The 576716-nt window shown below is 37.7% G+C and overlaps 9 protein-coding genes and 1 long non-coding RNA gene across 14 annotated transcripts; 5 read left to right on the forward strand and 5 right to left on the reverse strand.

Annotated features, from left to right (window-relative positions):
* Positions 1 to 10758: 10758 nt before the first annotated feature.
* LOC128859138 (salivary glue protein Sgs-5-like) lies at positions 10759 to 11706 on the reverse strand. Its single transcript, XM_054095891.1, has 3 exons — positions 11279 to 11706; positions 11032 to 11214; positions 10759 to 10973 (listed from the first exon to the last, which is right to left on the reverse strand). Exons 1-3 carry the CDS (start codon positions 11523 to 11525, stop codon positions 10939 to 10941), a joined length of 465 nt encoding a protein of 154 aa, XP_053951866.1. The 5' UTR covers positions 11526 to 11706; the 3' UTR covers positions 10759 to 10938.
* Positions 11707 to 37223: 25517 nt separating this feature from the next.
* LOC128855187 (uncharacterized) lies at positions 37224 to 38245 on the reverse strand. The gene is made up of 3 exons (XR_008453697.1): positions 38101 to 38245; positions 37798 to 38037; positions 37224 to 37708 (listed from the first exon to the last, which is right to left on the reverse strand). It is a non-coding gene; the product is annotated as an uncharacterized LOC128855187 (long non-coding RNA).
* Positions 38246 to 38630: 385 nt separating this feature from the next.
* LOC128855189 (peroxiredoxin-2) lies at positions 38631 to 39916 on the forward strand. The gene is made up of 4 exons (XM_054089899.1): positions 38631 to 38819; positions 38902 to 38965; positions 39056 to 39197; positions 39269 to 39916. The coding sequence occupies exons 1-4, from the start codon at positions 38787 to 38789 to the stop codon at positions 39729 to 39731; spliced, it is 702 nt and encodes a 233-aa protein (XP_053945874.1). The 5' UTR covers positions 38631 to 38786; the 3' UTR covers positions 39732 to 39916.
* LOC128855188 (splicing factor 1) lies at positions 39852 to 45611 on the reverse strand. The gene is made up of 6 exons (XM_054089898.1): positions 45255 to 45611; positions 43892 to 44496; positions 43684 to 43815; positions 42711 to 42786; positions 41370 to 41522; positions 39852 to 41308 (listed from the first exon to the last, which is right to left on the reverse strand). The coding sequence occupies exons 1-6, from the start codon at positions 45440 to 45442 to the stop codon at positions 40126 to 40128; spliced, it is 2337 nt and encodes a 778-aa protein (XP_053945873.1). The 5' UTR covers positions 45443 to 45611; the 3' UTR covers positions 39852 to 40125.
* Positions 45612 to 56097: 10486 nt separating this feature from the next.
* On the forward strand, positions 56098 to 59412 carry LOC128855190 (nucleolar protein 14 homolog). Its single transcript, XM_054089900.1, has 4 exons — positions 56098 to 56735; positions 56793 to 57284; positions 57344 to 58898; positions 58973 to 59412. Exons 1-4 carry the CDS (start codon positions 56225 to 56227, stop codon positions 59076 to 59078), a joined length of 2664 nt encoding a protein of 887 aa, XP_053945875.1. The 5' UTR covers positions 56098 to 56224; the 3' UTR covers positions 59079 to 59412.
* A 602-nt stretch (positions 59413 to 60014) lies between these two features.
* Positions 60015 to 61810, reverse strand: LOC128855191 (pyrroline-5-carboxylate reductase 1, mitochondrial). The gene is made up of 5 exons (XM_054089901.1): positions 61379 to 61810; positions 61243 to 61313; positions 60972 to 61148; positions 60484 to 60901; positions 60015 to 60424 (listed from the first exon to the last, which is right to left on the reverse strand). Exons 1-5 carry the CDS (start codon positions 61455 to 61457, stop codon positions 60354 to 60356), a joined length of 816 nt encoding a protein of 271 aa, XP_053945876.1. The 5' UTR covers positions 61458 to 61810; the 3' UTR covers positions 60015 to 60353.
* Positions 61811 to 65009: 3199 nt separating this feature from the next.
* Positions 65010 to 67002, forward strand: LOC128859144 (ubiquitin-conjugating enzyme E2 J2-like). Its single transcript, XM_054095904.1, has 4 exons — positions 65010 to 65323; positions 65888 to 66201; positions 66258 to 66328; positions 66395 to 67002. Exons 2-4 carry the CDS (start codon positions 65910 to 65912, stop codon positions 66800 to 66802), a joined length of 771 nt encoding a protein of 256 aa, XP_053951879.1. The 5' UTR covers positions 65010 to 65323; positions 65888 to 65909; the 3' UTR covers positions 66803 to 67002.
* Positions 67003 to 69739: 2737 nt separating this feature from the next.
* LOC128859156 (ubiquitin-conjugating enzyme E2 J2-like) lies at positions 69740 to 71915 on the forward strand. Of its 3 annotated transcripts, none has more exons than XM_054095922.1 (4): positions 69740 to 70017; positions 70357 to 70682; positions 70736 to 70806; positions 71224 to 71915. In XM_054095922.1, the coding sequence occupies exons 2-4, from the start codon at positions 70388 to 70390 to the stop codon at positions 71623 to 71625; spliced, it is 768 nt and encodes a 255-aa protein (XP_053951897.1). In that variant the 5' UTR covers positions 69740 to 70017; positions 70357 to 70387; the 3' UTR covers positions 71626 to 71915. The 3 variants fall into 3 exon arrangements, with proteins under 3 accessions (XP_053951897.1, XP_053951906.1, XP_053951889.1); XM_054095931.1 differs by having other exon boundaries at positions 69740 to 69936; XM_054095914.1 differs by having other exon boundaries at positions 69741 to 69986.
* A 133210-nt stretch (positions 71916 to 205125) lies between these two features.
* LOC128855192 (cell adhesion molecule Dscam2) lies at positions 205126 to 479370 on the forward strand. Of its 3 annotated transcripts, XM_054089902.1 has the most exons (34): positions 205126 to 206686; positions 254505 to 254678; positions 267706 to 267955; positions 285983 to 286125; positions 303598 to 303759; positions 319911 to 320060; positions 320280 to 320400; positions 337165 to 337282; positions 337699 to 337922; positions 361144 to 361271; positions 361432 to 361532; positions 361751 to 361955; positions 395948 to 396079; positions 396605 to 396754; positions 404844 to 404989; positions 405421 to 405556; positions 412330 to 412449; positions 413145 to 413297; positions 413395 to 413917; positions 414045 to 414255; positions 418857 to 419112; positions 426101 to 426244; positions 434317 to 434625; positions 442326 to 442481; positions 443139 to 443318; positions 447270 to 447644; positions 455070 to 455195; positions 466913 to 467228; positions 471554 to 471717; positions 471933 to 472196; positions 472301 to 472597; positions 472661 to 472913; positions 473305 to 473544; positions 476737 to 479370. In XM_054089902.1, exons 2-34 carry the CDS (start codon positions 254642 to 254644, stop codon positions 476786 to 476788), a joined length of 6342 nt encoding a protein of 2113 aa, XP_053945877.1. In that variant the 5' UTR covers positions 205126 to 206686; positions 254505 to 254641; the 3' UTR covers positions 476789 to 479370. The 3 variants fall into 3 exon arrangements, with proteins under 3 accessions (XP_053945877.1, XP_053945878.1, XP_053945879.1); XM_054089903.1 differs by lacking the exon at positions 303598 to 303759; XM_054089904.1 differs by lacking the exon at positions 476737 to 479370 and having other exon boundaries at positions 472661 to 472922; positions 473305 to 473391.
* On the reverse strand, positions 400865 to 402466 carry LOC128855193 (jerky protein homolog-like). The gene is made up of 3 exons (XM_054089905.1): positions 401973 to 402466; positions 401416 to 401904; positions 400865 to 401347 (listed from the first exon to the last, which is right to left on the reverse strand). The coding sequence occupies exons 1-3, from the start codon at positions 402228 to 402230 to the stop codon at positions 401042 to 401044; spliced, it is 1053 nt and encodes a 350-aa protein (XP_053945880.1). The 5' UTR covers positions 402231 to 402466; the 3' UTR covers positions 400865 to 401041.
* Positions 479371 to 576716: the final 97346 nt, after the last annotated feature.

A 576716-nucleotide genomic window follows, 5' to 3' on the forward strand; every position in this document is an offset into this window, starting at 1 on the left:
CGTCGCTTCATCGGATGTTGTCATTGTCCACGCTTCTGCACCATACATTGTTATGTTCTTACCCAAATAAAATGTCTCACAAAAATTCCTCTGAATTCGATCACTGGATAGCTAAATAAAAGTCACAACTAATGGTAACACAACTTGTTTTCACGTTCACACGATTAACTTACGACTGAATACCCTTTGCTTAAAAGAAGATGGTTTTTAGAATAATGCTAGGATGTTTGGTTATACGAGGGGTGCCTTTTATATGTCGGGATTAGAGAACAAAAACAAATTTTAATCATCGAAAATCACTTTATTGTTTTTCAAAATATTCTCCATGAAGATCTATACACTTTTGCATGCGTTTGAACCAATTGTCGAAGCACTTTTGCCACTCTGAATGAGGTACCTCCAAAACATGCATTCTGAATGCCGCAACCGCTTCTTCAGGTGTCGAAAAACGTTGACCTCTCAGTTTGTTTTTTACGTACGGGAATAAAAAGAAGTCATTCGGTGCCAAGTCAGGACTATACGGCGGATGACCCATTAATTCGATGTTTTGGGTGCTCAAAAATGCAGTTGTTTGAGCCGATGTGTGAGAGCTCGCATTGTCCTGGTGAAGAGTGATCCGTCTTTGGCGATTGGTTTTCCTAATTTCTTGGAAGACAACTGGCAAACAAATGGTTGTGTACCACTCGGAATTTACTGTTCTGCGTTGTTCTAGTGGTGCGGTTGCGACATGTCCAGTTTTTCCGAAACAGGCGACCATTTGCTTGGAAGTGCTTCGTGCGCGAACAACTTTTGTTGAATTTGGCTCATCTTGAAACACCCATACAGTCGACTGCTGTTTACTTTCGGGCTCATATGCGTAAATCCATGATTCATCATCTATCACGGTGTCATAGACGTGTTTCGAAGCCCCGCGATCGTATTTTTTGAGCATTTCCTTCGACCAATCGACACGAGCCTTTTTTTGAGCGATTGACAAATTGTGTGGGATCCAACGCGAACAAATTTTTTTGACAGTCAAATGTTTATGCAATATTGAATGTATGCTGGTCCCACTAATGCCTAGGATTGTCTCAATCTCACGATAGGTCACATGACGATCTTGCAATATCAGTTCGCGCACAGCATCAATGGCTTTCGGAACAACAACTGATTTTGGACGACCTTTACGAAATTCGTCTTGGAGTGAACTACGACCACGATTGAATTCACCATACCATCGATAAACACTTGTCCTTGATGGAGCTTCATCGACAAAAAATTAATTATTTTCATCCATGCAATGTTGCTGAGTTAATCCACGTCGAAAGTTGTAAAAAATAATCGCACGAAAATGTTCACGATTTAATTCCATTTTTGGACCGAGATGAATCTTTTAAGTGTGAGTAGTCAACTTAAAAGACTTGGGCATGGAAAAATCGTTTTGTAATCGATACAGATATGACCTTTCTCGGACTAGTTTGATTTCAGCGAAGAAATTCTATTTGCAACTAGTATTTTGTCTCACTAGGTTGGTACTGCTCTGCAGGGTAAGTGACGAGTATGCATGTGTTTGTGCATAAGCTATCACGCATATAATGTACAGGTATCCCTTGTATAACGCGGTCTTATACAACGCGGTTTCGATATAACGCGATTTGGAAAAATTAGGTTTCAGTACAACGCGAAATTTAGGCTTATATAACGCGAAGGGGAAAATACATAATTATAAAATTTGGTAGCACTAATTTGCGTACCACATATATATAATATGTAATGTATTTTTAATGTAAACCGGGAATTACCCTATTTTGCCTTCACAACATGTGTGAGTATACCAGAAAAGGAGCTTAAAAAAACCACCCACCAAAAACTGATAACAGATTTTGCTATTATAAAACCAGTAGAAGAACCACAAGGTCCCACAACTAGTTTCTTATCCAATAGCGAAAACTATGTTGAAGAAATATCTTCTGATGAAGCTATTGCTCCACCAAAACGCCCACGTGCAAAGATCTTTGAAGACAGTGAAACAGATTAATTACGATAAGAAGTTTGAAGAATAACAATAAAGTTTTTAATAAACCTTTAATTTGTTTTAGTTTGTTTTTAAATTTTTTAATGTGCACATAATTATTTAAATTTTGTTTTTTGAATTTTGAAATATGTATGTACATATGTATTATTATTCATATCTTGTGTTTTTAATTGTATAAGAAAGTCTGAACTTTAGTATTGAGTTGAAATATATGTGCATCTGTTATTTTGTATGTATTTGATTTAAAAAAAACCTATTGGAACATAACCCCCAAATTTATATGAAAACTATGTTTTAGATAACGCGGAATTACATAACGCGCAATTCTTCTGGAACGTAACTATCGCGTTATACGAGGGATACCTGTATTCATTGATCAATTTAAATGCAGAAATTTGCATAGCAAAAAGGTCCGATTTTCCCAATAAAATTACTGGACTATCTGTATGGAGAAAATTTTCCACACAATATAAATTTCCCTAGAGTAATGCAACCAAAACAACTGCATCGACTTGTGGCATTGCATATGCAGTGTTATATGCGTGCCTGTAAATCGCTTGCAACATTTACTGTTGCCGCTTGGTATACCAACATCTACTTGTATTTTAACAGCAAATTGCAATTTTAGCAGCAACAATTTATTTAATTGCAAAATGCTATTAATGCCATAGCGTAATAATTTTGTATTGCAGCATCAACTTGCGTGTGTGTATGCGCGCGCGCGTGTGTGTGTGTGTGTGGGTGCTCCTACATTTGCATTAAGTATGTGTGTTTGCTCATTTATTTTATGCTACTGTATTCAATTGTGGTTAACACTTTCAACGTGCGAAACTGTGTAATTTTAGTAAAAAAAATATATATCATTATTCATAATATAAAAATAAATCACATCAATATGGAGCAGACAGCCACTGCCACAATTACATACAAGTATATTTATCATAAATTAAAAAATCACTCTTGTATTGGCATTTTCCCAACAACAGCAATAATATTTTAAATACTCAAATTACAAGTGCGGTTAAAAGTCGGTAAAATGTTCCCCTTAAAACGCAACTGCTTTCGCCGACGCACAGACCTACGTGCATACATATATACAGTAAGTACATACGCATTTAAATCGTACTTGGACTTTGTATGTATTGGTATTATTGCATTGGCAATATCCAACGGCTCGTAAAAATTGCTACAAAAACCGAAACTGCACTTAACGTATACGGACTTACATAAATGTGTATGTACAGGGTGGGCCATATAGCGTTTGCTTTTTGAACCACCTATTTTTTTGAAAATGGTAACACAAATGACATATCAATGGTGTTCATAATTTACTTAAAGGTTTGACATTTAAGAAATGGGACGCTATGCGCTTGAACAAATTTGGGAAATATTGAAAACCTATTTCCAAAGTGGTGAGTCTTCTACTCAAACTGCGAAAAATTAAAAAAAAAAAAAAATTTCCAAAAAACAGATTTGCCAACAAGACAGTTTGTGGATCAATTTGTTAATCGTGTGGCTACGTCAATAAGCAAAATTGTCGGATTTAGGGCTCAGAAAATCCACACGTTACTGTAGAGAAGCAAATGCATCCACAACGAGTCACTGTTTGGTGCGGTTTTTGGTCTGGCGGCATCATCGGGCCATTTTTTTTTCGAAAATGAGCGAGGAGCCGCGGTTGCAGTAAATGGCGAGCGTTACCGTGACATGCTCAACGAGTTGTTTCCAAAAATTGAAGAGGATGACATGGACGACATTTGGTTTCAACAGGACGGTGCAACTTGTCACACTGCCAAAGTTACACTCGAACTTTTGGCTACCGTTTTTGATTGAATGATGAATTCCGATATCAATTGGCCGCCTCGGAGCTGTGATTTAAGCCCGTTGGACTATTTTTTGTGGGGAGCCGTTAAGGACAAATGCTATGCGAACCATCCAGAGACGATTGATGCTTTAAAACACGAAATCGAAGGTGCCATTCATGAAATTGGAGCCCGAACAATCGAAAATGTGCTTAAAAATTGGGTTGATCGAATGGCCTACTGTAAAGCCAGTCGTGGCAGTCATTTGAACGGTATTATTTTTCATTCATAAATGACAATGTTCAATCTTCAAAATAAAAAAACAAGTTTGAAAAAAATATTGATTAGTTTTTTTTTATAGCCGACTCAAAAAGCAAATTTTACATGGCTCACCCTATATGTCTGCAAAAAATGCGGCTTGTGCCGATTGTGTCCGGGATCAGACTCGCAAAGAAACATGCGACTGCTGCTACTTTTAATCGCTTTTATGGAAAGAACCTTTTATTAGAGCTCGTCCTATGAGGAGACTGATTACACGCTTTTGTATCCGAAGGAGTATGAAGTGAAACTAGTCGCTTCTCGAAATTCGAGATTCACTATATAAGTGAACCCAAAATATGTTGAAATTTCTTGGCATATTTTGGCACAAATGAACTCAGTTAATATTCATATTTCTTTCACAATATTTAGTTTATACGCGCGGTCATGAAAACTATGTTGTCAGCGAATATCGTTTACAAGTATGTTGACAACCATTCACTGCCCAAATTCTCAGACAAAATTAACACGAAATTTGAAAATGCATTTCCGTTCGAAAAACTGCAGCATCTGACTTGCAATGCGAAAGCATTAACTGCAACGCTTTCGTAAAATTCCATGGAAATCTTAATAGACAATTTATGGTGTGGGTAGTTGATAAGTTTAATGTATTTTATAAGATTAAGTCACGCTATTTTTGAACTTTAAAGAATAAAGGCAAACGTCGTTTCGATAACGGAAGAAAAGCATTTTTATTTGTTCGATTCACCCATCTGCTGGCAAAGCCGTAGACGGTGGGTTATAGCATTGAAGGACCACACTTGAGGTGCAGACGTCAAATCTTGGCACAGGCGACAAAAATTTGTATTATTTATTATTTTCTCGGTTTTAAATTCGTAGTATATATATTTTTTTTGTAATTATAAAAGATGATCAATTTAGAGTTATCGGATTTTAAATTGAAATACAACAACGAAAATTCAAATTGATTGGGCAATATTTTTTACTTTTGTGTAGAATCAATAATGACATTTATTTTTTAAAGATAATCCCTTTCAAATGTTCACCGTAACTGCGCCGTAGGTTGGCCATCCGTAAACACCAATTTTGAATGACTCGCTGGAGGACTTCGGTCGATATCTCGTGAATAACTTTAGAAATATTGGCTTCCAATGTCTCAATCGAAACTAGTTTATCCACAAAGCATTTAGACCTTACATACCCCCGCAAAAAAAAGTCCAAAAGTGTGATATGACACGATCTTGGTGGCCAATCCACTAGTCCGAGATGAGAAATGCTCACCGAAACGACGACGCAGTAAATCAATTGTTTGACGGGCTGTATAGCAAGTAGCGCCATCTTGTTGCAACCAAATGTTGTGGGGATCATGCGCTTCAATTTTCGGTATCAAAAAGTCGTTTATCATGTGGCGATAGCGTTCGCCATTCAATGTTACATTGGCGCCACCCTCGTCTTTGAAGAAATATGGGCCGATTGCCGATGATTCTTCCAGCCCCTGGGCTGCACCAAACGTTTGTTTTCAATGGATTTAATGGCTGTTCTTGAATGGCTTCCGACTGCTCTTCAGCCCAAATTCGGCAATTTTGCTTATTGGTGTAGCCATTAAACCAAAAGTGGGCCTCATCGCTGAACACCATAAGTTGGACTGAGCCCGCGATGAACACTTTTCACAGAGCGTCGGTTTTCGTAATACAATTTTACTATCATATTTGCAAACGTTGTTGAGGTATAAATCTTTTCATAATGAAATGCCAATGAACACTGAAAAAAATTATGTATTTAATTTGACAGTAATCACTCGTGATCCGTCAAAAACCCCCTTTTGGAAAAAGTACCTCCAATCTGAGCACCCTTATTGATCATTGAAATAATACAAGTAGCTTTATTTTTTAATTCAAAAATTCACATGACTGAAGGCGGACTTGAACTAGAGCCTTCATAATCCCAAGCTGTAGTCTGCGCATTACGCCATTATAGCCATACGTGAGTCCATTGATAATTTACGTTTTCATCTCAGCCTTGTTTGTTTCAAATCTCGAAGAAGTGTTTCGAAATTGTCGAATAAATACCCAATTACATTCCATGGAGACTAGTCCCGGAATACTCTTTTAGAGATTAGTCGCACAATTTTTTGCCGGGATAGGAGTTCATAATTAAGCAAGTAAGGAAGCGCTAAATACGGTCCGTTCCGAACTTAATATCTATCTGGAAATGAGAAAAATATATCGCACTCCCCTTGCACAGACCACCAAATGAATTAATTTTGAGACCTAGTAAATGAGCGATGAATGAGCACACGAAACATGGACTTTTCAAACTGTTAAGCGACGAACTTCCTTAGTTTGCCGATAAATGGCGTTGAAAAAAGAATATAACTGGTGAAGATATCATAATTACTGGTGAAGATATATTATTACTTTTATCGTCAGGCGTACGGACGGGAAATCAATCATAACATACAAAAAGTGGGCATGGTTTTTGTCCAATTTCGCTTATATTTAAGCCGGATCCATCTGAGAGGGAGGCGTATCACAGCCCATTTTCCAAAATGTTTCTTTCATCATATTTCGTTTCTTATAAATATTTATGTATATTTTTTACCGTATTTCAAAAATTTGGTGTGATTCATAGCATATCTTCCTTTTTCCTTTTTTCAAAATTACCATTACATAGGAGGTGGGCGTGACCGATTCCGCCCATCTTCAATACCAACCTATCTTGGACAAAGAGTACAAAGTTTCATTAAAATATATTAATTTTTGTTTATCGAACAGACAAGTCTAAATTGACCCCTCTCCTCATTCTGAGTATCTTTGCATATATAGGGTTTTTTAATAGGTGCGCTTCAACTTTTTTCCGATAGGGAGGGCGAACGACGCAATATTTTTTATTTTTCGCTTGTCATTTGTAAACTTCATTAGTATACATTTCATCATGGAACGCTACACACTTGAGCAACGATTGCAACTCGTGCAAATTTTTTATGAAAATAATCGTTCTGTTGCTGCTACTTTAAGAGCATTACGGCCATTTTACGGTCCATTTAACAAGCCGTCCCGTTTTGGGGTTATGTGAAGTCATTGGTCTACAGTAACAAGCCGGCGACGATTTGTGAGCTCAGAGCCAATATTGAACGCGAAATTGCTGGAATTTCGGCCGATTTAGCAAAAGAGTGGTCGAAAATTGGGTTCAACCATTGGACTTCGTAAAACGTGCACGCGGTGGTCATGCAAAAGAAATCGAATTTCATACTTAAATGTATATGTTCAAACTCGAGAATAAAAAAAAAATTAGTTAAAAAAGTCAAACCGTTTGTGTTTTATTCAAAAAAGTTCAAAAGTTGAAGCGCTCTTACTGAAAAACCCTATATAAGTTTGCCGTTCAGGCATTTTTGATGTTAAAGAAAATATCGATAATGCCAAAATGTCGATAAACTCAAAGATATAATCGAAGTTGACCGGCTATTAGTAGTCGTAGCATCGCTCAGGAGTTAAAGATCGACAATAAAACAGTTTTAAACCATTTGCGCAAAAACTTTACGCAAAAATATTGGATTTCTTTTTCCCAAATGTCTATAACTATCTCAATTCCTTTATGTGCTGTTGCATGCAACTGTTATGTGGAACACTTTTTAATACCCTTCTACACAACTGCGTTGGGTATAAAAAGAGTTGGCGGTTTGTGGCCGTTAATAACAATTGCTCTTACTTAAAATTTAATGGCAATCAGTGGCTGGCGTTAGCTGCATTTGCGGCCTCAGTGTCTGTCCACATACACACTTATAGATACATACATACAGAAGTACACAAATAATTATGCTTGCAGATTAATACCAAACGTATGTGGCTGTATGTGGTTATGTCCGTAAGTAAATTTGCATAGTATTTAATGTTTATTTATTGATTGGAGAATAATTCACACTTCTCTGCCCACTTCTCTGTTAGTTGTAATTTACTAGCAAAATGCTTTTATGGTCTATAGATGGAGTTCGGCTTGAAATTTTACAAATGTAACTTTTCAGCTCCTTAGTTCGCTTGCGGTGGTCGTCATCAGAGTAGGCAATGCTCATCCGAGGTTTTGTTAGCTTTTCCATTGGGGGAGGATTTTTACATGGCGGGTCCCAAACTCAGCGCGAAACCAGATATACGTAGTTGTTTCACCTTCTCACATTAGCTCGCTCTCGAAATTATGCTTGGGCGAAGCGCGGAAGTGGCGAGCTGTTTGGACGTTATGGAGAAGGATCGTCCTGACCACTCCCAAATGAATGGTGATCATAATATATATATTTAATTGGCACTTACATTCTTTTTGGATATTTGGCCGTGTTGTTCTTCCTATGTTCGACGTGCGTCTTGATGTTGCCCACAAATGGAGGAACCTACAGTTTTAAGCCGAATCCGAACGGCAGATCTCTTTTTTTTATAAGGAGTTTTTTCAGTAGCAGACATATTATATAAAAATAGAAAGGCTGAAGACCACCAACTGATTGGACCTTATCAGTTGACTTTATACCTGGAAAATCTACAATCGACCAGATATTCACAATGTGTCAAGTCTTGGAAAAAATGAAAGAAGAATCGACACGCACCATCTTCTTGTTGCCTATATGCCACGATGTCTGAATTTGGTATCGTCGCAAAACGAATACGACTAAGCAAGATGACGTTGCTCAATACCAGCAGTGCCGTCAGAATTTGGAAGGTCCTCCGAGCCAAACCAAACTTGATACCAAACGAGGTTTCAGACAGGGTGACTCGCTGTCGTGTGACTTCTTCAACCTGATGCTGGAAAAGATCGTGCAAGACGCAGACGCTTAATCGCTCAGGCTCTGACTTTTCCCAACAGGGAGGGAAAAAAGCAAAAGGGTGATGAACTAGTATATTACAAAACGGCGCACTCGCGTATCGGCACCCACGTCACTGTTAACAGTTATGATTTCGAGGTTGTAAAAGTCGTCGTTTATCTAGGAACAAGCATTAACACAGATAACCATCCCAGTCTTGTAATCCAACAGAGAATCTCTCTTGCCAACAAGTGCTACCTTGGACTAAGTAGGCGATTGAGTAATAAAGTTCGCTCTCGACGAACAAAACTAAACTTTAACCTTAGTCTTATGGAGTCGCTCATCATACCCCTCCGATTGTATGGCACAGAAGCGTGGACAATGATACCTTCCGATGAGGCGTTCCTTGGAGTGTTTAAAGGAAAGATTTTGCTTAAGATTTTTTAACCTTTGCGAATATCGCGGGCGATGGAACAGTGAGCTGTATGAGCTTTACGGCGTCCGAAAGGTTTGCTCTGCGTTTGAAAGATCAGATGGAGCAGGACTTGGCTTCTCTTGGTGTTTCCAACTGGCGCCGGTTAGCACGAGAAAGAAATGACTGGCGCGCTTTGTTACGCCCGGCCAAAATCGTTAAAGCGGTTATCACCCCAAACAAGAAGAAGAAGCACTTTTCAGTTACAAATATGAAAAAACAAAGGCCTATAGGAAATCTGATTCTCACGTTTTCAGCTAAATTATATTTTGAATTTTAGTATTTTTTTATTTATATATTTTTTAATTTTATCCCCATAATTGATTAATCGTAGTATAGACGAACGGGTTTGTTCGAGACACTACCATTTGGGAGTGTTCGTTTTTCGAAACCCGGCATGAAACACCAATATGATAGAAAAGGTTCTTTTCTAATAATGGTCGCCCCTCAACGGGCAATGGTAAACTACCGAATGCATCTACTTATAAAAAAACATCTGTCGTTCGGAGGGGGCGCAAAACTGTAAGCTTCTCCATTTGGGGAAAAGTATCAAGACGCAGACCACAAATAGAATGAGGAACTTTGCCAAACACCCAACAAAGCGCCAATTATATACATTAAATATGGAGCACTGCAGTCTTAGAATCCTTTTATCTCCTTCTAGAATTTAGATAATGTCCTTTAATCCCACTTCCGATTGGACTTCCTAGTATAGACTCTTATTCCTTGGAATCCATCGTGCCGTTCATCTTTAGATGATCATCTAGTATTGTTTCCATTTATGAGTATCATTTTAGAGCAATACTCAAGAATGTTCCCTGCAGTTCATTCTCTAATCTGTAAAATTTGCAGATTTCTTAGTTTTTGCAGTTGCGTCTTGATGTTTACCACAAATGGAGGGATCTACAGTTTCAAGCCGACTCTGAACGGCAGATATTTTTTATGAGGAGCTTTTTCATGGCAGAAATACACTCGAAGGTTTGCCATTGCCTGCCGAGGGGCGAGCGCTATTAGAAAAATCTTGTTTTTCATTTTGGTGTTTCACAGAGATTCGAACCAACGTTCTCTCTGAATTCCGAATGGTAGGCACGTTCCAACCCATTCGGCTACGGTAGCCGCCTATCTCCTTCACTTATCTACCTACCTAAAGAAGTTATTCACAAACAAAATTGATTTATTTTGCACCACCATGTATATTCTAAATTTGAATTGATAGCGAATAAAAATACTATTTTTCGAAACCAGAATCATACCAAATATTTTGGCGTTGGTACCACCTGTGAAGTAATATCTTTAGTATAACAGGTTCAGAATATTTCTCGCTCTATCAGTGAAAGTTCCGTGAAATTCAGTTCATCCTTTCCAAAAATAAAATGGAAAAGGACAAACGAAGAGATACACTTTTTAAAAATAGTCGTATTATACATATTTTATTACTCTCTGTACATCACCCACATCAAACGCCCAACACTTTACAATCACATTTCATCAGACGATTAATTTTAATCAAGATTACACAAAAATTTCCTACAAAAACTCATTACAAATTAAAAAGTATAATTTTAAATCCAGATGTGTCTATCAAAGTATTTTAGAAGCAAGGACCCTCGATAACTTGCAGATAAGCTGTATAAAAAATCCAAAACTTATACAAACATTCGCAAGAAGTTAATGCCATCCATACCTTTGGAATTCCAGCAAGACCACTTGTCCAACTCGCATTGATTTCTAAAGGTTATCATACCATCATTGCGATCGCCATGCACTGTCACATAAGGAAAAGCAGCGCAAACCGGTTTACTCGGTGCATTTTCGCACCCATCCATGCACTTCGCTTGGCATATTTGCTGAAATGTTGTAGTCAATCCTAGAGGAAATAAATGAAATGAATGAAAGTAAGAAAAATAGAAAAAAACGACAATTTCACGCACTTGGCTTGCATTCATTTTGACGTTGACAATTGACGGTGGCGAAAAGGCAGTCCGTTTTGAAAAGTTTGCAAACATCATCGACAATTACCCACACGGGGGGCCCACTGTAGTAGGGATCACAATTGAATTGAAAATTGCATCGCTCCGGACAAACACGCTCTTTCACGTTAGCCAAGTGCGAATCGGCAACTATAGCGAAATAGTTCAGTGAGAGCAAAAGTACTGCCGTTTTGCGATAGGTGCACATTTTTATTCTATTTTACTTTTCTTTTTTTTTTTGAACAACTACAAGTATTCTGATGAACTACCAACTAACAGTTGATCACAAACACTGAACTATCTCTTATCACTAAAATGAAAAATAAGTTAGAAAATAAAAGCCGCTTTCAATTCGCTACTTCACTGCTCGCTCAGTGAAAAATTTGTATTGAAAAGCAACAGCAAATTAAGTAAACAGAAGCTATCCTAACGGTGCATTTACACGTTCAGGTACTCTTAGTGTTACCGTTGTGTGACTAAAGCTAGAACTTCATATCTTGCGTTACTGACGTTAGGGCATTCAGCGCTTGATTCAGCTATACGATTTGTCAGCTGAATGAAGTCTTGAAAGACACAACTGCAGAAAACTGTTGAAAGCCAAAACTAAAGTTTGATGTGCAGATCTAACTTTAAGCCGCAATCTGGCCATATTTGATAGCCAATGCTTTTACAACCAACTTTTGCGAAATCGGAGCAATTGGGCCCTTTTTTATAAATTTTGCACTTTTGCTACTTTTGATATTTACGTTTTTCCCGTACTTCCTTAACGAATTTCCGGGTTTAAAGTGTCTCAAAAAAAAAACAATGCATTGTTGTTTTTTAGAGGGAATCGCTAATGTCTTAAAAACTAATAATTATTAAATTGTGTTATAGAGAGCCTGAAGGAAATCTGCTTGTAGTTGACAAGTAAAGTAAAGTTTAGACAAAGGAATTTGGGACTGTTATAAATAAATGGTCTTTCAAAAGTGATGCTTAGATATCAGTAGTAAATAATTCCTAGACGGTGCCTTTGTTTTAAATCATCTTTGACTTTTTTCAAGTAGACAGATGTACAATTTTCCACGAGAGAACAACGCGTTAAAATTATTGAAACTTATTATCAAAATGGTCGATCTTCAAGAAAAACATATCGCGAAATTCGTGAGAAAATAATCATCCGAATGAGTCGACAATTCAAAGCTTGATGAAGAACTTTGAAAAACTGGTTCTGTTCAGCATAGAAAATAGAATGGCAGACCAAAAACTTTCAACATCGATATCTCGATGTTCTCAAGAATTAGGCATTCATGAATCGACTATTTGGCGGAATTTACCTGTAGACGGTGGTGAACATTTAAGTGATGTCATTTTTCACATATAGATAATTGTTAAGAGCCGTGTTTTGAATAAAAATAGTGAAATTTTTACTTGTTTTATTTTAAACGAACATCTAGTTGCGTCTTATGTAAGTTTCTGCTGTGTAATGCAAATATTTTTTACGCAGGTACAGTTTTAGATATAGACAGCAAAATTAGAGGCGTGTTCACAACTGTGAATTAATTTTTTAAGACTTTGCCTCATGGCTTTAACTTTATGTGACTAAGTGAATCCCCTTATTGTTTCTTAATTAATAGTATTTAAGCTAACCTACAACGGATCGGCAGCGAGAATACGCGATATATGTATTTTAACAATCGTTGGCTAAGAGCGAGCATGAGATCTTTTAGTCGATTGTATCCACTTCGGTGTTACTTTAACTAATGTTTGGCTATTTGTGATTGACCATTCGTGTACGAGAGAAATATGGAGAACCATCGAGTTGTTGAACAATCGACTAAAACATCTCGGAATTCGTAATCACTAAGCCTACGTCGGCACTATACCTGTAGGGGCAGTCGTCAGTTATCTTGAGCAGTTATTTGCATAAAAAGCAACTTAAAATTTCAAACTACTTTCCATTTAATGAATGTGAATATGTGAATTTTTCAATATTTTTTTACAATAACTTGGATTTAAAAAAAACAATTGGGTTCTCGTAATTATTATTGTTTTATTATTAAATTCACTTTGATTTCATTGTGGGTCCCATTATCGCGAAAATTAAAACAACAAATACAGTTCGAGCTTTTAATTAGTCGCGAAAATCGAGCTTCTACTGTAAACAAAGAACTAACTGAACTAAAACAAATGTTTATACATATGTATGAAGAAAAACGTATGCTTTCAAAGAAATAAGGGCACCCTTGAGAGGGGCTGAATTATAAAGGGTTATCAGTTTAGAGGTGTCGGAATTTAATTCAAATAAATCAAAGAAAATTGAAATGGATTGAGCAATCTTTAGTCTTTTATTTTTTAATGAAAATCCCCTTCAAATGTTGGCGACAACTGCTCCATAATTTAGGGCTTTGGTCGGTATCTCGTGAATAACTTTAGTAATGTTGGACTCCAGTGCCGGAAAGCTAGTGTATCCACAAAGCATTTATACTTCACATACCCCTGCATATAAAAGTACAAAGGTGTGATATCACACGATCTTGGTGGCCCATCCACTGGTCCGAGACGAGAAATAAATTGCTAATCGAAACGATGGCGCAGTAAATCCATTGTTTCACTGACTGTATGCCAAGTAGCGGCGTCTTATTGGAATCAAATGTTGTGAAGATCACGGGCTTAAATTTCTGGCATAAAAAAGTCGTGTATCATGGCGTTATAGAGTTCGCCAATGAATGTTACATAGGCGCCAGGCTCGACTTTGAAGAACTATGGACCGATGATTCCTCCAGCCCATAGACCGCACCAAACAGTTGTTTCCAAGGGATGTAATGGTTGTTCTTCCAAATATGACAATTTTGCTTATTGACGTAACCATTAAGCCAAAAACGGGTATCATCGCTGAACAAAATTCGGGTCCCAAAATGCGGATCTTCGGTGGGACGGTTAAGTTGACCTCAGCGCGCGATGAACACTTTTTACAGAGCGTCGATTTTCGTATTACAAAAGTACGATTTATAAAATTTGTTGATGTTAAGTTAGTAAAGTTAGTCTGTGACTGAAAGCTTCAGGTCAAGCAACTGCTGTGTGTTTTTTTAAAACCCTTTTGCCATAATCAAATATAAAATTCGCGCGCCTCCACGAAGACATTCCCTGGCACATAGCTCCGCCTAAAAAATGGAAGTCGTTTTTCCCATTGCGCTTGCCTTCTTGAAGTGTGGTCCGACAACTCCAGCCTTGGCACCGCCGTCTTCCATTTTGGTCCCACCAGTAAACTACACCTGTACACACTGTTTTAAAGATATTTCTTTGTTTATCTATGCTCAGCGATCACTTATGACCACCTTGAAAGCCTTAGTCAGTGTGGGACTTTAACGCCACTAAAAGCACCTCAAGTCCGACGGTTCATCCTACAGGGATACCGTTTTGGTAATTACGTCTGGAAGCCGTCATGAGCAATAAGCTCAATCGTCAGTTATATTCGTCTACTGTTCGTCTTGCTGCTTTTTATCAATGCGACAGTTGTGGTTGCTGCCGCGTTCGTCTCGAGTCGATCCTTCGCCTCCAATCAACGTTGCGAAGTTCCACGATAATTTGAGTTACAAAAACTTGCACTGCCCTCCATTTTTCATTCAATTCAAACATTTGTGGAACTAGGTTAATGGGCGTCAGAAACACACCAGTTGTTCTTGCTAGGTTCTCGTATTCCTTAACGAACCTGCTACAATAGAAGGCCACATGCTCGACCCTCTCCTCTTCGTCCAAGCATTTTGCACAATAAGGGCTGCCAGCTAAGTCTAGGCGATGCAGATATTTTTGGAAACATCCGTGTCCACTTAATAGCTGCGCTAGGGAGAAATCAACCTCTCCGTGTTTCCGACAGATCCACTCGTTAATCCGAGGGATCATCCTATGCATCCACCGGCCTTTTGATGACTGGTCCCACTTTGATTGCCAGTCAGCTATCGAGGTAGAACGTTCTGCTTGTTTGAATTCGTCTGTCGGCTTCTTACCTTGCAAGCAGTACAACTCATCTGTAAGTTTATAAGCACATGCGGTCCTCAACGCACTTGTTCTACTGACCTGCAGTAGTTCTATTCCAAAAGCCGTTGTGGGACAAGCTCGCATTGCTATTCTGTATACCTTGATAAGTGCTATCTGAATCTTAATTTGGTCTACTTTTGGCCGTCATACCAATTATGTACATATTATGTAATTATGTAGTCATTGGCGGCCGCCGTAACCGAATAATTTGGTGCGTGACTACCATTCGGAATTCAGAGAGAACGTAGGTTTTAATATCGGTGAAAGACCAAAATGAAGAAAACGTTTTTTCTAATAGCGATCGCCTTTCGGCTGGCAATGGCAACCGTCCGAGTGTATTTCTGCAATGAAAAAGCTCCTCATTAAAAATATCTGCCGTTCGGAGTCGGCTTGAAACTGTAGGTCCCTCCATTTGTGGAACAACATCAAGACGCACGCCACTAATAGAAGTAGGAGCTCGGCCAAACACCCAAAAAGGGTGTACGAGTCAATTATGTATATAGTATGTAAGTATGAGAGTAGTAATCTGTCAAAAACCCGCTATTGTAAAAAATTCCTCCAATCTGATCACCCTGTGCTAACGAATAGCAAAGGGAGAATAGAGAGAGAGGTCATTAAAATTAAAGACATGCTGTCTGATTTGCTTGCAAACTGCTTACAAACAGTCTGCATAAATTCCTCTGTTACACACAAATATTTAGGCATTTAAAACTATTTAGAACAGTTATCAAGGTAATACCAGCATCTACACTCCTACTTTCATTATGCGTTACGAGTGTTTGACAAGAGAGTACTAGAGATTTTTAAGTGTAATAACAAATAAAGCTCATGCGCTCAGATATAAATAGTATATGTATGTATATACGCAAACTCTCATAGAAAAAATACCAAGTCCATGCGATTTACCAGCATTCAAAAGCAGCTCAACCATAAATACCCATAACAGCAGACAAGTAGGCACTCAAAAGTGGAACGCTTTCCAATTGTTGTGTTGTGTTGTGTTGTCGCAAAGTGCGTGCATACCTACATACATACATTTGTCATCAAGCGCGTGATCGCATGTGATCCTCCTCCGCTGCTGTTTACGCTTGGCGAATGCCCTAGAAACGCCTTGTTACGTATTAGACCTAAATCTGCTTATGCGGATAAAAGGATTTGCCAGCACAAACCTAACATTACCTTCTCCACCTTGAGTGGAACAATTGTCAAAATGTCTTTCTCTCATTCTTTCTTTCTTTGAGATCGTGCAGATATATTTCAATTGTACAAATTGGGTTGCAGTTGTATCGACTTATGTCATTTGTTTGTTGTGTGTTTTAACATTTGCCGCTCTTTTATAGAAATTTGCACATTGGTTGCATTTTGCTAAAGAAATGTAGAGTGTTAAGAATGTCACCGATCGGGTGAGAGATCAGCCGCTTGAAGATCTGTGCTAATGGTGATAATGTGATGGATATCTATATTCTCATGCATGGTTCTTAAGTAGTTTTTTAGGCTCATATGTTTCTTTCTTCTGTGGAGTTTTCATTTGAAATTTGAGATTTTGATTTGTACTACGAGTTAATTAATGAAGTGTTGAAAAATGAAATGTACAGCAGCTGAGGATATGAAAATAATGAGTGCATATTGCATTTGACGCCTTCTTTATATGTATTTCTCATGTAAAGTATGTTACTTGATACACGTGCGAAATGTTCAATGGCATTGCGCAGTAATAAAAACTGTTTCAAAATTGGAATTAAGTAGTTGGGTCTTTCCAATCGCAGATGAGTCCGACTTGAATTTTTTTCGCGAGACACATTCACCGAAAGTTTGCGGGTTACAGATAACTATTTAGAAAATATTATCGACACTTAACTCTAATCTAACAACTAAATTTGACGATTAGTTAGCAAAAGAAGTTTCAGGTAGGCAGGTTGCTAGCCCGCCTAGACCAGCTTGGTTATAGGTGGTGGCTACACCTCTGCGTTCTTGTTTCGGTCCACGGGTGGTGCTTTATTTCCCACCTACCTCGTATTTCTACAGGGCATTACCCGATTCGCCACCTGGGCATGCATGCGGTGGAAGATAAGCAATCGCTGCCTGCGCCGTACAATATCTAACTCGGACTTGCTAAAAAAAGCTAACCAGCTTGACGTGGTAACAGTGAATAGGACATACGCTTAAAAAAAGTGAGGACAATGTTGCTAGGCAGCCCTTGCGTTAGAATGCCTTCCAATAAGCTGGCCGAGGAGTGGGTAGGCCACGTACAACCTGGAGACATTCAACAAAAACTGAAATAAACTCTCTTGAACTTACGTGGAACGACCTGAGATGTACAGTTCAACACCGTGTCTCTTGGCGAAGAGGCGTAGATGACGTAGTTGACTCTGATAGGAGTTAAAGAAAAAAAAATATCTAACAACTAAAATCAGCAGAATGTTGAAGTGCATAGAATAATTTTTGTATCAACTACTGACATAAAATTGTATAAGTATTTTAGAGAACAATAGTGAAAATTTCAGATATATATGTACATACTATGTTCAAGGTGGCACAAAATTAATCATCCATTTCTGCTTTTAAATAACTTGTTTACTAAATAAGGACAAAATGATTTTGAATAATGATCCATTGAGTGATGATTTCCATTACAAATCTTCAGATAGGTGATACATTTTGCGCCACCTTGTCTGTATGTATGTGTTTATATTTAAGTGGCTGCAAAAGTATCAGTTTGTGCGGTACTGTTTCTTATTTCACTACGTTTTTTAATTAACTTTAACTTTTTTCACACACCGCTATACTTGTACATGTATGTATGTATGTATACCATATTAATATAAAGACCCAAAAGTATGTATGTACGTATGTAAGGACGCTAATAAATGGCTTAAAACTGTTTTATGGTCGATCTTTAGCTCCTGGGCGATGCTACGACTGCTAACATGCCGGTCAACTTCGATTATTTCTGCGATTTTATCGACATTTTCTTTAACATCAAAAATGCCTGAACGGAATTGAGGAGCCCAAAAGTATTTTTTAAGGTGGCGAGCATAAATTTTAAAGTCTTTGACCGAGAACAGAATGGACTTCTATTTAACCGAATAAATTAATATTAAGCCAACACTTGTCGATGATAGGTGTTAATTTTGATAAATATTTTCTAAAGGATCTCGATCAGTACCACCGGAATAGGGTAAGGCGAATCTATCAAAGTGGTATTACAAAAAAGGTAAAAAAAGGTATACAAAAAACCATGTGACGAGTAGTAAAGGGTTTTCCAATAAGAGGTGTTATTTGGTTAAAGATCAATGTTGTTGCTTGTGTGGCACGTTGCGCCGTCTTGTTGAAAATAAACGTTGTCCAGATCAATACCATCCAATTCCGACCATAAAAAATCGTTAATCATCTCTCGATAGCGCAATCCATTCACCGTAACTTTTGCTCCAGCTTCATTTTCGAAAAAGTGAGGTCCAATGACTCCGCCGGACCATAAACCGCACCAAACAGCCACACGTTGAGGATAAAGAGGCTTTTCAACAATAACTCTTGGATTTACTGAGCCCCAGATCCGAAAATTTTGCTTGTTGACGAAGCCTCCGAGGTGGAAATGGGCCTCATCACTCAAAATGATTTTTCGATGGAATTCCGAATCATTTTCATGCATTTCAATGACCCAATCAGCAAAGACACGACCTTGTTGATGATCGGCCGGCTTGAGTTCTTGTGTTAACTGGACTTTATAAGCCTTAAGACCCAAATCGCAAGATACGGTGTAATGACGTTTGTGGAATGCCTAATTCCAAAGAACGACGAGGAATGGACAAACCTGAGTTTTCTTCAACTCTTTCGGCTACAACAGCAATATTTTCGGCTGTTCTTGAGCCACGTGTACGGGTTCAATATTAAAATATGGCAGCTTCAAAAGTGGCATCTACCGAATTAACGGTATATTCAAAATAACACCTGTTATTGGAAAACCCTTTACAAGGTGCTTGGATTGGGGCACCACTCTAATCTACTCCATCGGGACATAGCTACAGTCATCGTGATTAATAATTTTTTTGATTTTTGTGTTTCAGATAAATAGGAGACCCAAAATGGACATCACCGTCCAGATCTATCTTTTCGGGAGGGTCAACTTCAGCGCCATTTTTTAAATTATTAAAATTAAACAAAAAAATATTTTTTGTATGAAAAAAAGTTAAATAAAAAGCCTAAAAAATTTAAATATCATTTTTTATTGTAAAAAAATTCCTGAAAGCACCCTAAATACCCTACAGGGACCTCCTAAGCGCCTTTTCAGATAAATATTTTTCTGAGAATCTCGATGAATATCACTGGACTGCGGAGGTATTGCAATCGTATCCATCCATCTCTACCTTAAATGCTAATTCTGATAAATATTTCCCAGATAACTTTGCCTGTTTCATTCATCTGCAGTTCCAATAGTCGACGGAGATTAATTTACATTATCCAAGTTTTACCATTTTATAAGAATAAAGTTCACGAAGAGTTCCTCCCCGAAATCATTAAGAATGACTACCGAATTTCTTAGTCTGTGGTTTCAACTTTAAGAGTGAAAACTCCTCTTCGGCGCCAAAGATCACAACGATTAGAGGAGAAGTTCAGTCCCGGTTAAATGGCTGTTAAGCGGTCAAGCGATTTAACCCCGTTGGTAAGCGGTTGAGTTAGTATTTAGTTAAGTATCATAAGTAAGTTGGTTTCCAATAACAAGTCAAGAAAATTAGATTAAATTAGGAACAGGATATCAATCTCTAAATTGCTAAAGTGCCGGCCGATACGTGTGAAGAATGAAGTAGGTAAAGAGGGTTTTCAATAAGGGCGGGTAGATGTTGAAATGGAATAAAATGGCGTTTGCTGTGTGGCACGTAGCGCCGCCCTGCTGGAACCACATGTCGTCTAGGTCCATATGGTTCAATATGGGCCATAAGAATATGGAAGGGCCACCACGTCTACTGAAAAATGGGCGCAATGCGCGCAACGTTTGCGTTAATGAGCACTCATTTTGATAATAAAGTTTTATCATTTGAACGTGCTGTTCAATCGTGTAACTTGCCATGATGATTTGGCATAAACAACTGAATAATAAACAAAAGACTTGACAGATGTCACCAAAACAAAATGGCTGCCAAAATCAACCCGCGCCAATTGAAAACCCCTTTATGTATTGTATTTATTGTAAAATATTTTTCACACATTCAGCTAAAAACATCATTGAATTATACTTTAAGACACTTAACTTTTTGCACGGCACTTCGGAAACACCTTTTCAAAAAGTGTAATTAATTAAAGTAATCCTTTACTCTCCCTCCCCCCTCATCTGTTGTGCATTTTCGCTTTCAATGCAATCAACAAATCAAGCACATCAAAAACCACAAAATGAAATTTCAGTCGAGTGCGCAACAAACAAATGAAATTAAAAATCCTTACAAAGCTCTAAGAAATAGCATGGGAAAAAGTGTGATAGTGCAAGACGACAATGTGTAGAAAAGTGAAGAGTTGCTATCTCTCGCAGTTGCTGTGGATTCTTAGCGCTTAACCGCTAAGCGCAAGCAACTATTATATCGACTATAATATATAGATAGTAAATGCTAAGTAAATCTGTACGAATATTGCTATGGCGTTTCTGTGCATACACACACTTACGTGTGTGAGTGTTTGTGCAATATGGCGCACGCAATGGCGCGTTGTGCACAATGCGTCCTCCTTTCGCAGCTGCTTTGAAATAGCATTGCCATTGCGCGCGCGAAATCACTTTGCAACTTTGTTGCGTTTCTTACCCACACTACAGTGAATTTCATTTAAGTGTGTCTCTGTGTGTGTGTTTGACTTACTTGCTGGCCTGTTGCATAGGTTTGTGCACTGGCTCTCAATATCCACTCGCACCTATTGCGTGCTTTTTCTTTTGGCGCCACTGCCGCCGCCAGCGCTTTGTTCCCCTCCTTTCATGCACGATATTTTTTCGAAAGTGCGAGTATTTGGCGAAAACCATTAAAGAAATTACTTTTCTGACACTGGGGTTGTATTGATAAGATTTTTTTAGGAAGTAGGGGCAAGCATAACTATGTACATACTTCAGTTAAGTAAGAAGAAGAGAGGTGAAAAAACATCAAAGCTATTGATAAGTAGAAACTTTTCAAAATAGAGTAGAAAGCGATTTGAATTCAAATAAAATTGAAATTGCTTTCAATTTTCATAAGCGTTGGAAGAGAATGTTAGCGGCAACATGAAGTTAAAGTGTGAATGTGTGCACTTTTCAATGGAATACTTTGCGGGAATAGGTTTGCGATGACTTCTGAAGTGCTAGCGCTTTTCGAAAAAAACTATCTCCAGCATTTTAATGTTACGCGCTCGTGGGATCGTACCTAAATGAGTAATGTTCCTATTTTTAATTTATATTTCTACTAATTTATATTATCTTATAATCTTTAGTATACGATTTTCAAGCTAGAGATTTTCAAGCGATAGATTATAAATATTAGGTTGTTTTTCTTTGAAAATATGCTTGATTGAAACGAAGAGTAAGGAGAAAAATTCTACCTAAATATTACCAATTATTCAATAGCAATACCAGCGGAGGTAAAATTTGGTTGAGGTGGCTGCAAACAACTCCACCACCTCATAGAATTTCGCAGTTGATCAATTTATGATGTCTCATGAATGCAAAACTTCTATTTAAACCAGCCCGTGAAAGCGGAAAAACAAACACGAGCACCTGATATATTTTCAAACCTGCAAATAAGTTCGTTTCATTTAAAAACCCTTTACCTCTCCCTACATAGTAGAGACCAATCAGAAAATAGGATAAAAATCGTTGAAATACAAAAGAATAAACTTTTAAAATCCTTGAAGAACGTGCTGTAAGTAGACAACTGCAAAAAAGCCTTTGAGAAACAGGGGCAAATTATGCTAAGGGAGGGCAAATATAGGACTGTGGCGAAAAAATTGCAATTTACTGAGGCAACTGATTCGAAATAAACTTTTAAATATTTTGGGGCTAAAAGAATCTTTTTTTTTTGCCTCTACTGGTACTGATCTAATTCTAATTTGGTCGAGTCGTTTCTTTCTAATACAAACCGGCACCAGTTAGGCACTCCAAGTGAAATCAAGTTCTTTTCCACCTGATCTTTCCAACGAAAAGGAGGCCTTTCTCTTCCTCTGCTACCACCAGCAGATACCGCATAGAATCCATTCAGAGCCGAAACGTTTTAACCCATTCGGGCGGCCTGACTTAATCAGCGGAGCTGCAAGATTTTTATTAGCTGCAGAATCTTTCTCTCAAACACTTCAAGTGACGCCTCATCGGATATTGTCATCATCCAAGCACCTGCACCACACGTTAGGGCGGGCATGATGAGCGACTCTGTAAGACTAAGGTTAAAGTTTAGTTTTGTTCGTCGAGAGAGGATTTTATTACTCAATCGCCTACTTAGTCCAAAGTAGCACTTGTTGGCAAGAGAGATTCTCTGTTGGATTTCAAGGCTGGGATTGTTATCTGTGTTAATGCTCGTTCCTAGTTAAACGACGACTTTTACAACCTCGAAATCGTAAGTGTCAACAGCGACGTGGGTGCCGATACGCGAGTGCGTCGACTGTTTGTTTATTGTACTTACTTATACTTTCTTTTGTCTTCGTATACCACCAGACCCATCTGCTTTGCTTATTTGTCCAGTTTGGGAACAAAGCTTTTTACTACTTTAAAATCATAACTGTCAACAATGGCTTGGGTTTTTTTTTGTTTTGCTCGTAACGCAGCTTTGCTGCAGTGCAAACAATGGACCAGTTTTCTTTAGACTCAAGCATAATATCTATCAAGCGGCCGCCGTAGCCGAATGGGTTGGTGCGCGACTACCATTCGGAATTCACAAGGAGAACGTCGGTTCGAATCTCGAAGAAACACCAAAAATTAAGAAAAAACATGTTTCTAATAGCGGTCGCCCCTCGACAGGCAATGGCAAGCCTCCGAGTGTATTTCTGCTATAAGAAAGCTCATCATGAAAATATCAAGGCGCACACCACAAATAGGATGAGGAGCTCGGCCATACACCCAAAAAGGGTGTACGCGCCAATTATATATATATAATATCAACCAGATTGCGAACCTTAAGTGGCTTCCCAACCTTATTTCTCAAGACAAAAAATCTTTCGGTTTCAGTCTGCGGGCAGACAAAAAAAAACAATGTTCTGCCTCTTTAATAACGTCATTTGCACACAAGGTGCAGTATAAGTTGTCTTTATGTCCGAATTTATGTATATAAAATGTGAAGCCTTGGGAAATCCACTTCGCCATGCCGTCTGTCTAGCCAATTGCGCAGGAAGGAATTAAGCGATAGGTCCAACGTCCGTTCAACTCTGTCATTTCTGCCAACAAATCTCCTTCACGCGTCACCTCATTTTGATGATTCAGTCATCTCCTTCGCCAAAATGTCTATTGCGCAAAGCCTAGATATTACAAGTGCTGCTTCCTCTGATGTAGTTCGGAACACATTACACACGCTTATACCGCAAAGCTGGTACATGGAACTCTTTTCACGCGCATAGGAAGTTTTATCCAGGGCATCAGACCAGATAGGGCACCGTACAAGGTGGCATAGGTGCCGATCCGCGAGTGCGCCAGCCCCGTTCTCTTTGCGTCTTTATCCAGCGTACAAAAGGCAAAACTAATAGCGCGGTTGTTAAGGTCGTGATGTCAATATCATCGATAGTATCGGCATACACCAGTGGTTGTACGCTCTTATAATAAATTGTATCTAAACGACTAAGCTCTGCGGCACAATCTTTTTCAGCATCAAACTAAAGAAGTCACATGACAGCGAGTCATGTCTTTCTGAAATGAGAATTTGGTATCAAATGGTTCCGAGAGGTCTTACCCAACTCTGACAGCACTGCTGGTTTTGTTCAACGTCATCTTGCACAGAAGTATTCGTTTTGTGGAGATACCAAATTCAGACACCGCGGCATATAGGCAACTCCTTTTCATGCTGTCGATGCGACCTTAACCCTTTGACATCACCGCTCGGAAATGGGTTATATACTCAAAATACCTTGCATCGACAAAACTTTTACTGTTTGTTCTTATGAAGAAGAGAGAGTTTTTGTTCCCGGATTATTCCGACAAATGCTGCTAAAGGGTTAAAATCGACGAAAAGATGGTGTATGTCGTTTATGGGTCTTCTTCAAGACTTTGCGTATTAGAAATATCGGTCAACTGTGGATTTTCCAGGACCAATCAAATGGTTCACGGTGGGCTTCAGCCTTCATACCAGACGCTCGATAGAACCCTGTACGCGATATTTAGAAGACCAGCATTGTAAGGGAATGGTTACCATTTCTAAGTCTATTAAAAACTACTCATCAAATCCCAGATGCGTACGAGCCCCTTCGAACATTTTTCAAGAGAATCCGTGTTAAAATTAAATAAGTAAATGTAACTATCGCAGCAAGAAATCGTTAAACGTGAAATTAAGAGATTATGAGAACAAATTACAAAAAAAATGTTAGTGATGCTAGAGGTAGAAAAGAATACTCCAGATGTATTTATGTATGTATAATTGTCCGCACACTTCTGATCGCATTCTTGCTGCACACCTCGAACGGCATAGCATCTCATTTGAGGTCATTAGAACTATTTGAAACTATTCAGCTGCATTGAATGTCAGATATTTTGCCAACAAAATAACTTAAATAGACTTAAATATGCAAAAATCGCTGCATATGCAAGGAAAAGTGTATATGTATGCATACAAAATATACTGCGTGGGTCTGACCGATGTTAGCTCATTTCAGCAGCCAATAGAAAATCACATCGGGCTTTGTTGCTTCAGCGTGGTTTCGCTACTTTTGTCTAAATTATAAAAGATCTGCCATCAACATCAGCAAGAACAATAACATGGTGCATCTTTTGTAATATTTACATTTAGCCACCCACACACACGCATGCATACACGCACACATTTCTACTTGTACGGTTGTATGTGAGAATCGTCGATGAGCCGATTAGCCGCATTAATAGACACAGATTAGCTGCAGAGCGCATGCATATGTATGCATATCCCACGCGCGTTATACCTATCAACTTACCCTCACATGTGTGTGCATATGTATGTATGGATGCATTATATTAATGTATGCATACAAAGTCCTTTTGCGCTCCTCTTACTCCTACAGATAATCATGAGGTGTTTCGACTGCCTTTCTTGACCGTTTTTTCTTATATATGGCTTGTTATTTGCTCTGGTCTCATTACGTTTTGTGTGAAGTGTGCGTTAGCGGTAAATATTTTGCTAAAAATTTGACCAAGGTATGGAACACACACATGCACACGACTTCTTTTACAATTCATTGCAACTCAAAGTCGGTCAAATTATCTGTTTTCTGCATTCTTTGAGGCTTTGCTTTTATTTTAGAAAATTGGTTTCGCTATGTTGGTTTGTTGTTGTTCATACGCGTTGTGATATACTTTACCACAAAAACTCATAAGAGCATTTATTGTGCTTGCCAGTTATTCTTTTGCTGTTTTGTTCTCCCATCATTGTTGTTGCTGTGCATAGTTAGGAAACAATGCTCTTGAATACGCTTCAGTAGCACTTTTTGTTCCCTTGTGATGCACCCTCTGCGCCACATACTCACCTATGAATAAGTAGTAGTGTGTTTTTTTTTTCACTTTTGTCTTTGTTTTTGTTTTCACCTGGATACAACCGATTAGGCACCTTTCACTTTCGAGAAAAAAGTGCTTTAGAAATCGGTATGTGCTTTGATATTGATAATATCTATTTTCCCTTACCTCTGGCTTGATAAATTAATTTGATTGCTCATTTCAGTGCTTATCCATATTCTCCATTAGCATCGAGCTTGCGATGTATGTAGATATGTATGTATGTATGTACAAACATTTGCGCCATGGCCAGGAATTGAAGTAGTACTATCAAATTACATATTTATAGAAATAATTACATACTACTATATATATATGTATATACATATGTTGATATGCGTATTCACATACATATGAGTGAGTTTTTCCATACAAATAGACATACTATGAATAAGTATGTATCCATGTAAGTTTTGCCTTTCAAATTGCCCGTAGTATTGCTCATAAATGTAAAATCGCAATTAAATTATGACATAGGAATTTTTTTAATGCTTCTAAATTCTTTTTTTTATCTAAATAAAAATTATCTTTAATCTATATAAAAAGTCTTTGAACCAAAGATATATTAGGCATGCAGTAAAATGAACTTTCACTTTCTTTCGTGGAGTTTCATTGAAAAAAAAAAATACTAGGTGGTTCAATAAGTTTTGCTCTTCGTAACACAAATTGTTATGGTTTGAAATACACTTTATTATTCAATACAGCTTCCCTGACCATCAATACAATTGTTCCATCGAGATTCCAATATATGAATGCCTTCCCTGAAGTGCGAACCTTGAATGACTGCGAAATAGGCTTCCACAGCTGTTATGACCTCATAATTTGATAAAAAACGCTTTACGGGCATGCATTTTTTTAGCTCTGGAAACAGATGGAAGTCACTAGGGTTTGGCCCCTGGTTTTGGTGAATACGGTGGATACCCCAACAATTCGAAATTTTTAATTAGTGGATTTTAGTCTTTGTCAAAATGCTCTTATGACACGGTGCATTGTTTTGATGAAAACTAATTTGTTTCTTTCCTTAAGCTGGTCTAAAAGGTTATAATAATATTCAGAATTTATTGCTTTACCAGTTTGCAAGTAATCTACAGAAAAAATCCCTTTCCCATCTGAACACGAACTCGTTTGGAAGCAGAAAGCTCACACCACTCTTTAACCTCTGGTTTTGATTTAGGATCATGGTGATAGGCCCAAGTCCCATCCATGGTGATAAATCGATGCACATAACCCTTTATCCTTTCGAAAACGCTCAAAATGTTGCTGGGAAAGTCGCACTCGAATGTGTTTCTGTTCCATTGTTAGCGAATGTGGCACCCCTTGTGCACACAACTTTCTGAAACTCAATACTTCAGTCAATGAGTTGCCTAGGGCTTCTATTAAATCTCTTTCAGTCACTCGACGATTTTCCAATACAAAATTCTGTATTTTTTCTACGATTTCTATTGTTGTTGCTGTTGTTGGATGCCCTTGAGGTAGATCGCCTTCAAGGCTTGTACGACCACATTTAAATTTAGCAACCCATCTTTCTACTGTACTAATTGATAGCGGGAAGTTCTTATACACTTTCAGTATTCGTTCACTAATTTCGTTTGCTTTTAAACCTTCCAAAAATAAGGATTCAATCATCGCACGATACTTGATTTTTTCCATTGTAGAAAATAGTGTAACATGTCAATACTAAATGGCTGGTAAACAAATAATGAATTGACATAATAAAATGAAACTTCACTTACCTTCATATGAGGAGTGTACCAACATAACAAAAAAAATTAGGCTAGTAGCAATGCCCTCTCTTATCGAACCGCAAAACTTATTGAACAACCTAATTCTCATGGCTTGTTTTTTATTTCTAACGAGGAGGAAGCCTAACCCCTGCAATGTGGCTTAACTTTAACCCGCACTAAATCTCCTACCGCCACAGTACCGACCTCCCCGGTACTATGGCAACTATTTCGAAAAGGAGGTTTGAACACAACGCTCAACGCCGATATTACTAACTTGAGATATCTTCTTCTTCTTTATTATAGGATTAAATCCTGTGCATCAACAATTTTATACAAGAAATACAATTTGTTTGGTTATAAATAAAAAATAAGTGAATAAATATCAATTATCCATAGAGCTGGATGTTCAACACTCATTCCAGCATTTGGGAGGGCGGACGTGATTTTCCACTCCCTTCTTCGTCTTTGGCTCCACCTGACAATGTCTTGCGTGTTACAAATCCCTCTAATCTCTTTGTTTCGTATACCATCGCTGCGAATATGCCCTGTGATTGATCGCAATGTTGCCATCTCAACCTTGGTCATTGTTCGCTGTGTTGCTGTTGTATCTGCTCGGGTTTCAACGGGATAGGTGAGTACTCGTCGAACGTATGTTTTATATTGTAAATTCGGACTTTGGCTTTTAAACTTAGATGCTTATTTCGCCATATCACAACGCATCCAGAAATTCGTGCTGTTTTATTCATGTGGTTGTTTACTTCGGCCGTTAGTTCTTTCAATGATGTAATTATGGTACCCAGGTGCCCAGTACCCAGTACCATAAACTTCTTGATACTCGTTCCGTAGGAGTATACTGCTAGCTTACACCTGAGTGGTTGTTGAATCTGTACACCCCCCGTCCATCTCCATACCCTGTACAAGTTTGTTTCTACATCTGGTATCGTCAGTTTACCAGCATATTCACCTCTACATAGTTTACTTTTATGATTTTCTTGGCGTTCGCGTATACACCTTGTTTGATCTCTGTACCGGAGTTGCGGCATCTCTTCGGCAGCCATATGCTGTACCTACCTTTTTCCATGCGTCGTTGCTTTACAGCATCAGTGGCACTAGATTCTCGAATATGATGCTACAACTAAAACCATTTTCCACTTTTTCTTTAGCCTTCTGAAACGAGGGCATTTAAAAACCATCTGTTCCGCCTCTTCAGCGACTGGGGATTCATGTCCTAAGCGGTGAAGGGACGCTTTAAAAGTGCCTTAAACACTCAGAATATGAGTAAGGTAGTCATATATTCGTACTTTCCTGAACTTTCTCTGAAGTCATGCTTAAACTCTGGAGCTGAGCTGATGGGACCACTGCCGATTCACATATTCAAAGTAATTTATCAGATATGGATATAAGTAGGTGCATATATCAGGTCAGTCCGAATCACCTTCAGCAGAGAGTGAATGTGTGTTGGTGCTGGTAATGGGTCCTTTACAATAATCCTGTTCGCAAACGTCAATGGTTAGATAAAGATGAAAAACCAGAACCGATCCCTAGAGATGGCCTTCACCCCAAAAGATTATCCTGTCTATTTGGTGGGATATGGCCGGTATTGTTTATTATGAACTTTTGGAACCAAACCAGACGATAACTGCTGATTATTATTCCCATCAGCTATCAAACCTGAATGAGACACTTCAGAAAAATTTACCGTCTTTAGTGAATAGACGCAAAGTTTTGTTTCACCACAACAACGCAAAACCTCGTACCGCAAGGCAAACTTTAGGCAAGCTGAACGAGCTCGGATGGGAGCTAATGCCGCATCCACCATACTCTCCGGATATTGCACCTTGTGATTATCACCTTTCCGTGGACTACAATCCCATATGAGTAACAAGAACTACTCCTCAAAAGAAGTTATAAAAAGGGATATCGAAGCGTATTTTGGCTCCAAGGACAAAAAATTTTTTGAGCAGGGAATTAAAAATTTGCCTAAACGTTGGGAAGGCATTGTAAATAATGAAGGAAAATATATTATTGATTAATAAATACTTTAAACATCTTTTTTATTAATTCCAACTTTAAAAAACGCACGAACTTATGGATATTTCATGTTAAAAAATACTCATTTGTCAAATATCAGTGGCATTAATATTTTTTCAAATTTTTTTTCAACCCGTACAAAAATTAATAGTTTCAAACGATAAAAAATGCTGAGTATTAAATTGAGAACTACTATTTTTTCAATGGGTTGAGAACTATTCAAGAGTTTATTGGGTATGCATGAAATCTTAGAAGGCCCCTAAACTTATTTACCTGAAGAGGCACAGCGGATATGTGTTTGGAGTTATATCTTATGTTTCTTTTTGGAAAAGATAGAAGCTAAATATAAGTAAAATTAAGTAGGTAGGTAGGTAGGGTGGTTGTCGTAAGACACACTTAGACCTTCGGCAGGTTCATTGTGATACCACTGGAGCTTATCCTTACTCTACGTGTTCCTTTTCAAACCATCCGGTTGCTTTAATAAACGAGCAGAGCTTCGTTAGTTTTAGATGGGCTATGTCCGCTACATCGGTTAGAAATGCTGTATCGAGAGTGCGCAGCCTTCTCATAGCTAGGCTTTCACACTCACATAAAAGGTGTCTGACTGTTCCCTCTTCTTCTGTATTAAGACAGCTTCTACAGAAATCGAAGTAAGGGAGTCCTAACCTTCTAGCGTGGCTGCCTATTAAACAATGACCAGTTAAAACACCTATCATTTTTCTTATAGATTCTCTGTTGAATCTTAGCAAGATCTTCGATCGACCGCTGTTCCAGTTCGGCCATGTCTGTCTGCTTAGTTCGCATGTTGTGAGGTTTTGCCAGATTGTATTTATCTTTTTGATGGTTTCCCTGTCTATAAGTAATTTACAAGTGGCTATGGGCATGGGTATCGGCGCCTTATCCGGTTCGAGATCGAGCTTTGTACCGGTTCTTGCAAGTTCATCCGCCTTGCAGTTTCCTGCGATGTTCCTGTGGCCTGGTACCCAGATAATTTGCACCTTGTAGCGCTTAGATACGTCATCTAGTAGTTTAAAACATTCTAGAACTGTTTTTGACGAGTGTGTTTTTGATTCCAGCGCTTTTATTGCTGCTTGACTGTCCGAGTAAATGAAGACTTCATTTGCGGATAATACTCTCGTTTTTTTTTAAGTCCCTCTTTTATGGCAGTGACTTCCGCCTGAAATACACTGCAATGATCAGGTAAGCGAAATGATTGGCATACTCCGAGTTTGTCGGAGTAGACCCCTCCACTGTGTAGATGTTTAAGTCATTTATCTTGACAATGAGCCCGTTATCCCATTCCTCTTTGGATGGAAATACTGTGACAAAGGATTTATCGAAATTGATGTCCTTGGTCCTACAGAAATCCGTTGTGCTGGGAATGCAGGGGAATTGTTCTAAAATTGAGGAGTGCCCTCTTTGGTACGTTCTGAGTAGGCCGATTTCTCTTAGTCTGAGAGTTCCTTTGGCAGCTGTTTGCTTACCGTACTGCTCTATTGGTAAAATGTTAAGCATAATATTTAGTGCATCTGTGGGTGTGGTTCTGAGGGCCCCGCAGATGCACAGACTGGCCATTCTTTGTACGTGTGCCATGGTTCTTTTGATGTACAATTTATCTAAAGCTGGCCACCATACTAATATGCCGTATGTTAGGATTGGTCTGACAATTACCGTGTAAAGCCAGTATACGATAGATGGGGAGAGACCCCAACTTAGTCCTATTAGCTGTTTACAAGAGTATAGTGCTATTGTCGCTCTTTTTACTCTATCTTCGACATTTGCCTTCCAAGTTAGCTTTCGGTCTAGTATTAGACCTAAGTAGCGGGCCTCATCACTAAATGACAGTGCCGTTCCACCTAGGGTCGGAGGAGCTATATTTGGAATTTTATGCTTCCTGGTAAATAGGATGAGTTCAGTTTTATTGGGGTTGACTCTTAGCCCATTTGCTTTTGACCAGTTTTAAACCATGTTTAGTAAATCTTGCATGACTTCTCTAAGTATATTGGGGAATTTCCCCCTTACTACCATTGCAACATCGTCCGCATATGCTACGACGTGTTGTCCTCTCTCCTCTAGGCTCTTTAGCAATGAGTTTACTGCCAGCACCCATAGGAGAGGGGACAGCACACCGCCTTGAGGTGTTCCTCTGCTAACTTTTTTCTTGATCTCTGAGGCCCCTAGGGTTGCGATCACAAATCAGCTCAAGAGCATGTTTTTGATGAACTCAACCAGAGCGCCAGAGATCCCGAAATCCGTCAGTGCCTTTATTATGGTATCCGGTAGGATGTTGTTGAATGCGCCCTCGATATCTAGAAAGGCTACCAGTGTGAATTCTTTATTATACATTGACTTCTCGATTTCTGTAACAAGTGAGTTAAGTGCTGTTTCTGTTGATTTCCCTTTACAGTACGCATGGTGTGAGATGCTGAGCTTATTAGGGCTGATGTTAGCCTTAATATGCTCTTCTAAAATTCTTTCTAATGTTTTTAGCAGAAAGGAGGATAGGCTAATTGGCCTGAAATCCTTAGATGTTGTGTGTGAACTTTTTCCCGCTTTAGGGATAAAGACCACTTTTACCTCTTTCCATACTGATGGCACTTTTCAGTTTCAGAGCAGCCTTAAATATGGCCGTCAGCCACTCCATGATGTAGTTGAGTGTATATTGTATTTGGGCCGGGAATAATCCATCTGGGCCCGGTGATTTAAATGGTTTGAACGTGTTCACTGCCCAGGTTATCCTAGTTTCAGTGATTATTTCTTCAATGTCAGAGTTTGGACTTTCTGTACCATTGTTTATTAACACGTTAGATGATTCGTTGCTGGGAAAGTGTGTGTCCACTAGCAACTTCAGAGTTTCGTCACTCGAAGTAGTCCAACTCCTGTCCGGTTTTTGGAGGTATCCGGTGGTATAGTGTTTTTTTGAAAGGATTTTACGCAGTCTGGAGGCCTCTGTGGTTCCTTCGATTTCTCCACAGAACGTTCTCCAACCAGACCTTTTCGCTTTCCTAACTTCTTTTTTGTAAATTTTAGCTTACTGTAGTAGCAGTCCCAGTCTTTACTCTCTCGTGTCGCTTTCGCTCTATTAAACTGTCTTCTGCTGTCGTTTCTTAGTGTAGACAGGTCTTCTGACCACCAGGGCGGCTTTTTCTTTCCCTTATACTTAATTAAGGGGCAAGCCTTGTTTAGCGCAGTTCTACAGACCTCCGTAAGGATTTGTACGTGTTCGTTCAATGATTCTCTGTCTTCAATAGTAATATTTTGGGAATTTGGAAGTCTTTCCTTAAGTTCCCGTTTATATATATGCCAGTTGGTCTTTTTCAAGTTCCTGCTGGCGGGCGGGGCCCGTGAGTTGTTTCCCCCAAATTTTATTTCTATATAGCGATGATCGGAGTAAGAGTGTTCATTCAGAACCCTCCACTGCGTCATCTTTCCGTAGAGGGTTTGACAAACTAGCGTAATATCAAAAACTTCTTGTCTATTGCGCGTAATAAATGTAGGTTCGTTGCCTTTGTTACACACTAAAAGCTTGCTACATATAATATAATTAAAGAGGGACTCACCTCGTTCGTTTGTATCCGAGCTCCCCCATACGGTATGGTGGGCATTGGCATCTCCTCCTAGGGCTAGTTTGCGGTTGTGTGCTTTGCAGTCTTCCACAAGGCTTCTTATTAGCGGCGACGGCAGTGGACCTGTGTCGTCTCCGGCAAAATAGAACGAGGTTAGCCAGATGTTGCTTCCGCTCACTTCCCAGCTAACCGTCGTAGTATCTGCGTTACTGAAATTTTGAATCATAAATATATTAAGATGTGCTTTTGCCATTATGCATGCTCTTTTAGTACCTTCACAATTGGTCTTGTATACTTTATACCCTGATGTCCTCAGACCGCAGATTTCGCTATTCCGTACCCAGGGTTCCTGGATGAGGACTACGTCCGGCTGGACTTCTGCCAGACGCTCCAGGAGGACAAGGCAGGCTTCTTTACAATGATGAAGGTTTATCTGTAGAAGATGCATCAGCTGTTAGCGTTATGTCTGGGTCTTCTTTGCTTTCGCATAAGAGTTCCCTTTCGGAATACTTACGCTGTTGTGTGTAATACTTACTATCCCGTTCGAAGTACAGCCTCCCTAATCCCATTTCTGAGCCTGAAGAAGCTTATTCTTCTTCGGTGGGCCGGTCGTCTTCGCTCATTGGCTCGGTTTCGCTCATGGGTTCTAGTTCGCCCATGTGCTTTTCACCTTCCTTAGTGGCGAGGAAGTCAATTGCATCTGTGTCGGTTTTGTAAATGTGAAGCTTCACCTTTACGAAACCGTATCTCAGTTGCCCATCGCATTTCGCTAATGGTTCGATTGAGTTCTCTGTGAAGAGCAGGAGAGCCTGCATGGTGGCGTGCTTCTGCTCTTTCGATTCTTCCGCGCTATTTTTGTTGGTAAGAGTTTTGACATACCTCCATTCCTGCGTTGGGATGTCCGGATTGCAGACCCGAATGAGCTTCATAATCTCTTCCGGGTCTTCGACGGTTGAAGGTAACCAAACCCTTGCTCGCGGCCTGGACGGAATGTCCTTCCTGTCCACGACCACTAGCTTGGCATTTGGGTACACTTCGCCGACTTTGGAGATGGCCTCTTTATACAGTTGAACCGATCTCTCGTCGTCGCATGCTATAATTTTTATCTGGCCTTGGTGCCAGCCTAAGTCTTCGCACGCAGGCGGGGGGCCGGGGTTCTCCAGAATAACCTTCAGTGCCACTTTCGTTAGCTCGGCCTCGACCCATTTCCACTGGGCCTTGGGGATCATACCTTCCGGGTGGTTCCCGTCCAGGACTCCTATCATAAGGCGGTCTTTTGCAACCTCCGCAAATGATCTTCTGGGCGTCACGCCCATTGATTTGTGCCTTTTTGCGTTTGGCTTATTATCCTCCAAAGACCGCTGCCGTTTTGGAGCCGATTGTGTTGGTTTGAAGTCGGGGTTGAAATCAGGAATGATCGCTTTCGCTCTATCAATCGCCTCTTTCAACTCCTGTGACATTTCACCTTCCTTTGGGTGAGTTTCGTGCACCCTTCTTAGGAGCCTAGCTGCGTTTCTGCGATCCTGGTAGTTCGCTTTCGCTGGGTCTACCACCCTCACAAGCGGCCATCCTTCGGTACCGGAGTTAGCAGTAGCATTGCTTCCGGTCGGGACCGTTTTTGCGGGCTGAATCGCAGTTGACTGCCGGGCTAGTGCCCCCCTACTTGTACTTGGACCTGTGTCCAGTTCTGAGAGTGTGTCAGCTGGCCTCGCTTTCGCTGAGGCTGTCGCTATATGTTTAGATCGACTTATTAAGCCGATGGATGGCGTTTTCCTTGAGCTCGGTGCGACCGTTGCTCTTGTTGCGGAACTGTTTGTTCCTGTCGGTCTATTAGAAGGAGGACCGATCTCCTTTTTTTTATTTATTTTTTGATAGAGTCTTTGCATTTTGGACCCACGAGTGTCGGAGAAAGGATGTCCGCCCGTGCATAGCTCCGAACTACACGGGTAAGGCTAGTTATTACGGAGGGCGCCAGTTATCCGTAAGCTCCGTTCGAGACTTGGTTATTTATTAGAAGGGCTCCAAGCCTAACAGATTCTCGGCACGGGTCGCATCACACCTTAATCCAGCCCTTCACCCCCGACCACGTTAAAGGTACTATGAGTAGTGCTGTACTATTGAGGAGTATCGAACCCTACCCATAGTACCCTTAACTTAGCTAAGTACCTCCTGAAAATAGGAAAACTGTGGTACTTATTACCAGCTGGCACCCTCGGGGAGGGTTCAGTGGAGGATTTTCGCCAGCCTTTAATATTTTACTTTTTTCAAAAAGAGACAGACTTTATAAACTTTACAAACGTCACATTTGTACTAGAATTTTGTAAGAACTTCTTTTCCTAATTTGTAAAATGTTGCAAAAACGATTTTTCATTCAATTAACATCACTTTACGGATTCAGAAATGCTGCACCTTAGCGTCAAAAGAATTAAGAAATGGGCATGTTTACGCAAAAACAAATCCTAGCACTCATTCTCACCCATTTTCATTGAAGTTTGACACCACATTTCCGTTTGCTTTCGCGCTGAATGCGTCGGAGCACTTACTTTGGGCAATTAGACAATTCCCTTGCTTGCAATTATGCATACCCCCATAAACTCAGCCCCACGAATATATAGCCAAACACAAATGTACAAACTCTTACGGAAATACATTCATACGGTTGGCATGTGTATATGTGTATGTACGTGTATCCATTTATAAGTAGAAAAGAGGTTGCATATGCATGTGTTTGTTTATCTGCTATCACGGCCGCCATTTTTGTCGACATGTTAGCGCTTTACGCCTTGCGACGACGAGGCTTTTCATCTGTAATTTGGGTAAATTACGCCAAAGTGTCAGTTGGTGAAAGTGTGAGTGTTCGTAGTAGGACAAAAGCAAAGTAAAGTAGTTTTATAATTACGCCATTGCCATTCCCCTCGCTAAAACGAAAGTGCGTACGAATCATTAAACTACGTACATGGAAAATGCAAGCATTATACTATATATAGGTATGTGTGTATGTATGTGTACATAAATATATAGATATATATTTGTGCGTAAAGACATGGTGCAAGAATTATTGAAGTATTTGAATTTTGATTGTAGGAGAAATAGCCGTTAGCGTTATTACCATATAAGTAAAATAAAGAACTACCAATGTGTCAAAAATCCTATACATATAATTTTAAAGAATTTAAGTATTAAAAAAACTTACATATACGTTTTTGCTTTTCACATTTAGATTGTTTTGAATAAAAAATTTCACCTGCCCTAGAAAAACTCTCAGGACACCTAACCAGCTTTTCAGGTTGCAAAAATGCTGCACAACATGTTGCAAACCGCATTTTTACATGTAAAGGCTTGTACTAAGTTCACAGCCGAGAAATTTCGCCAGCAAAATGTATTTACTTGCCGTGAAACATTGATTTGCAAAAGAGGAGAAACACCAAAAAGAAAATTGTACAAATGCAAACAAACAAATTTCTGAGTATCGCTCCAGAAGCAATTGGAAAGTTTTGGTAATAACTGTGATAAATGAAATAAATTTTTTGAGAGAAAGGGGAGAACAAACAACAAAATGCTTTTATAGCAACAAATGCCAAAGGCAATTCCTATGTGAAAATACCTTCTTGTGCCGCATTATTATTTCTCAGTTTCTCAGTTAAATGCTTTATGTGTACTTGTGGTTATAATCAAATAGTATTATAATTAAATTAATAATAGAATAGCACACAAAGAAACCAAAAGTAAATATTTTAGATAATTAGATAATTATTTGAATATTATTCCGAAAATTGTGAACGAAATGAATGAAATGAAGCTTTCTAGCTGTACGTTATTGATTCTTTATTCAATAAATATATTTACATATAGATTTATTACTGATTTTTTATATATGTACTTATTTTATTTTTGTAGTTGCTGTATGTATGTATTCATCCCAAATCAGCTTAGGCACACGCAGATTTCTTGCTTATTACCGTCAGATAACAATGTTGCAGAACATTTGAGCTAGTAACGCGTTGCCAACCATTTACCAGACTTTTGTTATCAACAAAGTTTTGGACTTATTAAAACTACAGTTTATTGGAATCATAATTGCTTAAGTTTTTATAGAAAAACAACTAGCGAATACGTGAAACACCAATCAGATAGACATTGTTTCTAATAGCAGTAGCCCGTCGGCAGGCAATGGCAAACCTCCTGTGCCATGGGAAAGCTCCTCATAAAAAACCATTTGTCATTCGGAGTCGTCTTAAAACTATAGGTATCTCTATTTATGGATCAACATGAAAAAGACGCACACCACAAATAGGAGGAACAACTCAGCCAAACGCCCAATTAAGGATGTTAGCGCCATATATCTAAGAACTACTTTATGCGCTTAAAAACAAGTTCAGTCTCAACACGTCTTGAGCTAAAAAATAAAAAAAGAAATATTGGTTAAAAATTTAAATTTTTAATTTAAATTAAAAAACAATTATTTATATGATAGTTCATTCATACCGTCTTTAATTCATTTAACTTCCATCCAAAAGCAAATGCAATACCATAGAAAGATCGTTTTCTATTGATATTCGAAATTGTGTTATTAATGGCACATTAATACTACGTTAGCGGAACGACCCGGACTCCAATAGCATTTCCCTAAAATTTGGAGGAATTGTTTATACCGTTACAGCAACAAAACATCTCTGATTTGCTTGGTATTTAAATTTAAACGGCATATATGCTGAGTCAATAGCTCTATATAAAATGAGTATAAAGATATTAATGGATATTATTGTATATAATTCTTTGTATTGTTACCAATCCTTTTTTGGTCATTCACTTTCGCAGCTTAAAAAGTTAGAAATATAAAAGCAAATAACCAAAATGCGTGAAGAGAAAAATGAGTAGCCAATTTTGTTTAAAAATAATCAAAACGGCAACACTGAAACCAACCCGTTTTCCTAACGAGCTCTTCACATCAACTAGGCGGTGTTCTGCATAGTACGTAGCAACACTTGCTTAAATCTGACGCCAATGTCACGAGATACATGTTCACTACATTTCCTCATTTCACTAGAATGTAGCCAAAACATCAAATATAAGTAATTGAGTGACTGAAGAAAAAACTTTGAATGTATGCACGTGCAGAGGTATGCGTGCACGATTTATTCTATATTCTAGGCTTTTAACCATTTTTTTTTTAGTCTATTTCTTTCCTTTTTGTTTGTTTATGTTCTGTACTGAAGTCCTGGTACTTTCTTTCTTTTTATACTTTTGCTATCATTATTGGTTTTTTCAACTTTATAGGGAAAAACTACTTAACATAGCAACATTGCTCGTGGGGGCTGTTCGGCTGTCAGCTGTCGTTGCATGTTTTGTTCCAACATAAGAAACACCGGCACATTCTAGTTACGATTGCTCCAAATAAAGGCTGGAACTACCGTGTTCTATATTTATCAGTTGTAGAGAGTAATCAAGTAAAAACGACTTAGGATATCAATAAAATGTCGTTCATTGCAAGGGCGCTATTGAGAAACGTAAGCCGACCTCTGTTACTGAACATATGTTTTAGCGAAATTACGTAATTTTAATCTATTTAATGTTTTTGTGGCGTTTTAGGTGCCTACCTTGTGTCAGCGAGCTGGTCGTCAACAGAACTCCGTTAGTCGGCTTTTGCACCAAAGTAAGTTTTACCGAAGAAGCCATCAAGGACTATAGCTCTTATAGATAAATTGTAATGAACACACAACTAATAACATGTTTTTCTCCCTAGCCGCACCACTGTTAGCCGTCAAAGTACAACAACCCGCACCAGACTTTAAAGGACTGGCTGTTGTTGGCAATGACTTTCAAGAGTTAAAGCTGGCCGACTTCAGAGGAAAATACCTGGTGTTATTCTTTTATCCCTTAGATTTGTATGTTCACTTTAGCGCGATATTTAGTCATACCTGCACACATATTGATGAATTATTTTTTTTTTTTTTAGCACTTTCGTCTGCCCAACTGAAATCATTGCATTTAGTGAACGCATTGAAGAATTTAAACAATTGAATGCTGAAGTGGTTGGTGTGTCCGTAGATTCACATTTTAGTCACTTGATGTGGTGCAATTCAGAACGCAAGAATGGCGGTCTTGGAGGTCTCAATTATCCGCTACTCTCCGATTTAACTAAGAAAATTTCCAACGATTACGACGTACTGCTCGAGAACGAAGGCATTTCTCTACGTGGCACCTTCATTATCGATCCAAATGGCATTGTGCGTCAATACTCAATAAACGATTTGCCGGTCGGTCGCTCAGTTGACGAAGTGCTGCGCCTCATCAAGGCATTCCAGTTTGTAGATGAGCACGGAGAGGTGTGTCCAGCGAATTGGCATCCAGAGAGTAATCCAGACACAATCAAGCCTGATGTAGCTGATTCAAAAGAATACTTCAAAAAGCATGCATAAATGGGAATCCAGTGTTTGTTTATAGTAAAAATCACTTCACTTTTAGCATTAACATTTGCAATTTAAAAGTGATGTGTTGCCTCAGAATAAACAACAAGAAAGTAAAGAAATATCAAGGAATCTGGCCTTCTATGTAGTATATAGCTTTATTTGGTGAATGAATAAAATTCAGAAACTGCAACAAAGGCAATAATTATTATATAATAGGGATGGAAAGTAATTGGAAAGATGAAAAAGCTGATTGATAAAGGTTCTAACTTATACTAATTTTTCAATGCATTCATTTAAATGCGTTGCTGGCTAATTAGGAAAGGTGTCCATGTGGAATTCAGCTCAGGCAATTGACATAAATTGGCTTATACTAATTTTGCGTTCAGTTATTCAAAATGCACCTTCAGTTGGCCGGCGGCGGTGGTGGTGGCGGCTGGTTTAGAGCAGGCATGCCTGGCGGCGGTGGCGCACATGGTGGTGGTGGCGGCACACATGGCGGTGCTGGCATAAAACTGGTACCACCCCAACCACCAAATCCTGGTGGCATCATACCGGGGGGGGCGGCCCCTGGTGGTGACCATGGCGGCAATGGTGCTTGCGTACCCGGCGGCGGAGGAAGCAGTGGCGGCATCGGTCCAGTACCAGGCGGTGGTGGCGGTAATGATGCGCCCGGAATAGGTGGCGGCGGTAAAGCTTCGCCACAAGGTGGTGGTGGTGGTGCGGCACTGATCCATGGCGGTGGAATCAATGGAGGCATTGGAGCAGCTGCGTTTCCCCAAGCTGGTGGTATTGGGGGTGGGGGTGGACCTACATGCATGGCAGGTGCGGGTGCTGGTGCGGCCTGGCTGATTGGAGGTGGTGGCGCTTGTATGGCCAATGTTTGGGCTGGCTTTTTATCAAATAGACTATAACCACGGTTTAGATGCACCTGCGCTAATGGGTCAACGGTTGCTTTCTGTGCGCTTGGTGGTGGTCCTTCACCTAGCTCTGCCATTAAACTCATGTACTCCTCATCTATTTTTGCCTGCGAATCCTCAGTGGTGGCTTCACTTGCGGCTCCAGGGCGTTTGCTGCGGCAATCCTTTGAGATATGTCCTGCCCCACCACACGAAGTACACACAATACTGTTTGTGACATTGGGTTTGTCAGGACACAGCCAGGACTTATGTTCGCTTGAGCCGCAATTTGTACAACGTGGGCAATCCGTTTCGCGCAATGTGCCATTCAACTGTGCTAACTCTCTCAATTGCATGCGCCTCAAATCATTATGACCCTCTGGCACTTCAATACCTTGCCGAATAACATCCTTGATCTTATCAACAGCTTTTTTGACTGCCTCTGGATTAGGTGCAGTGATGAATGCATGTAAGGGCTCATCTTCACCTGGCAGAGGCTGGCCATCTTTCCGACCTACTTTACCTTCCTTTACAGAACCTTTGCCGCGAATAATAATCTTAGCACCTGTTTCCTTCTCCATCGCTTTCAGGGTATTACCACGTGGACCAATCAACAAACCAACGAAATTTATATCTGGATGCAGTTCCTGTGGTATCAGTACTTTGTCACTAACACGAGTGACCGGCGGCCTGCGGGAACACAATTGTTGAGCAAAATATACACAAAGAAAAAATTTAATTCATATTTTACTTATAATCAGCCGGCGGCTTGAATTCCGGGTTAACGCTCTGCATTTTCTGGATCAATTGATGACGACGTTCTTCCAAACGCTTGCGAAAACGGAACTCCCGCGTATTCAACCGTTTGCCATCAGAACTATAAATAGGTTCCGGTGATGGAGACCTGTGAACGACAATAAAGAAATTCATATTTTTGAAATACTTTCCAGTTGTTAACGCAACATGACTTGAAGCGCGATAAATGGCACTCATTCGCATTGAAAGTCATGTTTTTAAGAAAGATTACGTGCTATATCAAAATATATTTATAACTTAAGCTAATAATCCTACACATATTCTGAAAATTAATTTTGTATTAATTAGCTATTGGAGTAAAAATCATCTGGTTAGGTAGATTTCACTTTTGCTAGGGGTAAAAGAGAAAAATTTTAATTAATAGCGTTTATTAATTATACATTAATGTTTGGCCGATGTGCACCACGGTATTTTTCCCCATTTCTAATTCAGCGTTCGAGTTTAAAATTCGTTCAAGTGCCACGTTGCAATATAAACTTTGGGCTTTACTGCCTTATCTTCATTTAGCCATGAAAAAGAAAACGTTTCTTTGATTAATACAGATCTACTGAAGTAAACTCAAATAGAAATTAGCGTATTTAGTTTTTAATGTCTTACACTACGACACCCAAATCCAAATAAAAATAATGGTTATACCTATTAATGAGAAAAAATTATGTTTGTAATTTAGACTGGTAAAAGTTGACTTGCATCTGATGCTGAGATTTAAGTAGAATTAACCAGCAATCGTATAAAAGCATAAAGAGAATTGCGTAACTAGAATATCTAGGACATAAAATATCAAGGAATATTACTGAAGGTATTTCAGCATTGCTTTTTGAGAGATTTGTTTACTATTTTTGTTCGAGTGATGCTTTAAGGAGAAAGCGGATTCAACGAATTGATAAATTCAGAAAAACATTATTTCTAGAGTTCGTATGCAATGTTGTAAGTAGTATCGCGTTTAATACTCCATTAAAACGACGAGAAACATAAGAAATCGCATTTGCGAGAAACCGTTTTCATCTCATCTTTAATTATCCTCAATTATCACAGATAGACAGACTTCAAGTTTATCCTTAGCAAATCATTTATATAACTGTAGAATTTAATGTTAAAAAATAAATAGTGATACTTTGTACTTGAAAAGCATCACTTAAACCTGTTTCGATTTGTCATCACTCATATGAAGCTGTTGCCCGGGAAGTTGAAGGTGTAAGGAAGTTGTTGGCTCCCACCTGGGCTGGAGATTTATAAGAAAGCAACTGTCAGTGATTGTGTACAAAGTAATTCAAACCTTTCTTCGGGATTCTGCGGTATTCCTAGGTCTCCAGTGCGCAGCTTGCGGCTGATTTCCTCAATTTCTAATTGAACTGCAAATAGAGCGGATTAGAAAAAAGAAAGAGTCGAGGTATGCCTCTATATTAGTAAACGTTACATTTTTTTCAATATTTCATTAACTGTATATAAAAACAAAATAAGAATAGAATTTATTATTAGAGATTTTTGTATTAAACTGTGTATATGCGGATTTTACTGTCGATGTTGCATGATTTTTGCTATTATTTGGCGATAAGTCAGCTAGCGCGAATATTGTCTATTTTCTCTCAGAACGCAGGCGCAGTTTGTTCCTTTATTAATACTTACATTGTTGGTAAAAACTAATAAAATTTAATAATTATTCATGACTATTTCATTAATGTCATAAGAACAGAAATTATAAATGATTCAAGTTACTTTAAAGACACTACATCAAAATCCCATGTGTGGAAGGTAAAGATAGCAATTATTCGCTTCTCGTTATGGTAAGTCTGATCTGATCCGTGCATCCTGTGCATACGGAAGGGAGTTGGCTGTTAAACCTTAAAATTTTTCAAGAATCTGATTAGCATTAAATTAACTGCTTAAAAAAATAGTTACTTAAATTAAAATATAAATTCCAACTAAACCCACACACGTCGACCATATTCGTAAATGAATTACTTTTGTAGTTTCCCTTAAAGAAAACGATATGTTAATAAAGGATTGTGTTAAAGAACATAGATTTTGAAATTAGGTTTTCAGCTGCTGTTGGTTGCAATCTCGACGCATTTCTGTCAAGGCACGATCGGGGTTCGTTTATATGAAGATCGATGAAATTTTGCTGTTTTTCGTTATGATTATTTTTTAGTGTAAGTTCATATTTAAAACATGTACTATTTTTAAGGCGTGCAATATTTCTTACATCCAAGATATGTACATAATATTTGAAAATGCTCGATATACTTTACCTAAATATGCCTCTTGTTGAGCAGAGTCTAGTGTAGGGGGCAAGATCGTTGGCATTCCAGGTATAAACGTCTTGTCATTCTCGGTGCCACCCCAACGAGATCTTTTACGCCGTTTGCGATCAGTTCCATCTTCTACAAAAAAAAAGATGAAAAGTAGAAGTTAGATAAAGATGTTGAGGCAAAATGTAAAATATTCGAGGTATCTTACGTGAATTTTCAGAAGGTTCATTACTGCAAGAATCATTGCTATTTGAACATTGGAAAAGAGCGGCAAAGTTTTTGGTAGTTGTGCTATTCATTAGTTCTTGAATAGTCTGGGTTAAATCAAATCCTCTTTCTCGGGATTCTTCTTTAATTGTGTCCATACGATCTCGTTCGTTGCGAAAATCGGCATCGACAGCATTGCCTTGGCTATGATCACGATCTCTGCTGCTCCGTTCGTGTCGCCGACTTTCATAACTTCGGCTTCGAGAACGTCTTCCGCGATCACGGTCGCGGTCTCGATCACGTCTATCGGGCCGACTGTGTGAGCGTCGTTTGCGGCGATTATCATAATCATCACTACGCGACCGACTACGTCTAGAATGATTACGGGAATTGCTTCGCCGGGAACGGGAGCTACGATCCCGATCACGGTCGCGGCTTTCCTTTCTGCGTTCACGGTCACGAACCCTTTCCCTATCGCGATCCCTATCTCGATTGCGATCACGATCACGATCCCGTTCTCTCTTATAACGATCTCTTTCTCGGCTATCATGACGACGATCCCGATCCTTGCTATCTCGATCATGGTGACGTTCGTGAGATCGATCCCTAAAAAATACACGTGTGTACATTAGTTAATACGCAAGCATCCTAATACAATAAAGGAATAAGACTAAAAAAGTGAAGAAGGTTCGTTTCAAAAAATTCTGTTTAAAAATCGTCCAACCTCTATTATGGCTAAGGAGGATGTATATATCGGTTGTCAAGTACATGTAATTATAGCAAGATGTAAATCTAGAAATATAATTTTCTTCATAGTGCAGAGCTAATACTCTAGCATACTCTGATATACTGTTCACTAGACAGGGCTAGTTTACTGGGGCGTCATTCCGGTAACGTAGAACCGACTGCCATGAGAATGTCTAGCACACTCTCGCCAGAAATGATTGCCCTGTTCTGAATTCCAATGAATGGCAACCCCGTCCAAAGCAACCCATGTACCCCCATGGGGGGGTACAATCATTAAACTCTGAGAAACTGAGAATGCAACCTGGGATTATTACCAGACAATGCAGATTATGCAAGCGTTTGCATACTCAAAATATGGTCTAACAACATTGTCCATTACGCGATCAGCCTCTAGACACACCATCGCTCTTTTCTCGAATGCGGTGCCATATCGAGAAGAACTTGACATTGGCCGAAAAACAGGCCATCCTAATACCATCTTAGGTCAACTGAAAGAACTCAGTCTGGATAAAGTATTGCAGAAGCTCGAAGGCATAAAAGAACTTCATATGTAAAAGACCTTTATTTCTATCTGTGCATTAATCGTTCTTATATATAATATAACACAAATTTCTTACCTTTTCTTTCTATCCCTATCTCGTTCTTTATCTTTTTCCCGGCCTTCACGGCCATGTTGGTCCTTAGAACGCGAACGAGACCGATCTGAATTGTCATGTCTGCCACGATAATCCCGTTCGCCATGCCCATTATCACACTGCGGGGGTTGCATTTCTCCAGCACTCGAACGTGGAGGAGTTTCACTCATTTTCCATTCAACACAATTATAACTATGCTTCTAGATTAAATTTCTTCCTCTCTGAAATATATTGCTAAATTATGTTCTTAAAGTTTGCTGAAATAATTCTCAAAGCCAAAAATTTAACACATGAAGCAAGAAAATTTTTTGCACGACTCCGAAATGAAAAAGTCTTCGAATTCGTAGTCAGAGTTGATTTCATTCAATAATATTGATGTTGCCAGATGTACATAGCCACGAAGTACTACTACAGAAGGTGGGGCCGTCTGAAAACGCTACTTTATATTTTGCTTTGTTCGCATTGTTTTAGCTATTCTTCCTCTTCACAAACAAATAGTTTCTATTCATTTTATTTACATATTCGCAGCACTGACGTCAAGCGAATTTGGAAGACACAATTTCTTATTCTTTCAGTCCTGATTACTACAAAAGGAGAATTGAATCCCAAATCAGTTTAAGGATAGGATATAAGGATGCGCCTTTTGTACTTGGCGTATGTCTGCGGCTTCAGGCAAATCCGCAAAATAAAGCAGTATTCGCGTATAATAGAAAAAAAAGCGCGCCGTTGGAGTTGGAAGTTGTGCCATCGGTGTGGACATAACAAAAACATTCACAGTATTTAAAATGAATTTTGATTGCAAAAAGTGCAATAAATCTGTTAGAGTTGGTGGTACAGTTGCTTGTAGTGGATCTTGCGGGAGTTTGTATCATCCAAAATGTATTGGTGCGGACTATCTACTCAAATCTATTGAGACTAACGAGCTTGTGTGTGTGTTATGTGGAGAATGTAAAAATGCACTCAAGTCGTTAAATGAAAATATAAAGACAGTTAGAGAAAGTGTGAAAGAAATGGATATGGAATTAAAAGTCCAAAGTCCAACAAGTAATGAAATTAAAGAAGTGTTAGAACAGATAGGCACAAAAAAAGAACAAAATAGATGTGTGCATAATTTGATAAAAGAGCGTATGCCAACTTATGCAGAAAAATTAAATGAAATTAAAAAGACAGAACCGAAAATAATCTTAAAACCAAAAAAAGGGCAGGATGCTTTAATAACTAAGAATGAAATGATAGAAAAGATCAACCCGGAAGGGATACAAGTTTCGAAAATGAAAATGCAGAGAAACGGTTGTGTTGTGGTAGCTTGTGAAGATAATGCATCGGTGTCGAAATTAAAAACCAATATAGAAAGAGAAATGAGTGCAAAATATGAAGTTCAACTTCCCAAAGAGAGAAATTTTAGACTCAAAATTTTTGGTCTACCAAAAAAACTCAGTGGCGAAAGCTTAATGCAAAAAATAAAAGATAAGAATAGCTTTTTAGAAAATGAGGAAATTTCTTTGAAGGTGATGTACGAAACTAAAGATAAAAATAAGATAGTGAAATACAATGCAATTTTTGAAGTGCAAGTAAACGCATATAAAAAAATATTGGAATTGGGAGCATTAAGAGTTGTTTGGGGAAAATATAGAGTACTAGAATCATTCTTTGTAAGAAGATGCTACAATTGCTTGGGCTTCAACCATAAGTCTACGGAATGTAAGCGTACTCAAGCATGCTCGCATTGTGGTGAGGAGCATAAATCCAGCGGGTGTTCGAAATTGAATGATATACCGAAATGCATCAACTGTTCCTCGGCCAACCAAAAATACGGCTTAAATTTAAGTGAAAATCATAACGCTTTTGACCATAGTTGTGAACTCTTTAAAAGAAAGATCAATATTGAAAAAGAGAAATTATATTAGCAACCAGCCCCCTTCATCCGGTGCAAATACTTGAATATACAAGGACTACTAAATAATTTTGTGGAAATCGAAGAAATAGTAACTAACAATGATGTTCATATGCTCCTACTATCGGAGACACATATAACAAAGAGTATTGAAAGCTCTGAATACTATTTAAAAGACTATAATATTGTGCAATGTCAATCTAATTCAAGACATACTGGAGGTGCAATAATTTATATTAAAAGTGCAATGCAATTTGAAGAAATAGATGCTTTTTATGTAGATTATGTTATGTGGTTGGTTGCTGTAAAAGTGTGGTTTAATAATGCTTCAGTGGTGTTTGTAGTAGTATATAGGTCACCAAGTTGCTCTGTTTGTCTATTTATTAATAAACTTGAAAATTGGATTGACACCATGATTGACTCAACGGACAATGTTATATTTGCTGGTGATATGAATATTGACTATTTAAAGGAATCATCAAATAGAACCAAAATTAACAACTTATTAAACGATAGGTTCTTTAAACAAGTAGTGTGTGAGCCAACAAGAATCACAGATACTACCCAGACGTTAATAGATTATGTGATTACAAATTGTGATTTTGTCAAAGTGAAAATAGATAAAGATAATAAGATATATGATCACGAAACTATTAGTATTCTAGTCAACAATTACAAAGAAAGGCAAAATGAAACAAAGATTATTAAATACTGTCATTATAAAAAAGATATTTTTGAACGTTTATGGAATATAAATGATTATACTGATTACGGCACTAGTATTGATACTTATACAGAATTTTTTGAAAGAAAAATAAAGGAAATATTTGATGCTATGACTAAAGGAAAGCAGTAAGAAATTTTTCAAACTATGCTCCATGGTATAACCTGGAATTGAAAAATTTGAAATTAAAAAAAGTTAATTCTTTTAACAAAGCTGTGATAACAAATAATTTTGAAGACTGGAATAACTATAAATCAATTAGAAATAAGTATAAGCACCAAATTAATAGTACGAAAAATAAATATGTGCAATATAAAATAGCCTCGAATGGTGGTGATCAAAAGGGACTGTGGCGTGCAATAAAAAGTCTAGTTTTAGGGGACAATCGCAATGACATACATAGTCTGGTTATAAATGATGTATTAGAAAAAGATCAGAGTGTTATAGTGAACTATTTAAATAAGTTTTTCGTCGATAGTGTAATGGAGTTAAATAGATCTATTGTAAATGTACTATTGTAAATGTACCATAAATAAGTCGATGACCGAAGGTTCATTCCCGAAAACTTTAAAAAAATCAATAGTGATTCCAGTTCCAAAAGTGTCAAATCCAAAAACAGCTGTAGAATATAGACCAATAAATATGTTGCCAACTTTAGAAAAAGTAATTGAAAAGTTGGTTAGTAAGCAGCTCACAAAATTCGTACAAGACAATAATATTATAATTCGGCAGCAATCTGGTTTTAGAAAGGGTAATTCTTGTGAGACGGCCTTAATTTGGATAATTCACGAATGGAAAAAGAGGATTGATGTTGGAGACAAAGTACTTGCAATATTCCTTGATTTTAAAAGAGCTTTTGAGACAATTGATCGCGGTATCCTTATTCAGAAATTGGAAGACTATGGAGTCAGAGGCGTTGAAAAGAAATGGTTTGAATCCTATCTTTGTGGAAGATCGCAGCAAACAAAAATTATGGAATTTACTTCTCAAGAGGAACATGTAGATATTGGAATGCCTCAAGGTTCAACGTTAGGAGTGGATCTCTTTTTGCTATATATCAATGAAATAAATACGGTGTTAAAGTGGTGTAATATTCCTTTGTTTGCTGATGACACCTTGCTATACATGGTTGGTTGGTTAGAGTGGTGATTCATCCAGAATCCAACTAGCGCTTCCGCACCATTTTGTTGCCACATCCTCGTTACCAAATTGTTTAACAGTTATTTACAGCAGGACTATATCCAGTCTGTGCGGTTTAGGAACCTTATTAGGTTGTTGACGTCTAAGCCAGACAGCTGCTCGAGACTCTCGAACAGCGGTTTGCCCAGGGTTGACATTCTGTCCTTCCATAGGGCAGGGCATTCACAGAGAAAATGGAAGATTGTTTCTTTTTTCTCCGGTTGTTTACAACTATGACAGTATGTGTTGTGAGGAATGCCCATTTTGGCGGCTTGTTCTCCGATAGACCAGAAGCCAGTTATGACTGCCGTAAGTCTACAGGTGTCCCGTCGACGATTGCTTGAGGTTGTGGGTGGGCCATAACGTTCTGCTGATTTTGCATTTCGTCTGGTCTCTCCATCTACAATCTGCAATTCGAAGGTATTTTAGGGAAATTGCATTCTTGACCGCACCTAGTGGAGTGAGTACTGGTACTGCAAGAGCGCTATTCATGGCAGATCCCCCTCTTGCCAGTTCATCAGCTTTTTCGTTACCTTCTATGTTCCGGTGTCCCGGGACCCAAATTAAGGTTACGCTATGGTTTTCAGTCAAGTTGGTGAGGCTATTCCTACTTTGCTCCACCACTTTAGAGGTTGTTATAGTCGCATCCAGCGCCTGGATTGCAGCTTGGCTATCCGAAAGAATAGCGATATTGCCCTTAAAAGAGAAATCTGCGATTAGTAACCTACAGGCTTCCCCAATTGCTAGTACTTCCGCTTGGAAGACGCTACTGGTATTAGGGAGACGCACAGATTTTTCAATTCCAAGTCTCTGAGAATATATACCAGCTCCGACACCACAATCCATTTTACTGCCATCTGTATAGACTGTGGTATCGAAGTTGTTTAGAGAGAATCCCTTATTCCATTCTTTTTTAGATGGAAATAGTGTGGCAAAATTCCTATTGAACGTTACCATCGGGACGATGTAGTCAGTCCTCACCGAGGTTAACTGAGTTTGTCGCAATAATAGACTAGCGTGACCATAAGTTTTTTCTTTCCAGCGACCCGCTTCATTTAACCTAAATGCACTCATGGTTGCCGTCTTCTTTATATGTAGGTCTATTGGAATAACGTGTGTCAGTGCATTGAGAGCCTCTCTAGGACATGATCTGATTGCACCGACCGTTATTGCACAGGCTGATCTTTGTATTCTGCCGAGTAATTTGGTATTGTACTCTCTCTCTAGAGCTTTCCACCAAACTACCGAGCCATACGTTAAAATTGGTCGTATAACCGCCTTATACAGCCATAATGTATGCTTAGGTTGAAGACCCCATCTTCTTCCAAGCATACGTTTACAGGCATATAAAGCAATTTCTGCCTTCTTTCCCGTTCTTCGACTTTTAATATCCAGCTAAGTTTGGAGTCCAGAATTACTCCTAAGTACTTTGCACTGGTTGATAGTGACAGAGTTTGTCCGTTGATATTTGGTAGGGTGAAAGTTGGTACCTTGTATCTGGTGGTAAAAAGCATAAATTCTGTTTTACGCGGGTTTAAACTTAGCCCACATCCTGTGGCCCAAGAGTTAAGCTCGCCTAACGCCCTTTGGATGATCCCACTGATCGTATTTGGACACAGTCCTGACACCATTAGCACCACATCATCAGCGTACGCCACCACTTTTACCCCACCTCCGTCAAGTTTTATTAAGATTTTGCTGATCACACATAGCCAAAGAAGTGGAGATAATACTCCCCCTTGTGGAGTGCCCCCGTGGACCTTCTTGGTTATGTTGATATTACCCATATTAGCTTTGATGATCCCGGTTTCTAGCATGGAGATGACCCAGTTACTAACGCAACTGTCCACCTCCAGGTCTATCAACGCCCGTTGGATGGCATCTGTGCTAACATTGTTAAAGGCGCCTTCGATATCCAAAAATGCCGCCATGGTATAATGTTTGCTCTCTAGAGAGCCCTCTATAGTTCGGATTACCTCGTGAAGCGCTGTCTCCGTAGATTTGCCTTTAAGGTATGCGTGTTGTGCAGTTGATATACTAGAGCTCTCCAAAGAGCTTCTGAGGTGCATATCCAAAAGTCTTTCAAAGGTTTTTAACAGGAAAGACGAAAGACTGATTGGCCTGAAGTCCTTCGCTGATTCATGTCCTCTTCTACCTACTTTTGGTATGAAGACGACCTTGACTAGTTTCCAGCTATCTGGAATATGGCCTAAGTTTAAACACGCTTTAAAAATTTCCACTAGCCATGGTAGGATACAGTCCAAGGTTTCCTGTAACATCTTTGGAATGATCCCATCTGGCCCCGGAGATTTAAAGGGTGAGAAAGATTTGATTGCCCATGCAACTTTTTCTTTGGTAATAATTTCATTTGCAAGATGCTGTGGATTATATTGGCTCCGCCTAATGTTTCCCCTCTCACTTTCGTAAGCGCTGCATCCCGAAAAATGCGTGTTTAGCAGAAGCTCTAGCGATTCCTCTGCTGTAGCAGTCCAAGTTCCATCAGGTTTCTTGACCCAAAAAGCCATTGAGTGGTCTTTGGAAAGAACACGGCTGAGCCTAGCAGAATCCCTGGTGGATTCGATTGACGAGCTCCAGCTCTCTTTTTTGGCGGCCCTGATTGCCTTTTTGTACTGTCTCCGACTTTCTCTGTACAATTCCCATTTTCCCGTCGAGTAGCTGAGGTTAAACGTTGATCTAGATTTTTCCCTTAGTTTTAAGAGCTCACTGCTCCACCAAGGAGGGTGAGTTTTTTTGCTAAATTTTATGGGGCAGGACGTTTTGTAGGCCCTACTAAATGCCTTTTCCAGTGTTATGATCCTACTCTCAAGGTTTTCCGTGAGAGTGATTTGAGGGATAGGAATCTCTCCTAACCTATTGTTTACTGCATTTTTGAACCTCTTCCAGTTGGTTCTTAAAGGATTTCGATACGGTAGGGGCGGATCTACCTTAAGATCCAAATCGTAGAGGATCCAACTATGATCAGAAAAGGACCTTTTATTGGATACCCTCCAATTATCTACCCTTACTAAGCTATTTTCAGACAGTAGAGTAACATCAATCACTTCCTCCCATCCTCTGAAGTACTCCGTACTAGGAAAGGTGAAAGTGGGAGTGTTACCCCTGTTACATACCGATAAGTTAGTATTAATAATAAAATTATATAAAGACTTGCCTCGGTCGTTTGTCTCAGAGCTTCCCCACAACGCATGCCTCGCGTTGGCGTCGCATCCGAGTAGCAGGGTTTTGTTTCTGGTTCCTTCAAGCACAAGCCCACAAGCCTCCTCGGGCGGTGCTGGCCGATCATGTGCCATATAGATGGATGCAAGTGTGATGCTGACACCGTCAGCAGCTTCCACCTCAACGGCCGTCACATCCGGTGAACTGTATGATGGGATTAAAAATATGTTTAAGTGTTTTTTGGCTACAATACATGATCTAGGAATATTTTCAGCTGGGCCTTCCGTATGCCAAACCGAAGTTTATTTTCCACTTTTTGCAGTGGTTCAAGGCTCTCTTCTGTAATTTGAAGGAGGAACGACACGCTGTGCTTTTGCGGAGCCTCCACTTTGATGATCGACCAATCGGCCATCGGCACTGCGCGGTTGTGAGCGAATCAACTGATTGGCTTCAAACTCCATGTTTGGTATCCAGATGCGAGCCCTCGGCCTTCGTGGTATCTCACTTAGTTTGGGACAACCGCACCCTGATCTGAGATCTTGTGCTTCTTTGATGCCCTTTTGTTTTCGTCTTGCGAACGGTTACGTTTTTTGGCCTCTGTCTTTCGGGCGGTTTGGAATGCCAGATATTCGTCCACCACCTTTTGACACCTTGCCTTGTCAGCCTCATCTTTGGGATGAGCTTTACCTTCGGTCTCGTTCTTACGAATCCTGCCAAGGATAGCGAGAGACCTCTGGTAGAGCTTGTACCTTGATGGGCCTTTATTGGCGCGCTTTTGCCCCATGGCTTTAGCGGATGTTGTCGGTTCATTTTTTGTTGTTGGCGTGCTGTGGCCCACAGCTTTACCCTCAACTGCTTCCTGGCTAGAGGCCAGGAGCTCATCCTCCGTGGAAGATCCGATTCCCAGTTTGTCATGGGTGACCGATTGCTTGTCCTGTCGCTTAGTTTGTGTGTCCGTTTGTCTGTCTTGTGCTGTCAGTGCGTCCGTTTGTCTTTCCGTCACTTTGTCCGTCTGTTTCTCGCCGCTATCCGATTTTTGTTTTTTTGTTGGTTTCATTATTCTGGTTCGTACGGTCACCTGCCCCGCCTAAGGGGCTGCGCATGTCGCCATGCGCGGTGACCAAGGAGGAATTAGGGGAAATAACCGGTCGACCATGGCAGCGCCACATACCATGGCAAGGCCACCGTTACAACCTGAGACAGCCTTGTTTAGTCCCCCGGCTGCCAAACCCACCCAATAGGCACGGGTCGCATCACACCTTGGGTTGAGGGAGTTTTTTTTAACGAAGTTTACGTCTTCGGCCTGTGTGGTTCGCGGGAGACCTACTCTCCTACCTTCCATATCTGGGAGGTGTTCCCCTATCCACCACCTGGGGACGCGCCCTCTAGGGATAACAGGCTCCCCCAAGGGTGCTATACATAGCTGATAAAAATCTAAGTGATATCCATAACAAGGTACATGAGGACTTGAAAAATCTAGAAATATGGCTGTGCATGAATAAATTAAAGCTAAATACCGATAAAACTAAAATCATGATTCTCAACTCGAATGAAAATTTGCGATTACAAATTGGTTGTGAAAGCTTAGGTGAAGTTAGCACAATAAAATACTTAGGAGTCATAATCGATAAACAATTAAATTTCTATGAACATGCTGGTTATATATGCAATAAAATTAGTAAAAAGGTGGGATTTTTGAGCAGAATTAGAAAAAGACTGAGTTTTGATAATGCAGTAATGATTTTTAACACAATCATATTGCCACATTTTGATTACTGTGCAACTATTCTTTATATTTGCAATAATGATATTAAAAAAAGACTTCAAGTTTTGCAAAATAAAGCAATGCGTGTAATAATCAAGTGCAATATATACACATCAACGTCTTCTATGTTACAAATGTTAATGTGGTTGAATGTAAAGCAACGTTTGGCGTTAAGAGTCCTAGTTTTTGTGTTCAATGTAAAGCACAGTATGTTTCCTGAGTACCTCCAAGATGAGCTCGTCTATTTCAGAGATATTCAACCTTATAATTTGAGAAGAGCAAATGACTTCAGATTAGGAAGATTTAATAAGAGAAGCATTCAGAATTCAATAATGTATAATGGCTTAAAATTATTCAACACTTTACCTGATGTAATAAAAAATGAAAATAATTTGCTTCACTTTAGAAAACTTGTAGTGGATTTTATAAAATTAAATATAAATTAAATGAATTTGGAATTTTATATCATGTAAAATAATAATGTAAAATGAATTATAAATGTAAAAAGTTATATATAACTAATAAAGAAATAATATTAATAATAATAATAGTAATTCAAAAAGGAGATGAATTACTTGTTTGTGAAGAAGAAGAGTAAGCAAAACCACTTGAAAATACCAAACAGAAAAATCCTTTTCTTCCACCACGTCACCGGCATATATATACATATATAATTGACGCTTACATTCTTTTGTGGTTTTTGGCCAACCTTCCGGAGGGACCACTTTTAGAAAGACTTTATTCTTCATTTTGGTGTTTCATGGCATTCCAACCTTCGTCTTCCGAATGGTAGACACGCACCAACCCATTCGACTACGGCGGCGCTATATTAATTTGTGCACAGTTTAACACGCATTTGTTTAGTTTAAATCTTTCAAATACCATTATTGCCAAGCTATTCGTGAATTTTCACAAACATGTAATATCTCCTAATTTTGTTTGTTTCGTTCATTTGTTTTGTATCGGAAAAGAACCTGACGCCAGACTTGTCAAAATGACAAGAAATAAAGTAACTGTAAAATAAAGTAAAGTAAAGACGTCACCTTCAGTATTTAATTAGACTTGCATGCGCATAGGGTATTCAGTCGGACGTTAAACCAGCAGCAAGTGAGGCATTTTATTTGTATAAAACGAAACAAATTCGTAAAAGTATTATCTTGCGCTTTTGATGCAAAAATATTAACTATGCATGCAATTTAATAGAAAACTATTTCCGTAATAAATACGTACAGAAAAAAAATCTAAGAAAGGTCGACATAATAATGACTTTTTCCAGAAATTTCAGAAAATGTACTGATTAAATTTTATAACAGCTGCAGTTTTTATTTAAAAATTCATTCCATTAAATATTTTTTTAAGTACAAATATTTAGAATAATAATAAATCTAAACAGATAAAATTTATAAATTAGAGTACGGATGTATATATAATATTTCTAAAGTCACAGCTTAATTCCCAGCCATATTTAGAATCACATGGAACAGAAGATGTTTCATTATTTTCCTTAGCAGACGGATCCTGTATTTATTTAAAGTAGTTCCAGTATTAAATCAGAGAAGCTAAAAACTAACCTTTGCACTGTGGCAGAAATTACATTGCCTTTTTGTATCGACACCAATATTACATGAAAGCCCTAGTACTTAAGGATATAAAATGAATTAAATTGGTCAAAAGGTCTGGTTTATTTAAAAAAATAGGACTTATAATTAAACAGAAATAAGAGTTTAACTCCTTTTAAAAACCGGAAACCTAATAATTGACGGCTCATGCCATTATTGTTAAATTATTGTAAATATTCTTTTTCTTAATATTACAATAAATAAATTTCAAATTGTGCATATTTTTTTTATTGCAACAAATACTGCTACTGCTAGTACTACTGATTTGTCATAAAGGAATATTGGTATTGGTATCGGAAAATCAGGTAAAGACAGTTCGAATAATTACAAGGCAAAATTTATGCAGATACCGAAATGAAACACCCATATGGGTATTAATACTATCACCACATAGGTATCGACTACCGATATATCCAATATCGAAACAAAAGTATCGATACCAAGATTATATCAGTAGTATTGCATCATCTCTAATTGCACCATGGATTATTCCACGTGCCGTACTGAATTGTTTAAATTATAGTTTGCTTTCTTCTGAAATTGTTCATTCAATTCGTTTTTTTGATATAGTGCTAAAAGCTAAATAAAACAATCATGACTAAAGTAAAGAAGAACAAAAAGGCATTGTCGGACCAAGTGTATGCGAAGAAAAGTAATGCAGCAGTCAAAACAAATCCATTTGCAACTGCCAAACCGGCAACGTCAAAAAAATTAAATCCCTTCGAAGTTCACATAAACAAAGAAAAGTTCCAAATTCTTGGACGAACTTGTAAGCACGATAAAGGATTGCCAGGTGTATCTCGAGCCAAGGCTAATAAAAAACGCCAGGAGACACTTGCAGTAGAGTATCAAGACAAGCACAAAACAAATAAATTTCGTGATCGTAGAATAGGAAAATACCAAAACAGTGATCAACTGAGTGAAGACGTGATCAATGCACGTTTTGTAGCCGCAAGAGTAGAGCAACTTAATCAAAGTAAAGCATCAAGATTTAACTTGAACGACGACGAGGTTTTAACACATCGCGGCCAACGGTTAGAAGACATTGAACAGTTTCGAGATGAACGTTCTGACGATGAAGATTTGGATGATGAAAAATTGAATGGTTTGTAGTAGATAGATTTTGTAGAAGTCAAAGTCAATAATGTTGCGATTTAATTAGCGGAGTTCACTGAAGCTGCACAATTTGGTGGAGACCCTGCACTGGCAAAGGACCGACAGACTGCGATAGATGAAATGATTGCGGAACAAAAAAAGCGAAAAATAGAGATAGCAAAAGAAAAAGATGAAGTGCATAATTTAACAGAGAAACTGGATTCCAACTATAAGCAACTGCTTGGTCTGGTTGATAAATTATCAAAGAAGGAAATGCTAGCAAAACCAACACCGGACGATTACGACAAAGCTTTAAAAGAAATGATTTTTGAGCCTAGAGGTGTGGTTTCCGATAAACTATTGTCTGAAGAAGATTTGGCTAAGAAAGAAAAAGAAAGATTGGAAGAATTGGAAAGGGAACGTCTGAAGCGAATGCGGGGAGATGAAGTGGATACTACCCCAGTGCAATCGAATCACCGTTCAGCTGATGCACTAGATGATGGCTATTTCGGTTATGCAGTGGAAGAAGAAGATGAAACCCTGGCATATACTTTAGATGGTTTGTAAAAAAAGAAATGTTTATATTTTATTTAAAACACTCGTCATTTTTCTTTAAAGGCGAATTAGGAACGAAATTAGTTGAAAACGGTTCTAAAGAACTGGAGCAGGAACCTGTCGATGTCGATGATAATGAAGAAAATGAAAGCGGAGCTGAAGAAGATGAAAGCGGAGCTGAAGAAGACGAGAGTGGAACAGAAGAAGTGGAAAGGGAAGAAGGTTGTTCGGAAAATGGTCATGATTCGAACGCCGAAGAAGATGATGTGGATAATTTAAGCGATTTGAAAGATAGTGAATCTGAGTCGGATAATGACGAAGCTGAAAACAAAATAACAGCACAAAGTAATATACAAAAAAAGACGGCTGGCCCGAAAAATACAAAACTACCGAAATCGGATTTGGAGGAGTATCCAGATTTGCCCTATACAATGGATATTCCAAATAACTACGATGAATTCAATAAACTACTGAATAAACGCAACCACAAGGAGATGGGCGTAATTGTTGAGCGACTAATAAAATGTAATCACCCAAAGCTTGATGGCATAAACAACAAAGAAAAAATGGAGAAACTGTTTGCATATTTATTGCAATTTTTAAATGAAATATTCACTGACGCCACACAAGACGATATCAAAACACAATTTCAAATATTAAATGTACTTAATCCTCACATGTACGATCTAGTCCATATGAATCCCGAAAAAATGTTGAATACGATGTTAGAAGTTATCAAGGAAAAGTACACTATTTATCGTAAAAACATTAAATTGTTCCCTCCACTCGAAACTCTCATTTTTTTCAAACTTGTATCAAACTACTGCAGTACTTCAGACTTCAGGCACGCTATTGTCACACCTTGTTTCATATTCATACAACACATTTTGTCAAAGGCGCGCGTAAGAACGAGACAGGATATCGCCGGTGGCCTATTTTTGGTGACAATCTATTTCGAATTTTCTCGATTGTCAAAGCGATTTTTGCCAGCAGCACTTAACTATTTACTTGGCATTGTGTATCTGAGTATACCGAAGCGACCTGTGGAAGTATTAAAAATATTGCCACCTTTTCCGAACACTGCCCCCATGAATAAGTTATTGGCAATCGCAGAAATCAATGATAAAGAAACGGTAAAAGAAGAGTTGTTGCAATCGGAAGACTTGGTTTTAACGACATTTTCTGTAGATTTTAAGATACGAGCATTAAATATGGCGCTCAAGATGATAAAAGACATTATTTCAAATCTAGAAGAAAACATTGGTTCAAACTATTTTGCATTACCGTTTTTGGAATTGTTCGAACGTCTTTCAGTAGATGTTTACCCGGAATTTGTGCGGGACAATTTTACGGCAGCCAAAATTGTTTTAGAACGTGTCTCCAAGAAAAAATTAACTAAAATTGTACCACCTGAAAAAAAGCCAAAAGCGCTGCGCCTGCTTGAGCCGCGAATTGAAGTGATTTATGATGACAAACGCCGGCCACGTTTAACAAAGGAAAAGGAGGAGAGAGTCAAATTAGTTCATAAATTACGACGCGAAACTAAAGGAGCTATTCGGGAGATACGCAAGGACACTGAATTCTTGCAAAAGATGCGTATACAACAACAAATCCGGAGGTATGTTAATTGGATTTCATTGGAAATATTTATGTCTATATATATTTTTTATTAACAATATTTTCTCTTTACAGTGACATGGAACGGAAGGAGAAAGTCAAACGCATTTACCAAGAAGCCTCAGTGCAGCAAGGTGAACTCAATGAGTTAGATCGGCTTAAGAAGCGAAAAAAGTTTTAGGGATGCAAAACGCAATTGTACAGCTATATTTTTAGGATTTTTATACTTGTGCAAACTAGTGCCCTAGGGCATTGAAACTTTGCACATATAACAGTTGTTTATAACAGCATAACGAAATCGAGATAAATATAGACATATCTACACTGGAATGTTCCCAATTATGAGATGATTTGGCTGTTTATTTGTTCATGCGAGCTATAATTCAAGAAAATATCTAAAAATTACAGCCACTAAGCACTTAACGCTAATTTTAATTTTTAGTTAGATATGTAGAAAAGCTAATTTTCCAAAGTACGGAAACGATTATAAAAAAAAAAAAAAACGGCATGACCCCGCCCACTTTTAACCTGCTGCCAGTAAAAAAATTTTGTCACAACGTCAATGAACTGAGTATGTGGCTTCCGCAGAATAAATGTATGTATAAAAAACAACTATAGTAGAATTTAAAGGTTTTTGTTGTTGTTTATTACGTTTATAATATTTGTGTTGAATAGCATTAAAAAAATCATATTGCGTTAAATGTTGTTAAAAAGAATTTTGCCACATCACGGCACCTAATAGCCAAACAGAGCGCATTTAAAGACGCCTCAGGAGTCTCATGTACCCATGTGCATTGACGGGCTAGTTAAGCAAATCCCTCCAAAACCGCTTCCAAATTATGCACTAGGCTTTGTACATATTGAACCTTTGCCTTAGTACGCCCGATATTGAAAATTATTCATATTAGTCGGCATCTACGTTAACCCCCTATGCAACAAAAATTTTGAAAGTGGAACGAATAAAACAGGTCACCCAAAAAGGGTGTAAGCGCCAATTATGTATGTATGTATGTATGTAATCGACTGTGTTACTAAATTATTTCCAAAAATATAATACACGGGTGAAGGAAAATGGGCGTGAAAATTACGCAAAAAGGAAAAGCGTTGATTTTACAATTTTTAGTAGTTTGAGGTAATTTGTAAAATTTTATTATTTCATGTGTGTGACATATCTGAAAAAGTATTTAATGGCTATTTGTCATGTTAATTGTTTATTATTAGTTATTTAATTTTTTCTCCTTTACCGGCCGTATATGCTACAATCTAGCAAACAATTTTTCAACAATTTGCCTTAAACAAAAACTAAAACTGTTATTGTTATTTTTTGTTGGCATTTACACTCGCCATAAATGTTTGTTGAATGCGGCTGGAGTCAGAGTCCCTATCGGTATATAAATCCGGCTCGTTTCGGTAACGTAGAACCGATTGTCGTGGGGACAAAGGTAAAATATTAATATTAGTTGCCTGAGAATTCCCGACATCTTAACGTGGCTGCTTCCACCGCCCCGGCAACGGCTGCACGAAAGCCTATTTTTGAAATAATAAGTAACTATCAATTATTCGCAAACATAAATTAAGTGAAATACCTGCTGCTTCTAAAACCTTTAGCGCCGCAGCAGTTGATCCCGCTGGGCTTGTGACATTATCCTTCAATATGCCCGGATGTTCTTTAGTATCACGTACCAATTGCCCAGAACCTAGAACAGTTTGTGCGGCAAGGCGATAAGCCAAATCGCGCGGCAAACCCATTCGAACTCCACCGTCCGCTAACGCTTCAATCATGACAAATATATAAGCTGGTCCACTGCCGCTCAAAGCTGTGATGGGATCAAACATGTACTCGGGAACTTCTTCACACGTACCAATCGCTTCCAATAGTGACTTTGTTAATTGACCATCCTTTTGGCTTGCTTTAGTACCGCGCGCGTACACTGAGCATGCAGATTTTACAAGAGCTGGAGTATTGGGCATGGCGCGTATTATTCGTGCGCTGGAGGAAAGTTTCTGCATTTATTGAAGAGAGCATTTCAAATGTAAAATCTATGTATATAAAATCTATACTATTAGTGCATACCTCTTCTAACATCTTTATGGTTATACCCATGGCTATTGAGATAAACAATTTGTCATTACTCAACGGCTTTATTTCAGGTAAGACAACGGGCACCACCTGTGGCTTAACTGATATGAATACAATATCTGATTTTTCCACTACTGGTTCGTTTTTTACAACAGTTTCAACACCAATTTGCTATCATGTAAAAATTGTACTTAGTGAATAATATATGTAAGTATTTAAGTACAAACATAGGTACAAGTATAACTAAAAACATGTATGTCGTTACCTCGAACTGCTTAAGGCTTTGTGTGTCGTCTGGATGTACGCTGGCTATCACATTCTCAGATTTTGCAAGACCTCGAAGGAGTAAACAATAATATGTGAATATATTTTCTTAAAAGGCTTCTATAACTTTGACTTGCCAGCCGAGAGGAAACCTTTCACCATAGCTAGTGCCATTTTTCCACCACCTATTACTCCGATTCTGCCAACTTGATTCATATTTGTTGTGAATTATTTAACACCAATACAGCAAGTTTTTTTTTTTTTTTTGAATGCTCACTTTCGATCTGTACAGCTCTATAGCCAGACATTAATTAAACACTTATCAGCACGAAAACTCTGGATGAGTGAGAAACGTCTGATAAGGAACTGCATGATAAGCCGAGTACTTTGGCCATTAGCCAAACAAACTGTTGCTCTTGATATCCGTTTTGCGTCTCTATTTAAGTAAATGATCGGGGGCAAATAAAAATACGTCAACTTAAATTGTAGTGATTGTATTCTATGTATTGTACGAGTACTGTAAGTAAATTGTACTCAAACAGAAGATTTGGTTGATAAGCATCAAATAAGAATAATTGGCAAGTGTTTTGAATTGAAGCGTCGCGAAGTGAGAAGCGGTGACGTATCACATAAACTGTATGAATTTGTTTATATATTTATATTTTTGCACGAAACATATAATGGAAAGCAATCCGAAAAATCTGGACCTATGTACATGCATAGATATGTATGTATGTATTGAGAAAATCTCTATCAGTCTTCATGAAAAGTTTAAAAGTTCGTTGATTGGGATTTGATGTTAAATTAAACAAAAACAAAAATCAGATCTGTTGATCTTATTTAATAATAAAATAAATAATAATAAAAAGGAAGACGAAATTCGGTTCGGATCGAACTTTATATGCCAGCGCACATTTTAGTAAAATTTCAGTTTCTGGCCAACCGTTAACTTTGGAATCAAATAAACTCATAGCTAATGAGAGTTATAGTAGCGGCATATGAGAGAGGGACGGAAATTCAATCTTACTATATAAAAATGGGCATGGTCTTTATCCGATCTCAATAGTTTTTGTTAAAACTATCCGATCTTGGCATTTATGTACGCAAAACTCCAACAAAGTAAGGAGTATTAAGAGAGTAAAGTAATGAGAGTTGATAGTCTGCTGGACAAATTTTTAGCTGCAGGAATTCGCCCCAGCAGAAGAAACAGCTACAATCTAAACAAATCAGAAAATTAAATGTAGCTTTCGATTGGGAAGAAGTAAGCAAATCTACTCTGAACTCTACGGAATGTGCCTGGAAAACGCAGTGTGTCCGGGCTTTTTTTAAATTTATCTGCTTCTAGTTCTAAATGTAAAACAAAAACAAACTATCAGTTCTTACTAGTTTTCTGTTCGTTTACTATTTTGAGTATTTTTTTCTATTAGAAAGATCAGATAGCTACTCGCAAGATAATATTTACTGGAACTCCAACGGAACAAACCTTATAATTATGAGGGGTCTAAATGAGGTGGGGACCAAACATGTACCAAGTTTTGATGAGTTTGGTCCGCGTGGCACCGCCCTTTTGTCAAAATTGTAGATGTATCATATATCTTTGGGGTTATAATTTGTTCTGAATTTCAGTAATTTTACTTCGTTTATAATATACATATCAAGTTTTTTGCTTCTTTGAAAATTACCGTTACATGGCAGGTAGGAGTGCTTATTGACTGATTTCACCCATATTTAATACCGACCTACCTCGGGATAATTTTTAGTATTTGTATTAATTTATAAGTGAAATGTGTTAATTTCATCATTCTGACATCTTAGTTTTTGCTAACCTCTGCTATAAACAAACCGTTGCACACTTGTTGCGCCAGCAAATCAGCTGATTCCTTCAATTCGCTGAAAGCCGAATAGCGGTTTGATGTTGGCGGCACCGTTAATAAATAAATAAATATATAAAATAAAGGGATGTTGTTGCTATTATTCTATACCCGACAGAACCAGTTTTATGAATTTATTCAGCAACCTCTGAACTGTCTACTCATTCGGACGATTTTTCCACCAATCACGATTTTATTCTTAAAGATCGATCATTTTCATAATAAATTTCAATAATTTTAACGCGTTGATCTATCGTGTGTAGCTGTATAGTTGAAAAATATCAATAATGACATAAAAAGAGGTACCGTTCAGGAATTATTCACTACTGACATCTAGGCGTCATTTTTGAAAGACCCTTTAATTCTATCAGCGCCTTTTAGCTTTTTCTTATTGTAGGTAAATAGAAAGGATACGATAATACAATCTTTGTTGCGAAATCTTAGTTTAAACTTGCTCTTTAGCACTGAAGCTAGGGCCTGGAGCCAGTGTGCTCATTAAGTTATATTTATTTCCTATAAATAATATAATATATATAATAATATATATAATATTTATTTCCTATAAATAATAATAATAATAATAATAAACTTGCTTTTTTCTCTATACCCGATATTCACAGTAAATAATAGTAATAAAAAGTTAAGAACATAGATGAGATGGGAAGCTGCCAAAAGATATTACGAAAGGTGATTCTAGAGTTACTTAACGAATTATTTAGAGAGGGAATTACGTGTCGTGGAAACATAATATTATATTAGTGTACTCCATTACCGTCATGTACTAGATATCTGTACTACTTGAAAGTATCGATGATACAAAATTATCGGAGAGAAGTATTTAATACTTAAAGAGCCTATACACCAAGGATGATAGGTAACAAGATTTGGGCATTAGAGCAAAAATATGTTACAATATAGCGAGCTTCACAGCACCACTTTGGCATCGCTCTTTGCATCTGTAGGTATTCAGACGGAAACGAAGTAACATGAGCAGTTGCAAGTTGATATTTTCTTAAATGACCAACACAATCTTTTCCGAACTTGATTGTAAGCAAACCATTGTATATCCCTTATTACATAAACAAATCTGCTGATTACTTTAAATTTGTTGAGAGCCGATTAACATTGATGTTGACCACACTTTTGCATATTGTGCATCGCGGACTACACCAGTATGGATTAGTTTATGATTATGGATTTGCCGGTTTAGTTTAGGCCTAATAGCATTGCATAAAAAATTTTTGTAAATCCTCATTTAACATCAAATTTACTTCTGAAATAAAAGCTTTACGACTTTACTTTTTATTTGTCGGCAACCAATTAAAAAAGGCTATGCAGCCAAAATAAAAACGAAAAACAAAATGATCTGTACAATGAGCAAAACGAACAGATTGGATAATAAGTTGATTAACGCAATGACAAAATTTGTGTCAATTAAATGTATCAAATAGAAATATGTCATATAGTTGCTGCGTTTGATAACAAAATTAGCTATGAAAGCGTAAGCAAAAATTTCTCATAAGGAGAAGGAAAAGCAAAAAAAATAAAAAAAATAAGCGAACGGAAAATTCACCATCATTTGCAAAAACATATCAACTGAGTTTGTTTACAAACTTTTACTTTAAACTTTTCAAACCAGCGCACGGGTGCTCTGATTCCACAAAACATTAATTTGTTTGCTTTTATTTTTGCGATGGATAGTTTTTGTTGACAAAATTTCTGAAGCATAAAATTAACCATTCTCCAGTATCAACCGTTTTGCTCTCTTAATTTTTGATTGATGGATAATATTTGGATGTTAATGAACGCGTACTAGCAACAATTAGAAATTACTATTACAAATTTTTGTGTTATCGACCACGACTATTAATTTCACTTTGCTCAATACATTTTGTTACAATGTTATCGATAATTCTTGAGTGTAACCTCTGACTAGAAATAAAAGAATACTATATTTGTTGATTTTAAAGGTTGCGGAAAATATTTAACTAAAGAGTAACTAAAACCTGCACTGCCAGTCATAAGTAAATAATTGGATCAATACGGTTAAAAACGATTTATTAAATTGGCATCTACTGGAAGCAAGAGACAATTTCCCATTTTTGGGGGACACATCATCGTTTTTTGTGTTGATTGCCTGAGTTCCTACAAGCGGGATCGGGGTGGAGGAGACGCCGGAAGTGAAAAGTAGCTGATAATTGTTTTGAAAAGGTAGAACAGAAATTCCAAATGTATATAATTTCATTTCTATCATCAACAAAGATATAAAAATTGTTAGTAAACGTTTAAGCAACGCCAAGGTCAAGTTTGCTTTAGTCAAGCTTTAGGTCAAGAGCAAGTTCAAAATTAGTTAAACAATTAAGGAACATCAGTTACAGAAGTATTGAATGTGAAATTCATGTCACAATTACACAACAAATGTTTCGGTGTGGAGAAATGTCGTTGTAACTATTTACATATGAATTATTGGCTGTGGCTGTTTGTTGACAAATACAAGACTACACAGCTGATAGATGCAGAGCATGGGAAAAGTAAATATGCATTACTGACTGACAATACATCATGTATAGTCTGGTATACAATAGTAGAGAGCTTTGGATTTTTGTTGCACTTGGGTGGCTAAACTATTCAAATGCTAAGTTAACTTTTCACCGCACAAATATACCAAAATACAAATACATAATGTGGAATGCAATTACATAGTTTAATTTTGAAAAACAGAATATTATAAAACTAAGCTTATTTTTCAATGGTTAAACACATTTATTCTGTTAGGGAGGCTTTTGCTTTGACGAAAATGACTTCTACGAAACCCCGAAAACAGCCAACAGCCATATCCCGAATGAAGCAAGATTATATGCGACTGAAGCGTGACCCTTTGCCATATATCACAGCAGAGCCTTTACCTAACAACATCCTTGAGTGGCATTATGTGGTAAAAGGACCTGCTAATACACCCTACTATGGAGGCTACTATCATGGAACTTTGCTTTTTCCGAGAGAATTTCCTTTTAAACCGCCATCAATTTACATGTTGACACCAAATGGTAGATTTAAGACCAATACACGTCTCTGCCTTAGCATTTCAGGTTAGTAATTTTGTAGATTTATTTTTTCCCATTATTAATTTAACTTTCATCTATAGATTTCCATCCTGATACGTGGAATCCAACATGGTGCGTCGGAACTATTTTGACTGGATTACTTAGCTTTATGGTAGGTTCAACTAGATTTATTGATATACCCATTTGTTTCTACATCAATTTTTGCATAATTGAATAGCTTGAAACGACTCCCACCCTTGGTTCAATAGAGACAACGACCTATGAGAAGCAGAGTTATGCCAGAAAGTCTTTGGAATTTAATTTGAAAGATCCACTGTTCAATGAATTATTTCCTGAAGTGTGTGAAGAAATTAATAAGCTTTTGCAGGACGAAAAAGAAAAACAGGCTCTTTTAAATGCGCAGTCATCTCGTAGTGGCGATAAAAATGGTATACCTGCAATAAATAATGGATCTTGTGCTAATGAAACTGAAGGAGACCTGCAAGCGAAGTCAAACGTAAGCACCAAAAAAACTAGGTCACTCGTAAATTGGCCTGCGTTATATTCAAATTTAGTGATTGCAATAAGTTTTGCAATTTTCGCGCTAATAGTGAATTATGTGATCAAAAATCTGAATCAGGAATAAAATTGTAGAAAGTCTTTATCGTTGCAGCCGCTAAGCACTAACCACTAAAATGCGATGTGTCTCTCATTGATATGTGTATATGTAATGTTAGTGTACATAGAATACCGTAAAAATGTAACTTAAAATGCAGTATAAGAAATTAATAGATTTCATTTGTACAGTAAAGAAAATACAAATATTTAAATACTTTCACAATTATACTCTCGTTTCTGCAGTTGATTTATTTGTTCGCCAAAAATTTTGTTTTCATGTTAAAGCTGCTGCTCCATCTATTTGGGCTGGGATATTAGGCTTCCGGGGGGATTGGCTTTTAAAATGAGTCAATTTATATATTATTTAGAGGTAGCAACCATTTGCAAAGTCGAAGAATTACGACAATTTCTTTCTTTTCTTATTCGTGTTTGTGCAGTTTTGTATGCTATACATATTTTCGGTTTAAGTCTATTTCAAACTCTGATCAGATTAGTCTTATACAAGTATTTCCCCAATAACCAATGAGAAATGAGAAATTGTAAGAGAAAAGAGTAAATTAAAACCGAATACTTGTAATGAAATATAACTTTAACGCTTTTCTCACGTCATCAATTAAGGAAATAATTTTATGTCAACTGAATTAAATTAAATGATTTATTTTTCGGAAGATTTGTAGGGGGGGAATTGCTGAATATATGTATATACACATAAGGTCATTAAAATAGGTACCTCTACGTTCATACGGAAAATGAAAGTTTTTGAAAATGATAATAAAAAATTTTCAATTGTATGCAGTTTTTATTTCATAGAATAATAAAATAAATACAAGTGATAATTCAAGAACCTTTTAAAACTTAAACTCGTGACAATAGGAAATATTCATGTGGTTGCTAAAAAGTGTACGAAATTGAAATAGATACGATACAAAATAAACTTAGTGATTTTATTAAAAATGCCATTTAAATTATCGAAATTTATTCAATAACCACTGAGTCCACCGTGATTCTTAGTGACTTTTTTCGTATTTTGGTATTGCTGGCATGATATTGATAATCCTATGGCAGGTTTCAGTAGAAGTGGAATACCATAGCTAGTTGACTTTTTCCCATACTTCCTTATTATTTTCGAACTTTTCCTTCCCGATTCCCTTCTTTAAATCTTTCCAATCGTTTTCAAATGTGGGTGATTGGGTTGGCCAATCCATTAAAAAAACATTATTTTGTAAATCATGCGGTATCCCGCTTACATCGGCTAAATTCTTCGCGAAGACGATTTAAACACACAACGGCAGTAGACCTTATGGAAAGCGAGTAGCGATCATTTTCTAAAATGCTTTCTTAAAACAAGTGGACTATAGTTGGAAAATTGAGAGTATTTTCAGGATTTTTTTTTTACAATAACACAAAATGAAAAACGATATTTAAATTTTTTATGCTTTTTATTTAAATTCTTTTACATACGGGGCGGGGTTTTGAATTTGACACTCTAAAAATCCGTTGTTTTTAGGCTTTTAACTAAAAGAGAGGTTGTCTGTAAAGTCGGTTTACTGACGATAGGTTAACGTGACAACGTCAAAAGAAAATACTGATGGAATGGTTGCATTTTTCAAAAGAAAATTTAAATTTTATTTGTTTGATAGATATTTTGTATGGATATAGAGAAGGAGGTAAATGGAATCGCAATGGAATTGATCAAGTTACATTTACACAAACGTGAAAAATTACGAAACTTTTATCAAATTCTTGAAAGATATGTTCAATTTCGATTGTGCATCATGACTTTTTCAAGACACATTACACTCGACACACCCTTTCATTTCCTACTTTTCCTATCATCGTCCTATTCTCAACAGAGAAATGGTTCATTACCATGCACATAGGAAGAAGGCATATGCAAATACAAATATGTGAATTTATATACATATGCGCATATACATACATATGTACATATAAATGCTAACTCAAGTAGGAGAGAGCCAGATGTCGAACGCGGGGGCCGATTGTGCCTCTTTATCGTTCGTTCCATGCTCTCGCTTGCTGTTCAAGCAAGGTAACGACGCATGAGCACGATAACGCCGCATTTTTTGGTGCGTGCAGCCGGCTACATCGAATTATAAGACGTTATCACGTCAAAAATACGAAATAGTTGAAATAATAATATGATTCTAGTACGGGCGATAGCCATTGATGTTGTGAACAGCATATTAAAATTTCAGACGATTCGGTTGAACAGTTTTTTTTTAAACACCTTGCCGAAAAAAATCGTTTCGAGATAAATGAGTTTAAAGTTTGAGATACGGGAGCGCGCGGGCCGCTCTCTACCTAGATAATGGGCTGTAGAAGCTATAATATTGGGAGTTTTCGCCATAGATAATGTTTCCGCATGAAAATTCCACGGTATATTCTTAAGAGACTATACTTTCGAAATATTGAAAAAACAATAAAACGATTTTTTTAATTTCTAAACCACAGGGTCCGCTTAACAGTATACTTTTAGATATACTACATAGTTGCAATTGCACAACGCTTCTAAAAATAAATTAAACTCATAATAAGAAAAAATTAAAAAATGTGTGAAAACATTAAGGCGCACACCGCAAATTGGAGGAGTTCGGTCAACAAGTATTAATCTTTCGAACAATATAAATATATAATAATATAATAAGTAATAAATTGTAAATTTACACCCGTCTAGTAACAATAACAGTATTTAATTAAGCCTTTACATTTATGAAATATTGAATTTTAAATATTTACAGTTACATATATGACATCTTGCTTTGCATCGACTTTTGTTGAAGTTAAATTCATTAAACAATTTCTAACATATTTTCGACTCTTCTTTTATTAGGAAAATTAACGAACTTCTTCTATTGGGAATCATCCCAGTAATTCACTCAAGGCAATTTATAACAACCCTGCATACATTTGTGTATTAAAGCACCTGACGCTTTATCGATAAGTGACGTTCGTGGAATCGGTTTTGATGACATATCCACAACGAAGAAAAAACAATTGCATTTTCAATCTGACAACATGAAAATTGCTTTTGTAAATATATAGTGCTAACAGAAAATAACTCCAACAATAAATAATAAGCCAAGTTACTGTAGTCGCTCATAATAACAACCTAATTTTATCCTCTGCGAATTATCGATTAGGGTAAGATTTTTGTTGTTCAGAAAACGAGTCGCAGAGCGAATCACAAAAAGGTAAATTAATAACAGTTTACTTCAGTGAATGGTAAGTAGCATTAAGGGGAATATGTAAAATATAGTCAGCAGAAATTAGCTGCGCAATAGTCGCAAGGTCGAGCCTAGCAATGTTGTGGCCAAGTGCAGGGACCCTGCTCCGATTTCTTGTCTATGCCAAAGTGGTGTCAGCTAAAGCAAATGAGTCTAAGCTAATGTTTTAAAGAAAGTGAAAGCTATAATCTTATCAGCAAAATTTGCGGTGAAAGCGTATAATACCTATATAATGCAAAACTAATGCAATTTAGAACTTGACAGCGCTTGCTAATATTAAAATAGTTTAGAAGCTTTGACATTTTTTTTACAATTACTTAAAAAAAATCTCTTTCAGGCCAGGTCGACATACTTGAGGTTGCGCAGAAATGACATCCACAACGAAACCTCGAAAACAACCAACTGCTATTTCGCGGATGAAACAAGACTATATGCGGCTGAAACGTGATCCCTTGCCATACATAACCGCCGAACCATTGCCGAGCAACATACTTGAGTGGCATTATGTTGTAAAAGGACCAGCAAATTCACCATACCAGGGCGGATACTATCATGGTACTTTGCTGTTTCCGCGCGAGTTCCCTTTCAAACCGCCCTCCATTTATATGTTGACACCTAACGGACGCTTTAAGACCAATACGAGACTTTGTCTGAGCATATCTGGTATATTATTAATTATTAAATTGAAATATTTCCTATATAATCTTCTATTACAGATTTTCATCCTGATACTTGGAATCCCACGTGGTGTGTTGGCACTATACTCACAGGCTTATTAAGCTTTATGGTATGCAACTATTTATACTAGTGCTCTAGATATTTGGGTAACGAGCAGTGCGAGCAGCTCCATACTCACTTGAACTCATTGCTCAGCTGCTGAAATGTTTGTTCGAAAATTTCGAGCTTCTGAACAATTTGATAAAATGTGAATTTTATTTGTAAGCATTTCTTTAGCATTCCAACCAAGTTGGCGCTGTGTTTCAATAATTTAAAAAAAGTACCTGCAAAAAAGTCAAACAAATCAAAACAAGCATCCTTCGAATTACTCGAAAAATTCGATATATTTGAGCTCACGCTTGAAATCTTCCGAGCAGTGAACATCGAACGCGAACTCGTTACTCATACCCGTACAAGAACTCTAATTCATACCTCAAAATGACTATCAGGCATTAATAGGATATCTGTATTTTAAATCCAATTGCAGTTAGAGACAACACCGACACTTGGTTCAATCGAATCGACACAATATGAGAAGCAGCAATATGCAAAAAAATCGCTTGCATTCAATTTAAAAAATCAACAGTTTCGTGAATTATTCCCTGAAATTTGTGAGGAAATCAACAAACTCTTAGAAGACGAACAGATTTCACTGACAACGGCGAATGGTGATTGCAGAACAAATAGTAATAGTGAAACAATCAATGGTGAATTAAGTGGGCGAGATGGCAATGCAGATAACGCACAAAATAAGGGAAGTGGCTCAAACAGTACACCGAACTCTTTATTCAATTGGCAGTCGATTTATTCAAATTTAATAATTTTAATAAGCTTTGCAATATTTGCGCTAATGGTAAATTATGTGATCAAGAATATAAACCAAGAATAAAAATCTATGTAGAAAAACTTACCATTACCCAATTCCACACCTATAATGCCCCTTGATATATAGGCGAGTTATTAAAATTGTATTTCATTCCTCTACAATACATAAAAATATATATGTATGTGTATTAAATATAATATTGTATTATAAATAATACAACGCTAGAATATAAATTAAGCAATAAACTTTTATTTGTAAATATTAGCATCTTGAGAAGTTGTTTGCACTGAAATGTAAAAAAATTACGCTAACTGCTAATCAAAGAAATAAAACTGCATTGACTATATATTTAGCCAATGAATAAAATATACACAATTTTTATAGGCTAGGATGCACACACTTACTTTATTTAATTAGGAGTACCAGAAAAACTAAACTACATATTTGTAAAAGGATTCCAAAGAATCCACGAAGCGATTTTTTTGAAAATGGCAAACCAATTTCGACATATTTTTAAATTCTATTGAACTCAAGGCTCAGTAAGAAATTTCTACTAGGGTGCCACCGGGGGCATCACCCCTGCAGACATTTGCTAGAGTTTGTGCCTCCTCCCAGCCATGTCAGGCGGCATCCTTTCAACTACACTGACGAGATCCAGGACAAAACCCAACTACAACTTCTGGACCGGACAGTACATGAAAAATAAAAATAAGGTGTTTGGCCGGGCTCCTCCTTCTATTTTAGGCGTGCGCCTTGATGTTGTTCCACAAATGGAGGGCCCTACAGTTTTAAGCCGACTCCGAACGGCTAGTTCTTTATGAGGAGCTTTTTCGTGGCAGAAATACACTTGGAGTTTGCCATTGGTGACCGAAAGGCGACCGCTATTAGAAAAAACTGTTTATATTATTTTGATGTTTCATGCACGGAGATTCGAACCTACGTTCTCTCTGAATTCGAAATGGTAGTCACGCACCAACCCATTCGGCTACGGCAGCAGGCATTAAAATTCGTTAAACGACATTTATTAGGAGATCCTTGGTAAATTCCCGATTCTTGAATGTCGTTATCAGAGTCCAACTACCACCTATCTCAGATGAAGAGTTTCATCTGTTTCGCGGACCCGCCTAACTTTGGCTCAATTACGTTCTGGATATTGTAGTTTGTTAAACTCCTACTTATCCAGAATAGACGCCTACACACTCAATATAGGGTATATTCAATAACGCATTATAATGCGCAACGTACTTTTGCAGCGTTGGCAATGCGTTCAGAAATGCAAATATGGCAGTACTGCAAATGCATCGCGTTCGAAAACGCCATTTTTGTATCAAACGTCGCGCATTATTTGCAGGAAAAATTTTAATACTGCCAATCTATCAATTGCAACACTTGTCACATTGGCAGTGTTTCCAGCGCTGCAATTACTGCGCATTTATAATGCGTTTCTGAATATACCCATATGTCAATCATGTGAAGGCAAACCGCACGTCACTAACCACCTATTCACACGCCCCATCAAATCTACTCACCTCTGGACTCAACCTGCACGTTTTTTGGGTCTGCTGTTGTTCCTTCGGAGTGCGTCTGATTCGATCCTCTTGATTCAAATGATTTCCGGGTCACCATTAGATAAATTCAATGAGTTCACTTAAAGGCAAATCTACGGAGACAGCGCTTCACGAGGTAATCCGAACAATAGAAGGTTCTCTAGAGAACAAACATTATACCATGGCGGTATTCTTGTATATAAAAGGCGCCTTTAACAATGTTAGTACAGATGTCATCCAACGGGCGTTGATAGACTTAGAGGTGGACAATTGCATCAGTAATTGGGTCATCTCTATGCGAGAAACCAGAATTATCAAAGCTAATATGGGTTATATCAGCATAACCAAGAAGGTCCACAGGGGCCCTCCGCAGGGGGGAGTATTATCTCCAATTCTCTGGTTATGCGTTATTAGCAAAATCTTAACCGAACTTAATAGAGGTGGGATAAAAGCGGTGGCGTACGCTGATGATGTGGTGATAATGGCGTCAGGACTGTGTCCTAATACGGTCAGTGCGATCATCCAAAGGGCGCTGAGCGAACTTAACTCTTAACGGACAAACTCTTTCCCTTTCATCCAGTGCAAAGTACTTAGGGGTAATTCTGGACTCCAAACTTAGCTGGAAATAAAAAGTCGAAGAACGAGAAGGAAGGCAGAAATTGCTTTATATGCCTGTAAACGTATGCTTGGAAGAAGATGGGTTCTTCAACCTAAGCCAACATTATGGTTGTATAAGACGGTTATACGACCTATTTTATCGTATGGATCGGTAGTTTGGTGGAAAGCTCTAGGGAGAGGTTATAATACCAAGTTACTCGCAGAATACAAAAATCAGCCTGTGCAATAACGGTCGGTGCAATCAGATTATGTCCTAGAGAGGCTCTCAACGCACTGACATACGTTATTTCAAGAAAAGAAAAAACTTATGGTTATGCAAGCCTATTGTTGCGACAAACTTAGTTAACCTCGGAGAGGCCTGACTACATCGTCTTGTCGGTAACATTCAATAAGGAAGACTGGAATAAGGGATTCTCTCTAAGCCACTTCGATACCACAGTCTATACAGATGGCAGTATAATGGATTGTGGTGTTGGAGCTGGTATATATTCTCATAGACTTGGAATTGAAAAATCTGTGCGTTTCCCTAATACCAGCAGTGTCTTCCAGGCGTAAATACTGGCAATTGGGGAAGCCTGTAGGCTACTTATCGCAGATTTCTCTTTTAAGGGCAACATCGCTATTCTTTCGGATAGCCACTCCAGGCCCTGGGTTCGGCGTCAACAATCTAATAAGGTTCTTAAACCGCACAGACTGGATATAGTGTTGTTGTAGATAACCGTTAAATAAGGGCGTAACGAGGATGTGGCAACAATGTGGTGCGGAAGCGCTAGTTGGATTCTGGAAGAATCACCACTTTAACCAATAAACTATGTATGTACATTGGTGACTTGATTTAGTTAATGCTGAAAGGCATTTTGAACCTTTTTGCCACTTTTCAACTTTTTCGTCCACTAGTCTGTCTGTCAGACCTCTCAAATTGTTTGTTGGTGCTATTATGAGAAAATTCCACGTCCCTTCCGACAGTAGTCAGCCAGTTAAAAACACTACAATAATAGAGAAAGCATTTTATCAAACCAGCAACAGTAAGAAACAATTTGTTGGTACGCCTAAAACACACAAATCTCAAGGAAAATCTCCAAGAGGGTGTAATTGCGATATTCGGACATTAAAAATGAAACGTCAAAAGAAGTTTTTTATTATTGGCCGCTCTCGACTGGCAAAAGCATATAGGACTTCAGAGGGCAGTTTTACTATGGAAAATTTGCATATAAAAACCAACTGGCATTCGGAGACTGTATAAAGCTGAGGGCTCCTCCTTTCGTAAAACATATTTTAATATGGAATATATGGCCCCAAAACCAAGTCTTCTGTGCCAATGGGTAGTTTTCCAAGCCGGACAGTCAAGCGGCACTCAAGGCTTTGTCATCCTGTGAGATTAAGTCCTCACTGGTCTTTGAGTTTATCGAGAAAATAAATCTGTTACGTACGCAAAATCGCATGCGGCTAATTAGGATTCCAGGACAGGGAATGAATGGCAAGAGAGGCTGCTGCTTCGTCTTAAACAGGGCTCAAGTCCTTCTTTGTCACGGAACAAACACTTTTCTTGTCCATTGACTCTTGCCGTTTTTGTGACTCCATTGTACCATTTCTTTGAGTGCAGTGTTATAGCGCGGAGAAGGTTGAGACATTTCGTTTCTTGCAATGCCCTTATGTCCTAAGGCTTCCCTGGTCCAAAGCACGTTTTTAGATGAAATTTCATATGAGTTTATTGCCTTTATTGCCGCTTGACTGTCAACGTATACATTTATGTTGAAGTTGCTCGATATCCTTGCTAGTGCTATTTCTGCAGCTTTTCCTACCGCAAAGACTTCTGCTTGAAAAATACTGCAATGGTCGGGGAGCTTAATTGGCCGCCTGATGTCCAGTTCTGTGCAATAAATCCTTGCACTGACCATCATTTCCGAGCCGTCAGTAAATAAATTAAGCGTATTGGGGATAGGTTTCATACCTCTTTTCCATCCCTCTTCTTCTATTGTTGTTCGGCATCTGTTCACCCAATTGTATTTCGCAGTTATATTGTCCGTAGTGGTCCGATAACTTATACCTATTGAGCTATGTCCGAATATTTTACAGGTAAATTCATCCGTTGCGTTAAGTCTTGCGGCAAATCCAGCTGCTGGACCTTCTGTCGCAATGTCAATCGGTGGTAGGTTGAGTATTATTTCAAATGCTGCCGTAGGAGTGGTTTTAATTGCCCCTGTAGTGCAGAGAGCACCAAGGCGTTGAATACTTTCCATAGGTGTTTTGTTTACCGTTTTTTTCAATGCAGACTAGAACACTATAGAGTAATATTGGCTACAGCTGAGTAGCCCCAATACATTATTCAAGGAGATATACCCCATGTAACCCCCAGCATTCTTTTACATGCATAGAGTGCGTTACTGGTCTTTTTCTTCCTCTCCAAAATATTGTGCTTCCATGATAGAGTGCTATCCAAAATTACTCCAAGGTAGTTTGCGTGGTCTTTAAGAGTCAGTTCTATGCCCTTTACCTTCGTGTGCTGCCAATTTGGGATTTTGCACCTTCTGGTAAAAAGTATCTGGCTCATAGGCATCCTATGTATGTATATCGTTTTTAGCCATGGTACCAACAGATTGCCTATCCTTTGAAGCACGGCCGGAAAAATTTCGTTTAAACCCAGTGATTTAAATGGGTCAAAAGTGCTTACTGCCCACTAAATTTTTTACATTGCAATAATGTCTTGCGGGATGTTTACTACGTTGTTTCTTACAGGCTTCTGACCTAAGTAGTCTATGCATCCTGGAAAATACTTTAAAAACAACCCAATTACAGTTTGCCACAATACTATATGAACTTTTGTCAGAGTAGAACTGATTTAAGGGAGAGTTGAAGTGGCACATCAGCATCTTTGCAAATTTATATAACAAATTTCATAACAATATGCGTGAGGGAACGCCACTTTTAAACTTTAACGGTCAAAAGCAACTACTTAGTGGTCCATAGTGTACTAAATTCTGTAGTTGCAAGAATTTCTAGTAGAAATGCATTCAGCTCATAAAGTTGTTATGCATATATACATATACCTATATATATATAAATGTAGAAGTATATGGTCATATCCGAATGCATGTAAACATAATACAGTAGACTCGGAGTAGAGGGAACTCCTGATTGAGAAAACTACTAACACTATCACAAAAATTCTTTCATAGAGCAAAAACTCATCACAGATTACATCAAAAATGCTAACCCTACAAGTATGAAACCGCCTGCATCACCATCCAGATCAGACGTGTACATTTCCTCAAGTGACGGATGTGATTTTACGCCGAATTCTAAACGAATGCGCAACATGCGGGTATTGTCTGATTCTATTTCTGTCGATGTAAATTTATTTTTCGACTGTGACGTTTCTTAAATAAAGATATAATTTTCAAAAATACAATTTTTTGTTTATGCGATTTTATTTAATTATTTCAGATTCATGCGGTCTATGGAACGTATCTATAGTTATAATATGGGACTAATACCCTTTTTTTATGCGATTTTATTACATTATTTCAGATTTATGCGGTTCTTAGCACTTTTGAAACGTATCTATAGTTTTACTATAGAACTGGTAGCTTTTTTTATGCTGTTTCTTGCGGAACGTATATACCGCATAAAAACTGAATCTACTGTACTCTGTAGAGCGAATTTCTGAGTTACATTACAGTTATTACAGAATGCATGTATGCTTAGCATATATAAGCATAAGTATGATTCATATGTATGTATGTTAAGTACATTGTATACATTCTCCAGTGCAAAGTGATTCAATACGCGATAAAGCCGTTGTTCGAAGTTAGTGATAACAAGATACAACGACTATGAAAGTTACAATGTTTTTACCACTTAAAACATAATGGAAAATCATACAAAAGCTCGAAAAAAGCTTTACATTGAAATCATTAGTAGATCAGTATGGTGTGACCAAATTGGTCATATCACGCATTACAAATGGTAAAATAAAGCTTCTAAAGACGTATCGTCAACGTCCACTCTAAAACGAAAATTTTTGAAGAAGGGTGCCTGCTGATTTGGAAACTGAGTTGCATGTACAAATGGCTTCACGCAAAGAAGCTGGCACATTCCAATATCTGTTAATTTTATGAAAAAAAAAATGGAAGTGGCCTTAATGTAAGTTCTGGTTGGGGACCCTGTGATCTAGAAATTTCAAAAATCCATTTTTGTTTTTTCGATATTTCGAAAGTATATACCGTGAAATTATCATGCGGAAATTCCCAATTTATAGCTTCTACAGCCCATTAGCTAGGTAGAGAGCGGCCCGCGCGCTCCTGTACCTCAAACTTTAAACTCACTTATCTCGAACCGACTTTTTTCGGTCTGGTGGTGGCATTAAAAAAAAAAAAAAATAATTGTAATATGTGGTTCACAACATCAATGGCTATCGCCCGTACTAGAATAATATTACTATTTTAATTATTTCGTATTTTTTTATTAAAAAACTGAAAAAAATCCCAATTTTTAAAGTGTCAAATTCAAAACCGTGCCATTTTGTCATTTTTTTTTATTTTTTTACTCTAGTAGCGGGACATAGCTACCCTACAAGACAGTGCTGAGCACTTTCGACAAAAATTCCAACACATTTACAAGTATTTTATTAGTCTCTAATACATGCGCATTATCAGAATGGCATATAATAGGACTATGAATAAGTTCGTTTCGGTTTTACAACAGATGGCGTAACTTGATTATTATTCCATCGATCCACATTTCCAAACATTCATTGGAGAGCTACTGTCGTAAGGCACAAACGTCAGTATAAGTTTTTTATTTGAAGCGTAAACAACAATATTTTTACCACACTTGAAAATGTCGAATTTCGTGCCAAATAATGTGTTTTTGCGGGGAATTCTTCTTCATTATTTTAATATGAAGAAAAAAGCAGCCGAAAGTCATCGTATCTTGGTGGAAGTTTATGGTGAGCATGCTCTATCTGAGCGAACGTGCCAGAAGTGGTTTGCACGCTTTAAAAGTGGTGATTTTGGCTTGGAAGACGAAGAACGCGAGGGTGCGCCGCCAAAGTTCATGGATACCGAATTGGAGGAATTGCTCGATCAAGATCCGGCTCAAACGCAAGAAGAGGTTGCAAAAACTTTGGGAGTTGATCAATCAACCATTTCCAAACGTTTAAAAGCCATGGGAATGATCCGAAAGGTAGGCCATTGGGTGCCGTATGAATTGAAGCCAAGAGACGTTGAACGCCGTTTTATGGCATGCGAACAACTGCTTCAACGGCACAAAAGAAAGGGTTTTTTGCATCGAATTGTGACTGGCGATGAAAAGTGGGTCCATTACGACAATCCAAAACGTCGGGCAACGTATGGATACCCTGGCCATGCTTCAACATCGACGTCGGCGCAGAATATTCATGGCCTGAAGGTTATGCTGTGTATCTGGTGGGACCAGCTGGGTGTTGTGTATTATGAGCTACTGAAACCGAATGAAACGATTACGGGGGATGTCTACCGACGACAATTGATGCGTTTGAGCCGAGCACTGCGAGAAAAACGGCCGCAATACGCCGATAGACACGACAAAGTTATTTTGCAACATGACAATGCTCGGCCACATGTTGCACAAGTGGTCAAAACATACTTAGAAACGCTCAAATGGGATGTCCTACCCCACCCGCTGTATAGTCCAGACCTTGCGCCATCCGATTACTATCTCTTCCGATCGATGCAACATGGCCTGGCTGACCAGCACTTCCGTAATTACGATGAAGTCAAAAAATGGATCGATTCGTGGATTGCGGCAAAACCGACCGAATTTTTCACAAAGGGAATCCGTGAATTGCCAGAAAGATGGGAAAAAGTAGTAGTAAGCGATGGACAATATTTTGAATATTAAATTTGTAACCATTTTACGTCAATAAAGTTTCAAATTTCGAAAAAAAACCGCACGAACTTATTCATAGTCCTATGAAAATTCGTGAGTTTGGATCTCCGTAAAATATAAATTTTATAATTTCTCTAAATAAAACATTTTAACGAAACTCCTCATTCTGATTACTTTTTAACGAAAATGATGAGTTATTGTCATCAGTGTTGAATAATTTTAACGAAATAAAGTGGTGCTCTAAAAAAAGTACTAGTGTGAAATTTAGCCGTACTTATTGTTTAGTCGCCATACCCGAATGAGTAGATGCTTGGCTAAGACTTGAAAATTCGTGAGTTTGGATCTCCGTGGATGAAACACCAAATTGGTATGTACAAGTTTTTTAATGAAAATAAAAAAAAAATATTGAAAGTCGCGAGTTCCAATCGCAATGAAAACAGAAATATAAATTTTATAATTTCTAAATAAAACAATTTAACGAAACTTAGACGAGAGATAGAATATCACACCGACAAGGGGAAACTATCAGAACTTTCCCATGGCTAGAACAAAAATGTGTAGTTGGATGAGGATAGTGATGATGATAATATGAATGCTTATATGATAGTCAGCTGTCTTGTAGGGTACAGTCATACTGATTAATAATTTTTTTGGTCTTTGTGTTTCAAATAAATAGAAGAGCCAAAATGGACAACACCGTTTAAGTCCAATTTTTCGGGAGGGCCAACTTTGGCACGATTTTTTAAATTATTAAAATTAAAATTTTTTTTTTATTTTTGTATGTAAAAGAAGTTAAATACAAAGCCTAAAAAATGAAATATAGTTTTTAACGTTTTTTTTTAATTCCTAATATTACTCTAAATTTTCGAGCTCTAGACCACGGAGAACGCTTAATATACGACTTCAAATAAATTTTCTAAATTTTTTCTAGCATATATTTAGTTACATTCTATTTTAATCATCGTTTTTATTTCAAATTAAACTTTGACCCAATTCGCAAATTTTTTTTCCTTATTCTGTATGCTTCTCCTTACGTTTGATTCCATTGAAAGGATCAAGAAAATACATGAATTAAAAACCATTTAACACTCTGTTGTCACTATTGAAGCTGTGAGGCAATCAAAACGCATACCGCAATGCAAATCATGTCAGGCGTATGGACACACGCAAAACTACTGTGGCAAACAACCAAGGTGTGTCAAATGCGTAGGGAAGCATAAAACGATTGAATTCACAACAAGCGAGCTACAAAGGATGCGTTGTTGCTAAAGAACTACAAAATATACGTGACCAACGATCTGGTTCAAAAGTAAATAGGTAATATAAATAGTACTCAAGGCTAAAATATAAATAAAAAGATTATAGAAAGCTGCCCAAATAACCTTACCAGCAAATCAATTTTGCAAAACAATTCTACATCACTTAAAATACCCACATTCTCACAGGTACTAAAAGAAAATAATCACTCGAGACACGCTAACATCCTACACGAGTATATGACTGCACTAGAAAGAGATTGCAGAAACTCGAAAAAACACTACACCTAGCTGAATAAAAATGACTAAATTTAAAAAAATAATGCTATGGTATGCAAACGGCTTGTTGAAACATCAAAGCGAGCTGGAAATGACTTTAGAAACTCGACATCTGTCTAATGTCTGATATGCATTTCAGCAAGCAGTTATACATCAAATTCAAAAACTACAATATATATTATTCAATTCACCCAAGCAACGCCGCACGAGGAGGCGCTCCTATTATTATAAGAAGCAATATAAAGCATTACGAAGAAGGCAGCATATCTATACCTGAATTTCAAGCAATAACCATAACAGTGGAAGTTGATAAGAATTTATCAGTCACTGCAGTCTACAGTCCCCCAAAACATCAGATCAAATGCGACTAATACATAGCTCTATTAATAGTCACGACAACCGATTTTTAATGGGCGGTGACTTCAATGCGAAGCACACACACTGGGGCTCGAGATTAACCACTACAAAAGGTAAAGAATTATGCAAAGCTCTTCAACAGACTGTATCACATTTTCTACTGAAACTTCAACATACTGGCCAACGGATTCACAAAAAATACCGACCTAATCGATTTTTTCATTGCCAAAAAAATATCTGCTAATTATATCAGCATAGAAAGCGGGTTGGATATGAACTCGGATCATTCTCCCATTTTATTAACATTATACGAAAATGCCCTTATCAAGAAATTGCCATTTACGCTAACAAATAAATATACAGATTGGGAATATTTTAGGAACGTCTTAACCGCGGATAATCACGATGCAGAAATTACCAACACTTCCGATTTAGATGATGAAATATCAAGATTATCTAACCTCATCCAACAGGCAGCCTGGAGTAGCACTTCGGAAAAAAAGTTTGTCCCATCAGGTCATAAAGATACCAAAGCTATTAAAGATATGGTTACAGAAAAACGCAAAGTACGTAGACGATGGCAGCAAACAAAATCTCCATCCGACAAAAAACGACTAAATAAAATTACGAACGAAATTTCGAAGAAGATAAAAAATTTTAAAAACAGATCTCTGAGTACTTATCTAAAAGGATTATCAAACGAACGCAGCACTGATTACTCGCTCTGGAAATGCACAAACAACTTTTCACAGCCTGTAACACAGTACTCAACAATCAAAAAAGAAGAGAGTTCTTAAGCCAAAAGCAGCAAAGAAAAAGCTAGTGTTTTTGCTGAGTACCTCGAAGGCATCTTTAAGCCATATGACACATCGAGGGCAGCCGGAATGCCTACTTATGAAACTGATGGCGAAATTCCCCTTGTTACGGATTCCGAATTGCTTGAAGAAATAAATAAGCTAAAATCAGAAACGGGCGCCCGGGTATGACCTTATTACTGCTGAAATTTTAAAACAACTTCCTCAATGCACAATATTTAAGTTTACTGAAATAATGAACGCCATTCTTTATATTCTTTTTTTAAATTGTTTTGCAAATGAAAACAAATTGCTCCACAGCAACTTTTGCTGACGACACAGCCATCTCATCGGTAGGAGAAACTCAGATTGACTCAATCAAAAACCTTCAAATTTATTTAATTAAAATCTCCGAGTGGACCTTAAATGGCGCATAAAATTAAACGAAACAAAATCGGTTCATTTAGAATTCACACAGAAGAAAATCAAATATCTGCCACTCCAGAGAACGGCGTGCAAATCCCGTATCACAACACCGCCAAATACTTAGGTATGACACTAGATACCAAGCTTAGATGGAATGCTCACGTTAAAAAGAAAAAAGAAGAGTTAGATATCAGATTTAGAAATGTGTACTGGCTTATGGGCAACCAATCAGCCTTATCCCTATACAATAAAATTCCTTTATATAAGCAGGTGCTTAAACCAATTTGGACCTATGGGATCCAGCTATGGGGCTGCTCAAGCTCAATCAATATAAAATCCATACAAAGATTCCACAATAAGGTACTATGATGAGTTGTTAATGCACCTCGGTACGTCCCCAACACCGATATCGAACGCGACCTTGGCTCGAATCAGTTGCCACTTCGATCAACATAAACGCTAAGTCTCATATGGAAAGACTACGCCACCATGTATGTAAATAGCGAAGCCTCAGCCTTAATTGACTCCGGTAAATAAAGGGTGATTTTTAAGAGCTATAGGAAAGTTTTTCAAAAAAACACACGTAAAATTCCGAAAAATGCATGAAATTTTTATTTAAATCGATAGTAGACTCCATATAATTTAATGTTTGAAGATTATTTCATGCAAATGTTGACCGCGACTGCGCCCTAAATGGTCCATCCGCTTAGTCCAATTTTGGCATACTCTTTCCAATTTTTCGGCCGGTCTCTCACATAAAAATGCTTTAATGGTGTCTTCCAATGCGTTAATTGAAGCAGGCCTGTCTGAATAGACATGAGATTTAAGATAGCCCCACAAAAAATAATCTAAAGACGTTATATCGCACGATCTGGGTGGCCAATTGACAGCTCCCGGACATGAAATAAAATGTTCACCAAACTCGCCTCTCAACAAGTTCATTGTTACGCGTGCTGTGTGGCATGTGGCACCGTCTTGCTGAAACCACATGCCACACAAGTCAGGCTCTTGCATTTTGGGCAAAAAAAAGTTGGATATCATTTCACGGTAGCCCTCACCATTAACAGTTACGTTACGATTCGCAGCATCTTTGAAGAAGTACGGTCCAATGATACCTCCAGCCCATAAACCGCACCAAACTGTGACCTTTTCTGGATAAATTGGTAGCTTTTGCAATTCTTCTGGCTGATCTTCACTCCATTACACTTATTCACTTATTTACGTACTTATTGATATAAAAATGAGCTTCGTCGCTGAACACAATGTTCCGCCTTGAACTTTCTTAACAGAACACGCATTTTATAATAAAATTCAATGATTTGGAAGCGTTGTTCGTTTTTAAGGCGATTCATGGTTAGTTATTGTACAATGTAAATAATAATAAAAAAAGTTCTGCATGTTTACTTTTATATATATACATATATATATATTTGGATTTTATGGTGTTTTATTGTCAAGAATATTAATTTACGTTTTATTGACACGCGCTCGATCCAATAAGAAAAAGAACATTGAAAAAGAAGTAAGTCAAAATGGCGGTTCCACCCAGTAGCACGGCGTTGCCATAACAAAATTAATAATTTGTTTGGCCGAGCTCCTCCTCCTATTTGTGGTGTGCGTTTCGATGTTGTTCCACAAATGGAGGGACCTACAGTTTCAAGCCGACTCCGCGCGGCAAATATTTTTTATGAGGAGCTTTTTCATGGCGGAAATACACTCGGAGGTTTGCCATGGGCCGAGGGGCGACCGCTATTAGAAAAAACCTTTTCTTAATTTTTGATCTTTCACCGAGATTCCGAATTCCGAATGGTAGCCACGCACCAACCCATTCGGCCACGGCGGTCGCCAAGTACTTTACTTTACTTACAAGTAAACATTTGCAACTTCCCCTCAAAATGAAATGCCATTTTGCTCTCTCACTTTCCCCTACTTTGCAAGTTTTTGGGTACATCAACACCAAAACGTGATAATTTGCAACAGTTGTTACAAACTAATTGCTTCATGAACAGTGAACAATGAATTACTTTGTATATCATTGAAGTATCTTATTTTCTATCCGATGTGTAACTTCCAGTTAAGTTTATTACCTATAATCATACCTAAGTATTTTGTCTTTGTATCGTGGTGAATTGGTTTATTCTTTATGAATGTTGGATTGTGCTCTTTTTTCTCTTGTTAGTGTATGTGACGTGGACGGTTTTATTTTCGTTTATTTTAATTCAACATTTCTTGAACCGTTAAATGATGTTTTTTAGTAATTCCCGAAGTTATAAGCAGTCATCCCGTGTCGTCTGCAAATGTTGCTATTAAAGAGTTCTTCGTTTTCGGTGTAGGGATATCAACTGTATAAAGAAGGTAAAGAAGCGCCCCACTACCTTACGGTACATCCACCTGCTTCCATTGCTAGTATATCAGAATACTTATCTTCGAATTTTACACAAAATCGTTTTCCTGTTGTACAGCTTTTCATTAATTTGCTGGATGGTGAAATGTTTGTACCTGAATCCGAATTGGTAGTAAGGTATTATTTTATGGTTTTGTATAACGGGCTTGATTCTGTCAAAAAGCAACTTTTCAAAGATTTAAGATAGAACTGGTAGTATACTTTTAGGTCTGTATGAAGCTATTTGCGTAAGATCCTTGCATGGTTTTGCTATTGCGTAATTTGAGCAATTTTCCATACTTTTGAGAAATATTATTAAAAACATTAAAAATCAGTATTAAAAAAATCAGTAATATTTTTCTGCTGTTTTTTCTTTTCTACTAACTGGAAAACAGTGTTCTCCTTCAATCACTGATGTCCATTTACGATACTCTGTTCAACATCTTCATTTCTAGCCCATTCAATTGGTTTATTAAAAATTTCGATCGCATCTGGCACTTATTCTTTATCCAGGAACTTCAGTGATAGGGCGTGATACGAGCGTTCCATCAAAGAATTGATTCCCTCATTCCGCTTTTCTTTTAGGACATATAATGGAATATTATCTTCGGGATCTTCTTGATCTCCAACAACAATCAAAGTCTCTGTGCTTACTCTATTCCAGGCAGCATGCAACATAACATAGTAATGGCCACACGCAATCCTACTCTTTGTGCCGCTATCGAAGCTAAAAGATTGTTTCTGTAATACATTTTTGTAATTTTGATTGCATTTTGGTGCATTGGCTGTATGTGGAGAGTGACACTTGGTGACATAAACACAGCCATGATGTTTCCATCTTCTGTCTGCAGTCTTTTTAATTGCACCTTATTATTTTTTTCGAACTGAAAGTATGGACAGAAATAGATGACTATTGAGCTACTAATGAAACTGAGAAAGTTGCCGATGACGCTGATCAGGTAGTTGAAGATTTTGATGATGAGCATGACGAAATAAACAACGAAAAATGTATGATGAAGGCAGCTGAAGCCATTAAAATTTTTGGTAATGCAATCGATAGGACCGATAACAATACCAATTCATGAATTAGGAAAATTGCAATCCAAAAATCTCTGGAAGCTAAGAAAAAACAAAGTACTTTGTTGAACTTCATACTGCATGTATTAATAAACCCTTTTTTTTATTCTCAATCCCCTTTTGTACATAGTTAATTCAATCTGGATTGAAGGTACGGTCTGGGTTGAGGGAATATCCCTTGTACGAATTAGCCCGAGTCTACTGTATATGAAACTCTGCTTACCCCAATTATAATGAAACTTAATACTTTAACACCGCACGCTGACTTCTACAAGCAACAGTTTAAACTGAAAGCGATAACAAATACAACACACACACACACACAATAAGAAGAGGAAATAAAGATAAAAAAATGAAGTATGGCAGAGATGAGGGAGGTGTAGGAAGTGGTATGCAAAAATAATGTTAAAAACTTTAGAATTTGTCGCAAGTTTATGATGACTGAGCTTGTTTGCATGTTTTGTGCTAGTGGGGATGGACAAGATGCCTTTCGCTTGTAGCTTTGCAGTGAGTGAGCCTTTTGATGGTGAGTGGGGGCTTTAGTGATGGACAACTTCCGGCAGCAAGCGGAAGTCACTATTTTGCTGGGCATGCTGTGCCTTTAGCGTTGAGTGGTTGCGTTTTGCAAAGTGTTGTACCGGAAAAAAATCGAAGCGGAAAACTCAATTGAAAAGTTTATTTGTGCCATTCTAATGATTATTTTTTTCCACTTTGAACATTTCCTCTAACCACAAATTAGGTTGTAATGCAAGGATACAATAAATATATAAGCACTTAGCTGCTGAGAACTGTTGCTTTAATAACCGGTTGCTCGTCTTGTCGTACTCGAAGGTAAGGCCGTGGAAAAAATTAATGAGGCAGTGCTTGAAAATCTCGGCCAAAATCGCGTAAGCGGTTATCGCGCCAATTAAGAAGAAAAAGTGTGCCTGAAAAATAAATAAAAGTGATATACAAGGTGAAGTCCAACATAAATAAGACTTACGTCATAAAAATGTTTTTGATGGCGCTATGTTTTTAATGAGTTAGTGTGTTGGAAGTTGCATCCCTAGCTGATTTCCAGTGCAAGCTTGGTGACATTCGGTTCAGTGGAAGCGAAGTTATTGCGTCTAAAGTGTCAGTATGTTTGTATCATCGGTACAAAAATGAGTTTCGAACAAATAGCTAACGTCAAATTTTGTTTTAAAATCGGTAAAACGTTTACCGAAACATAGGAATTGATGAAAAAAGTTTTTGGCGATGATTGTATATCTCGTACCAGAGTTCATGTGTGGTTTACGCGGTTCATAGATGGTTCTGAGGACATAATTAGGACGCCCAAAACCAGTAATCACCGAAAACTCTATTGAAATTGTTCGTAAATTTATTAAAAATGAACCGAAAGCATCGTTGAAATTCATGGAATCGGAGTTGAATATCTCCAAAACATCGGTTTATTGCATTTTAACTGATCGTCTGGGCTTACGAAGGGCTGTGCACGTTTCTTTCCGCACAAGTTAACTGAGGATCAAAACTTGCTCAGAATTCAACATTCGAAAGACAACATTGTAACTGGTGACGAAACCTGGTGTTTCCAACATGAACCTGAAACTAAGCGTCAAAGTGCCGAGTGGAAGGCCGCAGATGAGCTACCACCCAAAAAATCGCGTTTGGAGATGTCAAAAATCAAGTTAGTGTTCATTTGTTTTTACGATTCCAAGGGAATTGTCCACAAAGAGTTCATGCCAACAGATCAAAGATTCAATGCAATTTTCTTAATTGGCATTTTGAAACGTTTGTTGCATCGCATTCGCCGAATTCGCCCTGAATACCGCGAAGGAGGCAGCTGGCGCTTATTGCCTGCTAATGTCATCGATCTTGTGACAGTTTTTTGACTATAAATCGCATTTTGACCATCAATCACTCCCCGCATTCGCCTGTGATTTCTACCTATGTATTCGAAAAATTGCATTTGGTAATGAAAGAAATACGTTTTGCGTTTGCAGATGCCAAGCCTTTTGCACCGACATCCTGAAGGACATTCCGGATTCCGGTCAATGACCTGAAACACCCTTTCGAAAAGCTTTTAGATCGCGCAAAATAGTGTATCGAGGCCAGAGGTGACTATTTTGAATAAATAAACTCGAAGTTATCAGAACAAAGCACCTGACGTTTCTATTTTAGCTCAGTCTTGTCTATTTTGGACTTCACCTGGTAGGTATAGTGCAGCCAATAAAGATCCAGCGGCATCAATGGCTCTGCCACGCCGTTCGAATGGATCTGAAAGTATACATATTATCAGATGGTGGTAGAAGAGGAAGAGGAAGGTCTCCTCTGCGTTAGAAGGATCACGTGGTGGAGGATTTGGCTTCAATTAGTGTGTCCAACTGGCGCCGGTTAGCACGAGGAAGAAACGACTGGCGCGCTTTGTTAAACTCGGCCAAAATCGCTTTAACGTTTATCGCGCTAATCAAGAAAAAGCAGAAGCATCTACCTTGTATGTGGAGTTCAATAGAATCAAACAGTTCGTTCTTTAAGTACAACAAATCGAATTAAATCATTGACTTTTCAACAGTCTGTAAGAAATATGGTGCAAAGGAATTTGAACTAGTCGTGACTCACTACAATATCAGCAATTCTAAACCACAATTTTTCCATCCAGGTTATTGGAGATATATACAATATTATTTTTTACATATACATACATCGCTGTGCAATACATATAAGTATATGATTTCCCTTTTAGATTTGTTCATGTTTTTATGCAGCAAAGTTTTCGTTCAGCGAATGCCACGAGTATTTGCATTTTTTAGAATTTTATGGAGTTGCCCACGCAGTTAGTAGTTTTTTCTCTGTATGCCACTTTTTCATACACACTGGCATGCAGCATTTATAGAAATCACTTTTGGTAGTAGCAGTGCTTTTTTATCGCTCTGAGGACAGTGTGTCCATTTATAACTTCTTCCCTCTGTCTACTTTTCCCTTCGGCGCAGCGTTAAAAGTGTCCTGTTGTATGAGTGTTTTTTATTGTTGCTCGCGCAGCACGGCGTGATAATTTGCAAAACTTTGCATAATTTTTCTTCACTTACCCACAGCCCGTGCATGCGTGCAACAAGTGCCCCGTGGAAAATGCAATTTGTTGCTTCAATGTGTATTTGGCTGTTTGTTGTCTGCTGTGGGTTTCTGTTTTCGCAAAGTTTTTAAGTTTTTTTTTTTTTGGCGGGGGCTATTATCCATTTGTGGACTGGAAATTGGCGCACTTTAATTTGTGATTCTTGCACTGCACTTAATATTTGTGATTCGTATCTTCGGTGGTTCGTAGTGTTTGCTGGTTGTTGGTAAGTTGTCTAAGTTATTTGTTGTTGCATATGGCAAATTTGGCACGATGTTTAAGCAATTAGCTATGAAGTTTATTCAAATGAAAATGAATGAATTATGAATAATTTTTTTGCTATTATTTATTGAGTATAAATACGGCGAGGTGCCTCTTGGAGGGTTTGAGAAGTTTGGAACGCTGAGCCACATAGGTCATAACTGCAAAAATATTATGTTGAGAAAAACAGCTTCAAAATTTTCAACTTACTGAGTAAAATTATATAAATATTTTCATCTAATGGATACCGCAAGTCCTCACTGGTTCTTGAGGGTATCGAGAAATTGGAATGCACAATTGCATCGGGCTAATTTGGGTCCTAAGACATAAGGGTATAACTGGGAACGAAGAAGCGAGCGCATAGACAAGGGAGGCTGCAACCTTGTTATTAATAGAGCACAAGCGCTTCCTTGCTGCACGTTATCGGGTCCACTGATTCTTGTCGTTTCTGCGACCAATCTAAGGACACTTCAATACACCTTCTTCGTGAAAGCAGCGATATAGCGCGGAGAAGTTTGAGACATCTCGGCCAATTGCAGCCAAAAGAAGGGCACATACGCTCAGTCCAACCCAGCTCTATCCTGAGTTTAATAAGGGAACTGGGTTTGGGTGGGGAACTGTGATGAGTAGAGGGCACAAAAGACCATGAGGTCGAAGTGCGAAACTCAAATCAATCTTATATTATAGGATACCATTAATATACGAGTATATTACCATGTATTTTTTACACAACATAAAATAAGAGCTTCCCGACTAGAAATTTTGGTAAGGTGGTGATTAGGCGCAAATAAGGCAGACCGCATTCCAAATTTGCGCCTCTTAAGGCAGCCAAACTAGGCCCAAGTCCCGAAAGTATTGCCACACATCAGCCTCATTAGGCGCAGGTTCGCAAACCGAACTTCGGTAATACTCCGGATGCCCTTCTACAAATCAGTTAGGGATTCCAATGTATGCCTAAGTGAGACACTGCCACAGATTTTCGTGACCACAATCAAACTTGGCATTGTTCTGGCATGCCAATCTTTGCCTTGCCTAACGAGGGCCTGGTAAGGTAATAGTGAGGCGTGCCTCAGTAAGGCCTGCCTAATTCGGGCCTAACTGATTCTTCGGCATGCCTCACTGTAATTATAGTCGGGTTGTGGTCATTTCTGTACGATTATCTGAAAAACATTTATTTTTTATTATAACTTTAATGAAGTAAATGAGAAATATATTATTGTAGGAATACAAAAAAGATTTCCAGGTCTAAAAGATTCGACACGATGCCTGCTAGTGGCGGCAGAGAAGGCAAGACCAATTCGACAACAAAAACAAATCAATCAAGCTTTAATTCGATTTCTTGAGTGCTCAACAATTACCTTGTGTGAGCCAATACGTGAGAGCTCGTATTCTCTTGCTGAACGATGGTTCGTTTTCGGCGATTGATTTTCTTTAATTCTCCGAAAACTAGTGGCAAACAAATGGTTCTGTATCATTTAAAATTGACTGTTTTGAATTTCTCTAGTGGTACACTTGCGACATGAACTGATTTTCCGAAAAAATAGGCAAGCATTTGCTCTGTGATGCTTCTTCTGCGAACAACTTTTTGTTGGCTTAAGCTCGCCTTGGAACACTGTTTTGTTTCCGGCTCCTATGCACAGATCCAAGGTCGAACATTTCTTTACACCAATCGACAGGAGTCCGTTTTTGGAACACAACGAGAGCAAATCTTCTTGACGACTGAAGTTTCATGCAATATTGCTTGTGTGATGGTCTCACCAATGCCTAAGGATGCCTTTTATCTCGCGATGTGTCACATAACGACATTGCGTTATTAATTGAAGCACAGCATAGATGTTTTCTAGCACAACAACCGTTTTTGGGCTTGATTTCTAACAAAATTATTTATCTCAGAATAGAATTTTTCGCAAGTCGCCGGATGAAATATTATATCTATATTAATATTATAAAGAGGAAAACTTTGTTTGTTTGTTTGTTTGTTTGTAACGAATAGGCTCAAAAACTACTGGACCGGTTTTAAAAATTCTTTCACCATTCGAAAACTACATTATCCAAGAGTAACATGGATTACATTTTATTTTGGAAAAAAATAGGGTTCCGTAAGATATTTGGATTTTTCGGACACAAACTGAAAAAAATCTTATATATAAAATAAAGTCATCTTTTTGTGTGTGTTCGCTAACCGGCCGCGTCTGCACCGAATTAAACCAAACTTACACACAATGTTAAGAAGGTATTGAAGATAGTTTCTGTATAGTTTGGATACCTATTGGTGGATAGGGCTCGAGATATAGGTCAAAACGTGGACCCGGGTAACCTTCGGATGTGTATGTACAATATGGGTATCAAATGGAAGCTGTTGGTGAATGCTTTAGTTCAGAGTATTTTTCATGCCGCTCCGTGACTGGGGTCTCGAGATATAGGTCAAAACGTGGACCCGGGTAACCTTCGGATGTGTATGTACAATATGGGTATCAAATGGAAGCTGTTGGTGAATGCTTTAGTTCAGAGTATTTTTCATGCCGCTCCGTGACTAGGGTCTCGAGATAGAGACCAAAACGTGGACCCTAGAATGTGTTTGTACAATATGAATATCAAATTGAAGCTGTTGGTGAATGCTTTAGTACAGAGTATTTTTCATGCCGCTCCGTGACTGGGGTCTCGAGATATAGGTCAAAACGTGTACCCGGGTAACCTTTGGTTGTGTATGTACAATATGGGTATCAAATGAAAGCTGTTGATAAGTGCTTTAATACGGGGTAATTTTCATACCTATTGATGTCTAGGGTCTCGAAATATATGCCAAAACGTGGACCCGCCGTGTCTTTGCACCGAATTAAACCAAACTTATGCACATTGTTAAGTAAGTATTGAAAATGGGATGCCATAAGGAAAAAACGTAAGTGCAACATGTAAAAATTGTTTGTGAATTTTTTTGGAGTGGATTTTGGAACAGTGAATAGTTTCCTACGAAATTTGAGAATTTAATGTGAAATCCGAATGAAATTATGTGTTCGTGGAAAAAACAATTTTTTTCGTTTTTTTTTTGAAAAATATAAATGAATAATGGTTAAAAAAGCTCCAATGCTTAATAAAACATATAAATTGAAACGAAAAATTCATGGATGATCAGGAAAAAAGACGATTGTTTATTCATATGCGTTGATTTGAAATTTAAAAACAATCTTCTTTTTTCCTGATTTTCAATTTATATTTTATATTTACTCAAAAACAAATAGAAAAACAAAAAATATTGTTTATGCCAAAGCGCTTGAATAAAGAATAAAGAAATAAATAATATGAAAACCATATATTTTCTGTTCTAAACCATATCTATTCTATTTTAGTGTGCCCAGAGAAGGGGGCCGGGTTTGCTAGTATGAAATGAAATCAATACTCGTACAAAAAATTGGAGCCAAAACACTCTAAATTATTTGAAACTACTACCTGTGAAATATAAAGTTTTATTCTCGTAGCTGAAAGAAAAGAAAAGCAACAAGCTATGAGAGAAAGATACTTTATGATATTCTCACGTATTCACACAGATGCATGTAAGGCATTTAAACACGTGCATTTGTATTTGTACATAAGCAACAGTGAGAACGATGTTGGAGTCGATAAGTGAAGTGCGGCTGAGAGTTAATACACTCGAGCTATTCTGGCACATGCTGTCACGTAACATCTTTGGTGTTCAAACTTGAATTGAATCAAATTGAATTTGTAGGGGAAAACCTGCATGCAAATATATTGACCATACACTGAATGAATTGAAGTGAGCGAGTGTGTGTGTCGATAATTGGTGGGGAAGCACTTGTGGATATTTGAGTTCTGTAGTGAAAAAGTGATTCTAAAATTACTGAAAGGCATCTATTCTGTCACTAATACATTTCCATGCACATACATATATATGTAAATACATTCGCACTTTCGTACACAAGTAAGTATACAAATAAGAGTATATACGAGGGATAAGACCATTTTGCAAACATAGAGTTTGCATGACTAGTAACTGTAAACGAGGAGGATAGACAATTCTTCTACTTTCCAGTGGCTTAAGATTAATTAGAAGAAAATGATACTTATACCTAAGATCAGAGAAGTTTATCGAAGTTCAATTCTAGCATTGGAGAATTGGTAATAAGGCCTTCTAATTAACGCTGCATAATCTAATCTGGAACGAACGATAGCAGTAAATAATAATTTTAATGGTTAAGAATAGGAAAAGAATCAGAAAAGGGGTTTTCCCATATAACAAAGTTAATATAATTAGTAAACGTAAAACGTCTAATCTTTGATTTCGTCAAGATGTGGTAGTACAAAAATGGAGATTTAATAGCATCTAGGCACACTGTTTACTATTTGCGAAAAGGTAAGCTTAAGGCATTAAGTTAATAGTCGTATTTAGAGATACCCGCTAATTATTACTCCAACTAGCTAAATTATTAGCATAGATCCGGAGTTGGTTTCACAAAGGGTAGTAATGCGCAACTGGAATACTGACCTTGAAATATGATGTACATTACCTTTCATTGTCAATCTCTCAACTTGAGTCCATCTATCGGGGAAACTGTTAACCCTAATCAGAGACTGGGTACCTCACAAAGTAGAAACCCCCAGTGGAAGTAAAGGGAACAAAAGATGTACCTGATCCGGCTCTTCTTGAGGGTCTGGCCCTAAGGCTGACAACCTTATACCAATATTCATTGTCGCGAAGTCACAATGGTCTGCACAAGACTGTAGTGCTAATGATAATGATAATGACTTAGAGTTTATGCGATTCCTTAGAGTTATATTCCAGTATATACTTGTAAGCCATCGACATTTAGAATTAGTAGATGAAAAAATAGCTACTGATATCGTTGACAAATAAAATAAAGAGGAGCGGATCTAAGATGCTTCCTTGTGGAACCCCAGACGATGCACTGAATGGTGTAAAGGAGACACCATCAACAGTAACTACACAACATCTGTTCTTGAAATATGATCTCAGCCAAGCCAGGAATATAACGGGTGATTTTTTATCTTTATCTTTTTAAAAAGTTGGTTTAAACAGCTGACGCACGTTTCGTGTTTTGTTTCACTGTCAAACATCTTCAGTTTGGTCTATAATTTAACCATGAATCGTCTTATAAACGAACAACGCTTGCAAATCATTGAATTTTATTATAAAAATGCGTGTTCTGTTAAGAAAGTTTATCGCGCGCTTCTTCCATTTTATGGTCAGTTTAATCGACCCACTGAAGCGGCTATTCGAGCTATTGTGACTCAATTTGGAACCAAATTTACATTATTGGACATCAAACCACCAACACGCTTACGTAGAGTGCGAACTGAAGAAAATATCGCAACTGTATTGGCCAGTGTTAATGATGACAATTATCAATTAATCAATTATCGATTCGTCGCCGTTCGCAGCAATTGGGCCTCTGTTACTCAACAACGTGGAAAATTTTACGAAAGGATTTAGGGGTGAAGCCTTTCAAAATATAGCTGGTGCAAGAATTGAAGCCAAACGACCTACCGCAACGCAGAATTTTTGGTGAATGGGCTCTTGGAAAGTTGGCCGAAGATCCACTTTTTTATCGAAAAATTGTGTTCAGCGACGAAGCTCATTTTTGGATCAATGGGTACGTAAATAAGCATAATTATCGATTTGTATCCAGAAAAGGTCACAGTTTCGTGCGGTTTATGGGCTGGAGGTATCATTCGACCGTACTTCTTCAAAGATGCTGCGAATCGTAACGTAACTGTGAATGGTGAGCGCAACCGTGAAATGAAATGATATCCAACTTTTTTTTGCCCAAAATGCAAGAGCTTGACTTGCATGACATGTGGTTTCAGCAAGACGGTGCCACTTGCCACACAGCACGCGTAACAGTGGACTTGTTGAGAGGCGAGTTCGGTGAACATTTTAATTCACCTCGGGATCTGTCAATTGGTCACCCAGATCGTGCGATATAACGCCTTTAGATTATTTTTGGTGGGGCTATGTTAAAGCTCATGTCACTCAAGCCTGCTTCAATGAACGCATTGGAAGACAACATTAAAGCATTTATATGTGAGATACCGGCCGAAAAATTGGAAAGAGTATGCCAAAATTGGACTAAGCGGATGGACCATTTAAGGCGCAGTCGCGGTCAACATTTGCATGAAATAATACATATAAATGGCGCGTACACCCTTTTTGGGTGTTTGGCCGAGCTGCTCCTCCTATTTGTGGTGTACGTCTTAACAGTTTCAAGCCGACTCATTCCCATGATATCGGAGGTACCCAAAATTCTTAACTTTGCTCTACAAAGGCAGGACATTCCCAGAGAAAATACTTAGTCCTATCCTCCTCCTCTAAGCAAGACAGGCAACTCGGGTTCTCAATGATTCCAATGGTAGTCATATGCTGACCCTATGGATTGTGTCCTGTAGTAATACCGATCATCAACCCAACATCTTTTCAAATCATTCAAGATTGGACCATCGCTATTTATGTAAATTGCATACATAATCGCTGATCCATTTCATTATTCCTGTAGAACTGATTCCGATTTTTGGCTCTGGTCCCCATGGCCAACTCGTAAGCAATTTCATTTCATTGAACATCGCGGTGTCCTGGAACCCAGGAAACCCAGTACAAGCTTATTCCGTCTTGCAACAGAATTAAGCCTCTTCTTACATTATTGAACAATCTTTGAGTTTTGCTTTGCGCTCTCCAGGGCCTTCAGTGTAGCCTGACTGTCGCGAAAAACTCCAATCTGTTTCTCACCCCATCTCCACTCAATTATCCATTCTGCTGCTTTCAGAATCGCAAAAATTTTCGTTTGGAATACAGTTGCCATTCGTCCCAAAGCGTAATGACACTTATTACTATCGTTTAAGTACGATCCGGTTCCAGAATCTGTTTCATTCTTGGGGCTATTAGGAAAGAAAGTATGCACTCTGGATTACATCAAATCGCCTTCCAAATGGAACTATGGGCATTAGAAGTACCAAAAACAGTGGACACTGTTCAGATAGCACCTTAAAGATTTCGCTGTTTCCAGAAGTTCCGTCTTCGTAGCAGAAACTATATTATGGATTTGATTATTTTTCATTCACTCCCTGAGATAATTCCGAATTAACGCCATCGTCTGTCTAGGCTATAACTCTCAGCAAACCCGGTTAAGCCTTTAAAGATCATATAATCCCGGATTATAACCAAATACCATAATTCTTTATGCAGCACCGATCTGGGCGGGTGTTAAAAAATCTAATATACGGAAAGTCAACCAAGTATGTAGCGGTGTCTGATGATGCAATCTGCGTAATAGCTAGAAAGATACCTCTGGACCTCTTGGAAAATGGAATGAAACGGCTTTATAACATGCAAAGAAGCTCGGCCCACACCAGTACAAAAAGCAGCTAAGCGTTTGCTGACAATAAGCTGGTGGCAGCAGCGGTAGGATCAGTCACAAAGCAGGCGGATGAGTGGTTAGTGAGAAATCGTGGAGACACCGACTAAAACCTTTCGCAGTTGCTCAGCGGACATGCCTGTTTTCGGGGATACCTACACAGATTTAAGCTGGCAGACAGCTCTTTCAGTCCAAACTGCCCGGATACTTACGAAAACGCAGAACTCGTGGTTTTTTATTGCGACTGCTTTAGAAAGAAACGAGCTATTCTCAAACAAGGCCTGGGTCAATAACCATCCCCCAGCACCCTTATACGAAATATGTGCGCCACTAGCAGTAAGTGGGAGGCAGCCCAAACGCTCGCAGGTAACATCATGATTGGGGGCGCAAAATGATGCAGCAATAGTTACAGCAGCAGCAGGGAAGGCGGACAGTTTCTGACGAACTTTTCGTCGGTGTGACTTTTGAGTTAAACACTCAATAGAATATTGTTCAGAAGACAAGACGGTAGTGGGTTAATATAACACTACTGCAACTTTTTCGATATCTTCTTTACTTTGGAACCACCTACAAACACAGTGAGAGTAATTAAGACTACCGATGACGTATAGTCTTCACATACCTGCAGGGGAGGAATCTGGACGCAGGTACCTGTTGTGTCTTCGGCCATAAACACGGCTCTACCCAGATGTTATACTTTTGTGGTCTCAGGGTAGAATTAGCCGAGAAGGCAGAATTGTTATAGTATTAGTTGGAGCGTGCCCCACATACCATTGGTGGGGGAAAAAAATTAAAAAATCTGAATTGCGATTGACTCAAGTGCACGGGAAAAAAATGTTACTCACCATCTCCTTCTGGTGAAGAAATCAAAATTGGGTTGCTGGATATCCAATTCTCACCACACCAATATTCTTCAATCATTTCACATTAAGTGTGCTTTTGTGCTGTAGGCAGACCACATTATTTGTATAGGGTTAGGCACGCCGGGGCTACTAAGTAAAGTAAAGAGAGAATCAATATATAGAAAGTGCATACAAGTACATATTTGTTTTCATGTTAGTTCCGGCAGTCATACTACACATAACATATTTATACTATGTAGCATAACAACGATTCACCACAGCTGCATACAAATGTAAACATACGCAAGTATGCAGTTGGACGGCCAAGATAATACAGAGAGCAAACAATGCACATTGAAGTTTGCGTTAGTTTGTTTGTTTGTATAAGTACGCACACAGCTAACATATTTAGGTGGTTCATAAGGTGGAGCACCCCGTAAATATATTTCGAGCCGTTTAAAGTTTACTACCGAGAACAATACGACACTTATGGCACCCTTGGGAGTCCCTCAATTGAATGCCTGTGTAGTAAACTGCGCGAGTATACACATAAATTATGGATATACTTATACATATATGCAAGTAGGTATAGCAGCGATCGGCAACTTTTCTCCAAAATTAAATTAAAACTATCCAATTTATATTTCCAAAGTTTTTAATTTCTATTTTGCATATCTGCAACGCTAATGCTGCGTATTTTCAAATAGGTTCTAAATTATTTTCATTCATACCAGCAAGGAATGAATGCGGAACAAATAATTCTGTCATCAGTGAGAGCTCGCGCTGCACTCGTTTTGTGAATAATTGATTTTATGGTTTTCCATGACCAACAAAAGGTAATAGCCTGCACCAAAGATCATACTTTCGGATGCCTTTCACTTTTCCACTACGAGGGTTGTTTGAAAAATCCGTGCAAAAATAAAAAAACTACTTAATTGTTTGGGGCAAACCTTTTTTACTTTTCGATATAGTCTCCTTTTAGGCTTATACACTTCTCCCAACGCTGTTCTGGTTTGTTGATCCCTTCCGCAAAATAAGTTTTGTTCAAGTAAGAAAAATAGACATTCGCTTCTGCAATCACCTCCTCGTTTGAATAAAATCTTTTTCCCGCCAGCCATTTCTTTAAATTGGGAAGCCAATAGAAGTCCTAGGAATCCGAGGGAGCCAAGTCTGGAGAATATGGTGGATGTGAAACGAGTTCGAATCCAATTTCCATTAATTTTGCGACCACAACTGCTGAGTTGTGAGCGGGTGTTTTGTCCTGATGGTAAAGGAAAATCACTCCACTTTCTCGTTTCAAAAGAAAATAGACCGATCGCGCTGAAGTTTTGTGCGTGGTCTTTCAAGAGATGCTACTAACTAAACATGATTCGATACGCGAGAGTAGTGCCACCTCTGACTTTGTACGGACTTTTCAAACGACCCTCGTATGGGTTGGCTCAGAAACTATGGCATGATTTAGCTAATCTCTTTTGCTTTTCTTCAGAAGCCTTACACAATCTAATTTAAATAGATCTCTAAAACAGTTTGGGTATAAACTCGGAAGCTTCGCCAGTTATTCATCGCAAGTACAGACAAAATCTTCGGAAAGTGCTATTGCTCTTCTTACTGCCTTTGCTCATTATTGGGTGTTTTATAAAGTCATGAATGCCTCCAGTTAGTTCCGTTAATCATTCAATTTTCTTCGATACTTTTCACGAATTTTTCAAGACAACTCCGCAGAGGAGGCCTTACCCGTGCTTTGCTACAACCAGCTGGTATCGCATCGAATACTTTCAGAGTCAGAGCGGTTGTATCCATTCGGACGACATGACCCAGTCAACGTAGCCGCTTTATTCGCTTCGGTATGTCTTTGTTGTCGCAAAGCTCATATAGCTCATTGTTCCATCGCGTACTCGCCGTCGCTAACGTGTAAGGATCCAAAAATCTTCCGCAGAACTTTTCTCTCAAAGACTTTAAGGGACGCCTCAGAAAAATCAAAGCGAGAGTTGTAGCCAGAGCTATTCTATGACTTCAAAAATATACTTATGCAAACATTCTTCCCCATTCTGGAAACAATTCGAAAACTCGATTTCCGACAGGTACTTCAGTGTACGCAGGCCTCTAAACTTTTTTGTTCAATTACCAATTACTGCAGCGTTTTCCGGCTCTAGTATCATCAGAAATATCATCATACTGCAAAAGCCGTTCGAGAAAGAATTCGCAGAAATCCCCTTAAAAAGAAGAAAATCATGTCCAGGGAAATGAATTATCGACCACATTCATGTCAAGACTAATTAGAGATGATCTCCATAAGAAAGTCTTCCGACGCTCAACTGGTCATCTTTTAACAGCGCGCTTGAAGAAAATTAGACTCGATAGATGCAAGCAGCTTCTTCGGTGGGACGCGGTCAACTGCCATGAAAATATGAGATGTGAAAATGTTCATTGTTGAAGTAGTTTTTAATAAGCAAAACGATAAAATTTATGCTAAAACTTCTAAAGACGCAAAAAATTTTGTTCGAAGTGTTCAACGTGACCACCATCCAGCTTCCGTAAGTATCTTGTAAAGGCGTTACGTGTCTTCATTTCTGCGAAATGGGTTAAGACCGAAGCAAAAGTGTATCAGGAGGATGCCTTATACGGCGTAGTGAAGCAGTTGAGCAGAATAGTCTTCAATAGAGTGCGTTGGATCTTCCAGTAAGAAGATTGGCCGTCTGGAAGTCACGATCTGAAGCCAATGGACTACAGTTTGTGGAGATAATTGGAGAACGTGGCTTGTCGATGGCCACACCGAAATTTAGAGAGTCTTAAACCATCTTTGGTTCGAGCAGCGACGTCAGTATCCTTGGCAACCGTCCGTGCTGCAATAGCTGAATAGCCTAATCGTTTGAAGGCTTGGGTAAAATCAAATGGTGATATTTCGACTGAAAATTAAAAAACTCTTTCTTTATTATTTTGTCCGAGTTTAGCAAAGCGCGCCAGTCGTTTCTTTCTCGTGCTAACCGGCGCCAGTTGGACACACCAAGTGAAGCCAAGTCCTTCTCCACCTGATCTTTCCAACGCAGAGGAGGCCGCCCTCTTCCTCTGCTACCACCAGCTGGTACCGCATCGAATACTTTCAAAGCCGGAGCGTTTGTATCCAATCGGACGACATGACCCAGCCAACGTAGCCGCTGGATCTTTATTCGCTGCGCTATGTCTATGTCGTCGTAAAGCTCATACAGCACTTGTTGGCAAGAGAGATTCTACGTTGGATTTCAAGGCTGACATTGTTATCGGTGTTGATGCTGGTTCCTAAATAGACGAAGTCTTTTACAACCTCGAAATTATAACTGTCTACAGTGACGTGGGTGCCGATACGCGAGTGCGCCGACTGTTTGTTTGAAGACAGGAGGTACTTCGTTTTGTCCGCGTTCACCACCAGACCCATTCGCTTTGCCTCTTTGTCCAGTTTGGAGAAGGCAGAACTAACAGCGCGGTTGTTAAGACCGATGATGTCAATATCATCGGCATACGCCAGCAATTGTACGCTCTTATAAAAAATTGTGGCTGAGCGATTAAGTTCTGCGGCTCGTACGATGCTCTCCAACATCAGGTTAAAGAAGTCACACGACAGCGAGTCACCCTGTCTGAAACCTCGTTTGGTATCAAACGGCTCGGAGAGGTCCTTCCCAATTCTGACGGCGCTGCTGGTGATGAGCAACGTCATCTTACATAGCCGTATTAGTTTTGCGGGAATACCAAATTCAAACATCGCGGCATACAGGTAACTCCTTTCCGTACTGTCGAATGCAGCTTTGAAATCGACGAAAAGATGGTGTGTGTCGATTCTCCTTTCATGGGTCTTTTCCAAGATTTGGCGTATTGAGAATATTTGGTCGATGGTAGACTTTCCAGGTCTGAAGCCACACTGATAAGGTCCAATCAGTTGGTTGACGGTGGGCTTCAGCCTTTCACACAATACGCTCGCTAGAACCTTATAGGCGATATTTAGAAGACTAATCCCGCGGTAATTGGCACAAATTGCAGGATCGCCCTTCTTATGGATTGGGCAGAGCACACTTAAATTCCAATCGGCAGGCATGCTTTCATCCGACCATATTTTGCATAGAAGCTGATGCATGCACCTTACCTGCTCCTCGCCGCCATGTTTGAATAGCTCAGCCGGCAGTCCGTCGGCGCCCGCGGCTTTGTTGTTCTTTAAAGGCGTTATCGCTATTCTCACCTCGTCATGATCGGGTAGCGGAACGACAATTCCGTCGTCAACGATTGGGGTATCGGGATCTTCACTTTCTCGGTGACATGCGCAGCTGTCACTGTTTAGTAAGTTCGAGAAGTGTTCCCTCCATAATTTAAGATTGCTCTGTACGTCAGTCACCAGTTCGCCGTCTTTGTTCTTACAGGAAAACGCCCCGGTCTTAAAACCTTCTGTAAGCCGCCGAACTTTCTGGTAGAATTTTCGGGCGTTGTTCCTGTCTTCCATCTATCACAACATGATCGATCTGGTTTCGTGTTTTTCGATCAGGAGACAGCCAGGTGGCTTGGTGAATCTTCCTATGCTGGAATCTGGTGCTGCAGACTACCATGTTTCGGGCCCCGGCGAAGTCGATCAGCCTCTGTCCGTTACCGGATGTTTCGTTGTGCCGGCTGAATTTTCCGACTGTGGGACCAAAAATTCCCTCCTTGCCCACCCTGGCGTTGAAGTCGCCAAGCACGATTTTTATGTCTTGGCGGGGGCAGCGCTCATAGAAAGAATCTTTGGTCGCATCGTCCTTCTCTTCCGTCGGGGCGTGGGCGCAAATTAGCGATATGTTAAAAAAACGAGCTTTGATGCGGATTGTTGCGAGACGCTCGTCCACCGGAGTGAACGACAGTACTTGGCGACGAAGTCTCTCTCCCACAACAAATCCGACACCGAATTTGCGCTCCTTTACATGGCAGCTGTAGTAGACGTCGCAAGGTCCTATGGTTTTCTTACCTTGCCCCGTCCATCGCATCTCTTGGATGGCAGTGATGTCAGCCTTTACTCTCACGAGGACATCAACCAGCCGGGCAGAGGCACCTTCCCCATTAAGGGACCGGACATTCCAGGTGCATGCCCTCAAATCATATTCCTTATTTCGTTTGCAGGCGTCGTCATCAGTATAGGGAGGTCTCATCCGAGGCTTTTTCAAACTTTTAATTTTATATATTTACATGATTAAATAAAGCTAACTTCATTAAAAAAGTATTATACAATAATTTTATATCTATAACGGATTTAACTTGTAACAGAACTTATGGCAAGAGTAAGTATGTGTTAGGGTTTCGTGCTTAGTATTTGTGTTTACAAGGCGGCAAAGTGCTTGAACATCCATCCTTCCTCCGTTTGCCAGAAAAGTAAATTTCAGACACAAATAGACCACTAAAGTCATATATGGATATATATATGTGAGTATATTGGTTACCCTGCAGAGAAAATCTAAACTAATAACTAGAGTAGGTTTTCACTGGTCGAGTTGGGATTATTTTCGCCTATTATATGTAGGTACCCATATAATAGGCCCATATATAGGACATATTTCAATTTAGTTATTTTATTACCCATTGCAGAATGGTTAGGCGCGCGCCTGCCATTCGGTAGTGACCGCGTTCGAAATCCGCTGTGGGCATGAAACTCTAAAATGATAATAATGAAAAGGTTTTTTTCTTATAGTGGCCGCCCCTCGACAGGCAATGCCAAACTTCCGAAAATATTTCAGAAATTTCTCATAAAAAATCATCAGCCGTTCGGAGGCATTTTTGCCACTAAGGTATCGATTTTTATTATTGTTCTCGAAAAACGGTTCGAAGGCTTCCAACTCCTTCAAGCCTTTACTTTTATAACTAATTGGCAGAATTAAGTTTGGTTAGGTTAAGTTGGTCGATCAAAATTGATTTCACTCAAAACAGATCTAGTTCTTACCACTGATGATAGATTACCAGGTTTGGCCAATTTGCTATGGTGATAAAACAAAATTTTGCCAGCAACTTCTATTGCCACGTCACCGGGTACTCGGCAATCGAATTCTATCCGCTCATTTCACACGTCTTCACACACTCGCCCAATCAGTTGTTCTATAGACGGCAAAGCAGCAATACTGTGTTGATTTTATATCATGAGCACAATTCAGTTGTCAAATCGCTGTCATGACCCCGTCAATCAATCGGCTGTTTTTTTCAAACTCGCTGAGAGCCGGTTAATGGTCTGCTCTTGCTTTGTGGCCGGCCTTTTGAATTCTTTGCACCATGGATTATACTATTGTCTTAGTTTTAGAGTTTGCGATATTCAGGACTTCAGGATGAGAAGTTTTCTCGTCATAATTACAGCGAATTAATCTACTTCAGAGACTGACTTATAATCATAAAATTTAGGAGATTGCTTGCAGAGGTGTAAAATGTCAAATCATTTGCAGTTTGAAGTCTATAATTATGTACTACAATAAAAATAAAAAACTACTACTAAAATTTAGTTAGTTTTTTCTCGTTTGGGAATAGAGAATGTAATTTTTTTATAAAAAAAATAATGCTGAAATTGATATTTTTAACACTGAGTGAGCCTTCAGTCAGCAAAAATAGTTTAGAGAAAGATCTTTCCCAAGTAAGTTTTGCATTTTTAAAGCACTTCTAAGGAAAATGTGCAGTGGGGATAATCCTACTATCGCTCCTATAGCAAAAATGGATCAGTTGTTTATGGCAGCCTTGCTTGTCTTTGAAAACTACCAAATAGTTGTTTAGTGGTTACTTGTTTGGCTTTCGGTCACCAAACAGGTAAAATCATTATGGTATACATCCTATGAATCATTTTGGAGTCTAGACTCCTTGATTTACCATAAATACTTTGAAAGACTCACATGGCTCTACTGGCTTCTTCTATCATCGTTTCGAGGTGAGAGTTTCAACTTAGACGTTTATCTAAGATCACATCTAGACATTTTTCTTCATTGGAAAATCTTCCTTCTACAAGGCCCAACTTTAACTTGTTTGTGAAAGTAAGAGTGATTAGTAGGATTAATAGATACTCTGTTAACATGACACCAGTCGCATATGAGGATCAGCGCTTGGTTCATGATGTTGGAAATTGTACCTCCACGTGCACTGACCGTAAGTTTGCAGTTACTTAATTATATTATAATTTTTTATACAGTTTTTTTGTATTATAATAGTACACTGGGTGTTTGTATTCATGTACATTCAAGATTGATAATGTTGCTGCGACATTCACGTTCTCTGCAGAAAGCTTTTATTCCATTCAGTAACGCGATGAATATTTCCGAATTAAAATTTCTTTAGTTGAAAGTTGTCTTTTGACAAATAGCTCTTATACAATATTTTAGGCGAACAATCGCTCTTTTGTGAACTGTGGGTGATTTAAATGTCCATTGCAATTTTCTGCTGGGCTGAGGATGCAATGATTTCCAAAATTTTCAATTTATTTATTCAAACAAAAACTGGCACACACATTATTTACTACATTTACAGGGTGGTTCAAGGGTGACACGGATCTTCGACAGCAATTAAATCTGATATTGTAAGTTTTTTTTTAATGAATGGTACTACAGACTTTGTCGAACTTAGTCATGGGGCGAGACTTAGTTTAATAACGCACAAAAGTGATCCAAACGTTTTATGAAAATTGTCATTCTGCAAAAGTGTATTCGGGATACTGGAAGTCTACATTTCAATCAAGAAAAAATTATGCACCCTCAACGAATTACTGTTTGATGTGGTGGTAGGGCTAGCGGAGTCATCAGCCTGTATTTCTTCGAAAATGATGTCGGTAACACTATTACAATGAACGGTAAACGTTATCGCGACATGATAGCTAACTTTTTGTTTTTGGAGGTGACTTGAACAATATGTGGTTTCAACAGAACGCTGCCACTTACCACACAGCACATGAAACAATGACCCTATAGTCAAGTAAAGTATGGTCCATGTCCGGGAGAGCTGAAGAATGAAATCAAATGCGTTATAAATGATATACATACAGTTCGAACTAAACTAAACTAAAAAATTATGGAAAATTTCAATATGGCCATCCTGTGTTGCCAGACGAGTCATTGTGACCATTTCAGGGGTTAGGTAGTCAGAATTTAAAAAAATTATACTTTATTTTTGCATTTTCTTAAAGTATAATATCCTAAAAATATTGTTTGAAAATTTAACACGAATCCGACAAATACTTTTCGAGTTATTGAACAATTAACAAAGGGCGCTTGGGCGCTCCGGAGTCGATAGCAAAACTTTAAATGCGTTTCTCTAAAAACTATGTTTTTTGAGCTGATGGTCACTATAACTTAAAAAGCGCTTGTTAGACTCCAATTAAATTTATACTGCTTTTGAAAGACATAAAAAACTCGATTTTTTTTCAAAAATTTCGATTTTTTTAAACAATTGATTGTGGGTTTTTTTCTCGAAACCCTGAAAAATATTTCCTGATACCGGCATATTGTTAACTTTGAAAAAAAAAACAGCTTGGACCAGACATAAGATTATCTATTATTATCTCTTGTCCGATTGATTTTAGATGAATCTCCAAGTACTTGTGATGATCCCCGCAAGGGACTTCTGGAGAAACGAGCACACAAACAGCAATATCATTAACAATTATTAATTTTTTTTTTTAATTTTGCTAGAGTCAAGTCGAAACATGATGTATTAATGCTATGTTTTTATTTTTTTGTAAAATAAAGCAATTGACTCAATTGAAAATGATTGAAAATCATAATTTTTTCGGGCCTCTGACTACCCCTATCTCCTTAAAGGATATTAGGTATTTGAGATATAACTGCCATAGCTTGAAAAACGTGATGATATAAAAACAAAATCATTTCGTAAAATTGTGTGGTATATTATTTAATGCATCACCCTATTTACTTATTTCATGGTATAGTTGTGTATAGTTGCACGTATAGTTGTGTGTGTAGTTGTGCATAAAGTTGATTAGTTCCTTTATGTGCATCTGAATTTTACCAGTCAGATAGTAACTATTCATAATGTTTTTTTTTGTGAAGGAAGTGAAGAGTTTCAATCATAAATTTTGTTATTTGCTCCTATGATTTTTACTTCAATGCTCGAGTGCTTACTTACTTTTAGAAAATTGCACACATTTTATTTACAATATTAAGTGCCTACATTTATGTGTTTGCAGTTGCCTTTTCATTCAAATGTTTGTGTTGACTCTTTGCATTTATGCACATACACACATACATACGCATGTACTAGTACTTACTAATAGATGTTTAGAGAGGTCGATGAACTCTTACGCTTTGTTTGATTTCAGCCACTATTTGAATAACAAGATAAATGTGTGAAATTCTATGTACATATGTAGTAGTGTATGTGTTTAGTTTTACATTTTGAATATTCTATGTATGTATATTAGACTCTATTATTTATTATTACATACATTAAAATTTTGTGCAGGACTTAATACTTGCTGCCAATAAATTAATTAAATGCTATTGGAGAAACAAAATTCTAATAAATTAAAAATGGAAAAGGAAGAAAATTCTTTTTAAAACTCTGCTTACACATTCGGCAAAGCAATGGAGTCTTTAAAATAATAAACAGAATTTGCACTACATATTTTTCATGGCAATTGAATATTTAACAGCAGCTTTTGTCAAACATAATCAAATCTATAAATGATATACATACACTTCGAACTAAACTAAACTAAACAATCATGGAAAATTTCAATATGGCCATCCTGTGTTGCCAGACGAGTCGTTATGACCATTTAAGGGGTTAGGGGTAGTCAGAATTAAACAAAAATTGGACTTTATTTTTGCATTTTCTTAAAGCATAATATCTTAAAAATATTGTTTGAAAATTTAACGTGAACCCGACAAATACTTTTTGAGTTATTGAACAATTAAAAAAGGGCGCTTGGGCGCTCCGGAATCGATAGCAAAACTTTAAATGCGTTTCTCTAAAAACTATGTTTTTTGAACTATAACTTATCACTATAACAGGAAAATTTAAAATTTTAAATAATGTCATCATTGAAAGACATTACTTGAGAAGTGGGTGCTCATTTCATTTATTCATTTAATTAATTAACTAACACTAATACAATTTTAAGAGTTTGTCCTACTTTTAGTGCATAGTGACCTAGCGGGTCGGAGAAAATAATACATTCCTGTCCTGACTCTGACCTCCATCGTATATGAAGCGTAGGGCCCACCCTCACGTGACCTTCCTGCTTGCATAGATAATCATGGAGACGCTTAGGGAAACTACATTATCGTGTGAGGATAGCGGCCTGAAGTCGGGACTTTAAAGAGTTCAAAATGAATACTCAAATTCAAAAACAAATCACCGAGCAAAAAACAGAAGATGTAAGCAGAGATAGTCGAAATGGCAGCGTGGATCCAAGAGCAGCCTTAAAAGGAGTAGCTTACTGCTAAGATGACCGTCGGCAAAGAAAGCACCCATTCTGAATGCAGCTGGAAGCGGACCAGCCTGCGGCTTACATGAAGAATCGTATGAAGGCAAAGGCTCTGGAAAGTTCAGCGGGGGCAACGCAAATTTACCTGCTGTTCGTTGATAGTAAGAAGGCATTCGGTACAATCAAACGCAGTATACATAGCTGGCGTTGAGTAGAAAGGGAGTTCTCGCTAAGATAATCCGCGTCATCAGATCCTTTTACGAGAACTTCGAACTGGCAGTGCTTCAATTGTCGAAAACTTCTGCTACCTCGGCTGCACTATAAATGGCGGAGCAGATGAAGACGTCAACTGCAGGCTAAACAAAGCAAGGATAGCGATGGATAGGTTACTCACTTAGAAAACCACCAGCTAGCATCACGAGAAGCACGCTGCACTGGAACCCGCAAGAGAGCACAGATCGCGGTCGGTTAAAGAATTCTTGGAGAGGCTCGATGTTGCGCGAGCTAGCAGATGCCGACATCACATGAGCCAGCGCAAAAGCAATAGAACAGAACCGTGTACGTTGGAAGAGTCTTGTCGAGGTGCTATGCTCCCGAGCAGAGTGAACAAAGAAAAACTGAATTTTCAACATTCCATATGACGGAGTAAGTTTTAAATTCATCAGCATAAAGGAGAAAATTCGAAAAGTGAAAACATGAATTTATATCATTAATAAAAATTACACAGTGAGGTGGGCTAAGAGGAACACCAGACGACACTTGGAAAGGTGGGGAAGTTGTGTTTCCCAGTGCAACTCAGCAGGTCCTACTAGATAAATATGACATTATTCAAGTTAACGAGGTGAAATGGAATCCAAAACATGCTAATTTACTTAGGAAATTTTTACGAAAGACATAGCCTAGAAAACATAGCCTTAGAGCTATCGACACAGTCCTCGGAAAAAATTGCAAGGTTTGACACCGAAGACCTTTCCCTAATAAATCCATGAGGTTAGACACAGCAAAAACAAGTTTTTTTTAAAAACAGTCTCAAATAATATCGAAATTCTTGTCCATCTCATAATAGGTCTATAGTTTGAGACATCATTCTTTTGCCCAGTTATAAGGATTGAGATTATGTGAACTATTTTCCGATCCTGTAGAAGCAATCCAACACAGAGCGATTTATTAAATATTAACATTAATTGCTTGGAAGCGAGAAACAGTTTTTGAGGAGATCGGGTGAAAGACCATCAACATCGGATGAAGGGGTCAGAGTTGCAATCGCCTATTGAACGTCATCTTCTGTCATGGTAACTTCTGTGAGGCGATGAAAACTACCTTCTTTCTCTTACTTAAGTTTTGGGTGTTCCCATATTTACGCACTCCTTTTGTATATTAAAGCAAATAATTGAGGTAATAAAAAAAAAAGTTCACCATATGAAATTCGACGATCTGCCAATTTTCACGAGATTTTAAAGAGCAAATGCAATTTAAGCAGCCGTTAAAAAGTATCGGCAGCATCATTTGAAGCATGTTGAAAAAATGTTGCTAGCGTCGTGCTGGCAATATGCTACGAGCCTTTTCACAGGTTGAACAGAGTACAACTTTGTCATGAAATTATTGTGAAATTTTCCACGTATTTCTCGAACAAGAATTTTTATGTATATATTTTGGCGGCTTTTCCATGGGAAAGGAAATCGAGTACCATGCTTAAGTGTAAAAAGTGAATAAAATAAGAGCCAAAGTCAGGCTTAAGAGATATTTTTCGTAAAGATGGTGGTTTGATTTGAAGGGGCTAAACAGGCGATGCAGTCTGGTTTTGCAGTAATTAGTGAAAAAATATTTTTTTTTAATTTCGGGAACAATAAGTAATTAATTGGGTCAATTGAACTTTCGGTTGCAGATATTTGCTATTTTTGTGGTAAACCTGTCAAATAATCTTCATTGATGGGCCGTGTCTCAACATCGAGTTTATTTATGTAGATTTGATTCAGAAATTGCAACAAATCTGAATTGATAAAGAGTCAAAAACTCTTCTTTGTAAGTTGATAATTTTAAAATAACATAGAGCAATCCTTCTAATTTTCTCTATATAATTAATGTATGACAAACAAAATATAACAAAAACCATTTAACTTGGTATTACGGGGAAAATCGTAAAAAGTCAACGGGATTTTTCAATAACTCTAAACTTGCTCTTTATCACGCAAAAATGTAAACCATAAAACTGCCAACCAGAAATCTTTCTACAAATTCTAATTAACAACAGGAATGCAAAGTTTGTCGAACTCTTCCAATTTTCACCTAAAACTTCAAAATTATAGTTATTTATATTAGTATTTGTTAGGCAGTACAGTATCCAAAATTATAAAAATTCCAAAAGTAAAGAAAAATACTCATAATCAGTCAGAATTTTGGTCTATCACCATTTAGACACGGGGTGTAAACATACAGTAGGTAGTGTAGTCGAATTACATTATTATTACTGTAGAATTTTAAACACATTTTCATATTTGTAGCAAATTCAAAGATTTTCGTATAAATTTTCACTAAATTTGTGTGTATAGAAACTCAAAATAAACTCTACTTTAATTAAAAACGACATACGCAAACAAACTAATGCGTCTACATTTCATCAATTAAAATAATAGCCATTTGAAATATTCGAAGTTTGCAATTGAAAAGCTTCTAGTCATAAAAGGCAAATGGAATTTAAAACAATTTATGTATAAAATGGAAAATTTAATGAGAATATCATTTTATAGAGTACTAGCAAACCCGGCCCCCTTCGCTGGGCACACTAAAATAGAATAGATATGGTTTAGAACAGAAAATATATGGTTTTCATATTATTTATTTCTTTATTCTTTATTCAAGCGCTTTGGCATAAACAATATTTTTTGTTTTTCTATTTGTTTTTGAGTAAATATAAAATATAAATTGAAAATCAGGAAAAAGAAGATTGTTTTTAAATTTCAAATCAATGCATATGAATAAACAATCGTCTTTTTTCCTGATCATCCATGAATTTTTCGTTTCAATTTATATGTTTTATTAAGCATTGGAGCTTTTTTAACCATTATCCATTTATATTTTTCAAAAAAAAAAAAACGAAAAAAATTGTTTTTTCCACGAACACATAATTTCATTCGGATTTCACATTAAATTCTCAAATTTCGTAAGAAATTATTCACTGTTCCAAAATCCACTCCAAAAAAATTCACAAACAATCTTTACATGTTGCACTTACGTTTTTTCCTTATGGCATCCAAATCAGAAAGAAATATTGACACATTGTAACTCACACTGTCAATTTGACAGTTCAGTTCCGCCCCAAGCGTTAAAAAAGTAAGCGACATTATGGCTGGCTCAAAAGAACGCTGTACCCGTTGCCACTGCTCCGAATTACAACCAAACTTTACGAAACCCATTTTCAATACTTACTTAACAATGTGCATAAGTTTGGTTTAATTCGGTGCAAAGACACGGCGGGTCCACGTTTTGGCATATATTTCGAGACCCTAGTCATCAATAGGTATGAAAATTACCCCGTATTAAAGCACTTATCAATAGCTTTCATTTGATACCCATATTGTACATTCACAACCAAAGGTTACCCGGGTCCACGTTTTGACCTATATCTCGAGACCCCAGTCACGTAGCGGCATGAAAAATACTCTGTACTAAAGCATTCACCAACAGCTTCAATTTGATACCCATATTGTACATACACATCCGAAGGTTACCCGGGTCCACGTTTTGACCTATATCTCGAGCCCTATCCACCAATAGGTATCCAAACTATACGGAAACCATCTTCAATACCTTCTTAACATTGTGTGTAAGTTTGGTTTAATTCGGTGCAGACACGGCCGGTTAGCGAACACACACAAAAAGTTGACTTTATTTTATATATAAGATTTTTTTCAGTTTGTGTCCGAAAAATCCAAATATCTTACGGAACCCTATTTTTTTCCAAAATAAAATGTAATCCATGTTACTCTTGGATAATGTAGTTTTCGAATGGTGAAAGAATTTTTAAAATCGGTCCAGTAGTTTTTGAGCCTATTCGTTACAAACAAACAAACAAACAAACAAACAAACAAACAAAGTTTTCCTCTTTATAATATTAGTATAGATATTAAAATTGAGACTAATTCATAAAATGATCTTTTAATATTATATTTTTTGTTTTACTCGTTTTCGTTTCAAGTTACTCTTAAAAATTTCATGTAGATATATGCACGCATGTTATGTATGCAAAATAAATATTATCTTATGTATTTAAGAGCTGTAGTAAAAAAAATCAATTAAATGCCTATTTCTCTGAACGTCAAATTGGGGTGTAATGCTTTGAGCAGTGCGCTGACCTATCAAGTTCAAGTAGAGTTTGAGATAACTTATAAGATATTCCACTAGGCAACATGCATTTTCAATCTCACCTATCATAATTCGATTTGCCAAACTAGCGAAAGTCAATAAAAAAAATATGAAAAAAAATATGAAATTTTTATTTTTGGAGCCTTTAGTTTAGAAAATAAAACGAACTATAATAGAACAATAAACGGGCGAGAAATCAAAAGTGATGAAAAAACTGGAAAAATTTGGCGATAGTTTAACAGCTCAGGTACTTGTTGCTCATACGCCCGGGCAGTTCCAACATACGCGAAAAACGGAGAGCTGTACTTCATTTATTCATTTAGTAAATCTAGAAATACAAGGTTTCTTACAGACTGCATAAAACTAAGAGTAAAAATTATATGAACATATTTCGTAACTATTTAAAAAAATCATTGAGTGATTATTAGAAATTATATATTATTTAGATAGCGAAAGAAGGAGAGAAGAAGAGAGTAAAGGTAGCCAAACAACTTGAAATCTGATTGAACTCATTCAATGTTGTAATTAAAGTTGTATTCAAAGCATAAACAGTTATAACCCAATCTAGAAGGAATAAAACATTACTTCGAAGATTCTTTCGAGATATGTGAAAATAAATGTCCTCTAAGAGTAAAGACGAGTCAACTGTCCCGTTCATAATATCGAAAGATTTGAATTGATAAAAAAGCTCTGATTGTCTATCTCGTGCCAGAGTTCATTAGTAATTTACACGTTTCAAAGATAGTTGTGAGGACATAAATGACAATAATCATACGGGCCGTCCAAAAACAGTAATCACCGAAAACTCCATCGAAATTGCTCGTAAATTGATCAAAAATGAACCGAAGTCGTCGTTGAAATTAATGGAACCGGAGTTAAATATCTCTAAATCACCGATTTATCGCATTTTAATTGATCATTTGGGCTTAAGCAAGGTCTGTGCAGGTACTGAGGACTAAAAATTGCTCAGAATTCCACATTCGAAAGAACTTGTTAAAGAGGCGAGAAAAGACGAGAACTTCCTTTATAACAATGTAACTGGTGATGAAACTTTGTGTTTCTAACATGAACCTGAAACTAAGCGTCAAAGTGCCGAATGGAAGCCCCCAGGCAAGCCACCACCCAAGAAATCGCGCTTGAAGAAGTCAAAAATCAAGTCGATGCTCATTTGTTTTTACGATTCCGAGGGACAAAGAGTTCGTACCAATGGGCCAAACCGCCAATTCAATTTTCTATCTTAGCGTTTTGAAGCGTTTGTTGCATCGTATTTGTCAAATTCACCCTGAATACCGCGAAGAAGGAAGCTGGCGCTTATTGCATGATAATGCACCATTTCATCGATCCATTTTGACTAGAAATCGCATTTTAACCATCAACCACGCACCGTATTCTCCTGATATGGCTCCCTGTGATTTCTACCTATTCGAAAAATTGCATTTGTTAATGAAAGGAAAACGTTTTGCATCTGTAGAGGCCAAGCCTTTTGTACCGACATCCTGAAGGACATTCCGGTCGATGACTTGAAACACTCTTTCGAAAAGCTTTTAGATCGCGCAAAACAGTGTATCGAGGCCAGAGGGAACTATTTTGAATAAATAAACTCGAAGTTATAAGAGCAAAGCTCCTGTCGTTTCTATTTTAGCTCAGTCTTGTTTATTTTGGGCTTCACCTTGTAGATCTAAATCACACTCTATTAGGTGCCGCATGGCAAATGTCATTCCAGTTGTAATTTGCGGCATCAATGATTCCGCGCCAAGCATAAACTGGGCCACCAGATCGTTTAGGACCCTGAGGATTCCATCTTAGCGTCTGCCTTACGATATGGTTCACGGGTTTGCGGAGTGTATGACTAGTCAGGTGCCAGTTACGCCTACCAATTTCAAGCGGTACAGTTTTTTGTTGGGTATGGTGACATAAATCTTCGCTCTTATTTTGTTGTTATTTTCTACATTTGTTAATAAAAGTTTGAAATTTGGATTCGCTGCGGTTGGAGTCTTCGCAAGTTTCGTATCCCTAGAATAGCACTGATTTAAAATAGGACTCAAAGATACGCAGCTTTGTTTTGCGTGCGATCTGGCTTGACTTCTATACATTACTCAGCGTACCAAAATCCGAATTTGTTAATCCTTGCATCTACATCTGCGTCAGCACACTTCCCAAATATACAAGGCTCTGCATGCTTTCAATACATCCATCGCTTAAAAAGAGCGTTGATGATAACCACTGATGATAAATACACCAATGGCTCGCGCATTCAAAACCTTGCAGTTGTAAGAAAGGCGTTTATTGCATTCCGGGTCTTCCGTTCATTACTTCGCCTAAACGGAGAATAAATTGCATTGGCAACGGAATACAGACCTGTCGTATCGCAGTTTGAACTTCAAATGGTTCTTACAGCAAACCATTATGCTCTCAAGTGATAAAAAAGGAATTTTACGAAAAACTAAATAATAATGTATCATCGCAAAATCTATAGTATTGCTTGGGTAATCCCTTTCAAAAACACCTTGCCTAAAAATGAGTGAAAAATATTCACCCTACTTAATTACGGAATGGAGGCAAAATAATTTGGAATTTAATGCAATCATAGAAAAGCATAATATTACTATGTTCAAAAACTGACTTTAAGTAAGAAGCTTTCTGCTTTATAAAAATACTTGCTTTTATATATTCGCATGCGGACATAGAAAAACTGTCGCATTCAATTATAGTTGCTCAACTGCTTACAAATCCCTGGTGTGCGGAATAACTAAAGTTCATATGTTAACGTCACTAGATTCCGACGCAAGTGACTAGCGGTATTCACATTCGAATTGAAATCCCACGCGCACAGACGCACGTAAGCTCACATATACATACATTTTATTCATATGCTAAAGCCCTAAATGCACGCGGATATATGCGAGGATTTTTCGAAAAAGGTGACTTTTCAAATTTCGCTGGCTATGCATCGAATTGTGTTTTGTTATATTGAATCATATGTTCTCCAATATGACCCCCAAACTGCTATTGAGTGATGCGAGTATAAAAATTAGTCGTGTTTTTTGTGTGGTTGGCATTTTTTTGTAATCAAAAAAATTGATAAAAAAATTTGTTACTTTTTCCCAGATATAATATTATATTTGGCCGAGTTCCTCTTGCAATCTGTGGTATTGTTTGTTCCCTGGATGACACCTGTGAAGAAGAAATTTTCTTAAGTACTGTTATAGCAATGTCCGCGACTTGTCTCACAGCTAAACTTACGTACTAACCATCGTCCGAAATTGCACGGAAGTCGCAGATAGTTCGCAAAGCGCTTAGCCGATAGGCGTCTATCAGTTTTTTCGTGTAGCTATTTATGTTCAGTGCATCAGCCCAGATCGGTACGGCATTCAAAAGAACCGATCTGATTACTCTTTCTTCTTCTTATTCTTTTTCTGTGGCTAAGTCCGCCGTTGTTTGCCATTATTGGCGAAACACTTGAGCACAGAATATTCCAGGTGCGTTTTGAAATTTAAACGACGTGGGAATTCACTCCTAGGTGGGTTTTGAACAAATAGTTACAGTCCCAACATTTATATTAATATTTTCTACTCTATTTCTAATGCCACCATTGCCACCGCGATATCATCCGCAAATCCAAAAGTAGTCGGTTTAAAACTGATCCTTGACGAACCTCTGATGTACTCCTCAATGTCTTTGTCGCTTTTAAACCTCAGCTTACGATAGTTTTTCTGGTAATTTAACTAGGCGACCCTATTTTTACGACGGTTTCTAGTATAAGCTGCCAGCTAGCTGTGTTAAAAGTGTTTATAACGTCCAGACTTACCACAGCGCAGTATTCCTTTTCCCACCGCGCGATCTCTTGCCTTCAATGGTTCTGTTGCTAAATCTACAACGCATTTGATAGCATCCACTGTTGAGCGGGATTTTCTGAAGCCAAACTGGAATGTGGATAAAATATCTTCTGCGAAAGATGATAACCTATCACAAATGATTCTCTCAAGAATTTTTTCCATTGTGTGTAGTCATCCATCGGGAAGGCACGGGTTCGCCAGGCTTTTTGTTGCTCTTCGGTAAAAACACAAGTATTTGTGTCTTGCACCTTTTTAAGAAAGTGCTATTTGGTATACCAACTGGACTTGAAGCTTTCCTTGACTTAATTTTTTTACACGCCGCTTGGAGTTCTTGTTCGGTGGCACGAGAGACGGCACCTGCTTTGTATTGCATGCATAATGGCAAAATGTTTTCAGAACTTTAAAGAATGAGAGTCGTAACAATTTTTGGCAACCTTACTGGGAAAGTAATTTGGGGTGTTTCTGTGCTTTTCGCTTTGGATAATAGCTCCCGATTAGCAGTGTCCTAGATCAGATTGATATCAGCTTTCTAACAAAGTTCTGGAAACATTCTTCATTGCTAGTTTTAAAGGTTGTTTTTAACGACTGTCTTGCTGATCTGAAATTATGAACATTCACAGCAAAATCAGGTCTCTCTCTACTGCGCTGTATCTTACGTCTAGCTCGGAAGCATTTAAACCTCAATGACTTTATGTTTTTGTTGCAAAAGTAGCACGGATATATGTGTTGGTGCATTACTCGCCTGGGCATGGAAGCATCGGAAGCTTCTCGTAGTCCTTCTATAGAAGTTTTGTCTTATTCTCGGCAGAACCAGCAGTTACATATTTAAGAACTTCGCAATCAAGCTTCTCTTCCTTTCGGTAATGTCCATTATCATAGCCTGAGTCACTTTGGGTCAAGCTCACTCTCAATCTTTGTAATGTTCGTCTTCTTCTTAGAGGAACCTACGATGGGCGGATGATTCGTTATGAAAAGCTTTTTCATGGCAGGAATACACTCGGCTATTATCTGCCGGGAGGCGCCCGCTGTTAGAATGAACTTTTTGTCTATTATTTGATTTTTCATGCTGTTAGTTGATTTCCAACCCATACCCTACCGAATGGTAGTGACAAGAAACTCCTTCGGTTATAGAGGCCGTATTTTCCTATTACTGCTCAAAACTAAAAAGACCGCATCGCTGGTAGAGATTAAGACCATACCAAAAGGGGTATTTTATCTGGATGGTAGATTACTTTGTAGTGAAGAATTGATAAATATTTTGCGAGAAGTACGAAAAAGTCACCTTGTTTTTGGACAAGCTTCGGATTTGTACAAATCCCGTTCAGGGATCTTAAGTCTATTTGTTCGCTGTCCATTTATTTCGATTTTTTTTTTACCTTTTGCTTACTGCTACAGCATTGCGCTTTTTTGCGCTGCTTGGTCACATTTCAGAAAATGTATAGATCTAGTACACGTTTATATACTCGTACATACAGTAAGTTACCTCTGGTGCGCCGCTGCGTATACGTAACATTGCTTATCTTCCTCACCGGTAATGAAGGTGTGTACGTGTTCCCAGTTTCGGAAGTGAACGTTCTGTGTTCTTCACTTGCTTGCAATCAAAATGGCAGTTGCCTTCATATTGAAATACTTTTTACCATTCTGTAGCGAGTCACATACTCTCATATTTACTTATGCATCTACTTATGTACTTACTCTCATATGTATGTATTCGGAGCGTGTACGGATAGGTACATACAGCTTCAAACTTTACATGTACACATACTTTTAGGATATGTAATAGCCGCAAATGCAGTACATTAAACGCATTTATCTAAGTCAGCATGTGTTTGGCTAAGTTTCTGCTGCTCACACTGTACCCCTCGCCTTCCAAGTCAATATGCGTCTGCATCTTTATATCAGCGTTTACCTAACTAAGTATTTATTGTAGCGTGTGTCTCCAAAGACGTAAGCATGCGCAACAACGAAACGATGTTGCCTTAACTTCAGCTACTAGGCTATTCGTCTTCATCGCTGTCAAGGTAGTCTTCACTGCGCGCTGTGTCTGGGGGTGAGTGCTGCCTCAACTTGCCCGCTTTGTTGTGATACTGTACTGCTATTTTGCTACTTCTTTAATTTTTTTCTCAAAATTCCTTGCGCTACTGGTGTAGTTTTCCAGACATTCAATCGCTCAGCCAATCGCTTCTAACGCTCAGTTAGTTATTCTTTGGACAGCTTGCTGCCTTCACAAGGTTTAAGTTATGAAGTAGTTTTTTGTGTTGTGTTTTTGTTTTTTTTTTGTTGGCGGTATCAGTTGCCTAATGTTAGTTGATTAAAGTACATATTTAGCCGTATATATACTTGAATTTTTTGAACAAATATTCGATTCGTTGCGGATCATGCGAAATTGATTAAAATGACCGGAAATAGATACATGCTGACTATTCATTGGCAAGTTTATTCATTCAGGCATTCATCCATGGCAAAAACTTTTATTACTTATACTTATAAGCTTTTTCGCAATTTTATTGCCACATTTGACTGGTTACTATGTACGAATTTGGTCTTGTCTATTTTTCTATTTCTATTTCCATTTCCTATTTTTCGTTTCTGCTAAATTGATTTTGGTTGTGTTCAATTTCCATGATTGCTATCCATTCACTAACGGTCGGCTTGTTTGCCCATTTCCGGTCAGTATCTTCCGTCATTGGTTGTGGATGCCTGTGAATTGCCCTCATTATCGTGACCATCTTCATCAATGCCAATGATGCTAACAATCGTCAAAACAAGCCGTATTATTTGGTATACGGCGCAAGCAATGCGAAGTGGATGACAGTTGTATGCGAAGGGGAAAAGTTAATGGACAAGGGATTTGATGGTAGTGGGTAAGATAAAAGTCGGGAGCTGAACTAACTGTAGCGAAATGGCAAAATGTCATGTTTATCTCGTTTGTTAATTGTTTTGGAATTTTATTGTTTTACTTATTTAACTTTCTTGTAATGATGTGCAATACAAATACACACCTATGTACGCTAGTATGTGCACGTATATGTATGAATATATTATATTGAGATCACTGGATGTTTCGTTATTTGGCGTTCATGGCCAATATATATTACTTATTATGGTGAAAAGCACAATAAGCTGAGGAAACAAGAAATGATTTAAAAGTATGCATAGTAGGCGAAACAAACATACATATGTACGTAAATATGTCATTTTATTGTAATGGAAACGAAATTAATTAAATATTTTTCTATACGGGCAGCAAAACATTTAGGCGGTGTCATAAGAAATTAAGTAATCATACTAGCCACGCTACGTAAGTCATGACTTTTTCCGAACTGGTATAAATCGGATGCAAAATGGGACAGTTGGTAATTAATTTGAGTTACATTGGTGTTACCCAGGAATGATAGATTACAAACTTTGCGACATCCATGAGAGTGTTTCGGGCTGTGCCGTTATAATTGACTAAACAAGGAAGAGAACGGCGTTGCAGAGAAAATTCGCTCATGAACAACAATAAAAATAAAAAATAATATTATACAAGAATAAGATTATTACAAATATTAAACTATTACGCCAACAAAACAGTTGAATCTATCCAATTTACTGAGAGCAGGATGGCGGTTCGCGGATGTCGAAATTCTTTTCCTGTTGTTTGTTTGTTCCACTCCGTTGTGAGCTACAGGGTGCTAACAATGGAAGTTAACAAAGAGAAAATTCGGTACTTTTTTTTCTTCAGTTTTTCTTTGATAATTGATAAAGATGAAAATGCAAGCCAAGCCGCTGAAATTGTGAATGGTGTTTATGGTGTTTATGGTGCCGATACTGTTACAGCTAATTACGTGCATTTTTCGTTTCGTCGATTCTGTTCAGGCATTTTTGTTGCACCTCGCACAGGCAGGCCCGTCGTCGGCAATGTCGATAATATCACAGAAATAAGCGAAGTTGACCGGCTATTAGTAATCGTAGCATCGCCCAGGAGCTAAAGATCGACCATAAAACAGTTTCAAGCCAATTGCGCAAAAAAAATATATTTCTTTTTCACCAAACAAATATATTAAAATAATGCTTATTGAACCAAAAGATGGTTTTAATATAATTTATGTTAAAGGGTGCTAACTTCGAGATCGGGACCCATATTCCGTTTTCCGGACAGTTTGGTAAAACCTAGCCTTTTCCTTACTCCTCCAAGCTTTTCATTTGAATTGACTCAATTAATTTAAACTCTATTTATTTTCTGCATTTGATTTGCTATAATAAAATACTCTTTCATAAAAGATTGCGCGATACAAAAGTAGAGAGTTGTCAGTTTTTGTGCATGGCGTACGGCGTGTATATGGCGCCTTCGACTCATGTAGACATAATCTATATTATTTTGCTGTCGGTCGAGTTCTTTGTTGCAACGGATCCATGTGACGGGCCTGTAAGGATGATAACAAAAATGATAGAAGCAAGATTGAGCCTATGAGAGAGTGAAAATGAGAAAATTTTTGAATTTAGTGTTTGTTCCTTTTTTCTATTTAAAGCGACCAGAACTATAAATGTGTATAATTAAAAAAACGATATGAAAGGTCATTCTCGCATTTAAAGCTAATGCTAAGATGATTTCAGTGCTATTGGAACTCTGAATTCACTAAATAATGCCTTAGGGGTGTATTCATAGTGAAAATAAATAGAAAATATACCAGGTAATACTGAAGAAACTATAACGACGTTTTGGAAAAAAGGAGTTACATAATCTCAAATATAGCAAAAAATAGTTTTTTGGCCTTCTTTTAAAGAAACTCTCTATGACTTATGTTAATTTAAATAAGATTATGGATTTTTGAAACTCTGTTTCTGCAATTCCTTCCATTGTATATAGCCATAACACATTTATTTAAAAAAACCGCACACAGTAAAGACAATTTTTCATCCATATAATTGTCTTTAATTAATTCAATAAAATTTAGGCGTTTTTTCTTTTAAATGGGTATCTGAGTGCTTTTTTGTATCCGAAACTAGGCAACACTATAGTTGCGAGAGAGAGAGATGATTGCTACAAATAAAGCGACGAAATGTCATACAGAAATAAAACGCGAATAATCGCCAACACCCATAATAATCGGAATCGCCGACAATGCGACCAGATGATAAAATAAAAAGAAAAACTAAATAGGACTGAGTGAATTATTGAACTAATTTAAAAAAAAAATATACATTACATAGTTTTATGATTCACATTTTAGCTTCAGCTGCTATGTTGTGGGGGGGCTGCGTTGTCTTTTTTCGTATTTCATCAACACAATCTCAGTTCTTTCGTATACAAACTGTTGTTAAACTCCGGGCGTGTCAGAAATCAGGTGATTTGAAATTTGTAGAGAGTCGGTTAACACACCTCTGCATTCTGTACCAATTGAAGAGATTTGCGACAGGTCAACGCGAATTGACAAGGCTGACGTCACTCACCATAATAATACAGAACAAATAAGCAAAACAAACAAAAGGAATAGGAAGTGAATGTTTGTCAAAATTGAAATGCATGGCTTGGTGATATTTTGATTTTTAACATGTAAAACAAACCAACTAATGAAAACGAAGTGCCGCGCATTAAACTCTGAAAGTACGAATTAATATATGTAATGCAGTTTATTGAATATTGAATTTCAATTTAGTTACAGAGCCTCTTTGAAATGTTGGTTAAACATCTTGATAGGCAGCTGTATTGAAAACATGCCAAGTGACTAATTGGGATGCATGTACAGTGAAACCTGGGCAAGTTATAGATGCACTTGATCGGACTCTGCGCGAATGCGCTGAAATTGAAATGAAATAAATAAAAAATAAATAATTGGTGCGTACACTTCTGTAAGGTGTTTGGCCGGGCTCTTGCTCCTATTTGTGGTGCGCGTGTTGATGTTGTTCTACAAATGGAGGAATCTACAGTAAATGGTTTTTATGAGTAGCTTTTTTATAGCAGAAATATACTCGGATATCAGCCATTGCTTACCGAGGACCAACAGCTATTAGAAAGAATTGTTTCTATTATTTGAATATACAAATTGAATTATACGAATTGAATTTATTATTGAAAATAATTTAGTAAAATCCTTATTTATTCGTTATACCAATAAAATGAGCCATTTTTAAGTATTACACAATTTTCTACATCAACGATAGACACGTGCAAATGCACAATTATGGCCATGGATACAACGCGTTAAAATTATTGAAAGATACAATGAAAATGGTCGATATTTAAGAACAACAAATCGGAAAATTGGTAATTTTTTTGATGGAATAATTGTTCGAATGAGTCAACAATTCAAAGTCTGGTGAAAAAATACAAAAAACGGGATTTGTCTCGGATAGAAAAAAGGCTGGCAAACCAGATTGGGATATGAAAAGGCAATAACGATTCCAAAGCTGAAAGTCGACTATTCGAAGGTTGGTGAAAAGATTTCAAGAAAATTAAAAAAAAAAAAAAAATGTCTTTTAGGAGAAGAACTGACAGACGATACTGGGTTTTTTTGAAAAGTAAAGTCTATATAAATAAGCCAGCAATGGATCTAGATTTGAAGCACGACATTCGATCGAGATTGCTGAACTCAATGCGATAATGGGAGAGCGAGTCCTTGAAAATTTTAATTCTCGTATGACAGCCCGAAGAAGAGCTCACGGTAGACATGAAAATGAAGTAATTTTTCAGATATAATTGTTAAGACCCGTATTTTGAATAAAAGCTGTGTAAAGTGAATGAATCTAAATTTTTACTTTTTTTATTTTAAACAGCATCTTGGTGCGTCTTTTGAAATACCTTTTATGTTTTCCAGGTTGCACTCAGATTATTATTTTTTTTATATAAAGAAATCAATAAATAGGCACTAACAGGATAGCGTCTGTGGGGTTTTGCTAGTATGCACATACATTAATAAGTATAATAGTCTAATATTGTCAACATTTGAAAGATACACATCACAAAAAATTCGATATCTGCTGAATGTTTATATGCTTCCTAAAGAGCAAACATAAAAATAAGCTAATAAACATTAAATTAAGTATACAAGCTCTGCTGTACCTACACGCATATGCACATACATATGTACAAAATACATATACATATACTAGTACATACCACAATACATATGCGAGCAGATACAGCAGTCGAGCGAGTGGCGAGTGGCGAATACCCATTTCGAAGCAACATCAAATAACCGAAAAATCATGAACCAGATAAGCCGTTAAAGTAGGAATGGACATAACGAAATGAGTGCCCACAGATAAAATTGTACAACAAACGTAGACATTACGAATGTTGCTGGCGATGAGCGTAATTTTGTTTTGTTTGATGGCCTTCTCCGAGAGTATTAAGTATGCCGAAGAATTTAACAAAGCTTATCAATACATACACCTGTGTTCAAAATAATAGCAGCGCTGAATGTTCCAACGTTTTGACAATTTGACAAAAAATATTTCTTAGTTCATTTTTTTATTTTTTTTATTATATAAAAATATAGTTTATGCTAGAACGAAACTCATATAATTAAAAGTTTCAAACTCTGTATAGTTCTAAAAAAAATCAACTAATTTTCATTAAAAATAATTTTCATTAATAATTTTAAAAATAATTTTTAGAAACTATCGCCAGCTCAAATCTACCGAAGCAGCCTTGCATGACGCAGTAGGGACAGTAGAGAAAGCTCTGGAAGGGAAACAATTCACTTTGGAGCCCTTTATATACATAAAAGGCGCTTTCAATAATGTTAGGGCTGAGTTAATTGTCATTGCACTAAATAGGCTAAAGGTAGAAACACTTATCTGTTTCTGGGTCTCGCCCCTACTAGGCTATAGGAAAATTAATGCTGGGGCGGGAGGGACCAGAATCACTAGATTCGTGCATAGGGGTACACCGAAGGGTGGTGCCCTCTCGCATCTCCTTTAGTTAGTAGCTATTGACGAAGTTCTAGCTCATTTAAACGGGGGTAGGGTAAAAGTCGTAGCATATGCTGATGACTTGGTCCTACAGGTTTCAATGCACGGCAGCCCTGAGAGTTGTGTCCGCCTACCGCATAGTATCAGGACCAGCTGTTCAAGTAATAAGCGCCTCAATACCGATATACTTGCTAATCTTTGAGAGGAAAAAGTTGGGGACTTTGAAGAAGGAGCGAATGGAAGAAAGAGTTAGCAAACCTGTAGCCCGCGAAATAAGAGATGAAACGCTACGGTTATGGCAAGACCACTGGATTAACGTAAAACGTGGCAGATGGACGGCTAGGCTTATAAATGACGTCACCACATGGAACAGCAGTGATTTCGGCGAAGTCAATTTTTATACAACCCAAATGCTTTCGGGATACGGGTTTTTCCAGATATATATGTTCAAAATAGGGATATGTGAACATCCCATATGTATGAAATGGGATGCCACCTAAGATGACGCTGAACACACATTCTTCCAATGCATGCGTTGGGCACAAGAACGTCGAACACTGGAGAATGCAGTCGGTCACATAACCACTGAAAATGTAATCGACAAGATGCTAAGTAGCGAGGAAACGTGGAAGTTCATCAGTGGTTTCGCGGAAAGAATTTTCCGGATAAAAAAGCGGGACCTGGCACCTAGGTATAGAACTTTGTAGTGAGGAAAGTGGAACGCCACTCTGAAGGAATGCGAAAGCGGTTCTAGAGTGGGCGATGGTTCCAAACAAGGGAGAATTTTTAGTCTCCGGACATACCATTGCTGCGACGGCAGCTTTGTGAATGCATTAGGAATTTTCCTCGTCCTTACCCGCAAAAAAAAACTGGTTTGAGGACTCTTCTTCTCTGTCCTCTGTCCTTCTGGCTGTCCTCAGTCGATGGGTTGCCAGTTGTGGTCTTAGGGTCAACTCTGACAAAATGAAGCTAATGCTATTCACCAGAAAATACACACCTGCACTTTTTAGACTTCTTAGATTAAACAACCAGTTTCTTACGCTCGGAAGCCAAGTATCTTGGTGTAATACTTGATTCCAAACTACACATCGAAAATCGAGTTAAGAAGGCCAGCATAGCTTTCTACTCCTGTTAATCTATATTCAATGTCTCAAGCAACGTGTCGTAATTTGGATGTACAACTTAGGGTTCGTGCCAATTTTGACACAGACTGCCTAGTTTGGTAGGTAGCTCTTCAACTGACTATAGCTCCATTAAATTATGACTTAAATTAGAAAGAGGGCAGAGGACTGCATGTATTGACATCATGAGCATGCCCCTCTGCCGCACTTTACGTCATTCTGCACTTACTTCCCATTGATCTTCAAGTTCAATCCATTGCTGCTCAGAGCGCTATTAGGTTGGCCTTTGGAGGCAATGTCCTGAGACATGGTCGCGTTTTGAGGCATATTTCTCTTTCCTTTTCTGTACTTCGTACAGATCTGGATTTCGAATCTTTTAAGGTACTTGAATCATTTGCAAAAGATAATATGTTTTTTGCAGTCAATAGCTTAATTTTTCCCAACCAACTCGTCTTCATCCCTGGTAGATCGACTGTTTTCTCAGAAGATTGCAAATCAGCTTTTCAGAAAAGTTTTTGCATATGCGGATTTCTCTAAGGCTCTTAACAGAGTTTCGCGTTCAATATTAGTTCTGAAATAAGCATGGCTTAGCTTCCATCCCATATCTCTCCGTTGGTTCGACGCCTATTTCTTGAATCGTAGATGTTTGGTTGTTGTTGACAACCATCTGTCATATCCTTTCATCGTGTCATCCAGAGTCCCCAAGGTACAAATTTGTGGGGGTTATGGGGGTTTTTACTTTTTGTTGATGACCTTAAAATCCATTATACAAGAATTATAAGAAACTCATTCGATTAACAAATAAAGTCCTTTCTTGTTGTGCTAGTAACCAGCTCAAAATATTACTTTCGCCAAGTGTATTTCTCTTCGTCGTCTCAGATTTGTCAGTGCCACTTTGGACTTAAGAGTGATTTTTGATGCAATAAGTAAGCTTACTTCAATAATAAATACTCATAACTTTGCATTATGCAGTTTTGCTATTATTATGAACACTGGTGTAGGTACATATATATGACCTTATATATATCTATGTAGGTAAGAAAACACGTAGAAAGAAATCGTTAAATCACAAAATTTACAGCCAATTTTTCAGTGCCGCTGAACATTTTTAAATTAAGGTTTCCCCTGGAGAATTGGTCTTCGGTAAGGTGGAGTTGATTCGGCTTTATTATTTTTACATAAAATTGACATACGTGAAAAAATATTAATTTATGACAGCAGAAAAGTACAGGAATTTTTGACGTTTTAAAAAGAGTAGGGTGGAGTCGTCCACCTTCAGAGTTTAAGCAAACTAAATTTTATCTACTAAAAAAATGAAAAAACGCGCTGTTAATTCTGCCTTTTCAGGTGATGACCGAAAACACGGAGAAACATCTTCTGTCACAATATGCATATGTCCCGCCTAAAAAATATAACCATAGCCTGATCAATTCTGGGTGTACTACTTTCTGCCTTCATTTGATCATAATTATCATCATAACTTTCAGGCGGCCGTCGTAGCCGAATGGGTTGGTACCGTCTGGAGTTCAGAGAGAAGGTTCGAATCTCGGTGGAATCTAATAGCGGTCGCCCCTCGGCAGGCAATGGCAAACTTCCGAATGTATTTCTGCCATGAAAATGCTCCTCATAAAAAATATCTGCCGTTCGGAGTCGGCTTGAAGCTGTAGGTTCCTCCATTTGTGGAACAACATCAAGACACAAACATCCAGAAAGGGTGTACGCCGAGCTCCTCCTTCTATTGATATATATATGTATGTAATTGGTTGAGACATTTTTCATTTGTGGGAGTTGGAAATTTAATTTTATGATTTTCCCATAATTTTTGGCTTACAGCCACACCTAACTTATGCTACTGATGAAATTTATCAGGTGTGTGATATCTAAACATACTATATGCGTAAGTGTAGTAAAAATTGAAAGCTAAGAATCTGAATCTTAGCCTGGTGAGAGCAGGACAGCTGAGGAAAAGGTGCTGAGGGGTTCATCCTCCAGACAGCTGCTGCAGAAAGGACTTGAAGCTATCCCAAGTCTCACCGCAAGTACACCTAATGAACAATGTACGGTAAAGATACCTGCAACATTCCACATCTTTGGGTTTGTAAGCCTTAGCGCCATTGATCTATCTGTGGCCAAAATAAACTTGCGACTTTGCACTTTACGCACTAATCAAGCCCTCGCTGAGTTAACAGGAAGCTTCTCAGAATTAGACTACTTTCCGTTTGGCTGTCAGAGTAAATGTGTACCTACCTTAAATAGTTACTGAAGTAAGTAAACAATCCACTGCTTATTTGATTGCGGCTACCTCCACTTCGCAAACACTTCTGTGGTCCGGTAGCCTACATTTGATGGCAGCTTCTTGCAGAACACTCCTCTATCAACCTTTCCGCCCATTTTCGAGCGATCCGTCAACATATATGCCATACTCTGTCTCCAAATGCAACACCCTGCCAACTACTCACTTGGGGGAACATGAATGGAAAAAGTATTGCTCGTATCCAGCGAGGAAGTGCATTGATCAATCATCATGGGAACGAACTCAACGATCTTTTGCCGCGAGCACCCTTGCATTCACCCTTGTCTTCTTAATCCATTCTTCAACGTTGGGCTTCCACGTTTGCCCTCTGTAAAGAATAAGTTCTAGGTAGTTAACCCTATCATAGATCACCGACGGAGCGCCCTCAATTGAGGAAAGTTGAGGTCTAGGTATTCTATATTTCCCCTGCTTGAGAGTATTTAGCGTAAGTATGTACGTATTTTGAGACTTTATTTTATAAAATGTAGAGCTCTGTCTCGATTCCATTATGCAAGCAAACGAAAGAAGCATATGGACTGCAGAATACTAAGACGAATCTTCCTTATAACCGAATATTCATCTACAGAATAAAAGTCAAAAAGCACTTATTTAAAGTATATAAACCAGGCAAGAACATAAAATGGAATATAAATATACAATATAATTAAATCTTTTGGAAAAAGTTTTGAGTTTCGTTTTCCAGTTGTACTCTAGCTATCACCTTTTTGCTGAAGATATGTGTATTTTCAATTTTGTAAAAGAATGCATAGCGTTTTCGATTTTTGTTGGAGCTTCGAACTGGTGTAAATCAGCATAGTCTTTTCAAGTAATGAGTGAATACAATATTTTCCTTAATTTCTTATCGCTCATTTTTCATGTATTTTTGAATACAAGGTGGCGCAAAATTAATTACCCAAGTATGCTTTTGAATAAATTTTTTGCTAAAAAAAAGTTTTTGAGTATTAGAATTCTTTACTTGCACCTTCACAATTTTTTCTGTTAAGATGATATTTGCCAAGTGGCTGTCGCCAGTGTTGATATTTGTTTGTGGCCGTTTTATTTGCACTTACCATTTCCATATCCATTTTCCATTCCAGTCGAATATTTTCCTTAAGGGCCGCAATTGTCAGGTAGCCCTAAAGAAAGTTGTTTGGGTTGCTTAAATCGTGCTATATTACTGGCCATGCTAAATCGCCAAAACGGAAGCTTACCTGACCAGTAAAGCTTCCTTCAAGTCCTTATTATGCCACTGTAGTGCTCGCGAGTAACAACTTCTTAGCGTTCGCCAATGACAACAACAATAATAACGCCTCCCGCGTGAACACCGCGCCACACAGTAGCTTTGAGTGGGTTTAATAGCTGTTGATGCATCACACGCGGATTTTCAGTGGCTCAAAAAGAAAGATTTTGTTTATTGACGTAACCGCTTAAGTGCAAATACGCCTCTTTGTTCATGATGCTTTTCAACACAAAATCGTATATGAAAAATTACATCATTTAAATGTCCATCATGAGTACGTCTACAGATAAAATCCGCCATGCAGTAAATTTATGAAAGAGCCTTGTTATTGAAAATGTCATCATATCGATGTTGAAGGTTTTTCATCAACACTGTGCGCTACAGCAACGGTATTCTCAACTAAACGTCCAGTTTTTGGTGTGCCATTACTTTTTCTATCCTCAACAGAACTAGTTTTTTGAAATTTTTTCACCAATATTTCAATTGTCTACTCATTCGAACTATTATTCCACCAAATAAAATCAGAAATTCTACAACATGTTGCTGATTTAAAAAAAAATTCTAACTTTAACGCGTTGTTCTACAGTGTAAAATAGTGTCTACAAGGCAAATGTCAAGGTACCGGGACCCTATGATCAAAAAGTACCGGGAATGTTTAATTTAAACGAACCGCGCACGTAGTTCACCATGAGTACCTTCCATCGGGCAAGAGAGCCAATGAAGAATATTATTTATCCGTTTTGAAGCGTTTGAGAGATGCTGTACGTGGCAAACGGCCAGAAATGTGGGCAAACAATTCTTGGATTTTGCATGATGATAACGCGCCATCGCACCGAGCACAAATTGTGCTGGATTATTTGACCAAACATCAAGTAAATACCATCGTCAAGCACCGTATTCACCTGATATGGCCCCGTGCGACTTCTTTTTCTTTTCTAAGTTAAAGTTACCACTTCGCGGAAGGAGATTTCAGCCGTTACAGGAGATCAAAGAGAATGCGATGAAGGAGCTAAAGGCCTACCAGGGGTGCATGGAGGACTGGGTTAAACGTTGGCACATGTGTGTTGCTTCAGAGGGGTCATATTTTGAAGGAGATAAAATACATTTGCCTGAAATTTAACTCTGTTTTGTTTTATTTAAACATTCCTGGTACCTTCTGATGATAGGGTAAAAAAGGTACCGTCGTAGAATTATTCCTAATATACAATACATCTAGGCGTCACTTTTGCAAGCCTCTTTAGTTTGCCGAAGAAGGTATTTGTACACGTTGAGTGAATTTGGGAAGTACCGAACTTTGTTTTTTATAGATATTTTCTGCCGCCAAAGCTGGCTGTTACTTCACCAACGGCAAAATCTACCTTGATTTATTTTATAATTGTTTCAGAATTAAACGACAAAATAGTGATTTTCTGTTCATTATAAGTGGAGTCCAAAATAAAGGAGCCAATTTTAACCAAGTTTTTTCCATATGTTTGAACGGAGGCTTGAATAATGGGCACATTGCAACAAAGTTTTCATCTTAAGGGAATGACAAAAAGTTCGAACAATTATTTGTGAGCTAAATTTTATACTTTTCCTATCAAATATTTCAGATTATAAATTATTAACCTCCAGATATATTCGTATATGCAAGTATGATATACTTATATGTACCTATAAATGTGCAATATCAGTTGCTGATATGATGTTGATACAGCAACAATCAAAGGAACAAAATAGGCTACAATAAAAACGATGAACAACTGAAAATGGCTGGCAGTTCAATCCTTACGGCCTGTAGCTGCAGAAGCTTAAACTCGTACACACACGTATCCGCTGGTGTTGGTGAGATATTGAGGTCATAAATTTAGAAATTTTGCAACTCGAATTTCGATTTACGGTTTACCGTTCAATCATCGTTTCCGAACATATATAAATTTGACTTATGTCCTTGGAGTTTGTTTAACGTGGCATTTTTGTATGTATATTTGTATGTGTACATTTACATTAGCACATAAGTAAATAAAAATATCTACGTCATATAAAAGTAGGTATGGTACATACGTGCGGTTAAAAATTACCTTATCGAATCAACGACTCTGCTGTTATGAGCTCTGCGATATCCTTCAACTTGCACTCGTATATATGTACATAGAAACATAAACTACAGGGTGGGCCAAATAAGACCTACTAGGCAGACATATATGTCCATAGTTTGCCTAGCAGTATGCGCAGTTGTTCCATCTTGTTGAAAACACAAATTAGGATACTGCTCCGACATTGGCCGCAAAAAGTTTTCAATCAATGTTCTGTAGGAAGCTCCTGAAATCGATTCCGGCATTTCATCCTCATTTTCGAAGAAATATGGACCGATAACTCTAGTGGCCATAACACCGCACCAAACAGTACATTTAGATGGGTGCAACTGATGTTGGTGTGTTGCCCTTGGATTTTCCGAGCCCCACAATCTACAGTTTTGCTTGTTTACATAACCATTTAAATGGAAATGCGCTTTATCCGACATCAAACAATTATTTAAAAAATCAATTTGTGTGCTAATTGTGTAAAACGAATAGCGTATTGTAGTCGTTGTTGGTGGTCTTGCGGTAGGGTTCCATAATAAATTTCCAACAATTCAATTATAACCTACAAAAAGAGAAAAATAAATATGTAAAAAAATAAAAAAGTTATTTGTGCTCAACATTAGTAGGTCTTATTTGGCCCACCCTATAGTAGCAGTTTTGCATGAGTAGCAAGTTTGACAGTCATATATTTAGTAATGATTACTATTTATTGGTGGCAGCATTATTTATGCGCGTTTGGAAATGTATTCAGATACTGTATGCACATGGGAATGAAATGTAGTGTCGGGAAAATGTGAGCATATAAAAAAAATCCTTTGACGTTGCTGAGAAAAGTTTCCGTGAAATGTGCATGCAAAATTCACGAGAACGTATGTATGCACTCTTCATGTTTAAATATATTAGATTTCAGCCAATAATTTACTGAATAAAGTAAATAACCATGAAGACAAAAGTTATGTGGAAAAATATATTTTAGAAACTTTTCACTTTTCCACTCGATTTCTTAACGACATTTTTGGAAGCAAATTTCGTAATGGACTCGCAGAATGCAATGACTATTCGTTATTATTATAGGCTAATAATTTTCCAATATTAACAACATTGCGACGATGATGATAGTCTGCAGGTAACTGTGTTGAAATCAAACAGAACAGTTGTTAAAGTTAGGAATGTTGTAGAGATTTTGGCTGTACAAAACCTGCAATTAATTGTTATTAGAAGTTTCACAGGAGTCTTCCAGCAGCGATTCTTTATACAGGGTTTGATTGAAAAGTAATGACCCTTATTTTTTTAAGCAGTTTTATTAAACCTTTTGGCTTATACAACTAATATTCTTCAAAATAGGACCCTTGAGCGTCAATACACCGCTGGTAGCGGTCCTTCCACTGCAGGAAACATTTTTTAAACTCATCCGCCGGAATCGCGTTCAGTTCGGCTGTCACAGTTTTTTGGATCGCCTCGATGGAGTCGAAACGCCTCCCCTTCAGCTTTCTTTTCAGGCGCGGGAACAAGAAGAAGTCCGGAGGGAACAGGTCTGGGATGTAGGGAGGGTGGGGAAGCACCGGAACCCCCATCTTGGCCAATGCAGAGGTACAGAGGAAGGCTGTGTGCGCCGGCGCATTGTCGTGATGAAGGGTCCAATTGTTGACGAGGTCGGGCCGAACCCGGGCGACGCGGGTTTACAGCCGACGGAGCACTTCTTTGTAAAATGCCGCGTTTACAGTGCTTCCTGGAGGTACAAACTGTTTAGCTTTACGCAAAATTTGATAGAGTAACGTTGCTCCAACGATCGCTGCATTTTCGCCAGTGCAAAATCCTAACACACTTTTAAAACAGCTTTCACGCGCGGAGCGATGTTGACTGCACCGTTGTTGCTAGCGAACTGGGACCGGTTTCTAGTGGAAGGGGAAGGTCCAACAATCATTTTCCCCCACCAGGCGATTCGGTTGATCGCTTGACAGACGCTCCGCGCGGGAAGGCTAATTACTTTTCAATCAAACCCTGTATGCCTGTAAATGTATGCTTGGAAGAAGATGGGATCTTGAACCTAAGTATACCTTATGGCTATATAAGGCGGTTAAACGACCAATTGTCTCGTATGGATCGGTGGAAAGCTCTAGGGAGAGAGTACAATACCAAATTACTTGGCAGAATACAAATATCAGCCTGTGCAATTAAGGTCGGTACATCTAGCTCACGTCCTAGGGAGGCTCTGGACGCACTGACAAAGGTTATTTCGGTAGATATGCATATCAGGAAGACCGCAACCATAAGTGCTTGGGCTAAATGAAGTGGATCACTGGAAAGAAAAAAGTTTACGTTCACGTAAGTCTATTATTGCGACAAACTCAGTACATCACGTAGAGGACTGATTACATCATTCCGACGGTAACAATCAAAAAGGATTTTGCCAATCTCTTTCCACCTCTGGAGAAATGGGCTAAGTTGATTTTCACTGAACAACTGCGGCACTACAGTCTATACAGCTGGTTCTAAAATGGATTGTTGTAATTGAGCTGGTACATATTCTCATAGACTCAAAATTGAAAAATCTGTTCGTCTTATGGAAAGAAAGAATATCAACGAACTGGGCCAACCACTGTTCAAGCGTCTCGAACAACTGTCTGGCCTAGACATGCTGTAAGTAACCGTTAAATATGTTGGTAGCGGGGGTGTGGCAACAAAATGGTGAGGAAGCTTTAGTTGGATTCCGAATGAATTTCCACTTCACCCAACCAACCAACCAGTTTTCCAGGACTGAGCTTTCTCCAGCTTGTTTTTATCTCTTATGTTTCTAGATTAATGATTGTCCAGTAAGAGTTGCGACAAACCTTGCAACGGTGGACATATGATTTGCTAACAAATTGAATCGAACCGAATGAGTATTTTACATATGAACCGATTACTGAAAATCTGCAATGTATACAGTCCAGTTTATCAATCCAATTGGGGCTGTTATCTCATCGTGTCTTAAGACTATCAAGGAAACCCTTTCTGACTAGAATACGACCTATTCGCTCATAGGCGACAAAATTAAGTTTGCTGGTAGCTAAAAGTTCTCTAACCGAGCGCTGGACTAGTACGCAAACGTACAAAGTCGCTAGACCCTTCCTGCTACGAGTAGATTGAGGGTGCTCGAGGGAATATCTAAGGCTAACAAAGCCGCAGTTCGCGAAGTGGTTGGTTTCCTTTCTGCAGAAGCAGTCTGTCTGTAATTAGATTTTATAGGATTTTAAATTAGCACTAGTTATTTTACTAATACGTATAATATAATAGAAATATAATATACTTTTACTACTTCTGATTATCCGTATGATTTTCAGAACTTTTAATACACAATTTCGCTAAACAGTTGATTGTTGAGTATATCCATACATCTTCTTCCCAACAGGTGCTCATACTGGCTCTGACCTTTTTATTTGATCCGAAATATTGAATGAATAAAAATGAGAGTATACCTATGTATGTATGTACGAGTACTTACACCGATGTTGGCTGTTGTTGTGAAAGAGAAAAGGCTTTGCCATTCGCACAACAATTATGGCACGACTATTCCTGAAACATTCACAATTTCGCATAGATTAAAGTATTTTCACTGCTTGTTTTCGCAATTTCGTAATCGCATTTCGTTCTAAGCTTACAATGACAATTTAATCCACCAGCAAATGCCACAACTGAAAAGAGGACAATGTATACAATCACAGCAACAACATGTGTTACAGCCTTTCTGGTTAACTCGTCCACAAGCATACCACTCGGCACCCCCCTCTCACACACTATTTTGCACCACATCGCTCGACAGCAATTGTGTGTTGTCCATTTTTATTGTTTCAATTTCGGTAGCCATTTATGCTACTATGGACTTTTCCGCCACAAAATCGCCAACAGTGGAATGAATGTAAAGCAACCACAAATTTCACTATTTTTTATTTATATTTTTTTCTGCTACTTTCTTCCCTGTTCCTTTGCTATTTCGCATTTGAGTGACATTTTCGGTTACATTTGAGTTGCTAATTTATTACATCCGACATGTCGTAAATTCATTTTGACTATCAACATTATTGTCCGCCACTTTCGGTGCACCCGAGCCGTTCCAGCCTTTTTTCGAACCCCATTGAGCCATCATTCAACACAGTTTGCCATGGTGACAATGGTCGCCTACATCGCTTCAACTCAGTTAGTATATTATCGTCTCGCTTACAGAAGGGTTCGGTAATCGAGGATGTTAGGGTGAAACAGTCAGTGGCCGATGTCAGTGTAGCAGTGTCACTGATACTACCATAACTCATGATGATTTCCTTTTATACCCTTCGCTGTGGTCCATACAATTTGCCAAATTGTACAATTTTCCACGCTAACGAAGCGTATTTTGCTTGTTTTATGTGGATGTATGTGTGTGTATACAGGGCGCGGCATGTCAATATTAATAACCGATTGGCATCAACAATGAAATCAGCGCGCGAATCGTTGAAAATATCTAAGCTTTGCTGTATTCAATTCGTCGTTTAGTGTCTTTTGTTTTCGGTACGAGGATTTCAACAACATGGCAGACTACAGACACGTAGTTACAGTTAAAATATTGAAGCTCTATTAAAGCTAAAATCATCGCATCATCCTTCTGGACAGTTCTCCTCCAAGATACGGGAACGGAATCGAATTTTCATGGCTTTCATTTTATCGTAATTTATTTTTAGCCCTACATTCAATGAGATTGTGGACAGATCGTCAATTTTGTTCTGCATGTCGGTGTGTTTGACGGAAAAAAGGCATATATCATCACCGTACGCAAGTTCGAAGCTTATAGAAGTTCCAATAAATACCTCTTCTTTTCCCCTCCCTCTTTTTTAACCCTCAATACAGCTTTTTAGTTTATTATCAATAACAATTAAAAATAATAATGGAGACAACAGGCATCCTTGCTAGTCTATTAAGTCTGAGTAATTCTGAGTCAAATGTCCCAAAACTGGTTTTATTGCCACTTTTTTTATATTTTTTTGGGAAAAAATAGTTTTTTTATATTTTTCAAAACTGTTTCATATAAAGAGTCTTTCAAAAGACGCACCTAGATGTTGTTTTGTAATAAAATATTGAAAAACTTGCATTCTTTCAGGTTTTACTTAGTCCTGCCACAAGTTCTGTTACAAGTAACGTCCGTTATAGATATGAAATTATAATACTTTTTTAATGAAGTTAGTTTTATTTAATCATGCAAATATTAAAGAAACAAATTTTTAATTTTCATTTGAATCACCATTTCACACAAGCCTTCAAACGATTAGACCATTCAGCTCTTGCAGCACGCACGGTTTTCATGGATATTGACGTCGCTGCTTGAACCAAAGACTGTTTGAGACTCTCAAAATTTCTGAGAGTTCTTTGACAGGCCATGTTCTCCAAGGCTCACCACAAACTGTAGTCCATTGGATTCAGATGTGGACTTCCACACGGTCAATCTTCTTGCTGGAAGGTCCAACACTCTCCATCGAAGAGTATACTGCTCAATTGCTTCCCCAAGTCTTCTAAGACATCCTTGTGATACACTTTTACCTCGGTCTTAATACCTTTCTCGCAGAAATGAAGAGACGTAGCGCCTTTACAAGACACTCCCCACCAAATCATTATGAGGCTGGATGGTGGCCACGTTGAACTCTTGGAACAGCATTTTTGCGCCTTTAGAAGTTTTAGCATAGATTTTGTCTTTTTGCTTATTAAAAACTTCTTCGACAGTGAAAATTTTCTCATCTGTGAAAACAATATTTTCATGCTCATTGTCCGCAAGCCACCGAAGAAGCTACATGCATCTGTCGAGTCTAATTTTCTTGAAGCGCGTTGTCAAACGATGACCAGTTGAATGACGGAAGGCTTTAATGTGGAGATCATCTCTAGGTAGTTTTGACATGGATCTGGTCGATGCATTCATTTGTCTGGACATGATTTTCTGCTTGCAAAGGGGATTTCTGCGAATTCTTTCTCGAATGGCTTTTATGCATGCACTGGTTCGAACTACGCGAGGACGACCACTTCTTTTTCTGTCTATCACTTCAGACAAACCTTAGAATTGTCGACTTATTCAGACGATTATTTCCGCCAAAAAAATCTCGAATTTTGCAATATGTTGTTCTTAAAGATCGATCATTTTCATAATAAGTTTCAATCAAATTGACGCGTTGTTCTACCGTGCAAAATTCTACATCTGTCCACTTGAAAAATGTTAAAGATGACATAAAAAAGGTACCGTGTAGGAATTATTCACTACTGACATCTAGGAGTCACTTCTGAAATACCATTTTTTACCCATTCTTGGCTTTAAAATTTTTTGCGTTGTAAGTTCACGAAGCGTGTAATCTCTCAAAATTTTACTCCACTTGTATTCTTTTGTGGGAACTTTAAAAAAGTAAAATTTACGTAAAAAATTTGAAGTGCAGAGAAAAGAGCAAAGATGATATGCGAGCCGAAATGGCTGTACTATTGCCTGAGACGTTGGAAATGCTGTGGGAAAAGTCAGAGAATAATGTTTTTTATTTTTACCAATAACGATAGAAATTTTATCCATATTGTTTTTGTTAGCTAGTTCAGATAAATTTTAAAAGGATGCGTGTAATATTTTATCTCTTCTAAATCGATGGAGAATCGTTAAAGTTATTCAATGATTCCATTGATCAGATTATTGAAGTATACAATATGCCGCACCCTGTTTGTATGTACGTGTATGCGAGTATACTCGTACGTACGCATTTTCAGTATCAACGGTTTTTGACGAGCGAATCAAAGAGCACTGAGAAAAAATTTTTACTTGTAATTTGATAACCGATTAGCTCTTGCACGAATGCCGTGTTTTATCGATGAAAAACCATTCTGCGTATTGTCTGCGAAAGTAAAAATTCTGAATGAAAACTCTTTTCATGGTTATGATTTCAATCCCCAAAATTCGTAACTTTGCTCGACAAACGCAGGACACTCACAGAGAAATACTCAGTCCTATTCGCCTCCTCTATGCAAGACAGACAAATCGGGTTCTGAATGCTTCCAATGCTGGTCATACGCAAACTCCATTGGATCAAATTTCTTTGAATGTACTCTCGATTACTCGATTGCCCACGCAACTGAAAGTATGAGTATAAGGTTGTCCTTAGGCACCAAAAACAGTGAATGCTCTGTTTGCCGAAGTTCCAGCTTCGTGCCAGAAACCATACTTACTTCTTCTTCATTACCGTTATTGCTTCCTGTGCTATCTTAAGATCCAAGGGAGCAAATCAAGCATAGCATTAGAGCATTGCCGGAGGTTGTACTCATGGCACTCGTAATGCATAAACATACACTTCTTTGCAACCTGTATAAGTGCCGAAGTGAGGACTTAACGAAGGTACGTCGCCACCAAACCACAGAAGCATAAGTGAGTGCTGTGTATATCCTCAGGACCACAGCAAGCTGTGGCATTGCAGAAAAATTCTTAATGCGCGATCCACCTTCAGCGAAACATGCGTTTCCGAAGTCAGTTTATTACCAAAGAATACTCCTAGATTTGTAATTTTCTCAGAGAGACTGGGTGTCACCCCTTTCAGTGCTGGAAGACTAAGTCCATTCAATCTCCGTTCTCTCGTGAACAAGACTAAGGTAGTTTTGTAAGGATTGTCTCGTGCACAAGTGGTCGATTTTATCCGAAATTCTCTGTACTTTCATGCAAAGTCTTCTTAGCTCATAGTTTTGTGCAATAGGCATCAGTTTGGATGAGGATAACATTGAATCAGCTTGAGTTTTAGCGACTTCGAGAGACAGAAAGTTTTTCTTTCGGCGGCAGAATTAGGTAGGGAGAATAAAGATTTACCGGCTTCCCTGTCTAGATCAAAATGTGCGAATAAACTCCAAAGCTACAGCACAAATATGTTAGTGCTCAAAGATATTTTGCTAGTGGGAAAAAATCTAGGAAATCTCTAAATGGATTGCAAGTGGAGAAAGATTTGTTAATCGATATTTTTTGTTTTTCCTATTTTTAGTGCGTGCCTTCGTATTTTCTGTTTGCTGATACAGTGGCCTTGACAGAAAAAGAGTAAATGTTTTCAAGGAGTTAAAAATGTAAAAAAAGTCACCTGAACTGGAAAAACTACATCTTCACATTTTTCTGCGTGTACAGAGTTCAAAAGAAGTTTGTGACCTTAAGTTTTTAACTGTGAATAAAGCTAACTTCGTTGCGTCACTTATACGCCATCGAGTTGGCATCATGTTTCATATACCAAACAGTTAAAAAACAAATACACACACACACACAAACGCACATAAAATGGGTGGAAACTGAGTTTTGTGTGGTACAACATTTATGCACTAATTGTGAATTATAGACTCCATACAACATTAGAGTTTATTGCTGATTGCTAACTGCGCTGTCACTGCAATAGAGCCAACACTTATTTGCAATGGTTACGAGCAGTTGTATGTGCATTGGTTTGCTCGTATGAGTACTCGTATTTGTGTGTGTGCCTGCCAATGTTATGAAAACTTATTGCTTGATGGCAATTGGAAAGTTGGCCAAATAAAAACGGAAGTAGTGTAAATAATTCGATTAGATGGAAAGTGACAAATTTCAGAGGCAAAAAACGAAATTATAAACAACTAAGGAAGACTAAATTTGATACGGGCGGAACTTTATATACCCGCGTACATTTTAGTAGAACTTCATTTGGGTTGGCGCTTAATTTTTGGATTCAAACAAAGTCATAGGCAATGCGAGCCAGAAATATGTCAGATGTTGCTATTAGAAATTGGAATAAGCATGCCCATGTAGTTGAGTGCATTGAGCCTAACTACTATCCGGTTAGTCACAGCTTCGACGTTCACTCAGTAGATATGACATATTAAATGTTTTAAGAAAGGCTTTATTAAGCGTTCGCCCTTAGGTTCATATTTCAGAAGAGCAAAGCAAAATAAACTGCCTTGAAGAAGGAACCACGTATGTTCAAATAAAGAGTTTTCTAATAGCAGGTGTTATTGGTGAATGGATTGCGTTTTCGGGAGATGATTAACAATTTTTTATGGCCGGAATTGAATGGTATTGGTTTGGACAATGTTTATTTTCAACAAGACGGTGCCACACAAGCAACGAACCCATTGATCTTTTACGGGAAAAGTTTCCGGACCGTGTTATCTCTCGAAGAGGTGATCACAATTGGCCACCGAGATCTTGTGTTTTAACACCTTGTGACTTTTTTCTTTGGGGCCACGTAAAAGAGAAGGTCTACACCAACAGCCCAGGGTCGATTCAAGACCTCAAAGATGGAATTCGTGAGGCTATCGAGGACATAGAGCAGCCACTTTGCAATTCGGTTATGGAAAATTTCATAAAAAGGATATTATCCTGTAAGCGTATCTTCGGCGATACCTTCCTCTTTATAATGAAATAAACATCCAATCATTTATATTAAAAAATAGGGTTTTTTTTTGAATGTCTCTGTTTGGAATACACCTCTATTTGGGCGTGGCACGGTCCACTTTTAAATTAAAGTTTTATGTATCTAAAACCTTTTCAAACAGCTAGAGAATCGGATTTTTTTTATAGAACGATAAATTACACTTGCCTTAACTACTATTAATTTGTTTTAACTAGAATTTTTAGAAGTTTTCTGGGAATGCAGTTTTATAACCCAATAAGTTGTAGTATGCAAGTTTCAAGGGACTAAAAAACACCGTGGTTTTTTGAAGTTATTTTCGCTGAGGTGTTGCGTCTTTTCTTCGATCAAAGGTGAATATTCGAATTTTTTATGGAAGAAAAGGCCTAGCACCGTCAGCAAAAAAAGTTGCAAAAAATCAGCGGCTCTTTGTACTCACTTCAAACTTGCACTTTTTTGCACTAAAATTCAATGGGCTATAAACTCCATACCTCTGGGTATTTCTAAAAATTTCTCAAAGTTTCTAAAAATCCTAGTTAAAAAGTTGAGAGTTTTAATAAAGTTCTGAAAAATATTGTACAAAGTTGGTTATGTGGTTTTTAATGGAATAAGAAGTATATTCTTATAAAAAAATAATGATGTGCTTATATATTCTCAACGGGGTGTAAGGAAAAGAAGCCGAATTAATAGTGGCTAGGACAATTACCGGCTGAGCTCGAACTCTTAAAATGAAAATACAGAACAGAAATGAAGAAAAAAATGATTTTTATTATAATCTGGTAGATAATTTCATGGTCTTTATTCTTTGAATATGATATCCGGCATGTGCCCACCGCAGCTACAAGTTGCATCGTCCATTCCATCAGCCCAATTTTTCACAACTTGTTCAAATAAATCTGGTCATATGGCGTGAATGGTGTCTTTAATATTACAATAAAACGATTGTTAAACACGCTATATGGCAAGTTGCTCCATCTTGCTGGAACCAAATGCTGATAATTTTTGGAAACCAAATTTCAATCCGCATGGCTCGATCGGGCCTGCTATTCACTGTAACGGCAGTTCCTTCCTCATTTCGAAAGAAATAAGGGCCGATTATGCCCCAGTGCTCTATAAACTTCTCGAACAGATTTGTTGTATTTTGTTTTTTGCAAAGTGAATTTCCACAATTTAGGAGCGTTAAACGGTTCAAGAAGTTTTGGTAAACCGTACTGAACAGAAATGTCAACACGGTTTGCCATTCTCAGTTATCAAACCATAGTTAGCGATATCGATAGTTCCCCTGTAGCTAAAAAAATATTCGAATTATTAACGAACGATTTGAGGTAAATATTGCACCAAGCCTTTAAATCACATGTTATTTCGCATTTAGCAGCTGTTTCGGGATTAAGAAAGTGTCTGAAATTCAGTGCAACATGGAAAATTTAATAAAAGATGAAGCAAGTTTTGTGCATCTTCGGCCATACCCTTCCTTTGTTGTAAGTAATTAAAATATATTAAGAATAAAATAATTATCTTTGTTTTGGAAAATTGCTATTTTCGCCATTATTCGCTTTTTAACGTTTTGTGACAGTATTGGTGAAATATAAATTTTTGGCGGTTTTAACAGCACTGCCAAAAAATTGGAAATTTAAGTCAATGGATGAAATAAGTTGCATTCTTTATCACTTACAAAGTCCAATTACCTAAGAAATGACAGGCGTCTTTACAAGTACTTTGAAGCAGCTTGAAAATTATGGCCATTTTACTGAAAAAGTATGCGACATATTATCATTTCTTTGCAAAGCAAAGTGACCTTTTCTGGGGTCAAAATGCCTACAAGTTTTTCAACATAAATTTCGTTTTTCGAAACGAAATAAAAGAAAGAATTCAGATGAAAATGACTTAAATTTGTATTGTATTACAATGTTTGTGAAGCCATCTTCGACGACATGTAAGACATTTGGAATCACTATAGCTATCTTCACAGCTAGCTAGCCTTCTATGAAGGCAGAAATCTCAAATAATATAACTTCCAAACTCATGATGAAGTATACAGAAGAACACAATTCGCTCAGTCAATGGCTCGATATCACTCTAGTATTGTTGCCAAGCCACATCGAAGGCAAAGGTGGATGAGCTTGTTAGGCTAGGATTTTGCTAAAGCTCGGCCGAGGTCAAACCAGTAGAAATTCCTTTCAGCCGGACTCAGGTGGAACTAGAGACTGACTTTTACAGCTTAGAAAGCAAAAGGTGGAATGAGCTACTAACTTGTGTATATCCAGGAAGACATGATCTGACTATAACGTGTCGAATATGCTGCAATATGGACGACCCAATATCTCAGTACTAGCCGCGGTTCCCACAGCACACTGGAAAGTAGGGAAGCACGCGACGACAATACTTATGTACGTCGCAGTTGTAGAGAACTGGCGGAGAAAGAAACTCCTGTTCGCTATCTTTGCAATTGTCCAAGCTTATCAAGAGCAAGATTAGGAGCTTGTACGCTAAAAGCTACTGACATTAATCAGCTAATGGCATTTGAAAGAAAAATATATGGTGAATCTCGGTGGAAGATCAAAATGAAGAAAATGTTTTTTTTATTATAATAGCGGCTGCCCCTTGGTAGGCAATGGTAAACTTTTGCATGCATTTCTACCATGAAAAAGCTCCTCATAAAAAATATCTGCCGTTCGGACTCGGCTTAAAACTGTAGGTCTCTCCATTTGTGGAACAACATCAAGATGCACATCACAAAAAGGAGGAGGAGCTCGGCCAAACATCCAAAAAATTACATCATTTTTTACACCCCGCCAATTATACATACATACATATATAAGACTGCGGCCGCCGTAGCCGAATGGGTTGGTGCCGTGACTATGACTCGGAATTCACAGAGAGAACGTAGGTTCGAGTCTCGGTGAAACCACCAAAATTAAGAAAAACATTTTTCTAATAGCGGTCGCCCCTCGGCAGGTAATGGCAAAGCGCCGAGTATATTTCTGCCATGAAAAATTCCTCATAAAATATCTGCCGTTCGGAGTCGGCTTCAAACTGTAGGTCCCCCCATTTGTAGAACAACATCAAGACGCACACCACAAATAAGAGGAGGAGCTCGGCCAAACACCCAAAAAGGGTATACGTGGCAATTATATATATACATATATATATAATATATTATATATAAGATTGGCTCAGGCAAGTGTTTATTATACCCAAGGAGAGAACAAACGAAAGCTAGTTGAATTATGCCCTGTTGGAGGCCGAAGAAGCGAATACCCCAGAAAGAGATGGCTCGAAGACGTGGAAGTTGACCTTGAAAAGATAAACGTGCGGTAGTGGAAGGAGGAGCCTTAGATAGAGACAGATGGCGCAAGTTTGTGAATGAAGCAATGGTTCACTAAGGACTGTGATGCTAGGAAGAGAAGAAGAAAAGAATATTATGGGCTTTTGGCAAACTATTCCTCAACAGCAGTGACAAACTTTTGGGCTTGGAATTAGGTAACTTTCTCTCTTCCTTTTAGACCCAACTAAGTGGTTATAGGAAATAGACTCCTTGGAAATTCAACTATTAAATCAACGGAGGATTGCTTATTAAAATGGCGCTAGGCGCTGATTATTGTCTCCTAGGTCAGGAAACACAGTCATTGAAACAGCAATAACAACAAAATACTTGACGACTCACCCTATATTAGCATAATATGACCATAGCTAAGACATTTCATTGAAGACATGCATCTGATAAAAACAATTCCACTTCCACCCGAACTTCAACACTTCTTTACATGCTTGTATTATACGCCTATAATCGTAATTCATATTTTTGTGAATTTATTTGAGTTGTCGTTTCAATCTCTGAAAAGTTTTGGGTACTTGCCGCAGCTACGTTGCAGTAGCCCTTTAATGCACTTAGCCAACTATGGCCTGAGATATGGGTTTTTCTTGCCGCTTATCTACACCACCAGCACATAAGCGGTAATGTGCTTTGGTTGCAGCCGCAAGAGTAGCTGTGCGGTCTGGATGACTTGTCGAAATTACGAAGCTTACAGCAAATGGAGTTGGTTGCTGTCTTGCTTTTGCTAAATCGGAGCAAATAGAAGGAAGGGGCAACCGATTGCAATAGTCGTTATGGATAGTGGCAAATAGGGGCAAAAAGAATAAAAATACATTTATTTTTGCCTTCACATACATACGCACACATACACACAACGCCTTTCATTACGATTGCAATTTTGTAAATGTAATTTTTGTTTGTTTTTCACTGCATTTCTTCTACTAGTACTTGGTGAATAGTGAATAGTGAGTCAACTGCATTAGACCGCAGGTGTCATAAATGAAGTAGCTTATCTGCAACACGTTTTGCTGGACATTTACAGATTTGTTGGCATGAGTTAGTCAACGCCAGTGAGCTTAATATTACTTCCTTTTTCTTTTGTCGCCTTTTCACCCAGTATGTTGCAGCTTTTTGATAGACGAAGACAACATTTCATTTTTCGTGTAGTTAAGAGTGATAAAGTAATACCCGGAAGCTGCTTGTTAAAGCATGAACAGTGCCCTTTTTTTGGAATAACAACACAAATAACTGAATGAAAGTACAAAAATGAGGACACAGTTCAAATGTGGAATTTCTAAGGATTTGATAAAGCAGAGAGGGATAAAAGAAATGAAATAAAATTCGCTTACATCTACACACACTTTGGTTTTTATTAGAGTTGCTCATTTGGACCCATACACTAATTAAATATCCTTTTAATGCATTCGAAAAGTTTTTCACTTAACTGAATCGTTTTCATGTTCACTTTTCAGTTTCGAATCTCACTTTCCATTTTCCGCTTTGAACTCTCTTGCGAAATTATTTTCCACTAGTTACTCCCACACTACTGCTCTACCCAATTTTCCTCAACACACTTTCGTACTTTTGCAAAGTAGTTAAAGTTTTGGTAACATTTTTGCGTCTGCTTAGTGCTTTTGTTTGTAAAAGTGGAATTAAAAGTTGCATTGCCGCCTCTGTGGGTTTCTTATACACGTACAGATATATTCATTAGGGTACTCTGCGTTGTTTATGTGACTCGTATTTGTTACCACAGAAAATTATACCTTATTGCTAACTATTGCGGGACCATTTGAAAATATTACCCGAAAAACAGGTACACAGGCTCGTAAATAGTATTCAAACAGCTTTTGAGCAGACGATATATTGCACAGCCGCATTTCTCGACATATCACAAGGCTCTGACTGCGATTGGCATGATGAATTATTATGCAAAATAAAAAACACTCTACCCATAAATTATTACACTTTTATCAAACCCTAACGCAAAGACCGACACTTCTTTGTTAAGCAAAACGAGGAACACTCTGAACTCTGTGAATGTTTAGCTGGTGTACTCCAGGGCAGTATGATGGGCCTAATAATGCACTTGCTCTACATCCACGATTTACCAGTTACTGAGGAAACTATCGTCGGAACTTTTGCAGATGATACCGCTGTTCTAACCGCCAGAAGGCTTCACTCAAACTCCAAAAAATACTTAATTTTTTAACTCAATGGTTAAAACATTGGAGAATAGAATTCAATGACATTAAATTAGTTCAAGTAACTTTTACACTAAATCGAAGCATTCGCCCTCCTGTGTAATTCAATAATGTAATCATGTCCAAAAATATAATAATTTTACGAAATAACTTGGTATGTACCTGGACAGCAAGCTTACATAGAAAACACATATTTTCACTAAACGTAAGGTACTTTCGAATCAAATTCCGGAATCCATACTGGTTACTTAATTGGAGTTCTCATGTTGTCTCTCTCTCTCTCTCTCTCTCTCTCTCTCTCTCTCTCTCAAAAGGAGACTTACGCTCTACACAGCCTTTTTAAAAGCGATATGATAGCTCAAATGAGAGTTAACCAGAAAATGGCGATGGATAGGTCACAAATTGAGAAAACCAACAAATAGCATCACGAGAATGGCACTGGATTTGAACCCGCCAGGGAGCAGAGTCGCGGTCGACCAAAAAACACTTGGAGAAGGTCAATGTTCTGCGAACTAGCAGATCCCGACATCTCATGGGACGGCAAAAAAACAACAGCACAGAACCGTGTACGATGGAAGAATCTTGTCGAGACCCTATGCTCCCGAGAGGAGTGAACAAGGAAAAAAAATGATAACTCACAAAATAAAAAGGCTTGCCATATCACTCAATATAAGACTCCAATCGCACCCAAACGGGCGAATTGCAGAATTAACTCTCAGTCTCATCTTCTTTAGCAGACTGAAGAGCAAGTCAACCAATCAATGCCAATTTAGATAAGCTAACTTCTACATCAGTGGGTCCTTTCCATGCACGTCTAGTATAATGCCTTAGTTTTAAGTACAAGTATTGCTGAATATTAAAATAAGATTTCAATGAATAAATAAAAAATAAATAAAAACAAAACGGTAAATATTTTGCTTTGTTATTGAAGTCTTGATTAAGTTCTCTACATTTTTTTCTAGAAAGAAGGGCTTATAAAAGTACGGGCTTATCATGACCTTGAAAGTATTGCTCATCCCCAACTACTACTCTTTATAAGCATACGACTGTCGCGCTGAAACACTGGCTCATGTTTTTTAGCAATCTGTGGTGTAATGCATTTTGGTTTCGTCATCAGGTTTGGTTAAGTTAAAGTGGCTCCTAACACTGGCAACAGTGCAGTCAGAAGCGAGTAGAGCCCTTTGTGTATCCAAAAGGCCTACTACTACCTAAGTACCAATACTCTATACGCGAAAGTAGTGTTGGGCAATCGCAAGGAAGATGACCGGTGCTTTCGGCTTTTCTTCGTCTTGACAGCATCTATGTATGCATGTCCTTGCGCGCATTCTAGTCATTCTACGTGGCTTCTGATAAGAATTTGTTCGTTAAGTTACCTCATTGCTGTTGATATATTTCTTCTACTGTGCCCAAATACATAGTTCTTGCGATGTTTCATTGTGTTTGGCTGGGAAATAGATATTCAAGTGTTTCCACCTCATATCCTCTTTCTTCGTAAAGCATTTTGTTATCAGGAGCTTAGAGCAAGTGTATGACATGGTTCATCCAGCATGAGAGTATCTTTGTTGGAAGCATCGTCATTAGAAAGGAAGTGCCACTCAGCCATACCATAAGCCTTGCCAGTGTCTTGTAGTCACCAATAGTCATCGTCTATCTCATCAAACGGTAGGCTCAGTAAACAAGCTATTTCGAGGAATTGAGCTCAGCGGGAGAGGAATGTTAGGTGAATGGGTTTAAGGCACGTTAATAAGCGCTTAGTATCGTCCGTTGTATCTTCACATGCCGAACTTTTATTGAATATGTCGGAGTCGATTCTAGCTAAGTAGGAGTTTAACCTGCTACAATATCCAAAACATAACTGAGGCATAGTTACGCGTGTCCCTAAAACTCTTCATCTGCAATGGGTGGTGGTTGGACTACGAAGACGGCTTTCGAGGATCAGAAGTTGAGGAATTTGGTAAGAGACTCCCGATGAATGTATTTTAGTTTCTGTTTGTAAGCTGCTCGAGCTAGTATTTGTAGTCGTGTTTGGTCCTGGATCTCGTTGGTGTTGCCAAAGATATGTGACCTGACTTATCTGGAAGGTTTGTGCCTGCAGGGGTAATTCCTGCGGTAGCACCCCAATAGGAATTGCTGGCTAAACATATTACTGTGCTTCTTGACCCAGAGCATGGAATCCTCCCGGTGAAGATGTTGCAGGGAAGGCGTCCTATGGCTCTTCTGATGGCAGTATTCTGACAGATCTGAAGCTTTGTTTACTCCTAATTTTTAGTGCTAGGTAATCAGACGGACGTAGCGTAATTTAGAACCGACCACTGAGAAGGAAAGCAAACTGTCGAAAGTGACTTTCAAAATTTCGAGGTTGTTCGCGGTTGGTATTGATTTATCATCCACTTTCACCTTCAACTACTACTTGACTTCCTAAAAAAGGTCGCTGGGCATTTAGTAGTTCAAAGCTGGAGATTTCGGGCCCGAAGAAGCAAGATAAACGTTCACGAAACTCACGTCATCATTGTGAAATGCCGGACGCCATTATCGAATAATCGTCAGCATAAGTGACCAATGAAACTCTCTCAGGTGGTTGGGAAAGTTTCGAAATGTAGAAGTTGAAATTCTAGGGTGAAAGGACTCCATTATGCGACACTCTTTGCTTTAACTCTGTTTTGAGCTTTGGTCTCAAAAAGTGACAGACGATTGCCAACCAGACAAGAAATTCCTACCTCTTTTGTCCCGGCGGGAGAGTCGACTGTTGAATATAATCTAGAAGCGTGGAATAGATGAGTGCGTCGAATGCCTTTAACAGGTCCAACGCTACTAAGACAGCCCTCTTGCAATAGCAGTTTTGCTTAAGCCTACGATTAACCTGCGTATTTACTGCGGCGAGTGCTGTGGTGATACTGTTACATTCTGCGGAAGCTATGCTGATGTGTAACTGGGATCAGGTGTTTCGTGAAGAAGGGGAGTAGGAGAGCCACAAGTGCCTTCACAGAATGTTAGTCCCATTGGGGCCAATAGTTTTGCAATCTTTTGCTTTCCTGATGGCCACCTGGACTTCATTGCTGAAGAAAGTAAGCGGTACACAGTCGTTTGGTAGTTTGTGTAGCTGTATCGTAGGACGATGCTTGGACTTATCGAAGATGAAACATACATTGTTTTATGGTGCTCTATTCAATGCTCCTTCAAATGCATCGGCAGAGCTCATAATAATAATGCAAATAAAGTTGCATCTGTGGAGAAAATTTCTCCAAATTCTCTTTTGCCTCTAAAACACAGGTTGGCAAAATTGAAAATGGGATTGAATTAGGTAGGTAAAAGAGAAAATGAACAATACTTCTTCCCATATAATTTCCTCAATTACCTTCGAATCGCGGACTGTAGATGGAGAGATTACACGACATGCAAAATTATCAGAACGTTATGGCCCTTCTACAACCACAAACACACGCCCAATTAGATAAACTTGAAACGACGGGACGCCTGGAGACTCACAGCGGTCATAACCTTTGATCTGTCGGGGAACAAGAAGTTAAAATGGGCATCTCTCACAACACAACTATGATATAACAGTTATAAACTACCAGAGAAAAAGGAAACGATCTAGGGTTAACAACACCGCAGTTCTCGAATTTTCTGAATGTTCTTTCCGAAGCAACTCTCTGGAGGAGGAGGTGGAATCATCGCAGCATCTTCTCCTCATCTGTTCTTCTTTCGTTGGACTGTGATTTAGACATTTTGGTTCTTACTTTTGGCTGCACCTGCGGATATAGCAGGCTAAGGTCGTACACCTGATGAGCTTCATCAGTGTTATGAATCTTTCAATCCTCTCCTCAATCCTCAAAATTAACTCCCCTCTCTCCTGCCCTTTCTTTTCTCTTTTGTCCTTTCAATGGTATTACAAGAAAAGAAATTTGTGTTTTTCGTGGATTCTTTCTTGGACAACCATATAACCTAATTAAACCTATCTGTAGTAAGTTAAATTGGAAGACTTTTCATAAGAATTTTCAAGATATTGTAATTACTATTCTAGTATAATTCAACTGAATAATTGCTGAATGTTTAGCTTTTAAAATCATGTGGCACTGATTTCATTTTTGTTCGAAATGACTATAAGTTGCATGCAAAATGTTATTTAAAATCTCAATGATCAACTGTAAATGAAAATATTCTAATTTTAATATGTAAGTTTTTTTGATGAACGCCCTAATAAACACTTATGTAGACAAGTACAATTTGCATCGAAAGTTTAGTCTTTAAAGTCGGTGTCGATGGCAACAGAGTGACGTTGAGCTAATCTACAAAACTCAAATGTGAATTCTGGGAAATGGAATGACTTTGTTAAGTGGCAAATGTATTTAGCGCAGGAAGCGGATAATGAGCTCAAAGGCATTACATAGTTTTGATTAGTTTGTTTTACGCTTTTTTAGTGCGCCGACATTTTTAGATTTCATTAAGAGGATAAAGGGTTATATTTCATATAAATATTTGGAGGAAAGCAAAAGGGAAGAGAAGAAATACACTTATTTTTGTAAAGATAGACAATTTGTTGAGGCAGCTTCTTGAAAATTGTATACTCTTGAAAACTTGCTTTACAACTTGGGAGATAACTAATAAATCTGCAACAAAATAAAATATGAAGTGCTGTGCACACAGTTGATATCCTTTTGAATAAAAGAAATCACACTTCAAAAATTATACTTGCATCAAAAATGGTGTTTTGATGTGTGTGTAATTATTTTTTATTTTGGACAATAGTGATAATGTTTGGCCAGGATATTAGTCAAGGTGATTGGTTATAAAAAGGAGTGTGTACTAGGTCTGTTAAAAAAAATAAAGTGAATTTTCAAATTTCACGGACTACGTATATTTGACTTTCGATTATTATTTCTTTTTTATGTTGGTGCACTTTTCTCGAAGATATGTTCGCGGTTTTAGCAATATATGAGTATGTACAGTAGCGAGCAAAACTGAGTGTAAATGATTTTTATTTAATGTTCATAATTTTATATTATAATAATATAATAAACTGTATAGTAATTATAATAAATTTTATATAATATTCAGAAAAATTCAACAAAATTTTCATACAAATCTTGAATTTTCAGCTAATTTCCGGGTACACGGTAACATGGCTCGTAAAATTGTATTAAAATAAGTGCAAGTTTTAAGGGTTTATATAGGGTTAGAATTTTCGAAAACTCGATTTTTTTTTATTTTTTTCCTTAATGTACATATATTTAAGAATACACACACAAAATTTAATATCGTTCCGGTGAATATAATTAATATAATATAAGTTTCACGCCGCAAATTTGAAAAGCCGTTTCAGAGTGCTTGAAAGTGCTTTTCAAACTTTAAACGCGTTTCTCAAAATGGTGTTTTCAAAGTCGGTGACCAACATTACTCGGCTAAACCGAACTCAACTTTAACATGAGCTTCTTAAATATATATTTTTAGTAATTAATCGAAGATTTTTTCTCACCGATACATTTTTTTTTATAAACAATTTTGGTCAAAAATAGATTTTTTTTTGTCAAAAAAATTTATTTCGCGTTATTTACATTACTTTAACGAAATCTGTTTGGTTTTTTAAATTCACAGCATCCAGTTCAGAGATATAGTGGTCACCGCAATACGTATTTTTTGAGAGGCGCTCCCGGAGATCAGCTGCAGCTCCTTTCCAAATAAATATTTTTACTAGTACTAAGTCTTAAAATACAGTTAAAAAACAACATAATATGTTCACAAATTTTTAGATTAATAAATTTAAAAGTTTTGTCAGAAAAAATATTGGAAAATTCCGTTTTTTTTTGCCTTCTTCCAATATTTTTCTGCCGAATTTTCCAATATTTTTTCTGACAAAACTTTTAAATTTATATATAACTCCTTAAGGGGCTAAAAAATTGCTAGGGTTTTTAATACGTTTTTTCCTGACAGTTTTTTCCACTTTATTTCGTACGAAAAGTAATTTATTGAGGAAGAAAATGCGCCAGACCGTTTGCAAAAAAACAAAGAAACAAAAAAAAGGTAAAAAAAAATTTCAAAGAAGCAACTCCAGTTTTTATAATTATACTTGTTACATTAAAAAATTGTAAGTTTCCTTACTAAAAAATGTTTGTTTAAGCAGCGCGATTTATTAGTTGCTCGAACTTTATTCAATGAGCTATAAAATTGCACATTTATAATTTTTCTAAAAATTCAATTAACAAATTTCAAAATGTAAATACAAATTTGCTGAAATTTTTTGTGAAGTGTTAAAGTTCGATTCATTTTTTTTTGATTGAAAAATGAGCAATATTAAGAAAAACAAAAACAGAAAAGCAATAAAAAAAAATTTTACTTCGAAAGGGTTGTAACACATGTACTGAAAAATCCCAGGCCTAACGCATAGATGACACCAGTTTTATTGCACTCCCCTCTTCTCCAGTTGGTACTGAATTAAAAAAGACAGCTGTTAAAATTTCATGATATTCTATTCATTACTTCGTAAGTTATTGCCCTAACAGTGACGCTACTTTGGTTATTTTCAAAACAATGGATCAAGAAGATTTTTTAATTTTACACCACATATTGATGGGGGAAAATACCGTTCAAGCAAAGGAATGGCTTGAAAAGTGTTATGAGGACTCAGTTCCATCAGAAACAACAATAAACCAATGGCTTGCTGGCTTCAAACGCGGTTGTAGAGACACCGATGTTGCGCAACGCAGTGAACATCCAAAGGAGGCGGCAACACCAGAAAACTTAAAAAAAACCACTAAATCGTTTGGAGTGATCGAAAAGTGAAGTTGCGTGAGTTAGCTTTTATCGTAGAGATATCAAAAGAACGAGCTGGGGTTATACTGTATGACCATTTGATTATGAGAAAGCTCTGCTCAAAGTGGGTGCCGTGTTTGCTCACTGTTGACCACAAACAAGAACGTGTTGATGATTCTGAGCAGTGTTTGGCCATGTTTAAACGCAATAAACGGAATTTTTGTGAAACATGGGTCCATCTCTTCACTATGGAATCAAAACGGCCGTCATTTGAGTGGCATCGAGAACAATCCACAATGGCCAAACTACATGAAATGAACTTCGAATTGACTCCCGGCGACTACTGGCTGTTCATTGTTCGCAGACTTAAAAAAAGTGGTTGCGGCAAGATATTTCGCTGGAATGAAGAGGTTATCGCTGAAACTGAGGACTATTTTGCGGCAAAGGTTAAATCATTCTACAAAAGTGGTATTGAAATGTTAGAGCGGCGCTCGAATGAGTTCCACAAATGAAGAGACCTACAATTTTAAGCCAACTCCAAACGGCAGATATTTGTTTTTTGTTTGTTTTTATGGCAGAAATACACTCGGAGGTTTGTCATTGCCTGCCGAGGGGAGACCGCTATTAGAAAAAACGTGTTCTTCATTTTAGTGTTTCACCGAGATTCGAACCACGATAAATTAATGAATAAATAAACCTTTTTTCCGTAAAATAAACTTTTAATTTTTAACCAAGTATTTAAGCCTATGTGGGGTTGTACTAAAAAACAGTTATTGCAAGACGAAGATCTGAAGTTGCGAAACAATATACTGCAGCTCATACTAAAAGGCTAAAAAACGTACCAACTCTGAGGCTCAGCGACTTGCCAACCCGGAGACTTAAACGAAGAAAACCTGTTGATTTTGATTCAGAAATTTGAACTTGTGGCAAACACAAATTTTATTTAAATGTTTCATTGTTGATTATTTTTCTAGCATTTTAAAACTTCTAATTGGGCATCGAAGCTTTCTGAGTTAAAACAAAGAGCAAAGCGAACTTGCATTAGGCTAGCATCTTAAAGTGCGATATTATGAGTATTTTTTATATTTTATTTTATAAAATGTGTAGATTTTACATCAGTTTAAATATCTGAGAAAAATTCACTGAAATGCAAAGTTTTTCAATCGCAAGTTTATTGGCATAAAACAAAAGTAGGTCTGTACTCGTATGCATTACTGTTAAACGAGAGTTAGTTAGACATTTTTGTTGTTTTTCAATTTTGTGGCAATCTGCCCATATATTTTCGAAATAAAATCTGCCGTACAAAATTTTATATTGCCACATTGATTGAATTAAGTGTGATAATCCTGTTTGTTGAAATACAATTTTCATGTTGAAATGTAGAAGACAAAAGCAATCACTACATATTTCGGATGCATGCATGTAGATACTTATATATGATCATAGGTAGTTACATATACATACGTATGAAATAGGTTTAAAGTTTCAAATTTTTGTACCACTATTAAATATTATATGAGAAACTGCTGGTGTTGAGCAACGTCATCGTGCAAAGCTGTTTTAGTTTTGTGGGGATCCTTTCCGTACTGTCGAATGCAGCTTTGAAATCGACGAATGAGAAAAGAAAAAAAGATCAACATTCTCTTCAGCCATGATTTTGACATCATCGCTTTCGTTCACGACGAAAAGATTTTAGAGGTGTGGCCAAGATCAGCCCGTTAACTGGCTCTCAGCGAATTTAAAAGAATCAGCCAAACCTTGTAATATATCATCCTTTTGTTTTCGTTATTCGCTTCTCACACTTTCCCTCCTACGACTTTGTTTATATATCGCGAGGTGACACTCATTGCTCGTGGCCCCTATTGGCAATATCTCCTAAATTTTTTCCCCTATTTATTGAAATTAACTAAGAAAAAAAAAACATATATACACATATATAATATATATACAATTGTTTGGCCGAGCTCCTCCTCCTGTTTGTGGCGTGCATCTTGATGTTGTTCCACAAATGTAGGAACCTACCGTTTTAAGCTCGCTAAATTGGCATAACCGGCAAATGGTTTTGACAGTCGTCACAGCTAAACGTACACTTATTATCATACACAAGTTGCGATTTTCTCAAATCAAAATCAACTAGAAGTTTGTTAAGAAAACCATTTTAATGCAAGACCTTTGATTTCAACATTTATATAAACACTTAATTAACAAAAGCGGAATTTTAAGTTAGAAAATAAAAAATAAAAAGGAAAGAAATAACTGCAAAGCCGGCACTGAGGAAGAATTGGATTGGATTTGGCAGTAGCCCACCAACAGGAAAGCGATGAAAAGTCATAAAACTTCAAGCATAAAAAAGTCGTGCAATAACTAAGTGTGTTTCTAAGTAAGTGGCTAAGATGAAATATGAGAAGTCCACTTAAAATGCACTCGCGTCCCTTGCTACACAGCGCACCCTCAAAGCACTGTACTCCCGCTTACGTTTGCCTTGGTAGAAACAACTCAAAAAGCAACTTCAAGTCTCTTTCAATTATGGCACTTCTTACTTTGTTTCATCAGGAGTCTTATTTCTGTACCTACTAAATAAAAAGTACGAGTAAACCCCCAATTTGCAAAAAGCGTGTTGAGTATCACCACCGGTGGTAGATTTTTATACTCAGCTCATCCACAGTTGCACTGAAACTCGTCGCTTTCTATTCACAGCCATTGCAATAAAATTGAGTTTGAGTGTTCAGTTTCTGTGTGCTTGTGAGAGTTTATGCATTGTACTTAAACGCATTCTTTTCAATTTTTTTTGGTTTTGTCTTATTTGTATTTCCTTTTACAAAAGCCATTGAAGAAGTGGTGATAGAGTGGGAGACAAATTGCCAAAGGGTGTAAGGGTGCCGACACGGATTTCAATCTAAATTTAAGGATGTTGCGAAAGATAATAATACTTGTAGTATCAGGTGGAATTGTTTTTGCATTGTTATTTGTTTTATGCACTTTTGTCTTTGCTCTTGCTATTATTACAATATCATTTTGTTGTTATTGTTGGTTTACTCTTGTTGTGTGGTTGCATTGTTTCTATTGCTTGTGGAAGATAAGAAGAAAATATAAAGAAGCTACTATTTAAAGCAAATGAAATTTGAGTGCAACGTCAAGAGGGCGAGTGAGTGAGTTAGTCAGTAGGTGAGTGGCCAATCGAGCTGGAATTGGGAGTCAAAGTGCTGTAGTGAAAAAATGAGAGATTACTTATCGAAAAAGTGTAGTGTTTTTGTTTGTGTAGATAGAATACAATTTTGTTTTTAACCGTACACCTTTCTACTGTAAATTGAAATTGAAGGAAATAATACTTACACGTTTTTTTTAATAAAATAAAATTGCCTTTGGAACATTTGTAAAAAAATACTTTTGGAAGATTTTCATATCGTGGGTATTTGATATTTGATAAAATGAATATTAATAGAAAATTACAAATTACTTGGTTACAGAGCATTTTACGTAAAAGTGCAAGTTTGTTTAAGCAATGAATGGGCAGGTATGGCCGCTTTTTCAATTTATAGCTTCTCTGTGTTGTATTGTATTTTACTTTAGTTAGAAAAATCATAGCTAGCAAATTTAATACTTAAATTAAAAGCCTTTTTGGGAATCTTTCCTTTAAACTTATTAAATCAGTTTAGTAAGCGTCGTTGTGAGACTTTGTGCTGCACTTATCAGAAAATTATGAATTACAGAATGAAACAGTAATAATGGCTGTCTATGTTTTTTAGATTTAAAACAGATGCAGCCACGTGTTAGACGAATCCCTAGAAAGACTTAATGGCGCATTAAATATAGTAATATGAACGACCTACTTATATTTAGAAGGTGATTTTTTAAGAGCTATAGGAAAGTTTTTCAAAAAAAACACACGTAAAATTCCGAAAAATGCATGAAATTTTTATTCAAATTGATAGTACAGTCCATATAATTTAATGTTTGAAGATTATTTCATGCAAATGTTGACCGCGACTGCACTTCAAATGGTCCATCCGCTTAGTCCAATTTTGGTCTACTCTTTCCAATGTTTCGGCCGGTATCTCACATATAAATGCTTTAATGTTGTCTTCCAATGCGTTAATTGAAGCAGGCCTGTCTGAATAGACATGAGTTTTAACATAGCCCCACAAAAAATAATCTAAAGGCGTTATATCGCACGATCTGAGTGGCCAATTGACAGGTTCCGAACGTGAAATAAAATGTTCACCGAACTCGCCTCTCAACAAGTCCATTGTTACGCGTACTGTTTGGCATGTGGCACCGTCTTGCTGAAACCACATGTCATGCAAGTCAAGCTCTTGCATTTTGGGTAAAAAAAAAGTTGGATATCATTTCACGGTAGCGCTCACCATTCACAGCTACGTAACGATTCGCAGCATCTTTGAAGAAGTACGGTCCAATGATACCTCCAGCCCATAAACCGCACCAAACTGTGACTTTTCTGGATACATTGGTAGCTTTTGCAATTCTTCTGGCTGATCTTCACTCCAAAATCGACAATTCTTCTTATTTACGTACCCATTGATCCAAAAATGAGCTTCGCCGCTGAACACAATTTTTCGATAAAAAAGTGGATCTTCGGCCAATTTTCCAAGAGCCCATTCACCAAAAATTCTGCGTTGCGGTAGGTCGTTTGGCTTCAATTCTTGCACCAGCTGTATTTTGAAAGGCTTCACCCCTAAATCCTTTCGTAAAATTTTCCACGTTGTTGAGTAACAGAGACCCAATTGCTGCGAATGGCGACGAATCAGTAATAGATTGATGGTCATCATTAGCACTGGCCGATACAGCTGCTATATTTTCTTCAGTTTGCACTCTACGTAAGCGTGTTGGTGGTTGGATGTCCAATAATGTAAATTTGGTTCTCAATTTAGTCACAATACCTCGAATATCCCCTTCAGTGGGTCGATTAAACTGACCATAAAATGAAAGAAGCGCGCGATAAACTTTCTAAAAAGAACACGCATTTTTATAATAAAATTCAATGATTTGCAAGCGTTGTTCGTTTATAAGACGATTCATGGTTAAATTGTAGACCAAACTGAAGTTGTTTGATAGTGAAATAAAACACGAAACGTGCGTCAACTGTTTCAACCAACTGTTTAAAAAGATAATAGCTAAAAAACTACCATGATGAACTGCAGACTAGTATGTTGAGAAAGGATTATCATAAAACCCGTTGGAGTCCACTATCGTCTCTTTCCCCATAAGAAGGAATGCCCATCAGTTTAAAGCTACCTAGGTACGAAAACTCTATGTAACCCAAATGAAATGAAACATCTCGAGGTTGGGTGGTTGGTTGAATTGTGATTCACCAAGAATCCAATTAGTGCTTTCGCATTTCTTCTATTTCGTTGCCACATTCTCGCTACCATTAAGTTATACGATTATTTCTTCCCGACTTTACTCAGTTTGTGCGATTAAGAAACCTTATAAGCTTGTTGACGTCCATTCCGGGTTAACATCTCCGCCTTCCATAGGAGAGGGTATTCACAGAGGAAGTGGGAAATAGTTTCCTTTTTCTCCGGTTGATTACAACGATGGCAGTTATCCCTGCCGTGAGTCTGCAGGCATCCCTTCGTTTCGTATTTGTCAGTATTAACGTTTGTTTGTGGTTGTAGGAGGGCTTTAAAGTTCTGCGAACTTTGAGGAAATTACGTTCTTGATTGTACCCAATGTGGCGAGTATGGATTCTGCGGGAATGTTATTAATGGCAGATTCCCTTCTTGCCGTTTCGTCCGCTTTTTCATTTCACTCGATGTTGCGATGTCGCGGGACCCAGATTAAGGTAACTTTATGGTTTATACTCAAGATGGTTAGGCTATTTCTGCTTTGTTATACCAGTTTAGAGGTTGTTGCAACTGAATCCCGTGCCTCGATTGCAGCTTGGCTATTCGAAAAAATAGCGATATTGCACTTAAAAAAGAAATCTGCAATTAGTAGCTTCCCCTATTGCCAGTACTTCCGTCTGGAAGACACTACAATTATCCGGATTTTTCAATTCTAAGACTATGGTAAAATATACCACAATCTATTTTTGAACCATCTGCGTGGACTGTCGAAGTTATTTAGTAAGAATCCCTTACTCCATTTCTCTCGAGATGGAAAGAGAGTGGCAAAATTCCTATTAAATGTCATGGTTGGGATGATGTACTCAGCCTTCCGCGAGGTGAGTTTGTAATAATAAAATACTGGCATTACCAATAAGCTTTTTAATTTTATTTAAATGCACCCAACTTGTTGTTATGGATATCTACCGGAGTAATATGTGTCAGTACAGAACCTCTCTAGGACATAAACTATGTTAGATGCACCGACCGTTCTTTGAATTATACTAAGTAATTTGATATTGTAATCTCTCCCTAGAGCTTTCCCACAAAATCGTACTTAGGTTGAAGACCCCATCTTCTTCCAAGCATATGTTTATATGTACTATATTATAGTTGAAGGAGGATTGAAATTCATAGACATAAATATAAAAAATTAGTAAGAAGTAGAGATTGAAATATATTACAAAAAACCAAAATCTGAAAACTTTAACCCTCCATAAAAAATTCCTACCATTAGGGTATTCACAGGCGCTGCCTTCGGTAAAGTAGACCCTTCGATATCCTCTTTCATAATTATGCAGGGGACCCGGTGGTCTAGAGAACGAAAATTTCACGTATTTTCACGATTATTTTTTTGCTATTAAAAATTAAAAAAGGGATATTTCAAGTTTTCGTGTCTATTACTCCATCTATTGAGAATACAAAAATTTTATTTTATTTTAAAAACAATATTTATTATTATAAAAATGCCGCTGAAGATGACCCTCTAAAAATTGGACACGGACGGCGTAGGTGATTTCCAGACTTCTACTCATCTGAAACACGAAATTCAGGAAGATTCTTAATTCGAAGGAGTGCAGTTATGGTCAGAACTAGGATAAATCGAAAAAATTAAGAATTGGCAAAATGGCGCGTTTTATACAAGTTTGTAAAATCAGGTATTTTTTCACTAGTTTTTTAGTGATGAATTATGATTCTAGTTCAGACGAGATAAATGAGTTTGAGGTACAGAGGCGCGCACCGCTTCTTAACTAGTTAATGGGGTGTAGAAGCTATACTATTGGGAATTTCCGCATGAAAATTTGTCAGTATATTCTTACGACACTATATTTTCGAAATATTGAAAAAACAAAAAATCGATTTTTTGAAATTTCTAGACCACCGGGTCGTGATGACTAACATTTTTGTAAAGCTGTCCGACTGTCTTATTAATTATTAAAAACGAGGTTTGTCTTCTCGTGTTAACAGCCAGGGTGTAAGAGTTTCTGTCTAAGAAGAAGAAAGTTTTTTTTTCAATGCTCACTGTACTTCTGTGGTTATTCCACTTCCAATTAATCAACTTAATATATCGAACGAAAGCTCAAATTTCTTTTAACTGCTCTTTATGTAGAGAGGAAGTTTAGTGATTTATTTAAGAAAATTGTAATTGATTTTTCCCAAGTCCTGACCTAATAAAAGCGCAAACATTTTTACCAGCAGACTGTTCGGTTACCGCGAAGTGACGCTAAATTACGTTAATCTTGAAGTCCTCTGCCATCTTACCATCTTACGTCTACGGCGTGCGAACTTTTACATTGCGTAACCTCTTTTGTGTGAAGGAAGTGGCTTGGCTGGTGCGAACCGAAGAAAGCACAAAACGAAAAGAAGTTCATAAAAAACGAATAAAAAAAATTAAATTTATGTTAATTTACTTTTATCGCTTCAACGGTAAAGTCAATTTCATTTCAATTTGCATCCCTTGTGAGCTCACGTCCTATTTTATTCGTGCCTTTCGTATTTTGCTTTCATTTTCAGTTTTGCATCATATTATGCCACGCTAGTCGCACTACCTCACTTGCTGTTCCGTTGGCTTATTCCGTGCGGTCACACATTTTTATGATCTATAATATAATTGGCTTTATTTTGCACAGCCTTTCTTCGTATTTACGCACAACTGTACGAGCGTCGGGGTACCTTCTTATTTGCACGTTTTTTGTGCTCGCGCGCGGAGAAGCTTTGGCGGTCGTAATGCCATCATACGTGCCTCGTGTGCTACCCACGCGCCTACATCCAAAGCTTCTAGAGCATCCGCCAACCGCTCAACCGTGTCATCGCGGGATCTTTAAGCATCCATTCACTGGCTCATTCAACGTTCGACGCTCGGTGCTGCTTGCCCGCTCACCGGAAATGCAAAGTAAGTGTAAGTTGTTTGAAAAAAGTTATGTCACGGATAAGCACTTTCACAACCTTCTCCGCTGTTCCACTTCCACTTCTCTTTTGTCACACTTCGGACTACTGCCATTCATTCCATTCAATCTCTATCGTCGTCAACATCATTATCCTTTCGTCATATAAAAGTAGTTGTAACGCCGAGGAGTTTTGCGCCACTTCTCCAGCACGACTTGCTACACTTCGATGCTGTGTGCTTGTGTGTTCGAGCGCTTATTTCCATTCAAATTTTCTTTTGAAGTGTATAAAAGTTTTACCTATCACCCGCTAACCACTCCTTATAACCAAACTGTTTCGCGCTAAATGTATCCACAGCGATGAGTATAACCGAAGTCGACATTTTCATTCAACGCTGACCTTACGCAAACCAAGCGAAGTGTCCGACTGGTGGAGCAAAGCGCAAATTCGGCTATTTTACTTGCCCGTGCGCTCTTCATTTCGCTTCCTTCAAGCGCACTTAACTTCCGGCATTCCTATTTCCCACGCCGCTAAACTCTTGCTGATGGCATCGTTTCAGTTTCAAAGTCAGCAAAGTTTTCGGTGTCTCAAATACTCGCAACTCAGACTGAAATGCAAAGCAAATAAGATGAAAAATAACTTTAGAAATTGAATTTGCGCGGCTCTTGATGTTTTTATACTCTTTCCACAACTGTGATTGGGTGGTCGGAGTAGGGTAAAACTATATAGGCGACCAGTAGGAAATATTTTTCATATAAACAAACGGAGTATAGTGATGCTTAAGCTAATGCTTCAAAATATCTCTCTCTAAAAACTGTCTGAGATAATAAGAATGTATACGGGTATTTATTGTAATAATAATTGAGTGCTATTTTCAGTTCAGTAGCCAATTCGAGGGTAAAATCTTCAGTCCGTGAATAAAAGTGACACATCCTATTGTATACCTGGTTGACGTAAAAAATTAGAAAAGGGAATGTCTTTTCTGAATTAGAAAGAGGTGACATTTAGAAGGGTTTAAAAAATATCTGCTCGAACAAACTGATTACGGTTCGAAGCTTGACGATAAAGTTGTCCTTGACGTCTATTGTAAGAAGCAAAGAGTAAGCGTTTCGGCTTGTCTCCTCATCACTGTAGTGTATTTCAGGCTGAAATTCTCGTCATTAATGGAGTAGAAATCTGTTTGGAGATCTACCTTTAAATAAATAGTGAGGCTCCTACTAAATCCATCATTCCTCGCAAATTTGGGATATCTCTTAATGAGATCCCAGAATATATCATTATCCACTTGAACTTTAATTATCATATCGTAGAATTGTATTGCGAAAATGGACGGTCTGCAAAAAGTTTTCATCGCGCGCTCAGGCCAACTTATGGTGTTCAGCGATGAGGTCCATTTTTGGCTTAATAGTTACGTCAATAAGCAAAATTGTCAAGAATAGCCATTACATCCATTGAAGCCCGTCTACAACATTTGGTTCCAATTTACTGGGCCATCGTTTTGGTGAGCAATTCATCTCTCGCCTCGCACCAGTGGTTTGGCCACCAAGGTCGAGTGATATCCCAACGCCTTGTGAATAAACCAGTTTCGATTGAGGCATTAGAAGCCAACATGACTAAAGTTCTTCACGAGATACCGACCGAAGTCCTCCAGCGAGTCATTCAAAATTAGTGTTTACAGATGGCCGAATTACGACGCAGTTGCGGCTAACATTTGAAAGGGATTATCTTTAAAAAAGTAAATGTCATGACTGGTTCTACACAAAGTAATAAAGATTGCCCAATAAATTTGAATTTTCGTTGTTCAGTTTCAATTTAACATTCAATACCTCTAAGTTGATCGCCCTTTAGCTGTGGTAAAATATTTATTAAAAATAAATTTTTATCCTTAACCAGATGTACTGCCGTAGTTTTATAAAGATAATCAGGATGAACCCAAAAACTTATATCTAATGAAAAAACGACCAAGACACAAAACCCTCATAAAATATTCTTGTGGTTTATGCCAATTTGAAACCTCTAAAGGGAAAGTAATATTTTTTCTGCTTTTCTACGCCTCGCAAAAATATAATAAACATTTTTTGTGATTTTTTTTTATTCGATTTTCAAAAAAGAGGTGTCAAATTAAGGAGCTTGACCAGAGTACACATCTCTAGTTTTAATTTTAGAAATTAGAACTTGATTTAGCTATACAGAGTGATTTGAAAACGATGATGAAACGATTGGATGGATTTTGACGAAACGTGGAACACGGATCGCTTATAACTCTGACAAATATTTGGAATATGGTTTAGGCTTTAAAAGAGGGTTGTCGTATATGGGAAAAGAGAAATTTAACTTAATGCATCAGTTAAGTGAAATGCATACGGACAATGTGGGTGTTAAACGAAAGAGGCTTAAGAAGGTTTTCGTTAAAATATATTTTTGAAGAAGGTTGCCACCTATTTTGAAAGTCAAATTTGAAACACATACTGTGCGGCACTCCATTTCGATAAATGTATCAAATTGTTGTTGCAGGATGCGCCAGTCTTATTTAGTGCTCAGTCGTTTTTTCTTATAGACAAATCGAATTATATTTTGAATTTAAATATCGGTAAGTCCTCCAAGACCAAATACTGCAATTATGTATAAAAACCTCAATTTCTGCTTCAACAATATTTATACCTTGCCATTTTGGCTTTAAGAGCAACAGCAAGTATTTGAATAACTTGAAAGGTCTGAGCAACTTCTGCGAAATTTGGAAATGGAGAGGCAAAATTTTCAGGCAAAAATTTGTTTGAAGACGTACCCAAAACTTGAAAAACGAGTGATGCAGTTCGATTCTCCATACTCAAAATAGATTGAAAAAAATCTTGATAAAATTATCAAAGTGCAATTTTTTCAAATAGAAAAACAAATATATGCGATTGTTCAAATCAGAACATCTTAAATTTTAAATGGTTTTATTTCAGGTGTGCTTATTGAATTTTTAATAATATTTAAAAAGTTATGTGATTACTTTAACAATATGAGCTTCAAAATTTGCCGCGAATATTGGCATCTCTTCTTTTTCTACATTGGCGCGATATCCGCTTAGGCAGTTTTGGCCAAGTTTAACAAACCATGCCAGTCGTTTCTTTCTCGTGCTAATCGGCGCCAGGTGGACACTCCAAGTGAAGCTAAGTCATTCTCTGCCTGATCTTTCTAACGCAGAGGAGGCCTTCTTCTTCCACTGTAGCGCATCGAATACTTTCAAATCCTGAGAGTTTGTATCCATTCGGACGATATGACCCAGCCAACCAAGCCGCTGGATCTTTATTTGCTGGAGTATGTCTATGTCGCCGTAAAACTCATACAGCCCATTGTTTTATCTCCTATGATACTCGCTATCACCAACGTGCAAATCTGATATTGTCATCGTCCAAGTTTCTGTGCCATCTCTAGTGGGTGGATATATTCACTCCAACAAGAGTAGTGCACGCAAATGCGAGTGTTGTTCTGTTTGCTTGAGTCTGTTTGGTAAGAACGTATAATTTTAATTAACTAATTGGAATATGAACTACTAAGCGAAGTAAATCATTTGCTCAGGACCTCGCTTTTTGGTAGGTTGATGACCCTCTAAGGGATTAGTAGGAGAATTGGGACAAGAATTTAAAAAAGTTGTGAAAGCGAAACACGAGAGTGGAAATATATGCTGTTAACAGAGTATATTTTACTCATATTTTACGCTAAAAAGAAAACTTTGTTTCAGGTAGAATTTTAGATACTTCTTTAGCTGGATGTGATAAAAGAGTGCTAGACTTTTTTGAACTGTGGTCTTGGCATACTCTAAATGTGAAGGAGCGAGGCTCTATACATCAGCGATAAGCACTTTTAAAGAAACAAATTTGAGTAAAATAATGTGAGTTAGTGTTCTTGATCAATCCACGTGACGAACTCCGTGAAGAAAGCAATATGAAAACACTAGCAAGAACTTTTCTTAATTTAGTTTCCAGAAGAAGCTACATTCGTATTTTTTTGAAAATGTTCATTAATCCCATAAAATTTTTTTGTTTTTTATAGAATGAAAAGTTTATGTTAAATGAGGATTCTTAAGCGAGACACCCAGAAGCAATCTTGTATACCAAAAATGTACGACTGTAATCCAAGCACCCCATCATACTTCTTCATAATATCAACATTTTGATGTAATCTCGGTTCCTGAACTGAATTACAAAGAGAGCCTAGATGGCCATTATTGCCGTCAGAGTGGAACTTTAATCCGAACTAAGACCTTCTCTTGTTCGGTTGGTCCTCCTGAACCTTGTCGTTAAGTAATACATCGGGAGTCCATTATAGAGTATGTTAACTCAAATCAGTTAGTACTAAAATCTGTCCGGTGTTCGTCTTGCAACGACTCCTCATCATTTTCATCAGCCTGAAGATCAAGCTGTTGATGGCTTTTTCGGACCCATTCTTCATCACACAGCGTTTTCATGATACGAACTGTAACACCATTTAATGCTCGCCATTTGGCAGGTTTATTGCACATTTGAGACGTAAGGTGTACCTCTGTGGGAGAAGAAGGTCTTCTCTTTCGGTGTCGGAACGTGGGCAATGGAATATCACATGCCTTGCACTCTCTGGTTTGTGGGGCAGGCCGGGAAAAAGAGGTCGTTTTCCAAAATAAAACGGTGTAGATACTCTTTAAAATCGCTCAGCAGTTGTGGCGTAGAGTAAGAGTCAATTTCCCCGAGCTTCCTTCGATACCATTTTGCAATGTCTGGTATCAGTTTGTGCGTCCTACGATCATTTGTAGAAAGGTCCCAGCCTTGTTGCTGCTCTATGATAGTTCGCTGCCTTTATTCTTTTTTAATGACATCAAGCCGTTTCTCTCGCACTAGATTATATAGCCTCTGCAGCTCTTTGGCCGACAGATATATTGGGATTTTCCTCGATATGACTGCTATGGTTTCGTCTGAATCCGTGCGATAAACGCTCGCAACTCTAAGCGCCCTTAATCTATGTGTGGTTCTTACTTCTTTCTTACGTGATTTTTGCGCATTTGCCCAGATCGACGCTGCGTATGTAATGACGAATGTGGTGACAAGTAAAAGCAGCTGTCGTTTTTCTCTCCGAGGCTCTTCTCTTTTGTGGATATATCGTGAAAACGCACGGCTGGCTGCCGTACAATGATCCTATAAGCGTGGCTGCCATAACTTGGAAACTTTATGACCAATTCGATTCTAAGAAATTGTATTGTATGGACTTACAACATTTATTATATGCAATAAAATCAATAAAAGCTACAGTCACCACCTTTAGCTAGAATGGCTGCTCATCTTCATACTTTGTGTCAATATCTGCACAAGTTCTGGAAGTAATCGCCTCCAAATCAGAAGATTTCGCTTTGATAACTGCTTGAGTGTCCATATTTGATTCTTTTTTTTTTTTTTTGAGCTTTTGTTTAAGTACTGCCCAAATATTTTCAGTAGGGTTGTCATCAGACGACTATGAAATCCATTCTAACATTTCATTCGCATTTAGTTATTTCCACTTCATAAGCCTTCAGATCGTTGTCGTCTTGTAAAATCCAAGGTAGGCTAGTTCTTCCAAACATCTTCGCAACTGATGGCAATGATTTTTTTTGGTAAATTTTATTCGTCAAAACTGCATTCAAACTAAAATAAATGGCGAAATTCTTTTTCGGAGAAGCAGCCCTAAGCCCTTTATAAAGCTCTCATCTTGCCCGTTGAAGTTGTCGATTATCAGCAGTGTACCAGGAGCGGCATGTGCAACTAACTGCCCAAAAGGAAGATTCCTTCGTGAATATTACATCTGCCTCATTCCGCTCTGAATTTCCCTTAGCCCATGCAAGCCTTTTTTCAATGATAATGAGAGCAGCGGTTTTTGGCACATACGTGTCAAATCGTGTCTTTGGAAACATTAACACCATTTTTTTCTTAAAACTTCCTCAGCTTCACGCAACGATTATTTGAACTTTGTCACTAACCAAAGCAAGATCATAAGGCGTTAGAGGGTATTTTTTTTTAGCCTCGATGTTTTTAACTTCGCTATACCGTTGTTCTTATTTATATATGAAGGTCTTCGATTTATTCAAATATTTTGCTGCAAATGTACGTGGCACTTTTGGACCCGTAGTGTGTGTATATAGGAATACTGCTTCAAATCGTTTTTCATACGGTTGAGAATGTGGTTGAGGTGTGTATGTATGTTAAAATTTTATGGCGCTAAGTAGAAGAAAAAATTGCATCTTTTTTTGGGTATATCTCTAAGGCTTTTGACAGAGTTTCGCGTTCAATTCTTATTCAGAAATTAGCATGACTCAGCTTCCATTCCATATCTCTCCGTTGGTTCGAGTCCTATCTCTTGAATCGTAGATTTTTGGTTGTTGTTGGCAATCATTTGTCGTTCTTTCATCGTGTCATCGGGAGTCCCCCAAGGTACAAATTTGTGGGGGCTCCTTTGTTTTTATCGACCTATTTTTACTTTATGTTGATAACCTTGAAATCTCACCAGTCTCCAGCTCTGAAAAACTTCACAGCTTCTCCAATGGAGTAAATAGTAAACCTAAGCGGTGTAGAATATATTCATTGAATAAACTCTATAATTGAAGCTTCAACTAGAATACAAATTTGATAATTATATACTTACATACATTTTCTCACCCATTTCCGCACACTAAATAGCAATTAGTCTAACAATAAAAATATTTTAACCACACAATTAGCACAAAGTTAGGAAGCACTTTAAAAACATACAGATTGATGGCTTTAAAAGTAAACCCACAATTTAGTTGCTTTTCCAACGTCATTAACATCATTAAAACAAATGAACAAACCGCTGCGTCATATTTATTTGCCAACAATATTATCGTTAACTCGTATGCGCACTAACACAAAAATATTAATAATTCAGCGCATACCCATCGAGAAGAAAATTCATTATTTTAACATCTAATACTTATAAAGGGTGATTTTTTAAGAGCTCGTTTTTCAAAAAAATTAAATTCAGAAAAATGCCTGCAATTTTTATTTAAATCGATAGTACAGTCCATATAATTTAATGTTTGAAGATTATTTCATGCAAATGTTGACCGCGACTGCACTTCAAATGGTCCATCCGCTCAGTCCAATTTTGGCATACTCTTTCCAATGTTTCGGCCGTTATCTCACATATAAATGCTCTAATGGTGTCTTCCAATGCGTTAATTGAAGCAGGCTTGTCTGAATAGACATGAGCTTTAAGATAGCCCCACAAAAAATAATCTAAAGGCGTTGTATCGCACGATCTGGGTGGCCAATTGACAGGTCCCGAACGTGAAATAAAATGTTCACCAAACTCGCCTCTCAACAATTTCATTGTTACGCGTGCTGTGTGACATGTGGTACCGTCTTGTTGAACCCACAAGCCATGCAAGTCTAGCTCTTGTATTTTGGGTAAAAAAAAAGTTGGATACCATTTCACGGTAGCGCTCACCATTCACAGTTACGTTACGATTCGCAGCATCTTTGAAGAAGTACGATCCAATGATACCTCCAGCCCATAAATCGCACCAAACTGTGACTTTTCTGGATACATTGGTAGCTCTTGCAATTCTTCTGTCTGATCTTCACTCCAAAATCGACAATTCTGCTTATTTACGTACCTATTTATCCAAAAATGAGCTTCGTCGCTGAACACAATTTTTCGATAAAAAAGTGGATCTTCGGCCAACTTTCCAAGAGCCCATTCACCAAAAATTCTGCGTTGCGGTAGATCGTTTGGCTTCAATTCTTGCACCAGCTGTATTTTGAAAGGCTTCACCCCTAAATCCTTTCGTAAAATTTTCCACGTTGTTGAGTAACAGAGGCCCAATTGCTGCGAACGGCGACGAATCGATAATTGATTAATTGATAATTGTCATCATTAACACTGGCCGATACAGCTGCGATATTTTCTTCAGTTCGCACTCTACGTAAGCGTGTTGGTGGTGGGAGGTCCAATAATGTAAATTTGGTTCTCAATTTAGTCACAATAGCTCGAATAGCCCCTTCAGTGGGTCGATTAATCTGACCCAAAAATGGAAGACTTTCTAAAAAGAACACGCATTTTTATAATAAAATTCAATGATTTGCAAGCGTTGTTAGTTTATAAGACGATTCATGGTTAAATTATAGACCAAACTGAAGATGTTTGACAGTGAAACAAAACGCGAAACGTGCGTCAGCTGTTTAAACCAACTGTTTAAAAAGATAATAGCTAAAAAATCACCCGTTACATATAAGTATGTGTGCATATACGCATATTGAGAGGCATACTCATATGAAGGTAGGAGTTTCCACTTCCAATCGAACCTGTTGCTTGTGAATCATGCAGCCTTTTCCCCGATTTTTATTAACCTTTAAATATTAAAACACCCGCTTAAAAATTCAAATGCCAAAAAAAAAAAAATAAAAATAGCAGATAAAAATGCAACGAGCGAAAATAGTCCGAAAAAATAATACTCGAAAATTACTTTTGAATTCAAAGTAAAAAATATGTTAAAATAATACAAAATTAAGAAGTAACTTTTGCTCGATATGACCACCTTTTGCCTTGACTATGGCCATGAGATGGTCCAGAATCGAATCGCAAGCTGCCCGAATGTGACTTGTAGGTATTTTGGCCCACTCGCGGACAATGGCTTTTTTCAGCGCCTCGAGACTGGTGAATTTTTTTAGTTCGGCCCTTGCTCTCCAAAATAACCCAAAGAGAATAATCGATCGGATTCGCGTCTGGTGAATTTGAGAGCCATTGTGTGGATGTTATGAAGTTCGAAACGTTGGTTCACTCGAGTGAGACGGTGCCGAGTCCTTTTGAAACGTCCATAATCTACCATCGAAATATTTGTCTGCCCACGGCTTCAAAGCAACCTCCAGAATATACATATGTATAATTGACGCGTACACTCTTTTTGGGTGTTGGACCGAGCTCCTCCTCTTATTTGTGGTGTGCGTCTTGACGTTGTTCTACAAATGGAGGACCTACAGTTTGAAGACGACTCCGAACGGCAGATATTTTTTTATGAGGGGCTTTTTCATTTCCTTGGCGAAAATATACTCAGAGGCTTGCCATTGCCTGCCGAGGGGCCAGAATGCTCTCCCGATAATATTTCGCATTTACCTTGACGTCAGGCTTGATGAAAACGATTGAAGAGAGCCCATCTGCGATTAAAGCGGCCCAAACCATTACCTGTAGCGGGTGTTGCCTCCTGGTGGCCAATCGATGACTCAAATTTTCATATGAACGGTCGGTCAAATAAACCCTATCGTTTTGGGAGTTTATGAATACCTCGATTTGAAAGATTTTCTTGTCAGAAAACACAATGTTCGGAAATTGACCGCTTTCGGCCAAGGAAAGCAACTTCTTCGCTCCCTCAAGTATGACTGGTTGCTGCTTTGGTGTGAGATCATGCGCCATTTGGGTCTTGTAAGGCTTGACTTTGAAATAAAATTTCAGTTTGCGGCTGATGCAGATATTTTCAGTTCTTTCGCTATTTGATTGGCACTTCATCGAGGATTTCGCCCAAGCCGCTTCTTCACGTTTTTTGTTGCAGTCTTTTGATGAACACCTCCGTAACGTTTCGCGATGCTACCAGTATCATTGTAACGAGTAATGGCTTACTTTTTTTACTTTAAGGTGTTCGAGCTCACGAACAATCTCTGGTTGTGATTTTCCAGCCAAGTATAATGCAATCACACTATTACGTTTGAAATCCACTACATATTTTCTTTTTTGCGTTTACTCTCGGCAAAATGCTTCTGCGCACTTGTAAACATTACTCTGGACTGTGATTTAACCAACTAACAGACAGTTGATCCCTTTGCATTAGTTGCGCAAGTAGTCTGGTTACACTTCGAGTGCCGGACCCTGTACTCATGGTGTTAGTTATTGGGTCGCAACAATACATGGAGGAAAGCGCGAAGAGAGAGAGAGAGAGAGCGTGAATACGAATTCGATTATTGCAACGACAATTGGATGTACAGGAGCGGCGAGGACGAATTATTAAGGAGGGGCGGGAACGCATATATAAACATACCAGTGGTGTACACAGTTTCAGTGCGATCGTATAAAGCGTAATGAAGCCGATTGCGGTAACCACATGAGATATGATCTATAAAATCTACTGTATAATATTTACCATCAATGAATGAAAAGGCTATAGTCATATTTCACGGTATTTCAATTTTACATAAATATTTGTATATGCAAAAACTATTCGCAAGTTATGCTGCGTTTTCTCATTGGCGCAATTGTTTGAAAATTTCAAAAGAGAAAGGTTTGGTTAGGTTCGGTCGCAATCCGAATGCGATTTTATAACCGCGAACGAGTCATAGATGCAGTCCAATAAGTCCAATATTCGAGACCAACCTAGGTTATTCTATCGGCCAACAAGATCATGACGACAGTTTCTTGAGATGCGCTATTTATTTATAAATCTCAAAATTATTAATTTTTTTCAACATTTTATCAGCTTACTTTTCCTTAAACTCAAATACACCAATTTTTAGAAAAATTTACGAAAATGTCCAGAATACCTGGATCACTTGAAATGGAATCGTTTCTAAGTATATTGGATCGCCATACATAACAAACTTTTTACCCTCATTGCCTTGGCGACGATGAGACGGAGGAACATTTTCTATTCGTCCAGTTGAGGGGTTACGTTGTGTTGGGGTTATACTACTGTGGGCAAAAAGTAAGGGGAATTTATTTGTCAAACTTCGCGGGATTAAAATTTCGTTTTTTTTTCATGAGTTGGCAGCACTGTTAATAACATCTGAGCCAACTTTCATGTGAATGCCATTATCAGTAATATATTTACGCTTGTGTTTACCAAACGACCAAGAGAGCATTGTTCGATTTTTACAATGTCTGATTTGACTTGGAGCGCTCCGGACGACCATCGACGTCAACAGATGACCAACACGTCAATAAAGTGCAGGAGTTAGTGCTCAAAAATCGTCGGTTGACTGTTAAAGGCCTTACTGATATGATCGGAATATCAGAAGGATCTGTGAAAACCATTTTGAAAGACCATTTGGGCCTACGAAAAGTCAAATCTCGTTTGGTACCGAAAACTCTCAATTTCTTGGAAAAAAGTCGTCGCGTTGATGTGTGTGAAACAATGCTTTCAGACTATCAGGACAAGCTCAAATGCATCATTACGGGAGATGAGACTTGGATTTATGCTTACGACCCTGAAACAACCGACCAATCAGGCGAATATCGTGCTAAAGGCGAGGCCAGACCGTAAAGAGCACGTCAAAGTCGTTCAAAAATAAAGGTCATGATGACAGTTTTTTTCGATTTTCGTGGTGTGGTGCACTATGAATTCCTTCCACCTGGCCAAACTGTTAATAAGGAATATTATTGGAGCGTTATGCCCCTTTTACGTGAAGCAATTCGTCTAAAAAGACCAGTATTATGGGCCAACAACTCTTGGTTTTTGCATCACGATAATGCACCGTCTCACACTGCACTCGTTCTTCGTGACCATTTCGCCAAAAATTTCACGCATATTGTTCCGCAACCACCGTATTCGCCTGATTTGGATCCGTGTGACTTCTGGCTATTCCCAAAACTCAAGGGACTACTCCGGGGAACGCGTTTCGAGTCGATTGAGGAGATAAAAGCTGAATCGAAGAAGGTGCTGATGGCTATACCGGAAATGGACCATTTGGCATGTTTCGGGGATTGGAAAAATCGTTGGCATAAGTTTATTTCATCGAGAGGGGATTATTTTGAAGGGAATGAAATTGATTTACAAGAATAAATAAAGATTTTTCATTTTACAACCAAATTCACCTTATTTTGTGTTCCACAAAATGGAGGGACCTACAGTTTCAAGCCAACTCCGAACGGCAGATATTTTTATGAGGAGCTTTTTCATGACAGAAATACACTCGGACGAAAAATGCTTTTTTTAATTTTGGAGTTTAACCGAGATTCGAACCAATGTTCTCTCGGTGAATTCCGAATAGTAATCACGCACCAACCCATTCGGCTACGGCGGCCGCCGTTGTGTTGGGGTTACGTTGACATACATCTGAGTTCTCTATTAGCAAAAATATGCTCCGGTAGATTTGTGTAGAACTGGAAGACATTGCAATCAATGATCTTTAATGTGAGAGGGATTCTCCGAACGTGATGTTTGTGTAGTTTCGACAAAGGAAACAAAATGTGTTTTTTTTGTTTTCATTCCGATCATAACATGGCTTTATAATGACGTTTTCTCAAAAGTATTCTCCAAAAACCGACTCACTCTGTACCGCAAATAAGTACATACATACATATACACATGCATAAAAACACACATATACACTTATTCTCACACATTCTTCCTTACTTTGCGTTGTGTTTTCCCAAAATCCTAGACGGGGTAGCGCAAAATTTCACACGCAGTGTCTACAACAAATTAACACCAACCACTTGTTGGTAAATTATTGTTGCATGTGTTGTTGCTGCTTTGAGTCTACTTATACGAGTGTGTACAAACATATACATATTTGTATGTATGAGGTTATGAGTAATCCGGTTTGCGAAGGCGCTAATTGTTTTCGTTGCACATTTATGAAGAGAAATTTTTAAAGAAGGTAAATGTGAGTTTGTGCAAAGTTAAGTATTTCTTGTCCTATAAAATAGGATTTCATTTTTGTAGCTGTCGCGGCTGGCTTAGCACTAGCGCCTGCTCTGAACTCTATTTTTATTTATTTATTTATTTATTTATTGTCTTTGAATGGATACATTCTTACAGACTATATTAAGCTAATGTACAATAGTTTAGTAGTATACTAAGAAAAGAACGATTTAAGATGAATGACTAAGATGCCATACGGCCATGTAAAATCAGCACCAGAAGAATTGAAAAACATATTTAAATCTGCACATGTCCTAGGAATCGGAGCATTCACCCCATAGTTGGTTCTCGAGAAGCCAATTTTAAAGGTTTCATACTGTCGGAGCCTCATACTGGGTATATTAAATTGAATTTTACTTAAAAGGGAAGGACAATCAATAGATCCAGAAATGATGCGAATAATAAATGAGCACGATAGAATAGATCGTCTGCTATCAGGTGGTTTTAAGTCAATTAATAAACATCGAGAGCGGTACGATGGAACAGGTTCAGAAAAGTTTAAAGATCGGAGCGCAAAACGAAGAAAGACTTTCTGAACTCTCTCAATCCGATTAGACAGACCTATTTGGTACGGTCTCCAAATAATAGCGGCATACTCTAATCTTGATCTAACAAAAGCACAATACAATGTTTTGAGAGTGTGTGGGTTGGTAAATGCAGAACAATTACGGCGAACGAATGCTAGCATCGCATATGATCGTCTTATGACGTGGTTAACATGGCTGGTGAAATTCAGCTTAGAGTCGAAAATAACGCCTAAGTCTTTAATTTCCTCAACGGATTGCAAAGGTAAGCCAGCAATATTATACGAAGTATGCAAAGTGTTGTTTGATTTAGCATATTTTACGTGAAAGCATTTTCTAAGGCCTTTTAAGAGTTTCTTGGTGTATCCCCTGATTAGCACTTCACTAAAGATTTATTCATCTCCGGATAGTGATTCTGTTCCGGTGGGATACGCGCGAAGATGACATCTCCTGCTCTGCTATCAATCTTTTAGGTAGGGTGTCATCAGATTGGAGGTACTTTTCCATTAGGGTTTTTTGGCAGATCACGCGTGACTAACGTCAAACTAAATACATAATTTTTATACAGTGTTCATTGGCATTTCATCGTGAAAAGGCAATTGTATTCCGAAAATCGAGCACTGGTAGATCTACATATCAAGAAGATGGCAACAATGAGTGCATTTATCGCTATCTGCAACATCGCTATTCTTTCGGATAGCCAAGCTGCAATTCAGGCACTGGGTTCAGCTACAACAACTTCTAAAGTGGTGGAACAAAGCAGGACTAGCCTTACCACCTTGAGCGAAAACTATAAAGTTACCTTAATCTGTATGCCGGGACATCGGAGCATCGAAGGTAATGAAAAAGCGGATGAACTGGCAAGAAGAGGATCTGCCATGAATAACGCTCTTGCAGAATCGGTACTCACTAAAATACCTCCGAATCGCAGATTGTATATCGAGAGACCAGACGAAATGCAAAATTAGCAGAACGTTATGGCCCACCTACAACCTTAAGCAATCGTCAACATTGATAAGCATGAAACGACGGCACGCCTAGAGACTAACGGCAGTCATAACTGGCTTTTGGTCTGTGGGGGAACAAGCAGCCAAAATGGGCATCCTTCACAACACATACTGTCACAGTTGTAAACAACCGGAGAAAAAGGAAAGAAGCTTCAATTTCCTCTGCGAATGCCCTGCCCTATGGAAGGACAGAATGTTAACCCTGGGTAAACCGTTGTTCGAGAGTCCGGAACAGCTGTCTGGCTTAGATGTCAAAAAACCTGATAAGGTTTCTCAACCGCACAGACTGGATATAGTCATGCTGTAAATAATTGGTAAACAAGTTGGTAACGGGGATGTGGCAACAAAATGGTGCGGGAGCGCTAGTTGGATTCTGGAAGAATCACCACTTAAACCAACCAACCAACCAGGTGCTTCAAGTTGTTATAAGGCAGAGGCGGAAAACCAGTACTTGAGCGGGCTATTGAATTTAGGCCAAATCTTGGAACAAGAAGAGGGCAAACGGATATAATAAATTTAACTCCTAGTGCGTGGTAAAGACAAATTTGATGGTATCGCCATTTCTTTTTTCACTTATAAATTTCCATTTCAATTACGCATCATTCTTCGCTGCCATTTTAGCAGCTTATTTTTATAGAAGAAAATTTATTAACTCATAAAAGTGTTGCAACATCAATAAGCTGTAAATTATTATGTGGTAAGGCATGCACCGGCGGAAAACACTAAACGACCGCAACCACTACCTTCCGCTAAATTTGTACATATTTTCAACCAACAAAAACAATACGAAAAGCACAAAAAAGTAAAAAAACTTAATATACAACAAAGCAGCTACAAAATACCAGTTTGCCGCGAACTAACGGTAATAACAGCTGTGGTCTCGCAGCTAAGGACAAGCTGTGCATTGTTAGCTTTGCGTTTGATTGTGGCATGCCGCCGCACGTACGCTAAAATATGCTGCGTCAGTCTCATCAACACAGCAGCCTCCGTCATCTTTACTCCCCACACCTATTCTCAGCTACACATTTGCAAGCACACACATACATACATAATCGTAGCGCTTTAGCACTTTGATCAACCCCAAGCGGCCACCTCATTATTCCATAACTTACTTGCTCGTTATTTGTACCGTTTACGCCTACTGAGACTAAAGACTTATGAGCATCCCAACATTCACTTTTCCATTGCGCCAACTAAATTTGTTTAGTTTGTGTGCGTAGCTGGGTGTAAATATGTATGGCAGCGCAAACACGAAATTGCCGTGCCGACAATAATGTGCGAACGTCAGCATTTGCTTCGGCGTTGAGGCAGAAAATTATTATAATTTTGTAATTTATTTTAAAGCAGCGCATAAATGGTCGCACCGCCTATCACCCCCCTGCACTAATCCACTACGCAGCACAGCCAATTGGCATGCAAGACACGCAGTTAGTGCGAGCAAAAAAGCACAGCTACACAGACACGCACACACACACATAGCAAAGCAAACCCACCGCTTGCCGATTACTTGTGCATAGTGAGACAGGCAATGATGTGTGGCAAACTCATCCGGTGGTAATCATAATAATGGCCAAGTTCATGACTATCAAAGTGCCAGCTGAGGCAACTAAAAAAGTGGTTGGCTGCGTTTGGTTGGGCCAGGCAAGCAGCCAGGAATTGAGTTTTGCAGGCGCAGAGAAGAGTTTCGGTCTTTGTCTGTGACTGTGTCTGTATCGTACGCTCCGTTGGCTATCGCAATAATGAGCCCTGCTGACAATGTTGGTTGTATGCTGCTGATATTTTAAGATTGCCGTTCAAGGAATGCGGCCAATGTTGCGGTCGTTGTGTGTCGATGTATAAGCGCACCCGTGTGTGCGTGTGTGTGTGTGTTTGTGGACTTGTTAATATTCTAAGCGAGCAGAAATAAACATGGAAATTCTATTTTCCGAAATACTTATCAAAGTAGAAACTAATTTCATTAGCTTCATTTAAATTGGTCAGCGCGCTATTTTGGAGCCGCGTGGAGTATTTATGTTAAAATTTGTAGTTTTAAACTGCACTAATGATGTGCGTTAATGCGCTTACGCTGAAGCAAAGTAATATTTAGAAATCGATTTGTGCAATGAACCTAATTTTAGAGCCTGTGTCAAAGCGCTGTGCAGAGAAATTTTCTATTTCCTGCAAAATTTTAAGAACTACTTTGATCCAGAGAATAGATAACAGAGTTGCATACAAAAAACTGTAATTGAAATTATTTTAATAACAAAATTTCCACATCTATCTTTCCGAGCAGGCAAGATTGGAAAGAGGGGAGAGTTGTTGCGGATATAGATGCCTCTGTTTTCACTGACGGATCCAAAATGGAGTCTGGAGTGGGAGCGGGGGTCTACTCCAAATCAGCCAACATTTCGGTCTCCTATAAACTGCCGGAGACAAGCAGCGTCTTTCAAGCAGAGGTCTTCGCGATCCTGCAGGCATGCAAAATGCTTCGGGATCGCTGTTGGGAGGGAGACATAAATATTTTTTCCGATAGCCTAGCTGCAATCAAGGCACTGTCGTCGCCGTATTGCAGCTCTCTTCTCGTGAACTCCTATAAGGAGGAACTCAAACGCCTCGAACGTGCAGGAAACATCTCCCTCATCTGGGTTCCTGGGCACAGGAATATAGAGGGAAATGAAATTGCCGATGAGCTTGCCAGGAAGGGGGCGGCAGAACCGAGTCCAGCTGCCCTTTTCTCAGACATCAGTATCCCCTTGGCCGTCGTTAAAGGGAAACTACACAACTTCTTTCTAAGAAAAGCGCAAGACAGATGGAGGTCTGTCTCATCGTGTGCCATTTCAAAAGCACTCAATACGACATAAACAGAACGCTTAAGGTGATGGGAACCCCCCGCCATTCAATTTCCAAACTCATTGCGGTGATCACTGGCCACTGGGTGATCGGCACTCACGCGGAGAAGCTTGGAATTCCGTACAACCCCCATTGCAGAAGCTGTGGGGGTCCTACAGAGAAAGAGACTGTGGAGCACTTTCTCTGCAGATGTCCGGCTTTGGCGGCTAGGCGCTTGAGATTCCTCAGCGTTCCCTTTGGGGATGACTTGATGAAATTCTCCAGCCTAGTTCCCTTTTCTCTCCTCCGCTACATCAACAGAACTGGATGGCTGTAGACGGTCTTATCTCCTCCCTTAATCCTTTCGCAGGTAGTGGTCCACTTTATGGTATCAAAACGGCACGTAAGTGCTACTTGTAGCGTACCTGGGGTACTCTTGCCATCTTACCTACCTACCTACCTAGACCCTTTAGCATTCATTTAACAGCAAAGTATTTGAATTTCAAAAACTATTTCCTATACCATAGCATACATACCTCATGAAAATTTCTAAGGAAGCAGCGTTGTTTTAACTCTCCAGTGGGCACCGGGGTTTGGCCAGACCTTTTTCGAATTTGGACGTGAATTTAAAATATTTCTAATACTATATCTAACGACTAGAGCTTTCAGGTAGCTTCTTAAAAATGAATTTTCTGTTAATGTATGGACACCATTCACCCTTGAACAGGATGAAAAAACTGATTTAAAAAATTACACCTTCGGTTGGGCACCTCGGGTTTGGATAGACTCCTATAGAAATGTATGGAAATACGATACATTTTGACTATTCTAACTATTTTTTGTATTTTTTTGTCGTAAATCTATATTTAGGCTATCTTTTACGGTGATTTAGCTTACCTGCACGTGTATAAGTATACGAGGGCGGTTCCATAGGTATCCGTGTTTGATGAGAGCGGGCGTTTCTGAGGGAAGTTGGTGTTAGCATCGTGCTGCCGTCTATCAAACGACGGCAAAACAAATTTCAGACTGAATGGCAGTTTATTTTGGATTTGGCAGCTATTCGAATAAGACGTGTTTCGTGGTTTTCACATATTTGAGTTAGATCGAAATCGAAGAACATGTCCCGAATAGCCCCGTTGAATGGAAATAGAAAGCATCTGCTGTCAATGTCTATAGGAGCGTCAAAAGTCCACGACATGATTTTCGTTGATCGACGAACGAAAGCGCACGACGTAAGAGAGGCCATAGGTGTGTCGACCGGAAGGGTAAGTAATATTTTAAATGATAAGTTGGCGATGAAAAATTTGTCGACTCAATGGGCGCCGCGATTGCTTACAAGGGAGGAATTTAAGCGAAAATCGAAGGAATTTTTACGTCGAGCTGTCACCATTCATGAAACTTGCATTCATCATTACGCACCAGAAACTAAGCAACAATCAAAGCAATGGATTTCTTCCGGTGAATCTGCTCCAAAGGTGAAGACAGTCCCATCGGCCGAAAGGTCATGGCGACGATTGTTTGAGATGTGAACGGCGTCATCCTCATGGATTTTTCAGGAAAAGGAAGAACGATCACTGGACAATACTATGTACAGTGAGTTATTGGACCGCTTTCATAAAACATTGAAGGAGACGCGGTCGCATTTGGTGAAAAGAAGGTGCACCAACACATTCATTCGGAGTCGCCGCCACTCTGCATGAATTGTTGCCACACTCCCGTATTCACCCGATCTGGCTCCCTGCGACTTTTTCTTCTTTCCTAACGTGAATAAATGGTTCGTGGGAAAAATTGAGTTCAAACGAGGAATTCATCGCCGAGACAGAGGCGTATTCTGGATAGTTCGACAAATACTATTTTTTTGGGGGGTTAAAAAAATGGGCGGAGCGTTGAGAGAAGTGTATCTTTTTAAAAGGGGACTATGGTGAAAAAATGATGTCTTTATTTCTAACACGGGTATACTTATAGATACAGAATTCACTTGGTGGTGGTGATGATGATCGAGGTGGTGATTATTTGCTGAAGAATATGCATCCGATATTTAGAAACAATCGAACCAAGAGAAATACTTGACAGCGACGAAGAAATTGAGGACGGTTTAGTGAATGAGTAGAAGGCTGCGCCAGAGCCAAGTGCTGACGATCAGTTTTTCTACAGCAGAGAAGAAACAAATTGGAAGAAGAATGAGCCATCTGCGGCTATTCGTATTTGATAACCCAATATTATGTGACTTCTCTCCGGATCAAGGCATCAAAATTCTGTTCCTATTGAGGGATTCAAGAAATTTTTTACATCCAATATTTAATTCATTACACAGACCAACAACCAAAAAACTTTTTCGATAATTTTAACTAATTACTTTGTAATTTGGTGCCCTGATTACGAAAAAAATTATTAAAAAGTTATATCACCCATCAATTTTTCACATTTTACAATTAAGTAAAAATAAAGTTTATGTACCAAAATGTATCGGATATATTTCACAGTCCTGCGAGGTACAGTTTCTAAAACGGCTATGAGTGTTTCTTGAAGGTTTTTTTATGCTGAAAACGAATATGACCTTGAAAATGCTCCAGCACGTCAGGATTTTTGGCAATTTGAGGTTAAATAGTAAAAAATGCAGATTTTGGCCATTTTTTAAATTTTTTTGAGCAAGGTAAAGTTTTTTAATTTTCCACGACGGCATCGCAAAGTACTAGTCTTCAGCTTTAAAATCCATATTTAAAAATATTTTTGCAATTAATATAAAAATAGTTATACTATTTTGAATTCGCCCTTTTCAGGGGCGTTAGAGAGTTAGAAAGGTTGAATTTGCATGCCTAAAAGTCTCCAATTCAAAATAGAATAACTTTTTTTATATTAATCGTAAAAATATTTTAAAAAAAGGACCTCAAAGCTAAAGAGCAGTACTTTGCGATGCCGTTGTGGAAAATTAAAAAACTTTACCTTGCTCAAAAAAAAAAAAAAAAAAAAAAAGACCAAAATCTGCATTTTTTGACTATTTAACCTCAAATTGTCAAAAATCCTGACGTGCTGGAGCATTTTCAAGGTCATATTCGTTTTCAGCATAAAAAAGCCTTTAAGAAACACCCATAGCGGTTGTAGAAACTGTAAAAAAGCGAGATTTTGCATTCAAAAATGGAAATAAGCACTCCACATGTAAAACAAAGAGTTTGGATTGATCTGACTAGCACTGAGCTTATTGCATTTATTGGTACTCTTTTGGTGTAACACACATCAATATGCAGGAATGGAATTCGGATGCATTGCCCATTTTTCGAGCGGCAATTTCTCATCGTCGATTCAAAATTTTAACACGATATATTCGCCAAAGAACCGGTAAAGCTTCACATATTCTTGATATCTGGAATTTCTTGAATGAAAACCTCAAGGATAAATATGATCCGCTTGAAAATATTGCTATTGACGAGCAACTATTTCTTCGAGGCCGTACTAAAGTCGAATTACGGCATAAAAATCTGGTGGGCCTGTGACTCCCAAACAAAATATCCGTTACAAGGAAAACTATATTGTGGCCGATCAGAAGTAGAAGGGCGTGAATTTGATCAAGGGGAAAATGTGATGGTACAATTATCCAACCACTATACGAACAGTGGCCGTACAATAATAGCCGATGACTTTTTCGTCGCATTGAATGGAGCTAGGCACCTCGCTGCTATAGGGCTTGGCACCATACGATCCAACAAACGCTGCATTCCACCAGAAATGAAAAAGAACAACTCTCGCCCACTGCTTTCGCCATTATTTGGTTTTCATGGAAACCTTGTTACAATCAGCTACTATGCGCCAAAAAAGAATAAACTAGTTAATTTACTTTTATTATACCAAATCATGGCATTGGCAAAGTTTTTAATTACTAAGGAAGTTAATGGGCTCAGAATAAATGAAGCGAGATGACATTTTTTGACGACTTTATCGAACACATTGCCTTGCAAACAACGAAAATTGTATGAATAATCCAGTCGTTCTACATCTATCTAACGTCCGCAAAACAAAATCCTACGGAGCAGAGTAAACGCGCCATACTTTATAAGAAATAGCAGCGACCTTCATCGATATCTTGGCATAGCAACTGTTACTGAAGTAATAAAGCAGTTTTCCATAGCTTACAAACAGCGACTAGAAAACCGTGTCAATGATGCAGCATTCCACTTTTTTCGGCTGAATTATTTTTAAAGACTATTAAAACGCACAACGGTAGCAGACCTTATGGAGGCGGAATATATTGAAAAATGATTCTTAAAACAAGTAAAATTATCAAATGAAAGTTGCTTATTTAAATCCTTTAGTATATAAAACTAAAGAATGTCTAAGAATCGTCAACAAGAAAAACAATTTTACAGCAAGAAAACATATCTGAGCTGTCAGAGTGATTGCTAGTGAGTTTGAAGATCTTATATTTATTTAATTATGTGCATCGTTTTATGGAGTCAATTCGTGTGAAATATTGGACAAATTTAATTGAGATACACGAATTTTTTGTACATGGACAGAGATGCGCAACACAGTTGGGGGAAAAAATTATGAAAAACGGTGAAATTTTCAGCAACTCCGAATTTGCACTGCATTATACTAAAATTTTACAAGCTATAAAAATGCATACAAGAAATATTTCTAGAAGCTGTAATTAAAAACTGTGTTTTTTTGTAATTTTAAAATTCGATCTAACAGGTGGCGCTAAAGTAATCCTCCTATCAGAAAATGCTATAAATTTTGCGATAGGCCCCTAATGTCAGTTCTGTTTTGACATTTGTGTAGTAAACACATGCGAAATACACGTTAATAAACAATGTTACGGTACACTGCCAATAATGAATTTCGTCGCAGATTTCCTCGTCGTCCAACGCCTACTGGTGAAACACTGCGACGTTTAGCCGCTCGCCTCGAAGAGACTGGCACAACACGAGATGCTGCCAGGCGTGGCTGACCCCGGAGTAGCCATTCTGCAGAGAATATTGCTGCTGTAGCCGAGGATGTCATGGAAGCGCCGTCGACATCGACCAGACGACGTGTCACACAAATGGGTATCAGTCGACGGTCTTTACAGCGAATTTTGGTACAAGATTTGAAGATGTTTCCGTACAAAGTCCAGACGGTGCATCAGCTGTTAGCTGCTAACCGCCAATCGCGTCTAACATACGCTCAAGCCATCCTTAATCACCACCAAGAGGAAGATGATTTTTCATCAAAAATAATCATGAGTGATGAGGCCCATTTCCATCTTACCGGGTACGTAAATAAGTAAAATTTACGCTTCTGGGGCACTGAAAATCCGCGTGTAACCCACGAAAAGCCATTACACCCGCTCAAAGTCACCGTATGGTGTGCTGTTTTCGCTGGAGGAGTCATCGGACCTCTTTTCTTCGAAGACGTCGCGGGCCAAACGGTTACTCTGAATGGTGAGCGCTACAGAGCAATGATCAACGAGTTCTTTTTGCCGCAACTTGATGAATTGGGATTGGAAAACATGTGGTTCCAACAGGACGGTGCAACGGCACACACTGCACGTGCCACAACCAATATGCTGAAGGATGCGTTTTGGCGATTTGCACTGGCCAGCAAGATCGCCTGATTTGACTGCTCCAGACTTCTTTTTGTGGGGCTTCTTGAAGTCGCGGGTTTATGTCAACAAGCCTCAGACTCTTGCAGCGCTTAAAGACAATATCCGTCAAGAATGTGAGGACCTATCGCCGGAAGTTTTGGCCAAAGTGATGGAAAATGCCATAAAAAGGGCTCAAATGGCAATCAACTGTGGCGACGGCCATTTACATGACATCATATTCTCGACTTGATGTAAAAAAAATTAAAAGACCAAATAAAAATAATCCACAAGAAGAATCAAAGATTTTCATTTTTTTTTTAATTACAGCCAAAAAACATCGCAAGGTTACTTTTGCGCCACCTGTTATAATATTTTTGTTGGACAACTAGTTATACTTTTATATAAAAAATTAGGAACGTTAAAAAAAAAATCAACAAAGAAGTCGTGAAAGCTGGTTAAAATATTGAGTTAAGCAGTTCAACAAAACACCTGATCGGATCACTTTGTTCAGCGTGAATTTTGAAGTGGAACTTTTAAACGCGTTTTTTTTACCCTGGGTACTATAATTTAGTTCACATGACGGTTTTTTAAAAGCTTACATAAAAATGTACAATATTTATTATATTAACTATAACTAAACCAGCACTAGGTTAGGTTAGGTTAGGTTGAAGCGGTTGTCCACTGTGGAACGCACACTCAGGCTCATGGTCCATTGGGATGCCGCGTGGAGAACTTGTCCTTATCTCTCCTAAAACTAGTGTGTACTTTTCAAATGAGATCCTTAATTGCGACAGAGCTGTGCTCTTCGAATTCATTAAAGGATTGCCTACCAAAATGGTAAGTCTACGTTTGGATAGAGCAGGACAGTGACACAGAATCGAGATCGTCTATTCCTCATCTAGACAGCGTCTGCATAAGTCACGTGTTTGCACACCCATTCTTTGGGCGTGCCTACCGATTAGGCAATGCTCCGTTGTAACTGAAATCAGTGTACTGAAACTGTGCTTATCTCTTCTTAGTAGAAGTTTAGTGCGTTTAGCATTGAGAGTCGGCCACAGGTGTGGGGCGATTCTGCAAGTGCCTTCATAACGCCATCTTTAATTCGCTGCTCTTACAATTTCTGTAAGATAAGTAGCTTACATGTTTGCAAGAGTATACCTATATCAATGTCTATGTACTCATCTTCCGATTTTCGTTAGTTCATCTGCTCTGCAGTTCCCCTCAATGTCACATTGACCAGGAACCCATGTTATCATTAGGTGAAATGACTCGGCCATCTCGTTAAGAGATAAGCGGCATTTCATGGGTACCTTGGAGGTTGTCAACTGCTTTGTGAGGGATTCTATAGCCGCTTGCCTATTACCGAAAATGTAGATATCATCGCGAGGTATTGCATCACACAGTACCAGTGTCACAGTTTTCATTATTGCCATCAGCTTAGGCTGAAAGACACTACAATAGTCGGGAACCTAAAACCTGTAGGAGATCCCCAGATGTTCGGAATATACACCTCCGCCCACCCTGCCTTCGAGCTTTGAGCTATCTGTGTATACATGAATGGATTCACCCTGTCTTACCTCGTCCTGTTCCAAATCTTCACTCGAGGGTAGGAGGGTGGTCAACATTGTAGTGAAATGTATAGTCCACCTGTCCGGGGAGCACCAATGTGCCATCCAGGATTTTACAGTGGACATAGTCTCTGTTTGACCACTTACTTAAAGTGCTCAGCCTTACTGCCGTACTGCGCGTAATGCATCTTGCCTGCAGGTCTACCGGAAATAAGTTTTATATCGTGCAGTGCTTTCGACCGGTTGATAATTCACTGGTTATAAGAACAGAGTCTTTGGATCTTGTCAACTCTTTTAATGTTCACTCTCTTCTCAAGGGCATTCCACCATATTGCAATATCGTAGTAGAGAATCGGTCTAATTACTGCTGTGTACAACCAGTGTATGGTTCTGGCTTTCGAACCTCATTTTTTCCCACTGAGCCTTCCGCAGGAGTCCAACGCCGTCGTAGCTTTTCGTACTCTATCTATGACTATGAGCCCCCAATTTAGCTTCCTATCCAGTACGAGTCCTACGCATTTAGACCTTTTTGTTACTCGAAGATGTTTTCCCTCTAGGAATATTTGTTGAAGAGCAGATAGTTTAAGTTTTCTGCTGAATAGTATCAGCTCCATTTTTTCTGGATTTACTTCTAGTCCTCGACATTTGCACCAAAGTGGTAGTCTCTTGAGAGCTTAATGTTGGAAAGTGTTTGCCCGAGATTACTATTACAAAAATGCAGCACTAGATTCTATCGGCTGGAATATTGACTAGGATGGACTAGGGAAATGTGACGAAAAAAGTCAGTTTTTTGAGGAAATGCTATGTTCTGCTGATACTGAGGATGTTTAGATAATTTGAAAGGGTTAGTATCGTTAAAGGAATATTGTCCATGATATTAATCCACCGGGATATTTAGATCGCAATAATATAATGTTTTGCCGTGGTGTGTGACTTGTGGCTGCATCCTGTTTAAAATAATGATCATCAGGTCACGAAAAAATCTTTATTCAGTTGTCTATAGAGGATGTCCATTGACAATAACATTTTCATCTTCGATGAAAAACGAGTGAAAAACAGAAAGGTATCTCTAGGCGTCACTTTTGAAAGGCCTTTTATTACTAAACTTACCACTTTAATTTGTGTTATGTTTGATCATACACCACTTCATAGTGAGACACCCTATATACGAAATATGTACGAGTTACTGATTAATAACTTCGCCTGTACCACATTAAGTATCTAACGATAAGAGGGGCCGCCTGCGTATTTATACGAGTATATGACACTTAAATTCAGCAAAGTCACAAATAAAAATCACATTTTGGAAAGCTGCTCTTATATTTTCGGTCAAAATGGGTAGATAAAGTAAAAATATTTCTATGTATATACTAAATGGTAGGCCGACCAGTTCAAGCATCATGCCACATAGTAGCTGATGAAACTCAAACGCTTTAAAATCGGTGAAAGTACATAATTTTACACACACGTATACATACATATACACACATATGAACGAATGCTCTGTTAAAAACGTTTCAAATGCAAGCATAAATTGAATTTATGCAAATGAGATGGGGGTACAGAGCAGCATAGCTCCAAAGTACGGGCGAGGAAAAGTGGCATAAGACCCAACTAGCAGTGAAGGCAGTAATTTCACAGGAGTTGTGGTGATTGTTGTGGGGTTGAGGTGAGCTAAGCGTACCACAAACACACAACAAATCACATGAATTGGATGGAATCTTAACAGATCGACATGTTTGTTTTTTATTATACTGCTTCCTAAAATACACCGCATTCGGGACCACACCCAGTCAGTAATTATCTTACTTTGCTGGACTTGCAAAACAATACGCCTTTGTACTAAACTCTCAACTCTGTCTCCTCCACCATTCTCACTGCGGTACTGCTTCAACATTTTACTTCGCATGGCTATATAACTTCGTCACTTTATCTATTGTGCCCTCTATTCTGCTCAATATATCTTAGCTTTCTCTGATTTCTTATAACGAATGCAGCTACTTCCTCCCAAACTTATAAAGGTATTTTCTAAAGACTTCGTCTCCAGAAAGGAACTGTGACATGTGATAGGTTGTATCACCAAAACTACGGTGGAGCCATGGTCTTAGAGACCAGGAACCAGTCAATAAGTCCATCGCCTTTTATTGGAAATGTACCATCGATCTTGCCACCTTGTTAGTGAGTCAAGTCTTTCCTTTTCTCTCAACGCTTTTTTATTTATTTCGGCATCATCGGCACATCTGTCGTATACTCGCTTCATTTCGCTCGCGAGTTTATCCGTTGGTATCATGCCAGCGCGGCCGCCGTATCCCATTCGGTTTTGGTGCGTGACTACCATTCGGAATTCACAGAGAGAACGTTGATTCGAACCTCGGTGAAACCCAAAATTAAAACAAAAAGAAAAACATTTTTCCAATAGCGGTCGCCCCTCTGTAGGCAATGAAAAACCTCCGAGTGTATTTCTGACATGAAAAAGCTCCTCACAAAAATATCTGCCGTTCGGAGTTGGCTTCAAATTGTAGGTCCCTCCATTTGTGGAACAACATCATGACGCACACCACAAGTAGGAGGAGGAGCTCGACCAAACACCCAAAAAGGGTATACGCGTCAATTATATATATATATATATATATATATCATGCCAGCTATGACAAACGCCGCGTCACCCGAAATCTGTAGCCGCAAAACGCCCTTAGAGCATTTAGCCTATATACAGAAAGTAACTTTCGCCTGTTTCCCTTCAGCTTGACCGCATTTGCCCAGACAGTAGGACTGAAGTAGCTACGTTCGCCAGCAGTTTTCGCCTAGTTGACTTTGGGCCACCTATGTTAGGTAGGATCCTTGAGAGTGCCGCTTGGATGCTTAAATATGCCATATGCGACTTAAAATTTAGTCGACAGTCGATCATGACACCTAGGTATTTCAACGGGGATTGAGAACATATACTTTGCTCTCCTACTCTGATTTTCATGTTTTCGACTTTTTTGCGGCTTGTTATCAGAACCGCCTCCGTTTTGTGCTCTGAAAGTTTCAGCCCCGCTTGTTCCAACCATTCTTTCATCTGTTTTATCGTTTTGTTTGTTATGTGTTCTACTTCTTGTATGCGCTTAGCTATCGTCACTATTGCTATGCCATCCGCAAAGCCTATTATTTTTACTTCTGTGGGTACTGGTAAGCTAAGGACCTTGTCGTACATAATATTCCATAAAATACGGCCTAAGACTGATCCCAGCAGTAACTTTATAAACTTTTGTTCCAGCACTACTTTCGTATCTAAGTTTTCTCTCAGAGAAGTAACTTTTCAATATCCTAAAAAGATACGCCGGGATGCCGATTTCGTGAAGGCTATCCAAGATGTGCGATCAACTAGTCGAATTAAAGGCGTTTTTACGTTCAGTATTTTTGGGAGCCCCAACGCCACCTGCTTCCTTTTATTAGCTTAATAGCCGTGCTGACAACCGTATAAATTGCACAAATGTCGATCGGTTTTTTCCAAAGCCAAACTGCATTTGAGTACCATGCTCCCTTTTCCTCTAGTATAGGGACTAGTATATTACTGATAACGCGTTCCAGTATTTGGCTTGTTATGTTCAGAAGGCAAATCGGCCAGTACGAGGACGGATCACCTACTGCTTCTTTCCCTTTTGGTAACAACACAAGTCGTTTAAATTTCCACGATGTAGGAAAATGTTGCCCCAATTGTTTTTGTATTTTATATTTGGATAGTTTACGCGGTTTCACTCTAGGTGACGCATACTAGTGGACCACTTTTGGATGACAATCAATGCAGTACATCTGATGTGTCTTTGAAAAAATGAAGGATGCTACTGATATAGCAACACACATTCACATCAAACTGACATTTTTTGGAGTATAGAGGCACCTGATTCATCTTTCGTGGACATTTGTCACTCTGGTATTCGTTTCGTTCTTGGTAAAAAATTTGCAGGACGGTGCGTTAACATGGTGCAAAATCCTGGAGTAGTCTTCCCACAAATCATTTTTCTTTTGGCGAATTGTTGAATTGCTTCACGTCTCATAATATACGCCTGACCTTCTGGGAAAAATTGCTGGTGTACAATACCGCTGTAATTCAAAACACCAGTGAGCATCTTTTTTCTTTACTGAAAACGATGTGGTTTGTTTGGTCTTGGTTCATTCGGAGCACTCCACTCACTCGCCTGATGCCTGGATACTCATAAAATCACGTTTCGTCTCCAGTAATGATGCGCTTCATAAATGTTGGCTCGGATTCAGCTTTGTCTTTGGCGATATTAACGCGGTCTTGTTTTTGCATGAAATTCAGGTCCTTTGGGAGCAACTATGTTGGCGCAAACTCAAATCCTTAACTACAATGCCCGGAATGAATCCATTAGCCACCAGCAAGCCTTTTGCCTGTTTTCTTATGGTGAATTCGCGGTTATTGATCAGCTTCGCCTTAATTGTTGTTTTCATGAGTTTTCGATGCCGATGGCCAGCCACCACGTTCGCCATCCTCGATGAAATCACGATCCCTTCTGAAGAATTCATGTCATTCGTTCATGCCGGCTGTTTTGCTAAGATTATCATTACAGAAACAGTTTTTAAAAAGTTCTTAGGTTGATCGCGGTGGTATCCCTAAAGCCAATTAAGGTAGGGAATTGATTTGTATAAACTGTTCTAAGGGTAGAGGGGTAGATATTAGAAAAATGGGCGTGGCCCCTCCCAAATAAATTGAAATATCCAAATCGTTTACTCTGGTACCAGAAAACTAAGATAATGAAATTTCATACTGTCGTATAAATTATGATTACCGTACCTGATGACGACAAGAACCAAGTATTGCCAACTACCTTTCCATCATAAATTCCATATCGCGTGTACAAAATACTATAAATGAAACAACGGAAATTTCAAAATCTTAAAACAATTTTTAAAGATTTCTACCAGGGTCTGAAAAAAATTGATATACATATTTTATCAGACTGTATACTTCAATTGAAATTGGATAAAACCTACTACTTAGAGTGAGAATTTTATTAGTCGAACTATGCACCACGGTCGAATTTTCTATTACGCACTCTTACTGAATTAAATAGTATGATCTAGAATTTCCTATGCCAAGATTTATTTTCCATTCGAGAATTGAGTCCAACTATTCATAATAGCTCTCTTTTGTTGTAGCATGTAAAAATTATGTATATATATATATAATTGGCGCGTACACCATTTTTGGGTGTTTGGCCGAACTCCTCCTCCTATTTGTGGCGTGCGTTTTGATGTTGTTCCACAAATGGAGGGACCTACAGTTTCAAGCCGACTCCGAACGACAGATATATTTTTTTATGAGGAGCTTTTTCGATGGCTTGTCATTGCCTGCCTAGGGGCGACCGCTCTCAGATTTCGCACCGAGATTCGAACCTACTTCTCTCTGAGTTCCGAATGGTAGTCACGCACCAACCCATTCGGCTATGGCGGTAAAAATTACTTTTATGTAAACAGGTATATGTGTCTGGTATATATATGTTCTAGTCTGTGTCATAGAGTTAAATAAATAAATAAAATAAAATGGGTTTCTTGCTGATCAAAGCACTTATTTTGTTAATAAAGTTTAAAAATTTTAACAAATTCTTGAATTGTGTAGTTTTCACCATTTAAATGCCAAGAATAAAGAAGTATTCCGGCCAATATTTCAATGGTAGTGTTTTTCCAAGTTCCCTCGCCTAATCACTGTAGAGTTTTTAAGGTAAAAGTTGTTGTCATGAGGTAGATTTTATTACTCTTACAGATGGGATACTCAGGCACCCCTGAAATCGTTAGAGTCAGTAAAACACTCGTCTAAAACGGTAGTTGCATGCCGCAAATTATTATGCGAAGTATCGCAATACTTTAAAATAAGCCTTATTTCTGTGCCAGCCATAGAAATATAGAAAGTAATTGCAAAGCAGATAAGATTATAAGAAAAGGTATAATACTAAATATTCCCCCAGATAAATTACTAATACCGATTTCCTTAGTTACATGCAAATTATTAGTATATAGACACTCCATTAATGCTGCTAATGCCCGTTGAAGGCAATCACGCAAACTTGATTTAAATGGAGCCACGGCCACACAAAATCGCCACTGAACCTTAGAAGACAGGATGTGAGAAATACGATAGGGGAGACAAATTATAAGGCATGCAAATAGACTGGGGGTACCACATAATGACATTTGTCGAAGCTGTGAAGGCATTGAAGAAGAGGAAACCATGCAACACCTCCTGTGATCATGCATTGATCTGTACAGAAAAAGGCTTTCCACGTCTCCCATATAGAGGTATGTTTACAGAGAAGACTCACGAGTGTACAGAATGAGCTCCAGTGGTGTCACAATGGGACTATTCAGGTCTAAGTGTGACGGATCACAGCCACTCAACTTAACGTAACTTTTACTAAGTTTTATCGCTTTTGCTCTAACCTTAGAAAAAAACTACCTATTGTAGAATTTTTTGGAGAATGTTGTTGAAGTGACAGTGCTTGGCCAGATATAAAAGCTGATCTATTTACAGGTATCGGATTTTAAATTGGAGTAAAACAATGATAATTCAAATTGATTGGACAATCTTTATAATTTTTGTGTAGAACTATTCTCAAAATCAATTTTTTAAAGATAATTCCTTCCAAATCTTGGTCGCATCTGTGCCGTAACTCGGCCATCGGTTTTGAATGACTCGCGACTTGCTGGAGGACTTCGGTCGGTATCTCGTAAACAATTTGAATAATGTTGGCTTCCAATGCCTCAATCGAAGCTGGTTTATCCACAAAGCATTTATACTTGACACCGGCGCACAAATAAAAGTCAAAAGGTGTAATGTCACACGATCTTGGTGGCCAATCCACTGGTCCGTTACGAGGCATAAATAGCATCCATTGTTTTACGAATTTGTGGCCAGTAGCGCCGTCTTGTTGGAATCAACTTGCTGCTGTTTTGAAGATCAACTTCCAGTATCAAAACGCCGTTTATTAAGGCGTCATGGCGTTCGCCATTCATTGTTACATTGGCGCTAGCCTCGTCTGTGAAGAAATATCGCATCAATCGATTGTTTTCAATGGATTGAGTAGCTGTTCGTGAATGACTTCGGCTTGCTCTTTAGTCAAAATACGGCAATTTTGCTTATTGACATAGCCATTAAGTAAAAAAAAACCTTATTGCTGTACACCATAAGTTGGCCTGAGTGCACAATGAACACTTTTCACACAACGTCGATTTTCGTAATAAAATTGTACGATTTGTAAACGTTGTTAACGCGTAAGTCTTTCCACGATAAAATGTCAATGAATACTGAAAAAAGTTAGATATTTAGTTTGATAGCAGGCACGCACGATCTGTCAAAAAACTCTATTGAAAAAAGTAGATCCAATCTGATCACCCTTTACAAGTAAATTTGGAATGTACTGTCAAAGTTCGCGCACTTTTATTGAGAAACCCTTTATATGCGAGTGCTTAAGCGAACCGGATGTACGTGCATCGGTCGTGGTTATCTTACTATGTATAATATGTTTTTGTATACCCACACACATAACCATATATACTTACATATACAAATAGTAGGTATGTATTTGCCATCACATGTGGGTGTTTTTCCGCTAGTCTGTGATTCCCAAAAGGGATGCCCGTGAGTAGATTTTCACTCTATGTGCGCTTGCATGTAAAACCGGCTTTCGTTTAGAAGAAAATTGCGTAAATATATCATGAAGCGATGGAGCTGACAAAGCTGGCAAAATGAAATGCACTTTATAAGTAAGCGCACACAGCAACAACCATGTCCATACATACATATACGCTTACATTTGTGCACGCGTATGAGTGTGTACGTACGCTTGCATAAATCCGGAGCTATCAGGAAGCTTCCTTTCACAATGCCAGCCAGTGTTTGTGTGATGCGCTGCAACATGAAAATATAGTCCGAAATTAAGAATGATGCATGCATATGCACACAGGCACACATACATGCAAACAAACATGCATACGCACACATCAAGGTTGCAATGTGTACTTATAAATAGATAGATATATTGTTGGCCTTAGTGAGTGGGACGTTACAACACTAATCTGCTGATGTGTAGATTGTCGGAAAAATTTGGTAGGCAACGACGGCCGAGCGGGAAAGGAGTTGATGCATGAAAATCGCTTTTGACCGGAAGTTTGTGAGAGTTTGTCGTCATGTCAGCTCAGCTCAACTTTTGCACATGCAGTCGGAGTATGTTACGTCAATTCGCCCAATTCGTTAGTTGTATGCCACATACAGTTCAGTTCATAGTGGCATAGGTCAGGGAATGTTCAAAAGTCAAAACTGTTTGTTTGCTGCCGCTGCTGGCAGTGCTTTCAACTGCAGCTGGTGCTTCCACCGTCAGCTGGTGTGTGCCTTCGTTGTTTACTTGCTGAAGATTAGGTGAATGTATGGCGCGCCATTAGCTATTTAAGAGCAAACCGAATGCAAGCTGCGCAGGCGTTGAATAAGAGCGCCAGTGAAGAGAGTGAGCAGTTAGCAAAGCGTACATACAAATATACATGCCTTCCTTTTCATGCATGTATTATAAGAGTATATACATACATACATACATACATATATACGCATACCCGTATGCGTTGCATGGCCACGTGCTTGCTGTGACGCTTCAACAACACAGGATGTAAACAAATTTGGCGGAAACGCGGTAAAAAACGAAAATTGCCTAGTAGTGGTAGCGGTAAACAGAAATAAAACGGATAAGCGCGCAAAATGCAAATGCGAATACGAATGCAACTGAGTAGGAGGAGAATAAAGAATGTGCGAACAGGAAGTAGTCGGTGATTGTGGTTCACACCGAAAGACTTGCGCTTGGTTTGGTTGTTCTTTCCAGTATTTGTTTCATAGGTATAAACATATTTTTTCTTTCCCGGCAGTATATGTCGAAATGTGTGTGTGTGTGTATATACTTGTTTTGCTTGTATTTTCCGTCTGTTGATTTTGGCGCGCTTTGTTTGCATAGTTCTTGCCGTTAGACCCGGCGCGGTTCGCCGCTTTGTGTGCGTAAGTCTCGTTTTCCCGCTTTATTTGCAGATTTGGTTTTGTTATGCCATTTTTTTTTCCTTTTTTTGCAATAACTATGTAAATACGTGATGTGTGTATCAAATAACGATGGGCAGTCACCACGCACGCACGCTTGCCATTGTTTGTGTTCGATGCACATATGGAACCTGGCCTCACGCCGGCTAGATGTATCACTTACGGCAGGACATGTGCAAATCGAAATGAAAAACAAAAAAAAATACATTATTTTTGTATGCATAAATAAGTGTATGCATAAATGAGTAATGGTTTTGCCTTTACAGGTGGCCATTAAAGAAAATAGGCTCAACGCCAGCTCTCCCAATGCCCATTTAAATGTTTGCTCTTTGCTCTGATAATTTGAGATTGTGAAGTGTTTATATTATTTGTTTGCGTTCATTATTGGGTTTTTTATTTATATTTTATTAATCGAAAGCTTCTTTTGGTCGCTTACAGAGGCAGATATACTCCAAGGAGGGTACGTAGTAGCACTCCTTAGGCTAATCTCGCTGAACTGTTTGGAAACCTCTTGAGTATCCAATAACGGAAGCCAGGTGAGTAGTTTGCACTTACAACATCATCATCATCATAGTTCCTCCAGCTCCGTTACCGAGCATAGAGCCATAGGACGCGTCATTCGCATTTATCGTAAAATATTTTGCTTTCTTTACATTGACTTTGAGTCCAGTAGTGTTAGAGGGCAGAGGGTGTTAGAAGGTCGTTCGGTTTGCTTTGCATGGCCGATCTGCGCTGAGAAGGCAGTACTAAATCGTCAGCAAAATCTAAATCTTCAAGATGTTCCATTGAAATAGGGTGCCACAACAATCCTCTTCTTTCTATATTATAACTTGAAGTAGTTGGAATTTAATCAATGACGAACAGGAAAATAAGCGGTAATAAGAAACAGCTCTGCCTCGCGCCAATATCAACAATCTTGTAAGGGACTCCTTTCCGTGCACTTACAACAAAAATTCAGAAGGTCTGGCCAATATCAGACCGTTAGCCGGCTCTCAAAAAAATTGATAATCGTCTATCGTCGAAGCACTTTGCGGACTATCTGTGTCTTCCATACAATTTCGGATGATGCTTCATTCGTAAAATATTCCAAAAGAAGAAAGGCGTCATTTGATCGTCCATTGGGAACACCGAACAGATTACCGAAAGACAGATCGTAGACGTAATAACTAGCATCCTATGAGCTAACCAGCTCCGTGACGTAATACTTTTTTGGCAGTTCGGCGGGAAGAGTGATAGATTGTGGAGAGGTGTTTAGTACGTAGATGTAGATGTGAAGCTATAGTCGTTAGCACTACTTAGCTAGTAGCTACAAGTCGTTAGGAGTTCTCATGAGAGTTTTCTCTTTACGCGGGTCATACCGGAAAAAAGAACCGGCTCTCGGGGAACTGAAAGGAATCAGCTGAGGGGGTGACATAACCGGGGTCATGACAGCGGTTTGCTTACGAAAAACTCAGATTGTGTTGGTGGTATACGAAAAAAATCAGCACAACTTCCATCCATGTTGCTTCGTTGCTGTCTGAACACCAACTGATTGACCGATTATGTACATACTTGTTAAATGAGCGGGCAGAAGTATGTTGTCGGGACGCCGGTGATGTGGCAGTTGTCTTTGGACTGAGCTTTAAAAAAACGAAATCAATGGGCGTCTATCCCACAGACTTTCAAGCGGGGATGCATGACATACAAGTTTGTGATTGAGAATGCCCACGAAGAGGTACTACTTCACAGTGCATTTATATTTTGTCAGAGAGCGAGGCAGCCTAATCTGTATTGCAGTCTTATACAACCAAAACTACACCGTCCAGCTGAGCAGGGTACCAGGAAATGAAAGTAATGACGGTAACAAAAACGTGTACTACCAAACGAAATTAGTTGCTAAAAAAATTTCATGAGCCAGCATCCGTCTGCGGGCTTACTAAAGCCCACATAAACAAAATTCTTAACGACTGGAAGAATAAGGAATTTATACAACACTGGATGAAAACTCAGTGCGAGGTTATAGTTAGCCAAAACAATTTATCCTGTTTTCCATAAGAGTATAAAATATGTGGATGGAGAAGTCTTATGAACTCTCACTTGGTATTATACAAGATATTGACGTGTTCCTGAAATTTTGGAAAACTAGGATCAGCAGAATAAAGCGTCTGCCATTTTGGCCAGCTTGGCGATGAAGAGTCCTAAAACCATCCTATATACAATACTATATATTTTATCTGTGTGCCATTGCTAGTGACCATTCGATATCAGCTTAGTGTCGATAATTCTACTTGTTTCTGGTATCGGAACAAAGTAGTGAGTACTAAATAAGTATTTGTGGAAAGCATGGCGTACATTTTCTGATATGCAGCGGTATATGTCGGACGTGTTTTTCTAGTCGCTCTGTATTTTTGCTATACAAAAGTTATTTCGACATAATATAAAATGGCAATTTAGTGTTAATATCAAAAATTAAAAGACAGTGACTTTAAGCTATATTTATTATAGTCTGAACTAAATTTAAATTAGTGTAAATAAAAAACTAAATAAAAAACAAGACAAATATGCCGTGTGTATGTGGGCAAAAAGTTGATCGTACTCAACCGAAAGTGCAGTGTGCTGAATGTCAAGAGTTCTTTCACCTTGATTGTGTTGGTTTACTACAGGCAGATGTGGATTTCTTGCTCTCATCTGATAAACCGTATCTCTGCAAGACCTGCTCTGCTGATAGACGCTCTTCTATTAGGTGTCAAACATTATCAGTACTTTCGGCCGAAACAGAAAATAATAATCATGATGATACAAATGTGCACAATAATAAGCAACAAATTACATTGCTTGTTGTTGTTAAAGAACTAGCTGCGCTTAGAACGGAAAACAGTCGCATACTATCTGCTGTAAATGCTCTGCGTGAAGAAAAAAAACAAACAATGCAAAAATCAGATGATCTTCTTGCAGAAATTCGCTCATTGCATTCTAAGCTTGAAGCAAAAGATGTCGCTCTCGCTACATTAACAACTGAGGTAAAAAATCTCAAAAGCATTGTTGCTAACTCTGCTAGCGTTCTCGGTAGTGCAAATTCAAAATATGCGAGCTCCTTGCTCTCTCCTCTTTCTGTTCGTTGTCCGCCTAATGACCATGAAAACAATGCGCTGAACTCTGCTGCTACGTCTAAGCCTGCGTCGCAAACATCTGCTTTGCATGGTTCTGCCGTCGCTAAGGAAAAGAAAGCTAAGACTACATCTAAGACGGCTGCTGCTACTATTACTGCACCTGCAAAAGTTACCTTTGCTTCTGTTGCTGCTTCATCTCAGGTCTCTGCGACTTCTGTTTTAAATGCTGCTACTGAATCTGTGCCCGCAATACGACAGACATCCCAGTGGGAAATGGTAACAAAAAGTAGTAGACGGAAATTTAATAAGCCTATTGTGATTGGTTCCAATAACAATAATGAGCTACAAGTGGTCCCAATATTTAAATGGCTACACTTGTCGTCATTCTCGCCCAATGTCAATGAAACTGATATTTTGACTTATGTGTCGAAGCATGCTGAAATTGAAACTAAGTCTTTGGTATGCTACAAACTTGTTAAAAAAGATACGGAATTAAATACACTTAGAAAAATTAATTTTAAATTGGGAGTATCAGAATGCTCTTTTGAAAAGGTGCTCAATGCGGACATATGGCCAGAGAGTGTAAAAATCCGACCTTTTCATTTTTTTCAAAAAAACGATTCACCAATGCATCAGCAATAAAAAATTGTGCTCTCAATAATGGCCAAAAAAATTTAAAAATGTACTTTCAAAATGTTTCTGGATTGAGAACTAAATCTAATCAACTTTTAGCGTTTAGTTCGCACATGGACTATGATATTTTTGTTCTCATCGAGACATGGTTAAATGAGAACTTTTTCGATAATGAGTTTTTTGATCCAAATTTATACCATGTCTATCGTAAAGACCGTGATGTCGAGAAAACTGGTCTCTGCAGAGGTGGAGGGGTTTTAATAGCTGTTCAACGGAAGTATAGCTCATCACTAGTATCTCTAAAAAACAATGATACACTCCTGGATCAGCTGTGTGTCTCTGTGCATGGTGCTTCAAATATATTGATTTGTGCGTCATATATTCCTCCGTCAAGTATTGATACACTGTATAAAGCACATGTGGATAATGTTTTAGCTCTAACCTCAAATAATGGCAACTTTTGTGTTCTTGGGGACTTCAATTTGAGTAATATTGAATGGTCTAGTTTAGATGATAGTACTGCATTATGTCCTAACAATGTTAGTAGTATATCTGAAATTTATTTGATTGATAATTTTTTAAGTTTTGGACTGGTTCAGATAAATAATTTCTCAAATAGTCTTTCTCGAATTCTCGATCTCATTTTCATTACTGACAATATAAATTTTTCCTTATTAGAATGTGTAGACCCTCTGTCTACTCCTGGTCTGCATCATGTACCACTTGTCCTTCATATAGAATTCTATGAGTTTAATGATTTTTATTTTGAGAATGTGACTTCCAATTTTTGTTTTAAAAACTTTGATTTTAATATAATTAATTCAGCAGTTGATATTATAGACTGGGATTCTTTATTTACTGGGGTTGAAGTTGCCAATTGTTATGATATTTTCAAGCATAATATAAATGATGTCTGTAAAAATAATATACCGGTGATAAAAAGGACTAGTTATAGAGTACCGTGGCATACCAAGGAACTGAGAAAACTAAAAAATTTGAGAAATAAATATTTCAAAAAGTTTAAGTTTTCTCATTCCTTCACAGATAAAGATAAATATCTACAGTTCTCTAGAGAACTTAAATCTTTGGATATGGACTTAAAGCGAAATTATATTCTCAAGTTTGAATCGGACATTAAATCAAATCCTAGTTCCTTCTGGCGTTATGTTAGATCTAGGAAATCATGCTCAAGTATTCCTTCGGTTGTCTTCTATAACGAAACTCAAGCACATACTTCTACAGATGCAGCCAATCTTTTCGCAGATTTTTTTTGTTCAAATTTTCAAGTAGACTCTGATTTAATTGATGAGTGTCATTCGAGCATGAATTCCTCAATCAATATTGGCTCGTTAACTTTTACGCTTTCTGATATCGAAGATGGAATTCGGCAACTCAAAACATCAACAAAAACTGATGTAGATGGGCTATCTTCGTATCTTCTTAAAAACTGCTCTGCAATTGCCTATCCACTTTTGTTAATGTTTAACAAATCCCTTGATCGAGGAGAATTCATAGATGCTTGGAAAGTAACAACCATTAATCCAGTATTCAAAAGTGGAAATAAAAACAATATTACTAATTATAGACCAATTGCCAAATTATCCACGGTATCAAAATTATTTGAATTAATAGTGAAAGATAAAATCTATTTCGTAGTTAGTCGTTATATTTCAGTAGACCAACATGGCTTCATGAAAGGTAGATCTACTGTTTCAAATCTTGCTGTGTTCTCTGAATATTGTATATCATCGTTTAAAAAAAAAACTCAAGTTGATGCTGTGTACACAGACTTTTCAAAAGCATTTGATAAGGTTAATCACAGGGTTTTAATTTCCAAATTGAGTGCTATAGGATTCCATTCCACTCTTTTAAAATGGATTAAATCCTATCTCTCCTCTCGGAAATGTGTTGTTAATGTTGATGGTGTGTCATCTATTTCTTTCATTGCGTCCTCTGGTGTACCTCAGGGAAGTATACTGGGCCCCTTACTTTTTATACTTTTTATTAATGACATTTCTAGTTGTTTTAATAACGCAAATTTTCTCTTGTATGCCGATGATTTAAAGATATACTCGAGGATTGCAAGTACAGTGGACTCTTTAAACCTTCAATCTGATCTAGATAACGTTGATTCTTGGTGTAAAAGAAATAAGTTAGATTTAAATATAAGCAAGTGTTTTTATATTTCTTATTCTAAATCTTGTTCTCTTATACCCACTTCCTACCACATTTGTGGTTCTAGCTTATCTCATCGAAGTGAAATTACTGATCTTGGTGTGGTATTTGATTCTAAATTCTCTTTTCAAAAACATTTAAATCACACTATTTCAAAGTCTTATTCAGTACTTGCGTTTATTCGACGTTTTAGTTCAGACTTTGTTGATCCATATACTCTAAAGTTGTTGTATACGTCTCTGGTGCGTTCCAAGTTAGAATATGCCGTCTTTATTTGGAGACCATATTATGCTTGTCATATTAGTAGGCTTGAACGTGTCCAGAAAGCTTTTGTGCGTTATGCATTGCGTTCTTTAAATTTCACTGATCCAATTCCATCCTATAAAAGTCGGTGCTTGCTTATAAATCTAAAATCACTAGATATTAGAAGGACTATTCTCTCCATTACTTTCCTCTTCGATTTGATAAATGGGGTTATTGACTCCCCATCGCTACTCGAGAAAATCAATTTCAATATTCCTCAGCGAAGTTTACGGAATCATGATTTTTTCCGGTTAGGGATGGCACGAGCTAATTATGCTTCCAATGCTCCGATTTCTAGAACTCTGGGTGATTTTAATTCGCTTTCAAATCATACTGGCCTGGATTTCTGTTCCACAAAGAATCACTTCAAATTGGTTCTAAATGAATTGTTGAACTAAATTCTTAGTATTAATCTAATCTTCTTCTGTAAATTATAAAAAATGTATTCTTTTTCTTTCACTCACTACAATTGAAACTAGTTAATTATAAGTTTAATTTTACTTTAATTAATTTATTCAGCATTAATCTGTTTTCATAGTCTGTAAGAAATATTGTATTTTTAGACTATTAATTAATTAAATAAATTAAATAAATAAATAAATAAATATTCAGGAAGAAATATCTTGAATTACCTGCAATTCCTTCTAACAATGTTTTTAATGGCTATTTACGCAGTTCAAGTTCAGGTAGCAGGAGGATGCTTCCATGTGTAGAAGTCCATGCAAGTGGGGAAAGTTACTGATCGCCATTCACTTGGGAGTGGCCAGGACGATTCTTCTGCATATGGTTCAAGCAGCTCACAACGTCCGGGATTAGCCCACGTATCCTCTGGGTAGCTTCCGAACACCCGTTCGGGAGTGAGCTAACGTGAGAAGGCGAAGCATTCCAGGATAGCTGGTTGTGCGCTGGGTTTGGGACCCGCCACTTAAAAATCCCCCCCAATGAAAATAATTTAAAGCCTCGGATGAGAACTGCCTTTACTGATGACGATCGCTGCAAATGAAATAAGGAATATGATTTGAGGGCATGCATCTGGAATGTCCGGTCCCTTAATGGGGAAGGTGCCTCTGCCCGGCTGGTTGATGTCCTCGTGAGATATCACTGCCATCCAAGAGATGCGATGGGCCCAACGCGAGCCATGTGGGATCGCTACCGAGAGCTAAAAAAGGAAGACAGACGTATTATCCGAAAGAAGAAACGAGAGGCCGAAATACGTGAGTGCGAAGAGCTTGAGATTCTGGCCAACAGAAACAACGCCCAAAAATTCTACCAGAAAGTCCGGCGGCTTACAGAAGGTTTTAAGACCGGGGCGTTTTCCTGTAAGAACAAAAACGGCGAACTGGGGACTGACGCACAGAGCAATCTTGAATTATGGAGGGAACACTTCTCGAACCTGTTAAACAGTGACAGCTGCGCATGTCACAGAGAATGTGATGATCCCGATACCCCAATCGTTGACGATGGAATTGTCGTTCCGCTACCCGACCATGACGAGGTGAGAATAGCAATATCACGGCTAAAGAACAACAAAGTCATAAGAAGGGCGATCCTGCAATCTGTGCCAATTACCGCGGGATTAGTCTTCTAAATATCGTCTATAAGGTTCTAGCGAGCGTATTGTGTGAAAGGCTGAAGCCCACCGTCAACCAACTGATTGGACCTTATCAGTGTGGCTTTAGACCTGGAAAGTCTACCATCGACCAAATATTTACAATACGCCAAATCTTGGAAAAGACCCACGAAAGGAGAATCGACACACACCATCTTTTCGTCGATTTCAAAGCTGCATTCGACAGTACGAAAAGGAGTTACCTGCATGCCGCGATGTCTGAATGTGGTATAGGAAAATATATAACTATAATATAAGTATATTATATGTAAAATAAAATATATAGTAAACATTTTCTATTGTAGCAACTTCAGGCTTGCATTTTATTATATTAAAATTGAATGGGGAATAAAACTGCGTACCAATGTTTTACTAACTAAGATTAATAACAAATAACAAACAAAATTATTTAAAATTATACCCAAGCTGCTTGCTGCTGCTCACTACCGTTTTTCGTTTCTTGGTATTTTCACTGGTCACGATCAGCGCGTAATGCTGGAAACAGTCACCGACGTAAATGCAGTGCCCTGTCAGCTGTTACGATCAAACTAATGAGAACTCTATGTTAATGGAAAATTTCTTCCTTCCGTATCGTAGTATCGTAGATTTTATTTCAGGATTTTTAAAAATTCCTGTAGAATCCTGTCAGCTGATTGATCTCTCACCACACAGTGTTGCCAAGCAGTACATTTCGAAATCATTTACAAAATAAACCAAGAAAAATTATAATTTTTATTAAAATAACTTAAAAACACTGTTGAATAATGTTAATTATATTATAGATAAATGAACTATTTGCATTTGTTGGTTTTTGGCTTTGGTTTATTAAACAATGAAAATTTTGTAACTGATAAGGCGGATGTGTGAAAAAGTGTGTAAGCATAAATATCAATGGCAACATTGTGTAGATACAACCAAACACATACACACACAAACCGATGTATTGTGTAAATATGTAACTAAAAGAACGCAGTTGTTTTCTACGGGATGAGTTTTTGTGCTCGTTAGGGGCTGCGGTAGGGGACTACGTACGTCGGTCACTGTTTTCAGCATAAGAGAGGGTCCCATTGTCCTTTTGGCTGCGAGGTAGGATTGTATTTAGAGTGGTGAGTAGTGAATACTTAGTCGATGCTTACACCAAGTTTCGACTCATGGCTTCAATATATACAAAATTTAAAAAAATGTAACATGTTTCCAAAAATTGTCATCAGAATCTTCTTCGTTTTTAGTTCGAGTCTTTAGAAAATTTTATAGGCCACTGAATTCTAGTATAAAAAGTATAAATTCGACGTCGCTCAAAAATTGCTTAGAAATTTTTTTTATTCGGCATGCTTTTAAATGGAAGAAAACTTTTTCCAGTAAACCCATTTCACGTCAAATTATGTGAGTTACTCCACACGAAAAAATTATAAGACCAACTAAATTTCTTATATTTTTATTATCAGTTTAGGGCTAGCCATTTATTGTATTTTTTTTAATATTTAGACTTTTAATGAGAAATCTTTTAAAAATATTCAGAAATAAACAGGCCTTTCACGAAACTTAAATTAATTATATTATTAAGAAAAGTAAGTATAGAAGGAAAAAAGTATAAGACCAATGTTTACATAAACAATAAAATTCTTAGTGTTAGTTTATAATTTGGAGCTTAGTAATTTGTGTTGGCTTCTCCTTTGATTCTAACTATTATAACTTTTTTAGTTTTTTATAATATAACTCTACATTGGTCAACATCCGCCAATAATCGTATTTCTTTAAGCCCTAACAACTCTCTTACATTGTTGAAAACCGATTGTGAAAATATTGGCCATACATTTTCGATAGGGCTAAGGTGAAGGCTGCAGTCAGGTCATTCTAAAATTGGTATTTTTTGGCTTCCGAAAAATCTCTCGTTACTGTGGGAGCATGAAGGGCTGCCTTGTTATGCTGGAACATTCACTACTGATCGAAATTATCATCAAAAAAAGTAATAAGTACTTTGCCCAGAATTTCTATATGGTATACCTGACACTATTCACTCTTGTTCGTATCAAACATATAGGCGTTTTGCCTATGCCACCAATGGCTACCCGACCATAACAGAACACCCTACAAAATTAAGAGCTATTCTCTCCTGCTTTTTCTTCCGTTTATCATGCCAATACGTTTTGGAACCATCTAGTCCGTCCAGATTGAATTTTTTTCAACGGAAAAAATTAGTTTTTCCCATTCATCTTCCCAAAATTGGTACTTTTCTGATTTTGTTGAGTGGTTAACTTAAGTTCAGCTGCTCGATCTATTAATTAGTTTAAAGTCAAAGATATTCCTTGAGTTAGAATTCAATCGGCTGGCTACTATTTCAATTTATCGGTCAGAAAAAACGCACAAAAACAGTTAGTGTTTTTATATAAGATTAGTTAGTGACGAAAAATAAAAGCACGTATACACACACACACACGCAAAAAGCATAATTGTTTTCTCGCTAAAAGTAAATAAATAAAAACATGTTTTGAATTATAATGGCAATTACCGTTGTATACAATGCAGAAAAAGTCATTGATATGGATGAGAGAGCATGCGTTTGGGTACACATATACATACATACACATATACGTACACACTTATATGCACTCCCATATATAGAAAGTAGCCCACACGAGCCAACTATTCTCATCAGCTGAGTGATACAATGCGCCTATTTGCACGCTAAAGAAGAGGATATGTGGATGTGTACACTCACACACACGCACACACGGGAGTTCAAAACCAAAAATAAAACGAGTACCAGACAGACAGATATTAAAGAGCGCGTAATTTTGAGCAAAGAGAGCCAGTAGGACTACAAAAACGTGCGAAAGAGTAACCCGCTGGCCATTGATGTGTGGGTGAAGTGCGGAGGCACGTTACAGTATGATTGTAAGTGCGTTGGTAAATGTGTGTGTGTGTGAGTGCTTTACGGATTGTTGGCCTGCAACAGTTACAAGTGAAAAAGAGTAACAAATACAGAGACGTCGCTGACAACAGCAGCGCTGCCGAAAACTGATAACAGAGCAACATAGCAACAACACAGACTCATAGCATTGACAAAAACAAAGCGCTGCACCAAAACGCTACAACAATACCAACAATACGACGAAGTGAACTATGACGCTAAAGATGGATGCTAATATGAACGAGTTGCAACGAATAATAACAACGGCGCAGTCACTGCCTCTGCCGCTGCCGTTGTCGCGGTCGCGGTCGCAGTTGCAGTCACTGACATTGCATGGTAAACGGCCAATGAAGATGATACAAAGCTGTGAAAGCGATTTTAGAAGTCAGTCATAGCCGTCATTTCGAACAGTTTGGACGTGTTTAGCGGATCAAAGAAAAAGGAAAAGAATGGGAGAAAAGGACAAAAAAGGCAGCAAGGCAGAAAAGACTGTGAGGACACATAGGCTATAAACAGCGGGCCGTTATGTGGTAGTAGTGATTTGATTTGGCTTGGCTTAAAGGACACACATAGTGCCAGAGTAGTGAACGACAACAGCAACAACAGTAAACTACTACTTATTAGATATCTACAAATACCAGCACATATATGAGACACACATACAGCCGTGTGTGTGTATGTGCGCGCGTGTGCTTTAACGGTGATGGTTAGTGTGCTTGTTTGGTCTTTTAGATTTTCGGGCTTGTGACTATTTGAGATTAAATGGCATTAACATTGGCGAAGGTGGCAATGATGCTGTTGCTGGTGGTCGGTTAATGGTTTGATAGTGTGCGAGCTGGATGGTGTGCGGCGAGGGATTTGCATTTACATAAAAGTGAATTTACACACACACACTAACCCACCAGCCCTCATCCATAAAATATAACAGTATTGAGTTGGAATTTAGAGTGTTCTAGTGACACACACACACCTACGCCTAAGAGTGAACTGACACTTAACGAAAATGCGCTATGTGATGCGTATACGCCTAAAACACTGCTAAAATTGTGCGAGCTAACCATAAGCCGTTTAATATTAGTTCGGGCTTAGAGGTGTGTAGAAGTTTACGGTGTGCGTGCGAAATACGTCGGTGCCGGCGGATTAAATTTGACGGTATAGTGCGTGGTCGGGTTAAAGCGATAGACTAGGCAAGCAGTTGGCTGCAATTTTTCGGTATTTTCGCCATTACTGATGTTTTCTAAGTGTCAGACGGCAGTTTGTGCGCTAAAATATGCACATAAAATTCAGTAAAAAAACGAAAAATGTAACGAATGCTGCGAGCCGAGTGGAAGTGCTAGTGGCCATAGTTAGAGCAAGGTCGAGCACAGGTGTGCTTTTCAAGCGAACAAAAGAAATAGAAAAAAAAAATTTTGAAATAAAAAATAAAAAGGAAAAGAAACTGAATTGAATAAAAGGGTAAACATTTTCCGCCTAAGTGTGTTCAAGGGTCTACTCAGTTAAAAAGCTTCAATAGCAACGCAAGCAATAACAATAAACAGGCGTAATAGCAAAAAAAAAAAACTAAAATGTGGAAATGTAAAAAGTGAAATTTAAATTCAAAGGTGTGAATCCAGGGTAAGGAGAAGTGGCACTTAAAATAACACAAAGTATTAACGAAAAAAGAAAAAAAGTCAAGGAAAAAGAATGTGAAAAAACAAAAAAAAAAACACTAAACAAGCAAGTGTAAAATGGCAAATGGAATTACGCTGTTGCAAATGGTGTGAAATGGCAAGCCATACGGCGGTAATCTGTAAATGAGTGTGCTGTGCATGTGTATTAGTGAAAGTACGGCAAAAAGTGGAATATATTAACGAAAGCATAGCAGCATTTTAGGCGAAGCGCGCGCTTCTGACCACCACAACTCTTTCCGCGCACACTTCACAGCTTCCAAATGGACAACAATCGTGCTGGACTATTACTAAATGGTAAGAAAACGAATTGAAAAGAGAAAATCAAATACAATGTAAATTTTTTTCCACACAAAATACTGGTGATAGGAAAAATGGAAAATTTTTAATAGACTCTAGCATGAAAATTTATTTAGAGCAAAGCAGCAGCAAGAAGAAAATTGAATTGGTGGTAAATAATGTGCTTGGCGATTATCAAATTGCGATAAAATACTGGCAGTAGCAGAAATAACAAAGACCGCTGGAATAAACAATAAAAAAAGCAAGAAAAGCAAATAAAAATTCGGTCGAATTCATGTAAGCATAGCAGGAAAAGGAGAAAATTGCAGATTCTGAAAGAAAAAAAAAATAAAAATGATATTCAATAAAATAATTTCCATTTTCTATGTAGAGCCGAAAGCACGCTGAGTATCATACAACGGCAATTTGCAGCAGGCGCCTTAAAATATGCAAACATTGCTAGGTATTTAAGCCTTCATATAATAAATTCATGACATGGCCTGCAGCAGTGAAAAACTAACTTCAAATACTATACACACACACATACACATATACACATACATGTTTTCGAACATGCTTGCACATACGTATATATTTTTGTCAGCGATTTTTGGCAAAGTTCGCAATCAGTCATCAGACCGCGCATAACAAAGCAAAATAAAACAAAAAGCAAAACAATAGAAACAGCCAAATAGAGATAACAGTGCAGCACGTTACAAAGCGCACACACACATCTACATACATGTAACATAGTAGCGCGCTTGCTGACATATGCATTTCCAATTTGTGTCGCGCAATCGCTCCGCGTCACGTTTTCTGTGTGTGTGTGACAACTCAATAGGCAGCAGCGTCTACCGCGCACTCTTACTCAATGGGCACTGGCAGTTTCCGTGCGCTATTAATGGCGACCTCGCGCTCCAACTTGTATCTGTATGTGTGTTGGTGTGCTTGTGAGCCGCTGTATGTGAGCGCTTTGTTTCAAAGCAGATAAATTGTTTTGGCCGCTTGCCAAAAATAATAAAATCACAGTCAACGCCAACGTTTTGTTGCATTTGCGTGCTCCACCCGTTTCCCAACTATTTTGCTTCCTTGGGTTAGGGCTGGTTTATTGTTGGTTGTGTTTTTCTTTTCCTTTTGGTTGCTGCCTCATTGCCTGCCACAGCAGTTCAGCAGAGATAACGAGGTAATTCCAGCAAATGATTTGTGATTTTTGAAATTATTAAGTAATTTTGCGGCACGAAAAGTGTGAATGGGAAGTGGAAAATATGTTTTTGCTAAACTGTTGCATCTTGATGAGGATTAAATGAGCGTTAGTTACTAAGTGATTAGGGTTATTTAATACTATTACGCGATTTCGCTTATAAGATCTGCTCGGCGATGGAATAAAATCGATGTTTGAGTGAAAATTCGATAAGAACGCCAAGTTGTGCAAGGAATTAAAGATTTTCAACAATAATATTTTCAGTCTAGAAGCCTTTACTGAACTCTAAACTTTAAGGGGTTACATGGGGTTCGTTGCGTAAAAAAAGACCTATTTTCAATATTTTTTTTTCTATGTAAAAAATTATTTATTTAATTCAAACTTTTTTCTGTATTATAGATACATATTTAAAGAATAATTTCTGAAATTTTCAAAAAAGTTAAAACTCCTCCATTGTGAAGTCATTTCCGGTGACCCCTCGAAAAAAAGGTGCGTACGCGCTGTCAGCATAACTCCTGACAGGATCATCAAAAATGAAAAAAACCAAAATAAGTGTTTTAGTTAAGACCATAAACTCGTGCTTGAATGAAGGAAAGAAAAAAAAAAGTAAGAATTGGAATTCTGGCTGACATTTTTTAAAAAAAATGAAAATTTCAGTCAAACTTGCTTGACATTTGGTTTTTTTTTCAATAGTTGTGATTGAAAAAAAAAACAAAACCATTCGTTCCAGCACGAATAAATTGTATTTCGAACACCTGTGTAAAATTTCATCAAGATCGGTTGAGTAGTTTTCGAGAACATTTGACAACCGACTTTGAAAACACGGTTCCGAGAAAAACGCGTTTAAAGTTTTGAGTAACAATAAAAGTGGCTTGGAGCGCATAGCTTCCAAAGGCTGTATCTCCGAAACTTTTATTCAGATCGTGTTAAAAAATTTAGGATAATATTCTTGAGAGGCTGTAGAAATTAATAAGCAAAAAAAAAAACAATGTTTTGAACCCACGAAACGCATGTAACCCCTTAAGTAATAGCTTAAATAAATAGCAATAAAAACCAAAAAAAGGTGTTCGACAGGTTGAGTCGTTCGGCGGCCAAAAAAGCTGAGTGGGTGTGGCAAGCCAGCTGTTAGTCCGAAGGTTTATGTATTGATTTTTTAATTTGAAAAGCTATTTTTGATTACTTTTAGGCAAATATTTATTAACTAAGTGCTTAGAGTTAACTAATAAAAGGAAGCCACAGCAGTCGAGTGGGTAGGCGCGTGACTACTATTCGGGAGTGCATGAAACAACCAAAATGATAGACAATTTGGTTGTATAGCGGTCGCCTCTAGGCAGGCAATGACAAACCTCCGAGTGTATTTCTGCCTTGAAAAAGTTCCTCATAAAAAAATATCTGCCGTTCGGAGTCGGCTTCAAACTGTACGCACTGACGCACGCCACAAACAGGAGGAGTAGCTCGGCCAAGTCCCTACAAAGGATGTAAGCGCCATTTATATATGTAAGTTTATATGAAGGTATAATGAAGGTATAACAAAGCCGGAACCATGGTTCAATAGACGACGGGAAATCAAGAAAGACAGAATTGGAACAGGATCGAAATATTCCATTGGATTAAAATCGAATATTATTATAAATATTATCAGGTCAGTCCATAAGTTCGTGCGTGTTTTACCTATAATTTCACTTTTGTACGATTTTTGTATTGAAAAAAGATATTCGCTGAATATAACGGAACTATTTATATTTTCTTTGACATATTGTGCATTCAACAAGTGATTTTAATTGCGGATAGAAGCACGTGTTGTTAAAAAATAAAATGGAATCTTCGAACACGTATAAGAGGCATATTATGTATTGTATTTTTTTATAAAAGTGGTAAAAATGCAACAATTCCTACTGCAGATATAAACACTGTTCACGGAGAGGATACCGTGAGTGTAAGGACTGCGCAAAAGTGGTTTTAAAAATTCCGAAGTGGTAACTGCGACGTGGAGGATGCTCCGCGCGCTGGTCGTCCTGAGACCTTTAACTCCGACGCCTTGCTCGAACTCGTGGAAGCTGAGCTAAATTTGACAGCCGATATGATAGCTCAGAGGTTAAATTCATTGAATGAAACAGTTCACAGGTACCTGGTTCAGTTGGGAAAGGTTTCAAAGCTGGGGAAAATGGGTTCTGCATAGACTTTCTTTCGCCAACCTACAGCAGAGAGTGAATGTGTGTTCTCAGCTGCTGCAACGACTTGAAAATGAAAGTTTTTTGAACCTTATCGTTACTGGTGACGAAAAATGGGTCCTTTACAATAATCCTGTTCGCAAACGCCAATGGTTGGCTAAAGATGAATCACCAGAACCGACCCCTAGAGATGGCCTTCTCCCCATAAAGATTCTCCTGTCTATTTGGTGGGATATGGCCGGTATTGTTTATTATGAACTTCTGGAACCAAACCAGACGATAACTGCTGATTATTATTCCCATCAGCTATCACATCTGAATGAGGCATTTAACAAAAATTGACCGTCTTTAGTGAATAGACGCAAAGTTTTATTTCACCATGACAACGCAAGGCCTCATACCGCAAGGCAAATATTAGGTAAGCTGAACGAGCTCGGATGGGCGCTAATGCCGCATCCACCATACTCTCCGGGTATTACACCTTGTGATTATCACCTTTTCCTAGGACTTCAATCTCATATGAGTAACAAGAACTACTCCTCAAAAGAAGCTATAAAAAGGGATATCGAAGCGTATTTTGGCTCCAAGGACAACAACTTTTTTCAGCAGGGAATTCAAAATTTGCCTAAACGTTGGGAAGACATCGTAAATAATGAAGGAAAATATATTACTGATTAATAAATACTTTAAACATCTAATTTTAAAACCACCTTTAAAAACCGCACGAACTTGTGGACTGACCTGATATTTGAAATTAAAATTTCATTAAATTTTTATCGCTCATTTCATTTCACTTCTTATGATTGCAAAACCTTATAGACCCGAGATGCAGAATGATTTCAATAAAATGCTGAGAGACAAGACTTAAGGCCGGCGGGCCAATTAAAAGGTCAAAAAAATCGATTTTTTTTTTCCTGAAATCAATAGCTTAGATATTCAAGAACATGGGACACAAATTTTCAGAGTTAAATTCCAAGTATTTGCAGAGCTACAGAGCCGAGCGTAGTGCGGCGTCGATCAACCGTGAGCTTATTGTTGTAGTTTGAAGCGCGTTTTCTCGGCTTTTCATTTTCACGATTTTACCTAATTTATGTACACGATTGCAAAAAAACTAAACGAGCTATCCATTTCATTCAAAATGCGTTATCTTCAGTATTGTTTTCTCTTCTATGTGAACTAAAAAAAACATCCAACAACTTTTTTTAAGGACTTTTTTACCCAGTTGAAGAGTTTTTTTTTCCTTGAAAAACCACTTTTTTTTTCTACCTTCCCCAAAAATTCGAATTTTACGTGTTTCTCCCAATTTTCTTAGTTCACATCGAAGGTAATCAAAATTAATACTCTTTTTTTTTTTTTGTTTTCAGATGAAAATTGCAAGTTGTATCTTGTACAGAAGTTGGATACTTCAGTGGCAAGGCGCTCTGGGAATCTATTGATAACTCGGCTTACAATATATTGTTGGAGATTGTACAAATTTTTTTTTTTAGTTCAAATATATATTAAACTATCCCCAAAACTTCATTTGGCTAATTGTTTTTTTTTCTCATCCTACAACGCTTCGCGAAAACTACTGAATTTAGATACATCTAATTGGCCCGAGGATGGTTCCATGTGTAGAAGTCCACGCAAGTGGGGAAAGTTACTGATCGCCATTCACTTGGGAGTGGCCAGGACGATTCTTCTACATATGGTTCAAGCAGCTCACAACGTCCGGGATTAGCCCACGTATCCTCTGGGTAGCTTCCGAACACCCGTTCGGGAGTGAGCTAAAGTGAGAAGGCGAAACATTCCAGGATAGCTGGTTGTGCGTTGGGTTTGGGACCCGCCACTTAAAAATCGCCTCCAATGAAAACTTTAAAAAAGCCTCGGATGAGACCTCCCTATACTGATGACGACCCCTGCAAACGAACTAAGGACTATGATTTGAGGGCATGCTCCTGGAATGTCCGGTCCCTTAATGGGGAGGGTGCCTCTGCCCGGCTGGTTGATGTCCTCGTGAGAGTAAAGGCTGACATCACTGCCATCCAACAGATGCGATGGACGGGGCAAGGAAAGAAAACCATAGGACCTTGCGACGTCTACTACAGCTGCCATGTAAAGGAGCGCAAATTCGGTGTCGGATTTGTTGTGGGAGAGAGACTTCGTCGCCAAGTACTGTCGTTCACTCCGGTGGACGAGAGTCTCGCAACAATCCGCATCAAAGCCCGTTTTTTTAACATATCGCTAATTTGCGCCCACGCCCCGACGGAAGAGAAGGACGATGCGACCAAAGATTCTTTCTATGAGCGCCTGGAACGTTCCTATGAGCGCTGCCCCCACCACGACATAAAAATCGTGCTTGGCGACTTCAACGCCAGGGTGGGTAAGGAGGGAATTTTTGGTCCCACAGTCGGAAAATTCAGCCTACACAACGAAACATCCGGTAACGGACAGAGGCTGATCGACTTCGCCGGGGCCCGAAACATGGTAGTCTGCAGCACCAGATTCCAGCATAAAAAGATACACCAAGCTACCTGGCTGTCCCCTGATCGAAAAACGCGAAACCAGATCGATCATGTTGTGATAGATGGAAGACACGCTTCTAGTGTATTAGATGTACGTACGATCCGAGGACCCAACATTGACTCGGATCACTACGTTGTTGCAGCCAAACTGCGCACGCGCCTCTGTGCAGCAAAAAACGTGCATCTACCTACGCAAAGAATGTTCGACCTCGAAAAGCTGCAATCACAACAGACAGCCAGAAGATTCGCCACTCGACTCTCACTCCTGCTCTCAGAGAGTACTGCCCAACAAACCGGCATCCACGAACAATGGAGCAACATTTCTCGTTCTCTACGTACTGCCGCCGAAGAAGAAATCGGATTCCGGCGAGCCCGAAAAAACAATTGGTACGACGAGGAATGTCATGCTGCCGCAGAAAGAAAAGATGCCGCCTATAGAGCCACGCTGCGATCGGGCGCAACGCGAGCCATGTGGGATCGCTACAGAGAGCTGAAAAAGGAAGAGAGACGTATTATCCGACAGAAGAAATGAGAGGCCGAAATACGTGAGTGCGAAGAGCTTGAGATGCTGGCCAACAGGAACAACGCCCGAAAATTCTACCAGAAAGTTCGGCGGCTTACAGAAGGTTTTAAGACCGGGGCATTTTCCTGTAAGAACAAAGACGGCGAACTGGTGACCGACGTACAGAGCAATCTTAAATTATGGAGGGAACACTTCTCGAACCTATTAAACAGTGACAGCTGCGCATGTCACCGAGAAAGTGAAGATCCCGATACCCCAATCGTTGACGACGGAATTGTCGTTCCGCTACCCGATCATGACGAGGTGAGAATAGCGATAACGCGGCTAAAGAACAACAAAGCCGCGGCGCCGACGGACTGCCGGCTGAGCTATTCAAACATGGCGGCGAGGAGCTGGTAAGGTGCATGCATCAGCTCCTATGCAAAATATGGTCGGATGAAAGCATGCCTGCCGATTGGAATTTAAGTGTGCTCTGCCCAATACATAAGAAGGGCGATCCTGCAATTTGTGCCAATTACCGCGGGATTAGTCTTCTAAATATCGCCTATAAGGTTCTAGCGAGCGTATTGTGTGAAAGGCTGAAGCCCACCGTCAACCAACTGATTGGACCTTATCAGTGTGGCTTCAGACCTGGAAAGTCTACCATCGACCAAATATTCTCAATACGCCAAATCTTGGAAAAGACCCATGAAAGGAGAATCGACACACACCATCTTTTCGTCGACTTCAAAGCTGCATTCGACAGTACGGAAAGGAGTTACCTGTATGCCGCGATGTCTGAATTTGGTATCCCTGCAAAACTAATACGGCTATGTAAGATGACGTTGCTCAACTCCAACAGCGCCATCAGAATTGGAAAGGACCTCTCCGAGCCGTTTGATACCAAACGAGGTTTCAGACAGGGTGACTCCCTGTCGTGTGACTTCTTTAACCTGATGTTGGAGAGCATCGTGCGAGCCGCAGAACTTAATCGCTCAGGCACAATTTTTTATAAGAGCGTACAATTGCTGGCGTATGCCGATGATATTGACATCATCGGCCTTAACAACCGCGCTGTTAGTTCTGCCTTCTCCAAACTGGATAAAGAGGCAAAGCGAATGGGTCTGGTGGTGAACGAGGACAAAACGAAGTACCTCCTGTCTTCAAACAAACAGTCGGCGCACTCGCGTATCGGCACCCACGTCACTGTTGACAGTTATAATTTTGAGGTTGTAAAAGACTTCGTCTATTTAGGAACCAGCATTAACACCGATAACAATGTCAGCCTTGAAATCCAACGTAGAATCTCTCTTGCCAACAAGTGCTACTTTGGACTAAGTAGGCAACTGAGCAGTAAAGTCCTCTCTCGACGAACAAAACTAACACTCTACAAGACTCTCATCATGCCCGTCCTAACGTATGGCGCAGAAGCGTGGACGATGACAACATCCGATGAAGCGACGCTTGGAGTGTTCGAGAGAAAGATTCTGCGTAAGATTTTTGGACCTTTGCACGTTGGCAACGGCGAATATCGCAGACGATGGAACGATGAGCTGTATGAGCTTTACGACGACATAGACATAGCGCAGCGAATAAAGATCCAGCGGCTACGTTGGGTGGGTCATGTCGTCCGAATGGATACAAACGCTCCGGCTTTGAAAGTATTCGATGCGGTACCAGCTGGTGGTAGCAGAGGAAGAGGGCGGCCTCCTCTGCGTTGGAAAGATCAGGTGGAGAAGGACTTGGCTTCACTTGGTGTGTCCAACTGGCGCCGGTTAGCACGAGAAAGAAACGACTGGCGCGCTTTGTTAAACTCGGCCAAAATCGCGTAAGCGGTTATAGCGCCAATTAAGAAGAAGAATTGGCCCGCCGGCCTTAAAAGTAATTTGATTCCAGCGTAGATAAAAATAGAGATATAGGAAGGGTGAACTGAAGATCGAGACTACTAAAAATTGTTAAGGGTGCGCATGGTATTTGAGGGCAAAATAAGAGTAAAACTGATTAGATTTTGTTTAGAAAATTTAATGAAACTTCGCGAATTAAAAAAAAAAATATAAAAATCATTTTTTAATATTTCCATTAGCTGCAATAACCGAATCAAATGCTCCTTTTTCATGTTAACCAAAACGGTATTAAATGCAGCCTGCTCCAGAAAAATGGTGTTCGTTTCACTCTCAACTATGCCAAATACGTAGTAATCCAGGGGGTTAAAGACTGAGGAGTTAGGCGGCAATAAGTTCGCTGCAATGTGGTCATGGGAATTTTCAATCATTCAATGTTTTGAGTGAACGCGCAGAGCCTGGCTGAAAGATGTATGGGCTGTCACCGCGTACACAACAATCCAGGATTTTACGAGTCTCTAGAGCCCCGATATATGCAACAGAATTCACTCGAAATTCCTGAGTAAAGAAGTGTGGTGACATGTTGCTCACAACACTTACAACCGGTTTTGCAACAGATTCTGAATCGCCGCTTGAAGCTTCCGATTCACGGCGCATCGTTTGATCGAGTGAATGGGAGCTCTTAAGAAAATTAGCGATTTATGATAACTGCCTGTTTCTCCATTCCCTGACTATTCCAAGTCGTATTTGAAAATGAGCAAAAAGGAAAATAACGGTTTCGGAAAGTTATAGACACATATATGCATTTCCTGAATACCAATTGCACCCTGTATTTATTTCATAAAGATACCTAACAATGGGTGCAATAATTAAATAATTTGATTTAAAACTTTTAGCATGGAATGGAAAGTGAAAATGCAAAACCGTTTGGAGAATATTGAATTATCTGCCGCAGTAAATCAGGACAATCAATTATATCACAGACAATGTCATAGATATACATCTGTGAGTATTTATTTGCTTTGAGGAAAGTTATTTAAAATTTTTTAACAGACAAATGGCCCCTTAAGACGAAACGAAGAAACGAGCCACGCCCCTTAAAATGGAGAGGTTGCAGAGCAAAGCGAACAAAGCTGTGTCGAACTCTTTCGATGCTTTGATGATTTTAATGATTTAGCGTGGTTAAAATGGCACGAATGTGATTAAGAAAAGGCACAAATAACAACGAGCCTAGAATGCTACGCTGACACAAGCCAGAGATGAAGGGGTGTGATTTAGCATTACCAATCAAGACATAAGATATTCGGTTAGAGAGGTAGGAACCTTAACTAAAAACGGAAAATTTTTTTATATTTTCAAAGTGAAACACTTTCTGAAGTAGAAACGAAAAGAGGAAATCCATTGATCATTAATCATGAAAATTTATTTTGTCGCCTTCACAATAGTTCACTCGAAGCAATGCACATATGACAACGTTTAGATCAGTTATCAAAGCCCCTTTTAAACGCGTTTGAAAAGATCTTCTTCAGCTCCTTTAGCGAATTCCCCTTAATGGCCTCTATCGACTCAAAGCGGCGGCCGCGGAGTGGCAATTTCAGTTTTGGGAAAAAGTCACATGGGGCTAAATCCGGTGAATACTCGTACGGTTGTTGGTCGATGATATTTGTCGACTTTTCAAAATATGAGCCTTATGAGATGGTGCGTTATCATGATGCAAGATCAATGAGTTTTCTTTACACAAGTTGGGCCGTTTCCTACGCACATTCTCTCTCAAACGTCGCAAAACTTTCAAATAATATTCTTCGTTTACCATGGAACCAGAAAACGAGTAGCATGACTTTCACTTTTGACCGACTTTGACGTAGATTTTTGGGTTTCGGTTCATGTGGATAGCGGCATTCAGCCACCTGTTTACTGGTTTGCTTGCCAAACTCATATACCCACGTCTCGTCACCTGTTATCATGCGCTGGATAAAGGTTGGGTCCGAATTCACTTGCTCAGGCATGTCTTCAGCCACCTTCTTCCGATGAATTGCTTGAAAGAAATTCAATTCTCTTGGAACGAGTCGAACAGCCACGGGGCATTCCCAATTGATGGTGTAAAATGTTGAGAATTGATTCCGGAGCCACGCTAAGGTCACTAGCTACCTCCCTCAAATTTAAATGATGGTTTTCCAGCACGAATTCCTTGACTTTGACGATGTACAAGCAGGGATATTTATGCAACATTTATTTTATCAAATATAATACCAAAAAGCCTTCGTGTTCGATACTAATTCCGTTTCGTGCCGCGAAATATATTCACTGTATAGGAGTTTGTCAAGCACATTAAATTGAGTTTGATATTGAATATAAGGTTTTGGTTCTTGGATGTACTATTATATGTGGTTGAGTACAGATTAAAATACATACTTCCTTGTTTGATTCTTCAACGTTTTAATATTCTTTGAGTGCCTATGGGGTTTATGAATTCGGTAGGTCGAAGAACAATATCATAGCAACATTCTAGCCGAACTCTGTTAGTATTGACTTTTTCTGGATATAATGAAAAAACTTGCGCAGAGTTATCCAAGGACCAAGAAATCGGATTCTGTGCCGCATGCCGTATAGCTTCTTTACTAATGCGAGCAATTTGGAGACCTGCTCCTTTCTGGTGTCACTAGTTGCAAGTCTGCTACAAGTCTGCCCCTTCCAGTTCAAAGAAAGTTTTTTTTGTTTCAAAGCCAGCCTTGTGCACTCCAACAGAGATTCCCCAAATCCCATATAGCATAGAGATGTAAAAAACAGTCTCCGAAAAAGCGCAGTTAATGGCTCTATCTGAGCCGAGAAAGATGCTCAGTGTAAATTCTTTAAAGGCAAGTTCTTTTTTGATCTGTGATGAATTCGTTTCTTTGCAGGGCAGCCACTTCTATTGCATTGGCCCCAAGGGGCATCTAACATTCCCTCTAGAATTTTGAGAGAAGGAATTTTGAGAGAAAAGGAAGTTAAGTTTATTGGTATGGAGTTTTATATTCGAAGTCCTGGCGCCCTTTAAAATAAAGAACGCTCAAGCCATGGCCCCTTCGCTTCTGATGAGCTACAAATTAAGGGGTCCCTGTGGTTTAGAGCTCGAAAATTTTGGGTATTTTCAGGAATTTTTTTACAAGAAAAAAATGAAAAACGATATTTATTTTTTTTTTTATTTTACTAATTTCAAAAATGGCGCTGAAGTTGACCCTCCCGAAAAATTGGACCTGAAAGAACTTGTCCATTTTGGCTCTTCTATTTATTTGAGACACAAAATCCAAAAAAATTATTAATCAGTATGACAATAGCTATGCCCCGTACTAGAATAAAAAAAATTGACAAAATGGCGCGGTTTTGAATTTGACATTCTAAAAATCGGGGTTTTTTCAGTTTTTTAATCAAAAAAATACGAAATAATTTAAATAGTAATATGATTCTAGTACGGGCGATAGCCATTGATGCTGTGAACAACATATTAAAATTTCAGACGATTCGGCTCAATAGTTTTTTTGAGTCGTTTTGAGATAATTGAGTTTAAGGGGGAAGCCTGCTTTAGAGGCTTAAAAAAATCGATTTTTTTTTGCATAAACATCGTTCCAAACTATCCAAAAATGTGTCCTCAAAGTTTCAAAAGCAAATTCAACATATTTTCGGAGTTACAGAAGAAATTGTGAGCAAGCGTCGAGCAGGTATACGAGCGGCCGGATCGCTCGAAGTGCGATTTCTCGGTTTTTATTTTTACGACTTTTCCTAGTTGGCGGGAAAGATAGGGGAAAAGTTAAACGTCCTATCGAAACGAGATCACATTAATTGTACTCGGAATTAAATTCTTTTCTAGTTGAACCTAAAAAACCTTAAGAAAGTTGTGATTGACCCACCTTTTAAACAATCTAAAGTGAATTTGTTTTTCCAAAAAAATGAATTTTTTTTTTAATTAGCGAAAAATTGTTGAATTTCTCACATTTTGTTTAATTTCCTTGATTTAACTAGAATCTATACTATACTAGAATACATTTTTTTGGGGGGTTTTTGGTTTCTGATGAAAATTGCGACCTGCATCTTTCCCGACGGACGACACATGCACACTCGAGGCGCCTCGGCAAAATGCTTGTACCAGGCATAATATGGTATATATTTTAATGAAAAAATTTGAGAAGACTGTTGAAATATAAACAATAAGACCTGAAAGTTTCGAATCGAATATTTCTTTCCTTCCCAAAAAAATCCACGAAAAAATTTTTGGAAGCCTCTGGAGCCTGCTTTCCCCCCTTAAAGTTTTGACCATTTAAATGCAACCATTGATGCCGCCGCGTGGCGAATCAGACTCTACCTGCTAAAACAGCTGTAGAATCGAAAATACTGGGAATATCCTTCCAAAAAATGGCAGAATATTTTTAAAAGCCTATACTTTTGAAATATCAAAAAAAAATCGCTTTTTTGAAAATTCTAGACCACCGGGGCCCCTTAAGTTAAGTTTTTGTACATAGACAAATGTTACAGTAGGCAAAAGCTATCGATTGCGGATTCCATTTCTTTTCAATTTCAAAGAAACTTGTTTCAAATTACTTCCAATAAACAGTTACTCCACCGGGTGTATTCAATGAATGTTTTTCCCTTAAATGATTCAAATAACGTTAAGCAAATATTGCTTAAAGTTTAAACAACAGATCGCAATAAAGAAATGGATGTAAAAAAAAAAAATTACAGGTACTTTATGGTGAAAACTGATTTGAATTGAAAACTGCGTCATTAACAAGTGAACTCATTAGTCAAACTGAATAAGCCTTACACAGTTTTCAAATTTTCATAACTCAAGCTGAAGGAAGCATTTACTGGTGTATAAGCTGTGAACTTCACCACTTGTGCTCACGTAATTCAGTTACTTTATTTTTTACAATGTCCGCTATAAACCATATTTTTCGTGCTAATTTTTTTTTTTCGTTTATTTTTTATAAAATTGTAGTTCATTGCACAATAGAAATTTATAAAAATTGTAGCAATTTCAAAAATTTTACGTAAAAAGTTTCACTTTTTTTTCTTTTACTTAGAATTTTTCAAAACTTTTCAGGCTTACAGTTTTGTAACACATTAAATTTCAGTACAATAAAGCGCAAGTTCGAAGTCGCTTAAAAATCGCGTTGATTTTTGCAAATTTTTTGCTTTCACATGAAGCATGAAGAGGTTCAACAAATTTTAATAAAACTTTGTTTTATTTTTGAAGAATCGTAATTGTAATGGTTGTACGGGTTAGGCTAAGGCCTTTATGCACCGAGGAATTGACTAGCTACTTAGGAGGGAGCTATTATATGTCTTCCTCATCTAGTAGGTACGAGTCCAGGATTCTGTGTCTCCTGTGGCCTAATGCCTTACAGTTGGTGATTAAGTGTTCCATAGACTCCTCTTCATCACAGCAAAACCTGCATAATCTTGTGCTAGATAACCCTATTGTGTTAAAGTGTTTACTATAGGCAAAGTGACCTGTACGTGCTCCACAGAGAAATCTGAGGCCATTTTTATTTAGGGTTAGAGCTTAGAGAGTGTTAGAGTTAGAGATTTTGCTCTGTTGGCATTGAAGTTCAAAAACTTTTTAGAGTGATTAAGGCCGCTTGTGCCTTTTCAGTGTTCCCTGATTTTAGTTTGGTTCCATTTTTTGGTTTGCTGTTTTATATTATTTTTTTTAAAGCCGCAAAATGAGGTTGGTCCAGTAAATAGCACTTCTGCTCTTTTGAAGAAAGTTTGAAACTTTGGTTTTTATCATTATAATTTGTTATTGTAGTATTATACAATATTTTCCAATATATTTCTATAAAAAATTAATGATAACAATTTGGCATGGAAGACTTTGCGAATAGTGCAGCATCTTTGGCACTAGAGCACTTTGTGAGTTTTGGCCTGCTGCCCGTGCAACTTTTTCCATTTCCTTATCTCTTATCTTTGTTGCTGTTTTCCTCTAGTTTGTCGGTCTATCTTCCCGGTTTTTATTTTGCTCTAGTATTGAACGCTCTGGCTTCTAAAATTTTCTTCTGCGTACTCGTGCCCTCCATTCGTGTTATATACCCAGCCATCTTAACCTATGCGCTTCGATGCAACGTATAACATTTTCGCCATTTATAAGTTGGTCTATAGTAGCTCATCGTCCCATGTCATATGCCACTCGCCGTGATCTTTGATTGAGTATTTTTCGTTCAAATTTTTGCAGTTTTGCTTTATCTGATTCAATTAGCCATTCAGCTCCATAGCATAAGATTTGTTTTGTACAGAATCAATTCGTATTGTCTGTTTAGTAGTTTCAATTTGAAGAATTTCGTTAGTGACGCTTATGATCTGTTAGCTGCTTGGATTCTCTCGTAGATCGGGAGGCTTGTTTAGTTTAAAGTACAGTCTGTGTCAGAAAAAAGGCACCACGGTTATTCAAGGAGTATAAAAGATATATATTTAAATAATGTTTACATGAAAGTATGTACAAAACGACGAAAGGCAATTATTCAATAAGCCGTGTAGTCTTCATCGTTGTCGCGTATAGCCTGGCATCTTCTTCATGCTTTGAACTAGCTTTTCTGCGTAGCTCGTCGACAAAGAGGACCAGATTTTACGAACTTGACTCACGAATTGCTTTAAATCGTGGACTATCTTTTCGATAAGATGCGTTTTCCTGATTACTCATACATTTACAATGGGGTTGGCTGGGGACTGGGAAGGCCAATCCATTACGCCATTTTCTTGTTTTGTTGTTTCTCAATGTGTTTTTCTGAGAGTAGTGGTTTTGACGATGTAAGGATGTAGTCGTTCGATGGTGTTGATACTCACATCTTTTTCCTTTTTAGCAAGAATTGTGCGTGCTTGGCGTAGTCGCAAAGAAGGGTCCCGCTTAAAAAGTTGGACGATCACTTTATCTAGCTTTTTTGTCTTCACTCACTTCAAGCCGCGCTCGGAAAAAGTCGTCAACATTTTTGTACACCTTATAGCGCTGATTCCACATCACAACAAATTGTTTTGATTTTTTAATCAGTTTTGAAGCGGCGGTGTAAGATAATTTCGGTCCTTTCGAATGCGTCCATAGAAATTCCGTCTCGAAACGCTTCGCGTACTTCTCACTCATTTTTCTTTGGTTGCGTTTACGGGAAAGTTTCGAACGACACTAACCTGAGTTAGCACTGGCGTCGTAGCCCTTGAGTGGGACTATTACTCAGCAAAACGCAGAACGAAATATATCATGAAGTTAGAAGAAAAAAAAAACGGTTCTTTTCTTCTGACACAGACTGTAAGTAAGGGATTCGACGATTTGAAATAAATTTCAGTTTGTTACATATTGACTTATTTTACATATTTCACAATATTTTACATCATCGTATTTTTAATCTTATCTTTGTTGATTTCAAAATCGCTCATTGCTCTGTAAAAATCGTATTCTAGGGATCAAAATAGGAAACTTTGCCGAAGGAACCATACCTCTAAAACGAATTCTGATGTCCCCCAATTTGGGTCGAACGAAAACTCCCACTTTCACCCATTTAGAGTGCTCCAATCGAGTCCAAATGTATGACCGACCCCCACTAACTTTGTACGGCCGATCCTCCCATGCCAGTGGCACACTCCCTGGAACTCCTCTGGGGGGTTCCCCATACAATCATTTCAAAATATCACCATTTTTGGCCTTTACATGAGAAAAGAAACTAAAAAGTTCGACCCAAATGGGGGGACATCAAAATTCAATTTAGAGGTATGGTTCCTTCGGCAAAGTTTCTTATTTTGATCCCTAGAATATGATTTTTACAGAGCAATGGGCGATTTTTTTGCCTCCCCACAAATCGACCCGGCTTGGTATGGATATTTTTGCTGTCATCGCGTATGCGAGTAATTGGGTAGCAAAGATAAAAATTTGACTTAATTATGTGAGCACAAGTGTGCATTATATTTCAAGGTATATTTAATAAGTACATTTAAATTTTTACTTGCATAAAAGAAATTATGTCCCTTGGTTAACCCCGTGACAAAATTCGATATTGCTTTATAATATCTCGAAATATTGGGAACAAAATTTTCCGCTAACATTGGCATTCATAACACCTATACACAAATCCATAGTCGTAATGACAAAATTTAATGAACTAAGTAAAATTTTGTTTCCATATTCAGCAAATTTTCCAGATTTAATCCTTTGCGATTATTTCTATATTACTTTTTAAATGTGAAGAAATGGCATGAAATGTAGAGGTTTGTCTGAAGAAGTTGTCGACAAAGCATACAATTATATTAAGGCATTAGAAAATTTTAGGAGCGTTGTGGGCAAGTTATCGAAAAAACTAGTTTAAGAACTAATTAAATAAGTGTTTTATACTAAATTCTAGTCGGCCACTCTATTCAAATATTTTTCTGAACTAAAGTGTTATAAGAACAGTTCCGTTTCATACCTAGTTTACGATATTTGTGTAGTAATTTGAAGTAAGAGGTTATCTCTCAAATATACGAATATCTTCAGTGATAACAGCTGCTCCGATGAAGTTGTTGGTCACTTTTATTTCTTATCGCTCTATTAGATTTTGAACTCAGAAATAACTAGCTTTAACCCGCGGCCCCGCTCGCGTAGGAGTAGTTTTGAGGGCTTTAGGATATGTTATAAAAGAATTACAAATAATTTTTTATTAATAACCATAATATTACAATACCCGGCATCGGTTGCTATGCCTCGTTGAATAAAATCAAAACAACCAATCAGAAAAATATCAAGCAAAATTATTTTTATTAATTTTCTATCTCAAACCGTTTTTGAACTTTGCGTTTGGGTCATAGTTGAACAGCTTTTGCGGATTATGAAATCTAGTGCGAAATAGGAAAAACTAAGATTTTTTAGATGAAATTTAAGCAAATATTCGATTATTAGTGACGAATGAGAGTGGTGATGCGGCCTGGGGGCTGTGTGGAGGGAGTTCTATCATAAAAACATGCCTATAACCTTCATTGGGTGAAAATATGTATAAATGTATGTACAAACATTTTTACGTCATTTGGTATTGTCGTTTCGTAGTGATGCGCGGACAACGTACAGACATTCACCTTTATAGTATAGATTAAATAAAGATTTTCTATGGAAATTCGATCAAAATCGATAGATAAATCAATGAACGTATAGATATGTGTGTATTTGTGCATTTGTATAATATAAAAAGTGTATATTTAAAATTATTAGATTTAAAAATTTATGTTTGCACATCGGCATTCGGTTTATTTACTTTAGAAACAACTTTTGAGTGCCCATCTAATGGGAAAATATTTACTTTCGGCCTTTTCATACGAAACGCATACATACATACGTATTTAGATATGTACACAAGTGAAAATTCCATTTCGTTACAAATCGGCGCAACGGATGTGCAGTGCAAATCCTTTCACGCCAAGCTCAACTCCCTATTTAACTGGCGCTTATCAAAACTGGCAATAGCAGCGGCCACAGCAAAAACAACTATGCACAATGAGCATAGAATTGCATACAATGTATATATATATATACATAAAATACAACAAAAATGTAGTGGCTTACACAAATCGGAAAACAAAATGTGTTGTTGCAATGTGTTCTTTTTGGTTTGCTCTTTGCTATTTGAGGGTTTTCGAAATAAAGGGAGGTCAACTATTCAATGAAAATAATTTCCCAACAAGTTAATTAATGTAATTTTTACTATTTATTTTGCGATTTTTAGATGATCGTACGACTTGAGGTTTGTTAGCGCCATTCATTACTCTCAGGTGGGTTGCTGTTTAAAATGGGGAAAACGGTCAATAATCTACTTTCCATGCAGCAATAGTTTTCGCAAATGAGTGATTCCATGCTAAATTTTTCAAGTATTTTGGAAGTGTTTCTGGAAATTGGTTTATGGTCAGTGAAAACAACGTGAATCTGCTTACCAATATTCGGAATGAGGCTTTGATTGATTTGCAAACAGACGTAAAATGGGAGTACTTCAGCTAGCGCTTCACTGGAGTAGTATTTTCCACTGAGTTTTCACGGTTCACTGCTCGCATTGAAATATAACTCGAAAAGTTAAGAGAATCTCACTATGAAATTTTCAGGCATTTATAAGCAATAAGAATATAAATGAGGTTTTAGAAAATATGAGAAAAAATTATTTTTAAAAAATTTTTCCGAAAAAAATGTTTCTTAAAAAAAATTCAAATCAAATTTTTTACAAAAAAAAAAATTCCATAACATTTTTTTGTTTTTAAATTTTCCAATAATTTTTTTCTTTAATTTTCCAAAAATGTTGTTTTTAAAAGTATAATTTATTAAAAAAACAACCGAAGTCGTTTCATTTAAAAAAATCTGTTTCAAAATGTTAACATTCAATGAATCTCAATATTATTAATTTTTTTCTTTATTTTCTCAGTTTACTTTTCATCGAGCTTAAGTCTACAAAAAAGCAATTTTCAGAAAAATTGCTTCACTGGAGTAGTATTTTGTACTGCGTTTTCACGGTTCGCTGTGCGTATTTGAATATAACTTAAAAAGTTATGCGAATCCCAGTGTGAAGTTTTCAGGGATCAATGAGCAACAAAAATCTGAATCTATTTTATCCAACATGACCAAAAATTTTGTTTTTACTTTTTTTTAAAAAGTATATTTTATTCTAAAATATTAAGGGGGAACGCCACTGTGAAAATTCAAAAGAATCGATTTTTTTTCATAAATTGTTAGTATAACTACTCAAGAAAATGTAGTAAAAATTTTAAAGGGAAATTCGCTTTATTCCCGATTCTATGTGCACTTAAGTGAGCGCCCGTCGGTTCTCGAAACGACTTTTTTTGATACGGTGGCAACGATTTCTCGAAGGCTAATGAACCGATTTTAATTTTCTTTTTTTCAAAATTTTTGTTAGCGCATTGGTTATAGTTGTACCTAGCCGATTTTCACAATTTTGAAAATAACTATTTTTTTTGGCCTGCTGATAATAAAAAAAATGATGAAGAACACACATCGAAATTCAAATCACCACCATTTTGTCGAAAAAAAGAACAAAAAAAAGCGGCTACGTACAACGATAGACACTATTGTGTAGATTAATAAAATTTTTGGTTTTTTGGTTTCAGATGATTATTCATTGCTGTATCGCTGCCACCAGATGACGTAATTTTTTTTTTAACTCGTTACGTTTATTTACATAAATTTGTCAATTTTCAATATTTTTAACTAAAAATTCATATCATCATAGTTTAATACATATAAAATAAATTGCCTTTTGTCCGATCCTCGAATAATCATTCCTACTTACAAAATAAATTCCCCAAAATCGACTATTTTTTTACCCCGCACAGTGGCGTTCCCTCTTAAAAAAAGAAAATTCATTTAAAGTTAAAAAGAATCGTTGATATTTCATTTAAAAAAAATCTATGTCAAAATGTTCAACATTCAACGAAAATTTTGATCAGTTTACTTCTCATTATACTCAAGGCTACAAGTAAACGATTTTTCAGAAACATCTACAACAATTCCTGATGATTCATATTTGTTTAGTTAGGTAATTTGATAATTGGACACTTCTTTAGTACAGGAAGATTTAAACAAACTTTTCGGTTGGAGTGTCCAAAATAAGTTATCACTTAACAAAAAGAGATGTTTCCATGTCACCTTATCAAAGACTCTGAATGTTATTCCTTCCTATTATATGGACTTTATCGAATGTTGCTTTATCTAAAGTTAAAGAGTGTTCTAGTCTAGCTGTGACATTTGACTCTGTCTTTGCATTCGTAAATTATTATAGTCAAATATTGTCGGAGGCTTATGCTAATTCAAAACTTCTGTGGCGCAATAGATTAGATTTAGATTTATTGGCGGTTTGAACTTCGACCTCATGTTTTTTTCTGTCCTCTCTTCATCACAGTACCTCATTCAGATCCAGTTCCCTTATTAAACTTAAGCTAGAACTGGCTTGGACTGAGCGTATGTGCTTTTCTTCTGGCTGCAAATGGCCGAGATGTCGCAACCTATTGACTGTTAAGTATGCTTATGAATTGTACCAGCTCCTTCTGAGGGAGTGATTGAAGGTCTTCATCTGTAAGCATGAACTTGTTTAAAAACCTTTTCCTTCTATGCGTCAACCCCGGACATTCGATAATGAGATGTTCCATAGACTCCTCATCTTCGCAGCAGAATCTGCAGGTGCTGGTGTTAGTTATGCCTAATTTATGTAAGTGTTTGTTGCAGGTGAAGTGACCCGTGAGGGCGCCTGTGAGAGTGCGAATGCTCTTTTTGTTTAACGTGAGGGCCATGTTGGCTCTTTTAGCGTTGAAACTTAGGAACTTTTTGGAGTGTCTAAGACCCTCTACATTGTTCCAATGCTGATTTAATAGAGTTTTGGCCCAGTATTTTACTTTTTGTTTTAGGTTGTTTTTGTTGAATCCGAACATAGGACTATGTCCGATGAAGTTTTCATCTGCCCCTTTTTTGGCTTGAAAGTCTGCCTTTTCGTTGCCGTCATATCCCTCATGTCCCGGTACCCAAATTAATGATACATTGTTTTTGGATACCAGATTATTGAGTGCCTGTGGCATTCTAAGAGGGTTTTTGAGTTGTATGTATAGCTATCTAAAGCTTTTAGGACTGATTGGCTGTCCGAGAGTATTTTAATCCTTACTCTCTTGTGGTTTCTGCGTTGCATGATGTTTACTGCTTCCATTATTGCGTATAGTTCCGCTTGGAAGATAGTGGTGTCCCTGGTGAGAGTGTATGATTTGTGGATTCTGGGCCCCACTACACCTGCTCCTACTCTATAAGGTGTTTTTGATCCATCAGTGTACCATTTTTGTGAATCATCATTCATCCATTTCGGGTTTGTTTTCCACTCGATCCTCTCAGGAAAGGTAACTGTGTATTCTTTTCTGAAGCAGAGGGTTGGGTCAATGTGGTCTGAAACTTGAGCCATGCTTATGGTGGTTTTGATTTCATTTAGGATATTTAGGTGACCGGTGAGGTTGCCCAATTTGAAATTTACTTTCATGTGTAGCATGAGTGCTTGCGTAGCTGCTTCCTCTTGGATTGCTATATGAAGTGGTGGGAGATTAAGGAGTGCTTCCATGCCAGCTGTTGGGGTAGTTCTCATAGCCCCTGTGATGCATAGGCAAGCAAGCCTTTGTACTTTTCCCAGTTTGGTTATCGCTGTTTGTTGGATAGATTTGCTCCACCATACTAGTGCCCCATACAGTATGATTGGTCTAACCATTTGGGTGTATATCCAGAGGGCCATACTAGGGCTGATGCCCCAGGATCTCCCTAGTAATTGTTTGGTTGTCCACAAGGATTTCGTGGCTTTTTTTGTTATATTATTTATATGTGATTCCCAAGTGAGTTTTTTATCTAAGGTTAAACCTAGATATTTGATCTCTTCCTTTAGTTTTATCACTGTTTCATTTATTTTCAATGCAGGAAACTCTAACTTTCTTTTTCTTGTGAAGGGGATTATTGTGGTTTTGTTAGGGTTGATCGACAGCCCCTCCTTTTTACACCATTCCCATGTTGCGCTCAAGGCATTTTGCATTAAGCCTGTTAGTGTCCTTTCATGGTTGTCTTTTATTATAACAGGTATGTCATCTGCATAACCAATGGTTATAAATCCCTTATTGTTTAGGTGCTGCACCAAGTCATCAACTAGTAGGGACCATAGCAGTGGAGAAAGAACTCCTCCTTGCGGACATCCCTTTACTGTTGTGACATTAAGTTCAGCTTGGCCTAACGAGGCTTTAATAATCCTCTGATTAAGCATTTGGCTTATCCAGTGTGTTAATATTGGGTTTGCGCCTCTTTTCTCGAGTGCTGTTTCCATGGATTTATAATTTGCGTTGTGGAAGGCTCCCTCTATGTCCATAAAGAAACATAGGGCTATTTCTTTTTGATTTAGGGCCTTTTCTATATTGACAACGAGTGTGTGCAGTGCTGTGACTGTGGATTTCCCTTTTTGGTAAGCAAATTGCAGCTTATGAAGGGGTTTTTTGAAGATTACTTCTTCTCTTAGATGGTATTCGAGTAGTTTTTCCATTGTCTTTAACATGAACGACGATAGACTGATTGGTCTGTAAGATTTTGGAGAATCAGGGGGTTTGTTACCTCCCTTAGGAATAAATATTACCTTCACTTTCCTCCATATCTTTCGAATGTATTCCAATATTAGACTAGCTCTGAAGATTTTCACCATGACTCGGATCAGTTCCACAGTGCCTTTGGATAGAAGTGCTGGGAATATTTCATCCGGCCCTGGTGATTTAAAGGGTTTAAAGGAGTTAATTGCCCACTCTACCCTTTCGAAATTTATGATTTTATTGACAAATGAGACCGTAGATCTCCGTTGATGGTGAGTTACCATGTCTAGACTATTGTCGATTGATGGGTCATGACTTTTACAATCTGGGAAATGAGTCTTTAGAAGAAGCTCTAGTGTTTCTACGAATGTGTTGGTAATAGTTCCGTTTGGACCTTTTAGTGTGCCTATGGAACTTGAGTCACCTTTGGAAAGTGATTTTTGGATTCTAGCTGTTGCTGGAGTATCTTTTAGATCCTCGCAGAAGTTTTCCAAGAGTTTCGTTTGGGGAGGGTTAACAACTGTGTATAGCAAATGACGTCCGAGGTAATTCGAAGGCTGAAGAAATAAGCCGGCATGACATAATTATTACTGTTTTTGTGTTTTACACTCAACTCTGCGTTGCATTAGTATTTTGTACGGACAAAAAATATCTTTTATCAGCACTTCCGGGCCTGACACTACTGCTCCGGATTTACCAGGACGGCCCTGGATAATATAATTCTCATGCGACTCTGCTCCATATGGCAACTCCATTACCAAAGGGTCCTATCAGAACTTTTTAAAGCTCAAACGCGGAAGAAGATTTGGCTCGTTTTGAACTAAAAGCTTTTGCTGTTTTCGACACATCAGTTGCTTCTCCCAGAACATCATTGTGAATAGTCGTGACTGACGACTGTTAAAAAAATTAGAATATATTTGATTTGAAATCTCAAGTGTTTGTGATCATTGAAGAACCCGTAACATGATGAGTCCATTTACCTCTTTGCCTCTAGCCTGGTGGATCCGAAGGCGATGGAAGGGCGCAAATATTTTTGGTGCGACTTAGCTTTTGCTAGAATTAGAATATAACAATGGATTGTGAGAAAAAATCTTAGCTCTCGAGCGACGGGTATTATACTCTGACTTATTCGTATAACGAGCAGATGGAAAACGAAAAAAAGGAACACAGAAACAAATAATGACTGATATGTTTTTGGAGTGCTGTTGTTTCGCCTTGTCGAAACCAGAAATATTAATAAAGCACTGAAGCGATTTTATCAGGGAATAGTAACCGATTTTGGCAGAACTTCACGAAGTGTGTGCTACAGCTACCAAGGAAAGACGTTGGGTCAAGATGATGGTTTCTCCACAAACAGTCGTAGCAATCCGAACGATAAACTTTTGTTGTTTTAATGAACGTCGTAAGTTTTACAAAATACGCGTGCGCAGATGTTTGCGATTTAACTCTATTTGTTTGCCAAAATGAATATTTCAAGTACCTCTTAACAATACAAATTCACTCATATGTTAAACGTTCTGAGTACGTTTACCATAAAAAAAATATATAAAATGACAATATCAGAATTGATAAATTATTATTATACAATCATATCTGGCGGCTACTATAGCCGAATGGGTTGACTATTCGGGAGTGCGAGGGCTCCGTGCATGAAACAGCAAAATGAATGAAAATAAGAAAAAGGGCTTTCTAATAGCGGACGCCCCTCGGCAGGCCATGGCGAACCCCCGAGTGTATTTCGGTCATGAAAAAGCTCCTCATAAAACACCATTTGCCTTTCGGTGCCGGATTAAAACTGTAGGTCTCTCCATTTGTGCAATAACATCAAGACGCATGCCGCAAATAGGAGGAGGAGCTCGGTCATACACCAATTATTTATTACATTTTTTTGTATCATTTTTCAAAACATAAGTGGCAACCTACGTGCAAGAAAAAAATTCTCATTCCCAAAAATTAGACCTAAAATTAAATTACGTTCACCTTTTTAGTGCAACTTTTACGCTATTTCAAAGCTGTATATATTTTCTGTCCAAAACGGGTTTTTTAGCCTTAAAAGATTTCCTTTTCAACCAGTTTAGTTTATTTGGCCGAACGATATTTGTGTTTGTGAAGGTGTGCGCGCTCTTTCTAGCCGTTGACTCGACACAAAAGCGCCTAAACATTTGTTCTTGGCAACGCCCGTTACCACCTCAATATCAACCAGGCCACTGCTGCTACCTTCCGGCCCATGGATGCTGGTGTTTTTTTGCGGCTTATTTTTATGCGCCTTTGTATTGTTGTGTGTTTTGTATTTACTTTTTAGTCTCGTCCAACATCAGTTCAGCCAACAAAAGTTTTACATATTATATTATTTAACCAACTCTTCGTCTATGCCACGCCACTGTCCCTGCACCATCGCCATGTTTGCTTGTGTTACAGCTATTATACAAGCGTAGCTGTTGCCGCTATCCGCTGTGGCCTTTTGATTTGGCAGCCACGTCAACTAAGCCATTTTACGTCACGTTCGGCATTAATGGGACTTTGCCATTGTGTTGTATGAGAGGAGTTAATGTTGTTCGCTTTGAGTTTGTGTGTACGGATTCTGGCAAATATTATTAGGTCCTTTGAAATGCCTTTCAGCGCTATGCCCAATGCTGGCATTGTTCGCATGTTGCAGCACCAGTTACAGATGCAATTATTACGCTCGCCAGTGTAAAAATTCTTGCCATTTAACTAAAGAGCGCGAGCATCAATGTTGAATGATGAATGAGCCATTTGTTAGCTGCTGCTCCTACTGCTGCTGATGGGTAAATAGTAGTCCATAAGCAGCGGAAACGCAGAAGCAAGGGGAGAAAAGAAAGAGTGCAGTGTGACGAAGAAGCCGAACTAAGCTGTGGATGCAGTATGGCTATTATGATGGCTGCTGTTTGATTTGCGTTGCAATGGCCCTTTGCTACCTTCTGCATAGGTAGGTAGGCCAACAGGTCGGCTGTTGAAAAGTGTTGAAGCGAGGCGCTGACGGCAAAAGTAACAAAGATGACGACCGAAGGGATGCAAATGTAGCGTAGTATAAGTCGTATGAGGGGATATTTTACAGTTATGGGCGGAAATGACACTCTTTGTTATATTGTTTAGGGATCTTTTGCTATTGTTGGCTTTTGTAGTCGTTGTTTGTTTGCTTTGTTGTTGTTACTGTTGCAGTTGTGCATTGAGAGTGCATAAAAGGGTGCTACTCGAGTGGGTGACAAAAATCGAGTCGCAGCATATTTGTTGTATGAAGTACAAGTATGTAAGCAAATATTGGTTGTGAAGTGTGAAATGGTTTTAAAAAATCAGTCAAGCATTTACAATGGAAAAGAGAACAGCAAGACTTTTCTTGCTTTCTTTCTAATTATCGTGCAGTGAAATTATTTTTTGATATATAAGTAAATACATTTTTATTTCACGCCGTTATTCAAAGTTTTTCATTGCAAAAACGAAAACAAAAAAATAAATTTTTTTATGAAAAAATAATAATAGTAATAATAAAAATAAATGAAAGCTGGAAATTAAAATGTACATGGGTTTTATGTCGCACTTTAGAGTTTGAGGTGTAGTTGATTGACTTTCTGCGTAACTACAACTGGGTTGATTCCGTGTTTGAAGTCCATTGCGGATATAAAACCTGAATAGAATCAAATGAGATACAAAGGGCTTTCATACCTGCTACTCCTCTGCAGTCAATGTCGAACCGCTGTATGTACATATTTCTGCCATGAAAAGTATAAAGAGCCATGGAGGAAAAGCTTGGCACCAGCTTCGTTAACTTCTGCTCATTACGCAAACAATTTTTTAGTATCTTTTACCGTTATTATTATTTTTTATTATTATTAGGCTACTGCGACCAAAAGAGATCTATTGTGCAAAACCTGCTGAGGTACCCTATATTTCAAGGTTTTTAAATAATTTCAGCCCATTCTGGGATTTATTGTTCCATAATTTATATGCATAGTGCAGAACATTTAGGAAGAATGTGCTTTGAAGTCTCAGTGTCCACTTCACAGAATCGGCAGATGATGGTCTCAGAGAGACCAGTTTTTTTAAGTGGTATTTCAGGCTACACTGCCCAGATCTTATCAGGCGTTAGGAGCTGCTTCGCGTGTTCAACGAATTTCTTCTACTTCCAATTTCTGTGAAATTCGTTAATGTTGCTTTTCGAAAGTCCACACAAAGGATCAGGACCCATTAGAAGCATGTTTGCAACTTTTTTAGCTAGATGATCACCCATTTCATTTCCCTCATATCCCTCTAGAAACCCAACCTAATAATATTGCGTTGAAGTTCCCTAACGCGTTGAGAAGGTTGAGGCAGTCATATACCATTTTTGAGGTGATTTTAGTTGATAGAAGGTCTTTCAAAGCTGTCTGACTATCTGAAAGGATGTATATGTGGGTTTCTCTCATTTTTCTGCCGAAACATTCCTTCACACATATTTCAATGGCGTGTATTTCTGCCTGCAAGATTTTTGGGTAGGGGCCTATTGGAATAGGGGTTTTGAATTTAGGTCCATTGATTTCCTCATCTTCTAATTTCGATCCTTCAGTGTACCATATCTGGGTTCGGAGTTTGAAGATGTTAGAATTATTTTTTCAAGCCACACGTTCATTAATAAGAGTCAGTTCCTGGAGAGAATGGGTTTGGGAGAGAGTGTATCCACCCTATAAAGAAGAGGATTATGTCGGAGCTCTTCTAGGATCTTTAAATGGGCATATGAAATCCACTTTTTAGATTTGACATGCCTTTTAATCTTAACGTGCTCAAACGAGCTTCTTTTTCAATTCAGATGGGAAGCGATGGGAGCACGCCTAATGCGTCAGTTTTGCATTTTTTTCATTGATGCTCTTATACCGACACAGATGAGGCGGTACAATTTGTTGACTTCATTTACCGCCTTTCGTTGCTTAACTTTAGACCTCCATGCTGTGGAAGCGTAGGCGACTATAGGCTTAACAACTGTAGTGAATGTCCAGTAAGTCATTCTGGGCCACGTTTTTTCCAAAAGGCCTTGTGCATCCAAAGAAAGCTTTTGTGACTTTTGCAGTAACTTTCTCAATATGAGAATTCCAAGGTAGTTAGCTTCTTTTACGGTTATTTTGATAGGTCAACTTTAAAATTGTAATCCACATGGCCCGTTTAATTTATTTTAAACTTGACATAGAAATTCGCCTGATAAATAATTATATTTGATCTTTGTTTTGGATATCTTACCGGACAGACAGTGATTACACAGTCCTAAATGGGTGTTATGGAGTTGCCGCAGGCACTCATTTTCCGGGTGCGGCCGGTACCCATCGATAATTGTTAAATCGTTCACTACGATAAGCTTTGATAACTTTGATATCTCCTACTGCAACACTTTTTTATTCTCAACAAGAAGGCGCACCTCAAGGGAACTCATCGTGGTTACCTACAGGAGGTCAGGAAAATTGAAAAGATGGTGCTGAATAGGTTAACTATGATCACTAAGGATGCTTATAAACATGAAAGGTCTGTTTGGAATCGTTTTGTCGAAGTAAAGGGATCCTAATTGATTCTAATGTGAAAGTTGATACTATAACTTTGCGCGTGATCTAATTGCTAATGCCTTACTGAAATTTCCCGCAACATAATTGCCATAGCTAGTATTTGTATGTTGCTAGTAAAATAAAAGAATAAAGCCGAAGCGAAATCCATACTTGGTTCGAAATTTTGCCTTAGATCTTTACAAAACTTCTACCTTAAAATATTTGGATTTTGGTTGTACCAATCCTCATTTCACGGCGGCCGCCGTAGCCGAATGGGTTGGTGCGCGACTACCATTCGGAATTCACAGAGAGAACGTCGGTTCGAATCTCGGTGAAATGTGTATTTCTGCCATGAAAAAGCTCCTCATAAAAAATATCTGCCGCTCAGAGTCCGCTTGAAACTGTAGGTGCCTCCATTTGTGTAACAACATTAAGACGCACACCACAAATAGGAGGAGGAGCTCGGCCAAACACTCAAAAAGGGTGTACGCGCCAATTATATATATATATAATCCTCATTTGATGACAACATTTTATGAACTATGATTTGAGAGCATGCACCTCTGATGTCCGGTCGTGTAATAAGAAACGTGCTTCTGCCCAGCTGGTTGGTCTCCAGATAAAGCAAATACTGGCATCACTCATTCAAGAGATGCAATGAACTGGGGAAGCCAAGAATAACATTGAACCTAATGATGTCGGCTATTGTTGTGAGGCTTGTGGTAGGAGGAAGACTTCGCCGACAAGTACTTTTATTCACGCCCCGATGAAAGAGAAGGACGATGCGGCCAAAGATTGCTTCTATGAGCGCCTGGATGTATGAGTGCTGCTGAGACCACGACATATATGTAAGTTGTGTTTGACGACTCTAATTAATCGACTTCACCAGGGTCCGAAACTTGCACCGTCGAAATAAAAAATGAGAGCCGAGATAAGAAAAACGAGCAAAAATTTTACCAGAGATTTCGGCCGTCTATAGAAGGTTTTCCGTGCGAGGCGTTTTCCTGTATGAACCAAGTCGGCGATTTGGCTACTGGTATCTGGAATATGCTTAAGTGGAGAAGTACTTTCCATATCTGCTGAATGATGGCAAAAGTGGATGTCAGAAAGAAGATGAAGACCCCGATCCCTTATCCGTGACGACAGTTGTTCTATTATCCGTCCATGATGAACAAAAAAAGCGCGGCTAAAAAAGTAACGATACTGTTGCAGGCGGGAGAACTCCGGCTGAGCTATTCAAATAAGATGGCGAGGAGCTGGTATGATGCATGTATCAGCTCCCATGCAAAATATGATCGGATGTGTGCGGAACTAGTCTCCTAAGTGTCAATTGTAAAAAGATTAAGCCCCCATTACGTAGCTGCTTGCACCTTATCAGTTTGACTTTTGGTCTGGAAAATCAACGATCGACCAGAAGTCTTGGAAAAGATATGTGAAAACAGAATTGACATGCACCACCTCTTTGTCGGTTTTTAAGTACGCCTAAAGGTAATGTCCATATGTTGCGTTGTCTGGTCTAAAATGTCTAAAATGCAGCAATACGAGCAGTTTGGATAAAATTCGCACGGACTTCTTCGAGTCATTTGATAATAAACTACTGCTTGTTACCTCGTAACTCGGGGACTTCTTCTTGTATGACTTATTTCACCTGATGCTGGAAACGATTTTTCGAGCATAGATTTTTCACCTTAGTTCTGCCTTTCCTAGATTGCATAGTGAAGCGAAGATAATATTATTGACACCCATCTCACCGTTAAATTTTTTTTAATTAGTAGGAATAAGCGTCCGCCATTCCAATTCGAACTGAATTTTGAAGGTGCAGAACACATTCTATGCGAATGCGTAGTTCGCGCACGGCGAAAACTTGTACATCTAGGTAGTGCTATCCTAAGCTATTAGTGATATGGAGATACTTAAATTCATCAAAAGTCACGCCAGAGGTCGGACCACATTGTAATCAAATAATAATAATACAATAGTAAAAACATTTTGTGGTAGTAGAGGACTTCGTTTATTTGGGAATCAGCATTAACACTTAATACATTAAACTTTGGAATTCAATGAAGAATCTCTCTTGCCGACAAGAGCAACTTTCGTTTAAGTGAGGAATTGAGTACTAAAGCTCTCTCTCGGCGAACAAAAACTGCTCTTTATAAGTTCTTCACCATGCCTGTCTGATTGTATGGCGCAGAGGCTCGAACGATGGCAAGGTTGCCGTATAGTGTTCGAGAGAAATATTCTGCGAAAAAGTTATGAACTTTTGTATCTATAGGATAGCGAATGAGCTGAAGGTCCTTTACGGTGGCAGTCAGTACCTATACTGAGGAGATAAGAGCCAGCATTTTCTTCCGGCTACCGGATCATAGTTGCATATTTCAAGCTGAAATTCTGGCAACTAGGGAAAACCTGTTGATCTTAAAGGAAAGTGTTCACTACAATAGAAATAAATATATACTAAGATAGCCTATCGGTCCTCAAATCACTACAACACCTAATATTATCCCGATGACAGTTAACTAATGTAACAGAACTAGCACAATACTGAACAATAAATATGCTCTGGGTACCGGGTCACAGAGACATAAAAGATAACTGCAAGGCAGATGAACTAGAAGCCAGATAAAGCAAACATACCTAGCGTACCTCTAGCAACTATATCTCCATCAAATCTACCAGCGTGCTATGGACTCAGTCCTAACAAGGGGATAACGTGACCAAAATGGAATATGGATTGCTCAAACCGACTTTTCAAACTTAACAGGAAGGACATGCGAAATCTTTCTGGGGTTATAGCAGGACATTGCCTTATAGGCAGGCATCCCACTAGACTGTAAGGATCCTATAATGATTACTGTAGAAGCTGTAACGACTTTGAAGAAAAAGAGACTGTAGAACTTCGTTAGAAAAAAGTTTAATATTCTAGTACAAACATTTTTGAACAATTTGGCAGAATTAGCCAATTTAAAACTAACAATCAATCAGGACAGTGTAGAGTGAGGAGGGGGAACAGCCCTGTTGGTATCACAATGAGTCTACAATAGGTCTAGGTGCGTCAATTGGCAACCACTATACCTACGGTGGCATAGACCTAATGCTGCGATTATAGATCGAGCGGCTCTGCTGACTTGGTCAACTCGTCCGAAAGTATTCGATGCCGTAGCTGCTGGTGGTAGCACAGAAAGAGGAAGGCAAGGAGGTACTTGAAAAAACGGGTGGAGAAGGACTTAGCTTCCCTTGGTGGCGCACATTATGGACCTTGTTTCTTATTATAGATTTACCAAATTTACGCTCCCGCACATCGTCACATGATTATTGATTAAGGAAACCATCACCAGTCAATTGAGTATCGGCTACCGTAAGTTATTTATTGTTTAAAATCGGTGTTCTACAATAAACCCTCATCTCTTGTTTATATACTTTAAGTGATATGAAGTAATTTTTCCCAAGATGAGTATTTCAGTATAAAAGCTGAGAAATAAGGTACGTGGCTCACACTCAGCATCGAATTAGTTGCACTTAGGTAAAAAAATAGTACAGCTTAGTTAAGAAAAATTCTGAGGGCCTCAGTCACCTCCAAACAGCGCATGGTTTTTATGAGAATAATTTGAGGTCTTCCATTGGGTGTTCTGAACATTTCATGCTTCAAATATCCAGCGACCTACTAGCGATCGGATTACTAGACGATGTGCCGTGCATAAGCTAATAGCATTAAATTAAGAACTCCACAGTAATTCTCTTAATATATTACATGCACTCTTTCCTTTTTGCTTGCACTCCCTCTTCCTTTATGATGATATGGTACCAACACCTATCCACCCATCAGTCATTGCGACACTCGCAATGGTTGCTTCCGCTAACTGCCAACAATTTAACGAAAAAGGGTGATGTTAATTGAAATGATTCAACAGCTCAGCGCAACTCAAACTCAACTCTAAAGGAAGCCGTCCGTTTGACATAAGCTCTGCATGTTGATACAAAATACACACACACACAACCGCATTGAGGTATGTGGCCAATATATGTATGTATGCAACTACAAATACATATGTAAGTGCAATTCAAAATGCAAATGTGTGCATTACTTTTGCGGTTAGCATCATAATCGTCGAGGGCGTAAATACGTGGTTTAGAAAATGGAATGCAATATGTGGTCGAAAAGCGGAGCCTCCCAAAAGAATCCATTTAAACCATCTCACACTGCTGCACCAACACACTCGATTAAGTTTATATAGCGTTGCGGCTGCACAGAGCATGGAGTGTAAGTACTTAGGGCTGCACTTGTTCCATTGTATTTGGTGTGGCGTGCGTCCGTCTCTTACACACGTCAGCGTTTGTACGGGAGAAGTGTTTTTGCTCAGGTGTGTATGAGCGACAGTATAAACATGAACGAAGGGAATTCACGAGCTGAAAAGCAATTCTTCTTAATGGTTTTCCATACTCATATCTACGTGTTCACATACATATGCTAGATGTATGTATTCTTGTTAGTGTACACTAAAGTTGAATGCACATTGGCGGGTGTGCTGAGTGTTACAGCACGTCCAACTTTAGTTAGTTCATCTATGTAGCAGCTGTTCGGTGAGAGTGTTGATGTTGGGTAAGTGTACTTAAAATTGAAAAGTTTTTGTGGCTCAGGTACTTGCAATGGCTTTAGATGGTGGTGCTAGAGTGGTGGCGCAACTGCAGTTGCTACTGGCGTGGTGCCTAAGGTATTAACAGTTGAACTAAGCGTATTTATGTAATACTCGCTTGAGGAAAAGTAATTTCCAGTTGCAGTTGGATTAGCTGCGCGAAAATATTATTGTTGATGGGATTTTGGAGTTATTTGAAAACGTATATAGACATATAAAACGTATGTATGCATAATCGTGCGGTATCTCTTCTTTTTTCTTGATTGGCGCGATAACAAAGCCGATGTTTAACAAAGCGCGCCAGTCGTTTCTTTCTCGTGCTAATCGGCGCCGGTTGGACACACGAAGTGAAGCCAAGAGTTTCTCCACGTTATTTTGCCTTTCTCTTCCTCTGCCACCACCAACTGGTACTGCATCGAATACTTTCAGAGCCGAAGCGTTTGTATCTATTCGGACGACATGACCCAGACCACGTAGTCACTAGATCTTTATTCGCTGGGCTATGCCGTCGTAAAGCTCATACAGCTCATTGTTCCATCGCGAATATTCTACGCTTTCCCTAGCGTGCAAAAGTTCTAAAATTTTTTGCAGAATCTTTCTCTCAAACACTCCCAGGGATGCCTAAGCGGATATTGCCATCTTCCACGCTTTTGCGTTATACCTTAGGACGGGCGCGATGGGAGCCTTGTAGGGTGTTAGTTTTGTTCGTGGAGAGAGGACTTTACTACCCAGTTGCCTACATATTCCAAAATAGCACTTGTTGGCAAGAAATACTCTTCGTGGGGTTTCAAGGCTGACATTGTTATCCGTGTTAATGCTGGTTCCTAGATAAACGAAGTCTTTTACAACCTCGAAATTATAACTATTAACAGTGATGTGGTTGGCGATACGCGAGTGCGCCGACTGTTTGTTTGATGACGGGAGGTACTTCGTTTTGTCATCGTTCACCACGTTCTTTACAATTTGGAAAAGTCAGAACGTGCGGTGGTTAAGGCCGATACTATCAATAACATCGGCATACGCTCTTATAAAAGACTGTGCATGAGCAACTAAGTTCTGCGGCTCGCACGATGTTCTCCAGCATTAGGTTAAAGAAGTCACATGACAGCGAGTCACCCTGTCTGAAATGAGAATTTGTTATCAAAGGGCTCGGGAAGGGAAGGACCTCTTCCCAATTCTGACGGCGCTGCTTAATATCTCTGTATGTCTGCATCTCTACGTCTTATAAAATAAAGGTCCAACAAATTTATGTAAGCTAATAAATATGCACAGGATGCTCCGATTTCCACCGGTTTTTTGCATTTGGAAGCTAGTCTCTTCTGAAAAGGTTTTTTGTCGTCATAAATTGCTTTGTCCTTAAGTCAACATGTCCATAAGTTCATAAGTCAAAAGCTCTTTCTTAAGCCAAAATGTGTGAAGGAACCATAAAATTATAAAAAAAGTTATACAATTTTTTTGTCACACTGCAGCAAATCAAAAATTACTCAACCGATTTGAATATAAATATAATTTAACTTAACGGCAGAGCAGCGCATGTCGGGTATTTTTTAATATATTTATAAGAAAGAGTAGTAACTGTATTAGGTGAAGTTGAAAGCTTTGGGCATTTTTCGCAAGATGGCCTTGGGGAGCCAAGACTCACGGTGTGTACATTGCGTTGCCCCGACGCGAATACATAGTTATGTGTTAATACAAAGAAAGGCCTTGATGGTCTTTCATGTCTGGTGGCTAATTTCGCCCACGAAAAAGTAATAAGGGTATCGGGCGTAACCATAGACGGAATCATATTTTTCAACCGATACAAATCCTGGCATATACAGATGATTTGGACTGTATAGCGGCGTTCCTTGATGGCCCTTATAAAAATTGATATTAGCGACAAGAAGAAAGGGATTATCACTAAATACAGATAAGGCGAAGGCAATGGTGTCATCCCCAAAGGACAAGCAGTGCAGAACTTCGGCCAGAGTCTTAAAATAGGTCCCTACATTTTTGAAAGTTTTCAGGAATTCAAATAGTATCAAAATCGGTACAAGAATACTTGCTGCGAACCGGTGCTACTTTGTTACAAATTCACCTGATATGTCGCGTTTGGGAATACTTGTAAATCGAAGGTGGAAAAACAATTCGGCTAAATAGGGTTCCATAGAAATATTGCAATAGCTACAACTTTGGCCCATAGCCCCAGGAACCTGTTGCTTATTCTAATGTAGTTCAAAAGATTGGATACGTCGTGGCAAACAAAAAGAGAAAAAAAGATTTTGACAAATTTTCAGGGCCAGTTTTGGTCTTCAAGATTAGTCCGCCAGAAGAATGGCAAAATTTCTAAAAGAAAAAGTTTCAACCCTTTATAAAATATCAAAGAGGTTTCTCTGTGTGAATTGTAGAATGAGTCGTATTCCAGTAAGTCTCGAGTACTTCCATCCGATATTTTTCTTGGATACTTCAAGTGCCGAGTACATGACATACGTCGCTCCGGATTATATTGAATGCACAGAAGATTAGCAAAAAAAAAAAACAAATCCAGTATTTCTAAGTTTGCTAATTGCCTTGTTGAAGTTTAGGTTACGTCATGGGCGTTGCAAGTCTTCATGAAGATGTAGTGTGGCCCGCTTAGGCCTGATGACCCATTTGCGTTCTGGCAGAAAGGAAAAATATATAAGTATTCAACACTACCCACATTCTTGTTCCTAGAGCTGCGACAAAAGTCATTAAAGGAGAACTCCTTACGACTTCCGCGTGTTAGTACCCGGAGATGATAGCCACCCCTGTACTAAAAGAAGATATGTGTAGAGTGATAAGGCTCTTAGTGGTGTTTTCATTCCCATCTAGTTACCTCGCAAGTGGGCTCTTCGCGGTCCATATATTGTGGGCGTGCGTAATGTGTGGTAGACCGAACTGAATCAGTTTTTGCTGAAGGTTAAAGGGATAAAAAATAATTAAAAATAAATAATTGGCGCTTACACTTCTGTTAGGTATTTAGCCGAGCTCCTTTTCCTGTTTGTGGTGCCCGTCTTCATGGCATTTCACAAACGAAGTTTCAGCCGACTCGAAACGGCAAATGGTTTTTTATGAGGAGGCTTTTCATGCCAGAATACACTCAAAGGTTTGCCATTTCTGCCGATGGGCGACCGCTATTAGAAAAAAAAAGTAACACTTATCAACACGAGATGGGTAACGTTATAAAAAGAGTTTAGTCAAAATGGGACGAGGGTCTGCATGCAGTCTAAACCGGCTATACAGTTCTTAAGGAGTATGATTGACTCGCACATGATCAAGGGACTAAAAATTGGAACAGAAAGTTGCGTCACTTAGTGATGCAGCAGTGAAGATGGATCTTGCTTCTAATGATCGCTGGACATACGAATTCATTCCTAATCTTACTACGTTACGACAGCACACAGAGGAATTTGAAAACGCGCGACATGTACGCTTCTTCTGTCCAAGGTTCACAAGAGAACGTGAGGAGTTAGTCACGATCTTTGAAAGAAAGCCAAGTGAGACGAATTTAACTGGTAGTAGTGCAATTCAAAACATTGTTGGGATTCTACATGCAGATTTGCCAAGCAAGTGTTGCGTACGCTATGCAAACAGGATGAAGAAAGGCGAACAGTAAAGTTGTTTCTGTTATTTTTGGCAGCTAGAGCTAAATAATATCAACGCCTGGGCCGCGTCTAATCAGACTGAACTTACCGACTAGTGTTGAACTGAACATGAAACAGTGTTCCAGAGAAGGTAGACTCAGTGATAGTTTTAGTGATAGCAAGTCCCACATATCCTTCGAGCTACGGCATCAATCAAAATGTTTTTCACATTTTTATGCTCCTTTTCCCAAAACAAAGAAAGAAGAAAAAGGCCACTGTCTCCTAGGTCGACATGCGCAAAGAGTGAATATACCGCACTGGGACTATTGCAGAAGCTGTAAGAATGAGGAAGGGGAAGAGTCTGGCAGACGACTTCTTTGCGTGGCATGCCACTAGATTTAGATATTTTGGCTCATCGTTCGCCGATGACCTTAGGGTCATAAGTGCCCTAGTATTCTAGTTGAGTAGCATGCCTCTGTCCTAACACAATGAATCGGCAGAAGAACTTCCTGATAAGATTTCATTTTAGGTTCAGTTTAGGTTACCTTTGGATGCATAACAGCACTTTTTCATCAAGGTCTGCTAAGTTCATATTTGTTCACTTATTTTATTTAATGTTGTTGGTACATTTGCTTTATAAAATGGTTGATGCCATTCTTTTATTTAATCCAAAGCGCTCAAGCATTTTGTAAACATGTTGATTACTCGCAAACGAAGCAAATGACATTCGACATCATTAAATTTATTTTTATAAGAGTTCCCTATAATATGAGGACAGTATTTCACTAGAAAAGAGATGCGCACATATACATCTGAGTATATACATAAATATTCATGTATACTAATACAAAAACGTATTCATATAATCACTCGGCTATACGCCTGACACGGCAATGATTACTGGAGAGATGGCAGCTTATAAACAACGTTTTAGGGTCGAGGACTCGACTGCCAAGTAGTTAACAACAGTAAAATGAAAAAGTAATCGGAGTGAAAGGAAAACAACCGGAAGTTCAGCTAGCACCTCAGCATGTCCGCTGCTAAGCGAAGCATAATCTCGATTTTACAGTCTTTTTTACGGCGCTAAGCAGTGTGCGAGTGAGGTAGCCGAGTTGGGAATTTGTCTGTCTGTGCAGCATTCCACATGTATGTGTGTATGTTTGTTATTGGCGCTGTTTTATGTTTTCAACTCATTTGTTCAGCGTAAAAGCGTACTTTTCATAGTTTAAAAGCGGCAAAACAAACATTATCATGACACCCATCCCACAGGGTGTTCCATATGTACATACTAGATGCATGAGAAATTTTAATAACTTTATCAAATGTTGCCCGACTTGCTTTTTCTATAGCGCTTCAGAAATATCTGTGTACTAAAATTTGAACTATGGAGCGGCACACCATTTTTACCTACTTAAAAGCTCTTCGAGTATCTGAGCTCAGCGTCATGATTGATGAGACTCATTTCACGCTCAGTAGCACAATTTGGTGTGATGCGTACGTGGGAGTTATTCTTTTCAAGAATAACCATGGAAGTATCGTAACTGTCAATGTTCACTCATATCCGTCTACTATCATCTGTATTCTTAATCTCATAGAAGCAATCTTTGGTCGCATTTTCTTTTGACGTGATAACGTCTTATAATTCGATTTAACAGGCTGCCCGCACGAAAAAATGTGTCGTTACCTTGCTCATTAGTGTTACCTTGCTCATTTGTCGTTACCTTGCTCATTGCCGTTACCTTGAATGAACTGCAAGCGAAAGCGCGGAACAAACAAAGCAAACGAACGGCAACGTTCGACATCTTGCTCTCTCCTACTTAAGTGAGCGTATATATGTATGTATATGCGCATATGTACATATATAAATTCACGTATTTGTATTTGCATATGCCTTCTTATTGATTATTATTAATTTGATTCACTTGAAGAATTTAAAATAAAACCAAGTGTGTTAATACTATCTGTTGTTTTAATGTTATTATTATTAATTTGTTTATTATATATGAAGGAAAAAATGTATGGTAATATTTACCACATACCTTATAAGATATGTTGTATACTAATATATGAATATAAACATGCATAGACATATACAATTTCGCGCAATTTTCAAAAAGATGTAAAGATGCATACAAGTCATATGGACATATCAAATATACGAATCTATTCCGTACGCAAGCAAATGTAAGCTAATGTGCTTGAACTGCAAGCGAGAGCGCGGAACGAACGACAAAGAGCACAATCGGTCCCCGCGTTCGGCAACGTGTGACATCTGGCTCTGTCCTACTTGAGTGATGTATATATATATATGTATGTATATGCGCATTTGTATATAAATTCACATACTTGTATTTGCATATGCCTTCTTCCTGTGGGCATGGTAATGAACCAATTCTCTGTTGAGAATAAACGATGATAGGAAAAATAGGAAATGAAAGGGAGTGTTTCAAGTGTAATGTGTCTTGAGAAAGTCAAATCGATGATGATGCCTCTAAGTGTTGTTGACTTATTAACGTCTGATGCACAATCGAAATTGAAGATATCTTTCATGAATTTGATAAATGTTTCGTCATTTTTCACGTTTGTGTAAATGTAACTTGACCTATTCCATTGCAGTTCCATTTACCTCCTCCTCTATATCTATACAAAATATCTATCAAACAAATAAAATTAAAATTTTGTTTTGAAAATTGCAACCCTTACATCAATATTTTCTTATGACGTTGTCACGTTAAACTATCGTCAGTAAACCGACTTTACAGACAACCTCTTTTTTCTTTTCGCTTTAATACGGATTATTGTGGAGTACTTACCATTTTTTGTTTTGTTTTTTTTTTGTTTGACGGTAACGTTGGGTTAAAAATGCATACGGACCATATAGTAACCGTCGCTACTACGTATGTGTTGATTCCACTAAAAATATCCCTCCTCTTCTATTGGATTTTTCCCTTCACCCCGGGACTGCTTCCGCATTGCTTCGAGGTAGAGGACCAAGACGGCGTCCTAAGAAGGACACTTACTTACTCACCCTGCGTCTAGGGCCGCCTGTTTTGGGTCAATGCTCTTCAGCATAACTTCCATTTCGCGCTTTATTTCGGATAATATCCTCTACAAAATTTGCCACGGCATTCCATTTTTCTTCGTCTATCATCATTTTCTCGTACATACAACAATAGCTCGTTGCAGATCTGTTCTCTCTACGTTCCATTTCTCGCGTTTAAAGAAGGTGTGCTCCGCGTTATCATAATCAGTATCACCATATATGCAGTTTGGTTGGCTCACTTTTCCCATTCGCTACAAATACTTGCGAAAGGACCCATGTCCGGACAAAAACTGTGTGAGGTAATAGTTAACCTCACCGTGTTTTCTTTCTACCCACTTTTTTAGATTGGGTATTAGTCTCGCCATCTACCATACCGTTCAGAGTTCCATCTTGCCTGCCAGAGTGTGAGCGTTTGAATTCTAATATCGGAGAAGCGTGGTACTGGGATTCCTGTGTTTTTTGCCTCCCATCTCCGCTTGCGCTCTTGTGCTAGAATATCTATAGGGATGGTTCCGCTGATAGCTAAAACCGCTTTTTCAGATACTTTTCTGTATGACGAAGCCACTCTGAGAGCGCAGGTGCGTTGCACAGATTGCAGAGTTTTCCGCCGGCATTGCACGCTTAGCGAATCTGCCCATATTTCGCATCCGTATAAGAGAATTAAGTTCATCGTGTCCATTAAAAGTTTTCGTTTAACATGCCGCTTACTTTGGCAGCTCTTGTGCGCCCAGTAAGTTAGCCTTGTGCCTAATAGCACTCCTAGGTACTTGACCCCCCTTTTTGTCGATAAAGTGCCATCGAGTACTTGTATGTCTACTTCTAATGGGATACGTCTGTTCATTAGAAGGATTAGCTCTGTTTTCTCTGTGACCAGCTTTAATGCATGGTCTTCTTGCCATGTCTGAACTCGGATCATCACCTGATTTAACTTGGAGTACTTAGCAATGAGTTCTCTCTCCCACTACCAATCCAACAGTGAATTTGCGCTTCTTTACAAAACAGTTGTAGTAGACGTTGCAAGACCGAGTGTTCGTCTTGCCTTGTCCCGTCCATCGCATCTCTTGAATGGCAGTGCTTAAAGCTTTTGCTCTTGCGAGGACATCAAACAGCTGGGTAGAGGCACCTTACCTGTTAACATTTCAGGTGCTTAGGTGCTAGTTCTCAAACCATAGTCCTTAGTTCATTTGCAGTGGTCGTCATCAGAGTAGACAGTTAGCAGCCAACGCTTTGCTTGCTTTTTCATTGAGGGATGATTTTTAGGTGGCGAGTCCCAAACTCAGCGCACAACCAAATATTCCGGGTTGTTTCGTCTTTTCACATTAGCTCGCTCTCGAACATTTGCTCGGAAGCTATCCAGACGATATTTGTGCGAAGCCTGGAAGTGAGCCGCTTGAACCGTATATAGAAGAATCATCCGGGCCACTCCCAAGTGATTTGCGATCAGGAACTTCACTTGCGTGGAATTTTACATATAGAACCATCCTCCTTTACTGCCATTTACTTTCTCTTCACAAGTGTCGAATATGATTGACCTACGCAGTCGTTTGCAAAAATTATAAATCTTCCGATAGGGTGATTATTTTTGCGCCAGCTTTCATCATACCAAATAAAATTGAATCTGAGAAATGCTAAATTATTTATTATTACTAAATTATTCATAGTTCTCATGCAGCAAATATACATGGAACACCCTGTACTTTCCCACTCACCTCACACCAACCGCCAGCAGGCTTTTAGTTGTGATTCTGTGTGTTTGCGCCAGCAATCCTGACACCCATTTAGCCTTTGAATTGCAAATCTGTTGTACTTTCGAGTCTTAACACACATGCCCATGAACAGACGTACGAGATGTTAAGTATTTATATGAGTGTGTGTGTGTGTGAGTGTGCGTACATTTAATTGAGAATTTAAAATGATTTGTTTACTTTTTGAGCTTTTGTTGAAATTTCGCCTTCAGCTGTTTTTCATATGTGTGCATAGGACATGTGTACAAAGGCGCCAGCACTCACACACATACATACGTATCTTTTCATGGATACATTCCCCAGCAACTTATAGTCATTTGTTAGGTAGTGCGCCTATAAGCTCACTATGTCTGACAGTTTTGCTCTGTGTTTGCGTCATTTCTAATGAGCTCGCATTTCCCTCGTAGCCGTTAGTGTTGCTGCTGTAACATACATGCACACATACATATATATTGTACATCCATACACATACACAAGCTGCATGCATACATATATAATTGTTATTGTTTTGGCTCCTATTGTAGCTGTTGCTCCCGTTTTTCGTCCTGTTGTGTGCAAGTTGGTTGATGTCTGTTTCTGTTGACTCCACCGCTGGCTGTTGTTGCCGTTTTTGCGAATAGCTTCAATTGATGCGCAAAGCTGAAGTCATTCGTTCACCTCTCTTGGCACACGTCTACGCGTGTGTATGTGTAAAAATATGTTTATGCGTGAGCGCTTACGAGCGTAGGAATGTGTTTTGTTGCTTGTGTGTTGGTGGTTGCTTCTATTTGTTCACTTTTGTTTTCCTCAAATTGTCTGTCAACAAATTTGACGTTTGATGTGCGTCGCCGAGGCATTTTAGCCGCTTAAGCATTTTTTTGTTTTCTATTATTAATTTTTTCATGACTTTACATGCCTTTGTTGACAGCTTTCTCGTGCCAAGATATGTTATTTGGGATGCGTGTGCTAATATACGTATTATGAGCGTATGTATGCAAATATGGCATCGAGTCTTTATTGATAATGTCTTCACTTGTTTTTCTAATGCGTGCCATTTATTTTTATTGAAGAAGAAATTTATTGGGGAAACAATGTAATTTGTTACATGAGATGGCTGCTATTGAACTTAATTTTTTTTGTTTACGTAAGCAGGGTTAATTGGGTTAGTGGAACGTGCGAGATAGTCTTAAGATTACAAATGAGTCACCTTTTATTACTTCTTACTTATTTATTATTTTGTAATAGCATTTTTCTACTTATGCAGACAAAATTGTTGGAACCCGGAATGACGTTATGCTGACAGCTTTGGCTTTTGCTTCAAAATTAGGATTTTCTTCAAAATTCTAAGAGTTTGAGCAGAACACCTTGCTACTAGGCTTAAACCCTTTACTGAATATTTGACTGATATCCTCTTCTTATTTGTTTATTTATTCAGTAAAGTCTGCCTACTGATTACTTAACTTAAAGCTAGAGCCTTCAGCCAAAGTCGATTATAAAAAAAAAGTTATCGTAAAAAAAAAGTTATCCAAATATTAGGTTGGGAAATTAGTTCGTAGCATTTTTACCGAAGATTTTTATTTAAACAAATAAACAAAATACAATAATTATTTTATATCAATACGTTTATGATTTATATATTCGCCGTTGCTGTTTACAACCTCATCCCATCTCCCGACCAATTTGTTGATGCCGTTCCGCCAAAAATCGCGTGGTCTGTGTCACAAAAGTTGTTGAGTCAGTTTTTAAGGTAATCGGTCGGTGCAAGGCCCGGAGAATATAACAGATGCTGAAAGACCTCCTATTCGAGCTCTTGGAGTGCGGCTTTGAGTACGACTTGTGAGACATGGGGCCTAGCGTTGTCGTGAAGGAGTATGGTTTGACCATGTCGATCAGGGTTTTGCAGTCCAATAGCCTCATTCGCCGAAGCAGTTAGAGCGCCTTATTGACCGTGGCATTTTGCACCATGCCCTCTCAGTCGCACGAAACAAATATCTTCTTTTGGGATAAGACTTTTCGGCCTTGGCGTATCTCCTGGAGTCACCCACTTTCTTCATCTTTCTTTGCTTCATATTGATGTATAGGTACCATTTCTTATCTCTTGTGACGGTTCGGTACAAAAAGCGCTGTTTATGTCGCTCGATGGCGGGCTAAATGCTGAGAAGGAATTTGAAGGCGACTTTCTTTGTTTTTTTCGTTGAGCTCGTGAGGCATCTAGGCTCCCAATTTTTCGGTAAATTCCATTGAATGAAGGTGGTTGAGAATCGGTTTATGACCGCAGCTCATTTTTTTCGCCAGATCGACGTCAAAGTCGCCATTTTTGAAGTTTGCTAACTATTTTCGTGCTCTGGACTAGCCTATGACACCTTCTCCATACACGTCGTAAATGTTCCGGGCTGATTCGACCTCGATGAAAAGTAAAAGTTAGCAGGTGTCGAAAATGTTAATTTTTCCTTCCTGTGTATTCCATTTCTAAGCCTCTAAGCCAATAAAACTGTTAAATAATCCAAAAATACAATTAACATAGTTTTGTAGAGCAGAAAGAGTAATATCGAATGAACGCTTACCCTATGCCAAACAGCAAACAAATCGTTGTAAAATACAAGAAAATATTAAAACGCTATGAACGTACGAGTATTCCCCAACCCAACAAATTAATAATATAAAAAAAACCTGGAAAGTTTTACGGCAAGCATGGAACACGACCTATCTAGCGCTCGGAAAAGAGTCGGCAACATGTTGAGAAATTTAAATATCATTTTAACATATTTCTATTATAACTAAAGATTTGAACTTCCACGTAGCTTTCTAAAATTTAATTTTCTATCGATTTGTAGATTTAACTTTTTAAAACGAGTCCGCGAACAGGACGAAAAACCCACTCAGCCGAAGGTTTTAAAAAAGGTGTCCAATGTAGGGTTAATATACAGATATCGGTAGCCAGGACGAGGAGTACGACAATATCTAAACAGCCGCTGATGTGTAAGCCCGCAGTCTATAGAAAGAGTATCGAAAAGGTTATGAAATTCTGCTACTTGGGTGCCATAACTGCATCATCGCAACAATTAAGAGCTGCAGTAAATAATCACACGAATAAAGCAGCACGAATCTCTGGATGATTATGCGATGTAATATGACGAAATAAGCATCTTAGCTTAAAAGGCAGAGTCCGAATTTTTTTAAAATATGAGTTCAACCAGTACTCATCTATGACGCTGAAACCCGAAGAAGAAGAAAAGGAAGAAGAAGGAGACGAAGAATAAATTAGCAGATAGTAAATTATTGTATTCAATGTATCAAAAGGCAGAATATAACAACGAGTCTTTAGTTAATGAGAAATCAAGGCGGACACAATTTGAGAACTCGTTGAATTCGCAGAGTGCACGCAATAAGAGATAATTCCTTGCATAATTAATCATTACTTTATCTGGATAATAGGGATTCGAAGAGTTCTCTGTGGCACAAGAAATTTGAAAGACGGAAAGTCAGTCCCATTAATTATATTAAAAATGAAAGAAAGCGAAAGAATATTTTTCCTCGTTTCAAAAGGTTGGGACCTAATATGAATAATTGTGGGGAGGTATAGGATTAGTAAAATGAAAAAGAACGGAGAGCAAATCTCAAGATCACCTTTGCAAAACTTCAAGTCTGTTTATAGAAAGCTGGGAATAGGGTTTCCAAATAACCGCTGCATATTTCAGTCTAGGTCGAAAAAAGGATGAAAGTAGTTTTAGAGTATAAGAGTCTGCAAAATTTACGCTGCTTCGACAAACAAGGGCTAAAATTGGGTAAGATTTTTAAATAAAGTAGTAATAAAATTGATGTGGTTCTTAAAAAAATTGAAATCGTATAAAATCCCAAGGTCTTTTCCTCAACAGACTGTGAACAGATTGTATTCGAAATACAGTAAGAATTCTGCTTAATATTACCAACTTTTGAAAAAGTAATATGAAATCATCATTTAGTGAGAGGCGATCCTTTTGACACCAAAGAATCAGTTTATCTATCTCTGTTTGAAAGTTAGCCGTACCGATTGCATTACCTTCCGCGGATAATATATTTAAGTCGTCAGAAAAAGAAAAACAGTCACTTATACATCATTAATATCAAAACATTTCATTAATGAATAAAAGCAAAGCACGTAAAATACTCGTCAGTAAAAGGTCTGGAAAAAACACCGTCAATAATAACCACGCAACAACGATTGCTTAGGTAAGATTTCCCCCATTGTGGGAGTAGCAAGCGCAATTTAGCAGGCTTACTACTAATGAGAAATTTATCGCACTCTTCTGAAAAACTTGTTTAAACGCAATCTACTTGAGATTCTGCTGGAAGTGACTTTGCACAAAATTCCCTAAATACTGCTGGATTCGAAGGTGTGGAACATCCGGTGGTGCGTACGTCTTGATGTTTTTTCACAGTTTTCTGCCGCCTCCGAATGGTAGTTGAATGGTTTTTTATAAGGAACTTTTTCATGTCCGAGGTTTCGAATCCGGACACCACTGCATGGTAATAATGCAATCGTTGGCGACCGCTATTAGGCAACGATTGCTTAGGAAAGGATTCCATAGGCCCATTTGGTTTAAGCTCCTGCTTATATAAAAGAGATGTATTGCATATGGATAAGGCTGATTGGGGCGTGAGCGTTCCATCTAAGCTTGGTATCTAGTGGTATCTTGGTATTTGGCGGTGTTGTGGTACGGAATTTGCACACCGATTATGTGTAGTGGCAGATATTTGATTTTCTTCTGAGCGAAGTCTAAATGAACCGATTTTATTTCGTTTAGTTTTATGCGCCCTTTAATGGTCCACTCGGAGATTTTATTTAAATAAATTTGATTGAGTCAATCTGAGTTTCTCCTACCGATAAGATGGCGGTGGCGTCAGAAAAAGTTTCTGTGGAGCAATTTATGTTATTATGCAAACCACTTGTAAAAAGAATATAAAGAATGGGCACGCTGCCCTGTGGGACGCCTATTTTTATTTCCTTAAGTTCGGAATATGCGTCTTCGTATTTTATTCGAAAAAAACGATCCGATAGGTAGAATCTAGAATGCTATAATATTGTGTTGGTAGAAGCGCTTTTACTTTGTTGAGGATCCCACCGTGATAAACTTTTTGAAAGGCTCTAAACACGTCCAGACAGACAGCAGAGCACACCTTTTTTTTCTCAAAGGCGTTTTCAATGATACGAGCAATTTTGTGGAGTAAATCAGTGGTAGAGTATTTTGTGCGAAAACCAAATTAATGTGCTGGTATATATTGAGACGTTTGGCTAAAAGCTTTTTCACCAGTTTTTATATAATTGGTAGTAGCGAGATAGGCCGATAAGTTAGGCCCTGGTTAATTAAGCATCGTTATTTCAGCAGTTTTCCAATATATAGAGATATGGTGCAATTTGAATGTAGCGTTCATTATTTCAGTAAACTTAGATATTGTGCATTGAGGAAGTTGTTTTAGAATTTCAGCAGTAATAAGGTCATACCCAGGCGACCTTTTTTTATTTTAGCTTATTTATTTCCCCAAGCAATTCGGAATCCGTAAAATGGGGAATTTTGACATCAGCTTTATAGTGAAGTGGGGGCATTCTGGCTGCGCTGGATGTGCCATATGGTTTAAGGGGTCTCGGTGGTCTAGAGCTCGAAAATTAGGGCATTTTTACAATAAAAAAATGAAACGCGATATTTACATGTTTTAGACTTTTTATTTAACTTCCTTTACATAAAAAAATGAAAATAATTTTTTTTTTAGTTTTAATAATTTAAAAAATGGCGTTGAAGTCGACCCTCCCGAAAAATTTAACCTGGACGGTGTTGCCCATTTTGTCCCTTCTATTCATCTGAAATACAAAAACCCCAAAAAAATTATTAATCAGTACGACTGTAGCTATGTCCCGTACTAGAATAAAAAAAAAATTTTGACAAAAAGGCGCGGTTTTGAATTTGACATTATAAAAATCGTATGTTTTTTTAGTTTTTTAATGAAAAAAAAAACGAAAAAATTGAAATAATAATATGATCCTAGTATGGGCGATAGCCATTGATGTTGTGAACAACATATATTATTAAAATTTCAACCGATTCGGTTGAATAGTTTTTTTTTTGTTTTGATAACACCAAGCCGAAAAAAGGCGTTTCGAGATAAATGAGTTTAAAGTTTGAGGTACAGGTAAATTTTTTAACCACCGGACCCCCTTAGAGATGCATTCGAGATGGTCAGCAAAAGCATTAGCTTTTTCTTTGCTGCTTTTGGCCCAAAAGCTGTCTTCTTTTTTATTGGTAGGTACTGTATTATTAGCTGTGAAAAGTTTTTTGTGTATTTCCATAGCGAGTATTCAGTATTGCGTTAGATAAGTATTTGGAGATCTGTTTTTAAAATTCTTTATATTTTTAAAAATTTATTTTATAATTTTTATCCGTTTTTTCGGATGGAGATTTTGTTTGCTGCTATCGTCTACGTAGTTTTCGTTTTAATATCTTTGGTATATTTGTACCTGAAGTGACAAGCTTTTTTTTCATTTTCGTGGAATTTAATAGAATATTCAGTAGCTTAGATTTAGATTTCGCTCTCCTAAGTTCTAGTTTTGGCTCTATGCTTGAAGCTGTATACTCTTAGTCATACATTTTTAGTTAAGTCAAATTTGCTGATCTAAGGTTTATATAATCATAGACAATGAAGGAAATGATACTGTCATTGAAATCGATATAGATAATTATATCGCTATTGATATTGATACTGATATTGGATAGGTCTAATCAGAAGTCTTGTACTGGTATTGATATAATAATAACAATTGATATTGATATTAATTTTGGTACTGATGCTTAAATTATTTGAGAAATAGGACTATAAAGTTGTAATACTGAGAATTGCTTTCCGTAGGAGTTCAGTAGTTAGTTAGTAACTTTTAAATACTTCACTTTGCTTCAGTTGAATTTTTTTTATTTTTTGTTTGTAAAATGAACCACTCAAATATAACATCTCCAAAACTGAAAAGTCATCCAAAATAAATACAAACTAATAAGATTCATTTCTCTTTGTTTTAGAAATTCTCTGAATGCATTAATTGAAAGCCCAACAAAGGTAAAGAGGAGGCAGCGCACTCAACGAATCAAAAACCGAGCTGAGTAGTAACCACTAAAAGCAAACCAAAGACAGACGGAATACTTACATATGAGCAACGATGTGTGTGTGGTTGTTGACAGTATTCAAGGCAAAAGGTAAGCTACATATATGGACATAATGCCAACTTGATCAAAAAGTTCCCCAACCAACTGTCAGGTGACGTTCTAGGCAACTGATATTTTGTTAGGTTATCACAGCTATGATGAACAAAGTTTTATCGCCATGGTTTGACGTTGTAAATGTTACGCCGTTTTGAGTAAATCTACCTCTGCAGGAGTTTTCTATTTTTTATTGTTTTAAAAATGGATTTGAATTTCTAACTACGAGTTTGTATTAAATTTAGAGTTTTTAAATTGAGTCAATGGTTTGAAAACCTTAGAAACTTTGCGAAACTGTTTCGGAATTGATACTCTGAAGAAACCAGCCGGCATGTACGAGTAACCTGAACGTTTCAGAAGAGATGGTGAGTCTATCGAGGATGATGAATGTACAGACGGGTCGTCAACACCGAAAACTTATGAAAGCATCAATGAAGTTAAAGAAAAGTTGATCAATAACCGCAAATCAAACAGGTAAAATGTACCAGGTTTGCGCCGTGTTGCTGCAAGTTGGTTCCAAAGTACTTGAATTTCACGCAAAAAAAATACCGCGTTGATTCCGCATATCGCCAAAGTCATGACTTTCAAGGCTGAACTCGACTCAACACTCATCAAACGCATCATTACTGGAAACGAAACGTGGGTTTATGAGTACGAAACGCAATCCAGATGTCAGGCGAGTGAGTGAAGAGTTCCGAATGAACCAAGACTAAAAAACTTCATCGTTTTCAGTCAAAAAAGAAAGCGGTGCCCACAGTTTTTATTAATTACAATAGTATTGTACACCACGAATTTTTTTCAGAAGATCAAATAGTTAATAAAGACTATTATTTGAGCGTTATGAGACGTTTATGTGAAACAATTCGCCAAAAAACAAAAGAAATTTGGTGGGAAAACTACTCGTGGATTTTGCACCGCCAGAACTCACTGTCGCACAGTGCCGTTAGTATCCGTGAATATTGGACTAATTTGGACGAATTTTTTTCTGTTTAAGGAGTCAAAAAACCACTATAGCGGGAAGTGGGTAATGGAAAATACGAAGACTGCTGTGACGACTATACTGAAAATAGAATTCCACGAATGTTTTGAGAGATGGATCAAACGCTACCATAAGTGCGTTGCTGCTGATGGGGAGTACTTTGAAGGCGATGAATACAATATTATCAAATAAAATAGCCTAATATTTTGAACTTTGTGAATATATTCCGGGAACTTTTTGATCGAGGTGGCATATATAATCACACACCTACTTCAATATATGTACATAAATATATTGCCCACATAAATATATTTGTTTATATGTATTCATCAGCAAGTAAGTACACACCCACAGTCAAGTCACTCTATGTCACGTCACGTCTGCCTGCCAAGCCAAATTTCCATTGCCGGTTTCCCAACGCACTTGTTGACATTAATAACAACTTGAGCTCAATTTCATATTACATGCATTCACTTACATAAATATGCGCATACGCTCCGACAATAAAAATAAAAACGCATGTGGGCGGAAAAATAGCAACAAAAAAAGTGAATGCGAAAATTGTGTGGCTGCCACATGCATCATCTGCCAGTTGCTGCTGCACGAGTACATAGGTGCATGTGGCAAATGGCATACCACCATTCACTGGCTGCGAGCTGCGGCTGCTTATGTGGAATTCATGCCCAAGCATACTCGTATACAAGGCACTCGAGTCAAACTTGGAGTGGCACTAATTTTTGTGTTAACTCGTACTTGAGTGGCAGGCTGTTTTGGAGTGTAGTGCATGTCTGCGGCCAACGCAAACATATTACCGAAAATGCAACAAACAATAAGACTTGTGCAAAAGTAACAAAATAAAACATAGAGAAGCACAATAATATTAAAAATAAACGCTTTAATTTATAAAAATTATGGCATGAATTCGTGCACGAATTGCTATTTGTAGTGGCAACATTCAGCAAGTTACACGTAACTAGCAAGTGGAAATTCTGCAGCAACTTCACTTTGTCTGCTTCACTATCTTATCTGTGTATGTATGTACATATGTATAGACTAGGGTGGGTTCCAAAGAAAAACCCGATTTTTTATGAATATTTGTTATTGCATCATCTATAGAAATATAAGACCCGAAATTTAATGGAGGGTAGATTCTTCATTGGTGGATGGTTCCATGTGTAGAAGTCCACGCAAGTGGGGAAAGTTACTGATCGCCATTCACTTGGGAGTGGCCAGGACGATTCTTCTGCATATGGTTCAAGTAGCTCACAACGTCCGGGATTAGCCCACGTATCCTCTGGGTAGCTTCCGAACACCCGTTCGGGAGTGTGCTAACGTGAGAAGGCAAAGCATTCCAGGATAGCAGGTTGTGCGCTGGGTTTGGGACCCGCCACTCGCAATAATCCGCATCAAAGCGCGATTTTTTAACATCTCGCCAATTTGCGCCCACGCCCCTACGGAAGAGAAAGACGATGCGACCAAAGACTCCTTCTATGAGCGCTGCCCCCGCCACGACATAAAAATCGTGCTTGGCGACTTCAACGCCAGGGTGGGCAAGGAGGGAATTTTTGGTCCCACAGTCGGAAAATTCAGCCTACATAACGAAATATCCGGTAACGGACAGAGGCTGATCGACTTCGCCGGGGCCCGAAACATGGTAGTCTGCAGCACCTGATTCCAGCATAAAAGATCCACCAAGTTACTTGGCTGTCCCCTGATCGAAAAACGTGAAACCAGATCGATCATGTTGTGATAGATAGAATACACGCTTCTAGTGTATTAGATGTACGTACGATCCGAGGACCCAACATCGACTCGGATCATTACCTTGTTGCAGCCAAACTGCGTACACGCCTCTGTGCAGCAAAAAACGTGCATCTACCTACGCAAAGAATGTTCGACATCGAAAAGCTGCAATCACAACACACAGCCAGAAGAATCGCCACTCGACTCTCACTCCTGCTCTCAGAGAGTACTGCCCAACAAACCCGCATCCACGAACAATGGAGCAACATTTCTCGTTCTCTACGTACCGCCGCCGAAGAAGAAATAGGATTCCGGCGAGCCCGAAAAAACAATTGGTACGACGAGGAATGTCATGCTGCCGCAGAAAGAAAGGATGCCGCCTATAGAGTCACGCTGCGATCGGGCGCAACGCGAGCCATGTGGGATTGCTACAGAGAGCTAAAAAATTAAGAGAGCCGTATTATCCGAAAGAAGAACCGAGAAATACGTGAGTGCGAGGAGCTTGAGATGCTGGCCAACAGGAACAACGCCCGAAAATTCTATCAGAAAGTTCGGCGGCTTACAGAAGGTTTTAAGACCGAGTCGTTTTCCTGTAAGAACAAAGACGGCGATCTGGTGACCGACATCCAGAGCATTCTTAAATTATGGAGGGAACACTTCTCGAACCTACTAAATAGTGATAGCTGCGCATGTCACAGAGAATGTGAAGATCCCGATACCCCAATCGACGACGACGGAATTGACGATGCGCTACCCGACTATGACGAGGTGAGAATAGCGACAACGCGGCTAAAGAACAACAAAGCCGCGGGCGCCGACGGACTGCCGGCTGAGCTATTCAAACATGGCGGCGAGGAGCTGGTATGGTGAATGTATCAGCTCCTATGCAAAATATGGTCGGATGAAAGCATACCTACCGATTGGAATTTAAGTGTGCTCTGCCCAATCCATAAGAAGGGCGATCCTGTAATCTGTGCCAATTACCGCGGGATTAGTTTTCTAAATATCGCCTATAAGGTTCTAGCGAGCGTATTGTGTGAAAGTCTGAAGCCCACCGTCAACCAACTGATTGGACCTTATCAGTGTGGCTTTAGACAAGGAAAGTCTACCATCGACCAAATATTTACAGTACGCCAAATCTTGGAAAAGACCCACGAAAGGAGAATCGACACACACTTAATCGCTCAGGCACAATATTTTATAAGAGCGTACAATTGCTGGCGTATGCCGATGATATTGACGTCATCGGCCTTAACAACCACGCTGTTAGTTCTGCCTTCTCCCAACTGGATGCAGAGACAAAGCGATTGGGTCTGGTGGTGAACGAGGACAAAACGAAGTACCTCCTGTCTTCAAACAAACAGTCGGCGCACTTGCGTATCGGCACCCATGTCACTGCTGACAGTTATAATTTCGAGGTTGTAAAAAACTTCGTTTACTAACACCAGCATTAACACCGATAACAATGTCAGCCTTGAAATCCAACGTAGAATCTCTCTTGCCAACAAGTGCTACTTTGGACTAAGTAGGCAACTGAGCAGTAAAGTCCTCTCTCGACGAACAAAACTAACACCCTACAAGACTCTCATCATTCCCGTCCTAACGTATGGCGCAGAAGCTTGGACGATGACAACATCCGATGAAGCGACGCTTGGAGTGTTCGAGAGAAAGATTCTGCGTAAGATTTTTTGACCTTTGCACTTTGGCAACGGCGAATATCGCAGACGATGGAACTATGAGCTGTATGAGCTTTACGGCGACATAGACATAGCGCAGCGAATAAAGATCCAGCAGCTCCGTTGGGTGGGTCATGTCGTCCGAATGGATGCAAACGCTCCGACTTTGAAAGTATTCGATGCAGTACCAGCTGGTGGTAGCAGAGGTAGAGGAAGGTCTCCTCTGCGTTGGAAAGATCAGGTGGAGAAGGACTTGGCTTCACTTGGTGTGTCCAACTGGCGCCGGTTAGCACGAGAAAGAAACGACTGGCGCGCTTTGTTAAACTCGGCCAAAATCGCGTAAGCGGTTATCGCGCCAATTAAGAAGAACAAGATTCTTCATTTACATAAGTACCGAATCATTTGGAGGAAGAGGAGACGTTGGCCAACCAAATGTTGAGCTCACCGGAATTAGTTTTTATTTATTTAGTTATTTATTTATATATATTTCATAATTTGCTTTTTTTAATAAACATTTGAGTTCCAACCTTTAGCTTGAGTTCCAATTAATCTTTTTGCGTCCTCTACTACACCCACCGGCAAAAGTTATTTCCATGGTTTCTTGATTTAATAACCTCAAATGAAGCATTTTATTTTAGAGATCTTTAGTTCTCAGACTTATAAACTAAATATTGACAACTGCTTTTAAGCAGAGAAATTTGGATTTGTTGGGTCCCAAAATTTCAATTCGGCTTTGAGAAAAATTGAGCAAAAGATTTTGGTAAATTTTTTTGTTTAAAAATTGTATCACCTTTTAGTTTTTGTAATATTGTTTGAATCCTGGTACAGTGCAATGCGTTACCTGGAGATGATATCTACGTTTTCACTAATAGCCTGCTACGAGGTGGCCAATTGACTTACCGAGACGGCTGATTAAGGGGGGAGCCTGGTTTATGAGGTCTAAAAATTGCATCTCTTTGCGATTTTTTTTTTAAGAAAAAAATTAATTTAGCACTGCAAAGTTTTTTCTATCTTTCAATGAAGATTTGAAAAGTATAAAAAATTTTTGTACTGGTTAAAATAAGTTGAAAAAAAAATGTTTAACATAGAAATTAGTAGAGCGCTGCAACGCTGGAGTTTCCAACTGGCGTACAACATACAGCTCGTAATTATTATTTAAAGCAAAAAATTCAAATGGATTTCTAATTATCATGATTTTTTATTCTAGATGAACTAAGAAAACTGAGAGAAATTTCAAAATTTCAACTTTTTGGAGGTTTTAAAGAAAAAAATGCCTTTCTATAAAAAAAAATTCACTTCAACTTGGTATAAAAATCTTGAAAATTTTTTTTTAATCTATTTTGTTAGTTCAAATAGAAGAGAATTTAATACTGAAGGGAACAAGCTATGATTCATTTCAAAAGATTCATTCGTTTTTTTCATTCATGTACGCCAATTCAAAGAAATCATAAAAATGAAAAGTCGAGAAAAGAAGATAAAGTTTGTACTATAGCTGTCCGGTCACAGCGTAACTACCTAACGCTCGCCTACCTTTGGCTTTGTATCTACGGAAATATTGAGAATTAGGCTCTGTAACTTTGTGTGAATATTCTGAAATATATTAGGAATCGCTAAAAACGAAAAAACAAAAATGATGTTTTTGACCTTATAAACCAGGCTCCCCCCTTAACCAATTTACCTCACGAAACATCAATTGCGATATGGGTTGTGCGGCATAGTGCGTCATCTTGCCGCAACCAAAGATTGCCCAAGCCCATGTCTTAAATTTTTGATCATAAATGTGGTGATCGTGAGGGTTTGTCGATCCTCACATGTAGAAGTTTTGCCTGTCAAGATAGTCGCCGAGATGGGAATGTGCTTTTTCAGAAAATATCGCGTGAAATATTTGTGCATTTTGAGTTGGTCTACGGCTCAAACAAAGAAGTCAATTGGTCTTTGTAAGCAAGTATTGGGTGGTATTGGTGCACCATTTTTATCAGACAGGGGCGTGAAATGTTGAGTTGGTTAGATCGAAGGCGTGTCGTTGTTTCAGGTCTAAGTCGCCACACTCTCAGCATCGGCAACCACATTCCCGTCAGTGCGCACAGTGCGACGCGGAGTACCGTGAGTGTTGCACTAAAAAAATAATTTTATTGTAACCACAAAATGTCAGGTGAAAACCGTCCAGTCGCAGTGGTGTTTTTCATTGTCATCCATTTTCTGATGGAAATGAATCAGCTGTTCACCACACGTCAACTGTTAACCGCTGCCATTCTGTTTCGGACCTGAAGCACAAATTTGCGTACGGCAGACGTGGAGGTGTCTCATTTTGGCTTTATATATTGGCTTTGGAAATAAGTTTGCAAATTTCGCTCATTTCGTTACGCGGAGGAAGGATATTGACATTATGTCAAAGAACTATTACCGTTAAAATAACATATAATTAAAAAATACTTGTGCACAATCTCTGCAATGATTACTTAAAGAATCCCTCCATACCACAGGATTACGCAAGAAAGTTAGTCTATGGGTGGTGATTGTGATCCAGTGTAATAGTTGATGAACTCCTCTCTACTAGATTTCTAATAATCGGTTCTGCTCTGGTAGTGCTGGGGTCAAATTGGCGTTGTCTAATTTAAAATTTACTCGTTAGTGATTTTGTACACAACTTTCGATGTTATTTAGAGCACAGGGCTCCGACAAATTTTGTCCATAAATCCTAGGAAAAGCAATTTTTGATCGATTTTAATAATATGTTTTCTTAAAAAGGTGATTTTGAAAGAGAATGTCCAGGCCTGAATTTCAATTATTAAATTAAAACACACGCTTGGATAGGAAAAATTCAGACATCATTACTTTACGAAAAATTCAGAAAAACTTTAAAAACGAAAACTTATATGTACTCAAATTTGGTTTGTTTTTTTTTTCATTGTAGTTCTAATCAACGCTAATATAAGAATACCTCGCCAAGTATGCAAATTTTCAACCTCTCTTAAGAGGTGAATCATTTGACTACCCTAAAAACTATTTTTTTCTACGATATGTAAACCTATTTGTAGAATATTCGCCGGAAAATTTGCAAAAAATTGAGATAAAGGTTTTTGGGATTGTTGAGTCCGAATTTGCTGTCAGTCTTCCTTGCCGGGTTGGATTGAAGGTGAGCTGAAGGTCAAACATAAAATATTTACCTGAAAATTTTCACCAAAAATCACAATCGAAGTCATGTTGGCCTTGACTCGCTCATCTACGCTGAATTGTTGTAATTAGAAAATATTGTGAGTTAAAAATTTATTTTATTTGTGGCTGTAGCTTCAAAACATTTTCTTTATTTTTTAACGTTTTTCCTCAGTTATGTTTTGGAAATGAAAAGCAAAGCAAAATAAAGAAAAAAATGGATCAAAAAAGTTGCATAAAATTTTGTGTAAAAAATGGAATTAAGTGCTCAGAAACACTGGAAATGTTGATAGTGGCATACGGTGAGAGTTTCTTGGGTCAAGAAAATGTTTACAAGTGGTACATGTTTTTCGCAGAAGGTCGAGAGGATGTGAATGAAGACGCTCGCTCTGGACGCCACAGCACATCAACAACCGATGAAAATATTGAGAAAGTGAAGAAAATTGTTATAGAGAATCGTCGTATGACAATTAGATAAGTTGCTGGTGATGGCGGCATATCGGTTGGCTGCCATGCAATCCATTCGGAAATTTTGGGCTTGAAGCGTGTGACAGCGAAGTTCGTTCGAAAATTACTGAATTTTGTCCAAAAACCAACGTCGCGTGAGCATCGCTCAGGAATTGTTGAATAATCCAGATTTGCTCAAAAAGGTCATAACTGGTGACGAATCATGGTCCCAATGGAAGAGTCTATGAGAGCCAAGAGTCGATAGCAAAAAATCGCTGAACACGCATAACACTTGTCCTATTTGTGCCTCTTACAAATAAACTAAACAAGGTCTCTTGCTAAAGTCGTGAACATATTTTCGATACGAGTGTACCAACATAAAAAAAGTAATAATCGAAAGTCGAATGTACGTAGCCCTCGAAAATTGAAAATTCGCCTTATTATCGGAACATACCTCGTATTTTCATTGATAAATTTTTATATTCAGCAAAATATTTTTGTTATCTTCCCAAGGATCGGTAATACTATTCTAGTGAATTGTGAAAGATCAGTTCGGATTTAATTTCAATCATTGCTGAACCATACTTCCCCATATAAAGGGTGGTTAAATTTCAAGGACCAATGTTGAATGTGAACCACACCTAAACGTCAACGACACCGTTGGGGTTATTCGAAAGAAAAGGTGGACGTCGATAAGCAACAATTCAAGAGCTAAGGGACGAGATAATTCGACACATTAACGGCATAGAACCTCAATTATGCCTCAGAGTCATCGAAAATTTGGACCATCGGATGGAGGTGTGCCGCCGAGGTCGGGCAGCCATTTCATATTTCGTATTTCCATATTTCATTCTATACCTAGTTGCGCTATACCAGTATTATCATAATAAAGAGAAATGACAATAATTTCTTAAAGAAATGGTATTTATTCAAAATCAACACCGGCCCTTGAAACTTAACCACCCTTTATATTAAAAATACGCAGTGTTATGGGAAAATTGTTTCAAGTAATGAAGCCTCTATCTATAATCATTACTTACAAATGGGGGTGTGATGGGGCAACAGATCGTAGTCCATACAAGCAGAATTTTGAAGATAATATGTTTAGTATTTTTATGGTTTCGCTTGCCCCATTAACAATAGAAGTAGAAACCTCTGAAAATAATGATCGCGTCCAAGTATGCAGTAATAACAGTCTCGGCGCAACAAGATATTGTCGCCCAATTGAATTTGAGTACGCGAAAGAAATGACAGAAAAAAACTTGTGTCAAAAAATCCCCACCGTGTGACGGTCCAATTTCGTAAGCAGCGCGTTGAAGATCGTCTGCCACTCCAGGCATTGTTCTCTCGCTATTACCACGCGCCTTTTGCTTCAAAAATTTGCATTGCTAATGCACTTGAGAACAACTTTTCAAATTGTACTAGAAGAATCATCACCATTTCGGTAGTGGAATTATTAAATATAATTAGTTTGTGTAATTCTTCATCGATAAACTTCAAGGTTCAAAGCCGTAAAGTGACAACGAATGCCACAAAAAGGCGCTAAATTTAAAACAGGACATCTTAATGGGACCACCAATAATAAACAATTGCCGCAAATATTTACGATGAACCATTGCTAACCACTATCAAACCGCAAACCTACCACCACACCCCTCACCACCTAATATGCTCAGCTGCATGCCACTTTACCACTTCCAACTAGACTTAGTCAATACCCTCCGCCACTATTACCTGGTTAACCGCAAAATCCAAGCCATTTCATATTTGGCATTTATGAATATACACACACACACACACACAGTGGCGCCCAGGACCTACTCGAGCAGACCATACGGGAACACAAAATAGATGTTGCTATACTTAGTGAGCCCTATAAACACAAAAAAGGTAACGGCTGGGCCTCTGACACAACAGGCAAGTCAACGATTTGGAACTGTGGAGTAAATAGATCCCAACTGATGAGCGTGAATGCAGCCCGCGGATTCGTACGTGCACGCGTTGAAGGCACATACATTTACAGCTGTTATCTACCACCCAGCTTAACTCTGCTGGAAGCAACAGGCATCCTGGAGAACCTCGCCCAGGATGTAAAGGAGCATAGACCTGTCATCGTAGCCGGTGATTTCAACGCTTGGGCTGTTAACTGGGGATGCCCACGGACAAGCCCTAGAGGGCAAGCCCTGCTGGAAGCGTTCGCTATGCTAGATATAGCCTTGATGAACACAGGAAGTCAACAGACGTATCAAAAGGCGGGAATGGGGTCTATAATCGACCTTACCTTCGTGAGTTCTAGTCTTGTTCGCGACACGAAATGGTTCGTCAGCCAGCATTACACTCGGAGCGATCACCTCGCAATAATCTGTGAAATAAGGAAGCACGGCGAAGAAAGGTTCTCAAATAACTACGACACGCGGTACAAAATTAAAACAATGGAGGCTGAGATTATCGAAATCATGCTGGCAGATGTAACTCTCGGAGGGGATGCATCTGAGAAAACAAAACAAACCATGAGACACCTAACAGAGGCATGCGACGCAGCCATGTCCAAAACGAGGCCCAATAAGCGCAACAGCGAACCTGTCTACTGGTGGACAGCAGACATTGCAGAACTGCGCAGCGAATGTTTAAGAGCAAGGCGAATCTACCAACGATCTAGGGGTACGGACAGTTTTCAAGAAAACCAGCTCCAATATAAGCAAAGAAGGAAGGCCCTAAAAAAGGCAATCAAAAACAGTAAACGCCGGTGTTTCCTGCAGCTATGCGACGATGCCGATAACGACCCTTGGGGCCTCGGTTACAGGCTTGTTATGAAAAAGCTCAAAGTCTTTAAGCCACTCCCAACAACATGCCCAACTACACTGCGTAATGTAGTAGAAACTCTGTTCCCCGTCCAAGACACTACAAGAGACCACGAATTGGTAGGATCCTGTGAAGGCGACCAAAATTTGCAGCTAACCAACAAAGAAGAACTCCTTATGGTCATAAAACGGATTAAAAATAATAAAGCTCCCGGACCGGATGGAATCCCCAACGAGGCCTTAAAAGTTGCTATCCAAAGTCGTACCGACATTTTTGTAGATCTCTACAATACATGCCTAAAGGAAGGTACATTTCCAACCCAGTGGAAGTTGCAGAAACTGGTTTTAATACCAAAAGGATCCAAGCCTGCGGAAGACCCTACAGGCTACCGCCCCCTGTGCATGCTCGACACTGCAGGAAAAATCCTGGAACGACTGATTGCAGTCCGTCTGGAGGCTGCTATAGAGGATGTAGGCGGTCTATCACCCCGACAATTCGGATTCCGGAAAGCCCGTTCAACAACAGATGCTGTGTCTGCAGTCAAGACCATTGCGCAGAAGGCAATTGAAGGTACTCGATGGCTAAACGGTAGCAAGGAGTATTGCCTAATTGCGACACTAGACGTCAAGAACGCCTTCAATACGGCGAATTGGAGCAAAATTCTGATCGCCCTTGATAATTTCCACGTTCCAAGGTACATTCGCAGGATTGTCGCCAGTTACCTTTCCGACAGAACACTGCGCTATAAAACCGATGCTGGGGTAAAAGAGCACAAAATAACTGGCGGAGTTCCACAAGGCTCAGTCCTGGGACCCTTACTTTGGAACGTCATGTACGATGGAGTCTTGCGCCTCAGTCTGCCTCTAGGGTCGCAAATCATTGGATTTGCTGACGACATAGCTGTTGTGGTCGTGGCCAAAACACTCCGTCGAGCCGAAGAAACATGTAACCGGGCTGTCGGCATGGTAAAGAGATGGTTATGTAACAGTGGTCTAACTCTTGCGGACCATAAAACTGAAGTCGTACTAATTAGCAGCAGGAAGATTGTGGAGTCAGCTAATATAATGGTGGGCGACCATGGTATAGAATCGAAGCCATTCATTAAGTACCTGGGCGTAATAATTGACCGTAGGCTCAATTTCAAAGATCACTTGGTGTACGCGAGCAGCAGGGCGGCAGAAGCAGTAACTGCGCTAACACGACTAATGATGAATATCAGAGGCCCTAGGCAAAACAGCAGGAGACTTCTTAATACTGTGGTCTCATCGATTTTGCTGTACGCAGCTCCGGCATGGGCGGAAGCCACAAACTACAGCTCGTACGTGAAGTGTATGAAATCGGTGTACCGATTGAGTGCCCTCAGAGTGTGCTGCGCGTTCCGCACGGTATCGGAAGACGCCATTATGGTCATAGCAGGTCTACTCCCAATAAATTTAATGGCAAAAGAGTACGCTGAAGTTTACCAAAACAAAGCTACTTCAGAACGACAGACAATACGCAGGATAGCAAGGGAGCGCAGCCAGCGTTTATGGCAGGAAAAATGGAGCTCGTCTCCCAACGGACGTTGGACGTACCGTTTGATTCCCATTATTTCCAAATGGATTAACCGTGAACATGGACAGTTAGATTACTACCTGACCCAAATACTGACAGGACATGGGTGCTTCAAATCCTACTTATACAGGTTTAAGCACGAAGACGACCCGTACTGTTCTCATTGTGCACCAATTGCAGAAGACGCAGAACATGTTTTGTTTGTCTGTCCGCGATTTGCGTTAGAAAGGGGGGAACTAAGCACTAGGGTGGGGAAGCCAATTACGGCTGATAACCTAGTCGATATTATGATAGAGTCCGAAGAATATTGGTCCGCTGTATGTAATATGGCAAAAATAGTAATCTCCAAACTGCGTAGCGCTGAACAACAGCGCAGATCTTCATGAAGAGGCAATAGGCCGCTCCCCCTTCCGTGAAGTACTACTTAACGGTTGTCCCGCGGGAGGGAAACGGAGCTGGGGTGGGTTTTTAGTGGGTGAGCCGAAAGGCAAGTCTCACACTTTTCGGCTTTCAATGCTTTGTGCCACCTCCATAAAAAAAAAAAAAAAAAAAAAAAAAAAAAAAAAAAAAACACACACACACACACACGCACATATATCCGTTGATGTCTCATATAGTCATTGCAGCTACTGCTAATGTTGTTGTTTTTGTGCCTTTGTTTTCATTATAGGTACCGCACATAAATCATCGCTGCTGCTACCATTGGTGGCGCTACTGCTGGTCGTGCTGCCGCTGCCACCAGCCGCCAAAGCCACAAGCGGCTTACGCGTGCCCACTTTCATGCAGGAGCCGCCGCCACGTCTGCTTTTCAGCAATGACACCGGCACACAGATCAGCTGTATGGCGCACGGTAATCCGCCACCGGTGGTTTCGTGGGTGCTCAAGGACGGCACGATGGCGACGCAAGTGCCGGGACTCAGGTAAGTGGAAAAATGGCGGAGGAAATGGAAAATTGGTGCGCGTGTGAGGAGCCAAGGGTATTCAGGCATCGGTGTATGCATCAAGTATGCAGAGTGCGGATTAACTCGATTAAGGGTCACATTGTTGCGGCTTCCGCTACAACGCATGAGAGAGGGGAGGGAGCGTGAGAAAGAGGTGTAGCGATAGCGCAGCTAAGACTGAGAGAGTGCTTTAAATGAAATGAAAGGGATTAGGTATTAGAAAGCACGCGAAGAAAGGGAAGTGTGCTTAGAAGTGCTTATAGTAATTTTCTGGGATTGTGTGCAAGACTGTGTGTTTGTGGGTGTATGCAAGTGAATTGCTATCGGTGTAAAGTTTGTGGCAAGTGCTGTCACCGAAGTGGGTAGAGATTTGCTGCAAACTTCTATTTAACAACTTCAAAACTTCAACTTTATATTAGCTACGCCAGTGTTTGCTTGCGTATTTGTTATTGTTGTTATTGCTGTTGTTGGTTGTCATCACAAAGCTTTCATAATTAAGATATAATAAATTATATTGCTGTGGTTTTTGGCGACGTTTTTTCCCCCCCACAAGCAACACTTTGCTTGCCATAGCCTTTGCTTTGCGCTTTTTGTTGTTGCATTTAGTGTGTAGTTTTTAATTAGCGTTGCAAAACTTTGTTGCCACTTTGACTAAATACATAAAAACACGCAAACATTGGCACGTGACGCACATACAGTAGCACATTAGTGCAGACAGTTGTAAATAAGTACGTGGCATAACTTGCACTCGCCCGCACGCATACACACACACACATACACTTACAAATTTCTACTTGTAGCATGTGGCAAGTTTTTGCTATTTGTTACTCCAGTTGCTCCACTTGCGGCTATGCCAGCAACAGTGCAGTTATATGTAGTCATAGCTGTAGTTGTAGTTGTTTTATTTTTTTCTGTGGTATTATTTGTGATACTCCGAGTGTGCACTATGCCGTTATAGTTGCAGTGGTGGGTGGACAGTGTTTTGCGGTTACTTCGCTCGCTGCTTACCATTTGCTGCGTGTTCGCTGCTTCCTTTGTGTCCACTTGCAAGTCAGTACACTTGTGTATACAATAATAGCAGCGGGAAATATTTAAAAATGTTGACTAATTCTCTGTATTTTATAAACATTTTCATATACCCTTCAGTCCTCCTTTGGGCACCCGGGTCTAGTCGAAGGGAAATATTTCAAAATTTTTACTATATCTCAATATTTTATAAACATTTTCTTACTCTCTTTGTAAAAATTGTGTTTCTACAACAAAAACTAATTTACTTTAGTCCTCTGTTGGGCACCCGGGTCTAGTCAGACTGTCTTTTTCGACTCTGGACGTGAATTTAATATATTTCTATAATAGTTTGAGCTTGCGCGTATCTTCCTAAAATTTAGTTTTCTATCGATTTATGGATATAATCTTTTAAAAAGGATGCTTGAACAGGACGGAAAAAAGGTCAGACTCGGATGCCCAGCCGAAGGTTTAACAAAGGTGTCTGACGGAAGGTTAAGCTCGAAAATTTATACAAAATTTCGAAATATTCAAAAAATCTCAATAAGAAATTTCAACATTTTTAATTGGAATTGTAAGAAAAATTTCGTGTATGCAGTTTGATAGCTCATTGAGTTTCTGTGAGTGCAAGTTTAAAGTGACTGAGAATTCGAGTTGATTTTTGACAATTTTTTTTTTTTGCTGACGGCCTTGTGTACGGCAAGGTAAGGCAAAAATAACACCGTACGAAAAAAATAAACAAAAGCAACACTTAGTCATACGACGCACCTAGGCCCTTGTGAAACCATCGGAACTACACTTCTCACAAAAATTAAGGGAACAGTAAAATTACCTAAATTTCTTAGTGATTTTTGAAAAGCTGTATCTTGGTGAAAAATGGGCGCACGGAGCTCCAACAAAAATCATTTAGAAGCTTCAAACTTCTAGTTTTAAGATTTTTAAGCAATTTTTTTTAACGGTTATTTTGTAATCGTCAGTTAAAGGGCGACACAAACATTTTCGAAATTTTTTTCTTTTTCTTTTATTGCACGGGCTTGGAAAAACTTGTCCGACTAAAACTAGCCATACAGTCAACTAGCTTGATTATTTAGCTTTAATTTGAATTGAATTTTTGCTACGATCATTCATCTCTGAGATATCCGCATTTTACGAAAAAAACCATTTTATCTTTGATCAGTGATATCTCAACAACTAATTACCCCACAATAAATCAAATAATGGTTTTGGAAAGTGAAATAAATTTTCTATAAGGTCCTAATTTAATTTTTTGAGAAAACAATTTTTTTACCCTTAACGTTGGTTTGAAGTGAACACAAAAAACGCCATTTTACGGGTTTTCAGAAAATCTATCGCTCACTTACAAATATTAATGCGGGTACTCATATTTTCTGGAATTTTTACAGTTTAATATTGCAGTAAAAAACTGTAAATTTTTAAATCGATCCAGCAAGCCGTTTTTCCGGACCGATTGATCAAAATTTTACAAAAGAATTATAGGAACAAGTGCATTGTTTTTAAACATTAGACAAATCAAAAGTATAAACTGTCTTATAAAAAATTAATACAATTAAAAATAAAATTAAAATAATTACATAAATAAATCTCAAAACATTGTTATATGGCCCGCTGCTATTATTGTGAACACAACAGTGTGCATTGCGTTTACTAATTCGTGTAAAATTGCTTGCTCCTGCCACGCTGACTACCAGCAATATACATGCGACTACTAGCAGCTGCCACCTTTGCCGCCAAGCTGCTTCAGCGCCTTTGCTGTTGTGGCAACTATTTCCTTTTTTGCTATTACCTCTCTGTATTGCATTAGTTTTGTATGTATACGTATGTGTATGTGTGTGTGCACATATCCTTGCATGACCGCAGCCAGCAGCGTGCAACAAGTTTTATGCTTTACATGCCACAAGTGCGCTTTGCATAATTTTTATTGTGTAAACACAATTTTGTTGTCATTACTTGTGCAACAGTGGCTATTGCCACTTGTGCCGTCACTTGTTTGGACTCCCTACTCGCCCTCCACACCCTCACTCCCTCATGCGTTCTCACTTTTGTTGCCAACACTTTGTTCAGTGCCCATTTGCCATTGCACATACACATACATACAGACATATGTACGTACATATATTAGTTGCGGATGTGGTTGGTGGATTGGACGTGCTGATGGTCAGACCACTGCCTCAATAACAATGTGGTTTCTTTGTTTTGCCGCTGTAATAATATTTCTACATAAATACTATCGCATATTCAAATGATACACATACATACATACATATGTATATGGGTATGGGAGCAAATACGGTTTGCAGCAATTTAAATGGTTTTGCGGTCAGTTGTGGCAATAAAGATGTACTTTCTCTTTAATGTAAATTTTAGTTTAATATGAAAAATAGTTACATACCACAGCTCAAGAAAAATGTTGACCACACCTTTTCAGTGGCTTCCAAGCTTTATATGAGTAGTCGACAAGAATTCAGATTATTTCGTTAGAGCTGAAACAACATGAAATGTACAAGTTAATGGCCTGTGGCAGATTTGCGATTAATCTAATAAGAACTCGGTAGTGTGTTTAGCACACCTTCCGTCTCCGTTAGAAATTATGATATTTTCGGCATATTCCCATAGACATCTTTACTGCACTTTCCACCAGAAAGTGTGAAGCTTATTGTTGTTTATATTCGCGGTTTGCTGACCGCTGAACTGCCTGCATTTTTCCAGGGAACCAACAGAATTTTATAATATAGTTTTCTAGAAAAATAAATTTTTTTGACTTTTATTTTATTTAAAAAAAATTACTGTAATTTAAAAAAAAAATGTAAAAAAAACTTACTGTAATTACTGTAATTTTTTTTTGGGCGCAATAACTAAAACTCGGAATGAAAAACCCTGACCAATGTAGTAAAACCTCAGAATCGTTTGCATTCTTTGGCCAAATTTCTTTGCTATGGCCATTTCACATTAGCAAATGTTTGTTTAAGTGTTTTTAGAACAAATTTAAAAAAAGAGTTAAAATACATATCGGAGAGGAATATGTTGTTAAGGCGAATATAGCAAAATTTTACGAGAATTTATTTTGTAGAGCATTTTAACCCACTACAACGTTTAGATTAAACTAAAAGCTTACATTAAAACTTCCCTTTTTCTCAAATTTTGTACATATTTACCATAGCAGTAGCAAAAGCTGTTAATGGCTGAACTGCATTTTTCCATTTTACTTTTTCAATAAAATGATTCTCTTCTATCCAAAGATTATTTACGCTTAGGCCACCTTTTTATAAAACTGAAGCTAAAACAAAGTAATCGATTTTTTTTTGCATATTTCAAGAGAATATCCCGTTTTAGGGGTTAGGGGTAGTCAGAAGCCCGAAAAAATGATGATTTATTTTACAAAAATAAAAACATAGCATTAAAACATCATGTTTCGACTTAACTTTAGCAAAATTTCAAAAAAAAAAAATAATAATAATAATTGTAAAAGTTATTGCTGTTTGTGTGGAGCCCGTTTCTACAGAAGTCGGACTCAGGAAGCGTTTTTCAGATTTTCGAGAAAAAAAATCGACAATTCATTGTTAAAAAAACGAGTTTTTATGCTTTTCAAAAGCAGTATACATTTTATTGAATTCTACCAAGCAGAGTTTAAGTTACTGAAAAATGCTTTTAAAATTTTTCGAAAACAGTCAATGCGAAGCCTATTAAAAGTTAAAAAAATTGTAATATTAATTTCATAACTTCATAAATATATACTCGTAGACGCCCTGCAGTTCGAGTGTAACCAGAAATGTTTGTTAGTCGCTCTACAGTTTTGCGTACTATCTACCTGCACCTGAAAACAGAGATGCGTGGTCTATTTAGTTTGATCTATTAAGGCTACAGACTATAGTATATTAGAATTCATTGGCAGCCGCCGTCCACGGAGGGCAGAGAGCCGCACTTATATGTGCTAAGCGACTTATTGTGGTGCCACATAAACGCGGTCTAATTATAGCCCCATAAGTCCACCTATAGAGACTTTGTTTCTTTAAAAACACGCTAAAGATTTCGAATATCTATTAACTTTAAGCCTACTAGATATGCAAAGAAAAAAATTGAAAAAAAGAGATTTCACGTTTTTAATAGAGCATAGCAGTTACAGAGCCAGTGACGCCCTGCAGCTGCGACAAAAGCCATTTGAGTGAAATCTCATTCGCTTTCCGTGAGTCCCAAAGGCAGTACTATCTCAGTGATGGTACGAATGGAAAAACGGCTAAGGAGGATTAATGGTTTAGATCTTCTTTCTTCTTCCAATCAATCAAATTAAACGGAACGTCTCAAGGAATAGTTCATAAAAAAGTCATAAGCTGATCAAGCCAAGAATTATTGTTGCTGCACATTATATATACAAGCATACATATATTTATTTAAAATTGACGCCGGCACCCTTTATTGGGTGTGGTGTGGAGGTGCCTACAGTTTTATGTCGCCTGCGAACGGCTGTTCGTTTTTTAAGGATAGCTTTTTTTAAGACACAAATATATTCGGAGCTTACCATTACCTGCCATGAGACCACCGCTTTAGAAAAAATGCTATAATTTGGTATGTCATCCTCGGGATCTCGAGTAGTTATGTATGAGCCCATTGGGCTACGGCAGCGCGTTGCTGTACATTGCAAAAAGAAAAACTGAATGTGAAAGCCAAATCGTGTCACCAACAGCCTTCCACTGTAAATCACTTAATTGAAACGAATTTGGTTTGGTTTGACGACCGCAGCTCTTGGACAGGGACTGTTTTCTTACACAAGGAAAGAGTTAAAAAAATGTGAGTAAAATATAAATAAATCGTACGAATTACGAATTTTTCTTCAGTCCGAAAACCGGTTTTTGGATAAGCCAGTACCCATTTCATTTAACCAAATTAATCATAAATACTCCTTTTTCTTCTTGATTGGCGCTTCTTGCTAAGCGCTTAAGCGATTTTGTCCAAGTTTAAAAAAGCGCACCAGTCGTTTTTTTCTCGTGCTAACCGGCGCCAGTTGGACACACCAAATGAAGCGAAGTCCTTCTCCACCTGATCTTTCAGGCGCAAAGGAAGTCTTTCTCTTTCTTTTCCTCTGCTAGTTGGTACGTAGCGAACACTTTCAGAGCTGTATCGTTTGTAGTCATTCTCTCTGGATCTTTATTCGTTGCAATATGTCTATGTTACCGTAGAGCTAATACAGCTCATTGTTACTTGCCGTCACCAACGTGCAAAGGTACAACAATCTCATACACTCTGAGGGACACCTCATCGAATGTCTTCATCGTCCAAGCTTCTACCCGTACAAAAAGAGAGCATTATAAGGTCGTTTGTTGTATTCGTCGAGAAAAACTCTATTTTTCAATTGATTACTTAGTCCAAATTAATAAGAAATTAACTGAAAAATGATCTCCTTAAATATCTAAGAGCACTTTCCCGGTAATGCTGTATAGTCCTGAGAGATATTGACATATGAGAGTATATCTAAGTGTTCAAACTGAAGCGAGGAATTATGCCCGTGTGTACAAATGGATGTATAATATATGTCGCTGGCCCAAGGTATAATAGCCACGATCATTTCATGTAAAGATTGTGAAAAAAATTAGAAAATGATATATAATATGTATTTAGCGGCTTCGCCTTATTTGGGGTAAATATTTTTAAGGGGGTATTCTAGTGTAGAATTTTGAAAAAAACGAATTTTTTTTTTGCAAATTTTCAAAGTTTAGACATTTAAGAATATGTCATAAAGAGGATTTTTGAACATTTCTATTGTTTCATGAGTTATAGCCTTTTTGATGACACGGCATCGGTTCCGAGCCATCTTGTCTGAAAACTTTAAATGTTTTTTTCTCGAAACTAAATTTTTCAAAACGTTTGACATGATATTTCAAGTTCTGCTGAACCGATTCACTTCAAATTTCATGTGAACAATACATTTCCCTATCGTACAAACTACTATTTTAACAAAATAAAAAAAAAAATTACAATAACTATTTTTAAAAAATTCAGAAATGGCCAAAAAAGTATGAAGAAACTGTACTATTTTATGGGACAGCCGTAATTTATGTAGCAAAAAAAAGAAAAAAAAAATTGCTTCACTTTCTCTTATTTACAAATATAGCACCCGCAAAAACACCTCAAATTCATGCCTCTACACTAGAATACCCCATTAAAATTAAGCTCGATATAAAATTATACCAATACATATATATTGCATTTGGTTTTATCAAGCTGTAGCGGCCTACTTGCGCACGTGGACATGCTACAAATTTTAGTACATTTACATATTTTACGATTCTCTTTTAATAATATGTTAACTTTGCCATGTTATGTTAAGGCCTCTGTAGGCCGAATGGGTTGGTGCGTGAGGAGGAGCTCGGCCAAACACCAATTATTTATTTTATTGTTTTTTATGTTAAGATGACATTACATATGTTAACTTTGCCATGTTATGTTAATTAATTAATTTTTGATACCTTTCATTATATTCAATATTTTCTAACATAATTTGTATTTAGTTTAACTGTAATCCCTTCGATTTGATTCAAGAGAGCAATTATATCGAATATATTCAATTAATTCTATTGTGATTAATAAATTCTACGCGTCATTTACTAAAACATCTGGGCAGTTTATTTTGTTGGCCATTCGTATTTTTGTGGCGCGTTTAACAAAACGCTAGTTTCGTTATTTCGTATTGCTTAGGCTACAAAATTCCCCTTTTCTATATGAGTCTGGTTACCAATAAACTTTTGTGCGCTGAGTCCGATGGGTATTAAGTCATTATCGAGATGCACGCCGCAGTTATAGGCACTGGCACATACAGCCGAACGGCAGATATTTTAATGAGGAGCTTTTTCATGGCAGAAATACACTCGGAGTTTTGCCATTGCCTGCCGAGGGGCGACCGCTATTAGAAAAATGTTTTTCTTAATATTGGTGTTTCACCGAGATTCGAACCAACGTTTTCTCTGTGAATTCCGAATGGTAGTCACGCACCAACCCATTCGGCTACGGCGGCCGTTATTTGAATAATATGCTTCCTTATATACCATACGGAATAGATTTTTCGTACAAATGTAAAACATTTCGAAACTTATGAAAGTGAACTGTCGAATATAAACTTTAAGTAAGCGAATAAGCATTTTCAATTTCATTTTTATTCTGATGACGTGTCGAGCAGCAGCTTCTAAGTTTCTATGAAAACTAAGTGAAATCGAAGCCTTGGCTAACAGAGCTCTAAGACAGCGATTAGGCTGGAATTTTGTTTGGCGAACACCGTGCAATTGTTGTTGCACCGCACATGAAGAGAGAGAGAGTTCGCCGATTCTCACAGAGAACAAAATTTGTCCGGTTAAGCAGACGTAAAATGCGCTGTTGCCATGCACAAAAATTATTGCAGACAGCAAAGTGAATTCGTGTACGGTTTTAAAGCTCCAAAAATATTCCCCTAAATATTACTGTTTTTATTATAAAATTTCTTTAGTCTTCTATCTAAAATATGAAATTTTTTGCATACTCGTTTACCGTGTACATATTGCGGAATCCATTTTTGTTTGACTTCTCGTGACTTCTCATATTATTTCCAAAAAAAAGAATAGGTTTATGCCTCCTCCGAACGGCAAATGCTTTTCATGAAGATATTTTCTTGGCAGAAATACTCCCGGACAAGTTCTGCTAGTATACACACGTCTTCAATTGGTGTTGCCAATAGGAAAGGAAACCAATACTCAAACTAAATTTCAGTTTACCAGAATGCAACGCTATAGCAAACACACTATAACCCCCTCACAACAAACAGAGAGAACACATTTCGTGCTCGCCGAAAAATATCCGCCAGCACAACGATGGCTTAAGATCGGAAAACTTTCGTTCTGCATCTATCCATTTGCGGTCGTGCCTTTTCGCAGATTCAAAAGTAACTGTCATTTACGTCTGTCAACCTCTGGATATAAAATTTGCTTTTCTACCACATGACCCAATTCAAAGTAAACAAAAATTTTGCCAATAGAAAAATGTTTGAAATGAAAATTGCCAGTTTCTTAGTCTAATAATCTTAGCCTAATAATTACAACTCGGCATTTTTACGAAGTTGCACTAAGTTGCAAATATAACAACCAAACAATACTTGCGAAGGAAAATAAATAGCCAATTTTGGTTAGAATTAAGAAAGAAGGCGTCAGCACAGGTTAATTTGCATACTAGTTTTTTAATTAGCCTACAGTCATTATGGTGAAAATAATTTCGAAGGTGTGGAAAACATCAGACCGTTAACTGGTTCTCTCGAATTTGAAGGAATCAGCTGATCTGCTGGCAAAACAGGGGATGCGACGGCGGCTTCTTTACGATAAAATTGGGATTGTGTTGGTGATATAAGAAAAACTCAACGCAGTTGTTGTTTTTGTTGCTTTGTTAACAGCGTATGTGTAAAATCAGCGGACAGAAATCTGCTACAGAATTCCTTATTATGTGGCAGCAAATAATGCTCTCGCAGTTTTGTTTCAGATGGCCGAACCTGCTAATCAGCTTTAGGCTTAGCGCACAAAATGATTATTGCAATAAGCGGATAGTTAAAACACTGAAAATTTAGTGATACTGAATCCCTTATTTTAACTACATACCAGTAAAAATCAAGTGGTAATGCAATTTTGTGGTGCTGCAAAATGTCCAACGCCGCTGGTAATCTATAATCCGTGAAACGTTTTTTTTCATGCTACCGATAACCAAGCTTCAAGAAAGCCAAGGTAAGCTTCAATGGAACCACTGGCGGTGTTTAAAGTTTTCATTTCAAGGAAAAGCTCTTATTTTCTCAACTTAACCTTGAAATGAGTGAGTTTTTGATAACAATGAAAATAAAAATTAAGATAATAAACTCTCATTGACCGACCATTTAAAAAACAAACAAAAATAAAACAATAGAAGACCCACACATTCGTCCCAACTCAAATACTCTTGATTGAGATATTTTTACTTTCAACTGTCACTATGATCTATGCACACGCTTGCGAACAAGGGTACATACTCATATGAGAATATCTTCGTCAAAAGCTGTCAAAAACACTTTCAAATACAGTTACCACTGTACCCGCATGCGGCAGCCTCCATCAGCGGGCAATTCTTTCAGCCAAACATTTGCCACCTTCTCATTCTCCATCTCCTCAACTTCGCTCTGTTAAATAGATCCGCCAACAACAAGCAGACAGCCAACATATCCATCGGTGACGTTTTAATGTCCTTAATAGTCATGACAGCATAAATCATTTAACCCCTCCACATACTTCAAATAAACCACTCGACATTTCAACTCCACATTTTTACGGGGCACTGGTTGGCACCCCCTACGGTCCTACAACCCCACCATCAACGCACGTGCCTCCCCTTACGCTTTGCTTTCCACACACATATCGCAAACAGTCAAGCACTCGCGCTGCTATCATCCATTGTGTGTACGTATGCATGCATGTGTGTGGTATGCGTGTAAGCAAGTGTGTATGGTTGCTGCACGTAACATTCCCTCATCGCCCGTCTGCCTTCGTGCTTGCGTGCCAGCCACTCCTTGTACGCGGCAACAGTCAGACACTCGGTTCATTGTTCTGTATTGTCGGTTATTCATGTTTTCTGTCAAATGAATGTTGCGTTTTCTTTTCTTGCTGGCAATGTTTTCTATTTTCCTCTTTACATTTTTTGCTTTTTCTTGCCAAGAAAAGTAAGCAATCCTTTTTATAGCTGCGCGTCGGGTGTGAATTTATGTGTGTCTGTGCATTTTTTATATCATTTTTTGTGTCATACCGCAATATCAAAACCTCAACATTGATTTTGACAGGCGTCTCTGTGCTTCTTTCCCCCCACACACTTTTCTATTATATAATATTTTTCTTTCTATTTTTAGTCTATCATTCCTAAGAATAAATGCTCAGCACATTCACGCTGTAAATCCGTGCTTCAGTATCTTCACAGCAGCAACTCTGCATACTTACAAAAACAAAAACTCCTTCACTTTTAAAGTTTATTTGTGTTGCAATGCGGCGGGGAAAGTGTTGTCAAATATATATGCGCATGATATCTATGTATCCTCTGTGGAAGCAACACTTAAGATTTGAAACTTTTGTCTGAATCACGCACGCAGTTGCAGAAGGACTTCTAATGGTGCGGCATGTGTGTGTGCGTGAGTTTTGCTTTCTTTTTGGCTTCTTTCATTCACAAATGTGTGCATTGAAATCTCAGCGATTTTAGAATACAAATGTAATTGTGTATGTACATATTTGTAGGTGAGTATGTGCGCATGTATTTGAAACCGCGGAAAGGTTTTTTTCTAAAATTATCCATCGTTTGTGGAAAATGTGGTAGAATGCAAGTGAGAATGGTGCAGACACACCCATAAATGCATTTGGTAATGTATGTGTGTGTCAACAGTACAACGGCACTTTAATTTATCCCTATACAATTCAACTTTGCTGCTTCCTTTTGTAGCTCGTGTAATATTTTAAGATTTAACATTTTTTCCCCACAATGTTTTTAAAACATTCCACTACAGCGCTTATTAAGATTTCAAATGATATCAGACTTAATACTGACAACAACCTCGAACCGTTTTAATGCTTCTGGACCATTCCAAAGCTTTCGACACAGTTGATTACGGACTAATTGGTTTGAAACTTAAAAGATTTTTAAACTTTTTAGCGCCAACATTGAGTTTAGTAAAATCATACCTTGTTTTTTTTTGTTTTTTGTCGGGACAGACTAGCAAGTACAGCACTCAGCACAATGCACTCGGGTTTCCTTTTAAATTTTCTTTAAATCTACCCGACCTCCGAAGAAATCTAAGTAGATCTTGTGGTGTCAAGCAGCCAATGTGGTCGATTCTTAACACATCAGTGCCAAAGACCTCTAGCCTGCTTCGAGCGAAGACCGGGAAAACGCACAGAAAGTGGTTCGCCGTCTCATCCTGCTCTCCACATGCTGGGCAGAGTGCACTGTCTGTGCCTCGCCCATAGAAAGTGGCCCGCCATCACTCCAACCAACTGCCTATAGTCCATTCTGCTTAATGACAGGAGGATCTGCGATAGTCGGTCGGACATGACAGATAACATAAGTTTTGCCCATCAGCATCCTCTCTCAGCTTGCCAAGTTCGCCTATGGGTTAGAGTAACCCATTTGCTAACTGTGGCTTTGATGGCTGCAAAAGGGAGTGGCAGAACGGACTCCGGGCCAAGGAAGTTGCCCATCCTAGCTAAAGAGTCAGAGATCGCGATCTCCCACGTGTCTCGGTACCCAAGTTAGCATCAGGATATTATGTCTACTACCATAATTCAACCTGGATTTGCAGTACTCAACTACCCTGGAACTGGTTGAAGAGCTGTCTAAGGTGATGAGCGCAGCTTGGCTGTCGCTGCAGACACATATAGATTTGCCCCTCCATCTGTTTTCCACAACAAAGTTCATCGCTTCTTTAACAGCATACACCTCCGCTTGAAACACAGATACGTGCATTCCAAGAGCAGAGTGTAGTTTTGTCCTACCCTGTAGGTGCTCGATTCCTTGATTTTTGTATACTACAACTGAAGTGCAAAATATTATTGATGTATGACGCCACTCGTCTCTTAAAACTCGTTATAATTTCTCAAGGGTTCAACTGTTTTTTGGACATTTAAGCACTCTCGTATCGTATTTAAGTTTAGCATTGTCAATGGCTTCGAAACCTCGTTCATTATTTCAAAAATAAAATTTTGGTATTATGAATTGAAATAAGAAACACTTAACTTGTGGGCCCCAAAACACACAAAATTAAAAATTTATTTATTTTTAATAATTTATGAACTGACTTGTTTGGAACCAGTTTCAACTGTAACACTGTAACAATGTTAACAATGAAATTTTCATAAAGTAATTTGAGCGCATAATTTGGCGCTTTAATAACGAGTATTTTTGCTGAAGTTTATTGCTGAAAATAGTTTGTTCCCATAGCAGGATGGGATGTTTATTACTACATATGTAGTATGGCATAAATAAATAAAAAATTTGCCGTTCGGTGTCGGCTTAAAACTGGAGATCCGTTCATTTGTGCAACAAAGCCAAGACCCATTCCACAAAATGGGAGAGGAGCTCGGTCAAAGCACCGCTTATATAAGTATATATTTATACGGCATAAAATAATTATAGAATTTTTATCAGTCTGAAATTTTTGACAAATAATTGGCACTACCTGGGTCATTTCCAACACATAACGGGTGATAAGATTCGAGGTACTTTTTCGAATATGATTTTTTCGTTATGGTTCTACACATAAATAATAAAGATTGATCAAAGAATTTAATTTTCCATTGTTTTATATCAATTCAAAATCCATTACCCCTAAATTGATCCCCCTTTACACATTGTTTCTCTGAAAAAGTGACAGGAAACAAACTAGTCATGGATTCAAATTCACTAGCGGTATCCCATTTCGAAATTAGTGGATTTTATTGTGGCGAATAAGTTAAATTTCACTTCTTTCTTCTTCACTTCACTTTACCTCACCACCGCCTGGATGAGTTTTTTCAATTTATCTGTCGAGTTTATGAATTTATGGCAGTCAATAACTCAACACTTGGGTGTTTATTGTTAAATGGAATTCATTTACCATATTTAGTGTTTCGTAGATATGTATGTATGTACACATACATACAAATAAGAGCGTGAATCTTTGATATTTGCTCAATATCACTGCGGGCAACAGCGAGCAAACAAACCTATTTACATATCTACCACTCACACATTGAACAAAGTTAAAAATGTTCATGCAATGAGCTTTTAAAACATGGACACGTATAGCTTCATACTCGTATTAAAGTATGTATGCAAGCTTGGATAATTTTGTGTATATTTTAAACAACTGGGACTTAGAACGCGACTGCTGACATGCATTTCTATATATCTGGTACGATATTAGTATGTATTTGTGTGCTGTTTGTATTTGTGGTTGTTTTAGATGTATCTGTGTATATTGTATATGTATATGTACAGCTGGGCAAATAAAGCTCAAAAGTTCATAAATATATAAGCGCTTGTCAATATATGTATATGTGTGTGTGTGTGCATAGTTAGAAAATGAAATGTCATTTGAGCAACGTGTTGGCAATTTGTGGCAAAAATGCAGCGTACTAGCAAAATTGAAAAATTTTTGTGGTTGCCGTTTGGTTGCTCGCTTTTTCATACATTTTGTGGTATGATATGCATATCCCGTTAAATATTTGCAAAATTAGCATTGAGAGTAGTGAAAGAGAAGAAAATTTATTAGTGACATATGCTGCTGATCTAAATGAACTCATGCATTTTTGAGTTTTGAAAAACCCACAATTGACCAACAATTATTTAAACAATTTTCAATTAAGAAATGAAGTTAATTAAAGAGCTCCGAATAGGCTAATTATTTATAAAAAAATGTTTAATTTGTTATGTGATTTTTTTTTGCCTACAGAATTGTCTTTATTCTACCAAAATATTTTAATTAATTCAAAGCAGTAGAAAAACTAATATATATTCTGTCAAAAAAGTATCGGAAATTGTTCAATAAAATGCAAAATAATTGTTTAATCATCAACATTTCTTTATTGCCATGCCAATACACACATGCTAATGATTAGTGCAGTCATCAAAGCACTTTTTAAACGCGTTGGAAGAGATCTTCTTTAGCTTCTTCAGCGAATTCTCCTTAAGGGCCTCTATGGACTCAAAGCGGAGTCCGCGGAGTGGCAATTTCAGTTTTTGGTAAAGGAAAAAGTCACAAAAAGTCAAAAGTGGTCGAGTTTTTTATCAAAAAAGTGTTCATCATATGACCCTTGTGAGACGGTGCGTTATCATGGTGCCAGACCAATGAGTTTTCTTTCCATAAATTGCGTCGTTTCCTACGCACATTCTCTCTCAAACAACGCATAACTTTAAAATAATATTCTGAGTGCACCACACCATGATAATCAAAGAAAATGATTAGCATGACTTTCAGTTTTAACCGACTTTGACGTAGGTTTTCGGGTTTCGGCTCATGTGGGTAGCGCCATTTAGGACCCTGTTGATTGCTTTGCATGTTAAACCCATATACCCACATCTCATCACCCGTTATGATGCGCTTGATAAACGTTGGGTCCGAATTCACTTGCTCAAGCATGTCTTCAGCCACCTTCTTCCGATGAATTTCAATGAATTTGAAAGAAATTCAACTCTCTTGGAACGAGTCGAGCAGCCACGCGTCTCATGCCCAATCGATGTTGTAAAATGTTGTGAATTGATTCGTGAGACAAGCTAGGATACTTTCGACGTGCTACCTTCCTCAAACTTAAATGATAGATTTCCAGCACTATAACCTTGACTTTGTCGACGTTTCAATCCATTGAAGACGTTGATGGGCGACCAGATCGGGGCAAACCTTCCACGACTTCTCGGCCCTCTGCAAAAGTCGTATACCACTCGTAGACCCGTGTTTTTGATAAAGCACACCCGCCATTGGCTTTCTGCAATATTTTCAACGATTCGGCACATGAAATCCCGTTCAAAACACAAAATTTAAGACAAAAAACAAATTCTTTGTTCGATACTTTTATCCATAGTGAAAACCGCAGAGCAAATCTGCGCTTGACTGATATACTCGTAACTAAATGCTTAAAAATAAATTTTTGTTTTCAGATAATTTATATTATTCTAAAAGTTTTGTTTATTCTAAAAAATTTGTGAAAATGTTAAACATGTCACTTTGAAAGGCTCTATATCCTATATGGCTATATCAATAAAAAAACAAAAAATTCTCGAAAATTAAAAAAAAAATGAGTATTCTAAGAAATACAATTTTTTTGAAAAGTATGTTTCGATCTAATATTTTTTTCAAAAAATAAAATTTATTCCTGAAGATTTACGAAAAAATGTATTTACATAATATAATTAAAAATATTTTTTTTTTAAGTATATTTTACTCTAAAAAATATATGAAAAATCCAGAAACAACTGAAGTTTTTTCATTTTAAAAAGTTGTAATATATATCAAAATTTTAAAAATTATTCAAGTTTTCGAAATATTAAATTTTTTCCCCGACAAAAATTTTAAATCTTTCGATTTTTTTCATAGTATTACTTCAAATAGTATTATTTATTCTAAAAAATTGTTTAAAATGTTAGGAACATACATATACGAACATACATATATAATTTTAAAGGTTCTTTATCAAAATTGTTCTCAATTATTAAATTTAAAAGAAAAATATTTCAATTTACCTCGTATTTTTAGAAAAATTTGCGCCAATGCCTAAATTTCTCGTACTTGTCCCACTTGAGATGGAATCATTCTGAAAATATATGACAGTAAAAAGCATTAGCACATAATTCGATTTTAAAACGCCTTTTGTTATGCCATCATCTTCGTGTTTCACATGCGAACTGGGAATTTCTTGGTTTGCTGAACAATTATCTTTTTTATGTGGGCAATTCATCGCATAATTTTTTTTTATTAAAATTCCCTACAAATCACTCCTTGCATTTGCGAGCACAATACAGGGTTTGATTGAAAAGTAATGAGCCTAATTTTTTTTGAGCAGTTTTATTAAATTTTTTGGCTTATACAACTAATATTCTTCAAAATAGGACCCTTGAGCGTCAATACACCGCTGGTAGCGGTCTTTCCGCTGCAGGAACCATTTTTTAAACTCATCCGCCGGAATCGCGTTCAATTCGGCTGTCACAGTTTTTTTGGATCGCCTCACTTTGTGCATTTCAAGTTTTCCGGTCACGATTCCCCGCACATTGTAATAAGTTACATTTAACTCTTTACTGATCTCACGTAGACTAGCACGACGGTCAATGTTCAAAAATTCACGAACCCGGTTCACATCTTCTTCTGTTTGCGTCGCCGAAGGCTTTCCAGATCGCTGTTCGTCTTCGACGTCCTCCCTGCCTTCCTTTAACGACTTGTGTCACCGTTTTACGTGGGTACTGGACAGAGATTGGTCCCCGTAAGCTTCCTTGAATAGCCCATTGGTCTCGGTACTCGTTTTGTTTAGTTTTACGCAAAATTTGATCGAGTATCGTTGCTCCAACGATCGCTGCATTTTCGCCGCTGCAAAATCCTAACACACTTTTAAAACAGCTTTCACGCGCGGAGCGATGTTGACTGCACCGCTGTTGCTAGCGAACTGGGACCAGTTTCTAGTGGAAGGGGAAGGTCCAACGATCATTTTCCCCCACCAGCCGATTCGGTTGATCGCTTGGCAGACGCTCCGCGCGGGAAGGCTCATTACTTTTCAATCAAACCCTGTAAATAAGTTTAGTCAAATTAATTAAAATAAAGAATGGAATTAATAATAATTAATAATGGAATTAAAAGAAGCGCCTTCTTTTTTAAATTTCTCTTCTGCTTTTATAATGTTGCACTACACGGATTTCATAGACATAAGCAAAAATATTGCTGTCAAGCAACCAAAGTGACAGCTCATTGCATGCAGTAAACTTTCATGCCATGAGCTCTGCGATATACTATACTTCATGAAGTCTGCGCTGAGTGGTCTCCATTTGCGTTATATCGTATGAGTTGATTATCATGCGCTCAGTGTGCGCATATCGAAACAGGGGGCTATACCAGTTTTATCATCTTCATTTTGGCTGCTTAGTTCTATCCTGATGGTGGCCAATGATAACATCGAATTGCTGAGATTACCAGTATTTGCAGTTATTATTATTACCCACCTCATCTTGCGTCTCACTTGCACTTATCTGCATTTATTTGTTAGACTCCAAATGGTATACTTTAAAATATATTAACATTTGAATGCATACATTTGCATGAATCCCTTATATGTATTTGTGCATATGAGAACGAGCAGAGAACAAGTGTTTACAACGGTAATAAGAACATTTCCTGATGCTTGCTTTTGTCACTTTTATGCGCATTTCCGTATATACTTCGTTATACTAACACACAAAAAACTATATCTTGCTACATTTTAAATTTGATTTGCCTTTGTTGTTGTTATCTTACAGGAAAATTACTGGCAACGGCACATTGTATTTCCCACCGTTTTTGGCGCAATACTATCGCACAGATGTGCACGAGGCAACGTATCGCTGTCGAGCGGCCAACGAAGCTGGCACTGTGCTGAGCCGGAATGTACAGGTGCAAGCTGGTGAGTGCAAACACATTCAATTTCACACATACATGCACATATATCTATAAATATAAATACACTTATAAGTGCACACAACAGCACTCACATAGATATACTATATGTAGAAAAAAAGGAAATATCCTGATTATACTTAAATAGGTTTTTGAGTTTGTAATAAAATTGTGGAAAGTGCAATGCCAGACACAGACAGAATTTGTAGACGGCAAAGTTCAACTTGCACAACGATACAGCTAAATAAGAAAAGAACAAAATAACTATATTATATTACATTGTGCATACATGCTCATACATATGTGCTTATCTGGTTATGTGCATTTCTATTTGAGGGTATGAGAAAGGAGCTCATGTAACCACAGACAGTTAGACTGAATTACGAATACGCCAAAAAACATGTATACCTAAAGCCGCATATTGATGGGCGCCTTGTTGATATAGTAACACATACATACCTATTTACATATACATGCAAGTGGAAGTATTGTATATAACTTAAAGAGGTATGCTTTGTGCTTTACTTCAGTAAAATTTAAATTTTCGTTTTTTAAATAAATTTTTTTACTATGAAAATTGCGGTACTGCCCAGGATTTTGCCCTTGTCAAATATTTATTTCATGCTCAAAATAAATCCACAAGTTTAGGATCAGCTACAGACTTCTGAGAGTACGCCCGACCCTATTATTTAGTTTTGAGTCATCAGTGAAGATTGCCACTGACCCTGAGTCAAGCTCCGTAACGCTATCATACTCATGTTTTTCTGGAATTGTTGTAGAAAAATTATTTTTGGAGTAGAATTTTGGAGCACTGTAATCAAGGTCTCTATGTATTCCCGGAAAAGTTCTTGAAACTTCTGGGTCCAAATCTAAAATATTTCCACAAGAGGCATGCATTAAGCCGTTGAAATTAGCTCGGAATTAGCGCCTGGAAATATGCTATCAGCCTGCAAAGGCTTTTCAGAAAAATCAACATCTCGATACTTAAAAATAGAAGTGTTGAAAAGAAATCCATTATTTTAGTTTTTTATTTTACGCAAAAGGTTTAGTGGCGGGTTCGAAATCGGAGCAAAATTGTTTATATGGTTTTTTGGCTATAACTCGTCGACTAATTGATATTTTTTCAATCTGTAAAAGCCAAATTATTCCTAGAGACCTGTGCAACAATTGCAATTTTTGAAAAAATTGATTTCGAAAATTTTTGTGGTACTTATGAAACAATATACTGAAAATCGGCATTTGACTGCAAACTTCGAAGGCCGATTAAAAAAAAATTCGAACTAACATAAAAAAACGGCGCGATACGGGTCTTCTTATTTCGCCTCTATTTTCTCCCGCCACTCTCAGAATGGACCTAATTTTTGCTAACCTGAATTTGTTCCACAGTGTAATTGTATCGACATTTTTTTTGAACATCAAAAATGCCTAAACGGAATCGACGAAACCAAAATTTCACGCGGTTAGCTGGTACAATAGAAACAGTTCGCAATTTCCGCGGTCTGCTGGCATTTTCACCTTTTTCAACGGAAAACTGTAAACTGTACCGAATTTTCTCTTTGTTCACTCCCATTGTTGACACCCTGTAACTCAAGTAACTCACAACTGAATGGAACAAACAAAAAGCGGCAAAAGAATTTTTTAGTGTGAGTTGTCTCTTTGTTTGTTTATGTTCATTGTCAAGGTGAGGTAAAACCTCGTAAAGTATCGGTCACTATTGCCATCTAACGAGAAAATAATGGATTTCCCCGAACTAATATTTGACGGGATAGTTGGAATAGACAGAGAATGAAATGAGGAACTTAAGCTCTTCGGTAAATTTCACTTTAAATTGCATTACAAGAGAACAATTTTGGGAAGATTTTTTTTTTTTGAGAATTTTCAATGAAACACTATATAGCAAGTAAGAATTTTTAAAATATTGAAGGGTTTATTAGCCGATTTACTGTTGTGGGTTGTGTTATAGCTGTTCATTGGTTTCTTTTAAAGTATAGTTTCTATCGTGAATTTCTGGTAAAGAATCTCTCTATTTTTTTTAATTGTGTACTGTTGCTTGGATGCACTGAAATTGAAGTAATATTTATACTAGTGCATATAGAGGCTCGCCTTCTACTGTCGAAAAACCTCGAGGCGCTTACTACAAGCAGATGTAGAATGAGCTCTGCTAAACACCCAACAACAGGTGTAAACGCTAAAGGTTTAACTTATAAACAATTTAGTGTATTTCTTAGGTCCATATTTTCGTTTTTACAGGGTAGCTCGTTGAATAATTTTGCAGCCATATTTTTTTCCATGTTTAATTGATTTTGCGCCTTGGGACTTTTACATTTTTAGAAAAAATAAAATACTTTGCCAGACGAATTTTTGACTAATCTCAACATTAAGACCACGGAATTGATTGAAACTGTCAAACTTGACAATTAGTTATGTGGGCAGGCATTTTGAATCGGTATAAGCTGAGAAGCGATAGATACAGTATCCACTCAATCCATTCACAGCTTAGACCTACATAGTCTCGCTAAGAGCTCTGGTTACATTTGCCAAAAGATCGGGATTGTGTAAGAAAATACTTTTTGTATCGTAAATATAATTGGCACGTATATCCCTTATTTTTGGGAGGGCCTTACAGTTTTATGCTGCCTTCGAATGCAAATGGTTCTTTATGAGGAACTTTTTTATGGCAGAAACACACTGGGAGGTTTGCCATTTACTGCATAGTAGCGATCTCCAAAAATTTTCTCTATCTTTTGATGTTACGAACAAGGGACTACTGAATGGTCATCACGCACTAACTCATCCTCTTGCGGAGATAATAATTTAAAATATTTCTATACTTGATATTTCATAGTTTTCATTACCGCAATGCACGTTTGGAACGAAATTTGCCCCTATAGAATTTAACGAAAACTAAGGTTAGGTATAAAATATATGAAAGTGCTTAACTATTCCTGTAAATAATCTTCTATAACCAAAAATATGTTTTCGAAACTCAATAATTCGATTTAGGAATCTGATGCAAGTTGACTAGAAGTCCAAGAACAGGAGTGGCTTAAAGAAATTTGAAGTAGAAATGAATTTAACATACTATACTCTATGATCAAAAAATACCGCCAAGTCGTAGTGCACCATGAATACTTTCCATCGGGTCAGACAGTCAATAAAGAATATTATTTACCGATGTACAGAGAGAGAGGCCCATTCGTAAGGGCCGCAGTTTAAAATCCGTCCATCTAAGAAGATTGAAAATAGATTTGCAAATATTTCAAGATGAAAATTTCATCCACTTGCAGCTTTGGACATTTTATTAACTGCAGAAAATCTTGTACGAATGACAAAAAAGTGTGAAGATTTGATATTAATTTTACGAGTGAACATAAGTGCTTTTTTTATCTCATCAATAGAATATGAGCCATAGGAAGTGATCGATTTGATTTTGCTTCCGATAATCAGTTGCCAGAAAAGTGACTCTGGAGGTAATTATTTGCTGCAATGCACTGTCATGCTAAACACGACAATGTTGAAAGTGGGGCCATGTTTTTCCCCATCATGCTATCAAGAATTTAGAAAAAATTTAGTGGAATCAATGACCTCCTTCATTTCGATTCGTTAACGATAAGAAATAAAAAAAAATAAAAATTTTAAAATGGGTACAGTTCTTGTTCGTCTGCAGCAGTCAAATACGTTTGAGTAATTCTGTCAGTACTGCATTTGCCATATTGTAATTTTTCTTCAAAACGTGTTCGCTATTGCCATATGCGCGTATGTATGTAGTATATGCACATGCATAGGTACATATGTACATACATTCCTTCAGGCATTTTGAGTTTTCTGCTTCGTGAGCTTCAATAGGATTAACTACTCCTTTACCATTTATATGTATGTTTGTGTGCACTAAAATGCATGCAGTTTGTCTTCATAGAAACTTACGTCTGCCACAAATACGAAATTGACTAATAACACTGTTAGTTTACTTCTATTTTTATGGCTTGTGTGGTGGGTGGGTGGTTGCAGTTCATGCCATGCAGCTTCAGGTTGTAGGGTTAAACATTGCAAGTGGTTTAAAAAACATTTTCGGTTCTGTTAGTTGAGGGAAATTTATCGTATTTTCATGGCTTTGCTTTTTCTACCATTTCTTTTACATATAAGTACATATATGTAGGTATATATTAGGGTGGGTCGATTTTTTCCTACATAAAATTGTAAGACACACAGTTCTCTATAGTCAATATCGATTCCTCCAAAATTTAAAAAAGCTACCTGCAATTAATAAATAGTTAATGTGAAGAGCAATAAAGGCACTTTCAAAAGACGCGTCTAGATATTATTTTAAAATAAAACATGTAAAAATTTAGATTCTTCCAGACATCACTGTTTTTTACTCAAAATACGGCTCTTAGCAATTATATGTGAAAAATTACATCATTTAAATGTTCGCAATGAGTACGTCTACAGCCTGCCATACGGGAAATCCGCCAAAAAGTCGATTCATAAATGCCTAATTGTTGAGAATAAAGTTGAGATATCGATGTTGAAGGTTGAAGGCTGTTCACCAACACTTTGCGCTACAACAGCAATATTCTCAACAGATCGTCCAGTATTTGGCCTACCAGTCCTTTTTCTATCCTCGTCAGAACCAGTTTCTTGAAAATTTTCACTAACCTTTGAATTGACAGATGTGAAAGATAACAGATCGGAAATTCACTACTGATAACTATACACCACTTTTGAAGTACCCTTTATTTTCTTAAGGGTAAGGCTTTCTCAAGTGGGCCACAAAATTACCAAAGTGAATATTTTGCGATGAAATTCAGCCAGGACTGAGTTCTATCATCCAGAAGCACACTCAGAAAATTTTGTTGTAAAATTCTGAATAGTTTTTTTTTTATTAACTATCGAAGTTTTTTGCAGCGCTTGAAGAATTATCACATTTCCCGTAAAGTAAGTATCCGATTACAACGATTTTTCAACTGCAGACTGATAAAGGATGATATTTTCCAAAAACGTTATTTTTGTTCCGAAACTTGATGTTTTGTTGTTGTAAATAATTTTTTTTAATAAACAATTAAAAATTTAACTAATTTCTGCGCCTCTGGGATGAAAATGTTTTAAGGATATTAACGTAATAAACATCTGTGCATTTATGTATGGAAAAAAATGCGTGCAGTTCAAAAAAGATTAATTACAATTAATTTTTTTGTGCCAGAATGCGCGCTTCGACTTACGAGGACGCGTCCGTCCGTGAATTGTTGGTAATTTTGTGGCCCACTTGAGAAAGCCTTACCCTAAGCTTTGTGAATGTTATTTTTTGCACGAAGAATTTAGTTTTGGTTTCTATTTTTTCTTCGAAGAATTCGAAGAATGGCGATTACATAGGATTTACAGGAAAAGTGGATTGATGTAATTTTAATACAATAAGTAAATTAGATGTAAAGCGTGATGATTGGAGTCTATGCATTCGAGAGTGCACAAAAGATACATCATTGACAACAAATGATAGAGTTTTATCAGCAAATAGGTCTTACTTTTCTAATTTGAAGCTGCTTCAGTCTTAATTATTACCTTGCTACCGAAAGTTAAGAACAAAACCTTGATCCGCCCCGTGGTTGCGAACTATGGACCCTGAAAACTACTGACATTAATCAGGTAATGGTATTTGATGAGACAGATGACACAATGTTGTGAATGAAGCAATGATTTGCCAAGAACTGTGATGCTAAGAAGAAGAGGAAGACATCACACTAGAACTTTGCACAAAAATCCCCAAAAAAATTATTTTTTATATTTTTGTGCGAATAATTACACTGTGGAACAAATTCAGGTTAGCAAAAATTAGGTCCATTCTGAGAGTGGCGGGTGAAAATAGAGACGAAATTAGAATACCCGTATCGCGCCGTTTTTTTATGTTAGTTCGAATTTTTTTTTAATCGGCCTTCGAAGTTCGAAATCAGAGCAAAATTGTTTATATGGGTTTTTGGCTATAACTCGTCGACTAATTGATATTTTTTCAATCTGTAAAAGCCAAATTATTGCTAGAGACCTGTGCAACAATTACAATTTTTGAAAAAATTGATTTCGAAAATTTTTGTGGTACTTATGAAACAATATACTGAAAATCGGCATTTGACTGCAAACTTCGAAGGTCGATTAAAAAAAAATTCGAACTAACATAAAAAAACGGCGCGATACGGGTCTTCTAATTTCGCCTCTATTTTCACCCGCCACTCTCAGAATGGACCTAATTTTTGCTAACCTGAATTTGTTCCATGGTGTTATTTTAGTTTTAGATACTTTTTTTTACTTTCCATCTTCATTTCCATAACTCTATTTTCATATTGAGCTATCTTTAGCTTAATAAAAAGGGGTTTAAAATTTACTTCAGACCTTTTTTCTTATAATTTTATGTCGAAAAATATTGTTCCATATAAAGTGACCCACCCTAATATTTATATATTATATATATGAGAATTTTCATGCATGTTGATTTCTTTTCACGCCCGTTGATCTACTCTTTGTGCTGCTTTCAAATGCTTTCAAAAATTTTCTAATAAAGTTTCAGTCTCGCACCACTCTTTATTTCACCTATTCCTTTTCAGTTTCGTACGAGTCTATCAACCTTGATGGATGAACTATAATGATTTCCACTTTATATTTTAGTATGCCCATGATTTCTGCTTTATAGTTATTTGTAAATCAGTTTAAATCGGATGGGAGGTGCAACCTAATGTTTTATGCTAGTAACAAAAATCGGCGCAAATATGTACTAAAATATTCTTTTATTTCTTTTGTGAAAATGTATAACATAAAGTGCGCAGTGACACTGACTAGGCTGACATAGTAAAATATTTTATTTTGATTTCATTCACATTTAATTTTAATCATTTTCATAAAGCGCTGCTGGTGAATTTGCCATTGTTGGAAAGAATAATGAAAGTCTTTGTCTATCAACTCAAGTCTTTTTCCTTCCGAATATGTGAGGCCTTCTCTTTCATAGGTTCATTGGACTCCCAAATACTTAAAGTTTTCCATACTCAAATGCACAGGAACATGCTTCGATGGCTATAGAATATTTAGCTTTTGCTAGCACTCAACGTTTGTAGAAAGTTGGATTTCAAAAACTAATATACAACAATAATACACTAGCAGACAAAATTAAGGGATCCGAAAAAAAAAATCCCAATATTTAGCAAGCTTTCAAATGGTTTTAAATCAGTTCAAAATGGTTGTTACGAATAGAAAAAATCGATTTGATTCTTCAAGTCTTTAGTTTTGAGATCTTTAGAAGAACAAAATTTTCAAACCAATGGGTACATGGAATTCCATTGAGTAGCGCGCAAAAGTAGTTTCTTCCATTATATGGAGCGGATAACTTTGTTACTCATACCCCGATACTATCCCTTTTCGCTGAGGTATCAGACCTTGAATCGAAAGGCATAATTTTGTTTTCAACCATCGATAACTCATCAACCAATGATCGTACAGAAAAGTGAAGTACGACTTCAAAGGCTTAAATAAGTTTTCTTCAAGAACGCAGCTATGTAAAAAATAGCTCTAAACTTGGAAATATTTTCTTAATACCTTAAATTTGACCACTAGTTTATAACAAAAATTATGACAAAAGCTTTTATATTGTTGGAATGAAATGAGAATTATTATTTTTCGAGTCATTTTTGCCACTCAGAAGGAGCTGTTTAAACGCTTGAATAACTTCTTCAGGCGTTGAAAAACGATGATCTCGCATTTTATTTTTGATGCTCGGTAACAAAAAGGAATCATCAGGCGTTAAATTAGGGCTGTAAGGGAGATGGTCTATTAGTTCGATCTTTCGAGTGCTCAAAAAGTCTCTTGTGTGAGCCGATACGTGAGATCTCGCATTTTCTTGTTGAACGATGTTTCACATTCGACGGTTGGTTTTCTCCGAAAACTTTTGGCAAAAAAATGGATGTTTACCACTCAGAATTGACTGTTTTAAGTGTATCTAGTGGTACACGTGCAACATGACCAGACTTTTAGGAAAACAAAAAAAACAGGTGATCATTTACCTTGAGGTGGTTCTTCTACGAAAGACTTTTGTTGGATTAAGCCCGTCTTGATTGCTGTTTTCTTTCCAGCTCATATGCATAGATTCCTCATTTGCAACCGGTTACAATGTCATAGACGTGCTTTGAACCACCGCGGCTGAATTTCCTCAACATTTCTTTAAACCAATCGACAGTGACATTTCTCAAAGTATGTAGTTTTCAAGGTGAACAAATTTTCTTGACGACCAAATATTCATGCAAAATTGCAAGCCTTCGTTATCAATTTACGCCCACTATCGACTGTTTCTGGCACAACAACCGTTTTCGGGCGGCTTTCATGAATTTCATCCTGCAAAGATCGACGGCCACGTTAGAGCTCGTTGTCCCAGTGTTTTACGATTGTTAAGTGTGATGCTCCATCACCAAAACACCGACGAAGTACGCTGATCAATGCACTCGTGGCTGGATAATCCACGCCAAAATCGTAATAAATTACCGCACGAAAATTTGTACGAGTTAATTCCATGTTTCGTGAGATTTTTTAGCCCACTGAAAAAAAATAAAGCTCGTAAGCGAAAACGTTATATGTAAGTTTGTGCGAGCAAATACCAAACTTTTTTATAAAAGCATCGAATTGCAGCCCACGTAGTGTTGCGAAGGCGTAAAATATAAAAGGAAACCCTAGTAGGACTGTAAACTAAATATACCGTTTTAAAAATCATTTGGGAACTATTATTTGTTATTATAGGGAGGCTCCTTCGTGGGACTATAACGTCTAGGTTGATTGATTTCAGGGTAAATAAAATGGGAAGAATTAGTTGAAACTTACGAGCTGTACAAAACTGGTAGCCACAAAAAATAGTGCCATCTCCATATAGAAAATTCCCGTCACGTGACGGTACCTATAAATTAAAATATATTATAAAAAAACATCACTTTCGACACAAGGCGCGCCCTGCACTGATACGAGCGAGGCACTACTATCGGTCAACATAAGTTGTTCGATGTTTTCATCAAGTAACAGAGGTAGATGGTCAACCGAAACAGTGCAAACTATTAAGTCGATGGGTACAAGATCGAGGATACAATTAATATAAAAAAAAAAATCATATAAAAACAAGTAAGAAAGCCTGAATTCGGTTCGGAATGTATTTTATATGCCCGTAACTTTAGTAAAACTTTACTTGGGACATTTAAAAAAGATGCACAGTTTTGACTTGTAATTTCATGAGGACCAACCGAAATTGAATTTTAACTTATAAAAGCTTGGCGTGGTTTTTATTCGATCACATAATATTATATTTATAGCGGATCTAAATGTAGTGGAGAGTAATACGTGCACCAAACTTGGGTAAGTTTTATTAATCTTCATCAGCTCTTCAAAAACCCCACGTTTCTTACCCTCATGTGTCATTTTCGACAATGCCGCTTACGTCTAAGTGTTTTCACTATACTAAAAAGTAGTAATTTGGTAAAAGGTAAGGCACCATTTTTTTCTTGTTCACTCCTCTCGGGAGCATAGGGCCTCGACAAGACTTGTCTTGCGTTGGTATCGCTAATCTATTTGATTTCTGGCAGGGTAGGTGATTAGCCTGCCGCTACCTGTTCTAAGTGGTGGAAATGCCCATCTGCCGTTGCTTAGGAACAACAGCTTCTTACTGCTTGAAGCGCCATCTGTGTGTCACATTTTTCTGGCAGAAGGATCGCACATATGGTTGAGGACTTCGCTAAATTTGGTGTGTCTGCGCTATTACCGCGGTTGCCTACTTCCTCTTGCTGGCGCCACTGATTCAAAGTCTAACTGTTTGTGAAATATGTAAACTTTCATCAGTATTTGATAACCCTTAATTTTTTGTAAAGAAGTTTTCCCATTCATATTCGATCAAGAGAGGAGTTGGCGGTGTGCAACATTTGGAAACAGGGTATGACTAAAATGCTATGGATGGCTCGAGGCTAGACGGATGGGATAGTGTGGGTTGCGAGGAGCTCCTCATCAATCTCAAATTTAGACTTCAGGACAACTGTAGTATTTTCTCAGGTAGCCGCAATTAAAGAAGCAGTGGATTGATGTTCACTTCTGTAATTATAATAAGGGAGGTAAATATCTACTTGATAGCCAGGTGGTAATTAGAGCCCCGGGCTCGTTGTTTGTGCGTTCGAAATTAGTCGGGGAATGCCTGGCAGTTCACCCGACTGAACCCGAATACTTCGATATTAGGCTCTTCTGGGTTCCCGGTCGCAGTGGCATAGAGGTAAGCTGCTGAGCCGATGAGTTGGCTAGGCAGGGGACCTTGGAGACGGTTTCATGAAAGGAGAGTAAACCACAAAAATTTAATTAAGGAATTCTGGAGACTTTTTGAGCCCAAGGTATTTGCTCACATTAATTACTACTATTAAAACTTTCGAAAATTTCAACTTCACTATCATTGACATACGTAAGTGCATATATCAGGTATTTTTAAAGTGATTGAGAACTTATAAAACAGAAATATTGATTGAATTAATTTTTTTTTTATTATAATCTGGTAGATAATTTTATGGTATTTTATTTTCGCGGCTGCGAGTCACATGGTCCATTCGATCAGTTGAATTTCTGACTACTTTCTCCAAAAGATTATTTTTGTTTTTGTATTAATTTTTTTATTTATTTAATCCAATAAATCTGAATAATAAATCTAAATGAACCCAGTCAGAAAGAATGACTTATTTGGCTTCAATTATATTTACAGGCAGTTAAGCTGATCCTTACGTAAAAGTTCCATGTAGTCGAAGAACAAAGGCAAGTTGAGAACGGCGATCAATGAATTTCGCGCTATGAACTTTGCGCAGAGATTTATTTTTTTTCCAAAGTAAATTTCCACAATTTGTTCTATTGTTAAACGATTCGTGATAACTTGCCAAACCTTACTGAACAGAAATGTCAACACAATTTTGCATTATCAGCAGAAAAACCATAGTTATAGATATCGACAGTTCTCATGCAGCTCAAAAACACCCGATATATGGGGTTTTGACAGAGGTGTTATTTTAATATTCAAAGAAAAATAATTTTTTTAAATATAAATGATCGGATTGTGCCAATTACTGCGGGATTAGTCTTCTAAATATCGCCTATAAGGTTCTAGAGAGCGTATTGTGTGAAAGGCTGAAGTCCACCGTCAACCAACTGATTGGACCTTATCAGTGTGGCTTTAGACCTGGAAAGTCTACCTTCGACCAAATATTCTCAATACGCCAAATCTTGGAAAAGACCCATGAAAGGAGAATCGACACACACCATTTTTTCGTCGATTTTAAAGCTGCATTCGACAGTACGGAAAGGAGTTACTTGTATGCCGCGATGTCTGAATTTGGTATCCCCACAAAACTAATACGGCTTTGCAAGATGACGTTGTTCAACCCCAGCAGCGCCGTCAGAATTGGGAAGGACCTCTCCGAGCCATTTGATACCAAACGAGGTTTCAGACAGGGTGACTCCCTGTCGTGTGCCACGAGCCGCAGAACTTAATCGCTCAGGCACAATATTTTGTAAGAGCGTACAATTGTTGGCGTATGCCGATAACAATGTCAACCTTGAAATCCAACGTAGAATTTCTCTTGCCAACAAGTGCTACTTTGGACTAAGTAGGCAACTGAGCAGTAAAGTCCTCTATCGACGAACAAAACTAACACTCTACAAGACTCTCATCATGCCGTCCTAACGTATGGCGCAGAAGCTTGGACGATGACAACATCTGATGAAGCGACGCTTGGCCTGTTCGAGAGAAAGATTCTGCGTAAGATTTTTGGACCTTTGCACGTTGGCAACGGCGAATATCGCAGTCGATGGAACGATGAGCTGTATGAGCTTTACGACGACATTGAGATAGTGCAGCGAATAAAGATCCAGCGGCTACGTTGGCTGGGTCATGTCGTCCGAATGGATACAAACGCTCCGGCTTTGAAAGTATTCGATGCGGTACCAGCTGGTGGTAGCAGAGGAAGAGGAAGGCCTCCTCTGCGTTGGAAAGATCAGGTGGAGAAGGACTTGGCTTCACTTGGTGTGTCCAATTGGCGCTGGTTAGCACGAGAAAGAAACGGCTGGCGCGCTTTGTTAAACTCGGCTAAAATCGCGTAAGCGGTTATAGCGCCAATTAAGAAGAAGAAGATCGGATGTTTATTTCATTATAAAGAGGTATGCCATTAATAGTGGAAAATAACATCAGGCAAATGACCACTACGACCACGCTTACAGGGCAATATCCTTTTCATGAAATTTTCAATAACCGAAGTGCAAAATGGCTGCCCTATATCCCGGAGAGGCTCACGAATTCCATTTATGAGATCTTGAATCGACCCTGGGCTGTTGGCGTAAACCTTCTCTTTCACATGACCCCAAACAAAAAAGTCACAAGGAGTTAAATCACAAGATCTCGGTGGTCAATTGTGATCACCTCTTCGAGAGATAACACGGTCCGGAAACTTTTCCCGTAAAATATCAATGGTTTCGTTGCATGTGTGGCACGTAGCGCCGTCTTGTTCAAAATGAACGTGGTCCAGATCAATACTGTCCAATTCCGGTCATAAAAATTGTTAATCATCTCTCGATAGCGCAATCCATTCACCAATAACACCTGTTATTGGAAAACCCTCCATGTAAATATATTTATTTGCATAGCTGTTCGTTGACATAAGTTGGATTGTAGCCTTCTTTAGAGTAGGCATCACTTGCACGGAAATCCCAATTAAAAGGTATAATCAACAGCCTTTCATTAGGCAAAGAAAACTAAACAAAATCAGTGAAATCAATTTGCTTAAATATGTGCATATATGGTAAAAGTGTATACATTTCCTTCAGCCCCCCGCTCAGAAAGCATGATACGAGTTTGCATGGAAATGAATCAAAATCCCCCAACAAGACGTTGCACTCTCTGTTCTCTGTCAAATGTTTATACAAAAAAAAAAAAGAAAAGCTGTCTCTGCGCTTTGCTTTTAAATTGAAATTTCTATTTCTGCCAACAGGCAGATTTGTTTATACATCGTGTTTTGTGTTTGTTGTTGCAATGGCACAATTTTTATGGCATATCGTAAGGCGAAACTCACAAACATCATTTCCACGAGTATTAGTTGGTAAAAGGTTACATTGTAAAGCTGGTTGCTGCTGGCTGCTGTCACCTTGCTGGCTTTGCAGTGAGCAGCAAAAGAAGTTGACATCAAAGCCGCGTGAAAAGTAATAATTTCCACACAGCACAGCCACAGGCAAAATTAATCACGATTTTCACGCGCAACACTGCTGTGGCGGATAACAAACGAAGTTGTGTGGTGTTCCAGTGCTGCCGACACTACATACAGACATATTAACACTAAAAGGCGACGAGCGAAGATTACAAAATATATAATGATCCAATACAAAAATGCAAGTAAATTGTAACAAACCCATATACACATACATAAGCACATACATGGGCCGACAAGTTGATTGCACTTGCAAAGCCATTTACATTCATTTATCATGCACTTTTATGTGCCGCAGAAATAAGTGATAAAAAAATACGTCCACAACAACAATTAAAACGCATAAAATATTTTCAGTGGGCAGAACTTTTTTTTGCCTATTTTCAATGCGACCGTAAATACTCTTAAATGCAGTGATACTTCGCTGATAAGTGCAATTTCTTTTTTTCATTTATTTTTCTTTTAATTTTTTTTCATTTAACTCAGTTTTTATTTGCATTATTCCTTCCCATGTCAATTTTAATTTACTGCTGAAAAATCTGCTTCACACTCGTACTTCATTTATTTGACTTTTATTGACCGCGAATGCAAAAAGGAGAGTTGGTAAAAAATGGGCAAACAAAAGATTTATCCCAAATAGTTCTTTTTTTATTTTATTTACGCCTGCCACTTGGTTTTTTTTAGCGCTGCAAACCGTCATTTGTGTGTTGTGACGGTGGCATGGCTAGAGGTAGCGAGCGGAGGGCTTCATGTGTGTGATTCTCTTACAAATTCATTCAATATTTATTATTGGGGCTGCTGGCTGCAACATTTAACTTCCAACATTCGCTTAACTGCTGAATTATTTGCAATGGTTTCATTTCGTGTTGAAATACACTGCAATAAAAACTTGTTATGGAATCTACTTGCCGAAAAAAATCTATGCGTAATCGAGTAAAAAATTTTTTTTTCTCATTAATCTATACAACAGCTGGCCAAGTGTTTGTCCTGAGTGTAAATTTCATGCGTTTTAATTTTTGTTCACTCACTTTAACTCACCAGCTGCCCAGCCACTCCATTAAAAGATTTCAGGGCCTTTGTATGTTTTTTGGTGCTCTCTGCAGGGCATCCCTTTTGGTATACGAGGTGTGTTCAAAAAATAAGGTGACTTTTCAAATTTCGCGGGCTACGTACATTCGATTTTCGATTGTTATTTTTTTGTTATTGGTACACTCGTCTCGAAGATATGTTAACGGATTAGGAACTAAACAGGCAGTTTGTTTGTGCGAGCCATAAATGGACAAGTGTTTTGCGTATTCGGTGATTTTCAGCTATCGACAAAAATTGATTTAACAAGTAACATCAAATTTTGTGTAAGAAATGGAATTAAGTGCTCAAAAACACTTGAAATGTTGTCAGTGGCATACGGTTAGAGTACAAGTGGTATAAGCTTTTCACAGAAGGTAGAGAAGATGTGGATGACGACACTCGCTCTGGGCGCCACAATCACAATTAGAGAAGTTGCTGAGGATGTCGGAATATTCTCATATCGGTTGGCTCATGCCATGTAATATTTTTGGGAAACTTTGGGCATCAAGCGAAGTTCGTTCGAAAGCTGCTGAGTTTTGACAAAAACAACGTCGCATGAGCACCGCTCAGGAATTGTTGAATGATGTCAACGAGGATCCAGATTTGCTTAAAAGGGTCATAACTAGAGACGAATCATGCGCATATGGTTATGACATCGAAACCTAAACACAATCGTCCCAATGGAAGAGTCCAAGAGAGCCAAGACCAAAAAAAGCACGCCAAGTTCTATCAAATGTCAAGATTTTACTCACTGTTTTTTTCGTTTACCACGGCGTAGTGCATCAGGAGTTCTTACCACAAGGTCGTACGGTCAATATGGAGTATTGCTTTCAAGTTATGTGCCGTTTGCATGAAGCAATACAAAAAAAGACCGCAATTATGGGGAAAAATGCATTACGTTTGCATCATGATAATTCACCTATTCATTCATCTTTGCTTGTGTAAGATTATTTGGTCGACAACCTACACCGTTATCATGCTTCAGCCACCGTCCCCACCAGATGTTGCCCCCTGCGAGTTTTTCCTGTACCCAAGATTGAAGGGACCGATAAAAGGACGGCGTTTTGCTAGTATTGCGGAGATACAAACCGAACAGCTGAGAGAGCTCAAGGACTTATCAAAAAGTGCGTATCAGAACTGTTTCGAGGACTGTTGACGTTGTCGAACCAAAAAACGATCCGACGTCAATTCGGATTATCGTCTTGTAGCAGACAAAGTCCGTGCAGCAAATATTGAGGTACGTCAAAAGTTTGGTTCTCTTTGTAACGCTGTTAAAGAGGTTGTGAAATTTCAAGCAGCTTATCGTAAAATGAAAAGGGGGAAAACTTGCACCGTTTACAAACGTATCGGGTGTTTTTTAACAAGTTGAGAGTTTAAAATGATAATAAAATAGAAATATTGTTGGAATGAGTTATTTCTTTGCTATAATCTGGTAGATAATTTCATGGCATTTATTTTTTGTGTTTGATATCCGGCATATATCTGGGCCATTCGATCAGTCCAATTTTTGGCTACTTTTTCCATTAGCTGCATAAAAATGATCGATATTGATTACTATGGTTTTACAGCTGAGAATGGTAAACTGTGTTCAGATTTATGTTCAGTAGCAAGTCATCATGAAACGTTTAACGGCAGGACAACACTTCCAAATTGTGGACCGTTTTACTTAAGTTAAAATCTTCAGACGGCAGAAAAATGAAATATAATTCTTAAATTTTAATAATATGAATTTAAGTAATTCGTTGTAGAAATTTATTTGTTTGTTTTTGGTTTTTTTTTCTTTTTGAAGTCCAAAATTTTCCTATCTAAAAAAGGTTTTAATAACATTTTTTTGTTATTTTTATTGTTACCAGACATTTGATCAATTTCCTTCGACTGTCGCTGAATTCGAAAATGTTATGTTTTCGAAAAAGCTATTTCTGAATATAATGAGTTAGATATGGTATACACATTTTGAGTAAACAAATATGTTTTGATGGATTTTAACCACCGCTGGTGAACTTTATAAACAAGCTCAGCATTGATGCCCGCAATGAGCCAAAAGACATCATAAAGTGATTTTTCTGTGGCATGATAACATTGGAGGAGCTTTAATAAGATGATCTATACCACCCATGATACACTCCTTCTGACTTTTGTTTGCTTCGGCCAATTACTCTCAGCACTGCACTAATTACAAAGAAGACAAAATTGGGACTACCAAAAATGCTACCGTGTGTCTTGAGAGATTGCTTCCAGAGGCCAACCGCCTTTAACCTGATTGCACTTTGAGCTGCGATGGAAATAACGTTAAAGTCGATGGAAAGTAAGTGCAAGTTTTACTTGCTCCGTTGATGCCAATGCATTCAGTCCTTTGAACTCGCCCCAGTTTAGTGATATTATAGTCCTTCCGAAGAGCTTCCCACAAAACCAGGCATCCAAACGTTAAAATAGACAAAACCACTGCGTTGTACGTCCAAAGCTTGAGTCCCCATTTTTTGCTGAACATAGATTTGCAGGAGTAGAAGGCTATATTGGCCTTCTTTATCCGATTTTCAATGTGTAGCTCCCAATGGAGTTTGGAGTCAAGCATCACTCTAATATACCTAACTTTCGATGAGAGCGGGACAACGTGGTTGTTTAATTTGGGAAGTCGAAAGGGTGGAGGATTAAATTTTCTGGTCCAGCTCAGTTTTGTCAGAGTTGATTCAGAGGCCGCAAGTGGCAGCCCAGCGATTGAGTACAGCCAGTGACCTTTTCAAAATCTCAACCATGACTGAGGGAAACAACATAAAAAAAAGAAAATTTTGGTGAACACATTTTTCTAATAATAAACGAAACGAAATATGTTTTGATAATCGATGTAAGGATATTTTATTTGTTAAGCAAATAACGTTCATATAATTCATATAAAAAGCAAAAATGATTTTTTATTTCTTTATTGATAAAATTAATATTAATGTGCAACCCTGCCCCGGACTAGTCATGGCTCCATACTCGTATTCACTAGAAAATAACCATTTCGGTACTAGTGGATTTTCACTCAGTACTGCAATATTGACATAGCCATTCATTCATACACACACACATACATATAGGTGCACATGCACAATTATATCGCCATTCACAATTCACATTCCCAATATCATTCCAATTCAGTTTCATTCTCACATTTGTTGTTTTTCCCACTTTTTTCCATGCAGTTGTTCGCCGGCAGTTTCACGTGCACGTGGAAAACACTGAAGTCTATTTGGGAAATTCAGCGTTGATTAAGTGCGCCATTCCGGACTATGTGCGGCCATATGTTAAGGTGACCAGTTGGCATCGCGGCGAGGAGATATTGCTACCTGATTTATCTGATGTTGGTGAGTACCAGGCGACACATATGCGTACATACTGTACCTACGTATGTATATATACATGCAAATGCATTTTTACTTGCTCGGATGTTTTTTTGTTTTTTATTTGGAATTTTTAACATTTTTTTGTGTTCCTTTCTTCGACCCGTCAGCTTTCATTTTGCTTACCGCTGCAGTTTTTGGAGGAATTTTTAAGTTTTCGTTTTGTTGCCTGTCGCGCATAGTTTACTTTTGATGTAATGGTTGACACAGTTATACTTGCGACTATCAGTGGTGTGTGTATGTGTATTTGTGCTTGCCCTGAATGTGGAATAACCGACTGTGGAAGTTTGCCAGGTGAATTATTTGTTGAAATATTTTTTCCATATATTCGTCAGTGAGTCAGTCAGGTGATGGCATTGTCGGTTTATTGAACCCACAAATAATTGCGATGTAACAAGTAGTGTGAGGCGAGGTGTCCAACAACTTTTTATACACACTGTTTACTTTTGCTGACAACTGCGTAAGTAAAACTGAACATGCCGAAAATTTGTACAGGCTTGCCTTGATTTATTATTATTAATTCTATATATCAAATTCAGCTTGAAAATATGCATGGAACAATCTCAATAGGGACGAAGCCGAACTTTTTTAACGAGCGTAGGTTTTTGTTTTTCGAGTAAATCAAATAAATAAGGCAATATCTAGATAATGTGCAATATGTTGCTATATATTTTAACATTTTCTGCTGTTTATACGAGTATATCTCTATATCTCTTAAACGATTACTCCGTTCATAGCCATGACATCTCGCTGGCAACCTCATTTTACTACTCGCGAACATTTGACAGTCGCTATCATTAAAAATAAACAAATCAAAATAAAAATAGTCAAAACAGCAAAGTTTAAAATAAAAACAAATGCCGTTATTGGAAATGAAAGCTGCCTTATTTTTTAATTTATGTTTTGGGTATTTCCATTATTTAGGCACTCCTCTATGAAAACAAAGAATTGTGCTCATAAAATAAAAAGTTCACCACATTTTGAGAAAAGCTTAGTTATTGGGTAGATTTTGCTGAATTTCAATTTGAACACAGTTTTTAAATTTGGACCGGAGGGCGCGGTCGGCCAAAGAATACTTGGAGAAGGTAGATGTTGCACGAACTAGCAGATGCCGACATCACATGGAACGGCGCAAAAACAACAGTCAGAACCGTGTACGTTGGAGTGAACAATAAAAAAAATGTCAGATTGCAATTCAAGAGAAACGCCAGCATTCGATATGGCGACGTAAATTATAAATTTATCAGCTTCCAAAAGTGAAAACATGAACTTATATCAGTAATAAAAATTGCAAAGGAAAGTGTGCGAGAGGAACACCAGACGATACCTGGAAAAGTTAGGAAGCTGTGTTTCCCAGTGCAAATGAGCAGATATTACCAAATAAATATAATGCTACCCAAGTGAGGAAGGTGGAATGGAATCCGAAATACGCTATGAGAAACCCTATAAAATCCTTCGAAAGCTCAGTGTAGATAGGATCTATTTGATAGCCTTAAAGCTATCGATATAATCTTCGTTAAAAGTAGCAAAGTTCGAAACCGTAGACCTTTCTTTAATAAATCGATGTTGAATCAGGCTTATGGGCCCAGAACACAGCAGAATTTTCATGTTTTTTACATTTTCTTAAAGTATAATATCTTAGAAATATTGTGTTAAAATTTGAAGTGAATTCAATAAATACTTTTCGAGATATTCACCAATTAACAAAGGGCGTTCGGGCGCTCCGGAGCGTTCGATAACACTCGAGAAGGTAGAATGCTATGTAGGCAACAGCAAATTGATATTTTGGAAGCTGCTATGATGACTGAAGAACTATGATATGGCCCAGGAATAGATGACACAGTGTAAGTAATTAAATAATTCGTAGAACTCTACATAAATCGATAGCAAAACTTTAAATGCGTTTTTCTCAAAACTATGTTTTTTGAACTAGTGATCATTGTAACAGCTTGGTCGATTTCAATAAAATTTATACTGCTTTTGAAAAACAGAAAAAACGTGGGCCTCAGTTTTTTTTTCAAAAACTTTGATTTTTTTAAACAATTAATTGTCGTTTTTTTTTTTCGAAAATCTGAAAAATATTTCCTGAGGTCGCCATATTGTTAATTTTGAAAAAAAACAAAGCTTCGATCAGGCACAAAACTATCTACTAATAAAGCTTCTTTCCCATGCCCGATTGATTTTAGATGAATGTCCAAGGACTTGAGATGATTACCGCAAGGGACTTTTAAAGATACGGGCTCCACACAAAAGCGATAACTTTTACAATTTTTTTTTTTTTTGAAATTTTGCTTAAGTTTAGTCGAAACATGATTTATTAATGCTAAGTTCTTATTTTTGTAAAATAAAGCAATTGACTAGCAATAAAAATTATTAAAAATCATAATTTTTTCGACCTCCGACTACCCCTAACCCCAAGACCAGCTTTTTCTTAAACATATTCCCAAATAATTTCGAAATTGTTGGCAACTATGTAATAGGTCTATAGTTTGTGACATCATTCTTTTTACCTGTTTTAAAAAGGTTGGAGTTATGGGAAATATTTTCCGATTCTGTAGAAATCGAACAACGTAGCCGCTGGCTGCGCTATGTCTATGCCGTGGTAAAGCTCATACAGCTCATCGCTCCATCGCCTGCGATATTCGCCGTTGCCAACGTGTAAAGGTCCATAAATCTTACGCAGAATCTTTCTCTCGAACACTCCAAGCGTCGCTTCATCGGATGTTGTCATCGTCCACGCTTCTGCGCCATACGTTAGGACGGGCATGATGAGAGTCTTGTAAAGTGTCAGTTTTGTTCGTCGAGAGGGGACTTTACTACTCAATTGCCTACTCAGTCCAAAGTTGTTGACAAGAGAGATTCCACGTTGGATTTCAAGGCTGCCATTGTTATCGGTGTTAATGCTGGTTCCTAAGTATACGAAGTCCTTTACAACCTCGAAATCATAACTGTCAACAGTGACGTGGGTGCCGATACGCGAGTGCACCGACTGTTTGTTTGATAACAGGAGGTACTTCGTTGTGTCCTCGTTTACTACCAGACCCATTCGCTTTGCCTTTTTATCCAGTTTGGAGAAGGCTGATTAGTTCTAAATTTTAGTTCCTAAAATTAATTAAATAAAATAAAGTATAAATTTATGAAGTACTCATTGTGTATTATATATCAGTTTTTGAACTTAAGTCCTCAGAAAAGGAACTTATAATTGATGCACAGAGTTCCCTGTTTTGTCTGTTTCTTCATTTTCAACATTGTACGCGTGTTCAAAAAATAAGGTGAATTTTAATTTTTTTCAAAAATTATTTATTTATTCATCAATTCCTGTTTTATCTCTTTCAAAGTAGTTCCACTCAGATATAATACACTTGTGCCAGCGTTTTTTCCAATCCTCGAAACAGTTCTGGTATGCACTTTTTGAAATGTCCATGAGCTCTCTCAGCGATTCTGTTTGCATCTCCTAAATCAAAGATGGATTAGCGTTAATACTTGTGAAATTGCTAGGCAAACATGGCCAATGCTAAATTTATGTCTATCCAAGAGTATTATAAAACTGAGTAGACTTCAAATCAGGACCTTAGTAGGGGCCCACACAGGACATTGTCTCATAGGAAATCATGCAAAGAGATTAAGTCTTTACACGCATGATTTCTGTCGTAGCTGCAGAAATGAGGAGGAGTTGGAAACAATTCAACACCTTTTTTGCAGCAGCCCAGCTCTAGCTAGAAGCAGGAACCGATTTTTCAAAGCCTACTTCTTAACGAATGTAGATAATCCATACACTTAAGGTATCAACAACCTTTTACGCTTTGTCAAAAGCTCAGGACGGTTCAATATGGAGAGGGAAATGTAGCCAAGCCCCCGCGGCTCATGACGGACCCATTTCGTGGTCTAAGTGGCATCGTTGTCTCTATGTGCGATGCGGCTGCCAAACCTAACCTAACCTAACCTATCTCCTAAATCGACGCAAAACGGCGTCTCTTCAATCGTGGGAACAGGAAAAAGTCAAAGGGGGCAAATCTGGTGAATACGTTGGTTGAGGCATGAAAACGGTGTTGGTTTTGGCCAAATAATTTCTCACAAACAAAGATGAGTGAGCAGGTGCGACCTTTTGGTAAGAAATTCTGATGCCCTACGCCATGGTAATCGAAGAAAACAGTGAGTAAAACTTTGACATTTGATAGAACTTGGTGTGCTTTTTTTGGTCTTGGTTTTCCTGGGCTCTTCCATTGGGACCATTGGACCTTAGTTTCGATGTCATAACCATATACCCATGATTCGTCACCAGTTAGGACCCTTTTAAGCAAATCTGGATCATCGTTGACATCATTCCAAAATTCCTGAGCGATGCTCATGCGACGTTGTTTTTGGTGAAAATTCAGCAATTTTGCAGCATGCTTCATTCGCTTCATGCCCAAAATTTCCGAAACGACTACATGGCATGAGCCAATCGATATGCCGATATGACGAAATGCCGACATCCTCAGCAACTTCTCTTATTGTGATTCGACGATTCTCCATAACAATTTTCTTTACTTTCTCAACATTTTCATCAACATCATGTTGATGTGCTGGGGCGCCCAGAGCGAGTGTCATCATCCACATCTTCTCTACACTCTGTGAAAGGCTCGTACCACTTGTAATTATTTTTACGACTCAGAGTACTCTCACCGTATGCCTCTGACAACATTTCAAGTTTTTTTGAGCACTTAATTCCATTTTTTACACACAATTTGATGTAACTTCTTTCATCTATTTTTTTCGATAGTAGAAAACCGCCGAACACGCTACTGTTTCGAGTATGAGAATACCGATATTTTCTTAATTTCTTGTTTGAACTTTCTAAGGCTTCTTCAGATAATTGACCTGCCAGAACATGTTAAAACAAATAGTTAAACAAATAAATAAATAAATAGCAAAGGAAATACTATCTGCTGGCAAATCAAAGAACACATTTACATCGTATCTAAACTACCAAATATAAATGCTGAGGTACAAGTCTCTTGTTTTGATTACCAAATTAGTGAACTCGTTGGTTTTTATTTCTTTTCCACGAACGAGGACTTTTAGCAGCAGAAAAATATTGTAAATTAAAGATTTATCCGGAAGGGTAATTTCTGAAGCTGTCTTAAAACTCTCTCTTTTTACACCATTCTTGAAATATTTCACATAACTTGGGTATATTTTATTCAATTTGGACTTCTCAAAATATATTTAAGCGAAAATCTTCTTAAACATCTTCTGTTTGGCGTCCACTTTCCTAACAGTTGGCAACCGTCTTTTAAAACAGGAAATATATTCCGAATGTTCGAAATATTAAATAATTGGCTCGCACACTTCTGTTAGGTATTTGGCCGAGCTGCTCCTCCAATTTGTTGCAAGCGTCTTGATGTTGCTTCACAAATGGACGGACCTACAGTTTTAAGGCTAATATTTTTTATGAGGAGCGTTTTCATGGCAGGAATACACTCGGAGGTTTGCCATTGCCTGACGAGGGACGACCACTATTTAAAAGCAAAACTTCTTTCTTTTTGGTGTTTTACGCAGATTGGAAGCTACGTTCTCCGAATTCCGAATGGTAGTCACGCACCAATCCATTCGGCTACGGCGGCCGCCAAATGATAGTCAGAGTTATAGGGATACTAGTGCAAAATTTCTTCTAAATCTGTCCTTTTAATGTTAGGAAGTAAAAAGGAACCTCTGATGTTGTCGGTTTTTAATTTCATCAAATTTCAAATCCTCCTGTACCGCTAAATCGAGTTCCAACTGGCAAAAATAAAACTTTGTTGGACATCACTGGTCAAGCTCTTTAATTCCAGTCAAGCAGGTCTGATGACAATCACAAAAAATGCTTTCGCGTATTGCAAATGTAGATGAGTTGAAAGAAATACAAATATTGGGTTTACAGGCAATTTATCAAAATCAAATATTTTCAATGGGCCAAAAAAGGTGGAGAAAATATGACTTTCTCCTAGTAATAAATGGTTCAATAAATCAACAAACAAAAATATTTGTTTTTAATTTTTTTCATGATACATACATCTTTTTAAAAGTACGGCAGGACCTTAAAAAAATCAGCATCAAAATATATTTTTAACAAATTTTGTAGCATAACTACTTTTATCTGCCAAACGTGGAAGTGAAATGGGGTGCACAAATTCCTAGTGATTTGAGGGAACGTATAAGGTCTATTTTATATTTTCTTATTTGCAGTTTTGGCTTTCAAATGATGTCCAAAATTCCAAATTCCAAGGCTTTCGATTTTTGAGAGGTTTCTCATGTTCGGAGCACTAAAAGTACGAGGGGTGCGTTATATATGTCGGGATTTGGCAACCCTGGTTTTGCAATCTGGCAACTGACAGCTGTATCGCAAAGTTTGACATTCTTTGGCTTTTACGTACTCAGAACGTTTTGAAATACCAGCGCTATTTGTGTTGCTTACAGTAACTTAAAAGATTAATCTCGGTCCAAAAATGGAATTAAATCGTGAACATTTTCGTGCGATTATTTTTTACAACTTTCGACGTGGATTAACTCAGCAACATTGCATGGATGAACTTAATTCATTTTTTGGCGATGAAGCTCTATCAAAGACCAGTGTTTATCGATGGTATGGTGAATTCAATCGTGATCGTAGTTCACTCCAAGACGAATTTCGTGAAGGTCGTCCAAAATCAGATGTTGTTCCGAAAACCATTGATGCTGTGCGCGAACTGATATTGCAAGATCGTCATGTGACCTATCGTGAGATTGAGACAATCTTAGGCATTAGTGGGACCAGCATACATTCAATATTGCACAAACATTTGACTGTAAAAAAAATTTGTTGGCGTTGGTTCCCACACAATTTGTCAATCGCTCAGAAAAAGGCTCGTGTCGATTGGTCGAAGGAAATGCTCAAAAAATACGATCGCGGGGCTTCGAAACACGTCTATGACATCATGACAGGTGATGAATCATGGATTTACGCGAATGAGCCCGAAAGTAAACAGCAGTCGATTGTATGGGTGTGTGAAGATGACCCAAATCCAACAAAAGTTGTTCGCGCACGAAGCACTTCCAAGCGGCATTCAGAATGCATGTTTTGGAGGTACCTCATTCAGAGTGGCAAAAGTGCTTCGACAATTGGTTCAAACGCATGCAAAAGTGTATAGATCTTCATGGAGAATATTTTGAAAAACAATAAAGTGATTTTCGATGATAAAAATTTGTTTTTGCTCTCTAATCCCGACATATATAAGGCACCCCTCGTATGTCCACATATGCATTAAGTATCAATAAATCCACAAAATTAATCTACCCTTTCACATATGGCAAATTACCTACAAAATTGACAATCAGCCGTCAATACTGTTGTGAAAGGTTTTTATTCGTAGAAATTATTTTGGTGGAATATTTCGGTGTTTTTGGTTTGTTTAATTATTTTTAACGATATGACGAAAAGACAAGGAGAAGGAATAGCTAATTTAATTGCGCAATTGGTTGCTTATAATAAACAATTGGAGGTAATCCGTAAACCACGTTTACTGAGGTTTCAAAAAATTATGGCAGCAATATGCATTCGAAATTCGATATTACATTTTATGGACACACGCTTTTTTCTGTTTTACGAATGCATAGTTAATAATACCTAACCAACTTTTTATTAGAATTATGTCTACAAACCTGCTGTATTTGCCGGGATCAATTTCATTTGATTTTTACTTTAACGTTCACACTCGTAAAAATAATGAATTATTAATCAGAAAACACAGGGCTGTATGTCAAAAAGTATGGTTATTACCTAGGATTATTTTATAATCTCAGATTTGGGAGAGAAATTTTGTATGCGAAATCTCGCTTTTTAATTACGGATTGGGAGTTAAGCACGAAAAAGTAGATCATCTACTTATATGTGAACGTATTATAAGTCGTACAAAAATGTTGCTGGAAACATGTTTAAAAAGTGTTGCTGGCATCATGTTGACAATATGTTGCGAAGATTTTCGCAGGTTCAACAGAGTATTACTTTTGCGTTAAATTATTGTAAAATTTCACGCAAATTTCATGGCCAAGAATTTCATATGAACTTTGACCACTTTATTTTTTAATTAACTCTTTTACAAAATAAAAGCAAAAATTCGTTTTAGCGCTGGGGATCTTTATTTAGACCTTTACGCCCTCCATTCCTTGTCTTTTTGTATACTACAGCTGTCCAGTTCACAAGCCTCTAAAATGATTGACGCACGAAGCCATTTACAAAAATTATAAACGTTCCCATGGAGTCATTAATTTTGTGCCACCTTGTGCATATGCGGGTAATTTTGGTTTTGTTTACAATTGTACAACGCTTGTTTTTGCAACGCTCTTGTCTGTGAGTGCCTGCTTATCCGCTACGCAAAATTTATGCTTGAAAGTCCTTCCGGCGCTTGTTCCAATATACCACCGTACTTACCTATGATCAGCAACTGAACATTTTTTGGTTCTTGTCTATGCCGTCATGCTCGTATTGTGTTTGTTGTTACTCTGTATGACTTGTCGATACCGTAACTGTGCATTGGTGATTGTGACTGCCGGTGGCGTACATGAAATGCATTCGTGTCCTTGCTTTCTGGTGAATTGAGGCGGAAATATGTTGGAGTTGACATTTATTGGGAAATGTTTTTATGCTGTGGGAATACTCTCAAGCGGACACTGTTAAACGTACCTACGCATGTGTATGTATGTATGCACGTATGCATTTGTGTTCATTCAATATTGCATTTCGGGAAAAATCAGTGCCTCTTTCAGGTTTATCATTTTGGGCCGCTGTTGCTGCTCTGGTTTTATCACCAGTATTGGTCAGCAGTGTAAATAAAGCTCCGATTTTTTTTTTTCATTTACATCTATAGCGCGCACGTGTATATGTAATTACAGTGGGGAGCAAAACTTGGTTAATTTTTGTACTTTGTGCACTGCTGGGTGTATGAGAGTGGGATAATATTAGACAACTAAATTGGAAAATGGTTTAGACTTTCGTTGTTTTTTCGATTTTCAACAAAAGAGTTGATAATAAAATAGGGGGAAAATTTGAGGCATTCTAAGAAAAGCAAAAGAGAAGTTAAATGGAAAAAACTTGCATGTACTCAGTTTTGTACTTTGCAGCAGCTGTTGGGTTATGAAGCTTGTTTGACATACTTTTCTAACAAAATTAAAGATCCTGACCACTTTTACTGCATGTCTTCGTTGAAGATTTCATTGGAATACTTTGGTATTCCTGCTGTTCAAGCCGCTAGTTTAATATTTCTTCTCCGATTCTAAGCTACTCTTCAATCAAATTGAAGTCGGCTCTAGCGTCTTGCATGAATTTGAAGTTTTGTGCAGCCAGCCTATCTTTAACAATTTCACTCGTTTGTGAGGAATTGCCATCCTGTTGAAATGCGATTTTCTCTTTCAGATAAGTGCTTATATCTGCAAATTCTGCGCATAATTCCTACGTATAAACAAGGAGGCAGGTCTCGATGACATAACACATCCAACTTCGCTATATGTGGATCTCCGATCGAGTAATAGAGTGCAGACATTAAATAAAGCGCGAATAAAGAAAGCACAGACAGCGTTCAGGTAGTTTTGCTCCATACGGCGCACGCCACAGATAACTAGGAATACCATACTACGGATATTTGAGTCTAACGTAAAGTTAGTTCTCCTTTACGCCTGTGAAACGTGGAATCTGTCGCCTAAAGGATGTGCAAGAGCTTAAAACTTTTGTTAACTACTGTCTGTGTAAAATCATGCGCATGTTTTGGCTGAATACCGTTCAAGTACTTTACCTCGAAGCAGAAACCTATTGTAAAGAAAATTACCAAACGGGAACGGAACTGGCTTGATCTGACCACATCAGAACGAATCACAACGAATTTCTTCCAATCGAGTCTGTCTAAGCTGCAAGGTACCGGTTTCTGACTCCAGCAGTCGTTTCCAGGGAGTTCCAGTCAATGGCTGCCCTTGTTAAGTCATCATTTTCTCTGCGTAGAACAAGGCCAATCTAGCCTCATTTGATCTTTCGGATTTCGAATAGTATTTGTTTCTGTTGGGTTCTGGCCTATAAGTTAGCATTCGAGATATGGTTTGGTTAGCCTGGCTGGCAATAAGCGACACATAGACCTTTTGGTCCCTAGCGATACCAGATGGTGACCGACTCTATGAATACGTAAAGTAGACATCATGTAGGATGTCAGCGCTTTTGGCGAATCTAAGTAGAGCTGGGAGATCCACTTTTGAGACGTCCTCCAGACCCTCAAACAGTGGGGCTCCCAGGCATCTTAGTCGCGTTTTTAATAATGCCGGACAAACGCACAGAAGATGTTTTAGAGTTTCCTCAACATCCTCTCTGCATTTCCTGCATTTGTCCGTGTTAGCAATCCCTATCTTGTACGCATGTGCAGCCAATAGATTATGACTTGTTAGCATACCTATGATAGTTCTGCATTCCTTTCGCGAGAGCGTAAGTACGAATTGAGTCAGTTTTTTGTCGCTAGTTCTACACATATCTTTTGCGTTCGAAATAATATTTGGCCAGAATATTTTGAGAATTTTTCGAAGGCATCTGCTTACTAAAACTTGTAATGAGCTTGTGCCAGCCTACGTCGCATTCCACGTTTCACAATCATAAAGTAAAGTCGACTTTACATTGGGATTAGAAATGCGCAGTTTTGTGCGCCGTGAAATTTGTGATGCGTGATATCATCACTCCAACCTCCAGGTACCGAGATAAAGCTGCATAAATGGCAGACAAATTATATATCTTCGAGATCGATACCATAAATTGAGAAATTTTGCGTTTTTCCTGTGTTTATGCGCATGACTTTGGTTTTCTGTATATTGATCTTCCGGCCGGCTTTCTCAGCTGTTTCTTGCACTGCTTGAATCTCCGCTACCATGTCAAGATAATTGTTTGGCAGAAGAGAGATGTCATCTGCACAGTCAAGATTTGCTAAACGCCCGCTTCCAGATGACGAGGCGGCTTTCAAGATAACGCCCATAACGAAGTTAAAGAAAAGTAGCGAGAGATCACATCCTTGTCGTACACGTGCTAATATTTTGATTTTGTCACCCAGAAGTTTCTCATGCACTATCCGGCAACTTGCGTCCGCGTAAAGTGCCTCGACAAGTTGAATCAATTTCGATGGGACCCCTTTGCACTCGAGAGCGGTACGAATTACGTCGTGATGTAAAGAATCGAACATTTTTTGGAAGTCTATAAAGATGAGCCAGAGCGGGGTTCTCCATTTAATTGACGGTCCAACGATAATTCGGAGACTGTTGATGTGGTCGATGCACGAAAGGTTTATCTGAAGCCCGCCTGTTGCTGTCTGACAGGCAGCTTACGCCCTGTTTTTTTGGTGTTGGGCCGAGCTCCTCCTCCTATTTATGGCGTACATATGGAAACTTGCCAGCAATTTTTTGCAGTGACCCAACCTGTTAAAACCATACATTGTATTGGCGGTAAAAATATTTGGACTTATTTGGCGAACTGCCAATGTAGGGCATTCAGTTTTGCACCCCACTGTGTGTATGTGTGTGTGTTTTTCGCTGTTCTCAAACCGAATGATTTAATTGTGAAATTCACTTGAGCGGATACAAAAGCTCATGAAAATCATAGTTTATTGTCGAATAAAGAGTTGAAATCAGTTTTATTGGGTGAATCAAAAAATATTACGCTTATTAAGGGGAAACACAACTCTAACTGCCGAAAAAGTGACCAAATTTCCAAATAATTGTGATATAACACATGGGCTGAAAAGTCCCGGCCCTAATAAAGAAAATACGTTTTTTTATCGAGAATTAGCTTTATTCATCAACGTTATTTCCATCAAGAACAACGCAATCATTCCAACGCCGCTCTAGCATTTCAATACCATTTTTGTGGTTTCACCGTTTGGTCTCAGTTCAGTGATAATTCATTTGAGCGAAATTTCATACCGGCGAGTATTTTTTTAGGTCTGCGAGGAGCCAGTCGTCGCTTGAAGCCAAATCAGGCGAATACGGTGGTTGCGGAACAATATGCGTGGAATTTTTGGCGAAATGGTCACGAAGATCGAGTGCAGTGTGAGACGGTGCATTATCGTGATGCAAAAACCAAGAGTTGTTGGCCCATAATTCTGGTCTTTTTGGACGAATTGCTTCACGTAAACGACGCATAACGTTCAAATAATATTCCTTATTAACAGTTTGGCCAGGTGGAAGGAATTCATAGTGCACCACACCACGAAAATCGAAAAAAACTGTCATCATGACCTTTATTTTTGAGCGACTTTGACGTGCTCTTTTCGGTCTGGCCTCGCCTTTAGCACGATATTCGCTTGATTGGTCGGTTGTTTAAGGGTCGTAAGCATAAATCCAAGTCTCATCTCCCGTAATGATGCATTTGAGCTTGTCCTGATAGTCTGAAAGCATTGTTTGACACACATCAACGCGACGACTTTTTTCCAAGAAATTCAGAGTTTTCGGTACCAAACGAGATTTGACTTTTCGTTGGCCCAAATGGTCTTTGAATGGTTTTCACAGATCCTTCTGATATTCCGATCATATCAGTAAGGCCTTTAACAGTCAACCGACGATTTTTGAGCACTAACTCCTTCACTTTATTGACGTGTTGGTCATCTGTTGACGTCGATGGTCGTCCGGAGCGCTCCAAGTCATCAACACGTTCTCGACCCTCTTTGAAGCCTTTGTACCACTTATAAACATTTTTCTGCGACATGGTCGAATCACCAAATGCCTTCTGCAACATGCTAAATGATTCCGCAGCCGAAATTTCATTCCGCAAACAAAACTTGATGGCACTTCTCTGCTCAATCAAATCAGACATTGTAAAAATCGAAAAATGCACTCCTGGTCGTTTGGTAAACACAAGCGTAAATATATTACTGATAATGACATTCACATGAAAGTTGGCCTAGTTGTTATTAACAGTGCTGCCAACTCATGAAAAAATAACTAGAGCGAAATTTTAATCCCGCGAAGTTTGACAAATAAATTCACCTTACTTTTTGTATTTCTGCTAGTTAGACTTCATTGAAGTAGCGCGAAAAAATCTTCTTTGCTATTAAGGAAGGTTTAGGTCCAGGAACTGCGGGTATTAGTCAAGTTCTTAGATACGTTTTCCTTGATCCTTGAAAATGTCCTAAATACTCAAGCTCTCAAACACATTTCATTTGAAAGGTTTTCTGCAGCTATTTGCTGTTGTTCGTTCTCCAAATATACGGCATTTCTCAATCCCTTGGCCTTTAACTATGGAAAAGGGGTCTCACAAGTCACAGTGATTTCTTATCGAAGAGGACCGAAAATGCTGAATGTATTAATTTTGCTAATATTTCTTGGTTTGTTACAATAAAAATAAATTATTTCAATATTAAATCCTAGAAGTTTAGGCCCATTTATCGTATTCATAGCTTTTGTTCATCGATTTTACTAGGCAGTGATGTCAATGTCTATGTTCGTGTGCTTGTGGAACGAAAAAGAAGTACCCACTCTTAAAGGGTAAAGGTTCGAAAACCATCCAACTTCACAACGTCAACTATCCGCCGTCAAACTTCAGAGTTGGTGCACATTAGGATATTCCATTAAAAACTTTAAGTATTGACTATTTGCTGGAAAGCCTTCAAAATTTCTCTATATTGAAAAACAAAATAAACTATTTTTTATATCTGAAATAGTTTGATGCAGGATCCGAATTTGTGAAATCGTTAAGAAAAGAAGAAGTTGTCTGTAAAATCGGTTTACTGACGATAGTTTAACGTGACAACGTCATAAGGAAATACTGATGGAATGGTTGGATTTTTCAAAAGAAAATTTAGTTTTATTTGTTGATAGATATTTTGTATGGATATAGAGGAGGAGGTAAATGGAATCGTAATGGAATAGGTAAAGTTAAATTTACACAAACGTGAAAAATTACGAAACATTTATCAAATTCATGAAAGATATGTACAATTTCGATTGTTCATAAGTCAACAACACTAACACTCCCTTCCATTTCCTACTTTTCCTATAATTGTCTTATTCTCAACAAAGAAATGGTTCATTACCATGCACACAGGAAGAAGGCACATGCAAATACAAATAAAGTATGTGAATTTATATACATATGCGCATATACATACATACTCGTATATATGCTCTCTCAAGTAGGAGAGAGCCAGATGTCGAACGTTGCCGAACGTGGGGGCCGATTGTGCCTCTTTGTCGTTCGTTCCGCGCTCTTGCTTGCAGTTCAAGCAAGGTAACGGCGCATGAGTAAGATAGCGACACATTCTTTGGTGCGTGCAGCGGGCTACATCGAGTTATAAGACGTTATCACGTCAAAAGTTGGACATATAACGTCCCTAATTTTTCGCAATTTTTTTAAACTTATTTTAAAAATCTGAAGTTTTTTGTAGCTCTTAGTTTGAAGTTCCATATCTTGATAACTACTGGTAATAAAAGAGGAAACTAGTAGTTATCGAGATAATTAAATTTAAACTAAAACTACACAAAACATTGGCTTTTTGAAAAAAGTCCAAACAAGTTAAAACAAAGTAAGTGTACGAAAAATTGTGGATGCCAGATGGCTCTTGATTTATAATGGGCTCATTAAAAAGTTTTTTCGATTTCACTAATTTTGACCCTATATTCCTGCAGCAAGGCCCTGGAAGCTTTCATGTATTTTATGTAATGAAAAGTGGTAGTTGCAAATGTGATATAAGATCATTAAAACTTAATATTTTAAAATGGGTAAACTATAATATTCTTGAGAAATTATTACACTAGGGAATTTTAATAATTATTTACTAAAAAAGTGTATTAACTTTTTTATTGAGGCCAAAAGTTAGCCCATAAATTACGATAGTTTGTAGTGCTATCGCGCCGGTATTTGCCGAATAGTGCCAAGTTAAGATTTCATTATTTCATAATTTTTGAAGATAAAAATCGCTTCCTCATTGAAAGTATTATTTTCGGTCTTTTTATTTAAAGCTTGTTTAAATGAGGAAATCCTTCAATAAAAATAATATTTCAAAGAAAACATTCAACTATGGGATTTACGCCACCAATTAAATATCAACCGATTTGAATAAAAAACAAGTTGCCCCTTTTTTAATATTGAGCAGATCTGGGGGTGTCGTTTAAATTATTTAGTAGTTCACTTTCTTATGCGCCATCCTAATGCAGCTTGTCTAGAAGTCAAAGTATACTTATACACAGCCACTGCGGCCCATTATTTAGACCCTTCATATGAACAATTTTTTGGTTTTTAGTATTCAGTAATTTTTATGGCGGCCGCCGTGGCCGAATGGGTTGGTGCGTGATTACCATTCGGAATTCAGAGAGAGAACGTCGGTTTGAATCTCGGTGAAAGATCAAAATTAAGAAAAAGTTTTTTCTAATAGCGGTCGCACCTCGGCAGGCAATGTCAAACCTCCGAGTGTATATCTGCCATAAAAAATATCTGCCCTTCGGAGTCGGCTTGAAACTGTAGGTCCCTCCATTTGTGGAAAAACATCAAGACGCACACCACAAATTAGGAGGAGAAGTTCGGAAAAATACCCAAAGAGGGTGTACGCGCCAATATATAAACGTATATAAGTTTTATATGTTTTTGAGAACTGCAATCTAAGCGTTCTGAGAACTTCCAACAGTTTCAATGCAAATGTTAATAATGTTACCAAGCTTCATAGTTGGCACACTTTTTCCCTTTGGACCGTGGTAGATATAATAATTTCAAATTTGCTAAATTTCTTTCGGTGCATGTGAGGCCCTACCAAGTTTTCATACACAATAACTTCTCTATTCAATTTGCTGTTTCATTTGAAGTAGATTTCATTTAAATTAAGATTATTTATTTCTATTTTTGCTTTTTTTCGTATATTTAATCGGAAAATATAGTGCGCTGACCTTTAAAAACAATTGTAGTTATATTAGAACCAAATTTAGACTTTTCACAGCAAATGCGTAGACTCTTTGAATACTTGTTTTCCTCTACAAAATAGGGTAAGCCACCTCTGACATTCAGCATTTGGGCCCTTCCTATTTAACATTCCCTTTTTTATTTCTTACCAATTTCCCTAAACTCTGCAGTGAAAATACCAAAATAAAATATTCCATTGCTTCAACTTTTACAGCTGGACGCTATGTGGTGCTTTCCTCCTATGGCGATCTCTATATACGCTCTGTGCGCACCGAAGACAGCTTGGTTAAGTTCTCCTGCCTGGTTACTAATACACTGAATGGCGAGAAGCAGCGCAGTGATGCTATAATGTTGCAGGTGAAAGGTATGCAAATAAAATATTATGCAAATTGGCTAAAATGTATGTAAATTTGTTCCATTAGAAAGCAAATGTTGGCATACTTGCAAACATACTTAATATACCATTCCATAATATCCATTTACATACAAAAATGTGTATATGAAAGAAAATTTGCTATAGCTAGAATTAAAATTTGTTGGTGCCTTCACATGAAAGATAGTTACCCGAATATATCTTTTGCAGAGCTAAGTAAAAACCTTGCGCCGCGCACCACCCAGAAGCCGGTCATGGAAATACATGTGGAACGTGGTAATGATGTCCATTTGCAATGCAACATCCAGGGGAATCCTTTTCCCATATTTACGTAAGTTGTTAACAATTTTATGCCCATACTTAGTGCATTTACTTTTTGGGTTTTCCCAAGTAAGAATAAATTAACTTTAAATTTAATTTCCCTATAAATTTAAACCCATTTTTATTTCTTAAAAAGAACGTAAAATATTGTTACTTATGAAATTATTAATTATTGAGTATTTGTATCGAACAGTGACATTTTTTTATTACAAAAATTAGTAAAGGTACGAACACATGGTGTGAGTATTCATATGAATAGATAAAAAGTTGTTATAAGATTTCTCTGTGACACTCAAATGACATGGGTCATTTGTGATAACTTTTGATATTTTCGCCAATTTTTTCTATTTTCGATATTAGAAATAAGTTCTCCTAATAAATATGGCAGGCGCACCAAATGTTATTGCCTTACCATAAGTTCGTATAGCAAATGTTATGCCCCTTTTTCGCAGCAGAATTATATAAAAAATAGTGCACCTAAAATTTTGCGAAAAAATAATATTTACGCCTTTTTTGTTGATTTTAAAGCTGCCTTTGACAAAGTATCCAGAAAATTGCTAATTTACCAACTACGTGGAATGGGGATACATTCCAAAATTGTTAACTTAATTGAAGAAATATATCTTTAGACAAGAATATTCAGATGATTTTGAACGTTCTCTGGGGTAAGGCAAGAGTGTCTGATGTCTCTTTTACTTTTTTGCGCACGAAGATTTGGGTGGTGATTTGAAAGTTGACAATCTAAATATACGGTCGGTTCTTTTTGCCATTGATATAGTCATTTTGGCGGATGAAAAAAATACTCTTCAACAAATGATAAATAATCGAGGAGTTTACTGTGGAAAATGGAACGTGAAGGCTAGTTTAGCCTAATCGGCAATAATGATTTTTCCTCGAGGTGGCGAACTATCGAAAAAATGAAAATGCCAATATAAACGAGAGAATATTATTATAACAGACAGATACTTCTTCCTGAGGGTGTTCCTTACACCAAAATGGTTTTCCAGAGACAGCTGGAAAAAAGGAATAACGCCACAATGTCAAGTTTAAACTTCACATGGAATATTTTTTTTGAAAAGAGGGAAATAAAATTAGGTGGGAAATGGTAAATATTTCAATCAGGAAAATATTTACAGTTCATAAAGAAAATTTTTAGCTCCCAAGCTGTTCGCCAACTTATAATATTTGTTTAGAAACAGGTGTCGAGTGTGGCTTCTGCGTTTGCTAACAAAAATAGTTTTAAAAAGTTTTAAAAATAAATCCTTTCTGGACAAGGCTATAAATCAAGAGGATTGGCTTACAATTTGAAATCGGAGGGAACGGTGGTAGAAAAAAAGGAGGAAAAAAGCAAGTGGGCAGAAAAAATTTCTAAATTTTAAGAAATAAATCTGGAATAGAGAACTATAGTAAACAGTACGGACAAAATATATAAAGAGCTGGACCATATTGTAGGTCAAAGTTATTTTAAAGATGACAGAGAAAAATTTAAAATTTGAAAAGATCAACCGAAATAGTTCATGTTAAAAACGATGTAAATGATTTTCAGTTTCAATTTTATTACTGGTGCTTTAAAGTATAGATAATTTATTCTAGATAAATATTTTTGTAAATAAATATCTACCTAATTTTCCCGGCAGTTGGCGTTTAAGGTTATCGCCGTTTATTCTCTTAAATTAAATTAAATTAAATTATAAATAGTTTTGTGAGGTTAGGTTATGTTAGCCTGGTTGACAACAAGCCACGCATAGACCTTTTGGTCCCTAGCGATACCAGATGGAGACCGACTTCTATGAATACCGAAAGTAGACATCATGTAGGATCCCAGCGCTGGGAGATTCACTTTTGAGACGTCCTCCAGACCCTCATACTCCCAGGCACCTTAGTCGCGTTTTTAATAATGCCGGACAAACGCACAGAAGGTGTTCTAGAGTTTTCTCAACATCCTCTCTGCATTTCTTGCATTTGTCCGTGTTAGCAATCCCTATCTTGTACACATGTGCAGCCAATAGATTGTGACCTGTTAGCATACCTATGATAGTTCTGCAGTCCTTTCGCGAGACCGTAAGTAGGAATTGAGTCAGTTTTTTGTCGTTAGTTCTACCCATGACTTTTGCTGTTTTGCATGTGGTCAGATTAGTCCACCTAGCTTCCACTCGCCTTTTCGTGTAGTCGTCCATTTCATTGTATATTGTATTTAGCGGTTTTGGTATGTCGTTCTCTTGTTCAAATGGTAGTCTAACAGCACTTTTTGCTATCTCATCTACTATTTTGTTCCCCATAATGCCTTTGTGACCAGGTACCCAATAGATATTCAGTCTACTGTTTGCGGCTAGCCTTTCTATGGCCTCCCTGCTCCGTCCAACATTTTTGGGCTTAATACAATATGAGCTTATTGCTTTTATTGCTGCTTGACTGTCCACGTATATATTAATTGTTGAATTATTTCTTGTTCTACTGTAGACTAGCTCCGCGGCTTTCCCCACAACAAAAACTTCCGCTTGGAAAATACTGATGTGGTCTGTCAGCTTGATAGACTGCCTTATCCCTAGTTTTGAACAGTAAATACCCGCTCCCACTCCATCTGAAGTTTTAGAGCCGTCTGTATAGATGTGAAAAGTTCTAAAGTTCTATGGCCAGGCTCCATGCCTTTCTGCTATCCCTCCTCTTCAATTGAAGTGCGAAACTTTCTCTCCTAACTAAAGTACGGAGGCATGTAGTCTGTGCAACCTGAGCTCCACTCCACCAGCAGCCACCAACCTCCTCGGGGATTTCGCCGCCGTTGGAGTGGTTTTCATCGCTCCTGTTATGCACAGAGCAGCTAGTCGTTGAATCCTTTCCAGTGGCAGTAGGTATGTCAATAGTTTTGTTACATTTTTTAAGAAAACTAAATGAGTCTATCTATTTATCTATCTATCTACCTATTATAATATTTTTAGTCGTTACTTATTTTTATATAAATTGCTTAAATATTTTTTTGTTAAAATAATTTTTTTTGTAAAAATTATTTGTTTGTAAAAATATAGTTCAAACTACAATAAAAATCGTACACCTTAGAGCTTTAAACTTTGTACAAAATTCCGCTTCTTCTTCCACTTTATTTAAGATTATAGCTTGTTATTTACAACGAAATTTCAGTTTATGTGAGAAATTTATACACTACAACTTACAGTTATTATAATTATGCAAACAATTTTATAGTAAACAATTTAATACAAATCACAATTCAATAATTTTGCGATTCAGACATCCAGCACTCATGCCACCGTTTCGGTGGTCTATTGTCTATTGGTTCATTCTCCGTTGTACATACGGTCAGGTCTCATTCTCTTAACATGTTTTTGCCACTCTTTCCGACGCCTTAGTATCCATTTGAAGATGTATTGAACATCACTTAAGCAAAGGATCTCTTCGTTTCTGATATGATCAAGTCTTCTCCGCCCACAAACGGCTCTAAGCTTTTATATTTCTGTGGTGGTAAGGATGAGCTGTGTTGTGTTCATATCTGCACGGGGTTCGACTGTATATGTCATGATAGGACGGACACATGTTTTGTATACGCCTGTTTGACTCCTAAAACTCATGTTATTATTTGTCCACACTGTATGTCTCAAGTACTTGGAAATTCATGCTGCTTTGTTGCTTGCGCTTTGACCTCCTGCGCCAAATCCCTATGCGATTCTATTGTCGATCTGAAGTAATGAAAATTCATTAATGATGCTTTCCATTTCAATTCAACCGGGCTATTCGGGTCATGTTCTTCGATTTCGATGTAACTGAAATATGTTGCTCTCTGCTCTTGCTAAATAAAAAATTTTCAACTACTTTTTTGCAATTGTTTCTACATGAAGTCGCTTGTGTAAGTAATTACGATCATTTTGAACACAGAACTATTAAAATAGGTTCATTTTTGACTAAGTTATGAGCATTTAAAAAAAAACAATTCTTATACCTATAATGAAAAAAAATCGATTTTGAGCCGAAAAACAAAATTGCCGATAACTCTTGAAAAAAATTTTTTTCGGGCAAACAAAAAATACGTGTCTCATTATTTTGACCAGAGAGCAACATATTTAAGTTACATCGAAATCGAAGAACATGGCCCGAATAGCTCGGTTGAATTGAAATGGAAAGCATCTACTTGCTTTGCTCATACACGACCAGTTTACATCTCGACGGTTGTTTCGACACGATCTTGGCTTTTGGCTCGGTGTCGGAGATTTTCATTCTAAGATGAGCTGCAGATTGCTCGAAAATATACAATAGTCTTTGCGCATTATCTTCCATATCTGCTGAAATCACAGCTTCATCTGCATAACAGACATTCTTGATTTCATTTGCATCCATATTATATCCATTTACCGGCGCTGATTTTGCAGTGGTGATGATCTCATCCGTAATGATATTAAATAGACCGGAGCTTAAACTGACACCCTCCCTGATGCCTGTATATATAGGTATTTTTGTTGATTTTTCATTATTTATACTTATGGAGGTACTATTATTTTTGTTGATATCCTTAACAAGTTGTATTATTCTGTTATCAATGCTTTGTTTTTTTAATAGGCTAAGGACATCTGGTATCCGTATTTTGTCAAATCTTTTCGTGAAATCTATAAAATTCAAATAATTAAAACTTTTAAGTAAATATTTTTAGAAAAATTTCATGTGTGCAGCTTTGCAGCTCATTGAATTTTTGTGTATTGGACTGAAAGTGGTTCGAAATTCGAATTGATTTTTGGCATTTTTTTCATTGATGTATCATGCCGTTTCTTCCAAACAAAATATGCACATGCTTGCATTTTTTAATATGGTAAAAAACGCATAACACCGTCGAGAAAAAAATTAAAAAAATATATATATTAAACTAAAATTATTTTACTCAAAAACCGAACTGAAAATAAAATAATAATATTAAAAAAAAATAAGTATTACATGAATTTTGAAACATTTTTTCCATAAATTCTCGTTAAAAGGAAATTCCCAAAATTTTTAAACACTTTGTGTCAAGTGTGAAATTTTTAATAATATGTGTATGTTTTATTGTAGAGTAAACTTAAAAAAAATTTATAAAAATAAATAAACAGTCAAAATGCTACAATAATCCGGCTGCTATTGTTGTGAACGCAGTTGCGTGTAGTCATGTCTAAATCCGGTATTTTTGTATTAAAGAAGCCGCTTTTTGCGATACCTGGGCTTGAAAATGTAGAGGTTGGTATTTGTGCTTTCATCATCATTATTAGTCTCACAGTATTTGGCAGACTACAGCTTCCGCAGCTACATTCCTTCATTTAACTCGATTATTAGTCAGCTCCTTCCAATTGGCAACGTTTATTGTTCTTTCTTTCGAGCGATCTTCCTCTGCTTCTTTTTCCCACCGGTGTTATGTGATATGTTATGCTAGTAGCTTTTGGGGCCTTCTGCTAATATGACCTAGCCATCTTATTCGGGACTCTTTATATATCTTACTGCATTTTCTCTTTCTAGAATTATATCGAGCTCTTCGTTATTTCTTGCTCGATATGCGCCATCTGACCATACATATTTTTCTGAGTTATTTTTCTATTAAAATTTGTGTTATGTGTGATGCTTTAAGAGTCCATACCTCGTAACCGAATGTAAAAATTGGCCTGAATAACGACTTATACACGCAAAGTTTTTGAATTCTTATTGACAGTCGCGATTTTAAGAGTTTCATATGTAGGTAGAATGGTTGATTGCAGAGTTTATTCGGTCACTGAAGACCACAGATGTATCGGCATTGCTGTTGTTGATTACGCCTGGGTACGTGAATTGATTCACCCTATCTCGCCATCGCAGTCTTCCGTTGGAGGAAAATGTTGTTTAAATAAGCATTATATGGAATAGTGAGGCTGTCTTAGGTATTTTAAGTTTGACTATGATAAGATTAGGGCTTATGAATAACTACGAAACTTTTTTGCGTCAACCGATATGTTGATATGTTGCGAAGCAGGAAGAGTTGATGGAATTACGCCGTGTGTCTTATGACTTTTTACAGGGGAAAACAAAAGACATAACTTAGAGCTGTCATGGAAATTGAAAGGATACATGAATTCTAAATATATATCCATTATTTCTGCTCAGGGCAAAAAGTAATATCGCAGACCATACTAAAGTTTATACTCTGCATCCAAAGCCATTTGCAAAGCATCCTTTGGTCAAAAGTACTCCCAACCACATTTGTGATTCAATCAAGGGGGTCTAAAACCTTTTATTGCCCGTGCAATGTGAGATATCTTCTTACTAAGAAAGGATCATCAGATACAACGGACCGTATATTTGTACTTGCCAACGATTCAGATCGTTATCAATGATATACTCATGTATAAGTATTTAAGCGTAAATCACATTTTCGAAACAATAATTCAGCACCGGTGCATAAGTTCTGAAAAGACCATTAGATTTACTTTAGTTGCTTGGTTTTAGTACTTTTCCGCTACTGAAGGCACCTATTGGATTTTATGCTCCTTTAATGGCGTACCAAATCTTAAAACTGCACAGATATTTACTCCCTTATGCGTCGTATATTTAGTAGATATTCAGTTATGTAACTACATACATATGTAGGTATATTTTATTACACAATAACGTAATATGCTTGCCACAGCCAAAATGACATTTGAGCAACAGTAGTGGTACCACATACATACATAACTACCCCTTAATGCGGATAGCCTATTTATTCTGTGAATCACAACCATGTGTCCTATCGGCTCAGTGGTCATGCACAACGCATGAATGAGGCTACTAAAACGTGCATAGTATAATATGATAACAGATAAATGTTTATACTAATAGGCTGTTTGAGCTTGCTGCTTGTTTGTTGCAGACGTAAAAATAATGCTGGGCCTTTGAGACTTTCATTTGCCTGGCATACGTACTAGTTACTATTAGTGCCTAACTTCTTTTGCTAGCCTATATTGCGTACAGCGGCAACGTTAATTATACTTAGCATTTGTTTATGTTTGTCTTGAGACTATTTGGGGTACAGATGGATAGTGCCATAAAAGATGGACAACCAGCAGCACATTTCGTTTATTGCCATCCGACATTTCAACTTAAATGTTGTAGAAAAAAAGAAAAGAGAAAACAGAATGAAATTATATGCGTTAGAGATGCCACCTCCATCTCCATCATTCAAATTTCAATGTTTATACCCAGCCGAAAACAGCAATTTCTGGCTTTACCCGAAAGTTATTTGTAAGATTGAAAAGATACGCCAAGCAAACACACAGAAAAGAAAAAAATAAATAAATTGTATCTTCCAATTCACAGTTCACGTCTTACCGCACTAGCGCTTCCTCCAATTTTCTATTTTTCGCTACCTTGCTTTCTTATCATGCCCGCATCTATGTGTGACAGGCAACACATTTCGAAATCAATAAATGCTGCTTAAGCATAATCTGCAAGAGATTTGTGTGCATGCAAAGATATGCCACCGTAGTAAAAATACTTTGCCATTCGAAGCACGTGCGCAACGCAATTTAATGCTATGTAAACTCAACTAAAGCGAAGGCACACACAAAAGCTGTAGCAAAAATGATTATAGTACATTTTCAGTTATTCGTAGGGGCGTATGAGTGACTCCAAATGCAATGCCATATTGTCGGTTTACAGAAAAGGTTGCTCGTACGCACCATCGGCCTAATAATGGCGTGCATATGAGCGTGTTTTTTCATCCTAATCCTGCAGGTGGCAGGCAATGTAGACCCTAGTAATCCCCAGTTTTACTTTATTTTGTTTTTTTCTGTTTGGGGCTTTTACTTTTCATATACACTTTTGGTAGGCAGTGCTTCAGTCGTAAAACGCAAATTGTTTAATAATCATCTTTGTTCTATGTGGCAACGAGATCCGCAGCGTTCATAGCGCTTAGTGCCTTAGTCTTTGTTTCAGCGTTGCTTTAGTGTGTATGACTGTGCATTCAAAACACTACCGATTTTGCCGCCTTTTCACATTAAATGGCTGACGCTTTTGACTTAACTGGTGTTTCAGGGTGCGTAAAGGTTCATAGACGTTTTCGCTTATATGTACGTCCGCACTGTTATCAGTATCTTTATCTGACAGTGATTGATTATTTGTGATTTAGGTTGCTCATACGCCATGTAGGTATCTTAATTTTCTCGCTTGAACCTATTGTTTTTGTGTGTTGGTTTTTTCGCTTTTGAGTGGATTATCCAGTTGAGAGTTAGGAACTCATGTTAAGCCGATATTTGCTTAAAATTTAAATTGAGTTAAGTAAATCAAATGAAATTCATCGTTCCCTTTCAGATGTAAATTGAAGTGAAAAATATTTAATTCAATTATAACAAGGTTTCGACCAACTACTTTTCGGGTCAAATGCATGCAAAACACATTTATTTTATGAACATTTTACGTTTATTAAATTGTTATTTTTCTTGCACTCAGTTCAAACTAATTGATTATTTTTACTGTGTAACACTGTGCAACAAATTTAAACTTTTTTTACCACACTGAAAAAAGCGATAGGTGACCGATTAATTTTGATTATTTTTATTGCATAGCACTGTGTTACAAATTAGAACTTTTTTGCCGCACACTGAGAAAAGCGATATGTGATCGATTAATTATTGCTTATTGTTTATAGCTTATTAATTATTTTTATTGCATAACACTGTGTAACAAATCTGATTTTTTTTAATATAGATACATGAGAAAAGCGATATGTGATCGATTAATTACACAGGCCGACAAAATTTAACCAACATTCAGACCCAGAAACCAGACTATATATTTCCGAAGGTTTATGATGCGCTGAATCCAAATCTGGCCTCAGAATTGCTCTATTAGTTTGAGTTTTCGAGATATCCTAACCTAAAAGTGCAAAAAACCCCATTTTTGCCCATATTTGAGGTTATGTAGCCTTGCAGATGTTTTCTTTCACCAAAATTAAAGGATGGCATCTTTAAATACAATCCTTCTTTTTTCAAATGGCGTTTTGTTTGCTCAAATATCATTTTTTTTTGCAGAGATATCGCATTTTGAAATTTTCATGTTTCGAAATTTTCCTACACCTGAAAATCGATTAAGATAACATAGACATGATATAGTCGCTTACTAATTTTCTTGGGTTTGAGGGCCTGAAATATATGGATTAATAGTATGTAAATTTGGAGTTTGTGGGAAAGCCTGCTTGCGGTTATGTGGGTTAGCCTGCTCGCGGTATGATAGGGGTGGTTTCTAGGGGTTAGGGCTGTGTGTGACTCGGTACCCAAAGGTTAGATAGTGTAGGGGTATGGTGAGTCAGCACACTTATGGTGTGAGACAAAATTTTAAGAAAAATAAGACTCAATTCAAGAAAATTAGTAATCGAATATATCATGTCTATGTTATCTTAATCGATTTTCAGGTGTAGGAAAATTTCGAAACATGAAAATTTCAAAATGCGATATCTCTGCAAAAAAAAATGATATTTGAGCAAAAAAAACGCCATTTGAAAAAAGAAGGATTGTATTTAAAGATGCCATCCTTTAATTTTGGTGAAAGAAAACATCTGCAAGGCTACATAACCTCAAATATGGGCAAAAATGGGGTTTTTTGCACTTTTAGGTTAGGATATCTCGAAAACTCAAACTAATAAATTAATTTTAGTTATCAATCCGAATTTTGCATGGACAGAGAAGCAGATATTAGTTTAAATTATTTCGGATACTTTTCCTTGTAGACTAGTGTTATTTTTTATTGAATATTTTAATTGCTTAACACTCTGCTACAAATTTGAACTTTTTTTACCACACTTGAGAAAAACGATATGTGAGCGATACTAGATTTAAATTGTAGTAAATTGTGCTTTGAGCAATATCTCTTTTTTATAGGACTTAACATTTTAGTGAGGACACAGTTTTCGAAAAATTGAAATTGAAAATAGAACCTCAAATGAAGAGAAATTTGAAAAAAATCCTTACTTACACTTTCCTTTTTGAAACAAGTGAAAATGTCAAAAGGACTCACATTTTGATAGATGAGGCTGAAGTGCCTTTTTCTTCAACACCTACCCAAAAATGTATACGAAGAAAGAAATGCACAGGGATTTGCCGTTTGTATGCTTTTCCAAGTTTCATTAAATCCTTAAAATAAGCAGACTCTTAAAAGTTTTATTTTTCTTGTGCTGGTGCAAAACTAAAAATTCTATTCCTAGCACTCTCACTTGCACTGAATCCTAGTATTGGACACAAATCGACTTTCCCATGTGTCGGGGTATTGCTACACGGTGTAACTATATAAATTTATTTGCATCAATAAGCTTTCTACCGATTAGGACAGTCGAGGTTTGAATATTCTACTACAAAAAAGTTGAAATATAATTTTTATTGAAATTTCATTGAGATATTATGCAGTAAAACATAAAAAAGTGTAATTAACACATTTTTTTATGAAGTTATATTAGTTTTATTTATTCATGTAAATATTACGAACAAAAAAATGTTAAATTTCAATTTGAAATGGTCACCATTTGAACATCACAACGATTTGGCCATTCAGCACTTGAAGCATGCACAGTTTTCATAGACATTGACGTCACTGCACGAACCACGGATTGTTATAGACTCTCCAGATTTCTGTGAAGTCTTCGGCAGGCCATGTACTGCAATTCTGATTACAAACTGTAGTCCAATGGATTCAGATCTGGCCTTCCAGATGGCCAATCTTCCTCGGCTATGAACCCGGGAATCGTAGTTCTTTCATTATGGGCTGGATCGGAATCTTGCTGGAAGATTCAATGCTCTCCATGGCAGAGGGCTCAACAGCTTAACCACGCCTTCTTAGACATCCTACAAAAGCAAAAAATATCGAAACTTTTTTCTGTAAATTTGTTCTCGCCGTAAGCATTGAAAAGTTTGTCACAGAATTTAAGGCAAGGCTAAGTATATACGCCCTCTTATTCGACCTGAGCTCTTCTTCCTATTTGAGTTGTGCGTCTTGATCTTTTTCCGCAAAAGAAGCGATCTACAGCTTTATGCCGCCTCTTAACGACAGATGTTATTTTATGAGAACTCGGAGATTTACCATTGCTTGCCGAGGGGCGATTCCGCAAAAGTTTTGAACAAAAGTGAGTACGCTCAAGTTGAAAAAGTTGAATTTCAACTGTTATTTAATGCTTTTTTAATATTCGAATTACAAATTAATTTTCGCCAAAAGTTATGCAAATCGAGCCAGGTAGCCGAATACTATCGAATTTTTAGCGCTTGATTTTTTCAGCTACTATAGGGTGGGCCATGCAAAATTTGCTTTTTGAATCGGCTATACAAAAAAAAACTAATCAATATTTTTTCAAACTTTTTTTTTATTTTGAAGATTGAATATTGTCATTTATGAATGAAGAATAACATCGTTCAAATGACTACCACGACTGGCTTTACAGCAGGCCATTCGATCAACCCAGTTTTTAAGCACATTTTCGATTGTTTGGGCTCCAAATTCATGAATGGCAACTTCGATTTCGTGTTTTAAAGCATCAATCGTCTCTGGATGGTTCGCATAGCATTTGTCCTTAACGGCTCCACACAAAAAATAGTCCAACGGGCTTAAATCACAGCTCCGAGGCGGCCAATTGATATCGGAATTTCGGCTGATTATTCGGTTTTCAAAAACGGTAGCCAAAAGTTCGAGTGTAACTTTGGCAGTGTGACAAGTTGCACCGTCCTGTTGAAACCAAATATCGTCCATGTCATCCTCTTCAATTTTTGGAAACCACTTGTTGAGTATGTCACGATCGCTCGCCATTTTCGAAAAAAATGGCCCGATGATGCCACCAGACCAAAAACCGCACCAAACAGTGATTCGTTGTGGATGCATTTGTTTCTTTACTGAGCCCCAAATCCGACAATTTTGCTAATTGACGTAGCCACCGATGTGAAAATCAGAAGAAAGACTCAGAAAAGAAGAAGACTCACCACGTTGGAAATAGGTTTTCAATATTTCCCAATTTTGTTCAAGTGTATAGCGTCCCATTTCGTAAATGTCAAACCTTTAAGTAAATTATGAACACATTTGGCATGTCATTTGTGTTACCATTCTCAAAAAAATAGGTGGTTCAAAAAGCAAACGCTATATGCCCCACCGAATAATAGTTAAGCCGAATTCCTCGTCAATTGTGCACCATAGTTATTTCGAATTTGTTAAATTTTTCTATTCCTTCCGGACTGATGCCAATATCTCGTAAAGGATCATTTTTCACTTCCTTTTGATTTCATCTAAAAAATACCACAACTTTTATATTACCATATTTTTTCGCTCACAAGCTTATTTCACTTTAAAAATCCTCACCATAAATTTGCATTTTTCGCTACTTTAATATTGCAGCGAATTATTAGTTACACATACATACATATGAGTGTATGCATGTTTAATTTACTCGGCTGGAAGTTCATTTTGATGTCAAGCAGCCGTGTGCAGCAACTTCATTGCCAATGTCAACGTTGATGGGTGAATGAGTGGGATAATACAACTTGCACGCAGTTATCGCAAATAAATGCTAAAATATACCGGCACTAAGGGAGCCACATACGATGAAGCATTTGATCAGAATGACAAATGATTTTATCTGAGAAGTTTTTTCGTGGCAGAAATGAAACAATGTTTCAATCATTTGGTGTTTGCTGATGGGCCCGGAACTACCGGCAAAATCCATTAAAAAATAAAATTAAAGTTTTGGCTCAATAGAGGCTTGCTTTGCTTGCCTTTTTTGCTTCTCTTTGCTTTGCTTTACTTCGGGCAGAGCACATTTAAATTCCAATCGGCAGGCATGCTTTCATCCGACCATATTTTGCATAGAAGCTGATGCATGCACCTTCCCAGCTCCTCGCTGCCATGCTTGAATAGCTCGGCTGGCAGTCCGTCCGCGCCCGCGGCTTTGTTGTTCTTTAGCCGCGTTATCGCTATTCTCCCCTCGTCATGGTCGGGTAGCGGAACGTCAATTCCATCGTCGACGATTGGGGTATTGGGATCTTCACATTCTCTGTGACATGCGCAGCTATCACTATTTAGCAGGTTTGAGAAGTGTTACCTCCATAATTGAAGTATGCTCTGGATGTCAGCCACCTTTGTTCTTACAGGAAAACACCCCGGTCTTGAAACCTTTTGTAAGCCTCCGAACTTTCTGGTAGAATTTTCGGGCGTTGTTCCTATCGGCCAGTATATCAAGCTCCTCGCACTCACGTATTTCGGCCTCTCGTTTCTTCTCTTCTCTCCACATGGCTCGCGTTGCGCTCGACCGATTTCTTCTTCGGTGGTGGTACGTAGGGAACGAAAAATATTGCTCCATTGCTTGTGCATGCCGGTTTGTTGAGGAGTACTCTCTGAGAGCATGAGTGAGAATCGAGTGGCAAATCTTCTGGTTGTCTGTTGTGATTGCAGCTTATCGATGTCGATTCTTTGTAGATGTACGTTTTTTGCACAGAGGCGTGTGCGCAGTTGGGGTCCTCGATGTTGGGTCTTTGGATCGTACGTACATCTAATACACTAGAAGCGTGTGTTCCATATTTCACAACATGATCGAGTTGGTTTCGTGTTTTTCGATCAGGAGACAGCCAGGAAGCTTGGTGTATCTTTTTATGCTGGAATCTGGTGCTGCAGACCAGCATGTTTCGGGCCCCGGCGAAGTCGATCAGCCTCTATCTGTTACTGGATGTTTCGTTGTGCAGGCTGAATTCCCTCCTTGCCCTCCATGGCGTTGAAGTCGTCAAGCATGATTTTTATGTCATGGCGGGGGCAACGCTCATAGCAACGTTCCAAGCGCTCATAGAAGGAATCTTTGGGGCGGGTCCCAAACCCAGCACACAACCATCTATCCTGGAATGCTTCGCCTTCTCACGTTAGCTCACTCCCGAGACTTTTTAGCTAATACAATTCCATACGCTATGAAACTGAATACCGAAAATTGTTCTGGAAACCACAAAATAAAGCTCGAGAGGTTAAGTTGACCTGGAGATGGAGCTTGACCCTTACGTTTCCTTATAGAAGGCTTCTTGTAATGAGCCTGCGTCTTTTGCGAATCTAAGTAAACTCTGAAGCTCTAACCCCGAGATACATTCTAACTTCTCATATTGTAGAGCTCCTAAACATTTCATTCGGGTTTTAGCTAATGCAGGCCAAGAACATAGAAGGTTTCAAGAGTTTACCCCTCTTGTAGTTCATTGAAAAATCTGCAGCTATCGGATTGTGAAGTTTTTCTAATTTTTTTTTTTTTTTAATTTTAAAATTCCATTTGTAAAGTTTTTGTTAGACAAGAAGCGATATAGAAGGTGACGCAAAATTTATCACTTTGTAGGAAAATTTATAATTTTTCAAAAAAAGTGCCGTTGTAGGTCAATAATATTCGACAATTGCAATATACAAACAAAATGGAGTGCGTAAAGGTCAAAATAAAGATTTATGACACTGAAAATCATTATGGTTTTTATTTAGTGCAAAAGTTATTCATAAACAAATTTGAACGATTAATTGGATGATATAATTGGCGCTGAAGCCCTTTGTTGGGAGTTCGATCGAGCTCCACCTCCTATTTGTGGTGTGCGTCTTGTTGGTTTCCACGAAAGGAGGGAGCTATACTTTTGTGCCGCCTCCGAACTGCAGATGGTTTTTTATGAAAGGCTTTTTCATAGCACTGAGTGGCGGCCGCTGTTGCCTAATATTAGTCAAAACTGATTGAAGTCGAGCATGAACGTGCATGGTTCCTTTACAACATTCAATATGCACATAGTTTTTTTTTAATAAATATAGTAAATACAGGGTGATTCAGTAAGACTGTTTTTCCTTTTTTATTGTGGTCTCAGTCTATGCCATTTATGCATGAAACACCATATCCGTTAAATGTCCACCACAACTTCTTTGGTCACACGGGATGTGTATAATAAAATTTTCCTAGACCTTTACATATAGTTTTGTCTCTGGCATCGTCTTGAGCTTATTTGTCCATACATTTATGCAGCTCCAGAGAAAGATGTCCTGTTGTGTCAAATTGAAAGATCTCGGCGGCAATTTGATTTTGTTGTGAGATATTGCATGATTGCGCTGTGTGGCAAGTCTAGGCTTCAGTTTCTTCGTCAGTTGAATTTTGAATTCATATGAATATAGATCTTGGTGGCCGCTGTAGCCGAATGGCTTAGTGCGTAACTACCATTCGGTAGTGCACGAGTTCGAAGCTCTTGCCAAATGATAGAAAAAATTCTGTCTAATAGCGGTCGCCCTTCGGTAAACAAACATCTACTTCTGCTGTGGGAAAGCTCCTCATAGAAAACCAACTGCAATTATATACTCGTATAGAAGATGGTTCCATGTGTAGAAGTCCACGCAAGTGGGGAAAGTTACTTATCGCCACTCACTTGGGAGTGGCCAGGACGATTCTTCTGCATATGGTTCAAGCAGGTTCAACAACGTCCGGGATTAGCCCAAGTATCCTCTGGGCAGCTTCCGAACACCCGTTCGGGAGTGAGCTAACGTGAGCAGGCGAAGCATTCATAAAATCTATGCAGATAAGATTTAAAGCATCCATATCTAGAAGTCTATCTGTCCATGTTATCAATTTATCCATTTGGAGATATTCGAAATTTATCGAACGTCTATCTCCGTTCACAGAGTTCTTCCGTTCCTCTTGCCACATACGGATGATTGGCTCCCGTTTAGTCTTTCGGTTGGTCAGCTATCCTGGATCGACTCGGAGGATTTTTATCTCAGCGAATTCGAATGCAGTCAGCTCAACTGGGAGCATAGCCGCGAATACACAACTTCCCATACGGTGCAGTATTACTTGAGGGCATATAACCGGCGACGAATTGTGGTTGTCCTGATTTTTCCCACACTTGGTTTCTCAGCAGTAAAATTTTGTGGCTGAACTGACTCAAATTCTTCAAATTTGTGCAGGAAAAGGCTAAGCTCAGTAAAAAAAATACACTATGCGCTTATGCACTTCTTCCAAATCGACATTTTTCGTCAAACATTCAAATCACCTTCATGCGTTGTTCAACTAAGTATTGCTCAAAAACTAAGTCTGTAGTACCAATTAACTGAATTTGTTTTTTTTATTTTTATTGCATATTTGCAAATAATTGCTGTCAAAGACCTGCAACACTCTTGATTCACCCTGTATATGCGTGCTGGCGCTGCGTGCGTGATAAACTTTACTTAATGATATAATTTACATGAACATTTATTGTGAGTTGTAAATTTATTATAATAAATCACTATAAAAATGGCAGCGCTGTAAAATACTTTCGAACACACCAACACATCGTTCCATACGCAATCGTGCAACAACGTATTTATGTATGTCAGAGGCATACAGATAAATGCATATTAACTTCGTTAAACAAATGGCTCACGGGTGATGCGCAGTCAGCGCAAACTGAGAAAGGCCGTAGTTGTTGTTGCACATTTAAGGTTGTAGAACAACTGTTGAGCTGACAATGTAGAAAATAATTCATTGTCATGGTTGCAGCTGAGGCTCACGTGCTCAGTTGCAGGCATGCACGCACACAATATCACGGATATTGGTTGAGTTATATCTGGCATTTTTTCTGCAGCTCCTGCTTCAAACACGCACACAAATCCACTTATACGTAAGTATGCACAGAGAATCTGATACATCTTTGACTGCATAACCGTCGGATGCCCATTTCGTTTACTCCTTCTCTTTCGTTGTTTCTTTTTTCGTTGGCGTTTTTTCCTGGTTGTTTTTCTTTTTTTTTCGTTTTTTGCCTATCTTTCACTTATGACTGCTTATACGCTTTTCTATTTGCAGGTGGTACCGCGTCTCGGATTCATCAGCATTATATCCGATTCCATCTTCACAGCGTGTGATATTGTCACGCACGCTCTTGCTCATCAAAAATGCTGACGAACGTGATGCTGGCAAATGGGTAAGTGAGCATAATAGCGCCTTTTGGCAAAATATGCTTGTGGGTGGCGGGAGTGAGAGTAAAAAATAAATGGGAGTGCTTGCAAAAGTTATGAATAACTTCTTTGTCGGAAATCAAATGTTCCGCTACTGAAGTTGCAAGTTGCGTACTTTATTATATAATAATATCCATTTCATAACTGCAACAGTCCTACTCGTACAAGCACTCGCATCGCTAAAATCGAGTTATAAATGCCATTAGCGACAACTTGCCGCGTAAATTGAAAATTTAAAGTAGCGGAGTTGCAATGTAGCCAAGTTACACTTTTTTGCCAAGCTCTTATTTTACTCTATATCTTCCTTTCCATTTCGCCAAGTCAAATTGTCTCTAATTTTCATGCATTTTATTTATTTCTTCTTTTTTTGTTAATTTTCCAGGTCTGCCAAGCAGCGAATCAATTCGGCGAGCAGCGCATAGAAATCCGTCTGCTGGTGAATTCGTATGTGTCGGTGCATATTTTGCCGCAAGTACAAATTGTCAATTCGGGTGGAATGGCAATTTTCAATTGTTCGACGACGGGTTCAGCGATCGACGGCATCGAGTGGCTGCATAATGGCATGCCACTGCAGGGGAACAGTGCGCTTAGCAGCGGCCGAGAGAAGTAAGTGGAAATATGTTTGCACAAAAAAAACTTTTATATGGATTTTTGTAGATATATAGGTTAAGGTGGGCCAATTTTTTTGGTTGGCAATTCTCATAAGAAATTCTACTTGCACCTAATGCAAGAAAAAATGGACGCATAATAGGATTTTGTGTGAATATCATCTAAAAACAAAACCAATGCAGTCGAATCGAATATTTTTATCATCTTTTTTAATGCAAAACTAACTCCAAATTTATTCGAAATAGAGTCAATGTAAATGGTGATCAATTTAAAGGTAACGGATTTAAAATTGAAAGAAAAACAACGAAAATTCAAATTGATAGGGCAATATTTTTTATTTTTATGTAGAACCTTTCATGACATTTATTTTTTGAAGTTAATCCCTTTCAAATGTTGCCCTCAACTACGCCGTAATTCGGTCATTCGTAAACACCAATTTTGAATGACTCGTTGGAGGAGTTTGATCGGTAGCTCATGAATAACTTTAGTAATTTTGGCTTCAAATACCTCAATCAAAGCTGATTTATCCACAAAGTACTTAGACTTTACATACCCTCACAAATAAAAGTCCAAAGGGGGGGATATCACACGTTCTTGGTGGTCAAAGCACTGGTCCCATACGAGAGATAAATTACTCACCAAAACGACGACGCAGTAAATCCATTGTTTCACGAGTTGTATGGTAAGTAGGGTCGTATCCTGTAGGCTACTTATAGCAGATTTCTCTTCTAATATAAGAGAAATATCGCCAATCTTTCGGATAGCCAAGCTGCAATCCAGGCACTGGGTTCGGCTACAACAACCTCTAAGTTGGTAGAACAAAGTAGGAATAGCCTCACCATCTTGAGTGAAAACCATAAAGTTACCTTAATGTGGGTCGCAGGACATCGGAACATTGAAGGTAACAAAAAAGCAAATGAACTGGCAAGAGTGGAATCTGCCATGAATAACGCTCTTGCAGAATCGATATTCACACCATTAGGTGCAGTCAAGAATATAATTTCGCTAAAATATATTACCTCCGAATCGCGGATTGTAGATGGAAAGACCAGACGGAATGCAAAATTAGCAGAACGTTATGGCTCACCTACGACCTCAAGCAATCGTCGACATTGATAAACAAGAAACGACGAAACGAACGGCAGTCATAACTGGCTTTTGGCCTATCGGAGAATAAGTAGCCAAAATGAGCATACCTCACAACACATACTGTCATATGTAGTTGTAAATAAACGTAGGAGAAGGAAACAATCTTCCATTTGCTCTGTGAATGCCCTGCTGTATGGAAGGACAGAATGTTAACCCTGGGCCAACCGCTGTTCGAGAGTCTCGAACAACTGCCTGGCTTAGACGTCAACAACCTAATAAGGTGCTTAAACCACACAGACTGGATAGAGTTTTGCTGTAAATGACTGTTAAACTAGTTGGTAACAAGGATACAACAACAAAATGGTGCGGAGCTCTAGTTGGATTCTGGAAGTCTCGCCTTGTTGGTAAAAAATGTTGTGGAGATCCAATTTCCAGTATCAAAAGGTCAATTATCATGGCGGTTTTCAATGGATGTAATGGCTGTTCTTAAAGAGCTCTGGGTTGCTCTGCAGCCTGAGCACGCGATTTCCGTAATATAAAGATTTTTTTTTTTTTTTATAACTTACTTTATTTGCAATCTATCTACTATAAGACATTCAGCAAATTAGATCTTATAAGATAATGGCAGCGGTAGTTTTGCTTTTGTGCAAATCTACATAGAAATTACAACAGCTTATTAACTTGTACAGTTCGTTCTTAAATTATTAAAATTCATTAGTACTTAAAGATTGCTTAAATTCATTGTTTGTTAATATTATCACTTAAGATTAACTTACTTAATTTTACCTTAAAGTTTATAGGTTGAGTAGATTCATACTAGAGGAATGGCAAGTCTAATATATGATTGCGTTTTAACCGTATAGTTTCATTGGTTGTGTCTAATAAACAAATAGCAGCTGGATTTATGTGATTGGATAATCGTTTCAGATATCTAGTACTATATTTTCGAATTTCATTCTTTACAAAAGGAATACCTAAGTCGTTATCGATAGATTCATTGGTAATAAACCAAGGGGCATTAACAAGGCTTCGTAATGTTTTCGATTGGTAACGTTGCAAGATCTCCACATTGGAGTTGCTAGCAGTTCCCCATAGCTGTATTCCGTAGGTCCAAATGGGATGAAATGTTAATGAATACTGAAAAAAATTATATATTTAGTGTGGGGTACTCACGCGTGATCTGTCAAAAAACCCCTTTTGGAAAAAGTACTTCTAATCTGATCACTTTTTATATACCACTTATATACATGCCGTTGCATAATTACCATATCAGCCCGCCATAATTTTATTTATATTTTTTATTAGGTTTTATGGAAAATATTCGTTATGGACTGTTTGCAAAAGGGGGTTAAAAGAGAACAGTTCACACAACGAACAACAAAAACAACACCAGTTTTATTAAATAAGAAGAGAGTAGGCAAAGTAACTGGTGTAAAATTATAAAAGTATTAGTACAGTGATTAAGAAATGTACAAATCTGAAGATGATTTGTCATTTTATATCATAACTTACAGAAATGGCAAAAGGGAAAATTTTGGCGCTTATTTCTGAAACAAAAATATTGGGGAATAGCACGTCTAATTGGAGGAAGTGATTGGGTCATGCGAAATTTAAAAAAAGAAAGAAAAATACTGAGCTAAAAATAATCAGCGGGTTTGAAAACAAATTTTAAACACCCGTTAATTGCGAAAATTTATTCACTTGGCGTGAAACAGCACAAAGAGCTTACGCGATATCAAGGATATGTACAGGTGTCCCTCGAGTTCCAGGGTTAATTGGTTCCATGTAACTCAAAACCGTGTAAGTGGAAACGCAGATTTAGTATCTTATATATTTTGACTTTATAGGAGCAGGAAGCAAAATGATTCTGCAGGTAGCTTAATTATATTAATAAATGTGTGATAAATAGTTATTATTTTTCGTTTGTCTATTTATCCTTTTCATGAAAATCGATAAGAAACGGTGTAACTCAAATATCGTGTAACTTGATGGAATGTCGTTTTTTATTCTGTGTAACTCGAAAATCGAAAAATTTAGGTAACGTGTCTCGAGGGATATCTGTAAAAACTTTCCGCTGACCACAAAATGAGACGGAAAACATTCGCTGCTTATAATATGGACCGTTTGATAATAGTTAAAAATAAATAAAACGGCTTTCCAAAAATATATAACTTTTTCAAATTTTCCAAATTTTATTTTAATGTTATCTTTTCTGATGAGAAGAAATTTTACTTGAATGGAGCAGATGAACTTAGTAAGTATGTGGGAGATTTGTGTCTAGAGACAAGATATTTTTCACAAAGTATTTTTGGAGGTGAACCTTTGATGGCGTGGGGAGTTGTGAGTAAAATTGGCAATATTAATATTCACTTAGCATCAATACGAATGAATTCCGGAGAGTTCATGAGCTTACTTTCGGATAAATTGCTGCCATTTCTCAATGTGCTTTATATTTTTTCTGCGTTTGCATACCGCGTCTTAATGTTTCTCCACAATGGAGGAACCTGCAGTTTTATGCTGCCGCCGAACGACAGACAGTTTTTTATGAGTCGCTTTTATATGGCAGAAATACACTCGGAGGTTTGCTATTTCCGGCCCAGACGCGACCCCTAAAAGAAGCCACTTTTTCTATTATTTAGAATTAAGTACTTTGGTGAAGGCATTTTTTATTAAAAGCTGACCTGCCTTTACTAGCATTTACTCACATAAAAAAATCAGTGTAATTGTTCTTTTTTTTCGCTGCAGGTTACTAGGCGTACTCACTCGAAATTACTCTGAACTACTCAATGATTTCTTGATTATATTGTTTAAAAAAATTTCCAGTACGCACTTTTATAGGCCATTGAATTGTGCCATAATAAAGTGCAGGTTTGAGTGTCAGAAAAATCGCGTTGGTGTTTGTGAATTATTTTTCGGGCGTCCTTGCGCATTTTCTGCATATAAAGAATGTTTTTGTATCTGGAAGGAACAAACACCAATAGCTCAAAATCCTGACTAAACGTTTGATATTTTGTTGAGTTTGTTTACTACTGGCCGCAGCTCTTTAGACTTGGCAGTTTGTTCTTTGTTTAGTTTTTGTTTTTTTGAAAGGTTATGCGCTACACTGTCATGAATTTAATGAATTAATTGTCCGAAATTGTCAATATGTTACTGTGCTAAAGTAAATAACGCATTGTATATATGGTTACACAGTTTTGATCGCACTGATCATTTTTATTTTGAAATTGCAAAGCTTTCGCTGCAAGTTTTCCCTATCTCAAAACTGAATATACCCATGAATTAATGGAAATTTATCACAATCGTTGAATTAAAGTCCGCGTCGTTGAAAAGGCTCAAAGCCATACCGAAAACCGTATTATACCTCGATGTATTATTACTTTGAAAGGCATAAAACAGATTTTGATGAATACATAAATATTTTTCAGGAAAAATAAAAGTCTGTTTTTTTTAACGAGCCTGATACATAGAAGTCGGCCGTGTAGAGAATAATTTCTAGGCGGTACCTTTTTTATGTCACCTTTGACATTTGTCAAGTAGACAGTCAAAAAATTTAACTTATTGAAACTTGTTATAAAAATAGTCGATCGTTAAGTACAATATATCGCAAAATGTGTAATTTTTTCGGTGAAAATAATCGTCCGTATGAGTCAACAATTCTAAGGTTGGTGAAATAATATCAAGCACCTCGACTGAACGAGGATAGAAAAAGGACACACGATCGATATCTCGACGTTCACAACGATGAATCGACTGGTAGATTTTACTTGTGCTTGGCCGAGCTGCTCCTCCTATTTGTGGCGTGCATTTTGATGCTGTTCCACAATAGGAAGGACCTACAATTTTAAGCCGACTCCGAACGGCAAATTGTTTTTTATGAGGAGATTTTTTCATGGCAGAAATACACTCGATATTGTTTCCTGAGGGGCGACCGCTATTAGAAGCAACTTTTTCATTTTGTTGTTTCACGCATGGAGATTCGAAGCCACGCACTCCCGAACGGTAGTTACGCATCACTCATTCGGCTACAGCGGCCGACCGAGATGCTTATAGTATCAGCAATTTCACACATAGTCAAACTTGGACCTGCTCATTCAATACCACAAGCTTGCTTCATGATTTCTGGTATTGTCACACTTTGTGGACACCCACCCCCTAGTTCAGGATAAAGGCATTCTAAAAAATAGGTAATAGAAAGAATGAAATACGGTATGCATTCGATACGTGCGAAGAAAAAAAAGTAGCGAAGATTTTATTTTTTTTTTTAATTTTTTCTTTCAGGACTAGAAGAAGAAGTTGGGAGCAAAAGCATTGTTTATTTTACATATACGAGTATATGTAAGTATTACTTTACACAGGTATTCGCATATGTTTGGACGAAAAGTGTTGTCTAAAGTGATCTGAGCTCTTTCGTATTAAATAGAAAATATCTATACTATTAAATATTTATTAAAATACATATATCCCTAATTGCTATCATATACTGTCTCCCGCTTGCTATTCAGCTTTTGCCATACCCTGCATACGATTTACAATTCACTAATTGGCACTAAAATAATCCTCCGGAAAATTCAGACTAAAGTATTTACTGCCAATTAGTAAATCCTCTCTAATTATTTTAAAACTTATAAAGGTGTCCGTACCTATATTATACGAGGGACGGCTGATAATGCTACAAGCTAAGGTACTGGCGATGACTTATGCACCATCTCATTATTGACAAAGCTGCTTGCGTGAATCTTTGCTAGTATTATCCGGTCCATTAAAAACTATCCGTGGAGTAAGCAACAACACCATGCCAATGGAAATTGGAAATTCTCGCAATTTTAAGTATTGCGGTGCTATTAAATTCCTTACCAAAATTTTTAGGTTTTTTTAATAATCGGTTCTTGAAGATTCTGCGCCATCACTTACGCTAGAACAAAAAAAAAGTTTGCCTTTTTTAACAATTTAACAAATTTCCAAAATATCAAATAATGAGTACTGGCCGGTCGGAGTTTTAAATTGTGGCAAATAACAGAAGAACAATAGATTAATGAAGGATTAGTTGGAAATACCATATTATAAAGCGCGTTCCAATAAGGTGTTATTTACCGCTATCGAGAGATGATTAACGATTTTTATGGCCAGAATGGAATGGTATTCATCTGGACAACGTTTTTTTTCAACAAGATGGCGCCACGTGCCACAAAAGCAACGAAACCATTGATCTTTTACGGGAAAAGTTTCCGGGCCGTGTTATCTCTCGAAGAGGTGATCACAATTTGCCACCGAGATCTTGTGATTTAACACTTTGTGACTTTTTTCTTTGGGGGCGACGTGAAAGAGAAGGTCTACGCCAACAGCCCAGTGTCAATTCAAGACTTCAAAGATGGAATTCGTGAGGTTATCGAGGACATAAGGCAGGCACTTTGCAATTCGGTTATGGAATATTTTAATGAAAAGGATATTGCCCTGTAAGCGTGTTCGTGGTGGTCGTTTGCCTGATGGTATTTTCCACTATTAACGGCATACCTTCCTCTTTATAATGAAATAAACATCCGATCATTTATACTAAAAAATATTGTAGCATTTTTCTTTGAATACCAAAATAACACCTCCTATTGGAAGACCCTTTACATGAAAACCTCTACATGACAAAATTTGTGTGCTGTACGTCCTCGGCAAGCAGCAATGATTGCAACTTTGTTAGTATATTTTGGTGTTGTGTAAAAGTGATTTGGATGAAATATGCAAAAAATCAGCTCAAACAGTTGCCAAACAAAGACTAAGGGCCAGGAATTTTTATTTGTGTATTTGGTGGAACTTGAAAGGAATCATTTATTGTGAGTTGCTTCCGTATGGCGAAATACTAAATTCAGATCTCTACTACCAACAACTGAATCCTTTAAAGCTAGCGATTGACCAGAATTGGCCAACATAATGGGTGTTGTGTTCCATCAGAACAACGCAAGGCCACATACATCTGTAGTGACTCGCCAAAAGCTTCGAGAGCTTGGTTTGGATATTTCAATGCATCCAACATATAGTCCGAACCTGACACCAAGCGATGGCCATCTTTTTTTCAAATTGCAAAACTTCCTATTACTCAGGAAATCAAGAGAAGAATGTGAAATTTGATTACTAGAGTTTTTCGCCAATGACGCGATTTAGGTGTTGGACACTTAGCCAATACACTCGGTCTGCTTTCAACAAATCCTGTTGACTATTGTTTGAATGCACCATATTTTAATAGGTTATTTAGTAAAGGAGTTCCAGCTAGACGCAAATGGGTTCACAATATACCTGGTCGGAAATACTGGGTACGGTTCTTTATGGATGGCTCAAAGTTTGACCATAAAGTTGGCGTTGGCGTTTACTGTAAGCGTTTCTGCTCGTCTCCTTCATCAATGTAACTTACTTCAGGTTAGTGGTTGTGCAAAAATATCTATGACTATCTTTCGAGAAATTTATTCTGATAGCTAAGGCGCTGGCACTTTTCTATCATTCCTCGCAAATGTCGGACATGTCGTAGTGAGATAGTGCAATAATTTTTTATCTATGTGATATGAGTGCTAGGGCATGGTGGCATACAGGCGGATTGTAAGCGAGAGAGGGCACAACCACTCGCCTCTCCCTTGGTATGGAGATTGTAGTTACATCCGTCTCAACGTACAAACTGCGTGGTGCAAGTAAGATTGCCACTTCAGCCAATACGAAATGAATTGGTTTGGCCAAAATGGGACGCAAGGTGCTCAAAAACGCTTCTTAATCGGTCACGGAAAGACGTCTCTATATTAGTTGCTTAGATCACAGGTCACTGCCTCCTAGGATGATGGCCTCAAAGATTGAATGAATCCCATTTCGACTATTGTAGAAACTGCAGGACTGAGGAGGTGGACGAGTCTGTCAGGAATCTTCTCTGCCACTGTTCTGCAAGGTATGCCACTAGATTTAGATACTTTGTCTCATCGCTCCTGAATGATACCGATGCCCATATGGATATAAGTGTCACCCAGATCAATGGTTTTGCACTTAAAACAAAATAGTTTAACGAAAAGTATCAGGTTGCTACTGTGGCATCACAATGGATCGGCAACAGTCTAAGTGAGTTGTTGAAATATTTACTGGGCTGATAAAAAGAGGTTTAAAAACCTCATAACCCTCACCAAGGATAAACTGAAAATGCTCACGGGCATTCTCAAAGGCCATTGCAGACTGCGTAGTCATCTGTCGTTCTCTTGTCGTTTCTGCGATCAATCTTAGGAGATTCCAATGCACCTTCTCCAAGAATGTAGCGCTATAGCGCGGAGAAGGTTGAGACATCTGGTTAACTACAGCCTGAAGACGGGTACGTACATTCAATCCAGCCCAACTCTATCCTGAGGGCTGGATGAGGTAAGGTGAGGAGTAGAGGGTGCAGAAGATCATGAGGTCGAATTGCAAGGCTCATAAAGGATCTGTCAATCTATCTAAAGAGCGACTTCCACTTCCACCTACCTATTTACCTACTAGGTTCCAGGGAGAAACGGGGCGGGGGAAATGAACTATAATGAAACCCGCTAATCTACTAAACGAGGCCCGCGAGGCTGTCGTACAGAAAAAGATACGATTTTTTACACGGGCTGCGATTTCGACAACATGATTGCCCATGCTCTGGTTACGAGGAATACCTAGAAGAAGAATACCAACACGCACACCACACATAGAAGCTGCGAGAAATCAGAGAAAATAACCATTCATCCACTATCAGGAATATAGGTCCTTTTCTTTGAAATTAAATAGAGGAATTACGCGGAAAAAGATTTTCTAACGAAATCGAGATTAAGACGGCCGTAGAAAACCATTTTGAAGAGAAATTTAAAGAAATTTTTTTCAGAACTTATATACATAACGTGAGAAGTGTGAAATGGGCAATTTTATACCAAAAAAATGAAAAAAAGTATAAAATAGCACAACCCATTCACTAAGTACTTTAGGTAGCAAACTTATCAGCCTCTCCTCGTACATAAAAAATTAAATTCACACATTAATGCATTTAGAACGAAAGTTCATATTGTTATTTTTATTATTTCTTTGCATACACACATACATATGTACGGGTATGTATTACACAGGTTACCAAAGCTGAGGTTTTTACACTTCCGCAAAACTTGTATTGAAATTTTGTTGCGGTTGTTGAGTTGCTTACTGCTAGCAGGTATGGTATTAGTAACTTGCAACAAATGCATACAAACTCATGTGCGTATATGACTGTGTGCACCATTTTGATTTTTCACATTTGCAATTTTGAAAAATGACATTGTTCTGAAGCAGACAGTTGAAATGAAACAAAATAAATGAAATAAAATACAAAATCAGAGTCAAAACTAATTGGTTTGTTTATTTGTTTGCGGTCATGAACTTCAGTTGAGCTCTGGCATCGATGAGTCGAAAGGTTTTGTTCTGCACCGAACCGCAGGCAGAAAAATTAATATGAAAAAAGATTTGTAAATAACTGATGTATGTGTGTGTGTGTGTATATGCATACACATTTCAATTGAAATAATGGTAATATTTTGTGGTTTCATCAATGATTGGCTGCTGAAGCGCAATGAGTTGGTTTCATGTTGAAACTTCTGATTTTTCTGACGGGAGGCGCGGAAATATTGAATAATTGTATTGTGCAAAGAATTTGTGATGTTTCGGCTCCCAATTTCAGGCTTAAAGACAAATGATTTAGCAATTTTTAGAAATGGCTAAAATTATTATTCAGTTTTCAAAGTGATTTTAATGAGAAACTCCCAGAAACAAAATTATTTATAGGACTCCGTTCGGGATCTGGAACTGCAAAAAAAGTATTTTCAGCTAAAGCGATCCTCCTATGCTATACGTTACTGATTACCTTCAGTTCGACTTCAACTTTTAATGAACGATTTCACAAATATTAGTATGGGGAAAGAGAAATGCGTTGTTTTCTCGGTAGATGGATGTAGCGTTCGATATCTCGTAAAGTATCGATTAAATAATTTAAAATGGATGCTGGTTGTCAAGTTTGTCAAGGTGATATATCACGCTAAAAAAATTATTTTCCTGTTGTTTGTTTGTTCCACTCCGTTGTGAGCTGCAGGGTGTTAACAATGGAAGTCAACAAAGAGAGAATTCGGTGCATTTTACAGCTTTTCTATGATAAAGGCGAAATGCAAGTCAGGCCGATAATGATGGGCATTTCAAATGAGCGACTCACAAGCTGGGTAGAAAATAAAAATATTATAACAGAATTTCAAGCAGGTTTCAGAAAGCGACATTCAACTGTAGATAACATATATAACCTAGCAGCAATAGTCCATATTAAGTTCAGGGAGAAGAAAAAGGTGTACGCGTTTTTTGTGGACTTTAAAGCCGCTTTTGATACTGTCCCTAGACAACTATTGCTATACAAGCTTCATGAAATAGGAATCTCCACCAAAATGGCAAACTTTATTGAAAGTTATTACAGAAACACATGTTCGATAGTAAAAGTAGGAGATGAAATGAGTGAAAAATTCAAAATATCGTCAGGAGTAAAGCAGGGGTGCCTGCTTTCACCTTTGCTCTTTGCTATTTACTTGAATGACCTGCACGACTGCTTGGAGGGGGGACTCTTTATAGATGAGTTAAATATCCGTTTGCTATTATATGCTGACGATATCGTCATATTAGCAGATGAGGTTAGTGCTCTTCGAAAAATGATAAGCAACTTAGAAAAATACTGCGAAAAGTGGAATATGCAAGTAAACTTATCTAAGTCAGCTATAATGATCTTTCGGAGAGGCGGTAGAATAGCAGAAAAAGAAAAGTGGTTTTTTCACGAAAGAATATAATTACTTGGGTGTAAAGCTAACATCAAAACTCAGTTTCAAGCAACATATAGAAAATAGAAATGTTCTAGCGAAAAATAGCATAAATGCAACTTGGTGCACATTTCTTAGTAAAAATAAAATTAAGTTGTCGGCAAAATGGAAACTGTTTTTAGCGGTGACTAGAGCAATCCAGAGTTATGCTGCTCAGGTATGGGGAAACTCGTTGTTTGAAGAAGTAGACAAAATTCAACTTTATTTTTTTAAAAGGGTACTTCATCTCCCGAGTAATATGCCATCTTATTGCATTCTCTTGGAGACAAATGTTCCAAGTTTTCATTTGTATACACTGCAGCTTCACTTAAAATATATATTCAAAACGTTATTTGAATATGATGATAATAGATTGCCTCATATACTATCAAAAAAGATTTTAGAAAAACAGATATTTTGGGTTGAAGAAATTAGTAATCTAGCACAAAAGTTAAATATAACATGTAACTGGGGCACTTCAAATAAAAGAGAGTGGAATAGAAATATAATTTCAATAATAGAAAATCTTCATGATTCGAATACTCGAACTTTATGGGAAAGGGCACACCAAAGCACCCGATTATATAAGGAATTAGACCATAACAACGCCAGAAGCTATTTAAACGATAATACAGGAATCTATAAAATTATGTGGATTATGAAAGCCAGATGTGATTTAATATACTTGGGAAGCCAAAGGGATTTAAACTGCACTTTATGTACAATAACTTAAATGAATTAGAAGACATCACACATTTTTTTGGAAAATGTCCGATACTTAAAAGAATTCGTCAAAGATTTTTTGGAAAATTTAGTTTAAACCGAGATGAAATCATAGACATTTTAAATGGTGTTGGCCCTTCTGGATATAATAACTTATTTAAGTTCATCACTGGTGCTATAGAATATAGAAAATTTATTTTAAGCGAATTCAATACATAGTACCATAGTAACATATGTAAAATGTAAGATTTTGTTTTTTTCTTTTTTCTTGCGACAAACGACCTAGTGTCACTGTCGTACGTTCTAATGTTAATGATTAAAAATGAAATGTAAAAGTCGAACAATAAATAATAATAATAATAAATAATAAGTCAGGCCGCTGAAATTGTGAATGATTTTATGGTACCCGCTAATTACGTGCAATTTTGGTTTCGTCGATTCCGTTAGTAGTCGTAGCATCGCCCAGGAGCTGTAAATCGACCACAAGAAAGTTTTAAACAATTAGCGCGAAAATTGTATCCAAAAGTGTTGCATTTCTTTTTCGCCAAACCATATTTAATAAATGAAGAATGCACAGCAATGCGATATGAAGTGTAGCGCAGACGCCGCAGATCCTAGATGTGATGAAACAACAGGTTAGACATGCCGCCACTTGCTTCTTGTAAGATTTTGATTACTGATTTTTTCTTCAACGAAGCATTGGGTTGTTCGGAACGTAATTTCGTTTTTCCCGACAGACGATTTAATTTTATTTTTTCACAGCTAACTTCACACTTAAGTCGTTTTGTCATTATATGTTTTGACAGCTGATATAGCAAGGCTTGCGTGTGAGTAAATTCAATTGATTTTACGCAGAAGTTTTTGGTCGGCGCCCTTTTAAATATGAAGAGCAATAAGCAGAATTTTCGTCATATTTTACTTTTTTACCAGAACAAGCCAGAAAAAAATTAACCGATGTGTACGAAGAAAATGTATAGACAATACGCCAGTGCCAGAACTAGTTTGCAAACTTTCGATACGGCAATTTTGATGTCGAAGATGCACCACGTTCTGGAAGTCCAGTTAAAGCTGATAAAGACGCGATAAAGGTATTATTTAGTTGATACAAACCGGCGAATAACAACACATGAGATCGGTGAGAAGTTAAATTTATCGAATTCAACTGTTTATGACCACCTTAAAGGCTTGGGTTTAACCACGAGGCTCGATATATTGATTCCCCATGTCCTCACGGAGAGTAATTTGTATCGTCCCATTGACGTTTATGCTTCACTCTTCAAACGTCATGAAAAAGATCCATTTTCGAAGCGCATCATTACTGGGGACGAAAAATGGGTTGTACAGGGTGAGCGATACAGCGTTTGCTTTTTGAACCCCCTATTTTTTTTGAGAATGGTAACACAAATGACATGCCAAATGTATTCATAATTTACTTAAAGGTTTGACATTTACGAAATGGGACGCTATACGCTTGAACATGAATATTGAATGAATATTGAAAACATATTTCCAAAGAGGTGAGTCTTCTTCTTCATTTCTGATTTTCACATCGGTGGCTACGTCAATAAGCAAAATTGTCGGATTTGGGGCTCAGAAAATCCACACGTTACTGTAGAGAAGCAAATGCATCCACAACGAGTCACTGTTTGGTGCGGTTTTTAGTCTGGCGGCATCATCGGACCCTTTTTATTTCGAAAATGAGCGAGAAGCCGCGGTTACAGTAAATGGCGAGCGTTACCGTGACATGCTCAACGCGTTGTTTCCAAAAATTGAAGAGGATTACATGGACGATATTTGGTTTCAACAGGACGGTGCAACTTGTCACACTGCCAAAGTTACATTCGAACTTTTGGCTACCGTTTTTGAAAACCGAATAATCAGCCGAAATTCCGATATCAATTGGCCGCCTCGGAGCTGTGATTTAAGCCCGTTAGACTACTTTTTGTGGAAAGCCGTTAAGGACAAATGCTATGCGAACTATCCAGAGACGATTGGTGCTTTAAAAGGCGAAATCGAAGTTGCCATTCATGAAATTGGAGCCCAAACAATCGAAAATGTGCTTAAAAATTGGGTTGATCGAATGGCCTACTGTAAATCCAGTCGTGGTAGTAATTTGAATGATATTATTAAAGTAGTCACTTTTTTGAGCTTTTACCGGATAACACAAAAATTAGTTCGGAAGCCTAGTATCATCAGCTGGACAAACTGAATGATGTATTGTACTTCAACAGAAAAGGCCGAAATTAATCAACAGAAAAGGTTTAGTGTTCCACCAAGATAATGCGAAACCTCATGCAAGTTTGGTCACTCGCCAAAACCTTTTGCAGCTTGGATGGGATGTGCTGCCACACGCACCATACTCTCCAGACCTAGCCCCTTCGGATCATTATTTGTTCCGGTCACTGCAAACCTTTACCTCCAATGAAGACGTCAAAAATCACCTGGATCAGTTTTTTGCCAATAATGACCAAACATTTTATGAGAGCGGAAACATGCTATTACCAGAGAGATGGGAAAAGGTGTTGAATCAGAATGACCAATATTTAATTTTATTAAATATTTAATCATTATAGGAAGATCATCTTTCATTTTCACCACTGAAAAACGAAATTACTTTCCGAAGAACCCAAAAGATATGTTGATGAAATACAAATAGTAGAACATGAATGAAATACCAGAACTACTCACGTTATATCGGAGCGGAGTCTGCATAGCTATAGGCCACATGGTAGTATTTATACGAAGACTCAAAGCACGCTTCGTGGTCCTACATAAACACTTTTGTAGAAGTTTTCTTGACGAGAAAGAGCCAAAAGACCATACGGTATCTACACTGCCATCAATGATCGCAGATTCACAGTTTTGACTGTACATAAGGCGGAAGAACGAGTGAGAGTGTGCGTGCAACAAGAGAAGGCTACAAAAAAGGGATTTCTACATCCTTACTAAAATGGCAGGAGCGTTGGAGAAACTCAACAAAGGAAGGTGACCTATACGCTAATTCGAAACTTTGAAAGATGGTTAAAACGAAGCTATGGTGAGTTTGACTTCTAGCAAATACCATCCATGACAGATTATGGGTGCTACCAGAAGTACCTACATTGCCTTAGGGTAGGCATGAGCCACCTGTATGCTCAGTATGTCATGAAGAAGAGGGTGCAAGATACAAGTTTTTTGCACGCCTACCATTTGTGACTAGCAGACGTGATTTAGCTACACTATCAGAAGAACCGGCCGCCATAGTAGTTGGTGGGTTGGTGCGAGAATGCATTTCGAGTAAGTAGGTTCGAATATCCGTGCATGAAACATCAAAATGAAGAAAAAGTTTTTTCTAATAGCGATCGCCTCTCGGCAGGTAATGGTAAACCTCCGAGTGTATTTCTGCGATAAAAAATATCTGCCGCTCGAGACGCTTTAAAATTATAGGTCTCTCCATTTATGGAATAATATCAAGATGCACCCCACAAACAGCAGGAGAAGCTGGGCCAAACACCTAACTGAAGCGTACACGCCAATTATTTATTTATTTTTTATTGGATATATATCGAATAACCTCCTCTTCTGATGCTGCGTACTCTACTACGACACAGCAGCTACTACGCTTTCCACGGCATTGGTTTTAATTCTTATGCCTAGCCATTGAAATCTATTACAAGCAAAAAAATTTCAATTTTCCAAAAATGTTATTGAGTAATTTTATATTGACAAACAAAAAAATTATGTAACATGAAGTCAAAAATTTTAGAGCAAAAGACATGCCACGCCATTTTTTTCTTTTGAAATTAATGCCATAGGCGGCAGATGAGTCAACGATTCGTTTACCATAAGAGACTTATTTTCGTGTAAAATGCAATGGGTCATATTGAAAATAAGCCTTCGATATGTCCATATGTGCTCTTAAGTTACAATATTATTAAATTTTCACGGCAACATTTGTATTTTTGCAAATTTTTCAAGTAAAAAATAATCTTTTTTTTGTACTTAGTATATAATAGAAAAAAAAATGCCGAATCAACAGAAAGTACTTCGAAAGGGGTTCGTTATGTTGATTCGCAGGTGATTTGAATGAAATCAGCATAATTTTAATGCTGTTTAGCCAAGAAAAATTTTATATTAAGCAAAATTTTATATTCACACAAAAGTAGGAAAATGAATGAAAGAAGGAAAAATAAATGAAGGCGCATACCTAATCAAGTGAAAGCTCACGGTGTATAGAAAATGGTTACAAAATCATTAGTTTTCAAAATATCTGCATCACTTCAAAAGTCCAAAGATTGTTATTTATTTTTCTGGTCTTGAACATTTCTAGTGCTGTTAGGCGCCATTTGATGCTTGTAAAGTTTGACATATTTTAATATAAAAGCATTCAGATCAATTTCATGTATGAGCCATTTTAGTGTTGTTTGTAGGGGCTTTAAAAATTCGTATTATGTAGACTGCTTGGGTGTTAAAATGATTATGGCGAAACGCCTGCTAAAACGTAGTATTATCGATCTGAAATGTATATGAAAATAAAAATGGTCCTAAAATCGGCTACGTTACGGCCATTTTACACATTTTCAAAACTATGCTTGAGATTTTGCTGACAATAAAGGGACATCAATAGAAATTTGCCTTCAGTATTCAGTAATACGGATCGAAAGCAGGAAGTGCCTGGATATATACATATGTACATAGAGAGGGTTAACGGCCATCTTAGTTACTTGACCGAGTTTACCAAAGCGCGGCAGTCGTTTTTTTCTCATGCTAACCGGCACCAGTTGGAAACACCAAGTGAGGCCAAGTCCCTCCCCACCTGATCTAATGCAGAGGAGGCCTACCTCTTCCTCTACTACCTCCAGCTGGTACCGCATCGAATAATTTCAAAGCCGGAGCGCTTGTATGCATTCGAACGATCTGACCCAACCAACAAAGCCGTTGGATCTTTATTTGCTGCGCTATGTCTATGTCATCGTAAAGCTCATACAGCTCATCGTTCCATCGTCCGCGATATTCGCCGTCGCCAACGCGCAAAGGTTCAAAAATCTTCCTCAGAATCTTTAGTTTTAATACTTCAGAAGACGCTTCATCGGATATTGCCATCGTCCAATCTTTTGTGTCATACGTGAATACGCTCCAGGATGATTCCGAATTAGCAGCAAGCAAGTAGGGTCAGTCCCTGATTGTCAATCACTTGGGAGTGGTCAGGACGATCCTTCTGCATATGATCCAAGCAGCTCACAAGTTTCGGGCGAAGTATCTTCTGAGTAGCTTTCGAACATCCGTGAGCGAGCTAATGTGAGAAGATGGAAAAGCCCAGCATATCTGGTTGTATGTAAGGAGTGGGACCCGCCACGTAAAAAAATTTGTTTGTGCAAGCATCAGTCCTTTTTTCTCTGTAACCCTGTATATGTTTACTTATCGAAAACTTGACGCTGGGTTATGAGCAAACAACTACAAAGCCCCAACAAAATTTGCTTTTGCACGCATATACACACGCGACCAAAAATTTGATGGTTTGCATATTTGGTTTCCCTAAAGTTTTTCACTTTTGTCACAAATGGCCAACGCAGTCATTCGTTAGCTCAGCAGATGTTGGCTGCATGCCCAAAACGCAAATATCAAAAAATGTGTGAGAAGGGCCAACTCAGCATCAGATTTACAAAACAAGCTGAATTTTTTTATGATTATGCTAATCAAATAAATAATAAATTCCAAACGAATGGTTTGGCAGTGTTGACTAGAATGAAGCTGTGGAAATTGTGTGGAATTGTGAGCACACACAAACATATTCGAAAAGTTATAGCTGCATAGATACATACACACATATATACATACATAGATAAGCAAACGAATTATTTTTCTACAAATAGATAAATGTCGAAGGATGCGAATTTGTAATGGGGCTCTAAATAGGACCATAGTTATTTTATATTTTAACAAAAATGCACTTTTACTCTAGTTACGCCTTCCAAACTTAATGTTTTTTATGACGAAATTCACAAATGAAAGGCGTGCTGAATTATTATTATTGAAATTCTGAATGATCCTCTAAGATTGTCAACAGATTTAAGGGAGAGATAAGATGATTGTCCGTCAATGAAAACAGCAGCTCGAACCAAATTAGATGTGAACTTTCTCTCAATACTACAAAGACAAGAATACAACAAATTTTGAGTGAAGATTCGAATTTAAAATATCAAAATGGACTGGCTACACCAAAGCTTACCCCACACCACAAAGAAGCTATACTTGAATTCGCCGATAATCATAAGTTCTGGGATAATGAATGACAATCGATAATTTTTACATACATACACACATAAATGGCGCTTACACCTTTTATTTGGTGTTCGGCCGAGTTCCTCTTCCTATTTGTGGTGTGCGTCTTGATGTTGTTGCACAAAAGCATTGACCTACAGTTTTAAGTCGGCTTTGAACGGCAAAGATTTTTCACGAGGAAAACCTTTTCAGCAGAAAAATCTTCATTTTGGTATTGTATGCAAGGAGATTTGAACCTAAGCACTTCCGAATGGTAGTCACGCACCAACCCATTCGGCTACGGCTCCCGCCATCATTTTATAGCGATGGAGAGAATTTCATCTCAATGGGCCTGATGTTTGTCAGAAATATTGAAGATATATTCACGAGCACCGACAAACGCGTCACTCTCAAAACTTTCACGGTGGCTTTTTTATGGTCTGGAGTGCTTTTAGCTATGGCGGAATGACCCCAATTTGCTTTATTTCGGAAAAGATAAACGCAGAGAATTACGTAGAGGTTCTGAACAATGTTTTATTGAATTTTGCCGAAAAGTTTCACGGTGAGTCTTGGACGTATCAACAGGACAATGCTTCAATCCACAGTGCTAAGGGCACAAGGAAGATCTTCTCGTCAAAAAATATTTCTGTGCTGAAGAGGCCCGCAGTTAGTCCATATCTAAATACTAGGTTGGGGAATAAGTTCGTAGCATTTTTACCGAATACTTTTATTTAAAAACAAAAAACAATAATTACATCAATAAGTTAATGAATTATTGTATATATTCGCCGTTGCTGTTTACAACCTCTTCCCACCTCTCGACCAAGTTGTTGATGCCGTTCCGCTAAAAATCGCCTGGTCTGGTGTCAAAGAAGTTGTTGTCACCATCTCTGACACGTCGCAAATATACCGGGATACTTTTTGACCTTAATGAAAATAAGAGAAGAAAGAGCAGTTGTCGAAAATGTTGATTTTTACCTCCTGGGTATTCCATTTTTAAGCCTGAAAACTAATAAAAAATTAAATAACTTAAAAATATTTTTGTAGAGCACTCAGAGTTCTATCGAATGAATATGGTGAGTATGCCAAATAGTAAACAAATCGTTGTAAAATAAAGGAAAGTATAAAAACGCTATGAACTTATTAACCAACCCAATATAATGGGAAACCTCTGTAGCATTCTTAGGAATCAGACAGACGCAAGTTTATTAGCCTATTGCACCTTAAAAAACTATTTAATGGGAATGGGCAAAACTCGACCTTAGTGTGCTTCAGTCACTGGTAAATCAACGAGGACTAGTATCAGTTACATTAAACACTTTTTTGTTCAGTGCCCCATATAGCTATTTCGCTTAGTGTAGTATAGGCTATAGTGAATGAGTTGTAGTGAGCCAGTATTAGAATTCGCTTTAGCAGTGACTGCAAACATCGCAATTTGGTATGCTTCAGTGTTTTTTTTTTTTTTTTTTTGAAGTCAAGATGTAAGATACATCTCACATGAGTCGCCATATCAATGGTATGTGGGGCACGCTCCCATTAATACTATATAATAATCCTTCTCCCTCGGCTATTTCCGCCCTGGGACCACAACAGTATAACATCTGGGCAGAGCTGCCTTTATGTCCGAGGATACAACAGGTGCCTGCGTCCAGGTTCCTCTTCTGCAGGTATATAAAGGATACACGCCATCGATAGTCCCATTGTGTCTATAGGTGACTCCCAAGTAAAGAAGACACCGGGAAAGTTGTAGCAGTGTTATATTAACCGACTACCGTATCGTCTTCTGTACGATATTCTATGGAGTGTTTCACTCAAAAGTCTGTGCTTGTCGTCGGTTCGTCAGCAACTGTCTGCCTTCTTTGCTGCTGTACCTGTTGCTGCATCACAACCAGTATGTCAGGTTCTTAATTTTACCTGCGAACGTTTGGGCTGCCTCACACTAATGGCTGGTTGTGCACTCATGATAACCCAGGGCTTGTTTGAAAATAGTCCTTTCCTCTCTGAAGCGGTCGCAATAAAAAAAAATCACGTGTCGGCGTTTTCAACCGTGTTGGGGCAGTTTGGACAAAAAGAGCTGTGTGCCAGCTTAAAACGGTGCAAATATTCTTGAAAACATCCATGTTTGCTAAGCAACTGTGAAATGTGATAGTTGGTGTCTCCATGATTTCTCATTAACCACTCATCAACACGCGGTATAAGTTTGTAGGCCCAACGTCTGCTTTGTGACTGTCCCAACGCTGCTGCCACCGGCCTATTGTCAGCAGCCGCTCAGCTGCTTTTTGTACTGGTGTGGGCCGTGCTTCTTGTACGTTATAGAGCCAATTCATTTCATCTGCCTAGAGGCCTAGATGTATCTTTTTAGATGCAGATTGCATCGTCAGACACCGTTCTGCACGCGCAACCTTTTTGGGTGTTTGGCCGAGCTCCTCCTCCTATTTGTGGTGCGCGTGTAGATGTTGTTCCACAAATGGAGGGACCTACAGTTTCAAGCCGACTCCGAACGGCAGACATTTTTATGAGGAGCTTTTTCATGGCAGAAATACACTCGGAGGTTTGCCATTGCCTGCCGAGGGGCGACCGCTATTAGAAAAATGTTTTTATTAATTTTGCTTTCACCGAGATTCGAACCAACGACCTCTCTGTGAATTCCGAATGGTAATCACGCACCAACTCATTCGGCTACGGCGGCACCGGCGGTGTCTACCTATGCTTCAGCTTAAAATGAGTGAAGCCATTTGAGTTCTCATCAGGAATTAGGAATCACTCAGCTCATACTGCAAGCTCAAATTTACTCAAGTAGCTCAAGCTTCTTTATCACTTGGAGCGCTGAAATTTCTTCGAATATGCTTTGAAAAAATTGTGTAATGCTCCTATTGAAACCCCCTGTATGTAGTTTACTGAAAATTTGTGTGCTTAGTGCGCAGATACTAGCACACACAGCGGTCAGTTGACATATTTGCTATCTTCGAAGCAAACAATATGTTACCTATACCAAAAGCAGACAGTTGAACGCATACGTGCATATGTATGTGTGCATATGTATTTAAATGTGTTGACATATGTGTATCCAACTATGCAAATTCTAAGCATATGCGTCCTTTCTATTAGCCTTAACACACAAACGTGCATGCTCACATACAGTCAATGTATTTGAATAAGGAGAAGGAAGTTGATTTCACAATCACGACTATGATACCGCAAACGATGGAAATATATATAATATGAGTACCTACCTACATACGTATATATGCCAACAAACCTTTTTGTTTGATCTCAATTTAATATGAAATCTTCAAAGTTAATTTTCAATAGCATTTCAATAGTATTTTCAACGTAAAAGTTACTTTTCTACTTTGAGATTTTCATAAATATCAAGTTAGTTTTTATTGGACAATAGTGCATTGTTGCAGCGCAGCGCAATTAAAAAATCTGCAAATGCTCCAATGGGTCCTGTCTCCACACTATGATCTAGAATATCGCGTGTTCTTTTTGTACCAAGGTTTAGCGATATGTCTTCGTGAATCGGAAGCGACGGAATGCCGAAAAAATCTCTTCTTGAACAATCGATCCGACTATCAAGGTGTCACTCAATGCAACTTGTGTTGATGGCCGACTTGAAGCGTCAGAAACTATGCGTAATTTGGTAGTTGTGCTCTGCGGTCTTAAGAGACATTGGTGCGGAATAAAAAAGTGCGGCTCACTCGGGAGCACTTATTCGAGCTTTTGCGCCGTATTATCAATGGATTTTGAGACGCATCTTATGGGTGAGTCAGTCTTTGTGAGAGTTGCATATTTCCAGAGGATGAGATCCGGTGTTTCAGCACCCAGCTTGTAAAAATAACCAGCGTTTGATTCTATTAATCCTAGTTTCCCAAAATGAGAAGGAAGACCAATTCCAATTCCAGTAGAGTATCCAGCGAGAGTTCGTTAGTCCTGCCTATCCAGATTTAGGAGCATACTTGACACTCCTCTAAAAGCAAAATATATTGTTTTGCCTACCTTTCTCATGAACTTTTCATACTCTGGCCCATGATAGATTTTGATGTAGTAGCTAATTTCGCTAAGCAGCCCACCGACTCGTTGCCGTCATAACCTTCATTTTCTGTAAGACGGCGTCCGTTACTGACAGGGTATTGATGATATTAAATCATTAATATAAATTAGATATCAAGTTCAGAAAGAAATATTTCTCCACTTGATTTCAAGGGTTTTCTCCAATTGGTATCAAACGAAATATTTTTTTTATTTTATAATTTTAATTAGTTTCTAATTTCACTCAATCATCATCATCAGGCAGTGTTACAGGCCGGGGTGAGCTTTAGCTTCATTCACAATTTTCTTCCAGACGTCACGATGTTTTTTGTCTGTTTTCCTCCAGTTGTTTACATGCATATTTTTCAGGTCAATGATGACTTGGTGTAGCCAGTACACTTTTGGGCGTCCTCCTGCTTTCGAAACCAGCGGACTGTAAGTCGTCAAGGTTGTTTGCGGGCGGTCATTGCTGAACTCCTTCGAAGCAATAGCTTCTAATAATTATATTTTCCAGTTGGTGTTTCCTTTCGCACCGGGAAAGCTTCACGTACTTCGTTTTACTTTAATTTATATTCAGACCGACATTGTTGGCGCTTTGTTCGATACCTTCGACGATTTCGGAAAGTATTCTTTATTGTGAGCTAGAATAGCTATGTCTTCGGTGCACGCATTGTTAGGCCTGATCTAAAAAAAGCTTTCCCTATTTTACTTTTATTTTAAAATGTAATAACAAGTTGAAGACCGACGTGGATAAAATATCACCTTACTTGAAATTGCTTGCATGAAATTTTAAAATGATAGAAGTTTCCTTAAATTATTTAAGTTCTAATTAACTATATAAACTTTTTAAATAAACATTAATTATATAAAATAAGATAAAATAATAATTTTCCCCATGTCCTCAAAAGGATTTCTCCAATTGGTAGGAAATGAAATAATCCTTTTTTTCAATGCAAAAAAAAAAAAACAAAAAAAAACTAAAAATAAATAGACACATTTATGTTCTAACAAAAATAGCGGCAAACTTTTGATTTATTATATAATCTTTTTTTAAATAAAATTTTGCTCCTCTAAAGGCTTTAATGATTTCTCAAATATACCTCAACTTCAGCGCCAAAGCTCAGTTGAGGAATGAGTATTGAGAAAATGTTTAATTTCAAATGATGAGAATTGTTGAAATTCACTTTGCGATTTAAGGGCTTTTCAAGCATTGGAAAATACTTTTTCTTATGTTTACTGGGATGTGACTATGCATAACTTTGAATATATGCGTGTGCTTCTAGCAACATTTTTATTGTCGTTTGCAGCATACGCTTCCTCACGAAGACGTCGTTGGTGGTGCAAAATGTGGGACGACGTGATCGCGGTGTCTATCAGTGCTTGGTGGAGAATAGCAGAGCTAGTGCGCAGGCTATGGCCGAATTGAAATTGGGCGGTGAGTATGATGAAACTACCAAAAAGAAGAACACAATAATATTAAATAAATATTAAATGTCACCATTTTTAAACTATCAACTTTTGAAAATTATAAATACTGAAAACTACTACTAAACTTTTATATCTGTACAACTGCTCGCCATTTCTTCTTCTTACAGACACTGTGCCCGAATTGATTTACACCTTTATTGAGCAAAATGTGCGGCCGGGCCCATTAATATCGCTTAAGTGCTCGGCCAGTGGTTCGCCACCACCGCAAGTAAGTGCATCACATGCCACACATTTCAACTACGTGCACACGCAGTTGCAGTTGCAGTTGCTTGTTGCAAGTTGGTTGTTTGTAGTACTTTACTGGCGCTCTTAAATTCCTGATAACATATATGTACATGTGTATGTGTGCACTTGTGCATATGCATTGCTACCCCGTTAAGTGATTATTATTGGTGCTTTTTGTTTTTTCCCCCATTTTTCACACAGTTCACCTGGTTTTTGGACTCTCAGCCGATAATGGATGTTTCGCTGCACCATCGCTTCGCCATCGGCCAGTTTGTCGATATGTCTGGCGACGTGATCAGTCACTTGAATATTTCGCATGCCCGTCCAGACGATGGCGGCCTCTATAAGTGCATTGCCACCAACTCGATGGGCAGTGTAGTGCATTCGGCGAGGTTGAATGTTTATGGTGAGTGATGATAAGAACAACCATTTGCATTTATTTGCACTGTGCCACCAGATACATACACATGTAAATACTTGTATATATACACATACATACTTTTATGCGGAAACGAGTAGTTGTTATAAGAATTATTAATTGCTTTAAATGGAAAATAATGTTGCTCTAATTGACGTCTATGAAAAATAAAGTTAGCCAGTTGGGTTAGAATTTGTAATACCTTTCTAATAAGGAGCAGATATTGAATAGCAAGAAATAGTGACCAACGTGAAGCTTAAGGTAAAGAAATTTGTTAAATAAGCAGTGAACTGAGAGGAATCTTAGTCAGAAAAGGCGCGAAGAAGGATTGAAATAGGTGAGAACCTACTTTTGATTTTTTTAGGGCAAACTAAGCGAAAAAATAGTTCTTACATGAAGGGTAATTAAATTTGCGGTTTTTCGTTTATGCCACTTTTTTCTACTAAAATTAAACGTTTTCGAGATATTTAAAAAGAAAGGAAGGAAAAACTGCTTTGTGATTCATTATATTTATGGTTTTCTTAAGAATTAGTTTTAACCCTTTCGGTACGGAAAGGCGCTAACGGAAAAACAAATTATTTTATATGTTTAATAGTTGCAATGGGTGAAATAAAAGTGTTTTGTCCCATCAAAATTGTATTCGGTTAAAAAGGGGCGGTGGGAGGGGCTGGGACATACATCTCCCAACAGTATTTTTATGAACGCATTTGTCCCGTTTAGTATTTTATGATCCAATATCTAAAATATTAATACCATTTGGTTTTATATAAAAGCTTGTTTTATTATGAATACAACATATATTTAATTTCAGTAAAGTGAAAAGAAGAAAACAATGAGCAAGTAATACAGTAAGGAGCAAAACAGTCCTTGCATAGAGGAATCTGGCATTCTTTGCACAGTGTCTTTGTTCGCCTTTCTCTATTTTGTTGTGCACAACCTGTGCAACGCCTTCGCTTAGCAATAGGAACAGGAAGATAACCTGCAGATAGTTTCTTTTTTCTTGGATCCTCCTTCAGGTTTTTCAGGTGAAGCAAAACACATTTTTGATGACAGTAACAGAAATCTATCCCGCGATATTGCCGATTTTGTAGCATCGTTTCCCATAGAACTATGTTTCGACCAATAGTGTTTCACAGATGGCAAACGATTATATGACATAATTATCATGCAACCAACGACGACTTTTATTTCTCCAATATCTGTTAGTTTTACGTTTTTGTATGCTGGTTTTGTATGCTTTTCGCATTATCTCAATTCGTTCATTGCTACATTGGGTAATACGCATAAAGAGGCTTTCTGGTAAAATTTTCATAAATAAATTATAAGGATTGTCAGCCCTATCAAAGCGCTGGCTTATATCGGGAAGTCGATAACTGGTTAATGTTTTCCTTGGTACAAATTCTGGGTTGGGAGACGACCATATGGTGTTTTGAGCACAATCTGTGGAGTGCGTTGTTGGCAAGGCCCCTTCCGCATCCTCTTCACTTTCATCAGCAGATAAAACCTCACTATCAGAAGGCTCATAGTTATCATTACTGCCGTCCGAAAAGTCATCTTCCTCATTAGATGACTCCAAAATGGTAGCAATTGCATCCTTATCAAGCACTTTAGGCATTATGCGCCTGTACAAAAGCAACAATAAGAGTTTATAAATAAAAAATAGTTTTAAATTATTCCAATAAATATCCACGAAAAAGCATATTTAATCCTGACTGGGACACTTTGAGCCCGACAAGAATACTGATGGGACACATACGTCCCACCAGGATAAAAATGCCAGTAATTTTTCATGTAACACAAAAACTTATACTGACTTACCTCAATATAATAATAGAGCACTAGCACAATAAATAAATATATTTCCAGTTAACTTTGAAGATAAGAAACCACGAAAAATCGCAAAAAAACCTACCACTTGCAAAATTCGCGTCCACTTTTGCGTTTGTTTTTTGACTTATGAACACGTGTTTACCATTTAACTTCAAATAACGGAAGGAAATACTGTTAAGAATGGCATTAACTACGAAATGGGATAAATAAAGCCCATTAAAATCGCTTAATTTCCAGGCTAGGTATCTTCAAACATGTGCCGGGACATATGTTTAAGTCCCGTTCGGACCGAGAGGGTTAAATGGAATTTAAAGAAAACCAGCTGCTCCGACTTTCATTGCATTTTTTTCTATTTCATTGCAAGAGGCATTTGAAAAATCAAATAATACGCAGTAGTCTCAAATTACCTACGGTAAAAGTTGAAACAAAAATATACAGCGAAAAATATGCTAACAGGTTATCAATCCATCCCAACAATATTCACAGGGATATTCTTCTGCACACCATGGCTCAGGAAAAGTAGGCCTCTAATAAGAACCTTTTAAGCCACCAGAAACAACATAAAAATTCAAACTGTAAGGGTTCCGTTGTTTAAACTTAAATTTTTATTACTTTTATAAAAAAAAAGATATTATAGTTTGTTCACATTTTTCTCCAATCACCAAACAGAAATTCTATTAAACCGAAATATAGGGTTTTTCAGTAAGAGCGCTTCAACTTTTGAACTTTTTTGAATAAAACACAAGCGGTTTGACTTTTTTAACAAATTGTTTTTTTTATTATCGAGTTTGAACATATATGTAGGTACATTTAAGTATGAAATTCGATTTCTTTTGCATGACCACCGCGGGCACGTTTTACGAAGTCCAATCGTTGAACCCAATTTTCGACCACTCTTTTGCATAAATCGGCCGAAATTCCAGCAATTTCGCGTTCAATATTGGCTCTGAGCTCACAAATCGTCGCCGGCTTGTTACTGTAGACCAATGACTTCACATAACCCCAAAGAAAATAGTCTAGAGGCGTCAAATCACACGAGCGCGGCGGCCATTCGACCGGTTCATTTCTGGAAATAATGCGCTCATCGAACTTACTCTTCAACAAATCAATTGTAGCGGGTGCTGTGTGGCTTGTGGCCCCGTCCTGTTGAAACCACATGTCGTCTAAGTCCATACCATTCAATTGCGGCCAAAAATAATCGTTTATCATGTCGCTGTATCGATTTCCATTCACAGTAACGTGGCGATCGTTCTCGTCAACGAAAAAATATGGGCCAATTACGCCGCCGGCATGTAAACCGCACCAAACAGTGATTTTTTCGGGATGCAACGGTGCCTCATGAATCACGTGTGGATTCCTTTCTGCCCAGTAACGCATATTTTGCTTGTTGACAAAACCATTGAGCCAAAAGTGAGCTTCATCACTGAAGATCCGTAAAATGGCCGTAATGCTCTTAAAGTAGCAGCAACAGAACGATTATTTTCATAAAAAATTTGCACGATTTGCAATCGTTGCTCAAGTGTGTAGCGTTCTATGATGAAATGTATACTAATGAAGTTTACAAATGACAAGCGAAAAATAAAAAATATTGCGTCGTTCGCCCTCCCTATCGGAAAAAAGTTGAAGCGCACCTATTGAATAAGCCGTTATAAGATGCAAGGTTGACGGTTAGGAGTAACGGTACAATCACCAGTTGTAAGGCAGAAGCCAGCTGCTGTTCGTTTTTCATTGAAACTATCTTGCATTATTGTGTTATGGTGAAATGCATTTAGAACGGCGAATCATCGCTCGCCACCACGGTTCAATTATTAAAGGTTTGCTCACTAGTGACATTCGATTTTTAACACTCGCCTACAAAAGGTTGTATTTAAGAAGGTGAATACAGGGACAAATTAAATGCTTTTTGGTAAAAATGGTAGCAAAAAACAATTTTTTTACTGAAATAGAAGCAAACTAAAAACCGTTTAAAAAATAAATATTAATGAATATTTGAATTTAAATAATGGTACAAGTAGAAGTTATGAGCGGAAATTGCTAAGTCTGAAATTAAAATAAGAAATTATTTCACTTGATCCAAGATTTTATTTTGTGAATTAATTTTTAAATTTATAACCGAAGTTTCGCCAATTGGCACGTACAATTCTGTTAGTTGTTTGGTCAAGATCCTTCTGCTATTTGTAGTGTGTGTCTTGATGTTGTTCCGCAAATGGAAGGACCTACAGTTTTAAGCCGATTCCGGCAGATGTTTTTTTATGAGAAGCTTTTTCATGCTGGTGCTGTCTTTTGCTAAGCCTCCTCTGGACACTTTATCCATCCATGGGAAGGTGGGCTCATTGGAAACAAGTTCCGTCAATCCCAAATTTTTTATAATGAGGGATGTAATGTTATCGATCGCGTTGGGACCATCCAATTATTCTCCCTGACGTAACTCTTTGCAAAACATGAATTCCGTTTAAATCACTACATCATAAGAAATAAAGCTTTGTAAATTCTCCACTCATCGATCTCGGATTGCGTCAATTACTCTATTATGTCCTGACTTAAGCGGTATATAATTCATGTCATACTAACATAGTCTTGAATATACTGATGAAAGCTCTTTAGCGATTTGTTGTTCGTAAGCGTAAACCATTTCTACAAATTTTACTTCTCCTCCACTTTTACTAAAAATTTCTAGAGCTAGCAACGCAGTGTCTTGCTAAGGGAGCCGATTTGTCAAGAGAGAACGAGAAAGCTGCTAATTGAGCAAACCTTTTATGATATCATTAAATCATGGCCCGCCACGTTCCTTGTGCACTTCAAGGAACTTCCGCTTACTTCCAATCGCTAAATACTAGTGAGCCATTCGTGCAGAGATCGGAAATATGTAAGAAAAGGGCAAAGTTAACTGTCAAAACTTAAAAGGGTAACAGTAAAAAGATGTTTGCAGATAGTAGTTACAAGAAATAATGCATAGTTACAGAAATAAAAAAAAAAATGTTCTAGGTGTATATCAACACCACCTTCTCGAGCTTCTCAAAATCCCCCTTGTTTTTTATATTAATATTTTATTAAAACGACTTATTGTTAAAGAAAAAACAGATTGTAATAAATTTGGAGTAAAAAATAAAGATTGTAAGAAATATGTACAGCCCCCGAAAAAAATATGGTACCTTTTTTTGCATTATGGCAATTTTACACTATTCATTAATTATTTCTTAATTTAAATTATTATTTCATTCTATTATTTTTAATATTTTTTTTAATTTAAATAATTTACTATTGTACTAAAAAGTTTGCTGAAATTTTTCAGATTAAAAATTAACTGTATAAAATAATTATTTTTCAATTGATCTCAAAGCGATTTTCCTATGGCTATCAAATCAAATAATATTTTGATTATCTCGTAACTTTAATTAATTTCTTGTTTACATGAACTTATTAGTATTGTTTTTATACAAAAGCCATATTATTATTTTTTTATTCATCTTTATGTATTATAAATTAATTCACAGAAATATTATAACGCGCAAGAAACTAAGGTTATCGGTTTAATACCAATTAATCGAAATTTCAAATTTTCTACAAGATTTATAAAATATACAATATATTATATAATACAATAATTTTTATACAAATTTCGAAATTTTTAATTAGAATAAAGAAAAATTAGGAGTGTAATTATATTGCTTATTAAATTTTATTATAATAAAGCGCAAGCCTGAAGTGGCTCAAAATTCTTGATTTTTGGTAATAATTTTTTCTTGACATTGTTGCGTATTTTCTTCACATAAAATTATCGTTAATTTGTACCTGTAATATAGGTGCTCATGGCGATGTAGTAATATTGATGACCTTGAAGAAAACTTTACATGGGCAGATGTTCAGGTAAAAGTTGAAAATTGAAATCAATCCGGTACTTTGCGCCCAGTGATCGGCGCGATATCAATGAATTATCATCATCATCATAAATATTTTTAAATGGTGATGAAAATTTGTCCATTTAAGAGTGAAATTTGGATTGACACGGTTTCTTGGTTAAATAGGAAATATATCCAAAAATAAAAAAAATAATAATAATGAATAGTAAAAACGAAGAAAAATAATCGAAGGTCGTTAAAAGGTTGAGAAGCTAAGAAAACATTTGCAAAATTTTTGTCTCCCTGTAAAACTAAAATATCCCGAAAATATTGAAATGCGAACTATACAAACTCAGTGTAGCCGTAACCTTCGCTCCCTTCAGAAATATTTCCAATTTTACCGGAAAGTATTACATAAACCATTAGGGAAGTTGTTGTGAAATTTTCGATGAACTTTGTATATTCTGCCAGTGGAAGTTATGCAGTCGCGCTTTTGATGCCACCACTCCGGAATATGTCGAAAAGTCAAAAACATCGTTTTATAAGATCGAAGTGTGGACTTGCGCTAAGATTGTATTTTAAAATAAAATTGAAAACGTATAAAAATTTAAATTTTTTCATGTCACATTATTTCTAAACGGCTGTCAAAACTTATATTTAAATGTTCAACATGAGAACGTCTGTAGGTAAAATCCGCCAATTCATGAGAGAACCTGTTGAGAACGACGAGACATCGATGTTAAAGGTTATTCTGCAACACTTTGCGCTACAGTAACAATATTTTAACAGAACGTCTACTTTTTGTTCCGTCAATCCTTTTTCGATCCTCGATAGAAACGGTTTCACCAGCCTTTGAATTGTCCACTCATTGGGATGATTATTTGCTCTTCAAAAATCCCGACGTTTGCGATTTGTTGTTCTTACAGTTGTTGTTCTTCTTAAGTCACCTCATAATATAAATAATGATAACCCTATTTTATCGTCACGAGAAATTTTTATCTTTAGTTCTAAACTTAACAACGAAGTGTGTATTTATTAGAAAGTAGGCTAAAAATCCTCCCAGAAATATACTTCAAATCAAGGCGAATCTACTAAAGGTGATGTTGGTAAATCAGCTGAGTTGTTTTTTTCTTTCGCCGTGTCCATGTGGCTGTCAGCTAAGGACGAGACAAGGCGAATTCAATATTTTCTAGTTTCTCAATACTTTGCTTTGACAACCAAACATACAGAACAGTGTTGTTTATATAGTGCCACCACCTTTAATGAATGCGCCTTGGTTCAAATTTTATAATTTTTTGTAAAACATATGAATATTTCAGCAGCTTTTTGCGAGCAGGCATTTCAAAAAATATTCTGAAACACATTTTGGGTTACTCTGGTCATCAGCATTTCAAAGAAACGCCAGTGGTGGATTACTTCTTTTTTAATTCTTCCCGAGGCTTTACTTTATTTTAATTCTTCAGAGGTTTTATTTCTAAGTTTAATGCTTTTTCCACGCTCTCGCTGCAGTTCATGTGAGACTTTGAACACTTCTTGCATATCGGCAAAATTCAGTTATTTACGTTGCATAATTCAATGGAATTGTGTTCAGCAAAACGTTCTCTATTCGCGCCACTAACTTTTCCTATGCATCTTTCAATATTTGCTGTATCTTAAATTATTCCTCCTTTTACAGCCATTTAAGCCAGCACATCCACATTCCTTATCTCTAACAACTCAAAGCTCCATCTAATCAACACTCCTGTATAAAAATCCACATTTTGTGGTTAGTCTGCTACTGTTGCGAATGTTAAAGAGGGGAAAAAACTATTAATGAAAGAACTTTGCTGCAAGAAAACAATTTCAAGTGCAGCAGAAAATCAATTTCCTCCGTTTCCTCATTATCAATTGTATGTGCTGGCATACAAAGAAAAAAAAGAGGAAGCATAAGCTATTCGTTCGCTATTACCATCCTCTCACACCGGAGCCACTTTCATTCTAACTTTATTGTTACAGTTACTCCATAACATACTCCCTCGCACTGCTGCTCATACACATACACATACATTCACATACACTTTTAAAGTTTTTCTCGTACCATTGCTGCTCATCGTACTGCGACGACCATGACTGTGGCTGCAGCATTGTGATGCTGTCATTGTTATCAGCGGTGAGTAGTTAAAAGGGGAATAATGATAGCGAAGAAGCGCCGTTGACAATGGCAACTAGAATGTCAGCGACAATGTTGACTGTGTGGGGAAGGCAGCGGTGATAACAGAACTGACGGCACTAACAGGGACGATGGCAGTGACATCGGTATAATAACTCAGCACTGACAACAGTACGAGTATCAACGGATCGCTTTTATGTACTCTTATTTGATGTAGCTGCTCGCGGAGTAGAAATTGCGGTAAACCCTCTCATTGTGTATACTCGTACTTGCATTTGTAACTGTGTGTAGAGTAGTTGGAACTTATTGGCAAACACTTTCTAAACTCTAATAAGGGCAACAGTTTTCCGCTGTCATTTATTTATATGTACGTATGTTTGTTTGGATGAATCTTTCACCTCGCCTTTGGCCTTTTTATATTGCGACAAAATCCTGTCCATTGCTCAATATGCTTCATTATATTCTATGAGCACTACGCTGTGTTGGGTTGGTGGCTTTTATCAACTATTTCGTAGCTTTTGTTTTTATTACCTTATCTTGTTGGTGTTGTTGCTCCCCTGCTGAAAGAGTATTTGTTGCGAACATTGATTGGAAATATTATTGGGCCCATGTCTACCCGAAAATGGAATAGAATGTCATAAAATTGCCGGAGAGCAACAAAATTTGAAAAGTGACGAGCTTTCAACAAGCAGACTGGTATATTTAGATACTTGCTTAACCCGAAATATATTTAATATATATACATATACATATTTACAAGTGTGATATGCGGCAAAAGTGCATTTGTATGTAAAAATTTGTATAAACTCATGTATGTATATTTATATGTATGCCGTGGCACAAAACTACCGAAATACCGTAATCGCAGAGTTGGATGTTGAGCAAAAAATACTGAGCTCGCAAAAACAAAAGACAATATATAAAAAAATCACCAAAAGCAAAGGGAGGACAGATTTTGTGTGGATATTACATTTGATCTTTGATAATGTGCATAAGTATGAGTATACTCCCATGTATTCATCTCATACGATTATGTGTAGTCAGGCATGTATCGACCTCGGCCTTAGGCACTACACATTCTAGGATGCATATTTTTCCCTCGGCGATGTCCTAGGAAAGCCATGTACCCGTCTTTACATACCAAGGAAAGTTAGATAACGACGTTTAAATATACATTCCCTTTGCTTATTTGTAATCTCATTTTCCGTTACTTTCTCTCTCTCTCTCTGTCTTATGATTTCTCTACCAATCACGTTGTTTCCCTGCAGGGAAAAGTCATGGTGAAAAGAATTGAGAATGGTTGGCCAACAGACCGTCATCCTGCTCTCATCGAATTTGAAGAAAGCAGCTGATCTGCTGAGGAAACAGTGGATATGACAGCGGCTTCTTTACGAAAGAACTTAGAATGTATTGGTGTTCTACGAAAAAAATCAACGCAACGTCACTTCGTAGCCGTCTGAACAATATCTGATTGGACGAGTGTATAAATATGTACTTGGACGAGTGAGTGAATATATGCGCAATTATTGTGTAAAATTCGTCTGCCGAATCCACCTGACATGGTAGCCGAAGTTCCCCTCTCAACTTTCTTTTTCACCAGAGTTATGGATCAAATCTGGTAAATCTATCATCCCTAGGGAAGAGTAATTGTTGTGAACTACGAGTGGAATACTACCAGTTCACTATTCAACTGAATTAGTTTGTGTTACAGCATTTTCCGATCCTAGCATGCGATACTTTTTATACGGTGATGCCCTATGAAATGCCAATTGTGCGGCCAAGCTTCAGTAAACTACCAATATTACCCAAAAAAAATTCTAGTCAAATAAATTTCTAAAATAATCAACTTTAGATCAGTTAAATATAAAAAACAATTCCATTTCACTTCTTCATATTTTTCTTAAAACTTTAAGAAACTTCTTTCAGGTACATTAATTGGCTAAATATTCAAAAGTTGTACAATACATGTACAAAGAATGGCCAGTCTTTGCAGCTGCGGGGCCCTTAGGACCACACCCACAGAGGCACTAAACATTAAACTTAACCTATTACCAATAAAGCAATTTGGCGAGCAAATAGCTGCCAAGCTGTCATATTAAGAGAAACCGGTCTACTCAGAACAAACCAGAGAGGTCACTCTTCAATTTTAGAAAAATTCCCCCGCATTCCTGTTGCAACGCATGTCTGTAAGACCAAGGATATCAACTTAGATAAATCCTTCGTCACAGTATGTCCTTCCAAAGAGGAATGGGATAACGGGCTTATTGTTATAGAAAACGATATAAACATCTATACAGATGGCTCAAAACTAAACAATAGAGTAGGTTGAGGGGTTTACTCCGACAAACTCAGAGTTAGCCAATCATTTCGCCTACCTGATCACTGCAGTGTATTTTAAGCGGAATTCTTTGTCATAGAAGAGGAACTTACGGTAATTAAAACGAGAGTATTATCCGCAAATGAAGTCTTCGTATACTCGGACAGTGAAGCAGCAATAAAAGCGCTAAAATCTAAAACACGCTAATATATTGTAACACACTCATCAAAAACAGTCATAAAATGACTCAAACTTCTAAATTACGTCTCAAGTTACTACAAAGTACACCTTATTTGGGTGCCGGGCCACAGGAATACAGCAAGGAAGGTAGACCAACCACTTGCTCGAACCGGTACAAGGGGATAAGACGCTGATACCTATGCCTATAGCTACTTGTAAACTACTTATAGATAAGGAAACCATTAATAAGGTATATACAAGTTGGCAAAACCTCTCAACTTGCGAACTAAGCAGACAGACATGGTCGAAATGGAACAGCAGTCGATCAAAAAGTTTGTTAAGATTTAACAGAGAAGCTATAACAAAAATGATAGGGGTATTAACTGGTCATTGTTTAATAGGCAGCCACGCTAGAAGGTTAGGACTCCCGTACTTCGATTTCTGTAAAAGCAGTCTAAATACAGAAGAAGAGGAAACAGTCAGACACCTTTTATGTGAGTGTGAAAGCTTAGCTACAAGGAGGCTCCGCACTCTTGATATGGCATTTTTAACTGATCTAGCGGACATTTTTTTCCTTGTGCACTCCATTCGGGAGCATAGGGTCTCGACAAGACTCAGTTTTGCGTTGGTTTCGTTAACCTATTTGGCTTTCTGACAAGGTAGGAGATTAGTCTGCCGCTGTCCGTAGCGGACATAACGCAGCTAAACTAACGAAGCTTTGCTTGTTTATTAAAGCTACCGGATAGCTTGAAAAGGAACCTATAGGGTAAGGATGAGTTCCAGTGGTATCAAAATGGACCTAAGAAAGGTGTAAGTGCGTCATTGCGACAGCCACCTCACCTACCTACACTATGTGTATCCACAAAAAAGTAGACTCAAATAAAAAAAAATCATAGGGAAAGAAAAAATTAAAGTATGGCACTTTCGGAGTGATGGTATTGAAATTTCGGGCTCTTATTTAATGTACCCGGTGCTGCGAGTATTTTTCTGCGCTGGCTCTTTTTTGGAAAAAACCTTCTTTTATTCAATTGAAGTGCTTTTTTTAACAGCAACAAAGAATTCTTTTGCAAAATCTGGTAGCGGTATGCAGATAATGTTTTTAAAAAATGTTGGGTTCTGGCTAAAATAGTGAATATTATTATACCTCTTAGCCAAGTATATGGATACTATTCTCAAGTAAATGGTGCGAAATGATTTTTATAATTTGTTTTTTTTTATATGATTTATTTTGCTTTATAAAACCTTTCCACCGACGCGTACATCTGGGTTTGCTGTCACTAGTGTGAAAATTACGCACCGTGAGAACGTAGATGATGGAACTCCTTTCGCCTTAGCGGTTATGTGTTATTCTTTCTTTTCTTATCTAAAAACAATATCAACCAATTTGCAGACACATTGATCATTTTACTACTGGTACATACAATGACGAAACAGTCTAATTTCTTCTAGAATCCAGAATCTTTCTGTATTAGTTTGGCTTTTCCCTACAGGGCATCTTTGAAGCTAGTAAGTCAATTGTTAAATGCGTTAAAATATGGTTGCCTCAGTTCTCCGTTGTTCTCATAAACGCATTATTTTTGTTAAGAAAATCATTTTCTTGTTTCATACAAAGGTGATACATTACGAAATTTCTGACTGGGATACATAGGAATATGTGCATGCTACATTTTTCGACATACGCGGATTGCTTATGAATTCGTACGTATCGTAGGCATCCCTTAGGGCAAGATATACTTACGAGACTAGTGAACAAGCGTACTGTTTATATTTTCCTAAGAAAAATCGATAAAGATTTCTGCTAATTGGCATTCAGAGTACACTGGAGATATGAAAATAATACTTTTGAATAAACGATAAATATTGACGCCAGTCTGTCAGCGTTCATCCTGCTGCCGGCCAGGATGATGTGCGAACAGCTTAAAAACCCCTGAGGGCGATTTTACCGATTAAGCTAATCAAGGCTGACAGCTGTGCAGTAGTTTTTCATTTTATACCCTACGAAAAATAATATTTGAAATCCTATCGCCATTGCTTTCTGATTAACTGGGACCCATTGCCAAAAGATAATTGCGTTTTATCCTGAGGCTGCTTATCAAGCAGATCCACCATATTTTAGCGACCATTTTTTAGTACCTCAAATTCTAAATAAATACCTTAGACAAACAAAGAATTTATTATCTTTTTGGCGCTCTTCTTGGGTAAAGTCTCTCCAATTTGTTATATTCAGGCTAACATGAAACTGAAATACTACATCCGATTTTTGCAAAAATACTTATACCCTTTAAATTGTCGGATGACTGGTTGCGCGGAGGCTTAGTTACTATGCCAGAAAAGGGAGACTTAAGTGAGCGCCGAAACTATAGGAGAATTAACAAAAAAAAAAAATAAGTTGTTATTTATCCCGGCGAAAGTTTTTACAAGAGATATAAAACAAGAAGCTCGACACCGCTTTACGCAGGCAACAGGCAGAGTTCCGGCCAAACCGTTCTTGTGTCGATCAAATCAACGCGTAAAGGGTTAGGGGTAGTCAGAGGCCCGAACAAATGATGATTTTCAATCATTTGTTTTTGCTAGTCAATTGCTAGTCAAACAAAATAAAAACATAGCATTAATATATCATGATTCGACTTGACTTTAGTAAAATTTTAAAAATAAAAAAAAAAAATGAATAATTGGAAAAGTTATCGCTGTTTGTGTGAAGTCCGTATCTTCAGAAGTCCCTTCGGTGATCAACACAAGTCCTTGGAAATTCTTCTAAAATCAATCGGACAAGAGAAATTAGTTTTATTAATAGATATTGTTGAGCCTGATCGAAGCTTTTTTTTTTCAAAATTAAAAATATGGCCGCCTTAGGAAATATTTTTCAGATTTTCGAAAAAAAACTGACAATAATTTGTTTAGAAAAACCGAAATTTTTCAAAAAAAACAAAAAAATGTTTCGATCAGGTACGAGTTTTGTTGTTGTTGTTTTTATGTTTTTTAAAAGCAGTCTAAATTTTATTGAAATCTACCAAGCGGTTTTTAAGTTACGGTGATCACCAGTTCAAAAAACATAGTTTTAAGAAAAACGCATAAAGTTTTGCTATCGATTTATGTAGAGTTGTACGAATTATTTAATTACTTACACTGTATCATCTATTCCTGAGGCACATAAGAGTTCTTTAGCCGTCATAGCAGCTTCCAAAATATCGATTTGCTGTTGCCTACGTAGTATTCTACCTTCTCGAGTGTTATCGAACGCTCCGGAGTGTCCGAATGCCCTTTGTTAATTGTTGAATAACTCGAAAAGTATTTGTCGGATTCACTTCAAATTTCCACACAATATTTTTAAGATATTATATATACTTGAAGAAAATGGGGAGAAAAAAATCCAATTTTTTGAAAATTCTGACTACCCCTAACTCTTTAAGAATGATTGTGGAGCAGTCGGCAGAATGCAGAACGGCGTTAAACCTCGTGTTCGTGGGCTACAGTCCGCTTTCGACAGCATTCATTGAAAGTGCATCTGAAACGCCCTTTATCGTCGTGGCATTGCGCCGCAAATCATCAAGCTAATTAAAGCCCAATGGGTCAGCTTCAAATGTAGGGTTCAACGTAATGGAAGCCTGTCGTCCACCTTTGCATTCATATCTGGGTATTCGGTAAGGTTGGCTGTTTTTTCCTGTGCTATTCCTAATCGTGCTGGATGATATGCTTTCTAGATCTATAGACGAATGCCGCAAAGACATACAAGCGACCACCTTGAAAACTTAGATTACGCCAATGACATCTGTCTATTGTCAGCAAATCATTTCGACATGTAAAAGAAACTCGACGGTTTGGTGAAATAATCAAAGAAAGTCATTCTGAAGATTAATGCTGGAAAAACTAAATCGCTTAAAGTAAATGTCGCGGAGCCAAGCAGTAGTTTTGACGTGGCGAATACCAGCATTTAAAATGCCAACCACTTCATCTAAGTGTAATTTTTAGAGACGGAGATGCAGCAAACGACATACAAAGCAGAATCGCAAAAGGTGGCCGCGCGTTTGCTTAGCTGAACAAGATATGCAATTCTATATCGATTTCCAAACATACAAAGATGCGTATTTTCAACTCAAATGTGAAACCGTTTCTTTTGTACGGCTGTGAGTTCTGGCTCATGACAATACAGTTAACAAATTTTTAAGACGTTTATTACGGATTTGGTGGTCCAAAAGAATCAGCAACAAAGAGCTTTGGGCGAATTGCCATACCGATTGCCCATACTCTTCGAAAAGAACCCACAGCAATACGCCGACAAGCAGTCGAACGGAATCCGGAAAGTAGTAGGAAAAAACGATCTGGGTGTGCTTAGAAGAGAACACTGGAGCAAGAACTTAAGGCTGCAGGGAAATATTTTAAAGAAGTCAAAGATATCGCGAAGGATGGCAACCAGTGAAAGCATTTTGTAGAAGCCCTATATCCCATTGGTGTTAACAGGAATTGAGCGAATATAAAACTGTATAACGCAAACAAAAAAAGTATAATAATATTTCGACAATGGTTTCTAGTACTCGTAGAGTGAAAAACAAAAAAATATCATATTATAAAGGGCCTTTCAAAAGACGTGCCTAGATGTTGGCTTAAAATAAAACATTTAAAAAAATTTAGACACTTTCGCGTTTTACTATTTTTATTCAAAATACGGCTCTTAACAATTATATGTGAAAAGTTACATAATTTAAGTGTTCTCCTGGAGCACGTCTACAGCTTATCATACGAGAAATCCACCAAACAGTCACTATATGCATGCCTAATTCTTGAGAACGTTGAGATGTCGATGCTGAAGGTTGTTCAGCAACACTTTGCATAGCAGTGATACTCTCAACTAAATCAGTTTTTGGTCTTCCTTCCTTTTTCTATCCTCTACAGAATCAGTTTCTTGAAATTTTTACACAAACCTTGGAATCGTCGACTCATTCGGATGATTATTTCCACCAAAAAAGTCACGAATTGTGCGATTTATTATTCTTGAAGATAACCTATGACATTGAAAAAAAGTACCGTCTAGGAATTATTCGTTACTGACATCTAGGCGTCATTTTTGAGATACCCTATTTGAAGCTTTGTGTCAAAATTTAACTTTTTGCCAAAGCTTTCACTCTTGTGGAGGACTCCCCGTGCAAATTTCCTTGCTTTGTTTAGGTATTTGCTTTATTTGTAGAAAATAGGAAATGCTGCATATTTTTCGAATGAGTCAGATCTTTTTCAAAAATTACATTAGATGGAAGTTTTTTCGAATTAAAATTTTTAACAAATAGTTTTTTACTAAATAATGTGTCCCTCATGTATTTTATCTTTGTCTACCTCCATTTTGGATTGCCGTAAAACGGAATTAGTTTCATCCAACACAGTGGTGCCAAACAAACTTTTTTGGGAGCGAAAAGTCTCCGTTTTTCATCACAGCTTTCGCCATAAAAAAATCGAAAAAAGAATAACATGGCTTATGAAATTTTAGTAAAATAAGCGCAAGTTTTAAGCTTTCTTTTTTTTTTGTTTTGCTGACGGATTTGTGGGGTTTTTTATACTAAGTGAAATTTTTGAAAAAAAACTAGCTTTAATTATTTTTGCACCGATCAGGCGCTTTTTTTCCAAAGGAAATTCGTTTTGTATGGAATAAAAGTGCAAAAGCTATCAGCAAAACAAAAAAGAATTATTTTCAGTTCAACATGATTTTTTAGCTGCTTAAGCTTTCAATATTTCTACTACATACTCAGAAGTTCTCTAAATACAGGGTGTGCCATTTTTATTTGGATTACTTATTTACAATTTATTAAACCTCTTTTTTGAATACCACCTTTATTAGCAATCACAAACTGCGATATTTTTTCTGCGTTTGCCCTCATCTTGTCAATAATTTCGGGTTTTATAGCGTCGACTTCGGGACGAACGTTTGCCTTAAGTTGGTGGCTTGTGGGCGTAAACCTTACTTTTCAGATAACCCCATAAAAAGAAGTTCGGGGGAGTTAAGTCAGGTGACCTGGGAGTCTTTTTGACATTAGAAATCCCGGGGATTTTCGTTGCAGAAATTCAATTGTTGCATTCGCTGTTTGGCATTACGCACCGTCTTGTTGATACCAGTAACGTCTGAACCTTTCTCACGCATTTGCGGGCAGATATAATGAGCCAACATCCATCGATATTGGTTTCCATCGACTGTTTCGTTTTCTCAGTAAAAATGTGGCCCAATGATGGTTTTGGCGCAAATGCCGGCCCAACCACTTACTTTCCGGTCATGCAATGGCGTTTCATGGATCTCGTGTGGATTCTCAGTTCCCCAAATGCGGGAATTTGGTTTATTCACGCTGCCAGAGAGGCCTCGTCAGTCATTAAAATTTGCTTCCAAAAATTGGGTTCAGTGTCAACCATTCGAGCGACTGTTTGGCCGAATTCCAAGCGACGTGAATGGTCTGTCAGCAATATTATTTGTGTCAATTGCACTTTATACGGAAAAAAATTAAAATCATCCTTTAAAATGCATCGCATTGTGGTTTCACGGACACCAAAATGCTCCTGGGCTCTTGGGCAACGCTTTCCCTCACTTCTTCAACAAGTTCATTGGAACGTCTTGGTTGTTGATGAACGGCATTTTGACGATCTCCTACCGTCCCGTGCTCAAAAAGATTCGACACCAAACGACGAATAGTTTTGGCAGACGGTGCCTGTTGGCCGCGATACATTTTGCGATGTGCGTGTTCAGTTAGAACAATAGAGCGACTATTTTCGATGTATAGCGTCACTATTTCAGCGCGTGGTTTCAGTGTACAGCGATCCATGGTTGAAATTGTACTGAACATATGTGTTGAAGTCGATTGGTTGTTAAATGACAAAGTTATTCAGCGTTTACGTACCGATATAAAAGATGGCGCACCCTGTATTTAGTGGAAAAATTCCAAAATCTAGGTGGAAATTTGTGGAATTTTTCTAAATTTAATATGTAGTGTGAAAGTTTGATTTACATGGGTTTGGTTAACGTATGAATAATTTCAAAACAAAAATACCAAAAAAATACATTGTAAGTATTAAAAAATCCCTATACACTCAGTTATACTCGGAACAACGAATTTTTGTATTTCTCAAACCAGAAATTAAATTAAACAAATTGCACATCTTTGCATACTTTAAAAGGGAATGTCCGAATTTCTTGTGGAAAAAGGCGCTTGACCGGTGCAAAAAAAAAACAATTGAACTCTAGTTTTTATCAGTTTCATTGGTATATGAAAAAAAACCCAGAAGAGCCGTAAGCAAAAAAAAATTACAAAAAAATCCAAATTATGAAAAATCAGCGAAATTTTTTAGCTATAAGCCTCACCTCAGTTACATTTAAGACTGACCAATTATAGAGCTCTAAAAAGATCCACAAGGCGACAAAAGAAGAGACCGGCCGAAAAAAGGATGGAGAGATGACATCGAAGGCGCCTTTGGAGCTATGGGCAAATCTGATATCAAATGAATATTGCGCTAGCACCTGGAGTTTGAGCGATTCCAAAACCAAACAATACGCTACACCGGGGCATCATATTGACCAATCAGTTTGCTTCCGTCAGTGTCAAAAATTTCTCTTCTTATAAAGTATTTGCAGCTATTTAATTGTAGTTTTTTCATGGATATTCAAAGATACATTTTAAAATTTGATTTTCTGTAATTTTTCTGCGTGAAGTTTAAAATATATTTTCGATGCTCTTGGTGAATAGAGCTGCGGCATGTGAAAAATCGATTTTTTCGAAAATTCACCAACTCTGGTGGTTATCTATCAACACAGTAGATATGCCCATTAACCGAAACCTGCACCTTAACCCATTGCTAAAATATTAATATAATTTTCGACTACCAACAGCGTGTTTGGACTTATGTGGTAGCAGTGGTTTGCAATTTTTAATAAGAAATAATAATTTGATCTTCATAGCCCACATAAAAACGAATGCAAATCAGTATGTGAATAAAATATTATTCGATTTTCAACAAGCTCGACCGCAGCACATATGCCAACTGTCAGTCCATTTGCTTAAACGACACAACAGGCAGCCACTTGTAACATGGCGAGAGTACTTCAGTAGAAACCAGCTAAATATGATATGCAAAACCAAAACCAACAACAAAAATGCGGGAAGTCGGAAAAACTCCAAAGAACACCATTTACGAGTAGCGCCGTTTTGTAATGGGGTGCGCAATAGCGAGTTGGCAATTTTTAGTTAAAAGCAAACTATCTTTAAATTTTTTTTGTAATTTGGTGCTGAATTATGGAGAGCTTCAATAGCTGCACGTTTAGAAAAATTTTTAAAATTACTACTAAACAAATTTTCGAAACTCGAAGCTTTAAAATGGCTTATCTGTATATTTCGTCATAATAAGTAATCGGCCAGCTGAATAGCTATAAGTGCTATAACTCTTGGGCTGAAAAGTCCCGGGCGTAACACGAAGATGACACTATTTTTATTGCATACACATCTTTTTCAATTGGCACTCACCTTCAAAAGGCAGCTGTTAAAATTTTATGGTCGTTCATTAGGTCGAGAGGTATTGTGCTAAAAGTGACGCTACTTTTGTTGTTTTCGAAACAAAAAGAATTTCATGTTGTAATTTTACGGAAAAAATACCGTTCAAGCGGAGCAAAGAGCTTGAAAAGTATTATTGAGACTCCGCTCTATCAGAGACAATAATAAAACGATGGGTCAGCAAACCATTCAAATGTGGTCGTAGAGACACTGCTGATGCGCAACGCAGTGGGCGACCAAATGAGGCAGTTACACCAGAAAACATCAAAAAAATCCACAAAATCGTTTTGACCGATCGAAAGGTAAAGTTGCTTGAGCTAGCTGATATCGTAGAGATATCAAAAGAACGAGTTGGGTTTATACTGTATGAGCATTTGACTATGAGAAAGCTCTGTTCGAAGTGGGTGCAGTGTGTGCTCACTGTTGACCAAAACTAATAAGGTGAAGGTGTTGATGATTCTGAGCACTGTTTGGCCTACATGAATTGAACTTCGAATTGCTCCCATATCCACCGTATTCGCCAGATTTGGCTCCCACGGACTAATGGCTGTTCGCAGACCTAAAAAAATGCTCGCCGGTACGAAACTTCGCTCGAATAAAGAGGTTATCGCTGAGACGGAGGCCTATTTTGAGGCAAAAGATAAATCGTTCTACAAAAGAGGTATTAAAATGTTCGAGCGGCACTGTAATGATTGCGTTGTTCTTGGTGGTAATTACGTTGATGAATAAAGCTAATTTTGAACACAATAAAAAAGTGTTTTCTTTGTTAAGTCCGTGTGATAGTGGAATAATTTTTGAGTTAACGTAATCACTATCGGTTGATCCTGTGCTAATTTGGTACCGGAAATATCGGCGGGATGGTTATTTGTAACAGAATAACAGAAATCTACGCCATATGGTCCCTTGCATAATCGAGGCGGCGATCTTTGCGCAATTTATTCAAAGGTGGTTTTTAGTATGTAATTTTTTATGCCTAAGATGTAAGATGTGGCGCTTTTAGAGTAGCCCTTCGAACGTTGGATTTCGCGACTGCAACATTTGCCATTTCTTTAATTATGCTGTTGGAAGGGCGGAATTTGATGCATCCATAAAGTTTTTTCGGTTTCTTTTGATATCAAAGACATCGGAGTTCTGCCTTTGTAGTTCATACTAGAGGAGGCATCTCGTTTTTAAAGATCCATTTCGTTTGGACTTCGGCCAATCTTTGTGGCAATTTGGCGATTAGAAAGTCCCTCTGAGAGCAAGATATCGACATGTTCCATATCGCGATCTGTTAAACCTTTTTATTTTCCTACAATATTTTATCGGAATTACGAAGTTTTCGAACCACGAAATGAATGCTTAAGGGGGGGGGGCAGGATTTAGCGCTAAAAAAAACACTTTTTTTTTAATTTTTTACAGAAATATGGCTTAAGATACTTTAATAAAATCAGTTGCATGTTATTGTACATCTTTTCAATAAGTTTTTAAAAAATATTAATAATAAAATATTGACAAATAAGCCCATGACAGAGTTTTTTTGGAGATATGTTTTTCGAGAGGTGCTCTGCGGTGCCAATCGGCATTCGTCGTAGAATCATCTGAAACTAAAAAAGTCGAATTTTTCAGTTAAAGTATGACGTAATGCTCCCCCCTACATCAATAAATTTTTTTTTTTTCATTTTTGTAATATAGTTTTGGTGGCAAAAAAACGTAAAACGAGCATTTTTGGCGAAAAATTTCGCCATATTTGTAAGTGAAAAACAACCTTAAAAAAAATAAAAATAAAAAAAAACAGTGTAGTGGGGAGGTATTTTTGATTTAGAAAACGTGTGCCAAATTTGAAAAGAATCGGTTGAATAGTTTCGGAGTTGTGATTGGCACCGACTTTTAAGAAGTCGTTTCGGGAAAAACGCGTTTGAAAAAATGACTCTGAGAAATTATCGATGCTCCGCATTCGAGGTAGAGTGCCTACAAAGGCTATAACTTTGAGAGTTCTGCTCCGATCCACTTAAAATTTTGACACAACATTCTTGAAATGATTTACTATAAGATGAGTGAAGAAAGAAAATTTCGATTTTGTGACCCTACCCCCCCCTAAAAAACAATCCCTTTTCACAGTTTTAATGCGCAAATAATGTAGAATAACTAAAATAGAGACGCTCCTCTATTCAAGTGAACCAATAAATCAAGCGTTGCTGTGCAGGTGCTGAAGTTTTATTACTGCGAAATACAGTTAGATGGAATAATGTTGATGCATATTTATTTTCGAGTTACGATTTTCGATTTGCGGTTGCTTTAATAAGCGTTTTCTTCTCTCCATAAAATGATTGCTTCTAATCAAGTGAACCGGGCTGTATATTGAAGTCATCTGCATTTCGTAAATATTTAGATGATGAGAAACAGGAACAAATACCATTGATCAATAAAATAATTGAAAAACGCCAGACTCTGCGCTAAATGTCGGAGAGATGCGAAGATTGCTTAATTTAGCTATTTAAACACTATGGAAGACCCTATCAAATGCTTTCGAAAAATCAGTACAAATTGTGTTAACTTGATGACTTACTCGAAGGGTAACAAGCTTCCAATCTTAGGGTTTATACTAAAGACTGTATAAAAACCCTAGGATTGGAAGCTGTTGATTCTGCTGTTGTACTATCACATCTTGAATTAAATTTCAGCGCGATATCTCCACTATTCTGTGTTTGATTTATATTATAAATAGTGAATACAATTTTATTTAAACACAATTTGTATATACCCCTATTGAACACCCGTTTATATTAGAGCATATAGCATATCGAACTGTTTGAAACTTCCACTCACACAAGCTCCCAAATCAAAGCAGACTATGCATTTTTATACTCACATTTCAAATCGATTCCAATATTGCATAGTCGGCAAGCACCGCCTCGCTTATTTTTTCCTCATTTGCCGCATGAATGCAAACTTCATTCAATTTTTTTCATTTTTTCTTCATTTTCATCGGTGACAGTCTGCGGCGACTATGCGGCAATAGTGTGCGCGTATAGGTTTCCACAATTCGATTGCGGCAGCGAATAGTGAAGCACATTCTCGTTCTGTTGCGCATCGTTGCATTTCATTGGCACAAATACAAGTTGGTACAAAGTTGTATTGCAACTTCATTTTTATTATCTACTATTTTAATGTGCAAATATATTCGGATGTACTTAGTGATAGCGCACAAATACAAAGCCAAATGCAACGTATAGTTATGTGGTAGACATCACAGAGCTGTTCTGCTAGTTTCTTGTTGACCGTGTATGGAATAAATTCTTTTATTCAGCTCTTTATGTGCGCTTTATTGCTTTGATACGGCATTGAACAAACACCACAAAGCACAAAATATGCTAGTCATTGTGTGGGCTGCAAAATGTTTGTTATGCTCATCGAGGCGAGCGTACATACATATCGATTATAAATGGGTGTCCTCAGTCAGCTAAGTACTGCTGGGCGGCAAGTGGCTTTGTCAATCAGTCAGAATAGATATCAGAATTTCTTTCTTCAAAGCTATGACAAAAAGCCAACAATGGCTGTTTTTGAAGTGATCATAAAATGTATTATTGTTGTTGTTGTCATTTGTATATATAAATAAATATATAAACATATACATATATAAGAACATATAAGTCTTCGAGTAGAAGTACAATGTGGAGACCTACTCTTTTATGTCAAAATGGTGAAGTGGTTTTTTACCTAATCTAACACAACTGGAATTCATGCTTTAAGTCCTATGTGTACCGGTCTAACCACGAACCTGATTCTATGTATATGTGACCAATGTGGTGGACACTCCATCGAGCATGTGAACCAAGTGTTCTTTCAATACACGCGATTTGATAGTACAAGACGAAGGCTTCGCTGTGTATTCGGAGCAAACTTTAACTCCGAATAACTCGTTTGAGGCATATAAGAAAGCAGTAAAAAATGGAGATTGGCTCGCGACGTAATAGCCGATATGATGAAGAGGCTGTAAACAGTATACTATACTACTTAGGTGTAGCAGCGGCGACTAATTGCCCTTTTAATGACACGATGTAATACGTAGCCGCAGTCCGGAAATGAGAAGAATTTGGCGAGTAACAGCTTTATCCTGAAAGCTTTATCTTTCAAAGAGCCAGTTGAGGGTAGTTAAAAAATGCGCATTCAGAGACTTCGCAATGCCTGTTGAGAGAAAAAGAAATGCGTTGTTTTCTCAGTAGATGTAGTGATTGATATCTCGTAAAGCATCGATCAAACAATTTAAAGTTTATGTTCGTTGTCAAAGTGACTTTTCACACTAAAAAATGCTTTTGTTGTTTTTTATTTGTTCGATTTAGTTGTGAGTTATAGGTTGTTAACTATGGAAGTCAGTAAAGAGCAAATTCGGTACATTTTATAGTTTTCCTTTGATAAAGGCGAAAATGCAAGCCAGACCGCTGAAATTATGAATGGTGTCTACTGAAACTTTGGTGCCTATTAATTACCTGCAATTTTGGTTTCGACAATTCCGTTCAGGCATTTGATGTTGAAGAAACTGTCGATAAAAGTAATCTAAGTTGACCGGCATGTTAGCAGTCATAGCATCGTCCAAGAGCTAAAGGTCGAGTAAAAAGAGTTTTAAACAATAAGCTCAAAAATTTTACGCCTGGACTTTTTTTCCTTAAACTAATATTTGGAATACTTAAATCACCGCATATATGTAAGTGATTGCTAGCTAACTGATTATGGACCAGTGATGAAATACTCTCCGTATGAGCGCTGTAAATATAATATCAAAACTGCTGCCAGGAGGGATATATGATGCCAGCTAATAAAAAGAAAATACAGCTGAGTAATCCTTAGTACATGCACATAATTGATCTACAATTAAACCAGCATTACTTAACGTAACATGGAAAGCACTAAGATAATAGGAAAAAATCTTTTATCATACCGATGAATTAGTCTGAAAGCAAGTTGGATGTTCAAAATTATCGCCTAATTTGTATAATCTGATGTCTGATGTATGCGGATGACTTGAAGATTTACAGTCGTATAGAGGGCGGACTGCCGGCTGAGCTATTCAAACATGGCGGCGAGTAGCTGGTAAGGTGCATACATCAGCTTCTATGCAAAATATGGTCGGATGAAATGAAAGCATGCTTGCCGATTGGAATTTAAGTGTGCTCTGCCCAATCAATAAGAAGGGTGATCCTGCAATCTGTGCCAATTACCGCGGGATTAGTCTTCTAAATATCGCCTATAAGGTTCTAGGAAGCGTATTGTGTGAAAGTCTGAAGCCCACCGTCAACCAACTGATTGGACCTTATCAGTGTGGCTTCAGACCTGGAAAGTCCACCATCGACCAAATATTCACAATACGCCAAATCTTGGAAAAGACCCATGAAAGGAGAATCGCCACACTCCATATTTTCGTTGGTTTCAGACATGCATTCGACACTACGAAAAGGAGTTACCTGTATGCCATGATGTCTGGTACCAATACAAGCAGCACCGTCAGAATTGGGAAAGACCTCTCCGAGCCGTTTGATACCAAACGAGGTTTCAGACAGGGTGAGTCGCTGTCGAGTTACTTCTTTAACCTGATGTTGGAGAGGATCGAACGAGCCGCATAACTTAATCGCTCAGGCACAATATTTTATAAGAGCGTACAATTGTTGGTGTATGCCGATGATATTGACATCATCGTCCTTAACAACCGCACTGTTAGTTCTGCCTTCTCCAAACTGGATAAAGAGGCAAAGCGATGGTGGTGAGCGAGGACAAAACGAAGTATCTCCTGTCAGCAAACAAACAGTCTGCGCACTCGCGTATCGGCACCCACGTCACTGTTGGCAGTTATAATTTTGAGGTTGTAAAAGACTTCGTACATTTAGGAACCAGCATTAACACCGATAACAATGTCAGCCTTGAAATCCAACGTAGAATCTCTCTTGCCAACAAGTGCTACTTTGGACTAAGTAGGCAACTGAGCAGTAAAGTCCTCTCTCGACGAACAAAACTAACACTCTACAAGGCTCTCATCATGCCCGTCCTAACGTATGGCGCAGAAGCTTGGACGATGACAACATCCGATGAAGCGTCGCTTGGAGTGTTTGAAGGAAAGATTCTGGGCAAGATTTCTGAACGTTTGCGTGTTGGCAACGGCGATGGAACGATGAGTTGTATGAGCTTTATGACGACATAGACATAGCCCAGCGAATAAAGATCCAGCGGCTACGTTGGCTGGGTCATATCGTCCGAACGGATACGAACACTTCGGCTCTGAAAGTATTCGATGCGGCACCAGCTGGTGGTAGCAGAGGAAGAGAAAGGCCTCCTCTGCTTTGGAAAGAGCAGGTGGAGCGCCGGTTAGCAGGAGAAAGAAACGACTTTGTTTAACCCGGCCAAAATCGCGTAAGCGGTTATCGCGCCAATTAAGAAGAAGAAGAAGAGGGCGTAGCTGACTGCATAAGAGAAGTCTTAACAAGATTCGAAGCTTGGTGTGATAATTTCCCTTCCTCTTAATGCCAGCACTTGTCCTTCAGTAGACGCAAAGTTGCAACTGATTTAGATTACAAGGGAGTTCCAAGATCTTTCTGCACCGGAAGATTTGTATTTTTCTCTTGCTAGATCAAACCTTGAATGTTTCGGCATTATCTGGTATCCATTCTTTAAGGGTTCATCTTTAAGATTTGAGAAGGTTCAGAAATTTTTAATTAGATTTGGAATTCATTTCCTTCGTTGTTCTGCATATAAAATTATATGCCTTTGTTAACATTGCCAACATTAGAAATGCGAAGAGAAACCTCATCGGTAAAGTTTATAAGGGACATAGCCTATGATTCGTGGAGCTGACACTTTTCAATTGTCCTACTCGTAACCTTACACTCAGCATTATGTTAGATTTACCTAATTACAAGACCAATTTTAGTCGTAATGAACCACTCACACGTTGTATAAGGCAGTCTAACCAATTTTGTAAAAATTTAGACGCATCGTCTGAGTCCCGAGAGACTTTCGAGTCAAAACTTAATGTGGAGATACACTTTTTGAATTGTGACAAATGTATCTCGCCGTATTGTTTACCATATATTCAATTTAAGCTTAAGTATTCATAATCTATTTGAGTTGTACTTTAATTGATGAAAGAATAAATAAATAAATAAATAACACCGAACTGCAATAAGAATTGCACGAGTAAGACCTGTTCTCTTAACATCAAGATCTTTGCGGAATACGTTAAATAATTTAGGATTCAAAAATTCGCTATCAAGGAAGCGTGAATTCAACCATGTTTCCATAAAGATTATTACGTCAATCTCTGAGCCTGCTCTTGGTCCAACTTGGTACGTACACCTCCCATATTTTGGAAGTAAATCATCAGATTCTTGGATGTTGACTTAGATGTGCTAGAGTATTATTTTTTTTTGGTTCATCCCTTTGAAAAAATTTAAACGGTCTAATTTCCACAATTTTAAATTCACCTTCTTACCTAATGATATGTCAGTTACTTTCTTTATGACCTTGAGGCAGTATAAATTATTTTTATTGATTCCAGCATTTTTAGCGACGAAAGGCAATATATCTTCCTCAGCGGCATTAGTTTTAAAAGAAGAGAAGTGCAACCATCTTCTTGAAGCAAATATATATTTAAATCTTTGCTACCATTCAGCTTATTACCAACGTTGCGCTCAGCGTTTTTTTTTTTTTAATGAACAAATGAATAATTGGAGCGTACACTTCTGTTAGGTATTCGGCCGAGCTCCTCCTCTTTTTTGTGGTGTGCGTCTTGATGTTTTTCCTGAAATAAAGGGACCTACAGTTTCAAGCCGACTCCAAAAGGCAGATATTTTTTATGTGGGGCTTTTTCATGGCAGAAATACACTCGGAAGTTTGCCTTTGCTTGCCGAAGGGCGACAGCTATTAGAAAAAACGTTTTCTATATTTTGATCTTTCACCGAGATTCTAACCCACGTCTCTCTCTGCATTCCGAATGGTAATCACGCACCAACCCAGTCGGTTACGAGGGCCGCCTGATTTTTGATTTTTACTTAGAAGAAGAGAACTCTTATTCTGATGTTTCTTGTGATGTGCATTTGATGCTTACTGTAGTACAGTTAACCGCTTCCGAGGTTCAAAGTAAAGGGTGCGATAGAAAAAAATGACGCTGACAACATATTTCTGTAAGGGGTTAGAGGTAGGGGTTATACTTTTTAAAATAATTTTTTTTGCTAGTCAGTTGCTTTATTTTACATAAATAAAAATATAGCACTAATACATCATGTTTCGACCTGACTTTAGCTAATTTCAAAAATAAAAAAATTATTAATTGTTAAAGTTATCGCTGTGTGTGTGGAGCCCGTTTCTCCAGAAATCCCTTGCTGTGATCATCACAAGTCCTTGGAGATTCATCTAAAATCAAAGAAATTAGTTTTATTAATAGATAATCTTGTGCCTGATTGAAGGTTTTTTTTTCAAAATTAAAAATATGGCGGCCTCAGAAAATATTTTTGAGATTTTCGGGAAAAAACTGAGAATTATTTGTTAAAACAAATCGAAATTTTTGAAAGAAAAAAAATCCTTCAATCAGGGACGAGCTTTTTATGTTTTTCAAAAGCAGTATACATTTTATTGAAATCAATCAAGCGGTTTTTAAGTTACAGTGATCACCAGTTCAAAAAACATAGTTTCGAAAAAACGCATTTAAAGTTTTGCCATCGATTACCGGAGCGCCCGAGCGCCCTTTGTTAATTATTGAATAACACAAAAAGAGTTTGTCTGATTCACTTCAAATTTTCACACAATATTTTTTAGATATTATACGTAAAGAAAATGTAAAACAAAAAAAATCGAGTTTTTTGAAAATTCTGACTACCCCTAACCCCGTAAGTCAATATCAAGTCGAGTTCTTGATTTCCTTGTGTTTGTTACTTAATTTTTAAGTTCTTAGATTAAACCCCTTTTTTTAATTCTTGAATTCACATCCACTTTTTATGATAGCTTTTATGATGTTTTCAAAAACAGTTTTTCAGGGTTTACTTAAAACATTACTATCAAAAGCCTGTTTTTTCCGAACAGTTTTTCGTTGTAGTTCGCAGTTGTGCAGTGTAGTAGTATAGTAGTATTTATTGCAAATAAGAGTAAAATACAAAATTTGAAATTTACTTATTGTAATATTAAGAAAAAAATAAATATTTACAATAATTTAACGACAATGGCATGAGCCGTCGGTCGATTTATTTTTCGTACAAAACCATTATTCGGTTTACGGGTTTTAAAACCAGTTAAACCCTTTTATTAAGTAGTCTCTATATCTAGAGGCATATTTAATGAAACGCAAAAGTTTATCCCAATGATCATTTTCCCCCATTGCGAATCTCAATCAGTTGTGAATCATTTAAGGTAAATTTTCCGAAAAAAGCTTTTCTGTATTCTCTTAATATTGGGCAGCGCACCAGGAAATGTGCTATGTTTTCTAGCTCGCCTAAATTACACATTGAGCAAGTTTTATTTGCTGTGTCAAATCTGTTGTTATTTAAAACTACCATGCCACTTCTAGCCCTCATTATTCACATGATTGATTCTATATCATATTTTTTTAAATAAACCAGACCTTTTGACCAATATAATTCCTTATATATCCTACTAGTACTTACGGCTTTTTGGATGTACATATTCATCCTAGCCTGGTTGTGGTTTGTTAAAAGCAATTTTGCATCTTCTAACCAGCTTCCTGATTATATGTTATCTGTTCGCCAAATGACATCGTTTTTACTAAACAAGTTCTTTAGATCTCTAATCCAGAAGACTTCTTTCTTTATAACAATTTTGGACAGATAATGTGGCAGCCGATTTTCTGAATATATAAACAAAATCCTGTGCATATATTTAAGGAACCGTTCTAAAGTGAACAAATGATTTTCTTGCATGTCGGTTTCCAAGAAAAGTATGTATGTAGGCATATGTGATGGTAGCTTCAGAATTCGCTTTGATATCATCTGCATACAGTAGAAGTCTAATATTTTTCCCTTCTATGTTTAATCCTCCTTCTAAGCTTCCATGTAAGTCGTTTATGTAAAGAGCAAATAGTATTGGCGACAATAAGCATCCCTGTTTGACGCCTGAGTTTGTTTTGAATGTATCTGAAATTTCTGAGCCATTCCATACAACTGTCTTTGTATCGCTGTATATATTCTCTATGAACTTCACTAGTTTCGTTGCAAGCCCAATATGGTGCAGCTTACAGGTATATATCAAGGCATTTCTTGATACTCTATCAAATGCCGCTTTAATCTCGACAAAATACGCGTAAACTTTCTACTTTTCTTCGAATTTTAAATGAACAATAGCGGCTAAATTGAAGATATTGTCGACTGTGGAGTAATTCTTTCTGAAGCCGGCTTGATACTCGTTTAAGGTTTATCTTTCGTTAATTATGCCCATCATAACTTTAGCAATGCAGTTCATGAATGAAATTCCTCTGTAGTTTACTACCAGGGCAGGATCCCCGTTTTTGAAGATAGCAAAAACTACGCTGGTTCTAAAAGCCTCGTCTACTTTGCATTTTTCGTAAAGATTTGTGTAAGCACTTGCCATAACCGTAATGAAAGTATCGGGAGCATTTTTTAAGAACTCGTAAGGAATTCTATCAATCTCTGGAACTTTGTTTAGTTTAACTTTGTTTAGCGCAGATCTAACTTCATCTGGTGAAAAAACTGCCTCAAGCAGATCGTCAGTTATGTGCATAAAAAATTTTCTTGTCATTAGCAGTAGGGCCCATTCTTCTCTGTTCCTTTTACACACTTCTTTAAAATATTTATTTGCTTTTAAGTATAACCCCTTATTTGTATCATTATAGCTTTCTCTAAGGACACTTAAACTTTGAAATGACGAGAATCTTGCTTCTTCACATTCTTTGTTAAACTACTCATTCTTGCCTCACCTTTTTGATTTCCTCCGGTACCTTATCGACGACTGTCCTATTGCTTCTTGGAGATCTTGAATATTAATATCTTTTACTCTACTTATAATTCCTATATTCTTATTTAAGTTTTCTTGATATTTCTCCATTTTTTGGATATTCCAATTCAACTTTGGTAATAACCAACATTTTGACATTTTGCAAGCTCTTCCACCCAACTGCAATTGTGCAGTAGCTTTAACGCGAGGAAACTTGTGTGTGCGTGTGCTCGCACGTTGTTGGTAGTTTATTGGTGGTTTCAACTAATACTTATATATTAACTTGCATGAGCACCTGCATAAATATACATTTCGGTCTAATTAAATGCATTTAGCACCAGACATAATTTAATGAATCCATGTAATACAGGCCTCTGGCAAAACTTTAATCCAATTTTCTCACTAAAATTATGCTTGCATTTTTATTCCTCAGCATATCTAATTACTGTTGTAGTCCGACATCAAATCCTGTTAGTCAATCTAATTTTCATCATTACACAAATTTTCGTGTAATTAAAAACGTGGCAATGCATTAATAAAATAATGATTAACTTCACGCACAATTCACCGTTATGTGGCTGTCAAGAGAAGTGCATACATTAGCGATAACACAAAATATATAGCGCAATCGAAAATACACTCACGCACACACGCACACGCATGAGTGACCTTAATAAGACACAGCTAACAGTAAATTGTATATTACTGCAAAGTCCATTATGCGCCGGACTGAGCGGGGGGTGCAATTGTTTATGCATGAGCCATTATTTGTGTGCTTGTGTGTGAGTGTGTGCGTGCGTAGAAATTGCATAATGACCATATATTTGCATATAAGCATGCAGTGGAGCCCTTAGGCAAATACATACCAACATAAATACCACCATACACACACATACAAGATCCATATTTCGTGGAAACCGAGTGCCTGTGCGTTGCATTAATAATTTATTACTGTTGAATTCTGCTGCATATGATTTAAGCTTCATTGTGCACACGCACACACTTACAAGAATATTTCGTACATACACATGCATACATACAAATGTGCATGCTTGCGTAAGTAAACTAATTGCAAATTTCGCATTATTTGTGTTTGCATTTGTGCTTATGCGTGTTGGTGTGTATGTGTGTGTGCTAATCTGCTGGGGACATACCGAAATTTTGCGCAAATTATTTGTATGAATCCTCTTGCAATGAATGTAAACTAGTAGAACGCCTTGCGCCTTAATTTATGCAACAAAACAAATGTCATATGACAAGCAATGGACACAACGCTAAGTCCACTTGGCGTTTGGCATTCGACTTTAAGCTTTTGACATTTTTGCCTAATGCAGATATGGCAAGTATAGATATATACAGCATCCCACTTAGCGGTTCTTTCGAGTGAATATCGCCTAATAAGCCAGAACTAAATGAACCCAAATTTATTGTTTATTGTGTAACATTTTAATGTGTCAGAGAGGCTGTTGCAGCAGAAGAACGTATGCAGATTTATTTCTTTTCATATTCCATGGCTACCCATTCGAAAACAGAGAAGGAGATAAGCGTTACAATATAATTCTTCTTTGGAAACCAATAGCACACTTTTTATCTGCTTGGGTTCACTGGTAGTGCATTAGCCAATTGTTGCAGTTATGGCAATTCAAAAGTAAAATAGCATAAATAATTGACGTTTACACTTCTGTTAGGTGTTTGACCGAGCCCCTGCTCCTATTTGTGGCGTACGCCTTGATGTTGTTCCACAAATCGAGGGATATACAGTTTAGAGCCGACTCGGAACGGCAGATGATTTTTATGCGGAGCTTTTTCATGACAGAAATACATCCGAATTTTATTATTGCTTAGAAAAAACTTGTTCATTGATGACCGTTTCGATGTTTCATGCACGGAGCTTCAAACCTTCGCACTACCAAAGTCGCGCACCAACTTACTTGGCTACGGCGGTAATTAAGTTACGAAATTTGGCCAATAAAACGCAAAAAATAAAGTTATGCACAAAAGTGTATTATAAACCCTTACAATAGTGCCTCTTTAAATACGAGGGTTGCCTTTTATATTTTGTGTCCAATAATGAAAGCGTAGTAAAATAATAATGAAATGGCATTTGTTTGTTTGTTTTCAAAACAGATATTCCTATTTGCAGTCAATAGACTTTTGCAAGCTCTTGAACCACTTTTAAAAACACTTTTTTCAACTAGAAAGAGATAACTCCTAAACAATCTGTTTAATGGCTTCAACAGATTCCTTCTCAAACACGTTGATTTCGCATTTTATTTTTAATGTTCAGAAACAGAAAGGATTCATTAGGTGCCAGATCAGGGCTGTAAGACGAATGATCTATTAATACGTTCTTTTGAGTATTCAAAAATTCTGTTGAGTGAGCCGATACTTGAGAGCTCGAATTGTCTTGGATGCGAGGAAGGATGGCTTGTCCTCAGCGGTTAGATTTCCTTAATTCTGCGAAAATCTCTGGCAAACAAATGGTTGTGTACCACTAAGAATTTACTGTTTTAAGTTTCTCTAGTAATAGATTTGCGTCATGACCAGCTTTTCCAGTTTTTCCCGAAAACCACCGCCCATTTGCATTGAGGTGTTTCTTCCGCGAACAACATTTGTTGGATTAATCTCGTCTTAGAACACTCGTATTGTCGATTGCTGCATTGTTTCCAGTTCATATGCATATATCCAAGATTCGTCACCTGTTATGATGTGATAGCTGTACTTTAAATCATGGCGTCTTCTTGCGTCTCTACGTAAAGTAGAACGTCATTGCGAGTTAATGACTCAAGTGTGTGTGGTTGTCGTCGGCCCGTCGATTTCGGTCAGCCTCCACTGGTCTGCTGCTAATGATGATGCTGGGCTTGGTGCTGCTACTATTGATTGTCGACGAGCCTTGTTCTCCCAATCGATATAGTGGAGACGCATTACGATTTTTGCAGTGAAAGCTCGAAATGATTCCCTCTTCCCGTCGGTGAGGTTGTTTAAGGCTATTGAATGCTCAAAAACCCTTTCTAGTGCATCTCTTTCTTCATTGAACCGGTCACACTACAAAATTACAAGCTCCGCAGTCTCCATCATGTTGGAGCAATCTGAACAGAAAGGGGAGTCTTCCAGCTAAGTATTTTTGGAAACACCCATGTTCGCTCAGCAATTGGGTGAGGTGATAGTCTACGTCTCCGTGTTTTCTTCAGCGATGCATGGAATTAGTTTATATGTCCAGCGCCCGTTTTGAGACAGCTCCCAATGCTGCTGCCATCGTGTAATTGTCAGCGCCCGTTCTGAGGTTTTTAGTCGAACCCTTTGCCAGCAGATCGAAAGGAGGCTTTCCTGCAATGACACATATTGCGTCGTCTAATACGTCTTTCTATAAGTTCACGCTACCCACAGCGCGCTTCACCTGGGTGTTTGTGTGACCTCCTGAAACATAGTAGTTTTGGCCGCTGCCCAGATAGGTCCCGCTTACAAGATGATAGAATCAACAACCGTTGACAATAGGCGCCTTCGATTGCCTTGGGGCTATCCTATCCTCCTCCTATATTAGGGAGAATTCGTGCTAAAGCACCATTGATGCTTTGAAACGCTCTGTGATGGAGTCCCTTTCAACAGGCAGGACGAAAAGAAGGCAGACCACGAGCTACCTGGCGCCGTTCAACGGAGGCAGAAATGTGTTGTTAGAATAAGTATAAAACTTGAAATGAACATGGAACCCTTGCACAAAACAATGTTCGATGGCGAAGAGGTGTGGTTGACGCCCCATGCTCCAACTAGGAGTTAGATCAGCTTATATAAATATATTTGGAAGATCTCACAGCGGGTGCTATTGAGAAAGTTGAAACCGATTTGAATGTGTCTAAGTGCCTTAATGCCGTCAGGCAGTGAATCACTGTAGGATTCTCCACACTGACAAAACTAATTCTGAAATTTTGAAGCGAAATGGTGTGTGAGCAAAAACAAACTCAATATGAGCACATTTCTAATTGCTTGATGTGCTTTTGGGGGTATATCAAACTAGCCGAACCATTAAATTTTTACACTCCACACCACACTATGGAATAAATACTTTAGCTTTGCAATATGCAACAGAAACAAAAACAAAGTACACTTAAATATACTTAAATAGCAAAATAAAATATATGGAAATATGGAAAGAAACTAATATCCCATTATTTGCATACTTTTATATTTTAATTTTTTCACATCCTTTTTTCTCTTGTTCCAATCCACAGGTCCGCCATATGTACGCGCCATTGGCCCCATAAAAGCTGTCGCCGGCGAAGACATAATTGTGCATTGTCCATTTTCCGGTTATCCAATCGAACAAATTAGATGGGAGAAAGGACGTCAGGAATTGACATCAAGTAAGACAAATTGCCATTGTACGTGCACAATTCCGTGTCGTACATCCATAAAAAACATTGCGAAATTCCAGAAATACGAGCAATTCCAAAGCGCAATCACACAATGCTCCAAATGCAATAGCAAATGTGATGGAGTGCGGGAGGGGTAAACGAAGCAAAACATTAAAGCGGTACAATAACGCATTAACGCTGCTGGATTTGTTCCTCTTTGTTTGCTCACTGCTTCACTCCGCTCTCCACCACTCTCCACACAGCTGTGCTTTTGTTAGTTTGGCATTTAGGTGCGATAACATTTTCCCATGCGATTGGTTCAGCATCCGTTGCCATAACTTTATGTCCACTTCAGTAGTTTGTTTTTGTTTTAATTCCACTTTATTTGTCAGCTGGATTTTAGCACGAACTATTTATATTCCTCACACACATACAATCATATATTTGTTGGTTCTGTTGCTTTACCTTTACTCTATCGCGCTGTACTCTTATATGTATGTCTGTATGTATCGTTATCACATTTTCTATTTGCAGATTCGCATTACTCGTTGCCGCCAGTACTGCAGGGCGGCTATCTTGTCATCAAGAATGTCGAACCGACCCGGGATCAGGGCATGTACACGTGCATTGTGCGGAGTCGGGCTGGCGAAGAGGCTCGTCGTGATATGCAGTTGAATGTGAATAGTAAGTAAATACATAGCCGTGCATAGTAGTAGTGGTGGGAGGTTAGGCTTATGCTAGGGAATGTGATGCAAATCGTGATTTATGCTTTTTCAGTCCAAGTAAACTGGCGTACCGTGCGAGGCACTTCAGTGCGTAATGCAAAGTAGAAAAAAGTTTGAAAAAGTTTTTGTTTTTTTAATTGCATTGTGAAACAGGTGGCATTTTGTTTGAAGATCAAATAAAAATAAAACTCTCGTGCATTGGTAACACTAGTTTACAGCAAAAGAAGAAGAAAACAAATAATAACCAGACCTTGTAAGCGTCGTAGTGCTTTTACTTAAGTCTTTTATTAAAAAAAAGCAATAATTATATCGATAAGTTAATCAATTATTGTAAATATTCGCCATTGCTGTTTCAAATCTCTCCCCACCTCTCGACCAATTTGCTGATGCCGTTCCGCAAAAAATCGCGTGGTCTGCTGTCAAAGAAGTTATTGAGCCAGTTTTTAAGGAAGTTTTTAAGGAAATCTTTCTTATCGAAGGTATGGTGTGACAGGGAGCGAAAAAGTTGGGAATAAGTTGGTGCAAGGTCTGGAGGTCGGGTCGGTTTGACCATGTTCATCTGGTCTTTTCGGTCGAATAGCCTCATTCACACGGTGTAGTTGAGCAATGAGTATTTCCCAGTACTCCATACCCTCCCAGTCCCACCAAACATATATCATGACCTCCTTTGGCTGAAGAATTCGAATTCAGAAAGCACGTCCCGCAGCCATTGACGTCAAAGTCACCATTTTTGAACTTTGCAAACCATTTCCGTGTTCTAGACTTATCTATGACACCTTCTCCATACACTCCGTAAATATCCCGGGCTGCTTCGACCTCGATGAAAAGCAATCAAGAGCAGGTATCGAAAATGTTGATTTTTTCCTCCTGGGTATATCATTTCTAAGCCTCAAAACTAATAAAAAATTCAAGAACTCAAAAATGCAATCAAGAGAGTTTTGTAGAGCAGAAAGAGTTCTATCTAATGAGTACTTACCCTTCGCCAAGCAGGAAACAAATCGTTGTAAAGTAAAATAAAATATAAAAACGCTATGAACTTATTCTCCAACCAATATTAATTAGGCACGCTGAGTACATTTGCAAAAATGTTTAAGTCGTCTACATTTATTTGTGAATGATATACCAGCTGATTTCGTAACATCATGTTGTGTAATGTACGCAGGTCACCTAAAGAATGGGAATGTCAGTGTACATATTTCTTTCATCGTCTGTCAAGTGAAAATTGATTATGGTATCTTTACAGATTAAGACCGCTACTCTCATTAAAATTTATGAAGAGAAAGATGAATTTCGGGACCTTTCCACAATCAAAATTTTTCAAGTGGGATTATATCTATCCTCGCTCCACTTAAATGTAGGGAAGGTCCATCAATGCTTTACTAGGTATGCCATCCACTCTATTTAATTGTTTGCCTATTTCAAGAAGTCAAGAAAACGTCATTTCAGACTCACTGCTGAAACTTAAGAGCAACGGAAATATATATTACTAGCAAACCCGGCCCCCTTCGCTGGGCACACTAAAATAGAATAGATATGGTTTAGAACAGAAAATATATGGTTTTCATATTATTTATTTATTTATTCTTTATTCAAGCGCTTTGGCATAAACAATATTTTTTGTTTTTCTATTTGTTTTGAGTAAATATAAAATATAAATTGAAAATCAGGAAAAAAGAAGATTGTTTTTAAATTTCAAATCAACGCATATGAATAAACAATCGTCTTTTTTCCTGATCATCCATTTTTCCTTTCAATTTATATGTTTTATTACGCATTGGAGCTTTTTTAACCATTATCCATTTATATTTTTCAAAAAAAAAAAAAACGAAAAAAATTGTTTTTTCCACGAACACATAATTTCATTTGGATTTCACATTAAATTCTCAAATTTCGTAAGAAATTATTCACTGTTCCAAAATCCACTCCAAAAAAATTCACAACCAATTTGTACATGTTGCACTTACGTTTTTTCCTTATGGCATCCAAATCAGAAAGAAATATTGATACATTGTAACTCACACTGTCAATTTGACAGTTCAGTTCCGCCCCAAGCGTTAAAAAAGTAAGCGACATTATGGCTGGCTCAAAAGAACGCTGTACCCGTTGCCACTGCTCCGAATTACATCCAAACTTTACGAAACCCATTTTCAATACTTACTTAACAATGTGCATAAGTTTGGTTTAATTCGGTGCAAAGACACGGCGGGTCCACGTTTGGCATATATTTCGAGACCCTAGACATCAATAGGTATGAAAATTACCCCGTATTAAAGCACTTATCAACAGCTTTCATTTGATACCCATATTGTACATACACAAGCAAAGGTTACCCGGGTCCACGTTTTGACCTATATCTCGAGACCCCAGTCACGGAACGGCATGAAAAATACTCTGTACTAAAGCATTCACCAACAGCTTCCATTTGATACCCATATTGTACATACACGTCCGAAGGTTACCCGGGGCCACGTTTTGACCTATATCTCGAGACCCTATCTACCAATAGGTATTCAAACTATACGGAAATCATCTTCAATACCTACTTAACAATGTGTGTAAGTTTGGTTTAATTCGGTTCAAAGACACGGCGGGTCCACGTTTTGGCATATATTTCGAGACCCTAGTCATCAATAGGTATGAAAATTACCCCGTATTAAAGCACTTATCAACAGCTTTCATTTGATACCCAAATTGTACATACACAACCAAAGGTTACCCGGGTCCACGTTTTGACCTATATCTTGAGACCCCTGTCACGGAGCGGCATGAAAAATACTCTGTACTAAAGCATTCACCAACAGCTTCAATTTGATACCCATATTGTACATACACATCCGAAGGTTACCCGGGTCCACGTTTTGACCTATATCTCGAGCCCTATCCACCAATAGGTATCCAAACTATACGGAAACCATCTTCAATATCTTCTTAACAATGTGTGTAAGTTTGGTTTAATTCGGTGCAGACACGGCCGGTTAGCGAACACACACAAAAAGTTGACTTTATTTTATATATAAGATTTTTTTCAGTTTGTGTCCGAAAAATCCAAATATCTTACGGAATCCTATTTTTTCCAAAATAAAATGTAATCCATGTTACTCTTGGATAATGTAGTTTTCGAATGGTGAAAGAATTTTTAAAATCGGTCCAGTAGTTTTTGAGCCTATTCGTTACAAACAAACAAACAAACAAAGTTTTCCTCTTTATAATATTAGTATAGATAATTAAAAAAAACGGATGTAGGGTATTTCTACCTGAAACACATATGGTCCATGAGCGTAGAGGGACATTTTTGCTTCTGCACGTTCATGAAACACATGTGGTTTATATATCCCCTGACGCACATATGGCTCAGGAACGTATCAGTGCTTATCAGGCGCACGTTTCCTGAACCATATGTGGCTCAGCAGACAGGGAACGTGTTAATTATGTGGGAATTACTAATATAGAACGTGAAAATAGCGTTTTATTTCGCTGTAAAATTGTATGTGCATATAATTACATGGAATTCAGTACATACATAGATACATATGTACATACGTCCGAAATGAAATAATGCGAGCGATTCGTAAATACATACATACATACGTCACCATACGATGTAATTCAACATTGATGAGGTGTGGTGAGATTATCGCTTAACGCCTGTTGCTTCATTCGGTTGACAGCGAACAAACACACAAACAGCTTTTTTTGGAAAAAGAGCTGCTTTTGTTTAAACAATTTTGGTTAAATAACAAATAAATCAATTATTTTTTTTGATGCAGAACGAAAGTAAATATTTCAAAGTTAAACTTCAAGAAAGTTTCATTTTAATTGCTTGATTCGTTTATGATTTATGGCCGTGAAAACAAAAAAATTATGTTTTTTTGCCACATTTTGACCGATTGCCACGCCCCCTTTATATATTTCTTCACATTATATAGATATAAACCTTCCTCTTCAATCAATCTATCTTTAAAAAAAACCGCATCAAAATCCGTTGCGTAGTTTTAAAGATTTAAGCGATTACGTGGACATAGGGACAGAAAAAGCGGCTTTGTTTTATAATATGTAGTGATACAGTGGAGTCTGGATATAGTGAACTAATTTCTCCAAGGCCTGTTCACAGTATCCAGGTTGTTCACTATATTAAGGTTGACATTTTTTTTTGTTTTAACTTGGTTTATTAGCTTTAAATTCAGGTTTTTTATATAAACAAAACAGATTATTTGTATAAAGTAATATTTGGAAAAATACATACATATTATTGAAAGAATTTACGAATAGATGTTTGCTGTTTGTGTTCGGAAATTGACTTTTGGACCGCTTTTTCGCGTAGACTTTTCAGTACTAGTATGCCAGCATAGTCAGTGGTGTTAGCTTCAGCCCATGCGATAGCTATATCGAAGCTTTTAATGGCTTCAGTAGCTTTTATTGAATTTCCGATCTGTCCTTCGCCTTGGCTGTCACTACCAGATTCTTCAGTATCCATGGCATAATTATCTAAATCAATTTCTTCGTCAACTTGGATTGAATTCCACTTCTCAATATCTTGTTCAGTGTAGGTTTCCTAAAACAAATAATGTTCACATACAAACTTAATTAACAGGTGCTTGTCAAGAGGGTGAATAAAATTACCTCCGGTAATACAATTTGCAGCAGACCCTGTATATCATGAACTTCTTCACATTTTTCCTGCAATATTTTTTCACGAAGTAAGCTCAATGGAATATCATCGTCTTCATCCTCGCTTTCATTTGCTTCTGTAGTATTTAAGCATTCTAATAAAGGCTTCCAACATTTTACTATTACATTTGCCTGCAGCTGATTCCAAGCAAGCATTAAAAATGATACAGCTTCCTTTAAAGTTAAATGTTTAAGAAATTGTGTGATGTCATCCTTTCCTACAGCTAAAAGCAGGAGATGCTTTTTGTAATACAACTTAATTAAGCGAATCACATTTTGATCCATAGGCTGAATTAAAGGCGTTACATTTGGAGGCATATAAATCGCGAATATGGATCCATCAGCAGTTTTAAGTTCATCTTCTGGTGGATGGCAAGGGGCGTTATCAAGCAAAAGGATAGCTTTGGCTGGTAATCCTTTTTGTAGTAAATACTTTTGAACCTAATATAGATTAAAAACGAATAAATACTCTGCAAAAATGTCAAGAGTTGCATTATAAATGTATGTACCTGAGGGACGAAGCAATGGTGAAACCATTCTCTGAAAATGTTGGCGGTCATCCATGCATTCTTAGAGTTCCGATAGTCTACCGGGATGTCATAAGCCTTAAAGGTGCGCGGCTTCTTGGCATGCCCAATTATTAACGGTTTGACTTTATGCTGACCAGTTGCATTTGTACATGCAAGAAAAGTAATTCTGGCCTTTTCTGCTTTTCTCCCCGGAGCTGTTTTTTCTGTTTGGCTGACATACGTTCTATCAGGAAGCATTTTCCAAAACAAGCCGGTCTCGTCTGCGTTATATACTTGGTCCTCGCAAAGCTTCAATTCGTAAATAATGTTTCTGAGTTTTTTTTTAACAGTTTATGCTTGCCGTTGCGTTTAAAGCTTTGTTCACTATTTCGAGTTGTCGATAGTTCACTATTTAGAGTACTCAATGTAAATTTCTAGGTGTTCACTATATCGAGGTGTTCATTATACCGGGGGTTCCTTATACCCAGACTCCACTGTATATAATTAAATTACCAACATATGTACATCTAACTAACTAAAAGACAGAATTCAGTAGTATAGAAAATTAATCAATTTGGAACTGAGAAAACTAGGAAGTAAGACTGGGAGATCTCATTGAAATCACGAAAAGGAAGAAAATTCATACTTTGAAGCAGAAATGGGCAATATGATTGTGATAAGATAAAAGGTTTGGTTCAGTATGTTAGGTGAATGGTTAGCAATTTGTTCGCTCTCTGTTTTGCATGAGTCAGAATTTAAATCTACGAGTAAGATTTAGTAAGCTAGGGGATTAGGCTCCACATATTCTTATTTGCATACTTTTTAGAGTGCAAAGTGCTAGCTTTTTTATGAGAAATTAAGACTAAATATATTTTTGGGAATACCGACATTTTAAGTAAAGAGGCTTTTCAATTCGATGTAAATTAATAGTAACGGGTGATTTTTTAGCTATTATCTTTTTAAACAGTTGCTTTAAGCAGCTGACACACGTTTCGTGTTTTGTTTCACTGTCAAACATCTTCAGTTTGGTCTATAATTTAACCATGAATCATCTTACAAACGAACAACGCTTGCAATTCATTGAATTTTATTAAAAAAATGCGTGCTCTGTTAAGAAAGTTTAAAGTCGAAAAATTGTATTCAGCGACAAAGTTAATTTTTGGATCAATGGGTACGTAAATAAGCAGAATTGTCGATTTTTGAGTGAAGATCAGCCAGAAGAATTGCAAGAGCTACGAATATGTCCAGAAAAGGTCACAGTTTGGTGTGATTTACGGGCTGGTGGTATCATTGGACCGTACTTTTTCAAAGATGCTGCGAATCGTTACGTAGCTGTGAATGGTGAGCGCTACCGTGAAATGATATCCAATTTTTTTTGCCCAAAATACAAGAGCTTGGCTTGCATGACATGTGGTTTCAGCAAGGCAGTGCCACATGCCACACAGCACGCGTAACAATGGACTTGTTGAGAGGCGAGTTCGGTGAACATTTTATTTCACGTTCGGGACCTGTCAATCTGTCAATTGGCCACCTAGGTCGTGCGATATAACGCCTTCAGATTATTTTTTGTGGGGCTATGTTAAAGCTCATGTCTATTCAGACTAGCCTGCTTCAATTAACGCATTGGAAGACAACATTAAAGGATTTATATGTGAGAGACCGGCCGAAACATTGGAAAGAGTATGCCAAAATTGGACTAAGTGGATGGACCATTTGAAGCGCAGTCGCGGTGAACATTTGCATCAAATAACCTTGAAACATTAAATAATATAGGGACGATTTAAATAAAAATTGCATTAATTTTTCTGAATTTTACGCGTGTTTTTTTGAAAAACTATCCTATAGCTCTTAAAAAATCTCCCAGTATTTGCCAATAAGAACCCATAAGACAGAAGACATAGAGGAAACCAGCTCATACGTGGAAAAGGCAGCTGGAAATCGAAATGGAGAATCTTTAGCTAAGTTGGCAAGAGATCGGAACTCATCCAAACGACAGAACAGCTTGGAAACAACTTGTTCCGGCCCTTTTTTTCCTTCACGGAACGATAGGGACTTATATATATATATGTAAATAAAAAAATATGTAAGTTTTTAAACCGATATTTATGGAGTACCCTATTGATTTGCAGTACTGAGTCCCTAGTTATACGAAAAATTAAAATTAATCATTAAAATCAGATTAAAATAGTAGTCCTTTACCTGCCTGCCGTGGTTACCCGTCCTTTACCGCATTTAAGATCACAAAAGATTAAGTGTAACTCCATTTTACAAAATTATTTATTCTCAGTCAACTAGTAAATATATATTCTGAAGAGAAACCAAATCAAACCATAAACACTTCTAGGAAATTCTCAATATAAGCGCCAACTAGTGGAGAAAGAAATGAATTCTGCACTACTACTCCAGTATATATTTATGTAAAACTCCCAGGAGAAAATTATTCAAAAATATATTTCGTTAGCCTATTAATCAGCTAATTCAAAATTTATAGTTCTGCGTTTTGTCTTGAAAGCCAAGTTTCTATCAACTATACAACTGCAAATATCGCTCATACGCACCGACGTTCCAATAAAAACTCAAGTATTTAAGTATTTAGAAAGGAACATAATCCATATTAACACTAGTCGAAAATACAATTGTTAAGTTAATTTTCATTGTATGCAATGAAATGCCCCTTAAAAGTTTCTATTAATATAATTTCTTTGACTTTTTATCTTCAAGGATTTGTAGCCACTCTAACCTACCATTACTACCAAATTAATGTTGCACGAAATTGAAATTGCGGCTCATTCGATATTTCCGCTTTGTAATCTTTCTATTGTCAAAATATTTTAACTTTTTCTTCCCTCCTTTTACTCGACTCTCCTCTAGGTCCACCTGTCATTGAGCCATTCAAGTTTCCAAAGAATCTCCAAGAGGGTGGACGCGCTCAAATAACTTGTGCTGTTTCATCTGGTGATATGCCAATCTATTTTAGCTGGAAGAAGGACGACATATCTATACCAACAAGTTTACAGGTGAGTTTATCAATCTTAAAGCACGTGAGCTCCTGAATGCCAATGGAGAGTAAAGTTAAAAGAAAAAGTTAAACGTGTAAATGCAGCAAGTTGAAAAGAGTCAGTTAAAAGTTATTTGCTACCAGACAATCAAAAGAAGCTGTGTGTATACGTAGCTAACTTTGTGTGTGCATATATAAGAGTGTGCGTGTGTGTGTGGATGAAATTTCGAAACAAAGTGTCAAAGTTGTTTTAAGCGTTAAATTAACAAGCAAACTATACCAAGTGCTTACAAGGGCGCACCTCGGGGATACCTTTCACACACACATACACATACACACTTACCACACTCCTGCAGTTGCATATGCTTTTCACATATTTCCCATCGCATATTCACTTGACATTTTAATTTTGTTGCTGTCCTTCCACTATTTCTTTTTTCAATTTCGCAGATTACCGAGAAAAAGGAGGAATTCTATTCGCTTTTGGTCTTCAAGGATATCAGCGCAAAGCACAGCGGTAAATATACCTGCTATGCGAGCAATGCAGCTGCCAAGGTGAACTACACCGCCGAATTGCAAGTGCGAGGTAAGCAACTGTGTGAAGAGTAGTTGGAAGCGGTAGTTGTTACATGAAGCGACACTCTCATGGGTTTGCAAAGAAGAAGAAAAACAAGCAAGATCACAAACACACGAGTGAAAAAAGAAAAAAATAGGAGACTGGTTTTCGGAATTGTATGGCAGCAGCGCTATTTATACCAGTTGCTCCAAGATAAAGTTTTCAGTATCACTTTGATGGAGTTTTAGTGATACTGATTTTCACATCCTAGCAGATGATTTCTGAAATGGATCTTAAAGGTTAAGGTTTTGCCAACATATTTGTTACGTCTGAAAATATTGGCCAGATTTGTTACAATTGGCACATTAAATACATTTTTTGGGGTTTACTATTTTTGTTAATTCAAAATATCTTTAAACGTAGTTATGTATAATTTTTTTTTTTGATAAACGGAATGCTAGGCCATTTGGCCATATGCTAGTGTTATCTTAAACAGCCAACTTTTTTTGTCAGTTGTAGAAATATTTCCATTAGACCAGCTTGGTGAAAGTCACTGCCTAATGAGATCAGGCCACTCTGAATACATGAAAATAAGAGGGCTTGAAAATTTTATTTTTAATCAAACTAATAAATGCAAAGCAATTCAAAGCAACTGGGCAACTGAAACACTACCGCTAGACTAAATACTGGGTATATTGGGGAAAATCCCAAACAAAGGTGCGATTTCTGAATATGGTAACTGGAGGGGGATCATGCTGTTAAACGTAACACTCAAAGTCCTCTCCAATGTCATTCTTAACCGAATCAGCGAAAAATTGTATGGCACTTCCCTTAGACAAAAAGTTGGCTTTTGAACGATAAAATCGTTTGTGCACCAAATTGTCACCCTTCGGCTCATTGCTAAACGGATTGTGGAAATGCAAGAAACTCCTTACTTTGTCGTTGACTTTGAGAAGGCTTTTGACTGGTTGCAACATCATATGATAGTATATGGAGCTCACTCCATCATAAAGGAGTTCTAGATAAATTGGTAAACTTAATACAGTCTCCATATACTGGTTTTCAGCGTACAGTGCTGCATGGTGCATTATCCGACCAAATTGAACGAGTTGAAGGAGTGAGGTAAGGCTGCATTCTGTCGCCATTTCTTCGAGGACACATATTGTATTAACATTGAAAAGACGAAGTCTTTTGGCAATCGACCTGGCGCATTCACAATTCACAATATATAAGCACCTAACCGTCAGAGCAAAGCTATTTCAATTCGAATGTGAAGTCTGTACTGCTGGAAAACGTAGTCCGTAGTTGTTTCAATAACAACAAAGCTGCAAAATTTTATAAATCGCTGTTTAGGAGCTGTACTGCGCATATGGTGACCAGATAATTGGATTTCTAATGATGAGTTGAAGTGAACAAAGGCCGGTTGAGATTGTGGATATGGATAGACCATAAAATTCGTAAACCTGCGACTGACATGAGCAGAATGCCTCTAGACTGAAATCCGCCAGGCTCTTGCCGAAGAGGACGACCGAAAGCAACGTAGAGACGAATTATGACGAATTCACGACACTTGACGACTTGCTCAATTGCTCGCAGATAAAGACCAAAGCTGCAAATCGACTCCAATGGAATATATTTGTATCGGCATATACATTGTAATATTATAATACACACACAAGTAAGTAAATTAAAGGTCTTCAAAACATGGACAATACTATGCAACCACAAGAGCACTATTTGCCTGTACAAGGCTTTTTGGAAAAAACAAGATTAAAGACTTCAGCAAACTTTCGGCATAATTCTAAATTTTAGAGGATTGATACTTTAAGATATTACTGATGAACATACGGCCTGGGGAAATAGTTCTATCACTTTCAAATCAGACTCTCAGATATAATTCACTGATGGACGAAATTAGAAGATGGTGGAATAGAAGATGGTAGGATGATCCCAACGTGAAGTCAGTAGTTCTGTATGGATGTGAAACATGGAACTTAACAACAAGAATATCACAATCATTACAATCCTTCCTAAATCGTTTCCTACGAAAGATAATGAGGATATTCTGGTTTAATATTATAAGCAACGATGATCTTTGGGCGGCTACCGGAGCAGGCCACTCCTTGAGTCAAATTAAAATTATAACGTGTTTATTGAGATCCTATGTTTTCAGGAGGCCGCCGTAGCTGAATGGGTTGGTGCGTGACTATCATTCGGAATTGACAGAGAGAACGTTGGTTCGAATCTCGGTGAAACACCAAAATTAAGAAAACCATTTTTCGGCAGGCAATGAGAAACCTCCGAGTGTATTTCTGCCATTTCATGCCTCCTCATAAAAATATTTGCCTTTCGGAGTCGGCTTGAAACTGTAGGCTCCTCCATTTGTGGAACAACATTAAGACGCAAACCACAAATAGGAGGAGGAGCTCGGCCAAACACCCAAAAGGGATCTACGCGCCAATTATTTCATCTAGGAACTATTGGAAAATATATATGTATATTGAATAGGGGCGCGAACCAATGGGCTTAAATTAAAAAAAAAATCAATTTCAATGCGTTTTTGCCGAACAATCTTCTTGGCCAAAATAGATGCCATCCAGATATGTGTGAGGGAATGTCTTCGTAAGAAAATGAGAGGAACCCACACTTACTTATTTTCGTATAATCAGGCGGCTTTGAAAGTTTTTCCATCAACTGATCTCTTCTCAAAAATAGTAAATGACTGCCTCAACCTTCCTAATACGTTATGGAACTTCAACACATTATTATTAGGTTGGGTTTCTAGACATGGGGGATATGAGAGAAATGAAATAGCTGCTCTTCTGGATAACAAATGGACAAACATGTCTCTAATAGGAACTGCGCCTTTCTGTGGACTTACAAAAGGCCACACGAATGAATTTTTTAGGAAGTAAGAGGAGAACAAATTCATTGAACACTGGCAAAATTCTATCGGTCAGCGACAAACGAAATAATTCCTAACGCTACTTTCTTTCTGCAGAGTAGACTTAAAACTTTCAGCTGGTTACTTTATAGGCTACTGTAGCCTGAGTTATCACTTAAACAAAATTGGTATCTCTGAGATCTGAGAAGTCAGCTGTTGATTCTGCGAAATGGATACTGAAAATTTAGAACTCATTCTTTGTGATTGCCCTATACTATATTAGGTAGAAGAGGACTACACCCCCTTGGTGATATTGTCGTACATTTATATAAATTGTGGGACAATGAACCACAGAATTTGTTCAAATTTTTAAAAAGTTTTAAAATATGAGGTACTCCAGTAGGCTTTCCACAGAGGTTTTTTTTGGTAGAGATATCTCTTAGACTGGTCTGTAGTGCGCATTAGCCTAATAATAATAATAAATTACACAAAAACATAAACATTTTCAAATGACGGAAATAAATACAAGGCAACGCGTGGGACACACTTCTTTTGGGTGCATGGGAAAAAGTCCGCAGAGGGCTAACATCGCAAACAAATTATTTTCAAACCTAATTTGCATATGAGGCTCTACCACACTTTTATTTTCATATTTGCTTAGATAATAATTTTGAATAAAACAATTTCGACGCGGTTTGTTTTTATCGCCCAAGTTATTTAATGTATCAGAAAATTGTTTGCAAAAACTATTAGGATTTAAAAACAAAATTTAAAAAAATGATTAAACTAAAATTTTAACTACTTACAAGGTGGCGCAAAATTAATCACCCTATTAGAAGATTTATAATGGTTAGGAATGGCGTTGTAAGGCAGTCATATTAGACACTTATGAACTACACAGCTGCAGAATACAAACTGGCAAGAAACTGAAAGATTTCCATCATTCTTCAAAGGGTGGTGGATGGAGTTTTTTTCAATTCTATTGAGAAACAGTTTTAGTTTAATTTCTACTGCATTAACTCATCCACTCGGCTAGACCCGTTGCGCGAGCTGATCACTCAAAACTCCAATACAAGGCCTTTATGACCCAGAAACTCTTTTGCGGGTTAAGACTATTTTTGTTTCGGAAGGAGGAAAATTATTGAAGAATACAATATTTTTTCGTATACACTTTTTAACGTATTTTTGTAAGATACAAAACAAATTTGTTTCAGTTAAAAACTATAAATGTATTATAAGTGCAAAACAAACAAGCAACGATTTTTTTTTAAAGAATATTATACCCTATGATCAGAAAGTACAGGTAATGTTTAATTTAAACGAACCTTCCATATATTTTTCTTATGTTGGTAGATCCGTGAGACACACATCTGTCACTTTTTAGCGCTATCGGATCATAAGTGTCTGCTTGGCCGGCCGGAATTGTGGGCAAACAATTCTTGGATTTTGCATGATGATAACGCGCCATTGCACCGAGCCCAAATTGTCTTGGATTATTTGACCAAACTCCAAGTAAATAACATCGTGCAAGCACCGTATTCACCTGATATGGCCCCGCGCGACTTCTTTTTGCTTCCCAAGTTGAAGTTACCACTTCATGGAAGGAGATTTGAGTCAATAGAGGAGATCAAAGAGAATGCGACAAAGGAGCTGAAGGCCGCTCCTTCGTCGGCCTACCAGGGATGCATGGAGGACTGGGTTAAAAGTTGGCACATGTGTGTTGCTTTAGACGGGTCATATTTTGAAGGAAATAAAATAAATTTGCCTGAAATTTAACTCTGTTTTGTTTTATTTAAACATCCCCAGTACTTTCTGGTCATAGGGTACTTGAATATTACCTTGATCAAAAAGTTCCCGGAACAACCGCCAGGTGACGCTCTAAGTCAACTAAGTGCTGAGTCTTGCCATTCATTTTTCAGGTTGGCATATCTGTGCTTAACATTCCCAACCATTTTATGTCCATGCTAAATCTACTCCTGCACGTGTTTGCGATTTATTACAGTTTTAAAAATGGATTTGAACTTGCAACGACGAATTGGTATTCAATTTTGTTTTAAAAATGAATTCAATGGTGCGAGAGCCTTAGAAATGTTGGAAAACTGCTTCGGTAATGATTTTCTAAAGAAAGCAGCCGTTTACGAGTGTTATGAATGCTTCAGAAGAGATCATGAGTCCATCAGAGATGACGAACGTAGTGGCAGGCCGCCAACATCGAAAACTGATGAAAACATAAATAAAGTTAAAGAAAAAGTTTATCAATAACCGCAAATTAACCATCAGAGAACTGGCAGAGGACTTGAACATTGCTTATGAATCCATTCAGGATATTCAAATTCTGATTTGGGCTTGCGCGTATTATTGCTGCAAAGCTGCTTTCAAATTACCTAAATTTCATGTAAAAAAGGGACCTCGTTGATATCGCGAATACATGATTTCCAAGGCTGAACTCGATCCAACGTTTGTCAAATGCATCATTACTGGAGACAAGACGCGGATTACGACTGGCCAACTAGACATCAGGCCAATGAGTGGATAGCTACAAATGAACCAAGGCAAAAAACCACGTCGTTTTCAGTAAAAAAAAAAAGAGAGCGATGCTCACGGTTTTTATGGTTTACAGCGATATTGTACACCACGAATTTTTGCAAGAAAAGCAATTCAGCAATTCGTCAAAAAAGATTGTAGGAAAACAACTCGTAGATTTTGGACCATAATAACGCACCCTTCTACAGGGCCGTCCTTATCCATGAATTTTTGACCAAAATGAATCGATTACCATTCATAATAGACATCGAACCCACCACATACGGCTCCGAGCGATTTTTTTCTGTTTGTGCGAGTCAAAAAACCTTTACAGCCGATAGGAACTAAAGGAAAAATCGGAAACGACTCTGATGGCTATACCGAAAACAGAGTTCGAGAATTGCTTCGAAGGCTCTGTCAAACGCTGGCATAAGTTGTAGCTGTAAGAGAGTACGTAGAAGGCGATAATAACACTTTTGAGGAGTAAATTTGTATTTTGAATTTTCTGAAAATATTCCTAAACACATTCCGGCAACTTGTTTACCAAGATGGTAGTCTTATGAATAGCCATTTATACTCACTCTCTTAGCTGTGTTATTTTTCTAATACAAACTTGTGTATGCAAAATCGAAATCTATTATATTACACCGAACTTGCCCAGACTTGAGTTTTTCAAAAAAAAAAAAAAAGATCTCATTTATAGATACGCATGTCTTCGAGTATTATATCAATAAAATGATGTATTATCTATTTTTAAATTTAGTATCTGTTTCATTTACTCTGTACTGAAATATCAACCAAATCAAAAACAAACAAAAAATGTATTTGACGCATAATTGACTGACTCTCTACGAAAATTAATCACATCACTAGTCTATTATTGATAAGAGCGCTACTTAACTGCATTTATTTCAACTGGGTTCACACTTGCTTAGTTGCCGTCGTCTGTGTGTTTGTGCGATTGCGACGCTTTTACTTTGAAATAAATCACGTTGGCAACAAATACAGAAAGAGCTACTGTTAGAAAAGAAATTCTAGACCACAAGTCTGCTATGGGAAAACTCGCAAGCAGACCAAACAGTCCGACAACCCAGTCGATCCGTCGAGCAAACAGATTTTTCTTTTTCTATCCACATAGTCGCTTTGCTGTTAATTTTGTTGTTTACTTTTCTATTTTATATCTTTGCAACAACGATATTGCGCTGCCAAACGCCGCTCATCACCGCTCAACACTTCCCATCGCACATTCGCTACGTACGTTATCGCATTTCCCGCGCTTGCCACTTCGTTTACTTCGCTGCTTGACTGCGCCTGGGTGCATGTGTGCGTGCTTTCCGTTCAATGCGCTACAACTGATGGCCACCTCTTGGCCCGACTGCGACTTACGTTTATTTAGTTGCGCCACGCTGGGCGCTAGAGCCAATGGACACGGCCATCATGCTTGGCAATACAATATCGATAAATTGCGAGGCGGAAGGATATCCGATTCCAACGATTACCTGGTTCAAAGGACAGGGTGAGTAGCGTATAGAAAAACAAAAACAAAAAAAAAAAAAAACAGAACAAAAAACAAATTACTACTGCAAATAAGACTAGCAATACATAGAAGCGGTTGGTAGTAGTGTAGTTGTGTGAGTGTTTCAACGCCATTATACGTGCACTGTTCGCTGTGTTTCAGAGTCTCTGGCGGATGTTTCTTGCGAAAGTTTACTCTGGCTTGGAATGAAAAACAAAAATCAAACGGAATGAAAAATTCTGCTTTGAGCGAGCAAAAGAGGCAAAAGCGTTGGTAGTAAACTTAATCCTGAAATGCGAGTTCATTAAAGTTTTATAGACGGCAACTTTGGGTTCGTAAGTTAAATTAGGGTCCGGTACGATGCGGATGGTTAGGTGGGCACAGTGAGAACACATTAAAAGGATAAAGCTGCTGAAAAAAATGCGAAAGGAAAATAAGTAAATGAGGGATAAAAATGTTAGCGAATGAAAGAAGCAAAGCAAATAAATTAATGCCAGAAATGTTAGAATATTAATTAAGCCATTTTGGCATTGATGGGCAATTATACGGGCGGCAGCTGGTAGAGTTTGCTTTTATTCTAGAAAGTATGTAGAAAATGAGGAAATACATAAAATTGTAGAAAAAAGAAAAGGCGTACACAGACGAGTCCAAATTTGCTACGTTCCTTCTGCTCAATATCCTTTAAATTATTGCAGGCAAAATGTCGCAGGACTTTAAGCCGCTCAGCATGCGCAACAACTCGCTGGTACTAAATCTCGCCACAGACATTGATGAGGGCTACTACATGTGTCAGGCCACAAATGACATTGGCGCCGGTCTGAAGAAAATCATACGCATCAATGTGAATGGTAAGTAAAGGCTTTTCTCAGTCCCAAACAAAAAAAAAAAAAAAAATAATTCGCTCCATATTGAATTCCGAGTTTTAACTCTTTCTATCCACTTTAGAACCCGCTCGCTTTGAGCAAGCCGCCCGCAATGTCTCATCGCGCCGCAACGATCCCGTTAGTCTCGAGTGTCAAGCCAAAGGTGACGAACCCATCGCCATCTCGTGGACGCACAACAACGGCCGCATTGACCTGAATAATTTCCGTTTTAGCATTGCGGAAATGAAAACGGAAAAGGGTGTCGACTCCCAACTCACCATCGCCCGTTCGGATCGTCACGATTCGGGCATTTATCGTTGCATTGCGGAGAATCCATACGGACGCGCCGAACTCGTCATTTTCCTGGCGGTACAAGAGCGCCCCGACACACCGTCCACTCTAGAGGTGTTCGAGGTGGGCTCGCGCACCGTCAAGTTGTCGTGGCGGCGCCCATTCGACGGCAATTCGCCAGTGCTTAGCTATTTGGTGCAATATCAACCGTTGAAGTATATGCAATCACATACCGCGCTTGGCATGTCCGGTGGCAATTGGAGTGGTTCGAACATTATAAATGTAACTCTGCCATCGACGAGTATTAGCCGTAGGTACGTAGGCACACTAATGCAAGTACGAGCACATGTCCATACCAAATGCATTCCGTTATTCGCGCACAATGTGTTTGGGCTTTGTTAATATGCTTCCTCTTCTCTTCGTTTTTCATCATTCCGACAGCTATGACAGCGATTTGCGTGAAAGTGCTATTGTTGCTGGCTTAACGCCGGCAACCACTTTCCTGATTCGCATGCAAGCAATCAACGAAATCGAGCGCAGTCCATTCACCGATCCGATTGTGCTAAAAACGCAAGAAGAGGCACCGACTGAAGCGCCCTCGAATGTGCAAGTGCAGACTGGTGGCGAGAGCGAACTGATTGTGACATGGCAGGTGAGTAATAGTATAAGTGTGTGTGTCAGCGGATATGGTGGCGGATGTGGTCGCTTGTACAAGTGGAGTAGTTCCTGGAGCTAACAAGTGGTCACTCTATTAGTTCGATGATATTGGGATGGAAATTTTTAAGAAATATTTAATATTTTGAAAGGATTGAAAAAGTGATGAGGCTACCTGCAGCTTAAAGGCGTAAAATGTTAACTTCGTAGGCACACAGTGGAAATCAAACATCTCTCAAAGTTTCTATGTTTACATACAAACTGGTACAAAATTAATCACCCTACCGGAAGATTTATATTTTTTTCAAATGCCGGCGTACGTCACTCACACTCATGTTTGACACTTATGAACTAGACAGCCATAGGGTCAAAATATAGATTTGCGTCACCCAAAATGATGTTTTTTTATTAAATATTTCTTGGAATCATGTTTTTGATTAGTAAAAGGATAAAGTCCGGATTCCGCATAGATGGCGCTAGTCAAAAATTTAAGAATTTTCCAATTGTGCTGGGTTTTTTATGATTTGGCTATTTTTTGCTTCCACAGGTTATGGCGACCGTCGGCGACGGACCCAAGTGATCATCCGTTGCTTCCAATTGACGCGTTCCGAGTTTAAAGCCCTCTGTCGGCAGAAAACAGCAAGGGATGGAATAAGTTTGTTATTTTAATTACGAGTAAATCTTCCGCTTGTATTTTTGTCATCCAGTAGCTTCCCATAAAATTAATCTGCTACTCGGCGATGACATACAACTGAAGGCGCATCTATTTGTAGGACAAAAGCAAATTGGAGGAGATGCTTGTTCAAAAAGTGCTTCAATCCAAAAGTCTTAGACATTTTAAAACGCAATAAAAAGTTCGTTTCTTTAAAGATGCCTATTTGGGAAGTCATTTTTTATGAAGCTTATTTCCGTCTTCATTTATAGGCACACGTGTACATCGGTCTGTTTCTAGAAAGACTCAACTGAGCAATTTTTGGGTTTGTGCACAAACTCGCAATGTCGCGAGATCCTTCTGGCCATGGGTAGATCGACCAAGCTCGAGGGAACTTCCTCGACTAACAAAGTTGTAGCTCTCGAAACTCGTTATTATCCTTGCCGCATATTGTCCATTAGTTATTAATGCAGTGATTTAAATTTTCTGAAAAAGCTGTCTAGAGGATGATATGAAATCATCTCAGCACCTTCTCCTCAGCTGCCTTGCTCTCACCGGGCTAAGATTGATTAGATATCACATATCTGGTGAATTTCATCAGAACATTGAATCAGTTAGACACTGTTTGGTTGTCATCCAACTCTATCCCAAAGCAGTGGTTCGGTTCTTCTCTAATGTTTTACTCTGTATAATATCACAATAAACGAATTTTTTTCTTCTTTTCTTTAACTGGGCTTTTACATGACCAGCCATTTAGCTTAACTTTTACTCCGAAGTATGGTACGAGAAATTGGTTTTATGTTAGATTTAGCTCAAAATAGGATTCTTTTTGTTTGGCGATACATTCCCAGATTATCTGGGAGAGAGAAAACTTGTATCTAGCAAAGAATCATTAGCTTAAATCAAATATTTTGTAGCATTTCTTGCTACTTAACTGATCGTTAATAAAGAATACAGAGTCCGGCACTCGAAGTGCAACCAATTAAAATAGTCATACATTTTTTTGGAAAACTACTTTTATTCAGTTTAAAGTACAAAATGTGTGAAAATAATACAAAACTAAGTATACATTTACTTTTGCTCGATATGACCACCTTTTGCCTTGACTATGGTCTTGAGACGGTCCAGAAACGAATCGCAAGCTGCTGACTTGCAGGCATCTTGAACCACTCGCGAACAATGGCTTTTTCAGCGTCTCGAGACTGGTGAATCTTTTAATTCGGAACTTCCTCTCCAAAATGGTCTAAAGAGAATAATCTATCAGATTCGCCTCTGGTGAATTTGTGAGCCATTGTGTGGACGCTATGAACGTTTCGGAACGTTTCTTTCGCCATTATTGGTGCACTCGAGCTGATGCCGAGTCCTGTTGAAACGTCAATGGTCTGCTACCGCAATGTTTGTCTGCCCACGATTTCACATTAACATCCAGAATACTTTCCCGATAATATTTCGCATTTACCTTGACGCCAGGCTAAATGAAAACGATTGTAGAGCGCCCATCTACAGTAGCAGCGGCCCAAACCATTACGTATGGCGGGTGCTGCCTCCTGGTGGCCAATCGATGACTCCTATGAACGGTTGGTCAAATAAACCCTATCGTTTTGGGAGTTTACGAATTGCTTAATTTGAAAGATTTTCTTGTCAGAAAACACAGTGTTCGAAAATTGACCGTTTTCGGCCAAGCGAACCAACTCCTTTGCTCTCTCAAGTCTGACCTGTTACTGCTTTGGTGTGAGATCATCCGCTTTTTGGATCTAGTAAGGGTTGACTTTGTGGAACAACATCAACACGCACACCACAAATAGGAGGAGGAGCTCGACCAAGCACCTAACAGAAGTGTACGCGCCAATTATTATATTTTTTTTTTTTAAGGGTTGACTTTGAGATCATTTTTCAGTATGAGGCGGATGCTACGGTCAGATATTTTCAGTTCTTTCGCCTTTTGATTGGCACTCCGTGCGGGACTCTGCTCAAGTCGTTTCTTCTGATGACCACTTCTATGACGTTTCTTGACGCTACCAGTATCATTGTAACGAGCAGTGGTGCGATAAACAAAAACTTTATTTATTTTAAGGTGCTCGAGCGCACGAACAATCGCTGGTTTTTCTGATTACTGATTTTCTTTTTTTGCGTTAACTCTCAGCAAAATCCTTCCGCGCGCTTGTAAAAACTACTCTGGACTGTCATTTAGCCAACTAACAGGAAGCTAACCTTGCTGACTGATCGTGCATCAGCTGCGTGAGCGGTCTGAAGTTGGTTACACTTCGGGTGCCGGACCCTGTATAGTGAATGGGCTGCAGGAAAGCACATGAGAAATTTCAGCTAGACGTCAAACTGCTGGATATACAAATAAAACCGAGGAACAGCCATATTAGGTGATAGCAGCGGAATAGCAGATTTGTTTTTTTCTTGCGGTTTGATGATTTCAATTTCCAGGAGATATGCGTTTTTGTTGTTGTTTCGCTTGTTTGCTTACATTCTGGTAAGAACTCTGACACTCGAACTACCAAATTACAAAAATGAAACACGTGCGAAAAAGAAAACAAGCACATTTTTTGTGTACTGCTGCTTTCACCTTGTACGAACTCGTCCTGAATAAAGCGAAACACAAATTAAATTAATGCACAAATTAAATGAAGCAAAATGGATCAACTATAAGTAAAATTACAATTAAATTTGCACAGAAATAAATGTACGGAAACGTACAGTTTTTCTAAAATGTTAACAGATCGATATTTTTCCTCTTCTAATTTCTCTTTAGAAATGTCCAAAGCCTGAGACCCTAGGTGTTATTAAAAAAAAATAATATTTAGCTATTTTTTATAGTGATCTTGAAAGCACCCCAAAGTTAAACAAATGTTTTTATATTATTTTTTTGGCGGATCTAACAGTGCGGAAAATATCCAAAAAATTTATCGTGTTGCCTCGAAAATTGTTACTCGATTCGCGAAGCAGGAATTTGCAGACAACTTTTCAAAATTCAAAATAACGGATCTAATATAGCAGAGTTTTTATAATTCCATCGGATTTGCTTTGAGACCACTGAATACAAATATGACTTAAAGTTTTTAGAATGGGAAATTGCGAATCTAATCGGTATCCGAAATACACTTTTGGGATTATTGCCTGCCTGTTTATTACCTAAAATAGACTTTGAGTCTGTATTCACTAAATGATAATAGTCTGGCACAAGTCCACTATGAAATGTTAAAATTGCATAGACCTCATACTGAGATAAATTTTGCCAAATACAAATTCTTTTTGCTCGATCCTAAACTTTAATGGAGTTGTACGCAAATTTATTTTTAAACGCATTACTGCCTTCACTCACGCTGCTAAGCAAATTTTCTTAAAAGCTTCCTTATTGATTATCCACTCTTGGCCAAGTGCCCCAATAAATATAAAGTAACGCAATTAACCTCATTCTTGTGCGGCCAACCACAGCGTTAGCAAAAAAAAAACTCGTATTTACATTCGCTCCTTCGCCCACACACTTCTTTTACTCAATCCCTACGAGCGCAATCATCACCTGTATTTAACATCTTGCGGCTTTTTATCGATATAAATAATTCAACACACTACAACATTGACTGATTTATGTGCAAATGAAAGGAAAACACTCAAGTACACTCACGGATACACACACACACACACACATGCATGTACTTCGATCCAACCCTCTTTGTCTTTGTTGTAAAATTGCATCCCACACTCCCCTTGCTTTGCTCAAGCGAAACTGGAGTAGCTTTCTGTCCTAAATAACATCACTTTCTCGACAGCGCGACGTTTTCTTGGCATATAATAAACATTTATATGGGCCACTCATCACTCGCAGTACAGCGAGTGTTGTTTGTGTACAACAACAATTTATACTTGCACTCATACCTCCTACATACTTCAAGTAACATTTCTCTTGTTTTTGTTTTATTTTCTTTATATCTTCACAGATACCGTCACGTGAATCTTGGAACGGTGAACTTATTGGGTATACCGTTAACTGCAGCGAGGAAAAACAGAACATCAACTACATTAGCGTTGTCAATAATTCACTCAAGTCTGTGATTGTAAGTGGTTGGGCGACCACAAAGGCAACTATTCGCGGTTTGCGCAAATATACCAGGTACGCGGTGACGGTGCGGGCGCTTAACAGCTTCGGTTCGGGCCCATGGAGTGCAGCCATCTTTGGGACAACAGCTGAGGGTGGTGAGTAGTTGAAAATGAGTTTGATTGTTGTTTTTCTTTGCCATATTTTTGTTTTATTTGTGACACTTGGAGCTGCTGTTTATATAGCCACTTTGTGTCTTTCAGGTTTTAGTTTTGCGTGTATCCGATTGTGTGTGTGTGTGTGGGAATGTGTGTTTGTATGCACTCCCTGTAGGAAAGACCGGAAAAATAAAAAAAGAAAATGATATTGAATTAGATTCCGTATTTTGTGATACATTTAGGCATTGACTTGAGCTTTACTACTTAAATGGAAGGCCAAATATTGACAGAAATATATTAAGGTTCTGATGAAAAGTTTTGTTTTTTTTAGTATATTTTTTTTCCTGGAAATCTTAATGACCTAATTCCGGAATTCCACAATTGCGCTTACTGACGTTCCTAATGCACTGCTTTTTTATAATATTTTTTATTTCAGAAATCTTAATAACCTTATTCCGGAACTCCCAAAGTGTGCTTAATAGCCTAGACAAGCGGTAGCGTTAATCGGGATTAAAGAATTAGTTCGGAATTATATTAGGAATTTAGTGCAACTATCGCGGATTGACAACTATGCTTAATTCTCATAATTTAAGTATAATTTAAGCGGGTTAGTAGTACTTTCGATGCCAACATTACCGAAAAATTACAGTTAATATCTATTGTGACTGAAAAATAACCAAACTTTCATAGAGAAGAACACGAACGACTGGACACGCTCGAAGTTATATTAATTATTTTGATATTTCAAGCAGTTTGAAAAACTTAAAATCTTTTTTAAATAAACATTTTTTTCTTAGTATCAGCTAACACCCGTTTTTGTTGCCTATGGACCATATTTTACTGACAAAACTATCCAATAAGCAAATCAACTGTTCACTAATCCGCACAATAATCCTCTGTCACTTTATAATTTTAAACAGAAACTGCGTCGGTAATCTCGATTAATCTCGCCGTCTGTCAAGGCTATAACTTTGTCTGTGGATGGCGTGGTCGACTTACCGCAATGAGTGTAACTACAAGAGTAAATTAAAATTTTTAGAAAAGCAGCGTTGCTTAAGTAAAGGCCACCCTACTCTCCACTAATTGCTTTTTCCATTTTCCCTCTTATGAAGTAGTCAAAAAATGGTTTAACTTACGGATCCTTTCAAAAGCTGAGGAGTTCGTCTGGTAATAGGATAAATCACAGACAGTACTTTAAAAAGTTAATACATAATCACTTTTTTTTAAACAAGAATTTTAAGTCTTGAGATTCATTTATTACCAAACTAGACATACTGGAATTGTAAGCGGTGAAATTTAGAAGGCCTGATTTTAGCGATCATAAAAATTATTCAAATCAATCCACCCTCATTTTTTAATTATTATCCAAAGATACCGTTATTCTTAAAAGTAATACAAAATGCAAGACATGCCACTATAAGTAACAACGATCTGTACAAGAGATATATAATGCAACCGATAGCAAATTTGATAAAGTTGAGAAAGTCGAGGTGGACAAGTCTCGCAGGGACCCAAATGAAATCTGTCGTCAAGCTCTGAATTTGAACCCGGAAGGTGCTCGCAAGGTTGGTCCTCCAAAAAAAAGTCGAAGAATCAGGAAATACTTGGAACGAAATTACGCTTTTGGTGCAACCCAGCCCTATACTTCAATGGGAGAAACAGGAACCGATGATAATAATACCTGCCAGGAAATTATTTTATACCTTTTTTTGTGGTATTTTGTAGGTAAACTTTAAAAATGTTTCTGGAAATAGAAATTGTAAGAAAAAGTACTCACACACCTGTGCGATGCTTATTACTAGAATATTTCGCTCATGAGGTCGAGTAGATCGAGTTTTGTCGAGTAGGTCGCACTGTTTTTAAGTTTTATAAATTATTTTTAAACAGTGCTAACGCCTTTCAATGCATCATCTCCATACTTTCAAAAAAGAAATAGGGTTATCCACACCGCTTACCAATTTCGAAAAAAAGACATTTTTTTTTTTAATTTTGGATATGGAAGTAAAATAATACATAATTTTTGTTGACATGCACAATCTATAAAGGTGAATGTCTGTACGTTGTACGCGCATCACTACGAAACGACAACACCAAATGACGTAAAAGTTTTTATACATTCATATTTTCACCCAATGAAGGTTATAGGCATGCTTTTATGATGGAACTCCCTTCCCACAGCCCCCAGGTCGCATCACCACTCTCATTCGTCACTAATAATCGAATATTTGCTTAAATTTAATCTAAAAAATCTTAGTTTTTCCTATTTCCCACTATTTATAGCCCACTCTAGACTTCATAATCCGCATAAGCTGTTCAACTATGACCCAAATGCAAAGTTCAAAAACGGTTTGAGATAGAAAATTAATAAAAATAATTTTGCTTGATATTTTTCTGATTGGCTGTTTTGATTTATTCAACGAGGCATAGCAACGGATGCCGGGTATTCTAATATTATGGTTATTAATAAAGAATTATTTTCTATGAAATTATTGTTTGTAATTCTTTTATATACATATCCTAAAGCCCTCAAAACTACTCCTACGCGAGCGGGGCCGCAGGTTAAAGCTAGTTATATATTTTAAAAATGTGAAAAAAGACAGTCTACAGAAAACAGCACATTTTTTTCATAAACTAAGAAAATAAAACGAAGATGTAAATTGATAATATATTCACTGTGTATTACGTATCAGTTTTTGAACTTAAATCTTAGGAAGAGGGACTTATAATTGAGGCAAAGAGTTGCATGCAATTATCTGTTTTTTCATTTTCAACCAAAAGTTGGTTAATAGTTATATGGGAACCCCTTGATGATTTGTTTCCTTTGCTTTAAGTTCTTTTAAGTTCCTTCGAGGTTAAACTAATGAATCTGTCGATAACACTAGTTTACACCAAAAATGGTCCTCGTCCAAAAGGCGTTTTTTAAACTAATTTGAGGTCGCTGAAACCAAAAATGAATTTTTTTTTTTTTTTTTTTTCAAAGAACGGTTTCCGAGATATTCCCAAAAAACCTGTTTTTTCGGCAAACTCGAAAACAGTGCGCGTCATTTCTTTGAAGTGCATTAGTTTCGAAAGGCACACATATAACCTACATGGCAATATATAATTCGTGTCAATGGAAGTCGTAGTTTTCGCAAAACAGCTGTTGAAAGTTAAAAAAAGGCATTTTTGACGTTTTTTAATAAATTATCAGAGTTTATTAACTTTTTTCTGGAATAAAAAATTTTTTTAAAACATTTTGAAGACAAATTTGAGAAGTTCGAGTAGTAAACGTTCATGCGAGTATAGAGCTACCGCACTGGTCGATAGCCGGGTGTCTGCAGCTCTAATCTAATGCTCATATTGGGAATTTTTGGAAAAACCTTGGCGACAGCGACATGTGGATAAATGCAGGTAATGCTGCGTGCTACCAAGGGGGTTCAAACTGCCTCCGAAATTTTGATACCAAAAAGATGCCACTTCTTCAAGAAAGAAAAAAAAGGGTCGGTCAAAACATAAAAATTATACAGTTTGCCTTCATAGCTTGACAGAAATGATAACGCTATGTGACGATGGTGTGTGTAATGCTTTCGCTTTTAAGAAATAATAACAAAGTGGAATAAAAAAAATGATGCAACTACAATAATGCTGGAAGTCCAGAAGAAATTCATGGTTTTATTTAAAACACCAAACCAGGCTTACAATTTCAGAAATGCTAAGCGCTGAAGCTCATTTTTGCATGGAACTGTAGATTCGTTACTCGCAATCTAAAAGATAGATTTTTAAAACATAAAGCATAAACGAAGAACAAAAACCAGGAAAGGACACAGTATTGCCAAAAAAAGTGTAAAAAATTTGAAATTATAAAATTTACATTGGTTGAGGAAGAAAAGTCGGTACGCATTAAAATTAGACTACAAAGTGCTATTAAACAAGATTTTTTTTTTAATTTTTTTTAGTTTCAATACAAACATAGATACAATATAAATTACATAACACTGTTTGCTGACAATTAAACTAACGAGCAGTACAATTTTAGTAACATAAGGATAATTTTGTGAAGAGATTTTCATAGTCCTTTCCTTAAGTTCGAAGGTTTGCCCAAGAAATTCAGAAAGCCGCCTGGATGAGCACACCCAATTTCAAAAGGAAAACAACTTGAGCTAAATGCTAAAAAAAATTAAGCAGCTCATTACAAACAAAAGAAAATTACGTCGAAAATGGCAACAAACTCGTTGCACCAGTGACAAAACCAAACTAAACAAAGCATCATAAGAATTGAACATTGAAATAAATTTTATTAAAAATGAATTAATAAATAAGTACATTTCATGCTTAAGACCTGATAAATGAGGCGACTTCCCACTTTGGAAATGTACTAAATATTTGCAAAGACCAAACTGTCATGTTCCTCCAATCAAAAAAGATAATAATATATGAGCAAAAATGACAAAGAAAGGCAATAGCTTTCGCAAAATAATGGGTGTTCCAAACAGGTGTTATTTTGATATTCAAAGAAAAATGCTATATTTTAATGTAAATGATTGGATATTTATTTCATTATAAAGTGGAAGGTATGTCGTTAATAGTGGAAAATAACATCAGGCACGACCACGCTTACAGGACAGTATCCTTTTCATTACAATTTTCCATAACCGAATTGCAAAGTGGCTGCCCCATGCCCTCGATAGCCTCACGAATCCCATCTATGAGGTCTTGAATCGACCCTGGGTGTTGGCATAGACCTTCTCTTTCACGTGGCTCCAAAGAAAAAAGTCACAAGGTGTTAAATCACAAGATCTCGGTGGCCAATCTCGTAGCGCCGTCTTGTTGAAAATAAACGTTGTCCAAATCAATACCATCCAATTCCGGTCATACAAAATCGTTAATCATCTCTCGATAGCGCAATCCATTACCATAAAAGAACTCAAAAGACAAATAAAACAACTAAAAGATAAAAAAGCGCCCGGAATCGATTTAATTACAGCTGAGGTATTAAAAAAGTTACCCTATATTGGTTATTTGGTATTTGGTTAAACTAGTAAAGTTGTTTAACCATTCGATTCATCTACAATATGTTCCAACCAATGTGAAAAGTTCCAGAAATGATTCCAAAAGCGGGAAAAGATTTACATATTGTTTCCAGATACCGACCAATCTCGTTGGTGCCTCGAATTGGTAAGCTATCTGAAAAGCTCATCCTCAATCGATTGACGCCAGTTATCGACTTTAAAAACTGATTACTTCACAGAATCACAGCTGGAATCGAAAACTTTTTGAACAGAATAACTTAAGTTCAGCAGTATTCCTGGGCATCGCACAAACTTTCGACAAGGTTTGAAGTGTCGGTATAAATAACAAACTAAATACCTGCCTTCGAAATGATTTTTGCACCCTCCTAAAGTCGTATGTGAGCGAACGCTTCGTTCGCGTTAAACAAAGAAACGAATACTTTAACCTTGAAGAAATAAATGCTGGTGTGCCGCAAGGAAGCATTCTTAGTCCGCTCTTATGCCTTCTATATACCAGAGACTTGCCGATATCCCCGAATAATTTCATCACCACTTTTGCCGACGACACTGTTGTCCTAGCAATTAGGCAACTGCAGTATACAAACAGATAAGCAATGGCGTCTGTAAAGGCCAAAAGAAAAAGATTTTAGTCTCTTCAAATAAGTTGTTTATGTAGTCAAAAAGTGATTCATTAATTATTATTAATTTTGCGCCACTATGTACAAAATATTTCTAAAGCCAATGTTGATATATGGTGTACAGCTTCGGAGCAATACGCGTACTTGTCCTACAATCCAAGGTACTAAGAAGGCAGGTCTAAAATGCGAATACATATAGACATCTTCAAACACCGCTGACAGATTATGTAATTACAAACAGCAGAGAAATTTCAGACGCACCAAAACCCACATGCAGCTGCTCTGGCACGAACAAGCAGCGTATCACGTCTTCGACGAAAAGATCGCCCCGCGCAAGTTAGGGATACTTCGAGCACACACAACAGGCTATTCTATAATACATGTCATATATTTGGGTGTTTGACTTAGCTCCTCCACCTATTTGTGGTGTGCACCTTAATGCTGCTCTTCATGGACCTACAGTTTTGAGCCAACACCGAAGCACAAATTATTTTTCTTATGAGAAGCTTTTTCATTTCAGAAATTCACTCGGAGACTGCCATTGCCTGACCAGGATCGATTGTTTTTTCTATCATTTGATATCTCGTGTTCAAGGTTTCGAATCCGTGCACTACCGAATGGTAGTCAAGCACCAACCCATTCGACTCCAGCGGCCTCCGTAGTGTTTACAAGCAGTTAAATTAGGTTAAGTTTCAAAAACTTACAGTTAGATTTAAGTTTTGTTATAAGCGATTCAGTAAATAAAATCATGTATTAAAAAAACAAAATATAAATATAATATAAAAGGTAAGCTGTTTAGTATTTTGTTAAAATTGTTTATTAAAATTCCAAACTGCCTTAACTTTGGCTCTAGATTAAAAAAAAAGAAAATTATGTTTTTGAGGACTGCTCTTTTGTCACTTGTTCATGTTTTTCCAGCGGGGGTTGCTTGAGTGTTTGTTTGCGATTGCTGTGTTTGTGTGTGATTGCTTTCAGCTTTAAGTGCCCACCCGAGTAGCAGCTGCAAAAAATGTGAGCTTAATGTGCTTAGGTGCATTAAGCAGAGTAGTCTTTGGCGAAGCTACAGTCTAGGTATTTGCTAAAGTAAGGGCATATAAAAACACGAAAGAATTCTGAATTTTGCCCTTTTAAGACCAACCACCGTCCTACTCCTTAACCGCAACTACCACACAGCTTTAATCATTTGCTCCACACTATCCCTTACATGCTAAACTGATTCTCTGATTCTCTTCTATGTTGTCTGACTATATGAAATTTCAACTACTTACTTCATCACAAAATGTAGCAAATGACTACTCGTTACTACAAGTTTTAATGTGTATATGTATATTTAACTTTTCTTCTTTTTTTACTAACTTTCAGTGCCTGAAGCACCACCGCAACATGTCAACTGTACTGCATTGTCGTCACAGAGTCTGAAGATATCCTGGCTGGAGCCGCCATTGCAATTTCATGGTGGCATAATTCAGGGCTATAAAATTTTATATCGCCCAATTGTGAATCAAAGTGAGTTCGAATACTTACCACAAATACTTGCCACCAATACACCAACACTCTTGTTGCACTACAAACCCCTTTTTATTCGATATGCGAATGCGATAGTGGCGCATTTGCAGCGCCATTTTACTGGCTTCGCTAACAGTCGGTGTTAATATGCAGCACTCAGAAGTGGCTATGATTTGCGCATGCAGCAGTTCACATTGAGTTCCAAATGCACTGTTGTGTAGCATAAGAAAACATAGTATCTATTTATGCACAAACACATACACATGCATTTATCAATGCATGTGCAGATACTAAAAAACACAGGCGCATATACTCGTAAAAAGGGCGCGTGAATAGATTTTTGCAATGAAAGGGGGGATTTCATTTAGTTTTTGATTTTACAAATAAGTTTCAACAATCAAATTTTCTATGTTCGATATGCCTGCATAAATAATAGTTTATGGGTAAAAAAAAATAAACAAAAATGTGTGCCATTTTTCTCACAGTTCGCAATAAGTTTTTAACGAATAAATTGCACTTGAAAGATTTCTTGGAAAAAACTTGCAGACCCCTTTAAATCTTCTTCTTTGACCTTTATTTGCAATTCGTTACCGAATGCAAGCGATCATGTATAAAATAAAATATATCAAATCCAATGCATAAACTAAAATGCATAAAATTAGATGGTTAAAAAAGAATGTTTACAATAAAACGTGTAAAAACAATTCTATAATTTTTTTTTACAATATTTCAAAAAGTATGTCTGTGCTAACACCAAAAGATGATCAACATTTTAAGCTCCAATCTATTGACGTATATTCGCATGATAACTTCCTTTTTTCGATGCCTCCTCTTCATTCAGTCCTTCCTTGTACTATAAGTTGAAGGAGATTACACTTATAATTTCGACATATACTGCTCAGGTAGGCTGTTTTTCCACGTTTAAAGCTAATCTTAAAAGCTCTCTTTTGCTATTAACTCTGCGAAGTATTTCAGAATTGCAGATACGGTCGGTCTACCAAATTTTCAGTAGTCTTCTTAGTACTCACATTTCGCATGTTTATATGCGTTTCATATTAGTAATTTTTATCGTCTAAATTTCCATGCCATATACCAAACTGGTCAAACATAACATCTCACAAAGCGTATTTTCAGATTTAAATTAAAATCATGGTTTCTTAGAACACAGCTGTATTTATAAAAATCAGCACTAGCCATTTCTATGCGGCATTTAATTTCCATTGATTTATCTCATTTATCAATAATAAAGCGGCCAAGATATTTAAATTCGGCATACTATTACTCGTCATTGTGAAATTATTGTAGACATTCCTTCGACTGATCGACTTCTCTCGTTGACATTGATTTTTAAACCATATATTTGGCTTTGTTTTGTCACACTATTGACCAATCTTTGGAGTCCACCCAAGCTGTCCGATATTAAAATTGTGTCATTAGCGTATCTTTTGTTGCTTATATACGCCATTAACGTTAATGTCGCAGAATTTTGGTGAATGGGCTCTTAAAAAGTTGGCCGAAGATCCACTTTTTTGTCGAAAAATTGTGTTCAGCGACGAAGCTCATTTTTATACTCTAAGGCTTCTTGGAAATTTGCTTCTGAATAGATATTAAATAAGAATGGCGAAAGAATACAACTTTAAGATTTTATCTGCTGTGATTTTTATGTATCTATGCATCATCAGAACAGTCGAACCATTCAAGCAATTCCAGAATCACGAAAGTGTGAAACAAATCTGTGACAACAAGTAGAGAAAGGCCAAACTTCGGTTTCGGCCGTGTTCGGTTTCAAAAGTTCAGTTCGGCTTCAGTTTAGCTTCGTCTGAAATTGGCCAAAGTTTGGTTATATCTTAGAAATAAATGTGCCGTCATTCTCTTGCAATAAACAATCAACACCGAAGTTGAAAATTATGCTTACGAAAAAAAAACACTTTCTCAATGGAAGTATAAACTACGAACTTCGTGTGCACGACAACAGGAATCCGTGTAGGATTAAATAATATCCATATGTTATTTTGCTCATTTCTGTGGTTAGTTTTCTGGTCTTCAGCCGATTCAGGTTTTTGTTTAGAAGACATTTTGATCGAAAAACTCGCTGTTCTCGCCTTCTGTCCGCTGCGCTTAACGTATGATTTATACCGGAGTTCTTCAAGAACCACTCGACGGATAAGATTCCAAGAAACATTTAATTTCCTCGCAAGGGCGCTCATTGATTTTGAGGGGTCCTCATCAATGATCGCATGCATTTGTTGCATCAATTTCGCAGATCGGACAGTGTCAGAACATTACTCGTAGTTTTTGCGTTTTGCAACATATTCGGCATCGCCGCCTGATGCTTCCGATTCACGGCGACCCTTATGAACGAATGAATGGGCGCACTTAAGAAAATTAGAGATTTCTAAATCAGTGTGATTTGCATATAGAGTGGCGATAACTGCATGTCTCTTCATTTCTTGAGTTATGTTGTAGTCTTCCAAGTCTTGTCACATTTTTCTTTGTGGTTTCGGAAAGTTATAGCCACATATATGCATATCCTCAACCAGCGTTTGGTCAAGCTCCTCCTCCTATATGGCTGGTGTGCGTGTTGATGTTGTTTCACAAGTGGAAGGACTTACAGTTTCAAGTCGCCTCCGAATGGCAGATGGTTTTTAGGAGGAGCTTTTCCATAGCCGAAATACACTCGCCGAAGAAAATACCATTATCTGCCGTTGGGCCACCGCTATTAGAGCAAACATATTACTTTATATCATTTTAGTGCTTCCCAGATATTATTAAATAGTGATGGTGCGTGAACCAACACATTCGTGACTAAACAACAAAATCCCAGTGATTACGAAATTCAGATGGGCTGCGTTTTGTCCCCACTACTACTTAATATTGTCGCGGTTATGACGAAAGCAAAGCGCGAAGAAAGAGGTGTTACTTGTGACCTACACAGCAGTATTAGTGACCTTGACTATACAGACGACAACTGTCTGCTTACGCATAGCTTTACTGTCATGACCGCAAAAATTCAACGCCTTGCAGAAGTTGCAGCCTGCTATGACCTCAAAATCAATATTAATAAGCCCAAAGCACTACTAATAAACTCAATGAATAACAACTGTTTCGCAATAAATAGCCAGCCGATCGAAGATGTCAAGATGTCCTTCTGCTACTTCGGTAGCATTATTACCCCATATGGCGGATCTGGAGCTGATGTTAATCACTGGCTTCAGAAAGCAAGACAGTCTTTTTGGTGACTTCAATCAGTTTGGAGGTCCTCCTTTTTGTCAACATGCATCGAAGTAAAAATGACTGACTGAGAGTCGTGGAATATAGCTGCCAGCGATAAAAAAAAAAGTTTTTATCAAAAAATGTTAGCGACGCATACTGCGTATTTTCAGACGAATAACAGACTATGGGAGATAACGCGATGAAATGTTCTTAACGTTGAAGTTAGGAGAAAGAAATGGCGATGGATTGACGACGTCCTGCGTAGGCCTACGGGCGATATAACGAAAATGGCCATCAAGCGGAATTCGCAGGGTAGCCGTAAGCCAGGACGCCCAGCACATACCTGAACAAAATTGTTCAAGTTTTATTAAACAATTTTATTTCCCTATTGTTTTCTGAGGCATCGCATTACGTCCCTTAAAAGCTGGTGCCACATACTTTTTTTGTTATAAATACGAGTATCTACAAGTTTAAGTGAAGCTAAAAATATTCACTCGTGCTCAAACATTTCACCCGCTTCAGCACCCTCCCTTCTCCGCTGCTGATTTTACGCAGCACCTCAACATTTTTTTGCGCCGTTCAATTCGATTTTCGTTATCAAGTCTGTTATTTTTTTCTCAATCATTTTGTGTTAGTTTTACAGTTATATTATTACACTTGAGCATCTGCTCTTCCACGTTTAAGCGTGTGTGTTGGTGTTTTTGCATTTTAAGCAGCTTTCACGCCAATATGCTTTTTACTTTTATTATTATTGGATTTTGAAATTGTAACCTTTTAGTTTTTGTATCAAAGGGAAAAATATAATAATAATATGGCAAAGCAATTAAAATTTAATTGCTGCAGTTAGGAGCAAGGCAAAAAACATTTTTAGCATAAACTACAGACTTATATTCGCCATCGCGCAATGTATGCAGTCAACGAATTTATTAACATATACGTACATGTATTCATATCCACCCATCGGCTGTGAAGCATTTCACATTTTATAGCAAGAAAAAAGCTTAATATCAAATTTATGATACAATATTAATGAGCATTTTAATGGCCCATTAAATCTAATATACAGGGTTTTCCAATAGAAATGAGCCAAAGTTAGCAGACTGTGACGGCCACAGTGTGATTTTTATTATGCCGTCATTGATGCCAAGCAATCATTGCAAGTTACACAGTTGAGCAGCTTTTAAAATGATACAACTTTTTTATGAACGATTTGCGCGTTTGACTATGTCTCGCGGAGTTGGCGAGAATTTTCCCACAAGATCGCATGAAGTGACCTCACTAGAGTTTTCACTGAAATAGTTTCTGTAGTCGCAATTGACTGTTGTTCTCAAAGTTAACATTAACTCGGTTGAGTGCTTGTCCAAATTCAGCGGGATATATTCAGAGGCGAAAAAGAGAATTTGTTACTCTTTGATAGATGCCACCGTACTAAGCGGCGCCGGCCTATTTAAGAATATTATATTCCAAATAAAAAAGGTATTATATTTCGTTAATGTTTCTCACACATCCGTTTAGACCAACTCATATTGGGAAACCCTGCATAAATGGTAATATTAATTATAATATATATAATATATTATTTTTTATGTAGTTCTAAAACTCTGCATTCAGCTGCGTAATGTTTACTAATTATCACAAACTGAGCGGGAGTGGCTAATGCTATACAAACGAGTACATATCTATCTGTATATTAAATATCTACAGTGTAATTATGTTTATTCTAAATAAATAATTGAATGTAGAACTACTCCGAAAAAACTAGCTAAGCGGTGCTCCACGAATGTTATTTAAGTTTCTGGACACAAAGTAATTCGCGGTTGAGATGGCTAGAAGAGGAACTGATCTGAAATCAGTGAATAGTGCTGAATATGTGGGCATCTCCTTATCCTCAAACAAGCGCCGAATTCGGTCAGTCTACATCAAGTAAGCCGACATTAAATGGACCACGGAGCCCACTTGTGAGATAACCAGGCAGATTTGGCCTAGAACAAATTAGCACATAACTAGATCCCTTATCAATTCAGACCCACCTTCCATTTGGGCAGTAGTTGGTATCATTATCATGCGTGGGAAGCGTATGGGGTTTCACTGAAATGACTTCTGTCACAGCTGTAAGAATGAGAAGGTAATGGAGAGTGTTAAACACTTCTTTTGCCACTCCTCCGCTCTGGCCAAATCACGATATCGCTGTGTAATTCTTACTTCTTTGGATGTCTAACAGAATCGGAATCGGCCACCATATATAGTATTTTATTATATATTCGAGAAACGAAGTGGTTTTACCACATTGAGAATTAGAGGGGGAACTTGAGTCCAAACTAGTTGTACTGTATTGGGCCAGGCCTAAAGGCATCCCCTCTTCATCCGTATGTGGTGTGGCAACCCCCGTAACCTAACCCAACTTAACCTAATCGACACAAGAAGAAAGTACTTCATGCTAATAATGTATACTTCTACGAGTATATATTGGGATAATTTTGCCTGTAATTTTTCATTCTTCTTCATTATTAACGCGATAACCGCTTAAGTGATTTTGACCGAGTTTAACAAAACGCCTTCCTTTTCCTCTGCTACCACCGGGTAGATGGTGGTACCACAACGAATACTTTCAGAGCCGGAACGTTTGTATCCATTCGGGCGATATGACCCAGCCAACCTAGCCGTTGGATATTTATTCGCTGCGTTATGACTATGACTATGTCGTCGTGAAATTCATACAGCTCATTATTCCATCGCCTGCCAACGTGCGACGATCAAAAAATCTTCCGCAGAATCTTTTTCTCAAACGCCTCATTGGGTGTTGTCACCGCCCAAACTTCTACGCCTTACGATAGGACGGGCATGATGGAATAAAGTGTTAGTTTTGTTCGTCGAGGGAGGACTTCACTACTCAATTATCTGCTTAGTCCAGGCATTTTGCGACAAAACAAAGCGAACAAGGGCGAACTGATGATTGCGAAAGATGAGATAAAAGCTTACCACTACGTCGAAGTATGTTCAGTGGCATTAGTTACCACTTTTATTGAACTAATTAAAATGGTTCGCATTATTTTACATATTCTCAGACTTTGACACGTGAAATAATATAAAGAAGTTGAAAAAATCACCCGTTCGATATTTGGCGTGTTGAGGTGGCTACTTTTCGAAAGTTGAAAAATAGGAAGCACAGCATAGCCTTGCTGTTTTTAGTGAATTATGTATGTGAAAGGATTAGAAATCGACTGTATTTATACAGGTTTCGTTATGGCAATTGACTGCGTCTCGCATAAAATTGTAACTAAAAAGTTAGATCTCCTTGACTTTTACTCGAATTTTCTGCGATGGCTTAAGTCATCTGTTACGGATAGATGTTGCGTTGTATCTATCGATGGTGTATGGCCAAAGCACGTTTTTGCTACTTTAGGCCTTCCTAAGGAAGAATCTTTTTATTGTACTTTTTATCAACGACATAAGCAAATTTAATATTTCTTACTCTAAGGTTTTGTTATATGCTGATTATTTGGAAATCATCCCAACCATTGAGGATGCATACTCTTAAACTTCAATATGATTTATATAATCTACACTAATGGTGTGTGAGGTCTCGTCTCTCCCTAAATATAAAAAAATGTTTTCAACCAGAAATTACGAAGCTTAGAGTTGAAGTGGGTTATGCACGAGTATATCATTTTTTCATACCTTCGGGTATGTTTCCTCTTCATTAAATTTGCTTGTTTCGACAGAGAAACTTTACGAGCTATTCTGCTAGTTCTCGCTGATACTACTTATTTCAGCTGCAATGGCCTTTGGTGACTTAAGGGGAGAGCCTGGTTTATGAGGTCTAAAAATTGCATCTCTTTGCGATTTTTTTTTGTTTTTAAGGAAAAAATTAATTTACCACTGCAAAGTTTTTTCTATCTTTTAATGAACATTTAAAAAGTATAAAAAATTTTTGTACTGGTTAAAATAAGTTGAAAAAAATGTTTAACATAAAAATTAGTAGAGCGCTGCAACGCTGGAGTTTCCAACTGCCGTACAAGATACAGCTCGTAATTATTATCTAAAGCAAAAAATTCAAATGGATTTCTAATTATCATGATTTTTTATTCTAGATGAACAAAGAAAACTGAGAGAAATTCCAAAATTTCAACTTTTTGGAGGTTTTAAAAAAAAAATGCCTTGCTATAAAAAAAATGCACTTCAACTTGGTATAAAAATCTTTAAAAAAAATTTTTTTATCTATTTTGTTATATTAGTTCAACGCTCGCCTACCTTTGGCTTTGTATGTACGGAAATATTGAGAATTAGGCTCTGTAACTTTGTGTGAATATTCTGAAATATATTAGGAATCGCTTAAAACGAAAAAGAATGCCTCTTGGCAGGAGCAATAAATCAATTATTGGTAGTGCAAGTCGTTTTCTTTTTGCCACAAAGTCGTTTGTAGATTTTTTGGCCTTTGGGGAATTTCAATAAAATTTTTGGACCGTCCAAGTAAATTTGTACGATTTTTTTTCTGTTTTCGAAGATTGAAAGATTGAAGAATATGCAAGAGTTACCGTAAAGTACCTTTTTTATTGGCCACGTAAACTTACACTTTATGAAAATAATAGTATCTTTGCAACCAATAGCTCAACTTAATTTAACGGGCATTTTAAATTCACAACGAAGCTTTGTAAAAAAGCGAAACTTCAACAATAGCTTTACATTTTTCCGAGTGGCACAAGAAAATCGATAGATAAAGGCAGCGTATCTAATTGTTCGATATCTACTATAAACACGCACTTACGTACTATATTACATAACACATAAACAATTTTATCCGGACTTTCACATATTTTTCCCAAATCGTCTATCCTAACCTCTTTTCACCGATTTTACAGTTGACTTCCCCGCCAAACTGGAAGTGAAGCGTACCTCTAATCTGGAAACCTACTTGCACACTCTGCACAAGGCAACTAATTACTCGCTACGCGTTTTGGCCTACACAGCGACTGGTGATGGTGCAGCCAGTCAACCGTTATATTGTCAAACTGAGGATGATGTCCCTGATGCGCCAGCATCCATTAAGGCGGCTGCTTTAACGGCAGATTCGATATTGATTTCATGGTTGCCACCGAAAAATCGCAATGGCATCATTTCACATTACACGGTTTATTCACGTGAGGCTGGGCGTAAAGGACAAGCGAAATGTGAGTGGAAAAATAGCGTACTTATATATTCGTAATACTAAATTTCGACAACGAGTTGGTGGTAATTATAAAGGAATAGCACATCACGGAGCTTGAGGCTGCACTAAGAGTAATAAAGAGTAATAAATCGCATGCGGCAAGTTTTTCTCTAATGTTTTTATACTCGAATGTACGTATATTTATTTAGATTTTTCTGGGGTTTTAGGATACAAAGTTTATATAAATATTTTAATGGCAAAAACGCAGGTCGCATTTAATATTGAACTCATTTAAGTGTAGTGATAAATTGGTTCAAAACCTTATTTATCATGCGTTCCACGACACAGTGACTTTTTTAACAATTTGTTAAATTAAAAATATTTTGAACTCATATTAGAATCTTTAGTTATTTTTTTTTCTACGTCATCAATCGAAAAACTAAGGTAGTTTAAAACTTAATAATTGATATAGGTTTTGTTTTGTTCATCGATTTATCGCTTATTTGCTAGGTGTCAAAAATACAGTGGTGGGCATGGAAATTCGGATTCTTGCCTAGCGATAAATTTTGACGGAATTGAATAGACTTTAAGTGTTTCTGTGTCACTTAGGTTAGGTTAGCCAGGTTGCTTGCCTAAGTCAAGTCACTCGGTGGCCCTAAGGCCCATTGTGATATCTGCATTTCCATCCCCTAACTAAGTTGCTTGAACCATTTAGATAATTTTAAGAAGGTTATATATATATATATAATTGGCGCGTACAATCTTTCTGGGTGTTTGGCCGAGCTCCTCCTCCTATTTGTGGTGTGCGTCTTGATGTTGTTCCACAAATGGAGGGACCTACAGTTTTAAGCCGACTCCGAACGGCAGATATTTTTATGAGGAGCTTTTTCATGGCAGAAATACACTCGGAGGTTTGCCATTGCCTGCCGAGGAGCGACCGCTATTAAAAAAAAAATGTTTATTAATTTTGCTTTCACCGAGATTCGAACCAACGATCTCTCTGTGAATTCCGAATGGTAATCACGCACCAACCGACTCGGCTACGGCGGCCGATATATTCACATATTAATATAATTTCCATTATATGTTGTACATATTTTTTTTTTTAAATTGTTTTTAAAACAGCTAAGGCATACTGGTATGTACATTAGGGCGGGTTGAATTTTTTACCTATCATACTTTGTTGCGGCGACTGAAGTATTCTAAACACAGCAAGACTAGCGTGGTTCTTAGTTTTTAATTTTCGAAGAGTAGCCGACTCAACTAGTCACTTGCATCTGTCAGCCAAATAACGAACATGTGATTTTTTACATTTCTTAGATTGAGTTTAGGGGTCGCTAACATGTATCAAAGTTTAAAAGGTCTATGGTAGCATAGCTCTAAATTGGACTTTGAGCCTCCTTATTTTCAATTTTAGTTATTAATTTTAGATAAATATTGGGTAGTCGAAAAAGTCTTTTCGTATTTCTAATCAAATTTCAGCTCATTTTTTTTTATATTTATAATGAACTTTATTAAACCAAATATGTACCATTTAGGTCGGCCACCTTTTGCCATTTTTCTTCTAGAGACATTATTCCATCAGTGTAAAACTTTTGTGGTTTCTCGGCGAAAAACTGCGACAAGTAATTTTCACAGGCTTCTGTTGAAGCCAACTTTACTCCATTAAGGGAGTTCTGCATTGACCGAAACAAATGGTAGTCCGATGGTGCAAGGTCAGGGCTATATGGTGGATGCATCAAAACTTCCGAGCCAAGCTCTCCCAGTTTTTTCCGAGTCATCAAAGATGTGTGTGGCCTAGCATTGTCCTGATGGAAGACGACACCCTTTCTGCTGATCAGTTCTGACCGTTTTTTTTTTTTCGATTGCTTGCTTCAATCTCATCAGTTGTTGACAGTAAAGTGTAGAATCAATCGTTCGAGCAGGCTGGAGCAGCCCATAGTGGATGATTCCTTTCCAATCCCACCAAACACTCAGCATAACCTTTCGAGACGTCAATCCTGGCCTTGCGACCATTTGTTGAGATTCACCACCCTTGCACCATGATCTTTTTCGCACATTATTGTCGTATTTGATCCACGTTTCGTCTCCTGTTACCATTCGCTTCAGAAATGATTCGATTTCATTTCGTTTCAGCAAAGAATCGCAGATGTTAATTCGGTCCATTAAATTTTTCACAGACAATTCATGTGGTACACAAACATCGAGCTTCTTTTTGTAACCAGCCTTTTTTAAATGGTTCAAAACCGTTTGATGATGACTTTTTCAACCGTAGGTCGACCGGAGCGAGGTGCATCTTTCACATCGAAATTTCCAGAACGGAAGCGAGCGAACCATTGTTGTGCTACACGAACTGATACAGCATCGTCTCCGTAAACTTCACAAATTTCATTGGTGGCTTGCGTGGCATTCTTCCCTTTTTTATACAAAAATTTCAAAATATAGCGAATTTTTTCATTATTTCCACTCATTTTTGAACAGCTATAACTTTTTTTCAACTTCTCCGAATTTAATTTTTTTTTGGCTAAATGAAGGTTAGAATGTCACCTTTCTAACGCCATATGACATGACACAATGTGATTGGTAGCACTGGAGATAGATGACTCCAACTACATCTATTGACAAAATACGAAAAGACTTTTTCGACTACCAATATCTTCTAATTTTTTTTGTCACATTTTTTGGAAGAAACGTATGCGTGGGATTTCTTAGTACTAGAAATTCATTTGCGATGTTGATTTTGCTCATACCTTTTTGCTAGAGAGCGTAGAAGCCAATTCAAGCTTTTTAATACTTGAGTAAGCTACTTTCCCATTTAAAAGTAGGAAAAATCCGGTTTTTTATAGTCAATAGCGGAGGGTTTTGAATAAAATAAATATCACAAAAGAGTTTCCCGCACTAAAAAAACATATACAAACTTTTTTTTCAGAAAAATATAACACAACAAAAAACAAAAACTAATAACTTGTAACTAAAATTAAAAGAAAGGAGGTTCAAAATCCATTTTACAGCTTGCTTTTCTGGATTTTTTTGTTCAGTAATGCCGGTAAAATACTTCAGTAGCCGAGACAAAGTCGGTCATAGCTTTTGAGAACAAATTAAGGGGTCACGGTGGTCTAGAATTTCAAAAATTCGATTTCTTTTTTTCGATATTTCGAAAGTAAAGTATCTTAAGAATATACTGTGAAATGTTAATGCGGAAATTTCCAATAGTATAGCTTCTACAGCCCATTTACTAGGTAGAGGACGGTCCGCGCGCGCCTGTACCTCAAACTTTAAACGCATTTATCTCGAATGGACCTTTTTTCGGTCTGGTGTTGTCAAAAAATATATGTTGTTCAAAACATCAATTGCTATCGCCCGCACTAGAATCATATTATTATTTAAATTATTTCGTATTTTTTTTATAAAAAAATTGAAAAAAAACTATTTTTAGAGTGTCAAACTCAAAACCGCGCCAGTTTGTGAAATTTTTTTTATTATTCTAGTACGGGACATAGGTACAGTCATACTGATTAATATATTTTTTTGGTTTTTGTGTTTCAGATAAATAGAAGAACCAAAATGGACAACACCGTCCAATTTTTCGGGAGGGTCAACTTCAGCGCCATTTTTAAAATTATTAATATTAAAAAAAAATTTCGTTTAATTTTTGTGAGCAAAAAAATTAAATTAAAAGCCTAACAAATTTAAATATCGTTTTACGTTTTTTTATTGTAAAAAAAATTTCTGAAAGTACCCTAAATTTTCGAGCTCTAGACCACCGAGACCCCTTAACCAGCCTTAATGTTCATTCATAAAATTAAGTTTAACATATTTTTCTGGTGTGCGGAAATGCAATAAAAATTGCGTAGATTTTTGAGTATTCGGATTTTATGCACTATAGTATATATTATAATTTTTTTATGTTCGAGTGTTACCTATGTAGGTAGGTAGGTTATAAGGTAAGAGTACCACCGGTACACTACAAGTAGTACTAGAGTGCTGTTTTGATACCATAATGTAGATAGGGATTTTCAAAAAATTAGAGAAATTAAAGGCAGAGAAACCCTCTACAGCCATACAATGCTGTTGATGTAGTGGAGGAAAGAAAAGGGATCTAGGCTGGAGAACTGCCACAGGCTATCCCAAAAAGGCACACTAAGGAACCTAAAGCGCCTGGACGTCAGACTCTGACATTTGCAAGGAAAGTTGCTTTCTCTCCAGGAATCCCACACTTCTGCAATGGGTGTTGTACGGAAGTCCAAGGGTCTCCGTATGAGTTCCGATCAACCAGTGACCGCTGAATACCGCTATAAGTTTGGAAATTAAAAGGCGGGAGAGCCTCAGCAGTTTAAGCGGCCTACTTCTGTCGAACAAAGGCCAAAGGGTTTTTGAGATAGCAAACGATAAGATAGAACTCTAGATAGATCTGTCTTGCTTTTTTAATAAAAAAAAAAGAAAATTGTGCAGTTTCCCTTTAACAACGGTCAAAGGGACACCCCTTTTTGGCAAACTCATTTGAAATTTCATTTCTCTCTTTGACTCTATGCACTGGAACTCAGATAAGATAAATGTTTTCTACACATTCGAGACGTTTAATCTCCTCCTCATAAGAGTTGACGAGAAGCGAACTGCTACATGGCGACAACAGATCCCTGATCGCAGGTTGACTATTGGAAAATTTGTTTATGTGAAGTATTTTGTATGACTGCAGTATCCTGCAACTTTAAAAAGTATCAAAAATACAAGTGGGCAGAATGCTTTAGTCTTTGGTCTCAATAAGTTTCTTCTAGTTTCCCATACAGATCGCAATCGACTCATTGTGAAATTTCACGGATAGCTACACCCTGGAACCATAGGAAATAATAATATTAATAACCGGATGGGTCTATTTACTGAAATGGATTGGCGACAATATTCGGACGGTAACAAGACGTATCAATAAACTTTATATAAATGTTTGGCCAGGAACTGTTGCAATCACGGATTCTTATCCTTCAAAAGTACTTGAGTACTTGAGGTTAACGGCAGAGTCCGACCTTCTTGGACACATTTGATATAACCCTAATACACATGAAGGTTGAAAGTCTAAGATTCTAGCGTTGCACTGAATTATAAGCTCATGTGATAATGAAATTCTTACATACACTTCAATGAAAAACAAAAAAAATATAAAAAAATAGAACTGAAAAAGAGTCTATTTTCAACATTTATTATTACTAATTACACTAGTCTACAAGGAAAAGTATCCGAAATAATTTAAACTAATATCTGCTTCTCTGTCCATGCAAAATTCGGATTGATAACTAAAATTAATTTATTAGTTTGAGTTTTCGAGATATCCTAACCTAAAAGTGCAAAAAACCCCATTTTTGCCCATATTTGAGGTTATGTAGCCTTGCAGATGTTTTCTTTCACCAAAATTAAAGGATGGCATCTTTAAATACAATCCTTCTTTTTTCAAATGGCGTTTTGTTTGCTCAAATATCATTTTTTTTCGCAGAGATATCGCATTTTGAAATTTTCATGTTTCGAAATTTTCCTACACCTGAAAATCGATTAAGATAACATAGACATGATATAGTCGCTTACTAATTTTCTTGGGTTTGAGGGCCTGAAATATATGGATTAATAGTATGTAAATTTGGAGTTTGTGGGAAAGCCTGCTTGCGGTTATGTGGGTTAGCCTGCTCGCGGTATGATAGGGGTGGTTTCTAGGGGTTAGGGCTGTGTGTGACTCGGTACCCAAAGGTTAGATAGTGTAGGGATGTGGTGAGTCAGCACACTTATGGTGTGAGACAAAATTTTAAGAAAAATAAGACTCAATTCAAGAAAATTAGTAATCGAATATATCATGTCTATGTTATCTTAATCGATTTTCAGGTGTAGGAAAATTTCGAAACATGAAAATTTTAAAATGCGATATCTTTGCGAAAAAAAATGATATTTGAGCAAACAAAACGCCATTTGAAAAAAGAAGGATTGTATTTAAAGATGCCATCCTTTAATTTTGGTGAAAGAAAACATCTGCAAGGCTACATAACCTCAAATATGGGCAAAAATTGGGTTTTTTGCACTTTTAGGTTAGGATATCTCGAAAACTCAAACTAATAGAGCAATTCTGAGGCCAGATTTGGATTCAGCGCATCATAAACCTTCGGAAATATATAGTCTGGTTTCTGGGTCTGAATGTTGGTTAAATTTTGTCGGCCTGTGTTATTTGAAGGGGGTATAAGCAATATAACTGTAACTTAATTAGCGCACTGGCTACTAGGGCCGTTTAAGAACTATTGATGAAGCGACTTTCCAAACGCCGCCGAAGCTGCTAGTTTTCTATACAGATCTGTCTCAATTTTTCAAAAAAGTCATTTGTTATTCCATTTACACTACTTACATTTATAAAAAGGTTACATTTAAAATCTAGTTTTTCTTGTTGAATATAGCATACTTTATTATGCAAGGTGGCTCAAAATTAATCACCCTATCAGAAGTTTTCAAATTTTGGAAATAGCGGTGCACGACAGCTGTGCACTAGACCACTGCAATACACAATAGGCAAATTTAAAGCCCTTAAGGCGAATTTTCCAGAATTTTTTTTGAGAAAACTTTTAAATTTATTGATCTAAAAATTTGTCAACATAGGTAAAAGATATTTTTTTAATACTTAGTATTAAAAAAAAATAATAAAAAATAAACAAATTTGTAAGCATTGATAAGAGATATTTTTTAATACTTAGTATTAGTAAAAATATTTATTTGGAAAGGAGCTACAGCTGATCTCCGGGAGCTCCTCTCAAAAAAAAAAAACGTTTTGCGGTGACCATTTTATCTCTGAACTGGATCCTCTGAAGATTTCGTTAAAGTAATGTTAAATCTAGTAATCAATCGATGGAATATGAAAAATAAATTAAGGCGGTGAGAAAAATCTTGGATTAATTACTAAAAAATATATTTAAGAGGCATGTGTTACAATTTAAGACTACTCGGTTCAGACGTTTCCGAGTAATGTTGGTCACCGACTTTGAAAACACCGTTTTGAGAAAAACACGTTGCCGCCCCGGCGTTGTTCTCTCAAGCACTCTGAAACGCCTTTTCAAATTTGCGTGGAACTTCGAAAATATTCACCGGAACGATATAAGATTTTCTTAAATATATGTGTGTATATTAAGATCGATAAAAATCGATTTTTTGAAAATTCTAACTGTATATAACCCCTTAAGATTTCCATCACGCAAAATCATTTTCTTCTTATTTAGTGAAAAAGTAATTGCATGCTTAATTGTGTGCCACCTTATACAAAAGCTGAAAATATTGAGGATTCATAAAAAATAGAAATCAACTCAAACTGCAAATTTTGTTGCATCCATTTTATGCCTGGTAAACCACAGCATTAATTTTTATAAATTAAATCTCAAAATCCGCATTTCGTTAATTAAAACTGTATTTCATCATTTTCTCATTGCCTATTTTCACATACAACTACCGCTGATTAAATCGTACGAATTAATTTATGCTAAAAATAATTAAATTACTTTCCTTTTCATCCATTTCATATTGGCAATCAAAAAAATATATAAAACAAACAAAACCTGATCAATAAAAAATGTCAACGCACTGCAAAAACTTCTGCTGTGTCCCAATACACTTTTGACTCGTTTGCCTTCGTATGTTCACCGCCCGCGGCTGCTTTTCGATTTCCGACTCTGTGCATCTGTGCTCGCTTATCCGTCTTTTGAACAGCTCATATGGTACGCGTCGATGAGAATGGCTATCCAGTGACGTATGAGGCGCGCGGCCTTGCAGAAAACCAAATGTACGAATTCTGGGTTTCCGCTTCGACCTCGGTCGGCGAGGGAGAGCCGACGTCTGTGGTTGCGCAGGCCACAAATACGCGTGGTAAGTCAATGTTTGTGTGTATGCGCGTGTGTATGTGTGTGTGTTCATTTCGACCACTAGCCGCCTGATTGATGGCTTTGTAAGTATGTTAAAACGCGAAAGCAACAACAGCAAGAACAACCACAACAGCAACAGCAGCGACAATCGCAGCTGCTATCGAAAATTGAAATCAGCTTTAAAATATTATATTACTTACTATGGCATTGATACCGATTTAAAAATGGAAAAGGTGAAACGCACGTAATTCGCTTTAATTCATTTTGGGTAAAATCAACACCCGAGTGATTATTTTCGTTTTTATTTAATTGGTCGCCAATGTCATCGGACTTTTTATTTGTGTGTTGTGCCACTACGACGCATTTTTTGAGCTTAATTAAATCACCGGCTAGTGAAATCGAGATGGGCTTTTAATTTTCACACTTAACCAATGCATAATTAAATTTCAATTGTACTCCATTGCATATGAATTGCATATGTGTGTATGTATGCACCATGTGTATGTATGTATGCACGGATGTCCTCATATGTTAAGCATAGATGGAACATGGATATATTTATATGTAGAAGTATGTACATCTGTGTGGAAATGGTTGTACATTGTTATTGTTGTTGGTATTTTATTTTCAATTTACACACTTGATTTTTTTTCACTTACAGCTCCTGCACGCATCGCTTCATTTGGCCAATTGGTGCGCAAAGCTGTTGGTACTGGATTGATTTTAGAATGTTTAGCCGTGGGGAATCCGACACCGCGCGCCAGGTGGTTGACAAGGGATCGACCTGTTACCTTTAGTCCCTTTTATGAAGTTACCAATGAGGGCAATTTAAAAATACACCGTGAGTATAAGAAAAATGTGTGTGTGGTCTTAATGATGTTGATAGGAAACGCAAAACAAAAAAAAAAACAAAAAGCCCCAAAAAAATTTAACTCCAACACTGGCGCAAATTTCACTGTAAAAAACCTACGTGAAACAAATTTTAAAGCCATTTATCACTTTATTTTGCATGATTTCTTACCATTACTCTGATTTGTGCTGGAAATCTATAAGACTATAAATATCTGTTCGGCTAATCTATAGACATCTCTGGGATTCAGATGAGTTTGTTAGTTATCGGCTTGAAAATTAGATTAAAGTTGATTTTATGTAGGCGATTGAGTAGTAAAGTTCTCTCTCGACGAACAAAACTAACACTCTACAAGGCTCTCATCATGCCCGTCCTAACGTATGGCGCAGTAGATTGGACGATGACAATATTCAATGAGGCGTCCCTTTGAGTGTTTGAGAGAAAGATTCTGTGGAAGACTTTTATACCTTTACACGTTGGTGACAGCGAGTATCGCAGGCGAAGGAACAAAGAGCTGCATGCTTTACGACGACTTCGTTGGCTGTTGGCATGTCGTATAAATGGAAAGATACGCTCCAGCTCTGATAGTATTCGATGCGGTCGGTACGAGCTGGTGGTAGCCGAGAAAGAGGAAGGCCTCCTCTGCGTTGAACAAATCAGGAGGAGAAGGACTTGGCTTCACTTGGTGTGTCCAACTGGCGCCGGTTAGCACGAGAAAGAAACGACTGACGCGCTTTGTTAAATTCAGCCAAAATCGCATAAGCGGTTACCGCGCACATTAAAAAGCAGAAGAAGTATAACATTTTAAAATTATAGTATTAAAATTTTCAGAATTCTTCAACTTATAACCCCACATGCACTTCAGTAAGCAAAGTTAGGTTAGCTTTTGATATCGGCGAATGCGTTCAGACCGAGGCCAAGGTTCGGTGTTGCTACGATCATCCATCTGTAGTGCTTGGCATGGAATTTTAGCTCGGTGGCACATATGGGTCTAATAATAATCTCAGACCCATGATGAGTGGATGTGAGGGCCAGATCTTCAGCTTTAGAATTTCGACTAGATTTGTCGTGTTGCCTTATAAATAAATTCTGGCGATCAGCTTTTGTTTGACTGTTCAAGGAAGATTATTTTATATCAAAACTTCCAAACAAATAGTGGCGGGCTCGAATTATACCAGGTTTTGTTGTTAGTAACGACGGTTCAACTGTTATAAATTTGTGGGGTGGCATCTAGACTGAGTGGTAATAAAAGTTTCCCAGCAGTTGAGAAGTTTAATAAGCGAATCTCTAATGGAGAAGATAAACACTAGTTGAGGTTACGAGAAAATTTGAAAAGGACCTCTGCAGCGGCCAAATGAGACCTTCTGATACTGCATTCACTTTCTACTATTTTTAGCAAAGTTCAGACAATTTGTTTAAATGAATGTACTAGCAATGCCTTTTTTATTTTTCGCGATCCCAAAATTTTCGGGATGCCGCTATTATGATCTCGGACTCTCGGGACTAATCGCCGAATTCAAATATTCGTTACTTTGCAACTACTTTGGTCGAAAAAAATTACGTCAATATTGTTTATGAGGCTCTTTTACTATATAAGAAATAATAAATAAATGGGATCTAAATATGACTAAAGTGAAAATTATTTGCTTGGTAACAAAACATAAGACGATTATTAAATTAATGAACTTAATGAGAGTTGAATTGATGGCAATTGATGAATAATGAAAGCCGCAGCACTGGTTTAGTGTGATGCGATACTTGGAGATAATATCTACATTTTCACTGAACGCCAGGCGACGATAAAATCCCTCACAAAGCAGTAGACGATCTGCAAGGTTGCCATGAACGAAGCACGTCTCTTAATAAAATCGCGGAGTCATTTCACCTAATGGTAACATGGGTTGCGGGGCATTGCGACATTGAGGTGACTGCAGAGCCGATGAACTATCGAGACTCGGCACCAAGTGGGCTGAGGAACGCACAGATAATGACATAGGCAGGCCCTTGCAAACATGTAAGCTAAGTAGCTTTGAGGAAATCGTAAGAGCAGTGAATGAAAGCTGGCGTAATGAATCCACTTGCTGAATCGCTCGACAATTGTGGCCGACTCTCAATACTAAACGCACAGAATCTCTGCTAAGTCAAAATAAGCTTAGCTAAGTCTTAGCACACTGATCTCAGTTATAACGGGGCATTACCTAATCGGCAGGCATGCCCAGAGGATGAGTGTGAAAATATATTACATGACTTCTGTAGAAGCTGCCCAGATGAGGAAGAGGGAGAGACGATCTCGTACATTCTGTCTCAATGTCTTGGCTTCATCAGGTTTAATATTCTTAGTAGACAATTTTTTAATGAATTAGAAGATTCCAATTCTGTAGAAATCAGGGATGTTCTAACACTGGTTTTAGGAGATATTGTGAGAAGTTCCCCACGCATCAACACAATGGGCTATGAATCTGAGTGTGTCCCACAGGACAACCAGTTCAACCTATTCTAACCTAAATTTATACGCATTTGATAATACCTTGGCATTTACATATCTCGTTACACCTTATTTTAATATTATTTGCTATACCACATATTTTTTAGTCTTTGGATTAGTTTTGAACTCATCTGATTTATAGCACAAAAATGTTGCAAGCGCCGGGATTTCCCATGCTGCTTTTTTGATATAAAAGGGATTTTTTTGTCTCCACTTCATATGCTTAGTAGGAAATTGCAGACCCCCAAATTTTTGGGGCTTAAAAAGATTGATATCTCTAGACTATTACAGCCAAGAGAATCAAAACCAAAACACCTTTTTGGAATGGATGCATGTGGAGCAGCTATTTTGCATAAGCTGGAGGAACTTAAATTTTCTGTGACAAAACGTAGAGAATTTTGGAGCGGTGAAATCTTGTTTCCCTTTTTCATCACCGGATTGAGTCTGGCTGCATTACAATTTTTTCTAGAGTGTCCCAAAATAGAGCTACAGGTAGAAAGCAAAGAAAGCTCTTGCGAGTTTTTGCTGGTGATGGGCTTAAAAGCCCGTGAATCGCATACACACAACCCCTTGCATCTTGTTGAGTTGATATTTTATTGTAAAGGAATGCTAATAATGCATAACCGAGTGAACCCTTTTGTTTACAGCGAATTTCCAGAAATAGTACCTAATGTTGCTTTGCCAGGTGAGATTTCTACAGTCTCAGCTTTTCACCATTTTAGTTCATTTGACACGGATTTTAGTTCCTCTCGCTGACTATAACAAACTTTGCATAATTGGTATTCCGAACAACAGAACTTCGACCAGATGCCACAATACCAAATGCAATCTCTTCAGGCTAACTCATTTCTCTGCCCTCACCAGCGGCTGTCTACCAAAATATTGCAGTGACCAGAATGATTGAAACAATTCGAAATTTCTATCCACGTTTATTTCGCCATTTTCGCGAAATTATTACAGCGCCATGCAATAGTTTGGCACATATTTAGAATCCTACAAACATACCAACACTTATTGCTACTAAATGTGGCCTTAAAATATTCAAATCTAATAACCTTTCAGTTTTGTAAATTAAAATCCGCTTCCCATCAAATGCCCTCCAATTTCATTTATTATTCGGACAATGCGCTTATTTCCGCCTGTTTTCGCTCTTAACCCACTTCGGCAGCCTGTGAATACTGGTGCATATTTTTGCCTAGTCAAGTGGACGTAAGCACTCAGTTGAGCAGTGCCGTGTCGAATTCCAATTATCTGTAAAATAAAAATGCAATTTTCCATGCAGCTGCACACATTCGCAACCTTTTCTATTTAAATTTATTTTTCGTTACATGGCACAACCACAACGCAACGCAACGACGTCATACAACACAATAACAAATACGTACAAATAATATTACATACGTTGGTTGAATAAATTGAATGGCCAATGGCAACCCCGAAACCGAACTGGTCAACAGGCGTGGAGGGCAGTCTGTCCGGAAATTACACTTGCACAGCGAATAATCTGTTCGGAAGCGATGAGATTCAATATCAAGTGATTGCCATGAAGCCACCCGCCGCCCCACAAATAATCGTACAATATGCATCTGCCGATAGCATACGTGTCAGCTGGGATCCGCCGGACGATGGTGGTGCCCCATTGCAGGGCTACACCATCTCATATCGCATCACAGGCGAAACATGGGCACAGACCGAACTAATGCCGGAGAACAACGCTTACACGCTAACTGGCTTGAAGTGTGGCAATCAGTATATCATCAAGATGTCGGCGCATAATATTGTTGGCGACGGGGTGTCCAGTGAGGAAATTAACGTCTGGACCAAGGGCAAAGGTAAGCGAACTCTGCGGGAGTGTGGGTGAGTAGAAAGGTGGATGAGAGGCTAAAAGTGTGTATGAGTGAATGATTGTTGCGGTGACATACTAAATGATTGACTGCGTCTACAGAAGGCTACTTAGTACTTTAGTGAATAAGCAAAAGAATGATGAATTTTATGAGAAATGGTTGGAAAAGTTTACTTTTTGATATGTCTTGGAAACATTTTATCATTTAATACCTAAACTACTAATACTTATGAAAATCAAGCAGTCGAAAGCAGACCGAAAATATAGCTGCCATTATTGCGAAATGGTTAACCTCTAAGTTGGAGATCGGTATGGGCCTTGCAATAATACACTTTAATGTAATGCACTTTTATTGGCTTTGACGATGTGAACAAAACGTCTATACTTCCCACTTCATACTAATAAGGAGAGTTTAATATTTTTTAATTAGATATTTAGGAGTGAGGCATAAAGGATCAAAAACTAAATTTTTGTATACTGGAAAGTTTCAAATAAATATTAAATCTGCTATATCAATCGGTAGTTACACTTTTGAGGGGATGGTTTTGTTCAAATATGTTGGATCTATCATCTCTGCGGACCAAACATCTAAACAAGAAGTTAGTGCGAGGCTCCACGCGGAGCCAATTGGCTTCTTTCTAAGCCAATGAAGCTGAAACTCTATAAAGAAATAATTAAACCTTGCGATACTTATGATTCTGAAACTTAAAGGATGCGTAAAGTGGATAAAGAAAAGCTTAACAAATTTTAGCGAAAAATCCTAAATCGCATCCTTGGACCAATGCGGATACATCATGTCAACTATAATAGTCTACGTTACAACGATGAATACCTCGCTGAAATAAACGACTTCAAAATCGCCGACTACATCAAGCTTCAGCGTCTTCAGATGGCTGGACATTAGGCCGGGTCGATTTGTGGGGAGGCAAAAAATCGCCCATTGCTCTGTGAAAATCATATTCTAGAGATCAAAATAAAAAACTTTGCCGAAGGAACCATACCTCTAAAACGAATTCTGATGTCCCCCAATTTGGGTCGAACTTTTTAGTTTCTTTTCTATAACTCACTTAAATTAATTTCTTCATTTACATATGTTCTGACTAAATAAATTTCTTAAGAGAAAAAATAGATAATATTATAAATAAATAAAAATAAAGAAAAAAACATAGCCATTTAGCTGATTTTTTCATGTAAAGGCCAAAAATGGTGATATTTTTAAATTGGGGGTCATCAGAATTCGTTTTAGAGGTATGGTTCCTTCGGCAAAGTTACTTATTTTGATCCCTAGAATACGATTTTCACAGAGCAATGAGCGATTTTTAAATCGACCCACCCTACTGGACATGTTCTGAAGATGGACCCCAATGAAATTTCAGAAGAGATCTAAAACAGTAAGCAATTTATGATGACGCCAAGACCTTCTACTTTTTATAAGGCACATATACAATAATGAAGCCAAGACCTTTGGACTGAAAAATCTGGAGGATGTCTGCAAAGGATCGACACTCTTGGTTGAAAGTAAATTTACCCTTTGTTGAATAAATAAATTGCAAATTTCCCGCACCACCAGTTGCCATACACCCCTACACCATCACCCCACAACTACCATATTTCCCTCTTAGAAATACATTTTCTTTATTCAACGCTACAACAGATTTCCGCCACACAATTTTCTTTTCTTTGATAAGAAAAATGTAAAATTTGCGCACTATTTGCATAAATTACCTTTCCCCAAAATTCTGGAGGCTTGTGCATAGGCCCATTTGTGAAAGCCATGCGTTTTTGCCCATGTACCATGAAAATTAATGACTTCTTATCAGCAACTCTTCCATAATAGCCGACTTTTCTTATGACTCTTCTGCCAGTTGAAGCACTAATAACTATTTTAAACTTATTTCTTCTTTCATCTTTCACTTTTGAAGCAGTTACCTTTGCATTTTTCTTCTTAAGCTCTATATTTCTTGATATTGCGCTTTTCTCTTTCTGTTATTGGTCTTGAAGTTATAATTCCGTTATTTCCGTAGCTTCGAATTTCAATCCGAACTGTTGTCCATGCCATACTTATTGTTCTTCCTATTTGCCGATATTTTTGCCTTCTTTACACAATTTTTTATGATCTTCCTCTCGTCAAAGACAAATTTCTTTTCGCTTCCATGGTCCACACAGAATCCTATTGATATTGACCAATAAACTAATGGCTTATTAACTAAAAATAATAAATTCCTAACAAAATCGTCGTAACAAAAAATATGGTCCGATTATTCCACTGCTTGGCAAGGCACACCAAACCGACGCTTTGTTACTGTGAAATGATTTTTTAGTAGTGGGTTCATTCCTATAATTGGTTCCTATAGATGAGCGGCAGTTTTGCTTACCTATACTTCCAAATGCAAATAGGCTTCAGTACTCCAAAATATAATGATTGTGTTAGGAAATTACTCCAACATTGTCTCGCAGAAATGTTTAAGTAAATTTTGAACCGGTGAAGTCTTTGCTCCTTCCTTAATATTTCATGCACAACAGTTTTTGGAAGTCCCAGGGCAGCCTCTCTCTTGCGCTTGGACTTATTTAAACTTGAACAATTGCAATATTGTACTTGATTTCTTTGCCCACTTGAATATAGCCACTAACCGATAAGAAAAAATAATAACAAATAGGGGAATTTTTTTTTACATTTATTAATAAAAGCTGAATAGTTTGTGTTACCTTATTTGCCTCTTCGTTTATAAATTACTTCGTAAATACGTTGATGAATGGATTTGTAAAAATTCTCCAGATAACCTAATATCCTAATGAAATTTAAGACCGGACCGTTTTAATGGTTCGAATCTTCAAATTGTTGCCCATTTTCATAAACCTTACGAGCACGCCATACCCATAGATTTTCAAAAATGTTCAGATCGGCCTATCCAGATTGAACTTCTTTATAAAATACTCATTTTTACTATTCACCGGGGTCGTTATTTGTAACAGCACTCCAAACCATGTGGTTCCTTGCAAAATCGAGGTATCGTTCTTTGCGAAATTTATTCAAAGGTGGTTTTTAGTGTGTAATTTTTTATGCCGAAGATGTGGCGCTTTTAGAGTAGCCCTTCGAACGTTGGATTTCGCGGCTGCAAGATTTGCAGTTTCTTAAATTTTCCTGTTAGAAGGGCGGAATTTGATGCATCCATAAAGTTTTTCCGGTTTCCTTTGTTATCAAAGAGATCGCAGTTCTACCTTTGTAGAAGGAAGCACTTCGTTTGGACTACGGCCAATCTAGCGCTTAGAAAGTCCCCCTGAGGTCATGATATCGACATGTCCCATTTCGCGATCTGTTAAACCTTTTTATTTTCCTATTTTATTAGAATTACGAAGTTTTCGAACCACAAAATGAATGCTTAAAAAACAATCCCTTTTCACAGTTTTAATGCGCAAATAATGTAGGCTAACTCAGTGCCTTTATACAAGTGAACCAATAAATCAAGCGTAGTATTGCAGATGCTGAAGTTTTACTGCTGCGAAATACCGTTAGATGGAATACTATTTTCATGCATGGCTATTATCGTGCAAAGTACAGTATTTACTTGAATTTCTTCAAATCCTTGTGTGGCTAGATCAAATGCGGTTGGTTCAATAACCATTTCTTTCCTTAAAAATTATTGCCTCTAATAAAAACCGGATCCTGCAAAATACCATGTTTTGCGTAACAGATTCTGCGTAAGATTTTTGAATCTTTGCACGTTGGCAACGGCGAATATCGCAGGCGATGGAGTGATGAGCTGTGTGAGCTTTACGACGACATAGGCATAGCGCTGCGAATAAAGATGAAGCGCTACGTTGGCTGGGTCATGTCGTCCGAATAGATACAAACGCTCCGGCTCTGAAAGTATTCGATACGGTACCAGCTAGTGGTAGCAGAGGAAGAGGAAGGCCTCCTTTGCGTTAGAAAGATCAGGTGGAGAAGGACTTGGCTTCACCTGGTGTGTCCAATTGGCATCGGTTAGCATGAGAAATAAGCAACTGGCGCGCTTTGTTAAACCCGGACAAATTCGCGTAAGCGGTTATCGCGCCAATTAAGAAGAAGAGAATAAAAACCGGATACGCAGATTTATGTACATAGCAGATGTTTTCATTTCATTTATTTCAGATTTACTCCACTTATATGTATGACATTTATTTTAATTTAATTTAATTATATAAAATACATAAGTTAGTATGTAAATATGTTAAATACTAAAAGCAGGCATTCATATTTACATTTTTCTTATATAAAAAAATTCATTAAAAAGTATTTTTTTTTTTTTGTAAATAAAATTAATTATTTACTTACATATATTTTATTAAAATAATAGGCTGTCAACATAATTCAGGAATATTGCGGTTGTAGACCTGTGCCAACGCATCAGCAACAATTTAGGTTAATCGGATTATAAAGAGCACTCAAAATTTTGTACTCATTTGTTTATGAGTAATAATGAGCGATAGTGGTAGAATTGTTGATTACCATTATTTGCATTGCATTCGAATGCGGTGTTTACGATGTTGGGGTGTTGCGATATTTATACACTCAATCATATCCATCACTGCATGCAAGAACCCGACAAGGAAATGAGTTGTGGTGGATCAATCCAATACCGCATTATTTTCAAGGGAACCCTAAAAACGGCAAGTCCTGCAAGTATCTTGTGTATCCTAAATAATAAACCTCAAACACTTGACTCTCTGAAAGCTAATATTCGGGAGTAAATCAACACCGTAACCTTTCTGAGGCGGTTACTCTAAAATGTTGCGGAAAATGCAGAAAAAAGGAGCCAAATGTGCGCCATATTCTCGATATTGTTTTCGGTTATTGACGGAATATAATATCAAATGAAGTTTTAACCGGTGGCAATCGAATTCAACAAATTTTTTACTAAATTATGATTGAAAACTATTCTATTTCTTACCAATTTACATATTCAGTTAAGGGTGGCTTAAATTTCATATGTAATTTCGTGATCTGATGGGTTGCAGAGGTATACCATTCAGATCGCGTTGTAGTCACTGTTGAGCATAGGTTAGTCAGCATTATGATTTAAGGTTGTATGGCTGCTGGTGGTGTCGGCGAAATATTCAATTGCGAGGGTCGCATAGGTAGTCAAATGTAATTTGAATTAAAAACTGTACTTTTGCCTCGTTTAACGTCGACAATAATTTAGATGGAGTTCAATTCTAACAATACAGGCCCCTTGTCACAAATCAGCAACTCCGACGCGTCGGTTTAGAGACAATAACATTATTTTTTGGATTGGCTAGCATTGTCTTCAGATCTCAATCCCATAGATCACATGTAGGCTACTTTAAAACTCAAGATAAAGGCATACAGCAAAACATCGCAATTAGTCCTGAAAATTTCCTTTAATTCGCGCGTGGAGTGCCGTAAGTTCAGCCGATGTGGAAAACTTGTCCGCAGCACGCCCCAGAGAATAGCTGCTGTTAGCAAAGTAAAGGGTGGACCTAATAAATGTCAATCTTCTTACCACTAATTTCTTTTATTTGTAAATTCGTAAAATTCAGTAACTAATGGGGTGCCTAATACTTTTGGCCGAGGCTTTATATACACCTATATCCTGTATCCTGTGCATCCTTTCACAACACGTTTTTTAATGATTTTTGTGGTTTAGGTCGCGAACTGCGTTAGAAAAAAATAGCATCAATACCGGAAGAGTTTTCTTTTAGTTTTTTTTCTAGTGTAATCGATTTTCCATGCCATTCTGAGAAATGCATAATCCTCTATCTATCGCGATACCGTTAAGATGTTATAAGTGATCGTTTTGTGAGCAAAAGTAGAATAATTCGTTTACAATTTCAATTTTTTTTATTTTCGCAGGTTTCATTTATTCTATTTTTATTCAAAATTAACAATTATATGTATCTGAAAAATGAGATTATTTAAATGTCCACCTTGAGTACGTCTACGAAAAATCCGTCAATCAGTGAATTTATGAAAGTCTAATTGTTGAGAACGTGGAAATATCGATATTGGAGGTTGAAGGCTGTTTAGCAACAGTTTGCGCTACACCAGCATTATTCTCAACAGTACGTCTAGTTTTTGGTCTGCGAGTCGTTTTTCTATCCTCAACCGAACCAGTTTCTTGAAATTTTTTTACCATCCTTTGAACTATCGACTCATTCGGACGATTATTTCCAACCAGAAAAATTATGAATTTCCATTATATTTTTCTTACGAAATTTCAAAACAAGTTTCAAAAAATTTAAGGAGTTGTGCCTTCGGGTAAAATTGTACATCTGCCTACTTGACAAATGTCAAAGATGACATAAAAAATTTGCTTGATTGTGGGTAAAATCCCACTGTGCAAGTATATCCGAGCACGGGAACTAAGCCATCTCTATCCAAGTCAGGATACAAAACCAACAAGAAACCAAAAGTTGGAATAAAGAATCGCGTCACTTAACGAATGGCAGCGAAGATGGGATCTTGCTCCTAATGACCTCTGGACAACCCTAATTTTGCTACGTGGTTACGAATAAGACACGGTGAAGTGGATTACTTCCTCACTCAGATGCTGAGCGGTCACGGCTGCTTCCAGTATTATCTGCATAGATTTGGTATCCTCGCTTGACCACACTGTCCTGCCTGCCCAGACACGCGACACGTACGCTTCTTCTGTCCAGGGATCGCAAAAGAACGCGAGGAGTTAGCCACTATATTTGGGAGCTCGCCAAGTTAGGCAAATTTAGCTGACAGTAGTGCAGTTCAAAATATTGTTGGGATGCTACATTCAAGTTTGCAAAGCAAGTGTTGCTTACGCTATGCAAGCAGAACGAAGAAAGGCGAACAATAAAGTTATTTCCGCAGCGGAAGCTAGAGCTAAATAATATCAATGCCCTGGGCCACGTCTGATCACACTGAACTTCCCGACAAGTGCTGAATTCAACATGAAATATTGTTCCAGAGGAGGTCGACTCAGACATACTGACGACAATTACAGACGTTTGAGTTAACGACTCACGACCATATCGTACGCAAACAAGGCGGTAGAGCACATAACATTATCGCGCCCTTTCGAAATTCCAGTTGATTCATAACGAAAGTATTGGAGACTATCAGCGACGTCTTACCTCCATTTGTCATAGGTAAAGCACCTGAACACAAGCTTCTTTTATGGTTGATAGACACAATCACAGCTCTACCCTCGATGTATTGCAAATGCGGATCCGGGGTGGAAGTCAGCCGAAGAGGGGAGGTTTATTTAAGTGGTAGCATACTCCGTATATCATTGGCGCCATGGCATCAATCAAAATGTTTCTAAAACAAAAGAAAAAAAGACTGAACGTTACTTTTGAAAGACCCTTTAGTTGTGCGGCAACTACTTTGTCACTTACGCAACTAAACTTATTAATCTTTAATATTTCTCCCGTTTCATTACAGCCTCACAGGCACCGAATGGCAACGAGCTGATCGCCACCAATACATCCTGCGTAAATTTGAAATTGTCAATATGGAACAATGGAGGCTGCCCCATTCATCATTTCTCCATTGAACATCGTCCGTTGGGTAAGTAAATTTGTGACATGAGCGAGTGGGCGGTACAGGGCGACATGCAAATATTTGTGCGTGAATTTGTACTTGGATATGTATGCAAAATATTTGTTCGTGTGAATATAATATTTGTGAACTTAAGTGTTGTTGTGAGAGTATCTCTTCCTATGTGCATGCATTGCACTGCACACTTACACTATTTGCTGTAATTCATGTTGTTGCATTGATTCGACAACCGCCGCACGATTGCGGTTCGCACGTAAACTGCTTTGTATGCAGAATTTTGTAATTGAATATTTTTGTCACCAGCTTTTGACGTTCACGGTGCGCTGCCAATAACAACAAAAACTAAATATGTACTACAAAAGCCGATACTACAAACAAATGCCCAGAGGGTCGGAGCATCGGTTGGTCAACGGGCCGTTCTGCGGTCGAGTAGTTGCCAGCCATTTCGGGCGTCACTGCTGCGGTTGCGGTTTTAGAGTTTATTGAACGGCCATTTTCTATTTAAAATCGCATATCCTGCTATACAAAATTCAATAAGCGAACATGTGTGTGTGTACGTTTAAATGCGATGCGACAAGTTTTAATTGCTATATACTTGTGCTTATTATACTTGTATAAGTGTGTGTGTGTATGTACTAGAGATGCAATTGTTGGGAACTCGGGATTTTGGGGTTTCTTTGGGGTCCCGAAAACCCCTCTAAACCAAAAAATTGAAAGCATCGAATTGAAAGAATTAAAAACTGGTTTATTAAAAAATTCGACTACAAAAAAAGCTTTTTAATTTCCAAGAAACTAGGGGTAATTTACTTATTGAGACTTGAAATAGACGAATTTTCATAGTAAGTACGAGCTCACCTAGAGTCCAAAATAAGAAAACGTAAAAAATTTCTTTTAAGTAAGACTTTAGTAGCGAAAATTATTCAAAACGAGCGTCGAACGATTTTGTCAAATGTTTTACCTTTTCTAATGAATCTTAATGGCACACAAACACATATGAACTGAAGCGCCTCCTCTCACTACAATTAAGAAAGTACTTGAAACTTTGATTCTTAAATTACAGCCTAAGCATTCTTTTGCAGAAGCCTTATATGAATGCACCCATGATTGACGCAATGTTAACGCCAAACGAAACGGAAAGTTTTACTGAAAAACTGAAAAATTAAAATTAAATGAAGAAAAGTTATTAAGCCAACCTACGCAAACTTTTTTAAATCGAAAAACTTATGATTTATCCGACGCACTGATAAAAGTAAAGGGTGGTTAAATTTCAAAGGCCGATGTTGAATGAGAACCACACCTAAATGTTAAGTTTTTTCTACATTTCATTTGACCATTTTCAATTTCAGACTAACTCAATTTGAATCATGGAAAGATACACAATCGAGCAACGCATTAAAGTTATTCGGGCTTATTATGAAAACGAGCGTTCAAATCAAAATGCACATTACGCATTTCGTGATTTTTTCGGTCAATTTAATCGTCCAAATGTGCGTACAATCGGAAAAATTGTGCAAAAACTTGAGCAAACCGGGTCTGTAGGAGATGTGAAAACACCAGTGCATGCTCGAACAGCTCGTACTGCAGAAAATATTGCTGCTGTTCGCGATAGTGTGGTTGAAGAGCTGTCCACCTCAACTCGTCGTCGTGCCCAACAATTGCACCTCTCACGCTCGTCGTTGATGAACATTATGCATAAAGACTTGCATTTACATGCTTACAAGGTGCAATTGACTCAAGAACTAAAGCCTCTTGACCATTTCAAGCGTCGTCAATGGTCAGAATGGTGGCAGGAAATGGCAAAGGTGAATGTCCAATTTTCGAAGAAAATTATCTTCAGTGATGAGGCACATTTTCACCTCAGTGGATTCGTCAATAAGCAGAATTGCCGCATTTGGGCGAATGATAATCCAAGAGTGATTGCCGAAAAACCAATACACCCACAAAAAGTGACTGTTTGGTGCCGTTTATGGGCCGGCGGAATCATTGGGCCGTATTTTTTCCAAAATGAGGCCGGTCAGGCAGTTACTGTGAATAGTGTTCGCTATCGTGAGATGATAACGAACTTTTTATGGCCCGAATTGGAGGATATGGATGTGGATGTCAACAGGATGGTGCCACTTGTCACACAGCTAACGAAACAATGGCTCTTTTGCGCGAAAAATTTGATGGCCGAATAATCTCACGTCGCGGCGATGCCAATTGGCCGCCAAGATCATGTGATTTGACACTGCTGGACTTCTTTCTTTGGGGTTATTTGAAAGAAAAAGTGTACGTCGATAAGCCAGCAACAATTCAAGAGCTAAAGGATGAGATAATTCGGTACATTAACGGCATAGAACCTCAATTATGCCTCAGCGTCATCGAAAATTTGGACCATCAGATGGAGGTGTGCCGCCGAGGCCGCGGCGGCCATTTGGCCGATATTTTGTTCCATACGTAATTGAGCTATACCAATATTATCATAATAAAGAGAAACTACAATAATTAAAAAAAAAAAAAATGTATTCTATTCAAAATCAACACCGCAAAGGCGGAGACAGTAGTCATTATCTTCCAATGACTAAATTTTTTTATTTCCGCCAGCAAGCGTTAAGGCAAAAAGAGATATTTCAGACACTATTTTTATTGAAATAGATTTGAAAAATATATTCTTTTATTATAATTAAAACTACAAATATTTTAATAGGTGGCGCCAAATAATCACCCTATTGGAAGATTTATAGTTTTTGGCGTCGTACAAATGACATCGTATGTCAATCATATATGATAGTTGTGAACTCGACAACTGCAGTATATAAACACACAAGAATTTCAGCACTTAAAATTATTGTTTTGTGAAAAAGTTATTTAAAATCGAAATTGGACGATTAATTTTTATATTTATATACTTGTATATGCAATTTCGTAAAAAAAAGAAAGAAAAACAAGAGAAATATTCATCATCTTTTAGCATTACCGCTGTTTGTGAGCTGTTTATCTGTTTCAAGTAGCGTCCACGATGCAGCTTCGTAGCATAAGACTGGTCTAGTGATAGTTTTGAACGTTTCGTTAGTGACGCGTAAGACCTGTTGCTAGAATTCTCTCTCTCATCGATGGTGAAGCTTGCTGAGTAGGCAATACTCGGTTTAAAGCGTAAGTAGGTAAAATATTCCACGAATATATTCAGAAGAATATGGGTAAATATTCAATTTGATGTTGATTTGAGTTTGGTATTGGCTTCGGTGGTTTTAAGGTCAATTCTACCAGTCGCGAGTTCAATATCAGCAAAGGTTTCGGATAGAGCGTGAATGTTTTTGCTGACAATTACTTTGGCCACCGATATCATGTGATTTAACACCTTGTGACTTTTTTCTATGGGGCCACGTGAAAGAAAAGGTCTAAGTCAATAGCCCAGGGTCGATTCAAGACCTCAATGATAAAATTCGTGAGTCTATCGAGGACTTAGCGCAGCCACTTTGCAATTCGGTTATGGAAAATTTTATGAAAAGGATATTGTCCTGTAAGTGTGGTCGTGGTGGTCATTTGCCTGATGTTATTTTCCACTATTAACGGCACACCTTCCTCTTTATAATGAAATAAACATTCGATCATTTATGATATTAAAAAAACATTTTTCTTTGAATATCAAAATAACACTTCGTATTGGAAACCCCATATTATATCACCAGTTCTTTAGGCATTACTCACTTCACCGATTGCATAGAATAGTATAAGGTTGAAGATTGTAGATGAAAGCATATCCTCCTATCTCATTCTTACATTCTGAAATAAGTCACATTGAAATATTTCTTCAGATTCGCTGATATTGGAGTTTAAATTGCAGTCCGCGAAAGCCTCTTATATTTTGTCCTGTGCGAATTGCCTTTGTTTTATGTAATTTTTATGAAAACGAAAAATTGTGCCAATGCAACTTTTTCTTCTATTATAGGACTAATTAATAGTTAGAAGCTAAGCCTACTATCAAAATTAAAAGAAAAGATTCAGATGCCTTTTTCTAGTGAGATTATCGTACACAATCGTTACGTCGACATTGGAAATGCCCATATTTGATTTTTAATATCAGTTTATTTTAAAATTTATATACCTTGTGAGCCCGAAAAAATGGACGATTGTGATATTTTTTTTTAAATAATATATGTTTTAGAACTTTTATTCAAACGGGGCATATATCATACTGAAGGTTATATCTCGAAGAATATTTGGTGTTTTTATTTTAAAAAATGTTGGTGTTTTTATTTTAAAAAATGTTATTATTTATTGTTGATATCGCCCCTCCCCCAAAACGCCGTTTTTTAGAAGAGGCTTGCGGGCGATCACGGTAGCGCATGAGCAGCTCAACTTAAATCAAAAAAATTAAATGATTATTGTAGAGAAATGTTTGCTAGTGAATCTGAACGGTTTATTTACCGCTTTTGCACCAAAAACACGATTTTTGAGGGGTTGAAAAATTAAAAAAAACTATTTCCAGCGAACTATGCAAATATTTATAAAAAGTGAACCGTTCAGATTCACGAGGTTGTAACTTCGAATAATAAAAAAAAAATTTTATGAAAATCGGTCAAATAGTGTTTAATAAATAATGATCACCGCGACGGTAATTTTCAAAAAACACTACTTCGAGATAATCGCGTCTAAAGTTTTGCGTGCATTTCATTTATGGATAAGGGCGCGCGCTTCCACGGTCTGTAACTTTCGTTCTAGTGCTCCGATCTTTATGATTTTTTGAATGTATATTTTTAAGATGATGCACTTTTAGAATATGCCATAAAAAATTGTTCGATTTTTTAGTCCAAAACAAGGTATATCACCCCTTAAATGATTCTAATACGTAATAGGTTCATCTATAGAATTTTGCTCATACTGAAAAAGGTATTCCCTAAGTTGAATTTCAGGATCCTGGGATTACTTCAAAAATATCCCGTAATACCGGGATCAACATCTTTCGCTAATATTGCTATCCCTAGTATGCAGGTGTGTATTTGTATTTAAGCTGGTATTAGTGTCTGTGCGCCAAAGCGTGTTTTTAAATGAGATTTGTTGAATCGCATAATTTGCTTCATTTTCAGCTTCACAGATATAAATTAATCTCTTAAAGCGTATAAACATTCCACCCAAATTATATTAGCAAGCCTGTTGTTTTTAGTATCACTTTGAAATTTAAATACACATTAAAGTAAATAAAAGCAAAAAACACACAATTTATTCTGCATAAATAAGTAGCTTCATTACAAGGATACATTTAAACAGTGACATAGAAAAAATACATATATAATTTTAAATAAAAACAAAATATATAGAAGCCTACAGCGCGCGACAGGTGATTCTATATCAATATTTTGAGCAGTATTGACTTTTTCTGTTTTATTCATTTATTTATTTTTTTGATGGAGCATTTTTCTTTTATAGAATCATAGCTCAATTAAATTTTCAAATTTTATAAAAAAATTGTATAAATACCCTAAATTTCCACGCCTTTTTAGGCTTTTTAATTCTAATTTCCAGATTTTTTTGCACCTGGATCTGAATTGTTACTTGCATTTATCTGCTGCCGAAAGAAATATTAAGTTGTGTTCATTGAATAATAATTACAAGGTGGCGCAAAATTAGTCACACTAACGGAAGATTTATAATTTTTGCAAATAGCGTCTTCCATCAGTCATATTTGACATTTGCGAAATAGACAGCTGCAGTAAACAAAAAGAGCAGCAAAGGAGCGAGGAGCAAGTATGAAAATAAGTATTTTCGTTACTCGGCATATTGTTTTTTTTTATTTAGTGAAAAGTTATTTAAAAGAAAAATTGGATTTTGGGTTATCTTGCAGTTGAAATCTCATATCGAACGGATTATAAGTTTTTTAAGGCGGGAAAAGTACTTTTCGTATAAAATTAAAAAAATTAAAAACCAAACTATTTTTTATAAAAAATAATTATAACAAAAAAAAAATTAATAATTAGCAGTACTCTTGAGTCCTTTATTAATATAATAAAGAATGTATGACGTGTGATGCGAAAAGGCAAAAAAATTGGTGTTTTTATTTTTTGCGAACCATAGATTTCTGTTACACATAAAGTGTGCCCCACAATTAAAGGCCATTTGCAAGTTTTGAAATTTCATTTTCTATTAATTTAATGTTGGTTAGTTTTTAACAAAAAAAAAAATGACATTTTTTATGAAAATTTGAATAAATCAGAAAAATTCAGGAAATTTCCAAAAACTTCTCGCTTTTTAATATGAAATTTTAGAATACTTCAGCGCAACCAGTTTTTTAGTGTTACCGTATGTAGACATGTTATGAATCGTCATGGACATCTAATATAAACGTAAAAACATTTGATAATTTCTACTCATAGCGGCTGGGCGCTTGAAGCTCTTTAGTGTGCCTTTGGGGATAGCCTGAGGCAGTTCTCCAGCCTAGATCCTTTTTCTCTCCTCCACTACATCAGAAGCGCTGGATGACTGTAGATGTTTTTTTTTCTTTAAGTTTTGTAATATTTCGCACGTAGTGGGATGAGAATCTAAATATTTAATAACACCCTTTGTTTTCATTTGTAAATGCTCCTTTAGTTTAGTAATTTCTTTTCTGTTAAATTTATTTTTTATGATAAATACATATATATTTTTTATAAATTTAAATATATAATTATACATATCATATCAAAGAGTGTTAAATTGTCTTTACAAAAAAGAAACGGTCAAAACTATTTTAAAACATAACATTTTTAATCTTTCAAAGAACTCATTTTTGACCCCCCAATAACATCTGTAATATAATTTTGAGCAAAAAAAGTGATATGATATTTAAATCCTATTTAAAGGTAAAACAATAGGATCATGACCATCTTTTGTTTAGTTATTTACACACATTATTTTTAAATAAAATAAAAAAATTGTTTAGTCCAATATCTAGCCGAGTGCTGTACCATGCAATGTTATTTATTTTAAATTTGAAAACAGTCTTCTGAAGCCTCTGGGCTCCTTCTCCTAAAATATCTCATTTAAAATGTATTTATTTAAAATGCAGCTTTCCGATTTATCTATTATTATTATTTGTAATTTAGTTCCAAAAATTTTGGGAATTTGGAATGAAATTTCGCAAACTAAAAAGTAGAGCCTTCCAAAAAAATATTTTGTTCGAAAAATTATAAAGATAACCAAAATGAAATTCTATCAAACTTATAACATTTTCAAGTGAACGACATTCAGGGAAATCGGTTCGGAAAATTTTCACTTAAATAAAGTGTTAGAGCCAGAAGCGTATTGGTAGCTTGGAATATTAGATCTTTAGTAGTTTTATTTCAATTTATTTTAATGAAACAAAAACCCAATGGCGAAAACGAAAACGAAGAGCAAAACAGTGGCATGGTGAGAAGATTGTAAAGGTGAGCTTTTTAATAGGGAGTTATTCGGCTCTGAGTAAGACGGGTGTATATGGTAGGCGATCTTTCGCTGCAGCTTATTACGGGGGGTGGCGTAATTCTTTCGTGCCGAAATTACGCTTTTTATGTACGTAGTTTTGGATACGCTCCTGATTAGTGGAAGATTGAACCGAACAATGAGAACAACTCCCGCAAGGGACTGCATCGCTGTTGGGCTGCGTTATATCAGTGGGTGTTTCTGTGTTTCACTATAATCGCTGGGGATTTTTTATGATAAAAAAATACTATTAAAAAAATATATATTAGTTTTTAAAAAAATATTGCAGAATATGTTAGGTTAGGTATATCTGAATAGGCTGATCTGAATAGATCTCACATATACCTCAAGGATCCGTAGTGCTACCAACGTTATTGGAGTCGTATTAAACATTGTTCGTGATACTTGTCGTGGCGAGTTTTAATACGCATTTTAAACTTTTGTCAGTAATATCCTTCTGAGATGAAAAGTATACTGATTCCAGACAGTTCTAACGAGTTCTTAACGAGAGCAGGTCAATTGCAAGGGGGTGTTCTAACATACTCCTTTCTTCTTCTAAAATAAAGTTGGTTGTTTTCGTCGAGGTCGAGGCATTTTAAATAAACTCAGAGTTAATTCCTCGTCAAGTTCCGCCTTAAAAACTGAGAACGAGGGATATAGGTATGTATGTTCGACGTACCCATCCTAGGCAAGCACGTGCTTTCATTCGTAAGATCGCCAACTCTCTCATTTCCCTCTATTCCCTTGTGCCTTTTGTTGGTTCTTTTTTTGAGAGCATGGGATGCATCAAACGCCTGTGGGCGAAGCCGTGGTGGTGGTATGGGACTTTCACCCATTAAACCCCCCATGTTCGACAATACTGCCTGCTGCAACTCCACAATTAAGTAGTGTTCGATATTGCGTATTGTCTTGCGAATCACTTTCTTCTATGCTATCTCCATTCGCACGCCGAAGCTCTTTCATTATAATCGCTGCGACATCCCCTGTCATATCCCACTTTTATTTACTTTCGCACAATATGTTGGGCAGGATTGTTCTCCTTCGGATATTCATTAAAAGCAACACGAAGCGTCTGTCGTTCGAAACATAACATGCGACGCACTTTCTCGTTCTTCTGAGCTGTGAGAGCAATAAGGATCTTCTTCGATTTCAAACCTGTGCAGGTATTCTTTAAAGCATCCCACCACCACCAGTAAGAAGCTTTGTTGTATCGTTGTATCGTAATCAATTTCACCTTGTTTTCTGTTTATTCACGCCACAACCTCAGGAATAAGTTTTAAAGTCCAGCGCCGTTGTCCTGCAGCGCTTGTGCTCTTTCTTCTTGTTTTGATGCACTCGCCGGCCTATGCGCGCTATCGCTATACAACCGGGCGATTTCATCCGTCACAAGATCAATAAGTACCTTCCTCGTAATTACACATATCGCATCAATCGATAAAGTTCGGTATGCACTAGCCACCCTCTTTCCTTGTGCCCGGCGCCTAGTAAATTATGACCTGTCTATTCTCGCAGAGGTCATCCATTTTGGACCTACAATGTTGCACGCCTTCCGTGTTCGTCATTGCAGCCATTATTGCTTTAGTAGCAGTTTGACTATCGATGAAGATGTTTGTGCGAGTGTCGAGGGTCGAGGTGAGTAAATTCCTACGCCAGATTGGCTACAGCATGGATCTCAGCTCGAAATATGCTACAGTGATTAGGAATAGTGTCCATAATGTCTTCTTTTCTTGTTAATGATGTGAAGTAGTAAAAAGTCATTCATTCAAAATTTTATCAAGCACCCAATTTCAACGTTTAACTGTCATGGTTTGGTAACAATTTTATTACTTTTTGCTTATAAAGGGAGATTTTTTAGCTATTATCTTTTTAAACAGTTCGTTTAAACAGCTGACGCACGTCTCTTGTTTTGTTTCACTGTCAAACATCTTCAGTTTGGTCTATAATTTAACCATAAATCGTCTTATAAACGAACAACGCTTGCAAATCATTGAATTTTATTATAAAAATGCGTGTTCTTTTTAGAAAGTTTATCGCGCTCTTCTTCCATTTTATGGTCAGTTTAATCGACCCACTGAAGGGGATATTCGAGCTATTGTGTTTAAATTTAGAACCAAATTTACATTATTCGACATCAAACCACCAACACGCTTACGTAGAGTGCGAATTGAAGAAAATATCAATATCGCAGCTGTATCGGCCAGTGTTAATGATGACCATCAATTATCGATTCGTCGCCGTTCGCCGTTCGCAGCAATTGGGCCTCTGTTACTCAACAACGTGGAAAATTGAAGCCAAACGACCTACCGCAACGCAGAATTTTTGGTGAATGTGCTCTTGGAAAGTTGGCCGAAGATTCACTTTTTTATCGAAAAATTGTGTTCAGCGACGAAGCTCATTTTTGGATCAATGGGTACGTAAATAAGCAGAATTGTCGATTTTGGAGTGAAGATCAGCCAGAAGAATTACACCAATGTATCTAGAAAAGGTCACAGTTTGGTGCGGTTTATGGGCTGGAGGTATCATTGGACCGTACTTCTTCAAATATACTGCGAATCGTAATTTAACTGTGAATGGTGAGCGCTACCGTGAAATGATATCCAACTTTTTTTTGCCCAAAATGCAAGAGCTTGACTTGCATGACATGTGGTTTCAGCAAGACGGTGCCACATGACACACAAGACGCGTAACAATGGACTTGTTGAGAGGCTAGTTCGTTGAACATTTTATTTCACGTTCGGGACCTGTCAATTGGCCACCCAGATCGTGCGATATGCGCCGTTAGATTATTTTTTGTGGGGCTATGTTAAAGCTCATGTCTATTCAGACAAGCCTGCTTCAATTAACGCATTGGAAGACAACATTAAACCATTTATATGTGAGAGACCGGCCGAAACATTGGAAAGAGTATGCCAAAATTGGACTAAGCGGATGGACCATTTAAGGCGCAGTCGCGGTGAACATTTGCATGAAATAATCTTCAAACATTAAATTATATGGACTGTACTATCGATTTAAATAAAAATTTCATCAATTTTTCTGAATTTTACGTGTTTTTTTTTAAGAACTTTCCTATAGCTATTAAAAAATCACCCTTTAGTACAATATAATATTAATATTTTTACCTATTATTTATTATTTTTTACTTTTTATTTTTTAATGATAATTTTTTTAACTAAAAATAAAAATCTGAGCCTTCAACTGGCATTTATGTAAAAAGTGGGCGATCTAGCAAAAAAAAAATTGTCTTTTAAATAATCTTCAAAATCGGATATCTCGTAAATGGTTAGGCTGATCGGAACATAAATTACCTTAATAATATTGTCCTTAAGTTTCTGGGACGACTTTCTCGGCATATTGAATTTTATTGAAATTTCAATAGAATGAAAAAGTTCTTGCTTTGCGTTTTCCTATAAATCTCTGTGTTGCTATATGTGCTACTTAACGTTTCAAATGACTTGCCTCATTTAATAGAAAGAGTTTGTTTTTGTAAATTAATTTTGCAGTTTGTAATGAAAATAATCAAAATTAATTTACTATGTAATGTAGGTACATATTTATTACACAAACAAGCAAATATTTGCGAATGCTGCGAAAATACACATTTCTGATGGCAACTTTGCGTAATAAATATTTGCTTCAAAGAGAATATTTTTAGTCTTATTTTATGCTATCATTTTATAGTCATATTCAAACAAATTTATATTTTATTACTTTTTTGCTTTGCAAGTGGAAAGCATGCGAATATTTTAAAGTGCAACATTAGCAAAATTGGCCACAATGATTGTCATAGCAATAACATTTCACATGCCGCTTGGTGAGCCGAGAGCCAATGCAACTCCCTTGAAAGTCAATCAATTTCGAATATTAAACGCATCGCAATGCAAATACACACACACATACGCGCGCACATAAATTAGTTGTATATGCATTTGTAAAGCATAAGTATGTATTTCATGCACGCGCGTGAGCAACTGTGAGCGCATTGCATAAAATATCAATACAACAAATTGCTCTGCCATGGCCCTCAGCCATTTTGCGGCAATGCTAAACCGCCTGTCGTCTATCGACCGCACTTCCATCGAATTTGTACACACACACCAACGCAAACAAATAGGTATTTACATTCCCACTGTACTTGTGCTGCACTGCACTGCATCGCTTCACTTTGTCATATTATCTAAATATGTATATATATATATATATATGTATGGGTGTGTATATGTGCTTACGTGCATATGTATGGCATGTTAGGCACACTGGTGCTTTGTGTGCGCCGCAAGCAATCAACATTTCCATTTAACATTTTTACACAGGGGACATCCGTTGGACGGTCGTCACATCCGACATCTCGAATGCCGAAGAAAATCGTGAAAATTTAATATTTTGCGATTTCCTGCCAGCCAAGTGGTATCAGCTGCGCGTTTCGGCCACAAACGATGCTGGCAAAACCACCGAGCACTATCACTTTGCCACCACCAATCTGGATGGAGTGACAATACCACCGCCTCAGGTTTTCCCATCGGAAAATGATTTGATGAACAATCTGATAAATGCAACGAATCCTACCAACGGTGATTGGTTTTCAACATTAATCGTCATCGTAATCATCACCGTTGCCATCATTACCATGTAAGTACCATAAAGCATACAAAAACAAAAAAAAAAAAAGACCTACATAAAATGTCAGAGAAGAGTGCCGCGTGGGCATGGGCAGGAATGCGGCCAAAGGAGCGTTGGATTATGCAAATATTGCAGCCGCTGATGATACACCGTTGAATTAATGAAGCAAATCGCAGTTTAGCGTGAACTTTCATTCAGCCTTTGGCAATGGTTCGTTTGGCCCTTATTTTTCATTTGCCTTTGGTTCTGTGTCTATTTTAGTATTTCGTACTCGTGGCGAAAATGTGTGGTAGAAAAACGGCAAAATAATGTGGGAAAAAGAGAAAAAACTGAAATAAATTATGTATTACAAAAAGCTTTTAGAGACATTACTAATTAACAGGAGCTTTAATTAGGAAATTAATTTCAGGGATTTTTGTGGAATTATTGATATTTGCGTAACAGGGTATAGGGGTTTTCATTAAGAGCATTCGAATTTTGAAACCAAAAAATAAACTAAACTGCTTAAATTATATGGCCACAGCTGTTTATTTTAAGTAATTTCATGTTTCTTTGGTTCCACACCCTGTGACTAAAGGGCAGCGCATCAAAACTTTGACCGATTTTTACTGTTTTCTTATAATATTATATAATAGTGCACATTCCAAATTGGCAGAATTGTTGAAGTGCTATCATTTTGTAGCAGGGTGTATGTGTGGACTCTAATTTGGTATGAATGGAAGCCGTAGATCCACTGTCGGTAGCACTTTCCTTTGGACAACATTTAGATGGCATCTTAGCGTTGTTCAGAAATTTCACGTAGTCCCAATAGTCGAGTTGTTGTTGTTGTAGCAGCATAAACATTCCCCATACTTATATACGGGGAATGCTGCTTGAGTGACAGTCCTTGGCCGGGTATAAATCCGGGTCGTTTCGGTAACGTAGAACCGACTGTCGTGGATACGCCCAATAGTCGAGTCTTCAATGTCGTCTCCATGCTAATGGATGAAGCTCTCGAAGCCCTCATCAACTAAATTAAATTTTCTCGTTTACTATGGAAGTGGCACAAGTTTGTGTCTCGAAAAAAATCGCCATATCGAACGCCTTATCGATCATCAGTGAGCGCAAGTGAACGAAACTACTTGTACCGAAAAAACATCCATACCACACAGAGTATTTTTTTTTTTTTTTTTGAGTATATAGACAGCTGGTTTATATCCCGTGGGTTTTTGTTACTCCAAATCCGGCTTGCTGCTATTTAAGCAGCCACTTGGCCAGAAATGAGCCTCATCATTGCCGGAGATTTTCCTTTCGGACAGGATATTGATTTTAATGTTAAATTTTAACAATTTTAATGCAGTGTTGGATCGTATGGTGTTCTCATCATCATCAGTTTCTGTTTCTCCCACTGGATCATAAGGTCTCGATAAAACATCTCCATTTTGATCTGTTCTTAGCCAGTAGCCTAATTTCGTTCTACGTCTCTCCAGACTCTTCGACTTCCTTCTAAACCGTTCTCCTCCGTGACATTTTTGGGCGACTAACCTTGCGACCACCTTGTGGGTTCCAGACCAGAGCTGGTCGAAAAATTTCACTTCCATTTTGGCGCAGCGTATGGCCAATCCAACTTCACTCCAAGTTAGCTGTCGATTGAATTTTGCACCTCTCGTACAGCTCGTCATTGCTTGTGGTATGGGGGCCCCTGCGTTAACATTTGTTAACACAGAGATATCATCGGCGTAAGCGAAATCTTCAAGGTGTTCATGGAACTTCCAATAAATACCTCTCCTTCTCCCTCGATGCAGCTTTTCATGATATCATCAATGACAATCAGGAATAATAACGGAGACAAAAGGCATCGTTGTCGTACTCCACTACTGGTGGGTATACACACAAATGAGCGTAACCAATTTCGTTGGGATATTCCGTTCGTGTAGCGTATCCCATATGCTGTTACGAGATATGCTATCAAAAGCTGCGCTGTAGTCTACAAACGCAAGTTGGAGGGTTGCCTGCCATTCTTGTGCTTACTCTACAATGATACGCAGAATGCTGATTTGGTCCACGCAGGATCGGTTACTTCTAAATCCTGCTTGCTGTTTCCCCAAATAGCAAGTACACTGGACAGGATCTTTAACGCTATTGACAGCAGCATTATTCCCCCATAATTGCTGCAGCGCAACAGGTCGGCTTCCTTTGACAGTACCACCAGGATGCCTTATAATCAATCAACGGGGAACTTCTCTTCATCCCAGATAGCATTAAAAATAGGCCGAAGAAGATTTGCAGTCTGCTCTGGGTAAGCCTAAATATCCTCTGCTGGATGGGCGGGGCAGCCGGCCTCCTTGTTGCTTTTTTTAGGGATTTTATAGCAGTGAGTATCTCCTGTTTGTTTAGCGGAGAAGAAGATATTTCGGACGAAGAGAAGGAATTATGGCATGAAGGTTCCAACATCGGCTCATGTAAGCCCCTTGCTTGATTTAGAATGTCACTGAAATGTTCTCTTCAGCGCTGCATTAGCTTGTTGTCACATGTTAGTAGTCTACCATCTTTTCGCATGTTATAAGGTTTTGCCATTTTGAATTTACTATTCTAATAATTTCCCTAGGTCTTGGCCAAAACATGCAGCATATAACCCGAAATCGTTTCTTGATAAACGTGTAAAGGCGTCTGCTTATGTGCTCAGAGATGAGCCAGGTCTCAGATCCACATAGGAGGACAGATTTTACGCGGATATTGAACATTTGAAGTTTGGTTCTAAGTGACAGTGTACGAAAGCGCCACAGTCGGTTTAGCTTAAGGAACGCAGCAAGTGCTTTATGAATAGTTACTGCCGTTTGATATGGCAATACGTTACCATTTTCGGTATTTAGGTACAAAGGTAACAGAACTCATCTACGTCCTCAATTATGATGGCATTTTCGCTTGTAACAAATTGAAGAGGCAGTGTGTTTGTTGTTTGTATTCTCATAAATTTGATTTGGGCGAAGTCTATTTTAAGACCGACGGGCATTTATTTAGAGTTGACGAAGATTCGCAGTGGCATCAGCTAACGTGTTGGTCATAAAACAAATATCGTTAGGATAGTGGAGGTCACTTAATTTATAATTTTGCGTCCATTCTAGAACTTCTTCATTTGTAAAGACATACCAAGATCATTATGTGGACGGGATCCCTAAAATGTGCCTCCTGCTCCGTCCTATGTAGATATTTTGGGCGATGTGAAAACCCAGTTGAAGAAAGGTGAAAGAAACATTATTTCAAGTTACTTAAACTTCTATCCTGTCCTTAAGATAATGGCACTGCAGTGTATTTTCTCTGTGGCAGTCCGCCGTTTTCTAGAATCAGACTTAGTATATCGGATTGCGATATATTGAGTATGGGTAAAGTTCATACTCTTCCTCTTCCGGAAGGAGATTTGTGGAAGAGTGACTTCAAACTATTTTTTCGTCTTACCACCCACATTCTATCTTTCCTATCTCCCCAATCTTTCTACTGAAATCTATCCGGGTGTAGTACAATGGTGTCCTGACTGAGTGCTTGGACTTGTCCAACCCCCCACAAATCTAATCTAATCTCTAATCCACTTAAATGGAAAAAATATGCTGCCAGAGCTGGTGTTCAACGGCTACGGAAGTCAATTATGCTCAAACATTTTTGCACAACAAAGAACTATGCATTTTGGGACACACGTTTATTAAACCATAATAAATATGCTTATATTCATTTTGACAAATTCCAAAATCTGATCATCATTTTAATCAAAATCGTTTTCAAGCATACAGACTTTAACTGACCCATGCTTTATTTCGAATTTAGCCATTTAATATGATAGTTCTTGGTTTGTAAAGTTTTTGGCCCTACACTTCGATTTTAAACGAACTCGAATAGGGAAGGCTCTTGTGTGGTTTTTTATGAGCAGCATCAACTACGACTGGTGAATCACTTCAGCTTCACTTTAGTTTTTACGCAGCTGCGATATTTTAAACCGCATATAAAAACTTGTAACACTCGTCCGAATTCAGTTGTGTGGCAGAAGATAAATGTTAAAATAAATGAAAATAGCCATCCAAGCTTACTCGTACATTTGCTTTTTGCTTCCTCCTCGCAGACTCACTTGCGAAATAAGCGCAGATGGTGTGTTAATAGACTCGAAGTAGAAGTTTTCCTAAGCTGACAGTGAGCAAAACAATTTAATTGGACCAGCGTTGAAATCACGTTTTTCATTTACACTTTATTACACTTCCTTTTTTTATTACTTCGCTTTATGTATTTGATTCTTCCATTTCTCTTCGCCATCCACTCTTTTTACGCTCGCATCCTGCGTTATCCGCTGATGACATGCGACATCTCAGCGCTTTAACAATTAAACATCGTCGTACGCTGTGTGGTCCCATAGCCGAGGGCTATGAGTCGCGTACACTGCCCGGTGAATACAAAGAAGACCACGACAATCGACGCAATCAGCAAGTGTACAGCGCCTCGCCAGTGAAAACTGTGGATAAAGGAAACGAGTCAGGTGAGTTGGCGTCCTGCTGCAGGTGAGGTGGCAGAAAATCTGAAATGAACATTTGAACGCCATGACACGCAACGTGCAGCGTTTAGCACGCACGGGCACAAATTACTCGAGCTGTAATGGAGTAGGAGTAATTAAATAATTTTTTCTTTCTAATAGTGGTTAACAGAATTTTTCCGTTGTCTATTTTCCTCTTATTTTTGATGCATGTGTTGCAGAAATGTATGAGATTTCGCCTTATGCCACATTTAGCGTGAATGGCGGACGTACTGGCGCCGGTGCGGGCTCGTCCTCGAAGGCACCCTTACGAGGAGGCGTCTCCGCCTCACCAATGGATTATACCATGCAATTCAAGACATTCGGGCATCCGGAGGGCGAAAATCTCAATGCAACAGCTTATCCTTTGCTGCCGGCAAGCTCTGGATTCGGGCATGTCAAGTCGAAGTCCAGCTGGCATAAGCAACGCTACTACAACACGGATGGTAGGGCATAACTTTTTTTTACCTACTGAATACCTTTTACCGTTTCAATTCAACTAAGTACATTTTATATACTTTGCCTCAACTATGCTTTACTACCTCCTCAGATGAATCGACGCTCAGCAAATCGATGACTATGGTGGCCGGAGCACAATCGGGGCATTCCAAGAAGAGCACACGCAATGATAGCAGCCGCGGCAGCAAGAGTACCAGCAGCAGCAGTGGTGGTGGTGGCGGTAGCGGCAGTGGAGTTGTGGGCGGGGCTGGTGGTGTGGTCGTGGCTGGGACACATTGTGAATCCGAGTCGGACACGAGCATAAGTCCCAGCACTGAGTTCTCCAATATGCCAACGTACAGAGTTCCTTGTAAGTCGACGCGCAGCAGCGATGAGCGCGCAGCTGCAGGTGCGTATGGGTGGGGCGCGCATGCTAGTAAGCCTGTCGCTCGCTATTTATACCCTCTTGCAGATATGTTTCGACCTGACTCGAGCACAGAGTCCAACAATGAGCAGGGCTCACCGGTGGAGCGCCGTATAAGCGGGCCGCGGCAGCTGGGAGGTGCGCCCGGTGGTGGTGGTGGTAACAGTGGTGCCGATAAGCGGGGACATCGCAGTCGAAAGCAGCAACAGCAGCAACAACTGCAAATGCAACAACAACAGCAGCAACAAGCAAAGGAGCACCAGACGCTGGATCGAAGAATATGCCCTGGAAGTAACAACAGGTAGTTCAGGTACCTAAACCCCAAAATCCACCAAAGAAAAATTGATTTGGATTAATTGAAAATGAGTGGGGTCAAGGGAATTGTGTATTAAGAGATTGTGAATTGTGGGAAGAATTAAATCACTTGATATGAGGGGAGTAGGAGGTAATAAGCAAACAATTTTTGTTAAAATACAAAATTCGAAATTGAAACTGCAACTTATTATACAATATATAAACTTTTTGGTAACACTTTTGGCTCTAAAACTAGCGTTATGTTTAAAATAAATATTACATTTTTGAATTTTATGTACAGTTCTTACTGTTTCTTCTAATTTTTTATCTAATCGTACTGGTTTTTAATTGCCTTTTAATTGTCTTTTTCACTTTCCTCTTCATCGCATTTTACACAGTTTAGACAGTGAGGTTAACTCGGATACGGGCACCTACTTGGCGGCGACCATAGCCACTGTGGCTGCTGGCGATCTGGGTTTTCGTCCACCGTCGGGTTTTACTGATTCGCGCGAATTCAGCGAGGCTGAATGCGATCGCGAGCAACGTGCATTGGACTTGGAGGTGCAACGTGTTATGGAAAACACCGACGGACAATTGGCCAAGATGGATAGGGAGGAATTGACCTCACTGCTAGCAAGGTAAGCAAAGTAGATGGCAAAATTTTGAAAAATATTTATTTTCGATAAAACAGCACAATGAAATCAATTTCACAAATATGACGAAAGTAATATTGTATTTCACCAGCTTTTGAAATCAGATGCTAATCGGGTACATGAAGTTTTTTCATATGAGCTCTTTTTTCTGAAGAGAGGCGACCGCTATTAGAAAAACCCTTTTCAATAATTTTAGTGCTTCACACACGAAGATTCGAACCTAGGCATTCGCGAATGGTAGACAATTAGCCACCCATTCGATTTCAGAAATATACTTTTGAGAAAACTATAAACTATTGTCTTCTCTTTTTGGAAGAGGATTTATGTATTCAACCATTGCTGTTTCCTGTAATGGATTTTGCTGAAGTTTGTTCTGGATTTTGCAGTTTTTTGGTTCCATTTTCAATTTAATCCATTGCCAGCTTAACAAACCATTCCGATTCTTAAAAGACTTATGCAGAAAAAGGACTTACATATTGAAGGAAGATTTATTCCCAAATTGTAAGAATCGAATGCAGGACCTTCAGTTAGTATGCCACGTATATGCAATAATGGCCACAGCAGGCCGGCTCTCATTTTAAAAACTTGAAGATTTGCAAAATTATCAAAAATGAACCGAAATCATCGTTGAAATTCATAGAATCGGAGTTGAATATCTCAAAAATCGATTATCGCATTTTAACTGATCATTTGGGCTTACGAAAGGTCTGTGAACACTTCATTCCGCACCAGTTAACTGAGGACCAAAAATTGCTCAGAATTCAACACTCAAAAGACCACATTAAAGAGGCGAGAAACTTCCCTTACAACATTTTAACTGGTGATGAAACGTAGTGTTTCTAACCTGGAACTAAGCGTCAAAGTGCCGAATGGAAGGCCCCAGACGAGCCACCATCCAAAAAATCGCGTTTAGAGATGTCAAAAATCAAGTCGATGCTCATTTCTTTTTACGATTCCAAGGGAATTGTCCACAAGGAGTTCGTGTCAACGGGCCAAACCGTCAATGCGTTTTTCTATTTTGGCATATCGAAGTGTTTGTTGCATCGCATGATAATGCACCATCTCGTCGATCCACTCTTATGACTGATTTTTTGACTAGAAGTCGCATTTTAACCGTCAATCACTCACCGTATTCGCTTGTTACGGCTCCATAAAAGAGAAACGTTTTGCGTCTGTAGAAGCCATCCAAAAGGGCATCCTGAAGGACATTCCGGTCGATGACTTGAAACACGCTTGCGAAAAGCTTTTAGATCGCGCAAAACAGTGTATCGAGGCCGGAGGGGACTATTTGGAATAAATAAAGTCGAAGTTATCAGAACAAAGTTCCTGTTGTTTCTATTTTAGCTCAGTCTTGTTTATTTTGGACTTCACCTTGTAGTTATACATTTTTCTAATGTAACATGGACTTCTATAATTAATTTTATGTTGAAATGCGAGGAAGATCTGTGGGTGTTTAGCGTTTCAGTCTAGTTTTTTAGGTTGCAAGAAATGCTTACTGCTGCTTCTCTTTATTGTTTCAGTAACTGTGTATATGCCGAAGTCGTGGTGAATATCGTCATTTATTATGAACCAATCAGCGTTTGTGATTATTCTCAGTATCTTAGATTGACTTCTCTGTACAATTTGTAGGTTTGATTTACTGACAGTCCCCACATTTCTAGTCCGTATGTCCTTTCATTCCTATTATTTATTTATAAATGAATTGCCTATTAAATATAGTTAGGTTTGATTGTTTTCCTAGCCAGTATAGTTGTTGGAATTTGTTTTCCATCTAATTTCTCTTGTAATTTGAGGGCACAAAACCTGATATAACTAACATAGAAAAAACAGGATGTTGTGAGAAACTTGCAATGTCCAAAATTGCTAGTAGAGCAGTAAAAATCATATAAAAATCATAAAAATTATACACTTCCGTTACAGGGTCCGGCACTCGAAAAGGCCAGTTTTTAGTTTGGAAAATTTCTTTTATTAAATTCAAAGTAAAAAATTCGTGAAAATAATAGAAAATTAAGGATCAATTTACTTTTGCTCGATATGACCACCTTTTGCCGTGACTGTAGCCTTGTGATGAATGTGACTTGCAGGTATTTTGGCTCACTCGCGAACAATGGCTTTTTTCAGCCCCTCAAGACTGGTGAATATTTTAGATTGAACCTTGCTCTCCAAAATGCTCCAAAGAGAATAATCCATCGGATTCGCGTCTGGTGAAGTAGAGAGCCATTGTGTGGACGTTATGAAGTTAGGAACGTTGTTTTTTAGTCGTTCTTGGTTCACTCGAGCTTTGTGAGACGGTGCCGAGTCCTGTTTAAACGTCCATGGTCTGCTACCGAAATTTTTGTCTGCCCACGACTTCAAAGTAGCCTCCAGAATACTTTCCCGATAATATTTCGCATTTACCTTGACGCCAGGTTCGATGAAAACGATTGGAGAGTAACAGCGGCCCAAACCATTACCTATGGCGGGTGCTGCTTCCTGGTGGGCAATCGATGACTTAAATTCTCATATAAACGGCCAAATAAATGCTATCATTTTACGAGTTGTAGGCCCTGGCAGCTAGTACTCGTTCTTGTATTAGTTTTAGTATTATATATTAATTCTAATAAATAAATAAAAATAAACCCTATCATTTTAAAAATTTTCGCGTCAGAAAACACAATGTTCGGAAATTGACCACTTTCGACCAAGCGAAGCAACACTTTCGCTCTCTCAAGTCTGACTTGTTGCTGCTTTGGTGTGAGATCATGCGCCTTTTGAATCTTGTAAGGCTTGACTTTGAGATCATTTTTTAGTATGCGGTGGATGCTACGTTCAGATGTTTTCAGTTCCTTCGCCTTTTGATTGGCTCTTCGTCGGGGATTTCGCTCAAGTTGTTTCTTTACTTTTTGAACCATTTCACCTGACGCTGCAGTCTTTTGATGACCACCTCCATCAAGGTTCGCGATGCTACCAGTATCATTAAAACTAGTAATGATACGATAAACAAAAACTTTATTTATCTTAAAGTGCTCGAGCTCACGATCGCTGGTTGTGATTTTCCAGCCAAATATTATGCAATCGCACTATATAAATGCCTAATTTTTGAGAAACGCTATTAATATGTGGTTATTTAAGTAATTAGTAAGTAATTAAATTTTTCTAAAACTTCTTTTTTATGCTTTGTGTCCTTCTCACACGCAGGTATCACGAGAAGAAGGAGCAGGAGCGCCAAGAATATACCATTCATGTTTAATGTTTATTACTTAGAAGTTATTTGAATTCACTGCCGAGCTAGTGAGCACCCGTACAGCATTTTACTCAATCGTACACTGCGAGACACTTCAACTGACTAAAAAGAAGAAAAAAAAAATTTAAAAAAAGGGGAAACCCACACACATCAACTCTAATAGGCAACAAATGCATTTAAACCAAAAGGACTGCTATGCTACTAATTAAATGTAACTAAAATAAATGCGCGAGTGTGGCAACACTGTAATTGATTTTAATTATGTAAGTTCTCAGTGTATGGTATTTATGATAAATATATGTATGTAAATTAGCAAAAACACACTCATATGCATGCATGTAAGTCAGCATGCATAAGTGTGCGTGTACAGATTGAATTGGAAATGAGAGTCACATATATCGAGCAAGCGAGTATAGGCACGGCAAAGGAAACAAACAAGCAAACAAACACAAGAACAAAAACATACACTCACACAGATACAGTCAAATACGTTAGATAAACAGACAAGAGAATTGAAAGGAAAAAAATTATAAATTTAATTAATTTATACCAGTCTACTAATTTCGAACTGAATATAATTAACATTTTATAAATGCAAAATAAGTTTGTGATATACATAAATACATTCATATAAGCCGATGTGCTCGTATATTATAATAGTTGGATGTCGATGTGTATGTGTTCGGATACTTTCTGAGTACTAACGTTGCAGCAAAAACAACAATTTAAATTTATGTTGAACAGAGATAAACTAAAATTAAAATAAACACAGAACATATTGAAAATACTTTAAAAAAGTTAGATAACAGTGAGGGTATATTAATATAAATCTAACTAAAACGTTACAAATTCCAAATATTTGAATTGGACTGAGAAATAAGGAAAATTGAAAAGTGAGTTTGCGTTGAAATGTGAATTCTACGTACGAGTGTTAAAAAGAAAAGTAAATTTAATTCAGAGTGCATATGTGTGTGTGTATATGCATTAGAGAAGCTGCAGTAAAAATAAAGCGATAAATTGTACATGATATTAAACGCTTTATTTGGCATAGTTTTAATAACCGATTTACGTTAAAAATTCACAGTCATATTTGATAAATTATAGCTATTTTGAAGACAATTCTTCAATACCCTCCGCCTCATTATACATATATATATGTATATATACATTAGGGCGGGTCGATTTAAAAATCGCTCATTGATCTGTGAAAATCGTATTCTAGGGATCAAAATAAGAAACTTTGCCGAAGGAACCATACCTCTAAAACGAATTCTGATGTCCCCCAATTTGGGTCGAACTTTTAGTGTCTTTTGTGGGGAGGCAAAAAAATCGCCCATTGCTCTGTGAAAATCATATTCTAGGGATCAAAATAAGAAACTTTGCCAAAGGAACCATACCTCTAAAACGAATTCTGATGTCCCCCAATTTGGGTCGAACGAAAAATCCCACTTTGACCCATTTAGAGTGCTCCAAAGTTTTCATAGAGCAATGGGCGATTTTTTTGCCTCCCCACAAGTCGACCCGGCCTAATATACATACATACGATATGTGGACATAATTGGCGCATATACCCTTGCTGGGTATTTGGCCAAGCTCCTCCTCCTATTTGTGGCGTGCGTCTTGATGTTGTTCCCCAAATGGAGGGGACCAACAGTTTCAAGCCGACTCCAAACGGCAGATATTTTTATGAGGAGCTTTTTCATGGCAGAAATACACTCGGAGGTTCGCCATTGCCTGCCGAGGGGCGACCACTATTAGAAAAAACTTTTTTTTCATTTTGGTGTTTCTCAGAGATTCGAACCTACGTACGAAGTTAAAGGTGGAGGAGTTATAGAAGGCCAAAATGCAAATTTTACGTACTTTTTAAAAAGGTTAGTATCTCAAAAGTAACTCATCCTCATACAAAAGTATAGGCTAGGTTAGGTTAGGTTGAAATGATTGCCCATAAAGAGAACACACATGAACCCAAAAAAAATGTCCTTTATAATACCATTACAAGAGAAATAATGAGATGGAGGAGGCTCTCCTTGGATAAGCATTTGTTGATCACGACCGATCGCTGACTGACTTACGGTGGTTTTAGTCGCTTCGCTCTACTTAGGAATTTCATCGGGTGCAAGATGGCATACAATTAATCATCCATTTAATTTTTCAATAACTGTTTTACTAAATATCAAAAATAGTGGTGGAAATCCTTAGTTTGACTTCCCCATGGCTTGTCTGTTTGTATACTACAGCTGTCTAGTTCACAAACGTCAAATATTATTGACGTGCGGCGCCATTTGCATAAATTATAAATCTTCTGATTGAGTGTTTAACTTTGCGCCACCCTGTACATAATTGAAAAGGTAAACAATACCTCTATTTCGATGAAAATTATTATGTTTATTTATTATTATTATTATTATTTATATTTTAAATATAAATATTTAAAATGATAGATTAATCGAATATAAACTCACTGGCTTCCGGAGCAATCGGTATCGATGAAAATATTTCTTGAGTTTTTTTGTAAGCTTTTCAGAAAATAAATTGCTTATGGAAAAATACGAAGAAGTTACATAAATTGATTTTTTGTATGAAAAATCGCCTGGTTAAAAGATTATAAAAAAAATTATATTTATTAAAAATTCTTAACTCTGTTTTTATTAAATTTTATTAAAAATTATTAATTTTTCATACACTTCAATACATTTCATTTAAAAAACCACACATTTAGTTTACTTGCGTGTTTAAAAATACAAACCTTCGTTGCACCAACTTCAGCTACCATATCGACAGTATTCCTCCATAGAACTCCTCTCTGCGTAGGCCATTTTAATAAGCATGCTTATTTTTATCGAACCTTATTTGTTCACAGCGGCCTATTAGAAAAATAATGGATTTGTTATTAAGCACCTGCAGCATTTGGTGCCAACTCCTCGACAATATACGATAGGTAAAAATTAAAACGATTTTGGACAGTGTTCTTCATCGAACTTTCAGCCACGCGCAGAACTACTATTTACAATTAACACATGCGCTGAAACAAAGTACACAATTTTTTTTTTTTGTTTTTTCTTCTTAAAATTAGCTTTAATCATCAACGTGATTACCACCAAGAACAACTCAATCATTCCAACGCCGCTCTAACATTTCAATACCACTTTTGTAGAACGATTTATCCTTTGCCTCAATATGGACCTCAGTTTCAGCAATAACCTTTTCATTCGAGTGAAATCTCTGATCGGCGAACAGTTTTTTTTAAGTCTGCGAACAGCCAGTAGTAGCTCGGAGCCAAAGTGAGCAAACGCGGCACCCACTTTGAACAGAGCTTTCTCATAGTCAAATGCTCATGCAATACTCGTATAAAGCCAACAGGTTCTTTTGATACCTTTACGATGTCAGCTAACTCAAGCAACTTAACTTTTCGAACATTCAAAACGATTTTGTGGATTTTTGATGGTTTCTTGTCTTATCGCCTGTTTGGACGTTGTTGCAATCATCATTGCTCCGGTTGAATGGCATTCGTTTTCATCAAGAAGCAGTGTAAACTAAAACGCGAAATTCCTATTGGTCTATTGTTTTGAAAATAACAAACGAAGTTTCACTCTGAGTACATCAACTTACGAACTAATGGATAGAATATCTTGAAATTTTAACAGCTGTCTTTTGAAGGTTAGTATTAACTGAAAAAGAGGTGTATGCAATAAAAATAGTGTCATCTATGTGTTAGGCCGAGACTTCTAAGCCCATGTAAAAAAATAAATAAATTACAAAAGCCTTTCAAGCCTTTTTTCATGAAGTTCATGTTTTTTTTATTAACGTGAAGATATTCAAGTAAAACCATTAAGAGCGTCCCTCGATTCGTATTAAGCTGAGCTTGTTTTTCAATGTATGGTATGGAAGCTAGTTTGTATTTTAAACTTTAGTAAAATTGTGAGTTTATCCGTATGCTCGAAAATATTTGAGTAAAAACATGTATTGTAGCTTTAGTTTACTAAAAACTTTTATTTTATTAAAACCTTCTTTACAAGATCCTCTAAGTCTTAGTTGGAGCATAAAGCGTCAATAACGCCTTTTCGCTCTCGGACATGGTTCTGTGCATGGGCTTTAAAACCATTCCAGGTCATATTCAACAACCTCATTTCATCCATCGTTGAACGGCGCAGATGGTTCGTGGCCTTCCAATATTTCATCTTTTCTGCTGAAAGGGCCACCTCCGCAGTGCCTGTTTGGCAATGTTGTCGTCACTCTTCATCAGGGTGAGGTGGATGCATTGGCATTCCCTTTTGCAGATTTCAGTCGCTTCATCAGATTGATTTTCCTTCCTCTGTAATTCGGTGTTGGATATAGTTTGAGGCCAGAAAATTCGCATTATGAGGCTCATGCAGTCATTAGGGATCGTTTATGAACGCCTTGTGATCGTTGCGGTGACCTTCCACGTTGTATAGCAGGGCGGATGCGTTAAAAATCCATAGTGCATGTGCGCAGTTATGTTGTTAGTTTGCCAGAGCGAGCCAAAAGTGCTGAACGACGCTTAGGCTTAATTAACTCCGTTTTAAATGTCAGTCTAACTTCCTACAACTGCGGTGGTTATACATTACCAGTAGCAAAATTTATTCGCGTTTTCAAAACCTTGCGCATTCACTCTTAACCCTCCGCTGGGTACCTTTTTAGAACCTTTGGTTGGACAATCCGGTCTGGCTTTTTTTTGGCCCTGTTTGTGGATCCTTTTTAAAAGGTTATATCCATAAATCGATATGAAATTAAATTTCAGAAAGCTACCTGGAAGCTCAAGTCTTTACATATAACCAAAATATGTGAAGTTCAATTCAGAAATATGTTAAAAATGAAAAAACCAGTCTGGCTAGACCCGAGTGCCCAACGGAGGGTAAAGGAGTCAGATGAGGAGCAGTTCAGGTTAAACGCTTTGGCCTTTCCTACTTTGATTTTAAGTCCTGAGTTATTGATTTTAGTTCAAAAGGGTGTTCAATGGCAGATAAACAACTCATTCTTAAACTCTATTATATGCGCACATGTATTATATATTTTATTTTTCTGAGTTCACTCAGGTCAGCGCAAACTCAAATTCAGTAACACAAAATTAATCAGTATACACTACGAAAAAGAATATATATATATATATAAATAATAATACATTTAGGTCCAAAGGTTAAAGGAATAGTTTAAGAAACCGATAAACTGAATTTACAAATGTAATTTAATGTTAGTATGATATTAAACACAAATTATAATAAATTAACTATTAATTAGATAATCACCAATAAAATTGTACGATACCATAGATAATAATGTAAAAATAAAGCATTAAATAAAATAAAACTAATTGAAATTAACACTAAAATATTAAAAAATAAACAAAATCTACATTTCACTAAATTAAAAAATTCAAAAATCTTGAAATTTCTATAAGGCTATAAAAGGATATTGTTGGGGTAAGTAACCTTCAGTACGCCTAATATAATATACGATCCATAAGCGCTGTATAAAGTGTCCTTAGATTTTCCACAAGTGCCAACAGTTGTAATCTGGCCGTGAATGCTGTGCTGTGCAAACAACTAAAAGTTACTTAACCGCTGGCGCTCGAAATTATGTTCGATAAGCCGGTGATTGGGTCGCTTAAAACAATTTATAACGAACTCTTGCTTGGAATAATTTCTATTAAAGCTTTTAGCAGAGTGTGTTTAACAAGTGCATACAGGTATATTCACAATATTTAAAATAATGTACATCAAATTCAATAGCTTTATTAATAATTTTATACAATGAGATATATTTCAAAACAATCAGGAATGTGCAGTGCAGCAACACATTTCTTACATTTCCACGTTTATTCTGTTTTGCGCATATCTGACATATTCGTTGAGGCTTTTGTTTACTTTGTTAAGAGAAATGTCCCCACTGTTTTGCCTGCAAACGCAGCGGGGTTTTATCTAAAGAAGTCCTTCTGCGTGTTGGGTATTCAGCAAATTTTACGTTTTGTGGAATTTCTTATGCAATGCGTAGCCGAAAATTTGAAAAGGAATATTTCTTAGAGCTGGAATTTGTTTTGCTTTTAGAAATAATTAAATTTTTTTTTACAGTTAATTTAGTAGGCGTGCATTGCAAGTTATTGCCAGCGCAGGATATTAAAGTGGACATTAATTTGGCGTAGACTTAATGTTAATCTCAAGTTTGACAACGATTCGGGAGCACGAGGGAAAATGTCGGCAAAAGCTAAGATTGTGTTGGTTATTTACGAAAAACTCGACATAGCCATTACTCATGTTACTTACTTGACATCTGAATATAAACTGATTGGGCGAGCTTACGAATATGTTGGAAATGAGCGATGACGTGACAACCGCAGTTACTCTCCCAATTTTGTTTCGGATGACGAAACCTTGTAATCTATCATCCTTGCCACTTAACTACTGACTTCAGATTTATGGCAATACTGATTATTAAAAGAAAATTGCTTATTAGTATCCTTTCATATATAAATATACTTCGTTCAATTATGCAATGGTTCTAAAAAGTGAATAAGAATCGTTAATAAAGGGTTTTCCAATAACAGGTGTTATTGGTGAATGGAATGCGCTATCGGGAGATGATTAACGCTTTTTATGGCTGGAACTGGATGGTATTGATCTGAACAACGTTTATTTTCAACAAGACGGCGCTACGTGCCACACAAGCAACGAAACCATCAATCTTTTAAGGGAAAAGTTTCCGGACCGTGTTAAATTTCACCTCTCGAAGAGGTGATCACAATTGGCCACCGAGATCTTCTGATTTAACACCCTGTGACTTTTTTCTTTGGGGCTACGTGAAACAGGAAGTCCACGCCAACAGCCCAGGGTCGATGCAAGACCTCTAAGATGGAATTCGTGAGGTTATCGAGGATATAAGGCAGCGACTGTGCAATTCGGTTATAGAAAATTTCATGAAAATGATATTGTCCTGTAAGCGTTGTCGTGGTGGTCATTTGCCTGATGTTATTTTCCACTATTAACGGCACACCTTCCACTCTATACTGAAAAAAACTTCCAATCATTTACCATATATTAAAAAAAAAGGATGTTTCTTTGAATATCAAAATAACCCCTCTGTTTGGAAAACAAAAAAAAAAAAAAACAATTACTGACTAATTTATATTTACACATAATTATCGTAAATTCTTAAAACTCGTAATTTTCGTAAAAGCCAGCCATTTTCCGAAAAATGTCTAGAAATGAAATTTGAAGAGTAGGTTCAGTTGGGTTTGACTTTGTTGATTTTGTAGATCGCACATAGACCAGAAATAGATCCATAGTGATACCAAGTGTTTGTATGGAGAGTTAAAAGACTTTATATTTTGTCTTTAATACACAGTTTTGATAATTTAAGTATGCTGATAATTTCTCGATCTGCCACACTTTCTAAGGTTGATGCAGAACCTAAGCAGTTTCTTCGTGTTTTGCTAAGTGCAGGACAGTGGCAGAGTAGGCCTTCCAGAGTTCTTCTCGCGTTGACTTCATTACATATTGTGCATGTATCGCTTTGCACTAGCTTCAGTTTAGCCGCGTGCGATAGAGGGAGACAGTGTCCCGTCGGCATCCCCGCATGTTTATACTCTTTCCTGGGAAGAGATAAAATATAATTTGTGGATCTGCCATTGCGTCTGCGTAGGATGATTTTCGCGATTATGCATGAGCTGGTTCATTCCCATCTTGAATTCCCTTCTATAATCATTGCTGCATCTACATCTAGTCGTTGTTTTCAGAGAGGTGGTGAAAAAGTAGGTATTAAATAATTATTTATTTTTATTGTTTTTAATTATTTGATTATTAATTTTATAAAACTGCTCTCATATAAAACTACTTTTATGCCATTCTATAGCTTTTAGTTATTCCTTCAAATCCATTTTCTGATCTTCACAATACGAGGATTGCTATTTATACTTCTGGTCGTGGATGCTTCTAGTGTTGTTGGCCGCCATTTGACGCATACATACATTGGAATTTTTGGGGTAATTTACCATAAATACATTCAGAAGGTTTTCATGTATGAGCCCTATTAGTGCTATTTACAGTGGCTTTAAAAATTTACCTAGGCAAACAAATTATATTAAACCGTAAGTGTTTTCGTGCAGTTATTTTTTCACAATTTTCGACCTGGATTAATAAAACAATTACATTAAAATTATTATATGTCGAGCAATTCACTTCCTTTAGTAGTGTAAAAATTGACACAATACAATTCTCGTGGTCGCCGTATCTGTGCCATATGCGAAATGATTCATCAACATCGTCATGTCACATAACGCGAGATTTAGGCATTCTTGGGCATTACTGTGGCGAGGTATTAATAAATAATAATAATAAAATATTGCATGATCACTTTGCGGTAAAGAAAGAATTTGTTCGCATTGGATTTCACACAAATTAAAAGGCGCCTGGGAAACGCGACTGGACAAAGTGCTTTGAAAATTGGTTCAAACCAAAACAAATGTGTATTAATCATCATGGGGAATATTTTGTACCCTCGCAATTCTACCACAAAATACAATTATGCTAACGTGTTTTTTTTTATCAATGCGCAATGATGCCAAAAGATATCTAACACAGAGTGGCTCTTATGGCCATTTTTTTATAAATTTTATATAAAAAAAAGAAAATTTTACAATAGTGCATTTTTTTCAGTCATTACTTATTTATTTGGATGACCAATCGTCCCCATATTTACGAAATACGAGTTCATTCATGTGGCTGCCTCGGCCAACTTCTCATTAATACGAGTAAATCCCGTTCACCAGTTTTCCAGTTTTAGAAAACCTTGTTAAAGGTTTCTGGCTCTATCTTACAAATGGCTTGCTCGATATATACCCTAAGGGCCTGAAGCGTTAATGGATTATTCGCATAACATCGGATTTTTAAAGCACTTCACAGAAAAGAGTCTAACTGCCTCAAACTGCAGCTCCGAAGTAGCTAATTCGCATGGCGGAGGGGGCTGATAAAACTATTACCGAATATGGCGCGTAAAAGATTAATTGTGGCATCTGGTGTGTGGCACAGCGCGCCAACCTACTGAAACCAAAGATCATTCAAATGGATGTATTTAATTTTCGGCCATAAAAAATTACGCCGAGGTAAAAATACGCTCCGTCTAAAAAAAGTAGTTTTGACTTATTTTTATTTATGGACTACACAACATAGTTATTGAAAATAAGCTTGCAATATTTCTAAATGTTGTTTAAACGTAAAGTGATTCAGTTCTTTTTGCGGAGATACGGAAGTACATATTATAGTATAAGTTTTCTCATATAGCTAATTGAAATTTTCAGTTTCTTCCTCACAACACATTTTGCAATCATTCAAAAACTCTCTGCCCGTATATGATGCAATGCACTTCATACAGTCGCTGCTGGACAGAATATCCAATTTTCTATGTCAATAGAATACTAAATCTCCAGAAATCAAACAAGCAATAAGCAATTTTGATAACAAGCTGGAGATAATGCTTTTGAATTCGTTTGCCTGCAATGGAAGCTGGAAATTAATAAACAAAATGATTGGAACAGTCTATACGGAAAATATTGCGTACTGACGTACACATATATATGCACATACATACGTGTACATATGCATACGCATACCACTACATTTTATAGGCTACAGTCTACTTATACAGGGTGAATAATTATGCGGTATCGGATTTTAAATTTAAATAAAATTACGAAAATTTAAATTAATTGGGAAATCTTCGTTATTTTTGTGTAGAACTATTCAAGGTATTTATTTTTTAGAGATAATCCCTTTCGAAGGTTAACCGCAATCTCGCTGCAATTTGAATGACTCTCTGGAGGGCGAGTCGGTCGGTATCTTGTGAATCACTTTAGTAATGTTGGAGTCCAATGCCTCAATCGAAACTGGTTAGTCTGCAAAGCAATTAGACTTTAAATACCACCACAAATAAAAATCCAAATGTGCGATATCACACGATTTCGTGGCCAATCCACTAATCCGAGACGAGAGAGAGGTTCCTCACCGAACCGACGACGTATTAACTCCATTGTTTTACGGACTATAGCGCCATCTTGTTGGAACCAAATGTTGTGGAGATCACGGGCTTCAATTTTCGGCATCAAAGAGTTGTTTACCATGGCACGAGGGCGTTCGAAATTCACTGTTACATTACATTGGCGCATGCTTCGTCTTTGAAGGAAAATGGGTCGAGGATTCGTCCAGCCCATTTGCCGCTCCAAATGGCGATTTTCAATGGATATAATGGCTATTTCTGATTGGAATTGGGTTACTCTGAAGTACAAATATGGCAATTTTGCTTATTGGCGTAGTCATTGAGCGAAAAATGGGTCTCATCGCTGAACACCATAAGTTGGCCTGAGCGCGCCATGCACATTTTTCACAGAGCGTCGATTTCCGTAATACAGTTGTACGATTTACAAACATTGTTGCGGCGTAAGTCTTTGCATGATTAAATGTCAATAAATACTGCAAAAATTATGTATTTAGTTAGACAATAGTCATGTGAGATCTGCCAAAAAACCCCTATTGGAAAAAGTACCTCCAATAGATCACCCTTTACAATGCGCAAAAAAAACCCTATAGCACAGTGATTTAGAGGCAAATTTTCAGAATTTATTTGGTTCTTATTTAATTTTACTAATTTTTTAAGATAATTTATGTTTATTTTACCACAAAAATCGTATAACTCCACATTTCAAACTTTGTGGAAATTAAGGAAAAAATTCCATAAATTTTTATAAAAATTTAAAAAATTTTAATAAGATTTTTTGAAAATTACCGAATATGCAGTGCATTAATTTTGGTGGAATAATATATATATACCTATATGTATATAATTGCCGCGTACACCCTTTTTGGGTGTTTGGCCGAGCTCCTCCTCCTATTTGTGGTGTGCGTCTTGATGTGGCCCCACAAATTGATTTTTGACAACTTCTTTTTTCTGCTGTCAGTCTCTTATGCATTTTCTCCGTGTAACGAATGCTCAACTTTTATTTTGCATACGGAAGGAACCTTCATTAACTTAAACTTTGTTATACCAAAAGCAATGGGCTATAAAACCACATACTCGTAATTTTTCTTAATTCTTTTTAATTTATTAATTAATTGTTAAAAGGTTTACAATTTTGTGGAATGTTTTTTAATATAGTTTTTTGTAGGCAAATGAACTATATTTTCATACAAACACTGTTAGAACTACATGGGAAACAGGTAAATTGTCAATAATTGTAAATAAGCCATTGAGCTATAGTTTTTCAACGCAGTATGCAACAGAATAAACGCAGTGTAAACTATTCAAATAAAATTCAATTTCTTGCATTCTTCATTCTCACAATAAACTGCTTGCGTATGTCGTAGTAAGCATAGTTGTGATTGTTGTTGGTAGTGTAAATTTTGCATTCTGCTTTTGATTTTCCCACTCTATATGATTTTTCTACTGATTTTCCTACCATTCATTCAATTTTCATTCGGCCCATTTATTTCGAAATTAATTACTGAGCAGAATCGTACTATAATTTTGGACAGCTTTGAGTAGCATAGCATAGTTTTAGCTCCGTACTTGCAAGCAGGCGTAGATAAATGTGCACCACTTGTTTGAGTGTATGTGCTTACATGTATGTATAACTTCTTATGTAGATGAGACTGCAGGCAATTCGATACTGTATCTGCTTTCAGCGCTGTTTACACTCAATAAAAGATGTGTATTATAAACATACATACATAAATACTTACGTACATAAGGACATTTGTAGCAAATCGCACTAAGTAGATTTCCACTGAAATTTGCATGGAGCTAAAATTTTTCATCCTCCCATCGAATGGTGCGCAATAAACAGAAAAAGGAAACTAATTTAAATTTCATGTTTCCAACCAAATGCCGAAGGAAATCGTAGGTTTTTAATTTGTTTCTTATTTCTGAAAACCCATTGGGTGGATTTGCATAATTTATCTATGTATAGTAAAGCAGTTTGGACAAGCCCAGGCAAATAGGTGCGTCCGTTGCATAGGAGCAGTATGTGTATGGTTATAGATATGGCTTCGTACATCAGGGTGGACTATTTCTCTCACTTCAATTTATAAAAGCGGAAAAAAGAGCAATGTTGCAAATACAAAATAATTTCTAAATCTCGATCTACTGTCTCTAAACTCTTTGAATGTGTTGCCAAAGACAAGTTATATTTTAGGGTATAACGTCTGATTGGTCCTAGGCAGCATGGTTTTGTAGTTGCAAGGTCTACATTATCTACCTTAATAGTTTTTTCAGAAGATTGCCACGCATGCTTGCCGTACCCCATTCACGCGCGATACACACGAACCTAATTGGCATTTCTCGGTTCGGCATTCCCTGATTGGATTCGATCCTATTTAATAACGAGGTGCAACACAGTAGTTATCGATGCGGTCTCTTCGAAACACTTTTCTGACACCTCTGGTGTGCCTCAGGGTCGTATTTTAGGACCCTTGTTATTTGTTTTGTTTATTACTGATATCTGTTCGTGTTTTGCTAGGACTCTTCTCTATGTTGTGCTCTAAAAGTTTATGCGGAAATAAGAAATTTTAGTGACGCTGCCGTGCCACAGTCTGAGCCGAATAATTTATTTTCCTGCTAATATATTTATATATTTTTTTTAATATTGAAAAATGTCATAAAATCACATTTTCTAAGCTTTAAATCTCTCTTAATACTTAATAATCTTATCTTATTAATAATACATATCTTGCTTCATCTATATCACTAAAGATTAGGAGGGTTTCTTTGATACAAGGCCCAATTTTATTATCCACTTAAATAATGCCGTTTCTAATTTACTTAATATGCTTATCTTTGAAAAACGTCACTCTCCGCATTTCACTGACCCTTATTTGGACTCTGCAATGGTTCGATCAAAATTAGATTATGCTACTTTTACTAGGTTGTTCAACAAGTTTTGCTGTTCGATAAGAAAACCACAATTTATGGCTTGAAATACACTTTATTATTTAGTATAGTCTTCCTGAACAATTTATGAATTGCATCCCAGAAGTGAGAATCTGGAAGGGCTGCAAATTACGCTTCCACAGAAAAACGCTTTCTATGCATGATTTTTTTAAGGTCTGGAAATAGATCAACGTCACTAAAGGGAAAATCTCGTGAATGCAGTGAATGTTCCAACAATTCCAAGTGCAATTCAGTGATTTTAGCTATTGTCAAAATACTGTTGTGAAACGGTGCATTGTCCTGATGTTTTTGTTTCTTTTCCACACTGGATGTTTTTCTCAAATTTGTTCTTTCAGCTGGTCTAAAAAGTTACAAAAATATTCAGAATTTATTGATTTACCAGTTTGCTAGTAATCCAAAAACAAAATTCCTTTCGCATCCCAAAAAACTGATGCTAACACCTGTTTGGCCGATTTTTGGACCCGAACTCATTTCGAAGAACCAGTTTCTCACCACTCTTTAGTCTCTGGTTTTGATCTGGGATTATGGAGAAAGACCCATCCATGGTGATGAAATGGCACACGACCCCTTTGTCTTTCCGAAAGCTCTCTTTTGCTGAGAAAGTCGACGGTAACTTAGGACTAGCAAATTAAGCAAAGTGGGAGGCTGTTTCCACCCAATGTCCACTCGAAGTGATTAAGAGTGAAGAATATTTGAAATTACATTGTAGATGGTCGGAAAATTTTCCAAGCAGTATTGCACATTGTACTTAAGGCCAGGAGAATAGAAAGGGACAAGTTGGGTTAGGTTTCATTACTCTTCAGCAAACCTCACAGATTTTTTAGGAATCTTAGCAGTTGTTCGAGGAAAGAGAATATATTTCGTTCATTCTCAATCCACCCGACTTAAAAATGTACCATCTAAGTACGGCAATAGCTGGACAGCAGCAGCGAAAATTATCTGTACTACCTTCATCTTATAAACCAGATGTAAAAAGTGGATCGTCGATATTGCCTGTGGTCTCACTCACTGAGAAGGAATTTTGCTATCACTCTCTCAGACCTTTTCATGAAACACTTGTTTTTCGGGAACCGCAGTTTCATTAGCCAGTTTACTGCCTTGAATCCCACAGCGTCCCGAGCACCCACATAAGTTCAAGCTCATTCCGCCCTTAAATAGAGTTTGAGCTCAACTTACATTTCTAAAGGCAACAGATACTATCAATTCATCAATTGATGGTAGGTCAATAAACAGTACACAGATTATATGATTTAGATCAAATATGCGCCATTTTGTTTGATAATCTGTTTCTGAAAATAATCTGACCTCTGGTCGAACGCCTGCCTCAATGTGGTCAGTTCTTTACAGTAGACGGAATAGAGTATTTGGCTGAAAGGGAACAGCCAATAAGGGATAATTCCCTTCCAATTCCGCCAAGCGCAAAGCTGAAAGAAAATGGCGCGTACAAATCTGTTAGGTGTTTGACCGAGCTCTTCCTCCCATTTGTGGCACGCGTCATGATGTCGTTCCACAAACTGACCTCTAACGGCAGATGGTTTTTTTATGAAGAGTGATGATGATTGTGTGGGACGACTCATCATAATCAGACCACGATCTATCTCGGCTGTTATTCTCATATGTGACACATTTTTTATCGCTAGTTACCACAGGCCTCAATATTGACTTTCTTTTATTTCCGCAGAGAATGGGAGGTCAGTTCGTGAGAAATCTATAAATCGAGGTTTTTCTTGATGTTTTCAATGCTCAGTGTCAATTCCTAGATAATGCAATAAATGCTCACATATCAGTCCAGCTTCGCATCGATATTTTCGTCATTGACCAGACAGAGCCTGCTTCATCTTCGACTTCATCCACCGTGCAACCGATGGAATCTCCGCCGTGAGTTCCAGCAGAGAATAACTCTTGTTAGCAAATGCTACTTTGGGCTTGGTAGGCAATTGAAAAGCAAAGACTCCTCTCGACGCACGAAAAACAACGCTCTATTAATCACTCTTGTCCTGACCATTGACAAACACCGATGAACGGTTATTAGAGGCTTTCGAGAGAAAAGTTCTTCGCAAAATCTATGGTCCAATTTGCATGAATGATGCATAGCAAATAAGATGGAACCACAAGCTGTACGAATTATACGTAGATATCGACGTAGTGTAGCGCATTAAAATTCAGCGGCTGCGCTGGCTAGGTCACGTTGAGCGAATGGACAATAATGTTTCAGAAAATAAGGTCCTCTTTTCGAAATGTCCTGGTGGAACTCGCAAAAAAAAGAACTCATCTACGTTGGGAAGACCACGTCGACGACGACATGACCGCCTTTGGTGTTTTTAACTGGCGTCAACATGCGCAATTCAGAGGCGATTGGCGCAACATTTCGGTAGCGGCCAAGACCGACCATCGGTTGTAGTTCCGGGTAAGTAAGTAAGATCAGGTCGTTCTTTGTATTATCGCATATCAATTTGCTTCTAAAAAATGTCTTCAAAGTTTTGTTTGAGCCGTGGTGATTGAGCTCCTAACTGTCAAACCCGAAAATTTACAGCGAAAGTGCTTAACAGTCTCCTTATCTTTTGCAATGGAGTTTAAGTGGTAAACCTTGCCGTGGAGTCCACAAGAGTTCCTGAGACTTGCGTCTATTGTACTGGGACCAAAGCGTTTTCGAAAGAAGAAGAAGAAGAAGAAGAAGAAGGAAGAAATGGAACTCCTTCTCTTCTGCCCTTTCCTGAGAAATAAGTTGTACAGTTCCCCTTTAACAACATTCAGCGGGATGCCAATGACCGAGTAGGGTGCCTCTGCGACTATTTAGTCGAGCCCTTCTTGGCAAGCTCGTCAACAATTTCATTTCTCCACATGCTCCTATGTCATCGAACCCAGATCAGAGGAATGTTATCTGCACACCCAAGAGATTTGATCTCCTCCTCCTCCATTGGAGTTGAGTAATTTAGATCTGCACCATAGCGCCGTCAGAGCTTTGAACGCGGCTTGACTACCTGAGAAAATGTTAATATCTTCCTCACTTCCATGTTCCTCAAGCAGTTTGCATGCCTACAGGATCGAAAACACTTCTGCCTGAAAAACATAGTAGTATTCGGCAATTTTAACGGAATAGATAAATTGGCTCATTTAGAGAAAACACCTGCTCCGACTCCCGATTCCTTCTTAGAGCCGCCAGTGAAGACAGAGCTACCAGCTTCCGTACAGATTTTCCTCTCGTTCCAATCCTACGTACTTGGAAAGATTGCCCTGACACGACCCTCAAGCTCTAGATTGCGGATGTTAACTGCCAAAGAATGCTACCATGTCACTTGAGAGATTGCCTCCAGAGGCCAACCTCCTTTAACCTTTTGAGCAGCGATGGAAAAACGTAAAAATCAATGGGGCGTAAGTGCAAAACGACATTCAGGGCAGGACTGAGGTAAGTTCTACATGCTACATGCAGTCCTTTGCAACCTCTCCAGTAATATTATAGCCCTTCCGAAGAGCTTCCCACCAAACCAGGTATCCAAACGTTAAAATAGGCAAAACTACTGCGTTGTACGCCCAAAGCACGATCTGTGGCGTGAGTCTCCATTTCTTGCCGAACATAAATTTGCAGGAAGAGACTGCTTTCTTTACTAGATTTTCAATGTATAGCTTCCAACGGAGTTTGGAGTCAAATATCCCGCCATGATACCTAACTTCCGATGAAAGCGGGAGAATGTGGTTGTTTAATTTGGGAAGTCTAAAGTTTGGAGGTACAATTGCTGGCGTACGCCGATGATATTGACATCATCGGCCTTAACAACCGCGCTGTTAGTTCTGCCTTCTTCAAACTGGATAAAGAGGCAAAGCGAATGGGTTTGGTGGTGAACGAGGACAAAACGAAGTACCTCCTGTCTTCAAACAAACAGTCGGCGCACTCGCGTATCGGCACCCACGTCACTGTTGACAGTTATAATTTTGAGGTTGTAAAAGACTTCGTGTATTTAGGAACCAGCATTAACACCGATAACAATGTCAGCCTTGAAATCCAACGTAGAATCTCTCTTGCCAACAAGTGCTACTTTGGACTAAGTAGGCAATTGAGCAGTAAAGTCCTCTCTCGTCGAACAAAACTAACACTCTACAAGACTCTCATCATGCCCGTCCTAACGTATGGCGCAGAAGCTTGGACGATGACAACATCCGATGAAGCGACGCTTGGAGTGTTCGAGAGAAAGATTCTGCGTAAGATTTTTGGACCTTTGCACGTTGGCAACGGCGAATATCGCAGACGATGGAACGATGAGCTGTATGAGCTTTACGACGACATAGACATAGCGCAGCGAATAAAGATCCAGCGGCTTCGTTGGCTGGGTCATGTCGTCCGAATGGATACAAACGCTCCGGCTTTGAAAGTATTCGATGCGGTACCAGCTGGTGGTAGCAGAGGAAGAGGGCGGCCTCCTCTGCGTTGGAAAGATCAGGTGGAGAGGGACTTGGCTTCACTTGGAGTGTCCAATTGGCGCCGGTTAGCACGAGAAAGAAACGACTGGCGCGCTTTGTTAATCTCGGCCAAAATCGCGTAAGCGGTTATCGCGCCAATTAAGAAGAAGAAGAAGAAAGTTTGGAGGTTTATATTTTTTGGTAAATAGCGATGGTAGTGGGAGATAATCTAAATTCAGAAAAGTGTTTTTCTCTTTGAGTCGTCAAGTATCCCGAATAGCCGTTTTTAGCCGTTTAAAATTAGTGAAATGTATCACCCTTATACATTAGCATACAATACATACACAGGTATGTGTACGCATATCGGTAGAAATGCATCTGCATGCATCAAATCACATTTGCATTCATTTTCCCCAGAATACATTTGCCGCATTTTAGGCTATCGAGCACAATACCAACAAGCCAGTGCTAAGTGAGCATTGGCCGAATGCGTGAAACAGAAGCAGATGGGGTTGTAGTGGGCTCGAAATTTTGGGGCGCTGGGAATCTGTGCGTAGGCCATATGAATAGACCGCAGGCGCTTGTGGTCAATGCATTCGATGCGGTAATAATGAAGCATACATTCAGTCAAAGACGCATTCGGGCACACATAAGCGCACATTCAAACAATTATACATTTGCATGTCGCGTCACACAGTGAAACCTACAACTGCTATTTGTATCCGCATGTGCGGCTCATTCACTCAGTTATGCAAAAGTATATTTCGGGGCAGGTGTATGGGTATATATGGATGTGTATGGCTACTGTAGACAAATGGATTTGTGCGCGGAAGCCATTTGGTAGTTCACGGGTGCGAAGCACACTGCAAACGTGTAAAATCAAATGATAGAAAAAGTTTTTTTCTAATGGTGGTTGTCGCTCATTGCTGCTCAATGGTAAAGTCGCTGCAGATGTTTCTGCTATGCAACAGCTTCTCACCAAGAAAATGTGACTTTCGGAGGTGCCATAAAACTGTAGGTCTCTCCATTTGTAAGACAGTCGACATTAAGAGTTTATGTTTGAAGGTTTCAATTTGGAAATTGGAGTAGAAACTTGGCCAACATTTAAAAAAGGCAAGAAAATCGGCACTGCTTTTTGTTGCGTAGGCGTATCGAGCCTTAACCGCGAAATTAACGTAAACGCCAAAGAGCAAATAGGAAAGATTTTTTTGTTTTTTTTTCTAATCCGCTTTAGGTAATTTTAAATGTAGTATTAGCCCGGTTAAATGCAAGGTATAAACTCATATTTAACTTAATTAAACATAATTTGTAGGCAAACGTAGTAAATTTGGCGCTCACGTTAATTTTGCTGTCACCATGGCTGGCTCGCTCTTTCTTTGCCTTGTCCTTATTTGGGGTTGGCCTTCCTTGTCGTCATGCGCCAGGTGCCTCTGTTCTTGATCGTCACATAATCATGGTGCTGCTCTCTTTTGTTCCTTTGTATTGTATTTAGTCAGCTCGATTGTGGTCTTAATCTAGTTCTTGCTAGCTCAGTTATATTCATGGCGAGTTTGACGATGTGGTCTTCCTCTCTACGCATTACGTGTCCGTACCATATTAGTCTGCCTTCTCTCTTTTACTCCGAGATTGGTGCAATTTTGATATCGTCTCGTATCTTAATTTTTTCACTTTGTCCACGTGCGTTATTCCTGTTGCCCAGCGAAGCATTTTAATTTCCACCTCACGAATATTCTGGTTGTGCTTAGCTCGCAACAATTCCGACCAGTACAGCTTTACTGGTCTTACGCAGATTTCGTACACCTTTCTCTTAATCGTTAAAGGCACTTTCCTGTCACATAAGAAGCCCGTCAGGCTGCACCACTTCAACTACACCGCATTAACTCTGTATATCACACCTTCGTTTATGTTTCCAATTTCGCTCAGGATTGATCCTAGGTAGTGGAAACTTGTTGTAGCCAATAACAGGATGCCCATTAATACTGGGGGCCTCTCTTTGGCTTGTTTCCTCGACTCCAAACGGTAGGTGCAGGTATTCGGTTTTCTTCACATTTATGCGAAGAGTTCAATTTTCTCTCCAGCCAAGCGAGGTTCTCACTAATTAAGAATATATCGCCCGCTTAAAGGAGATTTCATAGCAGTTTGACTTGAACTTTAGCTACGAGATTAATAACAATATTAAAAATCAATGGGCTGAGTGCTGAGCTTTGGTGCACACCGCCAGGTGTACGCGCTTCCGCGGTGGTTTCGTGGTACTTGTCTTGAAACAGTTTGGTGTATTGTTCTGGTATTCATTTGGCATTTAAAGATAGCCATACTATTTATTTAGGTACCCCATCGAAGACCGTTTTTAGATCTTCAAAAATCATGTGCAGATGTTTTTCCCTACAGCGGTACTTCTCCGTTAGTACTCTAATTGCTTGTATTGTATATATTATTGACTTTCCGCATTGGTTTTGTATTATTTCCGCAATGTTTTTAATGCGATCATTTACAACCCTTATCCATATATTAAGGGTATGCGATGTAAGTTTGACCCCTCGATAGTTTTCACATTTTGTACATCTCCCTTGCCTTTATATATTGATATCAAGTAGCTATTTTTCCATGCAATCAGAATATGGGCTTTTTCTTATATTTTGGTAAACAGAGCCTTTAGCCATTTTACCCCTTCCATACCACATTTCACACAATAAGCTCGCTAGAACCTTATAGGCGATATGTAGAAGACTAATCCCGAGATAATTGGCACAGATTGAAGGATCACCCTTCTTATGGTTTGGGTAGTGCACACTTGATTTTCAATCGGCGGGTATGCTTTCATCCAACCATATGTTTCATAAAGGGTGTTTTTTTTAGAGGTTAGGTTTTCAAGATGAAATAAAACGTATATAATTTAATGTTATGGCCAAGAATTTAGCTTTATTATAAAGATAAGGGTTTGCCATTATGTTTTAAAAATAATTTCGGGCAAGTGGCCGCCGCGGCTGGCTCGAATAAATTCCAGCCGAGAGGCCCAATTTTCGACCACTTTTTGCAGCAATTGGGGGCCGTATGTCAGCAATAACGCGCCGAATATTCTCTTCCAAGACGTCAATCGTCTCGGGCTTATCTGCGTAGACAAGCGACTTCACATAGCCCCACAAGAAATAGTCCAATAGTTATATAGCACGATCTTGGAGGCTACGCCACAGGCCACAAAGTTTTCTTCAATAAATCGATTGTTGCGTTGGCTGTATGGCATGTAGCGCCGTCTTGTTGGAACCAAAGGTCGTCCACATCAACATCGTCCAATTCAGGCACGAAAAAGTCATTAATCATGGCTCTATAGCGCTCTCCATTGACTGTAACATTATGGCCGGCTTCATTTTTAAAGAAATATGGACCAATGATTCCCTCTGCCCATAGAGCACACCAAACAGTGACTTTTTGAGGATGTAACGGCGTCTCAGCAATGGCTTGTGGATTATGTTCACTCCCAAATGCGACAATTTTGCTTATTGACATACCCATTCAACCAAAAGTGAGCTTCACCGCTGAACAAAATTTTCTTGTGAAAATCGGGATCGGTGGCCATCTCGTTTTGGGCCCATTCACCGAACGTGCGACGCGCTTGATGGTCGTTCGGCTTCAATTCTTGCACGAGTTGGATTTTGTAAGCCCGCAAACCAAGATCCTTCCGCAAAATCTTCCATAAAGTGGATGGGCACATCTCCAATTGCTGCGCGCGATGGCGGATGGACTCATTCGGGTCTTCTTCGATACTCTGCTCCACAGCAGCAATAGCGTCTTCGGTGCGCACTGTACGACGTCTCTGAGGATGCGTATTATCTAGAGCAAACGTGGTGCGAAACCGATCCATGGTTAATCGAATTAGTGACTCTGATGGACGATTATGTCGACCGAATATTGGACGCAGCGCGCGATGGGTCGCGCGAACCGAACCATTATTTTCGTAATAAATTTGCACGATTTGCAAACGTTGTTCAGGTGTAAGTCTATTCATTATGAAATGGCAAACCAAACTGAGCATAAATCAAGTGACAGCTGTTAAAAAGACCATCTACGAAAAAAGTAGTGCCAACTTGAAAAAGTAACCTCTAAAAAAACACCCAAATATGAAGCTGACGCATGCACCTTACCAGATCCAAATATTCACGGGCCGATTGACAAAAAACACTGAACGAACATTTAACATATTTATTTCGATATTCGACGACGAAAATGTAAATGGATTGGACAAACACTTCGGAAGTCTCATGGAAATATTGCGAAAGAAGCCTCAGAATGGTGCTCTCAAGGAAATCGCAGGCGCGGGAAACTATTCAACACGTTGAAACGATTAGTTGAAACAGAAGCGCTTCAAGCAGACCGTTCATGGCGACAAATGAAATGTCTAGTATTGAATAAACCTAATTTTAACTTTTTTTTGACGGCCTATATTCCTCCTTGGAACCACGGGAAAATATGTCTATATGTATACAGCACACAGACTCTTGTAAAATTTTAGAATAAAATCTATAAAAAAATTTTGAAGCACCTTCTCAGGTTCTGAAATAGTAACGAATTGCAAAATCAAAACAAAAAAATGAGTTGCTTGACTGCACTTCCCATGATTTAATAAAGCAAAATACAGATAAATATGCATATCTGAAGACGTTGACAAAAATTACTTTCTCGCCTATATATATATATACATATAATTAGCGCGTACACCCTTTTTGGGTGTTTGGCTGAGCTCCTCCTCCTCTTTGTGGTGTGCGTCTTGATGTTGTTCCACAAATGGAGGGACCTACAGCTTTAAGCCGACTCCGAACGGTAGATATTTTTATGAAGAGCTTTTTCATGGCAGAAATACACTCGGAGGTTTGTCATTGCCTGCCGAGGGGCGACCGCTATTAGAAAAGTATTTTTCTTAATTTTGATGTTTCACCGAGATTCGAACCGACGTTCTATCTATGAACTCCGAATGGTAGTCACGCACCAACCCATTCGGCTACGGCGGCTGCACCCAATACTTCTCAATACTCTTTATTGCCAGTTCTTTAGCTGTTCTAATTTACATTTATGTATTGCCACTGCTTACCTCGATGTCGCATACGTTAATTTTGCGGCTAGGGCTCGATATGCAAATCTTCACATGCGTTCGGTCTCACATACTCACACACTCAAACTTACGCCCAAACGCACTTGCCCGAATTTCAATTTGTGTTCGTGTATTCAGTGTATTCTCCCTGCAGGTGGCTTTTCCCTAGCGTAAAATCCTTTTAGTTCAGATACTCGCATTTAATAGAAGAAATTATACTAGTTCGCCATTGACTAGAAAAAAACCAGTAGTTAAATGATCAATTTGTCTCCAAATTTACTATTTAAAACCCCCTAATATATCAATGGATATAATGGCTATTCCTGAATGGCCTTGGGTTGCACTGTAGCACAAAAATGGCAATTTTGCTTATAGACGCAGTCATAAAAAAAGGGCCTCATCCCAGGCCATAAGGGGGCCTGAGCGCGCGATGCACATTTTCCACAGAGCGTCGATTTTCGTAACACAATCGTATGATTTGTAAACGTTGTTGAGGCGTAAATCTTTCCATGATGAAATTTCAATAAATACTGAAAAAAATTAAAACCCCTATTGGAAAAAGTACCTCCAACCCCTTACGTCGGTAATGTTGGCGCTGGTAGAGCAGAAAAATAGTTGCTGAAAGAGTGGTTCAGCAAGATTCTACGGAAAGATCGATTAAATGGCGAAAAATCAAGGTGCTGTGTATTATCTTCGATCACAACAAAAGCACGAATATCAAGATTATCTTTAGCAATTTTCGACAATAAAATAACTGCTTCCGAATTCTTTCAGCAAAAATCTTAAAAACGTGCAAACAGAAAAACGTTCACCGATATAACTATGGAATACAACATAAACGGGACCCACGGAAATAAGATCTTGGAGCATACAAATTTCTATGCGATTTTTGGTATTGTATTTTATTTTATGTAGTTTTTTTTCAGAATCTAATTGAGAAACTTGAAGCACTTAAATTTATTAAAAAAAATGATTTTCTTCAAAAAATATCATCGCAGAAAAATGCACGCAGCAACCGGACACATAAAATATTGTAACGAATCATGAATACTCGCGAAACGACTGGTAACAACGCCGGATGAATGAGTTGCTACGAGTAAAACAAGAAATGAATGCCAGATGACAGGAGTAAAGCAAGTTTTTGTGGCAACATAGTTTTTGTCTTTTATTTCGCAATCCAGTGATCGGACTCAAAGGACCTACAGAGAGTCGTTTTATTGGAGAAAAAAATTAACAACATGAATCCGAAATTAGTTAGGATTAATTTTATTTATGTTTCTATAATGAATAGCTTTTTTCAAGAATTTGTTTCAATTTTTTAGAATTTACTCATAGCCTAAGTTTCAAGCAATTTTTGAATGTTTAGCCAATTACTGAACTTGAAAGAAGTTTCATTTACACTTTTATTATGAAATAGAGTAGTTTAAGGTATTTTTTTTTTATTAATTTATTTATTTTTAACTGGTCTAAAACTTTTTATTTTAGAAAGAAATTGCATTCGAGTTTTTTTCGGCTAGTATGAACTAATCTTTTAACTGGAATTTTGGTAATGCATGGCCGAACAATTGACATCTAATATGGAAAAAGATGAAGCACGAACTGGGTAAGCTGAAAAGTGAGACAGTAGTATTCTAATTTACAAGGAATATTTTTCCCTGTAGGTCTTCTACTGGGCGTAAACCAGTCGTTTGATGTGCTTCGCAGCCTACGGCATATCTCAGTTGTTCGTTGCCTGTCGTTCTTGCTTTCATTTGGAAATCGGCTTTGGGTTTTGCTGTACTACTCTTTATTAATGCTAATGTTTTTATTGTTTTTGGCTCAACTACAGCAGCTCTAAGTTCTCTAGTGAAAGCATTGGTCGTATACTCAATTGCTGTTGTTTTACAGCTAAACGCCATAGTTGCTTTTGTAATATTTTTGTTGTAGCTGTTATCGGTGCTCTATTGACAATACATGGTGATTTGGTAAAGCTGAAATGAAATTTCCCATTAATAAGTTTAGTTTGACATGCATGCGGGCAGCTGGCCACTCCATCTGCACAATTGCTTTTACATGCCGAAAGAGAGTAGGTACACATGTACAGAGGCATATACGCATGAGAATATATCCCTTTACGAGTACATGAGCAATGAGAGTGTACTTGCAAATTACGTTCTCCATCAAACTTGTTTATAAGCAATAATCCTCTGAGGTGTAGCAGCAGGATTAACTACATAAATTGAATTTTGGTTTTTAATAAGCAAATAATGCAGCCCTAAATTCGGACCGGAACTTTAATTTGAACGGCTCAGTTTGCGAAAAGTTTATCTCTACTAATGCCCACAAACGAGAAGAGAGTACTCCTTTTGCTCCCTACCACTTATTAATGGACACACTCTCTCAATTTCCCTAAGCGCAACATACTTAGTGGTAATCTTCGACTCCAAACTCAGCTGGAAAGTGAATATTGAAGAACGGGTACGGGAAGTGGAAATAGCTCTGTATGCCTGTAAACGTGAACTTGGGGAGGAAATGGCCTCAAGTATACATTATGGTTGTATAAGGCGCTTATGCGACTAGTTTTATCATATGGATCGATTGTTTGGTGAGAAGCTCTGGGAAGAGATTACAATATGAAAATACTTGGCAGAATACTAAGATCAGCCTGTGCAATTACGGTCGGTGCAATTCGATCATGCCCTAGGGAAGCTCCTAATGCACTCTCACATGTTATTCCGATAGATCTACATATCAAGAAGATGGCAACTATTTAGGTTAAATGAAGTGGGTTGTTGGAGGGAAAAAACTTATAGGCATGTTAGTCTATTATTGCGACAAAATCAGTACACCTCGGAGAGGACCACTGAATTTGTTCGTCCCTACGGTAAAATTCAGTAGGAATTTCGTTATTCTCTTTCCATCTCGGGAGGAATGGAGTAAAGGATTTTCACTAAACGACTTCGACACTGCAGGTCTATACAGAAGGTTTAAAAATGGATTGTAGTGTTGGAGCTGTTATATATTCTTATAGACCTAAAATTGAGAAATCTATGCGCCTTCCTAATACTTGCAGTGTTTTCTAAGCGGAGGTATTAGCAATAGCGAAAGCTTATAGGCTACGAACCGCAGACTTTTCTTTTATGGTAAGTGCAATATCGCTTTATTTCGGATAGGCAAGCTGCAATCCAGGCACTCGTTTCAGTTACAAAACCTTTTAAACTGTTGGAAAAAAGCAGGAACAGCCTTACCACGTTGAGCGTAAATCATAAAGTTACCTTAATCTCTGTCCCGATCGGTATTCACACCACTGGGTGTAATCAGGAATGCAATCTCCTTAAAATACCTACGAATCACGGATTGTAGATGGAGGGATCAGACGACATGCAAAGGCAGCAGACCATTATGGCCCACCTATAACCCCAAACAAACGTCAACATTGATAAATATGAAACGAAGGAATGCCTGCAGACTCACGGTAGTCATAACTGGCTTCTGGTCCATAGGTGGGCAAACAGAAAAAACGAGCATCATTTACAAATCATACTGCCTTAGCTGTAACCCTTGCCAAAACGCCTTTTGAAAACCTCGAGGAGCTAGCTATTATAGACGTAAACAACCTTAAAAGGTTTCTTAATCACACATTCTGAGTACTATACTCTATACTATACTTGTGTAGGAATAACTTTCTGGTAGCGAGGATGTGGCAACAAAATGGTGCGGAAGCGCTAATTGGATTCTTATTGCATTAGCACTTAAACCTGCCAGCCAAGCCCGCTTGCGGGCAATCTCTTGTAGCCTTTAATAGAGTTCATTGTTCCTCCTAGTCCTGCACTAAATTTCTACATCGATGTAATCCTTTTTAGGATACGTCCTTTTAGGCTAGCTCATAGTTGATTGCCTCATAGGCTGTATTATCGAAAGCTCCTACCGCATCTTAGTACAATATGGCTTTTCAATGATACGAGGTGTGTTCAAAAAGTATCGCGAATTTTGTGTTGTTTTCAAAAATTATTTATTTATTCATTAATATCTATTTTTTCCCCTTCAAAAGAATCCCCATCAGATATTATATACTTGTGGCAACTTTTTTTCCAATCTTCGAAGCACTTCAAAAAATTATTTTTTTTTTTATCTTGTTCAGCTCCTCCTTCGATGCCGTCTTTATCTCGTCAATCGTAGCGTAGCGTCGACCTTTCATGGGCCTCTTCAGTTTAGGGAACAAGAAATAGTCACAGGGGGCCAGATCTGGGGAATACGGTGGCTCTGGCATCATTAGTGTGTTGTTTTTGGCCAAAAAGTCGCGCACAAGCAACGATGTGTTAGCAGGGGCGTTATCGTGATGCAAGAACCAATTTTTGTTCTTCCACAAATCCGGGCGTTTCTGGCGGTTTTCTTTGCTCAGAACTTGCAGGTAATATCCCTTATTGAAGAACTCATGATGCACATCGCCCCTGCAATCGAAGAAAACGGTAAGCAAAACTTTTTCATTCGACCGAACTTGGCGCGCTTTTTTCGGTCTTGGTTCGTGCGGCAGCTTCCATTGCGATGATTGAGCTTTGGTTTCCACGTTATAAGCATAAACCCACGATTCGTCACCAGTTATGACCCTCTGCAGCAAATTTGGGACGTCGCGGACAGAGTCCAATATCTCATTAGCAATGTTCATGCGATGCTGCTTTTGGTCGAAATTGAGCAGTTTTGGTACGAATTTTGCGGCGACCCGTCTCATCTCCAAATCATTTAAAAAAATCGAATGGAACAAACCAATCGATATGTCTAGGTCCTCAGCAACTTCTCTAACGGTGATTCGACGATTCGCCAATACCATTTTCTTCACTTCATCAATTTTTTCGTCTCTTGTTGAAGTGCTCGGGCGTCCGCCACGCTTTTCGTTGTTAACATCTTCTCGGCCTTCTGAGAACATTTTGTACCCCTAATAAACGTTGATTTGGTCCAAAGTAGCTTCTCCGTATAACACAGTCAATATTCGATATGCATCCGTGCACTTAATTTCGTTTTTCACACAAAATTTGATACAGGTTTCTTGCACCATCTTTTTGAATAGGTAAAAATGGAAGACGAGCCAAAACACGTGCAAAAAAAGCAGCTGTCAACAATTAACTGAACATTCAAAATGGCCGAACTGGTCGGCATGAGTGAGAGACATGAGTACCAACATATCGCCACAAAATAATCGAAATTCGAAAATACATAACCTGCGAAAATTCAAAACTAGCGGTACCTTTTGAACACACCACATATACCTTCTGTGAAATCGGGTAAATGTTACGGAGAAACATGGTTTTAGGGTACGGCTATGGCGAAAATTTGGATAATTCCAAAACCTACTAAAGTAGTTAAAAAGTAGTAAACTTCATATCAGAGCCATCATATCCATGAACCTTTTAAATAAAAACGAAATTATATTACACTTTGTAGGCATCCTTTCGTTCTCTCTCATGAACAGATGAAAATCTAATTATTACCAAACAATTTTCTTGCTTTCAGGTTAACGCCGCTTGCACGCAATACTGACCCATTTTAGTTATCGCATGTGCCCACATAGCAGACATCGCACTGTACTGCAACAACCTGTGTATTTATAGGCTGTCTGCCGAAAAGCATTTCCATTTCGTCCACTCTGCCTATACGTGCGTTTTTATTGTTCATTGTTGTTGTTGTTGTTGTTGTTGTTGACAGTAGTTATCATCAATGCTACTGACGGAAATATCGATTTTGGATTAGGTTCTAAAATGTGAGCGCAACTACCTGGCGCTTGTATGAATGTGTGAGTATACACACACATATACGTGAGTGGCTACAGGTAGAGAATTGGTAGAAAATTGAATTGCGCACATACCATATTTCGGGCTTAGTGCCTACACACATACATAAGTATGTACACACCTACTCGGAGACAGTTGAATTTTCCAACTGGCACTGTATTAGTGATATCACGTACACACATTCACACACATTCAATGTTCGGACAAATTGGGCACAACCGAACTGAAGTTGCGGTTATTTGCTTCGAATCGAATGCATTGCGATTTTAAAACTTTCGAAAACGGCACGTTAATGGCGTGGTGCGGTGGTGAACTTACAAACAACGCTACTACATGCCAAGCCAATGGATACGTGGATCGATGGGAATCGCAGAGAATTGCTCTATTTGCCTATATGCTCGCACATATTTGAGCAGCACGTGGAATCATGTCTATGTACAGGCATATGTGTACCTATACGACACACACACTTGCAAACGCGCCCATCTCGCAAGCACATACCTACTAGGTTATGCAATAAGTTTTGCGGTTCGATAAGAAAAACACAATTTTATGGCTTGATAAATACTTTATTATTATTCAGTATAGTCTCCCTGAATATCGTATGGAGTTTTACCAGACATCTCTTTGACAAACTCACTGACATGCAGGTAAAGGTGGACTTGGCTGGTGGTCAACAGCGCCAAGACAAAGGCTATGACAGTGAACCACATTGGGTCGAATTTGTTGAAAGTTTCTGCTACCTCGAACCTCAAGGCGCACCAAACTGCGAATATTCAGCTGAGGTGTGAGGTCAATATTGTTGTAAGGAAGTAAAACATGGCTGGTCTCCAACACCATCACACGGAGGCTACAATAGTTCGTCAACAAATGCCTTCGCGAAGAATATTCTAGCCTTAAACCATCAGCAACGATGCGCTGTGGAGATCAACAAATGGGGAGCCCATCCTGTGGCGATGAATAGGTCATAAGCTTAGAAAACCACCAGATAGACTCACGAGAATGGCACTGGACTGGAACCCACAAGGGAGCAGAAGTCGCAGTCGGCCAAATATCACTTGGCGAAGGTCGATGATGCGTGAGCTATCAAATGCCGACATCACATGGGACGAGGCAAAAACAACAGCCCAGAACCGTGTACGCTGAAAGAGTATTGTCGAGACACAATACTCCCAATCTCTGTGCGCTCCAAAGATATAAAAAAGTAGACTTCTTGGACATCAAGACACATGCTCCAACGTAATCACCTCACCATTTGACGAAAAACGCTTTGGTCGCATGCATTTTTTAGGGGTGGAAAGAGATGGAAGTCGCTAAGGGTAAAATCTCGTGAATACGGTGGATACTCCAACGATTCGAACTTTAATTCATGGATTTTAGCCATTGTCAGAATACTCTTGTGAAACGGTGCAGTGCAATGGTGCAATTTTTTATTTTTTGCAAACCAGGTATTTTTTTCTCCAATTTTTCCTTCAGCTGGTCTAAAAGGTTACAAAAATATTCAGAATTTATTGCTTTATCAGTTTGAAGTAGTCCACAAACAAAAATTAATGCTAACACCTGCTTGGCCGATTTCCGGACAAGAACTCGTTTCGGAGCCGAGGAACCAGGTTCACAAATCTCTTTAGTCTCTGGCTCTTAAGTAGGATCTTGGTGATAGACTCACGTCTTATCCATAGGTATGAGTCGATGCACAAAATTCAATTTATTCTTTCTAAAAAGCCCTAAATGTTGCTGAGAAAGTCCCATTCGAATGTGTTTTTGTTCCATTGTTGTTTTTGACGCATTGTGCACACAGCTTTCTGAAATCCAATACTACAGTAAAAAGATTGCTTACACTTCCCAATGAGATGCCTAGGGTTTCTACTAAATCCCTTTCAGTCACTCGATGATTTTCCAATACGATAATCAGTATTTTTCCTACGATTTCTGATGTAGTTGCTGCTTTTGGACGTTCTTGACGTGGATTGCCTTCAAGGCTGCATTGATTACTGACGAATAGTTCTTATACACTTTCAACGCTCATTCATAAATTTCCTCTGCTTTTAAACCTTCCAAATATAAAAATTCATTCACTGCATAATACCTGATTTTTTTCACTGTAGAAAATACTGCGACTCATCGATACTAAATGGAATGAATGAAATGAAACTTCACGAGCATAACGAGGAAAGACATACCAAATTTAGGCTGGTAGCAACGCCCTCTCTCATCAAACCGCAAAACTTATTGATCAACCTAGTACGCCAACAACCTGTATATGACCAACATTTGGACAGAAATTTCAATGACTTTTGAAGTTAAATCATTTGTGGTTGGTCCTGTAAATTTGGGAAATGATAAGAAGTTAGGCGAAGAGAAATTCTGGTGGATAAAAAAATGCTTTGTGTGTCACAAGTTTTACTAAATAGAAGGTTGAAAAGAATTAGAGTTCGTATCTGGTAGTTTATGTGAAGAGTTTCCTTTTCTAGACTAATGATAATTAGAGCTTTGGTTTTCCGAAAATGCAGTAAGTTGTGAAGGGATCGGAATAGTGTGTCTCTACCTTCTGCTTATCTTAAACTAGCGCTCTTAGAAAATTCTAATACACACATTCAGACTTTAAGTTGGGGAAACAGTGTCAATTTAAAGAAAATCCTCGTACTCGTGCAAGCAAAAGCAGCGCAAAATAAGCGAAATCACCTCTAGCCAAGCAAATTTCAACCAACTATTTTCTACCAAGCCCCTGAAGAGTGACCCCATTCGATGCCAAATTCGGTAGCATCAGCAAAATCCTTTTCCCGAAATAAGTCTGCAGGCGTGAAATTGCAGTTCATTTGTAATGAATGTGGCAACTTCAAGCGGATGATAAATGTGAGCGCCAAAAAGCTAGGCTGAGATAGATGATTGGAGAGTAATGGAAGTCGATGGCTAAGATAACGGTGGCGATGATGATGATAGTGATGATGATGATGATGGTGATTCTCTTGCTAGTTGATGTTGATTTTTGCTTTGTCATGTTGATGAGCGGCTTGCGAGTTGAATGGATTTTGGGCTATATTTGCGCTTATTCGCCAATGCAGTTTACTCAATTCATATGCAAACACAAACTTAAATGGAAGTATACCCCGCCGCAAATACACATACACACACATACACACTTATGCAGTACGCCGATATTACACAGAATGGGGTCAATAGAGTTGAGGGTGCGGGTGATGCAATGCCAGAAAGGGTTGCACTGTGACACACTTTCGTCGCACAGATTCCAATCAGCCGGTGGGCAGGCATTGTCAACATGCAACAATGCAAACGTTTGCACTTACTGACCAAGTAAATGATGAAGAACTGATTGAATTAGCAAAGACCGTGTGGGCGAGCTGCAGGGTTAATGTTGCTATGCCGCACCCAGTAGTTTCAATTTTATCGGGGTCATATCGTCTAGTAAAAATCTTCATATCAAGGCAATACCAATAATAAGTAGTTATGTGCAGTTGAGTATTGATTGACTGCTTTTGGCTAGATTGATTGCATTAATTTATTTTATAATTTAAATTATATTCCTGATTTTATCATATAATAATTTTGATCGACCTAAAAGATCATAGATCAACATGTAGTAGGATGATTTAGTAGAAGTTAAGACTACTCGTATTGCAAACAAAAATCTGCACACAGATCAAGACATTCCAATTGGATGAAGAAATCGATTTCTAACAGAACTAACACCTGAAAAAAGTTCTGAGTACTCTTTGCGGAAGGAGGCAAAATCTTTCAGTAGGCCAATGCAACACTGTGTCCCGATTCAAATTCTTTCCTCAATTTGGCAACGAGGCATCAATGAGGAGACCTTTAGTCCAAATGACGGCTACGACGTTATCGAAGCAACCAAAAGTTTACAGCCTACACACAGATACACATTAATCCAGCTACACCAAAAGAAGTTGGCAATGAAATCAATAAAAATAAGTTCAAAAAGTCTCCTAGTTTTGATTTGATAACCGCTGAAGTACTACGAAATCTCCCAATGAGCTGTGTAATTTATTTGACCATTTTACTTAATAAATGCTTTAACTTGAAGCCATACACATGTGCCAACGTTTAACCCAGTCCTCCATGCACCCCTGGTAGGCCGACGAAGGGATGGGCTGCCGCTCATTCGTCGCATTCTCTTTGATCTCCTCTATCGACTGAAATCTACTTCCACGAAGTGGTAACTTCATCTTGGGAAACAAAAAGAAGTCGCACGGGGCCATATAAGGTGAATACGGTGCTTGCACGATGGTATTTATTTGGAGTTTAGTCAAATAATCCAGCACAATTTGGACTCGGTGCGATGGAGAGTTATCATCAGGAAAAATCCAAGAATTGTTTGCCTACATTTCCGACCGTTTGCGACGTACATCGCATCTCTCAAGCGCTTCAAAACGGATAAATAATAATCTTTATTGACTGTCTGGCCCGATGGAAGGTACTCATGATGCACTATGCCTTGGCAATCGAAGAAAACAGTCAACATAACCTTCCCGGTACTTTTTGATCATAGGGTATGTGCCAATATACAGCAAATTTGCAGAAGTTATAATAATACCCATATAGGTCAATATTGCTGCTTCCAGTAATGCCAAAATTATTTGAAAAAATTATATTGGCGCGGCTGCTGCCACTTATCGAAAACATTAACTTGATTCCCTTTCATCAATTTGGTTTCAGATGAACCTCCAAACAATCGACCAAATTCACCGCGTTGTGAGTAAGCATTTCTCAAGGTATTGCACGTAGGGTTACTTCAAAAGCTGAATTCTATGCTGCCAGCACAATTCTTCGTGTTGCTTTCGTCATATCTCGATAACTGGTACTTGCGTTAATACGAAAATTCCCATTCTGCTTTAAAAAAAATAAACACTGGCGTACCACAAGGGAGCATCGTGAGGCCTCTGCTGTATCTCCTCTACACAAAAGACCTACCATCGGCAGACCAATATGAAACGTGATACGGCGCTCCTTGTAGTGCACGATCAAATTCAAGGTGCTGATACTAAGCTTCAAGATGCTGTCAACCAGATTGCCTCCTAAACCAAGAAGTGTAGGACTAAACCAAACAAGGGCGGATTTTAAACTCAAAAAACTGTATTACTTATTTGGATCGCGCTCTACATTGCCCACATTTAACAAATCACTTATCTACAAACTAAATTAACAGCCCGTCTGGACCTTTGGCATCACATTATGAGGATGTGCAAGCAAAAAGTACATACCTTCCACTGAACGCCTACCGAACAAGATTCTTCGAATCTTCACCGTGATCTTAACATGTCAACTGTCACTGAGGTGACGAAACAATTTGCATCGACTACAAAACCAAGCATCGTCTACAAAACCATGGCAACGTGGCTGCATCCAGCTTACTTCAGCAACGCAAAGTCGGCTAAAGTGCATAAAAGTTGAAGACCTCATGCACAGCGAGTAGCCTAAATTTTATTTTTATTAATATGTCTTTCGTAGATGTATTTGCAGGGCCCGTCATCCCGCTGTCTGTTAGTTGGCTAAATGATAGTCCAGAGTACTGTTTATAAGCGCGCGGAAGCATTTTGCCGAGAGTAACTGCAAGAAAGGAAAATCAGTAATGGATTTCAAACGTAATAGTGTGATCGCATTATATTTGGCTGTAAATCATAACCAGCGATTGTTCGTGAGCTCAAGCACCTTAAAGTAAAAAAAGTTTTTGTTTTGTCGCACCATTACTCATTTCAATGATGCCGATAGCATCGTGAAACGTCATGGAGGTGGTCATCAAAAGACTGCAACGTCACATGAAATGGTTCAAAAAGTGAAGAAGCGCCTTGAGGGAAATCCCCGATGAAGTGCCAATCACGGGGCGAAAGAACTGAAACTATCTGATCGTCGCATCCGCCGCATAATGAAAAATGATCTCAAAGTCAAGCCTTACAAGATCTAAAAAGCGCATGATCTCACACGAAAGCAGCAAAAAGTGAAAGAGAGAGAGAGACTGAGAAATAATCTGAGTAACCGATTGGCCACCAGAAGGCAGCACCCGTCACAGGTAATAGTTTGGACCGCTGTAACCGCTGCTGGAAGTTTCAGCAGGACTCGGCAAAGATGGCTAAGGCTCAAAAAGCTCGAGTGAACCATGAATGGCTAAAAAACAACGTTCCGACCTTCATAACGTCCACACAATGGCTCTCAAATTCACCAGACGCCAATCCGATGGGTTATTCTCTTTAGGCCCTTTTGGAGAGCAAAGTCCGAACTAAAAGATTCACCAGTCTCGAGGCGCTGAAAAGCCAGAAGCTGAAAAAATACCTATAAGTCACATTCGAGCAGCTTGCGATTCATTTCTGGATTGTCTCATTTGATATTGATGAAAGATGTGCAGTCTTGTCTTAGCCAGGGCATTAAAGATTCCAAATATGCGCTGTGGTTTCATCAACCTCCAGACTGAGTCGACGATCGGTCTCATTTCCAATGTGAATTTTTGAAAGAATGTATTTAATAGTGACCAGTCAGAAACCAATTATTTTCCGTGTTCCTACTTAGCGCATATGTAAATGGTCTTACAAGCCTTTTGGCTCGACGGAGTTCTTGTGTGACTTCGCAATAAGTAATTCCTTATGTAATCGCCCAACTACTATATTTACCCTGCAATTAGCTTCTGCCCAGTTGATACCACAATATGGTTTTGGGCTTTGAAAATCTGCTGCCGACCCCGCTCTAGTGAGGTCATCAGCAATTTCATTGCCTAATATTCTAAAGTGCACCGAAGCCCAGCAAAGTAGAATTTAATTTGTAGCACTAACATTTTAGTAAGCGCGTTTTGAACTTACTAACTATGTGGTACACATATATGTACAATAACAGCAACGATGTGATCCCAAGTATTTCCATCCCAGTATTTTATTCCAGAGATAAATTTAGTTACGCTGTGAAGCATAAAATCATATTCACTCATAAAATTTAAATTGATTAGCTCTTGAAAAACTGTGAGACGCCAATTCTTAGTTGAAATATTTTGGAATTTTGAGATAGTGAATAATTTCGCTAATTAGTCTACCTGTTTGCTAACAACATGAACCTGATATCTTGGTACCCAGCAAGAGGATGTTCCTCAACGAATATATTTGTTATTGTGTGAGTCTATGTGCAGATGCGTTTCGAAGTAGTGCCACCTCATAGGTATTCTCTGCTGCAAATTTATGTACCATAGATCTCCGCTTGAAATACAGTGCGATAGATCGTCCAATCGGTATTGAACCTTTAAGCCTTAGCCCAGTGACATTCTTGCTAGGGCATGGGTTTATATAAGTATGTATATGAATACCAGACTGCCGACTTGTTATTGTTGTTGTTATTGTAGCAGCATAAACATTCTGCTGGAGTGACAGTCCTTGGTCGAGTATAAATACCGGTAGTTCCGGTAACGAGAACCTACTGTCATGGGCCCGATGTCCTGTCTCCCAAAGGGTCTGATCTAAAGTAGATCTCAAGAAATTTCTGGACGTCTTAAGCGCAGGAGTCATCACATCACGCATTTGCACTCCAGAATTACCTATGAATCTCATAACTATTCCCCTAACGGACTGTGAAATTGCCGATTCTTTGGTCAAAAATATGGCTAAGTCTTAATTATATTGCGGTAGGCTCCTTCTCAACCATGATAGTGAAGAGAGGTATTCCTATCAAAGCACTGAGCGCGCCTATCGCCTCTGTAATGCCAATTGCAGCAATTTATTTAATTTCGCTTTTGAAGTCTTTGCTAAGCAAGCGAAGTCATTTTGGTCGATTTAACCTGTCCTTTAAAAAAAAAAGGTGTGCAGGCGAAAACGACTTTTGTTGCCTTGTTGCTAACGACATCTAAGTGAGTATTCCATATGAGGATCCTGTTTAGCAGCAAACAAAAATATATGGCTTCCATAGAAAAAACTGATCTTTGCACTTACTTGGGTCGGTTCGAATATGGAAAGTTTCCTCCTTTGCGTGAATGGTACGATGACTGTCTTTTTTGGATATTTAGAAAGTCCTTCATTGTCGCACCACTTCATACCGAGAAGTTATTATTTAAGTTAAGTATTTACCAAAGCTTTGAAAGTTGAAAGTTCAACGAATTATGTTTAATTAAAATTAAAATTAATTGCTATGCTCACTGATTGCTGACTAAATATAATACAATTTTAGTTTTAAGGCTGCGTTAGAAAAGAAATATTCCATTTAATTCCTTTTTGTCTAAATTTGTGATTAATATTAAATCAAAATTCACTCATTTAGAGCAGCGAACTCATTTGACAAAGCCGAGAGTCGACATTGACTTTGTTGCAACAAAGTTATACTCTGCTGATGGGCACTTGAAAATAATTATGTTGATGACAGGCATTATTCCTACGCACGTGCATGGCTGCGTGTGTGTATACGAGTATGTGCACACATCTTTGTACAATACTTGAATGTACTCGATAGCTACAAAGATACATATTTTTTAATTGTTGTTTTTTTTTTAAGTACAATCCTTTCCATCTGTCGCACTAAGTATGTGAATATACCCTCGTATGCTTTGGCGTAATGAACTCGATCAACATGATTATCCAGCGCATTTTCTTCATTATCCAATGAAAAAGCAAAACCAGAAACAATCAATGACTACATTGAATTGGGAAAGTGACAATAATTAAAACAAAATTCCACCTCGATGATGATGACGGTGTAAATTGAATTTTCAAATTAATTTCATCAGAAAAAAGGGCATTCGACTTACATATTCACATATCGTTATGAAAGAAACAATAACAATAACTCGTGTTTGTAAATATTTACTACATTAGGATGACCTCAAAATATAATATAAATTGTCCAAGAAAGTAGGGGAAAAATGAAAATAAATATGATTACAAAGTTATTTTTTTAATAGGACTATGAATAAGTTCGTGCGGTTTTACAACAGATGGCGTAACTTGATTATTATTCCATCGATCCACATTTCCAAACATTCATTGGAGAGCTACTGTCGTAAGGCACACACGTCAGTATAAGTTTTTTATTTGAAGCGTAAACAACAATATTTTTACCACACTTGAAAATGTCGAATTTCGTGCCAAATAATGTGTTTTTGCGGGGAATTCTTCTTCATTATTTTAATATGAAGAAAAAAGCAGCCGAAAGTCATCGTATCTTGGTGGAAGTTTATGGTGAGCATGCTCTATCTGAGCGAACGTGCCAGAAGTGGTTTGCACGCTTTAAAAGTGGTGATTTTGGCTTGGAAGACGAAGAACGCGAGGGTGCGCCGCCAAAGTTCATGGATACCGAATTGGAGGAATTGCTCGATCAAGATCCGGCTCAAACGCAAGAAGAGGTTGAAAAAACTTTGGGAGTTGATCAATCAACCATTTCCAAACGTTTAAAAGCCATGGGAATGATCCGAAAGGTAGGCCATTGGGTGCCGTATGAATTGAAGCCAAGAGACGTTGAACGCCGTTTTATGGCATGCGAACAACTGCTTCAACGGCACAAAAGAAAGGGTTTTTTGCATCGAATTGTGACTGGCGATGAAAAGTGGGTCCATTACGACAATCCAAAACGTCGGGCAACGTATGGATACCCTGGCCATGCTTCAACATCGACGTCGGCGCAGAATATTCATGGCCTGAAGGTTATGCTGTGTATCTGGTGGGACCAGCTGGGTGTTGTGTATTATGAGCTACTGAAACCGAATGAAACGATTACGGGGGATGTCTACCGACGACAATTGATGCGTTTGAGCCGAGCACTGCGAGAAAAACGGCCGCAATACGCCGATAGACACGACAAAGTTATTTTGCAACATGACAATGCTCGGCCACATGTTGCACAAGTGGTCAAAACATACTTAGAAACGCTCAAATGGGATGTCCTACCCCTCCCGCCGTATAGTCCAGACCTTGCGCCATCCGATTACTATCTCTTCCGATCGATGCAACATGGCCTGGCTGACCAGCACTTCCGTAATTACGATGAAGTCAAAAAATGGATCGATTCGTGGATTGCGGCAAAACCGACCGAATTTTTCACAAAGGGAATCCGTGAATTGCCAGAAAGATGGGAAAAAGTAGTAGTAAGCGATGGACAATATTTTGAATATTAAATTTGTAACCATTTTACGTCAATAAAGTTTCAAATTTCGAAAAAAAACCGCACGAACTTATTCATAGTCCTATTATGATTTAAAATTTTTTCATATTTCGGGATTTCAAGGCTGAAATAGGAAATGGTTATTTTTTTGTTAGTAAAGTAAAGTAATTACATATTTTTGCATACAAATTAAAAGAGCAGATTAAATATTATCGATATGTAAACACTTTTTACCAACTACGCTGGCGGCAAAGGGTGAATATTAACCCTTTAATGCATGAATTGAGCCGTTTTCTTTGAAAGTGGTGTAGGACCATTTTATATTATATGGAGATATTAATGGTCTGAAAAATATTGGAATATGTTAAAACACTTATTTTATGTTTTTTAAATATTAAATTGATTTAAATTTATAATGTCAATATATAATATCATTTTTTAAGTGTGATTAACAAAAATGTATACTTTTAATGCCTTCAGAAGGACTTACACCACTTTAAAAGTCAGCAAAAAGTAAAAAAGTGAGCCGTTTTCTTTGAAAGTGAAGTAAGTCCATTTTGACAAAAAATTAGTTAATGATAAAAACAATGAAAATTTTAACAGATTTTTTCGGAAAAGTTTATAAATAAAAAGTTGATAGTAAATTATATTAATTCTTATCATTCACTAAATGGACTTAGGTTAGGTTAGGTTGAAGCGGTTGTCCTGTGGGACACACTCAGGCTCATAGCCCATTGTGATGCCGCGTGGGAAGCTTGTCCCTATCTCTCCTAAAACCAGTGTGTGCTTTTCAAAAATTTTAAAATATCTCTGATTTCTGCAGAACTGAGATCTTCCAACTCTTCAAAAAACTGTTCAACCAGAATAGTAAACCTGCGTCTGGATAGAGCAGGACAGTGACACAGTAGGTGCGAGATTGTCTCCTCCTCGTCCTCATCTAGACAACTTCTACAGAAGTAATGTGTTTGCACACCCATCCTTTGAGCGTGTCTACCTATTAGGCAGTGCCACGTTATGACTGAGATCAATGTGCTAAGACTGTGTTTATTTTAACTTAGCAGAGATTCTGTGCGTTTAGCATTTAAAGTCGGCTAACACTTTTAAAGAAAACGGCTCTGTTAATAAAGCGTTAAAAAAATGTTTCACGGTGGAAATAGCTTTATTTAATTATTTGTAAGATATATTAAAAGAAAAATATTGAACAAGTTTTATATTTCGGATTTTTTTTTTTTGCGGAATCATATAAAAAAGTATGGACAACAGTTACAACAAAAAGCGGAAAAATGATTATCCGACAAGAAATATGAATACATCGACTCCATGAAAATATTTTTTTTTTTTTTCAAAAATTACTTAAGTTTTACTCATGATTCAGTAATAAAAGGTTTGCTCAGTAAGCAGCTTTCTCATTCCCTCTTGACAAATCGGCTCCCTTAGCAAGACACTGGGTTGCTAGCTCTAGAAATTTTGACTAAAAGTGGAGGAAAAGTAAAATTTGTAGAAAAAACATTTCATTTTCAAAATGGACTGCTTACGAGCAACAACTCGCTCGAGAGTTTTCATCGGTATGTTCAGGACTATGGTTGTATGACATGAAATAGATACCGCTTAGGTCAGGATATGATAGAGGATTTGACGCAATCCAAGGTCGAGATCGAGAATTTACAAAGCTTTATTTCTTATGATGTGGTGATTTAAACGGAACTCATGTTTTGCAAAGAGCTAGCGTTTGCTAAAGAGTTACAGCAGAGAGAATTATTGAATAGTCCCGACGCAATCGATTACATTGCAGACCTCATTATAAAAAGGTTGGCAGAACTTGTTTCCAATGAGCCCACCTTCCTATGGATGGATGAAGTGTCCAGAGGAGGCGTAGAAAAGCACAGTACCAGCATGAAAAAGCTTCTCATAAAAAACCATCTACTGGAATCGACTTAAAAGTGTAGGGCCTTCCAATTGTGGAGCGCGCCCTACAAATAGGAGGAGGATCTCGGCGAAACACCTATCAGAATTGTACGTGCCAATTATTTATTTATTTTTAACAAAATAGTTTCATATTGGCGAAACGTTGCGATTGGTTTTAAATTTAAAAATCGATTCACAAAATAAAATCTTGGATTATGTGAAATAATTTCTTGTTTTAATATTAGACTTGGCAATTTCCGCTAATCACTTCTATCTATACCATTATTTACATTCAAGTATTAATTAAAATTTATTTTTTAAACCGTTCGTAGTTTGATTCTATTTAAGTAAAAAAATACTATTTTGCTACCATTTTTACCAAAAAGGATTTAATTTTTTCCTTTTTATGGACCTTCTTAAATACATGCAACCTTTTGTAAGGGAGTGTCAAAATTCGAATGTCACTAGTGAGCAAACCTTTAATAATTGAATCATGAGTTTTACTCTGTTATGGTTTTTTGAAAATCACTCCTACTTGAACTCTACTTTTTTACCGACTTGCACAAAAGTGAGCTTATTTCAAAATGTCTATCAGACAATTTTTTTTACGTTTTATTATTGCTGAATATATATTTGATGTATTAAAATAGTTTGAATTATTAAAAAAAAATTATTTTGGAAATAATATTGAATTAAAAATGCATTACCATATATAGAATCATAAGCGGTAAAGGGTTAAAATTTTTTTTAAAATTAGTTATTAATTTTTCACCCCTAAAGAAATTTGGTTTTCGAGCCATCCTAATATGCAAATATGGGCATTTCCATCAGAACGTACACCGCAGACAAAATGTTCAAAGTTAAAAAAATTGCATTGCCTTACTATATTTTCATAGAGCAACGGTCAAATTTAATGTAAACAAATTTTATGTAAATAGAAGTCATAACCTATTTCGGTATATTTCTGATGCTATTTTTATTTAAGTTTATTTTTGTTTATTATTTTAATACAACAAAAAATTTTAACCTGTGGTGCAAAATTAATCACCCTATCGAAGGATTTATAATTTTTGCAAATGACTTCGTACGTCAACATATTTGACGCATATGAACTAGTGAACTGCAGTACACAAACAAAGAAACGATGGAGCGCCTAGAGCTCGTAAATAAAGATTTCCATTACTTAAAAACATTTTTTTATTTAGTGAATAAGTTATTTATAAACAAATTTGGATGATTAATTTTGCGCCACTTATACATACTTTGGTCAAGTTTCATGTCAATGTGTGAAAATAAATACCCTGAATACTTCTGATGATTCCCAAACATTTTTACTGAAATATGATGTGGGGAAAAACAGTCACGTGCGACAGTGATTCGAATTTAATTAAAAAAAGTATAAATAATTTTACCAGTGATACTAAATTAAAAATTTTTAATGCTCCGAAACTTGGTTTTTAACGGTTTCTATCATTTCTTTATTAATAGATGCTTGAGACAAATTTAAAAAATATGGTGGCCGAGAACAATTAGCAACAGCAACCAATTGACAAAGATATTATGAAAATTAAGTATGGCTGCATCGGCCACTACTTACGCAAACCTGGGAGCGGAATAGTACATGCCGCATTGGAACGAAAGACGCAAGGAAAAAGAAATAGGGGTCGACCAGAAATAACATGGAGAAGGCCAATCAACAGAGGGACGAGCAAATCATTCAGCGAACTAAGAGCTTTATCACTAGATAGAAATAGTTGGACATCTTTGGTGACCAGACTCAGTTCCTTAATAATTATGTACACATATGTTTATATTTCTTAAGCATGCCAATAATAAATAATAATAACAAATATTTTATGCTCAACATTCCCAAATTCATCATCTTTTAGCATTACCGCTCTTTGTAAGCTTTGGCCTGCTGCCCTTGGAACCTCCAAGCTTCTCGGTCTTTATCCCAAGTTTGATGTTATCTTTCCTCCTCCTCTAGGTTTGAAAATTGTGAATGAGAGCGCATCCCCCTGTCTTACTCTTACATAGCAACATTAATAACATGGAAATTTTGCCTCTTCTTCTTCTCCTTGATTGACACGATAACCGCTTAAGGAGGCAGCCTCATGTAGAAGCCTCAAAAAATCGATTTTTTTTCGATAATCCCAAAATATAGTATCTTAAGAATATACTGTGAAATTTTCATGAAGAAATTCTCAATAATATAGCTTTTACAGCCCACTAACTAGGTAGAGAGCGGTCCGCGCGCTCCTGTACCTCAAACTTTAAACTCAATTATCTCAAAAGGACTGTTTTAAAAACGCTCCTATCGTATTTCAAAAAGTTATATACCGATTTGTTTGAAGTTTGGTGAGGCCTTTCTGTACATTACTATCGGAAGTATAAACCTAAAATTTCACATAATTCGCGTTGATAAATTACTTTTTGGGGGTTAAAAATGCCAATAAAATAGCCCTAAATTCTGACTTATTTTATAACTAATTTTATACTTGTTTTTTAATTTTATAGGTTCATCTTTTCCGTTAATATGTTATAAAAAAAAATTTCATTCAGATCGATAGATTAAGAGTAATAAATAGAGCAGTTTGGGACCTCACGCCGTAGGCAGCCAACAAGGAATGATCCTGAACCGCCATTTTGAAAAAACAAATTAAAAAAAATTTTTTGTTTGTATTCTCGAAAGGTTAAATAAAGTTGTGTTAAAGCTTCAAAATAATATAATTATTTTATCACATTTAAAAATATGTTTAAAAAATGGCCGGTTTTAAGGCTTCTATGTCCATGAGGCTCCCCCTTTCAGCGATCTTGACCGAAATATTACTTTAGGCCGGAGTTTGAATTATTGGCCGCGACAACCACTTCAGTTTTTGTCCCGTGAGAATGCTTTCACTTTTGTAATTATCTTTAAAATTATAAATTTCCCAAAATCAACTTTAACACCAATTATAGGACTAATTAATAGTTATAAGTTACGCATATTAAGGAAGTTAAAAGGAAAAAATTATTTTAGATGACAATTTTTCTCAGTTTGAATATCCGGCACGATGGAAATGCCCATATACGAATGGAAGAATATCCACACGCGCTTTTGCTCATTTGGCAAAGTGAATTGAGAGTAGACAACATCATCAAGCGACTTCACCAACTTCATACCACCACGACGACAACAACACTCAACTTTATAATTGCATCATAAACACTTCATTAAAATATTAAAATTATTATCTAAATTGCTGGCGAACGCCCAATGCGCATTAGCGGTTGCCATCTGCTACAGCTTTGTTGGCTTTGCATCTGTTGTTCAACACTCGACTGCAGCTGCCGCAAATGGAAAAAAAATACTCACAAAGTCATATAGAATAAATGCAAGCAAGAAAGTGGAGGGAGGAATACAAATCGCAACTGCCGTAAAACACTTTTGTCATTAAACTTCAACCACCACAATGCGAGACAAACGATGCGGCAAACAGGATGCCCAAGATTGTCGTCGTCGTCGTCATCCGCACCATCAGCAGCCAAAAGCATACACGCACACACCCCACACATGAAAATATATTTATACGTACATACGGGCTGCACATTAATAAGAGTGCATATAAATTTGCAAGCAATTCATATGAGTTTGAGGCACTCACTCCTACACACCCGCACGCTCATACGTATTTACATACATATCCACATATCTATACATGCATTTATCCACATATGTATGCACGAATGTGCGTTCTACGCGGAGAAAGCCAACTTTGCATAATCAGAAACTGAAAAGCATCTAAAAAAATTGTATACACATCCATTTGCACTAGGCAGTGGGTGTGTGTGTGTGTGTGTGGATTGAAGGAAGTGCAGAGTGATGACAGTTGCACTTAACCCGAAGGTTCTCAATATTTTTCTTTGCACTTAAAATAGTAAGTACGATAGACTAAATTGGAAATAAAATATGGGCATCAACAAGTCCACTTGAGATTTCAGGAGCTTCTTCTTCTTTTTCATTGGCGCGATAAACGCTTACGAGATTTCGACCGAGTTGAACAAAGCGCGCCAGTCGTTTTCTTCTCATGCTAGCCGCCGCCAGTTGGACACACCAAGTGAAGCCAAGTCCTTCTCTGCCTCATCTTTCCAAAGCAGAGAAGGTCTTCCTCTTCCCTGCTACCACCCAGCTGGTACCGCATCGAATACTTTCACAGTTCGGAGCGTTCGTATCCGTTCGGACGATATGACCCAGCCAACGAAACCGTTGGTTCTTCATTGGCTGTGCATGCGTTAGGACAGGCATGATGAGAGCTTTGTAGAGTGTTAGTTTTGTTCGTCGAGAGTGGACTTTACAACTCAATTATCTACTTAGTCCAAAGTAGCACTTGTTGACTAAAGAAATTCTCAGTTCATTAGTGGACGAAGTAGAAAATATTACAGCTAATTTGGACTCCGGGTCGTGAAAAAATTGTGGATAACTGCATAGCAGATGAGCTTGCAATACAAGGTATTACTAATCAGATTCGTGCTAATACTTGTGAAATTTTCTATTGAGCAAACTTGACGTTCCGGAAACAAAGATCCTTCTAATGAGATAAGATATTTTGTCGGCGACAGTTCTATCCCGAAATCTTGACTCAAAGTCGGTATCATATCTCCCCGGCACGAAATGAATCACTACGCTTGAACAACGTGGGAAGTATAGTATTTTCAAAATCAATGTTGGGAACGGTGCGCTTAGCGGAAATAAGTCGAAGCTATATTTTCTGATGAAGTGCATTTTGCTCTCGGTAAAACTGCCGCATCTGGAGATCGGAAAATCCGCATTTGATCGAGAAGAAGCTCTTGCATCCTCAGAGAGTGAAAATTTGGTGCGGATTTTGAAGCGGTGGTATCATCGGTCCATTTATCTTTCAAAATGCTGCTGAAAATATCAACTCGGTCTATGTTGAGCGCCGCAGAGTAATGACAAACATTTTTTTTTTTTTGTGGCCTAAAATTAAAGAAATGCAATTGGATAATACTTGGCTTCAGCAGAGTGGCGCACCATGCCACAAAGCCCTTTTCATAATTGATCTTATGCGCGTCAAGTTGTACCAGCCGTTTCGATGATGCCAATTGGACATCTCTGAGCTAAGATTTGACGCCGCTTGAAATTTTTTTGGGAGATGGGATGTGAACCATTTATTATCGATTCTGGGCTCTAAGGGGAATATTGAGCAAACCATTCATGAGATAGGGTCAGCAACTCTCACCAATGTCCAAATGTCTCACCAATTGAGTGAAAAGAATGCGCTACTGCGGAAGCAGCCCGAGCAGCATAATGATAAAGACAATAAACTTTAAGGAGCTCGGCAAAGCAAGTTCAAGTTCAAACAAGCATAACTTCTAAAACGGTAAACTCAAAGTTTAAAATTGAAATTTAATTTAAGCCAACTATCGAAACAAGTCAAAATAATTGCAGTTAAAGTGTTTTCAATAAATAGCGTAACAAGGGAGAAAAAAAGCTTTCTTTAAAATTTTCTTTTTCATCTTTTTTTATATATTTTTTTAAATTTTTTCTCGTATTTTTTATTTTGTTTTAATATTTTTGTAAATTTTTTTTTATATTTTGTTTCATATTTTTTTTTAATATTTTTATATATTGATTCTTTTAATACTTCCTTTTACATTTTTCACATCTTTTTTATATTTTTTAATAGTTTTCATATTTATTTAAATATTTTTTTACATATTTTTATATTTTGTTTTATTTTATATATATTGTCTTCATATTGTTTTATATTTTTTATGTTTGTTTTAAAATATTTTTCATATTTTTTTATACATTTTTATATTTTGTTTGATTTTATTTACATTTTTTCATATTGATTTGTATTTTTTATATTTGTTTTTATATTTTTTGTTTTTTATATTATTTAAATTTTTTTTTAATATTTTTTTATCTCCTTTTTCGTTTTATATTTTTTTTGTTTTTAAATATTTTTTTACACTTGTTTTTACATTTTTGATATCTTGTTTATAATTGTTTACATTTTTTAAATATTTTTTTGTATATTTTTATATTTTTCTTTTTGTTTTATTTATATTTTTTAATTTTGTTTTTTTCATATTGTTTTGTATTTTTTTATATTTGCTTTTATATTTTTTATTTTTTATACTTTTAATTTGTTATAAATATTTTTATTTCTTTAAATAGTTTTCTTTAATTTTTTTATATTTTCACATATTTTGATATATTTTTGCCTTTTTCTACTTTTTTTATTTTGTTTTATATGTTTCTTTTTTAATTTCTGTTTTTATAATTTTGTTTATATTTTATTTTATATTTTTCATATATTTTTCATATTTCTTTAAATATTTTGTTTTATTTACATTTCTTATGTTTTTATATACATTTTTATATTTTCTTTTTTATTTTTTCATATTTTTTATAGCTTTTTCTATACTTTTCTGTATTTTTCAGTTTTTTTCTTTGCTCGCTCGTTTAAACTCTCTGATAAGAGACAGAAACAATTTTGATCACTATTTAATAGATTATTTTATTGGCTTTCGCGGAACCTCGTGCACATAAAATTTTTATATCCAAATATTTAGCCCTTTTTATACCCACCTTTGAAGTAGGGTTAGACAAAAATTAAAATGGCTGCCATTTCTAGGTCATTCGAGCTGGACTTAAACTTTTGAGTTGCTTTCGTAATGAAACTAATCACAGAATGTAACCTTAAAGTCTTTGAGGTCGGTAACAAAACACCCTGTACGTATACAGCTTGCCTCAAAGAAAGTATACTCCATATAGACAAATTGTTCATGGCGTCAACCGAAACATTTTCAAAAATCACCGCGAACTTTGAGGTACTTAAAACTAGCGCTTTATAGTACGAAAATTCAATGGGATATAAGGTCGCATCCTTGAAATTTTCTAGAAATTCTGAGTAAATTTACCAAATTTGTATAAATTTTCAAAAAATTTTGTATAAAAATCAATTTCTTTGCTTAAGTAGTAAACTTAATACCTGCTTTCATAGCTTTCTGTCCCACTGTGCGGAGCCCGCCAACAACTAATAAAATTGACAAATTCAAGTTTTATTCAGTTGAAAAAGTTCTAAACTTAGCTTCATAGCTTTATTTTGAAGAAGCATGCCCTTGAGCCTACTGGGTACGTTAAGGGTTAAGAGTTGCGGTTGTGTTTGGCGTTAATGGTGCTACTACTTTGTGGCAAGCGCCACAAATTGTCCTGCCCGTGGAAGTTCTCTGTAAAGTTGCAACTGCGTATGTAATGGAAGAGATCTGACAATGAAAATACCTAGCGAATGAATGCTGAAGTGCATTTTCGTGCACACATCTGCCATGCATGTACGTGTGTATGTATGTATGCCAGAATTTAAGTAGGCGTACGTATATGTATGTGTGAGTGCATTAAATATAGGTTTCGTATGGAATGAGTAAGTAAAGTTGTAGACTAGAAGTGCAATTCACATGCGACTCACTCAAATTAAGTGCTTTTGCATAGCTTAAGAATGGTGAAAAGGATACCGGATGCAACAGGATGCGGGCGAGTAGGCTACAAAACGACAGGAAACGGCATATGCCGGCACAGTGAATAGACAATCATATACATTGTTGTTGTGGCTTTGCAATTCGCTTAAAATATACGTATGTGTGTGTAAGTATGTCTACTTAAATGCATGCATACTGGTGCTCGTACATTGCAACATGTGGTAAGCAGCATCAAATAATGTTTCGCATTAACACAATGCCACTTTTCTTCTTCTATTAGTGGTTCACTTCAAAAATTGGTTCATAAGATATGAGTGCGAACGGAAGTTGCAGCAGAATTTTTGGCATACTTGTGAGCACTCTTAAGAGCGTAAAAAAATATGTACGCCGAAGTGAGGTTTATTGAAATGAAATGTTTTAATATTTAGCAAAATATTTAATGGAAAATGGTTCATGAAAGTTATGCATATCTAATGAGTTTTTTTATTAAAAGTCAATATGATTGGGTACACTAATGTTAGAGATGGTAGAGAGTAAGCTTTTAGCGCCAAAAAATTTTCAAATTATCATCTCCACTCCCTCCCTCTGTGACTAAACTACTTGCAGAAAGTGGCGCAAAATTAACTTCCCAATTGGGAGATTTTTTACGACGACATAGACATAGCGCGGCGAATAAAGTTCCAGCGGCTACGATGGATGGGTCATGTCGTTCGAAGGAAGCAGAGGAAGAGGAAGACCTCCTCTGCGTTGGAAAGATCAGGTGAAGAAGGACTTATCTTCACTTGTTGTGTCCTACTGGCACCGGTTAGCACGAGAAAGAAACGAATAGCGCGCTTTGTCAAACTCGGCAAAATCGCGTAAGCGGTTATCGCGCCAATTAAGAAGAAGATTGGAAGCCTTTTAATTTTTGTAAATGGCGTGGTATTCCAATCATATTTAAGTTGAAGTTTTAAATTATTTTTTATTGAATGGAAAAGTTATTTAAAAACAAAAATGATGATTCATTTTGCGCCATGTTGCATAAAAATTAGTGTTAGATAAGTAAGTCCTGCATTCATTAAATATACAAGGCTTTTTATTTATTTCTTCAACAGTTTGTTAGTTTGTACCCAAATCAAAAAATTTCGACTGATATTTCAGTACGACGCACAATCGGAATTTTTCGATCAATTTTGTTCAAAAGCTCTGCAATTTGACTGTGCATGAGCAAACGAATAATGAGTTGGGATCAGCAACCGCAAAAACGTGGATATTCCTTTTTTTTATTTCTCAGGTGAATATTCCAGGTTTCTCCCTGAAAAAAAAAATTAGTTTTTTAAGTTTTCAGGTAGTTAGGGGATGATTTTAACCACTAAAAGGGGTTGAAAATTTGGGTACTTGCTCTGATGCATTATCGTTGATTAGAACTGCAATTCAACTGACTTTGATTGCATATAATTTTTTGTATTTAAAATTTTTCAGAATTTATCTTAAAAGTACCCCTATTTATTTTTATCATTTAATAAAAAAATAATCAACTTTGGCCGAAAATTGGATCATACATATAACCATTCTTGAACAAAAATTGTCGAAAAATCTCCACTGTGCGCCGACCGCTCTGGCCGAATAGGTTGATACGTGACGGAAAGATGAAAAAGATCAATCGTTAGGAGCCGGAGTAAAACTGTAGGTCTCTCCATTTGTGAAACAACATCAAGATGCATGCCACAAATAGGAGGAGGAGCTCGGTTATGCACCTAAAAAAGGTGTAAGTTATACATATACTCCTACATATATATTTCAATACTTTGATACACTCGCATTAGGGGTATTCAGACCGATCTCCGTACCTGGTTATTCGTTCCTCGTGAGTTTTTTCCCGAGCATTTTATTTTTGTGCAACTATCTTCTCACGCGGGTAAGATAAAAAATCTAAAGCTAAAAGAAACTTTACTGTGCTTAAAAATTGCAACGGCTAATAGTTTTCAACTATTTCCATGAACACACAAATTCTGCACCTCCAAATCCGACGAGCCAGCTGCTGAAGCTGGTAGATTTTCCATATTTCTGGGGGTACTACTTGAAAACTGCACTCCTGGTTGGTTTAAATTCACGTGTTTAGATATAGATTAGTTAGAAAAACGGGTAGTATATCTATAAGTTACAATCCTAAGAAAATTTTGGTGAACTTGGGGTTAGATGACCAGAAACTGAAAAGCATGAAGCTGCTTCTAATGTGAAGAACAGATCCCTTTTGCAGCGGCTCGCTCCGAATCAGACGCTGCGAAACCAAGCAAGGGCTTTAAATTGTATATGTCAAAGTAGTACCCCCGAAGTTTCCCCTTTCGTCAGCATGCCTCCTACGTGGATTGGATACCTCGTCTTCAGCTATGGTTGCATTGGTTACCAGGGTATACCACGTGGAGGGGAGTGTAGGAAATGAGGTTATAGAATGGCTACTTCCGCAGATTTCTAAAACCCCTTTACACCTCTTGCACCGTGAACTGGGTCCTTTCGGGACAAAAGTTGTCGATGATAATGAAGATAAATAGTTTACAAATTAATGCCTTAACAGAGCTTTCGAAAATTATAGGAATTTCACTGCTGTGTATTTATTTCTCTAATACCAAAGTGAAGGAACTAAGTATATGAGCAACTGAAAAAATAATAATTTGGAGTACAAATGCGGTATACTGGTGCTTGTGGTATGCAGTTATACTTTCGCGGCAATACTAAAACTCGATTTTTGTGTCCACGCTCGTGCAAGCTGAGCAATTTGAACAACCTGTGTATATGTGAGACGTGGTAGCAAGCTCGTTTGGAGCCATAGGTAACGGCAAAAAAGAAGGAGCTTTAGTGGGGGCACTGCGACGCACTCGACCTATGGGTTCGCTAAAGTAAGCAGCATCTCTCCAACAAAAGATCTTGCTTGAAGAAAGCGGCTTGCTTTATAAATCTGTATATAAAACAAAATTCGGCGTACTGCAGTCTCCATACTCCAACTTTGTCTCTGTGAACAATTATAATTTTAAAGTAGTATGAGACTTCGTTTATTTGGGAAGCAGCATTAATACCGATAATAATGTCAGCCTTGAAATCCAATGGAGAATCTATCGCGCCAACATATGATTCTTTTGAGTAAGTAGGTAATTGAGTAGTAAAGTCCTCGCTCATCATGACGGCCTGTTGTATGACGCAGAAGTTTGAACAATAACAATATTCGATGAAGCCACTATTGAAGTGTTCTTGTTGAAGATTCTGCGGAAGATATTTGACCCTTTGCACTTTGGTGACGTCAAATATCGTAGGCGGTGGAAGACTCATGACTCATGAATTTTAAGGTAACATAGACACAGAGTAGTGAATAAATACCGAGGCGTTCCCGTTGCTATGTACTTATGATATCATTCTAATGGTCACAAATGACCCGCTCTGAAGGTATTCTGCTGGTCAGCATAAAAATAGAGTGAATTCCTCATTTACGTTAGAAAGTCCACTACACTCGACCAAACGCATTTAAGGGGCTACTGTGAAGATTGCTTTTTTCCTTGTTCACTCTACTCGGGAGAATAGGGTCTCGACAAGACTCAGTCTTGCGCCATCTGTGTGTCACATTTTTCTGGCAGAAGGATCACACATGAACTCCCAAAATTAATCAAGTAAACACTGGTGACATCTGGTTCCCACAATGCAGCGCAATTTGCCATACAGCGCCCTTTACAATCGATTTATTGCAATATCCACAACCACCGTTGACTCCATACAGCCAGACTTATTAGAAGAAATAGTCAAAAATTAGACTCATCACTCGATCCACTCGGACCACGTAACTCATAGTCACGGCAAGCATATGAAGGATATCGTATTTAAGGAAAAAAGCCATAGAATTAGCTACGAGATTATAATATCATCATTCCAACAATATTTCTGGTTTGTATTAACATTTTAGTGAAACAACATCAAGGCGCACGCCACAAATAGGAGGAGGAGCTCGGTCAAACACCCAAAAAGAATGTAAGCGCCAATCATTTGTATATATATAATATATATATTAACATTTTAGAGCATAAAATACCGTGAGGTTGAAGTGCAAACCTCAAATCCATCTGTCATTTTAAGTTCTTAAGCTCTTAAAAAACACCTAATATATAATAATTTTACACTCGTTTAGTCGCAATCTAAAATATAGAAATTCGAAACATAAAAATATAATCCCAGGCTTTCATAAAACAAATACGATATTACGGTCTTAGTCAAGTAAATAAAAAATTATCACTTGTCGAGGTGAAATAGGCCTTTACAAATACTAAGGAGAGAAAAAGATTTTCAGCAGTCACTTTTCTTAGAAGATAATTAAGTTATTGACAATTTTTTGTGCCAACTCTGAAAAGAAATTTGTTCCAAAAGCAAAAGCAAAATCTTTATATCTACAGAGGCTCAAATTTCCACGGTGGAGTGATTTTTAGAAAAATTAGCTGAAAACAAGTGACGAGTCAAAATCATGGTAGAGTGTTTTTTATTTACATCAGACTAAATATCTTCAGTTGTTTTATTTGGAATTGTATTGTATTTAATTTGTTTTTATTAATTACTTTTTTTTAATAAATTTTTTTTGCACTATTTGTATTTGTTATTATTTTTTTTATTATTACACTTTTTTTGCCATTATTAATTATTATTGATGTTTTGTTTTAGAACCTTGAGGGAGTTTTATACGAAACCTTCACCTGAAAAGGTTCTGGTTAGGTGCCTAACAGATGGTGCCTTGGTGGACCCTTTTTGGAGAGTTTTATAGGAATAATTATTGACATCACAAAATATCAGTTGAAAACTATTAGAGCAAAATTATAAATTGAGCAAATTTCAAAAAATTCAGGAATATTTAAGGACATTATCGAACTATATTTGTCTTGGCAAAAAATCAACGAACTTTTTTTTTTTTTTAGTAGCCGCTTATATCCTCCTTCATTTGATATCCTCGTAAGCATCATAGAATAAGTACAATTATGCATTTAAAAACATTTTATTTTTTTAATTTAGTCCTTTGTAACTTTAAAATCCTTAAAAATTTAAATATTCCGAAAATGAAGTATGAAGAAGAACGAGTATGCAGCTCGTTAAAATATTTGCTGGATAACAAAAAGAGTTTACTTCTGACGCACGGTATTATAAATGTGCCCACAAAGTACATACTTACATTCCATACATCAAATGAAAGTTCTTGCAACCATCAAAATATCTTTGATGGCACCATTTCGCTTTAATGATTGCTTTTACGCAAAATCATTAATATTACTTTGAATATAATCAAAAACGAAGTTTCTGCTATTTGCCTTGCAATACGAGGAGACTTTTACATTCATTAGATAATTACAAATCTTATTTATTTGCAAATGTCAAAGGACGCATAGCGGCATACGTAGACGTAAGTACATAAGTACATATGTGCGTATGTGTGTGTGTAAATCTTTGAATTTTATTTACGCTCTCCTTTATGAATCTTGAATCTGCACATGTGTCCATCCACATTCGTATATTGTATGTATGTACGAGTATTTGTTTTGAGAGTGTGTAAATATGTTTGCATGCATTTTTGCAAAGCGCGCGCATTGCACCTTCAACCACCCCATTTTATCAACCCTGCAGGGAACATTACCGATACTCAGCTGGTGTGATTAGCACAAAGAATTTAAAAGATCCGTCTTTTGGCACTTGGTGTTTCATGCCCTCAGTGGGTGTCGTACCTCAGCCCTAACAAGTGGTAATCACGCCCGATTGATTCTAAAACATGATTAATGCAACGATTTAGGTAATACTCAAAATGCATATATTTTACCAATCTAAGGAAATATAGAGTCTATCTTGCCAATAAGTGATACTTTGGACTAAGTAGACAATTGTGTAGTAAATCTCTCACCCGACAAACAAAACTAACACTCTACAAGACTCTCATCATCCCCGTCCTAACATATGGCGCAGAGGCTTAGACGAAGACAACATCCGATGAGGCGTCACTTGGAGTGTTCGAGAGAAAGATTCTGCGGAAGATATTTGGACCTTTGTACGATGGCAACGGCAAATATCGCAGGCGATGGAACGATGAGTTGTATGAGCTTTACGACGACATAGACACAGCACAGCGAATGAAGATCCAGCGGCTTCGTTGCCTGTCAAATCGTCCGAATGGATACATACGCTCCGATTCTAAAAGTATTCGATGAGGTATCAGCTGGCGGTCGCAGAGGAAGAGGAAAGGCTCCTATGCGTTGGAAAGATCAGGTGAAGAAGAACTTGTCTTCACTTGGTATGTCCAACTGACGCCGATTAGCATGAGAAAAAAACGAATGGTGCGCTTTTTTAAACTCAGTCAAAATTGCGTAAGTGGTTATCGAGGCAATCAAGAAGGGGAAGAGGAAAGTTTTCTAGAAAATAAGTCCTTGATGCTTCGCTTGAAATACTCCGAAGAATTGTGTTAGTGGCTTGATTGGCTTATAATAGAGATATTCCGATAAATGTATGCTCCGATTTGTGTCAAATTCAGCGTGAGCTGAAATGTCGGAAGTGCAGAACTACGAAAACCAGATATTCAAGCTAAATAAAACGTCATGGGTACGTGGCCAACGTCTTAGAAATTCAGCTGCAATCTCTCTCTTACAGCGGGAAGTGTGTGTCTCATAGTGGGAAAGCGCTATAACCTGACCTAACTTACTACGACTTTTAAAAAAATGGTACCACAGGCATTTGGCAAATTTAGGGATCATAATAAATGAAGTATTTTATATCTATGTAGATGTAGCATAAAATTCGTCTAGAACTTTTATATCTCACATACTTCCAACAGCAGATCAATTCAAATGAGTGATCATGCGATCATTTTAAATTGTTATTCTGTTCGAAGATTAGGTCCCGAAGATAAAATAATTTACACATTTACAAGAGAATTGTATTTGAATAAACACATTGACTGTTTAGGCACTCAAATAAAGGTAGAATTTAAGATGGTTTACTGCAGATTCCTAGGTTGTTGTTTAGCAAGGAAGTAAGTTCAGAGACCAAAGAGGACTAAGTAAGGATTGAACTCATATTGCTGAGGAATGAAAAGAAAATTTTTGACACATTTTCTGTTTTTAACTGAATGCTATTAACATATCCTTTCAAGTGGTGAATGACTATAAAGAGAATTTATTTTAAACCGGGAATTCTAGTAAAGACCTCTTCGATTGATGAAGCAACTGGTACAAATAAATGTCAGCAGCACTAGGAAAAAGGTGCCTAAAATTACATTTCCTTAGAAGCACTTAATGAATGTTAGTAAGCCCACGTTCATAGAGGGCAACATTAGTTGCTGCAACTCATTACTTGTGATTCTCGTGCTCTGTTAGCACCCTTTGCGCTCTCCTTCTACTCAAAATTGTCGTTGGCAGTAGACCGAAAACATGAAAAAAATGCAAGGGGTGTGAGCATCAATACACAGGAACATCACAAGACTATTCGCAAAGTTGAAGCAACAAAAGTTGCCCTGTATGAACGCAGTCTTATTAAATTTGCCCAATATCAGAAAAGAGAGATTTGACAGCATTGAAAATAGGTGGTTATACCAGTTTTATGTGGTAGCGACGAATCTAGTTCGATTACTTTGGTATTGCTTTCACATGTAAATTTTTTGTTAATCGGGCAGAGCCCAAGCACAGCAAGCAGAGAAGTGGCGAATCGAAGGCGCATGGTGTCCAATTGAATTATATTTTCCTTACAGGGTAGCACACGCACACGTTTGTCTAATATAATGTGCTTGTATGTAAGTTCTGCATCAGCATCGAAGCGTAGCGTACCATGGAGCAAAATGTGTGCATGTGAGTCTCTTAATTATAAAGTGTAGAGCGAATCCGAGGTAATCGCGCAATTAAAAGTATCTCAACCCCAGTTGGAAGTTAACGACACAGTTTCAGATTCCAATTTTAGTGCAGCAAAGGCGCAGCTGTGTCTTAGCCAAAGCTTTAGTTACTCTACTGGATTTATAAGTACATCTGCTGTTACCATTGCTGTTGGTTTTGTTTTTGCTTTGGCAACGGTGCTAATTTCGCAAAGTAGTTAGTGCTGTTAAGTGCAATTACTGCTATGACTTTCCTCTCCGCGTGCTGCGGTGCTCCACAATTGTGCTAGTGCGTTTGCAATCACTATTTTTCTTACGATTTTCTTTTTTGAGGAAGTACAACAATTTCATTGATGGAACTTATGTGAGGCAGTTAGCGAATAAGTATTCGTTTGAATATAATTGATTGAGAGCAGTGAGGGAATGCGTTAAGAACAAAAAAACACAATTTTATTTTTATTTTTTATTTGCCAAGTATATTAAAGCACAAATACGCTTACGTAGGAAGGTAAGTATTAAAATGAAACATCATAGTCCGATTTCTAATATAAGAGACTTCTCGCCTTCAAAAAGGGATAGCCCATGGTGAAGGGAATTCAGAGGTGTGGTCAAGCTCAGAACGTCAACCGGCTCTCAGCGAATTTGAAAGAAAGCCCTGATTGACTGATGCCACTGGGGTAAATAGGTACAAGGGCTTGCCTACGAAAAAATTGGTGATGTTCGAAAAAGATTAACATAATCTCCGCTCATGTTGCTTCGTTGCCGTATGATTGGACGAGTGTACGAAGACGTGTGAATGAACGGGCAGAATTCGGCTGCCGACTACCCGACGACGTGGCAACCGAAGTTGTTCGCACAATTTTGTATTTTACCATAGCAGATCGGCCAAACCTGGTAATCTATCATCCTAAGAAATACCTCACACAACCCAACCAACATATGATAGCAAACTTACACTCCACACCCGCAACCAAAATATCAGAGCAGCGATGGTGGTTCCCTTGGGAATTCAGGAAAGTACAGGTCATGTTGCAAGCACACGAGCTTACCTTTAGTCTTTGTATTAGAACTAAACTAATTTGTAAATTCAGTTGTAAAATATCAAGCAACCAATAAAGATCGGAATCGTCCGAAATCGTGTTTTTGTTAACCACCGTAGCCGAATAGCTTAACTGGTATAGGCATTGATTCTGTTGGGCCAGTGTTTCGTCCCCAAAACGTCAAAAAAGAGTGATTTTTCAAAGTGTTTTTTCTTCGAAACCACGTCATAAAAATTAACTTCAGCACCAGCGTAAAAACTGTAGAGAAAACTTCGATGCATCTAATACTAGCATGGAAAGCGCAAAGTCCAACTACATCTTACAAAGCAGTAAGATCAAAGTTCCTGCTTGGTACTGCGGCTTAAATCGCTGAATTTATATTCAGTCGGATAAGTTCAGGTTATGTTGTAATAAGAAAAAGCACTTCACACCTGTGCCCAAAATAATAGAAGCAGGACGAATTACCAAGTTTTCACATTTTTATTGTAATATATTTAAGTTATTTATCTTTTTATTAAAGTGTAGTGCAGTTCTACAATAAAAACCATGTAAATCGTAGCTCCAAACTTTGCAAAACTTAAAAAAAAATGACAAAATTAAAATAAAAAAACAGAATTATTCAATTTAATAATTTTTTTCCTGCTGAGCATTTTCTTCCATATGAGAGACGTAAGAAAAAAAATTATGAAAAGTCGACGCGTTTTTAGAGCGACTTGGAACTTACACTTTATCAAACATGAATGCGCTACAAAACTTAAAGTTTTTGAAGGTGTGTACTCTCCTAAATATTATAATTAAAGTAGTATTTAATGACTTTTGTTAATTTTGGACAAATTTTGAAGTTTTGAGTTAATGGATTTTATTTAGAATGTAGTGCTTTATATATACATATATTACATATGTGGGCAAAAGGTAAGGTGAATTTATTTGTCAAACTTCGCGGGATTAAAATTTCGCCCTAGTTATTTTTTTTCACGAGTTAGCACCACTGTTAATAACATCTGGGCCAACTTTCATGTGAATGTCATTATCAGTAATATATTTACGCTTGTGTTTACCAAACGACCAAGAGTGCATTTTTCGATTTTTACAATGTCTGATTTGATTAAGCAGAAAAGTGCCATCAAATTTCATTTTGTTTGCGGAATGAAATTTCGGCTGCGGAAACGTTTAGCATGTTGCAGAAGGCATTTGGTGATTTGACCATGGCGCAGAAAAATGTTTATAAGAGGTACAAAGACTTCAAAGAGGGTCGAGAACGTGTTGATGACTTGGAGCGCTCCGGACGACCATCGGCGTCAACAGATGACCAACACGTCAATAAAGTGAAGGAGTTAGTGCTCAAAAAACGTCGGTTGACTGTTAGAGACCTTAGTGATATGATCGGAATATCAGAAGGATCTGTGAAAACCATTTTGAAAGACCATTTGGTGGTGCTATACCGGAAATGGACTATTTGGCATGTTTCGGGCATTGGAAAAATCGTTGGCATAAGTGGGGATTATCGAGGGATCATCGAGAGGGGATTATTTTGAAGGGGATGAAATTGATTTACAAGACTAAATAAAGATTTTTCATTTTACAACTAAATTCACCTTACTTTTTGCCCACAGTATATAATTGGTGCGTACACCCTATTTGGGTATATGGCCGAGCTCCTCCTCCTATTTGTGGCGTGCGTCTTGTTGCAGTTTCATACCGACTCCGAACGGCAGATATTTTTTTTTAACAGGAGCCTTATACTACTGCTTTATGAAAAGTTAAAAAGTATCAATTAAATCCAGCAGTAAAAGTAGTCAAAATTTGGTAATTCACCGTGCTCTTATTATTTTGAACGTTGGTGTTTAGGTTAGAGTGGTGATTCATCCAGAATCCAACTAGCGCTTCCGCACCATTTTGTTTTTGGTGTACTCGTATATGATGTTATATTAGGCCCTGTCTTTTCGCCTAGCAACTGATATACATAAACATTTCTTGGCAGCACTGGAATAGAACTGCCAAAAATTACATTTGCTTGGAAGCAGTTAATGAGTATAAGACAGCGATCATACAGGGGAAAAATTGTTACTTCAACTCATGACTTGCGATGCTCGTGCTCTGTCAACACCAATTGCGTTTTAACTTTTATCAATGCTGTTATTAACTGAAGACTAAAAACAAACAATTGGGTAATCACAAAACAATCGGGTAACACCGAAAGATAATTGGTAAAGTTGAAGCAACTAAAGTCACCCTGTATGAACGCGGTTTGATGAAACTTTCTTGAAGGAGAGTTGGCAGTATTGCACATATTTAGTTATACTAGTTTTATGAGGTATAACCATACTGGTTAGCGGAGAATCTTGCTCGATAATTTTGTTGTTGCTTTCGCATGCAAATTTTTTGTCAAGTTAGTCGATCAGAGGGGTATCAAGCAGATAAAGGCGAATAGAAGAGGCCTATCATATGGCTGTGAGTAAGCATCATCAGGGGTTGAGAGGGATAATCAAACCAAAGAGAGAGAGGCAAAGCTAAAAATACTACTTGGTTTATAGAAAACATGTTCCAAAATTCTGACTAAGAACTCCCAAGTAATTCTGATTAAAATTGTAGTATAACTATATATTCAGTATTAAATTCTCTTCTATTTGAACTAACAAAATAGATAAAAAAAAAATTTTTCAAGATTTTTATACCAAGTTGAAGTGAATTTTTTTTTATAGAAAGGCACTTTTTTCTTTAAAACCTCCAAAAAGTTGAAATTTTGGAATTTCTCTCAGTTTTTTTAGTTCATCTAGAATAAAAAATTATGATAATTAGAAATCCATTTGAGTTTTTTGCTTTAGATAATAATTACGAGCTGTATCTTGTACGCCAATTGGAAACTCCAGCGTTGCAGCGCTCTATTAATTTCTATGTTAAACATTTTTTTCAACTTATTTTAACCACTGCAAACATTTTTTATACTTTTTAAATGTTCACTAAAAGATAGAAAAAACTTGGCTCCCCCCTTAAACTGTTATTTCTTAAACTGCTCCGAAATATCAAAACAATTAATGTAATTTCGAACGTGCACCCAATTTTTCTTCTTCCTCTGTTCAAGATTTTAATTGTTTTTCATTAACAATAGATATTAACTGTAATTTGTCGGCAATGTTGCCATTCAACTAAACCGATTTAAACCGTTAAGCGCGACTAATGTCACCGTCTGTCTGAGCTATGACGCAAGGTACTCGTATAAGGAGAAGGAAAATCATCACAAGAATACTTGGAATAATATAATACATACTTCAATTAAGGGTAAATTACTTCCCGACTCTACAGAATGGTAGCATATCGACTAACTGACTGCATTGTCCACTAACTGACTGTGAAAAAGTATGAAAAGCAAAGGTGAATTTTAAGAATAAAAAATACTGATATCTAACTAATTCGGGCGAGCTACTCTGATACGAACGAATTACTTAATTAAGAAATACTGTATACGGATCTTCCCTTCCATGGCGGCGAAGAAAAGTTAGATTAGAGGACTCTTAAGAATAAAATAGTTAATGTGATTCGAGGCTTACCCTCAGTCAAATATAACTCCGAGAACTATTATACAAATTCCTGAACGATGGAGTGATTAGCATTAAAGTTTTGGCTTCATTGAAAGCACACCTTGATATTAAGAAGTAAGTTTTTAACTCTGCCCCAGTTAGTCAAGTTATCGGGTGTTTTTTTTAAGAGCTTTAGAACTTAAAATGTTAATACAATACATAAATATATTTGGAATACATTTTTGAAGTGAAAACTTCTTTAGAATCGTTGGGAGTGATTTGAGATTCAATGAAACGAAAAAGCGACACTAAAAAGAGACATATATATAGATCTTATAGTATATAGCCTGCGAGAGAATGAGATAGAACACAGTTATACAGCATTCCCTATTCTCCGCCTCCTCTTTGTGCGGTGCTTCGTAGCCTCTCCACTCTTGGCTACGAAGCGTTATACGCTTTGTATGTTTGTATGTATGCTAGTACGTATGTGTGCGCGCCTGCGTTTTACGGAGCCACAGTGAGCGAGAAGGCATTATGTATACCTATACTACACTACCCAATACTTGCTTAGACCAAGCGTCCTACGAATGTTTGTGTGTATGTTAGTACGTCTGTGTAATATACGCATTACGACGCTCATAATAGCAACCGCGTCTGCTGTATTGTGTCCGTATTTTTATAGTCGTAAATATTTTCATTTTTAAATATTTACCGCAATAATGCCGAAAAATAATGCAGAAAAGTGTCGTGAATATCGACAGAAAAAAAAACAAACAACAATTGACGCGGTATTTCAAAGATATGTTGACAACATCGAAACCATTTAAGGTGAAGTGACTCAGTCATCTCGTTCAGAGATGTGCAGAATTTCATGGCTACTCCGGAGATTGTCAACTACTTTGAGAGGGATTTTATCGCCGCCTGGCTATCAGTGAAAATGTAAATATAGTCTCCAATTATCGCATCGCACTGTACCGGCTTCTTGGCTTTCATTATTGCCACCAGTACAGCCCGAAAGACACTACTGAAGTCGAAGAGCCGAAAAGTGAAGGAGATCCTCAGATGTTGTAAATATGGGGCTTTAGATGGGTTCTTCTTCTTCTTGAAATGCTTTAGATGGGTTCTTCTTCTTCTTGATTGGCGCGATAAACGCTTACGCGACTGATGTAGCCGAATGGTTTAGTGTACACCGATCGGCGCTCGGCAGGCAATGGGAAACCTCTGCGTGTATTTCTGCCATGAAGAGTCTGCTCATAAAAAATATCTTCCATTCGGAGTCGGCTTAAAGCTGTAAGTCCTTCCATTTGTAATATAGAACAACAACAAGACCCACGCCTCAAATAGGAGGAAGAGCTCGGCCAAACACCTAATAGAAGTGTACGTGCCAATTATTTATTTTTATTTTTAGAGAAAGAGTTTTTAGAAAAGAGTTTCGCTTTAAAGAATTTAGAAAATCAAATCGTTTGTTAATTTATGCGAAATTCTCCAAATCTCCTACAGCAATAGTCGTTTATACAACGCTTTTAATTTTTCATTATTATTATGGCTTTCCTTTTAATCAGCTTCGTTTTGAATAATGCATTACAACTGCGCTCGTACCAGAGCAGCACTTTCTACATACATACATATATACATACATACATACGTACGTAGCAGCGCACTTTTAATTGCAAAACAAAGACTAAGTGTGACCCCACTCGGCAAACACTTAACCTATTTACTGTCTGCCTGTTTGTCACTCGCCTGACTGCCTGCTCGCTTGTTTTACTGTTTGCAATTTGCATTTGAAGAATGCTTATTGTTTTCCATTTCATCCCGTTTAATGACATTTCAGGGCATCAGCGCATGCTACATTTTGTATTAAATTAAATCCAATTGAATCGCAACGCATCGCAATCGAATCGAAGCGAATGGAATCGAATTGTGCTAACCTCATTTTTCGCTGTAACAAACAATCACTTCGACTCACTGCTTGTAATTTGTTTTAAGCGCTCCATTTTACTATTCATTATATTATCCCTTGCATTTTGTTCGATTTTGCGTCCTTGCATCCTGCAATATTTTCTCCTGCCACTCTAAGTAAATTGTCTGCTATTAATTCTTTGCGTTGCACTTATTGCCACTTTTTATTGTCTGTATTTTAGTAGAGTAGACTTCTTTGTCACCCATCACTTTCTGTTTATCACTGCCACTCATTCATTGACTTTGTCTGCCGTTACATTTCCTTGCACAAAGTCGAACAGAGCAGAGCAACAGGATGTTTGAGTATTTCAATCTGCGCAAAGTTGATTTGATTCTCTATTCCATTTTCCACTTTGATTATTGATAGCTACTTTTGTACGTTGTGTATTTTCTTTTAAATTATTTTTTTATTTTTCTTTTTATGCGTAATTCTTAGTTTCATTTTGTTTGTTCATCAACGCTCATCGACGCACAGCACACACGCACACATACCTAAACAAAGTGAATATTTTGTAGAGTAGTTCGTCGGTAACACTTGGCAATAAAAACGGCGACAATGAAAATTGATTCAAGTGGAAACAGAAGCAATTGCCTGTGAACAAAAAAAAAAACAAAAAAAAAAAAACACGAGGAATCCCATAATAGGCATATACAAAGGACCAATGAATACAACCACTCAGTGACTGCTGCGTGCAGCAGCTTATTTGGTTGGGTGTGCATGTCGAATAAAAGCCCATTTAAGGTTGGGCAATTTTCCCTATCGGTGGTGAGTGGGCTTTAACAGACGGTTTCAATAATTGTTTACAAGTTTCTGCAGTATTGACTATAAACATTGTATGTCTACGCAAATGTAGATATGTATGTATGTGGCGACATCGCTACTAAAGATTTGTGTATACGCGTGTAGTAGCTCTTTATAGAAATAATAAAAAAAATTATGTAGTCTCATATCAAAGTGCATGCCTTCCCCTAATGTAATCACCACAGAAAGGTAGGTCGATAGGTCGTTAGGTCGATAGGCCGGTGGATAGAAATGTTTTAAATAATACAGTGTTCAAAATACCTTCGCACTTACAGCGACCGTCGTCTACTGCATTGAGTGGTGTGGCAAACAATCCCATATTTTCTTCTGCGGAGACCCCCCTCCCGGAACTACTGCATTACTTCGAGAGGCCCCAGAACGGCGTCCATGAAGTGGCCTAATTCTATTCACCCACCCAGCTCTGAGTGCACCATATTTGTAGTCAGCTTTCTGCTATAGACTCGTCTTCTTATGTCTTTATTTGTGTCTATTGACCACAATCGGTTGTTGCGTTCGAGGTCCTCTCTTTTTACATATGGAGGTTTTATGCCATGGATAGTCTGCATTACTCGGCTTTTTGAAGCAAAAAGAACATCGATAGAATGCGATATCAAATTTGTCTGATATCGTCGTGAGCATTACCTCAGGCATTCGTGAGTTTGGTTCGTCAGTCAAACAGTTTGTGTCTTCCTTACTCAAGAGTTCCTACTCTCAAGCCGCTCACTGCGCATATCGGAGGTACAGCATTATTTTTGCTGGATATGCCTTAACAGCATTACAGTTATTGCATCAAACATGGCTGGTATGAGATTGTTCACCTGTGTCCAAGTAGCACCTAAAGTGTTTGACGCTCGTCTCGAAAAGGGCCAAAAATGGAAAATAATATGCTCTGCATCTTCGATCGTGTTGGAGCAGTGTGGAGAGTAGAGTTTGTCTGTCAGATTAAAGCGGTGAAGATACGACCGAAGGGATCCATGTCCGCTGATAAACTACGTTAGAAAAAAATCACCGACGCCGTGTTTCCTGGTCACCCATGATGCGATTTCAGGTATGAGCCTTACGTCCGTTGGCGGATCTGACAGTCATCTATGTTGCCATTCTTCTATGGATTGATGACCTTCTGTAGCTTTTTTGTCCTTTGATGGGCTTGCTCCCTGCCTGTCATAGATGTGACTCATTTCTTGTGCATGTAGTTTTCTGGCGATAACCCAAATTGCGTCTTCAGAGACGATCCTGAATGCGCAAGCGACTTTTAATGCATTCCGTAACACCTGGACTATGAGTTGTACGTTAGATGAGCAGCCCAAGTGGCAGCCGCATAGAGAACAACACTATCTATCACCTTTGACGGAGGCGTCTTCTTCCACCTTGTGCACCACTTCAGAAAGCGCGTGACGTCACATTAGTGCAGTTATGCAGTGTTGTCAACCTTTTGTGAAAAATGTGAAAATTTTAGACTTTGGTGTTTTTTTCTTTCTTTAATTTAATGCTATCAAAACTTTAAGTTGAAAAAAAATTTATAATTAAAAAAGGCTAGACACGGTCACTCTTGTCTTAAAAGTTTATGCTGAGGCGATTTCAGTGCTATTGAAAATTTATTGACTCCCATTAAATTTGATATTTTCAAAGCATAAATCTCAATTTTTGCTTTTCCTGAAGATATGTAAGAATATTGGATATTCTTCTTTAAAATGTTTTTAAAATTTAAAACTTTTTTATAAATTTAAAAAAGCCTTGGAATTCGTTGAATACTAATTAAAACCCTAGAGGTGTAGAGGATGTAAAAAACAAATAAAAAGTACCAGATAATACTGAAGAAACCATATTTGTATTTTCTTGTTTTTAAATGGGTATTTTAGTGCATTTTTATATTCCAAGCTGGGCAACACTGCAGTCGCAAGAGAGAGATTTGACTGCTCGAAGGAAAAGAAGAAAAATAAATTTGGAAAAACATGAAAATAAATCAAAAAATGTCACACACAAATAACACACGAATAAAATAAATAGAATTGAGTGAATCATTAAACTAATTTTTAAAAAATTTACATTTTATGTAATTATAGATATCTTATTTTATTTAGAAGGAGCTTGAAAAATATCAAGAAGAAAGAATTAAAACTCCGGGATTGGAGAAGAAAAAAATGCTAAATTAAATTACGAACGCTACGAAAATCAGCTGGTGTTGTCGAATTCGCTGAGAGCAAAGTAACGGTATCATGATAGGCGCCACCTTAGTATTTTCTCAATCACCTCTTTTTTAGAGTGTAGAAATATCTTACGAGTACTAGGTCATAATTTTGTCGAAATAATCTTTTTCGTGGCAATTTGTTTCGAAAGAAACTTCGACATGCAGTTTAACTCTACAACAAATGAGGGGGAACAGAATATTAAAACTGAATATGCATCTCATCTAAAGACTCGAGCTTGGATAAAGTTATAGTGAATGGCTGATTGAAAAAAGGCGGTGCTACCAGGTCGAAAAGCGTTTGACCCTCCTTGTAAATGGATACACTACCGAATGAAGTGCTCTCAATTGACTCCCCTAACTATTTGTGAGTAGTAATTAATTAAAGGGGTTAACCCTTGGGTGCAATTGACGTCTGAGACACGTCATGCACTTGTTTGCCCTAGGAGCGAATGACATGTGTTTGTTTTGCAATTCTTATTACCTGAAGTCATCTTTTTACTACATACACCTCCAATATTTTAGAAATAATGAATTCCTACGTGAAATGCGCTGCTTTTACATGCTACTTCAACGACCCAAAAATTAAATCGGTTTTACATGCCAATATTTTCCCAAATAAATCCGTTCCCAAGGGGTTAGGAAATTCTTAAGTCTAATTCTTCTTTATCCCAAATTGAGGACTATGTTTAAAACGACCCTTTTTAAAAACAATTTTTGAAAAGAAACGTTCAAGTATAAATAAATCTGACAATAAATCAAATTTACAATACATAAATTCAAAGAAGGAATAATGATACCAAAACCTGGCAAAAGCCCTCATGAAGTGTCATCATACCGTCCGATCTCCTTCCAACCAATAATGTCCAAACTACTATTGAAATCAAACGCCCTATTCCTAATCACCAGTTCGGATTCGCGCAAAGCCCGCTACAATTGTTCAAGTGCATAGCGTTACAAACGTGATAAAGGAAGCAATCGAAAAGAAGAAAGTGTGCTCTTCCACATTTCTCGATGTTACTCAGGCCTTCGACGACCAAGTATGGCATGACGGACTACTCAATAAGCTTAAAATCTTGCTTCCAAGCGAGTTTTCAGACATATTTACTTCGTATCTAAATGACAGATATTTCAGGATCAAATGCGATGGCTTTTATTCAAGCCTAAAGCCAATTAAACCCGCGGTTCTACGAGGTAGTATCCTTGGCCCTATGCTTTATGTAATTTTCGCATCTGACCTACCATCTGACCTTCCTTTGCTGACGATACATGCACTTTAGCAATCGGAGACGATGGCACACAGTCCCCTCATAAACTTCAGGAAGACGTTAACAAAATCACTGAATGGACTACAAAGTGGCGTATAAGACTTAACGAAGCAAAATCACTTCATGTAGATTTTACTATATTAGTAAAAAAAATCAATATAGTCATATATACATATAGGCACACAAATTCCATACTTTAATACTGCGAAGTACTAGGAATGATATTTGATGCCAAATTCTGTTGGAAAGAGCACGTTAAAATAAAACATGCGGGACTAAACCTCAAAATGCATAAATTAAACTGGCTTACTGGAAGAAGTTCACCTCTTTCCATACAAAACAAATTTTTGATGTATGACCAAGTATTTAAACAAGTGTGGACTTATGGCATACACTAAACAAACTCAGGTTCATAAAAAGCGCAGTAAACTCGCCATGGTATGTGAGGAATTCTGATTTACATCGTGACCTCAAGATGGCATCAGCACCAGAAGTTGTCAAGCATTTCACTTCAGCTCATACCGAAAGACTCAAAAAACATACCAACCCGCAGAATTGGCAACTTGCCAACCCAAATGAAGAATGGGGCAGACTTAAACTAAAAAAAACCAAAGGAGTTTGTTCCAGAAATTCTAATAGCTGGCAAACAGATATAAATTTCTCTCTTCCAGTTATATACGTATTTCATGTAAATACTGTCATATTTAATAGAAAAATATTATTTGATAGTGTAAACTAGGTGTAATAGAATGAAATATATTTTAAATACTCAAATGAAATATATTTAAGTATTTATAATATAACATTGCAATAAAAACAAAAAAAGAAAAACAAAATATATTGAGCCTGATATCTAACTTTTATGCCATATTCTAGGAGGTCCTCTTGGCGGTTTAGTTGAAATAAGTCTTTCCAACCTCGCTGGTGTCACGACTCGTTCTATGGATAATTTTATAACTTGTTCGTTTCATTGTTTCCGGCGTTTTGTACTCCATTTGATTACATCATCAATTGCACATAGGCGTCTTATATCGTCATTCCTCTGGCGGTTAAGTCTGGTGGAGCCCGATATACAGTCTGCACATCTGGTGTGTATTGTAAGCTTATCTGCTCGAGCCACCAAACCATACATCATAATGGGTCTGACGCATGTTTTATACTTTAATTGGCGCGTATACCCTTTATTGGATTAAATGGAGGGCCTACAGTTTTACTCTAACTCCGTATGGTAGATGATTTTTTATGAGGAGCGTCTTCATGGCAGAAATAAACAATATAATTAGTACTATATACATTTAATAAGCAACTCTTTTGCAAAAATCGTTGAGTGACTTTTACTTTCTCTATTTATTGTATCACAGAAATGGTATGAAAATATATTAATAATCGATGAAGCACAGTTGAAGCTTTAAAAAAAATGGCAACTCACCCTAGAAAACTGGAAAAATATAATTACGAAATTACTTAAGCTACTAAAGTCAGTAATAATTCTTATTCCGTCACCACACCCAACATAACCGCAGTATTCGTGTCAACCTTCTCACCAACAACTCGGGCAGACACAGAGGCGACTTCGCTAGCCTTCTTCACAGTTCGCACAGCCTAACCACGGGGGGCTTTTAATTATCTCGTTTATTTTAATTATTATTTGCTTTATTCGCAATTCCTTCCATCATTTGCCTCTGCCGGTGCTTTAACACAACTGTTTTACTGTGCATTGGTGTGTCGGTTTGAAGTGCAAATAAACAAAAGGACTTCGTGACGGTAGACAATGTTACAGCGTACATCATGTTGGAGTTGTTGCCGTACGGGTATACTGCCACATCACTTCTCCATCATGACTCTATTGCTATGAAAGAAGCTGCCTACTGCTGCAGGCGGTTCCGTGGCAAAGCACTGAAATATATTCAAGTGGTTTTAATTCGAGCAATTCAACAATTCAAAATTTCAACAACTCAAAAGGCAATTGTTGACTGATTCAATGCACTGAGTGTCTGAGTGCAGTTTTCAGTTTTTCCCCTTTGCATCTCCATATGTACATATTTGCGTTGTTGGAGTTTTGCTCGCATATTTACTGCTACTAACTGCTCCGTCCGTAAGCTACTTGGCTAATGTGTACAGAGTGAATGATGGAGCTGCCCTGGAGCAAAAAAGTTACTGTATGGCTGTTAATGAAATTAAATGCAACTTAAAATAAGGAAATATTTAATTGCACTATTGAAAGGCTGAGTATTAAAGCCATTGGCATTTTTAGTTAAATTTTGAGGGAGATCGAAATGGTTGGCAGTGCAAAAAGGGCGTCAGATTGCAAAGCAAATAATCTACAATATAAGAGTTAATGCAACTTTTATTATAATTATAACTTTTGGTACACACATTTTAGCTTTTGAATGCACATTCTTTTTTTAACACACTTTTATTAGGTCGGGTTGTATGTATGTATGTATGTAACGGAATCTTTGAGCTTAATTTTCACTGGCTTCTAAAAATCTGATCGACTTGAAATTTTGCACACCTATCAAGGACCAATGACAATGCAATAATTTCATAAAAGTTTTCCATTATCCTTATTAGGATTGCCAGGATTAATATTTTCTTTTTTTTACTGTGGGCAAAAAGTAAGGTGAATTTGGTTGTAAAATGAAAAATCTTTATTTATTCTTGTAAATCAGTTTCTCAGGCTCCCTCCACGAAATAAGTTCTTCATCCCGATTACTTCCTTATCACGGCCGATAACTGCATAGCTTTAGACTCACAGTCGATAAGAAAGGAATTAAATATAACACGAATATATCGAAATCATTAATTCACTGACTGCAATGATAACAACAATTTTCATTCATAGTAAAAAATAGTTAAAAAAAAAAACTCAAAATCACGCTTTTTTGCTAATCGAACTAAAAAGTAGAAAAGAAAAAATAGTTTAAAAAAACTAAAAAACACGCTTTTATTGCTAATCGAACTAAAAAGTAGAAAATAAATTTTAATGACAAAGAGACCTATAATGAAGTAATAGCAAATCGAACGATCAGTCGTAGTCAACTACCTCAGAACAGAATTATAACAAAAATTAAGATACAAATAGAATAATTAACACACTTTTATTAGCTCGGGTTGTATGAATGTAACGAAATCTTTGAGCTTAATTTTCACTGGTTTCTAAAAATCTGATCGACTCGGAACACACAACATAGATGACTAGATGGGAAACTCTTTTTCTCGTGAGAGCGCTGAAAAATGTGCATTTTTTAAAACATTTGCCAATATTGCCACACCGGTAGAAGCATGAATTGGGTATTTTTTTAAACAAAAACAAACAATAAAACGTATTGCAGATATTATTGTATATGTTATGTGATGCTTTGTATTCGTTAAGGAACCTGTACTGAACACTCATCTCAACCGTAATATTTTTCGTGATGTTTCACCTTTACTTAAAAAACTTGAATTTTTCCAATACATTTCTATATAGGAATTATACTCTGAATGTTGAAAATAGCATTAAATCTAATTTAAAATTTTCTTGGCAATACACCAAACCTTGTAAGGCCAGTTCTGGTGCTCCGACCGCTGTTTTCTGGACCGCTGTTTCAGCAACCAACACTTCTGGAGTGGTGAAGCTGTTTTCTAACTTTTTTTAAATCTAATTTAAATTTTTTTGTCAGTACACCAACTTTTTTTAAATCTAATTTAAATTTTTTTGTCAGTACACCAAATCTAGTAAGACCAGTTCTGGTGTTCCGACTGCTACTTTCTGGATGATAAATCAGCCACGAACACTTCTGGAGTAGTGAAATTGTTTGCCCAGTTTTTTAGAAAAAATTTTATTAACGTTGAATCCGATATTTTTCCCATGCATTGTTCTGCTCCCGCTGTGCCCCACAAGTAAACTTTAATAAGCCTTTAGCCTCAAATAGCTTTATCAGCGACTGGAAAATAACAGTTGTTACTCCAATTTCCAAAAGTGGTAAGAAAGTGTAATTCGTAAGCAGGGCTGTTACTTGCAATTGCGAACAACTTTAACCCTTAGAGTGAGGAGTCTATTTTATAACATAAAGGACGGAGGGGGTCATTAAAGTCCCTCACACAAAAATTGTTTTGTTTTGTTTATAAGTTGGCATATTAATATTACAAAGACTGTTAGTAGATTAAAAAACGATTATTTAATTAAATTTACAGCATTTATTTTTAATAAACAAAAAATATTATGCACTTTTAAGCATTTCATGTTTTGACACAAAATAAACTTATTATTATATTAGGTGCGCTACTAAGTTTCCGCTGTTTGTCAATAGATGCCGCCAGCAATGTGTCGATTCTAACATAACCTAAACGTCATAAACCAAGCTTAGTCATATGGTAAACAAACTGCTTCGACACATTAGTGATTTTGTTTTGGTAGCATATATTTTTGATTTTGTGAAAATGTCTGATTTTGTGCCGAATAATCGTCATTTGCGGGAAGTGCTGATTTTCCTCTTTCATTCGAAAACAAACGGCAGCTGAAACGCATCGAGAGCTACAAAAAGTTTATGGAGATGCTGCATTAAGTGAAACGTGCCAAGATTAGTTCCGTCGCTTTAAAGACGATGATCTTAATGTTGAAGGAAGGCCAAAATTGTACGTACGCGTGAAGGAAGGCTAACAACCTTCGAAGACGCTGAATTGGAGGCATTGCTCAATGAGGATCCATGTCAAACGCAAGAAGAGCTTGCTTCAGTATTAGGAGTTACCCGCCAATCAATTTCCAAGCGATTGCAAGCTTTGGGAATGATTCAGAAACAGAGGACTTGGGTTCCTTATGAGTGAAGACCAAGAGATGTTGAACGTCGTTTTTTCGTCTGTGAACAACTGCTCCACCGGCAAAAACGGAAAGGTTTTCTTCATTACAGCAATCCAAAAAACAGAAAGTCATGGGGACTGCCCGCTCATGCTTCTACGTCGTCGCCTCAGCCGAATATACACGCTGCGAAGGTTATGCAATGTGCTTGGTGGGACCAAGTTGGTGTTATTTATTAAGAACTATTAAAACCAAGCCAAACCATCACTGGGGTGGGTATCAACTTTAATTGATGCGATTGAGCCGAGCACTGCACGAGAAGCGGACGCAATACGCGGAGAGGCATGAAAAAGTGATTCTACAGCATGGCAACGCTCGGCCCGATGTTCCGCTATTCCGATCGATGGCACATAATCTAGCTGACGAGCAGTTTCATTCATATGAAGACATCAAAAAATGGCTTGATCCGTGTATAGCCTCAAAAGATGAACAGTTTTACCGCGACGCTATCTACCAGGAAGATGGAAAAATAGTAGCCAACGATGGGCAATACTTTCAATGATTCACTTGTAACCGTTTTTTCAGAATAAAGTTGTACTTTCATCAAAAAAACAGCGAGAGCTGAGCTGTGCACCTAATAATTAATAATAATTAAAATGAGGAACACAAGCTAAGGAACTCAATTGTACTTCTTTCAACAAAAAAAATACAAAAAAATAAATATAATAATTCATTGCATCATCTCCATCCTTATCACTAAATTCTTTATTCAGTGTCACTAGAGTCCATAATATATTGTAGACAAACGATTTTCTTTTTTTCAGTTCTATGTTCATTACAAACAAAGTTAGAGCATGCGGCACATTTCAATTTAGACTTTTGTCTTTATTTCTAGGACATAGAAAGCAACGACCACGTTTTATTCCATCCTTTGTTATGAACCTTTCACATTTTTTTTTTTCAATTTCAGCTGCAACACCACAAGCCGACAAAGCGCGTCGTAAGGTTGGAACGGTTTTCGCTTATTTTAGCAAACGTTGGTTGTTTGGTTCAGCTAATTTTTGTTCAAGACTTATTAGAAAGACCTTTCTTCGTGATGAGTTTGAAAGTTTCCAATCAGGATTTTTCTGCGTAAAGATTATAAAAGCATTTAGTGCAGCCTATGTCCACCATATTCATAATTATTCTAAATGACCAACGTGCTGTTCGTCTGTCACATGAGTATTCCCTTATAGGTTTGTCACTATTGTCTACTGCTCCTTTAGTTCGATTATAGTCCATAAGTATAATTGGCTTGAAATGAACTTCATTAGAAACAGAATTGTCTGCATATTGGGAAGACAGAAGAAGTACCATCCGGTTATTTTTAGGAATATATTATATATATGTTACCATAGATATGGTCTTAGTGAAAGAAAATATCGAAGAATACTCCTTCTGATTTTTTAATAATCTCAACGAGTGTTCGTTTTGTTATTTCTTACAGTACCCAAGAGCGTCATATTCTTTGTATGAATTTGCCAAATCATAACTTGTAAAAAAATTATCAGTAGTTATGCTCATGCCAGATCCAAACAATGGCTCAGCGAGTTCTTTAACAACCCGAGCACTTTGATTTCTTTCTACATTTCCACCAGGAGCTTTCGCGTATACACTGCAGATTGTAGAATTATGACGTTTTCACATCAGCGGCAGCACAAATTTGTATACCATATCTTTCAGGTTTTGATTTTTTGTATTGTCGAAATGGACATTTTCCACGAAATGGTACCAATTGTTCATCAATAGCGCCAAAAGGATTGAATGACTTTCGGCAATTGTCTAGAAAAGAGTCCCAGATTTCCCTTGTGACAGCTAACTTGTCAGTCTCTTTTCGAGTTTCTCTGGTAGTTTTATCATCAAATCTTATATAAATACTTAGACAATGCAAGAAATCTATTACGAGACATGGATACAGTAAATATATTTCTCCGAATGGATTCGTCAGTACTCCACATTTCTTTCACATTTTCTCTTCTACAAATATCGCAATCGCTCCCGTTCTTATAAGTACTCCGAGAAAGGCACCCGGTTCACCTTCAGTTACTATGATACTTTCCAATTTTTGTATTGCATCTGGGGATATTTTTCATTGTACTTATCAACTACTCTTTTGGATTCTTCGTTGGTATGAAGACAGATTTTCTCTTTCATCATTGGTGTTAAAAGATGATTGAAATGCGGTGGTTTTGATTATATAGTATGTTTTTATTGACATCAAATAGTATACAAAAACATTTTTTTTTTTGACATATTTTTTTGTAGTAGTGTGGCAGTGTCTTAGTGTTAAGCGTCTTAAAAAAAGATAGGTGGCTTGTCAACCGGATTTTGGCTCTTCTGGACATTTTTTTTTTTTTTTTTTTTTTTTTTTTTTTGTCGTTTATTTGCAATCTATTTTTAAAATAATAAGCAAATTATCTAACTATTAACAATTTGACTTATATTATTGAGCTCCATTGAGGTCAATAATGATATATATGTATACTACGTTTAATGTACACTTATATTCAGACTTATGTGTTAGATTTTAATACATTTTAATATTAGATTTATCTATTAGGTTCTGAATGGAATGTCTAATACATGATGTCTTTTAAGTCTATTAATTTCATTAGTTTCATCAAGTAATGCAATTGCTAGCGGGTTATCGAGATAACTTAATCTCTGTAAATATTTTGTGGTAATTTTTTTAATTTCATCTTTTATAAAGGGAATTTTTAGATCAGTATGTATGGCTTTATTTGTGACGAACCAGGGTGCACTTGTGATAAGCCTTAAAGTTTTTGACTGATATCTTTGCAGAATTTCTATGTTAGAATTGCAAGCAGTTCCCCACAGTTGTACTGCGTAGGTCCATACTGGCTTTAGTATAGCCTTATATATTAATATTTTGTTATTTAGATTAAGTGTTGATTTTGGTCCTAGTAGCCAGTTTGTTTGTTTTTATCTTTAACTGGGTTTTTTTTGCTTGAATATGGCATTTCCAGGTTAGCCGTTTGTCCAAATGTATGCCAAGGTATTTGACCGTATCAAGTTTTGGGAATTATATTACCATTTAGATAGAGTGAAGGGCATTCTTTCCGTCTCAATGAAAACAAAACATGCACAGATTTGTTTGTGTTAACTTTTAATTTCCATCATTTGAAACGAAAGATTTAAACTGAGTATTATTCTGTAGGCTTATCGTTCTGGCAGATGCTACAATGGGAAAATTTAAAAAAAAGATAACAAAATGGGCTTTCGAAAAAAGGTATGTTCTTCGGCTGGAAATCAGACTGTAGTGTGGAAAGTTAGGGCTGAAAAGAAACGAAAGTAGCCCCTGCCAGGATGACAAGCCTCAGAATAAGAATTATTTTACCTTTTTCTTTTTTTTTAAGACACTTACTTTGGTGCCACACTACACTAAAACAATATGTAAAAAATATGTTTTTGTATACTATTTGATGTCATAACAACATACTATACAATCAAAACGATCGCATTTTATTTTCTTAAAAAAAATTCCTAAAAAATATCTATAAAAAATGAGTATTTGACCAGACTACTACCATAAAGGACGTCTCAAGAAAAATTTTGGGCGCAAATTTAAAAAAAGTTTTTGACGGCTAATATTTATTTTTAATAAAAATTAAGTGAAAAGCAAAGCAAGGACAATTGCATGTAAATTTGGGCAATAAAGTTTGATATTTAACAGCAGATAGCGCAAATTCTAGCTAAATCTCGGTAGAATTAGGTTTAATGATTCCAGCTGTTCATCCAATTTGTTTGCCGCTTATGAAAGGCAGATGGATTTCAAGTGAAAATTTTTAATGGTAGGAACACACTTGGTGGCATTTCCTTCTGTGGGGCACTGCTTTTACAAAAGTAATAACCAAATTGTGTCTAGCACTCAAGTTTCATTTACATTTAATATTTTAATAGCCATTCGAATAATTGTTTGTTGTTCTTTTAATGTAAGGTAACCAGAGTTTTCTAATAATTCATGAAAAGATTAATCCGCAAAATGGTTTTAAAAAAGAAACAAAAATTTTAGTTATTTAATGAATTATATAAACTTAGTCAAATATACGCATCAGGTTAGTGCCCGCATTTTGTCCCGCTTGCATTTCTATTCTGCATATAAAACGTAATGGAAATATCCTTTGACTGGAATTACCTTTCAACACTGCCAATTAGTTTGAAGTGTTTCGGTTTGGTTTGGTCTTCACACCCCGCACTTGCAACTCTTTCGAGTAGACTAAAAAATAACTAAGTCGAGTTGAGTTCACTGCAATACGATTTACTTTTACACTTCGATTGTCGTTTGGTTAATTAAAAATGCAAAATAAACTTTTACGACTAATCGAGCTGAAGGGTATCGACTGTAAAACGAGCTAATGGTAACCGAAAACCCGAAAGCCATTTGCACAGCAATAACAATAAACAAACAAATGCTCACTTCACTCAATGATAACAATAACAACACTTATGAAAAGAACCCGGCATGGAAATGTATTAGTACCCAACTGGTGGGTCACTAGTGAATTTAATAGAAGAAGGTGACAAATTATCCATCACTTGCATAAACCAGTAGAAAAAAACACTCAACCCTGATCAAAAATTCTCAGAACAACCGCCAGGTAACGCTCTAAGTCAATCCATTTGAGTTCTGTGTTTTTTTGTTTTTTCTGACAAGAATGCTTCAAAAGAGATTGTGAGTCCAACGAGGATGATGAACGTAATGACAGGCCGTTGACATCAAAACCTGATGAAAACATAGATAAAGTGAAATAAAAGTTGAACAGTAGCCGTAAATTAGCCATCAGAGAGCTGGCAGATGACTTGAACATTCCTTATGAATCCATTCAGGATATTGAAATTACTGATTTAGGCTTGTGCCATATTATTGCTGCAAAGCTGATTTGAATTACTTGAATTTCATGTAAAAAAGGGACCGCGTTGATATCACCAAATATTATACATGATTTCTAAGACTGTAGCCCACCCAGCCTTCATCTAATACATTATTACTGCAGACGAGACGTGGATTTATGAGTGCGACAGGCAATCCAGAGATCAGGCGAGTGAGTGAAGAGCTACAAATGCACCAAGACAACAAAAAAGCATACACACCGTTTTCAGTCAAAAAAAAGAAGCCTGCTCTCGATTTCTATTGATTACAGCGGTAATGTAAACTATGAATTTTCGCCATTTTTGACTATTACTTGGCCATTAAGAAACGTTATTGTGAAGCAATTCGCCCAAAACAAGAAAAAAAGAATTTGTGGGAAAACACCTCGTGGATTTTGGACTACGGTAACGCCCCGTCGCACAGTGCTATCATTATCCATAATTGTTTGACCAAGATCGAAACAAATACCATTCAATAGTCATCGAATTCAATTTGATCGTTCAAAAACCCACTTCGGGTATCCACTTAAGCGTTTTAACAGGCGTAAGAAAGTAATGGAAAAATCAAAGACGAATCTGCAGGCTATACCGAATATAGAGTTCCAGAAATGTTTCGAGAGCAGGATTAAGCGCTAGCGTAAGTGCGTTGACATTTGTTATGTAGACAGATGTGGAATTTTAACCATGGAACCTATACGATGAAACAAAATTATAGAAACTTATTATGAAAATGATCGGTCTTTAAGAACCACATAAGTAAATGATTTTTTTGGTGGAAATAATCGCCCGAATGACTCGACATTTCAAGAAACTGGTACTGTCGAGGATAGAAAAAGGACTGGCAGACCAAAAACTTGATGTTCTGTTGAGAATATTGCTACTGTAGCGCAAAGTGTTGCTGAACAACCTTCAACATCAGGAGGGAGAGAAAAATAAAGTGGCGCCGATCGTGGTGCCACTCCTTTGCGCATTTTCACATCTCTGTCATGCCTCTGCAACAATGTGATGCCTGATGGGCGAGTTTGTATCACACTTGCCTCAACATCAACATCTCGCCGTTCTTAAGAATTAGGCATTCACGAATCGACTGTTTGGTAGATTCTACCTGTAGACGTGCTCTGATGATGTGATTTTTCACATATAATTTTAATAAATTTGTTCATTAACAGAAAATTCAATCGTATGCCCTAAGATCAAATCTATGTTTTTGTGGTACATAATTTTCGATGACTAAAATGTCTCCAGCACAAATTGAACGCCTCTATTGCATCTAACTATCGATGGATGGATAATTTTATGGCGTTATGGAACGCCTACTTGGAAAAAAAAATAAATCAAATATTTGTGTTATCGAACTAAGTTAGTGATTTTATAGTCCTATTAGAAAATATTAAGGCAATTAAATAAATTCCATTAAAATTCACAAGTGAAACACTAAACTATATTTGTAAATCAATGAAATCACATTACTTTCCAACTGGAGCCAGAAGTGTGCGAAAAGTCACAGAAATACTCTGCACACAAAAGTCATTACTTGCAACACACCTAAGTCGCAAAATGGCTCGCTTTTGATGAAATCGCGCTACATAATTCTGAACCTGAACACTTTTTCACTGGTACATATTTTCCATACAGGCAATATACCGATACATACAAACATTGAGACGTTTACATGAATTTGGGGTTGCTAAAAGTTTTAGAGCACTTAAAAGGCGAAGCGCGCTAAGTGCGGCTACAATAAAATTAAATTAGCTCAAGGATTAGCACGAGCGTTAAAAGCGAATGGATACTGGATATCTCTTTCTTTACTTTATTTATGCTTTAAGTTTTGGTCGAGTTCGACGCTTGCAGCAATATGTAGTTTGGTATGATTAACTCGAATATTGCTGAAATATAAACTTCGGCCAGGGAGCAGCCGTGTGACGCAAACTAACCAACTACAAAGAGTGTTGTTATTGCTATGCGACACATCTCAACTGATGTGAAATCATTCGAAGTTTCAGTTTTCTTTTATTTCTTTGATTCTTGTACGCACTGCGTATGAACTAAATTCATTGTTTTCACGCTCATACAAATCGCCTCAAGCCGCGTGAAATGTATTTGGGGTTATATTTCTAAATATAAGACTTCAAATATCTTACTGTCTGTGTATGCACACGCATACAAGTATGTGTGATTATGCGCTTGCGGAGAAGTGGTTTCACATTAAAAGGTTAAGTGTTGCTAAGGTCGCCTAAGCGGATATTTCAGTATACTTCTGCTTAATTTAACTTTTAAAATAGTTTAATTGGAAGCTCAAAGCTAATCGATGGGTTTTGAGTAATTCGCATGTCTTTCAAACCCAGCTGACTCAAAGGGGTTGATTCAAGCTCATTGATTCAAAAAACGTAATAAAGAATGAATATTTGAAGGGTTGTTGTAGTGGATGAGATTTTGTGTCATGAGTGTAACCTAAAATTTTGGAGACGAGTTTTAGGTGATCAATCACAAATGATGACAAATTACTAGCATTGGAAAAGCAAATGAAAGTATGCGAAATGAAAATGAAAGGCCTTTTGATTATAAATCAATTTGTGAAAGTGGGTTGCCTAAATGCAAACTTTGATATAAGCGAATTAGTGCGTCCTTTCTGCAGTGATTTTACGATACTGTGGTCTTTTTTTAGCTTCTGAAACTAAATAAATTAATTAAATTAATATATAAATTAATAATTAAACTAATTTTTTACACAAATTAATTAAATACATTTTTCATCCATACCCCGAAATCCATTCTAAAAAATAATTAGAAAAAGCATAACTTTTTTTATCAAATTCGCTTTGAATATAATGATTAGCCAAATCATTGTCTGATAGAAGAATCTACTTCTCATTAATTTTTGTTTATTTTGTTATCAATGGCAGCATTAAATGTAATGAGTTGACAAATCTCTTCCAAGCCCATATCTCGTCTCATAATATATATATATATATATATATATATATATATATATATATAATTGGCACGTACACTCTTTTTGGTTGTTTGTCCGAGCTCCTTCTCCTATTTGTGGTGTGCGTCTTGATGTTGTTCCACAAATGGAGGGACGTACAGTTTCAAGCCGACTCCGAACTGCAGATATTTTTTATGAGGAGATTTTTCATGGCAGAAATACACTCGCAGGTTTGCCATTGCCTGCCGAGGGGCGACCGTTATTAGAAAAATGTTTTTCTTAATTTTGGTGTTTCACCGAGATTCGAACCTACCTTCTCTCTGTGAGTTCCGAATGGCAGTCACGCACCAATCCATTCGGCTACGGCGGCCGCCAGTTAGGCAGTTACGTCCCTATAAAAAACAGAGTTAGGAATAGAAGAAGCCTTTTTAATTGATTTTATATATCGCCAAAAATTCTTCGGATTACTTTTTATATTAAGCTCAAATTTGTGAATGTATTCCTTAGACAAAGACTTATTTATTGTAAAATACGAAACTTATTCCTGTGGAGGATAAAAAAATCGTAATAGCGGGTTTCGTTAGTTAACTTGTGTTAAGTTCTTTCGTGCACCAAGGAATCTTATAATTAGCACGCTTAAAAATTGGAACATGTTGAGAAGATATATCTAGGACTAGTTTTAAATATTTGAAAGCATTCAGCACTTCTTATTTAATTTGACTTTACAACATACATTTTAAAGTCATATTTTCCTCTTTCTTATATATTTTTATAAAAAGATGAAATGATTTTTTGTTTGAATACTATATAATTTATTGTAAATATATCAAATAAAAAACATTGTACTACTACTACTACTACTTTTATAAAAGATAAAAAAACGTCTGCAGCCATCTGCTAAAAATCTTCAGCGAATAATTGGAAGCATCCAATTCGGTTCAAATTGTTTTTTTTTTATAATCTCCTATGATACCCATATCGAACTTATTCATCAAGCCAGCCTTATGCAAGTGATTCTACGCGGTTTTCTGGCTAATCCTGAATGCCTGGAAAATGGAATATGTGCTCACTTATCTTAGGAAAATTTTCGATAGGTTCTGGTAAGCCCATATTCGTCCATTTTACGAAAACAGAATCTGTGGAATTACTAATTTGATTCGTTGCATTATATATTGCATATTGTTTCTATAAACAGAATACCTTTCTTAGGCCACCTGCTCCGACTCTTCACCTTAGTCATAGTGGTGCCGAATAATACATATATGAGAGTGCGCATTCTGTTATCTCTACTGTGGAGCAATATAATACGTAACTAGCTGCTCGAAAACACAAAAGCATCACCAGTTCTCAAGCTTCGTGTGTGCCTTCATAGGTAACTATCCGCGAGGTATGCATACCGTGAAACTTGCAATTACTTCTAGTCCTTTTTGCGTCAGCTATATGGAGAATAAGGTTGAATCATCTTAGCACCTTCTTCTTAGCTGCCTCGCTTTTGCGGGACTTAGATTTAGGTATTTTGGTTCTAAGTTCTTTCCTTCGTTTGATATACAACCGATTAACACAACAGCAAATCAGTCACAGTTCATAATCAACAAATCCACAAACAAATTTTATTAACTTGGAATTTTCTGAATCTTGGTATCACAGACCACTTTCTCTAAATTACTTTGAAATATCTACGAATATCTTCTGTTTAATCGAATGTAGCTAGTGAATATTTGTCTAATATCGCAAGTCAGCTCTATACCGGTAGACGGTGCTGGTAGGAAGGTGAAAGTGCCGGCAAGCTAATGTTTTCATATGGCGATAAAAGTTATTAAATTAAGGGGTTATATACTTTGTGAGACCGAAAAAATGGACGATTGTCATAATTTTTTTTAAATATGTTTTAGAACTTTTATTCAAATGAGGCATATATCATACTGAAGGGTAATTCTCGAAGAATACATTTTGGTGCTTTTATTTTAAAAAGTGTTTTTAAAATAACGCCGTTTTTTAGAAGAGTCCTGCGGTAATCACGGTAGCGCATGAGCAGCTCAACTGAAATCAAAAAAATTAAATGACTATTGTAGAAAAATGTTTTTTAGTGAATCTGAACGGTTTATTTACCCAAAAAAAATTGTTCTCGATATGAAAACCGCTTTGCACCAAAAAAGCGATTTTTGAGGGGTGAAAAATTAAAAAAAAAAATTATTTCCAGCGAGCTATGCAAATATTTATAAAAAGTGAACCGTTCAGATTCACGAGGTTGTAACTTCGAATAATTAAAAAAAAAGTTTATGCATATCGGTCAAATAGTTTTTGATAAATAATGATCACGGCCACGGTAATTTTCAAAACACACGACTTCGAGATAATCGCGCCTAAAGTTTTGCGGGCAATTCATTTATGGATAAGGTCGTGGGCTTCCACGGTCTGTAACTTTCGTTCTAGTGCTCCGATCTTTATGATTTTTTGAATTCATATTTTTAAGATGATGTACTTTTAGAATATGCTATAAAAATGTTTCGATTTTTTAGTCCAACACAAAGTATACAACCCCTTCAGAGCTTTAAATAGTTACTACAAGTCTATATATAAATAATAATAACAATTTTTGCAAACAGAAGTATATTTTATGAGCCGAAATTAATGTGATTGAAACTTGTCTATCTTTTAAAAAAAAATCCATTTTTTTGCTGGTCTATTTAAAATATTCGCTTCGGTTTTGGTCCAGCTTCGGTTGAGATGGGGCGTAATTCGGTTCAATTCAATTCGTTTCGGTTCCGGACGGCCTTAAAAACCGATGTTCGGTTTGTTCTCTATCCCATATTTGAAAAACCAACGAATCAGACTATATTCGGTAATGCCTCTGTCCAAATAAAGGTGTACTAAAATATAAATATAATAAAGATCCAGTTTTATGCCATCCACCTGTAGAAAGCAGATGGTTTTAATGAATGCAATGAAGATGACAAGGCCTACTATGACAGCCACAAACACATTTTTGGACATTTGCTGACAGCTTCCAATGTTCTACAAGCATATCCCTTCAAATGGAGGTACTACTCACTATCAACCCCACCAGTTATTTGTATTGGATATAAATAGTTAAAAATAACAAACTAATAATGTTCCGAAAACTTTAGCCGCATTGCAGTCATGAGCTCAACCAGCATAACGACAGCATCGTGTGAACAAATTCAATCTCGAGCACTTGTCAGTCGCTTTTTATTCACCAAACATCAAAGCAAGTCAAAAATTGTTGAGCAACAAAATACTTGAACCCAAACTCGAACCCATATTCCACGTCAAAGGCGGACTCAAAGTGGCAGATAGAAAGCGCAAAGAAAGCAGCAAAAAAATTGCAACCGGAAATACGAAGAACGAAGCAATAAAGCAGCGGAAAATGCAATACAAACATACTTACAAACAACTTCTAACAAATACACGCATACATATGTGTATAAACATCACCAGGGGTCACTTTCCGGCTTTTATGCCAATTCTCAGGCACGGCATAGGCATTTCAGTCAATTCCTCAGAGCAAACAACAACAATTGGGTGTGATGGAAGTTGGTATTCGTGTCCGCTGGGCATTTATTTGAATGGCATATGAATAGGTAAAATTTAAAAAATTGCTAAATGGTAAAAACGTACTTACTTGCTTACACACGTACAAATAGGGATGCCAATTTTTGCGATCCCGGACTTTTTCGGAATTCTGTTTTTTAAATATCGAAATCCCGAAATTAGTGCCGTGACATAGATATTTATAGATGGTTCACAACAACGTAACTCGAAAAAATGGCATTTAAGAGGCTCCCATACTCGTACCCTATAATCAACAATATACAGGGTGATTTCTTAAGAGCTATAGGAAAGTTTTTCAAAAAAACACACGTAAATTTCATGCAAACGTTAACCGCGACTGCGCTTCAAATGGTCCATCCGCTTAGTCCAATTTTGGCATACTCTTTAAAATGTTTTCGAAGCATATATGCTTTAATGTTGTCTTCCAATGCGTTAATTGAAGCAGGCTTGTCTGAATAGACATGAGCTTTAGCATAGCCCCACAAAAAATAATCTAAAGGCGTTATATCGCACGATCTGCGTGGCCAATTGACAGGTCCCGAACGTGAAATAAAATGTTCACCGAACTCGCCTCTCAACAAGTCCATTGTTACGTGTGCTGTGTGGCATGTGACCCCGTCTTGCTGAAACCACATGTCATGCAAGTCAAGCTATTGCATTTTGGGCAAAAAAAATTGGATATCATTTCACGGTAGCGCTCGCCATTCACAGTTACGTTACGATTCCCAGCCTCTTTGAAGAAGTACGGTCCAATGATACCTCCAGCCCATAAACTGCACCAAACTGTAAGTTTTTCTGGATACATTGGTAGTAACTGGTAATTCTTCTGGCTGATTTTCACTCCAAGTTACGTTATGATTCGCAGCATCTTTGAAGAAGTACGGTCCATTGATACCTCCAGCCCATAAACCGCACCAAACTGTGACCTTTTCTGGATATATTGGTAGCTCTTGCAATTCTTCTTGCTGATCTTCACTCCAAAATCGACAATTCTGCTTATTTACGAACCCATTGATCCAAAAATGAGTTTCGTCGCCGAACACAATTTTTTGATAAAAAAGTGAATCTTAAACTTTCTTATCAGAACACGCATTTTCATAATAAAATTCAATGAATTGCAAGCGTTGTTCGTTTGTAAGACGATTCATGGTTAAATTATAGACCAAACTGAAGATGTTTGACAGTGAAACAAACCACGAAACGTGCGTCAGCTGTTTAAACCAACTGTTTAAAAAGATAATAGCTAAAAATCACCCGTTACTATATGTACATTAAAGTGGTGTACAAGTCGACATATATGTGCTTTCAAGTCATTTGCTAAATTCACACAACAATGCAGTGTTTTGTTCTCAACTAACAGTAACAGGCAATAGCAGCTAGAGAGAAAACCAAATCATGCTTTTGCATGACTTGTTTCTCTCTCAGCATTGTCACTACACACATATTTCGGCAAGATAGCAAGAAAAGCAATGACACTGAAAGGCAATGAAAAACAATTCAATTCAAACAAGTGAATTGTGTCAAATGTGGATTATTTACTTACATTAATTCCTGATATTTTAAAATCAAATAGGCAGTTAATGTTTGGTATGATGGTTTTGTAGAATAAAAATTAAATTCTGATTAATATTTGAATACAACTTACACTTTGCCTGCAAATATTCTTCTGCGCACTTTATTGGCTTTTAAATTTACTAAAAGCTGTCTTATTTCATAACTTCAATAGCTTTAAAAATTATTCATCGAAAGTTTACCGTTATTTATTAATATTAAAAATTGTAGTTTTAAAGTTGTAGGCTTTTTAAATTTGGTAGTCAATGTGTGAATAATCTTTAGTGCAAAACTATCAAGCGCATACAAATAACTTCTTTTCATCAAAATGCCTAAAAAAGTGAACTTTGTTACAACAAAAGATTGAGAATCCTGGTTTTAAGTGAGGAGCGAAGTCTCAAGTTGAGGTAATGATTTGGTGGAATGTTCGCTATGCGCTATTAAGCAAAGTGCGGAGCCCTAATCTGACCATAATAAAGAAAAAAGGGTGAGAAAACGCCTCACTAGTCAATGAGAATATCGAAAATTTATGCGCGAGCATCTCAAGTATTGTAAAAAATCCTCCTCTGCCCTAGCAGCGGCTCTGTCGAAAAAATTGTAAAATCCGTTAGTGCTCGAACAGCTAGAAAAAGTATTCTTAAAGCAGGTTTCAAAGGATGTAAAGATCGAGGAAAGTCGTAAGCTTCAGAAAAAATCGGAAAAAGCGTTTGGAATGGTCTCTCCGATGCAAAAATTTTTCGTAGGAAGATTGACAGAATGATCTGTGGTCTGATGAATCGAATTTCGTGGCAGGCTTAATTTACATCAGCTAGTGAGGCCTGCTAAGCGATCTGGTGACTGATGTACAGAGCAATCTTAAATTATGGAGGGAACACTTCTCGAACCTATTAAACAGTGACAGCTGCGCATGTCATAGAGAATGTGAAGATACCGATACCCCAATCGTTGACGACGGAACTGTCGTTCCGCTACCAGATCATGACGAGATGAGAATAGCGATAACGCGGCTAAAGAACAACAAAGCCGCGGGCGCCGACGGACTGCCGGCTGAGCTATTCAAACATGGCGGCGAGGAGCTGGTAAGGTGCATGCATCAGCTCCTATGCAAAATATGGTCGGATGAAAGCATGCCTGCCGATTGGAATTTAAGTGTGCTCTGCCCAATCCATAAGAAGGGCGATCCTGCTATCTGTGCCAATTACCGCGGGATTAGTTTTCTAAATATCGCCTATAAGGTTCTAGCGAGCGTATTGTGTGAAAGGCTGAAGGCCACCGTCAACCAACTGATTGGACCTTATCAGTGTGGCTTTAGACCTGGAAAGGCTACCATCGACCAAATATTTACAATACGCCAAATCTTGGAAAAGACCCACGAAAGGAGAATCGACACAGACCATCTTTTCGTTGATTTCAAAGCTGCATTCGACAGTACGAAAAGGAGTTACTTGTATGCCGCGATGTCTGAATTTGGTATCCCCACAAAACTAATACGGCTATGTAAGATGACGTTGCCCAACACAAGCAGCGCCCTCAGAATTGGGAAGGACCTCTCCGAACCGTTTGATACCAAACGAGGTTTCAGACAGGGTGACTCGCTGTCGTATGACTTCTTTAACCTGGTGTTGCAGAGCATCGTACGAGCCGCAGAACTTAACCGCTCAGGCACAATATTTTATAAGAGCGTACAATTGTTGGCGCATGCCGTGAATATTGATATCATCGGCCTTAACAACCGCGCTGTTAGTTCTGCCTTCTCCAAACTGGATAAGGAAGCAAAGCGAATGGGTCTGGTGGTGAACGAGGACAAGACGAAGTACCTCCTGTCTTCAAACAAACAGTCGGCGCACTCGCGTATCGGCACCCACGTCACTGTTGACAGTTATAATTTCGAGGTTGTAAAAGACTTCTTTTATTTAGGAACCAGCATTAACACCGATGACATTGTTAGCCTTGAAATCCAACGTAGAATCTCTCTTGCCAACAAGTGCTACTTTGGACTAAGTAGGCAACTGAGCAGTAAAGTCCTCTCTCGACGAACAAAACTAACACTCTACAAAACTCTCATCATGCCCGTCCTAACGTATGGCGCAGAAACTTACATGATGACAATATACGATGAAACGACGCTTGGAGTGTTTAAGAGAAAGATTCTGCGTAAGACTTTTGGGCCTTTGCACGTTGGCAACGGCGAATATCACAGGCGATGGAACGATCAGTTGTATGAGCTTTACGACGACATTGACATAGCGCAGCGAATAAAGATCCAGCGGCTACGTTGGCTGGGTCATGTCGTCCGAATGGATACAAACCCTCCGACTTTGAAAGTATTCGATGCGGTACCAGCTGGCGGTAGCAGAGGAAGAGGAAGACCTCCTCTGCGTTGGAAAGATCAGGTGGAGAAGGACTTGGCTTCACTTGGTGTGTCCAACTGACGACTGGCGCGCTTTGTTAAACTCGGCCAAAATCGCGTAAGCGGTTATCGCGCCAATTAAGAAGAAGAAAAAGAGTGAGGCCTGCGTCTTACTATAGTCCAATTTCGAGGAAATAACAAAAATTTTGTTAAAGGATTTTTTTCTTTCATATTTATATTTGGAACACCTGGTGTCACATTTTTGAGGCGACGGGCTGCCGAGGGATACCATCCAGATTGCGTGGCACCCACCCACGGGGGTGGCAGCATTATGATTTGGAACCATGTGGCTGCTGATGTTGTTGGAGAAATGTTCATTTGCAAGTGTCTCATGGATAGTCAAATGTACTTTGCATTAGAAACTGTAATTTGGCTGCTTTACCACGCATTTCGAGAGCACTAATTTAGATGGAGTTCAAAATCAGCGACTACGATGCATTTGTTTAGAGATAATAACATTATTTTGCTGGAGTGATCTAAGCGCCATAGATCACTTGTGGGCTATTTTGAAACGTAATATAAAGGAACACAGCATAGCATCGCAAACAGCCCTAAAAACCTGCAGTGAAGTGGACCTACTTAATATTATTTTTCACACTCTTTTCTTTTACTTAACTGGCTTATTAATAAGAGAACATTGCTCCGCTTTTTAAAAAGAAAAATTCAGTAATTAATAGGATGCCTAATATTTTTAACTAAGGCTATATAGGTATATGCATAGCTTTTTTTAATTTATTTATTTATAATGAAAAATATTGCATTAATAACACAACAAAAGACAATAGAGTTAATTCTATACCCCTTCGAAATGCATATTTTTTATAAAGTAACTTAAGGTATGTTGAGAAAAGATTAACGCAAAAAAATGAAATAAATAAGCAATAGTATTTTGTGGTTGAAGCTAAAGACTGTGGTAGCCATGCTTCCCTTAAATAAATAAATAAATGAATGTTTTTTTAATTTATGAGCATTGTAAGTGGAAAGTAGCAGGACTTAAGCCATTTATGTTAAAATAAAAAATTAAGTAAATCAGATTAAACTTTTTACAACAGATGTGAATTGCGGTTTGTATATATGTAGGTACATATTCCCGAAAATCCCTGGAATGTGGTCAATAAAATTCCGGGATTTTCGGGACTTGAAAATACTGAAATCGCTGAATCCTAGGATTGGCATCACTAATACATATGTATGTATTCATATACAGTTTTGTTCAAGCAATGTGAAACAAAAGAACAATAAATGTGAAATTTTGAATCTCCGACTATGGCCACCAGAACAACTTGCCGCACTTTTGCCTACCCATGAAAGTACAAGTAGATAAATTTATTCATTTGTTTGCAAGTTTTTGGCTGGGTAAGTAGGTAAGCAGACATACATACATATTCAGGCAGAATACACAAGGCAGTATGCAATAAAGGCAGTAAAGCAGAAAACGGAAATTCATATCCTTGCGCATTGTGTCGGGCATTACGACTAGGGGTCAGCATTTCCGTCGCAGATCTATAGATGCCTATAACTGTATATACGTACATATCTATATGTTCATGTGGCCCTGTGTGAGTGAATGTGTGTGTGTGTTTACCCGCTCGTGTACTTGCTCTGCAGCACCGTGTAGGCGACCCAGACGTTGCAAAGAATGAAGGCGAAAAAGATTGAAATTAGTTTGCATTTGAAATGGGAAATTTCTTTTTGTGTCAATTCTCATTGCAATGACTGAAAAATTTCGTCTAAGCCCCTACAAATTTATGTGTATATATGTATGTATGCTCTCGTATATATGTGTAGATGCAAAGCGCTGTACATTACGTATACGTCAAGGCGGTTTAAATAATTTCCGTACGCTTGCCTTTATTATACAGATCAACTCTTAGTATCCCACTATGCACATTTTTCACAAGCAAGTCGCTGGGTATACACGCCTTCAGCTAACTACTCACTTTCCTGCAATTTATATTTATTCCTTTCTTAGATTATTCGCTTACTCCTTTTGTCAAATTTCTATTTAAATATTGCCCTTCTCTTTTTATTGCTTTTTTTATTTCACTTATTTTCGCTTTTAGCAGTTTTTTCTGATTTTTTTTTCTACTTGTATCCCTCTTTTATTTCGCTCTTTTTGTATTTATGAATTCGTTTTCAACGATTTTAGCCAACAAAAAAATACAAACAAAAAATGCCAAGTGTTGGAGTAATCAAGGAAGAAAATCACTGAAGCAGAAACGAACATTTAATCCTATGCTGGCGGTCCTTTTGCTGAGAGGAGAAGGAGCACCTACATTGAAAAAAGCGAGAACGTTTGAACAATTGCATTACGAGCATCAGTGACATGCTTTGAGTAGCTCAATATGCAACATTGCCACTACGAGTCACGATACCAAGTTCGCATTATCATATATACCTATACATACATATAGATATATATATTTTTTTTGTACTCCTCTTTCTTTTTGTTGGCTTGCCACTCGCTTTGTCTTCTCGACTGAGGGCTTTTGAGCAGCGGTGTATGCAGAAATGTCAAACTCTTTGTCACAGCATTGATAGATGTTAATTTGATATCTGCAGCAACAACAAGTGGAAGTAAAAAATGGGAAGGGAAGTTATTTCCAATTAGTTTTATTTAAATGGAAAACAAATTCGATTCGCGGTTAGTGGAAAAAGAAGCAGATAAGAACTTGTAAAATGTCGACTGCTGTAAAAAATGAGACAACGAAACAGATTTCTACCGGAAGAGGAAGTCAAAAGAAACAATATGAAGTATCTCTATAAGTGTCACTGCTGTGATGAAGAGGAGTCCTTGGAACACTTAATCACCTGTAAAGCATTGGGTCACAGGACATACAGAGTTCTGGGCTCGTACCAACTAGAGGATGCAAATTTACAAAGGATCCATCCTAAAAAGCTTCTTCGATTCCTCGCAATACTACATAATTAAAATGGAGCACTTAGGGGCTGACAAGGGATCAATTTGGTCGCAGTGTATAAAGGTCTTAGCCTAACCAAATATTACCATGCCTATTATATAGTAAAATTCACCAAATTTTGTTAAGTCTACGAAGACTTGCTAAGTATTGAGTAAAAATTTAAAAACATAGCTTGGAACTACATTCCAAGTCTACTAAACTGTGAAACTAAGGATGAATTTATAATAACTTTAATAGTTTTATAGTTCATAATTAAATTGTAAACCTTCAGCATTCAGCGACAAACCTCTGAGTTTATTTCCACCAAGAAGATAGTCAAGTAGTCCTCTTAGCTTTAAAGTCACCTATGAACAATTCAAACATCGTCAGACAATGCAAAGAAGAACTTAATGCTTTAGTGCACACAACAGACATCACTCACATCTGCTCACCTGGCCATAAGAACATAGAAGGAAATGAGAAAGCTGATGAACTGACAAGACAGGCATCATCTTATAACGCATCCAAAGCGGTACGAATAGGCCATCCTAAAGCGTGGACAAAAGTGGCAACTTCTCGCTATTCCAGAAACAGGCCGTTAACAGATGGACTAACGCGGATCCCTGCAAAATACATAATGACCAAAATAAAACATATTGGCGTCATAAAAATGCTTTTGATGGCTTCATCTTTTTAATGAGGTAATGCGCTGGAAGTTACACCCCTAGCTGACTCCTAGTGAAAGCTTGGTGACATTCGGTTCAGTGGAAGCGAAGTTATAGCGACTATAGGGTCAGATAGTTTGAGTCATCGCTACACAAATGAATTTCGAACAAACAGCTAATATCGAATTTTGTTTAAAATCGGTAAAGCTTTTACCGAAACATTTGAATTGATGAAAAAAGTTTATGGCGATGATTGGCGATCTCGTGCCAAAGTTCATGAGTGGCTTACGCGTTTCAGAGATGGTTATGAGGACTTAAATGACAATGAACGAATCAGTAATCGCCGAAAACTCCATCGAAATTGTTCGTAAAATTATCAAAAATGAGCCAAAATCATTGTTGAAATTCAAGGAATCGGAGTTGAATATCTCATCGCATTTTAACTGACCATTTGGGCTTACGAAAGGTCTATGCACGTTTCATTCCGCACAAGTTAACTGAGGACCAAAAACTGCTCAGAATTCAACATTCGAAAGACCTCATTAAAGAAGCGTGAAAAGACGATAAGTTCTTTCACAACATTGTAACTGGTAATGAAACGAAACTAATCAACCTCAAACTAAGCGTCAAAGTACCAAATGGAAGGCCCCAGTCGAGCCACCACCAAAAAAATCGCGTTTGGAGAAATCAGAAATCAAGTCAATGCACATTTGTTTTTACGATTCCCAGGGAATTATCCACAAGGAGTTCACGCCAATGGGCCAAACCGTCAACGAATTTTTCTATTTTGGCGTTTTGAAGCGTTTGTTGCATCGCATTTGCGAATTCGCCCTGAATACCACGAAGGAGCAGGCTTGCGCTTATTGCTTGATAAAACCCGATCTAATCGATCCACTTTTGTGACTGATTTTTTGACTAAAAATCGCATTTTAACCATCAATCACTCATCGTATTCGCCTGATATGGCTCCCTTTGACTTCTACCTATTCAGAAAATTTGCATTTGGTCATGAAAGAAAAACAGTTTGCGTCCGTAGAAGTCATCCAAGAGGCTTGTACCGACATCCTGCAGGATATTCCGGCCAATGACCTAAAACACTGTTTCGAAAAGCTTTTAGAACGCGCAAAACAGTGTATCGAGGCCAGAGGGAACTATTTTGAATAAATAAACTCGAAGTTATGAGAATAAAACTCCTGTTATTCTATTTTAGCTCAGTTCTATTTATTTTGGACTTCACCTTGTAGATGACTGCGTTCTTGAAATCAACCAAAATTTATGCCGCATTAACAAACGGGCATTCGACAATGCACTTACTCTTAACCCTAAGAAGTCTCAAGTGCTTGTTATTTCCAGAAAGCCCCTCGACACTTCGACTTTTCCAAAAATCTTTCTTGAGGACATTGCTATCACTCTATCTGCATACGGCTAATAATTTCGGAATCATATTCAACCAAAGATTAGCTTGTCATAGTCACGTAAATTGTGTCGTAACTAAGTTGTACAGAATCCTACGCGCGCTCTGGACTACGCAACGCCTTACTCCTCTACGCATTCGCAAACTTTATAAATTGTGGCTATGCGTATAAGCACAAACCTAATGCATTGTTTAATAATATTATTCGCTATGTATACGGTGTTAAGGCCACGTTTCTCATCTTTTTAACACAATCTACTCCATTACCTTGGGTAAGCTTTTTCAGCTCAGTTCGCTCTTACTTTTGCACAAAATCTACTACTCGAAAGTACCTGGGTACCTCGCTCTCAGAATAACTGTCACAAAGTGAGTGAAAAACCCAAAACTTCTCGCTACTGGATACAAAACTCTAACGTCGGAAAGACAGTTCTTGGTGCATGCGACTCAACTTTAGAATTCTCTGTCCCAAAACTTATTATTCATAAGTAGCGTGAACACATTTAGACGCAAACGTTATAGATATAAGAGATAAGTAAATAACATTTTAGTCATAAGTAAAAAATGTAAAATTGTAACCTATTTATCCCCAAAGCTGGTAGACGCGAAAGATTTCAGACCCATCAGCCTATCCTCTTTCATCCTCAAAACTCTCGAGCGATTGTTGGATGTATATCTCAGCGAAAAGATTACAGACACAACGATTTCACCATGTCAACATGCCTATCTCAAAGGAAAATCCACAGAGGCAGCTCTTCATGAGGTTGTAAGTGCGATTGAGAGGAGCATAGAATACAAGCAATACTCACTAGTTGCTTTTCTCGACATAGAGGGGGCCTTCAACAATGTTACCACAAGATCCATAATTGAGGCTCTTAACATGTTAGGCACAGACATAGGTATCAACGAATGGATAGAAAACATGCTTAAAACTGGAATAATCACCGGTGAGGTAGGCAGCAGCACGATAAAATGATCTGTCAACAGGGAGGAGTCTTATCCCCTCTGCTGTGGTTACTAGTCGCCAACAACATCCTTACCAAATTCAACCGAAGGGGAATTAAAGTAGTGGCGTACGCGGACGACATAGTGCTTATGGTTTCAGGAATGTTTCCAACCACAATCAGTGAGATTATGGAAGGAGCTCTGGTATTACTCAGCAATTGGGCCACGGACTGTGGTTTAAGTGTAAACCCGAGAAAAACTGAAGTGATGCTATTCACCAAGAAAACCAAGGTGTCAAACTTTAATCTCCCAAAACTAAACGGCGTCAGCCTCACGCTAACCAAACAGGCAAAATACCTAGGTGTTATCCTTGGCCCCAAACTCAGCTGGAAGTCCAACGTAGAGTACAGGGTAAAGAAAGCGAATATTGCACTTTACACGTGTAAAAGAATGTTGGGAAAAAATGGGATCTAAAACCAAAACTATCCAATTGGTCCTATACAGCCATTGTGAGGCCAATACTAACATATGCGGCACTAGTTTGGTGGCCTGCAACAGAAAAGAAATACAACAAAACTAAGCTGAAAAAGATACAAAGAACAGCGTGTATCTTAACTACAGGAGCGCTTAGCACCAGTCCTACTGAAGCGCTCAATGTACTAACTCATCTTAGGCCATTAGGCCTACATATAAAAACAATCGCTACTTGCAGCTGGAAGCTGGACAACAAGGTCGTACGGTCACAGTAAGATCCTCCTACAGGGACCCTCGCTGCTCAAAAACGGATCAGACTGCACAGTCCCCGACCTCAACTTCAAGAAAGGCTTTACGGTACGTTTTCCACCGAGTGCCGGTTGTGGTGCTGGTCACTAATTAAGAGTATTTCAGTGGAAATGTTCAACCACCTCAACAACAACAACAACAACGTAACCTATTGCGACTATCACTACTAATTATAAGGTATATCCTTATTGTGCTAGGATCGAATCTTTAAATAAATAAAATAAAACAAAATTACCTCTCTGTTCTGAGCCACTATTATTTACATACGTGACTCTTACCTGTTAAATTAAAAAAAAAGAACTCAATTATATTAAAAGTCGAAAAAAACTTTCAGCATCTATAAATAGGGTGCTAAATTTTGCACAAACTTATAGTATGCCCAAGATTGTTTTCGAAGCTTTTATGTATCTGAATTCCTCATATTCATTTTACGATGCGCATATACATACATATTTAGTTAATGAAAAGTTAGAAAAAGAATAGGTGCACCGGATATGTGCCAATCATCAATCACGAACCTCACACTAATTGGCATAGTCATTTTCCTCTGCGCGCTGAAAACAAAAATATGGATATTAACGCTTTTTGCAGTTTTACGTTTGACTAGAGAAGGGGAGAAACAACGAATTCGGCAACATTTTGCAAACTTCATTCGAAATGCCATGGAAATGAAATGTTTAAATCACAGTGACAGACAGAAAGAGTTGTTGTTAATGTTGTTGCCATTCGATTCTAACAAAGCGAAAGATGACATGCAGCGAGCTGATAAACGCCAGCCAAACTAAAGTTGAATTTTGTGACTCCATAAACAGCGAAAGCTGCACAAGTGAGGAGAGTAGATAAGTTTTGAGTGGCGTGTCTATTTCGATATCACACCAGCATAGCAGCGTGAGACGCCAATACAGTGTACATATATTTGTGTGTGTATGTGTGTTTATTTAGATGCACTAGTATACATAAATATATATGAGTCGACACTCATCACCGATGATTGATGGCTCCTCAGATGACGTAAACGAGCGAAATCAACTCAGTGCGAATAAGGATTTCATACTAAGTATATTGACTCAACGACAAAGCTACTGCTGATAAACAAGTGAGCGAGCTTAAAGCGGTTAACAAATATGATTAGTGTGATTTAATGGAATGATTTTAGCAACAACAAAACTTAGGCGTGCCAGCAAAATAATCTCAACAAGGCGATTAATGGAAATATATTTAGTCATCATTATTATCATTACTGAATAAGCTATATAAGTTTACTTAAGCAGGCAGGATGTCACACACATACATACCCTTTGCATGAAAGGATTTCATGAATGAGAACACAATCAGCTCTATTTAATCGACCACAACTCAGCGGCTGGGCTGAGAATTTTAATTGCGTTCGAATTGTTCGCGTGCAACCAGTTGGAAAATTCTTCCTGCGCCAAAGTCACGTACAACTGTGGCCGCAAAGCTGTTTGCTATTACAGCAACAGCGATAACTTAATGCAATGAGGGTCACTGCATTTACACACTAGAGAAAACTGTCAGTTTAATTGTCCTTAGTCTACTGCTTTGTGCAAGTAATTGCGCATAGATATAATGAATATATACATATATGTATGTGTGATGTATTGTATATGTATACATATATGTAAATATGCCAGCAGCGTGCGCCCAAAGCAATGCCTTGGTATAATTGCGCTGTAATTTTCGATTGTACTGCAGTCTCAAGATTATAATTTGTTGCTAGACAGTTATGCCGCAATAATGCCCGCTAATTCCTTAAGGCAACGGTGCTAATTAGGTATTATAGTTTCGGAGGTTAACACTGCATTCACGCACTTTCGCAAAGGTATTAGGGTTACGTTTGCATTGGTTAGTGGTGATTGTACGTATCTGTATACATACCTTGCACATGGGCTGAAAAGGTCGGGGCCGAACACAGCAGTTTTATTAAACCTTTTGGCTTATCCAACTAATATTCTTCAAAATAGGACCCTTGAGCGTCAATACACCGCTGGTAGCGGTCCTTTCACTGCAGGAACCATTTTTTAAACTCATCCGCCTGAATCGCGTTCAATACGGCTGTCACAGTTTTTTGGATCGCCTCGATGGAGTCGAAACGACTCCCCTTCTTGTTCCCGCGCCTGCAAAATAAAAACTTGTTAACTACTTTTTTGCAATTGTTTCTACATGAAATCACTCGTGTAAGTAATGACGATCATTTTGAACCCAGAATCATTAAAATCGGTTCATTTTTGACTAAGTAATGACCATTTGAAAAAAAAAAAATTCTTTTATAATTAAAAAAAATCGATTTTGAGCCGAAAAACAAAATTGGCGATAAATCTTGAAAAAAAAATTTTTCGGGCGCACAAAAAAATACGTGTCTCATTATTTTGACCAGAGAGCAACATATTTGAGTTACATCGAAATCGAAGAACATGACCCAAATAGCCCGGTTCAATTGAAATGGAAAGCATCCACTGCAAAATCCTAACACACTTTGAAAACAGCTTTCACGCGCGGAGCGATGTTGACTGCACCGCTGTTGCCAGCGAACTGGGACCGGTTTATAGTGGAAGGGAAAGGTCCAACATGCATCCATCCATCATTTTCCCCCACCAGACGATTCGGTTGATCGCTTGGCGGACGCTCCGCGCGGAAAGGCTCATTACTTTACAATCAAACCCTGTAGATGACACTAGTTTTATTGCATTCACCTCTTTTTCAGTTAATACTAACTTTAAGAAGGCAGCTGTTAAAATTTCATGATCTTCTATTCATTAGTCTGTGGCTTATTGCACTAAGAGTAACGCTACTTTTGTTATTTTCAAAGCAATGGATCAAAAAGAATTTCATGTTTTAATTAACTTTTTGATGGGGAAAAATACCGTTCAAGCAAAGCAAATGCTTGAAAAGTGTTGTGTGGACTCCGCTCCATGAGAAAAAAGAATAAAACGATGATATGCTGACTTCAAACGTGGTCGGAGAAACAAAGATGATGCGCAACGCAGTGTACGTTCAAATGAGGTGGTCATACCAGAAAACATGAAAAAGTCCACAAAATCGTTTAGAATGATCGAAAAGAGAAGTTACGCGAGTTGGCTGACATCGTAAAGATATCAAAAGAACCTGTTGGCTTTATATTGCATGAGCATTTGACTATGAGAAAGCTCTGTTCGAGGTGGGTGCCGCGTTTGCTCTCTGTTTTGTTTCATAAAGACTACGCACCGTGTCGCAAGTCAATCAAAACAATGGCAAAACAATGAATTGAACTTCGAAGTGTCTTCGCAGTCACCGTATTCGCCAAATTTGGCTCCTGCGATTCGCTGAAGCTGAGGCCCATTTTGAGGCAAAAGATAAATCGTTCTACAAAAGTGGTATTGAAATGTTAGAGCGGCGCTAGAATGATTGAGATGTTCTTAGTGGAAATTACGTTGATGAATAAGCCAATTTTGAACAAACAAAAAAAAAAACCGGGACTTTTCAGCCCATGTGTTACAGATACTGACTGTTTAGTCTTAATTTAGGTTCAATTCGGATTTGGCTACACATCAGATATAATACTTAGTATAGCCATAAATTCTGTGAGAAATTTTACAATGCATACGGCGAAAACAAATTCGCAAAAAAAAGGTGCGTTATTCTTGCTTATGTTCGTACGCATGGTCTACCCATAAATTGTACTCAGTTTCGTGGCAAATTTTGCTTGTTAACTGTGGGGAGTTAGAGAGCGGAGCTAAGGAAAATCGCATTGCAGTGATTGCATTACAGAAGTGTGGTAAAAGTGCAAGTGAGATTTACGAATTCCGGAAAACACTTGATATTTCGAGAATGTTTGTTTACCACACTATCAACCATTTTTCCCAAGCGTCTGAAGTGACAGACAGAAAAAGAAGTGGTCGTCGAGAAAGAATTCACAAAAATCCCCTTAGAATGCAGAAAATCATATCCATAGAAATGAATGCATCGACCAGAACCATGTCAAGACTAATTAGGTATGATCTCCTCATGACAGCCTTCCGTTGCTAAATTGGTCATCTTTTCGATGGCACGCGGTCAACTGCCAATAAAATACTATTTTCACAGATGGAAAAAGTTTCATTGTTGAAAAAGTTTTTATAAGCAAACTGACAAAATCTATGTTAATACTTCTAAAGACGCAAAAAATGTTGTTCTAAGGGTTCAGTATGGCCACTATGCAGCCTCCGTAATTGTTTGGGGGAGAGTGTCTTGTAAAGGTGCTACATCATTTCATTTCTGCGAAAGGTCACTTTCGTGACAAAAGTATACGTGGAGGATGTCTTAGAAGGCGCGGTGAAGCAGTTGAGCTCTCTCCAATGGTGAGCGTTGGAGCTTCCAGCAAGATTCCGATCCAGCCAATAAGGCAAAAACCACCCACCAGCGGCTAAAAAACAATATTCCTGGGTTCATAGCCGCTGAAGATTGACCGTCTGGAAGATTGTGGTCACAATTAGAGAGCATGGCCTGTCGAAGACCCCACAGAAATTTGAAGAGTCTCAAATAATCTTTGGTTGGAGCAGTGACGTCAATATTTATGGAAGCCTTGCGTGCTGCAATATCTGAGTGACCTAATCGTTTGAAGATTTATGTAAACGCAAATGATAACCATTTCGAAAGAAAATTTTTTTCTTAATTTCTACATGATTAAATAAAACTATCTTCATAAGAAAAAGTATTATGATTTCATATCTATAAAGGACTTTGCTTGTAACAGAACTTATGGCAGGGCTAAGTATAATCCACATATATAAATATAATGGGTATTTCAAAAGAGACGCCCAAATGTCGGTTGTGACTAATTCCATGACGGTACCTTTTTTCTATCATCTTTGACATTTGTCAAGTAGACGGATTTGCAAAAATTAAAGAGCGTTAACAACCCATCCAAAATGTTGTCTAAAAACCTGTTTAACAGAATACAAACGCATCTTGAACTGCAGCTACATAAACAACAAACCGAGTGTCGAATTAACAAGTCATGTTCCGATCATACCGTCACTCTCTGCATAGAGTTAGATCAAACCAATGAATGACAGTCGCAGATTTATGCTTGTTTTATGGATTTTAGCAGCAATTGACAGCATCGATCGAAAATCTATTTTCGTTTCACTGCATACTAGAGGCATACCGGGAAAAGTCATCAGAATTATCAAAGACCACTAAAAAATGTTTTGAATGGAAAATTTTCCACAGCTATCTGATGCAATGCGCGCAAAATTTCGAGTAAAAAGTAATGTCTCATGTCGACATTATCATTTCTGACATTATCATAGCTGATGTGTAGAATAAACCACTAACAAGCAAACGTGGCGTGCCCTGCAATTTCTATGGACACTTAGCAGAGTTAGCATACGTAGATAACATGGCGCGTCTGTCCGTCATAAGGTTAGATCTACAAGCAAATATAGACCAGCTCAGTGCTGTCGCAACCGAAATTGACCTTAAAACAAACATTAGCAAGGCGGAATTCATTTCAAATTGTACGCAAAACGAGTCTTCTTGGTTTACTGAGAACAAACAAGAGATCAGTTGGAAGGCGGAATTTTGCTACCGCGGGTGTAAAATTACATCAGTATATGGAACATTGGATGGTTGAAGTCATGTCTCACCGTATCGGCAAAGATTATGCAAAGTTTTCCCAGTTGTACAACATATGGATTTCAAATTCCATATCTGTCAAAACTAAGCTACGAATTTTTATTTTCATTGTGAAAGCGATGTTGCTATGTGGCTGCGAATCCTGGTCGCTTACATCCGTATTTATCCGCATATTTCACGGCAAGGCAATTTGTATGGATTTTGACAGCCATTTCACGTGAAACGCGAGCTTAGTGCGATACTTAAGAAAATATTTCTGCTATTTTATGAAGCAAAAATAAATTCTTTTATAGCTGTTTTTCAGTTTTTATGTACAAATTTACATAAAGCCGAAAGCCTCTGCCGCTAGCGCTGCGTTTTCTTGAGTTTACTTATAATTTTATTACCATATAAGCTTTTAAAATCGTCCAAATCCCAATCGTCGACGACGGAATTGACGTTCCGCTACCAGTCCATGACGAGGTGAGAATAGCGATAACGCTTTTCGTCGACTTCAAAGCTGCATTCGACAGTATGGAAAGGAGTTACCTGTATGTCGCGATGTCTGAATTTGGTATCCCCACAAAACTAATACGGCTATGCAAGATGACGTTGCTCAACACCAGTAGCGCCGTCAGAATTGGGAAGGACCTCTCCGAGCCGTTTGATACCAACCGAGGTTTCAGACAGGGTGACTCGCTGTCGTGTGACTTCTTTAACCTGATGTTGGAGAGGATCGTACGAGCCGCAGAACTTAATCGCTCAGGCACAATTTTTTATAAGAGCGTACAATTGCTGGTGTATGCCGATGATATTGACATCATCGGTCTTAACAACAGCGCTGTTAGTTCTGCCTTCTCCAAACTGGATAAGGAGGCAAAGCGAATGGGTCTGGTGGTGAACGAGGGCAAAACGAAGTACCTCCTGTCTTCAAACAAACAGTCGGCGCACTCGCGTATCGGTACCACCGTCACTGTTGACAGTTATAATTTCGAGGTTGTAAAAGACTTCGTTTATTTAGGAACCAACATTAACACCGATAACAATGTCAGCTTTGAAATCCAACGTAGAATCTCTCTTGCCAACAAGTACTACTTTGGACTAAGTAGGCAACTGAGCAGTAAAGTCCTCTCTCGACGAACAAAACTAACACTATACAAGGCTCT

This window comes from Anastrepha ludens, chromosome 2 (assembly GCF_028408465.1).
Source record: "Anastrepha ludens isolate Willacy chromosome 2, idAnaLude1.1, whole genome shotgun sequence".
NCBI lineage: Eukaryota > Metazoa > Arthropoda > Insecta > Diptera > Tephritidae > Anastrepha > Anastrepha ludens.

Coding starts and splice junctions, on each gene's coding strand:
- LOC128859138 (XM_054095891.1), bottom strand. CDS start 11,525: ATGTGCACCTATCGCAAAACGGCAGTACTTTTGCTCTCACTGAACTAT. Junction 11,215..11,278: donor TCAAAATGAATGCAAGCCAA/GTGCGTGAAATT, acceptor TATTTCCTCTAG/GATTGACTACAACATTTCAG. Junction 10,974..11,031: donor GTCTTGCTGGAATTCCAAAG/GTATGGATGGCA, acceptor TTTTTTATACAG/CTTATCTGCAAGTTATCGAG.
- LOC128855189 (XM_054089899.1), top strand. CDS start 38,787: ATGTCGTTCATTGCAAGGGCGCTATTGAGAAAC. Junction 38,820..38,901: donor CAAGGGCGCTATTGAGAAAC/GTAAGCCGACCT, acceptor GTGGCGTTTTAG/GTGCCTACCTTGTGTCAGCG. Junction 39,198..39,268: donor TTCTTTTATCCCTTAGATTT/GTATGTTCACTT, acceptor TTTTTTTTTTAG/CACTTTCGTCTGCCCAACTG.
- LOC128855188 (XM_054089898.1), bottom strand. CDS start 45,442: ATGAGTGAAACTCCTCCACGTTCGAGTGCTGGAGAAATGCAACCCCCG. Junction 44,497..45,254: donor GATAGGGATAGAAAGAAAAG/GTAAGAAATTTG, acceptor TGTATTTTTTAG/GGATCGATCTCACGAACGTC. Junction 41,523..42,710: donor CCGCAGAATCCCGAAGAAAG/GTTTGAATTACT, acceptor TGTCGTTCACAG/GTCTCCATCACCGGAACCTA.
- LOC128855190 (XM_054089900.1), top strand. CDS start 56,225: ATGACTAAAGTAAAGAAGAACAAAAAGGCATTGTCGGACCAAGTGTAT. Junction 57,285..57,343: donor CCTGGCATATACTTTAGATG/GTTTGTAAAAAA, acceptor TTTTCTTTAAAG/GCGAATTAGGAACGAAATTA. Junction 58,899..58,972: donor ATACAACAACAAATCCGGAG/GTATGTTAATTG, acceptor TTCTCTTTACAG/TGACATGGAACGGAAGGAGA.
- LOC128855191 (XM_054089901.1), bottom strand. CDS start 61,457: ATGAATCAAGTTGGCAGAATCGGAGTAATAGGTGGTGGAAAAATGGCA. Junction 61,314..61,378: donor GAAAGGTTTCCTCTCGGCTG/GCAAGTCAAAGT, acceptor TACTCCTTCGAG/GTCTTGCAAAATCTGAGAAT. Junction 60,425..60,483: donor AAAGGTTTTAGAAGCAGCAG/GTATTTCACTTA, acceptor TTTCAAAAATAG/GCTTTCGTGCAGCCGTTGCC.
- LOC128859144 (XM_054095904.1), top strand. CDS start 65,910: ATGACTTCTACGAAACCCCGAAAACAGCCAACAGCCATATCCCGAATG. Junction 66,202..66,257: donor TCTCTGCCTTAGCATTTCAG/GTTAGTAATTTT, acceptor TTTCATCTATAG/ATTTCCATCCTGATACGTGG. Junction 66,329..66,394: donor CTGGATTACTTAGCTTTATG/GTAGGTTCAACT, acceptor ATAATTGAATAG/CTTGAAACGACTCCCACCCT.
- LOC128859156 (XM_054095922.1), top strand. CDS start 70,388: ATGACATCCACAACGAAACCTCGAAAACAACCAACTGCTATTTCGCGG. Junction 70,683..70,735: donor ACTTTGTCTGAGCATATCTG/GTATATTATTAA, acceptor CTTCTATTACAG/ATTTTCATCCTGATACTTGG. Junction 70,807..71,223: donor CAGGCTTATTAAGCTTTATG/GTATGCAACTAT, acceptor ATCCAATTGCAG/TTAGAGACAACACCGACACT.
- LOC128855192 (XM_054089902.1), top strand. CDS start 254,642: ATGTGTGTGTGGTTGTTGACAGTATTCAAGGCAAAAG. Junction 361,956..395,947: donor GGCGAGGTTGAATGTTTATG/GTGAGTGATGAT, acceptor TCCAATCCACAG/GTCCGCCATATGTACGCGCC. Junction 413,918..414,044: donor TCGACGAGTATTAGCCGTAG/GTACGTAGGCAC, acceptor TCATTCCGACAG/CTATGACAGCGATTTGCGTG.
- LOC128855193 (XM_054089905.1), bottom strand. CDS start 402,230: ATGCTTCCTGATAGAACGTATGTCAGCCAAACAGAAAAAACAGCTCCG. Junction 401,905..401,972: donor ACCATTGCTTCGTCCCTCAG/GTACATACATTT, acceptor AATCTATATTAG/GTTCAAAAGTATTTACTACA. Junction 401,348..401,415: donor TGCAAATTGTATTACCGGAG/GTAATTTTATTC, acceptor TATTTGTTTTAG/GAAACCTACACTGAACAAGA.